This window comes from Dendrobates tinctorius, unplaced genomic scaffold (assembly GCF_039654945.1).
Source record: "Dendrobates tinctorius isolate UK_male_01 unplaced genomic scaffold, ASM3965494v1 ptg000012l, whole genome shotgun sequence".
Lineage (NCBI taxonomy): Eukaryota > Metazoa > Chordata > Amphibia > Anura > Dendrobatidae > Dendrobates > Dendrobates tinctorius.
The window spans coordinates 9,575,980-10,152,695 of NW_027361680.1; the positions used below are offsets into that span (position 1 = coordinate 9,575,980).

At 44.5% G+C, this 576,716-nt stretch overlaps 3 protein-coding genes and 2 long non-coding RNA genes across 13 annotated transcripts in view; 2 read left to right on the forward strand and 3 right to left on the reverse strand.

Annotated features, from left to right (window-relative positions):
* Positions 1-27,686: 27,686 nt before the first annotated feature.
* Positions 27,687-29,439, reverse strand: LOC141066452 (uncharacterized). The gene is made up of 3 exons (XR_012226433.1): positions 29,240-29,439; positions 29,097-29,165; positions 27,687-27,767 (listed from the first exon to the last, which is right to left on the reverse strand). It is a non-coding gene; the product is annotated as an uncharacterized lncRNA (long non-coding RNA).
* A 38,050-nt stretch (positions 29,440-67,489) lies between these two features.
* Positions 67,490-87,516, forward strand: LOC141066515 (uncharacterized). 2 transcript variants are annotated; one of them, XR_012226437.1, is made up of 5 exons: positions 67,490-67,781; positions 67,856-67,924; positions 80,980-81,043; positions 86,473-86,606; positions 87,204-87,516. It is a non-coding gene; the product is annotated as an uncharacterized lncRNA (long non-coding RNA). The 2 variants fall into 2 exon arrangements; XR_012226436.1 differs by lacking the exon at positions 67,856-67,924.
* Positions 81,447-332,275, reverse strand: SLC25A38 (solute carrier family 25 member 38). The gene is made up of 6 exons (XM_073557981.1): positions 332,100-332,275; positions 315,609-315,690; positions 304,652-304,831; positions 165,390-165,558; positions 144,721-144,887; positions 81,447-81,852 (listed from the first exon to the last, which is right to left on the reverse strand). The coding sequence occupies exons 1-6, from the start codon at positions 332,273-332,275 to the stop codon at positions 81,730-81,732; spliced, it is 897 nt and encodes a 298-aa protein (XP_073414082.1). The 3' UTR covers positions 81,447-81,729.
* Positions 331,150-448,284, forward strand: FMC1 (formation of mitochondrial complex V assembly factor 1 homolog). 4 transcript variants are annotated; one of them, XM_073557983.1, is made up of 3 exons: positions 332,386-332,609; positions 371,126-371,192; positions 448,011-448,284. In XM_073557983.1, the coding sequence occupies exons 1-3, from the start codon at positions 332,478-332,480 to the stop codon at positions 448,088-448,090; spliced, it is 279 nt and encodes a 92-aa protein (XP_073414084.1). In that variant the 5' UTR covers positions 332,386-332,477; the 3' UTR covers positions 448,091-448,284. The 4 variants fall into 4 exon arrangements, 2 of the variants coding, with proteins under 2 accessions (XP_073414083.1, XP_073414084.1); XR_012226435.1 differs by lacking the exons at positions 332,386-332,609; positions 371,126-371,192; positions 448,011-448,284 and adding exons at positions 331,150-331,281; positions 378,954-379,080; XM_073557982.1 differs by lacking the exons at positions 371,126-371,192; positions 448,011-448,284 and adding an exon at positions 378,954-379,250 and having other exon boundaries at positions 332,343-332,609.
* A 120,281-nt stretch (positions 448,285-568,565) lies between these two features.
* RBFOX2 (RNA binding fox-1 homolog 2) overlaps positions 568,566-576,716 on the reverse strand; it is a 346,684-nt gene continuing 338,533 nt past the window's right edge. For all 5 annotated transcript variants that reach the window (XM_073557990.1, XM_073557987.1, XM_073557984.1 and 2 more), the window contains one exon: positions 568,566-573,665. In XM_073557990.1, coding sequence (XP_073414091.1) covers positions 573,621-573,665 — 45 coding nt within the window. In that variant the 3' untranslated portion in view covers positions 568,566-573,620. The remainder of the gene's footprint in view (positions 573,666-576,716) is intronic.

Consider the following 576,716-nt stretch of genomic DNA (forward strand, 5'->3'; position numbering starts at 1 on the left):
GGCCCTGCACACCAGGACGAGATGTGGGCCCTGCACACCAGGACGAGATGTGGGCCCTGCACACCAGGACGAGATGGGGGCCCTGCACACCAGGACGAGATGGGGCCCTGCACACCAGGATGAGATGGGGGCCCTGCACACCAGGACGAGATGGGGGCCCTGCACACAAGGACGAGATGGGGGCCCTGCACACTAGGATGAGATGGGGCCCTGCATACCAGGACCGAGATGGGGGTTCTGCATACCAGGACCGAGATGGGGGTCCTGCACACCAGAATAGGGATGGGTACATTCATACTAGGACGAGATGGGGGCCCTGCATACCAGGATAAGGATGGGGACATGCATACTAGGACGAGATGTGGAGCCTGCACACCAGGACGATATGGGGGCCCTGCATACCAGGACGAGATGGGGGCCCTGCACACCAGGATGAGATGGGGGACCTGCACACCAGGACGAGATAGGGGCCCTGCACACCAGGACGAGATGGGGACCCTGCACACCAGGACGAGATGGGGCCCTGCATACCAGGACCGAGATGAGGGTTTTGCATACCAGGGCCAAGATGGGGGCCCTGCACACCAGAATAGGGATGGGTACAGGCATACTAGGACGAGATGGGGGCCCTGCATACCAGGATGAGGATGGGGACATGCATACTAGGACGAGATGGGGGCCCTGCATACCAGGACAAGATGGAGGCCCTGCATTCCAGGATAAGGATGGGGGTAATGCATACTAGGATGAGATGGGGGCCCTGCATACCAGGATAGGGATGGGGCCACGCACACCAATATATAGATGAGGGCGAACATTCCTGCCAGGAAAGGGATGAGGGGAACTATTCCTACCAAGATAGGGATGAAGGGGCCATGCACACCAGGATAGGGATGAGGGAGCCATGCACACCAGGATAGGAATGAGTGGGCCATGCATACCAGGATAGGGATGAGGGGGCCATGCATACTAGGATAGGGATGATGGGGCCATGCATACCAGAATAGGGGATTAAGTACAGAATTGACCACATTTTTTGCTTCAATTTTTTTCCCTAATTTCCTCCTCTAAAACCTAGCTGCGTCTTATGGTCCGATGCGTCTTATAGTCCGAAAAATACAGTATATATACTTAACCCAAAAATACACAGTGGCAGTCATTATTAAAGGATAATCAGTAATCCAAAAACCAAAGTGACAATTGTGCCATACACCCCTCATAAAATCTAGTGTATTTAACATTGTTCTCAAATTACTGATGTAACAGGGACACACGTCATTAACTGTTGGTTGCGAGCAACAAGATAGACACACCTGTCTCATATAGACCGGTTTGGTGTTTGTTGTAGTACAGCAAATTTTGTGCTTTTAAAATGTTTTAAAAAATCTTTTGTGGTTTGGTCTTTTTGTTGTTGTCACCAATAAAAATATTGTAAGGTGATCCATATTGACTGTATATCTCATTTTTGCCATGACACTATAATTGATATGAAGTAGTTGGTCCCATGTTGGTATGTAGATGGTGCCCTCCTAACAAAAATATATACTCTATATAAATCTGTGTGCAGAATAATTGGCATTTTGGGGGAGAAAGACTCCTTTCATATATCATTCTCAGCAACATTTTGTCCCGTGTACACATGTGCTGCTGAGAACAAGGTTATTCTATGTGCACAAGACGATCATGTTATTGTTCGTTCTGTGCACAGGAAGGTTAGGCCACATCCTGTAAACAAGTTATTAATTGACTGTTGATCGGCTTCATATAGCACATCAACGGTCATTTAAGGCTGCAACTGACCAGTGTAACTGCACCTTAGCTCTAAGTACCTGACTCCATGATGATTTCTCAGACACAGCTCATTTTTGCAGACTTCCATCTTCTTCGGTCTTCCACAAAACATCCTGAAATGGTGCCCTTAAAAATAACAGCATCATTATAATGTCCCTGAATAAAAATAACCACCTATGCTGTGCTGTAAATAAGTCTGATGTTGTGCCCCTAAATAAATAATTGTACCAACTCAGTACCCCTTGGGAATAGTTGTTCTGTATGACTAGTGAGTGTACCATTCTCTGCATGCAATTCCCCTTTTAAAAGTTTTGCCCTATTGTTTTGTGTACATCAATAAAGATTTGTTTGAGTTGAAGTGAATTAACGCAACTAAATGATTAAAGCAACTGATTATTGTAACTAGTTGATTGATGCAACTAATTGATTAATGTAACTAGTTGATTAAATTAACTAACTGATCAAATATTTGATGGAACTACTAATAAATGATCAGTAAAACAACTGTGATTAACCCTAACAATTTATTTTAATTTTAAGACTATAAATTTATTAATTATGAATGATCAAATTTATCTAGTCAACTTATACTATACTAAAACACACCTACCCTATATCTCCCTGTATCCTAACTAGTAAATTGTTGGGTCTAACTGGGAAAGGGGGGACTATTGATTTGTCTGTTTTTTTAAGGGGGTTTTACACATAGCGATATCGCTAATAATATCGCTAAAGCATCACCGATTTGGTGACGCAGCAGCGATATCGCTAGCGATATCGCTATGTGTGATACTTACCTCCGACCGGCTCTCCTGCTGTCCATCGCTGATCACGCAAGATCGCGCAGCTCCATTTCTCGTCAGGCGCTTCCTGTGGCGCCGACGAGCGACGCGTGGACGCGGAAAGGAGGACGTCAGGATCGCCGCGTCTGAAAGCTAAGTATCGTCCGCTGAATCGCTGTGAGATCTGCCTGTGTGGCAGCTCACTAGCGATCATTTAGCGATGCACCACCGATCCTGACCGGGTCATATCGCTGGTCGGGATCGCTGGTGCATCGCTAAATGTAAAGGGGCCTTTACAGTATGACAAGATTGCTCAATAACAAAGCTCTTGTCAGAAGCACTTGTGTGGAGACACAGCATTGTATCTTAATTAACCAGACTACTATTTTTAGAATAGAATACATTGGCTTTTGAATTTATGTGTTGGTCAAGAAAACAGACTTTTGCTTGTGTAAGCCTGTAATATTGACATTTCATATAACATATAGTACTCTTATCCTTGTTGACTAGCGATGTTTACTGATATGCTAACTAAGCATTGTGTAGACTAGATAGTTTGGTCACTTCGAACACAGAGTGGGAAAAACTATGCAAATAGATTAAATAATCCAGTAATGCTACTTGATCTCATCTCCATTCTTACCTTTTATGTCAATACTGAATGAAGAACACTTGTTAAGTATAAAAAGAGGTTACGTGCCTCTATATGGAGACACAGAGATTCAGCGAAGACATCAAAACATCCAAAGGACCAGAGACCACACAGCAGCCAATACGTCATGGCTCCGTCACGTGGGACACGGATCTATAATCCTACAGGAAACAACCTAGTGGACCTCGGAACCGGGTGGAAGAATACAAATCTGCTGCATTGACCATCGCTGAACCATGGATATGTTTGGAGAAAGCCAAGATTGGGACCAGCCGGTCGCATGGCTCCATGGAGATGTTCGGATGGCCTTGTACCTGAATGGACTGTCATCTTCCTACGCTTGTCGTTACCTCCTCTCTGTGTGCATGCCATAATTGGGGTAGTCGACCCTGGAAGTTCTGAAGTAACAGATGCCATAAGCCGGTGAGTCAGCAGAAGGGTAACACTCTGTAATGTGCACCATATTTTGGTGTGTTTTGCTGGGACTGTTCTATGTGTTATCTGTCTGTTTTGTGGTTCAATAAAAATTTGCCACACTATTCTACCTTCAGCCTGTGTTGTCCGAGTAGCATTATGCCCACGTTAAAGGAAGAGCGGGAGTTCGGCAGGACGATCCCAGGTCCATGTGGTTTGGGCTAGCGGACCTGGGCACCAACTGACCCCCATGTCTCCACAACTTGTCACACTGTTTCTCCACTGATCGCTCACTGACAAAAGATCAGAGGAGAAACCGTGTTTTATATGAGGCAAATCAGCCCAGAAAGTTTATTATTACAACAAACTTTCCCAGCGATTGCTGTCATTGGCTAGCAGGACAGTGATGTAATCTTGACCTGAACTAATCAGGTCTCGATGAGGTCAGGCGTCACAGCCAGTGTTATGCCCACAGGTACAAGGGGGTCCAGATCTGTGCAAGATCGCCGACCGTAGACAAACGTCAGCGCTGCACAAAGCGCCAAAATTAATCTACCATTGGTGGTCATGAAGCGGTTAAAATAAAGCTAACTGCAAAAGTGCCTAAGGTGTAAATATATATTTACACCTTAGGCACTTTTGTAGTTAGCTTTAATATATATTTATAAAGGACAAATCAGGAATTTGACCCACCCTTTAAAATAACACATATAAAACAATAGCAAACCTTTAGTTATTCATTAAAAGGAACCTGTCATGTCACCAGTAGCTATTAAATTGCAAATATATACTCGTAATAAATCTTTAGGTTGAGTGCTCTAAAACTGCCTTGCAGACACATTGAATTTTTTTTTTTTTTTGGGGGGGGGGTCAAATTAAGAATATCAAATAGATACAGTGAAGGAAATAATTATTTGATCCCTTGCTCATTTTATAAGTTTGCCCACTGACAAAGACATGAACAATCTATAATATTAAGGGTAGGTTCATTTTAACATTGAGAGATAGAATATCAAAAATAAAATCCAGAAAATCACATTGTATAAATTCTATAATTGCATTTGCATTTTGCACTAAGAAATACTGTATATACTCGTGTATAAGCCGAACCAAGTATTGACTCGCATATAAGCCTAGGGTGGAAAATGCAGCAGCTACTGGTAAATTTCAAAAGTAAAAATACATACCATTAAAAGTAAAATTAATTGAGACATCAGTAGGTTAAATGTTTTTGAATATCCATATTGAATCAGGAGCCCCATATAATGCTCCATACAGTTCATGTTGGCCCTATAAGATGCTCCATATAAAATACGCCCCATATAATGCTGCACAAAGGTTAATAATGGCCCCATAGATTATGCCCCCATATGCTACCCCATAAAATGCTCCATAGATTATGCCCCCATAAGATGCTCCATAGTTATGCCCCCATATGCTGCCCCATAAAATGCTCCATAGATTATGCCCCCATATGATACTGCTGCTGCAAATAAAAAGAATGACATACTCACCTCTCGTCGCTGGGGGCCAGGTGCCGGGATTCTGAGCAGGTGGCCTGTCTCCAATCCTTCGCTGTGTCCATTCTGTCTTCCGGGTCCTCTGTCAGTTATGTTTAGGCAGCAGAGGGCGCGGCGCACAGTAACAACATCATCGCGCCCTCTGCTGCCTGAACGTCACTGACAGAGGATGCGGAGGACAGAGAGGCGCAGCGATGGACCGGGGACAGGTGAATATCACATATACTTACCCCCTCCTGGCGCGGTCTCTATAGCCCCTGTGTCTCTAGCAACTCTTCCTTCAGTGGTCACGTGGGACCGCTCATTAAAGTCATGAATATGCGCATATTCATGACTTTAATGAGCGGTACCACATGGCGGCTGAAGGAAGGCGTGGGAGAAGCAGGGGGGCTGCAGAGACATGCCAGGGGGGTTAAGTATGATCCCTGACACCCCCGCTCCCCCTTCGACCCCCGGTATATGACTCGTGTATAAGCCGAGAGGGGGACTTTCAGCCCAAAAAAATGGGCTAAAAATCTCGGCTTATACATGAGTATATACAGTAAGTATTTACTCCCTCTGGCAAAGAAGACTTATTACTTGATGGCAAAACCCTCGTTAGCAAGCACAGCAGTCAGACTTTTTTTTTTATAGTTGATGAGGAGGAATTTTGGTCCACTCCTCCTTAAGATTTTGAGGCTGTCGTTCAGCAACTCGGAGCTTCAACTCCATAAGTTTTCTATGGGATTAAGCTCTGGAGATTGGCTAGGCCACTCTATGACCTTAATGTGATTCTTTTTGAGCCACTCCTTTGTTGCCTTGGCTGTATGTTTTGCATTATTGTCTTGCTGGAAGACTCAGCCACGACCCATTTTTTAATGTCCTAGCGGAGGGAAGGACGTTGTCACTCAGGAATTTACGATAGATGGCTCCATCCGTTCTCCCATTGATACAGTGAAGTAATCCTGTGCCCTTAACAGAGAAACACCCCAAAACATAATGTTTCCACCTCCATGCTTGACAGTGGGGATGGTGTTCTTTGGATCATAGGAGGCATTCCTCTTCCTCCAAACATGGCGAGTTGAGTTAGTGCCAAAGAGATCAGTTTTTTTCTCACTAAAATTGAATTTGTGGTCCAAAATATAGACCACCAGATCAAACAATTTATTAACTGTAGTAGAGCATTTGTGGTATACGGTACTGCATGTACAACATGCAATATGAAATTTATTGGATACCCCACGAGTAAATTGAGGAAACAGATCAATGAACATGTTAGAGAATCTAACAATGAAGCATCAAATCTAATGTGTGAAAACATTATTTTTTTCCAGAAACATGGGGGAACCTCTAAGAATTGGATTTTTTTTGGCTTAGAAATTGTTAATCCCTTACCAAGAGGAGGAGATCGTATGTGAGCTCTCCTGAATAGGGAGGTGTATTGGATCCTAATGTTGGATAAAACTTGCCCATGGGGCTTAGCCCCTTTCTGACATGACGTATTATCCGGTTCATGGGCCCTGGGCTTTAATGCCCATGGACACCCGGCACTATGTGCCAGGAGCGGTCACGGACCGCTCCCGGCACATTAACCCCCGACACACTGCGATCAAACATGATCGCAGTGTTCCGGTGGTATAGGGAAGCATCGCGCAGGGAGGGGGCTCCCTGCGTGCTTCCCTGAGACCCTCAGAACAGTGCAATGTGATCGCATTGTTCCGAGGGACTTCCTCACTGCAGGCCCCAGTATCCAAGACGGCCATAGGGTCTTTCCGGGTTCTGCAGGGAGGTGGTTTGTCAATGCCTGCTGAGTGCAGGTGCTGAGAAGCCTCCTGCACTGCCTGTCAGATTGCTGATCTGACACAGTGCAGTGCATAGTGTCAGATCAGCGATCTGACTTTATATAGTGATGTCTCTCCCTGGGACAACATAAAAAAGAAAAAAAATTAACAAGTGTAAAAATAATTAAAAAAAAAACCTAAATAAAGAAAAAAAAATATTCCCCAATAAATACATTTCTTTATGTAAAAAAAAACAATAAAAGTACACATATTTAGTATTGCCGCGTCCGTAAAGATCCGCCCTATAAAACTGTCCCACTAGTTAACCCCTGAAGTAAACCCCTTAATAAAAAAGGGCAAAAAAAATGCTTTTTCATCATACTGCCAAACAAAAAGTGGAATAACACGCGATCAAAAAGACGGATATAAATAAACATGGTACCGCTGAAACCTCATCTTGTCCCGCAAAAAACGAGCCGCTATACAGCGTCATCAGTGAAAAAAAAGTTATAGCTCGCAGAATAAAGCGATGCAAAAATAACTTTTCATATAAAACTGTTTCTATTGTATAAAAGCGCCAAAATACAAAAAAATTATATAAATGAGGTATCTCTGTAATAGTACTGACCCGAAGAATAAAACCACTTTATCAATTTTACAACACGCGGAACGGTATAAACGACCCCCCACCCCAAAAAGAAATTCATGAAATGCTGGCTTTTGTTCATTCTGCCTCTCAAAAATAATTAATAAAAAGCGACCAAAAATGTCATGTGCCTGAAAATGGTACCAATAAAAACGTCAACTCGTCCCACAAAAAATAAGACCTCACATGAATCTGTGGGTCAAAATATGGAAAAATTATATCACCCCCTTAGTTAGGGAAAAATAATAAAATAAAAAACAATGTATTTATTTCCATTTTCCCATTAGGGTTAGGGTTGGGATTAGGGTTAGGGGTGTGTTGGAGTTAAGGTTGGAGTTAGAATTGGGGGTTTCCACTGTTCAGGCACATCAGGGGCTCTCCAAACACGACATGGCATCTGATCTCAATTCCAGCCAATTCTGCATTGAAAAAGTCATACGGTGCGCCTTCTCTTCCGAGCTCTGCCATGCACCAAAACAAAATGCACAATAACTCTTGGGGTCCAATTTCTTCTGTTACCCTTTGGAAAATAAAAAGATTGGGGGCAAAAATATCATTTTTGTGGAAAAAATGATTTTTTATTTTTATGGCTCTATGTTATAATCTTCTGTGAAGCACTTGGGTGTTCAAAGTTCTCACCACACATCTAGATAAGTTCCTTAGGGGGGTCTAGTTTCCAAAATGGGGTCACTTGTGGGGGGTTTCTACTGTTCAGGCACATCAGGGGATCTCCAAATGTGACATGGCGTCCGATCTCAATTCCAGACAATATTGTCCTGAAAAAGTCAAACGGGGCTCCTTCCCTTCCATGCTCTGCCATGCGCCGAAACAGTGGTCCCCCTCACATATGGGGTATCTGTGTACTCTGAACAAATTGTACAATAACACTTTTGGGGTCCAATTTCTCCTGTTACCATTGGGAAAGAAAAAAAAACGTGGACCTGAAATAATTTTTTTGTGAAAAAAAGTTAAATGTCCATTTTTTTTTGAACATTCAAAAAATTCCTGTGAAGCACCTGAAGGGTTAATAAACTTCTTGAATGTGGTTTTGAGCACCTTGAGGGGTGCAGTTCTTAGAATGGTGTCACTTTTGGGTATTTTCTATCATATAGACCCTTCAAAGTGACTTCAAATGTGATGTGGTCCCTAAAAAAAATGGTGTTGTAAAAATGAGAAATCGCTGGTCAACTTTTAACCCTTATAACTTCCTAACAATAAAAAATTTTGGTTACAAAATTGTGCTGATGTAAAGTAAACATGTGGGAAATGTTATTTATTAAGTATTTTATGTGATTTAAGGGCATGAAAATTCAAAGTTGAAAAATTGCGAAATTATCGCCAAATTTCTGTTTTTTCACAAATAAACGCAAGTTATATCAATGAAATTTTACCACTAGCATGAAGTACAATATGTCATGAGAAAACAATGTCAGAATCACCGGGATCCATGGAAGCGTTCCAGAGTTACTACCTCATAAAGGGACAGTGGTCAGAATTGTAAAAATTGGCCCGGTCATTAACGTGCAAACCACCCTTGGGGGTAAACGGGTTAAATAAAAGTACAGATTTGTTTTCATATCATTTATTTCTGGACACTACTCAGGTAATATATATGTTTTAATTTGTTTCTCAGGAGAATTCTGTTGCTTTTTTACCCCTTCGCCTCAAAGCCTGTTTTCACCTTCATGACCAGGCAAAATGTTTCAATTCTGACCAATGTCATTTTATCAGGTAATAACTCTGGAACGCTTTAATGGATCTTACTGATTGTGCAACTGTTTTTTGTGACATATACTTCATAACAGTGGTAAAATTTGTTCGATATGAATTGCTTTTATTTGTGAAAATATCCAAATTTTTGTAAAAATGTTGCAATTGCCAAACTTTTAATTCTCATGCCCTTAAATCAGAGTCATGTCACATAAAATAGTTTAGAAATAACATTTTCCACATCTACTTCATATCAGTACAATATTTGAAACTTTTTTTTGTTAGGAAGTTATGAGTTAAACGTTAACCAGCAATTTCTCATTTTTCCAACAAAATTTACAAAACCATTTTTTTTTTAGGGATCACATCATATTTGATGGGACTTTCAGGGGCTCTTATGAGAGAAAATACCCAATGACAACACCATTCTAAAAACTGCACATCTCAAAACCATATTCAAGATGTTTATTAATCCTTCACAGAAATTTCTGGAATGTGGAAGGAAAAAATGAACATTTGACTTTTTTTTTTTACTTAAGACCCAATTTTTTTTAATTTTCGTAAAGAACACAGGAAAAAATGGACCCCCAAAATATGTTGTGCAGTTTCTCCTGATCATGTCAATACCCCATATGTCGGTGAAAACAACTGTTTGGGCACACAGCAGAGCTCGGAAAGGAAGCAATGCCATTTGACTTTTTGAATGTAAAATTTGCTGGAATAATTATTTGATGACATGTGGCGGTTGGAGAGCCCCTTGTGTGCCTAAACAGTGGAAACCACTCACTAGTGACACCATTTTGGAAACTAGACCCCTCAGGGAATGTATCTAGATGTGTGTTGAGCACCCTTAACCCCCAGGTGCTTCACAGAAGTTTAGAACGTTGAGCCATAGAAATTGAAAAAAAAAAAAAAAATCACATTTTCCCCACAAAAATGCTCTTTTATCACCAATTGTTTTTATTTGCACAAGGGTAACAGAAGAAATTGCACAATAAATTTTGGGGTCCATTTTCTTCTGAGTACTCAGATACCCCATATGTGGGGAAAACTACTGTTTGGGCGCATGGGAGGGCTCAGAAAGGATAAAGAGACATTTTGGAACACAGATTTTGATGGAATGTTCTGCATGTATCATGTTGTGTTTGGAGAGCCCCTGATGTGCCTAAACAGTGAAAAAAAACCACAACGGACCCCATTTTGGAAAGTAGACCCCTCAAGGAATTTATCTAGATGTGTGGTGAGCACCTTCAACTTCCAGGTGCATCACAGAAGTTTATAACTTATGAAATAAAACAATTTAAAAAAAAAACACATTTTTTTCCGCAAGAGATGTAAATACCTATGTCCCCCCAAAAAAATTGAGAAAAGTATTCAAGGAATGATACCTTTATTGGCTACCAGAGAAATTATATTCGCAAGCTTTCAAGGCTCAGAAGGCCCCTTCATCAGGCAATTACTGAGAAGAGATAGCAACATTTATATATGAATTACACAAGGACATGAGATGAGATGATGCTTGCTAGAGATTAGGCCAAGGAAATCAAATAAAGGTTTTTGTTATACATGTAGATGAGGTGGAAGTGTTCTATTAGACATCTGAAGATATTCTTGTAGAGGTGTGAACTGGAAGTCTTCTGTTAGGGTAGTTTCACACAGTGCGGATTCTCCCACACAAAAAACGCAGCTCTTGGCAGAAAACGCAGGTGCGTTTTTGATGCGTTTTTGCTGCGGATTTGCTGCAGTTTTTCAGTGCGGTTTTGCCTGCGGATTTGAATGCGTTTCTGTAAGCTAAAGATATATTATTTAACAAAAAAAAGAAATTGTAATGTCATTTCTGTCCAACCTCCTCTTTTACATTTGTCCAACGCACACTCCATTACACACACAGATAGATAGATAATAGATAGATAAATATGGGATAGTTAGTTGCACTCTGCTGCCCGACTAATTCACCTGTCTCCCCGTTATTCCCCAGCCTCTCCTCTCTGCCAAGCCCTTCATTGGATTCCTATCATCCAGAGGCTCCAGTTCAAAACCCTAACTATGACATACAAAGCCATCCACAACCTGTCTCCTCCATACATATGTGATATGGTATCCCAGTACTCAGCCACATGCAACCTTCATTCCTCTCAAGATCTCCTTCTCTACTCCCCTCTTATCTCTTCTTCCCACAACCGCATACAAGACTTCCCCCCTGCTTCCCCAATACTCTGGAATGCTCTACCCCAACACATCTGACTCTCGCCTACCATGCAACCTTCAAAAAGAACCTGAAGACCCACCTCTTCCGACAAGCCTACAACCAGCAGTGATGCTCAGTCTACTGAACCACTGCACGACCAGCTTTACCCTTTCCTAGTGTATCCTCCCCCATCCCCTGTAGACTGTGAGCCCTTGCGGGCAGGGTCCTCTCTCCTTCTGTACTTGTGTCTCATATTGCTCACGTTTATTGTACTTGTCTATATTTTCCCCTTTTCACATGTAAAGCGCCATGGAATAAATGGCGCTATAAAAATGTATAATAATAATGATAAAAAAGATATAGATATATCTATCTATAGATATTTCCATAGATATATCTATAGATATTTCCAAAGATACAGTTAGGTCCATATATATTTGGACAGAGACAACATTTTTCTAATTTTGGTTCTAGACATTACCACAATGAATTTTAAACAAAACAATTCAGATGCAGTTGAAGTTCAGACTTTCAGCTTTCATTTGAGGGTATCCATATTAAAATTGGATGAAGGGTTTAGGAGTTTCAGCTCCTTAACATGTGCCACCCTGTTTTTAAAGGGACCAAAAGTAATTGGACAGATTAAATAATTGTAAATAAGATGTTCATTTCTAGTACTTGGTTGAAAACCCTTTGTTGGCAATGACTGCCTGAAGTCTTGAACTCATGGACATCACCGGGCGCTGTGTTTCCTCCTTTTTGATGCTCTGCCAGGCCTTCACTGTGGTGGTTTCAGTTGCTGTTTGTTTGTGGGCCTTTCTGTCTGAAGTGTAGTCTGAAATGCATGCTCAATTGGGTTGAGATCAGGTAACTGACTTGGCCATTTAAGAATATTCCACTTTTTTGCTTTAATAAACTCCTGGGTTGCTTTGGCTTTATGTTTTGGGTTATTGTCCATCTGTAGTATGAAACGACGACAAATCAGTTTGGCTGCATTTGGCTGGATCTGAGCACACAATATGGCTCTGAATACCTCAGAATTCATTCGGCTGCTTCTGTCCTGTGTCACATCATCAATAAACACTAGTGACCCAGTGCCACTGGCAGCCATACATGCAAAGCCATCACACGGTCTCCGCCGTCTTTTACAGATGATGTGGTATGCTTTGGATCATGAGCTGTACCACGCCTTCACCATACGTTTCTCTTTCCATCATTCTGGTAGAGGTTGATCTTGGTTTCATCTATACAAAGAATGCTCTTCCAGAACGGTGCTGGCTTTTTTAGATATTTTTTAGCAAAGTCCAGTCTAGCCTTTTTATTCTTGATGCTTATGAGTGGCTTGCACCGTGCAGTGAACCCTCTGTATTTACTTTCATACAGTCTTCTCTTTATGGTAGATTTGGATATTGATACACCTACCTCCTGGAGAGTGTTGTTCACTTGGTTGTCTGTTGTGAAGGGGTTTCTCTTCACCATGGAATTATTCTGCGATCATCCACCACTGTTGTCTTCCGTGGGCGCCCAGGTCTTTTTGCATTGATGAGTTCACCAGTTTTTCTTTCTTTCTCAGGATGTACCAAACTGTAGATTTTGCCACTCCTAATGTTGTAGCAATTTCTCGGAAGGGTTTTTTCTGTTTTTGCAGCTTAAGGATGGCTTGTTAAACCTGCATGGAGAGCTCCTTTGACTGCATGTTTCCTTCACTAAAACCTTCCAAATGCAAGCACCACACCTCAAATCAACTCCAGGCCTTTTATCTGCTTAATTGAGAATGACATAACAAAGGGATTGCCCACACCTGTCCATGAAATAGCCTTGGAGTCAATTGTAAAATTACTTTTGGTCCCTTTAAAAATAGGGTGGCATATGTTAAGGAGCTGAAACTCCTAAACCCTTCATCCAATTTTAATGTGGATACCCTCAAATGAAAGCTGAAAGTCTGAACTTCAACTGCATCTGAATTGTTTTGTTTAAAATTCATTGTGGTAGCGTCTAGAACCAAAATTAGAAAAATGTTGTCTCTGTCCAAATATATATGGACCTAACTGTATATCTATAGACATATACATAGATATACAGTGCCTACAAGTAGTATTCAACCCCCTGCAGATTTAGCAGGTTTACACATTCGGAATTAACTTGGCATTGTGACATTTGGACTGTAGATCAGCCTGGAAGTGTGAAATGCACTGCAGCAAAAAAGAATGTTATTTCTTTGTTTATTTTTTTTTTAAATTGTGAAAAGTTTATTCAGAGGGTCATTTATTATTCAACCCCTCAAACCACCAGAATTCTGTTTGGTTCCCCTAAAGTATTAAGAAGTATTTCAGGCACAAAGAACAATGAGCTTCACATGTTTGGATTAATTATCTCTTTTTCCAGCCTTTTCTGACTATTTAAGACCCTCCCCAAACTTGTGAACAGCACTCCTACATGGTCAACATGGGAAAGACAAAGGAGCATTCCAAGGCCATCAGAGACAAGATCGTGGAGGGTCACAAGGCTGGCAAGGGGTACAAAACCCTTTCCAAGGAGTTGGGCCTACCTGTCTCCACTGTTAGGAGCATCATCCGGAAGTGGAAGGCTTATGGAACTACTGTTAGCCTTCCACGGCCTGGACAGCCTTTGAAAGTTTCCTCCCGTGCCGAGGCCAGGCTTGTCCGAAGAGTCAAGGCTAACCCAAGGACAACAAGGAAGGAGCTCCGGGAAGATCTCATGGCAGTGGGGACATTGGTTTCAGTCAATACCATAAGTAACGTACTCCACCGCAATGGTCTCCGTTCCAGACGAGCCCGTAAGGTACCTTTACTTTCAAAGCGTCATGTCAAGGCTCGTCTACAGTTTGCTCATGATCACTTGGAGGACTCTGAGACAGACTAGTTCAAGGTTCTCTGGTCTGATGAGACCAAGATTGAGATCTTTGGTGCCAACCACACACGTGACGTTTGGAGACTGGATGGCACTGCATACGACCCCAAGAATACCATCCCTACAGTCAAGCATGGTGGTGGCAGCATCATGCTGTGGGGCTGTTTCTCAGCCAAGGGGCCTGGCCATCTGGTCCGCATCCATGGGAAGATGGATAGCACGGCCTACCTGGAGATTTTGGCCAAGAACCTCCGCTCCTCCATCAAGGATCTTAAGATGGGTCGTCATTTCATCTTCCAACAAGACAACGACCCAAAGCACACAGCCAAGAAAACCAAGGCCTGGTTCAAGAGGGAAAAAATCAAGGTGTTGGAGTGGCCTAGTCAGTCTCCTGACCTTAACCCAATTGAAAACTTGTGGAAGGAGCTCAAGATTAAAGTCCACATGAGACACCCAAAGAACCTAGATAACTCGGAGAAGATCTGCATGGAGGAGTGGGCCAAGATAACTCCAGAGACCTGTGCCGGCCTGATCAGGTCTTATAAAAGACGATTATTAGCTGTAATTGCAAACAAGGGTTATTCCACAAAATATTAAACCTAGGGGTTGAATAATAATTGACCCACACTTTTATGTTTAACATTTATTAAAATTTAACTGAGCAAGATTTATGCATCTGTTAATAAATCCTGCTCTTGTGTGAAGTTTGAAGGCTCTAACTTATTTGCATCTTATCAAACCTGCTAAATCTCCAGGGGGTTGAATACTACTTGTAGGCACTGTATCTAAAGATATATAGCCATAATAAAAAAAAACGGAAAAAATGGGCTCCCGCGCAATTTTCTGCACCAGACGGGGAAAGCCGACGACCGGGGGCCAATATTTGTAGCCTGGGAAGGGGGAAATACCCATGGCCCCTTCCCAGGCTATGAATATCAGCCCGCAGCTGTCTGCATAGCCTTTACTGGCTATTAAAAATAAGGGGACCCCCCAAAAAAATGATGTGGGGTCCCCCTATATTTGATAGCCAGAAAGGCTGCGGGCTGATATTCATAGCCTAGGAAGGGGCCATGGATATTGCCCACCCTGGCTACAAACACCAGGCCGCAGCCACCCCAGAAATGGCGCATCTATAAAATGCGCCAATTCTGGCACTTGACCCCTCTCTTCCCACTCCCATGTAGCGGTGGGATATGGGGTAATATAAGGGGATAATGTCACCTTGCTATTGGAATGTAACATTAAGCCCGGTTAATAATGGACAGGCGTCAATAAGATACCGATCCATTATTAATCTTTTGAAAGGGTTAAAAACCACACACATAAGAATAAAGTCTTTCAATGAAATAAACCAACGCGGTTTTCATCTTTTTATTTAACTCCCAGATCCAAGCGACGCCCTCGTCTCCTAGAAAAAAGAAAAATAATAAACCAATCGTATACTCCCTGTCTGACGCAGTCCAATTAATAACGAGGGTCCCACGATGATCTCCCCTATAGAACAGTGACATCAGCAGATGTGACCACTCTATAGGGCCTCCCAGTGATGAACTGACAGGAGACAATGCCTCCTGCAGTTCATCACTGAGGTTACCTGAGTTCAGAGTCTCACTTTACAGCACTGCTGTGTGAGAATTAGGGTTAGGGCTAGGGTTAGGGGACTTCTTTCCTGGTGGAGGGATACACAGCGGAGGATTACCTCTGCCTGTCATTTCATTGCTAGAGCCCCTGGAGAGCGGTCCCATCAGCTGATGTGGCAGCTCTCCAAGGGAGATTGTCGTGGGACCCTCGTTATTAATAGGACTACGGCAGAAAGGTAAATATAGGTTGGTTTATTATAGGTGATTGATGGCTTCGGGGAATTAGGTGTGTGCGGTGAGTATGTACTCTAGGTTATGTGTTGTATGTTCTGAAACCCAAAGAAAATGACCAATAATAATTGTTGCCAAGCTTCCAATAGCAGTACAAAAACCAAAGATAGGGAAGCACCAGACAAAATAAAATAAATTTAATAGGCTTTATTAAATACAATCCTAAAATTTGAATCATAAAGTCATACAAACATGGCAGAGTGTGCTCCATGCAATCAAAGGAGGTATACATAAACCAATATGGACAATATATGCACACAAGAATTCATTTAGTAAAGTATGGAGTATATTCCCAACCCCATATTCACATCTGCAACAACAATCCAAATGGATATGTGTGATGGGCTAGGATTTATACATACCAATTTATATCCATGACATAACAATACAATATATAAAATGCATAATGATGAATAAGGTCATAGATTCAAAGTAACATACTGAAAAGTGCATAGTGCTAAAAAATCCCTAAGTGCAGGGAATATCCCACTAGAAAAATGTCCAATGTATATCAAGCAATAACGCTAATAAAGTGCATAGTATAGGGATGAGGTGCATATAATATGAGTACCAGGTTGTGAACTAGCCAAAAGCTTAAACAAAACCAATATATACCTATCAGTTGGTGGCATGTATGTTATATGTTGTATGTTCTGGATGTTATACGTTGTGATATATGTTCTGTATGTTCTATGTATGTTTTGTATATGTTCTGTATCTTCTATGTATGTTCTGTATCCTATATGTTGTATGTTCTGTATGTTATATGTTCTGTATGTTGTTTTTTTTTTTTTACATTCAACACATTGGCCGGATGATGGGACTACTACTGTCCCATCATTGGCTAATGTGTCACTCACTGTCAGGGTAGCAGGCATAGCCCGATGGGACTTGTAGTCCCATCGGACGATGCAGCCCCGCAGACCACCCCCCCGCACAGCCCCGCCACCGGACAGACCGATGACCCCCCGACAGCCCCACAGCCCCCTCGCAAGACCCCGCCAGCCTGATGACCTCTGCCAGACCCCCGGACAGCCCGATGAGCCCCGCACAGCCCCGGTAACCCCCCGCAAGGCCCCGCCAGACCTCCCGACAGCCCGATGAGTCCCGCAAACCCCCGCACACACACATATGCCCAGTCACCACCCACACACGCACACAGTCACCACCCACACTTTCCCCCTCCGGATCTGCAACGTTTCATCCACAGCAAAACTGCAGATCTTTTTGAGACCTGCGGTTTTTGCTGCGGATCAATGCAAGTCAATGGGTGCAGAAACGCTGCAGATCCACCCAAAGAATTGACATGCTGCGGAAATGAACCCACAGCTAATCCGCGCTGATTTTTCCGCAGCACGTGCACAGCAGTTTTTAATTTCCGTTGCCTAACATTGTACTGTACATGACTTGCGGATCCGCAGCGGCAAATCCGCTGCGGATCTGCGTGAGAATCTGCACTGTGTGAACATACTCTTAGACATCCGGAGACTTTTTTGTGGAGGTGTGAACTGTGTCCATGTAATGAGTCATGAATCCAGGTGTCAAACTGAGTCCTATTGTTAGAGATTGAAACATATGTATAAATTTGAACTCCCATATTTTTCTTTCTCTGTCACTATTAAAATGACCTTTCAATATTAGAACTTTTAGATCTGCCATACTGTGTCCAGGTGTAGAGAAGTGTATTCCTACAGGTGTGTCCAGCTCATTTTTTATCATATGTCTATGCAGATTCATCCTTGTTTGTAGTTTTTGTTTAGTTTCTCCTATGCATGTCCCTGCATTGCACTTTGTACAGTGTATCATGTACACAACAATGGAGGCTCTACATGAAAAAGAGTCCATGATCTTATAGCCCTGATTTGAGTTGGGTATGGTGACTTTGTCTGTTGGTGATATGTGGGTGCAGGTCTTGCATTTCTTATTGTTACAAGGGACTGTGCCCTTCTCTGATGGTGATGTGAGGGCACTTCTGATAAGGATATTTCTTAGGTCGGGAGGCTGTTTATTGGAGAGCAGTGGCAGTTCTGGGAATATTGCTTTCAGTCTGTGGTCTCTGTGGAAAATGGGTTGGAGGTCAGCCCCAATTTTCCTTAAAATGTTCATGTGAGGGTTGTACGTGACCACAAGCGGCACCCTGTTGTTGTCCTCCTGTTTGTAATCCAGGAGGCTGCTTCTTGGGATCCTTGTAGCTCTATGGATCTGTTCATCAATTAGAGGATGATAAGTGGATGATATCCTTGTTGTAGGAATGTTTTCCTAAGTGATAGTAGGTGTAGTTTTCTATCCTCATTGTCTAAACAGATCTGAATGTAGCTTAGAGCGTGACTGTAGATTGATTTTTTTCTATGTCACGGAAGAAAGTTGTTCCATCTCAGGTATGCCGGACGTCCTGTGGGTTTATGGTAAGTAGTCGTCTGTACAGTATTGTCTTTGATGTATATGGTTGTGTCTAGAAAATGGATTTGGGATTTTGAAAAGTTGAGGGTGAGCTTGATGGTTGGGTGGAAGTTGTTGAAGTTTTTGTGGAAGGTAAGCAGGTCCTCCTTTGAGTCTTTCCAGATTATTAGTAGGTAATCAATGTAGCGGAAGTATGCTAGAGGTTTGATGCAGGATGCCAAAAAGTCTTTTTCCACAAAAATGTGAAGCAGCAACAAAAAAGCGGTCTATAGGAGCGCTAAAGGAGAGGCAGAAACCGGAAAAAGGGTAAAAAACTAAAAAACTCAGCTTTAATTATTCCTCCAATACCCATAGGTGGGTATTGGAGGAATAATTAAAACTGAGTTTTTTACCCTTTTTCTGGTTTCTGCCTCTCCTTTAGCGCTCCTATAGACCGCTTTTTTTGTTGTTGCTTCACATTGAATTTTCCTCTCTGAGGATCAGCGGCAGGAGCAGCTTGGAGGGCAGTTGCTTGTGGGAGAACCTGCATTTGCTGGGCGGTGCTGGGAAGCTCCGGGATCCTTGGTGTTCACTTACGGCTGGGATCGGTCTCAACTTCACATCCGGAAGCCGGTGAGAGATGGACTGACCAGGAGACCGGAGGTTGCTGACAGCCATGTACAGTGCCCTTCTGGGTTGCGAGGACACGCTCCTCAACTACCATTCACGTTCACACCGTGGTTGTGCAAGGGTGGCACAACCCTGTAAGGTGAGCACCCTGTCGATTCAGTTAGGGAATTAATTTAAACACAGGTACACTCTTTGCGCCTCTCTTTGCATTTTATCTTTCATTTTTCCACAAAAATTTTATTTTAGCCCTAATTTTTATTTTCACAAGGGTAACAGGAGAAAATGCACCAGAAAAATTGTTGCGCAGTTTCTCCCGAGTACACCCTATATGTGGTTGAAAACCACTTTTGAGGCACAGTGCAAGGCTCAGAAGGGAAGAAGTGCCATATTGTAGTTCAGATTTTCCTGGATGGCTTTGAGGGTGCCATGTCACATTGGTAGAGCCCCTGAGGTTCTAGAACAGTAGAACCCCCTATAAGTGATGCCATTTTACAAAGTACACCTCTCAGTTAATTAATCTATTGCTGCATTGATCATATTGATACCACAGGTGTATCACAGAGCTTTATACCACTGGGCAGTTAAGAAAAAATAATAGCATTTTTACCAAAATTTTGTTTTAGCCCAAGATTTTACATTTTCACACTGGGAAATGGGTAAAAATGGCACCAAAATATGTAAAACAATTTCTGCTGAATATGGAAATACCCCTTATGTGGCTGTAAAGTACTACTTAGCCACATGGCAAGCCTCGGGGACAGAGAGCCATTTGTCTCCTGGAGTGCAGATTATGCTAGAATAGTTTGCATTTTCATATGCTGTGCCCCTGAGTGCTAGAAGAGCAGAGTCTCCCCTCAAGTGACCTCATTTTAGAAATTATACTTCTTTGGAAGTTTATCTATAGGGGTAGTGACTATTTTCATTCCATGGGTGTTTGCTAGAAACAAGCAGCAATGGATGTTGCTGAGTGAAAATTTCAAAGTGCCACTGCAGTGCTCAGTATTATGCAGTCACCAGTATGTTGTAGTGCCCAGCTCATACTTCTGAAGACACGTACCTGTAAATTAGGCGGTCTGTCATTGCTACAGAAATGCCAAACATGTGGACGCTAAATATGGTTTAGGCACACTGGGGCTCAGAAAGGAGGGGAGCATTAGAATTTGGGGGCGCAGAATTTGCTGAATTTCTTTTGGGTGGTGAGAAGCTATAGCAAAGCCTTTGTTCTGCAGGTAACATGGAAGCCCCTAAATTTCCGATAACAGATGACAGACCTAAGTGAGGACTTGCTTTTTGTGTGGATTAAGTTGAAGCTTTTGGGATCACATTTATCCTGCATACTATGCTGAACACTTACTTTGGGGTTTCCATCTAAATCACCGAGTAACGTGATTCAGATGAAATTCTCACTCACTATAATAATAATAACAATCTTTATTTATATAGTGCCAATATATTCCGCAGCGCTTTACAGTTTAACAGTTCCAAACATAAGTCATAAGTAACAACGTTAACAATACAATAATTAAAGCAAAATAACACGACCCTGCTCGTGAGAGCTTACAATCTACAATGAGGTGGGAGCGATACAAAGTACAGGTGTGTATTTACAGTGATGTATTTACAATGATGGTCCAGCCATCTTGAGGGAGTGAGGGATGGATGGAGATAGTGAATGGGCTACACATGCACACTTACACATAGAATGACTGTGATTAGTGAACATGATAGACCGCTCTGAACAAATGCGTTTTGAGGGAGCGCCAGAAACTATGCAAATTGTGGATAGTCCTAATTTCTTGGGGTAGAGCATTCCAGAGGATTGGCACAGCGCGGAAGAAGTCTTGGAGTTGGGAGGTACGGATTAGTGCAGAGGTTAGTCGAAAGTCGTTTGCAGAGTGCAGCGGTCGGTTAGGCCGATAGACAGAAATGAGGGAGGAGATATAGGGGGGTGCTGCACTGTGGAGAGCTTTGTGGGTGAAAACAATTACTTTGAATTGGATCCTAATGTAAGGATTGGCGAAGTGCTGACGTGTCCAAGTACCGATTAGCCAGATGGACGATCCTGGCCGCTGCATGAAGTATGGACTGGAGAGGGGATAGTCGAGTAACGGGGAGGCCAATTAATAGAGCGTTGCAGTAATCCAGGCGGGAGTGGATCAATGCTACCAGTGTCGGTCTGGCCTGGCGGGGTACCGGGGAAAAACTCTGTGGGCCCTGGCCCCTTGCAGTAGAGGGGAGAAAATTTATTTAAAAAGAAAAAAGTTGCGGGCCGTTTAAAAGCGCGAGGGCGCGCAGGCAGGTTGACAGCCGGGAATCTGGATGCAGTGGAGAGCACGGAGCAGGAGAACAGCCAGGTCGCACGCAGCGTCACAGGCAGGGCCGGCGTTAGGGGCAGGCCGCTGCCTAGGGCCCCAGCTCCCCAAGGGGCCCCCAGCTAGCGGCACATCACGCAGCCGCTATGGGGCCCCTGTGAGGCAGGGGGTCCCGCCTGCTCCCAGCGCCGACTCCCCTCACCACCGCCGTTCACAGCAATGAATGATGGAGGAGAGTGTCAGCTGACGCTCCCTCACCCATCATTCCCCGCTCTGCCTGACACAGTGGGTGCGTCATAACGTCATCGCGCTCTCGCTGTGTGCCAGGCAAAGCAAGAGACAGGAGCCAGGCGCAACGCGGGCATGAGGAGAAGAGGTGAGGAGTGTTTTTTTTTTAAATGTAAGTGACTGTGTAGGGCCATTCTTGGGGGGGAGGGAGATGCTATGGGGCTGTGCTGTATACCATGGGTGGGCTGTGCTGTATACCAATGGGGGGCAGTGCTGTATACCAATGGGAGGGCAGTGCTATATACTATGGGGGGGCAGTGCTGTATACCATGTGGGGGCTGTGCTGTATACCATGTGGGGGGCAGTGCTGTATACCATGGGGAGGGGCAGTGCTGTATACCATGGGGGAGCAGTGTTGTAAACCATAGGGGGTTAATGCTATATACTGTCATGGTCACGTGTGTCTGGACGCAGATGTATCCGCAAGGCGAACCCATAACACACGTGACCCTGGAAACACCGCCTCCAGTGGGGCGCATTTAAATAATAAAACGTGCAGGTGGATACGCCGCCTCCACCTGGCGAATTTGGGAATTACACGTTATACATAAAATCTGGAAACCCCGCCTCCAGTACGGTGAATTTAAATAATAAGGGGGACCTGGGAAACATCAACAATGGTGGGCCCTGCAATAGGGAATGGGGGACGTGGAGACCTCCTAAGCTCCCCTGAGCAGGTGTCCCTGCACTCCTAACGTTCCCTATGCCGGTTTCGCACCGGGCGCCGCACGCGTACCTCAACGCCCTAGCTTGCCCTGAACCTAAACCCTCACTAGGGAATAGGTCGGTGCAGAAACTAATCCCACCACTGCACTAATAACACACATGAGGGAAAGAGACAATACAGGGGAAACACCACTTAGCTTTGCTCTGTTGCGTACGCTCCTAGCAACAGAGCCCACCACCTGCGTGCATCTTCTCCTCCACCTGGATCCATCACCATAACAGGATCCTTCACCTTAGTGCAGCCTCGGAGCAGGGTCCACCACCAGTTGCAGCTGCTTAGTACCAGAGTCCCAAGGATGAGTTCAGCTTCTGACACGAAGTCAAGCATGCTTGAGTCCAGCTCAGCAGCCAAGTCCCACATGGTGAGTGCCACTCTCCATAGTCGCCACTCCACCAGTCCATGCAGACACTTCCCGCTGACACCATCACTGCGACCCCACCATGCCATGCCAGCCCTTCGCTCAGACACCATAGCTGAAACACATCCCCCCTGGCTAAGCTGCGCAGGACTCCTCACCAGCTCCATCCTTCCTCCAGGCTCTCCCCCAGAGTGAAAACAATCTCACAATATCACAGGCAGTGATTGCACACCCCTAGCACACCTTTATAGGGTGTCACACCTGATACATAATTAAGTGCACAAAAACCTAAAGTGCAATACCACTAACCACCACCGGGGACAGTCAAGACACCTTGGAACTTTCCAAAGTAAAAAAAGTTCACCCAGTGCAATTTAAAACTGTCAGATCATGACATATACCATGGGGAGGGGCAGTGCTGTATACCATAGGGGGGCAGTGCTATATACCATGTGGGGCAGTGCTGTATACCATGTGGGGGGACAGTGCTGTATACCATGGGGGGAGTGCTGTATACCATGGGGGTGCAGTGCTGTATACCATGGGGGTGCAGTGCTGTATACCATGGGGGCAGTGCTGTATACCATGGGGGGTAGTGCTATATACCCTGTGGGGCTGTGTTATATACTTTGTGGCTGTGCTATATACTATGTGGCTGTGTTATATACCATGGGGGGTACATTATATTCTATGGGGGAGGCTGTATTATATAATATGGGGGGGCTACATTATATTCTATGAGGAGGTGGGCTGTATTCTATTTGGGGCTACATTATATTCTATGGGGAGGTGGGCTGTATTCTATTCAGGGCCACAATATATTCTATGGGGGGCTGTATTATATTTATTATATTCTATGGGGGTGATCGCATCATACTCTGAGGGGGCTACATTATACTATATGAGGAGGCTATATTGTATTCTATGGGGGGCTGCATTATATTCTATGGGGGTGCTAGATTATATTGTATGGGGGCTCTATTATACTTTATGAGGGGGCTACATTATATTCTATTGGGGCTGCATTATACTATATGAGGAGGGCTACATTGTATTCTCTGGAGGGGCTACATTATACTATATAAGGGGCTGCATTATATTCTATGGGGGGGTTACATTATATTCTGTGGGGTGGCTACATTATGCTCTAAGGGGTGGCTGCATTATACTGTAAGAGGGGGGCTGCATTATATTCTATGGGGGTTACATTATATTGTATGGCGGCACTGCATTATACTGTGGGGTGGCTGCATTATGCTCTATGGGGTGGCTGCATTATACTGTATTGAGGACTATGGGGAATACATTATACTATATGAAGAACTGTGGGGTGCATTATACTATGGGAAGTGAATTGTACTACATGGATGACTGGCGGTCTAGTATACTATATGGAGGACTATGGGGCACATTATATTATATGGAGGACTATGAGGTGTAAACTGTAGGTGTGCTGATAACATGATACTGTATAGGGACAGATTGATCCATTAGTGATCGTTCTGTTCCCATCATTCTTTCTCAGACAATGGAAAGAGGCCGGGAAACAAGTGTTGAACGACTTCAATATTGTCGATCACACTCATTTAGCGTCCTGAACTCAGCGCATGTAACTACAACTGAAATGCTTCTGTGTGATGTGCAATATGTTAGCATTTGGGGCCCCATTTTAAACTTTGCCTAGGGCCCCACTTTGCCTAAAACCAGCCCTGCTCATACACATGACATGATGCAGCATCACAGATCACAATCTCTGCCAGTGCCTCCTATATGATACACACACCACACTCTTATATGGCCTAATATGTCATATGAGGCCTGTATACAGACCGTCCAGACCGCACTATCAACCTCCTGTATGCCGCACATAGGCAGAGAGTGCGGTCTGTACAGTATCTAAGAGGGCGACAGTCTGTATTTCTTATAGGGGGCCTAATAGGAGGCTGACATTCTGTATATCTTATAGGAGGCCTAATAGGAGGCTGACAGTCTGTATGTCTAATAGGAGGCCGACAGCCTGTATGTCATATACCAGGCCAATATGCCGTACATACCGCAATATCGGCATCCTATATACTGTACATACCACTCTCTAAGCCTCTTATAGAAAGCATCTATTATAGGTGACCGAGAGAGTGGTTTGTACGATATATAGGAGGCTGAGAGTGCGGTCTGTACGATATATAGGAGGCTGAGAGTGCGGTCTGTACGATATATAGGAGGCTGAAAGTGCGGTCTGTACGATATATAGGAGGCTGAGAGTGCGGTCTGTATGATATATAGGAGGCTGAGAGTGCGGTCTGTACGATATATAGGAGGCTGAGAGTGCGGTCTGTACGATATTTAGGAGGCTGAGAGTGCAGTCTGTACGATATATAGGAGGCTGAGAGTGCGGTCTGTATGATATATAGGCTGAGAGTGCGGTCTGTACGATATATAGGAGGCTGAGAGTGTGGTCTGTACGATATATAGGAGGCTGAGAGTGCGGTCTATATGTGATATAGTAGGCTAAGAGTGCGGTCTGTACGATATATAGGAGGCTGAGAGTGCGGTCTGTACGATATATAGGAGGCTGAGAGTGCGGTCTGTACAATATATAGGAGGCTGAGAGTGCGGTCTGTACGATATATAGGAGGCTGAAAGTGCGGTCTGTACGATATATAGGAGGCTGAGAGTGCGGTCTGTATGATATATAGGAGGCTGAGAGTGCGGTCTGTACGATATATAGGAGGCTGAGAGTGCGGTCTGTACGATATTTAGGAGGCTGAGAGTGCAGTCTGTACGATATATAGGAGGCTGAGAGTGCGGTCTGTATGATATATAGGCTGAGAGTGCGGTCTGTACGATATATAGGAGGCTGAGAGTGTGGTCTGTACGATATATAGGAGGCTGAGAGTGCGGTCTATATGTGATATAGTAGGCTAAGAGTGCGGTCTGTACGATATATAGGAGGCTGAGAGTGCGGTCTGTACGATATATAGGAGGCTGAGAGTGCGGTCTGTACAATATATAGGAGGCTGAGAGTGCGGTCTGTACGATATATAGGAGGCTGAGAGTGCGGTCTGTACGATATTTAGGAGGCTGAGAGTGCGGTCTGTACGATATATAGGCTGAGAGTGCGGTCTGTACGATATATAGGAGGGTGAGAGTGCGGTCTGTACGATATATAGGAGGCTGAGAGTGCGGTCTGTACGATATATAGGAGGCTGAGAGTGCGGTCTGTATGTGATATAGGAGGCTGAGAGTGCAGTCTGTACGATATATAGGCTAAGAGTGCGGTCTGTACGATATATAGGAGGCTGAGAGTGCGGTCTGTACGATATATAGGAGGCTGAGAGTGCGGTCTGTATGTGATATAGGAGGCTGGGAGTGCGGTCTGTACGATATATAGGAGGCTGAGAGTGCGGTCTGTACGATATATGAGGCTGAGAGTGCGGTCTGTACGATATATAAGAGGCTGAGAGTGCGGTCTGTACGATATATAGGAGGCTGAGAGTGTGGTCTGTACAATATATGGGAGGCTGAGAGTGCGGTCTGTATGATATATAGGAGGCTGAGAGCATTCTCTTTTGCACACTCTACAGTTTGCTAAAAGGCGCACGTTTCAGTGGGAGAGGCCAAAAAATGAACAGGTAATAAATTTATGGAAGCCATAGGGTGGGCCCCTAGAGTCAATTCCCCTGGTGGGCCCTAGGTACCCCAGTCCGACCCTGAATGCTACAGTGAGGGTTTTTGTTGTTTCCATGGTGAGAAACGGGCGGATTCTAGAGATGTTCTTTAGGAGTAAGTGGCAAGAGCGGGCAAGAGATTGTATATGAGATGTGAAGGAGAGATTGGTGTCAAACATAACACCCAGACAGCGTGCCTGCTGCCAGGGTGTTATTGTTGTGCCACCCACAGAGAGGGAGAGGTCAGATTTAGGGAGGTTAGTAGACGGCAGGAGCATAAGAAGTTCAGTTTTGGAGATGTTGAGTTTCAGATATAGAGCGGACATGATGTTGGAGACTGCGGACAGAGTCACTGGCGTTCTTTAGTACAGCGTGGGTAAGGTCGGGGAATGATGTATATAGTTGTGTGTCATCAGCATAAAGATGGTACTGAAAGCCAAATCTGCTGATGGTCTGTCCAACTGGGGCCGTGTAGAGAGAAAAGAGAAGGGGGCCAAGGACTGAGCCCTGAGGTACCCTGACAGCGAGAGGAAGAGGAGATGACGTGGAGCCAGAGAACAAAACACTTAAGGAGTGGTCAGAAAGATAGGAAGAGAACCAGGAGAGCAGTATCCTTAAAGGGGTTGTCCGGGCTTTTCACATAATCTCAGTACATATCTGGGCTGCAGAATTATGACAATAAGTCATTTACTTTCTGTCACTATTTTGCACGGTTTTCTAGATATTCTGAACAGAACGTCCAAGGGGGGGGTGTTATGGCATTGAAATGAGAACTAGTCGTAACCTCCTACTCTACTCCAAACATGCCCTCTATAGCAACAACCCCACCCTCAATAGCTACAGGCCCTCCCCGTCCACATGAAGAAGCCCTCATCACACAGTAAAAATGAAGAAGCAGTATATTCTTTATTTAGCATCCAGACAAAAATAGACTCGTATCGTATCGAGACAGCAAAATTCATTCCATTGGTGTAGAAGAAGCTCTCAGAATTGATCTGTGTCATATTTGAAGGTGAAAACATTGTTAAGGAAAGCAGGTCTGAATACCGGAAAAAAACTTGGATCAAAGCCCAAGACTACTGTGAAAATTGAAATAAATATAATTATTCATATAAAAGGATATCTATGTGCTCCTGGAGTGTTCATCAGTACGAGAGAGATGCCTATAGTGACATAAATGAATATCTGAAAGAGATATACCTGCAAAAGATACAGATCGGGTAATAGATTGTAACAACCCTGCTGGCGTCACTGCATGGCCTCCCATCCCCCGCACATCAACTTACTCACTGCTCCGGGTCATGCTGTGAATTCTGTCTATTGCCAGCCCTGTGCTCTGTGCCTCTGCTCTTCTGTATATTTCCTGGCTATGTGTGTATAGGGGGGCGGCACCAGAACTCTCTGGTTCTTATGCAGTCAGGGTGCACCTGTCTAATCTGTCCCTGACCAGTCACCTAGAGCCCTTGACTATTTAGTTCTGCCACACCCACTGAAACATTGCCTTGCTGCTGAGTTAGCCAGGCCCTGTCCTATGTCTTGCCTTCTCTGAAGGCCCTTATTGCATATTCCTGTGTCTTGGTACCTTGCCTAGTATTTCTCTATCCGCCTGCCAGGAGGCTGAATATCCCTAGCCGCTCTGCCTGTTCGGCTCCCTAGCCGCTCTGCCTGCTCGGCTCCCTAGCTGCTCTGCATGCGCGGCTCCCTAGCCGCTCTGCCTGCGCGGCCCCCTTGCAGCCCAGCCTGCTCCGCACCCCTGCAGCTCTGCCTACTCCACACTCCAGCCTATATCCATACCAGTCTGTCCTGTGTCTCCAAGCCGTGCCCGCCTGTCCTGTGTCTCCAAGCCGTGCCCGCCTGTCCTGTGTCTCCCAGCCGTGTCCGCCTGTCCAGGGTCTCCAAGACGTGTCCGCCTGCCCTGTGTCTTCAAGCCGTGCCTGCCTGCCAGTGTACCAAGCCGTGCCTGCTTGCCCTGTGTCTCAGCCTGCTTGTCACTCACACCTGTCCAGGTGTCCTGTTCCCGAGTGGGATCAGCAGCCACAGCCAGACACCACCCTGGAGTGGCACCCGGCAGCTACCTGCCGCACAAGCCTGACCTCACCATCAGAGGCTCCAGTGAAGACTGAGGTAGCTGCCGTAGTTACGCCCCTTCCAGGGTAGTCTGGTTTGTGGCACAGTGGGGCCACAACCCCCGGCTCGCACCACTCAGCCAAGGCGCGAGCGTGACATAGATATCCTTAGGTGGTAGCAAAGTCTATGCTGCTGAAAATAAGAGAAAATTATGCAGATGACTGGAACACTGAAAAACCAGAGGTTGAATCGTTGGCATAAGTGTGTGGAGTAGTGAATTATTGAGATGGATACCTGGTATTATATAGAGGCTGGAGCACAAGTCTATCTGGTTGGAGTTGGATTAATGTGACTAAATGAGAAAATAATGAGAGAAAATTCAAGAGTGTTCCATGGGGCTGGGTATTGCATAGAACATCTGATCAGCAGCCAAAGAAGCATAACGGCATTATCACTATATACCTGGATAAAGCAGGGCTACAGGAATGGGTTAACAGCGCTAGGAGTGCAGGCTCTGCAAACAGATACAGGCTGTGAAAGAGAGGAGGAATGTTAGTGTGGTATAGGCAGGGGAGTAAGACTAGCAGCCTCTGCTCCTAGATTACCTTAGTGCCCTCAGGAGGAATCCAGGGTGCTCTGTGTGAGCCGTGCTTCAGGGTTAAATGCCCGGCTGAGGCTGCGTCATAAACACGTCATAGCAGTCACATGACTGCGGGGAGCCCACTATGCATGCCCCTGAGCTAATGGAGCAGGATAGGAAGTGAAACCACAACTGAACACAGTCTTGTGTTAATGTTTATGCATGCAGGGATGGCAATTAACCCCATAATGGTATGAGAAGCCTGTGTCTGAAGAACTGGCCACAAACATAGGGAAAAACACGAGGCTGAAGTTGGTTTCTTATTCGTCCAGTTTCTTATTCGGGGCTGAAGTTGGTTTCTTATTCGTCAGTTTCTTATTCGGCAATTTTTTCTTTTCTTGTATTTACAGGTTTAACAACAAAAAATAAGCAACACAATAATAAAAAAAAATGCACTGAGGTGCCCTGATGTGAATACACTTAAAATCAGCGTCAAAAATTATAAAACTGGCACAAAAATGGGCATCAAAGTGGGCACCAAAGGGCATTAATTAAATGGTTAAATGACTTTGGGCCACTGAAATCACACTAAGAACACACCGAAAGTAATTCCCCGCATCAAACCCAGGTCCCTCCAGCCTGGCCCAAATGGGTTCTGGGCATCAGAATTGGCATAAAAGTGGGCACACATACAATTTTCACAGATTTGAATAAGTAACTGATGTTTTTAAGGGGTTAAATGACTTTGGGCCACTGATGTCACACTAAGAACACACAGATAGTTATGCCCCACATCAAACCCAGGTTCCTCCAGCCTGGCCCAAATTGGATATTGGCACCAGAACTGGCATCAAAGTGGGCACACATTCGATTTTCACAGGTTTGAATAAGTAACTGATGTTTTTAAGGGGTTAAATGACTTTGGGCCACTGATGTCACACTAAGAATACACAGATAGTGATGCCTCGCATCAAATCCAGGTTCCTCCAGCCTGGCCCAAATGGGTTACTGGCACCAGAACTGGCATCAAAGTGGGCAAACAGCCAATTTTCACAGATTTCAATAAGTAACTGATGTTTGTAAGGGGTTAAATGACTTTGGGCCAATGAGGTCACACTAAGGCTGAGTTCACACGTGGCTTTTTTTTCGCGTTTCCGCGGCGGTTTTAACCGCGCGATTTTGCTGCGAAAACGCGAAAAATAAGCATCCCATGCATTCCTATGGGATTCCGCAATGCTGTACTAATGCTGCGGTTTTTACCGCGGCGGAATCGCTTTGCGGTAAAAAACGCAGCATGCTCATTAATTTGCGGAATCGCGGCGATCCCGCACCCATAGGAATGCATTGTTCCGCTTACTTCCCGCAAGTGGCTGTGCACACCATGCGGAAAGTAAGCAGAACAATGGCGGATGGTACCCACGGTCCGGAGGAGAGGAGACTGTCCTCCGGGCTTTGGGTACCATATCCCTGTAAAAAAAATAGAATTAAAATAAAAAATATTGTTATTCTTACCTTCCGGCATCCCGCGCAGCATTCCTGCTTCTCTTCACGCTCTCGTTCCCAGTAGTCCTTTGCGAAAATGCCCGCGATGGCGTCCGTCCTCGCGGGATCGCGAAGTCTCGCGGTCATTCGCGAGACGTCGCGATCCCGCAAGAACTGACGTCATCGCGGGAATTTTCGCAAAGGATTACTGGGAACGGATGCGCGGGACGTCGGAGGGTAAGAATAACACTATTTTTTTTTTTTTTTTTAACATTCTATCTTTTACTATTGATGCCGCATAGGCGGCCTCAGTAGTAAAAAGTTGGTCACACTCGTCAAACACTATGTTTGAGGAGTGTGACCAACCTGTCAATCAGTTCTCCAAGCGATGCTACAGATTGCTTGGAGAACGCTAGCATTTTGCAAGCTAATTACGCTTGCAAAATGCTAGTTTTTCCGCGGGAATTTAAAATGCGATTTTCCCGCGGACTGGAATTCTGGAATTCTCGCGGTAATTTCCGCGAGAGTTCCGGTACGTGTGCACTTAGCCTAAGAATACACAGATAGTGATCCCCTGCATCAAACCCAACTCCCTCTGGCCTGGCCAAAAAGGATTATTGGCACCAGATTTGGCATCAAAGTGGGCACACATTCGATTTTCAGGCACACATTCGATTTTCACAGGTTTGAATAAATGATGTTTTTAAGGGGTTAAATGACTTTGGGCCACTGATGTCACACTATAAATACACAGATAGTGATGCCCCGCATCAAACCCAGGTTCCTCCAGCCTGGCCCAAATGGGTTATTGGCACCAGAACTAGCATCAAAGTGGGCACACAGTCGAATTTCACAGGTTTGAATAAGTAACTGATGTTTTTAAGGGGTTAAATGACTTTGGGCCACTGATGTCACACTAAGAATACACAGATAGTGATCCCCTGCATCAAACCCAACTCCCTCCAGCCTGGCCCAAATGGGTTATTGGCACCAGAACTGGCATCAAAGTGTGCACACATTCGATTTTAATAGGTTTGAATAAGTAACTGATGTTTTTAAGGGGTTAAATGACTTTGGGCCACTGATGTCACACTAAGAATACACAAATAGTGATGCCCTACATCAAACCCAGGTTCATTCAGCCTGGCCCAATTGGGTTATTGGCACCAGAACTGGTATCAAACTGGGCACACAGTTGATTTTCACAGGTTTGAATAAGTAACTGATGATTTTAAGGGGTTAAATGACTTTGGGCCACTGATATCACACTATGAATACACAGATAGTGATCCCCTGCATCAAACCCAGGATCCTCCAGTCTGGCCCAAATGGGTTATCTGCACCAGAACTGGCATCAAACTGGGCACACAGTCGATTTTCACAGGTTTGAATAAGTAACTGATGTTTTTAAGGGGTTAAATGACTTTGGGCCACTCATGTCACACTAAGAATACACAGACAGTGATGCCCCGCATCAAATCCAGGTTCTTATAGCCTGGCCCAATTGGGTTATTGGCACCAGAACTGGCATCAAAGTGTGCACACATTCGATTTTCACAGGTTTGAATAAGTAACTGATGTTTTTAAAGGGTTAAACAACCTTGGGCCTCTGATCTCACACCACCATTACATACACAGTAAGGCCAGAGTCACACTACAGCAAGATATGGCCGAGTTTCGCAGGTTAAAACCAAGCTCTGGCACCGGCACTCCGGAGCGGAGCGTGCAGCTCCATGTATTGCTGTGCGCCTGCACGCTCCGCTCCAGAGTGCCGGCGCCAGAGCTTGGTTTTAACCTGCGAGACTCGGCGGTATCTCGCTGTGTGTGATCCTGGCCTAAGGCTGGAGACACACTAGCGATTTAAAAATCAATCAAATTTTGATGCAGGAGAGTTGGATGAGTGTAATGCAAGTGTCATGTGTTTTTTATGTGAGTTTAAACCGATTTTTCACACCTAGCATCCGATTTACATCCCAATGCAGTGCGATTGCTATCAGACTGCAATGAGATTTTAACATGAGATTTTACGTAGAGAAATAGAAAAGGAAAAGAAAAAGCACCACTGCAAAAAAAGCGCACACTGCACCAATTAAAGTGACGACTGAAATAAGTAATTTTTATTGATACAAAAGAGTTATACACAATAAAAACATGATAAAATCACAAAACTATGGCATCCATGGTACCTGAAATGCATATCAATACAAAAATGTCATACGTATAAGTCCATATAATGTGAGCATATAATCCAGCGACACTATAGCAGTATATTGACGAAGCCGTACAGGTTACGGCGATACGCGTGGGGTAATGGTCCTGGGTATGGCATCCGTGTATCTTTATTTCCATTGCGACCATTGATTGTCTTGGTGGCAGTTTTAGATATTGTTTTGCCTTACTACGTGTCCTGGCACCACTGACATGTGGAGCTTACTTCTCTTTCCCATTCTCCTTGCTATCTGGGCTTATTAGGGTCTTAGCATGAAAACTATATAACATGGATTTTTGTTTGTGGTTGCTTTATTATGGGCTGGGCTTTGTTTAGGGTTATTTAGTCCCCATGAGCCTGGGAATAGGGAGGTATACTGCTATAGTGTCGCTGGATTATATGCTCACATTATATGTACTTATACGTATGACATTTTTGTATTGATATGCATTTCAGGTACCATGGATGCCATAGTTTTGTGATTTTATCATGTTTTTATTGTGTATAACTCTTTTGTATCAATAAAAATTACTTATTTCAGTCGTCACTTTAATTGGTGCAGTGTGCGCTTTTTTTGCAGTGGTGCTTTTTCTTTTCCTTTTTCTATTGTCATTATTCCACTGCAGCGGCACCTGGCCATATCACTGATGTTGCTATCATGCACAGCTGAGTGCGCCACAATTGTATCTTGTATTTTACGTAGAGAAATGTCCTAAATCATTAAAATAAAATATTCTTCAAAACATATCATTATACATATATTCTAGATAGATAGATTAAAAGCCGGGAAATGATCTGCCGCGTACATTTTAATCACAGAGTGACACGTTAGATTACAATAGAGTAGAGATATACACATAGAATACGTGTGTGTGTTTATATATATATATATATACACAGTACAGACCAAAAGTTTGGACACACCTTCTCATTCAAAGAGTTTTCTTTATTTTCATGACTATGAAAATTGTAGATTCACTCTGAAGGCATCAAAACTATGAATTAACACATGTGGAATTATATAATTAACAAAAAAGTGTGAAACAACTGAAAATATGTCTTATATTCTAGGTTCTTCAATGTAGCCACCTTTTGCTTTGATTACTGCTTTGCACACTCTTGGCATTCTCTTGATGAGCTTCAAGCATGAGCATTGCCGCGCGCGGGATTTGATTCCCCCCGCCAAGCTGCTGGCTGAGCCCCCTTTACATACCTCACTGGGAGGAGCATTGCTGCGGCGCTTCTCTTGTTCTGGAGACCAGGGCAGGAGTGCGCGTGAGAATCGCACATGCGCATAGCGCTATCCGGCGCCATTTTACTGAAGACACATTTGCAGTGTGTCTTCAGCAATATGGCGCCAGACAGCGTGGTATGGGTATGCGCGTACTCTGGTGCCACACTCCTCCCCTGGCCTCCGACAGAACAGGACAGCGCTGGAACACAGGAAAGAAGGGTGAGTATAATTTTATTTTGTATGTGTGCAGTTTAATAGGGGTGAGGGGGACCATGTATACCAGGATTGAGGGGTGTGAGGACCATGCATAACAGGAAAGGGGGGTGAGAGGACCATGCATACTAGGATTGAGGGGTGAGGGGACCATGCATACCAAGATGGGGGGTGAGGGGTACCATATATACTAGGATGAGGAATGGAGTGCCATGCATACCAGAATTGGGGGGGTGAGGGAACCATACATACCAGAATAGAGATGAGAGGGCCATGCATACTATTATAGGGATGACGGGCGCTCAGCTAATGAGCGGTGCCGCGCGGCTTTGGCGGGGGAATTGAATCCCGCGCCAATCAAAGCCACGCAGCACCGCTCATTGGCTGAGCTGCTGCCGGCTGAGCCCATGAGCAATGCGGGATTCAAATCCCCCGCCCCGCCGGCTGAGCCAATGAGCGGTTCCGTGCAGGATTTGACTCCCCCGCCACTATGGATACACAGATGTTCATTTCACCGCACTCCCGATGCAATAGCATCGGGCCTATTTCTAGTGTATATACTGTATATATATGTTAGTGACACACACATATATATCTATATATATCTTTATTAGTGATGAGCGAACATGCTCGCCACTACTCGTTACTCACCTGAGTATCACGGTACTCGGTGTACTTGGCGAGCACCGAGCATTTCCAGGATTACTCGGCAGGAACTCGGGTCTCCACCCAACTTTTTTGGCGGACTTTAGAGACCCAATCATGATGCAGGGATTGTCTGCCAGGCAATGAAACGCCGCATCCATCTTTGTTGTGTTCATGCAGTGATTGGCTGGCCACACAGCATCATCAGGGGTATGAGACCGGACGCTGCCCTGCTTGGCGCATTCAGCTTCGGATTTAGAAAGTGTAGGGAGAGCTGCTGCCGAGATAGGGTCAGATTTGGGGATTTATTAGTCAGTGTGGGTTCTACCATCGAAAACTACTCAAATCCAGCTAAACCAACAGTCCTTCTAATGTCTAATTCCAGAGTATATAGGCTCCAGTGGTTAGGTAGGCAGGGTAGTGTACGTTGCTCTATACACATCAGTGCAAGTCGCTCTATACACATCAGTGCGAGGCTTGCAGGCACTGTATGTGTGTATATAGAGCATTGCATATATTGCCTTTCTGTGTTCTGGTGCTGGTGCTGCTGCTGCTAACTGTAGGATATATTGACCGCATATACCTAGCCCCAGGTGTAATTGGCTTTGAAAATTATTTTGGCCAGAGTTAATAGAGCTTTTTTTATTGCAAAGCAATCCAGAGCCCTTTTTTCTCCATTTGCTTTTTGACAGTGCATAATACAGCCTGATCCTTTTCCTAGCACAGCGTGAAAATTCTGCAATTTTAAAGGGGTCCCAAAATTCCCATTTGAGTGCGCAGAGAAATATTTAATTTTTATGTGGTACGATTGAGTATATTTTTTTTGAGTGTCTTACACAATTTCTTGACACTATTTTGCTGAACCCCCTCCCCCAAAAAGGCCACATATTTGACAGTGCGGTATATCTGTGACACACCTCATCTGTCCGTCTGCTAAAAATTTTGGTCTTTTTAGGCCTAAATTCAATTTTTTTTGCTGTCTGTCACTGTACTTATATACAGCACTATTTAGCCAAAAAGAACAAAACAGGCCACACATTTGTCGGTATGGTATCTCCGTACTAGCTCATATCTGTGCATGCTCAGAGTTGAGCCAGTTTAGGCCGCTTTTCCATTTTTGTCCTGTGTGTCACTGTACTTATATACAGCACAATTTAGCCAAAAATACAGGCCACACATTTGTCGGTGTGGTATCTCCCTAACAGGCCTCATTTATCAGTGCCAAAAATTTGGTCATTTTAGGCCTACATATTGTATTTTTTTTGCAGTCTGTTAATATACTTATTGACACAAATCTGATAAGGCAAAACACATTTTTACCTAGGTAGGTAAAAGTGTGGTTTTCCAGCACACGTATCACATACAAGTTGCCTCCCAAATCAGCCATTTGTAGTGAACGTGTATGATATTCTAGTCCATTTACAATGGGCAAGGCGCGTGGTAAGGGACGGGGAAGTGAATGTGATGGTGCAGGACAAGGCCGAGGCCGTGGGCAAGCTGAAATTGGGCCACCAAAACCACCCATGTCTTCTCGCTGGACTTTAGTGTCCGAAGTCCTAGGGGACTGCGGCAAGACAGCTGTCATGATCCAAGGTGGATCTGACAGTTTAAATGCACAAAGTGAACTTTTTTTTCCTTTGGCTTGGTGCCAAAGTGGGTTGACTGCCCCCGGTGGCCATTAGAATTATTACACGTGGTGTCGTTCATTCTAAGTGGCCCCGGTGGTGGTGAGTGGTATCGCACTTTAGTTCTTTGGTTAAGTGCACGTGATTAGGTAACAGGTGTGAATGCTCTATAAATGAGTGTCAGGAGTATCATTCACTGTTGGTGATATTGATTGTGTGTTAGTCATTTACAAGGAGGCCTGGGTGAATGAAGGAGCTGAACATGAGTCCTGCGCAGCCCAGCCAGAGGGGACGAGTGGCAGCTAGGTGGTCTGCAAGAAGGGCTGGCATGGCGTCGTGGAGTCACAGTTTGTGGTGTTGGCAGGAAGTGCTTGCATGGCTTGGTGGAGTGACAACTATGGAGAGAGTTGCACTCAGCATGCGGGACTTGGTTTCTGAGAGCTGGACTCAAGCATGCCGGACTTCTTGGGCAGGAGCTGAACTCATCTTTGGGACTCTGCTACTGGACAGCTGCATCTGGTGGTGGACTCTGCTCCAAGGCTGCACTATGCTGAAGGATTCAGTTATGGTGATGGATCCGGGTGGAGGAGAAGATGCACACAGGTGGTGGGCTCTGTTGCTAGGAGCGTACGCAACAGAGCAAAGCTAAGTGGTGTTTCCCCTGTTTTGTCATCTTTCCTCATGTGTGTATTAGTGCAGTGGTGGGATTAGTTTCTGCACCGACCTATTCCATAGTGAGGGTTTAGGTCAGGACGAGCTAGGGTTTTTAGGTTCCTGTTGCACGCCCGATGCGGAACCGGCATAGGGAACGTTAGGAGTGCAGGGACACTGGCTCAGGAGGTCTCCACTTCCCTATTCCCTATCGCAGGGCCCACCATTGTTAATGTTTCCCAGGTTTCTCTTATTGTTTAAATTTGCCTTACTGGAGGCGGGGTTTCCAGACTTGTATATACCTGTAATGTCTAAATTCGCCAGTTGGAGGCGGTGTATCCAGCTGCACGTGTTTATTATTTAAATTCACCCCACTGGAGGCGGTGTATCCAGGGTCACGGGTGTCTTATGGGTTCGCCTTGCGGTACTCGCTGCGTCCAGACACACGTGATCGTGACATTATCACCAACCCATGCATTTTTTTTTTCTGGTGAGCTTTAGCCATGTGGAGACCGCTGAGTAATTGCTGCCGGGCCTCACTGAGGTGAGTGGGGAGCGGCAAGATGTTTAGAGCCGCTGCAGCAGCAGTTATCAGGGTCTGGGGCTTCTGCTCAGGCAACCAGGAAATCAAAATGGCGGCTTTGGCAAATTGCGGGTCTGAAACACAACTTGAGCCAAAGCTCCAAAAACGCGACAGACCAGGTCCACAAATTGATGTAATAAAAAATAAATTTTTTTGGTATATATAATAATTTAATACATACAGGGACACATAGCAAAAAGAATGAGGAGACAGGGATACTGTCACATCCAAAAACACATGGGTAACAACAAAGGGGGCTGGATTAAGACAGCCTAACTGGCAAATAATATTATAATCATAATATAATCATATAAAATGAGTAGACATCATGAAAATCCACAGGGAAATGTAATAGTCACTACACTGTGCTCATTTCATACAAGGTACCAAAAAGGCCACCAAAAAGTGTCATGATGAAAAACAAGTAAATACAATGTACCTGAGGACAAAATGCCAGCGGCTACCAACGTCCAGACACCCACCCCGACGCGCGTTTCGGAGGGTCAGTCCTTCATCAGGGAGCGTGACAAGAAGAAAACCAAGCGCTGTATATGTAACGGTAAAACCGGAAGTGGCGGCACCGTCTGACCGGAAGTGACGCATCCGCCATCCCAGCTCCCACCGTGGCGAGCGGCATCGACGTCATGCAACAGGGAATCACCAGGGTAACCCCTGAAGCATAGAGACGCCGAGAGCCGCGTGACAGTGAGGGTGCGGGATGCGCATGCGTCACGTCAGCGTGGGAAACCACATAGGAATCAAAATGAAGTAGTGCAGCATATGAGGAAATAACAACTGCACAGAGTGCAGGGTATTCATATTATAAAGCAGTCACATAATAGACATGACATCAGAGTAATAAATAAAAATGGTGCACATATAGACAACTCCCTATGCGTCCAAGGATTGTTCACATGTAATAAATAAACATGAAGAATTACAGAGGTATGTCATACACATATTAATAAATATATAACCAGTGTATTATGGAATAACGATACATTTAGTAGCAATCCTCATAGATAGAAATCACATAATACACAATATAAATATAAAAATTATACAAAAAGTATATATATATGACAATACAGATTATATACTCAAAAAATATACAAAAAAATAATAAAGAAAATAATAATACATCAGTTGAATAAGCATTTATAAAGTATAAAAAGAAAACAAAAGAGAAAAACAAAAAAGAGAGGAGACGGGAAGGAAGAAGGACAAAGAAGAAGAAAGAAACTGAGAAAAAGAAACGCCGTCCAACATCAGAATCAAATCGTATGAATCCACCAGGTAACCGGTACAGTAACAGCGATGTCAAAGTGCAACAAACTAAAAAATAAAGCAATTAGGCTATACATTATTTATGATGACAATTTGTCATGAGCACATTATTAATCTAAATTGCGGGTCTGGCAAAGTGCCCCCTAGAGCGGGACTTGTTCATACAGGTGGACTTAACCAGACAGGTGGGTGGAGTTGGTGATCCCCATGGTGCTGGCTGGGGTTCCCCGAGGTGAATGGGTACGTCCCTGTAGTGAGCAGACTGGTGATAGTCCGCTGGGCTCACGCCAAATCTTCTATACCACCGTAGAGGCCGCCTCCTCCTGGTCGTTTGGAGGAAGGCGACCAGCGAGTGTATATTTCCTCCATATTCCTGTCCCCTTCTCCAGGTGTGTGCAGCAGGTGCGCTGCGGGGGAGTATGGACAAATCTCAATTCTCGCCTTTAACCAACCCTGGGAGGCGTAGACCTCATGGTGAAAGGGTTGGAGGGTGGTTTCCCTTGGTGAATAGCGGGAGAGTGAGTGTGGTGACAGCAGGGGGACGCCTCTGTTGTCCTGTCCAGAAGGAGTTCAGCAAATATATGACAAATGAATGTGTGCAATAAACGTTCAGGTCCGGACCTGTGTGTGAACGAGCATGTATAGGTGGCCACCAAAAAACATCTTGTGGAAGTGTGTTGTGGAGTCTGATCAGCTCATAGCAAACATACACATACATAAACTCGTTCCCCAGGTCAGCACTGTGGAGATGAGTGGTTCCTCCAAAACTAACATTATTGCCAATACCAGCGGTGCATTTGTCATTAACCTGAAGTGTCAGGTAGTGGTGGGGTGAACTCAGGATCTGGGCATCCCTGCTGTAGGTGTTTTCCTTATGAGGAGTGGTCTTGAAGGTCCAGAGGCCCCTCATTAAGGAGGAGGTACTGTCATGATCCAAGGTGGATCTGACAGTTTAAATGCACAAAGTGAACTTTTTTTCCTTTGGCTTGGTGCCAAAGTGGGTTGATTGCCCCCGGTGGCCATTAGAATTATTACACGTGGTGTCGTTCATTCTAAGTGGCCCCGGTGGTGGTGAGTGGTATCGCACTTTAGTTCTTTGGTTAAGTGCACGTGATTAGGTAACAGGTGTGAATGCTCTATAAATGAGTGTCAGGTGTATCATTCACTGTTGGTGATATTGATTGTGTGTTAGTCATTCACAAGGAAGCCTGGGTGAATGAAGGAGCTGAACATGAGTCCTGCGCAGCCCAGCCAGAGGGGACGAGTGGCAGCTAGGTGGTCTGCAAGAAGTGTTGGCATGGCGTGGTGGAGTCACAGTTTGTGGTGTTGGCAGGAAGTGCTTGCATGGCTTGGTGGAGTGACAACTATGGAGAGAGTTGCACTCAGCATGCGGGACTTGGTTGCTGAGAGCTGGACTCAAGCATGCCGGACTTCTTGGGCAGGAGCTGAACTCATCTTTGGGACTCTGTTACCGGACAGCTGCATCTGGTGGACTCTGCTCCAAGGCTGCACTATGGTGAAGGATCAAGTTATGGTGATGGATCCGGGTGGAGGAGAAGATGCACACAGGTGGTGGGCTCTGTTGCTAGGAGCGTACGCAACAGAGCAAAGCTAAGTGGTGTTTCCCCTGTTTTGTCATCTTTCCTCATGTGTGTTTTAGTGCAGTGGTGGGATTAGTTTCTGCACCGACCTATTCCCTAGTGAGGATTTAGGTCAGGACGAGCTAGGGTTTTTAGGTTCCTGTTGCACGCCCGGTGCGGAACCGGCATAGGGAACGTTAGGAGTGCAGGGACACTGGCTCAGGGGAGCTCAGGAGGTCTCCACTTCCCTATTCCCTATCGCAGGGCCCATCATTGTTAATGTTTCTGAGGTTTCCCTTATTGTTTAAATTCGCCTTACTGGAGGCGGGGTTTCCAGACTTGTATATACATTTAATGTCTAAATTAGCCAGTTGGAGGCGGTGTATCCAGTTGCACGTGTTTATTATTTAAATTCTCCCCACTGAAGGCGGTGTATCCAGGGTCATGGGTGTCTTATGGGTTCGCCTTGCGGTACTCGCTGCGTCCAGACACGCGTGACCGTGACAACAGCACTATTGAAGCCCGAGCAGTGTGAAAAGGTTGTTGGTTGGATAGTGGATAATACTTCAAGTTAATTATCCACCACCACCAGCACCCTGTCTTCCACATGGTCAAGTCACTGTAGCCATGAATCTGGACAGCATATTCCTTACCATGATCCTCCCACCATGCTGAGTGCCCTGAGACAACTGATCCCACACTCGGACACTCCGAAGAGATGTTCAGTTTTCCATTTGGACATTCGTGCCTCTCGCCTGGTCCACTTGAAGCGGGACAAGATGATATTCCATGTAGCGATGCACAAATATTTGAGCAGCCACGGTCACAAGAGGTGGACGACGATGAGTCACAATTGCTTGAAAGTCAGGAGGAGGACCAGGGTGGGGAAGTGGAAGATGAGTTGATGGATGATATAGTAACAGACCCAATCTGGCAGGAGGACATGCAGAGCAAGGACAGCAGCACACAGGGGGAGGTAGGCTTCGCACCACTTCAGGCAGGAATAAGCAGTGTGATGGCTGCAGACAGAAGACGTGCAACCGTTCCCCGTAGCACCAACATGATGTAAGTTGCCAGTTTAACTGTTAGGTCTTCCCTAATCTGGCTATTTTTTAAAGACTCTGCCGATAACCCCAAACAGGCCATTTGCAACACCTGTCATGCCAGCATCAGCAGGGGTAGCAAAACTACCAGCCTTACCGCCATCAGCATGATCAGACACATGGCAGCAAAGCACCCAACTTTGTGGGCCCAACCCCATGCTGCAGGAACAGTGTCTGCTGGTGACACCACAGCTTCTTCCACTGTTGTGCATGCAAGCCAATCCCCTGTCCATGGTGCATGCGAAGATGCCTCCTGCCCTGCACCTGCCGTTGCCCACAGTCAAATAGCCCCATCATCAAGCACATCCACGTCCTTGTCCCAGCGCAGCCTTCAGTTCTCCATACCCCAGTCATTGGAACGTAAGCATAAATACGCAGCCAATGCCCCACAGACCACAGTACTTAATTCTCATATTTCTCGTCTGCTTGCGCTTGAAATGTTGCCTTTTAGGCTCGTGGAGACAGAAGCTTTCCGCAACCTGATGGCGGCGTCGGTCCCAAGATACTCGGTCCCCAGCTGCCACTATTTCTCCCGCTTTGCCGTCCCGGAATTACACAAACATGTGTCCCACAACATTACCCGTGCCTTCAACAATGCAGTTACTGGGAAAGTACACCTAACCACAGACACATGGACAAGTGCTTGTGGCCAGGGACGGTACATATCGCTGACGGCACACTGGGTTAACATAGTGGAAGCCGGGACCCAGTCAGACCTTGAGATGCAACACGTCCTCCTGATGCCAAGGATTGCGGGCCCTACATCAATCAGGGTTGCCCCCACTGTGTCCAGCTTCTGCACCTCCTCCTCCTCTTCAGCCTCCATCTCCGAAATGAGCACATCAATCACAAGCTGGAAGCATTGCAGCACTTCCAAAGCCAAGTGGCAACAGGCTTTTCTGAAGCTAATTTGCTTAGGTGACAAACCGCACAATGCTGAAGAGTTGGTGACAGCTCTGAAAGAGCAGGCAGATGTGTGGCTGACACCGCTGAATCTCCAGCCAGGCATGGTTGAGTGTGACAATGGCAGGAACCTGGTGGAGGCTCTGAGGCGAGGCGAACTGACACACGTACCATGCCTGGCCCATGTGCTTAACCTCGTTGTTCAACGTTTTCTAAAAAGATACCCGGACCTGCTAGTGAAAGTACGCCACCTGAGTGCCCATTTTAGAAAGTCAGCTACAGCTTCAGCCTCCGTTGCTGTGCTTCAGCAGCAATTGTAGATTCCGGATCACGGACTGGTGTGTGATGTCCCCACGCGTTGGAACCCTACACTGCATATGTTGGAAAGGATTTGTGAGCAGAAGTGGGCAGTTGTTGAATACCAGCATCAACAAGGCTGTCGTTTTTCAGGTTTGACTCCACACATAAGACCTCAGGAGTGGACATGGATGTCAAACATACAGTTGCGGCCAAAAGTATTGACACCCCTGCAACTCTGTCAGATAATACTCAGTTTCTTCCTGAAAATGATTGCAAACACAAATTCTTTGGTATTATTATCTTCATTTAATTTGTCTTAAATGAAAAAACACAAAAGAGAATGAAGCAAAAAGCAAATCATTGATCATTTCACACAAAACTCCAAAAATGGGCCAGACAAAAGAATTGGCACCCTCAGCCTAATACTTGGTTGCACAACCTTTAGCCAAGAATAACTGCGACCAACTGCTTCCGGTAACCATCAATGAGTTTCTTACAATGCTCTGCTGGAATTTTAGACCATTCTTCTTTGGCAAACTGCAACAGGTCACTGATATTTGAAGGGTGCCTTCTCCAAACTTCCATTTTTAGATCTCTCCACAGGTGTTCTATGGGATTTAGGTCTGGACTCATTGCTGGCCACCTTAGAAGTCTCCAGTGCTTTCTCTCAAACCATTTTCTAGTGCTTTTTGAAGTGTGTTTTGGGTCATTGCCCTGCTGGAAGACCCATGACCTCTGAGGGAGACCCAGCTTTCTCACACTGGGCCCTACATTATGCTGAAAAATTTGTTGGTAGTCTTCTGACTTCATAATGCCATGCACACGGTCAAGCAGTCCAGTGCCAGAGGCAGCAAAGCAACGCCAAAACATCAGGGAACCTCTGCCATGTTTGACTGTAGGGACCGTGTTATTTTCTTTGAATGCCTTTTTTTTTCCTGTAAACTCTATGTTGATGCCTTTGCCCAAAAAGCTCTACTTTTGTCTCATCTGACCAGAGAACATTCTTCCAAAACGTTTTAGGCTTTTTCAGGTAAGTTTTGACAAACTCCAGCCTGGCTTTTTTATGTCTCGGTGTAAGAAGTGGGGTCTTCCTGGGTCTCCTACCATACAGTCCCTTTTCATTCAGAGGCCGACGGATAGTATGGGTTGACACTGTTGTACCCTCAGACTGCAGGGCAGCTTGAACTTGTTTGGATGTTAGTCGAGGTTCTTTATCCAACATCCGCACAATCTTGCGTTGAAATCTCTTGTCAATTTTTCTTTTCTGTCCACATCTAGGGAGGTTAGCCACAGTGCCATGGGCTTTAAACTTCTTGATGACACTGCGCACGGTAGATACAGGAACATTCAGGTCTTTGGAGATGGACTTGTAGCCTTGAGATTGCTCATGCTTCCTCACAATTTGGTTTCTCAAGTCCTGAGACAGTTCTTTGGTCTTCTTTCTTTTCTTCATGCTCAATGTGGTACACACAAGGACACAGGACAGAGGTTGAGTCAACTTTAATCCATGTCAACTGGCTGCAAGTGTGATTTAGTTATTGCCAACACCTGTTAGGTGCCACAGGTAAGTTACAGGTGCTGTTAATTACACAAATTAGAGAAGCATCACATGATTTTTTGAACAGTGCCAATACTTTTGTCCACCCTCTTTTTTATGTTTGGTGTGGAATTATATCCAATTTGGCTTTAGGACAATTCTTTTTGTGTTTTTTCATTTAAGACAAATTAAATGAAGATAATAATACCAAAGAACTTGTGTTTGCAATATTTTTCAGGAAGAAACTGAGTATTATCTGACAGAATTGCAGGGGTGTCAATACTTTTGGCCACAATTGTATGTAACATCCTCCAAAACTTTGAGGAGTCCACTAAGATGGTGAGCAGCGATGACGCCATAATTTGCGTCACCATCCCGCTCATCTGCATTCTGAAAAGCTCTCTGCCACAATGAAAGAGGACGCAATGCAGGCGGAGCACGAGGACGTGCATCAAGGAACCATACAGGGTGATTACACACAGCCCAGCCTCATTTCATCCCAACGTGGATTGGTTGACAATGAGGAAGAGGAGGAGGAGGAACAGGAGCTACTTTCATGCGCTATAGACAGGACTACAACAACAATTGTCATACCATCTGTTCAGCGTTGTTGGCCTGAGGACAGGGAAGAAGAGGAAGAGGAGGAGGACACCTTGGTCAGTCATCCTGTTGGTGAGGACACGGAAGGCTTGCCTGTTACCAGTCTGGCACGCATGGCTGACTTTATGTTGCGCTCCCTTTCCCGTGACCCCCGTATTGTGAAAATATTGGGTAACAGTCATTACTGGCTAGTGACACTTTTATACCCACGCAACAAGAAGAACTTTCAATCTCTTGTTCCAGGGGCAGACTGGTGTACCAAAATGGTGCAGTACCAAAGGGGCCTTGTTGCTGAATTATTTTAAAAATTCCCATCTCAAAATGCTGGCAGTAGAGATACAGTTGTGGCCAAAAGTATTGACACCCCTGCAATTCTGTCAGATAATACTCAGTTTCTTCCTGAAAATGATTGCAATCTGACAGAACTGCAGGGGTATCAATACTTTTGGCCACAACTGTAACAGTTCGTTGGCCAACCAAGGAGGACAGGCTAGAGAGACACAACTCCAATCCAGCAGAGGCAGGGGAACACTGGCAAAGTTCTGGGACAGTTTTCTAAGACCCTCCCATTGCCCTGGCACTGAGGCTTGGGGTAATCTCACAAGGAATGCAATGTTTTCTAAGATGCTGAGGGAGTACCTTGCTGACCATACCTACATACTCCGTGTTTCCTCTGTGCCTTTTAATTATTGGGTATCCAAGCTGGACACGTGGCATGAACTGGCCCTCTATGCCTTGGAGGTCCTGGCCTGCCCTGCCGCTAGCATTTTGTCAGAGAGTGTTTTTAACGTCGCTGGGGGAATTATCACAGATAAGCGCATTCGCCTTTCAGTGGAAAATGCAGACAGGCTGACTCTTATAAAAATGAACACGGGATGGATTAGGCCTGACTTCTCGACACCACCAAATGATGACAGCGAAACACCTCTTCACACCCACACATGGGTATACGCTTCCTTATTTTGGCTATTTGGTGTCCTCCTCCTCCTTATCCTCACTGTCCACCACCACTCGAACACCAGGGTGAATGTGTTCTGGCATGCTCCAGCCACTCTATTTTTAGGCAAGGGTGTTATGATATCTGTCACCAAAATACAAAAAATATGTACACGCCACAGGGGAAATGTTTGACAGACCATACACTAAGTGTATGGGCATTCCAAGTCTATGAGACCCGCTCATAGAAATCGGGCCTATTTTTTAATCAGGCATTCCTCCAAGTCTCATCATTCACTGCCACTAGATCAAAAGGGTTTACGTGTATGGTGTAGCTACAGCCAGTGTCGAATTCCAAACAAGGGTCTGTGGTTTTGCTGGGCATAAAATACTTGTTATGGAAAAGGTTGAGGTGTACCCCACAGGGGAAATGTTTGCCAGCCTATACACTTAGTGTATGGGCATTACAAGTCTAGGAGACCCGCTCCTTTTTAGTGGGACATTTTTGGTTAAGAGGCCCTCCTCCACGTTTCTTCCAAGGGGGATTGGGGTTATTGGGGTGCAGAATGGGAGTACAAAATGAATAATGTGAAGTGGATTTTCCTGTGCCCATCCAGTACCTGGGTTCAAAGGCATATTAGGGTGCATATGACTTGGTAGCAGAGCAAGCCTTGCAGACAATGCATAAGAAAAGAGTTTGGGATTACGAAATGAATAATGTGTAGTGGATTTTCCGGTGGACATCAAGTACGTGGCTTGAAAATCTAATTTGGGGTGTATGTAACTTTGGGGCAAGCCAGGCCTTGCATTCAATGCAACATTTTTTCTGGAAGCCCTCCTGAACCTCTTGTGAAAGGGGTATTGGGGTGCGTCGTAATTCTTGGCAGCCCATCCACTCACTGCATAGGCAATAACAGTTTAGGAGACCCACAGTTTAATAATGGCCCTTTAAGATTAATGCCGCCTGATGCCCCAGTTAAAATAGACTCTGTGACTTTGAGTCCCTCATTCATAAATGAAAAGATGTGTCTGCTTATGTGTCACACACCACATGGCCAGCTAGGGTTGGTAAATGTTACAATGACATTTCTCAGTGAATGCAATTTTATTGGTTGAAAGCAATGTTAAAGTTGAAAAACGCTGCGTCTGAACACAGCCCAAGTGGGGGAGGAACATTTTGGTCTGGAGTTAATTATTTTGCCTTAAATGTAAGTCATTAACCTGGTAAGGATGTACCTTCACATATTTCTCAGCAAAATCCGTTTTGGTTTCGTTTTGATATGTTTTTTGGTGCACCGGTAAAAATGGCATGAAACTCTGACAACATTGTTTAAAGCCGTGACCTAGGAGTCAGGAATGCTTCCAGGGGCGATCCCCATGATGTCCTCGTGTCATTTGAGCAGTGTTTCCACCATTTTCAGACATTTTTTGACCTTATAAAGACCCCCTGGGAGGGATAGTGGTAAAAATGCTCGGGTCTCCCACAGACTTAAGGTACTGTCACACTTAGCGATGCACAAGAGATCCCGAACAGCAATATGACGCGGTCAGGATCGCTGGTACATCGCTAAGTGGTCGCTAGTGAGCTGCCACACAGGCAGATCTCAACAGCGACATCGCTGGGGACGGGGGTCGCTACTTACCTGTCAGACTAGGCGATCCTGCGTCCTCCCGCCTGGCTCCACGCTCGTCGCACGTCTCTCCACAGGAAGCGCCACAGGAAGCTGACGACGAGAAACAGTCCAGGATGTTCTCGCGCGATCAGCGATAACCAGCGGGGGAGCGGGTCGTAGGTAAGTATCAGACACAGCGGTATCGCTAGCAATATCGCTATAACGTCACAAGTTATAGCGATATTGCTAGCGATATCGCTTAGTGTGACAGTATCTTTACATTGGGCTCGTTGTTGATTTCACATTTCTATTGTTTTTTTGTTGCTTTCCAGTGACTGGTCAAAAGTGCACCCTTACTTTAGGGACACACTGTATTTAGCGTTTACTGGCTATTAAAATAGGGGGGCCCCAAAAAAATGATGTGGGCTCCTGTAATGTAAAATATCTGTAAGGTAGAACTTTCTAGAATCTCCCATTGCTACACACTGAGGAGACGAGCCTCTCATGTAGCTGCAACTCCCTCTCCTTATCAGCTCTGTGCTTGCTGGTAACATGAAACCGTCCATTTCCTCTTGCAGCCCTCCCCCCTGCAAGGGATAGCATTGCTTTGTTCTGAAACCATGAAGCTTGAATACAGGTATAGGAAATATTAAAAGAAGCCTAGCGCGCACTTCGCTTGTGACAGAGATATGAAACTCACATTTCTGCAAAGGGCACGAAGCCAGCTTTCTAAACCCCTAAGTTTCACGATTCTCGGACTTCCAGAAATTGAGATATGGCTTTCTCCCAAATGGAGTGTCCTATCTAGTGCATTCTTGATGTTTTCTTGTTGGGTTCGTTACACTGGGAAACATGATACCCTTGGTGAGTTAATACGAGCTTCCCCCATTAAGATATGGTTATCATAACTTTTTAGTTAAGCTATAACTGAGAGAGAAGGGGGTTGGACCTCACCAGACCGCCCATTTCGTGAGGTCACAGACCCTAGGCTATAGGTATTCCCTACCAAATTCCAGTCAGTTCAGCTGGAGTCCTCCTGCCAGAGAGATGTGCCGATGAGTGGGGACGTTTGGTTAAGCGCCCCTCCCCCAGCCACATGGTCTGCCTAATACCAACTACGCACATGTGAGTGTTACTTTCTGTTCTTTCATCCACTTTGTTTAAATATTTGTACATATGTAATGTTTCAACTTTATAGCAACTTTTATCTATGTAATCACTGCCCGCATTCTTTTGGGAATAAATGATAAAATCTATTAGCTCTGTCTCCAGGCAACAAACTATGCACCTTTTTTAGGTAATTACGCTACAGTTCGGGTTGGCTTCGAACCCCTCCATTAAGTCTATAACTTAAGTGGAGAAACCAGGAGCTGGTGGCAGCGTGGTGTGCCCGGCTGGCGAGGCTAGCTGGCAGTACAGAAGGGTCTTATATTGCTGAATGAGTGGTTGAGGCCACAGCATTGATAATTCCCTTACTGCCGTAGTCTAGTTGCCCGTGCACAACAAGCAGCCCGTCCGGCGACTAATTATCCTAGGTGCAGTTCCCTAACTGACCTGAGGGTAAGGGGGGCGCCGGAGAGCTGCCAGTTCCAAAGTGGAACTGAGAAAGTGGGATATATATAAATCCCCGCAGTTCTTGGAAGGTTGTTAGCAGTGGTGGGGCATCCAAAATACCCCCCTGCGGTAAATTGTCAGAGCAAGATTAGCTTGCTGTATTTTTGTCACATGGTGCCAGTGGTGGGATAACTAAGATAAGCCCCCACTGTGCCTGTGATAGCCATGTGCCGGCTGTGTTTTATGTCCCTCCTTCCGCTGATACACCCGTGTCAGTGGTGGGATCGTGACATATTGGTGGCACAGGGTCCACTGTCTGTCGCAATTTGGTGGCAGTGGTCTGCCGTTCCTCACAGCTCCCCTTATAATTAATAGCCAGAAAAGGCAATGCAGACAGCTGCGGGCTGACATTCATAGCCAAGTAAGGGGCCATGGATATTGACCCCCCTAGCCACAAACACCAGCTCACAGCCCCCCAGAAATGGCGCATCTGTAAGATGAGCCAATTCCGGCACTTAGCCTCTCTCTTTTCACTGCCCTGTAGTGGTAGCATATGGGGTAATTGTTTGGGGGTTGATGTAACCTTTGTAATGTAAGGTCACATCAAGACTGGTTTACTAATGAAGAGGTGTCAATAAGACACTTATCCATTACAGGTTCAATAAAGACACAGCCAGAATAAAGTCTTTTAATGAAATAAAACACAACAAAGTTTTTCATCTTTGTTATCCAGCTAATCCATGTGATGCCCTTGTTCTCCTGTAATAAATAAAAAAAAAACAATATACCACACCTGTCCGGCTTTCTGTCCCATGCAGTAATCCATATTGGGAAAATACAGTTTGCAACCAGGAGGAGTGTGAAGACGCGACCGCCCCGGCTGCAAACTACTGGTGAAATAATGAGGTGATGCTAGCGCAGCTCGAGAAACTAGCGGTGACATGACTGAGTCTGCCCTCCCTGCCGCCATGACCTGCGATGAACTCTGCAGTGTGGGAAAATAAACTAGCATTCGGCTCTTTGTCCACTTTGATGCCAGTTCTAATACCCAGAACCCATTTGGGCCAGGCTGGAGGGAGCTGGATTTGATGCGGGGCATCACTCTCTGTGTATTCTTTGTGTGACATCAGTGGCCCAAAATCATTTAACCCCTTAAAAACATCAGTTACGTATTCAAACCTGTGAAAATTGGCTGTTTGCCCACTTTAATGCCAGTTCTGGAGCCAATAACCCATTTGGACCAGGTTGGAGGGAGTTGGGTTTGATGCAGGGCATCCCTGTCTGTGTATTCTTAGTGTGACATGAGTGGCCCAAAGTCATTTAACCCCTTAAAAATTCAGTTACTTATTCAAACCTGTGAAAATCGACTGTGTGCCCTTTTTGATGCCAGTTCTGGTGCCAATAGCCCATTTGGACCAGGCAGGAGGGAGATGGGCTTGGTGCGGGGCATCACTGTCTGTGTATTCTTAGTGTGACATGAGTGGCCCAAAGTCATTTAACCCCTTAAAAACATCAGTTACTTATTCACACCTGTGAAAATCGACTGTGTGCCCTCTTTGATGCCAGTTCTGGTGCCAATAACCCATTTGGGTCAGGCTGTAAGAACCTGGGTTTGATGCGTGGCATCACTATCTGTGTATTCTTTTTGTGACATCAGTGGCCCAAAATCATTTAACCCCTTAAAAACATCAGTTATTTAGCCAATTTTAACAGGTTTGAATAAGTAACTGATGTTTTTAATGGGTTAAATGACTTTGGCCACTGATGTCACACTAAGAATACACAGGTAGTGAATGCCCCGCATCAAACCCAGGTACCTCCAGCCTGGCCCAAATGGGTTATTGGCACCAGAACTGCCATCAAATCTGCACACATTCGATTTTAACAGGTTTGAATAAGTAACTGATGTTTTTAAGGGGTTAAATGACTTTGGGCCACTCATGTCACACTAGGAATACACAGATAGTGATGCCCCGCATCAAACCCAGGTTCCTCCAGCCTGGTCCTAATGGGTTATTGGCACCAGAACTGGCATCAAAGTGGGCACACATTCGATTTTCACAGGTTTGAATATGTAACTGATGTTTTTAAGGGGTTAAATGACTTTGGGCCACTGATGTCACACTAAGAATACACAGACAGTGATGCCCCGCATCAAGCCCATCTCCCTCCTGCCTGGTCCTAATGGGTTATTGGCACCAGAACTGGCATCAAACAGGGCACACAGTCGATTTTCACAGGTTTGAATAAGTAACTGAATTTTTAAGGGGTTAAATGACTTTGGGCCACTCATGCCACACTAAGAATATGCAGATAGTGATGCCATACATCAAACCCAACTACCTCCATCCTGGCCCAAATGGGTTATTGGCACCAGAACTGGCATCAAAGTGGGCACACAGTCGATTTTCACAGGTTTGAATAAGTAATTGATGTTTTTAAGGGGTTAAATGACTTTGGGCCACTGATGTAACACTAAGAATACACAGAAAGTGATGCTCTGCATCAAACCCAGGTCCCTCCAGCCTGGCCCAATTGGGTTATTGGCACCAGAACTGGCATCAAAGTGGGCACACAGTCAATTTTCATAGGGTTTGATGCAGGTTATCACTATCTGTGTATTCATAGTGTGACATCAGTGGCCCAAAGTCATTTAACCCCTAAGAAAACAACAGTTACTTATTCAAACCTGTGGAAATCGACTGTGTGCCCACTTTGATGCCAGTTCAGGTGCCAATAATCCATTTTGGCCAGGCTGGAGGGAACTGGGTTTGATGCAGGGGATAACTATCTGTGTATTCTTAGTGTGACATCAGTGGCCCAAACTCATTTAACCCCTTAAAAACATCAGTTACTTATTCAAACTTCTGAAAATCAAATGTGTGCCCTCTTTGATGCTAGTTCTGGTGCCAATAACCCATTTGGGCAAGGCTGGAGGGACTTGGGTTTAATGCGGGGCATCACAATTTGTGTATTCATCGTTGACTGTGTGCCCACTTTGATGCCAGTTCTGGTGCCAATAACCCAATTGAGCCAGGCTGGAGGGACCTGGGTTTGATGCAGGTTATCACTATCTGTGTATTCATAGTGTGACATCAGTGGCCCAAAGTCATTTAACCCCTTAAAAACATCAGTTACTTATTCAAACCTGTGAAAATCGACTGTGTACCCACTTTGATGCCAGTTCTGGTGCCAATAACCCATTTGGCCCAGGCTGTAAGAACCTGGGTTTGATGCGTGCATCACTATCTGTGTATTCATAGTGTGACATCAGTGGCCTAAAGTCATTTAACCCCTAAGAAAACAACAGTTACTTATTCAAACCTGTGGAAATCGACTGTGTGCCCACTTTGATGCCAGTTCAGGTGCCAATAATCCATTTTGGCCAGGCTGGAGGGAACTGGGTTTGATGCAGGGGATAACTATCTGTGTATTCTTAGTGTGACATCAGTGGCCCAAACTCATTTAACCCCTTAAAAACATCAGTTACTTATTCAAACTTCTGAAAATCAAATGTGTGCCCTCTTTGATGCTAGTTCTGGTGCCAATAACCCATTTGGGCAAGGCTGGAGGGACTTGGGTTTAATGCGGGGCATCACAATTTGTGTATTCATCGTTGACTGTGTGCCCACTTTGATGCCAGTTCTGGTGCCAATAACCCAATTGAGCCAGGCTGGAGGGACCTGGGTTTGATGCAGGTTATCACTATCTGTGTATTCATAGTGTGACATCAGTGGCCCAAAGTCATTTAACCCCTTAAAAACATCAGTTACTTATTCAAACCTGTGAAAATCGACTGTGTACCCACTTTGATGCCAGTTCTGGTGCCAATAACCCATTTGGCCCAGGCTGTAAGAACCTGGGTTTGATGCGTGCATCACTATCTGTGTATTCATAGTGTGACATCAGTGGCCTAAAGTCATTTAACCCCTAAGAAAACAACAGTTACTTATTCAAACCTGTGGAAATCGACTGTGTGCCCACTTTGATGCCAGTTCAGGTGCCAATAATCCATTTTGGCCAGGCTGGAGGGAACTGGGTTTGATGCAGGGATCACTGTCTGTGTATTCTTAGTGTGACATCAGTGGCCCAAACTCATTTAACCCCTTAAAAACATCAGTTACTTATTCAAACTTCTGAAAATCAAATGTGTGCCCTCTTTGATGCTAGTTCTGGTGCCAATAACCCATTTGGGCCAGGCTGGAGGGAGTTGGGTTTGATGCGGGGCATCACTATCTGTGTATTCTTAGTGTGACATGAGTGGCCCAAAGTCATTTAACCCCTTAAAAACATCAGTTACTTATTCAGACCTGTGAAAATCGACTGTGTGCCCACTTTGATGCCAGTTCTGGTGCCAATAACCCATTTGGGCCAGGCTGGAGGGACCTGGGTTTGATGTAGGGCATCACTGTCTGTGTGTTCATAGTGTGAATTCAGTGGCCAAAGTCATTTAACCCTTTCATTAATGCCCTTTGGTGCCCACTTTGATGCCCATTTTTGTGCCGGTTTTATAATTTTTTGACGCTTATTTTAAGTGTATTCACATCAGGGCACCTCAGTGCATTGTTTTTTTATTATTGTGTTGCTTTTTTTTGTTGTTAAATCTGTAAAAACAGGAGAAGAAAAAATTGCAGAATAAGAAACCAACTTCAGCCCCGAATAAGAAACTGGACGAATAAGAAACAGACTTCAGCCTCGTGGGAAAAACATACATACTGATGATTAATCATACAGGAAATATTGAGGCCAGAGTATGAAAGGGAATTTCATGAAAGTAGGATGTCCTCAGAATAGCTGCAATGCAGTAGTGTGAACTGTCAAGCAGGGCATGCATGGGGCAAGTGGAGATAGTCATTCTATCAGATACGTGTCCAAAATAACTATACGTGTAATGATGTCTGAGAATGAGCAAATGCACATACATATATACAAACACACATATATGTGTATATATATATGCATGAACACATATGACAATAAGTGAATGAAAATTTTTTTTTTTATGTATATAAAAAAGTGGGTGCCAGTATACTGTACGATAAGTGATATAGTGCCCAGTGATGAAGCTGAAGACATAGTCAACGATTCTATGAGAGAAAGAGGGCAACAGAGTTCATACACAGCAGGGTAATTGACATAATATAACTTGATAAACATGTTATAGGAAAGCCAACACATCATAATCCCTATTCTAGCCCTTAGGTTCCAGGGTTTGCAAGGTAAAAATCCAATAGGCTTCCCATTTTTTTAGACTTTTAATCCTATTGCCACCCGTCCTGGAGATATCTACTTGTTCCAGGACCTGAAATTTTAATTGCGAAATATTATTACTTTTCTGGTGAAAGTGGTATGGGAGGGGAAGATGAGTTTTTTTGCAGCAAATGTTTGATTTGTGTTGGAACACCCTGTCCCTGATAGCCTGTGTGTTTCCCCTACATAGGCTAATCCGCAAGGGCACTTTATGACATAAATTACATATGATGATTCACATGTATAGAAGCCTTGAATAGGGAACCCCTGTCCTGTGTGTGGGTGAAAGACTGCAAACAATGTAGGCAGGGGAAAGTGCCTTGCTTAGGAGTCTGTAGAAATGTTTGTTTAGGTAGTATGGTGCTTGAACCTACATCAGCTTTAACCAGTTTGTCCTTTAGATTTCCAGCTCGGCGATAACAAGAGAGGAATGGTACCTGGAACTCTGGAATCTTAGGGTAACTTTTAGTAAGGAGATTCCAATGTCTCCTGATTGATGATTGTATCTGGTTGGAGAAGGGGTGGTAGGTGCTGACAAAGGGGATGCGTTGGTTATTATCACATGTGCCTGTGGGTCCAGAGTTGTCCCTAGCTTTGTTTAACACCGAATGAGGGTACCCCCTGCTGTGGAACTTGTTCTCCATGTCTGTCAGTCTCTGTTCCCTCAACTGTGTATCAGAGGCTATTCTGTCTATCCTTTTGAATTGGGAGTTTGGAATTGCTATTTTTATAGCTGGTGGGTGGCAGCTGTCAAAGTGCAGGAGACTGTTCCTGTCAGTAGGTTTGGTATAGAGATCAATGGTTAATGTGCCATCAGTATTTTTACAGACCCATGTATCCAGGAAATTAATATTGGTAGAGCTGTGTTGAATAGAGAATTGCAACTCAGGCCAAATACTGTTAATGTGTTCATTGAAGAGTAAAAGTGATTCAATTGGACCGTTCCAGATGCAAAATATGTCATCTATGAATCTGCGCTCTGTCTCTGAAAGAAGGGGTGGGTGTATATAAAGTCATCCTCAAAGGCTGCCATATACGCAATGGCATAAGGGGGCGCCACATTTGAGCCTATTGTGGTGCCCTGCTGCTGGATATAGAATAGGTCCTCAAACAAGAAATAGTTCTCTTTGAGGACTAAGCCCAAGAGATCAGCACAAAAAGTGCCTAATCCTGATGTCTGTGTTTGCGTTGCTAAGTAGCCGATCCGTAGCCACCATCCCCTTGATGTAATTAATATATCCTCTAAACACCTTGATACCCATCAGTTATCCCTACTCCAGAAAGGTCTCTCTGTTGTGAGCTCATTTTCGGGTTTGCCTCTGGCTTCTGGTGAGGGTTATGGAGCTTGCTGTGCTGACAGAGGAGTAGTGAGTTCTCTATCTGGACTCCCTCTGTTGGTGAAGGGAGGTAATGAAGCTGATCTAAATTGCAGAGACCGGCCACCTGAGGAAGAGGACTGCAATTGGACATCAGGAGTTTCTGAATGGATTTAAGGCAGACGACTCCCTAGTTTCTTGCTGGTGATTTTTCCTGACTGTGGCTTCTGGTTTCCAGTTTGGTTCCTGCCTTCCTAAAGCTAAGTTTTCTCTGCTATTGTTCATATGAGGTTTTGTCTGGTTTACTTAGTTTTTGTGTTCAGCCAGCCCTGGCTGGGACTGGGCTGAATCCCCATTTTGTCTCTGATCAGTTCTCTTTTGCTCTGTCTTCAGAATATACCTGAGTGCTGATATAGTGATTTTGAAGTCTAGCGACTTCAGGGCCTTTTTCTATCAGACGTGTTGGACATTTTTTTTGGCAGGGTTTTTTGCGTGATTGCAGACAGCAGCTTTTCTTTCCTGTTCTTTCTAGTTAGTGAGGGCCCCATCGTTTGCCCAGCCTATCTTTCTATCTGTGTGTGTTTTCATCTTGTTTCACCGACAATACATGTTGGGGGGCTGTCTATTGCTTTGGGGTCTGCTCTGGGGCAGTTTAGATTTTCCCTTTCTTTCTTTAGACTTATTTAGTTCTCCGGCCGTGACGAGGCGTCTAGGACCACCGTAGGCACGCTCCACGGCTACTGCTAGTTGTTGTGGATAGGATCAGGGGTCTGCAATCTGCTAGTTACCAACCTCTCCGGTTTTCTGGGCTTAGCTTGCTTTTTGTTTTGTCCTCCTCGGTGACTCATTCATAACAGAATCACCAGCCATACCGCAGATTCTAGGATACTCAAAAGCAGGAGAGAATTGTAAAAAAAAAAAAAAGAAAAAAAAGAAAAAAAAAAAAGTGTCAGAATTTTTTTTTTTCTATATGTATATTTTCTCCTCTTTTTCTCTGGGGCCGTAGGAGGATTCTTTTTTTTTTTTTTTTCTCCTTGATGGAGATTAAGCAATTGTCTGATCGTGTGGAGCAGCTCGCTGCTGAAGTGCAGGGAATTTCCGCCTATCTCACTCATTCACATGCTGTTGAACCAAGGATCCCTGCTCCTGATGTGTTTTCTGGGGATCGGTCTAAATTTCTGAATTTTAAGAATAATTGTAAATTATTTCTTGCCTTAAAGCCTAACTCATCGGGGAGCTCTGCTCAGCAGGTTAAAATTGTCATCTCCTTGCTGCGCGGCGATCCCCAGGATTGGGTGTTTTCTTTGACACCTGAAGATCCTGTTTTGACTAATGTGGATGCATTTTTCAAGCCTTGGGGTTATATGATGAACCTAATTATATTGATCAAGCTGAGAGAGCCCTATTGGCATTGAACCAGGGTCAGGATCCTGCAGTTATACTGTCAGAAATTCCAAAAGTGGGCGGTCCTTACTACATGGAATGATAGTGCATTGGCAGCTCTCTTTCGGAAGGGTTTGTCTGAGACTTTAAAAGATACTATGGTGCGATTTCCTGTTCCCTCTGGTCTTGACGATTCTATGTCATTAGCCATTCAACTTGATCGGCGTTTACGTGAACGCAAGACTACACGGGAAGCGCTGCCACATTTTGAACAAATGTCTGAACCTATGCAATGTGATTGGGCGTTTTCTTTGACACCTGATGATCCTATTCTAACTAATGTGGATGCATTTTTTCAAGCCTTGGGGTTGTTGTATGATGAACCTAATGCTATTGATCAAGCTGAAAAAGCCCTGTTGGCATTGAGCCAGGGTCAGGATTCTGCAGAGTTGTACTGTGAAAAATTCCAAAAGTGGGCGGTCCTTACTACCTGGAATGATGGTGCCTTGGCAGCTCTCTTTCGGAAGGGTTTGTCAGAAACCGTAAAAGATACTATGGTAGGATTTCCTGTTCCCTCTGGTCTTGACGATTCTATGTCATTAGCCATTCAGGTTGATCGGCGTTTACGTGAACGTAAAATTACACGAGAAATGTTGCCACCTGTTGAACAAATGTCTGAACCTATGCAATGTGATAGAGTTTTGTCTAGGACGCGACGTCAGGACTTTAGAAGGCGTAATAAGCTGTGTTTCTTCTGTGGAGATGCCTCTCATGTTATTTCTGTCTGCCCTAAACGAGAGAAACGTTTTGCACACACATTTGCTGTGGGTGGTGTACAACCTAAGTTTCTTTTGGCAATTACTCTGATCTGCTCCTTATCCGCATTTTCCACGAAGGCTTTTGTGGATTCAGGAGCGGCCCTGAATCTAATGGACTTGGATTTTGCTAAACGTTGTGGTTTTCCTATGACACCTCTGCGGACGCCTATTCCTTTGAGGGGTATTGATGCTACTCCTTTGGTGAAGAATAAACCTCAGTTTTGGACCCAGGTGATAATGCAGGTCGCCCCAGACCACCAAGAAAATTGCAGATTTTTGGTGTTGCATAATTTACATGATACCATTGTTCTGGGTTTTCCCTGGTTGCAAATCCATAATCCGGTTTTGGATTGGAAATCTGTGTCTGTGGTGAGTTGGGGTTGTCGGTGTGCTCTTGGCGACACTCCTGTTTTCTCCACCTCTCCCCAGTCGCATGATGTTCCTGACTAGTTGGCTTATTTTTATGATGTATTTAGTGAGAGCAAGTCTGCGTCTTTGCCTCCTCATAGGAGTTATGACTGTGCAATTGAGTTGAGACCTGGGTGTGAATTTCCCAAGGGTCGACTTTTCAATTTATCTGTACCCGAACATGAGGCTATGCGATTTTATATTAAGGAGTCGTTGGAGAAGGGTCATATTAAACCATCCTCTTCGCCCTTAGGTGCTGGGGTTTTTTTCGTGGCCAAGAAAGATGGTTCATTAAGGCCTTCTATTGACTTTCGTTCCCTCAACAAAATTACGGTTAAATTTCAGTATCCGTTACCCCTGATTTCTGATTTATTCTCCAGAGTTAAAGGTGCTTGCTGGTTTACTAAGCTTGACCTCAGGGGGGAGTATAATCTTATTCGCATCAAGCATGGGGATGAATGGAAGACGGCGTTTAATACTCCGGAGGGACATTTTGAGTACCTGGTGATGCCTTTTGGGCTCACTAATGCCCCTTCTGTCTTCCAATCCTTCATGATTGATATTTTCCGGGACTTTGTGGATAAGTTTTTGATCATCTATCTGGATGATATTTTGATCTTTTCCAGGGATTGGGATTCTCATGTGGAACATGTTCGGACTGTGTTCCGGATTTTCAGGGAGAATTCCTTGTATGTTAAGGGATCGAAGTGCCTTTTTGGTGTACTTTTGATTTCATTTTTGGGATTTATATTGTCTCCGTCAACTATTGAAATGGACCCGGCCAAGGTACAGGCCATTTATGATTGGGTTCAACCCACTTCTTTGAAGGCTCTCCAGAAGTTTTTGGGTTTTGCTAATTTTTATCGTAAATTTATAGCTAATTTTTCTGGTATTGCTAAACCACTGACTGATTTAACTAAGAAGGGTGCTGATGTGCTGTTTCAGCCTTTCAGGAGCTGAAGCGGAGGTTCACTTCTGCTCCGGTTTTGCGGCAACCTGATGTCTCACTTCCTTTTCAGGTGGAGGTAGACGCTTCAGAGATTGGTGCAGGAGCTGTTTTGTCCCAAAAAGATCCGGTGACGTCTAAAATGAATCCCTGTGCCTTCTTTTCCCGAAAGTTCTCCCCATCTGAACGCAACTATGATGTGGGGAAACGGGAATTGTTAGCCATGAAATGGGCATTTGAGGAGTGGAGACATTGGTTGGAGGGAGCTAGACATCAAGTTGTGGTCCTCACTGACCACAAGAATTTGATTTACCTTGAGTCGGCCAAACGCTTGAATCCTAGACAGGCTAGGTGGGCCTTGTTTTTTACGCGTTTTGATTTGTGGTCTCCTTTCTTCCAGGCACTAAGAATGTTAAGGCAGACGCCCTTTCTAGGAGTTTCTTTGCTGATTCTCCTATTGTGACCAAGCCTACTTCCATCCTAGGTGAGGGGGTAGTTCTTTCTGCCATCTCGCCCGATTTGAGACGTGCTCTGGAAGAATTCCAGGAGGACAAACCTGAGCATTGTCCTATGGGAAAATTGTATGTTCCTGACCAGTGGAGGAAGAGAATGATGTCTGAAGTTCATTGCTCCGCATTGGCTGGTCATCCAGGTATTTTTGGTACCAGAGATTTGGTGAGTCGGTCTTTTTGGTGGCCCGCCTTATCTCGTGATGTCAGGAATTTTGTGCAGTCCTGTGGGACTTGTTCCCGGTGTAAACCCTGTTCTCGCTCTAGTGGGTTGTTGATGCCCTTGCTGGTGCCTAAGAGGCCATGGACCCATATTTCAATGGATTTTATTTATGATCTTCCTGTCTCTCAGAGAATGACTTATCTGGGTGATTTGTGATAGATTCTCTAAGATGGTCCATCTTGTACCACTCCCAAAGTTGCCATCTTCCTCAGAGTTGGTACCCTTGTTTTTACAACAGGTGGTTCGGTTGCATGGGATTCCTGAGAACATTGTATCGGACAGAGGAGTTCAGTTTGTTTCCAGATTCTGGAAAGCCTTTTGTTCCAAGCTGGGAATTCAGTTGTCCTTCTCCTCTGCGTTTCACCCTCAGACCAATGGGCAGACGGAGAGAACAAACCAGACTTTGGAGTCCTATTTGAGATGTTTTATATCTGCTGATCAGGATGATTGGGTTTCATTTTTGCCCTTGGCCGAATTCGCTTTAAATAATAGAGCTTGTTCTGCCACCTTGATGTCGCCCTTTTTCTGTAAGTTTGGGTTTCATCCTCGATTTTCTTCAGGGCAAGTGGAATCTTCAGCCTGCCCAGGTGCTGACACTGTGGTAGAGAGAATGCAGCAGATTTGGGACCAAGTAGTGGATAAGTTGTCTCTCTCCCAGGAAAAGGCCCAGCGGTTTTCTAACCGGCATAGGACCATTGGTCCCCGATTCAAAGTGGGTGATATGGTTTGGTTGTCATCAAAGAATATCTCTATGAAGGTGGCTTCTCCAAAGTTCAAGCCAAGATTTATTGGACCTTACAAGATTTTGGAGATTCTTAATCCGGTTTCTTTTCGATTGGCCCTTCCTGTTACGTTTAAGATCCATAACGTGTTTCATAAGTCGCTGATGAAGAGATATGTTGAGCCAGTAGTTCCTATGGCTGCACCTCCTGACCCTGTATTGGTTGAAGGTAATGTGGAATATGAGGTAGAGAAAATACTGGATTCTCGTCTGGCTAGACGGAGACTCCAGTATTTAGTCAAGTGGAAGGGTTATGGCCAGGAGGACAATTCTTGGGTCTCTGCCTCTGATATTCATGCCGATAGATTGGTTCGTGCTTTTCATTGGGCCCATCCTGATCGGCCCGGTGGCGTGGATGAGGGTTCGGTGACCACTCCTCAAGGGGGGTACTGTTGTGAGCTCATTTTTGGGTTTGCCTCTGGCTTCTGGTGAGGGTTATGGAGCTTGCTGTGCTGACAGAGGAGTAGTGAGTTCTCTATCTGGACTCCCTCTGTTGGTGAAGGGAGGTAATGAAGCTGATCTAAATTGCAGAAACCGGCCACCTGAGGAAGAGGACTGCGATTGGACATCAGGAGTTTCTGATTGGATTTAAGGCAGCCGACTCAGACGTGTTGGACATTTTTTTTTGGCAGGGTTTTTTGCGTGATTGCAGACAGCAGCTTTTCTTTCCTGTCCTTTCTAGTTAGTGAGGGCCCCATCATTTGCTCAGCCTATCTTTCTATCTGTGTTTTCATCTTGTTTCACCGGCAATATATGTTGGGGGCTGTCAATTGCTTTGGGGTCTGCTCTGGGGCAGTTTAGATTTTCCCTTTCTTTCTTTAGGCTTATTTAGTTCTCCGGCCGTGACGAGGCGTCTAGGACCACCATAGGCACGCTCCACGGCTACTGCTAGTTGTTGTGGATAGGATCAGGGGTCTGCAATCCGCTAGTTACCAACCTCTCCGGTTTTCTGGGCTTAGCTTGCTTTTTGTTTTGTCCTCCTCGGTGACTCATTCATAACATCTCTCCTTCTGTCCGGTCTATAAGTTTAAATCATTTGAGCTTAATATGGACTTGCAGAGATTTTACCGCAATTTACGTTTACGGGCTCATTTCTCTAAACAGCCCCCAGGTTTGGCCCAACCAAGCGGGGGAACACCTTCCCTACTTGAACTGCATGCATGGTTTGGGTTTAAGAACACCCAGTACGTATATGCCACCTAAAGATAACCCACCAATAGAAACATTTATTTCCCTGGTAGAGAGATATCAGTAATTTTGCACGCAACATGGGCAGCCTTCACTTTCAATCTTACACCCTCTGAAAAATCGGCCATTGAGCAATTATCTTCTGATAAAACCCTAATCATTAAGCCAGCAGACAAAGGGGGTGCCATAGTAGTCATGGATACAGCTGACTACATGGAGGAGGCTCTTAGACAATTAGGAGAGAGTGAGGTCTACAAAATTATTCTACACAATCCCTTAGGCCAAATAACAGCTAAAATTAAGGCAGTGGTGGATTTCCATTCACAGGAGGGCACCATTGACACTAAGCTCAAAGAGTTCTTAATCAAAAAGGATCCCATCACGCCCATATTCTACATTTTGCCCAAAATTCATAAGAGATTACACAAACCACCAGGACGGCCCATTGTTTCTCTAACTGATTCAATCCTTTCATCCTTGGCAATAGTCTTGGAGAAAATTCTTACACCATTAGTGAAACTAACGAAATCCTTCATACTTGACACTAATGACTTCTTGGGCCTTATCAAACCACTGGGTCCCCTTTCCACCTCCTCAGTATTGGTGACATGGGATGTGAATAGCCTATATACTTCCATCACACACATCAAGGGGATGGAGGCTACGGATAGGCTACTTAGCAACGCAAACACTGACATCAAGATTAGACACCTTTGTGCTGATCTCTTGGGCTTAGTCCTCAAAGAGAACTATTTCTTGTTTGATGACCTATTCTATATCCAGCAGCAGGGCACCGCGATGGGCTCAAATGTGGCGCCCCCTTATGCCATTGCGTATATGGCAGCCTTTGAGGATGACTTTATATACACCCACCCCCTCTTTCAGAGACATTCTGAGTCAGAGCGCAGATTCATAGATAACATATTTTGCATCTGGGACGGTCCAATTGAATCACTTTTACTCTTCAATTAACACATTAACAGTATCTGGCCTGAGTTGCAATTCTCTATTCAACACAGATCTACCAATATTAATTTCCTGGATACATGGGTCTGTAAAAATACTGACGGCACATTATCATTGATCTCTATACCAAACCTACTGACAGAACAGTCTCCTGCACTTTGACAGCTGCCACCCACCAGCTATAAAAATAGCAATTCCAAAATCCCAATTCAAAAGGATAGACAGAATAGTCTCTGACACACGGTTAAGGGAACAGAGACTGACAGACATGGAGAACAAGTTCCACAGCAGGGGGTACCCTCATTCGGTATTAAACAAAGCTAGGGACAACTCTGGACCCACAGGCACACGTGATAATAACTAACGCATCCCCTTTGTCACAGGGCTGTGGAGTCGGAGTCGTGGAGTCGGAGTTAGTTTTGGTTGGAGTCGGAGTCGGTAGAAATGTTCCGACTCTGACTCCAGCTTTAAAAAAAATGTATTAATATTTCATAATTGAACTTTCATATGAATTTTATAAATGTTACTCAAATATATATGTTCTATCAAACTATGAACAACAGTGATAAGCAGTTCTGCTGGAGATAGAGACATTTCTTACTTCTTGTGTGTCACTGTTCTCCACTGCCCTTATCTAATCTTATACTTGGTTAACCTCATGCTGCCCCAACCCCCCTACTTACAATGTATGAAACTGAAAGTGAAAATGTGTTACAAATTCTTAGTAGTAAAGCTCCTCCTCTAGACTAGATCATACTAGGTGTGCGTCTTCCAAGCATCTCACAGCTGCCTGCTACTCAGAAGAGGAAGACTGTAAGAAGTATTATCCTTTCAACAAACTTTGCATCAGTTAACTGTGAGTACATGAGGAATAATAACAGTATTACTGACCACTATATCAGTTGTACGACCTGGCAATAATTTTGTACAATTGTTTTTAGGAAAAACAATTGTCATTTGGATTGTGAATGCAGAATTAAAAACCTGAGAATGTCAAAGAAGCATCACATTAAATCAGCTGTATTTGAACATTTCACCATCACTCAAGATAGAAAACATTATGTCTGTCAGTGTATGACAAATGATCCAGACGAAAACAAATGCTGTGAAGCCAAGATGAGTGCATATTCAGGCACAGATAAAAATGCTCCTACCAGAGCTTCTAATCTAAAGAGACATTTACAGCGCTTTCATCCAGAAGTACTGAAAGCAGTGGATGAGAAAGACTGCATCTAAACCAATGAACCAGTGCCCAGCTCTTCCAGCCAAACAAAGGAGCAGAGAACTTTGCAGCCATCAGTTGCAAGATATTTTGTCAGTGACAAAGTTACTATGACAATGACAGTAGATACATTTAAAAAACAGATCATAGAGCTTGTTGTAAAGGATAGTGTGCCTATTTCATTATTTTCACGACCAGCTTGTGTGTGTCTGAATGGGGAAATGGCCCGCAAGCTTGGTGTTTCTCTGGAGAGAGAGAGTATTAGAAAATTAGTAATCGAAGAAGCTTTTAAACAAAAGGAAGAACTTAAAAAAACTCTCAAGGGACGCTTTCTGTTTCTTAAAATGGATGCCTGCACACGTCACAGAGTGAACTATTTTGCCATCAATGTCCGATTTGTTTGTGACAAAAATGAAATAGTTACCAAGACATTGGCAGTAAAAGACACCAAAGCTCATCACACCAGTGAGTTTCTCCAGGTCTTGGTGGAAAAGGTTCTGCAAGACTATGAACTTAAAAAAGAGCAAGTTCTTTCTGTTGTAACTGACAATGCTTCAAATATGATAAGTACTATTAAGCTAATGAATGAGAGTAATGATGTTGACCAGCAGCTAGAAGAACATTCTGGGTCCACAGACACAGAAATGTTTGAAATAGAGGAACACAGTATTGTAACTGAGGAGCAAACTGAAGTTGCTTCAGATGAACACCAACATGATAGTTTAGATGATCTTGTTGAAACTGTGTCAATATGTTCTTTCATTCATCACATGCGCTGTGTTGTGCATACGCTACAGCTGGCTATAAGAGACAGTCTGCAAGAAGGACATGCTGCTGCACTGATTGGCAAGGTGAGAAAATTGGCTACTGTTGCCAGAACCCCTAAAGTTGACTCAATTTTGAAGAGACGTGCTGGAAAAGGGGCAATTATTGATCAAGCCACACGATGGGGCAGTAATTACTTAATGATTCAGCGCTTGGTTGAACTGAAAACCTTTCTTGTAGACATGGCTAACCCTCAACTGACGCTAAATGAAAGTCAGTGGAATCAGGTGACTGAGCTGGAAAAATTGCTAGAGCACCCATTTACAGTGACTAAAAAATTACAAGCAGAGGACTTAACTCCAGGTATTTTCTTAAAGGAGTGGAAGAACCTGATGTTTCGCCTATCCCAAAGAGGAGGGTTAATTGCAAGTGGCATTGCTACATCAATGAAACGGAGAGAGGAGCTACTATTACAAAATAACATTCTTTTGGCAGCTGTTTATGTAGACCCAATGCATCAGATTCTTCTAGATGATCAACAGCTAAGTAAAGGAAAAGAAGCTCTGTTTGAAATAGCAGTAAGGATGAAAGGGTTGCAGAACAGTCAGGAGGAACAAGAAGAACTTGGTCGTCCTGCCACATCTTCACCCTCATCATCAACTGATGAAGAATTTAATTTCGAAAAATATTTGGATCACAAGGACCGTGCAAAGCGTTCCCGCATAGAAGAGTCATCCCCATCAAGGAACACAGCCAGTACATTTCAGCAGAATTTTTCATGTGCACTAAAAGAAATTGAGAAATTTGACCGTTCATCAAAAATAACAGTGCAACAAGCGATTCCTCTGTATCCTGACATTGTCAGAGATGTTGCCCGAGTGGTTACTGCTTTGCCACCAACACAAGTTAGTGTAGAGAGGTTGTTCTCTGCTCTCAAAATAATTAGATCAGATTTGAGGGCATCCATGAAGGAGGATCTGACAGAGGCAATACTTTTTCTGAGGACAAATTTATAGATTTCTTCTTATTAACTGCATAAAAGTGTTTATTGCATATTTACTTACAGTTTCGAAAAGTTTATAAAAGTTATTTGCTATATTCTAATTGTATTCTAATAAATGTAGTTTTTGCTCTAAGTGGTCTGATTACTTATATGATGGTGAGAAACTGAATAAGCACGATGTTTAATATTTTACAACAGTAAATTTGTTGTTATGAATTGGCCATTTATGAAGGAGTAGGAGTCGGAGCCGGAGTCGGAGCCGGAGTCTGATAAAATCCAGGAGTCGGAGTCGCAACTGTGGCTTACCGACTCCACAGCCCTGCTTTGTCAGCACCTACCACCCCTTCTCCAACCAGATACAATCATCAATCAGGAGACATTGGAATCTCCTTACTAAAAGTTACCCTAAGATTCCAGAGTTCCAGGTACCATTCCTCTCTTGTTATCGCCGAGCTAGAAATCTAAAGGACAAACTGGTTAAAGCTGATGTAGGTTCAAGCACCATACTACCTAAACAAACATTTCTACAGACTCCTAAGCAAGGCACTTTCCCCTGCCTACATTGTTTGCAGTGCAACAATGTCCAGAAAGGTCTCAAGGTCTTTCATCCACACACAGGACAGGGGTTCCCTATTCAAGGCTTCTATACATGTGAATCATCATATGTAATTTATGTCATAAAGTGCCCTTGCGGATTAGCCTATGTAGGGGAAACGCACAGGCTATCAGGGACAGGGTGTTTCAACACAAATCAAACATTCGCTGCAAAAAAACTCATCTTCCCCTCCCATACCACTTTCACCAGAAAAGTAATAATATTTCGCAATTAAAATTTCAGGTCCTGGAACAAGTAGATATCTCCAGGAGGGGTGGCAATAGGATTAAAAGTCTAAAAAAAAGGGAAGCCTATTGGATTTTTACCTTGCAAACCCTGGAACCTAAGGGCTTGAATAGGGATTATGATGTGTTGGCTTTCCTATAACATGTTTATCAAGTTATATTATTATGTCAATTACCCTGCTGTGTATGAACTCTGTTGCCCTCTTTCTCTCATAGAATCGTTGACTATGTCTTCAGCTTCATCACTGGGCACTATATCTATCTCTTATGGTACAGTATACTGGCACCTACTTTTTTATATGCATAAAAAAAAATTTTTTCATTCACCACTTATTGGCATATGTGTTCATGCATATATATATATATATTCACACATATACGTGTGTTTGTATATATGTATGTGCATTTGCTCATTCTCAGACATCATTACACGTATAGTTATTTTGGACACGTATCTGATAATATGACCATCTCCATTTGCCCCATGCAAACTACTTCACACTACTGCATTGCAGCTATTCTGAGGACATCCTATTTTCATGAAATTCCCTTTCATACTCTGGCCTCAATATTTCCTGGATGATTAATCGTCAGTATATATGTTTTTCCCTATGTTTGTGGCCAGTTCTTCAGACACAGGCTTCCCATACCATTATGGGGTTAATTGCCATCCCTGCATGCATAAACATTAACACAAGACTGTGTTCAGTTGTGGTTTCACTTCCTATCCTGCTCCATTAGCTCAGGGGCATGCATAGTGGGCTCCCCGCAGTCATGTGACTGCTATGACGTGTTTATGACGCAGCCTCAGCCGGGCATTTAACCCTGAAGCACGGCTCACACAGAGTCCTCCTTACATGGCGGCACCCTGGATTCCTCCTGAGGGCACTAAAGGTAATCTAGGAGCAGAGGCTGTTAGTCTGACTCCCCTTCCTATACCACACTAACATTCCTCCTCTCTTTCACAGCCTGTATCTGTTTGCAGAGCCTGCACTCCTAGCACTGTTAACCCATTCCTGTAGCCCTGCTTTATCCAGGTATATAGTGATAATGCCGTTATGCTTCTTTGGCTGCTGATCAGATGTTCTATGCAATACCCAGCCCCATGGAACATTCTTTTGAATTTTCTCTCATTATTTTCTCATTTAGTCACATTAATCCAACTCCAACCAGATAGACTCGTGCTCCAGCCTCTATATAATACCAGGTATCCATCTCAATAATTCACTACTCCACACACTTATGCCAATTAGAGTTGAGCGACTTTTGGTTTTTTAGGGTCGCGTTTCGTTTCGTGAAACTCGACTTTTCTAAAAGTCGGGTCGAGCAAGATCGTCCGATTATAGGGAAAAGTCGGGGTCGTCCCGAAACACGAAACCCAATGTAAGTCAATGGGGAATAAAAGTTGGCAGTGAGAGGAGGACAGGAAACACACCTACAGTGCCCATTTGAATGGCAAAAGCATCAATTCTTCTTACTTAAGCTTGTCAACCTTAATTAACTTCATAATACAAGTTACGCACTGAAAAATGGGGGTTATTTGGCTAAAGTTGTGGGGGGGGGAGGGCTGGCTGCAGGTTTTCATGTGCCCTGGGCGAAAGAGCGCCCCTTTAACACATACCACAACTCATCATGCTCCGATACGGCAGAGAAATAGCGGTATAGTACAATGAAAAATACCTCACTTTTTACATCTCATGACGAGGCCCATCTATTTCTCCATACAGAATCATTGGTCTCATATAATGTTTGAAACAGTATATGATGAGCTCCACATAATGCTACAGTATATGTTGGTCCCCATGGATGAAGCTCCACTGTCTTATGGGCCCAAATAATGCTCCAAACATAATGGGCCCCATTTCTAATGCTCTAGTGTATAATGGGCCCTGTAAATGCTGCTCCAGTGTCTGATGTCCACCTTTGGAATGTTCCAGTGTATGGTGGGCCCCATCTATCATTCTCCAGAGTATAGTGCTCCCCAAAAATTGCTGTCCCAACATTGAAAACAATCAAATAAGTCTCCTCGCTAGGGAATCCCTGTACTTCTCTGGATTCCTCGTCGTCCCCATCTTCCATCTCACTGCACAGTATTTCAACTTTGCAAGTGCTGTGATCCTGGGCAAGCAGGGGGGGCCCACTCGTTGGCGACGGCACTGGCACAGGGCCCATGATAGTACGGTGGTGTGTCTGATGGCGGGTGGGCCGAACCTGCACTTTCATCTGCAGCTTCCTCTTTGTCACCGTGTAAGATGGAACTGTATATGGGAAGGGTAACCTGAGTTTCATCAGGGTCAGATTCAGGTCGTGTAGCGTGCGAGGGGAATGTAGTGGTCTGGTTCAATGTACCAGCAGATTCATCGAGCAGTGGCTGGGCATCAGTGCACTTGTGTCGCCCCCAGGAGTACGGTCGCCACAGTGGCATTACCTTCTTCCTAGGGAGTGTGATGTCATGCTTGGGACTGAGCAACGAAGGATCTCTCTAGCAGGTTAACTGATTGGGCGGCGTTATTCCCACGAGTCATGACCCTCCAAACAGCGTTCATGAAGGCAAAGTGTTTGTTTTACGTGGGCAGTATGGTTGCAAAGCTGAACCTTAAAGGAATGTCCAGAAGGGCACCACCAGGAGTGGAGCCTACGGTTAAATTCGACTCCACCTGGAAAACCTCAACCATGCCAGCTACAGAACAGATGCACACATTGCAAGCTTAATTCCGTTAACGAACGAGACTCCGTCATGCCCCGCGGTCCGAGTCCGGCTTACTAGAGGGACACGTGAGGCTCTGGCACATGAGATTGGCCAATAACTGGTGTGTCATGCCCTTACATGTCCGTGGCTGCATGTGCGCTACACTGAAAAGGCCAGCGTTTGTCGCTTACGGGTGCAGATAACCCGCTGAACAACGTTAGTGATGGGGATCACTGATTACAATTATTACCCGCGAACGATGATTTCCCAGTAAGTGCAGGTCAACCGCAGTTCCGGAATTAGGCCTAACCGTCATTCCTGAAAAAATTAAAAACTTACGTGTGCAAACCACAGGTGCTGTAGCTTGCTTAACAGCTCGCCAGCCGTTCTCACGCCCAGTATGGATTACACGTGATTGCACAAAGGTGAGTAAGGGTACCGTATCCCCAGATAACATGTATGGATAGCGTACACATTCAAAATATATGTCTCAGGAGGCAGGCTCAGACGGTGTCAGGCCCAGTATGGATTGCACGTGATTGCACAAAGGTTAGAAAGGGTACCGTATCCCCAGATAACATGTATGGATAGCGTACACATTCAAAATATATGTCTCAGGAGGCAGGCTCAGACGGTGTCAGGCACAGTATGGATTTGACGGCACAGATTACACAGCGGAGGAGCAGGGAGAGGTAAAGATTGCAAATGCTGGGGCCCTGCCCAAGCAAGGGGGGCCCACTCGTGGGCGTCGGTACTGGCACTGGGCCCCTCATAGTACAGCGGTGTGTCTGACGGCGGGTGTGCACCACCACCGTCAGAGACACTTGATTGCACTATGAGGGACCCTGTGCCAGTGCCAGCGCCCAAGAGTCGGCCTACCCACCTGTCCAGGGCAACGGCACTCACACGGTGTCGTGCGCTAGGTGGTGACCCCGGCCATGGGGGGGGCAGCACAGTTAGGGAGTTTTAGAAAGTGGCATATGTTGATGTTGGACATTCAGCTGATGCAAAAGGCGAAATAGGTGAAGTCCCAGGAAGAGGTGGACCAAAGCAAGCCATTTTTCTGTCACCCTATGTGTCATCAGGGGAAGGTGGGACAAAATCCTTGGAAACCCATGCATGGTTCATTTTAATGAAGGTTAGATCATCCACATTTTGGGTTGACAGACGGGTCCTTTTTTCTGTCAGGATTGATCCAGCTGCACTGAAGACTCTTTCCGATAGCACACTTGCAGCTGGGCAAGCGAGCTCCTGTAAGGCATATTGGGCCAATTCAGGCCAGGTGTCCAGTTTAGCGGCCCAATAGTCAAAGGGGAATGACCTGTGTGGGAGAACATCGATATGGGAGGAAAAGTAGTTTGTAACCATAGTTGACAACTGCTGTCTCCTGTCACTTTCCATCGATGCAGTATTACCAGTTGTGTGAGCGGTATTTGAAAAATCAGTCCACAACATTGTCATGAAACCCCTGTCTCCAACGCCACTTCTGCTGTGTGCACCACGAACACCTCTGCCAAGCTGCCCCCGGCCCGTATGGCTCGTGTGAGAACCATCACCGCTGCTGTGTGCTGGGAATGCCTCAAGCAACCGATTTACCAGAGTTGCTTGTTTATTAGCCAATATTAGGTCAAGGTTCTCCTGTGGCATGATGTTTTGTAATTTGCCTTTATAGCGTGGATCCAGGATGCTGGCCAACCAGTAGTCGTCATCGTTCATCATTTTGGCAATGCGGGGGTCCCTTTTTAGGATCTGCAAGGCATAATCTGACATGTGGGCCAATGTTCCCGGTGTCAATGATGCACTGCGAGTGCTGGGTGGAGGAGCACTTTCTGGCAAATCCACATCCCTCCAGTCACGCACAAACCCTGTACCAGACCTTGCCACGCCAACATTTTCACTTGCCCCACAAGATGCATCCTCCTCCCCTAAGTAATCATCCCCATCATCATCCTCCTCCTCCTCTTCTTCCTCCACCTCGTCCAGGAGAGGTCCCTGAGCAGACAATGGCTGAATGTCATCAAGGATTCCCTCCTCCTCTTCCTCCTCATCAACATTGGCTGCAGACGCCTGCTCCTTAAGGTGCGTCAAAGTTTGCATGAGCAGACGCATAAGTGGGATGCTCATGCTTAGGATGGCGTCGTCTGCGCTTACCAGCCGTGTGCATTCCTCAAAACACTGAAGGACTTTACAGAGGTCTTTCAGCTTCGACCACTGCACACCTGTCAACTCCATGTCTGCTCTCAAAGTGCCTGGCCGTGTATCCTCCCACAAATGCATTATGGCCTGCCTCTGCTCGCACAGCCGCTCCACCATGTGCAGGGTGGAGTTCCACCTTGTTGCAATGTCGATAATGAGGCGGTGGTTGGGAAGGTGGAGCAATCGCTGCAGCTTCTGCATACGAACGGAGTGTACAGGCGACCGGCGGATGTGCGCGCACAGTCTTCGCACCTTCTGGAGCAGGGCTGTTAACTCCGGATAATTTTTGAGGAAGCACTGCACCACCAGGTTCAAGGTGTGAGCCAAGCAAGGTATGTGGCTGAGTTTTGAAAGGGCTATGGCTGCCACAAAATTACGGCCGTTATCACTAACTACCTTGCCTGCCTCAAGATGTACACTGCCCAGCCATGACTCAGTTTGTCGCTTCAAGTACTCGGCCAGCACCTCGGCGGTGTGTCTGTCGCCCAAACACATCATCTGCAACACAGCCTGCTGACGCTTTCCACTAGCTGCTCGATAGGGGGACACATCGTGTGCAACAGTGGCAGCTGCAGATGGAGTGCTCGTACGACTGCGCTCTGTGGACGAGCTTTCGCTTCTGGAGGAGGAGGAGGAGGAGGAGGAGGGTCGAATGCCTACAGCCAACTGTTTCCTATACCGTGGGCTAGGCAGCACTGTCCCACCACCGCTGTCCCCTGTGGACCCTGCATCCACCACATTAACCCAGTGCGCAGTGATGGACACGTAACGGCCCTGGCCATGCTGACTGGACCATGCATCAGTTGTGAGGTGCACCTTTCCGCTCACTGACTGCTTGAGTGCATGGACAATGCGGTCTTTCACATGATGGTGGAGGGCTGGGATGGCTTTGCGAGAGAAGAAGTGGCGACTGGGTAGGTCATAGCGTGGTACTGCATAGGCCATGAGTTCGCGGAAAGCTGTGCTTTCCACCAACCGAAAGGGCATCATCTCAAACGAGATTAGTTTGGCAATGTGGGCGTTCAAACCCAGTGTACGCGGATGAGAGACTGAGTACTTTCTTGACCTACTCATAGTGTCTGGGAGGGTGAGCTGGACTTGAGAGCTGCATATGGTGGAAGTAGCGGTGGACAGGGCGGACTGAGAGAGGGTTGATGATGGTGATGGAGTTGGTGTTCTTTCTGATGGCCTAGAATCAGTCTTTCGTTGATATAACAGTGGGATTCCCTGACTGCTGTGGCCTTGCAACGACACCTCAACATTTGCTGCTGTGCTAACCGGTGGGCTTACAGTGGGGGAAACAATGTAGCGTTGCTGACTACCTTCGTTGTGATCAGTTGCACATGTGGCACTTGAGGTTTGGTGTTGTGTCCACGCTTGCAAGTGCATGCTGGTTAAATGTCTAAGCATGCAACTGGTATTCAAATTTTTCAGATTTTTCCCTCGGCTAAAGGTCTTTGCGCACTTCTTACAGATAACCTTGGCCTGATCATGAGGATTTTGTTCAAAAAAGTGCCACACTGCACTCTTCCTACTTTGGCAGACATTTTGCGGCCTAGCACGCTGTGATCTTTTGACCCTCTGGACAAGCTGTCCAGCAACTCTTTTGATGTTTGGAACCTGTCTTTGGAGTGCTACGGGCCTGCCAGATAACAGCTGTTGCGATGTCGATGTCTGCTGTGGATGCTCCTCATCTGAGCTATTGGAAGCAGCACCCTCTTCCCCCAATGGATGCCAATCTGGGTCAACAACTGGGTCATCCATCACCTCCTCTTCTATGTCATGTGCACCTTCCTCTGTGTCACCTTGTATGGTGGTATAGTGTGCGGGAAGGGGCACCTGAGTCTCATCAGGGTCAGAATCTGGCTCTGTACACTGCGAGGACAATGTAGTGCTCTGAGTGAATGTACCAGCAGAATCATCCATCAGCGGCTGTGCATCAGTGCACTCCACGTCAGATTCATCTTTGCCTGGGTAATTCACCATTTGACTTGATAATCCAGGCATGGTATGTGAAAACAGCTCCATGGAGTAATCAGTAGTATGGCCTGCGTCATCCTTCAATCTTGGTTGGGGTGAAGGACACAAGGAAAGGTGTGGTTCATGGACATGAGCCTCCAATGACGACTCAGTGCTTTTACTTTTTACAACTGAAGAAGAGGAGGCGATAGAGCTGGAGGCTGAGTCAGCAATGTAAGACAAAACTTTTTCCTGATGCTCTGGCTTTAAAAGCGGTTTGCCAACTCCTAGAAAACTAAGCGTTCGAGGCCTTATGTAGCCAGACGATGACGCAGGCTCAACACCTCCTGCATTCGGTCCTATTTTGCTCTTGCCACTACCATCAGATCCAACACCATCATTACCAGCTGCCAACCCCTGCCCAATTCCACGGCCTCTTCCACCAGCCTTCCTCATTTTTGGTAGAAATGTAGACAAAATCCAACAAACTATATAGTAATGTAAAACAAGGTACAAGGTGTCTATAGGACAGGGGAGATTTTGAATTTCTGCAGACACTTGTGGACACTGGACACTTTTGGATTGTGTGAGGCCCAATGAATATCTGAGCGCTATGTGACAGGCTCGATGGCACAGCTGTGATCAAAGTGACGAGAGGATAAGGGAGATTTTGAATCTCTGCACACACTTTTGGACACTGGACACTTTTGGATTGTGTGAGGCCCAATGAATATCTGAGCGCTATGTGACAGGCTCGATGGCACAGCTGTGACCAAAGTGACGAGAGGATAAGGGAGATTTTGAATCTCTGCACACACTTTTGGACACTGGACACTTGTGGATTGTGTGAGGCCCAATGAATATCTGAGCGCTATGTGACAGGCTCGATGGCACAGCTGTGACCAAAGTGACGAGAGGATAAGGGAGATTTTGAATCTCTGCGCACACTTTTGGACACTGGACACTTGTGGATTGTGTGAGGCCCAATGAATATCTGAGCGCTATGTGACAGGCTCGATGGCACAGCTGTGACCAAAGTGACGAGAGGATAAGGGAGATTTTGAATCTCTGCGCACACTTTTGGACACTGGACACTTGTGGATTGTGTGAGGCCCAATGAATATCTGAGCGCTATGTGACAGGCTCGATGGCACAGCTATGACCAAAGTGACGAGAGGATAAGGGAGATTTTGAATCTCTGCGCACACTTTTGGACACTGGACACTTGTGGATTGTGTGAGGCCCAATGAATATCTGAGCGCTATGTGACAGGCTCGATGGCACAGCTGTGACCAAAGTGACGAGAGGATAAGGGAGATTTTGAATCTCTGCACACACTTTTGGACACTGGACACTTTTGGATTGTGTGAGGCCCAATGAATATCTGAGCGCTATGTGACAGGCTCGATGGCACAGCTGTGACCAAAGTGACGAGCGGATAAGGGAGATTTTGAATCTCTGCGCACACTTTTGGACACTGGACACTTGTGGATTGTGTGAGGCCCAATGAATATCTGAGCGCTATGTGACAGGCTCGATGGCACAGCTGTGACCAAAGTGACGAGAGGATAAGGGAGATTTTGAATCTCTGCACACACTTTTGGACACTGGACACTTTTGGATTGTGTGAGGCCCAATGAATATCTGAGCGCTATGTGACAGGCTCGATTGCACAGCTGTGACCAAAGTGACGAGAGGATAAGGGAGATTTTGAATCTCTGCACACACTTTTGGACACTGGACACTTGTGGATTGTGTGAGGCCCAATGAATATCTGAGCGCTATGTGACAGGCTCGATGGCACAGCTGTGACCAAAGTGACTACAGGATAAGGGAGATTGGATTGCTTTTAAAAAAGCAGTTTGCGGAGCAGTGGGTAAACAGCAATGCCAGCGTGTCAGGAAGCCTTAAAAGGCAGCCCAACAACCAACACCACTGATACACCACAATATAGCCTCCCCTTGCACTGCACACACAGTGACTTGTGTGTTGTGCAGGCCAAATCGCTAGCAGCAGAAGCAGTTTTTTTGTCTTCTTCCCTGCCTAACGCTCTCCCTACAGAATCAGCAGCAACCTCTCCCTATACTGAGATCGGCAGAAGTAAGATGGCGGTCGGCGTGCACGCCCTTTTATACCCCCTGTGACGCCCACCAAAGCAAGCCAATCACTTGCATGCCCTTCTGAAAGATGGTGGTGACCCCTGCCTATGTCATCACGTTGCCCACAGTGTCCGTGGATCCTGATTGGCTGTAAAAGAGCACAAAACAAACTTTTGAAACGCGACTTTGGCGCGTAAGTCGCCGACCTCGTGGCCGACCTCATCCTAGGGTCGGGTTTCGTTTCATGAAACCCGACTTTGACAAAAGTCGGCGACTTTTGAAATTTTTCGACCTGTTTCACTCAACTCTAATGCCAATGAGTCAACCTCTGGTTTTTCAGTGTACCAATCATCTACATAATTTTATCTTATTTTCAGCAGCATAGACTTTGCTACCACCCTAAGGATATCTATTACCCAATCTGCATCTTTTGCAGGTATATCTCTTTCAGATATTCATTTATGTCACTATAGGCATCTCTCTCGTACTGATGAACACTTCGGGAGCACATAGTTATCCTTTTATATGTATAATTATATTTATTTCAATTTTCACTGTAGTCTTGGGCTTTGATCCAAGTTTTTTTCCGGTATTCAGACCTGCTTTCCTTAACATGTTTTCACCTTCAAATATGACACAGATCAATTCTGAGAGCTTCTTCTACACTGATGGAGTGAATTTCTGCGGTCACCATCCCTCACTATAGATTATTCTTCTGACATTTGACCTTTTTTAAATGCAATTGTAATTGAAACATATGTCCGTTGCAGTTTCTGACAAATTTTTTGTTTTGTTCCCTTGTTTACTCTTTCTGTAAATTATAGTTTTCTACCAAAAGAAACCAAAAAAACCTTTCTGATGAAGGTCCATTGTTGGACCGAAAACGTTCATACGATATGAGTCTATTTTTGTCTGGATGCTAAATAAAGAATATACTGCTTCTTCATTTTTGAGTGCCAAGTATTTTTGTACATAACTATGTTACGCTTTGCTGTCAGAAGGTCATTGGTCACTTTGATGAGTGCAGTTTCAGTCGAAAGTAGGGGGCGGAAGCCGGACTGTGAAGGGTCTAGGAGGGAGTGAGTGGAGAGGTAATGGGTAAGGCGGGAGTAAACTAGGCGCTCCAAAAGTTTAGAGATGAAGGGGAGATTGGAGACTGTTCTGTAGTTGTTTGTGCAGGATGGCTCGAGAGCGGGTTTCTTTAGTAATGGAGTAACGATGGCGTGTTTGAAGGAGGATGGGAAAATGCCCGAGGAGAGGGAGAGATTAAAGATTACAGTTAGGTGAGTTGTGACGACTGGAGAGACAGACTGGAGGATATGTGAGGGAATGGGGTCGGTAGTGCATGTGGTCGGACGAGAGGAGTCTGGAGACTTCTTCTGTGATGGGATCAAATGTGGAAAGTGAGCCAGGAGAGATGCAGGAAGGGATGGGAGTCACAGCACTTGGTGTTTGGGAGCAGATTTCCTGACGGATATTATCTATTTTTTCTGTAAAGTGGGAGGCCAGGTCGTCAGCACAAATGTCTGTGATAGGGGCTTGTGCTTTTGGCCTGAGGAGGGAGTGAAAAGTGTCAAAAAGTTTCTTGGGGTTGTTGGCTAGTGAGGAGATCAGGGTGGTGAAGTAGGTCTGTTTGGCGAGGTGAAGGGCAGCGTTATAGGTTCTTAACATAAATTTGAAGTGGATGAAGTCTTCTGGTGTGCGGGTTTTTCTCCATAGGCGTTCAGCACTCCTAGAGCATCGCTGGAGAAGTCGAGTTTGCGATGTGAGCCAGGGCTGTTTAACTCTGTGCTTGGAGGTTCTTAGTGTGAGGGGAGCTATTTGGTCAAGGGTGCTTCTAAGAGTGTCGTTGTAGTGATGAACGGCCAGATCAGGACAGGAAAAAGAGGAGATTGGGGACAGTGATGAGTGTAGGGAGTCTGAAAGTGTCTGAAGGTTAATGGCTTGTAGATTTTTGAATGTGTGGTATGTAGGAGTGAGCTGGGGTGGGCGTTGATTTGTGAGCGTGAAGGAGAGAAAGTTGTGGTCAGAGAGTGGAAGCGGTGAGTTATTTAGGTGGGAGATTGAACAAAGCCAGACAAAGACCAGATCAAGGGTGTTACCATCCTTGTGTGTCTCAGAGGTTGAAAGCTGCGAGAGGCCTAGAGAGGTGGTTAATGATAGAAGCTGGGATGGAGATGTGGAAGTAATGAGGCAGCAGAGTTACTCTGGACTCCGTCTGGCCTCTGTTCAGCGGTTTCCTTCTTTTCAGAAGTGCAAAACTTTGGCGGACCGCATTTTTATGCATGCCTAAAAAGACGGACACTGCCCACAGTCTTTATCTGCCTCATTATAGGGAATCTTCCATCGGGGGTTCTGTCTGAATCATGTAGTTCAGAGATTTACACAGAAACCCCGGTGTAAGTGCTCAGTGCAGAGAACAGGATAAATGTGAGTTGAGCCTTACTGCGATGTTTGGGGAGCAAAATGAAAAAAAATCAACAGAAGGTGAAGAATTGGTTTAATTTTTTACGCTGTTCCTCATGCGATATTCCGTATTTTTTGAATTATAAGATGCACTCCAAATTTTGAGGAGAAAAATAGGAAAAAAAACTTTTCTACTAAAATTGTGGTGCCTCTTATAATCCATGCGTCTTATTGCTTACTGGGGGTGGTGGCTGCGGTGAAGTGGGGTCCCATGGTCGCTGCTGGAGGAGGTAAGAGTGGTGCGCTGTAACCCACAGGCTGGGATGAGGGGATGTTCTGATGTGCTCTGCTGCGTGTGAAAATGGCTGAGGTGCTATGTAGTGCGGGGGGCTCCGCCAGTATTTTGTGAAAGCCAGAGACCCCCGGGCACATCCATTACTGCGATGCCCCATGGCCGCCGGGAAAATGGCCACCGGGGGTGGCGCATACTCAGATTGAGATCTTGGCAACAATATCTCGGGTGCTGAGATCTCGGGATGAGATCTCATTGCAGAGTTCTCAATCCATTTTCACGGAGACCGCCGCATCGCAGTAATGGATGTGCGGGGGGGGGGTCGTCTCCAGGCTTTCACAAAATGCCGGCGGAGCTCCCAGCACCACAGCCATTTTCGCCTGCAGCGGAGCAGCACATCGAAACATCCCCTCATCCCAGCCTGCACCCTGCAGCAACGCACCACTCTTGCCTCCTTCAGCAGCGGCTGGTAAGGTAGATCCACATTATAAGATGCACTCCCATCTTAAAGTGAGTTTTATAATCCGAAAAATACGGTAAGTGATTAGACAACTTAAAGGGAATCTGTCACCCCTTTTTTGAGATATCATATAATGATATCATTCAATTGTGTGTCACATAAGGATTCTCTTAGTACTTTTGCTTCCCCCTGACCCCGCACCTTTCATGCATAAATACCTTTTTTTTACATCGGTTCAGATGTATGTAAATGGACGCTGTCTGGTCCGATGGGCGGGGCTTATTCAACTGCTCCCCCCTCTCTGTCTTGCTCTATGCATTTCTTCTTGTGTAGAGCAAGACAGGGAGGGGGGAGCAGTTGAATAAGCCCCGCCCATTGGACCGGACTGCGGCAGTTTACATACATCTGAACCGATATAAAAAAGGTATTTATGCATGAAAGGTGCAGGGTCAGAGGGAAGAAAAAGTACTAAGAGAATCCTTATGTGACACACAATTGAATGATATCATTATATGATATCTCAAAAAAGGGGTGACAGATTCCCTTTAATTTTTCGGGTTGGTGCGATTACAGTGATACCAGATTTAGATAGTTTTTTTTTGGTTTGGCTGCTGTCACAGACTAAAAGATGCTTTTGCATATTTAGACAGCTATAATTTTTCCATTGTTTGGCTGACAGTCAAGCGAGGGCTTGTTTTTTGCGGGACAAGTTGATGTTTTTATTGATACCATTTTCAGGCACATGACATTTTTTGATTGCTTACTATTCCAATTTTTGTGAGGCAGAATGAACAAAACCAACAATTAAGAATTTTTTTTTTAATGCCTTTTTAATGTGTGGTAAAACTGATAAGGCAACTTTATTCTTCAGGTCAGTACGATTACAGCGATACCACATTTATATTTTTTTATGTTTTAGTGCTTTTACATAAAAAATACTTATAGAAAAAAATATTTTGGAACGCTTTATTCTGAGAGCTAAAACTTCTTTTTCTGCTGATGGAGCTACATGACGACTTGTTTTATGCAGGACAAGATGACCTTTTCAGAGATAATTTTTATTTACATTCGTCTTTTTGATCGCGGTTTATTCCATTTTTTTGTTCGGCAATATGATGATGAAGCACAATTTTTTGCCTGTTATTTATTTATTTTTTAAATGGTGTTCACTGAAGGGATTAGCTAGTGGGACAGTTTTATACAGGGTGGGCCATTTATATGGATACACCTGGGTGGGCTATTAATATTTATAAACCTAAATTAAATGGGAATGGGTGGAGATATCAACTTCTTGTTTGTGGCACATTTTGTGAATTTTTTTTTTTACACTTTTATTAACTTTTTACAAAATGTTTTACATTGTCTCAGGATGGGACATCAACTTTCCACTGACTGACCGCTGATCTAATGCAATCACATGCAGGGAGGAGGCGTGTCAGCTACTGCGGACATCTTTCAGCCTGGGGTCACCATTTAGACTATCGGCACCTTTGTACCAATGGAAGAAAAGAGTGAGCTCCCTCCCTCTGCAATGTCGCTGTCACTATTGACAGTGGCATCAGAGGGGATAAACACCCGTGATCAGTGCTAGGACTGATCGTGGGCGTTTGCTGCCCATATGGAGCGGACACTCTCAATTGATAACAGCGGCGCTCAGCTGTGAGATCACGTGATCATCACGTCATATATATACGGCGATTTGCGGGAACGCAGCACCTGCAGCGGTGTATATCCTGTATATGGTGCACGTCGAAAATGGGTTAATAACCTTCTTAGTCACAGATCACATGGTGGGGGATGTGAACCGCTGGTGAAATACTTTTTAATTCACTTATTCCCAATTTTTCCTCAGGTTATGAGTAAGATGCACATGCCTCAAAACTAGTCAATCATTATGCGCTAATTGCGCTATTTTAAATATTTATCCTGGGCATATCATCCTGTTATGATGTTCTTAAATATGAATAAAGCTGGATTTTTTTTTTTTTTAGACGTGTTGGATCTTTCCTTGTTGGAATTCGGCTTGAGTGGTTTTGGATCCTGTGCACTTGACAGGTGAGCCGGATACTCATATTCATCTGGCAACCACACCAAAAGAATTACTACTGGGAAGAACTTAATTTTATTCATCTTGGCAGATTCTGGCTTTCAGTCAAACAAGTGTGGCTTTAGTCACAGCTTAATACACAGCCAGCAGTGGCTGTAACTACGTCCTGGTAAATGACTGACAGCTGTCTCTGCACTGATATGCTTCAGAGACGGCTTTTAGTCAATGTGCCAGGGCAAGCTTGCAGCCGCTGCTTACTGTATCGATGACTGAAAGCCAGAGAATGAAAGGAGGAATAAAGTTCATAGCTGTGCTTTTAGTATGGTGGCTGGTGGGTAGCTTTAGGATGTTATTGACCTGCAGATTAACCCTAAATCAGCAGTTTATGAAAATGAGAGGGAGCAGATAAAGGAATCAGGAAATTAGTTATTCGCCTTTATGAGGTTCAAACAGGTCTATCTCGTTAAATTTGTAACAGAATTGCTATGTCTACATAGTTTGTGCACACATGAAAAAAGAGCTGTTAGCTTACAAGCATTCTGCTTTTTAAAGGATAACATTTTTTAATGTAATTATTTTCACAAACCATCCAAATCTTCCAGCTTATGTACACATCTTCAAGCAAGTGGTCTTGTAATTTAAAATATTCTGGTAATTGCATCCCCTTTCAGGTATTATTGGTCACAGTGCCTGTTTAAGACTTAAGTCCCATTTTATCCATCATTTGTTCATATACTGTCCATGCCATTGCAGCCATTAGAGTTCTGCGTAAAGCTCGAGGCATGCCTCCACGAAAAAATCCAGTCAATCCATGATTCTAGAACAGGATATTAAAAACAATACATGGTGTTATGATATAATACAAACAAAGCATTGCTTTTATTAAACCAAATTATATTTCATATGCAAATTTGCTGGTGGCAAATATTCAAAATGTAAATACATATACAATGGCATGTAACAGTTGGGCACCACTGGTCAGAATCACTATTATTGTGAACAGTTAAGCAAGTTGAAGATTAAATAATCCCTAAAAGGCCTAAAGTTAAAGATGACACATGTCCTTTGTATTTTAAGCAAAAAAGGTCACTTTTTTTTTTTACATTTTAACTTCTTCACGCTGCAGCCCATTTTCATTTTTGCATTTCTGTTTTTTTGCTCCCCTGCTTCCCAGAGCCATAACTTTTATTTTACCGTCAATATGGCCATGTGAAGGCTTGTGTTTTGTGGGACGTGTTGTACTTTTAAACAACATGATTGGTCTTACCATATCGTGTACTGGAAAACCGAAAAAAAAAATCCAACTGCAGTGAAATTGCAGAAAAGGTGAAATTCCACAACTGGTTTTTTTTTACTGTTTTCACAAAATGCTAAAACAGACCTTCCGTTATGATTCCCCAGGTCATTACGAGTTTGTAGATACCAAACATGTCTAGGTTGTTTTTTCACTTACCGTAAATGGTGAAAAAAAATCCAAAGTTTGTGAAAAAAAAAAAAAATGGCATCATCTTCCAAGACCCGTAGCGTCTCCATTTTTAGTGATCTGGAGCTGGGGTTAGGGCTTATTTTTTGCGTGCCAAGCTGACGTTTTTATTGATACCATTTTGGTGTAGATATAATCTTTTGATCGCCTGTTATTATTATTATTATTATTATTTATTGTTATAGCGCCATTTATTCCATGGCGCTTTACATGTGAGGGGGGTATACATAAAAACAAGTACAATAATCTTAAACAATACAAGTCATAACTGGTACAGGAGGAGAGAGGACCCTGCCCGCGAGGGCTCACAATCTTCAAGGGATGGGTGATAATACAGTAGGCGAGGGTAGAGCTGGTCGTGCAGCGGTTTGGTCGATCGGTGGTTACTGCAGGTTATAGGCTTGTCGGAAGAGGTGGGTCTTCAGGCTCTTTTTGAAGGTTTCGATGGTAGGTGAGAGTCTGATATGTTGTGGTAGAGAGTTCCAGAGTAGGGGTGATGCGCGAGAGAAATCTTGTATGCGATTGTGGGAAGAGGAGATAAGAGGGGAGTAGAGAAGGAGATCTTGTGAGGATCGGAGGTTGCGTGCAGGAAAGTACCGGGAGACGAGGTCACAGATGTATGGAGGAGACAAGTTGTGGATGGCTTTGTATGTCATGGTTAGGGTTTTGTAATGGAGTCTCTGGGCAATTGGGAGCCAGTGAAGGGATTGACAGAGGGGAGAAGCTGGGGAATAGCGGGGGGACAGGTGGATTAGTCGGGCAGCAGAGTTTAGAATAGATTGGAGGGGTGCGAGAGTGTTTGAGGGGAGGCCGCAGAGCATGAGGTTGCAGTAGTCAAGGCGAGAGATGATGAGGGCATGGACTAGGGTTTTTGCAGATTCTTGGGTGAGGAATGAACGGATGCGTGAAATATTTTTGAGTTGAAGTCGGCAGGAAGTGGAAAGGGTTTGGATATGTGGTTTGAAGGAGAGATCAGCATCAAGGATTACTCCGAGGCAGCGAGCTTGTGGGACTGGGGAGAGTGGGCAGTCATTTACTGTAATTGATAGGTTCGTAGGGGGGGTCACGTGAGATGGGGGAAAGATGATGAATTCTGTTTTGTCCATGTTGAGTTTCAGATATCTAGTGGAGAAGAAGGATGAAATAGTGGACAGACATTGAGGGATTCTGGTTAGCAGGGAGGTGATATCTGGTCCAGAGATGTAGATCTGTGTGTCATCAGCATAAAGATGATACTGAAAGCCATGAGATTCTATGAGCTGTCCCAGGCCAAAGGTGTAAATAGAGAACAGCAGGGGCCCTAGGACTGAACCTTGTGGGACTCCGACAGATAGGGGGCGAGGTGAGGAGGTGGTGTGTGAGTGGGAGACGCTGAATGTCCGGTCTGTTAGGTATGATGAGATCCAGGAGAGGGCCAAGTCTGTGATGCCGAGGGATGAGAGGGTCTGTAATAATAGGGAATGGTCCACTGTGTCAAAGGCAGCCGACAGGTCCAGGAGGAGGAGGACAGAGTAGTGTCGCTTGCTCTTGGCAGTTAAGAGGTCATTGGTGACCTTAGTAAGGGCAGTTTCAGTGGAGTGGTGTGACCGGAAGCCAGATTGTAAGCGGTCGAAGAGGGAGCAAGAAGAGAGATGGGAGGACAGTTCAAGGTAGACGTGTTGTTCCAGTAGCTTGGAGGCGTATGGGAGAAGTGATATAGGGCGATAGCTAGATACAGAGGATGGGTCAAGAGAGGGCTTTTTGAGGATAGGTGTGATGGAGGCATGTTTAAAGCTTGAGGGGAAAACACCAGTTGTTAGTGATAGGTTGAAGAGATGGGTTAGGGTTGGGATGAAGACTGTGGTGAGGTTTGGGATGAAGTGGGATGGGATCGGGTCGAGTGCACAGGTGGTGAGATGTGATCTTGAGAGTAGAGTGGAGAGTCGATCTTCTGTAATGGTGGAGAAGTTGGTTTTGAAGGTGGAGGGCTGGGAAGTCGGGAGGAAGGGCTCTGGGGGTTGTTGACCAAAACTGTCCCTGATGTTATCAATTTTCTGCTTGAAAAATGAGGCAAAGTCTTCAGCTGAGATGAGTGGGGAGGGAGGAGGTGCTGGGGGGTGGAGGAGAGAATTGAAGGTGTTGAATAACTGTTTAGGGTTGTGAGACAGGGAGGATATGAGAGATGAGAAGTAGGTTTGTTTAGCTGTGGCGAGTGTGGTTTTGAAAGTAGTGAGGGACTGTTTGAATGCGATGAAATGCTCGTTGGAGTGGGATCTTTTCCATCTGCGCTCAGCAGCCCTGGAAGCTCGCCTCAGCTCTTTGGTCAGGCTGGTGTGCCAGGGCTGTCTGTTGATTTTGCGAGTTTTGGTATGTGTAAGTGGGGCAGCGGATTCCAAAGCTACAGCTATTGTGGTGTTATATAGAGCGGCAGCGTCATCCGCATTGTGTAAGGAACTTATATCTGTAAGAGGGAGGAGGGATTCGGAGAATGAGTGTAGGTCAAGGTGTTTAAGATTCCTGCGAGGGTGTGAAAGTTTGTGGGGTGGGGATTGTAGACATGGAGTGAAGAGGGAAGAGAATGTGAGCAGGTTGTGGTCAGAGAGAGGAAGAGGTGAGTTAGAGAGGTTAGATAGGGAGCAGAGGCGGGTGAAGATGAGGTCCAGTGTGTGGCCATCTTTGTGGGTGGCTGTAGAAGACCATTGAGTGAGGCCGAAGGAGGAAGTGAGAGATAGAAGTTTAGTGGCAGCTGAGAGGGAAGTGTCAATGGGGATGTTGAAGTCGCCCATGATGATAGTAGGGATGTCCGCGGAAAGGAAATGAAGTAACCAGGTGGTGAAGTGGTCAAAGAAGGTGGTGGCTGGCCCTGGGGGGCGGTAGATGACAGCCAGTTGGAGGTTGGAGGGGGAGTAGATGCGCACAGAGTGCACCTCAAAGGAAGGGAGGGTAACAGAGGGTGGCAGTGGGATTGGGGTGAAGGAGCAGGTATCTGACAGGAGAAAACCAACTCCTCCACCATGTTTGCTGCTGGGGCGGGGGGTGTGAGAAAGGTGGAAGCCGCCATACGAAAGTGCAGCAGGAGAGGCTGTGTCAGAAGGGGTGAGCCAGGTTTCGGTGATGGCGAGGAAGGAGAGTTTGGTAGTGACAAAAAGATCATGGATGTAGGAAAGCTTGTTGCAGACAGAGCGAGCGTTCCACAGAGCTCCTGTTAGTGGGACTGGGGAAGCGGGGGCTGGGTGAATGGGTATAAGGTTGGAGAGGTTACGGAAGGTTGTGATAGAGTGTGGATGGGAGGTAGAAATGACTGTGGGAATGTGGTGAGGAGGACCAGGATTTGGAGAGATATCACCAGCAGTGAGAAGGAGCAGAGAAAGTGTTAGCAGGTGGGAGCAGGAGAGGGCATGAGGGGGCTGTCTGTGTTTGGAGACAGAGGATTGTATGTTAAGGAACAGTTTTGAGGCGGAGGTGAGGTGGATGGGGAGGATTGAAGAAGAGATGAACAGTTCCTTACTAGGAGTAGGGATTAGGGGAATTAGCAGAAAGTGAAGGATTATTGGGGTGAAAGTGAAAACAAACAGAAACATTGTTTACAGTGACTGTGTACAGTTACCTTCAGTTCCCTTCTGGTTCAATTCTGGTTTTAATTCTTAAATTAATCTTCACACTTCTAGCACACACTTATAGCAATCACAATGCAGACTGAAGTCTATGCAGACTTGTGCTCTGCAATATATGTACAACTAAGTGCAGTCAGGTGTGAAGCAGAGAGGAGTGGTCTCTGCTCATCTTGGCCAGACAATTAAGAGTGGACCAGATGTATATGATCAAGCCAGAGTAAACAAGGTCATAAATAACACATTATTGCATTTTAATGCAGTGCTGGTGCGACCAAAAAACGGCGCATTGTGGTTTTTGACGTGTGTTTAGGATCATTATTTATTTATAGAAGCCTTCCTTTTTTTTTTTTTTTTTTCACAGATGGTGTTATATTTACATGAAGAATTTGCTGAAATTTCATTGAATCCATTCTGCCCTCTACACTTGAAATGTTTCTAGGGCCACTGGCTGCAACAGAACCCCAAAGCATGATTGATCCATCCCCATGATTAATGGTTAGTGAGATGTTCTTTTCCTGAAATTCGGTGCTCTTTTTTCTCCACACATACCTTTTGACCATTCTGGCCAAAGAGTTCATCGGTGCAAAGGACTTGTTGCCAAAATGAAGCAGACTTAGGCCTGTTTCACACTTCAGTTGTTTGGCGTCAGTCAAAATCAGCCGTTTTTAGCTGCGGATTTTGACGGATGGTCATCCGTTGGAGCCGTAATTTTGGCGTCCGCTGTCTGGAGTGGACGGACAATGAAACGTTTTTGTCTGCGTTAAAACAGTGGATAGCAACAGATCCGTCGCTGTTCGCCATACGTTAGAATGGACGCCTATGGGTGACGGATCCGTTGCCAACCGTTAATTGACGGAATCCACCAATGGATCCGCCTTTTTATACTGAGCATGCCCAGAAGAATTTCGTTTCCTGAACACCTCGTTCTGGCAGAGTGTAAGGTTCTCAGTCTCTTTTGACATGTTTTTTGAAACTCAGTTTTTCCGTCGGCCATTTTGCTTTCTGTCTTGCTGCAGCTATCTTGCCCTCAGTTAGTATGGAGTTTCCAGCTTTCATGTTCCCGCCCTGATTCTCTCCCTTTTGCCTCTTAAGCAGCCTCAGCTGAGCAATCAGTGCTTCAGAATCAAGTCTGCAGTTAGCCTGTGACCTGGCTCCTGGAAGTCTTGGACTTGGTACTCCAGCCATCTGCTGCTGAGGAACTTTGGAACACTTGTGGACACTGGAAACCTGTTGCCTGCTAAATCCACAGTTGGAAGGGAAGTAACAGAGACCATGAACCTGTTGTGGAAGCTCTGCTGTGCTTAAAGATTACTCTTGCCTGCTGTGTCTCCTGCCTTTGTATCTACAAACTGTGTGAACCCTTTTGGCTACTTGTATGAAGTAATAAAAGTCCTTACTAATCACACCTGTGTCTCCTGTGTTTTCCTCGCACCCAAGCACAAGACGCTATATGAATCGTACACAGTACATCACAAGATTCTGAAGCCAACGTTGGTGTCTGCTGGGTCTGGGAAGGCCGTGTCTGCCGTGACAGTGGATGTCAGATATCCGTTTATATCTTCTGTAACGACAGTGGTTGTGACTTCTCACAACCATTCCAGGTGAGCACATTCCCTTCTTTTTACTCTGGAGTGTTACCACAGGTAAACACTATTGTGTGCTTTTTTTTCCTTCCAGTACTTCTGCCTTAAAGGATCTGGAAGATGGAGGCTCGCATTAAGGAGTTGTGCGGAGTGACTGATACAATCCTTGCAGATATACAGACTTTAAAAACCCGCTTTACAAGCCTGCAGGACCTTACTAATCACAATTTGCAAGTTTTTGGACAAACTACTCAGGATTTACGAGCCAGGATTGAGGCTCTAGAGGAACGAGTTCAGGCTCCAGCCATAATCCCAAGTTCTGGGATCCCCAAGTTGCCCCCTTTTCATTTTGGCTGTGAATGTTAAAAATTCAGGGGATTTATTAATCAATGCAACCTGTTTTTCTCTGCACATGCTTCACAATTTCCCACTGAACGATCCAAAGTACTTACTATAATCATGCTGCTTACCAACAAGGCTCTGATGTGGGCAAACCCTCTGATTGAAACGGAGGATGAATGTTTGAATCATCTTGATGCTTTCATTTCAGCCATGGGGCAGGTGTTTGATGACCCCAACAGAGGTGCAACAGCTGAAGCAGCCATGTTAACTCTGCGCCAAGGTAAGCGCTCATTAGCCAAATATGCCTTGGATTTCAGGAGATGGGCTCTCGATACCACTTGGGACAGTTCCGCCAAAAAATCTATTTTTCGGACAGGGTTGTCTCCTCTGATAAAGGATGAACTTGCTCGTGCAGACCCTCCCACTGCGTTAGGTGACTTTATTAACTACTGCATCCGTATCGATGCCCGTCTTACTGAACGCCGACAGGAGAGATGGTTCTAAAGTAATTGCACTAACTTTTTCCTACCTTCCACCCCAGCTAAGGAACCTTTGAGTAAAATCACACGAGAACCTGAACCCATGCAGGTGGACTCGGTAGAGACGGGTTAGTGATGCACGCAAAGAACATCGCCTAAAAGAAAATCTATGTTTCTACTGAGGTAAGTCAGGGCACTTCATTATAAACTGCCCCAGCCGCTCTCGTAAGACTACTGCAGCAGTCATTCACTGTGAGTGTTGCGAGAGGAGGTCTGTCATGTCCGAGCCTCAGGCTCCAGAGAGATCTGCAGCCATAGATATTGATTTCTCAGACTTAAACTCCGTTAGTTCTGAGGCTGATGACTGTTTCAACGCTGCAATTTTTCAAGTTTCCTCAGCGGTTTCCCCGCTGAGCTGTAAGAAGAACAATTCTCATTGCTTCCTTTCCATCAAACTCTGGGTTGACTCTGTCTGGGTGTCTAGCTCTGCTATGATCGACTCAGGGGCAAGCGGCAATTTTATGGATATCTCCTTTACTCTGAAACATGGGATACATTCAGTGAAGAAGGCAACTCCAGTACAGATGGAGACCGTGGATGGCTCCCTGCTGACCTCTGGACCAGTGGATCAGGAAACGGAGCCTTTGAAGGTCCTTATGGGTAAAGATCATCAGGAAAAATTGTCTTTTATGGTTATCTCTTCTCCCCACTTTCCCATTATTCTAGGGCTACCATGGCTGCAGGCTCAGAACCCTACAATTAACTGGGAGACCAAGGAACTACACTTTCCGGAGACACAGATGAGTCCAGAAGTTTCAGCTTGCTCTGTTCCTAAAGGAACCATGTCAGTCCCGGAACTACCAGCTGTATACCAGGACTATGCGGATGTGTGTGACAAGAAGAACGCTGACCAACTTCCCCCTCACTGACCATATGATTGTCCAATTGAATTATTGCCTGGAGCAGATACCTTTTGGTAAGATCTACCCCCTGGCGGGGCCCGAGCTAAAGGCTTTGATGGACTATATAGATGAAAATCAAGCCAAGGGCTTCATACGCCACTTCATCTCCTGCAGGTGCACCCATCTTCTTTGTGAAGAAGAAGGATGGTTCTCTGAGACCGTGCATAGACTATTGGGAACTCAACAAGGTTACTGCTAGAAACCGTTATCCATTGCCTTTGATCCCAGAGTTATTGGAGAGAGTGAGGCATGCAAAAATTTTCTCTAAACTAGATCTCCGTGGGGCCTATAACTTGGTCCATATTAGACCTGGGGATGAATGGAAGACTGCGTTCAGGTCACGCTACGGACACTTTGAATATCTAGTCATGCCATTTGGTCTGTGTAACGCCCCAGCCACTTTCCAACACTTGGTGAATGGCATCTTCAGGGATCTCCTAGATACAATTGTGGTGATTTTTCTGGATGATATTTTAATTTTTTCTAGTTCCAGAGAGGAACATCATGGACATGTGAGAATGGTCTTAGAACGCCTAAGACAGAACCATCTTTACATCAAACTTGAAAAGTGTGAATTCCATAGGACCGAAATTCAATTTCTGGGGTATGTAATGTCTACACAAGGAATTAGTATGGATGGAAACAAGACCCAAGCCATAAAAGATTGGCCAGTTCCTAGGAATGTGAAGGAGGTGCAGCGCTTCATCGGGTTTGCCAATTTCTATAGACGTTTTATTAGGAATTTCTCTGAGGTAGTGTCACCTATCACACAACTTACCCGGAAAGAGTCTAGGTTCTCCTGGACCCCTCAAGCATTTTCCCGTCTAAAGGATAAATTTACCACTGCACCTATCCTAGTGCATCCCAACCCCGAACTAGCCTTCATAATAGAGGTGGATGCTTCAGACTGTTCCGTTAGAGCTATACGCTCTCAGAGAACAGGTGAGAAGAATGTCTTGCATCCTTGTGCTTTCTTTTCCCAACGGTTGTCTTTGGCTGAGAGGAACTACGATGTGGGCAATAGAGAATTGCTGGCCATTATTGCCGTCTTCAAGGAATGGAGACACTTCCTTCAGGGAGCTGCACAGCAAATAGTCGTCTTGACAGACCATCGCAACCTTGAATTTATCAGGTCGGCTAAGTGCCTGACTCCTCACCAGGCTCCTTGGAATCTCTTCCTAAACCAATTTAATTTTGTAATTTTGTTAGGCCAGGATCACGCAATGGAAAGGCTGATGCACTCTCTAGGATTCATTCAACAGAGACCCATCCACTTACTCCTCCTAAGACTATTCTTAATGACTCTAGATTCCTGGGAGTGATTCATAATCAAGACCTACTTAAGGACATCAAGGAAGCATACCATTTGGATTCTTTGTTGGCACAACCTCCAAGGGACATTAGTCTTGTCTTTAAGAATGGTGTATGGTTGCAGGGACAACACTTGTATATACCCGAAACGGTCAGAGTGAGAGTATTGCAACTCATCCACGATTCTAAGGTAGCTGGGCATAGAGGAGTTCTAAAGACACAAGAATTTTTCTCTCGTTTCTTTTGGTGGCCCACTTACAGAAAGGATGTTTTAAACTATGTCACTTCATGTGAAGTCTGTACAAGATGAAAAACACCACGCTCCTCGCCAACGGGTCTATTGCAACCATTTCCCACCCCATCTCGCCCGTGGGGGATCCATTTCTATGGATTTCATTGTGGAGTTACCAACCTCTCAAGGGAAGAACACCATTATAGTGGTGGTGGATCAGTTAACGAAGGCAGCTCATTTTATTCCCTGTGTCGGCTTACCCACTGCAAAACAGACATCAGATTTGACGATTCAGAATGTGTTTCGCTTGCATGGAGTACCGGATGAGGTCATTTCGGATCGAGGGGTGCAATTCACTTCAAGGTTTTGGCAGAATTTCTGTGCCGCATTGGACATTAAAGTAAACCTTTCTTCTGCTTTTCATCCCCACACAAATGGACAGACAGAACGGACCAATCAGACCCTGAAGCAGTATCTCCGCTGCTTTATCTGCCACCTACAGGATGACTGGGTGGATCTACTCCCACTGGCTGAGTTCTCCTATAACAACTCTAAGCGCCTCCACTAAGCAGTCTCCTTTTTATGCCAATCTAGGTTAGCATCCTAACATTCTTCCTCGATTTCCCATAGATACGCCTTTGCCGGCAGTGGCTGAAAGAATCACGTCTTTACAAAAGAATATTGATCTAAAGGAAAATCTGGAATTGGCTCAGGAATGGTATAAGAAAGCAGCAGATAAATTTTGTAAATCTGCACCAGCTTTCAAGGTAGGAGACCTGGTCTGGCTGTCAACCAGAAATCTTAACTTAAAAATTCCATCATCTAAATTGGGACGTAAGTACATTGGACCCTATAAGATCAGTAAAATTATAAGTGCCGTTGCTTGTCATCTTCAACTGCCCAGAACTATGAGAATCCACCCTGTATTTCATGTTTCCCTACTAAAGGCTGCAACCCCCAGTACGTTTCCTGGACGTTCTTCTCCTCGCTCTGACCCAGTGCTGGTCGATGGTGAGGAAGAATTTGTGGTGGAAAGGATTCTAGATTCCAGGTTGTACAGAGATCGGTTACAATACTTGATTAAATGGCAGGGCTAACCAGTGGAGGACAACTCATGGGAACCAGTCAGTAACATTAATGCTCCTCGCTTACTCCGCCAGTTTCATCAGAGGTACCCAGACAAGCCTGGTGTGATGGCATCCGGAGGCTGTCCCTAAGGGGGAGTAATGTAAGGTTCTCAGTCTCTTTTGACATGTTTTTTGAAACTCAGTTTTTCCGTCGGCCATTTTGCTTTACGTCTTGCTGCAGCTATCTTGCCCTCAGTTAGTATGGAGTTTCCAGCTTTCATGTTCCCGCCCTGATTCTCTCCCTCTTGCCTCTTAAGCAGCCTCAGCTGAGCAATCAGTGCTTCAGAATCAAGTCTGCAGTTAGCCTGTGACCTGGCTCCTGGAAGCCTTGGACTTGGTACTCCAGCCATCTGCTGCTGCTGAACTTTGGAACACTTGTGGACACTGGAAACCTGTTGCCTGCTAAATCCACAGTTGGAAGGGAAGTAACAGAGAGACCATGAACCTGTTGTGGAAGTTCTGCTGTGCTTAATGATTACTCTTGCCTGCTGTGTCTCCTGCCTTTGTATCTACAAACTGTGTGAACCCTTTTGCTTACTTGTATGAAGTAATACAAGTCCTTCCTAATCACACCTGTGTCTCCTGTGTTTTCCTCGCACCCAAGCACAAGACGCTATAAGAATCATACACAGTACATCACACAGAGAGTCTCTCTCTCTCAGGCCTTATTCAGATGTTCTTTTGCATACTTCTAACACTGAATTTTTTGGTGAGGATGCAAGAGAGGTTTTCATCTGATGACTCTTCCATGAAGACAATATTTGTGCAGGTGTCTCTGAACAGTAGAACAGTGTACCACAACTGCAGAGTCTGTTAAATGTTTCTGAAGGTCTTTCGCAGTTAAGGGTGGATTCTGATTTGCCTCTCTAGCAATCTTAAGAGCAGCTCTCACTAAAATTTAGCTTGGTCTTCCAGACCCTTTCTTGACCTCCACTGTTCTTATTAAAGCGAACTTGTAAGCAGGATTTTGCTCAGTTAACTACAAACGCTGTCAGGTTGGCGCCGTTATACTGATTAAAATGATACATTCGTTGTAATCCATCTTGTGTTTGTTTAATCTGTATTGTAGTTTTTAGCTAATGAGATTCTTGCGCTTCGGAACGGGCCTGTGGGAGGGTCTTTATGTGATGCCCTCTTTACATATACGTATCTGGCCTGGCTTATGACAGGTCACTGATCCTTGAATGACCTGCCCCTAACGGCTGGCGTCATATGATGAAGTTACTTTTCTTTTTTTCTAACCCCAAAATAGTATATACAGTATGTAAAGTAGAGGGCAGGTCACTGAAGGATCCGTGACCTGTCATAAGCCAATACACAAATATTGTAAGCAAAGCACCACATAAAGCTCCGCCCACAGCCCCTCCTTGAAGCACGAGAATCTCATGAACTGAAAGCTACAAATACAGATTAAACGCTTTACCCCCGAAGGTGGTTTGCACATTAATGAATGGGCCAATTTTTACAATTCTGACCACTTATTTTATGAGGTAATAACTCTGGAACGCCTTAATGGATCCTGGTGATTTGGATATCGTTTTTTTTCATGACATATAGTACTTCATGACAGTGGTAAAATTTCTTCGATATGACATGCGTTTATTTGTGAATAAAACAAATTTGGTGAAAATTTGGAAAATTTCGCAACTTTCCAACTTTGAATTTTCATGCCCTTAAATCATAGAGATGTGTCACACAAAATAGTCTCCCAGATGGCTACTTTACCTCAGAACAATTTTGTAACCAATTTTTTTTTGTTTAGGAAGTTATAACGGTTAAAATTTGACCAGTGATTTTTCATTTTTCCAACAAAATTTACAAAACCATTTGTTTAGTGACCACATCACATTTGAAGTCACGTTGAGGGATCTATACGATATAAGAAACCAAAAAGCAACACCATTCTAAAAACTGCAACCCTTTAGGTGCTCAAAACCACACTGAAGACGTTTATTAACCCTTCAAGTGCTTCACAGTAATTTTTTGAAAAAAATATTTAACTTTTTTCACAAAAAATGGACTTCAGATCCAAATTTTTTTATTTTGACATGGACAACAGGAAAAAATGAACCCCAAAATTTGTTGTGTAATTTCTCCTGAGAATGCAGATACCCCATATGAGGGGAAAAAACACTGGGCGCACGGCAGAGCTCGAAAAGGATGGAGGCGTTCCATTTGACTTTTTCAATGCAAAATTTGCTGAAACAATTGACGGATGCAATGTCATGTTTGGAGAGCCTCTGATGTGCCTAAACAGTGAAAATCCTCCATAAGTAACACCATTTTGGAAACTAAACTAGACCCCTCAGGAAACTGATCTAGATGCGTGGTAAGCACCTTGAACCCCCAGGTGCTTCACAGAAGTTTATAACGTTGAACTGTGAAAAAAAAAAAAAATCACATTTTCCCCACAAAAATGTATTTTTTTTTGGCCCCAAATTTTGCATTTTAAGGGTAACAGGAGAAATTGCACTATACAATTTGTTGTGCAATTTCTCCTGAGTACGTCAATACCCCATATGTGAGGAAATACTACTTTTGAGGCACAGTGCAAACCTCAGAAGGGAAGAGTCGTCATATTGGAATTCAGATTTTGCTGGAATAGATTGAGGGTGCCATGTCACATTGGCAGAGCCTCTGAGGTGCCACAACAACAGAAACCCCCTATATGTGAATTCATTTTGTGGTGCAGTGATCATATTGTCACATGTGCCTCACAGAATTTTATACCATTGAGCGGTTAAGAAAGAATAAATTACATTTTTACCACTACAATGTTGTTTTAGGATAACGTTTTTAATTTTTCTAAGGGCTAATAGAAATTTATTTTTACAACAAACTGAGGTCCGTTTTTCCCTGAGTGCGCTAATACCCTACATGTAAATCAGGAAATTTTTTTCAGGCACCATGCATAGCTCAGAAGGCAAGGAGCGCCAAATTTTACTGTTATGGTTTGCAGGTGCCATAACTCACTGGAAGAGCCCATGAGGTACAAGAACAGCACAACTCCCTGTAAGTGACTCCATTTTACAAACTGCACCTCTCAATTCATCTAGGGGTGCAGCACCACGGGTGTGTCACAGAATTTTATACCATTGGGCAGTGAAAAAATAACTGCATTTTTACAAACAAAATTTTGTTTTAGCCCCAGATATTAAATTTTAACACAAAAAGTGGGTAAGAATGGCACCAAAATTTGACTAACAATTTCTACTGAACATGGCAATACCCCATATGTGGCTGTACAGTACTACTTAGCCATACAGAGAGACTCGGGAGGAATAGAGCGCTATTTGCCTCCTGGAGCGCAGATATTCCTGTAACAGTTTGCGGACTCAATATACAGAGCCTCTAATTGCTAGAAGAGCAGAATCCCCCCTCATGTAACCCCATTTTGGAAACTATACCCCTTGGGGAATTTATCTACAGGTGTAGTGACTATTTTGACTCCATGGGTATTTTCCAGAAACAAGCAGCAATGAATGTTGTAGAGTGAAAATTGCAAACTGCCATTGTAGTGACCAGTACATTGCAGTCACCACTAGGTTATGCCCAGTCCGTGCTTCTGTAGGCATGCAACCGTAAGTTAGGCGGACTCTCATCGCTTAAGAAATGCCAAACGTAGGTGCAATATGTGGTTTAGGTATACTGTGGGGCTCAAAAGGGAGGGGGGAGCATTTGGATTTGAGAGCGGAGAATTTGCTTAATTTCTTTTGGCGGGTGAGGAGCAATTTCGCTTTTGTACTGCCAGTAACGTGGAAGCTCCCCTACATTTCCATTAACAGATGACCGACCTGAGTGGGGACTTGCTGCTTTTGTGGATTGAGTTGCAGCTTTTATTGGGAACATTTTACATAATACTTTGGAACACAGTTATCCGGCGCTCTACGCTGACCACTTACTCTGGGGTTTCCATCTACATCTCTGAATGACATGATTCAGATGAAACCCCCGAGGGATCCATTCACTATAATGAGGCAGCAGAGTTACTCTGGACTCCATCTGGCTTCTGTTCAGCGGTGTCCTTCTTTTCAGAAGTGCACAAAACTGTGGCCGTCAGCACTTTTATGCAATCCTAAAAAGAAGGACACCACCGAATCACAGGTCAGGCGGCATCCACAGTGCCTCCATCTGCATCATTATAGGGAATCTTCCGCCAGAAGTTCTGTCTGAATCGCGTATTTCGGAGATTTACATGGAGACCCCGGTGTAAGCGCCCAGCACAGAGCGCAGAATAAATATGTGCTAAGCTGTACTGCAATCTTTGGGAGGCAGAATGAAAAATATCAACAGCAGGTGAAACTTTTTTTTAAACTTTTTACGCCGTTCTTCGTGCGGTATTAGTGATTAGGCGACTTTATTCTTCGGGTCGGTGCGATTACAGCAATACCAGATTTACATTGGGTTTTTATGTTTGGCTGATGTCACACACTAAAAGATGCTTTTTATTGCAAAAAAGTTTTTGCATCACCAAATTTTCAGAGCTATAATTTTTCCATATTTTGGCCCACAGAGTCATGGTGAGGACTTGATTTTTGCGGGACGAGTTGACTTTTTATTGGTACCATTTTTGGGCACATGACTTTTTTTTGGGGGGTGGGGGGGTTGTGCCATTCTGTGCGTAGTAAAATTGATAAGACAGTTTGTTCTTCAGGTTAGTACGATTAAAGAGACACCTCATTTATATTTTTTAATAGGAAAAAAAAATCCAGCGTGGAATGAAAAGGTCAAAAATGTGCTTTATTACTAGTTACTAAAAAGGAAAAACATTTTCCAAACAAGCATGCAGGCAGTTAAAGCTCCATGTAGGACAAGTGAGACAGATCTACGAGTTGAAATGCGTTGATCTGTCTCACTTGTCCTACATGAAGCTGTAACTGCCTGCATGCTTGTTTGGAAAATGTTTTTCCTTTTTACTAACTAGTAATAAAGACAATTTTTACCTTTTCATTCCACGCTGGATTTTTTTTTTCCTATTGCACTTTCTGGTTGCTCTGCCTGATACGTGCGTGGAATTGGATTGGAACTTATCTACAGACATTGTGGTAAGCTGACATTTTTTTGCCATATTTGCATATTTTTAATGTTTTGGAGTTTTTACACAATACAAACTATTCTATAGGCAAAATTATTTTTGCATTTCTTTATTCGCAGAGCTATAACTTTTATTTATTTTTCCGCTGATGGAGCTGTATGGAGGCTTGTTTTTTTGCGGGACAAGATGACGTTTTCAGCGGTATAATGTTTATTTATATCCGTCTTTTTTATCGCAGTTTATTCCACTTTTTGTTCAGCGGTATGATAAAGCATTGTTTTTTGCCCTTTTTTAGGGTGTTCACTAAAGGGGTTTACTAGAGGGACAGTTTTATAGGTCGGGTCATTGCGGTGATACCAAATATGTGTACATTTTTTATTTATATATTTTTTTAATTCAAATATTTATTTATATACACAATATCTTGATTTTTTTAAATTATTTTTGATTTTGCAAAAAAACTATTTTTACAATTATTAAAAAAAATTGTTACTTTTTTACTTTGTCCCACTATGGGACTACCACTTTTTGCCTGCTGATTGCTTGTACAGCATGGGGATGTAGCAGCATCCCCATGCTGTAGAAACTGCCAGCTCTGCATTGACAGGGAAAGTTGTTGATCATGCACTGCGCATGACACCAGCATGTATCCTAGCTATGGTGATAAGATCGGGAAACCATGGCAATGATCACGACCCCGCGACACGCCATGGGATCTCTGATCCACAGACAGAGGGGCCGTCAGCCCTCTGCCGGCCCTTGGAATGCCAGGAGCAGTATGTGACCGCTTCTGGCACTTAGTGCTGTGTCAGGATCAGCTGACACCAGGCGGCGCTAGCCCGCTCACCACCCGTGGGCACGGGAGATCACGGGGACGCAATAATCCGTCCCTGGTCAAATAGGCCCAGGTCACATGGACGGATTATTACAACAACAACAAGATGGATTTAATCAATCAAGGTATCATTTTAATCAGCATAACAGGGCCAACCTAACAGTGTCTGGAGTTTACTAAGCAAACTCCTGCTGACAGGTTCGCTTTAACTGCCATTCCTGAATTACATGTTGAACTGAGGAAAGGGCAACTTGAAAACACTTTGCTACCTTCTTACAGCAGTGATGGCAAAACTTTTAGAGACTGAGTGCCGAAACTACAACTCAAAACCCACTTATTTATCTCAAAGTGCCAACACGGCAATTTAACTTGAATACCTGAGGTTTTAGTTGTGAACAAATAACTCATGATGAGAGCAGGTGGGGGCAGCAGAAAGCAGGCGGCAGCAACAGAGAGCAGCCACAGGCAGGAGCAGGGGTACCATACTGCAGATATAAAGGAATATGCTTCCTATCCTGGTATATACTCTTACCATCCTGGCATATTCTGGTATATGACCCACCATCTTACTATATTGTCCTTCATCCTAGTATATGCTCCCACAATTCATATATCCATGCATATGCTCCCCCATCCTTGTATAGGATGCCCCTATACTTGTACAGTTAGGTCCATATATATTTGGACAGAGACATTTTTATAATTTTGGTTCTAGACATTACCAAAATGAATTTTAAACAAAAAAATTCAGATGCGGGGGGCGTGGCCTGCTGCACATGGAGAAAGAAGCATAGTAGAACTTCTCCGGTGCATACTGACCCCATAAAGCGGCACACAGCTACTTAAAGCAAGCGGCTCCAGACCCGACGGACGGCGGAAAGCAGCGGGAGTGTGGGGCCATGAAAGATTTACGCAGCAGTAGAGGAAAGGGGAGGAAAAGCCCCCTTAAACTCACCCAATTTTATCCGGCGGCGGAGAGTGAGCAAAATGGCGCTGGGGAGCACAGACGCGGCATGGAGGCACAGCGCTCAACCGCCCCACGCTCAAGGGGAGAGGTAGGAGAATCTCCACGGAGGTTTGCGGAGGGGAAACACAAGGGGAGCAGCCTACCTGATTATAACAAGGAGGATCATGTAGGGGTTGACTCCGGGTCCCCCACGGCGCAGGAGGACAGGAGCGGGGGGGAGGACCCGGAAATCCAACCCCAGGCATCCCCTTATGGAAGAGGCCTGAGGGCCTCAAGTGGCCCCAAAGAATACAGACAGAGCAATGTATTAACTTCTGCTGGAGAACCACTAAATGAGCACACTATGAGACAACTTATGTCTGAAATAATGTCTACTTTTAAAAAAGATATGCAAAACATGCTTATATCTATGCAAAAAGACATTAATGTTCTGGAAGAACGCACGTCCCACATAAGATGGCGGAGTTAACTGCTGCGCACAATGAGGTGGTGGACACAGTGGTGTCCACGGATGAAGATGTAGATGCATTAAAACTGAAAGTAGCAGATATGGAAGACAGATCTCGCTGCAACAACATCCGTTTGAGGGGCATTGCAGAAACGGTGAAGACTGAAGACCTCAAAGAATTTCTTACTGATTATTTCTCATGTCTGTTGCCGGACACCACACAGCTCGACTTGATTATGGATAGGGCCCATAGGTTGCCCAAGCCAAACCGTCTCTCGACCGCAATACCGAGAGATGTTATAGTTAGAATCCATTTCTTTCACATAAAAGAGAAGGTGATGGAGGCTGCTCGAAATCCGCCGTCTCTGCCCGACCGCTTTAAAGACATAGTTATATTTGCGGATTTGTCAGCTTTCACTCTAGCGCGCAGGAGAACATTCTCATCATGCACGGGGATCTTAAGAGAACACAATATCCCGTACAAGTGGGGGTTCCCAGTGAAGTTGGTAATAACAAAAGAGGGGCGCAAGCATGTGGCGAACAACCTGGAGCAAGCTTTACGCCTTTGCAAAGAATGGAATCTTCCTCTCAAAACTAGGGAAGTTCAAGGAAAAAACCCACTACCACGACCAATTTTGGAGGAATGGTCCCAAGCGTGAGCAGCATGCAACAAGGAACTGGCTTAGTCTCCTGGAACAGGATATGGAGGTCTGGAGTGGTCCTCTGTTGGTTGATATTTTTCAGGGGAGCTCTTATGGCTTCGTTATTTTCGGTTATACAAGTGGAAAGCAGTTAAATCCTCTGGGGTAGGACTGTCCGGGCCTGAGAAGTCGGGGGTCATTTATGGCAGGACCCCATCAATTACGGCTATCGGGACTTGGACATGGATCATTCACCAGGATCTTCTGAACTCCTGTTTTTGGTTTTGTTTTGTTTTTTTTTCTACATACGGAGATTTTTCATGCAACCTTTTTGATTTTTTATTGCTTCTTAATTTTTATGGTTTCTTTTCCTGTTTTTCTCCGTACTTGGTACTTTTTCTAGTATTGGTCCATTTTTGGGACTTATGTCAGAGCCCAGGCCGTATTTAGTCTATTAAGCTTTTGCTGGGCTCCCGATGCCCAAGACAGGCAGCCTGTACGGGCTCCCTGTATTTGTGCCTTGGAGGGCAGTTATTAGTTTGAATGTTATTTGAGTTTGTGTTTATTTTTGTTTTCATCCACAGTGACAGCATTTCTCAGTCGGATCTTCAGGGGTGGGAAAAAGGGGCGAGAAGCAATTTGAACAAGTAATGACCGTGGGCACCAGTGCCCAGGATGAGTATGAGATTGTATGTTTCATAGCATGTTTGGTAAACCTACACAAGGGAAGAGGGATAAAACACGGAAAGCAGGTTCCCAAAAAATATCATAGAAGAAGCTATGCGGTAATTGAGTATGACACCAGGTTGGTCTATCCCACCAGTATACACAAGATAGAGGGATACAATATACACAGCAGAGGCACTCAGCAATCTTGATCACATTCATAGATGGTGATTACATTTTTATCTGTAAATGCCAAAGGCCTAAATTCCCCATACAAGAGGTCAATATTATGGAAAGAAGCACTGAGGACCAATGCAGTCATACTGTGTATACAGGAGACTCATTTAAACAGTGAAGACATGAGTAGATTAAAACATAAAAGATTCCCTCATGTGATTCTGGCACCGGCGGATAGGAAAAAAGGTGGGGTGTCGATTGCAATAAGGGACTCGGTGGCCTTTTCTCTAACTAATCAAATTATAGATTCTCATGGAAGATACATTATACTGCAGTGTTCAATCAACAATATCCCATACACATTAGTAACCAAATATGCCCCCAACAAAGGACAATATACTCACATTAAGAAGACAATAGCAAAAGCTATTAAAGTCAAGAAAGGCTCTCTAATAGTAGTAGGGGATTTTAATGTAGCGTTGTGGCCCAACATGGATTCCACAGCTAGATCAAATAAACTCAACCCTAGCCCACTTACCAAATTGTTTCACATGCAAGAACTATACGACATTTGGAGACTTAAAAACCCATCTACACGAGATTATATGTTTCTTTCTCACCCGCATAATACCTACACGAGAATTGATTTTTTTCTAGTTGATAAAACAGTAATCCCTCGAGTGTTAACTGCCAAGATAGGTACTATAACTTGGAGCGACCATGCTCCTATCACATTAGAAATAGAAGAGAAGCATGAAACAGATAGATCCCCAATTTGGAGGCTTAACACTTACATCCTGAACCACCCCACTTACGCATCGCAAACGCAACAACCCATTCATGACTATTTTATACAAAATGATAACGGAGAAGTATCGGACGCAACCCTATGGTGTGCACATAAGGCAGTCATGAGGGGAGATTTTATAAAGCAGGCTTCTCACTATAAAAAATCTACACAAACTGCAGTAAATGATATCCAAACCAAATTGGGAAGATTACATAGATTGCACAAACGATCATACTCTCCCACAAGAGCGGCTGAGATTTCAGATCTTCATAAACAGCTACATGAGCTTAATTTACACACATACGAGAAAGCCCTCAAAAAACTCAAAATGAAATATTATTGGCATGGAAATAAATCTGGGGAATTATTGGCCAAACAGGTGAAAATACGTGCTGCAAAATCCCGTATCCCATATTTAAACGGCCTCAACAAGGGAAAAATAATAGACCCTCAGAGAATCACAAACGAATTTGCCAACTATTATGAAACTTTATACAATTTAAAAGGAGATAATCAAACACACCAGCCAAGTGATGCAGAAATAGGGATATTCTTAGACTCAATAAGCTTACCCACGTTATCACCCACACAGAAAGAAACATTATCTCAGGAACTCACAATATTGGAAATCCATAGAGCTATTGATACCTTGAAGCTACATAAGGCCCCAGGACCAGATGGCATTCCAAACAACTATTATATAAAGTATAAAAATTTGATCTCCCCTTACTTGGTGAGAGTGTTCAACGAAGCTACCAAGAATGGTGCCTTTCCAGCAGAAATGCTGAACGCTCATATTATCACCCTGCCCAAGCCAGGAAAGGATCCAAATACCCCGGCAAACTTTCGGCCAATTTCGCTTTTGAACACAGACGTCAAACTATTCGCTAAAGTACTCTCTCTAAGACTCCTACACATCCTTCCTGAGCTGGTCCACTGGGATCAAGTTGGATTTGTCAAAAATAGGCAAACCAGTGACGGAACCAGACGCCTTATCGATTTAATTGCTGAGGTGGAGGGGGGTCGTACGCCTTCTCTGCTTCTGTCATTGGATGCGGAGAAGGCGTTTGACAGAATCCACTGGGGATTTATGGAAAGGACGTTGAGAAGTTTTGAGTTCGGGGGACCCATTCTGTCTTCCATTATGGCACTATACTCTGGGCCTTCGGCCCAGGTATATGCAAATGGGTATCTGTCTCCGGGGTTTAATATCACAAACGGAACGAGGCAGGGGTGCCCTCTCTCCCCATTGATATTCGTCTTATTGATGGAACCGTTTGCCCAGGCTATAAGAATGGAGAAAAATTTCTGGGATCAGAGTGGGCACTGTGGAATATAAGATAGGTCTATTTGCTGACGACATCATATTATGCGTCACAAATCCTGAGGTCTCCCTGCCCCATATATTCAGACTAATTACCCAATTTGGGCAAGTTAGCTATTACAAAATTAATTTAAGTAAATGTTTAATTCTTGATATGGGTATTCCACAGGCTACAAAACAGAATCTAATGGAACAATATCCTCTGACTTGGAAGGCTGACTCAATTCCATACTTAGGGATTCAATTAACTTACCCGATCAAAAATCTGGGGAAAATAAATTATGCACATTTACTGCAGAATATCCATAAGGAATTGCAGTCATTTCCCAAGGCAATGATATCCTGGTTAGGCCGGATATCAGTGGTAAAAATGATGGTATTACCCCAAATTTTATATTATTTTCGCAATTTGCCTATCCAAGTCCCACTTCATACCCTCCATAGGCTCCAATCAGCTTTAATGAATTACATATGGAACCAACAAAGAGCGAGAGTATCCGCGAAATTCTTGTTTTTGCCAATAAAATTTGGAGGGCTAGGATGCCCATGTGTATGCGCATATTACCGAGCTACGTTGTTAGATCAGTTAAGATACTGGTGGGATGGGAACTCTTCAAAGGCCTGGGTAAAACTAGAAGTGCAAATAGTGGGGCATCCCTCTATGGTCTCATATATGTGGCATCTCCGTTTGGCCAAAAAAGAGCAATTGCCAAGACACCCCACAATACGAGCAGGCGCGAACATTTGGTTAATGCAGACGATAGGACAGAAATTACTCCCAACAAGAATACATAAACTTCCAATGAATGTAGTGGGTAACTTGATCCAGAATTTGGATCTGGGAGACTGGATCTTGAAAGGACTACTTAAAGTTGGAGATGTTATGAATAATTCGGATCTCAGACCGTTTGGGGGTCTCGTTAGAATGTTCGGGGTACATAAGAGGGATTTTTACAAATACCTCCAAATTAGACACTTATTATCAAGTGTTAAAACAGAACAACAGGAATTGGTCTCACCATATGAAAACTTTTTTGAGGTTAACAAAGACACAAAGGGGGGAATATCAAGGGCGTATGAGGTCTTAAATGACATGGGCGGCCCGCACTCCCTACCTTTTGTGGGGAAATGGGAAATTGATTTGAAAACACATTTCTGGGAAGAACAATGGGATTACTCTTTTCAAATACACAAAAAAATGTCCCATTGTATTAATCACTTGGAAACATCAAGGAAAATTCTGTACAGATGGTATTATACGCCAGCACGTTTACAGAAAATATATCCTCAATTATCAGACACGTGTTGGAGGTGTAACAAACAGCCAGGCTCGTTGTTTCACATCTGGTGGGAGTGTGGGCTGATAAAACCTGTATGGGCGGAGACACAACAGTGCTTAAGCTCGATACTGGGCTATGGTGTGGAGTTGGGGCCCGAAACTGCCTTGTTGTCCATAGGTCTGGTAGACATGGACCATAACGATGTAATAATAACCACACAATTTTTGACAGTGGTAAGAGTGTGCATTGCGAGCAAATGGAAAACTTCGCAGGTTCCGACTGCTCAAGAAATAAGGGCCAAGATGCGATATAATTGTAGTATGGAAAAGATGATAGCAATCAGCAACAATAGAGGGTACAAGTTTGAAGTTACATGGGGAAAGTGGCTGGAGTACTCTGACTCCAGGCGAGATTAGGATAAGGGGAATGCTGGTGCTCGGGTCTGTCTGGTGTATTGGTAGAGGTTCAACCATTGGGGCTTCAATGTTGCATAATGATTGTTAATTTTTGAAACTGGAAACCAGATAATAGACAATTGCTTATTATTAAAGATAACTGACTGGATGAAAGTGAAAATGATTGATACTGCCCATAATCTGTATGTTCAATTTTTATTTTTATTGTTATACTTCAATAAAAATTATGGTTCAAAAAAAAAAAAATTCAGATGCAGTTGAAATTCAGACTTTCAGCTTTCATTTGAGGGTATCCACATTAAAATTGGATGAAGGGTTTAGGAGTTTCAGCTCCTTAACATGTGCCACCCTGTTTTTAAAGGGACCAAAAGTAATTGGACAATTGATGCCAAGGCTATTTCATGGACAGGTGTGGGCAATCCCTTAGTTATGTCATTCTCAATTAAGCAGATAAAAGGCCTGGAGTTGATTTGAGGTGTGGTGCTTGCATTTGGAAGGTTTTGCTCTGAAGGAAACAAGCGGTCAAAGGAGCTCTCCATGCAGGTGAAACAAGCCATCCTTAAGCTGCAAAAACAGAAAAAACCCATCCGAGAAATTGCTACAACATTAGGAGTGGCAAAATCTACAGTTTGGCACGTCCTGAGAAAGAAAGAAAGCACTGGTGAACTCATCAATGTAAAAAGACCTGGGCGCCCACGGCAGACAACAGTGGTGGAAGATCGCAGAATAATCTCCATGGTGAAGAGAAACCCCTTCACAACAGCCAATCAAGTGAACAACACTCTCCAGGAGGTAGGCGTATCAATATCCAAATCTCCAAATCTTCCATAAAGAAAAGACTGCATGAAAGTAAATAGAGGGTTCACTGCACGGTGCAAGCCACTCATGAGCATCAAGAATAAAAAGGCTAGACTGTACTTTGCTAAAAAACATCTAAAAAAGCCAGCACAGTTCTGGAAGAACATTCTTTGGACAGATGAAACCAAGATCAACCTCTACCAGAATGATGGAAAGAGAGAAGTATGGTGAAGGCGTGGTACAGCTCATGATCCAAAGCATACCACATCATCTCTAAAACACAGCGGAGGCAGTGTGATGGCTTGGGCATGCATGGCTGCCAGTGGCACTGGGTCACTAGTGTTTATTGATGATGTGATACAGGACAAAAGCAGCCGAATAAATTCTGAGGTATTCAGAGCCATACTGTGTGCTCAGACCCAGCCAAATGCAGCCAAACTGATTGGTCGTCGTTTAATACTACAGATGGACAACATAAAGAACATAAAGCCAAAGCAACCCAGGAGTTAATTAAAGCAAAGAAGTGGAATATTCTTGAATGGCCAAGTCAGTCACCTGATCTCAACCCAGTTGAGCATGCATTTCACTTGTTAAAGACTAAACTTCAGACAGAAAGGCCTACAAACAAACAGGAACTGAAAACCACCGCAGTGAAGGCCTGGCAGAGCATCAAAAAGGAGGAAACAGAGCGTCTGGTGATGTCCATGAGTTCAAGACTTCAGGCAGTCATTGCCAACAAAGGGTTTTCAACCAAGTACTAGAAATGAATATTTTATTTACAATTATTTAATCTGATCATTTACTTTTGGTCCCTTTACAAACAGGGTGGCACATGTTAAGGAGCTGAAACTCCTAAACCCTTCCTCCAATTTTAAAGTGGATACCCTCAAATGATAGCTGAAAGCCTGAACTTCAACTGCATCTGAATTGTTTTGTTTAAAATTCATTGTGGTAATGTCTAGAACCAAAATTAGAAAAATGTTGTCTCTGTCCAAATATATATGAACCTAACTGTATATGCTCCCCCGTCCCATGTATATGCCCTGTGAGCTAGCACTTTGAGTGTGTTGGGGGACACTCGCTTGGCAATGGGACAAAAGCACATAGGAACGTTTCTCACAAAACAGTGTATTTAGTTTATTAACTCCGCATAAACCTCATAACATAAAGTCCATTTCATTACATCCACGAACATATCATAACCACCAATCTGTTCATGTAGCAGATAAAACCTCTCTGCGTATATTACAAGCCCCTTGTCTGGAGTTACCTTCCAGGAGCTCCACTCCACAGGCTGACTCCTTGTCAGTCCTGGCTTCTAGAGAAGCTGCCTTACTAGGATCACTGCCCCGTGACTTGCTCTGCAACGTCCCACCCGACAGTCCAGACCTTAGAAGAACGGTACCTTCCCAAACACAATAGCTGTCCCAGGCTCTGCAGGTACACGGTCTCACCACGTGCTATGCAGGAAGTCTGTCCACTACTAGGACCTTCCAGCACCGACCATGTGACCACACCACAGTGTCATTATATTGCCCATAACCACATCCACAGGTGAGGTACCCATCACATGGGCTGATCAGGTGATCGTGACATCACTGCAGGTCCTCAACCTTACGGAAAATTCATACCAAATCTTATCCTGCTGGGAGAAATATCTTCCGTCCAGCCCTACCACTTTCACTGCACCACAGCCCCCATCCTTGTATATGCCCTTCATCCTTGTATATCTGCACCCCCATCCTTGTATATGCTTCCCCAATCCATGAACATGCTCTCCCAATCCATGTATATCACCATGCAAAGAAAGATGAATGGCCCTCACCAGTCAGGATATGAAACTTTATTGAAAAATCTTCTATGACACAAAGCTCTATGACACAAAACAGGATAAATCAGAATTCAACAGTAAATTTTGTGGATAGGATAGACAGAAGTAACAACAATAAAAGGGATAAGAGATTTGTCTTTAGTTTTGATTATGGCCCCTTGGATAATTTTCTTCATTCCACAATTAGGAAAAATTGGCATATTCTCGATCATGATAGTGATTTATCCGATGTAGTAGCCAGAGGCCCTTTGTTCTCATGCAGGCGGAGTACAAGTCTGAAGGATGTGCTGGTGTACAATCGATCAAAAAAGGAGCATAATGATTGGCTTGGGTCCAATATTCCTAAAGGTAACCATAAATGTGGACATTGCTCTTTTTGCACTTAACGTGTTTTAGGAAGCCATTGTCATGTCGCCGTCGGACTCGGGGGCTGGTGTTCCTGCCTCGGCCACTGGGAAGCGCCAGACTGTCATGTCGCCATCGGACTCGGGGCTGGTGTTCCTGCCTCGGCCACTGGGAGGCGCCGGACTGTCACGTCGCCGTTGGACTCGGGGGCTGGTGTTCCTGCCTCGGCCACTGGGAGGCGCCGGACTCCTTCGACTGGTGGTGCCGGCGATAGGAGGGCTATGTCCTCATGTGGTCCCGCTCCTTTGACGCATGCCTCTGTCGTTGGGCATCGCCGTGTTTCTCCTGTGGGTGACGGTGGTGACAGAGAAGGGGCCCCTGCTCAGGCGTCTGGTGGGTGCGGGCTTAGCTCTTCTGTCACCTGTGAAGGGGTTGATGGATCGCTATCTGCCCTGGTTCTGGGGGCGGTCCAGATTAGGTCATCAGGCTGTGAACCTGTGAGGGATAGCCGTATCCTTCAAATACTTTGGAGCCTGTCCTGCAGGCTGCCAGATACAGTCTTGGTTTCCCCAGTGTGCTAGTGTTTAAATTGCTATTTTGACTCTGACCTCAGCCTGGATTTCTGACCCTTCTACAGCCTGCCGATTTTGTACCTCTGCTGCTCTTCCAATTTTTTGACTCTGACATTAGCCTGGATTTTGACTCTGCTTCATCCTGCCGATTTTGTACCTCTGCTGCCCGCCCCGTTTTGACTTAGACTCCTGACTACGCTTTCGGTGGGGAGGGAGGGACGGGGAGGGAGGGAGGGACAGAGGGAGGGACGAGGGAGGGACGAGGGAGGGAGGAGGGAGGGAAGGAGGGACGAGGGAGGACGGAGGGACGGACGAGGGAGGGACAGACGACGAAGGGAGGGACGACGGAGGGAGGGAGGGACGGCGGAGGGAGGGACGACGGAGGGAGGGAGGGATGAGGGAGGGACGACGGAGGGAGGGACGACTGTTATGAATGAGTCACCGTAGGAGGCAAAAACAGAAATACTAGCTAAGTCCAGAAAACCAGAGAAGTTGGCAGCTATCGGATTGCAGACTCCTGAACCTAACAACAACAACTAGCAGTAGCCGTGGGGGGTTCCTACGGTGCCCTAGACCCCTCGATCACAGCCGGAGAACTACATAGCCTAAAGACAGAAAGGGAAATCTAAACTGCCCCAGAGCAGACCCCAAAGCAATAGGCAGCCCCCAACATATAATGACGGTGAAGCAAGATGAAAAAACACTCACACAGATAGAAAGATAGGCTGAGCAAATGATGGGGCCCAAGCTAACTAAATAGGACAGAATAGAAAAGCTGCTGTCTGCAATCCGCCAAAACCCTCTCAAAAACAAGCGCCAACAGACTGATAGGGAAAAAAGCCCTGAAGACGCTAGGCTTCAAAAAGACTATATCAGTACTCAGGTATTATCTGAAGACAGAGCAAAAAGGAATTCAGCTCACCCAGCAGGGAAAGGCAGAAATCCAGAAAAACAAGACAAAACAAAACCAAAACACAAATGCAAAAAGTAGAGCAGAAAACTTAGCTTTTGAGGAGCAGGAATCAGACTGGTCTCCAAGAATCCCTCAGAGTAATCACCCGCAAGGCAGAAGGGCATCGGCTGCCTTATATCCAGTCAGCAATCCCAGTCACCCAGTCATCATCATTCTGCTCAGGTGCTTTGTAATCAGCCTCACTACCTTCCTTCACCAGAAGAGGGAGTTCATCAGACCTCAATGGTGAAGGGGAAAATGAACTCACAACAGTACCTCCCCCTTGAGGAGGGGTCACCGAACCCTCATCCACGCCACCAGGGCGATCAGGGTGAACCCGATGAAAGGCACGCACCAATCTTTTGGCATGAATATCAGAGGCAGAGACCCAGGAATTATCCTCCTGACCATAACCCTTCCACTTAACCAAATACTGGAGTCTCCGTCTAGCCAGACGGGAATCCAGTATCTTCTCTACCTCATATTCCATGTTACCTTCAACTAATACAGGGTCCGGAGGTGCCACCCCAGGAACAACTGGTTCAACAAACCTCTTCAACAAGGACTTATGAAACACATTATGAATTTTAAATGTGACAGGAAGAGCCAAACGAAAAGAGACCGGATTAATAATCTCCAAAATCTTGTAAGGTCCAATAAATCTAGGCTTAAACTTAGGAGAAGCCACCTTCATAGCGATATTTTTTTATGATAACCAAACCATATCACCAACCTTAAACTGGGGACCAATGGTCCTATGTCGGTTGGAAAACCGCTGGGCCTTTTCCTGGGAGAGAGATAACTTATCCACCACTTGGTCCCAGATCTGGTGCATTCTCTCCACCACAGTGTCAACACCTGGGCAGGCAGAAGGCTCCACCTGCCCTGAAGAAAATCGAGGATGAAACCCAAAGTTACAAAAAAAAGGTGACATCAAAGTGGCAGAACTAGCTCTATTATTTAAAGCAAATTCGGCCAAGGGCAAAAATGAAACCCAATCATCCTGATCAGCGGAAATAAAACATCTCAAATACGACTCCAAGGTCTGGTTTGTTCTCTCCGTCTGCCCATTGGTCTGAGGGTGAAAAGCAGAGGAGAAGGACAACTGAATTCCCAGCTTGGAACAGAAAGTCCTCCAAAATCTAGACACAAATTGCACTCCTCTGTCAGATACAATGTTCTCAGGAATCCCGTGCAAGCGAACCACCTGTTGCAAAAACAGGGGCACCAATGGCAACTTAGGGTACAAGATGAACCATCTTAGAGAACCTATCACAAATCACCCAAATAACAGTCATTCTCTGAGAGACAGGCATATCAGAGATAAAATCCATTGAAATATGGGTCCATGGCCTCCTGGGGACCGGCAAAGGCATCAACAACCCACTAGAGCGAGAACGAGGTTTAGACCGGGAGCAAGTCCCACAGGATTGCACAAAATTCCTGACATCACGAGACAAGGCGGGCCACCAAAAAGACCGACTCACCAGATCTCTAGTACCAAAAATACCTGGATGACCAGCCAATGCAGAGCAATGAACTTCAGACATCACTCTCTTCTTCCACTGGTCAGGAACATACAACATTCCACTGGGACAACTCTCAGGTTTGTCCTCCTGGAACTCATCCAGAGCACGTCTCAAATCGGGCGAGATGGCAGAAAGAACTACCCCTTCGCCTAAGATGGTAGCAGGCTTGGTCACCACAGAAGAATCAGCAAAGAAGCTCCTAGAGAGGGCACGATAATCAATACAAGGCCTTAATGAACCATCCTTTTTGGCTACGAAAAAAAAACCGCCACCTAAGGGTGAAGAGGATGGTCTAATATGACCCTTCTCCAATGCCTCCTTAATATAGGATCGCATAGCCTCGTGCTCGGGTATAGATAAATTGAAGAGCCGGCCCTTAGGAAATTTACACCCCGGGCTCAGTTCAATTACACAGTTATATCTCCTATGAGGAGGCAAAGACGCAGACTCATTCTCACTAAATACATCATAAAAGTTCGCCAAATAGTCAGGAACATCATGCGACTGAGGAGAGGTGGAAAAAACCGGAGCCTCACTAAGGGCACACCGACAACCCCAACTCACCACAGACACAGATTTCCAATCCAAAACTGGATTATGAATTTGCAACCATGGTAACCCCAGAACAATGGTATCATGCAAATTATGCAACACCAAAAATCTGCAATTTTCTTGATGGTCTGGGGCGACCCGCATTACCACCTGGGTCCAAAACTGAGGTTTATTTTTCGCCAAAGGAGTAGCATCAATCCCCCTCAAAGGGATAGGCGTCCGCAGAGGTGTCATTGGAAATCCACAACGTTTAGCAAAATCCAAGTCCATTAGATTCAGGGCTGCTCCCGAATCCACAAAAGCCTTGGCGGAAAATGTGGACAGGGAGCAGATCAGAGTAATTGCCAGAAGAAACTTAGGTTGAACACCACCCACAGAAAACGTGTGCGCAAAACGTTTCTCTCGTTTAGGACAGACAGAAATAATATGCGAGGCATCTCCACAGAAAAAACACAGCTTATTACGCCTTCTGAACTCCTGACTTTGCTCCCTGGACAAAACTCTATCACATTGCATAGGTTCAGACACTTGTTCAACAGGTGGCAACACCTCTCATGCAGTCCTGCGTTCACGTAAACGGCGATCAACCTGAATGGCTAATGACATAGAATCGTCAAGACCAGAGGGAACAGGAAATCCCACCATAGTATCTTTTACGGCTTCTGACAAACCCTTCCGAAAGAGAGCTGCCAAGGCATTATCATTCCAGGTAGTAAGGACCGCCCACTTTCAGAATTTTTGACAGTACAATTCTGCAGAATCTCGACCCTGGCTCAATGCCAACAGGGTCTTTTCAGCCTGATCAATAGCATTAGGTTCGTCATACAACAACCCCAAGGCTTGAAAAAATGCGTTCACATTAGTCAGAATAGGATCATTTGGTTTCAAAGAAAACGCCCAATCCTGGGGATCGCCACGCAGCAAAGAGATGACAATTTTAACCTGCTGCGCGGAACTCCCTGACGAGTTAGGCTTCAAGGCAAAAAATAATTTACAATTATTTTTGAAATTCAAAAATTTAGACCGATCCCCAAAAAACACATCAGGAGTAGGGATCTTTGGTTCAGCAGCATGTGAATGAGCAAGGTAGGCGGAAATTCCCCGCACTTCCGCAGCGAGCTGCTCCACACGATCAGACAATTGCTTTATCTCCATTGAGAGAAAAAAAAATTCCCCCTACGGCCTCAGAGATATAGAGGAAAAAATATACACACTTTTTTTTTTTTTTTACAATTCTTTCCTGCTATTGAGTACCCTGGGATCTGCGGTCTGGCGGGTGATTCTGTTATGAATGAGTCACCGTAGGAGGCAAAAACAGAAATACTAGCTAAGTCCAGAAAACCAGAGAAGTTTGCAGCTATCGGATTGCAGACCCCTGAACCTAACAACAACAACTAGCAGTAGCCGTGGGGGGTTCCTACGGTGCCCTAGACCCCTCGATCACAGCCGGAGAACTACATAGTCCAAAGACAGAAAGGGAAATCTAAACAGCCCCAGAGCAGACCCCAAAGCAATAGGCAGCCCCCAACATATAATGACGGTGAAGCAAGATGAAAAAACACTCACACAGATAGAAAGATAGGCTGAGCAAATGATGGGGCCCAAGCTAACTAAATAGGACAGAATAGAAAAGCTGCTGTCTGCAATCCGCCAAAACCCTCTCAAAAACAAGCGCCAACAGACTGATAGGGAAAAAAGCCCTGAAGACGCTAGGCTTCAAAAAGACTATATCAGTACTCAGGTATTATCTGGAGACAGAGCAAAAAGGAATTCAGCTCACCCAGCAGGGAAAGGCAGAAATCCAGAAAAACAAGACAAAACAAAACCAAAACACAAATGCAAAAAGTAGAGCAGAAAACTTAGCTTTTGAGGAGCAGGAATCAGACTGGTCTCCAAGAATCCCTCAGAGTAATCACCAGCAAGGCAGAAGGGCGACGGCTGCCTTATATCCAGTCAGCAATCCCAGTCACCCAGTCATCATCATTCTGCTCAGGTGCTTTGTAATCAGCCTCACTACCTTCCTTCACCAGAAGAGGGAGTTTATCAGACCTCAATGGTGAAGGGGAAAATGAACTCACAACAGACAACGGAGGGAGGGACGACGGAGGGAGGGACGACGGAGGGAGGGACGACGGAGGGAGGGACGAACGACGGAGGGAGGGACGACGGAGGGAGGGACGAACGACGGAGGGAGGGACGACGGAGGGAGGGACGAACGACGGAGGGAGGGACGACGGAGGGAGGGGCGACGGGGGGAGGGAGGGACGACGGAGGGAGGGAAGGAGGGACGACGGAGGGAGGGACGACGGAGGGAGGGAAGGAGGGACGACGGAGGGAGGGAAGGAGGGACGACGGAGGGACGACGGAGGGAGGGACGACGGAGGGAGGGACGACGGAGGGAGGGACGACGGAGGGACGAGAGGGAGGGACAGACGACGGAGGAAGGGACGGACGACAGAGGGAGGGAGGGACGACGGAGGGAGGGAACATGGAGGGAGGGACGACGGAGGGAGGGACGACGGAGGGAGGGACGACGGAGGGAGGGACGACGGAGGGAGGGACGACGGAGGGAGGGACGACGGAGGGAGGGACGACGGAGGGAGGGACGACGGAGGGAGGGACGACGGAGGGAGGGACGACGGAGGGAGGGACGACGGAGGGAGGGACGACGGAGGGAGGGACGACGGAGGGACGAGAGGGAGGGACGGACGACGGAGGGAGGGACGGACGACGGAGTGAGGGACGGACGACAGAGGGAGGGAGGGACGACGGAGGGAGGGAGGGACGACGGAGGGAGGGACGGACGACGGAGGGAGGGAGGGACGACGGAGGGAGGGACGACAGAGGGAGGGACGACGGAGGGACGACGGAGGGAGGGACGACGGAGAGAGGGACGACGGAGGGAGGGATGACGGAGGGAGGGACGACGTAGGGAGGGACGACGGAGGGAGGGACGACGTAATTTGTATGTAACCCCGTCTCATGTACAGCACCATGGAATCAATGGTACTATATAAATAATTATAATAATGATGAGAGAGGGGGATGAGGGAGGAAGAGAGGGATGAGGGAGGGAGAGGGATGAGGGAGGGAGAGAGGGATGAGAGAGGGATGTGGGAGGGAGAAAGGGATAAGGGATGCGGGAGGGAGGGAGAGAGGGATGAGGGAGGGAGAGAGGGACGGATAAGGGATAGAGGGACGGATAAGGGAGAGAAGGACGGATAAGGGAGAGAGGGACGGATAAGGGAGAGAGGGACGGATAAGGGAGAGAGGGACGGATAAGGGAGAGAGGGACGGATAAGGGAGAGGGGATGAATAAAGGAGAAAGGGACGATTAAAGGAGAGAGGGACGGATAAAGGAGAGAGGGACGGATAAAGGAGAGAGGGACGGATAAGGGAGCGAGGGATGAATAAGGGAGCGAGGGATGGATAAGGGAAGGATGGATAAGGGAGCGAGACAGGGATTGATGAGAGAGAAGGGGACTGATGAGAGACAAAGGGACTGATGAGAGACAAAGGGACTGATGAAAGAGAAAGGGACTGATGAGAGAGAAAGGGACTGATGAGAGAGAAAGGGACTGATGAGAGAGAAAGGGACTGATGAGAGAGAAAGGGACTGATGAGAGAGAAAGGGACTGATGAGAGAGAAAGGGACTGATGAGAGAGAAAAGGATTGATGAGAGAGAAAAGGATTGATGAGAGAGAAAAGGATTGACGAGAGAGAAAGGGATTCATGAGAGAAAGGGATTGATGAGAGAGAAAGGGATTGATGAGAGAGAAAGGGATTGATGAGAGAGAAAGGGATTGATGAGAGAGAAAGGGATTGATGAGAGAGAAAGGGATTGATGAGTTTTATTAGAACCATTTTATCTCTATTTAAATTATACAAGTAAATTAAAAGTAGTCAATTTGCTCACATATTCTTCACCGTAGACAACACTCACATAATTGGCACTTGTGTATATAAATACTGGATATATATTTAACAATAATTATCATACCTACTGTCTCCTTCCCCACCATCCTGTAGAATGTAAGCCCGCAAGGGCAGGGTCCTCTCCCCTCTGTACCAGTCTGCCATTGTTAGTTTGTTTACTGTGATACCTGTAATTTGTATGTAACCCTGTCTCATGTACAGCACCATGGAATTAATGGCGCTATATAAGTAAATAAATAATAATGATGAGAGAGAAATGGATTGATATGAGGGAGGGAAGGAGGGATGGATAAGGGAGAGAAGGATGGATGGATAAGGGAGAGAGGGATGGATGGGGGAAATTGTTTTAGGGGTTGATGTCAGCTGTGTAACGTCTGCTGTCATCAAACCCTGGCGTTCGTAATGGAGAGGTGTCTATCAGACACGCGCATTACTAACTAGGTAATAAAAAGGAAAAAAACAAAACAAAAATACCTTATTGAAATAAACACTCCCAGACATTCTCTCGCTCACAGCATTATTTTTTTTAAAAATCCCACGCAGATCCGACGAAGTCCAACTAATCTAACGTAGTCCAGAAAATCCAACAAAAACTATATGGAGCCTCATTCGTACATTCCATAGACTTTGCCAACAGCCACTTCGGGGTCACAGTGTCCGTGACTCGGTAACTCTAGACTAGATAGCTGGATGAGGGATGGATGGATGAGGGAGTATATTACAAACTGTCAGCATACTGCAGCCTAAAGGCCCCTTTACATTTAGTGATGCACCAGCGATCCCGAGCACGATACGACCCGGTCAGGATCGCTGGTGCATCGCTAAATGGTCGCTAGCGAGCTGCCACACAGGCAGATCTCGCAGTGATGCAGCAGCGGTCATTACTTACCTTTCAGACACGGCGATCCTGACGTCCTCCCGCACGCGTCCACGAGTCGCTCGTCGGCGCCAGCAGGAAGACCAGCAGGAAGCGCCCGACTAGAAACGGAGCTGCGCGATAAGCAACAGACAGCGGGGGAGCCGATCGGAGGTAAGTATCACACATGACGATATCGCTAGCAATATCGCTGCGGCGTCACAAAATTGGCGATGCTTTAGCGATATCGCTATGTGTAAAACCCCCTTAAGTACACACCCAAATTGTAAAGAAAACCTGGACAACCCTTTTAAGCCAAACCTGGACAACCCTTTTAAGCTTAAGAAGAGAACCAAAACAACAGTGACAGGGGTCTTTCGCAGACACTAGGCTGTCATAGTAACTGGATCGGCCCACTGTAATCAAGTCACGGGGCACTGAATGGAGCCGGCGCTTGCATGCACCAGCTGTTACAGCATTTAAATGCTGCTGTCAGAGATTGACAGCTGCATCTAAATGTTTAACAGCTGCGGCAGGAACTCCGCTACAACTATTGGAGCTGTTGGAGACAGGTACAGGCTACTTAATATAAGGAAGAATTTAAAGGGGTAGTCCGGGGAGAAAAAACAATTATTGTACTGTCCCTAACCTCAACCTATAAAGGTGAGCTGCCCAGTTCATTTGAATTATCAATAATAATAATAATAATAATAATAATAATAATAATAATAATAATAATAAATAATAATTTTATTTCTATATGGCCAATATATTCTGCAGCACTTTACATTATACAGTGGACTTCTACAGACAAAAGATATTACAGCAAAGCATAGCAATAAACACATAGATCAAAACAGATACCAAGAGGAATGAGGGCCCTGCTCGCAAGCTTATAATCTATAAGGAAAAAGGGGAGACACGAAAGGTGGATGGTAACAATTGCTTTTATTGTTTTTGTTGTTTATTAGAACACTTGTCCCCTCTGGGATAATGCATCACACAGCAGTGTGAAGCTCCCCATTTTGAATAACAGTTAGTAGGAAATGAGGGAGCGTGTCCTTTAAAATTAAAATTCTAAGTGCAGTCAAATGGCTAAAAAAAACCCTCAATTTAATTGTTTTTTCTTTGTTTTTTGTTTTTGTATTGGGGGGTGGTCTTTATAGAGTTCAAAGTTTGGTAAAAATAAAATAGTCACGCAATATAATTTGTCAGGCTAGCATGCTGTGTTTTTTTTTTTTGTTTTTTTTTAAATTTTGCCAATTAAATAAATAAATATAAAAAAATTGATAACTAAAAAGAAAAATAGCTTTTTGCAGACCTTTTTGAGACCAATAGCTTTTTTTTTAATCTTTCTAATGCTGGAACACTTTGGGGTTTGTTTTTCAGGTGGTGAACGCACGTTTTCTACTAATACTATTTTGTGGTCATTATTATCTTTTGTTAACTTTTTCATACACTTTGGAAGCAGTAGCTGTGACTGAAAAATGAAAATTCTGAAGTTTATTTTTGTTTGTGGAAATTTATTCAATGAGCCAAATTATTTTATATTTTGATATGTCGGACTTTAACTGAGGAGGAAATACACAATGTGTTAAATTTTTATCATTTTAAATCTCTATTTTTAAAAGGAATCTGTCAGCAGGCTTTTGTTATGTAATCTGACGACATCATGAGATACGGGTTAAAACACTGAATTCAAAGACGTATCACCTCTAAAGCGGTGTACTGTTTACTTGCAGTGAAGATTTTATGACTAGGAGATTATCATTGCCAGGTCTGATGTGCACATGACTAGAAGTCCTACTCTGCCCCATCCTGTGATAAACAGCTCACTCTCAAAAGACAATGTACACAGAGAGCTGTGCTGTGGGTGGGGTTAGTTTTCTAAGCTCTGCTGCATGCTCAATCTAAAAACTTTTTAAATCAGAACATTTGCACCCAGTAAACTAAGTGATACATGGCTGGATTCAGGGTCTCTGCCCCCCAACATCATGCTGCTCTCAGATGAGGTGACAAAAGTCTGCTAACAGAATCCCTTTAATGCAAGAAAGGGACATGGCACACATTTTAATCCCCCCACCATTTTCCATCCCTCATTTGAATTGAATCTGCGCTCTTCTATTCTACATATACACACACACACTACAATTATACTGCAGTATATTTGTCGTAGAGAAAAATTGTAAATTTCATAAAGACATCTCCAGATAGTGTGCAAATCATATAAGCAGGAAAGTGAGAAAGAGCTGACACGTCAGCAGGGCCGGACTGGGACTAAAATTCAGCCCTGGCATTTGAAGTTACACAGGCCCACTAGTCACATGGTGACTATATAATATCTTTGTACACTTGTAGGTTACAAGAAGTGGGAGGAGATTAACACGACTTTATAACATGTAGTCACAGCTGTGCCCAGTATTTCAGCTCAGTCCTATTTATTGCTTTTAGGTACAGTACTCCTCCCAAAGCTCTGTCCCCTTTTGTATGTACGGTGACAGAATTCCTGGCAGAACTACTCTCTATTGGGCAACCAGACCCCCTGGTCATAGCCGCCCCTATCATACCTCCCAACTTTTGAAGAAGGGAAAGATGGACAAAGACTGCGGCGCGCACAGCGCGCCGCTGCAAATTTTGGCCACCCACAGCCACACCCATTTCACAACTAGTCACACCCATGTCCACACCTAATCGCACCCATTTAGCACTGCTGATCACACTGACTGGTACTGAGGGCACAGTGGCTGGCATTATGGGCACACTGACTGGCACTAAGGAAGAGAGAAAACAGAGAGAGAAAAAAGAAAACAGAGAGAGCGAGAAAGAAAGGGGAAAGAATGAAAGAACAGTGAGAGACAGAGAAAGAACAGAGAGAGAAAGAAAGAGGGGAAAGAAAGAACAGAGAGAGAGAGAAAGAACAGAGAGAGAAAGAAAGAAGTAAAGAAAAGAAAGAAAGAACAGAGAGAAAGAGAGGAAAGAAAAAGAAAGAGGGGAAGAAAGAACAGAGAGAGAAAGAAAGAACAGAGAGAGAAAGAAAGAACAGAGAGAGAAAGAACAGAGAGAGAAAGAAAATGGGGAAAGACAGAACAGAGAAAGAAAGAAAAAGAGAGAAAGAAATAAAGAAAGATTCTACAAAGATACTACAGCCCGGCTCCCATTGTAGTGCCCACCTGAGCCTCCCGGTGCAGGACCTATCATGATCCGCTCACATGGCCGGCATCCCTGATTCCAAGGCGATCCTGCTGTCTGCGCTGTCGGAGGAGGACACGGTGACGGATCTGAAGCATTCCTGGTTCCGTCACAATCTCCTCAAGAAATTATCTCATTTCCGGTCAGCTTCCAGCACATCACTTCAGGTGGAACATCATGTGTGTGTTTTAAAATGCTCCTCGGGGCTCCGCCGTGTACTCCTGTGTCCGTGGGAAAAGCCCGCTTTGTATGCTTTGTACACACTTGGCTCCACTCCATACACACACGGCTCCACTCCGTCCACCTCGTACACGCGTGGCTCCTCTCCGTACACCTCGTACACGCGTGGCTCCTCTCCGTACACACGGCTCCGCTCCGTCCACCTCGTACACGCGCGGCTCCTCTCCGTCCACCTCGTACACACGCGGCTCCTCTCCGTACACCTCGTACACGCGCGGCTCCTCTCCGTACACACGGCTCCGCTCCGTCCACCTCGTACACACGGCTCCTCCACTCCGTCCACGCGCGGCTCCTCTCCGTCCACCTCGTACACGCGCGCGGCTCCTCTCCGTCCACCTCGTACACGCGCGCGGCTCCTCTCCGTCCACCTCGTACACGCGCGCGGCTCCTCTCCGTACACCTCGTACACGCGCGCGGCTCCTCTCCGTACACCTCGTACACGCGCGCGGCTCCTCTCCGTACACCTCGTACACGCGCGCGGCTCCTCTCCGTACACCTCGTACACGCGCGCGGCTCCTCTCCGTACACCTCGTACACGCGCGCGGCTCCTCTCCGTACACCTCGTACACGCGCGCGGCTCCTCTCCGTACACCTCGTACACGCGCGCGGCTCCTCTCCGTACACCTCGTACACGCGCGCGGCTCCTCTCCGTACACCTCGTACACGCGCGCGGCTCCTCTCCGTACACCTCGTACACGCGCGCGGCTCCTCTCCGTACACCTCGTACACGCGCGCGGCTCCTCTCCGTACACCTCGTACACGCGCGCGGCTCCTCTCCGTACACCTCGTACACGCGCGCGGCTCCTCTCCGTACACCTCGTACACGCGCGCGGCTCCTCTCCGTACACCTCGTACACACACGCGGCTCCTCTCCGTACACCTCGTACACACACGCGGCTCCTCTCCGTACACCTCGTACACGCGCGGCTCCTCTCCGTACACCTCGCACACGCTCGGCTCCGCTCCGTCCACCTCGTACACACGGCTCCTCTCCGTACACCTCGTACACGCGCGGCTCCTCTCCGTACACACGCGCGGCTCCTCTCCGTACACCTCGTACACGCGCGGCTCCGCTCCGTCCACCTCGTACACACACACGGCTCCTCTCCGTACACCTCGTACACACACACGGCTCCTCTCCGTACACCTCGTACACACACACGGCTCCTCTCCGTACACCTCGTACACCCACGGCTCCACTCCGTACACCTCGTACACCCACGGCTCCGCTCCGTACACCTCATACACACACAGCTCTGCTACATCCACACTGTAAATCCTGACCCCACACATACTTACCTCAACCAGCACCATGACAACAGCAAAGCAGAGTCTTGCAGACGGTAGAGGCAAGGCTGAGCGCACAGGACCTGTGATGAGGTCACAGGAGGGGCGGAGTCAGGGGTGACATGATCGGGGGTCTGGACAAAGGCTCCTGATCATGTGACCCCCTGACTCCTCCCCTCCTGTGACCTCATCACAGGTCCTGCGAACAGAGCGAGCAGGCAAGCGAGTGCGACGCTGTGAGTGGCTGCGGGGGGGAGGGGGGTCTCATGCTATGGCGAGGATGGGGTGCGTGGGGGGGGGCGTGGCGGCTTATCTCCCTGCAGTGCGGGAGGAACTTGAAACTATCACCGCTATGCCCGCAGAGGGCCAGCGGCAGGAGCAACAGTGGCCGCAGCAGCTGGCAAGCGGCCAGATGATCGGGCGCTGCCTGCCCGCGGCCAACGTGACAGCGGCCCAGAGGGAAAATGCCCGGTTGGTTATATTGCCAATCCGGGCCTGCACGTCAGCCTCTATTAAAGTAGGACCTCCTGTCATGCACAGGTAATTACCACAGTGGATTTGATGAGAACCAGCCAACAAGAGTAGTATTTGTATACTCAGAGGGGAGCAGTACAGGGACTTTGTTCAAAGGAATGGTCGTTGACGCTCTGGAGCCAGTGGTAAGTGATGAATATTGAGGTTTGCATTTATACAATATTTATGGGAGCTATATTTTCGTCGAAGCAGCAAAGGGACAAATATAACGCATTCACACACATCACTGTATGGCCAGCTGAAGACCACCGCCGCAGCCTCCCCCTTCCTCCGGTAAGCTACATTTGGACTATAAGAAGAACTTTACGACTATAAGTCCCCAATTCTCCTATATATAAAACAGAGACATTTGACTTTAATTATATATTTGCTGGTTGGCACTATATAGTGATTTGTATAAAATTATTGATGAAAGATATGTCAGCAACGTTACTGTATGTTTTCCCATCTTCAATATGGCGTCGGCAACATCAGAAGAATTAGAACGTGGTTTCCCATTTCCAATATTGCATCCAATATGCCGATTAGCAGTGCACATGCGTGACAGAAACAGGATGTTAGAAAGCATTCCCATTGGTCAGAATGTCAAGCTATGTGTATGACAAAGCAGACATGAACAGTAGGTAGCATGGGACGCAGAGAACGGTGCTGAAATGATCTTCAAACTTTATGAATGTAATTATTATTGGGTGAGTCTCATCTCTAATTAAAGGAGTTGCACATTACTAGGACAACCCCTTCTTAAACTATTTGTTCGGACCCGATAAAATAAAAAAGCCCATGCTCACCTCCTGTCCCGGTGCCGTTCCAGAAGTTGGCTCTCGCGGTTCCGGGGCTGTAATGGGGTTGAACGTCATGTGATGTCCGATGCCCAATCAGCGCTGGCATCACTGTCTCTGCCTTTGCACAAACAGAACATGAAGAGAAAGTCCACGATGAGCTGCAGCCATTGCTTCCTCTTTATGTTCAATCTGTCCGAAGGCAGAGACAGTAACGCCAGCGCTGATTGGGTGCCAGCGTCACAACACCGCATCACAGCCCCGGTAAAGCGAGTGCCGACACCAAGGGAACGGAACGGGCACGGGAGGTGAGTTATACGCTTTATAATTTTATCATGGCAAAACATTTAGTTTAACCCCTTAACGACTGTCGATATGCCTTTTAACGGCGGCAGTTAAGGGTACTTATGACTCAGCGCCGCTTTTCAACGGCGATGAGAAATAAGTGTATAGCACCCCCCAGAGTCGGAAACCTGGGAAACACACATTCGCCAGAAGACTTGCCACACTCATCAGGAGGGCTTTAAACTAAAAGAAGAGGGGATGGGAGGAAAAACAGCAGACAAGAACATGCAGCAGAAGGACAAACTAATCAAGGATACTAGATGTGGTAAAGAGGACCCAAGACAGGGTACTCAGAAGGAAGCTAAGAAAAAGGAAGCAAAACTTCTTTCCTGCATGCTGACCAACGCAAGAATCGTGACCAATAAGATTGAAGATCTGGAGTTGGTAATGTATTAGGAAAAATACGACATAGTAGGAATAACTGAGACATGGTTACACGACAGCTATAACTGGGCGGCTAACTTGCAAGGATATGATTTGTTTAGGAGGGATCGTAAAAAAAAGGAAAGGGGGTGGAGTCTGTCTATATATAAAGTTCACTTTAAAGCCCACACTAAGAGAAGATATACAAGAGGAAAATGAAGAGGTGGAGTCTCTATGGGTGGAGATACAAGGAGGGAAAAGTAATAAAATCCTCATAGGGGTTTGTTATAAGCCACCAAATATAACAGAAACCACTGAAAATGTATTATTGAAACAAATAGACAAAGCAGCAAATCACAATGAGGTGATTATTATGGGGGACTTCAACTACCCCGACGTAGACTGGGAAACTGAAACCTTTGTATCTCAGAAAATAAACCAATTTCTGTCAGTAACCAAGGATAATTATCTGTCACAACTTGTGCAAGGTCAACTAGAGGGACAGCCCTTCTGGACTTAATTTTAAGCAACAGGCCAGATAGAATAACAGAAGTACGAGTCGATGGGCACCTAGGGAACAGTGACCACAATATAATACAATTGCACTTCTCCTTCAGTAAGGTGCCCTGGAAGGGGATTACAAAAACGCTGAATTTCAGGAAAGCAAAGTTTGATCAGCTTAGAGAGGACCTTCGCCGAATTGATTGGGACAATGTCCTCAAAAATAGGAGCACAGAAAATAAATGGGAAATATTTAAATCAGTTTTACACACCCACTGCGAGCTAGCCATACCGTACAGAAATAAAAGGGCTAGGAACAGGAGAACACCAATGAGGCTAAATAAGGATGTAAAAAGGGCAATAAATAACAAGAACAAGGCATTTATGAAGCTAAAACAAGAAGGCAATGAAGAAGCATTAAAAAGTTATATAGAAAAAAATAAAATGTGTAAAAAACAAATACATTTAGCAAAAGTGGAAACTGAGAGACTCATTGCTAAGGAAAGTAAAACAAACCCCAAACTATTCTTTAATTGTATAAACAGTAAAAAGATTACAATTGATGGTGTCGGCCCTTTAAAGAACAATGAGGGTGAAATCATAGAGAGCGATGTGGGAAAAGCAAATGTTTTAAATACTTTTTTCTCAACAGTGTTCACACAGGAAAAGGATTTGCCAGGGGAAATGCAGAGTGATAATGTAAACTCCCCATTAAGTATTACCTGCCTAACCCAGGAAGAAGTGCAGAACCGCCTCAGTAAGATTAAAATTGACAAATCACCAGGCCCTGATGGCATTCACCCTCGGGTATTAAGGGAGTTAAGTAATGTGATAGACAGGCCTCTATTCCTTATATTTAAAGACTCTATAGAAACAGGGTCTGTTCCTTTTGATTGGCGGCAAGCAACTGTGGTACCAATATTCAAAAAGGGGTGTAAAAGGGAACCTGGAAACTATAGGCCGGTAAGCTTAACATCTGTTGTGGGTAAAATTTTTGAAGGGTTTCTAAGGGATACCATTAGGGAATATCTCAATGTTAATAAATGTTTAACTCCATCTCAACATGGATTTATGAAGGATCACTCCTGTCAAACTAACCTGATCAGCTTCTATGAGGATGTAAGCTCTCAAATGGACCAAGGAGAATCATTGGATGTCATTTATCTCGACTTCGCTAAAGCATTTGACACTGTCCCACATAAAAGATTGGTAAGTAAGATGAGAAAGCTTGGGCTAGGGGAAAATGTGTGTAGATGGGTAGGTAGCTGGCTTAGTGATAGAAAACAAAGAGTGGTTATTAATGGTACCACAGGGTTCTGTATTGGGCCCCCTACTATTTAATATATTTATTAATGATCTAGTGGATGGCTTACACAGTAAAATATCAGTATTTGCAGATGATACAAAATTATGTAAGGTAGTTAACACAAAGGAGGACAGTTTGCAACTACAGACAGATTTGAGTAAATTGGAGAATTGGGCTGAAAAATGGCAAATGAGGTTTAACATAGATAAGTGTAAGGTTATGCACATGGGAAGGAGAAACAGATGCTATAATTACTTACTAAATGGGAAACTGCTGGGGAAATCAGACATGGAAAAAGACTTAGGCATCTTAGTCAATAAGAAGCTAAATTGGAGCGCCCAGTGTCAGGCAGCTGCCTCCAAAGCAAATAGGGTCATGGGATGCATTAGAAGAGGTCTGGGGACACAAGATGAAAACATAATTCTCCCTCTCTACAAATCACTCGTCAGACCACACTTGGAGTATTGTGTGCAATTTTGGACGCCAGTGCTCAAGAAAGACATTACTGAACTTGAAAGGGTTCAAAGGCGGGCTACTAAAATGATAAATGGAGTTGGTTCACTACAATACCCAGAAAGGTTATCAAAATTAGGTCTATTTACTCTAGAAAAGAGAAGACTTAGGGGAGACTTAATATATATGTACAAGTATAAAAGAGGGCAATACAGAGATCTCTCCAGTGAACTGTTTGTACCAAGGACTGTGACAAGAACAAGGGGGCATTCTCTTCGTTTGGAGGAAAGACAATTTCTGCACCAGCATAGAAGAGGGTTCTTCACGGTAAGAGCAGTGAGGCTCTGGAATTCCCTTCCTGAGGAAGTGGTGATGGCCAACTCACTGAATGAATTTAAGAAAGGAATGTATGCTTTTCTTGTGAGTAACAGTATAGAAGGTTACGAATAACAGAATATTATAGGTAGATGGTTGACCCAGCTTAGGGGAAGGAATTTTTTTCCCTATGGAGAAAATTGGCTTCTACTCTGGGTTTTTTGCCTTCCCCAGGATCAACAATGCAGAACAGCTGCACTAAAAATAGGCTGAACTAGATGGACATAAGATCTTCCTTCAGCCTTCAAAACTATGTAATGTCTCCAGGGTCTCGGCTACCGGGGGTAGCTGAGACCCCAGAGAATATGATTCGGGTCAGTAAAAACCAACACCAGTGTTGCGATCGCCGTTATTCAAGGAGTAATGGCGACTGCAAAGAAAAAAGTCTGATTTCCCATTTAATTTCTCTCTCCTCTGATGTGATCGCACATCAGGAGAGAGAAATGGGGGCGTGGCCTGCATGCAGACTGTGATGGCTGCTTACAGCCTCGACCGACTGAAAGAAGCACATATCAGCTCTCCACGGCGCACCCGACTTTCAAAAAAGGAATCGCAGGCTGCCCCGCATATCTGGGCTCATGATGACACACGGTTGCCAGATTTCTTTCCTAAGGGACAGACTGCACATGCTTCAGGGAACAAGGTGACTGCATCCCCCTCCGGGTCCTCCATGTCCTCACAAGGCTCTGGAAGAGGTATGAACGCAGAGGGAGACAGGCACAGCAGCTATACCCCGGTGACTAAAGGGGATATGAGGGAATTCTTAGCCTCCATCCGTTCCTTCCTAAAAGAGGACATGCAATCCATGTTAAAAGAAATAAGAGGGGACATACGCTCCCTGGGAGAACGTACTTCACATGTTGAAAACAAAATGGCGGAATATGCTACTTCCATTAATTAATGCCCTGGTGGACGAAAATGAGGCACTTAAGGGGGAACTAGTTCATGTGCTTGACAAATTGCATGACTTGGAAGACAGATCCAGGAGAAATAACGTTCGTATACGGGGTATACCAGAAGAGGTAGCTGATAAAGACCTAGCCCCCTTCATGCATAATTTTAACATCGCATAAAAGCACAATAAACATAGTAATAGATGCAATGGTTAGTTATAGGAAACAAACAGAATTTCCTCGGAACCACTCAGAGCTTAGAGCACAGTAATGTGCACCGCAGAAAAAACCTCCAAAGGGAGAAAAATGTATATAATACCACAAGCCACAAGCCTAAGTTTAATATTGCTCATAATCAAAACCTTACCCTGCAGATATATTCAAGTAATACATCGGCTAGACTCAGGTATGAATCAGGGATAAGGGGCCAATACACAGCAAAGGGGCCCATAAGAGGGGTTGCGGTATTATATACATTTTTCTCCCTATTACTATGTTTATTGTGTTTTTATGGAATGTTGAATAAAAATTATTTTTAACACTATATATCTTTGTGCTATGGCTTATATAGGGCTGGATGCTCCTTACATGTGTGAATTTTGAACTAAACAATCTGCAGGTATTCCCAGATCTATCGGCAGCAACTTTGGCTAAAAGACGGGAATACACTCATATATGCAAGACCCTCAGAAATGGCAACATTAAGTATAAATGGGGATTTAATCCTGTAAAATTGATCATTATGTATGGAGGTCACACGGTGACATGTTCATCTCCTAAACAAGCAGAAGATAAGCTGACAAGTTGGAAGATTCCATTGACACCTAGACAACCGCCTGCAGGGGAGAAAAGAATTGTTCCTGACTGGATTCCGGCTTGAAATGAGGGAAGTGTCGTGGTCGGGATGACCGGAGCTCGCTGACGGGTCCATTCTCTGTTTGGACTCCTGGACTGTGACTGTTTCACCTTGCCCTTTGCAGATTTTGATTCTGCACCACATCCGACCTATGTCGGTCAGTACCCGATGTCTGCCGGGATCCCGGTTCATGTTTATGTGTTACAATTTTTTTCCTTTTTTCTCTTTTTATTTGTCTATGTTTTTTTATTTTTTCAGGTGAGTCTATTCTGGTAGCCTAAGTGTGATGGAATATATACCTATAGGATATAATTATGTGACAGCCGGTATATACCCCTCTGAGGCAAAATTAATATATACAGTTATGCAAAGGTATTTCACCCACGTTTATAATCATGAGTGTGCAGCTCTTATCGTTAAATGTGAAAGGGCTAAACGCCCCTGGTAAACGATCCATGTTGTGGAGGGAAGTAAGGAAATCTCGGGCTGACATCGTTTGTCTGCAGGAGACACATTTGCTAGAGAAGGATAACTGTAGGGTTCATCATCCTCATTTCCCACATATATTTTTCGCCAATAACTCTAATAAGAAGGCGGGGGGTGTATTATGGTGAAGCATACAGTGGCCTTTAAATGCATGCAGAGATATGCAGACCCGGCAGGTAGATCTCTGATTCTTGTATGCACCCTTAATGGTGAACCTCACACCATTGCGGCTGTTTATGCTCCTAATGAGGGACATTCTTTTCTGAGGAAAGTTTTCAAAAAAATCTCTGAATTGGAACAAGGGGGGAAAATAGTATGTGGGGATTTTAATCTCCCTATGGATAGAAATTTGGATTGTTCACAAGGAAAACGGCGAAGTCAGAGGTAGCTAAGATTGCTAGCACATGAATATCACTATCACGATTTCTGGAGATACTCCCATGCGAGTGAAAGGGACTATACATTCTATTCCTTCTGACATCGTACATACAGCAGGATAGATCATTTCTTGATAGACAGTGCTGTCCTCCGGAGGTGTATATCTGCGGTCATAGGCCTAATCACATGGTCTGACCACGCGCCTATTTCTCTACAACTAGCACTCTCTCATCAGGTTAGCTCAGCCTTCAGGTGGCGATTGAATGAGTAATTATTACTGAATGATGGGGTAGTTGAAAAGGTTAAATCTGAGCTGAAGCATTATTTACAGACAAATGATTCCAAAGAGATCACTGATGAGACTCTATGGGCCGCTCACAAAGCGGTGATTAGGGGAATTATACTACAACAGGCGTCCTTTTTAAAACGTAAAAGGGAAAAAAATCAGAAATGACCTTATATCCCGCTTACACCATTTAGAGTCCACAAATAAGTCTAATCCTTCTCTTGCAGTTTCAAAAGAAATTTTCCAGATTAGATTTAAACTACGTGAAACTTTCCTGTCTATATATGCCCATAATCTAAAGAAATTTAGAACTAAATTATATGCCACAGGTGATAGGGTGGGTGCCCTGCTAGCTCGTAGAGTTCGACATAGGGAAGTGAAATCTAGAGTGGAATATTTAGTGGATTCTGGGGGACGGCTTGTTAGAAATCCGATTGAAATTGTAGAAGTATTTCCAAATACTATACCCATCTTTATAATTTAAAAGACGATACATCTACTCCGCAACCTGATCAACAAGAGATAGACAAATATCTTCAATCAATCAATTTGCCCCATATTTCCCCAGACCAATTAACGCTTTTGAATGCCCCTTTCACTGAGGAAGAAGTTCGATTCTATATAAACCATACAAAACGATATGGGGCCCCTGGTCCAGAAGGATTCTCAAAGGTCTATTACCGATGTTTTCAACAAGATTTGATTCCCTTTCTATTACGTCTATTTACAGCGTGGAGAGAAATGGGCAAAGTGTTTACTCCCGGGTTGGAAGCTATGATCACTACCCTCCCTAAACCGGGGAAGTCCCCCATGGTCCCAGGCAATTTTAGACCTATAGCACTTTTGAACTGTGATGTCAAGCTATTCACAAAGATTCTAGAGTCACGTTTGAAATTGATTATTCCATCACTGATCTCTCCAGACCAGGTAGGGTTCGTGGCTGGGCGCGAAGCAAAAGATAGTACAAGGAGAATGCTGGATTTGATAAGGGTGGTGGAGCTTTTTGGTGTCCCCAGTGTATTCCTGTCTTTGGATATTGAAAAAGCGTTTGACAGGGTGCACTGGGGTTATTTACAGGCTGTGTTGACTAAATTTGGCTTTCTGGGTCCCATTTTCTCAGCAATTAGTTCTATGTATTCGACTCCCTGTGCTAGGGTACTGTCGTCGGGTTTCTTGTCTGGAATCTTCCGAATAACAAATGGAACACGACAAGGGTGCCCCCTATACCCATTATATTTGCACTATGTATGGAACCGTTGGCTGAGCGCATAAGATCAGATTCCAATATCACAGGGATCACAGTGGGCCCGGTATCACATAAAGTGGGACTTTATGCGGGCAACGTCATAATCTCATGTTTGAATATTGGGCCATCGTTCTCAGCTGTTATGTCCGTGCTGAAGGAATTTGGTAAAATATCATATTACAAACTAAACCCTACAAAATCCTTGATATATCCAGTTGCAGTCCCAGATGCACTACGCAGATCTTTCGAGAATAGATTCCCCTTTAAGTGGATGCTGGACAGTATCCCATACTTAGGAATTACACTAACAAGCTCCCAAAATGTAGTGGATAATAACTTCTCTAATATAGCTAAAACTATTAAATCAGAGTTAGATAAACTTCATAATATGACCTCATGGATAGCGAGAATCAATATCTTTAAAATGATAATACTTCCTAAAATTATCTATTTCTTTAGGTGCATCACTTTTAAAATCCCTAATAGGATTATACTGATGCTTCAACGAATGGCCAATCGTTATGTCTGGGCACATAAGCAGCCAAGGATAGCGAGTAACCTATTATATTATCCATATGATCTTGGAGGGATGGGCATGCCGAACCTCTTAGCATAGCACAGAGCATCTGTTCTAACTGGACTCAGGGACTGGTGGTATATGGACAGGGACCACAGATGGCTTCAAATTGAAATATTCTATGCTAAAAGGAACTCTCCCCGCCTAGTTTTGGAAGCTGAGGCTATTAAGATTAGCCGGTATACACCAGGTTTGCCAACAATGGTAGCCACATTACAGTATTGGAGGAAATTAGCCCCGTCCTTAATTAAAATCCCCCTAAGTATTGTGTCTCTGAGAGCTCTTGAGGCACATATTCCATATACAGACTTACAAGTCTGGATAACGGCGGGGATTAGGAACCTTCAGGACTTGATGGGGAGCTCGGAGATTCTGCCCTTTGATCATTTAGCATCCAAACACCCAGGTATACGCAGATATTTCTATCAATACTTACATATATGCCATCTTTTGTCAACTTCACCGGAATCACCCTTTTTTAACTCCAAAATAGATCACAGAGCTAATGGATATTTCTTAATACCAGAATCCGTCCCCAAAGGCGTGTCCATCCTACACAAGGCTCTGAATGATCCTGATTTGGATATAAAACTTCCTTATATGTCTCTCTGTGATCGTTCACTGGGTATATCCCTGGAGCCGGGGGCTTGGAGAGATGCTCTGGGAGAGGTGTTACGGGTCTCATCTTGTCTTAACCGTCTTGAACAACTGAAAAAAATTCACCTTCGTTGGTATAGGTTTCCGGTACAAGTGGCTCACGTTGGTCCGGACCAATCCCCATTATGTTGGAGGAGATGTGGGCTTCGGGGGCCACTAGAACACATGTGGTGGGACTGTCCAGCTCTGAATAATCTATGGAAGGATATTGCCAGATTAATACTAGAAGTCCTTGGGGTAGGCCTGACATTGTCTCCTAGCCTGGTAATTTTACATATTGGAACAGAGGAGTTTCCGCATATGACTAGGAGAGCCTTATCTCACATACTGATAGCAGTTAGATTGCTAGTGGCGGCTAAATGGAAATGTGCTACAGTTCCAACCATTACAGAAGTAGTTGAAAAAATTAACTTTCAATGTGAGCATGAATTAGCCCTTACACAAACAGCCTCTGCAAAAAAGAAGACTCGGCGTATATGGGATCCCTGGCTGCAAAGCCGGTATTCAAATGTGTCGAGGTCATGTGATATATAATATACCTTTGAAAATTGGTTTTACTGTTTAATTGTGTGAGGTTTGGGTCCTACCTTTGGATTACATCTGAAGGCAAGAGATTTATTACACTATCATACCGGGAGATAAGCCTGAGTTTTTTTTTCTCTTTTTTCTCTTCTTTCTTTCTTTTTCTCCTGTGTTAATGCTAGACATTTACTGTATGTTAATGCTTATGTCTTTTACTGTCATGTTATGTGCTAATGTTGTAGCACTGATGTTTTTTTATGTCAGTCTGTGTTTGTCATGTTTGAATACCAATAAATATGATTGAATAAAAAAAAAAAAAAGGAAGAGAGAAATGGGGTCCCCTGATTCTCCCCCGCCCCCCCCCCCCCCCGGTACCTCCGGTGTCCCTGCACCCCCCAGTGAAGTTCCCCTGCCGCCATTGTCTTCTTCCGGGAAGAAAATGGCAGGCGCATGTGTAGTGCGCCTGACAAGAAATGCCGGCCGGCACCAATAGGAAATTGTTCCTATTGGTTAACTTTGATCACTGTAATAGAACCTATTACAGTGATCAAAATAAAAAAAATAGCAAATAAAACCCTCTTATCACCCCCTTAGTTAATAATAATAAAATTAAAAAAATGATTTTATTTCCATTTTTCCAATAGGGTTAAGGTTGGGCTGGGCCTGGCTGGGCATGTAGAAGGACATGCATTTTGATCAGCTTTGTAATCCGGTCTTATCTCCTGTAGTGCTCATGAGGGAGCACAGCAGCTCTGATTGGTACAGACAGGTGGGGGAAGGTCTGGAGAGTGCCCAGAGAGTGGTAATTTATCTTCTGTCATGAAAAGGCAAGATAAAAAGAGAAAGGAAGCGGCTGCTCTGATGGAGTCAGGTATCCAAGATGGCGCTGCAGCGTCTGCCAGCGCAGTATCCGCAGAAGAAAGTAAAGGGCCGGACATAGCAGCATGCCTGGAGAAATTTGCCAGGTCACCAAGAGGTAACAAGCAGACAAGCAGGGAGCATTTCCTCATCCACAAAAGAGCGGCAGATTTGAGATAATCTGGCTGTGCAGCAGAGCGTGGAAGGGGTGAAAGTGATTCCTCCTCCTCCACTTGTCTCTCAAGCTGACCCTGTGACTGATAGAACTAGGAATCCTCTGGCTGCAGATGGGGGAATAACTGACCTGAACAACCACAGAGCTCTTCTAATGGAAATAGCATTCGAGGAAGCAAGTGCCGCATAGTTAGCCTCTTCCAAGAACGCATTAATCAAGTAATATCCGGCCAAAGCGATCTGATTCGCAATCTCAACTACGTCTGATGGCAGGTTCATACCCTGCAGGGCTCTATTTAAAGACTCTGACCAGGATACCATGGCCTTAGCCACCCATGTTTCTGCAAAGGAAGGAGAGAGCTGACCTTGAAGCTTCAAAAACCGAACGAGCCAGGCTCTCTATGAGACGGTCAGCGGGATCTTTGATAGAATATCCGTTAGGTAAAGATAGCAGAGTTTTAGAAACCAAGCGCAACACAGGTGGATCTACCGGCGGGGATTCTGCCCATTTTTTGCTGAGAACAGGAGCAAATGGGTATCTTGCTTCAAGCGCCTTCTGCCCTGAGAAATGTTTGTCTGGCTGTTCCCTGTGTCGTTGCACTATGTCCTCAAACTCTGGGTGAGAGCTGAATACTCTATGAGGCCGTTTGGCCCGTTTGAAAGAGACCTTGTAGCCTGTGGTCAAGGTGGATTCATCGTCAATCTCTAGGGTTTGATTAATGGCCTCAATGAGGCTGTCAACTGTCTCCTGGTAACCAGGCGCATCCAAATTGAGGGGCCCATCCGAATCATAATGCGAGTTCTGCTCGCTATCGTACGCTGGTGATGGTGAGCGAGAGATGGAACTTATGGATGCCGAGGCACCGACCAGGCCGGGGGACCCCGTAAGGGTTCGCTTCCCATGCATCTGTCTAGAGTGAGAGTGGTCCCTGCAGGCCGAAGGCTCCTCTGAGGTGGAGGATCCTTCCAAGACAGGCGGAGCCACTGTCCCTACCCCTATTTGGGGCTTAAAGGGACTCAATTGCTCTCGTTAGAGATGCCATAGACTGCGACAGAGACAAAGCTCATTCAGGGGGACTAGGTACACTGTGCTCGGTCGCAGGGGAGGGCTCCTGGGTGCGTTCGGATTCGCAGGCTTCGCATAATTGCTTGCTCTGCGTATGCAGAAAAGCGGACCGACAAGAGGTACATGAGGCAAATAACACCGTATGTATCTTGGTCCTTCTAGACATGCTGTACCTCTTTAGCTGATATGGCCTGCAGCTGCCAGGGCGGTGTATAAGCAGAGTGCAGCTTTAAAGAGAATAGTGCAGCTTCTAAAAATGGTGCTGCAAAAGAAGGGGGGGTGCAGCACTTACCCCCGGTCCTGTGCCCCTGAGCGTCCTGGAAGGCTGCAGAAAATCCTGCGGCTTGTTCTTGGTTTCAAAAACGGCGCCACTGTATGGAGCGCCGGCGTGTGGGCGGGCCCATCAGAAATAGATGCGCCTGGGGGCGGGACATCTGGCTGTGGCAGAGTACAGGCTGAAGCCGGGTACTAAATTTCTGGCGCCGGCCGGAGGACACAGGGGCGGTGCATCGAGCCGGGGATGCGGGTGTCTCTCGCCGGAAATGGCGCCATTGCTTGCGGGTGGAACCTGCCCCCCCACTGATGAGGAAGACACTGGCTATGCCAGGCCCTCGAGCAGGCCGGAGGATACTGCCGCCAAGGGGAACGCCACTGTAGGAGCCCTCCCAGCCCACCCTGCTTCCCATGCTCCTTCCCTGGAGCGCTCCGAGGACCAGGTTAGAAGGGATGGGGGCTGCTTAAAGACGGTGCAGGCACCCTTAATCCGTCTTCCCTTATGGGGGATGAGGAGAGGGACCATCCGCCTCCTTCCATAACCGCAGTCTTATCATTGGTGATGCAGTGGGGGCCACATGGACTACTCTTATGCCTCTGTACAGACTAGGGTTTCTGTACCTTAGGGTGGCTAGGGCTGTGTCCGGCATAATGTCCCACGTCACAGGAGAAGGTACGTGGATGCGACACTCCACGTACTCGCCTGTCATTGGTTTGGGGAGATCGGACCCTTTCAATAGGGTCCATCGCCCCTCTCTCATCTTCATAGTAAAAAGAGGAGAAAAAAAAGAAAGGTCTGAAAAAAAACAGACATGTGTGCCTTTTACGGACATTAAGCATGAACTGGATCACTTAGAGCCAGCATGAGGGTGTATACTGCGGAGGAGGAAGAGCTAACTTTTTTCTTTTCACTTAGTGTCAGCCTCCTGGCGGCAGTAGCATACATCCACAGTCCTGTGTCCCCCAATGAGGAGAAGGAGAAAAATGAATCTAATGCTGCGCCTGGAAGAAGGAGTATATCTAAAGAGGAGAGCTCTGCATGAATTCTGTAAAATATGGGAGGACTGGAGAATTCACCAAGGCATGAATATTGTGTTCTTACTTGGGGGTGCTAGGTAATATTATTATGTGTCGAGCGAGATATGTCTGATTAAGGTCCTTGGAATGATGCATATAAAATCTGTTTCCATAATGTCCTTCCTGTTTCAGGTGAAACTAAAGAACTTGGAGACTTGGGACTTATCTTTCATAATGTTTATTTGCACGAGTGTATTGATTGCTGTAACATAGTAACATAGTTTTGAAGGCTGAAGGAAGACCTTATGTCCATCTAGTTCAGCCTATTTTTAGTGCAGCTGTTCTGCATTGTTGATCCTGGGGAAGGCAAAAAAAAACCCACAGAGTAGAAGCCGATTTTCTCCATAGGGAAAAAAATTCCTTCCCCTAAGCTGGGTCAACCATCTACCTATAATATTCTGTTATTCATAACCTTCTATACTCTTACTCACAAGAAAAGCATCCATTCCTTTCTTAAATTCATTCAGTGAGTTGGCCATCACCACTTCCTCAGGAAGAGAATTCCAGAGCCTCACTGCTCTGTATTCAGCTTAAATATGTTGTTTAACATAATGCAATACTTGCTAATTGCTATGTGGTCCGGAACAAGAAGGGGGAGGGGGTTTGGATGGGTGCTGTCTTTTGTTGTATATTGAAAAATTCAATAAAAATTTATCTGATTTAAAAAAAATTTTAGGGTTGGGGCTAAAGCTAGGGTTGTGGTTATGGCTGGGATTACGGTTAGGGTGGGATTAGGGTTAGGGGTGTGTTAGGGTTAGGTTTGTGGTTAGTGTTATAGATAGGGTTGGGATTAGGGTTAGGGGTGTGTTAGGGTTAGGGGTGTGTTTGGGTTAGGGTTGGAGTTAGAATTGGGGGAGTTCCACTGTTTAGGTACATCAGGGTGTCTTCAAATGCTACATGGTGCCACCATTGATTCCAGACAATTTTGCGTTCAAAAAGTCAAACGGTGCTCCCTCCCATTCTGAGCTCTGCCATGCATCCAAACAGTGGCTTTGCCCCACATACGGGGTATTGGCGTAATCCGGAGAAATTGCACAACAAATTTTGTGGTCCATTTTCTCCTGATACCCTTGGGAAAAAAAAAAAAAAAATGGTCCTAAAGTAAATTTGTCAAAAAAAGTAAAATGTTAACTTTTTTCCTTCCACATTGCTTTAGTTCTTGTGAAGCACCTGAAGGGTTAATAAACTTCTTGAATGCGGGGTTCAGTTTTAAGAATGGTGTCACGTTTGGGTATTTTCTGTTATATTGACCCCCCAAACTCACTTCAAAAGTGAGATGGTCCCTAAAAAAAATGTTTTTTTAAGTTTTGTTGGAAAAACGAGAAATCGCTGCTCAACTTTTAACTCTTATAACGTACTAACAAAAAAATATGTTTCCAAAATTGTGCTGATGTAAAGCTGACATGTGGGTTTACGCATGGAATTTGGGATTCAGAATTCAGAATTTTACAAGTATTCACAACTTAGACATGCGTACCAAGCAGAAAATCTCCTCGCAGGAAAATCCATGCAACAGAATAAGATTATACAGCGTATTGAAAAATCCACAGGAACAGCTGGGATGATTTTCTCATTTATATTGGGACATACTGCACTTGGTGCTGCTGAATCATCCTGTACGTGCGAAGGAGAGGTGGGAGCGAGATATTGGTCCTATTGAGGACAATTTACGGTCAGAAATATTTGAAAGAGTTACTGGATCCTCGCTGGGAGAAGCCCATCGTCTGTCACATATATATGTAATTCATCAAGTTTATCGCACTCCCAAGTTTTTATTCGATATCGGAGTTAGGCCCGATCCTCTTTGTCCAAGGTGTCGAACAAACACGGCCACCCTACTGCACATGTTATGGTCGTGTCCAAATCTTGAAGCCTTCTGGAGAAGAGTAATAGGGATAATTAATAGAGTATATTCAATTGAGCTGAGCAAAACCCCCTTTGTATGTATCCTAGGATATATAGAAGACTTGCCAACAGAAGAGGTTGGGAAGTTAGCTGTATCTAGAATGCTTTTTATAGCCAGAAAATTAATAGCCCAGTACTGGATCTCCCACCAAACCCCCTCAATTGCAGAATATGTAACCAAAATTAACTGGCTAGTTAATTTAGAAAATGGTATATATCGCAAGAGAAATTCTATTGCCAAAAAAATATGGGCATGTTGGATTGATCAGTCTGGTCTTGCGTTGAGATAGGTGACCAGGTTCAGGTTGGATCTATCTTAATACGAAGATATAAAGTTGGAAGATTTGACTCTGACAGAGATTATTACATGATAATTTGATCTGGCTTACAATAAGAAGACTTCAGATATGTAGCTCTTTAACTGAGACTTATATTAACCCCTTAAGGACCGGGGTTATTTTAGTTTTTGCGCTTTTGTTTTTCACTCCCTTTCTTCCCAGAGCCATAACTTTTTTTATTTTTCCATCAATTTGGCCATGTGAGGGCTTATTTTTTTGCGGGACGAGTTGTACTTTTGAACAACACCATTGATTTTACCATGTCGTGTACTACAAAACGGGAAAAAAATTCCAAGTGCGGTGAAATTGCAAAAAAAAGTGCAATCCAACACTTGTTTTTGCTTGGCTTTTTTGCTAGGTTCACTAAATGCTAAAACTGACCCATCATAATGATTCGCCAGGTCATTACGAGTTCATAAGGGTGGGGGCATTGCCCTAGAATCACTGCGTTGAGAAACATGTGATGGTGTCTCCGCAGTGTTGGATGTTGATCTCCATGAGTTCATTCATCCTCATTTTCACAGTCTTCTACTAGGCATTGCTCCTACTGGCCAGTTTCCTACTCCACACTGATGAGGGGCAATACCCCGAAATAGCTGTCTGTGGATGGATACCATGTTTTGGTATAGGTGGTTTCCTTCATTGGAGACTTCCCTTCCCGTGGTTGTTCCCTCCCGGGGAAAGACCTGGCTAGTCATTGCTTGCGTTGAGAAACATGTGATGGTGTCTCCGCGGCTTGTGTATGTTTTTACATATTTCTCATAAGGGATGGGGGCATTGCTCTAGAATCACTGCGTTGAGAAACATGTGATGGTGTCTCCGCAGTGTTGGATGTTGATCTCCATGAGTTCATTCATCCTCATTTTCAGTCTTTTACTAGGCATTGCTCCTACTAGCCATTGCTCCTACTAGCCAATTTCCTACTCCACACTGATGAGGGGCAATACCCCGAAACAGCTGTCTGTGGATGGATACCATGTTTTGGTATAGGTGGTTTCCTTCACTGGAGACTGCCCTTCCCGTGGTTGTTCTCTCCTGGGGAAAGACCTGGCTAGTCATTGCTTGCGTTGAGAAACATGTGATGGTGTCTCCGCGGCTTGTGTTTTGCATATAATTACGAGTTCATAGACACCAAACATGTCAAGGTCTTTCTTTATGTAAGTGGTGAAAAAAAAAAACAAAGTTTGCTAAAAAAAAAAAAAACAAAACACCACCATTTTCCGAGACCCGTAGCATCTCCATTTTTCGTGATCTGGGGTCGGGTGAGGGCTTATATTTTGCGTACCGAGCTGACATTTTTAATGATACCACTTTTATGCAGACACGTTCTTTTGATCGCCCGTTATTGCATTTTAATGCATTGTCACAAAGATCAAAAAAACGTAATTCTGGGGTTTTGATTTTTTTTTCTCGCTACGCCGTTTAGCGATCGGGTTAATGCTTTTTTTTTATTGATAGATCGGGCTATTCTGAATGCAGCGATACCATATATGTGTCATTTTTTTATTGTTTTATTTTGAATAGGGCGAAAGGGGGGTGATTTGAACTTTTATATTTTTTTCATATTTTTTAAGATACTTTTTTATTTTAAATTTTGTCATGCTTCAATAGCCTCCATGGGAGGCTAGAAGCATGCCATACTTGATCAGCTCTGCTACATATAGACGATGAGAAGATCGCCTATATGTAGCAGAATTACTGCATAGCTATGAGTGCCGACCACCGGGTGGCGCTCATAGCAAAGCGGCATCAACAATCATAGAGGTCTCCAAGAAACCTCTGGTTGTTATGCCAACGCATCACTGACCCCCGATCACGTGACGGGGTCAGCGATGACCTCATTTCCAGCCCGGCGGCCGGAAGCGCCGGTTAAACGCCGTTGTCAGCGTTTGACAGCGGCGTTTAACGGGTTAATAGGTGCAGGTGGATCGCGATTCCACCTGCGCCTATTCCGGGCACATGTCAGCTGTTCAAAACAGCTGAAATGTCCCGGCTTTGATACGGGCTCAGCGCCGGAGCCCTCATCAAAGCAGGGGAGATGTCCAATGACGGACTGTGTCCGTCATTGGACATTAAGGGGTTAACCTGTTATTGTGATCTTCCTTTGTACTATTGTAATAATTTTGGGAGCAGCACTATAGGTAATCAGCTGTACCATTTTACCATTAAAATATTGTTTGCATTGGGACTGTAAACTGGGGGGAAGGGGGGAGCGGGGTTAGAGGTGTATGTACCTTTATTGCGGGTTGTTGTTTTCTTTTTTGTTTTGAAAATCTCAATAAAAATTACTTTAATTAGAAAGCTGACATGTGGGAAATATTATTTATTAACAGTTTTTTGACACCACTCTGATTTAAGGGTGCAAAAATTAAAAGTTTGAAAATTGCAAAGTTTTCAAAATTTTTGCCAAATGTCTGTTTATTTCATAAACAAACGCAAGTTATATCGAATAAATTTTACCAGTAACATGAAGTACAATATGTCACGAAAAAACAATCTCAGAATCAGGGGGATAGGTTGAAGCGTTCTAGAGCTAACCTTATAAAGTGACAGTGGTCAGAATTGTAAAAATTGGCTTGGTCATTAAGTACCAAACAGGCTCTGTCATTAAGGGGTTAAGAAGGGGTTGTCCTAGTATTGGACAGCTCCTTAAAGAGCCACACGTGATTGTTTATGTATACTTAAGGCATAAAGCACTTTATATGAGAACTGCACTGAACTATTGTGTATGATTTTTATTACACTACTAGCTGAAGAGCCCGGCGTTGCCTGGGCATAGTAACCAACTGTGGGTAGTTATAACTAATTACTGTATAATGATTATATTGCACATTAAAACCGTGCATCTAATCCTATCCTGTGTGATACTGACTGCTGAGCCGTGTATCTAATCCTATTCTGTGTGATGCTGACTGCTGAGCCGTGTATCTAATACTATTCTGTGTGATACTGTGTGCTGACCTGCGTATCTAATCCTATCCTTTGTGATACTGTCTGCTGAGCCGTGTATCTATTCCTATCCTGTGTGATACTGACTGCTGAGCTGTGCATCTAATCCTATCCTGTGTGATACTGACTGCTGAGCTGTGTATCTAATCCTATCCTGTGTGCAGGCAGTAGCCTGCTGAGCCATGTGTCTAATCCTCTCCTGTGTGATACTTGGCTCCCCCTGCAGTCTGTGTCAGAGGGTGGTCTGTGTTGGAACGGTAATAAATTGTGTTATTTCCAGCTTTACAGAAGGACGATAACACCATAGAAATGATAAGAATAATAGGCCTCAGTTACCACAACTGTCTACAAAGAAAACTGTTGCTGATAGCAACCAATCACAGCTAATTTTTCATCTTTTAAACAGCTCTGGGACAGCGTGGCGAGTTTTGAGTGGTGACTTTTGTGTTTTGACTTTTATGTGGCGAGGTTGGTGAATGTGTGGTGAAATGTGTGCTGAGGGTGGTATATGTGTTGAAGCACGTGGTAGTGTGTGGTGCATTTTGTGTGTGTGTTCATATCCCCGTATGTGGTGAGTATCCCATGTCAGGGCCCCACCTTAGCAACTGTACGGTATATACTCTTTGGCACCATCGCTCTCATTCTTTAAGTCCCCCTTGTTTACATCTGGCAGCTGTCTATTTGCCTCCAACAGTTTTCCTTTCACTTTTTCCCCATTATGTAGATAGGGGCAAAATTGTTTGGTGAATTGGAACACGCAGGGTTAAAATTTCACCTCACAACATAGCCTATGACGCTCTCGGGGTCCAGACGTGACTGTGCAAAATTTTGTGGCTGTAGCTACGACGGTGCAGATGCCAATACATACATACACTTTTTCCCATTATGTAGATAGGGGCAAAATTGTTTGGTGAATTGGAATGCGCGGGGGTTAAAATTTCGCCTCACAACATAGCCTATGACGCTCGGTGTCCAGACGTGTGACTGTGCCAAATTTTGTGGCTGTAGCTGCGACGGTGCGGATGCCAATCCCGGACATATATACATACACACACACATTGAGCTTTATACAGTTGTGGCCAAAAGTATTGACACCCCTGCAATTCTGTCAGATAATACTCAGTTTCTTCCTGAAAATGATTGCAAACACAAATTCTTTGGTATTATTATCTTCATTTAATTTGTCTTAAATGAAAAAACACAAAAGAGAATGAAGCAAAAAGCAAAACATTGATCATTTCACACAAAACTCCAAAAATGGGCCAGACAAAAGTATTGGCACCCTCAGGCTAATACTTAGTTGCACAACCTTTAGCCAAAATAACTGCGACCAACCGCTTCCGGTAACCATCAATGAGTTTCTTACAATGTTCTGCTGGAATTTTAGACCATTCTTCTTTGGCAAACTGCTCCAGGTCCCTGATATTTAAAGGGTGCCTTCTCCAAACTGCCATTTTTAGACCTATCCACAGGTGTTCTATGGGATTCAGGTCTGGACTCATTGCTGGCCACCTTAGAAGTCTCCAGTGCTTTCTCTCAAACCATTTTCTAGTGCTTTTTGAAGTGTGTTTTGGGTCATTGTCCTGCTGGAAGACCCATGACCTCTGGGGGAGACCCAGCTTTCTCACACTGGGCCCTACATTATGCTGCAAAATTTGTTGGTAGTCTTCAGACTTCATAATGCCATGCACATGGTCAAGCAGTCCAGTGCCAAAGGCAGCAAAGCAACCCCAAAACATCAGGGAACCTCCGCCATGTTTGACTGTAGGGACCGTGTTCTTTTCTTTGAATGCCTCTTTTTTCTCCTGTAAACTCTATGTTGATGCCTTTGCCCAAAAAGCTCTACTTTTGTCTCATCTGACCAGAGAACATTCTTCCAAAACGTTTTAGGCTTTTTCAGGTAAGTTTTGGCAAACTCCAGCCTGGCTTTTTTATGTCTCGTGGTAAGAAGTGGGGTCTTCCTGGGTCTCCTACCATACAGTCCCTTTTCATTCAGATGCCGACGGATAGTACGGGTTGACACTGTTGTACCCTCGGACTGCAGGGCAGCTTGAACTTGTTTGGATGTTAGTCGAGGTTCTTTATCCAACATCCGCACAATCTTGCGTTGAAATCTCTTGTCAATTTTTCTTTTCCGTCCACATCTAAGGAGGTTAGCCCCAGTGCCATGGGCTTTAAACTTCTTGATGACACTGCGCACGGTAGACACAGGAACATTCAGGTCTTTGGAGATGGACTTGTAGCCTTGAGATTGCTCATGCTTCCTCACAAGTTGGTTTCTCAAGTCCTCAGACAGTTCTTTGGTCTTCTTTCTTTTCTCCATGCTCAATGTGGTACACACAAGGACACAGGACAGAGGTTGAGTCAACTTTAATCCATGTCAACTGGCTGCAAGTGTGATTTAGTTATTGCCAACACCTGTTAGGTGCCACAGGTAAGTTACAGGTGCTGTTAATTACACAATTTAGAGAAGCATCACATGATTTTTCGAACAGTGCCAATACTTTTGTCCACCCTCTTTTTTTATGTTTGGTGTGGAATTATATCCAATTTGGCTTTAGGACAATTCTTTTTGTGTTTTTTCATTTAAGACAAATTAAATGAAGATAATAATACCAAAGAATTTGTGTTTGCAATCATTTTCAGGAAGAAACTGAGTATTATCTGACAGAATTGCAGGGGTGTCAATACTTTTGGCCACAACTTTATATTAGATATATGCTTTTTGTTTTCTCTCTGTAAAGGGCATGTGTTTATATGCATTTACATTTTGCATACACATTTACTTTTTCAGCTCAGACCTAGTTTCTCCTACATATGCTTGTATTGTATATTCACTGTGGTATGGATCACAAAGAAATTTTACTTAAAAAGTATAGAAATAAGAACAAGATTAAAGAGATGTAATTGCACAATTAATGTTTGTAACTATATGTACTGTACCTCACTGTTTGCACTTGTAACTTGCTTGAGAATGGTTCTGTAAACCAAAACGTTGCCATTTGGGCGTAATAAAGTCCTTTTTTCTTTTTTTGCGGTCTCCCTTTTTATATTCTATATTAAATAACAGATTGGGCATTTGTTTTGTGGCCTGGCACCAATTGTGAGTAAAAATTGTTGTGCTGTTCCATACCTCATTATATACCATGTGTTAGAAACGGAATTGTATATACCATACGCTCACTGTGATTTCCTCCTAGTAGTGGAAACTGCCGCAGCCTCATCCATCACTCGTCAGTCAATTGCGTAATTGTCCTGACGATCATAGGTGGTCGAGTTGTGTCCCATGTCAAATTTGTGATAGCTGTGGGATCGGCACGATTCCCCCTCGTGCCCCCCTTGGCAATATAGACCAATCAAACAAAAAAATAATGGTTTCTTATGTGGCTGGGATTCAGAGCAGAACTGACATGGCATGATGGCCTTCAGTAGGCCTGTGGCTGTCATTGCGATAGGCTCTCTGTGATTGTGTGGAGGGGGGCAATGGGCACCTGGAATGGAGCACCCATCGTACAGTATGCCTTATATGCCACCATTTGAAATTGACAGCAGCAATGTAAAGCGCAGTTCCTATTGCTGCTGTTACCATGCAGATGCCTGCTGTATAAAGCTACTTTCCAACGATTATTTGGTGAGATTTTGATATTGCAGATTTTTGCAGCATGTCTGCACCTAAACAAATGAGGCTACTTTTTTTTTCATTGCGTTGTTGAGTACACTTTTTTGACACTGTGATTTTTGTCTCTTTCGGTACGTTAGGCTTTTAATAAAACTGGTTTTTATACTTCCAGATATTTGGCTTTGACAGAATTTAATTGATTTAGTCATGTGTGCATTATATACTATTTTAATGCGTTTCCATAGAGGAAATGCACTAAAAATGCTTGTGTGTTTTTACCTATGGATTTTCCACATGATTCTTTTCTGTGAGGAAAACCTGCAGCAAAAACTTAGGCTGTGTGCACACGATGCAGAATTCCTGCGGATCCGCAGTGTGATTTACAGTACAATGTAAATCAATGTAAAAAAAAAAAAACGCTGTGCAGACGCTGCGGATTTTTCCGCGTGGTTTTCCTGCGGTATAAAATCCGCAGCATGTCACTTCTTTTGTGCGGTTTTCCACCTCCCCTGTCTCCAAATCCGCATGGGGAAAACCGCAGTGGAAAACCGCACAAAAACCGCAAGAAAACCGCATTAAAAATGGAAGAAATCCGCCGGAAAAATGCAGGTCATTTGACCTGCGGATTTCTTCAATTCTGCGCGGAAAAATCCGCAGGGCAAAAAATTACGTGTGCACTTAGCCTTATACTAGTCACAAGATATACATGTTTCAAACAAGTACCACAGGACAGTTTATGTAGTGTAAAAAAATAAAATACAGTGGGTATAAGATTTCTATAATTCCCAACCACGTTGCTAGAATTGTAAAACGCTGCATTTTATTGTGTAGCGAAAATATGCAGCATCAAAAACTCACCAAAAACTCCCTGTGGAAACTTAACATAGCTCCTCAGCTGGCTTCACACATTCATATCCCACATGTTACGTCACAAGTCGAGAAGAGGTTAAATATTTACTAGTGTGTTATCCCATTTCAGTCATTAAAAATTTCACATTAAACTGATTTAAAAAGTGTCAGGTAATCAAACCTACTTGCTCTTCCTTGAAACAGTTCATTATATTATTAATTTGTAGTAAATGTTTAATACCTGATAAATAAAGTGGGCAGTCTCACCCGTCCAACGGTACTTTTCTGGAGAAAGCTGCATATGGGTTTTGACGACATCAGCAGGTTGAGTGATTACAGATGCCAGAATACCAGCCATAATCCCACAAGAGAAATTTATAATAGGGGTGTATGCTGTTTCAATATTATCTGTAGGAAAACACACAACATTCAGATTTAGAATGTAGCAAGATAAAAAAAACACAAGTTGTTCTACTATGCTGTAAATTTAGGTAACTTGCTGTCATTTGTAATTTCCAAATATTAAATATCCAAGTAGAAAAAGAGAAACAAACTACTGTCATAGTTCACATATAAAATAAGTCCTAATTGCACTGTATACAAAATATAAGAAGCACTCCAGGACCATTATTTTTTTAATAAAATGCTAATTTACTGTGTAATTTGTTTCCAAGATGGTCAATCACTCAAGAGCTGGCTTTACTGCCTAGGATGTCTGTCACACTTGTGTGGAGGACTTCTTCTGGATTGCAGGATTACATCAATATACCTAGTTTGGACGTGTCTGTGTGTCTGTACACAATGAGTCATCCACAGCCCAACCGTCTGTCTGAGCGCAATGAGTCATCCACAGCTCAACAGTAAGGCTGAGTTCACACGTGGCGTTTTTTTCGCGTTTCCACGGCGGTTTTAACCGCGCGATTTTGCCGCGAAAACGCGAAAAATAAGCATCCCATGCATTCCTATGGGATTCCGCAATGCTGTGCTAATGCTGCGGTTTTTACCGCAGCGGAATTGCTTCGCGGTAAAAACCGCAGCATGCTCATTAATTTGCGGAATCGCGGCGATCCCGCACCCATAGGAATGCATTGTTCCGCTTACTTCCCGTATGTGGCTGTGCACACCATGCGGAAAGTAAGCAGAACATTTGCGGATGGTACCCACGGTCCGGAGGAGAGGAGACTGTCCTCCGGGCTTTGGGTACCACATCCCTGTAAAAAATAGAATTTAAAAATAAAAAATATTGTTATTCTCACCCTCCGACGTCCCGCACAGTCTTCCTGCCTCTCTCCACGCTCTCGTTCCCAGTAGTCCTTTGCGAAAATGCCCGCGATGGCATCCGTTCTCGCGGGATGGCGAAGTCTCGCGGTCATTCGCGCGACGTCATCGCGAATTACCACGAGACATCGCGATCCCGCGAGAACGGACGTCATCGCGGGCATTTTCGCAAATGATTACTGGGAACGGATGCGCGGGAAGTCGGAAGGTAAGAATAACACCATTTTTTTATGCATAGGCAGCCTCAATAGTAAAAAGTTGGTCACACTTGTCAAACACTATGTTTGACGAGTGTGACCAACCTGTCAATCAGTTCTCCAAGCGATGCTACAGATCGCTTGGAAAACGCTAGCATTTTGCAAGGTAAATACGCTTGCAAAATGCTAGTTTTTCCGCGGGAAAATCGCGGGAATTTAAAATGCGATTTTCCCGCGGACTGGAATTCCGGAATTCTCGCGGTAATTTCCGTGAGAGTTCCGGTACGTGTGCACTTAGCCTAACTTAGGTATCCATAGTTACTACCACTAGCAGCTGACTGACTATATGCGTCGGCGTAACCATGGATACCTAAGTACTATAAGGCCTTGTATAGGAGTTAAGTGACATATCTAAAAAGGAGAGGAGCTCTTTCTGGGCACGAGTTAAGGCATAAGTCTTTTTTGAACGTTAGCCTGTGAGGCAACACTTAGGCAACAGTGTGAGGCAACATTGCAAAGATGGAGCAAATTGATCGTGCAGCTGAACGTAGAGAAGAGAATCGCATACGGATGGGTAACCTGCGTCTTAATGAAACAGAAGATGAATGAAATTGTCGAAGAACTGCTGATGCAGCCCGACAGAAGGCGGCCAGAGCAAGAGAACCAAAGAAGTAACTGAATCACGTGGAACATCTAATGCTGCACGACAACGAGCAACACGCAATGCACAAAGTGATACACAAACTTCACAAAGACGAGAACAAGATAAAAGACGTGTCCAAAATGCAAGAGCCACTCGATCATGGCAAGTTACATTTGCCGCTAAAGGACGTCTTAACCCCTTAACCCCCAAGGGTGGTTTGCAAGTTCATGACCAGGCCAATTTTTACAATTCTGACCACTGTCCCATTATGAGGTAATAACTCTGAAACGTTTCCATGGATCCTGGCGATTCTGACATTGTTTTTCTCGTGACATATTGTACTTCATGTTAGTGGTAAAATTTCATTCATATAACTTGCGTTTATTTGTGAAAAAAATAGAAATTTGGCGAAAATTTTTAAAATTTTGTAATATTCCAACTTTGAATTTTTATGCCCTGTTGTGCAGTGACCTCTGTGACAGCTAGGGGGCACTGTATGAGTCATGCACACAGGCATATCCATTTTGATAATGGAGATAGGATGGTAAATGACCGTTATGTATCCCAGGGTGGGTGGCCCTGGGATGGAAGCTTGAACGTGTGTTGATCAGCAGAGATACTGCTGGAGGTTTTTGTTACAGTGTATCAAGGAGAGCTTCCAGATGGCTGGTGAGACGGGCAGGACCAGTCACCTACAAACCCACCCAGGGGCGTGTGTCTAAATGCCCATAGTAAGCCTGTATATATGTGTGTATGGCTGGGTGTCTGAAATAGGACCTGCAATGAGGTCATAGCCATGTGATCCGGTGGGCATGGCTACGGACCATATAAGGTGACCAGGGTAGGTCACATGAGAGAGTGCCTGGATCTGATTGGTCCGTGTGGAAGGTCCCGGAAGGCTGATGTGCTGGAAGGGGTGCTGCCTTCCTGTAGAGCACGTGCAGAGGCCGCTGACCCGGGGAGACCTGTATATAATGGCCAGCGTGTGTGTGACAGTACCCAGGAGGGAATGGACGTCCGGAGTGAGAAGCAACTAAGAAGTAACCCCGGACAGGGGGAAATAACTGTGAGGCTATAGAGCATGGTTGTTGGAGAAAGCACAGCCTGTGTGGCCACAGGGCTGAGGGAGCGGAGCTCTATCATGAACATGCTGTTGTTGGATAAAAGACTGTTGCCGTATATGGTTTATGCTTATTAATAAACCACATGGACTGATTTATGTGAAAAACCCGTGCCGGACCTGGTTAATCGGCTGCCCAGCGAGTGTCCCCAACATGAATAACAAGCGCTACCTTACAGCCCTTAAATCACAGAGATATGGCACAAAAAAACTTAATAAGCGACATTTCCCACATGTTTACTTTACATCAGCACAATATTGGAACCAAAATTTTTGTTTTGTTAGAAAGTTATAAAGGTTAAAATTTGACCAGCGATTTCTCATTTTTACAACACCATTTTATTTTTAGGGACCACATCACATTTGAAGTCACTTTGAGGGGTCTATAAGATAGAAAATACCCAAAAGTGACACCATTCTAAAAACTGCACCCCTCAAGGTGCTCAAAACCACATTCAAGAAGTTTATTAATCCTTCTGGTGCTTCACAGGAATTTTTTGAATGTTTAAAAAAAAAAAAAAAAAAATGAACATTTTTTTTCTCACAAAAAAATTACTTCAGGTCCAATTTTTTTTATTTTACCAAGGGGAACAGGAGAAATTGGACTGCAAAACTTATTGTGCAATTTGTCCTGAGTACGATGATACCTGATATGTGGGGGGGGAACCACTGTTTCGGCGCATGGCAGAGCTCGGAAGGGAATGAGTGCCGTTTGACTTTTTCAACGCAAAATTGGCTGGAATTGAGATCGGGCACCATGTCACGTTTGGAGAGCCCCTGATGTGCCTAAACAGTGGAAACACCCCACAAGTGACCCCATTTTGGAAACTAGACCCCCCAAGGAACTTATCTAGATGTATAGTGAGCACTTTGAACCCCCAAGGGCATCACAGAAGTTTATAACGTACAGCCGTACAATTAAAAAATAATTTTTTCCAAAAAAATCTTTTCACCCCCAATTTTTATTTTCCCAAGGGTAATCGGACCTCAAAAGTTATTGTGCAATTTGTCCTGAGTACGCTGATACCTGATATGTGGGGGGAACCACTGTTTCGGCGCATGCCAGAGCTCGGAAGGGAACAAGCACCATTTGACTTTTTTAACGCAAAATTGGCTGGAATTGAGATCAGACGCCATGCTGCATTTGGAGAGCCCCTGATGTGCCAAAACAGTGGTAACCCCCCCACAAATGACACCATTTTGGAAACTAGACCCCCCCAAGGAACTTATCTAGATATGTGGTGAGCACTTTGAACCCCCAAGTGCTTCACAGAAGTTTATAACGCCCGAGCGTGAAAATAAAAAAAAATTATACTTTTTCCACAAACATGATGTTTTAGTCCCCTTTTTTTATTTTCCCAAGGGTAACAGGAGAAATTGGACTTCAAAAGTTGGTGTGCAATTTGTCCTGAGTAGACTGATACCCCATATGTGGGGTAAACCATTGCTTGGGCGCATGGCAGAGCTTGGAAGGGAAGAAGCACTGTTTGACTTTTTCAACGCAGAATTGGCTGGAATTGAGATCAGACGCCATGTTGCGTTTGGAGAGCCCCTGATGTGCCCAAACAGTGGAAACCCCCCCAATTCTAACTCCAACCCTAACCCTAATGGGAAAATGGAAAGAAATACATTTTTTTAATTTTATTATTTTTCCCTAACTAAGGGGGTGATAAAGGGGGGTTTGATTTACTATTTATGGCGGGTTTTATGTTTTGCAGCTGCAATACGCTGAGGCTATGTGTCCACGTATGCAGAAAATTTCTGCTTAAAAACCGGACTCCTCAGAAAACGCGCATTTTATTTCCGCGCAAAAAACGCGTTTTTGATGCGTTTTTTTCCGTGCGTATTCTGACTCATAGCAAAAATGCAGACTTTTCTGCAAAATTAATGAGCATGCTGCGGTTTTTACCGCGAAGCGTTTTTTTCGCTGAAAAAAGACACATCAATGTACACAAAAAGTGCGGAATTCATTTAAAATGAATGGGATGCTTCTTTTATGCGTTTTTGAAGCGTTTTGACTGGGACAAACGCTTCAAAAATGCATAATAACGCTTACGTGGGCACACAGCCTAAAAGACGCTTTTTATTGTAAAAATAGTTTCTTCATCACCACATTTTGAGAGCTATAATTTTTCCATATTTTGACCCACAGAGTCATGTGAGGTCTTATTTTTTGCAGGACAAGTTGGCGTTTTTATCGGTATCAATTTTGGGCACATGACATTTTTTTTATCACTTTTTATTCCGATTTTTGGGACGCAGAATGAACAAAAACCAGCATTTCAAGAATTTCTTTTGGGGGTGGCGTTTACACCGTTCTGCGTGCGGTAAAATTGATAAGGCGGTTTTATTCTTTGGGTCAGTACAACTACAGTGATACCTCATTCATGTCTTTTTTTATGTTTTGGCGCTATACAATAAAAACAATTTCATATAAAAAATAATTATTTTTGCATAGCTTTATTCTGCGAGCTATAACCTTTTTATTTTTTCGCTGATGACGATGTGTGGTGGCTCATTTTTTGCGGGACAAGATGACGTTTTCAACGGTACCATGTTTAACCATATCCGTCTTTTTGATCGCGCGTTATTGCACTTTTTGTTCGGCGGTATGGTGATAAAGCATTGTTTTTTGCCTAGTTTTTTTATTTCAAGGGGTTCACTAAAGGGGTTAACTAGTGGGACAGCTTCATAAGGGTGGGTCATTACAGATGCGGCGATACTCAATATGTGTATTTTTATTGTATTTTTTTATTTTCAAAAAAAAAAAAAAGAATTTATTGGGGAATATTTTTGTTTTTAATTTATTTAGAGATTTTTTATTAATTATTTTTACACAATTTTTTTTTTCCACTTTATTATATTGTTCCAATAAGGGACATTAATATAAAGTGTCAGATCCCTGCTCTGACAGTTTGCACAGGCTCTCTCAGTGCCTGCTCTCAGCAGGCACTGAGGAAGCCGCATCCCTGCAGGCCCCCGCAGCCAAATTGGATCCGGGGGCATGCAGGGAGGAGACCATAGTAGCAGTGCAGCACATCGCGCTGCTCCAAGGGTCTCAAGGAAGCACGCAGGGAGCTCCCTCCCTGTGCGATTCTTCCCTAATCCCCCAGTACACTGCGATCATGTTTGATCACAGTGTGCCAGGGGTTAATGTGAAGGGGGCGGTCTGTGACCCCCCCTGACACATAGTGCCGGGTGTCAGCTGTGATAATCAGCTGACACCCGGCCACGATCAGTGGCGCTCCCTCCGGGGATGCAGCTGATCACGCTGACGTACTATCCCGTCCCCGGTCATACGGGTCCGGGTACCGTGGACGGGATAGTACGTCAGATGGCAGAAAGGGGTTAATCAAATTAATGAGACACTTACTGAAGAGCACTATGCTGGCGAACTGACATTTCGATGTCAGTTCTGACAATCTAAAAATTTCAAAGACGAAATGGCGCAAGACAAAACATTCCCTTCCTGTTGCAAGAGAGGGCACATCCAATTTCGTCTCATTCGTATGGATGATCAATTGGTCAAGTTGATGAAAGGAGAGTATCAGCACTCCAATAACTTTGTGGCTAATATAAGACAATACAATAGATCTCTTGCTTTGGCATCAATGGGAGCACAAGTATCGCCACGTCCTGGGCATGGTCCATACTGTTTTCGAATTCATGGACAAATTTACCACAGAACAGCCCCATTGCATCACGCTGTGGGTAGTATGCCCAGATTTATATCTTGGACAGGGAAGAAGCATTAAGTACAAGAAGTCAAGCAAATAAAAAGTGCCTCCCAGCACTACCGTCATCTCTTGGAGAGAAAATGAAAGCAATTAACCCACTTGCAAGAGCCTTCACAATGATGAGGGAATTTGAAAGAGAGGAAGAGAGAAATGCTAAATTAGAAAATCGCGATCCACTCGAAATAACAATGTTAATTATAAATTATTACAATGATGACCAGAGGGGCTACAATGCACCAAGATGCATCAAAATGCATTGGGTGAACCCCCATTTAATAGGGACATCAGAGTTCACCTGAAAAGTGAAAACCAAACAGTTCAAATCACCTTTCTTCACAGAAAGTGTGATGCAATGACATATCCATTTCTATTCCCATATGGGGACAGTGGATGGACAATAAATTTGACAACTCCAATTGCCCTAATTGTGCAACATCAAGGAATTGGTGACGTTGATCTACCATCCATACCAGTGAATCAAGATCGAAAAGAAAAAAAATCACCCTGTTGCAGTACTATGCATACAGGCTTGCCATTCGTGACGAGTTCAATCCCCTTTAAAAGGCTGGGAAGTTGACGCAACAATTTATCGTTGACAGTTACGTCAAAATTGAATCCGACAGGATCGAATATATAAAACAAAATCAAAAGGCATTACGTGTCAACAGTTATGCCAGCGTTATGGATCACATCCATAATGCTGCTTTACACCAAGGGCTAAAAGCTGGGACACCAGTAATTTTACCATCCAATTTCATTGGAAGCCCAAGAGCTATGCAGCAAAATTAACAAGACGCCATGACAATTGTCCGAAAATTCGGAAAGCCAGATCTTTTTTTTACGATGACCTGTAACCCAAAGTTGAAAGAAATTACTGAAAACTTAGAACCATGGCAAATGCCAGAGTTCAGACCAGATTTGGTTGCACGAGTATTTAAAATCAAACTCCAAGCCGTGCGTAACGAGATTTTGAAAAAGCACATTTTTGGCCGTATAGTTGCCTATGTGCATGTAATAGAATTTCAAAAGCGTGGACTACCACACGCTCGCATGCTTTTAATCCTCGGAGACGATGATAAACCGAGGGACAAAGAAAGAATTGATGAATTGGTCTCTGCTGAAATCCCAAATGAGACAGTAAATCGAAAACTGCATGAGGCAGTGATGAAGCACATGATTCATGGCCCATGTGGCGAGGATCAACCTGGTGCTATATGCATGACAGATGGTCAATGCGCAAAAAAATTCACAAAGGATTTTAATACAGAGACTAACCCCAATGTTGATGGTTACCCACAGTACCGTTGATGCAATACTGGGAAAACCAGACGAGGAACGAGAGAAATCGACAATAGATGGGTAGTTCCATACAACCCCTATTTATTACTCAAGTACAATTGCCATATCAATATTGAGATATGTTCATCAATAAAAAGTGTTAAAAATCTTTTCAAATATGTATACAAAGGGCATGACTGTGCCAATATCAAGTTTGATACATTAAACTGGAATGAACCAGCCATATACCTAGATTCTCGGTATATAAGCGCCCCTGAGGGCATGTAGAGAATCAGAAAAAATAAAATGCATGATGCTTCACATACCATTAAAAGGCTGGCTACGCACCTTGAAAACATGCAGCAAGTGTTTTTCGATGATGGTAAGGAGGATATGGTTATTTCGGACTCAAAAGCCTCTACACTGCAGGTTTATTTTGAGCTAAACAGAGTTGACGCTTCCGCCCGTCAGTATTTGTGCAGTGAAATTCCCCTGAACACTATGTTTGGGATAGAAATGCTGTACCAGAAGGATGGAAAAAACGATAGGCTCAATTTGGGAAAACAATTGCCCAAATGTATACAGTCTCATTAACAGATTGTGAGCTGAATTACCTAAGACTCCTTTTACTTCGTATAAGAGGAGCAAATCTTATGCTGACTTAAGGACTGTCAATGGAGTCGTACATAACACGTATATAAATGCGTGCATTGATCTTCATCTTTTGGAAGACGATTCCCAATGGGAAGATGGTATAATGCGTGCAATCGTTTTCAAAATGCCCTACCAACTTCGTAAATTATTTGCTATAATTTGTGTATATGGGGAACCAGCTAAACCATTGGCATTATGGCAAAAATATAAAACAGAATTTATGGAGGATTACACCAGGTGGTATACTCCAGAAATTGTTGAGCAACTGGCTCTTCGTGATTCGTGATATTAATGGAGTTCTCTTAAGCAATAAAAAGTCCTGTGCTGACTACGGATTGCCAACTCCAGTAAATGTTCCAGATGAAATACTGGACCAACTGAATTATGCTGTAATAAAGCAGGAGGCTGAGCAACTGAAAGCTATGCTTAATGAAGCTCAGAAATCAGCTTTCAATGCAATTATGCAAGCAGTCAATGCTGCATCACAGCCAGACAACACTAGCTCACACTGTTTTTTTCTAGATGGCCCAGGAGGCAGTGGGAAGACATTTTTGTACAACTGCTTGCATAAGACAATACAAGCCGAAAAGAAGTCCATTTGCTCTGTAGCCTCTAATAGATTGGCGGCTACATTAATACAAAACGGTAGCACCTACTATTCCAAGTTTGGACTTACAACAAATGAGACCACAATGTCAAAAATTAAGCCAACCTCACTTCAAGCAAAGGAGCTTATGGAGGCATCTGTCGTTAAATTGGGACGAAGTAACAATGACTCCCTGTTTTAATATGAACGCTGTGGATAATTTGTTCCAAGACCTACAGTATGTGGAAAAAAACTATTTGGTGGAAAAGTTTTCATAAACGGTGGTGACTTTCGTCAAACCTTACCAATAGTGGAAGGTGGAGAAAGAGTCCACATTGTACAGTCCACCATTAAATACTCAAAATCCTGGAATCAGTTTTCACGGTTCAAGTTTACATCAGAATATGAGAACGTCTCACGACGAAGTTGAGTACAACTCATGGTTACTCAAACTTGGCAATGGAGAGTTGTCAAATGAATATGGTCTACCAGAAGACACAATTGAAATCCCAAATTCTTTTATTGAAGAGGGTGATTTAATTACAGCTATTTTTGGCGACTCAATTGAGATTACTGATGCAACGGTAGAAGCAATTGCCAATAAAGTAATTCTTACTCCATTGAATGATGACGTTCATGCCTTGGAACGAAAAAAATTCTTAGTCAAGATCAAGGTGAACACTCAACATATCACTCCGTCGACACAATTGTGGAAGAAGAGGGTGTGATTCTCACAGATTACCCTGTAGAGTTTCTTAACTCTTTGAATCCCAGTGGGTTGCCTCCTCATGAACTAAAGCTGAAACCAGGAGCTATAACTATGCTCCTGCGTAATCTTAACAGAACGCATGGCCTTTGTAATGGCACAAGGCTTTATGTGAAAAGCGTAAAAGCAATCGTTTTTTGTGCCGTTGCTTTACATGGAAAAGCAGTCAGACAGTTCTTATTCCAAGAATTGACCTGATATCCAAAGATAAAAACTTGCATGTCCAGATGCGACGGCGTCAGTTTCCTGTCATGTTGACTTTTGCAATTACCATCAATAAATCTCAGGGGCAGTCCTTGGATATTGTAGGAATTTATTTGCCTCTCCCAGTGTTTTCACACAGGAATTTATATGTGGCTTCCTCCAGGGGAAAGAAAAGCCAACAAATAAGGGTCAAAATATTTGAGACCCAGAAACAAGGTAAACTTATTCCTAACGTTGACAAATGGTTTACTGTCAACTGTGTGTACAAAGAAGTCTTTTATTAAGATTTTTGCCAACTGTAAAAGCCCAAAAATTTTGTACACAAAAGTGGGACTAACTCCTAGCCGCGGTCTACGGACCAAACATTGGGCATGGGCAGGGCCTTGGGGGCAGATTCCAAGTGCGCTCAACCATGTGAAATAGCTTACGCTCAGGAACATTGAGGGATAGTGCTATTGGATAGCTCTACCCGTTCATTTCCTTTACGAATAGAGCTATAGGATAGCTCTACCCGTGCACTTTCTTCATGGATAGCACTATTGAATAACTGTACCCGAACAGTAATAACTATAGAGCTTTTTCATACACAAGGTAGGATTGGCAGGAGAGGTACACCAGGTATTTATGTTTGCAGTTAGTCTGCACATACGCCAGTCTGGTGCGTGGTTATACCCCATTGCGAGGTCAGTCTGATGCATGGTTACACCCCATTGTGTGGTCCGTAACCCCAGCGCGCGCCCAAAGCGCGCACAATCACTGGTAAACATCTATTTAATGCGTTCTGACCGCACACAGACACACCTCACCATGAAGATCTGTCCTCCTTGTTCCTTAGGATGCCCCCTCCATATATTCTGTGCTGGTATTTTTTGACCTAAGGGATCAGGGGTGCAGTAATGTAACAATACAATAACTAGCTTACAGGGAACCTGTCATGTCCGGAAGATCAGAAGACTGCTCCAGTCATGTGAAGTGCACCTCTGAAGTCAGGTGTACGCTTCCCAGCTTCAGAGGTGCGCAATGTGCATGTCCGGAAGTTCAGAAGATGATTTCCGGTCATGCGCATTCTGCTTCTCTGAAGCTGGGAAGTGTACACCCAGCTTCAGAGATAGTGATGCTGCCGGAGTGAGAATGAGTGGTGCGCATGCACTAGATTTGCATGAGCTGGCGATGTTATCACGCCCACAGGGGTGTAAAACATGACTAGTCAAAGCCTTCATTAGCATAGGAAAAGCAGAGGGGGATCTGAAACGTTCCCTTTAAGTTATCATACTGGGAGTGACAGACTCCATTTAACCCTACATTTTTCTTTTTAATTATTTACAGTTTCACTTTATGTGGTAATAACTCTATAATACTTCAATGTACCCCAGTGATTTTGAAACTATTTTTTTCATGACACATTGTACTTTTTGTTAGCGGTAAATATAAGTCTATATGCTTTCATTTATTTGTGAAAATATTGTAATTTTGGCTAAAATTTTGAAAAATTCACAATTTTCAAACTTTCAATTTTGATACCATGCAAAGTGGAATGAAAAAAATTAAAGGGAACCTGTCACTAGGGTTTTCCCATAAAAGGTAAGGCCAGTACCTGTAATCCCTCATATACAGCATTCTAATATGCTGTATATTAGCCCCCAATCCGGCCTGCAAGACTAGAAAAAAAGCTTTTATTATACTCGCCTACGGGGTGGTCTGTTGCTAGTCTTAGTCCAGTGTCTTCTCTCTTCTGGCGATGCCATACTCCTCCTTGTCCTACCTCATCCACACAGTCTCCAGTAACGCGCTCCAGTGCAGACGTACTTCTATTTGCCCTGTCGAGAGCAGAGCAAAGTACTGCAGTATGCATGAGCAGGAAACGCCAAAGAGTGCCGGCGGCACCTGGCCTTTTCAGGTACTGGCCTCACAAGAGAAAAAAATGGTGACAGGTTCCTTTAAAACTTACCTCTAAAATGTTGCTTTAGAAAAAAAATGTAACTTTTACAAGGCATAGCATGACAAGATGGACTAAAAACTTTGGTGCCCAGTAAAACCCCAAATGTGGTCAGAAAACTTTGTTTGGACAAACCAGAAGGGTTCAGAAGCATCATTTGAATTTTGGAACACAAATTTGGCTGAAATAGATAGCAGATGCCATGTCGGGTTTGCAGGGCCCCTAAGGTGCATAAAAAGTACAAAACCCCAATAAGTGACCCCATTTTGGAAACTACACACCACAAGAATTTTATATAAGGGTAAAGTGAGCATTTTTTAACCCACAGATGCTACACAGAATTTGATGACATTAGGTCGTCATATTGAAAATAAAGATTTTTTTCATGAAAATGTTGCTTTAGCCTCAAATTTCCCACTTTTGAAAGAGGTAACATGAAAAACTGGACCCCAACAGTTTGTTACCCACGTTTTTCTGAATGCGGGAATACCCCACATGTAGTCAAAAAGTACTGTATGGATACACGCCAGGGTTCGGAAGGGAAGAAATGACATTTGGCATTTGGAATGTAATCTGGTTGATATAGACACCATGTCTCATTTGCAGAGCCCATGAGGTAACAAAAAAGCAGAAACTCCCACAAGTGACTCCATTATGGAAACTAGACCCATCAATGAATTCATGTGGGGCTGTGTTGAGCACGTTGAATCTATTAGGTGCTTCACAGAATCTTTTAAAAATGTTTTAGCCCTAAATTTGTATTTCTCCTTAATGCATTGATACTCCATATGTGGTCAAAAACTGCTGTTTGAGAACATCGAAGGGCTTGGAAAGGAAACTGAGCCATTTCATTTTTGGAGCATAATTTTGTGTGGAATAGATTGTGAATGCCATGTCACATTTCCAGAGCCCTGACATACCAAAACAGCAGAAACCCCACAAAAGTGACAACAGTTTGGAAACTAGACTCCTCAAGGAATTGATCTTGTGGTGTACTGACATTTTTTACCCTACAAAACTTTATAGCATTACATTGTGCCCAGCTTGTGCTTCTAGAGACTCACACCCCATAAATTGTTGATTGGGCTTTCCAAGCGACAATAATGTCAAACATGTGGCTGGTTATTGCAGTTTAGGCACAGTGGGGCTCAGAAAAAGGGGCATTTGCTTGTATATTTCTTTTTTATCTCCTCTTCGATTGTACAAGGGAGAGGGTGGAATATCTATATATTAAAATATGCATATGTATATATACTGTATATTATATTAAAAATATTTTAACTTTTTTTTATAAAAATGTTATTACATACTTATCTCTAAACATAAAAGTCTGTGTATCACCAACCAATCACGAAGCATCTTTCATTTTACCAGAGCTGTTAAAAAAAAAAAGATGAGCTGTGATTGGTTGCTATGAGCAACAGTTTTCCTTGCAACCAATCACTAAGCATCTCTCATTTCACCAGAGCTGGTTAAAAGTAGCTGAGCTGTGATTGGTTGCAATGAGCAAGTTTTCCCACTTGACAACACCTCTGCAGACACTGACATGGTGGGAGAAATCTAGCATCTTTGGGAACATAAGCTCTCAGCCATTGTCTACCCCCCTGAAAGGAGCAGACCGCACATGACAGAAATGAATCCCCCCTCCATGCCCATACCCCCATCACACATCCTCCATCCCGTAGGTACATCTTCCCTCTTAAAGGGATCATTGGTATGGAAGTCAGAGGAAATCCATCCAGGGATTTGGTTTTGACCCCAAGCCTCTCTTAAAGGGATCCCTGGTATGAAGTTAGGACCGTTCCACTCAGTTCTGTGGTTCTGACCCCAGGGTCTCTTAAAGGGATCATTGGTATGGAAGTTAGGGCAAATCCACTCTGCGCTTTGGTACTGACCCCGGGATTTTCTTAAAGGGATTTCCGGTATGGAAGACAAGGAAAATCCATCCAGCGCTTTGGTTCTCACCCCAGGCTCTCTTAAAGGGATCTCCTGTATGTACAGTCATATGTTAAAGTTTGGGCACCCCTGTTAATGTTAACCTTTTTTCTTTACACCAATTTTGGTTTTTGCAACAGCTATTTCAGTTTCATATATCTAATAACTGATGGACTCAGTTATATTTCTGGATTCAAGTGAGGTTTATTGTACTAACAGAAAATGTGCAATCTGCATTTAAACATAATTTGACTGGTGCAAAAGTATGGGCACCTCAACATAAAAGTGACATTAATATTTCGTAGATCCTCCTTTTGCAAAAATAACAGCCTCTAGTTGCTTCCAGTAGCTATTAATGAGTTCCTGGATCCTGGATGAAGGTATTTGTGACCATTCCTGTTTACAAAACAATTCCAGTTCAGTTAAGTTTGATGGTCGCCGAGCATGGACAGCCCGCTTCAAATCATCCCACAGATGTTCAATGATATTCAGGTCTGGGGACTGGGATGACCATTCCAGAATATTGTAATTGTTCCTCTACATGAATGCCTGAGTAGATTTGGAGCGGTGTTTTGGATCATTGCTTGTTGAAATTTCCATCCCCTGCGTAACTTCAACTTCGTCACTGATTGTTGCACATTATTGTCAAGAATCTGCTGATACTGAGTTGAATCCATGTGACCCTTAACTTTAACAAGATTCCCAGTGCCGGCATTGGCCACACAGCCCCAAAGCATGATGGAACCTCCATCAAATTTTACTGTGGGTAGCAAGTGTTTTTCTTGGAATGCTGTGTTTTTTAGCCTCCATGCATAACGCCTTTTTGTATGACCAAACAACTCAATGTTTGTTTCATCAGTCCACAGGACCTTCTTCCAAAATGTAACTGGCTTGTCCAAATGTGCTTTTGCATACCTCAGGCGACTCTGTTTGTGGCGTGCTTGCAGAAACGGCTTATTTCGCATCACTCTCCCATACAGCTTCTATTTGTTCAAAGTGCACTGTATTGTTGACCGATGCACAGTGACACCATCTGCAGCAAGATGATGCTGCAGGTCTTTGGAGGTGGTCTGTGGATTGTCCTTGACTGTTCTCACCATTCTTCTTATCTGCCTTTCTGATATTTTTCTTGGCCTGCCACTTCTGGGCTTAACAAGAACTGTACCTGTGTTCTTCCATTTCCTTACTATGTTCCTCACAGTGGAAACTGACAGGTTAAATATCTGAGACAACTTTTTGTATCCTTCCCCTGAAAAGCTATGTTTAATAATCTTTGCTTTCAGATCATTTGAGAGTTGTTTTGAGGAGTCCATGATGCCACTCTTCATAGGAGAATCAAATAGGAGAACTACTTGCAAGTGGCCACCTTAAATACCTTTTCTCATGATTTGATACACTTGGCTATGAAGTTCAAAGCTCAATGAGGTTACAAAACCAATTTAGTGCTTCAGGAAGTCAGCAAAAAGTAGTTAGGAGTGTTCAAATCAAGAAAATGATAAGGGTGCCCATACTTTTGCACCGGTCAAATTTTGTTTAAATGCGGATTGCACATTTTCTGTTAGTACAATAAACCTTATTTGAATCCAGAAATATAACTGAGTCCATCAGTTATTAGATATATGAAACTGAAATAGCTGTTGCAAAAACCAAAATTGTTATAAAGAAAAAAGGTTAACATTAATAGGGGTGCCCAAACTTTAACATATGACTGTAAGTTAGGGCAAATACCTCAAAGCTGATTCTGACCCCAGGGTTCTATTAAAGGGATCATTGCTATGCAAGTCACGGCAAATCCACTCAGCGCTCTGGTTCTGATCCCAGTCTCTCTTAAAGGGATCCCCGGTATGGAAGTGAGGGCAAATCCACTCTGCGCTTTGGTACTGACCCTAGGCCTCTCCGGTATGGAAGATAGGGTAAATCCCTCAGGGCTCTGATTCTCACCCCAGGCATCTATTAAAGGGATCATTGGTATGGCAGTCAGGACAAATCCACTCAGCGTTCTGGTTCTGACCCCAGGCCTCTCTTAAAGGGATCCCTGGTATGGAAGTTAGGACCGTTCCACTCAGCGCTTTGGTTCTGACCCCAGGCTGACAGGATGATGTGGGATATTAGGGGTAGTAGTCCCGTGGCTCTGGCTGATGGAATGATATGGGATATTAGTGGTGGTAGTCCGGTGGCTCTGGCTGACAGGATGATGTGGGATATTAGGGGGAGTTGTTATGAATGAGTCACCGAGGAGGAAAAACAAAAACAAGCTAAGCCACAGAAAACCAGAGAGGTTGGTAACTAAGTGGATTGCAGACCTCTGATCCTATCCACACAACTAGCAGTAGCCGTGGAGCGTACCTACGATGATCCTAGGCGCCACGTCACAGCCGGAGAACTAAATAAGCCTAAAGAAAGAAAAGGGGAAATCTAAACTGCCCCAGAGCAGACCCCAAAGCAATAGACAGCCCCCAAACATGTATTGTCGGTAAGACAAGATGAAAACACAAACACAGATAGAAAAATAGGCTGAGCGAACGATGGGGCCCTCACTAACTAGAAAGGACAGGAAAGAAAAGCTGCTGTCTGCAATCACGTAAAAAACCCTGCCAAAAAATGTCCAACATGTCTGATAGAAAAATCCCTATATCAGCACTCAGGTATATTCTGAAGACAGAGCAAAAGAGATCAACTGATCAGAGACAAAATGGGGATTCAGCCCAGGCCCAGCCAGGACTGGCTGAACACAAAAACTAAATAAACCAGACAAAAACTCATATGAAAAATAGCAGAGAAAACTTAGCTTTAAGAAGGCAGGAACCAAACTGGAAACCAGAAGCCACAGTCAGGAGAAATCACCAGCAAGAAACTAGGGAGTCGGCTGCCTTAAATCCAATCAGAAACTACTGATATCCAGTCGCAGTCCTCTTCCTCAGGTAGCCGGTCTCTGCCATTTAGATCAGCTTCATTACCTCCCTTCACCAACAGAGGGAGTCCAGATAGAGAACTCACTACTCCTCTCAGCACAGCCAGCTCCATAACCCTCACCAGAAGCCAGAGGCAAACCCGAAAATGAGCTCACAACAGTACCCCCCCCTTGAGGAGGGGTCACCGAACCCTCATCCATGCTACCGGGCCGATCAGGATGGGCACGATGAAAAGCACAAACCAATCTATCGGAATGAATATCAGACGCAGAGACCCAAGAATTGTCCTCCTGGCCATAACCCTTCCACTTGACCAAATACTGGAGTCTCCGTCTAGCCAGACGAGAATCCAGTATTTTCTCTACCTCATATTCCACATTACCTTCAACCAACACAGGGTCAGGAGGTGCCGCCATAGGAACCACTGGCTCAACAAACCTCTTCAACAGAGACTTATGAAACACGTTATGGATCTTAAACGTAACAGGAAGAGCCAATCGAAAAGAAACCGGATTAAGAATCTCCAAAATCTTGTAAGGTCTAATAAATCTTGGCTTGAACTTTGGAGAAGCCACCTTCATAGAGAGATTCTTTGATGACAACCAAACCAAATCACCCACTTTAAACCGGGGACCAATGGTCCTATGCCGGTTAGAAAACCGCTGGACCTTTTCCTGGGAGAGAGACAACTTATCCACTACTTGGTCCCAAATCTGCAGCATTCTCTCTACCACAGTGTCAACACCTGGGCAGGCTGAAGATTCCACTTGCCCTGAAGAAAATCGAGGCTGAAACCCAAAGTTACAGAAAAAGGGGGACATCAAGGTGGCAGAACTAGCTCTATTATTTAAAGGGAATTCGGCCAAGGGTAAAAATGAAACCCAATCATCTTGATCAGCAGATATAAAACATCTCAAATAGGACTCCAAAGTCTGGTTTGTTCTCTCCGTCTGCCCATTGATCTGAGGGTGAAACGCAGAGGAAAAGAACAACTGAATTCCCAGCTTGGAACAAAAGGCTTTCCAGAATCTGGAAACAAACTGAACTCCTCTGTCCGACACCATGTTCTCAGGAATCTCATGCAACCGAACCACCTGTTGTAAAAACAAGGGCACCAACTCTGAGGAAGATGGCAATTTTGGGAGTGGCACAAGATGGACCATCTTAGAGAATCTATCACAAATCACCCAGATAACAGTCATTCTCTGAGAGACAGGAAGATCAGAAATAAAATCCACTGAAATATGGGTCCATGGCCTCTTAGGCACCGGCAAGGGCATCAACAACCCACTAGAGCGAGAACAGGGTTTAGACCGGGAACAAGTCCCACAGGACTGCACAAAATTCCTGACATCACGAGATAAGGCAGGCCACCAAAAAGACCGACTCACCAAATCTCTGGTACCAAAAATACCTGGATGACCAGCCAATGCGGAGCAATGAACTTCAGACATCACTCTCTTCCTCCACTGGTCAGGAACATACAATTTTCCCATAGGACAACGCTCAGGTTTGTCCTCCTGGAATTCTTCCAGAGCACGTCTCAAATCGGGCGAGATGGCAGAAAGAACTACCCCCTCACCTAGGATGGTAGTAGGCTTGGTCACAATAGGAGAATCAGCAAAGAAACTCCTAGAAAGGGCATCTGCCTTAACATTCTTAGTGCCTGGAAGAAAGGAGACCACAAAATCAAAACGCGTAAAAAACAAGGCCCACCTAGCCTGTCTAGGATTCAAGCGTTTGGCCGACTCAAGGTAAATCAAATTCTTGTGGTCAGTGAGGACCACAACTTGATGTCTAGCTCCCTCCAACCAATGTCTCCACTCCTCAAATGCCCATTTCATGGCTAACAATTCCAGATTCCCCACCTCATAGTTGCGTTCAGATGGGGAGAACTTTCGGGAAAGAAGGCACAGGGATTCATTTTAGACGTCACCGGATCTTTTTGGGACAAAACAGCTCCTGCACCAATCTCTGAAGCGTCTACCTCCACCTGAAAAGGAAGTGAGACATCAGGTTGCCGCAAAACCGGAGCAGAAGTGAACCTCCGCTTCAGCTCCTGAAAGGCCGAAACAGCCTCTGAAGACCAATTCAGCACATCAGCACCCTTCTTAGTTAAATCAGTCAGTGGTTTAGCAATACCAGAAAAATTAGCTATAAATTTACAATAAAAATTAGCAAAACCCAAAAACTTCTGGAGAGCCTTCAAAGAAGTGGGTTGAACCCAATCATAAATGGCCTGTACCTTGGCCGGGTCCATTTCAATAGTTGACGGAGACAAAATAAATCCCAAAAATGAAATCCTCTGTACACCAAAAAGGCACTTCGATCCCTTACCATACAAGGAATTCTCCCTCAAAATCCGGAACACAGTCCGAACATGTTCCACATGAGAATCCCAATCCCTGGAAATGATCAAAATATCATCCAGATAGATGATCAAAAACTTATCCACAAAGTCCCAGAAAATATCATTCATGAAGGATTGGAAGACAGAAGGGGCATTAGTGAAACCAAAAGACATCACCAGGTACTCAAAATTTACCTCCGGAGTATTAAACGCCGTCTTCCATTCATCCCCATGCTTGATGAGAATAAGATTATACGTCCCCCTGAGGTCAAGCTTAGTAAACCAGCAAGCACCTTTAACTCTGGAGAATAAATCAGAAATCAGGGGTAACGGATACTGATATTTAACCGTAATTTTGTTGAGGGAACGATAGTCAATACAAGGCCTTAATGAACCATCTTTCTTGGCCACGAAAAAAAAACCCAGCACCTAAGGGCGAAGAGGATGGTCTAATATGACCCTTCTCCAACGACTCCTTAATATAAGATCGCATAGCCTCGTGTTTGTGTACAGATAAATTGAAACGTCGACCCTTGGGAAATTTACACCCAGGTCTCAACTCAATTGTCATAACTCCTATGAGGAGGCAAAGACGTAGACTTGCTCTCACTAAATACATCATAAAAATCAGCCAAATAGTCAGGAACATCACGAGACTGGGGAGAGGTGGCGAAAACAGGAGTGTCACCAAGAGCACACCGACAACCCCAACTCACCACAGACACAGATTTCCAATCCAAAACCGGATTATGGATTTGCAACCAGGGAAAACCCAGAACAATGGTATCATGTAAATCATGCAACACCAAAAATCTGCAATTTTCTTGGTGGTATGGGGCGACCCGCATTATCACTTAGGTCCAAAACTGAGGTTTATTCTTCGCCAAAGGAGTAGCATCAATACCCCTCAAAGGAATAGACGTCCGCAGAGGTGTCATAGGAAAACCACAACGTTTAGCAAAATCCAAGTCCATCAGATTCACGGCCGCTCCTGAATCCACAAAAGCCTTCGCGGAAAATGTGGATAAGGAGCAGATCAGAGTAATTGCCAAAAGAAACAGCAGTTCTACACTGTTTTATTAGCAACACATCCAGCTTTAATCATTTTTACATTGGATATTAACAATTGGGGAAGAGAGTTTTTCTTTCTTAAAAATTACAAGAGTTCTTATCCATCCTTGAAATGACTTACTCCATAAGTAAAACTTTTTGGAAAGCTTATTGTGATTTATTATCCAAGTACCTCAATAAATTATATTTGCAAGGTACACCATTCTAAGATTTCTATGAAGAAATAAACTAAAATCTACTTACAAGGCTGGGTGAACCTCTTGGCTTGTGTATAAAACATCAGATATATCCCTGAAAATGGAGCATCTCGTAGCAAGGTGGCAGACAATCCACTGAAAAGACCACGAGCACCTTCAGTTCTGTATATGTTCCCCAGAGCTCGAAACACACCAGTATACTGATATTTACCACTCTGCAAGAAATATTGAGGGGATATTATTAGCACAATACGTAGTGTGGCATTCCAGACTTTAAATCACAGTTTCCCAAACCTCATCCTCAAGGCCTTTAACAGGTCATGTTTTATGGATTTCCTTAATACAGCAAAGGTGAGAGAACATGTGGCAGTTTTAGATGCCTTGATAATAATTCCATCACCTGTACAATACTAAGGAAATCCTGACAATATGTTCTGTTGGGGACCGTGAGGACTGGAGCTTGGGAAACACTGCTTTAACCCCTTTCTGACATCAGACGTACTATCCCGTCCATGGGGCCCGGGCCCCTATGCCCATGGACGGGATAGTACGTCTAGCGCGATCAGCGGCGCCCACGTGGTGAGCGCCACTGATCGCGACCAGGTGTCAGCAGATTATCACGGACCGCCCCCGACACGTTAACCCCTTGCACACCGCGATCAAACACGATCGCGGTGTACTGGGGGTTAAAGGGAAGCATCGGCAGGGAGGGGGCTTCCTCCGTGCTTCCCAGCGCCCCCCACAGCAGCGCAATGTGCAGCGCTGCTGCAGGGGTCTCCTTTCCTGCAGGTCCCCGGATCCAAGATGGCGACAGGGACCTTCGGGGGCCTGCAGGGAGCTGGCTTCCTCAGTGCCTGCAAAGCGCAGGCAAGGAGGAAACCTGCACACTGCCTGTGAGATTGCTGATCTGTCACAGGACAGTGATGTCCCCCCTGGGACAACCTAATAAAGTTAAAAAAAAAAAGAGTGTAAAAATAATTAAAAAAAAAAAATAAAAAAAAAAATCGCTAAATAAATTAAAAAAAAATATATTCCCTAATAAATTCATTTTTTGGAAATAAAAAAAAAAGCAATAAAAGTACACATATTTGGTATCGCCGCGTCTGAAACGACCTGCCCTATAAAATTGTCCCTTTAGTGAACCCCTTAAAAAATAAAAATAAAAAACAAGCAAAAAATAATGATTTATTATCATACCACCGAACAAAAAGTGCAATAACGCGCGATCAAAAAGACGCATATAAATATCCATGGTACCGCTGAAAACGTCATCTTGTCCCGCAAAAAACGAGCCGCCACACAGCATCATCAGAGAAAAAGTAAAAAAGTTATAGCTCGCAGAATAAAGCGATGTAAAAATAATTATTTTTTATGTAAAATTGTTTTTATTACATAAAAGTGCCAAAACATAAAAAAATGACAAATGAAGTATCGCTGTAATCGTACTGACCCGAAGAATAAAACCGCTTTATCAATTTTACCGCACGCGGAACGATGTAAACGCACCCCCCAAAAGAAATTCAAGAAACGCTGGTTTTTGTTCACTCTGCGTCCCAAAAATCGGAATAAAAAGCAATAAAAAAAATGTCATGTGCCCAAACATGATACCAATAAAAACGTCAACTCGTCCCGCAAAAAATAAGACCTCACATGACTCAGTGGGTCAAAATACAGAAAAATTATAGCTCTCAATATGTGGTGATGCAAAAACTATTTTTATAATAAAAAGCGTCTTTTAGCGTGTGACAGCTGCCAAAAATAAAAACCGCCCTAAATAGTAAATCAAACCCCCCGTTATCACCCCCTTAGTTAGGGAAAAATACTAAAATTAAAAAAATGTATTTATTTCCATTTTCCCATTAGGGTTAGGGCTAGGGTTAGGGTTGAGATTAGGGTTGGCGTTAGAATTGGGGGGTTTCCACTGTTTGGGCACATCGGGTGCTCTCCAAACGCAACATGGCGTCTGATCTCAATTAGCCAATTCTGCGTTGAAAAAGTCAAATGGTGCTCCTTCCCTTCCAAGCTCTGCCATGCGCCCAAACAGTGTTTTACCCCCACATATGGGGTATCAGCCTACTCAGGACAAATTGCAAAACAACTTTTGGGGTCCTATTTCTCCTGTTGTCCTTAGGAAAATAAAAAATTGGGGGCAAAAATATCATTTTTGTGGGAAAAAAATATGATTTTTTTATTTTCACGCCCGGGCGTTATAAACTTCTGTGAAGCCCTTGGGGGTTCAAAGTACTCACCACACATCTAGATAAGTTCCTTAAGGGGTCTAGTTACCAAAATGGTGTCATTTGTGGGGGGGTTTCCACTGTTTAGGTACATCAGGGGCTCTCCAAAGGCAACATGACACCCGCAGAGCATTCCATCAAAGTCTGCATTCCAAAACGTCACTACTTCCATTCCGAGCCTCAACGTGGGCCCATACAGTAGTTTTGTCCCACATATGGGGTATCAGGGTACTCAGGACAAATTGGACAACAACTTTTGGGGTCTATTTTCTCCTGGTAACCTTGGGAAAATAAAAAAATTGGGGACTAAATGATCATGTTTGTGGAAAAAATACGATTTTTTTATTTTCACTCCCGGGCATTATATACTTCCGTGAAGCCCTTGGGGGTTCAAAGTGCTCACCACACATCTAGATAAGTTCCTTAGGGGGTCTAGTTTCCAAAATGGTGTCATTTGTGGGGGGTTTCCACTGTTTAGGTACATCAAGGGCTTTCCAAACGCGACATGGTGTCCGATCTCAATTCCAGCCAAAAAAGTCAAATGGCGCTGCTTCCCTTCCGAGCTCTGCCATGCGCCCAAATAGTGGTTTACCCCCACATATGGGGTATCAGCGTACTCAGGACAAATTGCACAATAACTTTTAGGGTCCTGTTACCCTTGGGAAAGTAAGAATTGAGGGTGAAAAGATCATTTTTGTGGAAAAAATATGATTTTATAATTGTATGGCTGTACGTTATAAACTTCTGTGAAGCCCTTGGGGGTTCAAAGTTCTCACCACATATCTAGATATGTTCTTTGGGGGGTCTAGTTCCCAAAATGGGGTCACTTGTGGGGAGTTTCCACTGTTTAGGTACATCAGGGGCTCTCCAAACGTGACATGGCGACCGATCAGAATTCCAGCCAATTTCGCATTGAAAAAGTCAAACAGCGCTCCTTCCCTTCTGAGCTCTGCCATGCGCCGAAACAGTGGTTCCCCCCACATATCAGGTATCAGCGTACTCAGGACAAATTGCACAATAACTTTTCCAGTCCAATTTCTCCTTTTACCCTTTGTAAAATAAAAAAAATTGAACCTGAATTATTTTTTTTGTGAAAAAAAGTTAAATGTTCATTTTTTTTAAATATTCAAAAAATTCCTGTGAAGCACCTGAAGGGTTAATAAACTTCTTGAATGTGGTTTTGAGCACCTTGAGGGGTGCAGTTTTTAGAATGGTGTCACTTTTGGGTATTTTCTATCATATAGAGCCCTCAAAGTGGCTTCAAATGTGATGTGGTCCGTAAAAATAAAATGGTGTTGTAAAAATGAGAAATTGCTGGTCAACTTTTAACCCTTATAACTTCCTAACAAAAAAAATTTTGGTTCCAAAATTGTGCTGATGTAAAGTAAACATGTGGGAAATGTTACTATTTAAGGTTTTTGTGTGCCGTATCTCTGTGATTTAAGGGCATAAAAATTCAAAGTTGGAAAATTGCGAAATTTTCGCCAAATTTCCGTTTTTTTTTTTCACAAATAACCGTAAGTTATATGAATGAAATTTTACCACTAACATGAAGTACAATATGTCACGAGAAAACAATGTCAGAATCATCGGGATCCATGGAAGCATTTCAGAGTTATTACCTCATAAAGGGACAGTGGTCAGAATTGTAAAAATTGGCCCGGTCATGAACGTGCAAACCACCCTTGGGGGGTGAAGGGGTTAAATGGAAACTGTCTTGTCGAATCATGAGCCTGCATAGTTTTATTTCTACAATGTCAACTTATTCCTCAGCACTTAACATTTCAGAGGATGAACAATTGTTGCCAGGTATATTTTTCTCTGAAATGGTCTGGCGTCTCAGAAAAAATATAATTAGAAGATCCTGGACAGCTTTTCCCAGAATCTCTTCAGGTGATTCACAGGTCTCTCTCAATGTATCTACATAGGAGAGACCTGTCAATTCACTAGGGTGGTGCAGCGATAAGCCGACTGGGGGAAGCGCTGGGTTAGGCCGGGATCACACATGCGATGAACACGGCCGAGTCTCGCATGTTAATACCCGACACTGCCGCCGCCACTCGGATCGGAGCGTGCGGCCGCATAGCAATACATGGAGCCGCATGCTCCGCTCCCGAGTGCCGGCGGCAGTGCCGGGTATTAACATGCGAGACTCGGCTCTGTTTCTTGCATGTGTGATCCCAGCTTTAGACTTATTTCTAACTATGTGCACCAGCTAAGTTTTTAAACTATATATTCTCTGAAACACCACAGTATTTTAGAAATAAAAATTACCTCAAGCCAGGCTCTGATTTATACTGCCAAGGGTTGAGCAGCACTAATCAGCTAAAAGCTTCCCTTTCAGAATAATAATATACTTCACTTTTATATAACATTGAAACTGAAATATATTTCTGCTTCTAAATCCAAAAGAATGAAAATGATCAATATACCATACTAAATCATTATATACAAGTTAAAGTTAGGGTTATTACAGGGGCTATCAGTCACAGTAAATCAAATTACAAACCTCAGGGATGTGTTTAACTCCTTCACCCCAAAGCCTGTATTCACCTTCCTGACCAGGCCAAATTTTACAATTCTGACTGACCAGTGTCACTCTATGAGGTAATAACTCTGGGACGCATTAATGGATCCCACAAATTCAGAGACTGTTTTCTCATGACATATTGTACTTCATGATCATGGTAAAAAATTTTGATAAGACTTACATCTATTTGTGAGAGCAACTGTAAGGGCTAGGGCTACTGTTAAAGCTAGGGCTACTGTTAGGGCTAGGGCTACTGTTAAGGCTAGGGTTACGGTTAGGCTCAAGTTAGGGTTAGGCTCAAGTTAGGGTTAGGCTAAAGTTAGGGTCAGGCTAAAGTTAGGGTCAGGCTAAAGTTAGGGTCAGGCTAAAGTTAGGGTCAGGCTAAAGTTAGGGTCAGGCTAAAGTTAGGGTCAGGCTAAAGTTAGGGTCAGGCTAAAGATAGGGCTAGTGTTAGGCTAAAGTTAGGGTTAGAGTTGGGGGCTAAAGTTAATGTTAGGGCTGGGGCTAAAGCTTGGGTAAGGATTGAGGCTAAAATTAGGGTTAGAGTTGGGATTAAGTTTAGGGGTGCGTTGGGGTTATGGTTGGGATTAGGGTTAGATGTGTGTTGGTGTTAGGTTTGTGGTTAGGGTTATGGTTAAGGTTGGGATTAGGGTTAGAGGTGTGTTGGGGATAGGGTTGGAATTAGAATTGTGGGGGTTTCCAGTATTTAGGCACATCAGGGGCTCTGCAAACACAGCATGATGCCTGCAGACCATTCCATCAAAGTCTGCATTCCAGAACATCACTACTTCCCTTCCGAGCCCCACCTTGTGCCCAAACAGTAGTATTCTCCCACATATGGGGTACCAACGTCTTCAGGACAAATTGGACAACAACTTTTGTGCTCCAATTTCTCCTGTTACCCTTGTGAAAATAAAAAATTGGGGGCTAAAAGATCATTTTTGTGGAAAAAAAAAGATTTTTTATTTTCACGGCTCTACATTATAAACTTTAGGGAAACACTTAGGGGTTCAAAGTGCTCAGCACACATCTAGTTAAGTTCCTTGGGTGGTCTAGTTTCCAAAATGGTATTGCTTGTGAGGGATTTCCACTGTTTAGGCACATCAGGGGCTCTCCAAATGCGACATGGTGTCCAATCTCAATTCCAGCCAATTCTGCATTGAAAAAGTCAAACGACGCTCCTTCCTTTCCGAGCTCTGCCGTGCGCCCACACAGTGGTTTACTCAGGACAAATTGCACAACTTTGGGAGTTTAATTTCTCCCGTTACCCTTGGGAAAATAAAAATTTGGGGTGAAAAACGGTAATTAGACCTTCCGGTAATTGTGTTTCCAGGAATCCATCCTGACAGCACCATGGAGGACGTCTTTCTTACCCTCGGTGGGACAGGAACAACAAGCGGTTAAAAGGACCCTCCCCTTTCCACCCATCAGTGATTTTCCAAAGTACCACATCTGGATGGATGCAAAAAGAACTTTACTAACAATTCTTATACAAATGTTACGTCACATCAGTATGTAAACCAACAACCTTGCAGTAGGGACGGAATTAATAGTGCTGTCAGGATCGATTCCAGGAAACACAATTAACGGTAGGTCTAATTACCGTTTCCAGTTCACCACCTGACAGCACCATAGAGAAGTACCAAACGATGGTAATCTTAGGGCAGGACTACCGCATGTAAGACTCTCCTGCCAAAAGCTAATTGTTCTGAAACAATATCTAGTTTGCAATGCCTAGCGAAAGTGCTAAGATTAGCCCAAGTTGCAGCCCTGCAAATTTGTTCTGTTGAGGCCCCCCTCTTTCTGACCATGATGTAGCCATAGCTTGGGTGGAATGGGCTCTAAGAATATCTGGGGAATATGTTGCTTTTGCCGCTTTACAGCCCCTATTTGGCCCCCCATACTGTATAAACAGATTCTTGTCTCGTCTCCAACCCTTGGTTGCTTTCAGATATTTTAGTACTATCTCTCTGTTGTCTAAATTATGATAGACCCCCTTCCTTTGGATTTCTAGGGTGCTGGCAGAACGAGGGAAGGACCACTTCCTGGTTCATATTTGTAGATGATACTATTTTGGGGAGAAAAAATGTGTCGAGCCTCAAGACTATCCTGTCATCAAAAATCCGTAGGTACGGATCCTGTATAGATAGGGCCTGCATTTCCCCCAACCTCTTTGCTGACGTGATAGCCACGAGGAAGGCCGTCTTAAAGGAGTTTGGCTATGTCCATATCCTCTAGATACGGGGTTTACACAGGGCATTAAGGACCAGGTTAAGGTCCCATGGTGGAGATGACCTCCTTGCGAGGGGTCTCAACCACTGTATGGCTCTAGAAAATCTCGCTATCCAGGGATGTGCAGCTAGAGAAAAGTCAAAGAAAATGGTTGAGACTAGGCCGAAGGCTTTTCTTAAAGCTCAACTGGAGAATGTCGAGGATTCTGGGAATGTCCGGACTTGTAGTATCTATCGGGGCTTCTCCTGAAAAGGTACAGAACCGCTTCCATATCTTATTGTAAATTGCCGTTACTGGCTTTCTACTTGCTTGGAGTGTGGTGATCACTTCTTCCGACAGGCTTCTGGACCTCAGGGTTTGGCGTTCAGGAGCCAGGCTGACAGTTGGAGTGAATCTGGGTTGATGTGGAGGAGCGGGCCTTGGTGCAGTAGATCTTTCTTGTGTCTTCGGTAAAAGGATGGGTCTTTCTACCGCTATTCTGTTTAGAAGAGGAAAACAGCTTCTTTTTGGCCAAAAAGGTACTACCAAGACCACTGTCGCTCCGTCGTCTAGAATCTTCCTGAGCGTTCTTGGAATCAGCGGGAGAGGTGGCAAGGCGTACAGGGGGCCTTCTCCCCAAGGATGAGACACAGCGTCGACCCCCGCTGCCACGTCTAGAGGATTCAGTGAGAAGGTTCTGACCTTTGCATTTGTTCTGGAGGCAAAAATGTCCAACTATGGTGTTCCCCAACGTTGGCACAGTATGTTGAATACCTCCTAATTCAATTCCCATTCTGTGGGATTTATTTTTGTCCTGCTCAGGAAATCCACCACCTGGTTCTTGGCTCCTTCCAGGTGAACTGCCGAGATGGATTCGACCGAGTTCTTCGTCCATTTGAAAATCTGGTTTGCTAGTTGTTGTAACGACAGGTGTTTTGGGCCTCCCTGGTGACTTTGAAAGGCTACTGCTGTCACATTGTCGGACAGCACCTTCACAGTTTTTCCTCTGACCGAGCCTGGTAGAGAACTTTCCATATTGCGTACAACTCCCTGAAGTTTGATGACTTGGTGTTCATCTGTGGACTCCATTGTCCTTGGAAGTATCTTCCTTCTATGTGTCCGCCCCAACTGAACTGACTGGCGTCCGTAGTAACGGTGATACAGGGAGAGAGAACCCAAGGTACTCCCACTTTCAGGTTTTCTGGGTTGGTCCACCATCTTAATGATCTTCTCACTGAAGGCGACAGTGTCATCCTTCTGTCCAAAGAACTCTGTCTTCTGTCCCAGGTCTGCAAAACCTCCTTTTGTAGCTCTCGTGAGTGAAACTGACTCCACTTCACACAGGAGATACATGCGGTCATCAGACCCAGTATCTTCATTGCTTCCCTTAAAGAACAGGGGTTCTTCCTGAACCGGCAGGTCTTTTCGATTAAGATGACCCGTCTTTCCTCTAGCAGAAAAGATGTTCTTTCGTGAGAGTCTAATATGACTCCCAGAAATTTTATTCTGGAATGTGGGACCAATTTTGACTTTTCCAAATTTATGATCCACCCTAGCTCCTGTAGCTTGGAGATTGTGAGGTGGCAATCGATCTTGAGCTGCTCTTCGGATCCTGCTACTACTAAAAAGTCATCCAAATATGGTATTATGGTTATGCCGTGGTTTCTTAAATAGGTGACCACCTCTATCATTAGTTTGGTAAAAATTCTGGGGGCTGAAGCAAGGCCAAAAGGAAGGCACCGGAACTGAAAATGATACATTATCCCCTGGTTCCTCAGGGCAAATCTTAAATACTTCTGATAGGAAGCGTGGATTGGGACACGGTAGTATGCACTTTTCAAGTCTAAAGTGCCCATCACCATGTCCATGTCTATCAGGGGTATTGTGGCTCTTATGGATTCCATTTTGAATCTCTTGTATTTTATCCACTTGTTCAGGGGCTTGAGATTTATGATTGTTCGAGAGTCTCCCGATGTTTTTTTTTTTATTGAGAAGACACTTGAGTAATGACCCCTGCGCCTCTTTCTGGAGTGGGAAACGGGACGACTGCGTTTACTTTTAGTAGCTCCTGGATGTCTGTCCACATAGGGGAGGCTAGTAGAGGGTGAGACTTGGTTACTACGAATGTTGGTGAATTCTAATCTGTAACCTTGGCGAATTGTCTGCAGAATCCAAGGATTCTGTGATATCTTCTGCCAACCCCCTAAAAACTCCTTTAACCGAACTCCCACTCTAATGGCGTCATTTTTTGCATGTGCCTGACCCAGAGTTAGAGAAGATGGAGTCTCTAACCTTACCCCCTTTGGGATAATTACATCTCCCTGTCTTCCCTTTCGCCCTGTAGTCTGTCTTCTGACTAGGACGGGATCTACGAAAGGGCTAGTATTTCTTTGTTTCTTTCTTCAGGGAACCCCTTTTTCTTATCTGAGACCTTTTCTAGTATGTCATCTAAAATTGGCCCAAATACTTTACCCCCTGAAAATGAAATGGCACAGAGTTTATTTTTTGACTGGGTATCCCCTGACCAAGTCTTTAGCCAGATTGCTCTTCTGGCTGCATTAGATAATGACTCGCTCCTGGCAGCGAACTGCACTGACTCTGCTGATGCATCCGCCATGAACCCTGTTGCGAGTTTTAGCAAAGGCAGAGACTTAAGTATGACTTCTCTGGGAGTTTTGGCTTTGAGATGTTCCTCCAGGTCGTCCACCCATAAATGCATGGACCGGGCCATTGAAGTTGTTGCAATGTTGGCCCGCATTATGGCTGCCGAAGACTCCCAGGATCTTTTTAGCAGTCAGTCTGCTTTCGATCCATCGACTCTTTCAGGCTGGAGGAGTCCTCGAACGGAATCGCTGTTTTCTTTGCCACCTTGGCCAATGGAACATCTATCTTGGGTACCTTGTCCCAAGTCTTTATATCCTCTGTGTTGAAAGGCAATCGGAGTCTGAAGTCTCTTGGTGCTACTAGCCTCTTCGCCGCATTTTCCCACCCCTCCAATATCATATAATATAATATATGGATCGGATGGGGTTATTAACTGGAAATACTCTAGTGACCTGGGTACGCAAACCGCCGAACATCTCATCTTGTATAGATACTTCTTCCGGGGAGTCCTGTAATTGCATAGTGTCCCGAACAGCCTGCAGAAGCTCATCTGTATTTATACTAGTATTGTCCAGACACAATGTTATACTGGCACTTCAAAGACATATGAAATTGACAAAAAACATACCGGGCTAGCATAATACCAATTGCCGGAATAATGAAGAGATCCAGAAAAAATGTATAAAAATAATCATTTATTAATAATACACAAAAAAACATAACAAATAAAAAAATGCCCAAAAGAAGGCACAACTAGCCCTAAACAAATCAGATGTTAACAGGCATAATAATGACATATAAAGATAGAAAATGAGCACTTAAGAGGTAAAAAGTGCAAAAAAGCCTTCAAAATACACTGTTGTATATAAATAGTTGAATATCTAAATGTATCAAAAATATCCTGAACAGCATAATGAATCTGAAGGACAAATCTACCGGCAACATGACATAATTGTCTAAGTCCGCAAATAAATCAGCCTAGGAAAAACCGCTAAAAAATAGACCCAAAATGATCTACTATAGGTGTCTAATTAAATAGCATAATACATGTGGCAGTTAAATGTGGAACAGCAAGACGCTAACATCTAAGTCCTCATACAGATCTATCTAAGCTGACCACTAAACAGTATGTGATAAGGCCAGAACAAAACTACATGAATATACCTGATTTCAGTGGACTCAATAAAACATGGGCACCGCAGCCTCCTCCACCCCAACGCGCGTTTCACGCCCCTGGAAGAAGCTTGCTGTGTCTGCTGATGAAAAGAGATATCTCTTCCCCCTTCCTATCGGCTCCTCTTTCCCATCCTGTTCTGAATCTTCCGAATCCTCTTCGTCCGAGGAAGGGCAAGATTCTCTAGGCCTCTTTCGCGACCTCTGGGGTTGTTTGGCTGGCACGTGGAAGACTTAGGCTTGAGATGGAAGCCTGGACTTCTTGTCTTAACAGTGACCTCATATCAGCCATTAATGACGTCTGTTCCTTCCCAACGATTTTAAATGTACAGGCCTCACAGAGTGGTTTCAGCCAATTTTCTGGGAATTTGGCTGTACAAATGGAACATTTTTTCCCCGATTTCTTTTTCACTGCTGACAGGGTGGAAGGCTCTCCCTAAAAACACACAGATATTTAGTATTACCTTCGTGTCTATAGGCTGCTAGTATGGCACCTGTGATATGGCTTTGTGAGTAGCCTACTCATGTGCCCCTGGCTTTGCTCTGCTTCCTCAGGCCTGGCTGTGTCCCCCATCATGCGGTGCAGACTGCCTGAGCTTGTTCCCACAATTCAGGATGGCCGGCGGTGGGTACTGAACCCTCCCCCTTTTACCTTGTTGATCCTGCTCATAATCGACAGCCGTCTTGTGCGGCGAGACCATGCTGTCAAAGCCGCTCCCTGCGGCAGGCGCCACCGCTGGGCTCTGCCACGACCCGGCAGTGACGCGGTCCCCATGACTGATGCGCAGTCGCGACCGGAAGTGACGCGTGGCAGCGTCCCCTGCTCCAGATGCTTTGCTGGCCCCACCGGCCACTGTGGATACTGCGCACTTCAGCGGCAAGGCTCCCACTGCGCCTGGATGTGCTTCGCCGGCTCGTTCCCCGCCGGCTGCCGTGGAGACCGCTGTGCTTCAGCGGCATGGCGCAAGGACAGAGAGCCCCCAGGAGCAGCACTACACTGGGGCTGGCTGAGGGACCCCCCCATAGCAGGTATCAGCCGCAGATTTCTTGTGGCGGGAAGGGAAAGGCTGGGCCCCCCAATCCTCACCATCTGCACAGCACCGTCCGAGGACACGCTTTGCCGTTCCTATCCCCAGTGGGACAGGAAAAACACTGATGTGTGGTAAGGGGAGGGTCGTTTTAACCGCTCGCTGTTCCTGTCCCACTGAGGGTAAGAAAGATGTCTTCCATGGTGCTGTCAGGTGGTGAACTGGAAAGATCAGAAAAAATTATTTTTTATTTTCACGGCTCTACGTTATAAACTTCTGCAAAGCACTTGGGGGTTCAAAGGAATCATCACACATCTAGATAAGTTCCTTGAGTGATGTAGGTTCCAAAATGGTGTCACTTGTGGGGGGTTTCCACTGTTTAGGCACAGCAGGAGCTCTGTAAAACGCGACACGGCGTCTAATCTCAATTCCAGCCAATTCTGCATTGAAAAAGTCAAACGGCACTCCTTCCCTTCCGAACTCTGCTGTGCGCCCAAATAATTCAGGAGAAATTGCACAAAAAATTTTGTGGTTCATTTTCTCTTTTTACACTTGTGAAAATAAAAAAAAATTGGTTCTGATGTTTGTGAAAAAAAGTTAAATGTTTATTATTTTCCTTCCACATTTCATTCATTCATGTAAGCACCTGAAGGGTTAATAAACTTCTTGAATGTGGTTTTGAGCACATTGAGGGGGGTGCAGTTTTTAGAATAGTGACACTTTTGGGTATTTTATGCTGTATTGAGCCCCCAAACTCACTTCAAATGTGAGGTGGTTCCTAAAAAAATGGTTTTGTAAATTTTGTTGTAAAAATTAGAAATCGCTGGTCAACTTTTAACCCTTAGGCTACTTTCACACATCAGGTTTTCGGCGTCAGGCGCGATCCGGCGTCGTGCCGGAGCGCCGGATCCGGCAAATATTTCGTAAAACCGGATGTGACGGATCCGTTTTTCTGCCGGATCCATCTTGTTCTTGACAGACAAAACCGGATCCGTCTCATCCGGTTTTTGTTCCGTTTTTTGACGGATTACGCCGGATCCGGTTTTTAAAATTGACCCTTGTGGCCTTCCGAACGTGATTGGCTACTGAAAAACTATATATAGCGTGTTCCTACAGCACTTCTTTGACAGGTTGTAGAGGAGAAAGTGCAGGTTGGAGAGAAGAGCAAGTTACTGGCGAAGATGGATGTTGTGATTGGAAATATTTTGAAGAATTTGGCGGATTTTACAGTGGAGGCGAATCGTTTGAGGGTGATTGTTCTGGAGAAGGAGAGAGCGAGACAGCAGCGCATCAGGCATCGTAGACGACGTTTGTGGATCCACCCCATCACAGCCAAGAGAATGACGCGTGGGGTCTATTCTACACTCTGCATGGACCTTAGACGAAACCCGGATACATTTTTTGGATATGTTCGGATGAAAATGGAGAATTTTGATTACTTGGTGGAGCGCATTGCACACCTCATAAGAAAAGCGGACACCTATTGCTGCTTCTCTGTTTCACCCGCAGAGCGTCTGATAGTGACTTTAAGGTAAGCCACATTTATTGGATATGCTCGCATCAGAGCACACTTTCACTGCAATCTTGTTGGTGGTAGTTTGTATCTCCAAGTGTTATAGCTGAGTTTTGGTATGTAATGCTGTGATTTAAAACTAATTGATTGTTTTTTAATTCCCCACAGATTTCTTGCAACTGGAGAATCCCTTTCGTTACTGAATTTCCAGTACAGACTCGGGATTTCCACCATATCTGGAATAGTGAAGCACACATGCCGTGCACTGTGGGACTCCTTAGCTGAAGAGTTTTTACCAGAGCCCACAACAGAGAGGTGGATTGAAATTTCAGAAAAGTTTCTACAGATGTCAGTTTCCGAACTGCTTGGGCGCTGTGGACGGGAAACATATCCGCATTGTAAAGCCAGCCGGATGGGGATCGGAATATTTCAATTACAAGAAATATTTTTCAATTGTCCTCATGGCCATCGCTGACGCGGAATACAAATTTATTGCTGTTGATATTGGGGCCTATGGCCGCTCCAATGACTCTCAAGTTTTCAAACTGTCTGCCATGGGGTGTAAACTGTATGGAAACACCTTCCTGTTCCCACCCCCTAGACCGCTGCCGCAAACATCTGGTCCACCTATGCCATTTGTCTGTGTAGGGGATGAAGCCTTCCAGCTGTCAGAACACCTTTTGAAAACGTACTCTAGCAGAGGATTGACAAGAACAAAACGCATTTTTAATTACTGCCTCACAAGAGCAAGAAGAATGGTTGAATGTACCTTTGGTATTCTGACAGCCAAATGGCGGGTCCTATTGACTGCGATCAACCACAAGACAGAAACTGTGGACGAGGTGATCAAAGCTTGCGTGGTACTCCACAATTTTGTTAGCTGCAAGGAACCCATTTCCATTGAGGACACCTCTGAAGAAACCACCTTGCAAGATTACCATGACATTACCACTAGAAGTTCTGTGACGGTTTCAGTAATGAGGGACAATTTTGCACTATACTTTATGTCACCTCAAGGCAGAGTACACTGGCAGGATGACAGAGTGTGAAAGATTTGTGCCCTTAACCAAACTTGTGTACCTTCTGTACCAAAAGTATATACCTTTGCCAACCAAAGTTGGCTATCTTGTCATGGTCTTACTATTTTTACCTTTAGGCCACAGGTGTGTACCTGGTTGTGTTTTATGCAAAGTATTTCACCTTGTAACAAAAGTTGTGTACATTGTTAGGAAATCACCAACAATAAACACAACTTTTTAGGTGAAATACTTTGCTTCAAACACAACCAGGAACACAACTGTGGCAAAAAGGTAAAATTTACCCACAGTTATATACCTGGTTTTGAATACCTTTCTACCTTTGAAATACCCTGTATTTAACCTTTTTTTTTAAACATAGTTCGCCGCAGAAAGAAATGACAGACAACCATTGTAAAACGATAATTTAACTTTTATTTAAAATATTTTTTTTTTGTAAAATGTTTTTAAAGTTTAAAAAACTTTTTTAATAAATGTTTGAAACCAACCAAATGGGCATTTTTATTACAACAAAAAACATTATAACTCGGTGTAGTGTGGGGTGGAAATAGTGCTGGAGGGGCTGCGGGACACTTCGACACTGGGAGTGTGGAGAGAGGACTGGGATCGTAGTGGGGAAGGAACAGTTAGAGGTGAAGGTGTGGAAAAAGCTACAGAATGGGTGGACATGTGGGAGGCAGAAGAGGTGGTGGGCGGTGGAGTGGAGGGTTGGGCAGGGACTGTAGGAGCAGATGATGTTGATGGCAAGTTGTATGGGGAAGGAGTTTGGTACGGGGAAGGAGTTTGGTACGGGGCAGATTGCTGGAAGTGGGGAGATGTCTGGTACTGGGGAGGTTGCTGGTACTGGGGAGGTTGCTGGTACTGGGGAGGTGGCTGGTATGTAATAGGAGGGGGAGGATGGAAAGTGGCTGGAGGGGGTGCAGGTGGAGGAACTACTGTGGTGGGAGGAGGAGGTTGGGAGGTAACGTGCTGGAGAGCACCGTGGCATGAATGCATTACATGCATCTGCTGGGTAGGAGAGAGCGTTTCCATGCGCTCCACAACAGACCTGAAAAAGGTGTGGTTTGGCGAAGATCTTGCTTCTGAATGCATGGTTTGCAGAAGTGTCTTCACCTCCAGAATGCTGGCGGAGATTTGCTCTGACAAGACTTTTAGACAGTTCTGGAAAGATGCATTCAGATGCAAGAACTCTGGCGCATAAGTCTTTTCCTGACCCCTCTGCCGCTGCCGCCCAGTACCCGCAGGTGTACTAGAGGTGGCAGGGGCAGAAGGGTGGGGGGTAAAGGGAAATCGATCTCCTCACCAGCAGCTTCATGTAATGTAGGCGGCCACGATGCTCCTGTGCTGGTGGATGGGACAGATGGGTCGAATGTGTGGGAAGGCTGGGAAGGTGCAGATGTACCGGGGCGGTCGAAGTGTCCCTCGGTGCCGGTCTCCTCAGGGATCGCCTCAGAAGGGTCCAATCGTGCAGGCTCCTGAGTGCTGCTCACCGTGCTGTGGAATAAAGAGAAAAAAAAACAATTAAAATAGTGACATGGTATGGCCCTGGCTGAAAAAAAAAGTTACATCTAAACATTTTTTTTTCACATGTGGTGTGTAATATTTACCTTCTGGTGACCATTGTTTCCCGGAGGAACGACAGGGCTTGTGCGTACTTGTACTTGCTCCTGTGTCCTCCAGATCCACTCGGGGCCCGCATCTCTTTATTGAACTCCTTCTTGAAACAATCCCTCACAGACCTCCACCGCTTCACAATTCTGTCCCGTGAAACGAGAAAGGAGTGGTTAGTATACAACATCAGTGTTTCCCAAACTCCAGTCCTCAGGGTCCCCAGGGGTCATGTTTTCAGGATTTCCATAGTAAATGGAAATCCTGAACTCATGATCCGTGGGGACCACGAGGACTGGAGTTCGGGAAACACTGGTTTACATCAAGCAACTGGTACTGTATATACTTACGCTCTTTAATCTGGGCCCGAGCATCGAGGTCCTCCCAGCGGTCCACAAGGAGCGAACAGATTTCCTCCCAGAGTCTTCGGGTAACGATCAGGTCAGCATGGCGGCGGTCAGCCATATTCCATAGCGGCTCCCTTTCTCTGACGAGATCGATGAGGTGGTCCACATCAATCCCTCCATCCTCACCGTCAGAGTCGGGAGCACGCTGTGAAGGCTGTTAAAGAAAAAGACAAAAATAACATAATTTGCCTCCACAAAAGAAATGAAATAAAAAGTGCAAAAAAACAAAGCAAAAATATTTATACTTACACGCTGGTGACCGCCGCGTTGCTGTCGCCGACGACCCTGGGAGGCACTGCGAGGACCTCTTTGCCGAGCACCATATTGGGAAGACTAGAGAAGAAAACAAAAAATGTTATGTCTTTGGATGTAGGCAGTTGTTTGCTGTGTGTCGTATGGAGAACATTGTTTTCTATGTGTTGTGTGTAGTGTGATGTTGTGTTTCTGCGTTTGATTCAAAAAACTTACCAATTGTGAGCCCACTCCAGGTGTCTGTCCACCCCTTCCTTCTTCTTCTGGGAGCTCCTCTTCATCTTGTGATTCCTGTTTTGAAATAAAAGGCAATGAATAGACATATATTACAGAGATGATGGATTTTGGAAATGAAAAACTTACCGTCAAACGCTGACGATGCGAGGGAGGGCTCCCAGAAGATGTGCTGTCTTCCTGCTGGCCAGACTCCATGCCTGTGGGTGTTGTTACTGCTGCTGCCAGTGCTTCCAGTGCTGCCACTGTTGCTGCTGTTGCATCTCTTGGGCGGCTGTTGAATAAAGAGAAACAAAGGGGCAATGAATATCTTGATATTCCATGGCCCTAGTTTGGAGGAATGGGGGATTTGATAATTACCGTCTCTCATCTGCTGCTGGACTCCCCTCCCGTTGTTCAGCATGCTGCTCCATTTGGGGTGGTGGTGGTGCTGATGGTGCTGCTGCAGTGGTCTCCTGCCTTCTCCTGCGCCTGGTTGCTGTCTTGGGTGGCATGTTGGGTGTGGCTGAGGGTCCCACTGTCATGCTTTTATATATGTGTCTTGTGGGCAGAGCTACTGAGCATGCTCAGACCAAAAAAACCGGATGCGGCGCATTGCGGCGCTCATAGGCTTTCATTGTTTGAAAAAGCCGGACACGCCGGATCCGGCGTGTCCGGCTTTTTCGCCGGAGACAAAAAATGTTACAGTAGCCGTTTTTTCCAGACACCGGATCGCGACACATTGCCGGATCCGGCGAAAACCGGATGAAACGCATGGCCATCCGGCGCGATCCGGCACAAATGCAAGTCAATGGGGGGGAAACCGGATCCGGCATTGCATTTCGCCGGATCCGGTTTTTATCAAAAGCGCCGGATCGCGCCTGACGGCGAAAACCTGATGTGTGAAAGAGGCCTTATAACTTCCTAACAAAAAAAACAACTTTGTTTCCAAAATTGTACAGATGTAAAGTACACATGTGGGAAATGTTATTTATTACCTATTTTGTGCGATATGACTCTCTGATTTAGAGACATAAAAATTTAAAGTTTGAAAATTACAAAATTTTCTAACTTTTCACCAAATTTCCATTTTTTTTTTTTTTTTTTTTTACAAATAAACGCAAATCATATCAAAGAAATTTTACCACTATCATGAAGTACAATATGTCAAGAGAAAACAATGCCAGAATCACCAGGATCTGTTGAAGTGTTCTAGAGTTGTGACCTCATAAATTGATACTAGTCAGAATTGAAAAAATTGGCACTGTCATGCAGGCAAAAAACAGGCTCTGGTGCGAGAGGGTTAAACAATTTTTTTTGTAAGGAAGTTAGAAGGATTAAAAGTTGACCAGATACATAAAAATGCACCATACAATTAAAATTAGTTGTGCAATTTCTCCCGAGTACACATATACCCATTTTGTGGAGGAAAACTACTGTTTGGGTGCACTGCGCCATTTGACTTTTTGAATGCAATATTTGCTGTAATCATTTGCGGACACCATGTCCAGTTTGGAGAGCCCTTGATGTACCTACAGAATGGAAACTCCCCACAAGTGACTATGTTAGAAACTAGACTATTTAAGGAACTCATCTACATGTGTGGTGAGCACCTTAAATCCCCAGGTGCTTCATAAAAGTTAGTAACGTTGAGCAATAATAATAATTATAATAACAATAATAAAATAATAATAATTAAAAAAAAAAAATCACATTTTTCACTCAAAAATGTTTTTAGCCCCAAACATTTTATTTTCACAAGGGAAACAGTACAAAACAGACCCCAAAAATTGTTGTGCAATTTCTCCTGAGTATGCAAATACCCCAAATGTTGAGCAAAACTACTGTTTGGGCGCACGGCAGAGCTCAGAAAGGATGAAGTGACATTTTGGAGCGCTTATTTTGAAGGAACGTTCTGCGGGTGCCATCACGTTTGGAGAGCACCTAATGTGCCTAAACAGTGTAAACCTCCTAGAAATGACCCCATTTTGTAAACTAGACCCCTCAAGGAACTTATCTAGATGTGTGGTGAGCACCTTGAACCCCTAGATGCTTCACACAAATTTATACCGTGAAAAAAAAAAAAAAACATTTTCCCAAAAAAAAAATTCTTTTTATTTTCACAAAGGTAACAGGAGAAAATGGACCCCAAAAATTGTTGTGCAATTTCTATTGAGTATACCAATACCCAATAAGTGGTTGAAAACTAATATGACACAGAATGCAAAGCTCAGGAGTCAATAAGCACCATATTGGAGCTCAGATTTTGCTAGACTGGTTTGAGGATGCCATGTCACATTGGCAGAGCCCCTGAGTTGCCTGAACAGCAGAACCCCCCCATAAGTGACCCCATCTTGCAAACTACACCTCTCGAATTCATCCAAGGGTACAATTATCATGTCAACATTACAGGTATGTCACAGAATTTTCTACCATTGGACAGTGAAGAAAAAATAATTACAATTGTACCACCAAAATTTTTTTTTAGCCCCAGATACATTTTTACACAGGGAAATGGGTAAAAATAGCATCAAAAATTGTCCCGCAATTTCTGCTGAATGTAGAAATACCCGATATGTGGCTGTACACTATTGCTTAGCCACAAAGCAAGGCTCGGGAGGGACGGAGAACCATTGGTAATCCAGAGAGCAGATTTACTTAGAATAGTTTGTGGACTCCATATACAGACCCCCCTCAAAGTGAGCCCATTTTTGAGATTATACTCATTTTGGAGTTTATCTACAGATGTAGTGACAATTTTGACTCAATGGGTGTTTTCAAGACACAAGCAGTACTGGATGTTGTTGAGTGAAAATTACAAACTGCCATTGCAGTTCCCAGTACGTTGTAGAGACCAGCTTATGCTGGAGACAAGCACATGTAAATTAGGTGAGCTGTCATCACTACAGAAATGCCAATTATGTGGATGCAAAATGTGGTTTAGGCATACTGTGGGGCTCAGAAGGGAGGGGGCATTTGAATTTGAGTGTGCAGAATTTGCTGAATTTCTTTTTGGGGGGTGGAAAGGAGCCATAGTGCTTTTACAGAGCCTTTGTGCTACCAGTAACGTGGAAGTCCCCTATATTTCCACTGACAGATGATGGACCCGTGTAGGTATTTGCTTTTTTGTGGATTGAGTTGAAGCTTTTGTTGGGAACATTTGACATACCATTTGGGATCACATTTATCCGGTGCTCTACGCTGAGCACTTACATCGAAGTTTACATCTAAATCTCCAAGTGATGCGATTTAGATGAAAACCCAGAGGGAGTCATTCACTATAATGAGGCAGCAGAGTTACTCTGGACTCCGTCTGGCCTCTGTTTCACAAGTGCCCAAAATTGTGGTGAACCATGCATTTTTTGCATGCCTAAAAAGATGATCACCGCCAGATCACAGGTCAGACGACATCCACAGTGCCTCCAGCTGCCTCATAGGGGATCTTCTTCTTGGGGTTCTGTCTGAATCACATATTTCATAGATTTACACGGAAACCCTGGTGCAAGTGCCCAGTGCAGGATAGATGTGAACCGTGTCTTACTGCAATCTTTGGGAGGCAAAATGAAAAAAGCACCAGCAAGTAAAGAATTTGTTCTATTTATTTTTTACGCTATTCCTCTTGCGGTATTAGGAATTACATGACTTTATTCTTTGGGTAGGTGCAATTTCAGCAATACCAGATTTAAATTGTTTTTATGTTTAGCTGCTGTCACACACTAAAAGACGCTTTTTATTGCAATAACTTGCATCCCCATATTTAGATAGCTATAATTTTTCCACATTTTGGCTGACAGTTAAGGTGAGGTCTTGTTATTTGCGGGACGAGTTGACGATTTAGGCAACGTGCACACGATGCATTTTTGCGGTGTTTTTTTTACGCGTGTTAACGGTCCAAAAATGCAATGGAATACTTATGCAAGGTAATTCAATGACAATCCTTAAGTGTTGTGCACATGATCAGTAAATTTCCGTCCGCATTTGCGGCGTTTTATTTTCTGCAGCATCTAAATTCTTTTTGCGTTTCTGCAGCGTTTTTGACTCTTTGACTTCAATCGAGTCAGTCAAATGTGCAGCAAAAACGCAGATGTAATCGCTGCAAATTGTCAAAGGAAATGTCAGGAGGAAGAGTGTGTGGGCGGAGAATGCGTGTGAGCGGAGAATATGTGCGTGAGCGGAGAATATCTGGGTGTGAGAGTCTGTCTGTGTGTACCCATGTGACAAACCGCCCATAGTGATTGTACTTAAGCATCATCTGATGGGACTACTACTCCCATCCGGCTACGTCTTTGGTCACATATAACAGAGACCGTATGAGTCGATGATGGGAGAATAGTCTCATCATCCGGCACCTGTGTTCAATTGTAAAAAAAAAAAACAAAAACATTTACAGTTACATACATATTCACATACAAAATACATACTCACTGAACGCTTAATCCCCGATGACCGCATCTCCTACAAACAATCAAAAATAATAAACCAACATATACTCACCTTTCCGCCGTATTCCATTTAATACCGACTGACCCACGGTGACCTCACATGTCGAACAGTCACATTGGGAGATGTAACTGCTCTACCCAGCATCCGGCGATACACTGACAGGAGGTAATCTCTCCCGCAATGTATCACTGTGCTGCCATGAGAGTTCACCGAAGTTCATCAGCTGATCAGCGCTGGTTCTCACGTAGCGGTGCCGTGAGAGTATCGGAGCTGATGGACTCCAATGAACTCTCACCGCAGTGCAGTGATACACGCGGGAGCAATTACCTCCTGTCAGTGTATCACCAGAGAACGGGTAGAGCAGTCACATCTCCTGGTGGGCTTCATACAGTCAGATCAGAATGTTAAACTAAGAAATTCATGATAAGTTATATATAATTTTGCCTAGCGGCATTGGATCATTGAATGATTTTTGGAGGTGCTGTTCATGTTCTTTTTTTTGGCATATTGCATGTTCTGTCCTTTTTTACTTTCCATTTGGCACAGGCGATTTTAATTAGAATGAGACTGCTAAGAGGGTCCAGCATATTATTGCTTTCATTTGAAAACTAGAGGAAGGTGATTTTCAATGCTCCTTTCATTTGGTGTTGCTGCTGTGTGTCGGCCATTGTTGCTGTGGTCTTGTGCTTCTACGGTGGTGCTGTCTGGAGTCATGGGGTCTCAGTTTTGCAGCACGGGCGCTGTGAGCCACCAAGCAGCCCGCCCTGCCAGTGCACTGTTGCTGTGACAGTGGTTAGAGCATGACGACGTTCCTTTAAGGCGACAAACGTTAGGTTCCAGAATGTTAAACTAACAACCTCATGTTCAGTTACGGTATATATATTTTTCCATAGAGCCATTAGATCAATGTATGATTTTTGAAGATGCTGTTCATTCTCTTTTTTAGCAGATAGTATTCAACACATTTTGCATCAATTACAAGGAAAAAAAACCTCTAATGCTCATGAAATATGTGATTTGACCATTAGTTTGGTGTGGTTCTTTTATCGTGGGGGTCACCTGACACAATATTGTGGGCTTTGTGTTATACAAATCGGAGTTGATCTGGCAGATATTCCTCTAATACTTTGTCCTCCTTGAATATGTCCCAATAATAGTTAACAGAATTTCTCAGAAATGTACTCTGAGAATCATATTGTGTGATTATTGGTACATTGAAGTCATTGCGCTCATCATTAACCCCTTAACCCCCGGAGCTTTTTTCGGTTTTGCTTTTTCGTTCCTCCTCTTCCCAGAGGAATTACTTTTTAATTTTTCCATCAATATGGCCGTGTGACGGCTTGTTTTTTGCGGGACGAGTTGTACTTTTGAACGAAACCATCAGTTTTACCATGTTGTGTACTAGAAAATGGGAAAAATAATTCCAAATGCGGTGAAACTGCAAAAAAGTGCAATCCCACACTTGTTTTTTGTTTGGCTTTTTCACTAGGTTCACTAAATGCTAAAACTTACCTGCCATTATGATGATCCATGTCATTACGAGATCATAGACACCAAAGAAACAAACAAATGCCAAACTTTGTTAAAAAAGAAAAAAACAAATTGCGCCATTTTCCAAGACCCATAGTGTCTCAATTTTTCATGATCTCGGGTGGCTCGGTGATCGGTGCTCATAGAAACTAAGCATTTCTGCTACACAGAGGCGATCTGATCATCGCCTGTGTGTGGCAGAGGCGATCGGGTTATCGCAACTTCTAGTCTCTCATGCATACTATAAAAGCATGCAAAAATTTAAAAAAATTAAATATTCCCTCTTTTGCCCCATTCAAGATGTGTGTGTGTGTGTGTGTGTGTGTATGTCCGGGATAGGCATCTGCACCGTCGCAGCTACAGCCACAGAATTTGGCACAGTCACACCTCTGGACCCCGAGAGCGTCCTAAGCTATGTTGTGAGGCAAAATTTTAACCCTGCGCGTTCCAATTCACCAAACAATTTTGCCCCTATCTACATACTGGGGAAAAAGTGTGTGCGCGTCATGCCCCTCCCCTCATTATGTCAAAATGCCCCTATATACATACTGGGGAAACAGTGTGCGCGTCAAGCCCCGCCCTTCATTATGAGGTCACAATGGTTGCCATGGCGACGCTGATGTCATCATAGGTTGCAAGCCCCGCCGCTCTTTATGATGTCATAATGGTTGACTATGGGATGAAGGATGTGTGATGGGTATATGGGCACTGGACTATGGGATGGAGGATATGTATGACGGGTATATGGGCACGGGACTATGGGATGGCGGATATGTATGACGGGTATATGGGCATGGGACTATGGGATGGAGGATATGTATGATGGGTATATGGGCATGGGACTATGGGATGGAGGATATGTATGATGGGTATATGGGCATGGGACTATGAGATGGAGGATGTGTGATGGGTATATGGGTAAGGGACTATGGGATGGAGGATGTATGATGGGTATATGGGCATGGGACTATGGGATGGCGGATATGTATGATGGGTATATGGGCACGGGACTATGGGATGGAGGATGTGTGATGGGTATATGGGCACTGGACTATGGGATGGAGGATATGTATGACGGGTATATGGGCACGGGACTATGGGATGGCGGATATGTATGACGGCTATATGGGCATGGGACTATGGGATGGAGGAAATGTATGATGGGTATATGGGCATGGGACTATGAGATGGAGGATGTGTGATGGGTATATGGGCATGGGACTATGGGATGGAGGATGTATGATGGGTATATGGGCATGGGACTATGGGATGGCGAATATGTATGATGGGATCTGGGCACGGGACTATGGGATGGAGGATGTGTGATGGGTATATGGGCACTGGACTATGGGATGGAGGATATGTATGATGGGTATATGGGCACTCGACTATGGGATGGCGAATATGTATGATGGGTATATGGGCATGGGACTATGGGATGAAGGATGTGTGATGGGTATATGGGCATGGGACTATGGGATGGAGGATATGTATGATGGGTATATGGGCATGGGACTATGAGATGGAGGATAATTATAATTTGCTATAACTAACCACAGTTAGTTACTATGCCCGGGCAGTGCCGGGCTCTTCAGCTAATATATATATACACTCACTGGCCACTTTATTAGGTACACCATGCTAGTAACGGGTTGGACCCCCTTTTGCCTTCAGAACTGCCTCAATTCTTCGTGGCAGAGATTCAACAAGGTGCTGGAAGCATTCCTCAGAGATTTTGGACCATATTGACATGATGGCATCACACAGTTGGCGCAGATTTGTCGGCTGCACATCCCTGATGCGAATCTCCCGTTCCACCACATCCCAAAGATGCTCTATTGGATTGAGATCTGGTGACTGAGGAGGCCATTTGAGTACAGTGAACTCATTGTCATGTTCAAGAAACCAATCTGAGATGAATCGAGCTTTATGACATGGCGCATTATCCTGCTGAAAGTAGCCATCAGATGCCTGTTCTTAGCTGAGAGGAGTGGTACCCAGTGTGGTCTTCTGCTGCTGTAGCCCATCTGCCTCAAAGTTCGACGCACTGTGCGTTCAGAGATGCTCTTCTGCCTACCTTGGTTGTAACGGGTGGCAATTTGAGTCACTGTTGCCTTTCTATCAGCTCGAACCAGTATGCCCATTCTCCTCTGACCTCTGGCATCAACAAGGCATTTCCGGCCACAGAACTGCGGCTCACTGGATTTTTTTTCTTTTTCGGACCATTCTCTGTAAACCCTAGAGATGGTTGTGCGTGAAAATCCCAGTAGATCAGCAGTTTCTGAAATACTCAGACCAGCCCTTCTGGCACCAACAATCATGCCACGTTCAAAGGCACTCAAATCACCTTTCTTCCCCATACTGATGCTCGGTTTGAACTGCAGGAGATTGTCTTGACCATGTCTACATGCCTAAATGCACTGAGTTGCCGCCATGTGATTGGCTGATTAGAAATTAAGTCTTAACACACAGTTGGACAGGTGTACCTAATAAAGTGGCCAGTGAGTGTATATATATATATATATATATATATATATATATATAGCCCGGCGTTGCCCAGGCATAGTAACTGACTGGCTATCTAATATATAAAGCTCAAAGTGTGTATGTATGTGTGTATGTATGTGTGTGTGTATGTGTGTATGTCCGGGATAGGCATCCGCACCGTCGCAGCTACAGCAACAAAATTTGGCACAGTCACACGTCTGGACCCCAAAAGCGTCCTAAGCTATGTTGTGAGGCGAAATTTTAACCCCGCGCGTCCCTATTCACCAAACAATTTTGCCCCTATCTACATACTGTGGGAAAAAAGTGTGTGCGTGTCAAGCCCCGCCCCTCATTGTGATGTCATAATGCCCCTATTTGCATACTGGGGAAGTTGTGTGCGTATCAAGCCCCGCCCCTCATTATGATGTCACAATGGTTGCCATGGCGACGCTGATGTCATCATAGGTCGCAAGCCCCGCCGCCGCTCATTATGATGTCATAATGGTTGACTATGGGATGGAGGATTGTGTGATGGGTATATGGGCACTGGACTATGGGATGGAGGATATGTATGACGGGTATATGGGCACGGGACTATGGGATGGCGGATATGTATATGGGCACGGGACTATGGGATGGAGGATGTGTGATGGGTTTATGGGCACTTGACTATGGGATGGAGGATATGTTTGACGGGTATATGGGCACGGGACTATGGGATGGCGGATATGTATATGGGCACGGGACTATGGGATGGAGGATGTGTGATGGGTATATGGGCACTGGACTATGGGATGGAGGATATGTATGACGGGTATATGGACACGGGACTATGAGATGGCGGATATGTATGATGGGTATATAGGCACGGGACTATGGGATGGAGGATATGTATGATGGGTATATGGGCATGGGACTATGAGATGAAGGATGTGTGATGGGTATATGGGCACTCGACTATGGGATGGAGAATATGTATGATGGGTATGGGACTATGGGATGGAGAATATGTATGATGGGTATATGGGCATGGGACTATGGGATGGAGGATGTGTGATGAGTATATGGGCATGGGACTATGGGATGGAGAATATGTATGATGGGTATATGGGCATGGGACTATGAGATGAAGGATGTGTGATGGGTATATGGGCACTCGACTATGGGATGGCGAATATGTAAGACGGGTATATGGGCATGGGACTATGGGATAGAGGATGTGTGATGGGTATATGGGCATGGTACTATGGGATCGAGGATATGTATGACAGGTATATGGGCACGGGACTATGGGATGGAGGATGTGTGATGGGTATATGGGCACGGGACTATGGGATGGAGGATATGTATGATGGGTATATGGGCACGGGACTATGGGATGGAGGATATGTATGATGGGTATATAGGCACAGGACTATGGGATGGAGGATATGTATGATGGGTATATGGGCATGGGACTATGAGATGAAGGATGTATGATGGGTATATGGGCACGGGCCTATGGGATCGTGGATATGTATGATGGGTATATGGGCACGGGACTATGGGATGGAGGATAATTATAATATGCTATAACTAACCACAGTTAGTTACTTTGCCCGGGCAGCGCCGGGCTCTTCAGCTGTACTATATACAGGAGGAGATGACACACAGGTATATACTATATACAGGGGAGATGACACATAGCGACAATTTATGTGAAGTATAATTATTATAATCTATTACAAATAGCCAGTCAGTTACTATGCCCGGGCAATAGATTATAATAATTATACTTCACATAAATTGTCGCTGTGTGTCATCTCCCCTGTATATAGTATATACCTGTGTGTCATCTCCTCCTGTGTATAGTATATACCTGTGTGTCATCTCCTACTGTATATAGTATAGCTGAAGAGCCCGGCGCTGCCCGGGCATAGTAAATAACTGTGGTTAGTTATAGCATATTATAATTATCCTCCATCCCATAGTCCCGTGCCCATAAACCCATCATACATATCCACGATCCCACAGGCCCGTGCCCATATACCCATCATACATATCCTCCATCCCATAGTCGAGTGCCCATATACCCATCATACATCCTTCACCCATCATAATCCTGCTTTAGCTCAAAGCAGGATTCGCTAAATCATCCCAGTCAGATGTCTGTCCAGCCTCTGTTTGAAGACTTCCATTGAAGGAGAACTCACCACTTCTCGTGGCAGCCTGTTCCACTCATTGATCACTCTAACTGTCAAAAAGTTTTTTCTAATTTCTAATCTGTGTCTCCTCCCATTCAGTTTCATCCCATTGCTTCTAGTCTTTCCTTGTGCAAATGAGAATAAAGTTGATCCTTCTACAATGTGACAGCCCTTTAGATATTTGTAGACAGCTATTAAGTCTCCTCTCAGTCTTCTCTTTTGCAAACTAAACATTCCCAAATCCTGCAACCTTTCCTCATAAGACAGGGTTTGCAGACCGGTCACCATTCTGGTCGCTCTTTTCTGAACTTGCTCCAGTTTATTGATGTCTTTTTTAAAATGTGGTGCCCAAAACTGGACACAATATTCCAGATGAGGTCTGACCAAAGAGGAGTAGAGGGAAATAATGACTTCACGTGATCTAGACTGTATGCTTCTGTTAATACATCCTAGAATTGCATTTGCCTTTTTTGCTGCTGCATCACACTGTTGACTCATATTCAGTCTGTGATCTATTAGTATACCCAAGTCTTTTTCACATGTGCTGTCACTTAGCCCTATTCCCTATATCCGCCATCCCATAGTCCCGTGCCCATATGCCCATCACACATCCTCCATCTCATAGTCAAGCATTATGACATCATAATGAGCGGCGGCGGGGCTTGCGACCTATGATGACATCAGCGTCGCCATGGCAACCATTGTGACATCATAATGAGGGGCGGGGCTTGATACGCACACTCTGCTTCCCCAGTATGCAAATAGGGGCATTATGACATCATAATGAGGGGCGGGGCTTGACGCGCATACACTTTTTCCCCCAGTATGTAGATAGGGGCAAAATTGTTTGGTGAATTGGAACGCGCGGGGTTAAAATTTCGCCTCACAACATAGCTTAGGACGCTCTCGGGGTCCAGACGTGCGACTGTGCCAAATTTTGTGGCTGTAGCTGCGACGGTGCGGATGCCTATCCCAGACATACACACATACACACTTTGAGCTTTATATATATATATATATATATATATATATATACACATACACACACACATACATACACACACACACGCATTTTTGGCATAGAAGAATTCAGAATCGTCCTATCAAGATATAAAAAGAATTACCGTATATACTCCTGTATAAGCCAAACCCCCCTGATTTTGCCACAAAAAAATGGGAAAACTTATTGACTCATGTGTAAGCCGAGTGCTTATACATGGTGCTGCATAAGGGTTAATGGTGGTCCAAGAAGATGCTCCATAGATAAAAAAAAAAACCCATATGCTGCTGCACAAGGGTTAATGCTAGCCCGAGAAGATGCTCCAGAAATACCCCCATATGCTGCTGCACAAGGGTTAATGCTGCCCAATAAGATGCTCCATAAATACCCCCCATATGCTGCTGCACAAGGGTTAATGCTGCCCCATAAGATGCTCCATAAATACCTCCATAATATGCTGCTGCACAAGAGTTAATGCTGCCCCATAAGATGCTCCATAAATACCCCCCATAATATGCTGCTGAACAAGGGTTAATTCTGGCCCAAGATGCTCCATAAATACCCCCATATGGTGCTGCCGAAGCTGCTGCAACAACAAAAAAATGACATACTCACCTCTCCTTCGCTGGGGGCTAGGTACCAGTGTCCTGAGCCCCCGGCACTGGCGATATTCACCTGTCCCCGTTCCATCGCCGTCCACCGCTGTCTCCCAAGTCTCTGCAGTGACATTCAGCAGAGGGCGCGCACTGACTACGTCATCGCGCCCTCTGCTGAACGTCACAGCAGGAGGACCCGGAGACACAGCGGTGGACGGCGATGGAACGGGGACAGATGAATATTGCTCTGCCCCCGTCATACTCACCCCCTCCTGGCGCACGGTCTTCTCTGCAGCCCCTGCTTCTCCCTCGGTCGTCTTCTTCCTGAGATCAGCGATCACGTGGTACCGCTCATTAAACTCATGAATATGCGCATATTCATGAGTTTAATGAGCGGTAACACGTGAACGCTGAACGCAGGAACAAGATGACCTATGGAGAAGCAGGGACTGCAGAGACAAACCAGGAGGGGCGAGTATGGTCTCTGACGCCCCCGCTCCCCCTCCGACCCCCGGTATATGACTCGCGTATAAGCCGAGAGGGGGATTTTCAGCCCCAAAAAATGGGCTGAAAATCTCGGGTTATACGCGAGTACATACGGTAATCTGATCCGTAAACAGCATAGCGAAAAAAGTCAAAACGCCAGAATTACATTTTTTTTAATCGCTGCATCATTACATTAACCCCTTTGCGACACGCACAGTACTAGTACTGCGCATGTCGCATCTCCTCCTTTGAAGTGGGCTTCGTCAGTGAGCCCACCTCAAAGCCGGGACATGTCAGCTGTTTTGAACAGCTGACATGAGCCCGCAATAGCCATGGGCGGAATCGCGATCCGCCCGCGGCTATTAACTAGCCTCTGACAAACTCTGACAGCGGAATTTATCAAGCACTTCCGGCCATCGGGCCGGAAATACGCTCACCGGTGACCTGCGTCACATGATCACGGGTCACTGGTGTGTCGGCATGATAACCAGAGGTCTCCTTGAGACCACTATAGTTGTTGATGCTGGATTGCTATGAGCACCACCCGGTGGTCGGCGCTCATAGCAATGCAGTAAATCTGCTACATAAAGGCGATCTGAGCATCGCCTCTATGTAGCAGAGCCAATCGGGCTATGGCAGCTTCTAGCCTCCCATGGAGGCTATCAAAGCACGCCAAAAGTTAAAAAAAAAAAAAAAAAAAAAAAAAAAAAAGGATTTAAAAATATAATACAGAAAATACAAAAGTTCAAATCACCCCCATTTTGCCCCATTCAAAATAAAACAAAAAAACAATCAGACAGACATATTTGGCATCGCCCCGTTCAGAATTGCCCGATCAATGAAAAAAAAGGATTAACCTGATTGCTAAAGGATGTAGTGAGAAAAAAACTGAAAACGCCTTTTTTGGTCACCACTACATTGCGCTAAAATGCAATAACGGGCAATCAACTGAACGTATCTACATCAAAATGGTATAGTTAAAAATGTCAGCTCGGCACGCAAAAAATAACCCCTCACCCAACCCGAGATCACGAAAAATGTAGACGCTACGGGTATCGGAAAATGGCGCAATTTTTTAACAAAGTTTGGAATTTTTTTTCACCACTTAGATAAAATGAACCTAGACATGTTTGGTGTCTATGAACTTGTAATGACCTGGAGAATCATAATGGCAGGTCAGTTTTAGCATTTAGTGAACATGGTGAAAAACAAAAACAAAAAACAAGTGTGGGATTGCACTTTTTTTGCAACTTCACTTGGAATTTTTTTTTTTTCCCGTTTTTGAGCACACGATATGGTAAAACCAATGGTGTCGTTCAAAAATTCAATTCGTCTCATAAAAAACAAGCCCTCACACGGCCATATTGACTGAAAAATAAAGTTATGTCTCTGGGAAGAAGGGGAGTGATAAGCGCAAAAACGAAAATGGGCTCCGGCGCAAAGGGGTTAAAATGCAATAACGAGCGATCAATCGTATCTACACCAATATGGCATCGTTAAAAACGTCCGCTCGGCACAAAAAAAGATAAACCATCACGCAACTCAAGATCACAAAAAAATGGAGATGCTACGGGACTCAGAAAATGACACTTTTTTTTTTTATAACAAACTTTGGATTTTCTTTTACCATTTAAATAAAAAAATAACCTATACATGTTTGGTATCTATGAACTAGTAATGACCTGGAGAATCATAATGGCAGGTCAGTTTTAGTATTTAGTGAAATATGGTAAAAATACAAACCACAGTTGTGGAATTGCACTTTTTTTTGCAATTTCACCGCACTTGGAATTTTTTTTTCACATTTTCAAGTACACGACATGGCAAAACCAATGGTGTTGTTCAAAAGTACAACGACGATCATTAAGGGTAATTCCCTCAATGCCATTTTAAAACAATGGGGAATAAGGGAATAGCGCCACTGAGCGGAGGCAACTCCCACGGGTGTCAGCTGTATATAACAGCTGACACCCTGCGGTATCGGCCCTGGCCGGTTTTGTCAATCATGGCAGCGGTATTTAAGTTGTTGCAAGGGGGATACAAGACCCCCTTAGGCTAGTTTCACACTAGCGCTTTGGAGCGCAGCGACGGCCTGCGCACGGCCGCCAAGCCCCGCCCCCTGCCTCGCCTCCGCCGGTAGCTCCGCCTACCGGCGCATGACGCTGCATGCGTCCCCTATCTTTATCACTGGGGGCGCAGGCCGTGCGCAGTATGCGTTTGGCGGCGCATGCGCCTTTTTAACGGTGCGCCGAGCGCAACCAAACTGCAGCAGGTTGCATACTGCGCACGGCCTGCGCCCCAGTGATAAAGATAGGGGACGCAGAACGCATGCAGCGTCATGCGCCGGTAGGCGGAGCTACCGGCGGAGGCGCGGCAGGGGCGGGGCTTAGCGGCGGCCGTGCGCAGGCCGTCGCTGCGCTCAAAAGCGCTAGTGTGAAACTAGCCTTAGTAATCATGAGACCCACCCGATGAGAATCGTGGGTCTCGATGGTTACCATGGTACCCCTGAGGTTATGTGATGACCCCAGGATACGGTGGCCTATGAGATCCAGCTATAAGCTGAATCTCACAGTCAGTAAGACACTGACAGTCTCATACACTGCTGTACATAAGTACTTCAGTGTATAATACAAGTGATCAAAATAAAAAAAATTGAAAAAATTTAAAAAAAAAATAAAAAAATTGACTTAGCCCCACTGTGGGACATGCATAAAGGTCCAAAAAAAAAAAAAAAAAAAAAAAAAGTGCACACAAATCTGTTTTGCCACTCAAAATGTAATGTTTGTGATTAAACAAAAATAAGCAAAAAAGTATACAATAATTGGTTTCGACGCATCCAGGACAACCCGCTCTGTAAAGCTGGGACGTTAGTTATTCCGTTTGGTGAATGTCATAAAAGAAAAATGAAAAATATGCCAAAAATATTGCTTTTTCATCATAAAGGCAAACACAAAAAGTGAGTAAAAAGCGATCAAAAAGTCATATGAAAAAAAGTATACATGAAAACGTCAAACCATCACACAAAAAGAAGCCCTAATATGGCTCATTCCGCAAAAGAATAAAAAAAAAAAGTTTACAACTCTCAATATATGACTATGCAAACAAATTCATTTTTGTAAAATATTGATTTTAGCAAAGCATAAAAAAAACACAAACAATATAAATCCAGTATCACTGTAATCGTAACGACTCTACGAACAAATCTGTCTTATTACTTTTACTGCACGGTGAATGGTGCAAAAAATAAATAAACACAATAACTAAATTGCTGGGTTTGTTCATTCTGTTAGAAAAACCTGAATAAAAAGGGATAAAAAAAAATTATGTAGCCCAAAATGGTACCAAAATCTGCAAATCTCCCCGCAAAAAATAAGCCCTCATACAGCTCTGCTCGCTAAAAAATAAAAAAAGCTACAGTTCTCAGAAAATGGCGACAGAAAAACCTAGGTTTTATTAAAAAAAAAAAAAAAAAGGCATTTTTACTTGGTGACAGCAGAAAAACCTAACAAAAAAACCCCACAATATAAATCTGGTATCACTGTAATCGCACCAACCTGAAGAACAAATCTGCCTCATCGCTTACGCCACACGGTAAACCACACAAAAGTAAAAAGAACTATTCTTGTACTGCTGTCTACTTGTTCATTCTACCTCCCAAAAATTGGTATAAGTCTCGGTTCACATTTATCCTGTGCTCTCTGCTGAGTGATTACGTCGGGGATTCCGTGTAAATTCCCCAAAAAACGCGATTCAGACAAAACCCCAGAAGGAATCAGTCACTTATGAGACAGATGGAGACACTTTGGACTGGTCTGTGGTTCAACAGTGTTCTATAATTTTAGGCATCTTTTAGCGCATAAGTGCGAGCGACCACAGATCTGTGCACGGCTAAAAAGATGGATACCACCAGAGTAGATGCCAGAGTACGAAGTATCTTATAGTGGTTAGTTCCGTTGGGGGTTTCGATTGAATTGCATTTTTGTGGGATTTACATGTAAACCCCAAGGTTAGTGCTCAGCTTGAAACACAAGAATGTGATCCAGATAGTATGTACCAATAAAAACCCTAATTTATCCCTCACAAAACCATCCCCCACTCAAGTCTGTCATCTGTCACTGGAACAATAGGAGGTTCCCACCTTACTCTGGAAAAGCGACATGGCTCTCACCTCCTCAAGCAGAACAGTGAATTCTGTGCTCCCAAATCCAAATGCCCCCTCCTGAGCCCCACTGTGCCTAAACCAAGTAAACAGCCACATGTTTGGCATAATTGTAATGGCGAGAAGGCACTTAATTTACAGGTGCATATTGTGCCCAGCTTGTGCTTCTGGCAATGTATGGGGGCTCTACACTGTATGGGGACACAATGCATGGGCACTAAACTGGAAGATTTGCAATTCTCCAGAAAACCAACCTGGCTTGGATGTTTCAAAATAATCACTGCAGCCGAAGATAAATTCATTGAGAGGTGCAATATTTACAATGAGGTCACTTTTGTGGCTTTTCTGCTGTTCTGGAACCTTTGGGGTTCCGCAAATGTCACCCGTAAACTATTCTAGCAAAATCTGTGCTCCAAAGCCCTAAGAGCTTTCCTTCCTTCTCAGCCCTGGCGTGTGGCCTAACAGTAATTTCTGACAACATATGGGGCAGCAACAAGCTTGAGATAAATTGCAATAAATTCAGGGGTCTAATTTCACCTATTAAACCTCGTGTACCTGACAAATTTGCAGCAAATACAAAAATTACATGGCTACCAATAAAATATCATATTTCCACAGCTTAATGTTATAAAATTCTGTGAAGCAACTATGGGTTCAAAATACTCACTAAACCCCTAGATGTATTTCTTGAAGGGTCTAGTTTCCAAATTGGGGTCACTTTTGGGGGGTTTCTGCTGTTTTCACACATCAGGGGCTCTTCAATTGCGACATGGCATCCACAATTTATTCCAGGCAAATAGCGCCCTTTCCATTCCTAGCCATGCCATGTACCCAAGCAGAAGTTTTCGACCACATGTGGGGCACATTCACGTTAGGGACAAATTGCATACCAAAAATTATGGGATCCGTTTTCTCTTATTATCCATTGTGAAAATTACAAATTTGGGGCGAAAACAAAATTTGAGAAAAAAATTAAAACTTTTTCAATATGACGACCTAATGTTATCAAGTTTTGTGTAATACCTGTGGGTTCACTTTTCCCCTTGGATAAAATCATTGATGGGTGTAGTTTGAAAAATGGGGCCACTTGTGGGGTGTTTCACTGTTTAGGCACATCAGTGACTCTATAAATGTAAAATGACGTGCGCAGACTATTCCATCAAAGTCTGCATTCAAAAACGCCACTCCTTCCTATCTGAGTACTGCCGTGCGCTCAAATAGTAGTTTTCCTTCACATCTTGGGTTTCAGGAAACTCAGGAGCAATTGCACAACAAATTTTAGGGTCGATTTTCTCCTGTTACCTTTGTGAGAATAAAAAATGGGGCTACAACAATATTTTTGTGGGTAAAATGAGATTTTTTATTTTCACAGCTCTATGATATAAACTTATGTGAAGCACCTGGGGACTCGGTGCTCACCAAATATATCTACATTCCTGGAGTGGTCTATTTTCCAAAATGAGGTCACTTGTGGGGTGTTTCCACTGTTTAGGCACATCAGTGGCTCTCGAAACGAGACATGGCGTCCGCTCTCGATTCCAGCCATTTTTGTGTTCAAAAAGTCAAACTGTGCTACTTCCCTTCCGAGTCCTGCCGTGCGCCTAAACAGTGAATTTCTCCTACATATGGGGTATCTGCATACTCGGGAGAAATTGCACAACACATTTTAGGGTCCATTTTCTCCTATTACCCCTTGTGAAAATAACAAATTTCGAGATGAAGTAAAATTTTGGTGAAAAAAAAGTTAAATGTTCATTTTTTTTACTTCCACATTGCTTTAGTTCCTGTGATGCACCGGAAGCATTAATAAACTTTTTGAATGTAGTTTTGAGTACTTTGAGGGGAAAAGTTTTTAGAATGGTGTCACTTTTGGATGTTCCCTTCTAACTTCCTAATAAAAATAATATGTTTAACCCCTTTACCCACCAATTGTGGTTTGCATGTTAATGACCGGGCCAATTTTTACAATTCTGACAACTGTCCATTTATGAGGTAATAACTCTGGAACGCTTACATGGATCCCAGTGATTCTGACATTGTTTTCTCGTGACATATTGTACTTCATAATACTGGTAAAATTTCTTTGATATCACTTGTGTTTATTTGTGAAAAAAATGGAAATTTGGTGAAAATTTTGAATTTTACAGCGGCACAATTTTGGAACCCAAATTTTTTTTTGTTAGGAAGTTATAAGGGTTAAAAGTTGACCAGCGATTTCTCATTTTTTCAACAGCCATTTTTTTTTTTTAGGGACCACATCACATTTGCACTTTGAGTGGTCTATATGATAGAAAATACCCCAAAATGTCACCATTCTAAAAACTTCACCCCTGAAGGTGCTCAAAACCACATTCAAGAAGTTTATTAACCCTTCAGAAGCTTCACAGGAATTTTTGGAATGTTTTTATAAAAAAAATGAACATTTAAAAATTTTTCACAAAAAATTTACTTCAGATCCAATTTGTTTTATTTTACCAAGGGTAACAGGAGAAATTGGACCCCAAAGGCTGTTGTGCAGTTTGTCCTGAGTACACTGATACCCCATATGTGGGGGTAAACCACGGTTTGCGCACATGGTAGAGCTCGGAAGGAAAGTAGCACCGTTTGACGTTTTCAACGCAAAATTGGCTAGAATTAAGATCGGACGCCATGTCACATTTGGAGAGCCCCTGATGTGCCTAAACATTGTAAATCCCCCCACAAGGGACACCATTTTGGAAAGAAGACCCCCTTATAACGTAGAGCCGTAAAATTAAAATACGTTTTTCCACAAAAATGATCTATTCGCCCCCAATTATTTATTTTCCCAAGGCTACCAGAAGAAATTGGACCCCAAGAGTTATTGCACAATTTGTCTTGAGTACGCCGATACCCCATATGTGGGGGAAAACTACTGTTTGGGCACATGGCAGAGCTCAGCAGGGAATGTGCACCAAATTTTACTGTTATGGTTTGCAGGTGCCATGACCCAGTGGGAGAGCGCCCATGAGGTGCCAAAACAGCAGAACACCCCATAAGTGACCCCATTTTACGAACTACACCTCTCAGTGAATTCATCTTGGGGTGCAGTGATCATGTTGACACCATGGGTGTGTCACAGAATTTTATACCATTGGGCAGCCATGCGGAGAGACTTGGGAGGAACGGAGAGCTATTTGCCTATTCAAATGAATGGGTCTGTGCACATGTCAGTGTGTTTCCAAGGATCGTGTGTCTGTGGGCAAAACACGCTGGCATGTCCGTTTTTTTAATGTCAGCACGGGCCACAAAACATCCAGCATATATGCATAACACACATGGATGTCATCCATGTGACAAGCATCAGGTGCCGGGGAAGAAGCGTTACAGTAAGTGCTGTTCCCCGACGCCGAGTGCTGAAAACAGCTCTCATCATTCTTCCCTGTTTGTGCCGATCGCCAGCAGAGCAGGGGAGAACGATGAAAGCCATGTTCAGCACCCGATGCCGTGGAACAGCGCTTACTGTAACGCTTATTCCCTGGCACCCAGCCTTGTGGTACTGATGCGGCACACGCATGCCACATTACCGGAAATATCAGGATGTGAAAGAGGCATTATAGCGGGATTTTCTGTTTGCCAGCTGTCACATGCTAAAAGACATTTTTTATTGCAAAAAATAGTTTTTGCATCACCACATTTTGAGAGCTATAATTTTGCAGGACGAGTTGACGTTTTATTGGTATCATTTTCGGGCACATCACATTTTTTGACCGCTTTTTATTCTGATTTTTAGGAGACAGAATGAGCAAAAACCAGCAATTCATGAATTTTTTTTTTTTTTTTTTGGGGGGGGGGGCGTTTATACTGTTCCGCGTGTGGTAAAATTTATAAAGCAGTTTTATTCTTCGGGTTAGTACAATAGTACAATTACGGCGATATCTCATAATTTTTTAACTATTTCATATAACAAATTATTTTTGCATCGCTTTATTTTGAGAGCTATAACTTTTATTTTTCCAGTGATGGAGCTATATAGGGGCTTGTTTTTTGCAGGACAAGATGACATTTTCAGCTGTACCATGTTTGTTTATATCCATCCTTTTTATTGTGTGTTATTTCACTTTTTGTTCGGCAGTATGATGATAAAGCATTATTTTGTGACTCGTTTTGTATTTTTTTTTTCGTATGGGGTCATTACAGATGCGGAGATAGCGAATATGTGTACTTTTATTGTTTAGATTTTTTTAATTCAAATAATTATAGAATATATTGATTTATTTTATTTTTTTAATATTTTTACATTTAATTTTTTTTTTTTTTTTAAATTTAATTCTTACTTTTACACTTTGTCCCACTATGGGACACTCATTTTGTGCAGGCTGATCGCTTTTATAGCATGCAGATGAAGCAGCATCTGCATGCTATAGAAGCTGTCAGCGCTGCAATCCCTGCACACTGACCTGAGAGGTTTCCTGACATGCCCTGCGCATGACAGGAAGTTACTCAGCTCTGGTAACCCGGATGTCGTCATGACGACATCGGGTTACCATAGCAGTGATCAGGACCCCGCGTCACGCCGCGGGGTCTCCGATCCAAAGGCAGAGGGGCTGTCAACCCTCTGCCTGCTCCTGGAATGCTGCGATTGTGTTCGATCGCAGTATTCTGGGGGTTAAGGTGACCACTCCTGGCACTTAGTGCCGGATGTCAGCTGTGAGAATCAGCTGACACCCGTCCGCACACCACCTGTAGGTGCGGCTGCTCGCTATTACGTACTATTCTGTCCATGGGAAGTAAAGCCCAGGTCACATGGACAGAATAGTACGCCAGATAGCAGGCTGGGGTTAAAAAATGATGCAGATGTAATACAGACATGCGGGAAATGTTATTAAAGGGAACCTTTCACCTGTTTTGGCCACTAAGATGTGGCCACTGCCTTTCAGGGCTTATCTACAGCATTTTATAATAAGAAAACAATTCAACAAACGCACCAATATCATAATTAATATATGAATTCATAGGACCAATGTCAGATAAATTTGATGCTGGGATAATGGACCAAAATGAGGACTAATCGCAAATATATCTGAACACAAAACACACACAAAAAGAAGCGATCACAAGTCCAAAAATATTATGAAATATCCATGAAAAAGTTCTTTATTATAAAAAACATACAGATGAGAAAGAGGAAATCACCACAATGTGAAATTGGCTAAAAAACCAAGGCGCTGACACATGCTGTAGACATCCCAAATATAGTGTGAATTACAGCCAGATAATATTGCGTTTAAATAAACACCCCCATGCCATTAAATGGGTCATAATATCGGGTAAAATTACACAGATAGAACCCATAGATAATATATAAGTACTAACATATGGAGGCACTCAATTTCTCTCCGTACATGGGTAATTACTGAAGTAAACATACCTAATTAACAAAGCGGCAGCAGGGGGGAGGAAATGAGAGCAGTCAATGTACCAGCGTTATTCCATTATCCATTATCTGTAATTCCAGATTGGTATTCCTCCATAATTTGATATCTGTTTTGTGTACTTGTGCATGTTGATACAGGGTTGCTGGCATGAGACAGATTGTCTTCACTCTTTGGTAGTAGTGTGTTCAGTTGGATTTGTATCATGGCACGCAAGGATATGGGTGGTGGGGGCCGCAGATTATTCTGAGGTATTATACATGGAAAATTGTTCTTCTGAAATATTAGTGATATTAATTACATCCACAACCTAAAAATCATCACTTATATCTTGTAACCCTTGGTGGTAGGTATTTGTTACCGCATCCCTCCCAAATTTACATCATTTTTTATTTATGATGTCATTTTCCGTACTTTTTATTATGTTTCGGATACGCTTGGATAAGTTACAAATTTCACCTTTTTGTATGCATATTTATAAAATGTGTTAGCAATACAAAATACGGAGACATCATCCTGTAGCACTATTTGATTATACAGTTTCTTACTTACAGCTTATTAGTGTCAGCAACATGTGAAAGTTGCTATCCAAGAGAGCAGCTGGGAATTCTTTTTTTCTTAACAAAAAAATCCATTTTTAAACCGAACGCCAGTACTATTAGATTTCTCTTTTGTCTCGACTTGAAATCCACAAGCACTATAGGCAGCTGTTTTTAGGCACTATAGGGGTTCATAACAATTTCAATAAAGGTTGGGTGTAAGTATATTCATATATTTATTTTTTAGATATAGTTCACTCAGTACCTCCATTGTAATCAGAACCTCTCCGTTTTCAATACAAAGGGTGATCTGTGGACAGACCGGAAGGAACGTATCGAAAAGGTACAAGTTTCTTTCAAGCTACACAAAAACAACCAGTAACTAATATCCAAATTGAACAAATATATTATGCTCAACAGAATTTAAAAATTCTGGGATGCCTTATTAAGAAGCTTCTCTAAAAAAGCAGCTTATTTCGTAACAGACAAACGGAAAGTACAACTAATGCAAAGTAGTAGTAAAATATCTAATCTATTTGAGAAATTGAAACCACATAAAAAATTACCCTAAAATCTGTAACCTATCAAAGAGTATCCAAAACAGAATAAAAAGCAGGGAAAATAACATCATAAATAAAAAATGGCGTAAATTTGGGAGGGATCTGATCCAAGCGTATCTGAAACATAATAAAAAGTAAGGAATATGACATCATAAATAAAAAATGATGGAAATTTGGGAGGGATGCGGTAACAAACACCTACCACCAAGAATTAGAAGATATAGGTGACGATTTTCAGGTTGTGGATGAAATTAATTGCACTAATGTTTCGGATGAACAATTATCCGTGTATAATGTCTCAGAATCCTCTAAGGCCCCACCACCCATTCCCTGGAGTCCCACAATAGAAACCCAATGGAACAAACCACCACCAAATAGTGAAGACAACATGTCTCAGGTCGTTAACCCTGCCAGAAAATGCAAGTGCGTCCTCTTGTCGCCAGTACCTATCATCCTCTGACCGACCGACTATATGAGGGTTATTCCATGTCAAGTGAGCCAAATCTGAATATTTTTTACCTGATGTCTACGTATTTTTTCCTTTGAAGTGCTACTTTAGTGAATAACAAAAATGTTCAGCATTTTTATCTTCATTAGTTAATTTATGTATAGATTTTTAAAGTCTTGAAAAAGTCTGGATTTTGGGCTTATATGATGTTACATTTTTATCATATCTTGGGTTAAAAAATAAAATAAAGAGATGGGAGAGGCACAGTTTTGGTTAGCACAGTACAGGTTTTAATTTGATATGTCACAAGATTATGTTTGTTGATATTTTCTTTTTGAGGAGTCAAATTCAAATTGATGCGCAATTTTGAAAAAGCTGTATGTTCTAAAGTTTTCAAAAAAGCCATGTGTTACTTGAGTTCTTGGTTACATTTGTACAAGGATTCAAGCTGAGCTCTCCTTGGGATCATATTTTTATGTGTGATTTTCAAAATAGTCTCAGCCTAATCATATGTTTAATACTAAAGTAAAAGAAGAAATAGTAAATATTTAAATATACATGTATCAATTTTTTTCACTATTGCAACACTAGATATGTCCTTTTTCAAGTTTTTAAACAGAATATAGTAGTTAAATCATCAAGCTTTAAAATAAAAAATGAACTAGTCTGAACAATTAATAGTAAGGCTTCTGAGCTTTTATCATCAATTTGTAGCTTCTACTGGGAGAGATTTAATCTTGTCCACAATCTCCTACAATGGCCATTTCCTTTTGTGTCAGAGTATGTCTGGCCTGTTATGGTGTTTGGGACCACCTGAGGTACAAGTAATATCTGATTTATGTTTACTTTTAACCCCTTCACTCCACAGCCCTTTTTCGTTTTTGCATTTTTGTTTTTCACTCCCCTTCTTCCCAGAACCATTTATTTTTCCGTCAATATGGCCATGTGAAGGCTTGAAGTTTTGAACGACGCCATTGATTTTACCGTATCGTGTACTCGAAAACAGGAAAAAAAAACAAAATCTAAGTGCAAAAAAAAGGGCAATTCCACAACTTTTTTTTTTTTTTGGGGGGGGAGGGGCATGTTCACCAAATGCTAAACCTGACCTGCCATTATGATTCTCCAGGTCATTACAAGTTTGTAGAAATAAAACGTGTATAGGTTTTTCATTTTAAATAGTGAAAAAAAAAATTCCACAAAGGTGGAAAAAAAAAAGAATATAAAAAAAAATTTGAGTAATTTTCCAGGACCTGTAGCGTCTCTGATCTGGGGCTGGGTGAGGGCTTATTTTTTGCGTGCCGAGTTGTCGTTTTTAATTCTAACATTTTGGTGTGGACATGATCTTTTGATCGCCCGTTACTGCATTTTAATACAATGTTGCAGTGATAAAAAAAAAAAAAACACGTAATTCTGGCGTTTTGACTTTTTCCACTACGCTACGTTAAATGTCGATTGTCATCATCATTTAACGGGTTAACAGCCACGGGTGGATCGCGATTCCACCATTGGCTGTTAGGGACACGTCAGCTGACATGTGTCGGGAACGATGTAGGCTCAGCGCCGGAGCCCACATCAAAGGGAGGGCCAACAGCATGTGCCGTACATGTATGGCGCATGTTGTGAAGGGGTTAATATGTCTGGTTTTCTTGGATACACAAAGGATGGGGATGGACCACAAGGATGCAAAAAAAGTCACTTCTACTTTATTCACATAATCTTTGGAGAGTACATTAGCCAGCCACCAGTGCCGATGATATTCACAGATCCCATAGCCAGTTAGGTCATCCATTGCCAATCTTATGCCAACCTTCAATCACTTAATGGACTTCACTGTGGTTCCTGAATGAAAAAATCCTTGATTTTTGTTTCACCCAATGGAATGTAAGTGTGGTATTGACTATGGGATGGAGGATATGTATGACGGGTATATGGGCACGGGACTATGGGATGGCGGATATGTATGATGGGTATATGGGCACAGGACTATGGGATGGAGGATATGTATGATGGGTATATGGGCATGGGACTATGAGATGAAGGATGTGTGATGGGTATATGGGCCACAGGACTATGGGATGGCGGATATGTATGATGGGTATATGGGCACGGGCCTATGGGATGGAGGATATGTATGAAGGGTATATGGGCATGGGACTATGAGATGAAGGATATGTGATGGGTATATGGGCACTCGACTATGGGATGGAGGATATGTATGATGGGTATAAGGGCACAGGCCTATGGGATGGAGGATGTGTGATGGGTATATGGGCACGGGCCTATGGGATGGAGGATATGTATGATGGGTATATGGGCAAGAGACTATGGGATGGAGGATAATTATAATTTGTTATAATTAACCACAGTTAGTTACTATGCCCGGGCAGCGCCGGGCTCTTCAGCTAGTATTCAAATAAATTTAGTTTTTACAAGGAAATATATGTTCACTTCCTTCGTCATTCATCCACACATACAATGATATGCAAAAGTTTGGGCACCCCTGGTCAAAATTACTGTTATTGTGAACAGTAAAGGAAGCTGAAGATGAAATAATCTCTAAAAGGCCTAAAATTAAAATATGACATTTCCTTTGTAAAAGGGGGCCGATGTAAAAGTTTGGGCACCCTTGGAGATTTGTATTCTCAGATTACGTTGACCAAGGTTTCAGATTCTAATTTGCCTGTTAAGTTTATGGCTTGTTCACGGTCTACGTTAAGATATGAAGTGATGTAAATATGCCAGCTTTATGGAAATCTAGTCTCCTCTAACCTTGTGCCAGAAAACAACATCCATGGGTTCTTTTATACAGCTGCCTAGCACTCTGAAAATGAAAATGGTGGAGGCACACAAAGCAAGTGAAGACTAAGAATATAGCAAAGCATGTTCAAGTTGCCGTTTCCTCAGTTCAAAAAGTAAAAAAAAAAAAAAACGGCAGTCAACACTCAGGAACAATGGAGGTCAATATAACGTCTGGAAGACCAGGCAAACTTTCAGTGAGAGCTGCTTGTAGGATATCTAGAGAGGAAAATGAGAACCTCTGCTTGACTGCAAAAGACCTTCAGAAACATTTAGCAGACTCTGGATTTGTGGTAAATTTTTCTGCTATTCAGAGACACCTACATAAATATGGCCTTCTTGGAAGAGTCATAAGAAGAAAACCTCTCCTGTGTCCTCACCATAAAATTCAGAGTCAGAAGTATGCAAAGAATTTCTAAACAAGCATTTTGGAAACAAGTCCTGTGGACCAAATTTTCTGATGAAGTGGTCAATTACTGGCTGAATTTTTTATAGACTATCAAGGTTGGGGTGGTCTCAGGGAGGACATTGTGCAATATAATTGAAATGAAAAAACCTTTAAGATTGCTTCAAATCGAGGCCTTGTCATGGTCATATGGAAAACTGGTGTGCTGTATAAAATATTAGTACTTCAATATTGACAAATCTGTTTCTTTGACTATGCCCATATGCAGCCCCAAAATGTTAATTTAGGTTGAATTTACCAGGGGTCCATCTGGCAAATAATGACATGGATTTTCAGGTGAAAATTTGATGGGCATAAAAAATTGTCTGGACTACAATAAGATTTATTAGATCCTCACAGATGAAGACTTTGAAAAACTGAATTTTCATTGAGGCCTGTAGTGTCAAAGTGGATTCCAGAGCTGCCCATGAAATCCAGAAGAGCCACAGATGAGTCACAAAGAGCAGACTGCAAACAAATCATGATTAGATCCGATCACATTTTAAACCTCAGTTCATATTGACACACTAAAAATGAAATTTTAATTCTTCATAAAGTTTTCAACTTTGTACTGACCACCAACCAGTACAAAGTCAAAACTTAAAATGGTACAAGTTTTTAAAAACCACTATTGAGATCAATGTAAAAAATAGGAGATTAAAGAGGAAGACCTAGAGGGGGTCTAAACACTTGTGGATCTATTAGATGACAACACAAGGGATAGCAGAAGCTGTCCTTTCAATGATCTAAAATAGAGGAGCACCAAGATACCGCCAACAGGAGATTTCAGAAAATATCAATACTACTCAAAGGTAGTAGAGGAGATCTAAAAAAAAAATACAGAGTTATGGGTAAAATCTGAGTCTTTCTGAAGAAGCTCTGATTAATTGTTAAAAAAATTAGAACATAACTGTTAAACTATCGGATAAAGATGGTAACCTGATCCTCCTTGAACCCCCTAAATATATATGTAATTCTATCCTACTTGACAGAACATATGAAATCTTGTACTCTGATCAGACTTCTAAATATAGCGAGAATAGATTCTATTGAATCTATTACTAGAAGGACTTAACTCAAAACTGGATCTATAAATGAGTTTGAATTTATGGCCCCAAAGTATCACTCCATCGCAACGTTCTAATCCTTACCAAAGATCCACAAGGGATTGGACCTTCTGAAAGAAAGACCTATAGTATCAGGGGTCAATTCTGTGTCCCAAAATATTGGCGTTTACATTGATTAAATTCTACGGCCATTTGTAACATCATAGACATCTTAAGTGAGAGACACATCATATTTACTATTAAAGCTTGATGGGATAAATATGGATACTAATATTCTTCTTGCCTCTATAGATGTTGAAGCCCTTTATATCAGCATACCCAATGACTCAGGCACAATGGCAGTTAATCATTTTATTAAATCGAAGTCTGTACAATGCAGTGAGCATAATCATTTTTTCATCAAACTGTTACAATTCACTGTTACTTACAATTATTTCCAATTTAATGGAAAGTTCTAATTGAGCTCACAGGGACTGCGATGGGGAGACCCTGTACACTCTAATGCGCAAGTCTCCTTCTGAGTTGATGGGAGCCGACAACAAACTTTCAAGATTATATATAGTTGTTCTCTAAGATTTTCATGTGAGCTAGCTACAATCGATATTTTTGGTTTATGGTCAGGTACTCTTAACAGAATTTCATTAGCTTATAGACAACTTAAACATTACCAATGGTTGGTCTGTCCTTTACCTCCAAGACGAACCATACTGAACTTCACTTTCTTGACTTCGTCTTAAAGAAAAATGAACAGGTGGTGGTGGTGGGGCTTTTTACTCCGACTTATCGAAAATCCACCTTAATCCCGTCACCCCCGAGCTCGTTTTGACCTTCATGAACAGGCCAAGTTTTACAATTCTGACCAATGTCACTTTATATGGTAATAACTCTGGAACACTTCAACAGATCCTAGAGATTGTTTTTTCGTGACATACTGTGCTTCCTGATAGTGTTAAAATTTCTTCAATATTACTTGCATTTATTTGTGAAAAAAAACAAAAATTTGGCGGGAAATGTTGAACATTCTGCAATTTTCAAACTTAATTTTTATGCCCTTAAATCAAAGAGTTATGTCACAAAAAATAGTTAATAAATAACATTTACCACATGTCTACTTTACATCAGTACAATTTTTGAAACTTTTTTTTGTTAGGAAGCTAAAAGAGTTAAAAGATAACCAGTGATTTCTCATTTTTTTTAAACAAAGTTTGCAAAATAGTTTTTTTGGGGGACCTCATCTCATTTGAAATGACTTAGGGGGTCTATAGGACAGAAAATATCCAAAAGTGACACCATCATAAAGAAAAAAAACTGCAACCCTAAAGGTGCTCAAAACCACGTTCAGGAAGTTTATTATCCCTTTCCACTGTTTCAAGGGAATTTTTGGAATGTGGAGGGAAAAAAAATGAACCTAGCTTTTTTCCATAAAAATGTTTTTTTTTGGCCCCAAATTATGCATTTTCACAAGCTAACAGGTAAAATTGCACAAAACAAAATGTTGAAAAATGTTGTGCAATTTCTCCTGAGTACACAAATACCCAATATGTGGACGAAAACTACTCTTTGGGAGCACGGCAGGGCTTGGAAGGGAAGTAGCGCCATTTAATTTTTTGAAAGTAAAATTTGCTGGAATAATTAGAGGATGCCATGTCGCTTTTGAGAGTCCCTGATGTGCATAAACTGTAAACTGCCCACAAGTGACACCATTTTGGAATCTAGACCCCTCACTTAAAGAGAAACCAAAGAAAAAGGTATTCATAAAGGAAGCAATCAAAAGAGTCCATATAACATTTAATTCAGTAAATACATAATACATAAAAACAAATAAAAAAATGATAAACAGCTCTGGAGGGGGAGGGGTATGCCCTCAGAAAAATGATGGTGATAAATATAAGTCACTATGATAATGTATACAAGAACTATTTGCGCTAGCAAGATAAACCGGGAAAAAGGTCTGAACATAAAAGTGCGTATATATAGTGTATACACCCTCCCCGTCTTACAAAAAAATGTTGCCAACCAGCAAGTAATTAGAAAGAGTAGCGATAAAATTAATCTCAATGCACACAGAGCGGTACCTTCGTTAGAGCAGAGTATAGGGTAGTGAAGAAATCCTCGCTCCAGAAGGTCCCAGTATAGAAGCAACAGTTCAGACGAGAGACCCGATAAGGATACAGGATTCCAAGTCCTTGGAGCGCAGGTTGATACCGTGAATATTGGACGCTGTCCCGGCCGGTGACAGACGTCCGCCTAACCGCGTGGCAGCCACTGGTAAATGGCGGTGGAAGCGACGCATATAGGCTAAAATCCAGCAAGGTGCAACGGAGCCCCGCAGGACAACCTACCGACAGATAATAAAAACACCAAGGCCTGTCCAAGAGAACAGAGGAAACAACAACTGAAAACGAAACAGAGCCATCTTCCTCTTTTACAGGTAGACCAAAAAAGAAACGTGAAAGGGGCTGTAGGGGCGGGGAATTTACCAAAAAAAAAAAAGAACAAGCAACAATCCCCATTACAGAAAGATCAATTAATCGTTCCTGAGCAAAAAATTTTCAATCTCAGCCGATATCCCCTAAAAGAAAATGAATCCCGTTTATTAAATAAAGGTCTGAAATATGCCCCTAGTGCCAAATTCAACAAATTTCAGGCATTTGTTGGTATTAAACTATTTATGAGGAGACTAGCCCTGAAGAAACATTATATGAAAAAGAAAATCACTAGTACTAATTCTGATGGCTCTACTAATATCTTTGATCCATATAAGCATACTGATTTAAGGAAAAATAGGTATTAGACCTACCGGTAATGATGTTTCCAGGAGTCCATCCTGACAGCACCATGGAGGACGTCCTCCTCCTCCTTACAGGGACAGGAAAGCACACGAGAGGTTAAAAGGCCATGTCCCACCCCCTTTCCCTCAGTGATTTGACAAGTACCACAAGGTGGATGATACTAGAAACGGTTTAATGAAACGATCATATTACAGCATATGACATGACATAATACATTGCAGTATAACACAACCGGGAGGGAACTATCCGTGCTGTCAGGATGGACTCCTGGAAACATCATTACCGGTAGGTCTAATACCTATTTTCCAGGACGTCCACCTGACAGCACCATGGAGAGTACCAAAGCACCTCCTCAGGGTGGGATTACCGCCTGGAGAACTTTTCTCCCAAATGCGGTTTGTTGACCAGCTAACACATCTAGTTTGTAGTGTTTGCAGAATGTATTAAGACTAGCCCAGGTTGCCGCTCGACAGATCTGATCAACTGACGCCCCCGCCCGCTCGGCCCATGAGGCCGATACCGCCCTCGTAGAGTGGGCTTTTAAGGAATCTGGCGGGCTGGCGCCTTCAGCCTGGTAGGCATCCGAGATTACTGAGGTAATCCAACGCGCGATGGACGCCTTAGAGGCCTTCTTCCCTTTATTCCAACCTCCAAAGAGGACGAACAGGTTCGTGTCGACACGCCAACTATTGGTGGCCTCTAGGTATTCTATAACTGTGCGCCTCAAGTCTAGCGAGTGGAGCCGCCGCTCCTTCTCATTTCGGGGATTATCGCAGAAAGAGGGTAACACTACCTCCTGGTTCAGATTTCTTGTAGAGGCTACCTTCGGGGTAAATGCCGGGTCTAACCTTAGAATTATACGGTCCTCTCTTATCTGGAGGTATGGGTCCTTAGTGGATAGGGCCTGGATCTCCCCTATTCTTTTGGCCGTGGTAATGGCTACTAGGAAGGCCGTTTTACGAGTGAGAGCAGGGATGGCTATCTTCTCACTAAGGGCGAAAGTGTCCGAGCAGAGGAACCGAAGTACCAGGCCCAGGTCCCATGGCGGGGTGAGCTGCCTAATCGTGGGGCGCAGGCGCTGTGTGGCTTTTATAAACCTTATCACCCAGGGATGTGCAGCTAACTGGTAATCGAAGAAGGCGCTCAAGGCTGAAACCTGGACTTTTAGAGTGCTGGGCTTGAGGCCTTTATTAAAACCTGCCTGCAGGAACCCTAGTATGTTAGGGAGATCAGGGGTGCCTGCCACGAGCTCGGACCTGCCACCCTCCAGACAGAATCTTTTCCATATCTTCCGATAAATTGCCGACGTCACCGGCTTCCTGCTGGCCTGTATGGTGGATATGACCTGCTCCGACAATCCTTTTGCCTTCAGGATGTCCCTCTCAGGATCCAAGCCAATAGATGGAGTCTTGCTGGGTCCGGGTGGTGGATCGGGCCCTGGTGGATGATGTTCTCCCACAGGGGCAGTTCGACTGGATCTTCTACTGCCATGGCTCCTAGAAGGGGAAACCAGCTTCTCCTTGGCCAGTATGGCACTATCAATATCACTCTTGCGTGGTCCTCGCGTATCTTCCTGAGCACTGCCGGTATGAGGGCCAGTGGTGGGAACGCATAAGAGAGGGATTCTCCCCAAGTCTGACTCAGGGCGTCTACGCCTTCTGGGTGGTCCATCGGATTTAGGGAGTAGAATCTGGGAACCTTCGAGTTCTTCCGGCTTGCGAAGAGATCTATACTGGGGGTCCCCCAGCGCTGACAAAGCTGGTCGAAGATTTCTACGTTCAATTCCCACTCTGTCGGGTGGATCTGTTGTCTGCTCAGGTAGTCTGCCACTTCGTTTTGGGAACCCTCTAGATGTACCGCGGTCACGGATCGGACTGTTCGTTCTGCCCACGTGAATATCTTTTCCGCCAGTGCCTGTAGTGGTTGATGTCTGGTTCCTCCCTGGTGTTTCAGGAATGCCACTGTCGTTGTATTGTCGGATAATATGCGGACATGACGACTCTTTAGTACCGACCGGTTTCTCCGCAACGCTTCCCAGACCGCGAAGAGTTCCTTGAAATTGGAAGATCTGGCCTTGATGCTTGCTGGCCACTTCCCCTGGAAGATCTTCCCTTCTATGTGGGCTCCCCATCCCCACGCACTTACGTCTGTGGTGACTACCACGTATGGAGAGGTTGTCCAATGCACGCCCACCTGAAGGTTCCTGGACTGTGACCACCAGCGAAGGGACTCCTTTACTCATCCTGAGAGCCTTAGGGGTTTGTCTAGCGACGCCTGACTCCTGTCCCACCTCGCGAGGATTTCTCTTTGTAACAATCGCGAGTGGAATTGGGCCCATCGGACGCACTGGATGCAGGCCGTCATGAGGCCCAGGACCTCCATTGCTTCCCTTATGGAGCATTGACGCTTCAACAGGCCTCTGGTTCTGGCCTGAATGGACTTCTGCTTCTGCTCGGGTAGCCAGGATATTCTGTCGGCTGAGTCTAGGAGGACTCCCAGGAATACCTTTCTGGTGTCTGGTGTGAGGTTCGACTTCTCCCAGTTGATCACCTAGCCCAGGAACTCCATTACGGTAGTTGTTCGGATCCTGTCTCGGATGAGCGCTTCTTTGGATCTTGCCACCAGTAAGAAGTCGTCCAGGTACGGAACAATCACAATACCCTGATCTCTCAGGTAGGCCACCACCTCTACCACCAGTTTCGTAAAGATCCTGGGAGCTGAGGCCAACCCGAATGGAAGACCCTGGAACTGGAAATGGCAGGTCCGGGCTGGTGAGCTGATCGCGAACCTTAGTAGGCTTTGGGATGAGGGATGGAGAGGAACCTGATAGTATGCCTTTTTTAGGTCTAGGGTGCACATAACTGCGTCCCTGTCTATTAGGGGAATTGCGGATCGGATTGATTCCATCCGGAACCTCCTGTATCTGACCCAAGTATTTAGTGGCTTCAGGTTTATGATGGTGCGGGCCTCGCCGGATTTCTTTGTGATTGCAAACAGGGAAGAGTAGTGCCCTCTCCCTCTTTCTGACGGTGAAACTGGTATTATGACCCCTGAGTCTAACATATCCTGAAGATCCGACCACATTGCGGAGTCCTCCCGGATGACGGTGGGGGCAATATATCTGTCGGGGGGAGGAGAATAGAGCTCTATCCTGTAGCCTTCCCTGATGGTTCTGAGGACCCACTGATTGTTGGTGACTCGGGACCAGTTTGCTGCAAAGTGGCGAAGTCTCCCCCCAATGCCTATGGCGTCATTGTCTCCTCGATCTAGATGTTGATGCAAATGGGGGACCTCTGTTCCTCCCACTTTGGCTGAAGGAGCCTTTGTAGGAGCTTCTATTAGACCTCGCTCGACCCCTAAACTCCGTCTGTCCTCTGAAGAAGGAGCCTCTCCGAAAGGACTGGGGCCGCCTGGGTTTTCCTTTCGGGAATCCCTTATTCTTATCGGACACCAGCTCAAGGATATTATCAAGGGCTGGACCAAACACCCTGAGGCCCGAGAAAGGGATGGCACATAGCTTTGCTTTAGAAGGGTTATCCCCCGACCAGGATCTAAGCCAGACTGCTCTCCGGGCCGCATTAGAGAGGGAGCTGTTTCTGGCCGCAAACCTTACTGATTCCGCCGACGTATCCGACAGGAACGCCGTGGCTGATTTCAAGAGAGGAAGAGATGCTAGTATCTCTGACCTCGGGGTCTTGTTGGTTAGGTGTTCCTCCAACTGCCCCAACCACAAGAACATAGACCTGGCCACCGAGGTGGCTGCTATGTTGGCTCTAATTAGGGCCGCCGACGTCTCCCATGCTCTTTTTAACAAGACGTCCGCCTTTCTATCCATCGGGTCTCGAAGACCTGATGAGTCCTCGGATGGGATAGCCGTCTTTTTAGTAACTTTGGCGACTGGGACGTCGATTTTAGGGACTTCTTCCCACGCCCGAGTTTCCTCGGGATCGAAGGGCAGTCTATTTTTAAAGTCTCGGGAGAGTGTCAACCGACGCTCTGCTTCCTTCCACTCCTCCTGGATCATTGCTTTGATGTGTTCGCTTACAGGGAACACCACCTGTTTGCGGGACACCAGTCCTCCAAACATTAAGTCCTGTCTGGACTGTGGCTTAGGGACTTCTTCCATCTGCATGGTATTTCTGACCGCGTGTACCAGCTCGTCCGTATCCTCCAGTCTGAATAGGTACTTCCTGCTCTGATCCTGTCTATCCCCCAGGATCTCGCCTTCTTCCTCCTGGTCTGAGTCCCGGAAATCGGATTCCTCGCTAGGGCTCGCTTCTGATACTGGGTCTGGTTCCCACCTTGGACGCTTGCGACTTGGCCCAGGGCTGGGGGACTGACGCCGGGATGTAGAGGCCTGAAATCTCTTCCCTTATCAGCGACCTCATTTCGGAAAGGAGAGATGGCTGTTCCTCGCCTATGACCCTGGAGGTACAGGGACCGCATAGGGTCTTGCTATAGGTGTCTGGCAGCTTTGCTCTGCACACCGGACATCTGACCGATTTGGAGGTGGCTTTTGCCGGGGCCTTCCCCGAGGGGGACTCTGCCGGGATTCCCTTTTCCTAATAACATAAGGGGCACCTATTCAGATCTGGGCTGTGGGGATGGGTGGGGAGGGTGGTCTGCGCTATGCGCACTTACCCCTCCACCAGCTGCAGCGTTGCCTTCCATCCTGTTCCAGGCGACCAATGCAGTCACACAGCCTAGAACGATCTGTGGCGACTCTGAAGAGCGCTGTGGTCCAGGAGCGCGCGCGCCCTGGATTTGAAACCGGCGTCTGACGTCACCGGATGTGACGCTGGTAAGCCGCGCCTCCATTTCCTGCCGGGCTTCTGCGCGCGACCGCGCTCGGTTCCCCGGTGCCGCCGCCTGCAGGGAGCCGCCTCCCCGCCTGCTATGGCGTTCCGCTGGAGGCCTCCCAGTGCTAACCTCGCCAGCCATCGACGCCGTCCTGCGGGTACTCGTCCCGCCGCGGGGCCCGGCCCGCCTGGCCTGGCAGCACCGATTGCGCCCTCTTCTGTCGGTGCCCGCTCGGCCAACCGCCTGCGGGGAGCCGACCCGTCCTGGAGCCGAGAGCCCCCCACCGGGAGGAACGGCTCCCTCCAGGAGCGTCGTCCTGCTCCTGGCCTTTGGAGCCGAGGGACTCCCCATCGGGGAGTTTCGGCCCCGGGACCTCTTGACAGGGGAAGGATTGGACTGGCCGCACGATCCCGAGCCCCTCCGGTAAGCTCTCGTGTGACAGGAAAAACACTGAGGGAAAGGGGGTGGGACATGGCCTTTTAACCTCTCGTGTGCTTTCCTGTCCCTGTAAGGAGGAGGACGACGTCCTCCATGGTGCTGTCAGGTGGACGTCCTGGAAAATTCAAATTTTAATCCACTACAAGAATATTCAGAAGCATTTCAAAATAATGTTATACATGAAATCAGAAAAGTATCTGATAGGAGATGTAACAAATTTAAGCAAAATCTGTCATATAAGGAAAGAAAAGCCATGAGACAACTCCAGGAGAACCGGCAGATAAAGGTGGGGGAATAGTTATATTGAATACACCAGAATATGATAGAGAAGCCCTCCGGATTCTGGATGACAGGCAAACCTATAAATTATTACAATACGATCCCTCCAAAGAGTATTTAGTTGAGATGCGGGATTTGGTAAAGAGGGGTTTCGAAAAGGGCTTTTTGAATAACCAAGAAATGAATTTTATCAGTACACCCCACCCTAGAGTGCCCTATTTTTTATTATTTACCGAAGGTGCATAAAGATACAAACAACCCACCCGGGAGACCTATCATATCTGCGATAGGAGGCCTAACATCAAATTTATCTAAATTTGTGGATTGTCATCTACAAGGATTGATACCCAAGCTCCTGGCTTATCTTAAGGATAGCACCCATATTTTAGGTATTTTAAAGAATATAGAATGGCGTGACCACTACATTATGGGTACACTCGATATTACCTCCCTCTATACTGTCATCCAGCATAAAAAGGGCTGTGAAGCGGTGAAACACTTTCTGACGATGGATGGCACACTACCCAGTGATCAAATTGAGTACCTTCTGGAGCGTATAAATTTTATTTTAACTCATAACCTTTTTCGTTACGACGTGAACTACTACTCCCACAGCAATGGGGTACAGCCAAGGGCACCAGGTTCACCCCTAGTTATGCTAATTTGTACGTTGGGAGATGGGAACAAGAAACCATCTATCCTGACGGCAGGCTAAGGGCGAATCTGGTGCTATGGCATCGATTTATAGATGACATTATTTTTATATGGTCCGGTGGTCCTCTTTTATTGGAACAATTTTTTAATTCATTAAATAAAAATTCCTATTTTTTAATTTTTTCTATTACTACCAGCTCAAAGGAAATCAACTTTTTAGATTTAAAAATGGTTATAGAAAATGATGTCATCGGCACGCAACTATATCACAAGCCCACAGATTCTAATAATTTTATCTCACTGGACAGCTGTCATTTACCTAGCTGGTTGCTAAATGTTCCAAAAAGCCAACTTATCAGAGCTCACCGCAATTGCTCCAAAAGGGAGGATTTTAATAGAGAGGCAGAGACAATGAAGAAAATGTTCTCCAATAAAGGTTATGATCCAGTTTCTTTGCAAAAAAACAAAAGAATTAGTGGAGAAGATACCAAGGGATCAATTACTGGAACAACGGAAGAGAGGAAAGGACCATTCCATTATGGAAGAAATCCCTATAATCACAGAGTACAATGCTAACAGTATAATCCTCAAAAAAATTGTCAATAGACATTGGAATATCTTGAGGAATGATAAAGTTATAGGGGAATCTCTACCATTACACCCTAGGTTTATTTTTAGGAAGGCGCAAAATCTGGGCAACATGATAGCCCCTCCTATCTCTAAGCCCCTGAGGAACGTTATATCAAATTCAGAAAAATTACCAGTTGTTTTTTTTCCCTGCAGAAAATGTGGCCCCTGTAAAAAATTGGTTCTTAAGAAACAATTAGCGATTACTAATAAGTCTGCGGAGGCACAAATTAAAGATTTTATAACATGCGACACTACAGGGGTTATATATGGCATTACTTGTCCCTGCGGAAAATTATATATTGGGCGTACTATACGCCCGATGAATATTCGGATAGCTGAACACCTGCGCAATATTGGGAATAAATTCAATGGTCACCCTCTCTCACATCATTTCCTTACCCACCATGGAGGCTCCATTAAGAATATCAAAGTCACCGGCATAAGAGTGGTTAAAAAAGCTGGAGGAAAGGAAACTTTATTCAACAGATGTCGAGGGAAGAAAGTAGACTGATATTTGAAATGAACACACTGGTCTCCAATGGCTTAAACAGTGAGATCGAATTGTTTGCCTTTAACGTCTGAATATAGATGCAGGAAACCGTGGGTATATAAGCGCTCATCTAATCTTTATGGACCGTCTCTGAGGAAGGAATCCGACAATTCCGAATGGCGTAAGATAGCATTGTGGTCTATTCAGAGCTTTCTAGCCAGTCACGTGACTTTACACGTGACCGTGACGTCACGCAAGGTCCTGCGGGGCTCCGTTGCACCTTGCTGGCTTTTAACCTACACGCGTCGCTTCCACCGCCGTCTACCAGCAGCTGCCACGCGGTTAGGCGGACGTCTGTCACCGGCCGGTATCAACTTGCGCTCCAAGGACTTGGAATCCTGTACCCTTATCGGGTCTGTCGTCTGAACTGTTGCTTCTAAACTGGGACCTTTTGGAGCTAGGATTTCTTCACTACCCTATATTCTGCTGGAACGAAGGTACCGTTCTGTGTGCATTGAGATTAAATTTTATCGCTACTCTTTCTAATTACTTGCTGGTTGGCAACATTTTTTTGTAAGAAGGGGAGGGTGTATACACTATATATACGCACTTTTATGTTCAGACCTTTTTCCCCGGTTTATCTTGCTAGCGCAAATAGTTATTGTATGCTAATCGACTTTTATTATAGGACAAATTAGGTGGTTTTGTCCATATTTGCTGCTGCAGGTACCGGTATTCAGCGCTTTGCGCCTCTGTAAATTTGTTTTTATTGTTCACTATGATAATGTACCTGAGTACAAAAAGCATGTACGCAACATCATGTATAACATCATGTATATCAAGTACAAAAAAGAACTATCAGGCAATAATTACAACCATGATTAACAATTTAAAATTTGATTCACATAATATACATGATGAAGTAAAGGTTCTAGAGTTAATAATGATATATATCCTCAGCCCAAAATACCTAGTAATCGCCAATTATTGTCTATTTTAATCCCTTTCTGACATCAGACATACTATTCCATCCATCATGTGACCTGGCACAATTTGACCATGGACGGAACAGTACGTCTAAGCTGGGGGGGGGGGAGCGGTTGATCGCCAGCTCGTTCTGACAGCTGACACCCGACACTAGATGCCAGGAGCCATCACAGACCACTCCCGTCACTTTTATCACCAAAATACTGCGATCTAACAAGATCTCAATGAATACACCCAAAACGTGCCAATTCACTTATGTAGAAATGTAGAAAAAATACTTGCTCAGATTACCAGCAAATGAAACACACAATCTCTCTGCTAATGGTGTAGCCAAGACAAATTGAGCAAAAAGACAAAATAATCATAAAATCACATTTTATTGATTCAAAATAAAAAAAATAGTATACAAAGTAACAAGAAAGATACAAGAAAAGAAAAGAGGGACGTAGGACTCTCCCTACCGTGCTAGCGGTGGTCTCACTGAAGTCACTGGAGTTAAATCTGGTCACTGGGCTCTGTTCCCAGCTGAGCTGCGGTGAGATCAGGGTCACTTATAAAATTCACATACCAGGAAACAGTAGATTAGTTCCAAAGGGGGTGCGCATTGCCACTGTTAAGGCACATCTAGATAAGTTCCTTGGGGGGGGGTCTAGTTTCCAAAATGGGGTCACTTGTGGGGGGTTTCCACTGTATAGGCACATCAGGGACTCTGCAAACGCAACACGTCGCCCACAGACCATTCCATCAAAGTCTGCATTCCAAAACGTCACTTCTTCGCTTCCGAGCCCAGACGTGTGCCCAAACAGTTGTTGTCTCCCACATATAGGGTAACAGTGTACTCAGGACAAATTGGACAACAACGCTTGGGGTCCAATTTCTCGTTACCCTTGGGAAAATAAAAAACTGGGGACTAAAAGATCATGTTTGTGGAAAAAATACGATTTCTTATTTTCATGCCTGGGCGTTATAAAGTTTAGTGAAACACCTGGGGGTTTAAAGTTCTCATCACACTGCTGTTTAGGCACATCAGTGGCTTTCCGATCTCAATTACAGCCAATTTTGCATTGAAAAAAATCAATTGGCACTCCTTCCCTTCTGAGCTCTGCCATGCACCCAAACAGTGGTTTACCCCCACATATGGGGAATCAGCGTACTCAGGACAAATTGCACAATAACTTTTGGGGTCCAATTTCCCCTGTTACCCTTGGAAAAATTAAAAAAAAATTGGATCTGAAGTAATTTTTTTGTGAAAAAACTAAATATTCATTTTTTCTTTTTTTAAACATTCCAAAAATTCCTGTGAAGCACCAGAAGGGTAAATAAACTTCTTGAATGTGGTTTTGAGCACCTTCAGGATTGCAGTTTTTAGAACGATGTCACTTTGGGTTATTTTGTATCATATAGACCCCTCAAACTGACTTCAAATGTGATGTGGTCCCTTAAAAAAAATTGTGTTGTAAAAATGAGAAATCGATGGTAAAATTTTAACCCTTATAACTTCCTAACAAAAAAAAAAATTTTGTTTCCAAAATTGTGCTGATGTAAAGTAGACATGCAGGAAATGTTATTTACAGTGCTGTGCAAATTAATTGGGACAAAGCATTTTTTTTAAGTAAAATTGTAAGTTGGTTACCAGTCAGTGATTCAAACCAGCTTTAACTGCTTTGAACAGGCACTCACACCTGTTCAAAGCAGTTAAAACTGGTTTGAATCACTGACTGGTAACCAACTTACGATTTTACTTAAAAAAATGCTTTGTCCCAATTAATTTGCACACCACTGTATTAACTATTTTGTGTGACATACCTGTGTGATTTAAGGGCATGAAAATTCAAAGTTGTAAAATTATGAACATGTTCGCCAAATTTCCATTTTTTTCACAAATAAAAGCAAGTCACATCAAAGAAATTTTACCACTATCATGAAGTACAATATGTCACGAGAAAACAGTGTCAGAACTACCAGTAAAACAGGCCAGATTAACCCCCCACCCAGAATATACCCAGGGTTAAAGTGGCCTAGGCCAGATTATACCCCTCTGGACCAGACTAAACCCCAGGTATATTATGGCCTAGGCCAAACTACACCCCGGGTATATTATGGCCTAGGCCAAACAATACCCCGGGGTATAAATTGGCCTAGGCCAGAATATACCCCAGCTGCTGTAGATCAGATATTTCACGCTTTTGAGAACCATCAAAAACGGGGCCCCAGGCAGCATATGGGGGGGCAGAGACAGCGAACGGGTCCCCAAGTAGCACACGGGGCCCCAGGCAGCGCACAGGGTCTCCAGGCAGCACACAGGAGCCCCAGGCAGCACACAGGAGCCCCAGGCAGCGCACAGGGGCACCTGGTAGAGCACAGGGCCCCAGACAGCACACGGGGCCTCAGGCAGCACGGGGGGGGGGGCCCTAGGCAGCGCACAGGGCCCCAGGCAGCACATGGGAAACCAGGCAGCGCACAGGGCCCCAGGCAGCGCACAGTGGCTCCAGACAGCACACGGGGGTTCCAGGCAGCACACAGGGGCACCAGGCAGCACACAGGGCCCCAGACATCGCACAGGGGCCCCAGAGGTCGCACAGGGGCCCCAGACATCGCATAGGGGCTCTAGACATCACACAGGATTAAGTGATATACTCAAGAACGGGGCACCAGACATCGCACACGGGGTCCCAAACAGCGCACAGGGGGTCCCAGACAGCACAGGGGGCAGAGACAGCGCACTCTTCACCATCCTTGCGCGCTGTCTTTGCCCCCCTGTGCGCTTTCTGGGGTCCCTGTGCGCTGCCTGTGGGCCCTATGCGCTGCCTGGGACCTGTGTGCTGTCTCTGCCCCCCTGTGCGCTGCCTGGGCCTCTGTGCGCTGCCTGGGGCCCTGTGCACTGCCTGGGGACCTGTGCGCTGCCAGGGGCCCTGTATTCCGCCTGGGACCCCTTTGCGCCACCTGTGGCCCTTGTGTGCTGCCTGGGGCCCTGTGCACTGCTTGGGGCACTGTGTGCTCCCTGGGGTCCTGTGCGCTGCCTGGAGCTCTGTGCGCTGCCTGGGGCCAATGTGTGCTGCTGGGGCCCCTGTGCGCTGCCTGGGGCCAATGTGTGCTGCCTGGAGCCACTGTGTGCTGCCGGGGCCCCTGTGCGCTGCCTAGGGACACTGTGCGCTGCCTGGGGCTCTGTGTTCTGCCTAGGGCCACTGTGTGCTGCCTGGGGCCCCTGTGCGCTGCCTGGGGCTCTGTGCGCTGCCAGGGGCCCCTGTGCGCCGCCTGGGGCCCTTTGCGCGGCCTGAGGCCCTCCTGTGCTGTCTGGGGCCTCCATGTGCTGCCTAGGACCCCGTGTGCTGTCTGGGGCCCTGTGCGCTGCCTGGGACCCCGTTTGCTGTCTCTGCCCCCCCGTGTGATGCCCGGGGCCCTGTTTTTGATGGTTCTCAAAAGCGTGAAAAATCCAATCTGCAGCAGCTGGGGTACATTCTGACCCAGAGGGGTATAATCTGGCCTAAGCCAATTTATACCCCGGGGTATGGTTTGGCCTAGGCCATAGTATACCCGGGGTATAATCTGGCCCAGAGGGGTATAAACTGGCCTAGGCCAATTTATACCCTGGGGTACAGTTTGGCCTAGGCCACTTTAACCCCGGGTATATTCTGGGTGGGGGGGTTAATCTGGCCTGTTACACCGGGATCCATAGAAGCGTTCCAAAGTTATTATCTTATAAAGGGACAGTGGTCAGAATTGTAAAAATTGGGCTGTTATTAACGTGCAAACCACCCTTGGGGGTAAAGCGGTTAAAGGGGCTAAGAAGAAATATAATTCATGATCCTGGATAAGGAAATAAAGTGCAAGCGCTAATACATTTCACCGATAGAGTAGATGCAGACACTTTTTGGTGGAGTGGGAGACGGTATGAAATGGACCGATTCCTAAAATCTAATATTTAAAGCTCAAAGTGTGTATGTATGTATGTATGTATGTGTGTGTGTGTGTGTGTGTGTGTGTGTGTGTGTGTGTGTGTGTGTGTGTGTGTCCGGGATAGGCATCCGCACCGTCGCAGCTACAGCCACGAAATTTGGCACAGTCACACGTCTGGACCCCGAGAGCGTCCTAAGCTATGTTGTGAGGCGAAATTTTAACCCCGTGCGTTCCAATTCACCAAACAATTTTGCTCCTATCTACATACTGGGGAAAAAGTGTGTGCGCGTCAAGCCCCGCCCCTCATTATGATGTTATAATGCCCCTATCTACATACTAGGGAAACAGGGTGTGTGTATCATGCCACACCCCTCATTATGATGTCACAATGGTTGCCATGGCGACACTGATGTCATAGGTTGCAAGCCCTGCCGATCATTATGATGTCATAATGGTTGACTATGGGATGGAGGATGTGTGATAGGTATATGGGCACTGGACTATGGGATGGAGGATATGTATGACTGGTATATGGGCACGGGACTATGGGATGGCGGATATGTATGATGGGTATATGGGCACATGACTATGGGATGGAGGATATGTATGATGGGTATATGGGCATGGGACTATGAGATGAAGGATGTGTGATGGGTATATGGGCACTCGACTATGGGATGGCGAATATGTATGATGGGTATATGGGCATGAGACTATGGGATGGAGGATGTGTGACGGGTATATGGGCATGGGACTATGGGATGGAGGATGTGTGATGGGTATATGGGCATGAGACTATGGGATGGAGGATATGTATGATGGGTATATGGGCACGGGCCTATGGGATGGTGGATATGTATGATGGGTATATGGGCACGGGACTATGGGATGGAGGATAATTATAATTTGTTATAACTAACCACAGTTAGTTACTATGCCCGGGCAGCGCCGGGCTCTTCAGCTAGTATATAATAAACTAGCTGAAGAGCCCGGCGCTGCCCGGGCATAGTAACTAACTACGGTTAGTTATAACAAATTATAATGATTATATATATATATATACTGTATATATATATACACTCACTGGCCACTTTATTAGGTACACCATGCTAGTAACGGGTTGGACCCCCTTTTGCCTTCAGAACTGCCTCAATTCTTCGTGGCAGAGATTCAACAAGGTGCTGGAAGCATTCCTCAGAGATTTTGGACCATATTGACATGATGGCATCACACAGTTGGCGCAGATTTGTCGGCTGCACATCCCTGATGCGAATCTCCCGTTCCACCACATCCCAAAGATGCTCTATTGGATTGAGATCTGGTGACTGAGGAGGCCATTTGAGTACAGTGAACTCATTGTCATGTTCAAGAAACCAATCTGAGATGATTCGAGCTTTATGACATGGCGCATTATCCTGCTGAAAGTAGCCATCAGATGCCTGTTCTTAGCTGAGAGGAGTGGTACCCAGTGTGGTCTTCTGCTGCTGTAGCCCATCTGCCTCAAAGTTCGACGCACTGTGCGTTCAGAGATGCTCTTCTGCCTACCTTGGTTGTAACGGGTGGCAATTTGAGTCACTGTTGCCTTTCTATCAGCTCGAACCAGTATGCCCATTCTCCTCTGACCTCTGGCATCAACAAGGCATTTCCGGCCACAGAACTGCCGCTCACTGGATTTTTTTTCTTTTTCGGCCCATTCTCTGTAAACCCTAGAGATGGTTGTGCGTGAAAATCCCAGTAGATCAGCAGTTTCTGAAATACTCAGACCAGCCCTTCTGGCACCAACAATCATGCCACGTTCAAAGGCACTCAAATCACCTTTCTTCCCCATACTGATGCTCGGTTTGAACTGCAGGAGATTGTCTTGACCATGTCTACATGCCTAAATGCACTGAGTTGCCGCCATGTGATTGGCTGATTAGAAATTAAGTCTTAACACACAGTTGGACAGGTGTACCTAATAAAGTGGCCAGTGAGTGTATATATTAGCTTTAGAGCCCGGCGCTGCACGGGCATAGTAACTAACTGTGGTTAGTTATAACAAATTATAATTATCCTCCATCCCATAGTCCCGTGCCCATATACCCATCATACATATCCACCATCCCATAGGCCCGTGCCCATATACCCATCATACATATCCTCCATGCCATAGGCCTGTGCCCATATACCCATCACACATCCTCCATCCCATAGGCCCGTGCCCATATACCCATCATACATATCCTCCATCCCATAATCGAGTGCCCATATACCCATCACACATCCTCCATCCCATAGTCCCATGCCCATATACCCATCACACATCCTTCATCCCATAGTCCCATGCCCACATACCCATCAAATATATTCGCCATCCCATAGTCGAGTGCCCATATACCCATCACACATCCTTCATCTCACAGTCCCATGCCCATATACCCATCATACATATCCGCCATCCCATAGTCCCGTGCCCATATACCCGTCATACATATCCTCCATCCCATAGTCCAGTGCCCATATGCCCCTCACTCATCCTCCATCCCATAGTCCAGTGCCCATATGCCCATCACACATCCTCCATCCCATAGTCCCGTGCCCATATACCCGTCATACATATCCTCCATCCCATCGTCCAGTGCCCATATAGCCATCACACATCCTCCATCCCATAGTCCCGTGCCCATATACCAGTCATACATATCCTCCATCCCATAGTCCAGTGCCCATATACCCATCACACATCTTCCATCCCATAGTCAACCATTAGGACATCATAATGAGCGGTGGGGCTTGCAACCTATGATGACATCAGCGTCGCCATGGCAACCATTGTGACATCATGAGGGGCGGGGCTTGACGCGCACACACTTTTTCCCCAGTATGTAGACAGGGGCAAAATTGTTTGGTGAATTGGAAAGCGCGGGGTTAAAATTTCGCCTCACAATATAGCTCAGGATGCTCTCGGGGTCCAGACGTGTGACTGTGCCAAATTTTGTGGCTGTAACAGCGACGGTGCGGATGCCTATCCCGGACATACACATATACATACATACATACCAGGGCTGTGGAGTCGGAGTCGTAGCTCATTTTGGTGGAGTCGGAGTTGGAGTCTGTATAAAATGGACCGACTCCGACTCCTAAAATATATAATAAATTGGGTACAGTAGTTCAATGCAGAATGTGCTGAATATTTTTTCATAGGAATTTGGGAAAGTTATGAAATGCCCTATAAATGGCTGTTCTATTCCTGATCTAAGGCTACATTCACACACAGTATTTTTGCTGCGTTTTTTGTGGATACGTTTTTCAGCTGCAAAAGCCGATCAGATTTTTAAAAAACCGCATCACCTGAAAGGTTTTTGAGCTCATAGATAATATTTTCAATATCAAAAGTAGATTAGAAATCTGCTCTATCTATCCATTTATCCATATCTGTCTGCATATCTTATCTGTACCAAAAAGAATGAAAGCTGGGTAGCACACAGACTAACACTACCTGCCAGGCAAAGGAGGAGGAAAGAGCGTCTCAAACATCATTAACAAGATATTTTGTAAATGACAAAGTTACTGTAACAGTGACAGCAGATATGTCTAAAAGACAGCTCCTCCAGCTTGTTGTGAAGGACGGTGTACCATTAACATTATTTGCACGACCAGCTTTTACAGCTCTTAATGGAGAAATGGCCCCCAAACTTGGTGTTTCTCTGGAAAGAGAAAATATTAGAAAATTAGTGATTGAAGAAGCCCTTAAACAAAAGGAAGATCTTAAAAAGACTCTCAAAAGACGCTTTCATGTTTCTTAAAATGGATGCCTGCACACGTCACAGAGTGAACTATTTTGCCATCAATGTTCAATATGTTTGTGACAACAAAAATTGTTACCAACACGCTGGCAGTAAAAGATACTAAAGCTCATCACAGCAGCCAGTTTCTCCAGGCCTTAGTGGAAAAAGTTCTGCAAGATTACGAACTCAAAAAAGAACAGGTTCTTGCTATTGTAACGGACAATGCTTCAAACATAAGTACAATTACACTGATGAATGAGAGTAATGAACAACAGCTAGAGGAACATTTAGGATTCAGTATGTTTGAGATGGAAGGCCACAGTGCTGTTCATGTAACTGAGGAACAAACAGATATTACTACAGAAGAATAGCAAAATTATACTGTAGAAATAGATGATCTTGTTGAAGCTGCTTCAAAACTCTTTCCTATTCATCACATGCGCTGAGTTGTGCACACGCTGCAGCTGGCAATAAGAGAGAGTCTGCAAGAGGGACATGCTGGAAATCTGATTGGAAAAGTGAGTAAATTGGTTATTGCCGCCAGAACCCCTAAAATTGATTCCATCTTGAAGAGACGTGCTGGAAAAGGGCAATTGTTGATCAACTAAAACCGTTTCTTATAGATATGGCGAACCCTCAGGTAACCCTAAATGAAGGTCAATGGACACAGGTGGCTGAATTGAAGGAATTGCTTAATCACCCATTTACTGTGACTAAAAAATTACAAGCTGAGGATTTAACTCCTGGCATTTCATGAGGGAGCGGAAGAACTTGCTATTTTGCTGTTTCATCGCAGATGGCATTTCTGCTTCAATGAAACGGAGAGAGACACAGCTATTGGAAAATAAAATTTTTCTGGCAGCTGTTTATGTGGACCCAAGTCATCGTATATTGCTTGATGATCAACAGCTTACTAAAGGAAAAGAAGCTCTGACTGAGGTAGCAGTTAGGAAGAGTGGCCTACAGGAGGACTGCCAGGCGCAAGAGGACTCGGGTCCTGACAGTGCTACTGCTGCCATATCTTCATCCTCATCAGATGAGGAGTTTGACTTTGACAAGTATTTGTATGACATGGAGGAGGCAAAGCGTTGCCGCAAGGAAAAATATTTCACTCTGTCTCCTATAGCAAGCAGACTGACCATATTTCAGCAAAATGTTTCACTTGTTCTCAAAGAAATAGAAAAATTTAACCGTTCATCAAAACTGACTGTGCATGCGGCAATTCCTTTATACCCGGAAATTGTTAGAGATGTTGCCCATGTGGTTACGGCTTTGCCTCCAACCCAAGTTACTGTAGAGAGGTTGTTCTCCAGCCTTAAAATTATTAGGTCAGATTTGAGGTCATCTATGAAGGAGGATCTGATGGAGGCAATTTTATTTCTTAGAACAAATTCATAGACTGCACAAATGTTATTTAGTATGTTTTTGTTGAAAATTGCTTTTTGCCACTTATAGTTTATTACATAGTGTTATATATATATATATATATATATACACACATACACACACACACTATATATATATATATGTAATCGATATTACATAGTGTATTACATGTTTACAATTTATTACAGTTTTTTGTGTTCTAAAGTTGTATTCCAATAAATATTATGTTCTATCTAAATATCTTGATTATTGTATCATAAAAATGATTTAATGTCTGATGTTCACATTCTACTAGAATAAATTTTTCACTTAAAAAAAAGCAATATATGTGGGAGTCGGAGTCAGTGTAAGGGAAATTGAGGAGTTGGAGTCGCAGGTTTGGCTTACCGACTCCACAGCCCTGATACATACACACTTTGAGCTTTATATATTAGATAGCTGTCTATAGCCCCGCCCACTCCGCATAGCCCCATTCACTATAATATCCCACATCATCCCGTCAGCCAGAGCTACCGCACTACTACCCTTAATATCCCACATCGTCCCGTCAGCCAGAGCCACCGGACTACTACCCCTAATATCCCACATTGTCCCATCAGCCAGAGCCACCGGACTACAACCCCTAATACCCCATATCATCCCATCACAGCCGCTGGACTACTACCCCTAATATCCCACATCATCCCGCCAGCCAGAGCCACTGGACAACTACCACTAATATCCCACATCATCCCATCACAGCCGCCGGACTACTACCCCTAATATCCCACATCATCCCGTCAGCAAGCGCCACCAGACTACTACCTCTAATATCCCACATTATCCCGTCAGCCAGAGCCACCGGACTACTACCCCTAATATCCCACATCATCCAGTCAGCCAGAGCCACCAGACTACTACCCCTAATATCCCACATCGTACCATCAGACTAGGGTCAGAACCAGAATGCTGAGTGGAACGGTCATAACTTCCATACCGGGGATCCCTTTAATAGAGGTCTGGCGTCAGAACCAGAGTGCTGAGTGGATTTGCCCTGACTTCCATACCAATGATCCCTTTAATAGAAGCATGGGGTGAGAATCAAAGAGCTGAGGGATTTACCCTAACTTCCATACCGGAGATCCCTTTAAGAGAGGCCTGGGGTCAGTACCAAAGCGCAGAGTGGATTTGCCCTCACTTCCATACCGGGGATCTCTTTAAGAGGGTCCTGGGATCAGAACCAGAGCGCTGAGTGGATTTGTCCTGACTTGCATAGCAATGATCCCTTTAATAGAACCCTGAGGTCAGAATCAGAGCGCTGAGGGATTTACCCTAACTTCCATACAGGAGATCCCTTTGAGAGCCTGGGGTCAGTACCAGAGCATTTGAAGCCAACTGCCCTGACTTCCATACCGGGGATCCCTTTAAGAGAGGGCGCCTGGGATCAGAACCAAAGTGCTGGATGGATTTGCCCTGACTTCCATACCGGAGATCCCTTTAAGAAAGGCCTGGGGTCACTAACAATGCCCAGAGTGGGTATTCCCTAACTTCCATAACAATGATCCCTTTAAGAGACCCTGGGGTCAGAACCACAGAGCTGAGTGGATCGGTCCTAACTTCCATACCAGGGATCCCTTTGAGAGAGGCCTGGGGTCAAAACCAAAGAGCTGGATGGATTTGCTCTGAATTCCATACCAATGATCCCTTTAAGAGTCAAGATGTGCCTATAGGATAGAGGATGTGTGATGGGGATATGGGCACGGGAGGGGGGATTCATTTCTGTCATGTACTCACTGCTCCTTTCTGGGGGGCAGACAATGGCTGGGAGCTTATGTTCCCAGGGATGCTAGATTTCTCCCACCATGTCAGTGTCTGCTGAGGTGTTGTCAAGTGGGAAAACCTGCCATAACAACCAATCACAGCTCAGCTTCTTTTAACCAGCTCTGGTGAAATGAGAGAAGCTTAGTGATTGGTTGCAAGGAAAACTGTTGCTCATAGCAATCAATCACAGCTCAGCTTCTTTTGCACAGCTCTGGTGAAATGAAAGATGCTCCGTGATTGGTTGGTGATACACACACATTCAGTTTTATATATAGAGATTGGGTAGAGTAGTTCAATGCAGTATGTGAGGAATTTTTTTTTTTCATAAGAATTTGGGAAAGTTATGAAATGTCTGTCCAATTCCTGATCTAAGGTAATACCAATGTGTCCCAAAGAAAAAATGGTTGTCAGACACTTCAAATAATATACGGTATATCAAAATCGTCTATTGTAGCAGGTTGTCACCAGACCAGAAGAGATTCCAACACAATAGAACATTAAACGCATGAAATTTATTAATAACAAGTTAAAAATATTAAAGGGCTACTAAAAGTAGACAGGGCTGGGACCTCCAAAAAAGGAAGGGGAGAGACAGCATGGAGGCACATCACAACAGATATTGATAAAGCCCACTGTTTATATAAATGTATATGTCACTATTAGCAACGTATATGTGTCACGGTAAGTGCAGGAATATATTCTGTGAATCACTAGGCAATATAAAAATAATTCATAAAGAACTCCATTTCAGTATAATATAGAGATATGAAAGTATTCAAGGAAAAACGTGAAAAAATGCCAGAATTATTGTCAAAATATAATTCCAGCAACGTTTCACTGCTCGCTTCTTCCGGAGGCGGGAAGGGAGTACAGCCTTGCTACACTATTTCTGGCCAGCACCAACAGCCGCATAGTATACCCACTACCACTACCCAAGTATTTATTGCATTTTAAGGGAGCATTTTCAGCCCCATTTATCGGGATATTATGACATAAGGTGTGCAGAATTCTTAGACTTCACTGTTTATCTTCTGGACAGCCACTATGTTTGGAATAATATTTTGCCAATAATTCTGGCTTTTTTACATCTTTTTCCTTGAATACTTTCATATCTCTATATTGTACTGAAATGGAGTTTATGAATTATATTGCCTAGTGATTCACATAATATTTTCCTGCCCTCACTGTGGCTAATATACGTTGCTAATAGTGATATATACATTTATATAAACAGTGGGCTTTATCAATATCTATTGTGCTGTGCCTGTCTCCCCTTCCCTTTTTGGAGGTCTCAGCCCTATCTATTTTTAGTATCCCTTTAATAATTTTAACTTGTTATTAATAAAATTCATGTTTTTATTGTTACATTGTGTTGGAATCTTTTCTGGTCTGGTGGCAACCTGCCATAAAAGATGATTTTGATATATCCTGATTAGTGATGAGTGAGTATGCTCGTTACTCGAGATTTCAGAGCATGCTCGGGTGTTATCCGAGTAGTTTGGGCGTGCTCGTAGATTTAGATTGTGTCACCACAGCTGCATAATTTGCGGCTGCTAGACAGCCTGAATACATGTGGAGATTGCCTATAAAACAGGCAATCCCCACATACACTGCTCAAAAAACCAAAGGGAACACTTAGGCCAGTTTCACACTAGCGCTTTTGAGCGCAGCGACGGCCTGCGCACAGCCGCCTCTAAGCCCCGCCCCCTGCCGCGCCTCCGCCGTTAGCTCCGCCTACTGGCGCATGACGCTGCATGCGTCCTGCGTCCCCTATCTTTATCACTGGGGGCGCAGGCCGTGCGCAGTATGCGTTTGGCGGCACATGCGCCTTTTTAACGGTGCGCCGAGCGCAACCAAACTGCAGCAGGTTGCGTTTGGCGCAGGTCGGCGAAACCGTCAAAAGGACGCATGCACCGCCAAACGCATACCGTGCACGGCCTGCGCCCCCAGTGATAAAGATAGGGGACACAGGACGCATGCAGCGTCATGCGCCGGTAGGCGGAGCTACCGGCGGAGGCGCGGTAGGGGGCGGGGCTTAGCGGCAGTCGTGCGCAGGCCGTCGCTGCGCTCAAAAGCGCTAGTGTGAAACTAGCCTTAAACCGAATATAACTGCAAGTAAATCAAACTTCTGTGAAATCAAACTGTCCACTTAGGAAGCAACACTGATTGACAATCAATTTCACATGCTGTTGTGCAAATGGAAGAGACAACAGATGGAAATTATTGGCAATAATCAAGACACTCAAAGGAGTGGTTCTGCAGGTGGGGACCACAAACCACATCTCAGTACCAATGCTTTATGGCTGATGTTTTGGTCACTTTTGAATGTTGGTTGTGCTTTTACACTCGTGGTAGCATGTGACGGACTCTACACCCCACACAAGTGGCTCAGGTAGTGCAGCTAATCCAGGATGGCACATCAATGCGAGCTGTGGCAAGAAGGTTTGCTTGCTGTCTCTGTCAGCGTAGTGTCCAGAGGCTGGAGGTGCTACCAGGAGACAGGTCAGTACACCAGGAGACGTGGAGGGGGCCGTAGGAGGGCAACAACCCAGCAGCAGGACCGCTACCCATGCCTTTGTGCAAGGAGGAACGGGAGGAGCATTGCCAGAGCTGTTATGAATGGGCACCGAGGAGGATAGCAGGCCCAAGCTAAGCTACAGAAAACCAGAGAGGTTAGTAACTAAGCGGATGCAGACCCCTGATCCTGTCCACACAACTAGCAGTAGCCGTGGAGCGTGCCTACGATGATCCTAGACACCTCGGCACAGCCGGAGAGCTAACTAAGCCTAAAGCAAGAAAGAGGAAATCTAAACTGCCCCGGAGCAGACCCCAAAGGAACAGATAGCCACTAAACATACAGTATATTGGCGGTGAGACAAGATGAAAACACAAACGTAGGCAGAAAAATAGACTGAGCAAACGATGGGGCCCACACTGCCTAGACAGGAAAGGAAAGGCACTGTCTGCAATAACGCAAAAAACCCTGCAAAAAGTGCAACACGTCTGATGCACAAAAACACTGAAGTCGCACGACTTCGCCCCCACTATATCAGCACTCTGGTTTATTCTGAAAGCAAAGCAAAAAGAGACCAATATAACAGGGGACAAAACAAACTGGCACATGCAGTAACATATGGGCGGTGATTCAGCACAGGCCCAGCCGGAGCTGGCTGACCTGCACAAAGCAGAGATAAACAAAACCAGATCAAATGCAAACAGAATAACAAATGAACCACTTAGCTGAACATGCAGGGAAAGAGCAGGAGACATCAGACCTCAGCAGGAACAGGAGAAAAATCACCAGCAGGGAAAGAGGGACCCCGCTGTCTTAAATCCCAATCAGAAACCCAAGATCTCCATTCGTCTTCCTCATTATCAGGTGGCAAGCCTCTGTCAATCAGATCAGCTCCAGTAACCACCAGAGGGAGTCCAGAAAGAGAACTCGCAACCTCTATGTCAATCTGACCAGCTCCACTACCTTCAGTAATCACCAGAGGGAAGCCAGAGAGAGAATTCACAAGAGTACCCCCACCTTGAGGAGGGGTCACTGAACCCTCATCCACGCCACCAGGCCGGTCAGGATGGGCCCGGTGAAAAGCACAAACCAATCTTTCGGCATGAATGTCAGAAGCAGAGACCCAAGAATTATCCTCCTGGCCATAACCCTTCCATTTGACCAAGTGCTCGAGTCTCCGTCTAGCCAAACGAGAATCCAATATTTTCTCTACCTCATACTCCAAATTACCTTTAACCAATACAGGGTCAGGAGGCACCGCCATGGGAACTACTGGCTCTACAAACCTCTTCAACAAGGATTTATGGAACACGTTATGAATCTTAAACGTAACTGGAAGAGCCAAACGGAAAGAAACGGGATAAAGGATTTTCAAAATCTTATACGGTCCAATGAATCTTGACTTGAATTTTGGAGACGCAACCTTCATAGGCATATTCTTTGAAGACAACCAAACCATATCACCCACTTTAAACCGGGGACCAATGGTCCTATGCCGGCTGGAAAACCGTTGGGCTTTTTCCTGAGAGTGGGACAACTTATCCACCACTTGGTCCCAAATCTTCTGCATTCTTTCTACCACAGAATCCACACTTGGGCAGGCCGAAGATTCCACCTGCCCTGAAGAAAATAGAGGATGAAAACCAAAGTTACAGAAAAAGGGCAACATCAAAGTGGCAGAACTAGCCCTATTGTTTAGCGCAAATCCGGCCAAGGGCAAAAATGAGACCCAGTCATCCTGATCAGCAGATAGGAAACATCTCAAATAGGATTCCAAAGTCTGGTTTGTTCTCTCAGTCTGCCCATTGGTCTGAGGATGTAATGCAGAGGAGAAAGATAACTGAATTCCCAGTTTGCAAAAATAAAAAAGCTCTCCAAAATCTGGAAACAAACTGGACTCCTCTGTCCGACACAATGTTCTCAGGAATCCTGTGCAACCGAACCACCTGTTGTAAAAACAAGGGCACCAACTCAGAAGATGGCAACTTTGGGAGTGGTACAAGATGGACCATCTTAGAAAATCTATCACAGATCACCCAGATAACAGTCATTCTCTGAGAGACAGGAAGATCAGATATAAAATCCATTGAGATATGAGTCCATTGCCTCCAGGGCACCGGCAGGAGCATCAACAACCCACTAGAACGAGAACAGGGCTTGGACCGAGTACAAGTCCCACAGGACTGCACAAAATTCCTGACATCACGAGATAAGGCAGGCCACCAAAAAGACCGCCTCACCAAATCTCTGGTACCAAAAATACCTGGATGACATTCTTACTGCACGGAAGAAAAGAGACCACAAAATTAAAACTCGTGAAAAACAAGGCGCACCTAGCCTGTCTGGGATTCAAGCGTTTGGCTGATTCAAGATAAATCAAACTCTTGTGGTCGGTGAGGACCACAACTTGATGTCTAGCTCCCTCCAACCAATGTCACCACTCTTCAAATGGCCATTTCATGGCCAACAATTCCCGATTCCCCACGTCATAGTTACGCTCAGATGGGGAGAATTTTTGAGAAAAGAAGGCACAGGGATTCATCTTAGAAGTCACCGGATGTCTTTGTGACAACACAGCTCCTGCACCAATCTCAGAAGTATCTACCTCCACCTGAAATGGGAGTGAGGCATAAGGTTGCCGTAGAACCACAGCAGAAGTGAATCTCCGCTTAAGTTCCTGAAATGCCGAAACTGCCTCTGGAGACCAATTCACCACATCAGCGCCCTTTTTGGTCAAATCAGTCAGTGGTTTAACAATACCAGAAAAATTACTTATAAATTTACGGAAGAAATTAGCAAAATCCAAAAATTTCTGGAGAGCCTTCAAAGAAGTGGGCTGAACCCAATCATAAATGGCCTGTATCTTGGCCGGGTCCATTTCAATAGTAGACGGGGACAAAATGAATCCCAAAAATGAAATCCTCACTTCGATCCCTTAACATACAGAGAATTTTCCCTCAAAATCCGGAACACAGTCCGGACATGTTCCACATGAGAATCCCAATCACTGGAAAAGATCAAAATATCATCCAGATAAATGAATGATCAAAAACTTATCCACAAAGTCCCGGAAAATATTGTTCATAAAAGACTGGAAGACAGAAGAAGGGGCATTAGTGAGCCCAAAAGGCATCACCAGATACTCAAAATGTCCCTCCGGATTATTAAACGCCGTCTTCCATTCATCCCCGTGCTTGATGCGAATAAGATTATACGACCCCCTGAGGTCAAGATTGGTAAAGCAACAGGCACTTTTAACTCTGGAAAATAAATCAGAAATCAGGGGTAACGGGTACTGATATTTAACAGTGATTTTGTTAAGGGAACGATAGTCAATACATGGCCTTAATGAACCATCTTTCTTGGCCACAAAAAAACAAAGCACCTAAAGGTGAAGAGGATGGTCTAATATGAACCTTCTACAACGACTCCTTTATAGAAGATCGCATAGCATCATGTTCGGGTACCGATAAGTTGAAAAGCCGACCCTTGGGAAATTTACACCCGGGCATTTACTCAATTGCACAATCATAACTCCTATGAGGAGGCAAAGATGCAGACTTACTCTCGCTGAATACACCAGAAAAATCAGCCAAATAGTCAGGAATATCATGAGACTGGGGAGAGGTGGAGAAAACAGGAGTGTCACTAAGAACACATTGACAACCCCAACTCACCACAGACCCAGATTTCCAATCTAAAACCGGTATTATTAATTATGCAATCAAGGGAAACTCACAACAATAGTATCATGCAAATTGTGCAACACCAAAAATTTACAATTTTCTCTGGTGGTCCGGGGCGGCCCACATTATCACCTGGGTCCAAAACTGGGGTTTATTCTCCACCAAAGGCGTAGCATCAATACCCCTCAAAGGGATAGGAGTCCTGAAGGGTATCATGGGAAAACCACAACGCTTAGCAAAGTCCAAATCCATCAGATTCAAAGCTGCTCCTGAATCAACAAAAGCCCTTAGCGGAAATTGTAGATAAGGAGCAGATCAGGGTAATCGCCAAAAGGAAATTAGGCTGTACACTGCCCACCACAAATGTGTGAGCAAAACGCTTTTCTCATTTAGGGCAGGCAGCAATAGTATGAGAGGCGTCCCCGCAGAAAAAACATAACTTATTACGCCTTCTAATCTCCTGATGTTGCGCCCTAGACAAAACCGTATCACATTGCATGGGTTTAGAAGTTCGTTCGACGGGTGGCAACGCCTCTCGTTTAGTTTTAAGCTCACGTAAACACCGATCAATTTGAATGGCCAATGACAGAGTCGTCAAGACCAGAGGGAACGGGAAATCCCACCATAACCTCTTTTACGGTTTCTGCCAAACCCTTCCGAAAGAGAGCTGCTAGGGCTTTGTCATTCCATTTAGTAAGTTCCGCCCACTTTCGGAATTTTTGACAATATAACTCTGCAGAATCCTGACCCTGATTCAATGCCAATAAAGTTTTCTCAGCCTGATCAATAGCATTAGGTTCATCATACAACAACCCCAGGGCTTGAAAAAACACGGCCACATTAGCCAGAATAGGAACTCCGGGTGTCAAAGAAAAGGCCCAATCCTGGGGATCGCCGTGTAGCAGGGAGATGATAATTTTAACCTGCTGCACAGAGTTCCCCGATGAGTTAGGTTTCAAAGCAAAAAATAGTTTACAATTATTTTTAAAATTCAAAAATTTAGACCGATTCTCAGAAAACACATATCAGGAGTAGGGATTTTTGTTCCAACAGCAGATGATTCAGCGAGATCGGCAGAAATTCCCCGCACTTCAGCAGCGACCTGCTCAACACGATCAGACAAGTGCTTAGTCTCCATTTAGACAAAAAATATCCTCCTACAGCCCCAGAAAAAAAAAAGAGGAAAAAAAAAATATATATATTATATATATATATATATATATAAAAAATTCTGACACTTTTTTTTTTTTTTTTAAATTCTTTCCTTCTTTATAGAGTACCCTAGAGTCTACAGTTAGGCTGGTGATTCTGTTATGAATGGGCACCGAGGAGGATAGCAGGCCCAAGCTAAGCCACAGAAAACCAGAGAGGTTGGTAACTAAGCGGATGCAGACCCCTGATCCTGTCCACACAACTAGCAGTAGCCGTGGAGCGTGCCTATGATGATCCTAGACACATCGGCACAGCTGGAGAGCTAACTAAACCTAAAGCAAGAAAGGGGAAATCTAAACTGCCCCGGAGCAGACCCCAAAGGAATAGATAGCCCCCAAACATATATTGGCGGTGAGAAAGATGAAAACACAAACGTAGGCAGAAAAATAGACTGAGCAAACAATGGGGCCCACACTGCCTAGACAGGAAAGGAAAGACACTCTCTGCAATCACACAAAAAACCCTGCAAAAAGTCCAACACGTCTGATGCACACAAACACTGAAGTTGCACGACTTTGCCCCCACTACATCAGCACTCTGGTATATTCTGAAAGCAAAGCAAAAACAGACCAATATAACAGGGGACAAAACAAACTGGCACATGCAGTAACATATGGGCTGGCTGACCCGCACAAAGCAGAGATAAACAAAACCAGATCAAATGCAAACAGTATAACAAATGAACCACTTAGCTGAACATGCAGGGAAAGAGCAGGAGACATCAGACCTCAGCAGGAACAGGAAGAAAATCACCAGCAGGGATAGAGGGAGTCAGCTGTCTTAAATCCCAATCAGAAACCCCAGATCTCCAATCGTCTTCCTCATTATCAGGTGGCAAGCCTCTGTCAATCAGATCAGCTCCACTACCTCCAGTAACCACCAGAGGGAGTCCAGAAAGAGAACTCTCAACCCTTCTGTCAATCTGACCAGCTCCACTACCTTCAGTAATCACCAGAGGGACGCCAGAGAGAGAATTCACAACACAGAGCCCTGCAAAATGACCTCCAGCAGGCCACAAATGTGCATGTGTCTGCACAAACGGTTAGAAACCGACTCAATGAGAATGGTCTGAGGGCCCGACGTTCACAGATGGGGGTTGTGCTCACAGCCCAACACCATGCAGGACACTTGGCATTTGCCACAGAACACCAGGATTGGCAAATTCACCACTGGTGCTCTGTGCTCTTCACAGATGAAAGCAGGTTCACACTGAGCACGTGACAGACGTGAGAGTCTGGAGATGCCATGGAGAGCGATCTGCTGCCTGAAACATCCTTCAGCATGACCGGTTTGGCAGTGGGTCAGTAATGGTGTGGTGTGGCATTTCTTTGGAGAGCCGCACAGCCCTCCATGTGCTCGCCAGAGGTAGCCTGACTGCCATTAGGTACCAAGGTGAGATCCTCAGACCCCTTGTGAGACCATATGCTGGTCCGGTTGGCCCTGGGTTCCTCCTTATGCCAGACCTCATGTGGCTGGAGTGTGTCAGCAATTCCTGCAAGATGAAGGCATTGAAGCTATGGACTGGCCCGCCTGTTCCCCAGACCTGAATCCGATTGAGCACACCTGGGACATCATGTCTCGCTCCATCGACCAACGTCACGTTGCACCACAGACTGTCCAGGAGTTGGCGGTTGCTTTAGTCCAGGTCTGGGAGGAGATCCCTCAGGAGACCATCCGCCGCCTCATCAGGAGCATGCCCAGGCGTTGTACAGTAGGGAAGTCATACAGGCACGTGGAGGCCACACACAATACTGAGCCTCATTTTGACTTGTTTTAAGGACATTACATTCCACTTTAATTGTGTGTGTGTGACTCCTAATACAAGCCCCACATTCAACTTTGTACAGAACAAAAGTATTCAACGAGAATATTTCATTCAGATCTAGGATGTGTTATTTGAGTGTTCCCTTTATTTTTTTTGAGCAGTGTATATTTAGGCTATCTAGCAACCACAAATCATGCAGCTATGGCGACACAATCTAAATCTACAAGCACGCCCAAACTACTCAGAGATCACCCAAGCATGCTCTGAAATCTCGAGCAACAAGCATACTCGCTCATCACCAATCCTGATCTGAAGTGTAGACTTTTAGCTGAGATGAATCTGTGCTGCAGTTTATGTTCATGATTAGTGAAGCTCCTCCTATTCAGATAAGGGGAAAAAATAAAGACACAGTGAAGGAAAGCATAAATTCATCTCAGAGCTTCTGAAGTGAACAGCAAAGGATTAAGGAAGGCAAGTACTACTTAAAACATATCTAAAATTTCAATAAACTGTGCATAAATCAATAGTCCAGTATATGTTGTCTCTGTATGCTTGATGTTTTAGTTTGTTTTTCCTGTTAGCTTATGTTTGGAGAAACTAGCTGATCTGATGACTTATATACACTATACCTAGAATATAACGGGACAAACTGTTTTATAAAATCTCAAATTCGGAAATACAATAACAGGATCAATGAGGACATACACTCACTGGCCACTTTATTAGGTACACCTGTCCAACTGTGTGTTAAGACTTAATTTCTAATCAGCCAATCACATGGCGGCAACTCAGTGCATTTAGGCATGTAGACATGGTCAAGACAATCTCCTGCAGTTCAAACCGAGCATCAGTATGGGGAAGAAAGGTGATTTGAGTGCCTTTGAACGTGGCATGATTGTTGGTGCCAGAAGGGCTGGTCTGAGAATTTCAGAAACTGCTGATCTACTGGGATTTTCACGCACAACCATCTCTAGGGTTTACAGAGAATGGTCCGAAAAAGAAAAAAAATCCAGTGAGCGGCAGTTCTGTGGCCGGAAATGCCATGTTGATGCCAGAGGTCAGAGGAGAATGGGCAGACTGGTTCGAGCTGATAGAAAGGCAACAGTGACTCAAATTGCCACCCGTTACAACCAAGGTAGGCAGAAGAGCATCTCTGAACGCACAGTGCGTCGAACTTTGAGGCAGATGGGCTACAGCAGCAGAAGACCACACTGGGCACCACTCCTCTCAGCTAAGAACAGGAAACTGAGGCTACAATTTGCACAAGCTCATCGAAATTGGACAGTAGAAGATTGGAAAAACGTTGCCTGGTCTGATGAGTCTCGATTTCTGCTGCGACATTCGGATGGTAGGGTCAGAATTTGGCGTAAACAACATGAAAGCATGGATCCATCCTGCCTTGTATCAACGGTTCAGGCTGGTGGTGGTGGTGTCATGGTGTGGGGAATTTTTTCTGGGCACTCTTTGGGCCCCTTGGTACCAATTGAGCATCGTTGCAACGCCACAGCCTACCTGAGTATTGTTGCTGACCATGTCCATCCCTTTATGACCACAATGTACCCAACATCTGATGGCTACTTTCAGCAGGATAATGCGCCATGTCATAAAGCTCGAATCATCTCAGATTGGTTTCTTGAACATGACAATGAGTTTACTGTACTCAAATGGCCTCCTCAGTCACCAGATCTCAATCCAATAGAGCATCTTTGGGATGTGGTGGAACGGGAGATTCGCATCAGGGATGTGCAGCCGACAAATCTGCGCCAACTGTGTGATGCCATCATGTCAATATGGTCCAAAATCTCTGAAAGAATGCTTCCAGCACCTTGTTGAATCTCTGCCACGAAGAATTGAGGCAGTTCTGAAGGCAAAAGGGGGTCCAACCCCTTACTAGCATGGTGTACCTAATAAAGTGGCCAGTGAGTGTATATATATTGTTGTGTGTGTTCTGGAATATGACTCAGCACAAACATGCTCCCTCCTCCCATTTTCAGAGACTGTGAAGAAATATGGTGTGAAGCATTAAGTGTTCTGTACCCTGAGACACCTGACAAAGTTCAGAGTAAAGCTATCGAACAACATATTTTACAAACTTTATTCTTATCTGTCCTATTGATTTATGCAAAGACTGTTTTACTTCTATCCCAAATTATACAGAACATGATTCCCTAAATCTTGCAAGAATTACAGTATACCTTTTTTTACAGGATAAAACTTTTGAGAGCGAATTTACATTATTTCAAAATGTCTCAGAAACATCTTATGAAGTCAGCTGTATTTGAGCATTTCACAGTGACTCAAGACAAAAAAAAACATTTTGTGTCGGTGTATAAGTGATCCAGATGAAAACAAATGCTCTGATGCCAAAATCAGTGCATACTCAGGCAGTGGTAAAAATGTTCCTTCAAGAGCTTCCAATCTAAAAAGACATTTAGAACGCTGACACCCAGAAGTTTACAAAGCTGTGATTGAAACAGGTCACAGCAGCACCAAGAAACCAGAGACCAGCACTTCCTGCCAGGCAAAGGGAGAATGTCTCAAACATCAGTTACAAGATAATTTGTAAGTGACAAAGTTACTGTAACGATGACAGCAGATGTGTTTAAAAGACAGCTCATCAAGCTTGTTGTGAAGGACAGTGTACCATTATCATTATTTGCACGATCAGCTTTTACAGCACTTAGTGGCCCGACGGAAGCATCTCCTCAGTGACAGACATATGAAAGCCCACATAGAGTTTGCTAAAAAAAACACATTAAGGACTCCCACGCTATGAGAAATAAGATTCTCTGATCTGATGAAATGAAGATAGAACTTTTTAGTGATAATTCTAAGCGGTATGTGAGGAGAAAATCAGGCACTGCTCATCACCTGCCCAATACAATCCCAACAGTGAAACGTGGTGGCAGCATCATGCTATGGGGTGTTTTTCAGCTGCAGGGACATGACTGGTTGCAATTGAAGGAAACATGAATGCGGCCAAGTAAAGAGATATCCTGGATGAAAACCTCTAACAGAGTGCTCTGGACCTCAGACTTGACTGAAGGTTTACCTTCCAACAATGACCCTAAGCACACCGCTAAACTAACAAAGGAGTGGTGTTGTGAATTCGCTTCCTGGCCTACCTCTGGTTACTGCTGAAGGTGGTGGAGTTGGTCAGGTTAACGGAGGGGTTGCGAGTTCTCTTTCTGGGCTCCCTCTGGTGGTTACTGGAGGTAATGGAGCTGATCTGATTAAGAGAGGCTTGCCACCTGATAATGAGGGCGACGATTGGAGATCTTGGGTTTCAGACTGGATTTAAGACAGCCGACTCCCTCTATCCCTGCTGGTGATTTTTTCCTGCCTCCTGAGGTCTTAGTTTCCAGCTCAGTCCCTGCATGCTCAGCTAAGTGTTCTTTTGCTATTATGTTCATTTGATCTGGTTTTGTCTATTTCAGTTTTGTGTGGGTCAGCCAGCTCCGGCTGGGGGCTGTGCTGAATCACCATCCATGTGTTACTGCTTTTGCCAGTTTGTTTTTGTCCCTTATTAGATTGGCCTCTTTTTTCTCTGCTTTCAGAATATACCAGAGTGCTGATATAGTGGGCGAAGCCGTGCGACTTCAGTATTTTTGTGTCAGACGTGTTGGACCTTTTTGCAGTGTTTTTTGCATGATTGCAGACAGTGTCTTTCCTTTCCTGTCAAGTCAGTGTGGGCCCCATCGTTTACTCAGTCAATTTTCCTACCTGCGTTTGTGTTTTCATCTTGTCTCACCGACAATATATGTTTGGGAGCTATCTATTCCTTTGGGGTCTGCTCTGGGGCAGTTTAGATTTCCCCTTTCTTGCTTTAGGCTTAGCACTTTGACTGGATTTCTTTTGGTATGCTGCTTTCATCTTGAGGACTATTTTTGAGGTTTGGCATATGCCTGGAAGGCTTGCACCTGCATTGTCTGTTCATTTTTTGTGCTGCTTTTTCCCATTTTTCACATATATATACACATATACATACATATATACATACATAGTATGTGTGTACGTAAAAGAAAAAAAAACTTCCTTCTCACCCTGAAAGGAGGTGGTCTTTATTTTCCTTTCTCATTCTCGGGTCCTCTACCAGAAGCCTGAGAAGTTTGAGGGTTCTGTGCAGGATCTTAGTTGTTCCCAGCATTACACTTTTTTGGACAGAGTTCTGATGTTGCTCCTGGGATCTGTGGTAGCCATTCTACCAACTTAAGGGTCACTGATCCAAGTGCTCCCATCACCACTGGAATCACTGTTGCCTTCACCTTTCACATCTTCTCCAGTTCTTCTTTGAGGCCCTGGTATTTCTCCAGCTTCTCAAATTCCTTCTTTTTGATGTTGCTGTCACTTGGGACTGCCACATCTATTACCAATGCTATCTTCTGATCCTGTCTACTATCGCAATGTCTGGTTGGTTAGCCAACACCTGCTTATCTGTCTGGACCTTGAAGTCCCACAGGATTTTAGCCCTTTCATTCTCCACCACTTTCTCTGGGGTTTCCCACTTGGACTTAGGGGGACTTAGCTCATATGCTGTGCAGATGTTCCTGTATATAATTCCTGCTACTTGGTTGTCGCGTTCAGTATATGCTGTTCCTGCTTGCATTTTTTATGTGTTGGACAGTTTCTGAGGTTTTTTTTTTTTTGCATAGCCTGCACCTTGGGTCTTGTTGTGTGTGGGAGATTCCTGCTTCTATGGATGTGGTACTTAGTGTTTACTCTTGTGCTGCTATGATTAGTGCCTCTGTGCTGTCTCGGAGTCCAGCTTTCTCCAGCCATTGGTAAGATTTCTCCAAGTCAGCCACCTCCATTATCTGTCGACGGAACATCCCATGCAGAGGCTTGTCTTGTCATGGTGCTTCATGTTACTGTTCTACCTTCCAGATCTGTTGTTGTTGCTGCCTTAGGCTTTCTCTCAGATTATCATCGTTTGGTGCCATTTTTATGATGTATTCCTGGATACTCCTTTTTTCATCCGTGATGGTGGCTTGGATGCTTATCAAGCCTCGACCACTCTCCTTTCTGTTGGTATACAATCTTTGGATACTAGACTTAGGGTGGAGACTTCAACGCATTGTGAGGAGCTTTCGTGTCTTCATATGTGCAGCTTCAATCTCTTCTTTTAGACAGCACACTATGCCAAAAGGGTGTCTGATAACTGGCAGGGCATATGCATTGATGGAGCGGATTTTATTCTTCCCATTGAGCTGGCTCTTCAGGACCTGTCTTACCCTTTGATGGTATTTTTTGGATGTTGCTGCTTTCCTTGCCTCCTCATCATGGTTACTGTATCCCTGTGGGATGCCGAGGTACTTGTAGCATATCTGTACATCTGCTATGTGCCCTGGTGGTAATTCCACTCCATCAGTCTAGCTTACCTTGCTCTAAAGTTTACATACCCCGGGCAAAATTTTTGCTTTCTCTTTGCCTTTTTTTCAGAGAATATGAATGCTAACACCAAAACTTTTTCTCCACTCATGGTTAGTGGTTGTGTGAAGCCATTTATTGTCAAACTACTATGTATTCTATTTTTAAATCATAATGACAACTGTTGTGAATTCTCTTACTTCTGAGTCGGGGCTCCCTGTGATGGTTACTGTGGATAGTGGAGCTGGCCGGATTGACAGAGGCCTGCCACCTGATGATGATTGGAGATCTGGGGTTACTGATTGGGAGTATTTAAGTGAGAAGGCTTCCCTCAATTGTTGCTGGTGATTAGTTCTTTCTGTGCAACTTGAGGTCTGCTGTCTCCTGCCTGATCCTGCATTTTTCAGCTAAGTTGTTCATTTGCTAATCCTTTGCTTCTGATCTGGTTTTGAATCTTTCTGCTTTGCTTTGTGGGTTCAGCGTGCTCCCTGCTGGGGATGTGCTGGACCCTGCTCCATATGTTGCAGCTTGTGTCAGTTTGTTCAGTCCCCTGTTATATTAGTCTCTTTTGCTTTGCTGCCAGTTTACACCAGAATGCGGATATAGTGGGGGAGAGGTCGTGAGACCTCAGTGTTTTTTGTACATCAGACATGTTGGATTTTTTAGGGTTTTTGCGTGATTGCAGACAGTGTCTTTCCTTTCATATCCTATCTAGACAGTTTGGGCCCCATCATTTGCTCAGTCTATTTTCTGCCTGAGTTTGTCCCTCATCGAGTCTTACCGACAATATATGTTTGGGGGCTATTTCTTTGGGGTTCTACTCCGGGGCAGTTTAGATTTCACCTTTCTTGCTTTAGGCCTAGTTAGTTCTCCGGCTGTGTCGAGGCGTCTAGGGCATCGTAGGTACGCTCCATGGCTACTGTTAGTTGTGTTGTTAGGATTAGGGGAGAAAAGGCATGTGACTATCTAGATTTTTTTCTGCAACCAATGGTACTTTCTTTGCCCTTGTTCGTCAGGGACTCGGCTCATTTTATTGAAATTTGTCACAACATTACTCTACCCACAGAATTTCGCTTAGTGACATGGAGTCACTCTACTCTAACATCAGTCACAGTGATGGGATTGAGGCCACTACCTTCTTTTTGGACAAGAACAACCATACAGACCGCCGACATGATGCTTTCCTTCTAGAACTCCTGAGGTTTGTCCATCACAATTTCTCTCTCTTTGATAGGACATTCTATTTACAAACGTCAGGAGTGGCGAAGGGGGCTAAATGTGCACCGGCCTATGCAAACATCTTTTTAGGCTGGTGGGAGAATTTTGTCTACCCATCCAGAACTTTCCAAGATCATGTTCGTCACTGGCATCGTTACATTGACGACATTTTCTTTCTTTGGATGGGCACTAAAGCAGATCGTATACAATTTTTGAGCGACCTCAACATCAATTCTTACAATATTTTCCTCACACATTCCATTTCCAACAGCTCCATCACCTTTTTGGATTTGAATATATTTGTCCAGGACCACTGTTTGGTTATTGATCTCTTTCGAAAACCCATGGCTATGAATTCATTGTTGGAATTCAGTAGCTTTCATCCCTTACATACTAAGGTGGGTGTATCCACGGGTCAGTTTTTACGCATCAGACGTAACTGTACACGTGACCAGGACTTTTTGTTACAGGCCCGTGGATTAACGGATGGATTTAGACGAAGAGGTTACTCTAAGCGTATCGTGTCTACAGCGTTTCAACGTGCCAGGCTACAGGATCAGGCATCTTTACTGTTACCTAGACCACAAAATCAGGATCGACAGATCAGTTTCATTACGGATTACAACAACAGCTGGCACCAGGTGAGAAATATTTTATCATGACACTGGTCAATTCTTAGAACGGACACTCAAGCCGCTGCAGTCACTAGTGATAGACCTCTTATCACGGCAAAAAGAGCACCAAATCTCCGGGATCTTTTGACTAGAAGCCATTTCGTTAGACCAAGTACCAGGCTGAATAGGGGTATTATCCTTAAAGGGTCATTCCCCTGCATGGATTGTAATGTGTGCCCGTTTATGATCCCCACTCGAGATTCGTTTTTGAATCCAGCTAACCTTAGAAGCCATCCATTAAGATCCTATGTCAATTGTAAGACAAGGAATGTGATATATGCCATTGTTTGTCCCTGCAATAAGATATATGTGGGACAAACATCTCAAGAACTGAGGAAAAGGGCCCAAAAGCACATATCTACAATCCATTTGGCTGCTGCTGATCAGAGAAAGGGGAGGACTCTCACTCCTGTAGCTGCTCACTTTTAACAGTACATGGACGTTCCACCTCAAATATCAGGATTGTTGGTCTACAGAAAATTTCTTCTGGTGGCAGAGGCGGCAGCACACAAAAACGTCTGTTGCAAATAAAATTCAAATGGATCTTTGAGCTCCAATCGGTGGCACCATTTGGGCTCAATGAAGAGCTCTTATTTACTGGCTTTCTGGGCTAATCCTGGCATGAGGTATATGGTGGTTTGACTTCATATTTTTCTTTATAGTCATTTTTTCTTTTGCCCTATATCAGGTCATATGACGGGACACTTATGTATTTCTCGCATATATACTTTTTATCAAAATCATGCTGTGCTCAATACGTTTGGATGGAACAACCATTCATCTAGAATTGGACTGGCCTGTATGGCTGAACCAGCTTATACTTGGAGTTTGACAATTCATCATGGAGGACATACTATTCTATTTGGCTCAATTGAATAGGATTAGTATCATTCATATTAATGTTTACATGATACCCTCCCTCCTTTTTCAGCCATTTGGCATATATACATAATTTTTTTTTTTTGCATATATAAACATTTTTTGGGATTTTTGTATATATATATATATATATATATGACTTTTTTTTTTTTGCGCATTTTGCTTGGTTTTATTAATTTTTCTGGCTTGTCCCTGTATGACTTATTTTCACTTCATCACGTGTATTCTTTATTTAGGCTTACTAGTTCTTCATTCTGCATGATCTATGTATCTACTGATCAATAATCCTGTGTACAGCTATGATGTCTGTTTTCATCAACTGCGTCTATATATGCATTTGTTTTTTGCTATACCAGTGTCTAATTTCGCATTCTCCAAAGAGCTCCTTATTCTAATATTCATTACTGTATTTATATCTTTTATATTAGAATAATAAATAAATTCAAGATTGCATCATACTAATAGTATTATCCAAGAATTCCATTACTTGAGTCTTTCTGTGGGGCATTATACCAACATGCTTGCGCTCTAACATTTGTATTTTTTACATCTCACTTTCTTTCGCTGGTACCAGTGCTTGCGCTCTACTAGATCTCTCTTTTTCTCATGATTTTACTACACAGAAACGAGATGCGCTTCTGCTTATTCTTGGTTGCAGTTAGCTTTCTAACTTGCACACAGATGACTTCATCAAGCAGGTGCAGCATTGGCTCCTTGCTTCTGCTAACTTACTGCTTCTGCCAACCACTATGCTTACACATGGTAGGATTTACTGAGCAAATGTGACTTACATTCAGGCTTACTTCCTGTTATCGTCGGCTATCACGCCCACACACTGACTGGGCTTTCATGATCAGCCTCCATTCCTCCCTCACCTGAACCAGGACACCACACTGGTATGTTCCTACTCTAATTGACTTGTATATTTATACCTTATGTTTGCACCCCAAACACACTTCCCCTGACGAAGCTGCCGAGTGCAGCGATACGCGTGGGGTCTCTCCACACCCCCCTTTTCCTCTTATTGTGAACCCGCATCTATATGGCTTTATTTTAAGGCTCTTTTTGAGCTACTATTGTGACTGGGATTATCCTTATCCTTTTCATGGCTATTATGCCTTTTTTCATTCACCTGCATTAGACCGTCAGTTACCAGGTTGTATACCTATTTTCTCTTCTGAATGCAAGAGAATCTTATGATCTTTTGGTCTTTGGTGGTGTGCTTATATATTGGTTCATTTTATATAGATAATTGTTAGCCTTATGCTCATATTACTATAGGTTATCACCATGGAACCTAAACTCATGGCACACCACATGCGGCCATATAACTTGGTATTATTGCTATAATGGCATATTTGTAATCATTGTCAAGACTTAGCATTGACACATGGTTTGCATATATGAATGTCACACTTTTTTTGCATTATGTGCTGATTTCCATATGTATCTTATGTATTAGTTAGCTCAACTATCATTGTTATAGATGGTGGATTTTTCACAAACTTGATTCATACTAGGGGGTGTAGTTTGATTACTATGTATCCATATTTTTAATTGGTTTTAATGTTTGGTCATGTTTGCGGTGCAATAAAGGTTTTTCTATTTTACACTATTTTCTATTTTCTATTTTTACCCGTTAGGCTGTGTGCACACGCTGCGGATTCCCTATGGGAATTAAAAACCGCTGTGCAGCAATCCGCAGCAGATTCCGCAGCGTGTGCACACAGCCTTACCCCTGATTTCTGATTTATTTTCCAGAGTTAAAAGTGCTTGTTGGTTAAATATTCCCCAGAGAAGCCATCCGGCCCTGGTGATTTTTGGGACTGCAGTTTCTTAATAACGTCAACTATTTCAATGGTGGAAGAAAGCAGAGGTTCCCAAGTTTTCAGACATACTTGACAAGATAGGCCAACATAGTGATTTAGAACGCAGATTTGCGATTAACAACAACCACATCCACAAATAAACAAAAAAATGGAAGACCTGGAACAACAAATTTCATATCAAATAGAATTATCAGATGCATTACATTTTGAGGCCTAAACATGGGCGTTGTAGTACCGGGATGCTGTATCTCCTTCCAAGAATGTTACCCCATAATAAGGATTGTCGATTTTCTTTTCCTTTCATGTTGTTATTCGATATATATGCTATTTAATGCTTATTTGTGGGTTCTCTAGTTTTTAAATTTTTTTCCGTACCTGTACAAGGTTGTTTACTCCCCACTCCCTTCCTACCTTTCTTTCCCTACCCTGTTTATTACAAAAAAGCAATACAATTATTTAAAAAAAAAAAAAAAAAAAAAAAAACTTGGTTTACCAAACTTGACCTCAGGAGGGCGTATAATCTTATTTGCATCAAGCACGAGCGATAAATGGAAGATGGCGTTTAACCCCTTCCTGACATCAGACGTACTATCCCATCCATGGGACCCGGGCCCCTATGCCCATGGACGGGATAGTACGTCTACCGCGATCACGTGGTGAGCGCCGCTGATCGCGGCCGGGTGTCAGCTGTTTATCACAGCTGACACCCGGCACAATGTGTCAGGGGAGGTCACGGACAGCCCCAGACATGTTAACTCGTTGCACACCGCGATCAAACATGATCGCGGTGTACCGGGGGTTAAAGGGAAACATCGGCAGGGAGGGGGCTCCCTCCGTGCTTCCCTGAGCCCCCCACGGCAGCGCAATGTGCAGCGCTGCTGCGGGGGGCTCCGAATCCAAGATGGTGACGGGGGCCTTCGGGGGCCTGCAGGAAGCTGGCTTCCTCAGTGCCTGCAAAGCGCAGGCATAAGGAAGCCTTGTTCACTGCCTGTGACAGATCGCTGATCTGTCACAGTGATCTGTGATGTGACAGATCAGCGATCTGTCACAGAACAGTGATGTCCCACCTGGGACTATTTAATAAAGTAAAAAAAAAAATTAAAAAAAGTGTTAAAATAAATTTAAAAAAATCGCCAAATAAATTACAAAAAAAAAAAAATATTCCCCCAAATAAATCCATTTTTTGAAAATAAAAAAAAACAATAAAAGTATACATATTAGGTATCGCCGCGTCCGTAACGACCCGCCCTATAAAACTGTCCCATTAGTTAACCCCTTTAGCGAACCCCTTAAAAAAAAAAAAAGAAGCAAAAAAATAATAATTTATTATCATACCGCCAAATAAAAAGTGTAATCACGCGCGATCAAAAAGACGCATATAAATATCCATGATACCTCTGAAAACGTCATCTTGTCCCGCAAAAAACGAGCCACCATACAGCATCATCAACGAAAAAATAAAAAAGTTATAGCTCGTAGAATAAAGCGATGCAAAAATAATTATTTTTTATATAAAATAGTTTTCATTGCATAAAACCGACAAAACATAAAAAAACGACCTAAATGAGGTATCGCTGTAACCGTACTGACCCGAAGAATAAAACCGCTTTATCAATTTTACCGCACGCGGAACGGTGTAAACGCACCCCCCCAAAAGAAATTCATGAAACGCTGGTTTTTGTTCATTCTGCGTCCCAAAAATCGGAATAAAAAGCGATCAAAAAATGTCACATGCCCGAAAATGGTACCAATAAAAACGTCAACTCGTCCCGCAAAAAATAAGACCTCACATGACTCGGTGGGTCAAAATACGGAAAAATTATAGCTCTCAATATGTGGTGATGCAAAAACTATTTTTACAATAAAAAGTGTCTTTTTGCGTGCAACAGCCGCCAAACACAAAAACCGCCATAAATAGTAAATCAAACCCCCCGTTATCACCCCCTTAGTTAGGGAAAAATAATAAAATAAAAAAAATGTATTTATTTCCATTTTTCCATTACGGTTAGGGTTAGGGTAGGGTTAGGGTTAGGGCTAGGGTTAGGGCTGAGATTAGGGTTAGGGGTGTGTTGGGGTTCGGGTTGGATTTAGAATTGGGGGTTTCCACTGTTTGGGCACATCAGGGGCTCTCCAAATGCAACATGGCATCTGATTTCAATTCCAGCCAATTCTGAGTTGAAAAAGTCAAATGGTGCTCCTTCCCTTCCAAGCTCTGACATGCGCCCAAACAGTGTTTTACCCCCACATGTAGGGTATCAGCCTACTCAGGACAAATTGCAAAATAATTTTTGGGGTCCAATTTCTCCTGTTACCCTTAGGAAAATAAAAAATTGGGGGCAAAAATATCATTTTTGTGGAAAAAAATGATTTTTTTTATTTTCACGTCCGAGCGTTATGAACTTCTGTGAAGCACTTGGGGGTTCAAAGTGCTCACCACACATCTAGATAAGTTCCGTGGGGGGTCTAGTGTCCAAAATGGGGTCACTTGTGGGGAGTTTCAATAGTTTAGGTACATCAGGGGCTCTCCAAACGCACATGACACCCGCAGACCATTCCATCAAAGTCTGCATTCCAAAATGTCACTGCTTCCCTTCCGAGCCCCGACGTGTGTCCATACAGTAGTTTTCTCCCACATATGGGGTGTCAGCGTACTCATGACAAATTGGACAACAACTTTTGGGGTCCAATTTCTCCTGTTACCCTTGGGAAAATGAAAAAATTGGGGACTAATTGATCATGTTTGTGGAAAAAATACGATTTTTTTATTTTCATGCCCGGGCATTATAAACTTCTGTGAAGCCCTTGGGGGTTCAAAGTGCTCACCACACATCTAGATAAGTTCCTTAGGGGGTCTCGTTTCCAAAATGGGGTCTGTTATGAATGAGTCACCGTAGGAGGCAAAAACAGAAATACAAGCTAAGTCCAGAAAACCAGAGAAGTTGGCAACTATCAGATTGCAGACCCCTGAACCTATCAACACAACTAGCAGTAGCCGTGGGGGGTTCCTACGATGCCCTAGACCCCTCGATCACAGCCGGAGAATTAAATAGGCCTAAAGAAAGAAAGGGGAAATCTAAACTGCCCCAGAGCAGACCCCAAAGCAATAGGCAGCCCCCAACATATAATGACGGTGAAGCAAGATGAAAACACTAACACAGACAGAAAGATAGACTGAGCAAAGACGGGGCCCCAAAACTACCTAGATAGGAAAGGACAGGAAGGCTGCTGTCTGCAACCTGCCAAAACCCTATCAAAGACATAAGCCAACAAGCTGATATAAAAAAGGCCCTGAAGCAGCTAGGCTTCAAAAACTAAATCAGCACTCAGGTATTTTCAGAAGACAGAGCTAAAGGAATTCAGCACACCTCAGCAGGGAATGGCAGAAATCCAGAAAAACAAAGCAAAACAAAGTCAACACAAAGCAAAAGGCCGAGCAGCAAACTTAGCTTTAGAGGAGCAGGAATTCAGACTGGTCTCCAAGGATCCCACAGAGAAATCACCCGCAGGGCAGAAGGGCGTCGGCAGCCTTATATCCAGTCAGTAACTCCATTCAGCCAGTCGTCATCATCATCAGCCTCAGGTGTTTGATAATCAGGCTCACTACCTTTCTTTACCAGAAGAGGGAGTTCCTCGGGCCTCAGTAATGAAGGGGAAAATGAACTCACAACAGGGGTCATTTGTGGGGGGTTTCCACTGTCTAGGTACATTAGGGGCTCTCCAAAGGCAACATGACACCCGCAGAACATTCCCTCAAAGTCTGCATTCCAAAACGTCACTACTTCCCTTCCGAGCCCCGACGTGTGTCCATACAGTAGTTTTCTCCCACATATGGGGCGTCAGCGTACTCAGGACAAATTGGACAACAACTTTTGGGGTTCAATTTCTCCTGTTACCCTTGGGAAAATAAAAAAATTGGGGACTAATTGATCACGTTTGTGGAAAAAATACGATTTTTTTTATTTTCATGCCCGGGCATTATAAACTTCTGCGAAGCCCTTGGGGGTTCAAAGTGCTCACCTCACATCTAGATAAGTTCCTTAGGGGGTCTAGTTTTCAAAATGGGGTCATTTGTGGGAGGTTTCCACTGTTTAGGTACATCAGGGGTTTTCCAATCGCAACATGGTGTCCGATCTCAATTCCAGCCAAAAACGTCAAATGGCGCTGCTTCCCTTCCGAGCTCTGCCATGCGCCCAAATAGAGGTTTACCCCCACATGTGGGGTATCAGCGTACTCAGGACAAATTGCACAATAACTTTTAGGGTCCTGTTACCCTTGGAAAAATAAGAATTGAGGGTGAAAAGATCATTTTCGTGGAAAAAATATGATTTTTTTAATTGTACGGCTTTATGTTATAAACTTCTGTGAAGCCCTTGGGGGTTCAAAGTTCTCACCACACATCTAGATAAGTTCCTTAGGGGGTCTAGGTTCCAAAATGGTGTCATTTGTGGGGGGTTTCCACTGTTTTGGTACATCAGGGGTTTTCCAATCGCGACATGGTGTCCGATCTCAATTCCAGCCAAAAACGTCAAATGGTGCTGCTTCCCTTCCGAGCTCTGCCATGCGCCCAAATAGTGGTTTACCCCCACATGTGGGGTATCAGCGTACTCAGGACAAATTGCACAATAACTTTTAGGGTCCTGTTACCCTTGGGAAAATAAAAATTGGGGTGAAAAGATCATTTTTGTGGAAAAAATATGATTTTTTAATTGTACCGCTGTACGTTATAAACTTCTGTAAAGCTCTTGTGGGTTCAAAGTTCTCACCACATATCTAGATAAGTTACTTGGGGGGTCTAGTTTCCAAAATGGGGTCACTTGTAGGGGGTTTCCACTGTTTAGGTACATCAGGGACTCTCCAAACGTGACATGGCGTCCGATCTGAATTTCAGACAATTTTGCATTGAAAAAGTCAAACGGCGCTCCTTCCATTCTGAGCTCTGCCATGCGCCGAAACAGTCGTTCCCCCCCACATATCAGGTATCAGCGTACTCAGGACAAATTGCACAATAACTTTTGCAGTCCAATTTCTCCTGTTACCCTTGGTAAAATAAAAAAAATTGAACCTGAAGAATTTTTTTTGTGAAAAAAGTTAGATGTTCATTTTTTTTTTGAATATTCAAAAAAATTCCTGTGACCCACCTAAAGGGTTAATAAACTTCTTGAATGTGGTTTTGAGCACCTTAAGGGGTGCAGTTTTTAGAATGGTGTCACTTTTGGGTATTTTCTTTCATATAGACCCCTCAAAGTGGCTTCAAATGTGATGTGGTCCGAAAAATAAAATGGTGTTGTAAAAATGAGAAATCGCTGGTCAACTTTTAACCCTTATAACTTCCTAACAAAAAAAATGTTGGTTCCAAAATTGCGCTGATGTAAAGTAAACATGTGGGAAATGTTAGTTATCAAGTTTTTTGGGTGCCATATCTCTGTGATTTAAGGGCATAAAAATTAAAAGTTGGAAAATTGCGAAATTTCCAAAATTTTCGCCAAATTTCCGTTTTTCTCACAAATAAACGCAAGTTATTTGAATGAAATTTTACCACTAACATGAAGTACAATATGTCACGAGAAAACAATGTCAGAATCACCGGGATCCATGGAAGCGTTCCAGAGTTATGACCTCATAAAGGTACAGTGGTCAGAATTGTAAAAATTGGCCCGGTCATGAATGTGCAAACCACCCTTGGGGGTGAAGGGGTAAAATGTCCCTCTGGGGTATTAGAGTACCTGGTGATGCCTTTTGGGCTCACTAATGCCCTTTCCGTCTTCCAATCTTTTATGAACAATATTTTCCGGGACTTTGTGGATAAGTTTTTGATCATTTATCTGGATGATATTTTGATCTTTTCCAGTGATTGGGATTCTCACGTGGAACATGTCCGGACTGTGTTCCGGATTTTGAGGGAAAATACTGTTTATGTTAAGGGATCAAAATGTCTCTTTGGTGTACAGAGGATTTCCTTTTTGGGATTCATTTTGTCCCCCTCTGCTATTGAAATTTACCCGGCCAAGAAACAGGCCATTTATGATTGGGTTCAGCCCACTTCTCTGAAGGCTCTCCATAAGTATTTGGGTTTTTCTAATTTCTACCGTAAATTTATAAGTAATTTTTCTGGTATTGTTAAACCACTGACGGATTTGACCAAAAAGGGCACTGATGTGGTGAATTGGTCTCCAGAGGCAGTCTCGGCAATTCAGGAGCTTAAGCGGAGATTCACTTCTGCTCTGGTTCTACGGCAACCTGATGTTTCACTCCCATTTCAGGAGGAGATAGATGCTTCTGAGATTGGTGCAGGAGCCGCTTTGTCCCAAAGAGATCTGGTAACCGCTAAGATGAATCCTTGTGCCTTCTTTTCTCGAAAATTTTCCCCATCTGAACGTAACTATGACGTGGGGAATCGGGAATTGTTGGCCATGAAGTGGGCATTTGAAGAGTGGAGACATTGGTTGGAGGGGGCTAGACATCAAGTCGTGGTCCTCACCGACCACAAGAATTTGATTTATCTTGAATCAGCCAAATGCTTGAATCCCAGACAGGCTAGGTGTGCCATGTTTTTCAACTGTTTTAATTTTGTGGTTTCTTTTCTTCCGGGCACTAAAAATGTTAAGGCGGACGCCCTTTTTTTAGGAGTTTCTTTGCGGATTCTCTAGATGTGACCGAGCCTACTACCATTCTAAATGAGGGTGTAGTTCTTTCGGCCATCTCACCCGATTTGAGACTTGCCCTGGAGGAATTTCAGGAGGACAAACCTGAACGTTGCCCTATGGGAAAATTGTATGTCCCTGATCAGTGGAGGAAAAGAGTTATGTCTGAAATTCATTGCTCTGCGTTGGCTGGTCATCCAGGTATTTTTGGTACCAGAGATTTGGTGAGTCGGTCTTTTTGGTGGCCTGCCTTATCTCGTGATGTCAGGAATTTTGTGCAGTCCTGTGGGACTTGTTCTCGGTCCAAGCCCTGTTCTCGTTCTAGTGGGTTGTTGATGCCCCTGCCGGTGCCCAGGAGGCCATGGACCCATATCTCAATGGAGTTTATTTCTGATCTCCCTGTCTCTCAGAGAATGACTTATCTGGGTGATATGTGATAGATTTTCTAAGATGGTCCATCTTGTATCACTCCCAAAGTTGCCATCTTCTTCTGAGTTAGTGCCCTTGTATTTACAACAGGTGGTTCATTTGCACGGGATTCCTGAGAACATTGTGTCGGACAGAGGAGTTCAGTTTGTTTCCAAACTGGGAATTCAGTTATCTTTCTCCTCTGCATTTCATCCTCAGACCAATGGGCAGACAGAGAACAAATCAGACTTTGGAATCCTATTTGAGATGTTTCATATCTGCTGATCAACATTACTGGGTCTCATTTTTGCCCTTGGCCGAATTCGCGCTAAACAATAGGGCTAGTTCTGCCACTTTGATATCTCCTTTTTTCTGTAACTTTGGGTTTCATCTTCGATTTTCTTCGGGGCAGGTGGAAGCTTCGGCCTGCCCAAGTGTGGATTCTGTGGTAGAGAGAATGCAGCAGATTTGGGAACAAGTAGTGGATAAGTTGTCCCACTCTCAGGAAAAGGACCAACGGTTTTTCAACCGGCATAGGACCATTGGTCACCGGTTTAAACTAGGTGATATGGTTTGGTTGTCTTCAAAAAATATTCCTATGAAGGTTGCATCTCCAAAATTCAAGCCACGGTTCATTGGACCTTACAGTATAAGATTTTGGAAATCCTTAACCCCATTTCTTTCCGTTTGGCTTTTCCAGTTAGGCCTCTTTCACACATCAGGTTTTCGCCGTCAGGCGCGATCCGGCGCTTTTGACAAAAACCGGATCCGGCGAAATGCAATGCCGGATCCGGTTTCCCCCCCATTGACTTGCATTTTCGCCGGATCGCGCCGGATGGCCATGCGTTTCATCCGGTTTTCGCCGGATCCGGCAATGTGTCGCGATTCGGTGTCTGGAAAAAACAGCTACTGTAACGTTTTTTGTCTCCGGCGAAAAAGCCGGACACGCCGGATCCGGCGTGTCCGGCTTTTTCAAACAATGAAAGCCTATGAGCGCCGCAATGTGCCAGATCCGGCGGCCGGATCCGGTTTTTTTGGTCTGAGCATGCTCAGTAGCTCTGCCCACAAGACACATATATAAAAGCATGACACTGGGACCCTCAGCCACACCCAACATGCCACCCAAGACAGCAACCAGGCGCAGGAGAAGGCAGGAGACCACTGCAGCAGCACCATCAGCACCACCACCACCCCAAATGGAGCAGCATGCTGAACAACGGGAGGGGAGTCCAGCAGCAGATGAGAGACGGTAATTATCAAATCCCCCATTCCTCCAAACTAGGGCCATGGAATATCAAGATATTCATTGCCCCTTTGTTTCTCTTTATTCAACAGCCGCCCAAGAGATGCAGCAGCAGCAACAGTGGCAGCACTGGAAGCACTGGCAGCAGCAGTAACAACACCCACAGGCATGGAGTCTGGCCAGCAGGAAGACAGCACATCTTCTTCTGGGAGCCCTCCCTCGCATCGTCAGCGTTTGACGGTAAGTTTTTATTTCCAAAATCCATCATCTCTGTAATATATGTCTATTCATTGCCTTTTATTTCAAAACAGGAATCACAAGATGAAGAGGAGCTCCCAGAAGAAGAAGGAAGGGGTGGACAGACACCTGGAGTGGGCTCACAATTGGTAAGTTTTTGGCATCAAACGCAGAAACACAACATCACACTACACACAACACATAGAAAACAATGTTCTGCAGACCACACACAGCAAACAAATGCCTACATCCAAAGACATAACATTTTTTGTTTTCTTCTCTAGTCTTCCCAATCTGGTGCTCGGCCAAGAGGTCCTCGCAGTGCCTCCCAGGGTCGTCGGCGACAGCAACGCGGCGGTCACCAGCGTGTAAGTATAAATATTTTTGCTTTGTTTTTTTGCACTTTTTATTTCATTTCTTTTGTGGAGGCTAATTATGTTATTTTTGTCTTTTTCTTTAACAGCCTTCACAGCGTGCTCCCGACTCTGACGGTGAGGATGGAGGGATTGATGTGGACCACCTCATCGATCTCGTCAGAGAAAGGGAGCCGCTATGGAATATGGCTGACCGCCGCCATGCTGACCTGATCGTTACCCGACGACTCTGGGAGGAAATCTGTTCGCTCCTTGTGGACCGCTGGGAGGACCTCGATGCTCGGGCCCAGATTAAAGAGCGTAAGTATATACAGTACCGGTTGCTTGATGTAAACCAGTGTTTCCCGAACTCCAGTCCCCGTGGTCCCCACGGGTCATGTGTTCAGGATTTCCATTTACTATGGAAATCCTGAAAACATGACCCCTGGGGACCATGAGGACTGGAGTTTGGGAAACACTGATGTTGTATACTAACCACTCCTTTCTCGTTTCAGGGGACAGAATTGTGAAGCGGTGGCGGTCTGTGAGGGATCGTTTCAAGAAGGAGTTCAATAAAGAGATGCGGGCCCCGAGTGGATCTGGAGGACGCAGGAGCAAGTACAAGTACGCACAAGCCCTGTCGTTCCTCCGGGAAACAATGGTCATCAGAAGGTAAATATTACACACCACATGTGAAAAAAAATGTTTAGATGTAACTTTTTTTTTTCAGCCAGGGCCATACCATGTCACTATTTTAATTGTTTTTTTTTCTCTTTATTCCACAGCACGGTGAGCAGCACTCGGGAGCCTGCACGATTGGACCCTTCTAAGGCGATCCCTGAGGAGACCGGCACCGAGGGACACTTCGACCGCCCCGGTACATCTGCACCTTCCCAGCCTTCCCACACATTCGACCCATCTGTCCCATCCACCAGCACAGGAGCATCGTGGCCGCCTACATTACATGAAGCTGCTGGTGAGGAGATCGATTTCCCTTTACCCCACCCTTCTGCCCCTGCCACCTCTAGTACACCTGCGGGTACTGGGCGGCAGCGGCAGAGGGGTCAGGAAAAGACTTATGCGCCAGAGTTCTTGCATCTGAATGCATCTTTCCAGAACTGTCTAAAAGTCTTGTCAAAGCAAATCTCCGCAGGCTTTCAGCAGATCAACTCCAGCATTCTGGAGGTGAAGACACTTCTGCAAACCATGCATTCAGAAGCAAGATCTTCGCCAAACCACACCTTTTTCAGGTCTGTTGTGGAGCGCATGGAAACGCTCTCTCCTACCCAGCAGATGTATGTAATGCATTCCTGCCACGGTGCTCTCCAGCACGTTACCTCCCAACCTCCTCCTCCCACCACAGTAGTTCCTCCACCTGCACCCCCTCCAGCCACTTTCCATCCTCCCCCTCCTATTACATATCATCAACCTCCCCAGTACCAGCAACCTCCCCAGTACCAGCAACCTCCCCAGTACCAGCAACCTCCCCAGTACCAGACATCTCCCCACTTCCAGCAACCTGCCCCGTACCAAACTCCTTCCCCGTACCAAACTCCTTCCCCATACAACTTGCCATCAACATCATCTGCTCCTACAGTCCCTGCCCAACCCTCCACTCCACCGCCCACCACCTCTTCTGCCTCCCACATGTCCACCCATTCTGTAGCTTTTTCCACACCTTCACCTCTAACTGTTCCTTCCCCACCATGATCCCAGTCCTCTCTCCACACTACCAGTGTCGAAGTGTCCCGCAGCCCCTCCAGCAGTATTTCCACCCCACACTACACCGAGTTATAATGTTTTTTGTTGTAATAAAAATGCCCATTTGGTTGGTTTCAAACATTTATTAAAAAAGTTTTTTAAACTTTAAAAACATTTTACAAAAAAAAAAATATTTTAAATAAAAGTTAAATTATCGTTTTACAATGGTTGTCTGTCATTCCTTTCTGCGGCGAACTATGTTTAAAAAAAAGGTTAAATACAGGGTATTTCAAAGGTAAAAAGGTATTCAAAACCAGGTATATAACTGTGGGTAAATTTTACCTTTTTGCCACAGTTGTGTTCCTGGTTGTGTTTGAAGCAAAGTATTTCACCTAAAAAGTTGTGTTTATTGTTGGTGATTTCCTAACAATGTACACAACTTTTGTTACAAGGTGAAATACTTTGTATAAAACACAACCAGGTACACACCTGTGGCCTAAAGGTAAAAATAGTAAGACCATGATAAGATAGCCAACTTTGGTTGGCAAAGGTATATACTGTTGGTACAGAAGGTACACAATTTTGGTTAAGGGCACGATTCTTTCACACTCTGTCATCCTGCCAGTGTACTCTGCCTTGAGGTGACAAAGTATAGTGCAAAATTGTCCCTCATTACTGAAACCGTCACAGAACTTCTAGTGGTAATGTCATGGTAATCTTGCAAGGTGGTTTCTTCAGAGGTGTCCTCAATGGAAATGGGTTCCTTGCAGCTAACAAAATTGTGGAGTACCACGCAAGCTTTGATCACCTTGTCCACAGTTTCTGTCTTGAGGTTGATCGCAGTCAATAGGACCCGCCATTTGGCTGTCAGAATACCAAAGGTACATTCAACCATTCTTCTTGCTCTTGTGAGGCGGTAATTAAAAATGCGTTTTGTTCTTGTCAATCCTCTGCTAGAGTACGGTTTCAAAAGGTGTTCTGACAGCTGGAAGGCTTCATCCCCTACACAGACAAATGGCATAGGTGGACCAGATGTTTGCGGCAGCGGTCTAGGGGGTGGGAACTGGAAGGTGTTTCCATACAGTTTACGCCCCATGGCAGACAGTTTGAAAACTTGAGAGTCATTGGAGCGGCCATAGGCCCCAATATCAACAGCAATAAATTTGTATTCCGCGTCAGCGATGGCCATGAGGACAATTGAAAAATATTTCTTGTAATTGAAATATTCCGATCCCGATCCGGCTGGCTTTACAATGCGGATATGTTTCCCGTCCACAGCGCCCAAGCAGTTCGGAAACTGACATATCTGTAGAAACTTTTCTGAAATTTCAATCCACCTCTCTGTTGTGGGCTCTGGTAAAAACTCTTCAGCTAAGGAGTCCCACAATGCACGGCATGTGTACTTCACTATTCCAGATATGGTGGAAATCCAGAGTCTGTACTGGAAATGCAGTGACGAAAGGGATTCTCCAGTTGCAAGAAATCTGTGGGGAATTAAAAAACAATCAATTAGTTTTAAATCACAGCATTACATACCAAAACTCAGCTATAACACTTGGAGATACAAACTACCACCAACAAGATTGCAGTGAAAGTGTGCTCTGATGCGAGCACATCCAATAAATGTGGCTTACCTTAAAGTCACTATCAGACGCTCTGCGGGTGAAACAGAGAAGCGGCAATAGGTGTCCGCTTTTCTTATGAGGTGTGCAATGCACTCCACCAAGTAATCAAAATTCTCCATTTTCATCCGAACATATCCAAAAAATGTATCCGGGTTTCGTCTAAGGTCCATGCAGAGTGTAGAATAGACCCCACGCGTCATTCTCTTGGCTGTGATGGGGTGGATCCACAAACGTCGTCTACGATGCCTGATGCGCTGCTGTCTCGCTCTCTCCTTCTTCAGAACAATCACCCTCAAACGATTCGCCTCCGCTGTAAAATCCGCCAAATTCTTCAAAATATTTCCAATCACAACATCCATCTTCGCCAGTAACTTGCTCTTCTCTCCAACCTGCACTTTCTCCTCTACAACCTGTCAAAGAAGGGCTGTAGGAACACGCTATATATAGTTTTTCAGTAGCCAATCCCGTTCGGAAGGCCACAAGGGTCAATTTTAAAAACCGGATCCGGCGTAATCCGTCAAAAAACGGGACAAAAATCGGATGAACCGGATGAGACGGATCCGGTTTTGTCTGTCAAGAACAAGACGGATCCGGCAGAAAAACAGATCCGTCACATCCGGTTTTACGAAATATTTGCCGGATCCAGCGCTCCGGCACGACGCCGGATCGCGCCTGACGCCGAAATCCTGATGTGTGAAAGTAGCCTTACGCTTAAGATTCATAACGTTTTTCATAAATCTTTGTTGAAAAGGTTTGTGGAGCCAGTAGTTCCCATGGCGGCGCCCCCTGACCCTAGGGTAATTTGGAGTATGAGGTAGAGAAAATATTGGATTCTCGTCTGGCTTGATGGAGACTCCAGTGGAAAGGTTATGGCCAGGAGGATAATTCTTGGGTCTCTGCTTCTGACATTCATGCCGAGAGATTGGTTCGTGCTTTTCACCGCGCCCATCCTGATCGGCCTGGTGGCGTGGATGAGGGTTCGGTGACCCCTCCTCAAGGGGGGTAGTGTTGTTAATTCTCTTACTTCTGACTCGGGGCTCCCTCTGGTGGTTACTGTGGGTAGTGGAGCTGGCCGGTGTTATGAATGGGAAACCGAGGAGGAAAAACAAGACAACAAGCTAAGTCTCAAAAAACCAGAGAAGTTGGTAACTATGCAGATTGCAGATCCCTGATCTTAACCGCACAACTAGCAGCAGTCGTGGAGCGTTCCTACGTTGGTCCTAGACGCCTCGTCACAACCGGAGAACTACATAAGCCTAAAGCAGGAAAAGAGGAAAACTAACTGCCCCAGAGCAGACCCCAAATGAAAGACAGCCCCCCACATGTATTGACGGTGAAACAAGATGAAAATACAAACAAAGGCAGGAAAATAGGCTGAGCAAACGATGGGGCCCGGCTAACTAAAAAGGACAGAAAAGGAAAGACACTGTATGTAATCTGCCAAAAACAACCTACAAAAATATTGTCCAACACTTCTGATAGCAAAATTAACCCTGAAGTCACTAGACTTCTAAACCTATATCAGCACTCTGATAGAGCAAAAAAAGAGGCCAATCTAATAAGGGACAAAAAACAGATTGGCAAATACTGATTAATAGGAGTGGAATTTCAGCATAGCCCCAGCAGGGGCAGGCTGATTACACAACAATCTGAATTGACCAACAAGCGCAAGTGTGAACATTAGCAAAAAAACAAACTTAACTTGAGAAGACTGGAAGAGAGCTGAAGTCCAGGACCTGAGAAGCAGACTGAATCACCAGCACCCGGATAGGGCGTCGGCTGTCTTAGATCCAGTCTGATACTCCAGAGATCCAATCGATATCTTCCTCATCAGGTGGCAGATCACTACCACTTAAACCAACCGCACTACCTCCTGTCACCACCAGAGGGAGAACGGAAGGGGAACTCTCAACTGGTGGAGCAGAAAATGAGTTCATGACAGGCCGGATTGACAGAGGTCTGCCACCTGATGATGATGATGATTAGAGATCTGGGGTTACTGATTGGGAGTATTTAAGTGAGCAGGCTTCCCTCAATTGTTGCTGGTGATTAGTTCTTCCTGTGCAACTTGAGGTCTGCTGTCTCCTGCCTGACCCTGCATTATTCAGCTAAGTGGTTCATTTGCTAATCCTTTGCTTCTGATCTGGTTTTGACTCTGCTTTGCGGGTTCAGCGTGCTCCCTGCTGGGGATGTGCTGGACCCTGCTCCATATGTTGCAGCTTGTCAATTTGTTCAGTCCCCTGTTATATTAGTCTCTTTTGCTTTGCTGCCAGTTTACACAAGAATACTGATATAGTGGGGGAGAGGTCGTGAGACCTCAGTGTTTTTTGTACATCAGACATGGATTTTTTAGGGTTTTTGCGTGATTGCAGACAGTGTCTTTCCTTTCCTATATAGACAGTTTGGGCCCCATCATTTGCTCAGTCTATTTTCTGCCCAAGTTTGTCCCTCATCTGGTCTCACCGACAATATATGTTTGGGGGCTATTTCTTTGGGGTTCTACTCCGGGGCAGTTTAGATTTCACCTTTCTTGCTTTAGGCCTAGGTAGTTCTCCAGCTGTGTCGAGGCGTCTAGGGAATCTTAGGTACGCTCCACAGCTACTGTTATGTTGTTAGGATTAGGGGTCTGCAATCTGCTACGTTACCAACCTTTCTGGTTTCCTGGTGGCCTAGCCTATTCCTGCCATCCTCCTCGGTGACCTGTTCATAACAGACAACCCAACACAACCAAATGACCCTGATCAAAAGTTCACATACCCCATTTCTTAATACCGTGTATTGCCTCCTCTAAACATCAATAACAGCTTGAAGTCTTTTGTGGTAGTTGTGGATGAGGGTCTTTATTTTCTCAGATGGTAAAGAAGCTCACTCTTCTTGGCAAAAAGCTTCCAGTTCTTGTAAATTCTTGAGATCTCCCCAGTGTGGCTCAATGATATTGAAGTCAGGAGACTGAGATGGCCACTCCAGAACCTTCACTTTGTTCTGCTGTAGCCAATGACAGGTTGACTTGTCCTTGTGTTTTGAATTGTCATGTTGGAACATCCAAGTACGTCCCATGTGCAGCAGTATTTGCTGATAATGTGCTACATTCATCTTTCCTTCAACTTTGACCAGGTTTCCCGCTCCACATCCCCAAAACATCAGCGATCCACCTCTGTGGTTTACAGTAGGAATGGTGTTCCTTTCATCATAGGCTTTGTTGACCTCTCTCCACATGTAACGTTTGTGGTTGCGGACAAAAAAGTTAAATTTTGGTCTCATCACTTCAAAATACCTTGTTCCAGAAGTTTCGATGCTCGTCTGTGCTGTTTTGCATATTGTAGCGAAGATACTTTGTGGCATTTACGCAGTAATGACTTTCTTCTGGCAACTCCACCATGCTGGAGAGGACCCAGCGGTCAAGTTGCACATTGGCACAAATGACAAAGTTAGAGGTAGGTGGAAGGTCCTTAAAGATGATTTCAGAGAATTAGGCTGCAAGCTTAACGCAAGAACCTCCAAGATGGTATTTTCTGAAATACTGCCTGTACCACATGCCACGCCAGAGAGCCAACGGGAGATTAGGGAGGTTAATAAGTGGCTCAGGATTTGTTGTAGGAAGGAGGGGTTGGGTTCCTGGAGAACTGGGCCGACTTCTCAGTTGGCTACAGGTTCTACACTAGGGACGGGCCAGCACCTCAATGAGGAGGGTGCAGCTGTGCTGGGGGAGAAAATGGCTAGAAGGTTGGAGGAGTGTTTAAACTAGGGACTGGGGGGAGGGTATTCATTTTATAGGAGGGCAAAATTAGGGGTGGGGTTAAACAGTTAAAACTTTTAGAAAGAAAAGAGGTATAGAGAGATACATAAAGTGCATGCATACCAATGCCAGAAGCCTCACCAACAAAATGGAAGAATTAGAATCAATTTTGTTGGAACATAATTATGACATGGTGGGGATATCTGATACATGGCTGGGTGGTTAATTAACAGGGCTATAGTCTATTCAGAAATGACCGTACAAATAAGCGAGGGGGAGGTGTTTGTTTATATGTAAAATCATCCTTAAAATCCATCCTGTGTGATAATATATGGGAATCTAATGAAAATGTATAGTCCCTGTGGGTGGAGATAAGGGAAGGGGGAAAAATAGTAAATTACTGAGAGGGTTTTGTTATAAGTCTTCAAAAATAATGGAAGCAACGGAGAATATTCTCGTAAAGCAAACAGATGAAGCAGCGACTCAAGGAGGTCATTATTATGGGGGACTTCAACTACCCTGAAATACATTGGGGAACAGAAACCTGCAGTTCCAGCAAAGGTACCGTATATACTTGCGTATAAGCCGAGATTTTCAGCCCATTTATTTGTGCTGAAAGTCCCCCTCTCAGCTTATACATGAGTCATATACGCCAGGGGGTCGGTGGGGGAGGGGGAGCGGGGATGTCAGATCATACTGACCCACCCCTGGCACGTCTCTGCAGCCCCCACGGTCTCCCTTCCTTCCTTCAGCGGTTGCGTGGTACCGTTCATAAAAGTCATGAATATGAGCATATTCATGACTTTAATGAGCGGTACCACGTGACCACTGAAGGGAGACCATGGTAGAAGCGGGGGGGCTGCAGAGACTGCCCCAGGAGGGGCTAAGTATATGAGATATTCACCTGTCCCCGGTCCAACGCTGCTCGCCGCTGTCTGCCGAGTCCTCTGTGAGTGACGTTCAGGCAGCAGAGGGCGCAATGAGGTGGTTAGTGCATGCCGCGCCTTCTGCCTGAACAGTCACTGACAGAGGACCCGGCAGACAGCGGTGAGTAGCGTTGGATCGGGGACAGGTGAATATCTCAGGAGCCGGGGTCATCGGCGACACCGGCACCAGGCCCCCAGCGACAAGAGGTGAGTATGTAATTTTTCCTTTTATTTGCAGCAGCAGCATATGGGGGCATAGTCTATGGAGCATCTTATGGGGCAGCATATGGGGCATATTCTATGGAGCATCTTATGGGGCAGTCTATGGAGCATCTTATAGAGTATCTTATGTGGCCAATCTATGGAGCATCTTATGGGGCAGCATAAGGGCCATATTCTGTGGAGCAACTTATGGGGGCATAATCTATGGAGCATCTTATGGTGGCATAATCTATGGAGCATCTCATGGGGACATATTCTATGGAGCATCTTATGGGGCAGCATATGGGACATAATCTATGGAACATCTTATGGGGTCATAACCTTTATGGAGCATCTTATGGGGCCCATCATGAACTGTATGGAGCATTATAGTAACATAGTAACATAGCTATTAAGGTTGAAGGCAGACTTTAAGTCCATCTAGTTCAACCCATATCCTATCCTAACTTGCCCTAACATGTTGATTGAGAGGAAGGCAAAAAAAAAACCCATGTGGCAAACAGCAAGCTTCACATTGGGGAAAAAAATTCCTTCCCGACTCCACATACGGCAATCAGTCTAGCTCCCTGGATCAATGCAATATTAAGGAAACTAGTGTATATACCCTGTAATATTATACTTTTCAAGAAAGACATTCAGTCCCTTCTTAAATTTTAGTAGGGAATCACTCATTACAACATCATATGACAGAGAGTTCCAAAGTCTCACTGCTCTTACAGTAAAGAATCCGCATCTGTTATTATGCTTAAACCTTCTTTCCTCCAGACGTAGAGGATGCCCCTTATCCCCGTCACAGGTCTAAGAGTAAAAAGATCATTAGAAAGGTCTTTGTACTGTCCCCGCATACATTCATACAATATAAGATCACCCCTAAGCCTTCGCTTTTCCAAACTAAATAACCCCAAGTGTAATAACCTGTCTTGGTATTGCAGACCCCCCAATTCCATAACCTTAGTCGCTCTTCTCTGCACCCGCTCCAGTTCAGCTATGTCTTTCTTATACACCGGAGACCAGAAATGTACGCAGTATTCTTATATAGAGGTAAATTATGTTCTCCTCATGAGCATCTATGCCTCTTTTAACACATCCCATTATTTTATTTGCCTTTGCAGCAGCTGCCTGACACTGGCCACTAAATGTGAGTTTGTCGTCCACCCATATACCCAGGTCTTTTTAAATGACAGTTTTGCCCAGTGTTTTACAATTAAGCACATAATTAAACATCTTGTTTGTTCTACCCAAATGCATGACCTTACATTTATCCCCATTAACCCCTTAACCCCAAGGGTGGTCTGCACGTTCATGACCGGGCCAATTTTTACAATTCTGACTACTGTCCCTTTATAAAGTAATAACTCCGAAACATTGTTTTCTTGTGACATATTGTACTTCATGCTAGTGGTAAAATTTCATTCAAATAATTTGCGTTCATTTGTGAAAAAAACGGAAATTTGGTGAAAATTTTGAAAATTTCGCCATTTTCCAACTTTGAATTTTTATGCCCTTAAATCACACAGATATGGCACACAAAAAACTTCATTTCACATATGTTTACTTTACATCAGCACAATTTTGGAACTCAAATTTTTTTTTGTTAGGAAGTTATAAGGGTTAAAAGTTGACCAGCGATTATTCATTTTTGCAACACCATTTTATTTTTAGGGACCACATCACATTTGAAGTCACTTTGAGGTGTCTATATGATAGAAAATACCCCAAAGTGACACCATTTTAAAAACTGCACCCCTTATGGTGCTCAAAACCATATTCAAGAAGTTTATTAACCCTTCAGGTGCTTCACAGGAATTTTTAGAATGTTTAAAAAAAATGAACATTTAACTTTTTTCCACACAAAAAATTACTTCAGGTCCATTTTTTTTTTAAATTTTACCTAGACAGGAGAAATTGGACTGCAATAGTTATTGTGCAATTTGTCCTGAGTACGCTGATACATGATATGTGGGGGGGGGGGGCACTGTTTCAGCGCATGGCAGAGCTCAGAAGGCAAGGAGCACCGTTTGACTTTTTCAATGCAAAATTGGCTGGGATACAGATCAGACGCCATGTCACGTTTGGAGAGCCCCTGATGTACCTAAACAGCGGAAAACCTCCACAAGTGTCCCCATTTTGGAAACTAGACCCCCCAAGGAACTTATCTAGATATGTGGTGAGAACTTTGAACCCACAAGGGCTTCACAGAAGTTTATAACGTACAGCCGTACAAATCAGAAATCATATTTTTTCCACAAAAAATGATCTTTTCACCCCCAATTTTTATTTTCCCAAGGGTAACAGGACCGTAAAAGTTATTGTGCAATTTGTCCTGAGTACGCTGATACCCCATATGTGGGTGTAAACTACTATTTGGGCGCATGGCAGAGCTCGGAAGGGAAGCAGCGCCATTTGACTTTTTTGGCTGGAATTGAGATCGGACACCATGTCGCGTTTGGAAAGCCCCTGATGTACCAAAACAGTGGAAACCCCCCACAAATGACACCATTTTGAAAACTAGACCCCACAAGGAACTTATCTAGATGTGTGGTGAACACTTTGAACCCCAAAGTGCTTCACAGAAGTTTATACCGCCCGGGTGTGAAAATAAAAAAAAAACATTTTTTCCATAAACATGATCTTTTAGTCCCCAATTTTTTTATTTTCTCAAGGGTAACAGGAGAAAATGGACGCCAAAAGTTGTTGTCCAATTTGTCGCGAGTACGCTGATACCCCATATGTGAACAAGGAGAAACCATAAGGGGGCACCACTGACTTGTACAAGGGATCCAAACCGGACCTATAAACAAGAGCATGTAGGATGAGAGAGAAAAGTATAGGTCATATATAGGGGATCACCCAAGACAAGATTTAGCAAAAATGTAGTGTATAAATCTTTATTGAAACACAAGTAAAAAACATACAAAAATGTAAAAACATTAAAATACGTCACACATGTGACATGCACAATTTACTAGGCTCATAATAGAGCCACACCCCCTCGGCTAAACACTCCAAACAAAAATAGAATGAAATGGCCCTATAACTATATAAATAGCATACCATATGGTCAAAATGAACCTATACCTATAGAAAAATGCAGTCTCATTTGTTGTAACATGTAACGGGGGTCCCCTGACGAAGCCACATTGTGTGGCGACACGTGTCGGGTCCTTGCCCTCCTTGGTTCCACTACTATTCATATATGGTCCCTACGTATTGAGCTGCAGCAATCATACTATTTTCTATAGATGACTATTACAGCTTGGGGCTATGCTACTTAATATGGAGATGCATTTGGTAACTTGCGGCATTTAAAGGCGTTCCTTCCCTTGTTGGATTTGTGGCTATATACATAGGGGGTCATTATACAGGCAATTCAGGGGCTGCGCGTTATCATTTCTTAGATGGTTATTTTAGCCTCTAGCATTTAATTGTATATGCCCGGATTTGCTTGTTTTATGCGAGGTAATTATAAGAGCAACAGCCTTTTGTTATTTATTTCCTATTTGCTCATTATTGACATTTGAGCTGATTACTGTTTTTCCATATTTAAATCCTGTATATTTTTGGGAAATTCTCATGTGATTGCATGCCTCAACACTTATTTGCACCAATTGGAATACTAAATTGTGGTAACAGGGCTATTTTTCTTAGCCTTTACATTATCTGTGTATTTACATGTTACAACAAATGAGACTGCATTTTTCTATAGGTATAGGGTCATTTTGACCATATGGTATGCTATTTATATAGTTATAGGGCCATTTCATTCTATTTTTGTTTGGAGTGTTTAGCCAAGGGGGTGTGGCTCTATTATGAGTCTAGTAAATTGTGCATGTCACATGTGTGACGTATTTTAATGTTTTTAAATTTTTGTATGTTTGTTACTTGTGTTTCAATAAAGATTTATACGCTACATTTTTGCTAAATCTCGTCTTGGGTGATCCCCTATATATGACCTGTACTTTCCTCTCTCATCGTAGATACCCCATATGTGGGAGAAAACTACTGTATGGGCACACGTCGGGGCTCGGAAGCGAAGTAGTGACGTTTTGGAATGCAGACTTTGATGGAATGGTCTGCGGGTGTCATGTTGCCTTTGGAGAGCCCCTGAAGTACCTAAACAGTGGAAACCCCTCACAAGTGACCCTATTTTGGAAACTAGACCCCTAAGGAACTTATCTAGACGTGTGGTGAGCACTTTGAACACCCAAGTGCTTCACAGAAGTTTATAACGCCCGGGCGTGAAAATAAAAAAAATCATATTTTTTCCCTCAAACATGATTTTTTAGGCCCCATTTTTTTATTTTCTCAAGGGTAACAGGAGAAATTGGACCCCAAAAGTTGTTGTCCAATTTGTCTTGAGTATGCTGATACCCCATATGTGGGAAAAAACTACTGTATGGGGACACGTCGGGGCTCGGAAGGGAAGCACTGAGGTTTTGGAACGCAGACTTTGATGGAATGGTCTGCAGGTGTCATGTCGCACTTGGAGAGCCTCTGATGTGCCTAAACTGTTCAAACTCCCCACAAGTGACCCCATTTTGGAAACTAGACCCCCACGGAACTTATATAGATGTGTGGTGAGCACTTTAAACCCCCAAGTGCTTCACAGAAGTTTATAACGCCCGAGCGTGAAAATAAAAAAATCATTTTTTTCCACAAAAATGATATTTTTGCCCCCAATTTTTTATTTTCCTAAGGGTAACAGGAGAAATTGGACCCCAAACGTTGTTTTGCAATTTGTCCTGAGTAGGCTGATACCCCATATGGGGGGTAAAACACTGTTTGGGCGCATGGCAGAGCTTGGAAGGGAAGGAGCACCATTTGACCTTTTCAACGCAGAATTGGCTGGAATTGAGATCAGACACCATGTTGCATTTAGAGATCACCTGATGTGCCCAAACAGTGGAAACCCCCCAATTCTAACTCCAACCCTAACCCCAACACACCCCTAACCCTAATGAGAAAATGGAAATAAATACTTTTTTTAATTTTATTATTTTTCCCTAACTAAGCGGGTGGTAAAGGGGGGTTTGATTTACTATTTGAGGTGGGTTTTTATGTTTGGCAGCTGTCATACCCTAAAAGACGCTTTTTATTGTAAAAATAGTTTTTGCATCACCACATTTTGAGAGCTATAATTTTTCCATATTTTGACCCACCGAGTCATGTGAGGTCTTATTTTTTGCGGGACGAGTTGACGTTTTTATTGGTACCATTTTCGGGCACGTGACATTTTTTGGTCGCTTTTTATTCCGATTTTTGGGACGCAGAATGAACAAAAACCAGCATTTCAAGAATTTCTTTTGGGGGGTGCGTTTACACCATTCCGCGTGTGGTAAAATTGATGAAGCGGTTTTATTCTTCGGGTCAGTACGATTACAGCGATACCTCATTTATGTCGTTTTTTTATGTTTTGACGCTTTTATGCAATGAAAACAATTTTATATGAAAAATAATTATTTTTGCATCACTTTATTCTGCGAGCTATAACTTTTATTTTTTCGCTGATGATGCTGTGTGGCAGCTTGTTTTTTGCGGGACAAGATGACGTTTTCTGCGGTACCATGATTATTTATATCCGTCCTTTTGATTGCGCGTTATTGCACTTTTTGTTCGGCGGTATGATAATAAAGCATTAATTTTTGCTTTGTTTTTTATTTTTTAAGGGGTTCAATAAAGGTGTTAACTAATGGGACAGATTTATAGGACAGGTCGGTACGGACGTGGCAATACTAAATATGTGTACTTTTATTGTTTGTTTTTTTTATTTCCAAAAAATGAATTAGGGAATTTTTTTTTTTTTTTTAATTTATTTAGCGATTTTTTTATAAATTATTTTTACACTTTTTTTTTACTTTATTATACTGTCCCAGGGGGGACATCACTGTCATGTGTCACATCACAGATCGCTGTGACAGATCAGCGATCTGTCACAGGCAGTGCTGGAGGCTTCCTCATGCCGGCGCTTTGAGGTCAGTACTGCAAGCACTGCATTTTTTGTGTTATTTTGACCATATCTCATTTTCTGAAAATAAATACAAAATTTAATCTTGGAAATTCGAAGACATGTCAATAGTTTATAGAATAAAAGAGAAATTTACATTTTACTCAAAAATATACCTATAAAGAGAAAAATCAGACAAACTGAAAATTTTGCAGTGGTCTTAATTTTTGCCAGAGCTGTATATGTATGTGTGTATGTATGTGTGTATACATGTGTGTATACGTGTGTGTATATTGTGTGTATATATATATATATATATATATATATATATATATAGTAGCGATACAAATGGCCGTATAGTTAATGGGAGGTATGTATCAGAGGAGTAGACGGTCTTGAAAACCGTGAGATATGCTGAGCGTGGTCAGTGAGAGATATTTACGGGAGACCTCTGCGGATAAGAGGGATCCGAGAACCTGTGTGGCCAACAGGTAACGGAACGGAGTCCATGTTATGCTGACCGGGGTCAGAAAGAGACTGTTTGAATTGATGCTTATGGGATACCTCTGAGGATAAGAGGGATCCGAGAACCTGTGTGGCCAATCCAACAGGTAACGGTCTTGACAACCGTGAGTTATACTGACCGGTGCCATATTAGTATATATTATTGCGGCTTTTTATATTGTCAGATCTCACCCAATATGGAGGCAGCCAGACGTTTTGCTAAGACTCCCCTGAAGAGTATATTATAACGAAACGCAACACCTAAGGCAGGCAATATCGTGTTACCCAATACAGCATGGGCTCACGGTCACGGTAGAGAATATTGGAAGGACTGGATTCCTCCATATTGGGTAAGATCTGACAATATAAAAAGCCGCAATATATACTAATATGGCACCGGTAATATTGACACTTTAATGGTCACTTGGAATGCTCACTGATTCAGTGAGGTAGCATGGTTCTCATAATGTGACTGAGATGCAATGATCTCCCCTCTCTCCCCTTTTTTTGCCTCCCTCTTTAAGCTGCATGTTTTGAATAAATATACAAGGCCTCATGTTCCCAACTAAGTCTATTTTATGTATGCATTAAGCGCTTATGTGGAATTGTTTATGTATATATTAAGCGTTTATGTGGTAATGGTTTTTGATGATCCACCAAACACATAAAAAGAGCTTAATTTCTCTATGAGGCGGTTAAAAACTTAATGGTATGCACAGAGCACTTTTCTGGAGACTTTATGCAACAATAACTTATAATGGCGGTTCTTATTAGTCTTGGTGGTCTAATTTTGCAAGTGTGACAGTAATAATTTGCTCCAGTGAGAGCTTGTCGCATCAAAGCAATTGTTTGTTCCATCTGGCAACCATTTAAAAATACGTTTCATTATTGTTAACCCCTTCCTGACATGAGACGTACTATCCCGTCCATGGGACCCGGGCCCCTATGCCCATGGACGGGATAGTACGTCTACCGCGATCAGCGGCGCCCACGTGGTGAGCGCCGCTGATCGCGGCCGGGTGTCAGCTGATTATCACAGCTGACACCCGGCACAATGTGTCAGGGGCGGTCACGGACCGCCCCCCGACACGTTAACCCCTTGCACACCGCGATCAAACATGATCGCGGTGTACCGGGAGTTAAAGGGAAGCATCGGCAGGGAGGGGGCTCCCTCCGTGCTTCCCTGAGCCCCCCACGGCAGCGCAATGTGCAGCGCTGCTGCTGGGGGCTCCTTTCCTGCATGCCCCCGAATCCAAGATGGCGACGGGGGCCTTCGGGGGCCTGCAGGAAGCTGGCTTCCTCAGTGCCTGCAAAGCGCAGGCATGAGGAAGCCTTCTGCATTGCCTGTGACAGATTGCTGATCTGTCACAGTGATCTGTGATGTGACAGATCAGCGATCTGTCACAGGACAGTGATGTCCCACCTGGGACTATTTAATAAAGCAAAAAAAAAAAAAAAAAAGTTTTAAAATAAATTAAAAAAAATCGCCAAATAAATTAGAAGAAAAATAAAAATATTCCCCAAATAAATCCATTTTTTAGAAATAAAAAAAAACAAAAAAACAATAAAAGTACACATATTAGGTATCTCCGCGTCCGTAACGACCCGCCCTATAAAACTGTCCCATTAGTTAACCCCTTTAGCGAACCCCTTAAAAAATAAAAATAAAAAACGAAGCAAAAAATAATGATCTATTATCATACCGCCAAACAAAAAGTGTAATAACGCGCGATCAAAAAGACACATATAAATATCCATGGTACCGCTGAAAACGTCATCTTGTCCCGCAAAAAACGAGCCGCCACACAGCATCATCTGCAAAAAAATAAAAAAGTTATAGCTCGCAGAATAAAGCGAAGCAAAATAATTATTTTTTATATAAAAGTTTTCATTGCATAAAACCGACAAAACATAAAAAAACGACCTAAATAAGGTATCTCTGTAAGCATACTGACCCGAAGAATAAAACCGCTTTATCAATTTTATTGCACGCGGAACGGTGTAAACGCACCCCCCCAAAAGAAATTCATGAAACGCTGAAATCGGAATAAAAAGCGATCAAAAAATGTCACGTGCCCGAAAATAGTACCAATAAAAACGTCAACTCGTCCCGCAAAAAATAAGACCTCGCATGACTCGGTGGGTCAAAATACGGAAAAATTAGAGCTCTCAATATGTGGTGATGAAAAAACTATTTTTACAATAAAAAGCGTCTTTTAGCGTGTGACAGCTGTCAAACATAAAAAACGCCATAAATAGTAAATCAAACCCCTCGTTATCACCCCCTTAGTTAGGGAAAAATAATAAAATAAAAAAAATGTATTTATTTCCATTTTTCCATTAGGGTTAGGGCTAGGGCTGAGATTAGGGTTAGGGGTGTGTTGGGGTTTGGGTTGGAGTTAGAATTGGGGGTTTCCACTGTTTGGGCACATCAGGGGCTCTCCAAATGCAACATGGCATCTGATCTCAATTCCAGCCAATTCTGAGTTGAAAAAGTCAAATGGTGCTCCTTCCCTTCCAAGCTCTGCCATGCGCCCAAACAGTGTTTTACCCCCACATGTAGGGTATCAGCCTACTCAGGTCAAATTGCAAAACAATTTTTGGGGTCCAATTTCTCCTGTTACCCTTAGGAAAATAAAAAATTGGGGGCAAAAATATCATTTTTGTGGAAAAAAATGATTTTTTTATTTTCACGCCCGAGCGTTATAAACTTCTGTGAAGCACTTGGGGGGGTTCAAAGTGCTCAACACACATCTAAATAAGTTCCGTGGGGGGCCTAGTGTCGAAAATGGGGTCACTTGTGGGGAGTTTCAATAGTTTAGGTACATCAGGGGCTCTCCAAACGCACATGACACCCGCAGACCATTCCATCAAAGTCTGCATTCCAAAATGCACTGCTTCCCTTCCGAGCCCCGACGTGTGTCCATACAGTAGTTTTCTCCCACATATGGGGTGTCAGTGTACTCATGACAAATTGGACAACAACTTTTGGGGTTCAATTTCTCCTTTTACCCTTGGGAAAATAAAAAAATTGGGGACTAATTGATCATGTTTGTGGAAAAAATATGATTTTTTTTATTTTCATGCCCTGGCATTATAAACTTCTGTGAAGCCTTTGGGGGTTCAAAGTGCTCACCTCACATCTAGATAAGTTCCTTGGGGGGTCTAGTTTACAAAATGGTGTCATTTGTGGGGGGGTTTCCACTGTTTAGGTACATCAGGGGTTTTCCAATCGCGACATGGTGTCCGATCTCAATTCCAGCCAAAAACGTCAAATGGCGCTGCTTCCCTTCCGAGCTCTGCCATGCGCCCAAATAGTGGTTTACCCCCACATGTGGGGTATCAGCGTACTCAGGACAAATTGCACAATAACTTTTAGGGTCCTGTTACCTTTGGAAAAATAAAAATTGAGGGTGAAAAGATCATTTTCGTGGAAAAAATATGATTTTTTAATTGTACCGCTGTACATTATAAACTTCTGTAAAGCCCTTGTGGGTTCAAAGTTCTCACCACATATCTAGATAAGTTCCTTGGGGGGTCTAGTTTCCAAAATGGGGTCACTTGTAGGGGGTTTCCACTGTTTAGGTACATCAGGGACTCTCCAAACGTGACATGGCGTCCGATCTGAATTCCAGACAATTTTGCATTGAAAAAGTCAAACGGCGCTCCTTCCATTCTGAGCTCTACCATGCGCCGAAACAGTCGTTCCCCCCCACATATCAGGTATCAGCGTACTCAGGACAAATTGCACAATAACTTTTGCAGTCCAATTTCTCCTGTTACCCTTGGTAAAATAAAAAAAATTGAACCTGAAGTATTTTTTTTGTGAAAAAAAGTTAGATGTTCATTTTTTTTTTAAATATTCAAAAAAATTCCTATTGACGCACCTAAAGGTTTAATAAACTTCTTGAATGTGGTTTTGAGCACCTTAAGGGGTGCAGTTTTTAGAATGGTGTCACGTTTGGGTATTTTTTATCATATAGACCCCTCAAAGTGACCTCAAATGTGATGTGGTCCTAAAAATAAAATGGTGTTGTAAAAATGAGAAATCGCTGGTCAACTTTTAACCCTTATAACTTCCTAACAAAAAAAAATTTTGGTTCCAAAATTGTGCTGATGTAAAGTAAACATGTGGGAAATGTTAGTTATCAAGTTTTTTGTGTGCTGTATCTCTGTGATTTAAGGGCATAAAAATTCAAAGTTGGAAAATTGCGAAATTTTCAAAATTTTCGCCAAATTTCCGTTTTTCTCACAAATAAACACAAGTTATTTGAATGAAATTTTACCACTAACATGAAATACAATATGTCACGAGAAAACAATGTCAGAATCACCGGGATCAATGGAAGCGTTCCAGAGTTATGACCTCATAAAGGTACAGTGGTCAGAATTGTAAAAATTGGCCCGGTCATGAACGTGCAAACCACCCTTGGGGGTGAAGGGGTTAAAGAGGCCATATACTCAATTTGAAGGAAGGAATAACCTGCAAGTATTTTTATCTGCATGTCTTTACGTTTTTGTGGTTTTTGTGAGATTTTTTTCGCAAGGGTGATGTTTGTCATTTTTTATTCCAATCTTTTGATTAAATGTTAAATTTTATCCATTGCTAATCTGAACTATAATTGTGGATCTACAATCCTGCTACTTTATACCTTCACAAAGATTAACCCGCCCAATTCCAGCCTTGCTCAAGCATCCCCAGATCATCATCGATCCTCCACCAAATTTCACAGTGGGTGCAAGAAACTGTGGCTTGTACGCCTCTCCAGGTCTCAGTCTAACTATTAGATGATGAGGTGTTGGGCAAAGCTGAAAATTAGACTCATCAGAGAAGATTACCTTACTCCAGTCCTCTATGGTCCAATCCTTATAATCCTTGGCAAACTTCAGCCTGGCTCTCATTTGCTTCTCATTGATGAAAGGCTTTTCTCTACTTTTACATGACTTGAGCCCTGCCTCTAGGAGCCTGTTATAAACTGTTCTTGCAATGCACTTCATCCCAACTGCCATTTGCCATTCCTTTTGTAGGTCACTTGATGTCATCCTGCGGTTGCTGAGTGACATTCGACTAAGATGATGGTCATCCCGGCCAGTGGAGAGTCGTTTTCGCCCTCTGCCGCTCTGTAGCTTTGCTGTCCCCAATGTCTACTGCTTGACTTTGTTGTAATTATGCCGTCTTACAAATTTTAAGGATGGAGGCAACATGATGCTGACTGTATCCCTCTGCTAGTAAAACCAGAATTGAGCCCTTCATTTCCTCACTCAAGACTTTTCTTTTCAACTCCTTTGGCATGGTTAAAAGTTATTTTTTCATTCCTATTACTTTTGGGATATTACTAACACTTGTTTGCCATCCAGCTTGTCCTATTGCAAGAGGATTGTGAACACCACAGCAGGGTTTTTTATACTTTCCTTCGTTAAATAAAATTTGGCTCAGGTGATCACCTATTCAGAAGCACATTAAGTAGAATGAGGTGTACTCTGGTTGGAATTCAACTGACACTGGAATGGAATAGCTGTCAGAAATTAAGAGAATCTGATTTTTATAAAACTGTGCAGCGGTCTTTTAATTTTTGCCAGAGCTGTAAATACATAGCTCCGCACCTCGCCTCCCCGTCTTGCACCAACGTGACATTCCGCACACGTAAGGTCAGCTTGGGGACATGTAAAGTCTGCCTGGCACAGACACCCCTTGTCCACATGGATGATGATCACCGATGTGCGCTAAGCCGTATGTGGACCTGGGGCTGCCAGCTGTTTCCCGTTCCTTCCAGCACGTTACATGACGTGGCCCCCCCTTTAGACGTGAACAGCAAGCATGACAAAGAGAGCGCAAATGGCATTACACATGCGTTTATCCCCTTGGTTGGTCACACCCTTTCCGGCCCCGGGATGGGCTTTATTCCCTTTCCCCTGTGTGTTTGTAGTGAAAGCTCCCAAAACCTAAGAAGGATCATAACTTCCCAAGGGAAGGTCATAGGGCTGCGGTTCTAGTGCCATCGGAACCGGACAGGGCCCCGATACGCTTGGAGAGAAAAACTTGCTTCGCTATCTTTTTGCTACTAGCCCTTCTGCTTATCTGTCCACCCACCCTGTGGTGCTAGAACAGTAGAACGGAACAAGACCCTGAAAGAAGTTCGGCCTGTACCAGAGATATTGAAATTGTAACCGGTGTGTGGCTAGGACGTTTGATAACTCCATATTATCCTTAAAGGGAACACCCGGTGTTCGGGCAGCCGAACCCGAACAGTAACACGGACTTCCTTGTGAGGTCAGTGTTCGGTGTCTGTGCCTGAACAGTAGGTGTTTCCTACTAATAGGAAAAAATGAACCTCAGTTTTTTGTGCAATTTCTCCTGAGTATGGCAATATCCTACATGGAATCGGGATCTACTTTGAGGTAAAGTGCAAAACTCAGAAGGGAAGGAGCATCATAATTTAGTGCAGATACTAGTACAATACCCGCAGCTTCGCTCGCAGAAAATATGTTAAATTGTTGGTTATGGTAGCTAAAGTAAAATTTTCAGTGTCACCCTGAAATTGACATTTTCAGAGTGCTACAGTACATTTTTGTCCAGTCTAAATTTTTACTATTTTGGCATTTTACTAATTTGTCGTAACATTGATGTACAACTTTTTTTTTATTTCAATATTTTTATTGATTTTACATATTCAATACATATTATGTAGTATAAACTATTACAACTATTTTAACTATTTTTTATCAAAAATGAAAATGTATGCATCTAAGATGTGGTTAGAAGACCCATGTCTGATCATTACTTGGTAGGCATAAAAGTCCATAGCTGTTTTTTATTGGTTACCCTAGCAGTCTTGGGATCAGTCTGTGCTAGATTAAAGTGATAGCCATCTTGCCCATTCCAAAATATCAGATATTGCAGAGCATCATATGATCTATGTGTTTCTGAAATACGTTAAAGATTGTCGCTTCGTCGCTGAATAATTATATCTCGGCTTTGAAAGTCCTGTCCAATCATTAGGGTGTGTGCACACACTGCGGATTCTGCTGCGGATCCCCTGTGGATTTGGTCCTGCGGATGAGCAGCAGTTTATGCTGCGCTGTACAATACCTTTATTTTCTATGGATAATGAAAACCGCAGTGCACACGCGGCGTATTTTTGCGCGCGGATTTGCTGCGGTTTCAAATCCGCAGCTTGTCACTTCTTTGTGCGGAATCCGCAGCGGTTTTACACCTGCTCCATTGTACAGGTGTCAAACCGCAGGCTAATCCGCAGATAAACCGCAGGTCTTTTGACCTGCGGATTTAGCCAAATCCAAGCGGAAAAATGCGCAGCACAATCCGCAACGTGTGCACTAAAGCTGTGTGCACACGCTGCGGATTTTGCTGCGGTGTACAGTACCATGATTCCCTATGGGAATCAAAAAACGCAATGCAGTCGGTGCGGAATTTTCCGCGCGGATTATCTGCGGTTTTCAATCCGCAGAAAGAATTGAAATGTCAATTCTTTCTGCGGATTTTGCTGCTGCATTGAGGAGATGAAAAACCGCAGGGCAAAACCGCAGAGCAATCCGCAGGTCTTTTGACCTGCGGTTTCACCTGCGGATTTTATAAAATCCGCGCGGATGAATCCGCACCTAATCCGCAGCGTGTGCACACAGCCTTACCCTTACAATAGCTACTTCGTTAACAGTGGGAGAATTAAATCGCCTTTCATGCTCGCCAACCGTTGTCTTGTCGGCTCTTATTACAACTTGATATTCATCACTTGGCATTCTTTCTAAGGCTATTTTGAAAAGGTTTACTAACTGATTGTGCTGATGGAAAAATAATAATCTTTATATAGCGCCAACATATTCCGCAGCGCTTTACAGTTTAACAGTTTCAAAACACAAGTCATAAGTAACAACGTTAACAATACAATAATTAAAGCAAAATAAGACGACCCTGCTCGTGAGAGCTTACAATCTACAATGAGGTGGGGGAGATACAAAGTACAGGTGTGTATTTACAATAGTGCATTTACAAAACGATGGTCCAGCTGTCTTGAGGGATGGATGGAGATAGTGAATGGGCTACACATGCACACTTACACATAGAATGACTTTGTAATGATAAGGTATGACTTCTCTGGAACATTCCAGAATCTTCCATTCTCTAAACTACAGATGAGACTTTGCCTGTGACCCCCCTTCCTCACCCACAGCTCTGTGTAATCTGAGATCCCAGTGAGGATTCTCTCGCCTTCCCCCTTAGCCAGGAAAGGATTTCTTTTGTTTGAAGCACCATGCGGCTGGATACAAGTATGGGTAATATTAAAGAGGCTGCATCGCGAAAACAATACACGACAGGGATATAAAAATTACATATCTGCGTATGGCACAAAACCAGCGTTCTGGCCCATAATTTTCACGGTTCTAGCACCCACAGAAACCGAGAAATGGATTTCTCCTAAACGGTGTGACATAATTACTGCATGTTTGGTCTTGAGTTATACCCTCCGATAGGCTAAAGAAAATGATACCATGTGCGTGTTTATACGAGGTACCCTCTGTGAGATATAGTTATAAGTTTAGTAGTCAGAATTGTAACTCCGAGAGCAGGGGGAGGACCAACCTCAGACAGCCCCTTTTATGATGTCACCGACCCTAGGCTATACGGTATTCCTCCCCTCAAATTCAGCAATCCTGCTAGAGATCTGATGCCAAGAGGATCCCAGATGCAGGGAAACGTCTGGCCCCGCCTCCCCACATGATTAGCCTATGTCCATCAAAGAAACTAAGTGTTACTCTCTGTTCTGTTAATCCCGTTTATTTTATATTTGCATTGTACATATCTAATGTCTCAACTTTGTAACATCTTTTACCTGTGTAATCACTGCCCGCCTTTTTTTGGGGAATAAACTATAAAACTTATTAGTCTGTCTTCATGCTCTAAAACGAACTTACGCGCCTTTAAGATAATTATGCTACTGAATTGGGTTGGCTTCGAACCCCTCTATTAAGTTTATAACTTAAGCAGAGAGATCTGTAGCAGGTGGCGGCAAAGTGTGGTCTGGGCCCCGGGCACTGCTGAGAGTGACGGAAGAGATTTTATAAGCTAATTGGGTGGCTGCGGCCAGAGCATTTTATAATTCCCTCACTGCAGCGTGCCGGGTGGCCAGACCTCATTGAGGCAGCCGACTGGTGACCAATTATCCCAGGTGTAGTTCCCTGACTGACCTGAGGGTAAGGGGGCGCCGGAGAGCTGCAAGTTCCGAAGTGGAACTGAAAAGCTTCGTGAAGTATTGTGGGCAGTGGTGGGACAACCAAAATAAACCCCCCTGTGGTAAATTGTTAGGGCAAGACTAGCTTGCTGTTTTTTATCACATGGTGCCTGCGGTGGGATAACTAAGATAAGCCCCCCTGTGCCAGTGATAGCCTTGTGTTGGCAGTATGTCGCGTCCCTCCGTCCCTGACATACCGGTGGGATCGTGACAGACTTTGATTAGTGAACGTGATAGGCCACTCTGAACAAAAGTGTTTTGAGGGAACGCCTGAAACTATGCAAATTGTGGATAGTCCTAATTTCTTGGCGTAGAGCATTCCAGAGGGTTGGCGCAGCACGGGAGAAGTCTTGGAGTCGGGAGTGGGAGGTACCGATTAGTGCAGAGATTAGTCGAAAGTCGTTTGTAGAACGCAGCGGTCGTTAGGCCGATAGACAGAAATGAGGGAGGAGATGTAGGGGTGTGCTGCACTGTGGAGAGCTTTGTGGGTGAGAACAAGTACTTTGAATTGGATCCTATAATGAATTGGCAGCCAATGTAAGGACTGGCGAAGAGCGGATGTGTCCGAGTATCGATTAACCAGATAGATGACCCTGGCTGCTGAGGAAGTGAGAGCCAAGGAAGCAGCCGGCGTGCGGAGAAGTGAGTGTGGCCGCTGGTGTGTGTGTATGTGTGGCCGCTGAGGTGTGTGTGTTTGCCAGTGACATGGGGAGATGGCCAGTGATGGGGAGATGGTCAGTGATATGGGGAGATGGTCAGTGATATGGGGAGATGGTCAGTGATATGGGGAGATGGTCAGTGATATGGGGAGAGGGCCAGTGATATGGGGAGAGGGCCAGTGATATGGGGAGAGGGCCAGTGATATGGGGAGAGGGCCAGTGATATGGGGAGAGGGCCAGTGATATGGGGAGAGGGCCAGTGATATGGGGAGAGGGCCAGTGATATGGGGAGAGGGCCAGTGATGGGGAGAGGGAAAGTGATGGGGAGAGGGCGAATGATGGGGAGAAGGAAATGATGGAGGTGGTGGAATGGACAATTTCTACATGAAGGGGATCATGATGGGGCATATTTCTACATGAAGGGGATCATGATGGGGCATATTTCAACATGAAGGGGGATCATGATGGGGCATATTTCTACATGAAGGGGACCATGATGGGGCATATTTCTACCACAAGGGAATCATGATGGGGCATATTTCTGCATGAAGGGGATCATGATGGGGCATATTTCTACATGAAGGGGATCATGATGGGGCATATTTCTGCATGAAGGGGATCATAATGGGGCATATTTCTACATGAAGGGGGATCATGATGGGGCATATTTCTACATGAAGGGGATCATGATGGGGCATATTTCTGCATGAAGGGGATCATGATGGGGCATATTTCTGCATGAAGGGGAACATGATGGGGCATATTTCTGCATGAAGGGGAACATGATGGGGCATATTTCTGCATAAAGGGGATCATGATGGGGCATATTTCTGCATGAAGGGGATCATGATGGGGCATATTTCTACATGAAGGGGATCATAATGGGGCATATTTCTACATGAAGGGGGATCATGATGGGGCATATTTCTGCATGAAGGGGATCATGATGGGGCATATTTCTGCATGAAGGGGATCATGATGGGGCATATTTCTGCATGAAGGGGAACATAATGGGGCATATTTCTGCATGAAGGGGAACATGATGGGGCATATTTCTGCATAAAGGGGATCATGATGGGGCATATTTCTGCATAACGGGGATCATAATGGGGCATATTTCTGCATGAAGAGGATCATGATGGAGCATATTTCTGCATGGAAGGGATCATGATGGGCCATATTACTACAAGATGGGGATCATGATGGGGCATATTTCTGCATGAAGGGGATCATGATGGGGCATATTTCTGCATGAAGGGGATCATGATGGGGCATATTTCTGCATGAAGGGGATCATGATAGGGCATATTTCTGCATGAAGGGGATCATGATGGGGCATATTTCTGCATAAAGGGGATCATGATGGGGCATATTTCTGCATGAAGGGGATCATGATGGGGCATATTTCTACATGAAGGGGATCATAATGGGGCATATTTCTACATGAAGGGGAACATGATGGGGCATATTTCTGCATAAAGGGGATCATGATGGGGCATATTTCTGCATGAAGGGGATCACGATGGGGCATATTTCTGCATGAAGAGGATCATGATTGAGCATATTTCTGCATGGAAGGGATCATGATGGGCCAAATTACCACAAGATGGGGATCATGATGGGGCATATTTCTGTATGAAGGGGATCATGATGGGGCATATTTCTGCATGAAGAGGATCATGATGGAGCATATTTCTGCATGGAAGGGATCGTGATGGGCCATATTACTACAAGATGGGGATCATGATGGGGCATATTTCTGCATGAAGGGGATCATGATGGGGCATATTTCTGCATGAAGGGGATCATGATAGGGCATATTTCTGCATGAAGGGGAACATGATGGGGCATATTTCTGCATAAAGGGGATCATGATGGGGCATATTTCTGCATGAAGGGGATCACGATGGGGCATATTTCTGCATGAAGAGGATCATGATTGAGCATATTTCTGCATGGAAGGGATCATGATGGGCCATATTACTACAAGATGGGGATCATGATGGGGCATATTTCTGCATGAAGGGGATCATGATGGGGCATATTTCTGCATGAAGGGGATCATGATGGGGCATATTTCTGCATGAAGGGGATCATGATGGGGCATATTTCTGCATGAAGGGGAACATGATGGGGCATATTTCTGCATAAAGGGGATCATGATGGGGCATATTTCTGCATGAAGGGGATCATGATGGGGCATATTTCTGCATGAAGAGGATCATGATTGAGCATATTTCTGCATGGAAGGGATCATGATGGGCCAAATTACCACAAGATGGGGATCATGATGGGGCATATTTCTGTATGAAGGGGATCATGATGGGGCATATTTCTGCATGAAGAGGATCATGATGGAGCATATTTCTGCATGGAAGGGATCATGATGGGCCATATTACTACAAGATGGGGATCATGATGGGGCATATTTCTGCATGAAGGGGATCATGATGGGGCATATTTCTGCATGAAGGGAATCATGATGGGGCATATTTCTGCATGAAGGGGATCATGATGGGGCATATTTCTGCATGAAGGGGAACATGATGGGGCATATTTCTGCATAAAGGGGATCATGATGGGGCATATTTCTGCATGAAGGGGATCACGATGGGGCATATTTCTGCATGAAGAGGATCATGATTGAGCATATTTCTGCATGGAAGGGATCATGATGGGCCAAATTACCACAAGATGAGGATCATGATGGGGCATATTTCTGTATGAAGGGGATCATGATGGGGCATATTTCTGCATGAAGAGGATCATGACGGGGCATTTCTACATGAAGGGGATCATTATGGGGCATTTGGCACTTGTTGGCACTTCGTCATAAATAATTGGGTTTTAGGTTGCAGTTTGGGCACTCGGTCTCAGAAAGGTTCGCCATCACTGGTCTATCAGCTTGCATTTGTTTGTATCCCAAAAAATACATTTGTAAAAACTTTGGATCTTAATTTGCTACAGGAAGAATTGAACCGATTTTGTGATATATTTGGCACTGGACTTTAAAAGTTGGCATAAGTTCTACTTCCTGGAGCACAGCTGTAAAGATGAATTGTATCTCCTAATATTTTGCAGAAAATGCTTGGACTTGGGAGTTGTTCCTGACATGTATGAAAGAAGTGGTTCAAGAGGTAAATCTAATTCCAAGTTAAACTTCTTTGCTTGACAATGTTTGCATATTATGTCCATTTTGCCAATTATTAATTTCTGATGTGACCTATAGTCTTGAATTGGGTTGCAGTGAAATGTTTTCAAACTCAAATCAGCCTGCCTACATCTCTGCACACGTTGCATGTGTCGTATGCGGTCAATTTCACCAAATTCATCCTTTTGTTCAGATGTTTCCATATTCTTTGCTTCAGCCTGCCTTATCCAATTCTTGTGAAGACGACATTCCCGTTGCTCTGATTTCTCATCTGCCTTACATTTAGCCTGTCTCATCAGTTTCTTTTCAAGCCGCGAGTCATGTTGTTCACTTATCTCAGCTCTTTGACACAATTTTACTTTCTTAGCTTTTGGATGAACTTGCCGAATAAATGGCCGTTTTTTGGATGGCATTTTAAAAAACAGTCCTTAGTATTATGACCCTTTAGTATTCACCTCACACTGACAAGAGATGTAATAGGATGACTAGTAAATACAGAGCAGCCCTCACACAGTATTACTATGACCTGAAGGCACTCACATCTCAGTAATGAAAACTGCCTCACAGGCAGACTTGTCTAGTTGCTCATAGAAACCAATCAGAGCTCAGCTTTCACTTTACCTCAGCAGCTTCCGTGATGAAAGCTCCCTGTATAAAGCAATTAATGACAATCTTACTATGAGGCATTTTTCGCTGCTCAGTAATGTTCTTCCGTGTGCGTAGGCTGCATTCATCTGAGTGTATTTGCATGCGTGTGTGGTCCTTGAGTCCGGTGTCCATGTGGTATTTATGGGGTGGTGTTTGTGTTGTGTGTGTCTAGAGTGGTCTGGTGTTTGTGTGGTGTGTTGTGGCATGTGTGCTGTCTGTGTGCTGTCTGTATGGTGTTTGTGAAGTGTGTGTGTGTGTGTGTGTGTGTGTGTGTGTGTGTGTGTGTGTGTGTGTGTGTGTGTGTGTGTGTGTGTGTGTGTGTGTGTGTGTGTGTGTGTGTGTGTGTGGTGTGGTGGTGCGGCCCCTTTAGCAGCGACTCTTTGCCGCCGTCGCTATAAAACGTCCCCGTCAGTCACAACTGTTCTTTTCCCCTCAGCACTTTTACTTTCACCTTCACATTCCCCCAATCTCATGACGGGGGGACGCTAGCGAGATGTAACGTGCACAGTATTCTGCTTCTGTGGGTGGAGAGGGAACATGCCAAATTTCACCCAAATTGGGCAAGAACTGTGGATTTGTATAGAGCGGGTTACTACAGATTTTGAGTTTTATATATATAGATTACAGTTATGGTCTGCGGGTGCCATGACCCATTGGGAGAGCCCATGAGGTGCCAGAACTGCAGAATCCACATAAGTGACCCCATTTTACTAACACCACCTCTCAATGAATTCATCTAGTGGTGCAGTGGTCATATTGACAACACAGGTGTTTCACAGAATTTTATGCTATTTTATACCATTGAGCAGTGAAGAAAAATTGCAGTTTTAACCACGAAAATTTTGTTTTAGCCCAAGACTTTACATTTTCTCACAGGAAAATGGGTAAATATGGCACCAACATATGTCACAATTTCTGCTGAATGTAGAAAATATAGTTCCAAAAGAGGGGAAACAAAAAGCCCAGATAATAAATTGTAACAAATCATTATTGAGAAAACTATAAAAAAAAAAAATAAAAAAGGAGAAAAAGGAAAAGGGCAAAAAGAGCAAATAACCTTGTGCAATACCAATCACGACACATACATGTAAAGAGTATCAAAAAGGAAATTTCACAATTCCTTGAAGCAAGTAGTCCTATAAGGTACACATGCAATGATTTGTAGGTGATACCTAGTGGTCAATTTTCCCCTCTGTGTTTTTTTTATATATTTCTCAATAAAGATTTGTTACATTTTATCATCAGGGCTTTTTTGATTCCCCTCTTTTGGGATTTTATGTATTTTTTGGAAGTGTTCCCTACTGAATTATGGGTCTAATATAGGTTTTGAATGTAGAATGTAGAAGAAGTCTCCAGACTCCTCTCTTCTTCTCGTTCGACTACATGCACTACCGACCCCATTCCCTCACATCTCCTCCAGTCACAACTCACCTAACTACAATCTTTAATCTCGCCCTCTCCACGGGCATTTTCCCATCCTCCTTCACACACTATCATTACTCCATTATTAAAGAAACCTGCTCTGGACCCATCCTGCACAAATAACTACAGACCAGTCTCCAATCTCCCCTTCATCTCTAAACTTTTGGAGCGCCTAGTCTACTCCCGCCTTACCCGTTCTCTCTCCACTCACTCCCTCTTAGACACTTCACAGTCTGGCTTCCGACCCCTACATTCAACTGAAATTGCACTCAAAGTTACCAATGACCTTCTGACAGCAAAATGTAACCGTGAACACTCTCTGCTCATTCTTCTCGTCCTCTCTGCAGCTTTCGACACTGTTGACCACCGTCTCCTACTCCATAGGCTCCAGTCACTAGGCATTAAGGACATCGCTCTCTCCTGGTTCTCTTCCTATCTCTCTGACCGCTCCCTGTGTTTTGTTCTCTGGCTCCATGTCATCTCCTCTTCCTCTCGCTGTCGGGGTACCTCAGGGCTCAGTCCTTGGCCCCCTTCTCTTCTCTCTCTACATGGCCCCAATTGGACAGACCATCAGCAGATTTGGCTTTCAGTACCATCTTTATGCAGATGACTCACAACTATACACGTCATCCCCCGACCTTACCCACGCTGTACTACAGAACGCCAGTGACTGTCTGTCCACAGTCTCCAACATCATGTCTGCTCTGTAACAAACTCAACCTCTCCAAAACTGAACTACTTCTGCTCCCGCCGTCTACTAACCTCCCTAAAACTGACATTTCCCTCTCCGTGGGTGGCACTATAATAACACCCCGGCAGCAGGCATGCTGTCTGGGCGTTATGTTTGACAACAATATCTCCTTCACATCCCATATTCAATCTCTTGCACGCTCTTGCCGCTTACACCTAAAGAACATCTCCGGAATTTGCCCTTTTCTCACCATGGAAACAACAAAAACCCTCACTGTTGCTTTGATCCACTGCCGCCTGGACTACTGCAACGCTCTATTAATTGGCCTCCCCATTACTCGGCTTTCCCCTCTCCAATCCATACTTAATGCAGCAGCCAGGGTCATCCATCTGGCTAATCGGTACTCGGACGCATCCGCTCTTCGCCAATCATTACACTGGCTGCCCATTCATTATAGGATCAAATTCAAAGTACTTGCTCTCACCCACAAAGCTCTCCACAGTGCGGCACCCCCCTACATCTCCTCCCTCATTTCTGTGTATCGGCCTAGCCGACCGCTGCGCTCTGCAAAAGACTTTCGACTAACCTCTGCACTAATCCGCACCTTCCACTCCCGACTCCAAGACTTCTCCCGCGCTGCGCCAATCCTCTGGAATTCTCTACCCCAAGAAATTAGGACTATCCACAATTTGCAGTTTTAGGTGCTCCCTCAAAACACATCTGTTCAGAGCAGCATATCACGCTCACTAATCAAAGTCATTTTATGTGTAAGTGTGCATGTGTAGCCCATTCACTATCTCCACCCCCCACCTTCTCAAGATGGCTGGACCATCATTGTAAATACATACTTGTACTTTGTATCTCCCCTACCTCATTGTAGATTGTAAGCTCTCACGAGCAGGGTCATCTTATTTTGATTTAATTATTGTATTGTTAACGTTGTTACTTATGACTTGTGTTTTGAAACTGTTAAACTGTAAAGCGCTGCGGAATATGTTGGCGCTATATAAAGATTATTATTATTATTATTATTAGAAATATCCCACATATGGTTATACAGTATTGCTTAGCCATATGGAGAGACTCAAGAGAGATGGCGTAGTATTTGCCTCTGGAGCACAGATTTTCCTAGAAAAGTATGCAGACTCCAAAAACAGAGCACCTAAGTGCTAGAAGAGCAGAATACTTCTTTCAAGTGACCCAATTTTGGAAATTATACCCCTTCAGGATTTATTTACAAGTGTATTGATGATGTGACTCCACAGGTGTTTTCCAGAAACAAGCAGCAGTGGATGTTGCACAGTAAAAGATTGCAAATCTGCTATTGTAGTGGCCATACATTGTAGTGCCCAGCTCGTTCTTCTTGAGACATGTACACGTGAACTATGCAAGATCTTATTGCTACAAAGATGCAAAACATTTGGATGTTAAATGAGGTTTAGGCACACAGGTGGGCTCAGAAGGGAGAGGGGCAATTGGATTTGGGAGTACAGAATTCATCAAATATCTATTGGGAGGCGTGCAGCTATAGTGTTTATCCAGAGACTTTGTGTTACCAGTAACATGGAAGTCCCCTATTTCTCTGTTAACAGATGACAGTATAGTGCGTTTAAAATAGCATGAACAGCATAGCAGGAAAAAGTAGAGTTGGAAAAAAAAAAAATAAATCGCACTCCGTACTTTAAAACGTTTCTTCTTTATTAGAAAATTAAAACATAGGGTTTTCAAGGGTGAATAGAATGCTTGCAGAAGTATTTCCCTACTATGAGGTATACACTACCATTCAAAAGTTTGGGGTCACCCAGACAATTTTGTGTTTTCCATGAAAACTCATACTTTTATTAATCAAATGAGTTGTCAAATGAATTAAAAAATCTAGTCCACACATTGACAAGGTTAAAAAAAAAAGATTTTTATTTGAAATAATTTTCTCCTTCAAACTTTGCTTTCGTTAAAGAATGCTCACTTTGCAGCAATTACAGCACTGCAGACCTTTGGCATTCTAGCAGTTAATTTGCTGAGGTAATCTGGAGAAATTGCACCCCATGCTTCCAGAAGCCCCTCCCACAAGTTGGTTTGGCTTTATGGGCACTTTTTGCGTACCATACTGTCAAGCTGCTCCCACAACAGCTCAATGGGGTTGAGATCTGGTGACTGCGCTGGCCACTCTATTACAGATAGAATATCAGCTGCCTGCTTCTTCCCTAAATAGTTCTTGCATCATTTGGAGGTGTGCTTTGGGTCATTGTCCTGTTGTAGGATGAAATTGGCTCCAATCAAGTAGTGTCCACAGTGTATGGCTTGTCGTTGCAAAATGGATAGCCTTCCTTATTCAAAATCCCTTTTATCCTTTTACAAATCTCCCACTTTACCAGAACCAAAGCAACCCCAGACCATCACATTACCTCCACCATGCTTGACAGATGGCATCAGGCACTCTTCCAGCTTTTTTTCAGTTGTTCTGCGTCTCACAAATGTTCTTCTGTGTGATTTACACACTTCAAAATTGGATTCGTCTGTCCATAACTTTTTTCCAATCTTCTTCTGTCCAATGTCTTGTGTTCTTTAATCTTTTCCTTTTATTAGCAAGTCTCAGATATGGCTTTTTCTTTGCCACTCTGCCCTGAAGGCCAGCATCCCGGAGTCGCCTCTTCACTGTAGACGACACTGGAGTTTTGCGCTTACTAATTAATGAACCTGCCAGTTGAGGTCCAGTGAGTCGTCGATATCTCAAACTACAGACTCTAATGTTCTTGTCTTGTTGCTCAGTTGTGCAGAGGAGCCTCCCACTTCTCTTTCTACTCTGGTTAGAGCCTGTTTGTGCTCTCCTCTGAAGGAAGTAGTACACACCGTTGTAAGAAATCTTCAGTTTTTTGGCAATTTCTCTCATGGAATAGCCTTCATTTCTAAGAACAAGAATAGACTGTCGAGTTTCACACGAAAGTTCTTTTTTCTGCCCATTTTCAGAGTTTAATGGAACCAACAAATGTAATGCTCCAGATTCTCAACCAGCTCAAAGGAAGGTCAGGTTTATAGCTTTTCTAATCAGCCAAACTGTTTTCAGCTGCGTTAACATACTTGCACAAGGGTTTTCAAGGGTATTCTAACCATCCATTAGCCTTCTTACACAGTTAGCAAACACAAAGTACCATAAGAACACTGAAATGATGGTTGTTGGAAATGGGCCTCTATACACCTATGAAGATATTGCATTACAAAAATAGAATTAGACTTACCGGTAATTCGGTTTCTAGGAACCTTCCACGACAGTCACCTTGGAGGTTGTCTCCCCATCGTAATAGGGGACAGCAACACAAAGAGGTTAAATAACCCTCCCCTTCCTGCTACCTCTTTATTCTGAATGTACTAGCATGAATAGTTACCGCCAGTAGAGCAGGAATCATCAGGTAAACATATTATATAGGGAGGGAAATTCATGCTGTCGTGGAAGGTTCCTAGAAACCGAATTACCGGTAAGTCTAATTCTATTTTCTCTAGTCACCTTCCACGACAGCCACCTTGGAGTTATGCCAACGTTAAATTTTTAAGGAGGGACTACGGCTTGCAGAACGCGTCTGCCGAACGTCAGATCCCTATTGAAATCCAGTCTATAGTGTCTGGTAAAGGTGTGCAGAGGACCAGGTGGCAGCTCTGCATATCTGCTCTGAAGACGTGTTTCCTCTTGCTGCCCAGGATGTAGCGATTGATCGAGTGGAGTGGGCTTTCAACGACTTGGGAGGAGAGAGAGGTCTTGAATATGCCAGGGAGATGGACTGCTTGATCCAACCCGCTATCGTGTTCTTTGCCGCTTTCTTCCCCTTATTTCTTCCTGAATACTGAAGGAACAGGTTCTGATTGATTCTCCAATCCTTGGTTACTCCGAGGTAGTGGAGAACCACTCTGCGGACATCCAAGGTATGAAATTTTTCTTCCTTCGTATTAGAAGGATTTGGGCAAAATGAGGGCAACACGATCTCCTGACTTCTATGAAAGTCTGACACCACTTTGGGCATAAAGGAGGGGTCTAGACGCAGTACTATACTGTCCGAGTTGAGTAAGAGGTAAGGTTCCTGTTCTGTCAGGGCCTGTAGCTCCCCCAACAGTCTAGCCGATGTGATTGCCACAAGAAACACTGTTTTGAGTGTGAGAATTTTTAATGGAATTTCTGACAGGGGCTCAAACGGGGCCTGCGTCAGGCTATTGAGTACTAAATTCAGATCCCAGGGGGGAACCCCGACTAGGGAGTGAAGGGCGAATCCTGCCTGGCGCGGTCATGAACCCCTTGACCCAGTGGTGTTTGGCTAGGTCTTGGTCAAAAAAAGAACTAAGGGCAGATACCTGTACTTTTAACGCACTTGGAATGAGCCCTAGATCTAACCCTTTCTGCAGGAAATCTAGTACCTGGGCAATATTTGGATGAGCAGGGTCAGGCGCCCCCGGAAGGCACCAGGAGGAACACTTTTCCCATATTTTGCCGTAAATTGCATTTGTTACCGGCTTTCTACTTTTTTTTTTTTGAAGGGTCCGCATTACCTCATCCGACAACCCTTTGGCCTTCAGAATGTTGGCCTCAATAACCAAGCTGCTAGACATAACTTGGTTGGATTCGGGTGTAGTAATGGACCCTGAAAAAGGAGGTCGGTCTTTTGGGGTAGAAGCAAGGGACCTTCCTGGGCCATGTCCAACAGAGCGCTGTACCAGCTTCGTCCTGGCCACATAGGAGCCACCAGGATTGTCGTGACTCCGTCTGCTCTGATCTTTTGTAACGTTCTCGCCAGCATCGGGATTGGGGGAAAGGCGTAGGCCAGTCTGAAGACCCAAGGATGGCCAAATGCATCCGTCCCCCGGGCTCCATACGTGGGACTGAGGGAGAAATAGGTCGCCGCTTTTGTATTTTGCACACTCGCGAATAGGTCGACTTCTGGGTCTCCCCATCTCGAAGCTAGAGTCTGGAAGACCTCTTGGTTCAGACACCATTCTCCTGGATGGACGTCCTTCCTGCTCAGGAAGTCTGCCTGGATGTTTTCCGACCCTTTCAGGTGTACCGCGGAAATGGATAACAGGTGCTTCTCTGCCCAGAGGAAGATCCTTGTTGCTACCTTCTTTAAACTGGCATACCTCGTGCCCCCCTGGTGTCTGAGATATGCCACCGTGGTCACGTTGTCGGAGTATATCGGAACATGATGGTTCTTGACAAGGGCTGATGCGGCCTTCTGTGACTCTTCCACTGCTGTCAACTCCCTTAGGTTCGAAGATCCGGATCTCATGTTCTGAGGCCACTGCCCCTGGAAGTATGAATCACCGACCACGGCTCCCCAGCCTCTCAGACTGGCATCGGTACATACTATTTTTAGAGGAAGCTGATCCCAGCTTACTCCCCGCCTCAGGTTTCAGTAACTCAGCCATCACTAGAGGGCCTATTTTACATGTCCTGGAAGTGGAACCCTTTTTGATAGATTATTTGGGTACTTCCTCGTGTTTATCAGGACGTATGACTGGAGGACTCGCGTGTGAGCTTGTGCCCAGGATACCGCCTGAATGCACGCTGTCAGAAAACCCAGGATAGATATGGCGTCCCTCAGCGTCGGTGCCCTTTGGTCTCTGAACCGGATTAATCTCTGCTTGACGATCTTCGGGGAGAAAGGACGTCCTCTTCTCTGAACCCTAGAGGATCTCCAGGAATGTTTTCCTCGGGGAAGGATAGAGTGCCGACTTCTGGAGATTCGGTATCCACCCTAGGGTTTCGAGTATCTGTAGGATTCTTGATACGTCCTGGTTCAGCCGGGTTACCGATGGAGCGATGATCATCAGATCGTCTAGATATGGCACAATGCATATCCCCTGAAGTTGAATGGAGATGATTGCTTCTTTCATGATCTTCGTGAACACCCTTGGTGCTGTGGATACCCCAAACGGCAGGGCATTGAACTGGAGGTCGCTGATTCCTTGGTTGTGGGAGACCGCGAACCTCAGGAACTAACAGTGATCTGGATGAATGGGAACGTGGTAATACGCGTCCCTTAGATCTATTGTAGCCATCTGCCAGCCTCGTCCAATAAGAGGGATTGCTGATTACACTGACTCCATCTTGAACCTTCGGTACTTGATGAAGTGGTTCAGGGGCTTCAGGTTTTTGATGAGCCTGTGCTTTCCTGAGGGTTTCTTTATCAGGAACAGGGGAGAGTAACGTCCTCTGCCCACCTCTTGTGGAGGTACATACGAGACCACTCCTTCCTGTAGCAGCTCTTCTATTTGAAGCAACAGGACTTTTTGCAGACTTGGGGGCTGTGCTGGGGTAATTCTCAGGGCATGTGGGGGGGGTGCTCGAACTCCAGTTTCAGCCCAAATTGTATAGTGTGCAGGACCCACCGGTTCGAGGTCGTGGCCTGCCATTGGGCGAGAAACTGTGTGAGTCGACCCCCAACCCGGGAGTCACTGCTTCTCCGGGGGCTGCTGCTGTTGGGGCACAAGGATGTTTCTTCCTTTACCCCCTTTTGGGTAGCTCCATCGACCTGTCTTGCCCTTCCCTCTAAATGCCTTCTGAGAGGTCTGTTCTCTTGAGGGACGAAAAAACCACCTTTTGGTGGATTTCTGTTCCGGCAGTGACTTATTCTTGTCGGAAGCCTTCTCAAGGATATCATCCAGGACAGGCCCGAATACGTGGCGCCTCTGGAAGGGGATGGCACAGAGTTTCGTCTTGGAGGTGATGTCGCCACCCCAAGACTTCAGCCACAAGGCTCTCCTGGCCGAGTTTGAAAGGACTAGGGACCTTGCTGCCACCCGTACCGTTTCTCCTGAAGCATCAGCTAAATAACCTGTTGCCTTTTGGAGGATTGACAGGGAGCCTAAGATTTCCTCTCTTGGGGTACCACCCGATAGATGGTCTTCCAACGTACGTAGCCAGAAAAACAAAGATCTGGCTACGCAGGTGGATGCAATATTTGCTTTGAGCAGGTTTGTAGAAGCTTCTCAGGACTTTTTAAGGTGGCTTTCTATTTTGCAATCCATTGGATCCTTCAATTGGGAAGCATCCTCAAAGGGCAAGGACGTCTTCTTAGTGACTTTAGACACTTGGACGTCTATCTTAGGGATCTCCCAAATAGAACTATCACCCTCTAGGGGAAACTGATTTTTTAGCTCAGAGGGCACAGTGAGTGCCTTCTCGGGGGAGGACCACTCCTGAGCTATTAGGTCCTGTATCACCTCATGAACCGGGAAACCCTTTCTACCTCTGGGTTTCAACCCTCCAAACATCTCATCCTGGACTGAGAACTTGACCTCCTCCTCCTCCACTCCCATGGTATTTCTTACCATGGAGACTAACTCCTCCAAATCCTCAGAGGAGAAATAGTATTTTTTGCATCATGACTGGAGGTGAACGTGGAGCACTTATTTTCCCAAATATCCTCCGATCCTGAGGAACGGACTTCTCCCGAGTCTGAGTCGGCTTCCATAGGTGCCCTTTTCCTCTTTTTTTGGGTAGGGCCCTGGGCCACCAGGGTCAGGGCTGCCAAGGAGGTCTGAACCTCCTGCCTAATGAGAGTTTTTATGCTGTCAAACAGGGAGGGTTGCTCAGTACGCAGGATATTTTGCGTACAAGGTTGGCATAACTTCTTTTTGTAGTCAGAAGGAAACCTGGCACCACATATACCACACTTGCGGGGGTTTCTAGGGGCAAGAAGAAGAGAAGGCTTACTCAGACCTGCGCCACCAACTTTTTGACAGGCAAGGGACCGGCCCTGCTACTCACTGTAGGAGGGGGAACGCTGGGCTCCGCAGATGCTGCAGTCGAGGGCTTCTCACCATCCATGTCTGCACACACCACAGACACACTGCGCTTACCTGGAGCTGTGGCACCCTTTTGTGGGTGTTGCTGCGTTCATCTGCTGGGTGCTCCTCCTTCCCCCCGTCCCTGGGGAGGAACATCGCTCGACCCCCGCTGCCATTGGACTCATTTCTCGGGTGCCGGCGCGCGTTTCCCCTCACACAGGACGCCGAGGCTTCAAACCGGAAGTGCGCGTCACCGCTACTTCCAGTCGATTGCCCGCCCCTTCTGACGCGCGCGGCTCCAATGCAGCGCTGGGAGGAAGGAGGAAGCCAGGGAGCTGTGTAGGACCCCGGCAGGCACAATACCGCCCCGCTTTACCCCGGAGGGCGCGGGAGGGGCGGTAAACGTCCGGAGTCACACCGACAGTGGAGACGGGAGCAGCACATGGAGGAGAGGCGAACCCCCCAACCTCGGCTGCCCAGCTTTGTGAGTACATAGGGGCTCCGCTCGCTGGCCACGGCAGCCCCTTGTGACCTCTTCATGCCCCGATAGGGGACAGGAAAAACACTGAAGTAGCAGGAAGGGGAGGGTTATTTAACCTCTTTGTGTTCCTGTCCCCTCCAAGGTGGCTGTCGTGGAAGGTGACTAGAGAACCAGACGTTTGCAGCTAGAATAGTAGTTTACCACATTAACAATGTATAGAGTGTATTTTTCAATCATTTGATGTTAGCTTAATTGGAAAAAACTGTGCTTTTCTTTCAAAAATAAGGAAATTTCTAAGTGACCCTAAATTTTTGAACGGGATCCATTCAAGCATTCAAATGTTGTTACCAAAAAGTGGTGGTCAGAATTGTAAAATTTGGACTAGTCTTGAAGGTGAAAACTGGCTTGGGTTAGAAGGGGTTAATACTAGAGGTTAGGACCATCCCAAGTAGGGTCACCTTGATGGGGTGACATTTAACCCCTTCATGACGGAGCCCTTTTTAGCTTTTGCGTTTGTTTTTCACTCCCCTTCCTCTCAGAGCCATAACTTTTTTATTTTTCCTTCAATATGACCAATATGAGGGCCTGTTTTTTGCGAGTCAAGTTGTACTTTTGAACGACACCATTAGTTTTATCATATTGTGTACTCAAAAGCAGGAAAAAAATTCCAAGTGTGGAGAAATTGCAAATAAGGTGCATCTCTACAGCTGGTTTTTGGATTTTTTTTTACCATGTTCACCAAATGCTAAAACTGACCTGCCATTATAATTCTGCAGGTCATTACAAGTTCATAGACACCAAACATGTCTACGTTCTTTTTTACTTAAATGGTGAAAAAAAAATTACAAAATTTGTTAAAAAAAAATTGCATCATTTTCCGAGACCTATCGCTTCCCTAAGGCCTGTTTCACACTTCAGTTTTTGTCCATCAGTCAAGATCCACCGTTTTGCAAAAAAAAAAGGATCCGCCATTTTGCTTGGTGGATCCGTTTTTTTTCCCCATTGAGTTGCATTACCGGCGGATCTTGACGGATGGCCATCCGTTGGATCCGGTTTTTTGCGGATCCGCCAAAATTTTGACGTCCGCCGACATGCCCGAACGGAGCATGTAATGTTTTTTCGGGCGGCAGGATCTGCACTTCACACTGCGCATGCCCGAAAGACTTCACTCAGCCTGAAATTTAACCCTAAAGTCTGTTCTGGCGGCTGGAAAAAAAATCTCTCTCTCCCCCCCGGGCTACGGTTCCTTTAAAATTCTTCATTCATCGGATCCGTCAAAAAAACGGTCCGGTGGCATCCGTTCACATCAGTTTAACAACGGATCCGCTTTCCGCCATTTTGGCGGATTTTAACTGACACAAAAAACTGAAGTGTGAAACAGGCCTAATTTTCGTGATCTTGGGTTGAGCGATGGCTTATTTTGCATGCCAAGCTGACGTTTTTAATGATACCATTTTGGTACAGATACAATCTTTTGATCGCCCATCATTGCATTTTAATGCAATGTTGCGGCGACCAAAACAATGGCAGGTGCGGAACTGCATAAGGAGCGTGCCTCTGACTGTGGAGCCCATCTATCAGACAACAATAAAATACTGCCAGTGCCCGGTCCCCCCCCCCCCCCCTCGCACCAATTCCCTCGGTGAGGCACTAATTGGGATGTCCCTGCCGGCCAATGGTTCTTAAAGGGGAAGGGTCCTACGGCCACACCTACAGGGGTTAAAGCCAGGTGTCCGTGCCATTAACTTTCTCTTTCCCTCCCGGCGGACACCTGGAAGCTATTGTGCTATTGTGGTCCTCAGCATTTCCGACGAGTGGATCGAGGCCCTGATCCAGAGAGCAACACAGGAAGGTGAGCACTGGACCCGAGCTTTGATTAGCAGCCAGAGCGCTCACCTCCCTGGGCCCTCTGCCGTCCCTTTCCCCACACCTGCTCCTGCCACGGCAGCATCGCCTGCCTCCCCAGGGGCACTCGCCGCTGTACTCCCCCCTGGGCACACCGGCGGCCCTGCATGTAGCCACAGCCCCAGCCCGGAGTTTATCAGCCCCTGCAGCACAGCACCGGTGTCAGCCTCCCCTGCTCGGGTCCCGGTCCCGCGCCTCCACCCCCGTTGGGTCCACTCACCTGGGCTTTCCGGTTAGGCCCCACTCTCCTGAGCTGTTCCTGTCTCCTGACGCCGACCCCTCAGCGCAGACCGCGGTTTGGGGCGGTTCTGCCTCAGCGCCGGGAAGCGGCACCCCGGCATCCAGAGCGCCTGCAGGTCAGGGATGCGGTTTCCTCCACACCGTGAACTTCCCGGAAGCAGGCCGGGAAGCGTCAGTCCCGGGTTCCTGCTGGCTCCGCCCACTGCACAGCGCCACAGAGCCAAGCCCCACCCACTCCATTACATCACTTCCGGTCCCCGCAGCGTCAGAGAAGTCCTGGCCAGGTCTCCACGCTACCCCTGGCAGGCGCAGCCTCTACACCTGCACAGGGGTACCGAAGGACCTGCAGGACACACAAAACTGCAGCTGGTGAGCGCCCTGTTCGGTCTAACCAGACCGATCAGAGCGCTCCACAGCTGCACAATGCATATTACTGTGACATATCATTAGTGGCACCAAGCACACTGACATTTACACCTCCCCCCACACCCCAAATAACTAATAAAGATGTCCCGTTAACCCCTGCCCCGCCATATCCCAGCACTGAGTACATAAATCCCATAACCGCCCCCTTACTAAGCAGCAGAACAGGACCCACTATGGCCAGTAACCTCCCCGCCTGCAAATGATATAACCCCCACCAGATACAACTTAACGGTGAATGCAGGCGTAGACGCCACACATCCTCCCAATTTACCTCCAGTAGCCCCGTCACCATTCCCGCTACCCCTCTAAACGCACCTCCCGTTACCGGCGCAGACGCAGCTCGCGGGCCTCAGGATGGCTTTCATCAGCCACATCCGAAGGGTCCGAAACATCCCAGTCCCAAAGTCCAGAGGGCCGATATTGGGTACGCGGCAAATGCACTAAGTCGCGCGCACCCTCCAGGGCTATCAGCCGGGGAGAACCATCCCCCACGGCTTCCAGCCACACCAACTGCCATGCAGTCGCACAAGACAGAGCCGTAATTCCGCCATCACATGGCTGTACTCAGGCTCGAGCGCACGACAGTCCGTCATGTGCTCCATTGTTGGCTAACAACCAGGAATACAGATCTCAAGTTTCCCGGGTTTCCAGTCAACGCATCGGCCAGTCCACCGCTATAGCGGGAGCCAGAGTTTCCCCATCCTGTGACATTGCCCCGTCAACATCAGCGGGAGCCGGGGTTCCTCCAGGATCAGTGATCACCCCTCCAGAGTCACACAGCGGTGAGTGTTCAAAAACTGGTGGGAAACTATTACACTACGGGGATAACGTAAAATAAAGGGAGCTAACCTCAGCGATAAAGGACCTAATTCAACACCTATTGCATCCGAGCAGTACAGTGGGGAACACTACAACTGTACAGTCAGCGAGTTTACACAAAGACGCCATCTTCTGCGGGATCAGCCTGCTAGTCGCTCACATAGATCAGGAGACTAGGCAAAAAATCTGGAACAATGATTATGTTGACATATGGTCACTGTTATCAGCCGACCAACAAACAGTGGATAAAACTAACGAACGGGGATATGATAGGAATAGATAAAAAATAGCATTAACTATGAATATGAATAACTGGCTTCAGGCCTTCGCAGTATTGGGCTGTATTATGGGACAGAAGCATCCGGAACGCTGCTCAGAGTTATTTATATATCAGGACATGATAAGATATATTTCATACAAATCGCATGGCGGTTCAGCCTGGCGGAAGTATGACGAGGAGTTCCGCAGGTGGCTGGCCCTACAGCCCGATCTAGGCTGGGGAGTTAAAGCGACAGACGTGTGGCTGCGTCTGATGCTGTCTCAGAAGCAGCCCCCCTTTTCATCTACGACCACTAATTACTCCGCAGTCGCAGTTCAAAACTCAGTGGTCGTAAGGAAACCCGGAGCCTGCTGGCTGTTTAATGAGGGAAACTGCTGTTTCCACACGCTATGCAAATTCAGACATGATTGCTCAGCTTGCAGGGAGGGACACCCAGCATCAAGGTGCACTCAACAGCCATACAAAGAACCTGCAAGGCAGAACCCCAGTGAGCGTAAACGCGATGGCCCCCTGGCTAGATCTCTACCCCAACTAAAAAAAGCGGCACAACAACTATTATCAGGTTTTACGGACAGCTTTTTTTATCCCTTTCAAGTTTACAAGAACACCAACCCTATCCAATAACTTAAAATCTGCTCGTGAATTCCCCAAAATCCTAAGACAAAAAATACAAAAGGAGGTGGAATTAGGTAGAATAGCTGGCCCCTTTCAGTCACTGCCCTTCAAAAATATCAAAATATCGTCATTAGGTATTATCCCAAAAAAGGAACCCGGTAAATACCGCCTAATCCATCATTTGTCTCATCCAAAGGGCAAATCTGCTAACGACGCAATCTCCCCAGAAGAAGCGTCTGTCATATACGCGTCCTTCGATAAGGCGGTAGAACTAGTCTGGGCAGTCGGACCCGGCGCCCTGCTGGCTAAATCCGACATAGAATCAGCATTCCGTTTACTAACGGTGCACCCCGAACTTTACCACCTACTGGACTGCAAAGTGGACCAGCACTATTATTTTGATATGGGCTTACTAATGGGATGTTACATCTCACATCACTATTTCGAGTTATTTAGTACCTTCTTGGATTGGGTAGTTCGGTATGAAACAGGCAGCAAATCCCTAATTCACTACCTCGACGATTTTTTGTTCGTTGGCCCCAGAAATTCTAAACTCGGCTACTACCTACTAGAGAAATTCAAAACTATCTCACGGCAATTCGACGTACCATTGTCCCCTGAAAAAACAGAAGGACCATGCAATATTTGGCCTTTCTTAGGCATTGAAATAGACACCAATTCAATGGTTTCCGCTTACCGGCGGATAAAATACAAAGAACACAGCAGATGTAGGATGGCATCTGCAAAGTTAACAAAGTAACACTCCAGCAAACGCAGGCATTATTGGGTCTACTGACGTTCGCCTACCATGTAATGCTGGTCGGCAGGGCTTTCTCACGCAGACTATCATTGGCAACTAAAGGCGCTTCTCAGCCCGGCCATAGAATTAGGTTCACTCGCGCGTTAAAAAAGCAGATTTACTAGTATGGCAGACGTTCCTGCAATCGTACAACGGTCACACGTGTCATGGCTAGAGAGACTGCAAGCAAGGACTTGAGGCTGGCAATAGGGTGGAGCAAAAAAGAGGGTTTCGCAGCAATCTACAAAAATCAATAGTGCAAAAACAACTGGCCGGAGCTGTGGACCACATCAAACTGGGGGCACGACCCAGCCCTATGGGAGAGGTTTGCAATAGTGGCGGCCATTGAGACATAGCTCTCATATAGCTACATAGAGGGAAAAATAAATAAAAAGTTATAGCTTTTGTGAAAAGGGAGGAAATAAATAAAAGCTCAAAAAGGCATCATGTTGGGATGGTGTTAAAAAACTAGTTAGTGGGATACACTGCAAACAATTCATGCAACTACTTTACTGCAATAATTTCTTGCTAAAACAATTGCCTTATGGTCTGAAGTAAAATATCCAAAGCATACAACATGTAAATACACTCACGATCTTAGACATACCTCATATCGTGTTTTTACTACTGTAAATGGTAGCATACAAACTCCTGTCAGCGTCCTGGATCCTGCACCCAAAGCAACTGACTTTAGGGGGCTGAGTTCTTGCTCCGATAAAATATGCTGTTTCAAGAAATATAGCGTGCTGAAGTAGAGACCAACCCCAGGAATGCATCGCAAGAAGGACTGGAAATTGAATAAAAAAATATATACAGCAAGGTTTAATAGGTTTTAGGTCACTTGAAAGATCTGCTTATAAATTTATTAGGCTATTGTCACATGAGGCATCTTTGCAGCTTTTTTATGCCAATCTTAATCTGCTGGTTAGTTTTTGAAGCATTTTTAACTGAGTTTTTATCTGGGTAGATTTGTCTCCTGCGCATGCTGATTAAGTTTAGTGCATAAAAAAGAATCTGATTCAGCTTCATCAGGTTTTGGCACCAAAAACGCAGCAAAACCTGATACCAGAGTTTTTTTGAGTGTTTTTTCAGCATTTCTTGCAGTTGCTTTCAATGGGTGTTAAACGCTGTACAAAATTGACATGCTGGATATTTTGAAAACACATCACCAAATAGTCAGGAAAAAAAACCAAGGTGTGTGCATCAGAGTTCTGAAATCTGATAGACTTTGCTGGTACTGTGAAACACAGCCAAAAATTTGCATACAAAGCTGCAAAATGCAACTCATGAACATAGCCTGAGGTCTAGAACTGACATTAAAGCTAATTCTGGTTGCATTGTTTTTAAAACAACCTTACACCCCCCCAGTATTAAATTTTCTAATCTATAGTCACCAATAGAGATGGGCGGACACCTAGATGTTAGGGTCTGGCTGAACAGTTACAAAAAGTTTGGGTACCAGAACAGAACCCGGACCCCATTCACTTGAGTGGGAGGGCCCGAACATCCAGGTGTCTGCCAAGCTGTCTTGTGCATGACAGCGCGGCAAACACAGCTTCTGATCGGCGGCGAAATCATCCCCGCCGGTCAGAGAGCCACAGTTCCCACACTGTCAAAAGACAGCATGAGCGTCAGCTGTGATCGGAGCTATAAAGTTTACCTCCGGTCACTGGTGTCAACGGATGGGACTACAGCTCCCATCAGACACAGGCTGCCGCTAATAACATCGAGGGCAGGAGCAGCTGATGGGTATATTCATTAACTGGCTCCTGCGCTGTAAATAAATATTTAAAAAATAAAAATATGGTGTGGGTTCCCCTGTATTTTTGATAACCAGCCAGCCAAAACTGGCAACTGGGGGCTGCAACCATCAGTTGTCAGCTTCAACAAGACTGGTTATCAAGAATAAAGGGGTCCCCAAGCTGTTTTTCATTATTTAAATACATAACGGCGTGGGGTTCCCTCCCATTTTTGACAACCAGCCTTGCTAAAGCAGACAGCTGAGGGCTGGTATTCTTAGGCTGGTAAGGGGCCATGGATATTGCCCCCTCAGCCTAAAAATAGCAGCCCGCAGCTTCCCAGAAAAGGCACATCTATTCTGGCGCTTTGCCCGGCTCTTTCCACTTGACCTGTAGCGGTGGTAAGTGGGGTTCATATTTGTGGGGTTGATGTCACCTTTGTATTTTCAGGTGACATCAAGCCCACGAATTACTAATGGAGAGACGTCTACAAGACACCTATCCAGTACTAATACTATAGTTATATGGTAAATAAAGACACAGAAAGAATCAAGTCCTTTGTTAGAAAACTAAAGACTAAACAGTTTTACTTTATGTTTTACTCTTTTTGTTTAAAAATAAACAGTTATACTCACCAAACGCCTATTCCACCGAATCCCTCGTCTCCTGTAATAAACCGAAAATAAAAAACAACAACATCCCTCACCTATCCGTCATTCCGTTCCACTCCGTAATCCATGTCTGGGGGAAAAACCGTTTTCAACCTGGACGGTGCCAAGATGCGACCGTCCAGACTGAGAACCACTGGTGACTGAATTGCTGCGAGCGCAGCCTCAGTGACCGGCGGTGACGTCATCGAAGTTACCACCGGACACTGAGGCTGCGTCCCCTGCTGGGCTGAACTGTTGTGACCTCAGTGAGATCCCCACTAGCACCATGAAAAATAGACCCCTCTATTCTTGACAACTAGCCTTGTTGAAGCCGACAGCTGAGGGCTGCAGCCCCAGTTGTGAGTTTTGCCTGGCCGGTTATCAAAAATACAGTGGAACCCACGCAATTTTTTTTTTTTTTTTTTTTTTATTTATTAACAGAGCAGGAGCCAGCTAATGAATACACCCATCAGCCGCTCCTGCACTCGCTGTTGTTAGTGGCAGCAAGTGTCGGATGATGGGAGCAGTAGGCCCATCCGCTGATAGCAGTGACTGGAGGTAAACGTTCTACCTCCGATCAGAGCTGAGCGCTCACGTGTGCGTGTGAACCGTGTCTCTCACCGGCAGTGATGATTTTACCGCCTATCAGAAGCGATCATGACAAACACTCAGTGTTCAGGTAGCCGAACCCGAACAGTAACACAGACTTCCTGGTGAAGTCCGTGCCCGAACAGTAGGTGTTCGGTACGGACGACAAACTTTACTGTTCAGGTTTGCCCATCTCTACCAAGATACGTAACATTTATCACAGCATTGACTACATCAGCGATCAGAGCAGGGAAAGTTGATGTCCCATCCTGAGACAAGAAAAATAAGGAAAAAGAAAGTTTGTAACAAATTACAAAAAAAAATTCCAATAAATACATATATTTATGTAAAACACAGACAAATAAAAGAACACACATTTGGTATCGCTGCGCCCGAAACGACCCGACTTGTAAAACTGTGGACTTCTGTGACAGAATAAAAAAAATAAAATATATGGCAAAAAAAAAAAAAAACGGATTACTTACCGGTAATACTCTTTTAATGAGTCCACGACAGCACTCACTTGAGAGAGGGATCACTGCCTCATTATATTTAATCTTCTGCCGGGGGTTCCATCTGATTCACGCATTTCAGAGATTTACATGGAAACCCTGATGTAAGCACTCAGCACACAGGGCAGGATAAATGTGTGCTGAACCTTACTGCGATCTTTGGGAGACAGAATGAAAAAAACAACAGTATGTGATGAATTGGTTTTATTTAATTTTTTTAACACCGTTCCTCATGCGGTATAAGTGATTAGGCAACTTTATTCTTCAGGTTGGTGCGATTACAGTGATACCAGATTTATATTGGGTTTTTATGTTTGGCTGCTGTCACACACTAAAAGATGCTTTTTATTGTAAAAAATAGTTTTTGCATCACCACATTTTGAGCGCTATAATTTTTTCCAGATTTTGGTCCATAGAGTCACGTGAGGTCTTGTTTTTTGAGGGACGAGTTGTCATTTTTATTGGTACCATTGTGGGCACATGACATTTTTTGATCGCTTTCTATTCCGGTTTTTTAGGAGGCAGCAGGAACAAAAAGCAGCAATTCAGGAATTTCTCTGGGGAGGGGGTTTTATTCCATTCCTTGTGTGGTAAAATTGATAAGGCAGCTTTATTCTTCGGTCCAAAAGATACCAAATCACTCTTGATATGAACTTTACACTTTATGTTTTCCTCATTGATCATGTTTCTCTATTATGACAATTTATGATTGATGGTTATATCTTCTATATGGGACTATGGGTTAGCGGCAAAGCAGATTCAAAATGAATTTCATTGAATACCACAAATGCACTGCACTTTATATTGATCTAAGTCATCTGTCCTGCTTACCTGAATCCATGTTACCCTATTATTGGGGACTTATACCATTTATATTTATATTTTATATTACTGTATTTGCTGACCTGCTCCCCTTTTGGTTTTATTTTGTGTTTTTCTTTTCTTGTCATTATGTCTTTTGGTAATGTCTTTTATGTCTTCTTATGTTGGTCTCAGTCGATCACAGCATATCGGGGGCTAAAGAGCCGGGAGCGGTCTGTGATGCCACAGCGATCTCACCAGTGAGATCGCTGTGTGCGACGGCGATCAGCGACTGGCCCCCCAGCCGGGTATCGCTGATCGTGCAGCATCGTCCTGGGCCATTTTTTCATAGTTGCTCTCCCGCTGGCCAGCGCGCATCGCTGCGTGTGGCAGTGGGAGCCAACAATCAGCGAGGCTCCCAGCGCTCTAAGCAGGCATCTAAGGCAAATATCGGGTTACTAAGCGGCGCGCGTCACTTAGTTACCCGATGTGTACCTTAGAAACCTGCGTGCTGGCAGCTCCCGGCGCGAGCACGCAGGTTTCTAAGGTACACATTGGGTAACTAAGTGACGTGCGCCGCTTAGTAACCCGATATTTACCTGGATACCAGCGTCCTCGCTGGTGCTGATCGCTGGTGAAGCTGCCTGTTTGGCAGCTCACCAGCGATCATGTAGCGATGCACCAGCGATCCTGACAAGGTCGTATCGTTGGGATCGCTGGTGCATCTTTATGTGTGACAGGGCCTTTACTGCGATCTTTGAGAGGCAGAATGAACAAATCAACAGCAGGTGAAGAATTGGTTTTATTTTTTACGCTGTTCTTAGTGTGGTATAAGTGATTAGACGACTTTATTTTTCAGTTCGGTGCGAGTACAGCGATAGCAGATTTATATCTTTTTGGTTGCCGTCACACACTAAGGTTTTTTATTGCATCGCCATATATTTTGATAGCTATAACTCCATATTTCTGCCAACGTGAGGGCTTTTTTGCGGGACTAGTTGACATTTTTATTGTTACCATATTCGGGCACATTACATTTGATCGCTTTTTATTCTGATTTTTGGGAGGCATAATGAACAAAGCTCAGCAATTCATGATTTTTTTTTAGCTTTTTTTTATGATATTCAGCATGTGGTAAAATTGATAAGGCAGCTTTATTCTCCGGGTCAGTAAAATTACAGCGATACCACATTCATAAACTTTTTTATGTTTTGGTGATTTTACATAAACTATTTTTTATAGAAAAAATAATTATTTTTGCATCGCTTTATTATAAGATCTATAACTATTTTTCCTCTGATGGAGCTGTATGGTGGCTTCTTTTTCACAAGACAAGATGATGTTTTCAGAGATACCATTTATTAATTTACTGTGGAGGCACGTGGCGGGGGGGGTCAGTGGGTGCTCTCGTCCGCTGGCCTGGCTGTCTTTAGCAAGACTGCATGGACCAGGGCTCATACCACTAAATGCCTCACTGTTTTACAAAGATAACAGAAGACAAAATGTAGGAGACAACATCAGGGGCCAACAGTTTATGACTCTGGGCCGACAATTTACGTCTGGCAAAATTAAGAAAAAAGGTTAAGTTGTCACCTTTACATTCGTCTTTTTGATGGAGTTTCATTCAATTTTTTGTTCAGCGATACGATGTAAATTACAGCTTTATAGGTCGGGTCATTCTAGAAGCAGCAATACCAAACATGTACTTTTTTATTTATTTTACATAAAACTACAAGTTTATGGGTAGAACATATTTAATGATTTTTATTTGTATAATTTTACAGGGAGAGCACGCCAGCGTGACAGAGGAGAGAGCGTGAGGTGACACTTATGCACTTTTGAGTTCAATATGAGCACAGACGCCTGAATCTTCAGGGGAACTAATCTGGATTTTTTTTCTGGATTTTTTTTTTTTTAAATTCAGTAACCAGCCCAAGCCCTCTAAGGCCGGTTTCACATTCGCGCTTTTGAGCGCAGCGACGGCCTGCGCACGGCCGCCGCTAAGCCCCGCCCCCTGCCCCGCCTCCACCAGTATCTCCGCCTCCGGGCGCATGACGTTGCATGCGTCATGCGTCCTCTATCTTCATCACAGAGGGCGCAGGCCGTGCGCAGTCTGCGTTTGGCGGCGCATGCGTCCTTTTGACAGTGCGCCGAGCACAACCAAAATGCAACAGGTTGCGTTTGGCGCTGCTCGGCGCACCGTCAAAAGGACGCATGCGCCGCCAAACGCAGACTGTGCGCGGACTGCGCACGGCCTGCGCCCTCTGTGATGAAGATAGGGGACGCATGACGCATGCAACGTCATGCGCCCGGAGGCGGAGATACTGGTGGAGGCGGGGCAGGGGGCGGGGCTTAGCGGCGGCCGTGCACAGGCCGTCGCTGCGCTCAAAAGCGCGAATGTGAAACCGGCCTAAGGTAGCCATTACCACATCTAGTTATTACTACACTGGTGGACTCATTTACGTAGCACCAGGAAATAATCTAGATATGGAATGATCAAGACATCTTTTTCACGGTCTACTCTATACAGGATTGACAGAGCCTCTTCTGACAGGAGTGGGGCAACAAGGTCTTAAACAGAGCACATTCTTTGTGCTTGGTTTTAGTGACACACTTCTTTCCCTGGAAATAAATGACAAGAAAGAAGGGGATCCACATTACAAAGTGAAACTTTCACAAAGATCATTTACCACCTTGTCGTAATCAAATGGTACAGGTTTAAAGGATGGATACGTCTCAGCCGGGATATCATCCCTGGAGGCTGCTTATTCATCCACCTTGCCGGAGCTTTGCTGACTGGACCTGCTCTCTTTAGCCGACCCCCGTGTCTCCGTGCTCTGGCTGCCCCCTCTACTGACACAGACGACAACGCTCCACTGGCTCGTGTGGCTTCCCATGCTTCTGCTGTTGTTGTGGCTGTGACTCCAAATTTGAGCTAGGAAGCACTGAGCAGAGGTGCCAGCTTACCTTTATACTGGCACATGCGCTCCCGAGTAGCCCCTGACTCCTCTCTGATGCCTCATGACGTCGTCGCCATCATAAGCCCCCTTTCATCAGGGAGCGCCTCCCCGCATCCTCTGCACACCGTCTGGTGTGATTACTTGGTGCGGTCGCCCTCTGGGCGCATCACCTTGTATCACGGGCACCTCCTTAGGACGTCATGAGCTGTGCTCCTCAGCCGCATACCCATTGGTCATCCGGTCGCCTCCTGGCTGCAAAATCGTGGCACTTCTGGCTTCGTACATGCTGCACAGCATTGCAGGAGGCATGCAGAGCAGGGCAGTCACCTGCAGACGCCTACCGTCCCTGAGCCATGCCAAAGCAGTCCATCCCCAGTCAGGGGATGCCAATCACCTTGCGCTCGCTCATGTCTGAAGCCCCCTTGGACTCACTGTGGCACTTCCAGGCATCCTGCACCAGCCAAAGTAGAGGAGGGTCCTTGCCTAAGCCAGCCAGATCTGTGAAGGAGACTTTCATCCTCGATATCTTCACAGGTAAGTCTGCACGGGTTCCGCTAGCAAGGACAGGAAACCAACTGATGAGAGGGAGAGGTGCCGCCCTTTTTCACCTGTAGGTTTCCTGTCCTTGGTGGGCGGATCCGCTCTTTCGTAGTGCGGTCATGGGTGATCGATAAAGAAAGACAGTAAGTCCTGGTTTTGGCAGAATTTTCTCACTGTGCTAGCAGTGATCTCATTGAGGTCACGGCAGTTCACTGTCCTGGCTCACAGTGATCCGAACGTGGGAAAACAGCTTCAGTGACCAGCGTTCATCATTGAAGCTGCATTTTCAGCAGCTCAGTGCCTCCTTATTTTCAGCCTGAACAGTCAAATCATGCCACCGTTAAAATTGAAAACTGGATATAGCAGAGATTGATTATCGCGTGGGACAGTATGGATGATCTTCACGTCGGACAGGTGAGGGATACGTTTTCTTTTTTTGTTTTGCTTTTTGTTTTTATTTATTTTTTTTTTTTACACAGGGTTCGTGGGCGTCAATGGATTTTAGGAGTAAACATGACTATAACTTTGTTTTTTTATTTTTAAATAAGTGTGTAAAAACAGGGTGTTGAGTTTTATCTGATAAAGGATTTTAATTCTTGCAGTGTATATTTCAAAACGTACTATGGGGTTAGTAAGGGTGTGTGCACACGTTGCGGATTCTGCTGCGGATCCGCAGCGGATTTGGCCCTACGGATCCGCAGCAGTTTCTGCTGCGTTGTACAGTACCATTTTATTCTATATAAAATGGAAACCGCTGTGCAAACGTTTCGGATTTGCTGCGGATTTAAATCTGCAGCATGTCAATTCTTTGTGCGGGTTCTGCAGCGTTTTGGCACCTGCTCCATGACAGGTGTCAAACCGCAGGGGAAAATCGCAGGCTAATCCGCAGTAAATTCGCAGATAAACCGCAGGTCATTGGACCTGCGGATTTTGACAAATCTGCGCGGAATCTGTGCACATACCCTAAAGGGGGCGTCTTTTAGATGCCTCTCCATTGATAGCCTCTGGGCTTGATGTCAGCTGACAATACAAAGCTCTGAAAAATGAGGATGAATGAACTCATGGAGATCAACATCCAACACTGCGGAAACACCATCACATGTTTCTCAACGCAGTGATTCTAGAGCAATTCCCCCATCCCTTATGGGAAATACGTAAAAACATGCAAAACACAAGCTGCGGAGACACCATCACATGTTTCTCAACGCAAGCAATAACTGGCCAGGTCTTTCCCCGGAAAGGAACAACCACGGGAAGGGCAGTCTCCAATGAAGGAAACCACCTATGCCAAAACATGGTATCTATCCACAGACAGCTGTTTCGGGGTATTGCCCCTCATCAGTGTGGAGTAGGAAACTGGCCAGTAGGAGCAATGCCTAGTAGAAGACTGTGAAAAATGAGGATGAATGAACTCATGGAGATCAACATCCAACACTGCGGAGACACCATCACATGTTTCTCAACGCAGTGATTCTAGAGCAATGCCCCCATCCCTTATGGGAAATATGTAAAAACATGCAAAACACAAGCTGCGGAAACACCATCACGTTTCTCAATGCAAGCAATGACTAGCCAGGTCTTTCCCCGGGAAGGAACAACCACGGGAAGGGCAGTCTCCAATGAAGGAAACCACCTATGCCAAAACATGGTATCCATCCACAGACAGCTGCTTCGGGGTAAGACCTGGCCAGTCATTGCTTGCGTTGAGAAACATGTGATGGTGTCTCCGCAGCTTGTGTTTTGCATGTTTTTACATATTTCCCATAAGGGATGGGGGCATTGCTCTAGAACCACTGCGTTGAGAAACGTGATGGTGTCTCCGCAGTGTTGGATGTTGATCTCCATGAGTTCATTCATCCTCATTTTTCACAGTCTTCTACTAGGCATTGCTCCTACTGGCCAGTTTCCTACTCCACACTGATGAGGGGCAATACCCCGAAACAGCTGTCTGTGGATGGATACCATGTTTTGGCATAGGTGGTTTCCTTCATTGGAGACTGCCCTTCCCGTGGTTGTTCCTTCCCGGGGAAAGATCTGGCCAGTCATTGCTTGCATTGAGAAACATGTGATGGTGTCTCCGCAGCTTGTGTTTTGACAATACAAAGCTGACATCAACCCCAACCCTACTACCCCACCGCCACAGGACCTGTGGGAAGAGCAAAGCAAAGCTTAGAGCCAGATTTGGAGCATTGCATGGATGTGCCATTTCTGGGGAGGCTGATGGTTGATGTTGGTAACCTGGGAGGACGGGGGGGGGGGGCAATATCCCAGGCCCCTTCCCAGTCTAATAATATAAGCCCACAGCTGTCTGTGTAGTCTTGTCTGGCATTAATTTATATGGGGACCACCCTACATCATTTTTTTCTGGGGTCCCCAGTAAATTCACCAGTAAAGGCTAAGCAAATGGCTGTGAGCTGTTAATAGCCCGAATAACTTTTGGCCTATTGTGCTTTTTCCCAGATTATTAACATCAGCCCCCAGCCATGGGCTTTCCCTCTGCTGGTTATGAAAATTATGTGGGAGCCCAAGCCATTTTTTAATTTAACACTTAATTTTACACAGTGGGTGCGGAATACAACTCCCATCATTGTCGCCTGGTTGCGCTGATCTCAAGGAGACCAGTTGACAATGAAGAAAGCTGCCTGCAGCAGCCGGCGCCTGGGGTCAGCACAAACTGTACTGTTTTTCCCAGAAGCCAGTATGTGTCACAGGGATGTGAAACACAGACAGCAAACGGATACACGGATGTCACACGGACATGGACCACTGATCTCACTAGTACTGGTTTTCCCTGTACAAGGATCATCAGGATGTGTAAAGGATGTCCAACACAAAGACACGACATTATGTACAGATGCCGCTCTTAGGGTCCCGCTTCACATAGCGACGCACCAGCGATCCCGACAACGATACGACCTGGTAGGGATCACTGGTGCTTCGCTACATGGTCGCTTGTAAGCTGCCAAACAGGCAGATCTCTTCAACGACGCACCAGCGATCCCGACAACGATACGATCTGGTAAGGATCGCTGGTGCGGTGTCACACAGCAGCTATCTGAACGATTCCAGCCTGCGTCCCTGAGTTCTGCGTCACCAACGATGTCGCTCGTCGGCCTTAAACACAGCGATGCATGCTGGCCAGCGGGACGCGACTATGAAAAAATGGCCCAGGACATTCGAGCACGATCAGCGATATCCAGCAGGGGGGCCGGTCGCCGCTATGTGTCACATGTAGCGAGATTTTTGGTGAGATCGCTGTTGCGTCACAAAATCGGTGACGCATCAGCGATCTCGCTATGTGAGACCGGAACTTTAGGCCTAACTCAGTCATTAGTGCTTGTAATTCGTGTGCAGTCTGTGTTTTTCTAAGATCAACATGTAGATCAGATAAAAATAAGAAAAAAAAAAAGTGACAGGTCTTACTTTGGTCAAAATTGCAAACAGAGCTAGAAATGATGAACAGAACACAGATGCCAAGAACCAGTTGTTATTGGGCCTTCTTCCACATGACAGGTAAAAAAAAAAAAAAGAAAAACCCACACCAAACAGATTTAGTATGAGTTAAAACAAATATGTGAATAAGGCCTTAAGGACCACATACACATCTGACTAATGAGGATGCAACCATGACGACAGGATGTACTATGTATGAAGCCACCATGAAGGCTTTAGATTCAAAATTCAGAAACCAATAAGTATAAAGACTAAGCCATCCAACAGCCACTTTGTAGGAGTCTTGAGGCCTGTAACCAGTGCATAATCATATCAACTTACCGGGGACACCCCTTTCCACAGACCCAAGAAGTTTTCATTGCGAATAACTGTGAGGAAAAGCTTTAACATGCCTACTCGGCTCCTGTAGAGAGAAAAGACATTTGTGGAAAATGCATCCAATTAGAGATCCATACAATACATTCTTGGTACAGACTTATAATTTGTTAATAAAGCAGTAGTGAGAAATATAGTTCCCCAATATTAGGCTATAAGCACAAGGTGTCTTTCAGGTATATTCCGCCTGGAATCACCATAACAAAGCATTACAACAGCGCCTGATAAAAGGAACGTAATGCACAGCAATGTCAAAATGTCATTATTATGCACGTTCCATCTAGTGTCACTAAATTGTTTCAGATTCAGATGTTCTAGAGGCTATGGAGATTGCCAAGCATTTTTTAAAAGGTAATTTAGGTGCATAAAGACTTTCCCTGTTTGCACAAGGCACTTTATTAATTCTGTCACATTTTTTTGCCCCAAGCAGGATTTTTTTGTAATAGACTGCTCCTTTCAGTACATATTTTGTATACTCCATCGCATTTAAACAATACAGGTTGTGTGTTTTAAGGGGTTTGTAGCCTTAAGTGTCTCTCACATCTGAGGTCACTTTTTCATATTTTTTTGTATTTTTTTTTTTAATTTTGTCATTTTTTCTCTCATGTCTTTGTATTTACATATACTTAACCCCTTATGGACCAAGTCACTTTGTAGGTTAATCACCAGGCCTTAATTTTGAAATCGGACCACTATCACTTTGTGAGGTTATATCTCTGGAACGTTTCAACGGATCCCGCTGATTCTGAGACTTTTTTCATGACATATTGTACTTCATGTTAGTGGTAAAATTTCTTCGATATAACTTGCGTTTATTTATGAAATAAACAGAAATATGGCGAAATTTCTAATATTTAGCAATTTTCAAACTTTTAATTTTTATGCCGTTAAATCAGAGAGATATGTCACACAAAATATTTAAGAAACATTTCCCACGTCTACTTTACATCAGCACAATTTTGGGAACATTTTTTTGTTAGGAAGCTATAAGGGTTAAAATTTGACCAGCGATTTCTCATTTTCTTCAACAAAATTTACAAAATAATTTTTTTAGGGACCACCTGACATTTGAAGTCACTTTGAGAGGTCAATATGATAGAAAATACCCCAAAGTGACACCATTCTAAAAACTGCACCCCTCAAGGTGCTCAAAACTACATTCAAGAAGTTTATTAACGCTTCAGATGTTGCTATCAGTGTGTCAAGAGTGGGAGAAGAGGGTTTGCATTGACTATCCAACACAATGGGCAGCACTTTGAACACATTTTATAAGTGGTCATAATCTTGTAAATAACTCATGAAAGAATAAAGTTATGTTAAAACCAAGCACACCATTGTTTTTCTTGTGAAATTCTCAATAAGTCTGATGTGTCACATGACCCTCTTCCCATTGGAAAAAATGAAGTTGGATCCAAAATGGTTGACTTCAAAATGGCCGCCATGGTCACCGCTCAACTTGAAAAGTTTCCCCCCTCCCATATACTAATGTGCCACAAACAGGAAGTTGATATCACCAACTATTCTCATTTTATTTAGGTGTATCCATATAAGGCTATGTGCACACGTTGCGGATCCGCAGCAGATTCTCCCACGTTGTACAGTACCATTCTATTCTATGTAAATCCAAAAACGCTGTGCACATGCTGCAGATTTTTTTGCGCAGATTTGCTGCGGATTTGAATCAGCAGCATGTCAATTCTTTGTGCGGAATCCGCAGCGGTTTTCCACCTGCCCCATTACAGAAATCCGCAGGTGTAAAAACGCAGGGGAAATCCGCACAAAATCTGCCGAAAATCCGCAGGAAATCTGCACTAAATAAGCAGGTCATTTTACCTGCAGATTTAGCAAAATCTGCACGGAAAAATCCGCAGCAGAATCCACGTGTGCACATACCCTAAATGGTCCACCCTGTACATTGCAATGCAATGCTCCAGCATTGCAATGATTATACCTATGCAGAAAGCTTCTGAGACCATGCTGTGAGAGGCTTTCTGTAGCTGGATGACCCAGAGGTTGTCATGACAATCCCGGATCATCATGGCAGAGATTGGGCCCCGCGATTACATCGCGGGCCGCCGATCTGAAGGCAGAGGAAGCTTCCATCCCTCTGCCTCCCCCTGAACGCTGCTATCACGGACACTGTTCCTGGCTGTTAGTGCAGGACGCTCAGAGCCACTGGCAGCGCTGAGCTCCTCCACTGACCGGGCGGGAGATGCTGAAATTTCAGCATCTCCTGCCGGATCATGCTGTGATTGGTCAGTCAGATTGACTGACCAATCACAGTGATCTGGGTGCGGGGACCGACTGCATGGGTCCCCGCACCTCTTGCCGTTCCTGTCAGCTGTCTATGACAGTTGTCGACATGACAGACACAGTCCGTCATAGTGCGGTAACTTACACCCGACCATGACGGGCTGTGTCCGTCAGTAGAAGTTAAGGGGTTAATAAAATGTTATTTTTATTTCTTGGATTTGTGCTTTTTCTGTTCACTCCCTTTACATGGGATGACAGTGTAACCAACAGAGATCTGTATATACAATGTCTATAGACAGTGAGAAACTTATCAAAGAGGGTGGCGTCAGACACGGAAGCACCTGCTGGCTAGTCACAGCAATAACTCCTTCATGACTGGAGGTATTTTCGCTATTTGCTCCGCTTCTTCCAGAGTCATAACTTTTTTTACTTTTCCGTCAATATGGCCATGTGAGGGCTTATTTTTTGAGGGACAAGTTGTTCTTTTGAACACCACCACTGGTTTTAACATATCGCATACTGGAAAATGGGAAAAAAAATTCCAAGTGTGGTGAAATTGCAATTCCACAACTGTTTTTTGTTTTGCATTTTTACTATGTTCATTCTTCAGGTCATTATGAATTCACAGACTAACATGTCTAGGTTTTGTTTTTTTTAATTAAGTGGTGAAAAATAGTTCCAATGTTTGTTAAAAAAAAGCGCCATTTTCTGATACCCGTAGCGTCTCCATATTTTGTAGTCTCGGGTTGGGCGAGGACTTATTTTTTGCATGCCTAGCTGATGTTTTTAATGGTACAATTTTGTTACAGATGCGATCTCTTGATTGCTCATTATTGCATTTTAATGCAATGTCACGGCGACCAAAAAAACGTAATTCGGAGCCACGACAGGAAGGAAAGAAGAGGACGGCATCGTATGAAGATGGGAGGAGCCGGATGGACCGCGACACCCTTCGGACCGCACCGCCCCGCCCCCCCCCCGGTGAGTATAATCTATTTTTCCTTATCTTTCAGGTTACATCGGTGGCTTATCTACAGCATTACAGAATTATGTAGATAAGCAACTGATGTGAGTGCCGGCAGCTCATATTCGAAAAAAGGGGTGACAGATTCCCTTTAACGGGTTAATAGCCGCGGGTGGATCGCGATTCCCTCAGCGGCTGGTCCGGGCACGTTAGCTTTTCAAAACTGCTAACATGTGCCGGGAAAGATGTGGGCTCACCTGTGAAGCCATCATCAAAGGGAGGGTGTCCGACATCGGCATATTATCATGGAAAGGGGCTAATCACAAGGTGACAAAACCTTCAGTGTAAGTAAACAGCACAGGGCCTGACATGTGACATCCTTGAAGCCTTGTGTTTTAACCTTTACCTTAATCTGTCCTCAGATTAAATAGCAAAAACCTGCTGCTCCACCTGTTTCCAAGTGTTTTTACAAACATGTCTATGGCATAACCCCTTTCTGCCATCTGACATACCACACCGTCCACGTGACCCGATACTACTCCATCCATGGTCAAATTGTATGTCATAGTGATCGGGCACGCACATGCGTGGTGTGCGGCCAATCGCGGCTGGGTGTCAACCTATTTCTCACAGTTGACACCTGAGCATTAAGTGCCAGGATCGGTTACAGACAACACGATCGCAGAGTTCTGGCAGCAGGCAGAGGGCTGACAGCCCGATTGCTGCCATGGTAACCCGATGTCGTCATGACAACCTCTGGGTTACCAGAACTAAGAAACTTCCTGTCATGGGCAGTGCATGACAGAAAGGCTCTCAAGTCAGTGTGCTCTGAGTGTAGCGCTGACAATTTCTATAGCATGTAGATGGTGCTTCATCTGCATGCTATAGAAGTGATCAGCCTGCAAAAATCATTGTCCCATAGTGGGACAAAGTGTAAAAGCTAGAATTAAGTAAAAAAAAAAAATTAAACAATTGTAAAAATAAAAGTACACATTTAGTATCACCGCGTCCGTAAAAACCCGACCTTTAAAGCTGTCCAGCTAGTTAACCCCTTTAGTGAACACGATAAAAAAACAAGGCAAAAAACAATGCTTTATCATCATACCGCCACACAAAAAGTGGAATAAAACGCGATCAAAAAGACGGATATAAATATGGTACCGCTGAAAACGTCATCTAGTCCCACAAAAAAAACAAGCTGCCATACAGCGTCATCATCGAAAAAATAAAAAAGTTAAAGCTCTCAGAATAAAGTGATGCAAAAACAATTTTTTTTCTATAAAATAGTTTTTATTATATAAAAGCGCCAAAACATAAAAACAAGATAATAATAATCTTTATTTTTATATAGCGCTAACAAATTCCGCAGCGCTTTACAGTTTTGCACACATTAGCATCGCTGTCCCTGAAGGCTCACAATCTAAATTCCCTATCAGTATGTCTTTGGATAAAAGAGGTATCGCTGTAATCGTACTAACCCGAAGAATAAGGCTAAGTGCACACGTAGCAGAAAATTTCTGCTGAAAAACCTGACTCCCTTCCCAGAAACCGCGCTTTTTTTCTGTGCTCTTTTTGCGCAGAAAACGCGCGTTTTTTATGCGTTATTTTTCCGCACGTTTTCAAATCGCATAGAACTAGCTAGAAACGCGGAAAAATCTGCGAAATTAATGAGCATGCTGCGTTTTTTACCGCAATGCGGTTTTTTCGCGGTAAAAAAAACACATCAATATACACAAAAAGTGCAAAATGCATAGAAATGAATGGGAAGCTTATTTTTAGCGGTTTTATTGGAAAAACCGCTAAAAATACAGCTAAAGAAATGCTGTGTGAACACAGCCTAAAAGTGCTTTATCAATTTTACCACACACGGAACGGTATAAACCTCCCCCCAAAAGAAAATCATGAATTGCTGGTTTTTGCTCATTCTGTCTCCCAAAAATTGGAATAGAAAGTGATCAAAAAATGTTATATGCCCTAAAATGGTACCAATAAAAATGTCCGCTCGTCCAGCAAAAAACAAGACCTCAGGTGACTCCGTTGGTCAAAATATGGAAAAATTATAGCTCTCAAAATGTGGTGATGCAAAAACTAATTTTGGCAATAAAAAGCGTCTTTTAGGCCTCTTTCACACATCAGGTTTTCGCCGTCAGGCGCGATCCGGCGCTTTTGACAAAAACCGGATCCGGCGAAATGCAATGCCGGATCCGGTTTCCCCCCCACTGACTTGCATTTGCGCCGGATGGCCATGCGTTTCATCCGGTTTTCGCCGGATCCGGCAATGTGTCGCAATCCGGCGTCTGGAAAAAACGGCTACTGTAACGTTTTTTTTTGTCTCCGGCGAAAAAGCCGGACGCGCCGGATCCGGCGCGTCCGGCTTTTTCACACAATGAAAGCCTATGAGCGCCGCAATGCGCCGGATCCGTTTTTTTTTGTCTGAGCATGCTCAGTAGCTCTGCCCACAAGACACATATATAAAAGCATCACAGTGGGACCCTCAGCCACACCCAACATGCCACCCAAGACAGGAACCAGGCGCAGGAGACCACTGCAGCACCATCAGCACCACCACCACCCCAAATGGAGCAGCAAATGGAACATGCTGAGGAGGGGAGTCCAGCAGCAGATGAGAGACGGTAATTATCAAATCCCCCATTCCTCCAAACTAGGGCCATGGAATATCAAGATATTCATTGGCCCTTTGTTTCTCTTTATTCAACAGCCGCCCAAGAGATGCAGCAGCAGCAGCACTGGCAGCAGCAGTAACACCACCCACAGGCATGGAGTCTGGCCAGCAGGAAGACAGCACATCTTCTTCTGGGAGCCCTCCCTCACATAGTCAGCGTTTGATGGTAAGTTTTTATTTCCAAAATCCATCATCTCTGTAACATATGTCTATTAATTGCCTTTTATTTCAAAACAGGAATCACAAGCTGAAGAGGAGCTCCCAGAAGAAGAAGGAAGGGGTAGACAGACACCTGGAGTGGGCTCACAATTGGTAAGTTTTTTGCATCAAACGCAGAAACACAACATCACACTACACACAACACATAGAAAACAATGTTCTGCAGACCACACACAGCAAACAAATGCCTACATCCAAACACATAAATTTTTTTCTTTTCTTCTCTAGTCTTCCCAATCTGGTGCTCGGCCAAGAGGTCCTCGCAGTGCCTCCCAGGGTCGTCGGCGACAGCAACGCGGCGGTCACCAGCGTGTAAGTATAATATTTTTGCTTTGTTTTGTTGCACTTTTTATTTCATTATGTGTGGAGGCTAATTATGTTATTTTTGTCTTTTTCTTTAACAGCCTTCACAGCGTGCTCCCGACTCTGACGGTGAGGATGGAGGAATCGATGTGGACCACCTCATCGATCTCGTCAGAGAAAGGGAGCCGCTCTGGAATATGGCTGACCGCCGCCACGCTGACCTGATCGTTACCCGACGACTGTGGGAGGAAATCTGTTCGCTCCTTGTGGAGTGCTGGGAGGACCTCGATGCTCGGGCCCAGATTAAAGAGCGTAAGTATATACAGTACCGGTTGCTTGATGTAAACCAGTGTTTCCCGAACTCCAGTCCCCGTGGTCCCCACGGATCATGTGTTCAGGATTTCTATTTACTATGGAAATCCTGAAAACATGACCCTTGGGGACCATGAGGACTGGAGTTTGGGAAACACTAATGTTGTATACTAACCACTTTGTCCTTTCTCGTTTCAGGGGAAAGAATTTGAAGCGGTGGCGGTCTGTGAGGGATCGTTTCAAGAAGGAGTTCAATAAAAAGATGCGGGCCCCGAGTGGATCTGGAGGACGCAGGAGCAAGTACAAGTACGCACAAGCCCTGTCGTTCCTCCGGGATACAATGGTCACCAGAAGGTAAATATTACACACCACATGTGAAAAAAAATGTTTAGATGTAACAATTTTTTTTCAGCCAGGGCCATGCCATGTCACTTTTTTAATTGTTTTTTTTTTCTCTTTATTCCACAGCACGGTGAGCAGCACTCGGGAGCCTGCACGGTTGGACCCTTCTGAGGCGATCCCTGAGGAGACCGGCACCGAGGGACACTTCGACCGCCCCGGTACATCTGCACCTTCACAGCCTTCCCACACATTCGACCCCTCTGTCCCATCCACCAGCACAGGAGCATCGTGGCCGCCTACATTACATGAAGCTGCTGGTGAGGAGATCGCTTTCCCTTTACCCCACCCTTCTGCCCCTGCCACCTCTAGTACACCTGCGGGTACTGGGCGGCAGCGGCAGAGGGGTCAGGAAAAGACTTATGCGCCAGAGTTCTTGCATCTGAGTGCATCTTTCCAGAACTGTCTAAAAGTCTTGTCAGAGCAAATCTCCGCAGGCTTTCAGCAGATCAACTCCAGCATTCTGGAGGTGAAGACACTTCTGCAAACCATGCATTCAGAAGCAAGATCTTCGCCAAACCACACCTTTTTCAGGTCTGTTGTGGAGCGCATGGAAACGCTCTCTCCTACCCAGCAGATGCATGTAATGCATTCATGCCACGGTGCTCTCCAGCACGTTACCTCCCAACCTCCTCTTCCCACCCCAGTAGTTCCTCCACCTGCACCCCCTCCAGCCACTTTCCATCCTCCCCCTCCTATTACATACCATCCACCTCCCCAGTACCAGCAACCACCCCAGTACCAGCAACCTCCCCAGTACCAGACATCTCCCCACTTCCAGCAACCTGCCCCATACCAAACTCCTTCCCCATACAACTTGCCATCAACATCATCTGCTCCTACAGTCCCTGCCCAACCCTCCACTCCACCGCCCACCACCTCTTCTGCCTCCCACATGTCCACCCATTCTGTAGCTTTTTCCACACCTTCACCTCTAACTGTTCCTTCCCCACCACGATCCCAGTCCTCTCTCCACACTCCCAGTGTCGAAGTGTCCCGCAGCCCCTCCAGCAGTATTTCCACCCCACACTACACAGATTTATAATGTGTGTGTATTTTAATAAAAATGACCAGTTTTATGGTTTCAAAGCTTTATTAAAAAAGTTTATTAAAATTTAAAAACAGTTTACTAAAAAAAACATTTTTCAATAAAAGTTAAATTATTTTACACTGGTTGTCTGTCATTTCTTTCTGCGGCGAAAAAGGTTAAATACAGGGTATTTAAAAGGTAAAATGGTATTCAAAACCAGGTATATAACTGTGGGTAAATTTTAGCTTTTTGCCACAGTTGTGTTCCTGGTTGTGTTTGAAGCAAAGTATTTCACCTAAAAAGTTCTGTTTATTGTTGGTGATTTCCTAACAATGTACACAACTTTTGTTAAAAGGTGAAATACTTTGCATAAAACACAACCAGGTACACACCTGTGGCCTAAAGCTAAAAATAGTAAGACCATGACAAGATAGCCAGCTTTGGTTGGCAAAGGTATATACTGTTGGTACAGAAGGTACACCATTTTGGTTAAGGGCACAAATCTTTCACACTCTGTCATCCTGCCAGTGTACTCTGCCTTGAGGTGACATAGTATAGTGCAAAATTGTCCCTCATTACTGAAACCTTCACAGAACTTCTAGTGGTAATGTCATGGTAATCTTGCAAGGTGGTTTCTTCAGAGGTGTCCTCAATGGAAATGGGTTCCTTGCAGATAACAAAATTGTGGAGTACCATGCAAGCTTTGATCACCTCGTCCACAGTTTCTGTCTTGAGGTTGATCGCAGTCAATAGGACCCGCCATTTGGCTGTCAGAATACCAAAGGTACATGCAACCATTCTTCTTGCTCTTGTGAGGCGGTAATTAAAAATGCGTTTTGTTCTTGACAATCCTCTGCTACCGTACGGTTTCAAAAGGTGTTCTGACAGCTGGAAGGCTTTATCCCCTACACAAATGGCATAGGTGGACCAGATGTTTGCGGAAGCGGTCTAGGGGGTGGGAACTGGAAGGTGTTTCCATACAGTTTACGCCCCATGGCAGACAGTTTGAAAACTTGAGAGTCATTGGAGCGGCCATAGGCCCCAATATCAACCGCAATAAATTTGTATTCCGCGTCAGCGATGGCCATGAGGACAATTGAAAAATATTTCTTGTAATTGAAATATTCCGATCCCGATCCGGCTGGATTTACAATGCGGATATGTTTCCCGTCCACAGCGCCCAAGCAGTTGGGAAACTGACATATCTGTTGAAACTTTTCTGAAATTTCAATCCACCTCTCTGTTGTGGGCTCTGGTAAAAACTCTTCAGCTAAGGAGTCCCACAGTGCACGGCATGTGTTTTTCACTATTCCAGATATGGTGGAAATCCCATGTCTGTACTGGAAATGCAGTGACGAAAGGGATTCTCCAGTTGCAAGAAATCTGTGGGGAATTAAAAAACAATAAATTAATTTAAAATCACAGCATTACATACCAAAACTCAGCTATAACACTTGGAGATACAAACTACCACCAACAAGATTGCAGTGAAAGTGTGCTCTGATGCGAGCATATCCAATAAATGTGGCTTACCTTAAAGTCACCATCAGACGCTCTGCGGGTGAAACAGAGAAGCGGCAATAGGTGTCCGCTTTTCTTATGAGATGTGCAATGCGCTCCACCAAGTAACCAAAATTCTCCATTTTCATCCGAACATATCCAAAAAATGTATCCGGGTTTCGTCTAAGGTCCATGCAGAGTGTAGAATAGACCCCACGCGTCATTCTCTTGGCTGTGATGGGGTGGATCCACAAACGTCGTCTACGATGCCTGATGTGCTGCTGTCTCGCTCTCTCCTTCTCCAGAACAATCACCCTCAAACGATTTGCCTCCGCTGTAAGATCCGCCAAATTCTTCACAATATTTCCAATCACAACATCCATCTTCGCCAGTAACTTGCTCTTCTCTCCAACCTGCACTTTCTCCTCTACAACCTGTCAAAGAAGGGCTGTAGGAACACGCTATAGTTTTCCAGTAGCCAATCCCGTTCGGAAGGCCACAAGGGGTGTTTTTAAAAACCGGATCCGGCGTAATCCGTCGAAAAACGGATCGAAAAACGGATGAACCGGATGAGATCCGGTTTTATGAAATATTTGCCGGATCCGGCGCTCCGGCACGACGCCGGATCGCTCCTGATGCCGAAAACCTGATGTGTGAAAGTAGCCTTAGCGTACGACAGCAGCCAAAAATAAAATCCCGCTGTAAGGCCTCTTTCACACGCACTGATATTTCCGGTACCGGAGATGTTAGTGTCCATGTGTGTAATACTTGCGGCACACGTGTGACATGTGTGTGCCGCATCAGTATCACACGGACAGGCGCCAGGGAAGAAGTGTTGCAGTAAGCGCTGTTCCCCGGCGCCGGGTGCTGAAGAAGGCTCTCATCATTCTTGCGGGGATCGGCACAAGCAGGGGAGAATGATGAGCAACATTTAACCCCTTAACGACTGCCGATACGCTTTTTAACGGCAGCAGTTAAGGGTACTAAAACCACAGCGCTGCTTTTTAACGGTGCTGAGCTGATATTTAAGGTTATAACGTCCCCCAGTGTCATAATTTCTCCAGAGTCTCAGCTGCAGGGGTAGCTGAAACCCCAGAAAACATGATTCGGGTCGGTTTTTATTTTATAAATAACGGTATAACGGCGACCGAAAAAAAAAAAAAAGTCAGATTTTCCATTTAACCCCTTTCTGACGTTGGACACAATAGTACGTCCAAGGTCAGATTCCCCGCACTGATGAGAGCTCCGGCGGTGAGCCCTCATCAAAGCCAGGACATGTCAGCTGTTTTCAACAGATGACATATGCCCGCAATAGGCGCTGGTGGAATCGCGATCCACCCATGCCTATTAAGTAGTTAAATCCCGCTGTCAAACGCTGACAGCGGGATTTAACAAGCACTTCCGGACGCGGGGCCGGAAATACGCGCATCTCCGACCCCCGTCACGTGATCGGGGGTCAGCGATGCGTTGTCATAACAACCTGAGATCTCATAGAGACCTCTATGGTTGTTGATGATGCATTGCTATGAGCGCCACCCGGTGGTCGGTGCACATAGCATTGCTGTAATTCTGCTACATATAGGCGATCTGCTCATCGCCTATATGTAGCAGAGCCGATCGAGTTGTGGATGCTTCTAGCCTCCCATGGAGGCTATGAAGCATACCAAAATAAAAAGAAATGTTTTGAAAAAATATGAAAAAAATATAAAAGTTTAAATCACCCCCCTTTCGCCCCAATAAAACAATGAAGAAAAAAAACACATATTAGGTATCGCCGTGTTCAGAATCGCCCGATAAGTAAAAAAAAAGGATTAACCTGATAGCTAAATGGCGTAGCGGGAAAAACACCAGAATTACCATTTAAAATGCAATAACAGGCGATCAAAAGCTTGTATCTGCACATAAATGGTATATTTAAAAACGTCAGCTCAGCGCGCAAAAAATAAGCCCTCACCCAACCCCTGATCATGAAAAATGGAGACGCTATGGGTATCGGAATATGGCGCAATTTTTTTTTTTTATTTATTTTTTTTTTTTTTTTTTAAAGCAAACTTTTTTTTCACCACTTAGATAAAAAAAGAACCTAGACATGTTTGGTGTCTATAAACTCATAATGACCTGGAGAATCATAATGGCAGGTCAGATTTAGCATCTAGCGAACCTAGCAAAAAAGCCAAGCAAAAAACAAGTGTGGGATTGCACTTTTTTTGCAATTTCACCACACTTGGAATTTTTTTCCTGTTTACGAGTACACGACATGCTAAAATCAATGATGTCGTGCAAAAGTACAACTCGTACCACAAAAAATAAGCCCTCAGATGGCCATACCGATGGAAAAATAAAAAAGTTATGGCTCTGGAAATAAGGGGAGCGAGAAACGAAAAAAAGCTGGGGTCATTAAGGGGTTAACTTATCTCTCCTCTGATGTGATTGTACATCAGAGGAGAGAGAAATAGGGAAATAGGGTCCCCCGATCCCCCCCTCCCGATACCTCCGTTGTCCATGCCAGCCCCCCTGGAGTCCCCCGGCTTCTTCTTCCGGGAGAAAATGGCGGGGGCATGCACCCAGCAACAATAGATTTTTTTCTATTGGTTTGTTTTGATCACTGTGATAGACTATCACAGTGATCAAGAAAAATAGTATCAAACTGCTCTTTATCACCCCCTTAGGCTAGTTTTACACTAGCGTTTTGGAGCGCAGCGATGGCCTGCGCACGGCCGCCGCTAAGCCCCGCCCCCTGCCGCGCCCCGCCGGTAGCTCCACCCACCGGTGCATGACGCTGCATGCGCCCTGCGTCCCCTATCTTTATCACAGGGGGCGCAGGCCGTGCGCAGTATGCGTTTGGCGGCGCATGCGTCCTTTTGACGGTGCGCCGACCTGCGCCAAACGCAACCTGCTGCAGTTTGGTTGCGCCGGCGCACCGTCAAAAAGGCGCATGCGCCGCCAAACGCATACTGCGCACGGCCTGCGCCCCCTGTGATAAAGATAGGGGACGCAGGGCGCATGCAGTGTCATGCATCGGTGGGCGGAGCTACCGGCGGGCGCGGCAGGGGGCGGGGCTTAGCGGCGGCCGTGCGCAGGCCGTCGCTGCGCTCCAAAACGCTAGTGTGAAACTAGCCTTAGTCAGGGAAAAGTAATAATTAAAAAAAAATGTATTTATTTCCATTTTCCCATTAGGGATAGAGTTGGGCTAAAGTTAGGGTTGAGGCTTGGATTACGGTTGGGATTAGAGTTAGGGGTTTGTTAGTGTTAGGTTTGTGAGGGGGGGTTGCTGTTGCACAATGTATATATGTTTTATTTGTATATCATGTGATTTTATACAGACACATGTGTTAATTGTAAACAGCAAAGAGCAGCTGACAGCACAACGGAGGGGTGGATGCCAGTTCAAAGGTTCATGGACCCAAATGAACAATAGTCCAAATAAGGAAGAGGAACAGCATCCGGTCCAGGTGAAAAATTGTATCAAAAATTTATTCTGCCAGTACAAAATACAACGTTTCGGCCATATTGTGGCCTTTTCCACAATATGGCCGAAACGTTGTATTTTGTACTGGCAGAATAGATTTTTGATACAATTTTTCACCTGGACCGGATGCTGTTCCTCTTCTTTACATGTGTTAATTGTAGTCTCATCAGGACAGGGAGTATTATACCTTATACCTCCTTCCTTTTTGTATAAATTTTGTCTGTGTATGTAGTGTTATTTGCTATGACTAAGGACCCGATGTGGTCTGAAGCTGTGTAAGCAAGATGTTTTTATGAAACTAGGATAAAGGTTTTTAATATCACAGCCTAATTTTCCTCTAAGGCCGGGGTCACACTGGCGAGGAATACGGCCGAGAGAGAGGCGCTAAAAGCACGCATTAGACACGGACCAATGATTCTCTATGGGGTACCTCGCACCAGGCGTATATTTCTTATCCGTATTCTACGCTCCGTGCAAATCTATGGGTGCGCAAAAAATACGGATTACACACGGACCACACATGTGACTTGCGAGAAATACGCACAAGGTGTCTCTTAGCAAAGCCGGCAATTCAGTGCGCTATACAGTAAACTCACACTGACAGTTTTAATAAAGAAACGAATGAATATATATATACACATAGCATACATATATATATATATTTGCATTCTATGTGTCTATATCTATTCTTTGGTTTCTGATAAACCCTGTCATAGGGCTCCATTATATGTCCATTTTGCAAGCCTGTGAGAAAATCTCGCCATACGGATTACATACGGATGCTTACATGTGCAAAATACGTGACCACACCTTGATTACAGATGACATACGGAGCACTATTTAGGGGTCATTCATCCGTATTACGCATGTAAAATACTGACCGTATTTTGCGTCAGTTAGTGTGACCCCGGCCTAATACTCCATTTTGCTGGTGACTGGCCTTCCCTCTGCTTGTGTATATGGTTCATTCACCTGGGAGTCGGCTCAGGATCTCCATGTCCGTGCACCCCACTTCAGTTACTCTGGAATGACCTCAATTGGATAAATGTCTGGTGAGCTGAAACACTTTTTTTCTCTTTTTTTGTGGTTATGGTTGGGATTAGGGGTGTGTTGGAGTTAGAATTGGGGGGTTTCCACTGTTTAGGAACATCAGGGGCTCTCCAAACGCAACATGGCGTCCGATCTCAATTCCAGACAATTTTGCATTGAAAAGTCAAACGGCGCTCCTTCCCCTTCGAGCTCTGCCATGAGCCCAGTGATTTACCTGCGCATATGTGGCATCAGTGTTCTCAGGACAAACTGAACAACATCTGGGATTCAATTTCTCCTGTTATCCTTGGTAAAATAAAAAAATTGGATCTGAAGTAAATTTTGCGAAAAAAAAAGTTAAAAAGTTCATTTTTTTAAACATTACAAAACTCCTGTGAAGCAGCTAAAGGGTTAATAGACTTCTAGAATGTGGTTTTGAGTACCGTCAGGAGTTCAGTTTTTAGAATGGTGTCACTTTTGGGTATTTTTGTTGTAAAAATAAGAAATCGCTGGTCAACTTTTTACCCTCATTTCCTAACAAAAAAAAAATTTGGTCTAAAATTGTGCTGATGTAAAGTAAACATGTGGGAAATGTTACTTATTAAGTGTTTTGAGTGCCGTATCTCTGTGATTCAAAGGCATAAAAATTCAAAGTTGGAAAATTGTGAATTTTTCTAAATTTTCGCCAAATTTCCGTTTTTTTCACAAATAAACGCAAGTTATATGAATGAAATTTTAACACTAGCATGAAGTACAATATGTCACAAGAAAACAATGTCAGAATCACCGGGATCCATGGAAGCATTCCAGAGTTATTACCTCATAAAGGGACAGTGGTCAGAATTGTAAAAAGTGGCCCAGTCATGAACGTGCAAACCACCCTCGGGGGTAAAGGGGTTACAAAGAAATAAAACAAAGGTTTTATCCTGCAAAATTTTCTATACACTCTAGGAAGCCATATAAAGAACAGGGGAAAGTAAAAGGTATGATGCTCACCCCACACACAAAAATGGGCAAAACCCAGTGTTGGTAGTGTGTTTCAAGGGAACCGGTCACCCCCCCCCAGGGCGTTTTTAACAAAAAGAGCCACCTTCAGCAGAACTAAGGCTGCATTCTGTGAAGGTGGCTCTTCTGTTTCTGACCCCCTTTAACAGCGAGATGGGGGCAGGCGAAGCTAAAGCTGTTCAATGCACAGGTGCAAGATTCCCAGCCCCGCAGTGTGAATCCTTCATAATACACTGCAGGGTGGGATCATGGGACTCCAAAAACACACAGGCTTCATAGCCTGATGTCAGTTCTCGGGCACTCTGCGCATGCCTGAGAACTGTTGGAACAACACAGGCGCCCTCGGGCATCCAACACAGGAGGAGGCAGTTCCGGACGCTACAGGGGGGTTGATGGACAGCTGGGAGGCGGCTTATACAGAGGGACACGCCATACCTCTCTGACTAATGCCAGGTATGAGAACCTAGGTATAAAAGTCAATATTTTGCTGTTAATGGGGGTCAGAAACAGAAGAGCCACTTCACAGAGTGCAGCCTTAGTGGGGCTGAAGGTGGCTCTTTTAGTTAAAAATGCCCTGGGGGGGTGACCGGTTCCCTTTAACCTCTTCCCAAAGTGTGATGTACACCGCATCACATAATGTACATGGGACGTGATCTGGAGCCTGCTGAGTACAAGCTCACTCATCTCTGACGTTTAATCTATTAAATGCCAAAGTTCTCTCAGTTGTGACATCTAAAAGGAATCCTGGCACCAGTTCCTTTTAGTATCCCAACATAGTCTACCACCTTTCTCGGCTTTTGGTGTCCATTTCACAAACTATGGCATTGCCTCCTGGTTCCCCTTGTAAACCTCAGATGCCATTTGATTTGGCCCTACGCTGGTCCGATCTGATGGGGTCCTCCTTGCAGGCGGCCTTTACACATCACTAAAGCTGCAATCATCTGAATAGTACAAGAAGAAACTGAAAAATATGTATATTTAAAAAAAACAACACAATTAAATCAATCCTGTCCTTGTTATTCCATTACAAAAAAAAATCAGAAAAAAAAAATGGAATAAAAAGGTCAAAGTGACTAAAAGGTACTGACGTGTGAAAACTATAGCACTGAGGGAAGGGGGCGACACCTGGATACCGACAGCCAACATGTGCGTGAGCACACAGACCAGCAAAAAGCGCTGCATGTTAGCGACAAACGTGTGACAGCAGCCGTAAAGCAAGGAACAAGAACGTTAGTAACCTGACAAGCTAGGCTATGAGAGGAGACCGTTACCCCGGGAAAGCCGCGATCTGCTGCGCTTGTAGGCGCGTTTTCACAAGGTCTAGAGGCTGGAAGAGAAGAGTCGAGCAAGTCCCGCTCAGTGAGCCGCACACAAACGCTTTCACCACCGGGTGCATATAGGACAAATGTGAGAGCCGGTTCCCGGACACTAGTGGCTCTCCTGCCATCACCTCGGCTCCACATGGCCTTCATAGGCGGCTCATTACTGGCCTTCAGGCTCCCTGAGCACGGCCGTGGCCCGCAGAGCACAGGACACACTGATCCCGTCCCTCACACGGCGCGGTTCCTGCTCGGGCTGATGACGTAAGCCCACGTGATCAGGCCGACCATTCCCTTCCTATGTGGTGCAGGCCGCTGAAGTGAATAGTGATGGCTTCCCTGGGAACTCCGTTACACACATATCGCAGCCTGTTACGAGAGTTGCGACAGATCTGCTCAGTGGATCGTTACGGGAAGACAACCGCATGCGGCTTTATTCGAGAGCAGTTCAGGCGGAATCAGGTGATTATTACTGCACAGGCCGGAAGCAGAGATTTCCAGGGTCGTGTGTGTGAACGACTGTGTGAGGACTCTGCCATGATGGCGGCAGTGTGTGGCCTGCTGCAGGCTTCCCTCACAGTAGGGTGCTTGTGTGTGGACAGTGCTCATGGGTCGCCCTCCCAGGGCTGTGGGGTACCGGGCCGGCCAGTGTCAGTAGGATGTGTCACAGCAGCGGTGACCTGGACCGTGGCCCTGGGTGCCCAAGTAATAGGAAGAGGTGTATGGTGGAATGTAGTTAGATGAATAGTTCGTGACGCCACCTGTGGTGCTCGGCAAGGAAGGTGTTAAGCCGACGCTGCATGCAGATCCGCTGGGACTGATGATATGGTGCAGCAAAGATGTAAAAGCTCCCCACAGGTGAAGCTATAGTCCCAGAGCAGTGTAGATGTGGTCGGCACGGGGATGTAGCGGTGCCGGAAAGGTAGGAAGCAGACAAGACACAGCGGGGTGCAATTTCTGTATCTTTACTTGACAAATGCAGTCCAGGTCCTGATTACAGATGGTATTGGAGTAGGCTAGCCTGGAAGCAGCTCAGGGATTCTCTCTCAGCAGATGGGTTGTGCAGTCTCCTTACTAGCGTTCATTCGAATGAAGTACTCCCAGTACTGAGTTACACTGGAGTTCCTCCGGACAGATGTTCTCAAGAACCTCACTTGCACGGCAGACAGCTATAGCCTCTCTCGGGGACTCTCTACTCCTAAGTCCCGGCTCACTATCCAAGCTGCTGTTGTGCCCTCAAGTCTTAGATGGGAGTAGGGCATTTACAGCCTCCTACTCCTCTGGTGTCTGTTGCAGGACCGTTAGTATCCGTGGAGACCAGGCACCAGTTCATGCGCTCTCTCCAGAGATGAGCTTGTCCTCTGCGCTCTATCTCAGCGCTCCTTCCACACGTCTGCACACTTCACCCTCCGCAGACTAACTGACCACTCTTTCCTCTTGGCCCTCAGAGAGCACTCCTCCCCTTAATCCTGGTTCAGAGTTCCCCCTGCTGGCCTGGAGTGGAACTGTCTTGCATGCATAGATTGACTGCGAGAGAGACCCATCATTGCCTCCAAGCCTGGCATTACCCTCCCCTAGAGGAAGGCAAAGCCACTGTGGCGGCCATACCCCTGGGGGCACCACACGAGTTAAAAATGAAAAAGTTACAAAAACCAAGAGCTTCAGAAATGGTCCTATGATAATAAGTCCAAGCATCAATGTCCATGGTCCGTTCCTGGGCAAATGGTGAACTATATACAGGAAAGTTTTTGACCACACAAGTCCTGTGGTACAATGTCCATAAAACAAAACTGGCAGATCTAAAGGAAACTCTTACAGGTTACCTGTAGGCACAAAACTTGAAAAACAGTTACGTATATACACATACAATCTCAACATTTACATTTATCTATATACGATATCTGATGGGTGGTATCCCTTGTGTAATGCGGGTAGACCTGCGTAATACTGGTGTAGTGGGTAATGTACTGGATACACTACTGGGGGTTCTGCATGGCACAGGGATCCTAGATTGTCTGCAAACTGTTAGACTCACCAGGGGCATAACAGGTTCACCACTGGCAGGGTGAGGGTTCTCTGGCTCCACTGCTGGTGTGGCATCTGCTGCCTGATTTTCCTGATCCTCAGGATTTCCTTGAGTCACGTCTTCCTGTGCTACCAATTGGGGAAATGTCAACACCGGCACCACTATAGCATCATTTACTTTAGTCCAATTTGCATTGTGCTGACCTTCTCTTCTTCCTCTATGGGTTGGATGTTATCTGGTTCTTCCACTCTTTCCTTCAGCAGGTCAGGACATAGTTTCAGGTGATCTCTTGATATTGCTGCTGAATCTTTGCAACAGTCTCTTTATCAGTGTCCAGCCAGGCTTTCACTTCTCTCTGCGCTGCACCCGTTAGCTTTCCAATCAGGATATTCACTTTCTGGCTCTCAGACAGAGGGTAGACTTTAAACAAACTGCACAGTCTCTCTTTTAATTCACTCATGGTATGTGACTCACCCCCGAGTACTGCGGTAGCCAGGCCACTCCCGGTATGTAGGGCATAGACAGCGGCATTATGGGGACCGCTGCGGCGGGCTCTCCTCCTTGCGGCGCTGCGGGGTTGGCAATGGCGTGTGGCGCGAACATTCTCTTCCTCCCCCCTAGTTAACGTTGGCCGGGGGTTGTGTGAGCTCACCAGCGACCGCTTCGCAGGCCTCAGCTCCTCTTCTCGCGCGCTGCCCTCTCTTCCCGCGCGGCACTTCACTTCTTCGCACTCTGTGGCAGGCCCCGCCCACAAAGACTTGCCCCTTCTTTCCGCGCGTGCCAAACAGCGCGGCAATTAGCACCAATAGCACACACAGTCTTTTACACAAACAGTCTATGGCACACAGGACCCGGGGGTACCGGGCTCCGTGATCCTGTTCGTGACGCCAAGTTGGGTCGCCCTCCCAGGGCTGTGGGGTACTCGGTACCGGGCCGGTATCAGTGGAATGTGTCGCAGCAGCGGTGACCCGGACCGTGGCCCTGGACGCCCAAGTAATAGGAAGATGTGAATAGTGGAATGTAGTTAGATGAATAGTTCTTGACGCCACTTGTGGTGCTCGGCAAGGGAGGTGTTAAGCCGACGCTGCATGCAGATCCGCTGGGACTGATGGTATGGTGCAGCAAAGATGTAAAAGCTCCCCACAGGGGAAGCTATAGTCCCAGGGCAGTGTAGATGTGGTTGGCACGGGGATGTAACGGTGTCGGAAAGGTAGGAAGCAGACAAGACACAGCGGGGTGCAATTTCTGTACCTTTACTTGATAACTGCAGTCCAGGTCCTGATTACAGATGGTATTGGAGCAGGCTAGCCTGGAAGCAATTCAGGGATTCTCTCTCAGCAGATGGGTTGTGCAGTCTCCTTACTAGCGTTCATTCGAATGAAGTACTCCCAGTACTGAGTTACACTGGAGTTCCTCCGGACAGATGTTCTCAAGAACCTCACTTGCACGGCAGACAGCTGTAGCCTATCTTGGGGACTCCTCTCTCCTGAGTCCCGGCTCACTATCCAAGCTGCTATTGTGCCCTCAAGTCTTAGATCAGAGTAGGGCATTTACAGCCTCCTACTCCTCTGGTGTCTGTTGCAGGACCGTTAGTATCCGTACAACCGTGGAGACCAGGCTCCAGTTCATGCGCTGTCTCCAGAGATGAGCTCGTCCTCTCTGCTCTATCTCAGCGTTCCTTCCACATGTCTGCACACTTCACCCTCCGCAGACTAACCACCCCTTCCTCTTGACCCTCAGAGAGCACTCTTCCCCTTAATCCCGGTTCAGAGTTCCCCCTGCTGGCCTGGAGTGGAACTGTCTTGCATGCATAGATTGACTGCGAGAGAGACCCATCATTGCCTCCAAGCCTGGCATTACCCTCCCTAGGAGGAAGGCAAAGCCACTGTGGCGACCATACCCCTGGGGGCGCCACACTCACATTGGGAACTATAGGGAAGAAGGAGGTGGACAGTAATCATGATTTAATCTTTCCATAGCTTTCATTGCATTTTTTTTGTGAGATGATAGACTAGAAAAACATAATTCTCCTGTTTCTGTATATAGTTTTTCAGGGGCGGACACTGACCGCTTGGGGCCACTATGCAAGAAATGTGGCTGGGCCCCCCTCCTTTTGTGGCAACAAAGCTAGACATACATATATATGTGTGTGTGTGTGTGTGTGTGTGGCTCTATATATCTTACATAGTCTCCTTTATTATGTATATTGCCGTCCCTTATTACACAGTGCCCTCTCTTGTTATGTACAGCACCGTCCCTGACATATTGGATTATATAGAGCCCTGCTTTTTATTACATACCGTCCTGTCTTATTAGCTGTATAATGCAATGATGGCCGATGGAGCATGGCAAAGCTTCTTTTCTCATTGAGGAGCTGATGGACTGGTCGTCTGGTCACCGGCTGCTCCATCAACAGTCATTTTATATCTAACAAGAGGACAATGTAATAAAAGTAGGCGCTGTGAATAACAAAAAAAAACTATGTAAGAGACAGCACTATACATAACATCACAGGAAGCCATATAATAAGGGATGGCACCATATATAACTAAAGAGGATGGTACCTAATAAGGCATGGTGTTATACATAATAAAATGAAACTAAGGACGGTGTTATACATAATAAGTGACTAATATATAATAAGGGACTGCTATACATAAGTGACTACACTATACTAAAGACTGCTATACATCAGTGAGTACATATATACTAAGGGACTGTACTATACAAAATAAGTGAGTACACTATATACTAAAGACTGAGCTATACATAAGTGAGTACATTATATAGCAAGGGACTGTGCTATACATAATAAGGCTACATTCCTGTATCTGTGTGCAGTGTCCGTGCGCTTATACAGACGCATTGAGCGTGTCCTCATCTTCAAAATCGGATCAGAACATTCTCTGACCTCGTGGATCTCATTCTCAGATCCATGATTTTCATGTATATGTGAGTGGACCTGTAAAACTCTGAGTCCGTGTGCAATCCGATAAAAAAAATCTGGACGCACACGAACATTTCACTCAAATGTGAGATTGTAGAATAAGGGATTTTTACAGATAATGTTATCACTCCACGTCACGCAGTGCAGATACAGAATAATATCTACATCCAGGCATTTACCGCTGACGTCTCCTCTGAATAGAGCCGCTTTCTCCTGTTTCTTCTCCATCTGGGCAGACCTTCATGTCGACCACAACTCATCTTGTCATGTTGATTTTTGCAGCCCTGAAAACAACAAGGTCACATACATTGTATACATACATGTATCTCCGCCTGAATACAAATATGTACCCCACCATTAATGTACTATTAGCCATGCACCATTAAATATATAAAGTGATAAGCAGCACTGTGACAACATTAACTATATTCTCTGCCGCCTAATAATATAAATTATTCAGTCTGTAACTTTCCCCAGTTAACTGTAAAGGGCCTGTCACACTAAGCGATATCGCTAGCAATATCGCTATAACTTGTGACGTTATAGCGATATTGCTAGCGACATCGCTGTGTCTGATACTTACCTACGAAAAGGAGGATGAATGAACTCATGGAGATCAACATCCGACACTGCGGAGACACCATCACGTGTTTCTCAACGCAGTGATTCTAGAACACTGCCCCCATCCCTTATGGGAAATATGTAAAACATGCAAAACAGAATGGATACCATATTTTGGCATAGGTGGTTTCCTTCATTGGAGCCTGCCCTTCCCGTGGTTGTTCCTTCCCGGGCAAAGACCTGGCTGGTCACTGCTTGCGTTGAGAAACGTGATGGTGTCTCCGCGGCTTCTGTTTTGCATGTTTTAAAACATGCAAAACAGAAGCCGCGGAGACACCATCACATGTTTCTCAACGCAAGCAGTGACCAGCCAGGTCTTTGCCCGGGAAGGAACAACCACGGGAAGGGCAGTCTCCAATGAAGGAAACCACCTATGCCAAAATATGGTATCCATTCTGTTTTGCATGTTTTACATATTTCCCATAAGGGATGGGGGCAGTGTTCTAGAATCACTGCGTTGAGAAACACGTGATGGTGTCTCCGCAGTGTCGGATGTTGATCTCCATGAGTTCATTCATCCTCCTTTTCATAGTCTTTTTACTAGGCATTGCTCCTACCAGCCAGTTTCCTACTCCACACTGATGAGGGGCAATACCCCGAAACAGCTGTATGTGGATGGATACCATGTTTTGGCATAGGTGGTTTCCTTCATTGGAGACTGCCCTTCCCGTGGTTGTTCCTTCCCGGGCAAAGACCTGGCTGGTCACTGCTTGCGTTGAGAAACGTGATGGTGTCTCCGCGGCTTCTGTTTTGATACTTACCTACGACCTGCTCCCCCGCTGGTTATCGCTGATTGCGCGAGAACGTTCAGGACCGCTTCTCGTCGTCAGCTTCCTGCGGCGCTTCCTGTGGAGAGACGAGCGTGGAGCCGGGCGGGAGGACGCAGGATCGCCTAGTGTGACAGGTAAGTAGCGACCCCTGTCCCCAGCGATGTCGCTGGTGAGATCTGCCTGTGTGGCAGCTCACTAGCGACCACTTAGCGATGTACCAGCGATCCTGACCGCGTCATATCGCTGGTCGGGATCGCTGGTACATCGCTAAGTGTGACAGTACCTTAAGGCTATGTGCACACGGAAAGTGAATGAGATCCCTAAAGTCTCATGCACACGTTGCTTATTGCTTTCTGTGCAGATTTGCAGCAGATTAAAATCTGCATAATGTCAATTCTTACAACATATTTCACCCGTACTAATGAGTGGGGAAAATTAAGCAACAAAAGCATGGCAAAAACATTGCAAAAAAAAATGTGTTTTATGCAGCGTTCTTCCTGCCAACACATTAGGATATGGAGCAGAATTTTCTCCTGCAAATCCTGAACGTGAGCACATAACCTTAGTCCCTGTCCTGTGTCCCCATTATTCATTATAAGTACTTGATAGCATCATAATGAATTTGGGGGTGGGAGAAGACGCTATCGGGTACAGAGCATCCTCTGCCACCTCCCAATTCATTACAAGTCCTTGACAGCGTCTTCTCCCACCTTTTAGTTCATTATAAAGGGTCCTATGCATCTTCCTGCCTCCTCTTCCAGTCCCCAGTAGCATCCTCCTCCATCTCACAATTCATTGTGGTGCTATCAGGGGCTTAACACCCTCCTCCACCACCCAAATCATTTTACATCCATATCTAATGTCCTACTCCCCTGTTCATAAGTACATCATAAGTACCCATTACTCCCATCCCAATCCCCCACACCCCTCATTGCCTTCCCCGGCATTCCATTATTGCCCTCTCCACCACCACAACTTATTTTTCTTCACCACCACCCCAATTATTGCCCTCTTCACCACCCCATCATTATTCTCCCCCACCACCTCCATCATTGCGCTCTCCACCACTACAACCAAATTTTCTTGTCCACCATCCCCATCATTGTCCTTTCCACCACCTCTATCATTGACCCACCACCTCCATCATTACCCTCTCCACGACCCCAGTCGTTGTTTTCCCCATCACCCCAGTCATTTCCCTCTTCCCCACCACCTCCATTATTGCCCTCTCCGCCACCACCTCCGTCATTGCCCTCTCCGCCACCACCTCCCTCATTGCCCTCTCCGCCACCACCTCCCTCATTGCTCTCTCCGCCACCACCTCCCTCATTGCTCTCTCCGCCACCACCTCCCTCATTGCTCTCTCCGCCACCACCTCCCTCATTGCTCTCTCCGCCACCACCTCCCTCATTGCTCTCTCCGCCACCACCTCCCTCATTGCCCTCTCCGCCGCCACCTCCCTCATTGCCCTCTCCGCCGCCACCTCAGTCATTGCCCTCCACCACCAACACCTTCATCATTGCCTTCTCTACCACCACCATCATTGTATTGATCCCAACAAAGTATTGTTTAAAAAAATACACACACCACTAACGTCTGCGCATTCCCACGCAGCAGCATCATCATCGCCGGCAGCTTTCTGTCTATGACACAGACGCGCGCTGAATACTGATGTCATCCAGCCGCGCTTCTGTGTCAGACAGGAATAGACTGGCAGGAAGCACAGGACGGATCCCTGGAGCTCTGCTCCATTGTAATTTTCACCTGTAGGCAGCAGAGCTGCAGGCTCCCTGCCCGCCGCACATGAGGGCAATCTGGCCATTGGCCCCTCGGGGTCAGAGAAACAGGCCAAATTGCCCTCATTATTAGCTACCCTGCAGTGGCCCCCCTCCATTTCCGGGACCCAGTGCAGCTGCATTGGTGGTATGTCCGCCCCTGTATTTTTTGCACTATCATGGCTGAAGGTGGTTGTCCGGTCTTGAGGTACAAGTTCACAGTGACTCTATAATTGTCTGACACCAAGAGCGGGCGGTCATATGTCCACAATTATGCGATATGTATACTCTCAGCCACATTCGGACTAGACATGACCGGCCTTCCTCGATACAGTTGCAAGGAGCGAGGTTGTCCACGTCTAGTCAGCAGGCATGTATGAAAATCCACTCCTAGCGTTGGTGAGTCCTCACATTGTGCACACTGCAGGGACTCACAAGTCTGCAGTCACATCAAGAAAATGCATACTTGTAGCCTATGGCTGGACAGCCTCTAACCGACGAAGCCTGTTTTCACCTTCCTGACCAGGACAAATTCAGGTGCTTCTCACAAAATTAGAATATCATCAAAAAGTTAATTTATTTCAGTTCTTCAATACAAAAAGTGAAACTCATATATAGAGTCAATACAAACAATGATCTATTTCAAGTGTGTATTTCTGTTAATGTTGATTATTATGGCTTACAGCCAATGAAAAGCTAAAAGTCATTATCTCAGTAAATTAGAATGATTAATAAAAAAAAAAAAACACTTTCCAAGGCTTCCTAAGTGTTTTTATAAAGGTTCTTTAGTCTATTTCAGGAGGTTCCATAATCATGGGTAAGAGTGCTGACTTGACAGATGTCGAGAAGGCAGTCATTGACACTCCACAATGAGGGTAAGCCACAAAAGGTCATTGCTAAAGAAGCTGGCTGTTCACGGAGTGCTATATCCAAGCATATTAAAGGAAAGTTGAGTGGAAGGAAAAAGTATGGTAGAAAAAGGTGCACAAGCAAACGGGATAACCGCAGCCTTGGAAGGATTGCTAAGAAAGGGCCATTCAAAAATTTGGGGGAGATTTGCAAGGAGTGGACTGCTGGTGGAGTCATTGCTTCAATAGCCACCACACACAGACATATCCAGGACATGGGCTACAAGTGTCGCATTCCTTGTGTCAAGTCACTCATGACCAATAGACAACTCCAGAAGCGTCTTACCTGGGCCAAGGAGAAAAAAAAACTGGACTCTTGCTCAGTGGTCCAAGGTGTTTTCAGATTAAAGTAAATTTTGCATTTCATTTGGAAATCAAAGTCCCAGAGTCTGGAGGAAGAGTAGGGAGGCCACAATCCAAGATGCTTGAGGTCTAGTGTGAAGTTTCCACAATCAGTGACGGTTTGGGGAGCCACTGTGTTTTATCAAGACCAAAGTGAGCATAGGCATCTGCCAGGAAATGTTAGACTATGTGCCCACATAGCGATTCTGAAGCAGAATAAACCTGAGCAGAATCGCACACCCTGCTCCCAGGAAAACACGTGTTTTTTGACGCACTTTTGTAAGCGTTTGTCAAGCATTTTTGCATGCGTTTTCCTAAGCGTTTTTGCCCATATAATTGATGGTATGCGGAATCGCATGCGATTCCGCAAAATTAATGAACATGCTGCGTTTTTAATCGCTAAGCGTTTCCGCAGCGGTTAAAAACGCACCATTGGCACAACATGTGCGTTTTTCATTAAAAATCAATGGGATGCTTTTCTTAAGCGTTTCTGGAGCAGAATTGCTTGTCAAAAAGCGCTGCAGAAATGCTTAAAAAAACGCTACATGGGCAAACAGCCTAAGAGCACTTCATGCTTCCCTCTGCTGACAAGCTTTTTGGAGATTGAAATTTAATTCTCCAGCATGACTTGGCACCTGTCCACACTGCCAAAAGTACCAGTACCTGGTTTACAAACAGCAGTATCACTGTGCTTAATTGGCCAGGCCAGTAAACTCGACTGACCTTAACCCCATAGAGAATCTGTGGGGTATTGTCAAGAGGAAGATGAGAGACACCAGACCCAACAATGCAGACGAGCTGAAGGCTGCTATCAAAGCAACCTGGGCTTCCATAACACCCCAGCGGTGCCACAGGCTGATCCTCTCCATGCCACGCTGCATTGATGCAGTAATTGATGCAAAAATGAGCCACAACCAAGTATTGAGTGCATTTACTGAGCATAGATTTCAGTAGGCCAACATTTCGGATTTTAAAATCATTTTTCAAGCTGGTGTTATAAAGTACCCGTATATACTCACGTATAAGCTGAGATTTTCATCCCATTTTTTCGGGATGAAAGTCACACACTCTAAGGCTATGGATGCTTTTAGCGCGTACAAGGTTCAAGCTTATTAAAGTTTTACGCTTTAATAGAAAAGCTACAGTTCTTATAATAAAAGAATATAAAAAATATGGAAATAACAAGTGACATACATATATTCAAAATGGTTATAAAAATGAAAGAGACACAGAAATATCTAAACTTTGCAGTCTGGTATTCTGTTCCCTGAGGGGGGGTTTGGAATATCAAATGGATCACATTAGCTTGGCTGTCCCTCAACTGTGAACAACTTTCTTTGTGTAAGGCCTAATTTATAGATTTACCGTGAAGATCAGATTTCTAGACCATGTTAATATACTAATTCCTGGTTTGTGACTGGACCGTGGCTACTTTACCAATCAATACGTTATTTTTTTTTCTCTGAACACTCTTTGTGTAACCTTTCTTTTTCATAGTAAATATACAGTGTCCGGGTGCAATTTGGGATCTCACTTCAAAGGCACCATAAGGTATGAAATGTCTCCAATTCTGTGTGCTGTTAGGAAGGCTCCCTGGGGTCGGTGACCAGGAAAACTGTCTTTTCTCAGGACAACATATGCTATCACCTTTGTGAGACCTGCCGCCTAAGGACAGATGCTAGTTAACTGCTGGCCATACAAATACATATTTCCACTACAAAAACTTTTTGGGTTTCATTGGCTGTAAGCCATAATCATCAACATTAACAGAAATAAACACTTGAAGTAGTTCACTCTGTTTGTAATGACTATATAATATGAGTTTTACTTTTTGTATTAAAGAACTGAAATAAATTAACTTTTTGATATTCTAATTTTGTGAGAAGCACCTGTATTTCAATTCTGACCAGTGTCAGTTTATGGTAATAACTCTGGAATACTACAACTTACCCAGACACATTGTACTTGTCACTAGTGCGACCACACTTAGAATACTGTGTACAGTTCTGATCTCCCGTGTATAAGAAAGACAAAACTGAACTAGAGCTGGTGCAGAAAAGAGTGACCAAAAACCATCAAGCGCTACAAAGAAACTGGCTCACATGAGGACCGCCCCAGGAAAGGAAGACCAAGAGTCACCTCTGCTGCGGAGGATAAGTTCATCCGAGTCACCAGCCTCAGAAATCGCAGGTTAACAGCAGCTCAGATTTCAGACCAGGTCAATGCCACACAGAGTTCTAGCAGCAGACACATCTCTACAACAACTGTTAGGAGGAGACTTTGTGCAGCAGGCTTTCATGGTAAAATAGATGCTAGGAAACCACTGCTAAGGACAGGCAACAAGCAGAAGAGACTTGTTTGGGCTAATGAACACAAGGAATGGACATTAGACCAGTGGAAATCTGTGCTTTGGTCTGATGAGTCCAAATTTGAGATCTTTGGTTCCAACCACCGTGTCTTTGTGCGATGCAGAAAAGGTGAACGGATGAACTCTACATGCCTGGTTCCCACAGTGAAGCATGGAGGAGGAGGTATGATGGTGTGGGGGTGCTTTGCTGGTGACACTGTTGGGGATTTATTCAAAATTGAAGGCATACTGAACCAGCATGGCTACCACAGCATCTTGCAGCGGCATGCTATTCCATCCGGTTTGCGTTTAGTTGGACCATCATTTATTTTTCAACAGGACAATGACCCCAAACACACCTCCAGGCTGTGTAAGGGCTATTTGACCAAGAACGAGAGTGATGGGGTGCTATGCCAGATGACCTGGCCTCCAGTCACCATACCTGAACCCAATTGAGATGGTTTGGGGTGAGCTGGACCGCAGAGTGAAGGCAAAAGGGCCAACAAGTGCTAAGCATCTCTGGGAACTCCTTCAAGACTGTTGGAATACCATTTCCAGTGACTACCTCTTGAAGCTTATCAAGAGAATGCCAAGAGTGTGAAGAACCTAGAATATAAGACATATTTTCAGTTGTTTCATACTTTTTTGTTAATTATATAATTCCACATGTGTTAATTCATGGTTTTGATGCCTTCAGAGTGAATCTACAATTTCCATAGTCATGAAAATAAAGAAAACTCTTTGAATGAGATGTGTCCAAATTTTTGGTCTGTACTGTGCGTGTGATATAATATGTGTGTGTATGTATATACTGTGTGTGTATGTGTATATATATATATATATATATATATATATATATATACACATACATACAGTATATGTGATATGTAACAGCCCTGCTGGCATTGCTGCATGGCCTCCCATTCCCCACTCACCAACTTGCTCACTGCTCCAGGCTATTCTGTGATTTCTGTATACTGCCAGCTCCATGCTCTGTCCCTCTTATCTCCTGTCTGCTGTGTTCATGTTTCCTGACTGTGTGTATAGGGGGGCGGCGCCTGAACTCTCTGCTTCTTATGTAGCCAGGTGCACCCTGACTCATGTGTCCCTGACCAATTACCTAGAGCCCTCTACTATTTAGGGCTGCCCCACCCACTGGAACATTGCCTGTGCATTGTCTCAACTCAGTTTCTTGCTGCTGAGTAAGCCAGGCCCTGTCCTATGTCTCGCCTTCTCTGAGAGGCTTTACTCCTAGCTTTGTCTAGTACACTCTGGCTGCCCTCCAGGAGGCTGAATATCCTGGTCTCTGTGTCTTGTCCTAGCTTTGTCTCTGTACCTTGCATAGTACTTCTCTGTCCGCCCTCCAGGAGGCAGAATATCCTGGTTCCTGTATACTTTAGTCCCTGTACCTTGTCTCATACTGTTTCCCTGTCTGCACTCTGTCCTACCTCTGTCTGTCAGTCTCCTTGTCTGTGGTTTTTTTTCCCTGCTGTGTCTTTCCTGGTGTGCTCCCTGTCTGCTTGTGCTCCCTGTCTGCTTGTGCTCCGTACTCTAGCGGTTTCGCTCTGTTCTGTCTGTACTTCGCTTCTGCTGCAGAACCTCTTGCTGCAGCTTCTCTCCGCATACCTTGTGGTTCTGCTTTGCTCCGCTCCTGCTACTGCAGAACCTCTTGTTGCAGCTTCATTCTGCACTCCTGCAGCTCAGCCTGCTCTGCACCCTTGCGGCTCCGCCTGCTCTGCACTCTTGCAGCTCCGCCTGCTTCGCACTCCTGTGGCCCCGCCTACTCTGCACTCCTGTGGCTCCGCCTACTCCACACTCCTATCAGTACCCATACCTGCACCTCCTGTGTGAACAGGACTCTACCTGTTCCTCCATATTCCTTCCGGCCAGTACCCGCTCCTGCTGTGTGAACAGGTCCCTACCTGTTCCTTCGTACACCACACCTGCCCGCCAGTGTATCAAGCCGTGCCTGCTTGCCCTGTGTCTCAGCCATGCCTGCTTGCCCTGTGCCTCAGCCGTTCCTGCCTGGGTACCAGCCGTGCCTACCTGCCTATCTGTAGCACCTGTCCAAGTGACTTGTCCTCGAGTGGGATCAGCAGCCACAGCCAGACACCACCCTGGAGTGGCACCCAGAGACTACCTGCCGCACAAGCCTGACCTCACTATCAGAGGCTCCAGCGAAGACCGAGGTAGCTGTCGTAGTCACACCCCTTCCAGGGTAGTCTGGTTTGTGGCACAGTGGGGCCACAACCCCCCGGCTCACGCCAATCAGCCAAGGCGCGAGCGTGACAGAATATAGATATTACAGTATATTACATATAAATTATATATTATAGCGCCATTTATTCCATGACGCTTTACATGTGAGGAGTGGTATACATAATACATGAAAGTACAGTAATCTTAAACAATACAAGTCACGACTGGTAAAAGATGAGAGGAACCTGCCCGCGAGGGCTCACAATCTACAAGGGATGGGTGAGGATACAGTAGGCAAGGGTAGATCTGGTCATGCATCCGTTTGGTGGATCGGTGGTTACTGCAGGTTGTAGGCTTGTTGGAAGAGGTAGGTCTTCAGGTTCTTTTTGAAGGTTTCCTTGGTAGGCGAGAGTCTGATATGTGTTATAGAGTTCCAGAGTAGGGGGGATGCGCGGGAGAAATCTTGTATGCGATTATGGGAAGAGGAGATGAGGGGAGTACAGAAGGAGATCTTGTGAGGATCGGAGGTTTCGTGCAGGTAAGTACCGGGAGACAAGGTCACAGATGTATGGAGGACTCAGGTTGTCGATGGCTTTCTATGTCATGGTTAGGGTTTTGAACTGGAGTCTTTGGGTAATGGGGAGCCAGTGCAGGGATTGACAGAGGGGAGAGGCCGGGGAATAGCAGGGGGACAGGTGGATTAGTTGGGCAGCAGAGTTTAGAATAGACTGGAGGGGTGCGAGAGTGTTAGAGGGGAGGCCACAGAGCAGGAGGTTGCAGTAGTCAAGGCGTGAGATGATGAGGGCATGGACTATTATTTTGTGTATATACATTATGTATACATAGTATATATGTATTTCATATATACATTATATATGTGTGTGTGTGTGTCAATGACGTGTCTATATATGTATGTATTCTATGTATATAAATCTAGTGTTTTGTGAGCTGTCAGTGTGATTTTACAAAAGCCGACAAATGAATTTTCACCTATTCTGCTATGTAGCTCTGAAATATAACGATATATATGTATCTCTCTGACATATATATATATATATATATATATACACACCTATGTGTATACATGTATTCTATCTTTTGTATTCTTGTATTCAATGGGAATTTGCAGTTAAAAAAGGATAAATTCCAGGAGAGAGATGTCATAGATTCACAGTGGCTTTATTCAACGCGTTTCAGGGGTCTCATGCCCCCTTCATCAGGAATACCAGTGTTGTGAATTCTCTTCTGGGTCAGGGCTCCCTCTGGTGGTTACTGTGGGTAGTGGAGCTGACCAGATTGACAGAGGTCTGTCACCTGATGATGATGATTGGAGATCTGGGGTTACTGATTGGAGTATTTAAGTCAGCAGGCTTCCTTCAATCCCTGCTGGTGATTAGTTTTCCTGTGAATTCTGAGGTCTGATGTCTCCTGCCCTGATCCTGCATTTTTCAGTTAAGTTGTTCATTTGCTAATCCTTTGCATCTGATCTGGTTTGCCTCTTTCTGCTTGTTGTGAGGGTTCAGCGTGCTCCCTGCTGGGGGCTGTGCTGGACCCCGCTCCATATGTTACAGCTTGTGTCACTTTGTTCAGTCCCCTGTTATATTAGTCTGTTTTGCTTTGCTGCCAGTTCATACCACAATGCTGATATAGTGGGCGCGAGGTCGTGAGACCTCAGTGTTTTTTGGTACATCAGCCGAGTTGGATTTTTTTAGGGTTTTTGCGTGATTGCAGACAGTGTCTTTCCTTTCCTATCTAGTCAGTTCGGGCCCCATCATTTGCTCAGTCTATTTTCTGCCTGCGTTTGTGTTTCATCTTGTCTCACCGACAATATATGTTTGGCGGCTGTCTATTTCTTTGGGGTTCTACTCATGGGCAGTTTAGATTTCACCTTTCTTGCTTTAGGCCTAGTTAGTTCTCCGGCTGTGTCGAGGCGTCTAGGACATCATAGGTACTCTCCACGGCTACTGCTAGTTGTGTTGTTAGGATTAGGGGTCTGCAATCCGCTAAGTTACCAACCTTTCTGGTTTCCTGGTGGCCTAGCCTATTCCTGCCATCCTCGGTGACCTGTTCATAACATACCAGGTATTTCCTGATGAAGGAGGCATGAGACCCCTGAAATGCGTTGAATAAAGCCACTGTGAATCTATGACATCTCTCTCCTGGAATTTATCCTTGCGGCAGCGTGGAGTTTTAACTGCAAATTCCCATTGAATACATGATTTCTTCTTGTCCTTGAGGACCTGTGGATCTGCAGCAGCCGCCAGACTTATATGCTCTTATGTCATCCTAACCAAGTGAGCAAGTTTCTTGATGTATTCCTTCCTTTGTAACGTGGATAAGACCCTATTGCACTTTTTTGTTTCCCCATTCCTTTGCAATAATCTTTTGTATTCTAACATGTCAGTGTGATTTTACTGTATAGCCGCATATGAATTACCGGCTTTTCTTCTGTCTATCTAATATAAATACATATATATGTGTTTGTGTCACTGACATGTATATATTTATTCTATGTGTATATATCTAGTCTATTCTTTTCTGAGCTGTCAGTGTGATTTTACAGTAGCCGGATATGAATTGCCGGCTTTTCAAAGTACACTGGTGCGTATAAATCGGAAGGCACTCACATGGTGCGAGTGCTGTCCGATTTTTTTTTATCGCACCCATTGACTTCTATTCAGGATGCAATCCGATTTGCGATTACAGTCGCAGCATGCTGCAATTTTTTTTCCAGCCTGATCTTGATCCGATCTGGAAAAAAACGCTGATGAAAACACCATCATAGATTAACATTAGTACGAATTAAAACTGATTTTTTATCGGATTGAATTTGTCCTATTTCATCGCAAGTGATCATGAGCCCTTATAATGATCTTTTTACTCTTAGACCTGTGACGGGGACAAGGGGGCATCCTCTACGTCTGGAGGAAAGAAGGTTTAAGCATAACACAGGTCTGCTAAAAAAAATTTTTCAAGCGCTGTTTTGGTTATTCCACGTAATCTTTATGTTTTTGAGTGCGTTGAATCCGAAAATGACCTCCGTTTTGTCATAGGACATCACGTTTTCTGACAATTTAAGTAACTATGTTAAATAAGACATTACCTCAAAATAAATGAAAACAGACTCAAAATTTTTTATTACAAATGTTTCATGAAAATCATTTTTTTTTAACTGCAATGAGCTCACTAACACACACTAAAAATCGATTCTTCTTCCCTGTGAGGCTTCTCTTGGTACATTTACGCTTGTGAGTAGCATCTGTAATGTCTCTCTGAAGCGTCCAACAGTAGTCTGCTATCATTGTAATGCTCCATCTTCCCTGGTATCTTCTTTCCATCTCTTTAATGTCCTGGTGGAATCGTTCACCTTGCTCTTCACTCTCAGCTCCCAAATTTTCAGGAAAGTTGTCAAGGTGGGAATGGAGGAAATGCACTTTCAAACTCATCAGGCAACCTAAAGCTTGAAATGCTTTCAGCATTCGTCCGACGATTTTCTTGTAGTCAGGGTCTTTGTTATTGCCTAAAAATTTCTCTACGACCTCTTTAAATGCAATTCACCCTTTTTGAGGATGCGTCATGGTATTGATAAACTCTTGATCAGCTATAAGCCTTCTAATGTCTGGTCCGACGAACACACCTTCCTTCAATTTTGCCTCCGAGAGGCCTGAAAACTTGGTGACCAAGTATTTGAAGCATTCTCCATCTTTTGGAAGTGATTTTACGAATTGCTTCATCAATCCCAATTTGATGTGGAGAGGTAGTAGAAGAACTTTATGGGGAGGAACCAAAGTTTCTCGGCTGCCAATTCTTCTTGGTTCAGTGATTTTGTCGGTCTCGACTGTCCCATAGACACAGAAAACAAGGGTATTTGGTATACCCAGCTTGTTGCCCGAAAAGCATGCACAGGATTTTCAAATCCCCGCACACTTGCCAACCGTGGTCTTCATATTTAAGTTTACGAAGAACCAATTCCAAGTTCTCGTAGGTTTCCTTGAGGTGTACGGAATGACCTACAGGGATGGAAGCATAAAAACCGCCGTTGTGGAGTAAAACTGCTTTGAGACTTATTTTTGAAGAATCTATAAAAAGATGCCATTGCGCTGAATCATATTGGATTTTGAATTGACCCATCAAACCTTCGACATCGATGCAATAAACCAACTTATCTTCCTGGGCAAAGTAAGGAACGAACTCGTCTTCACGATGTCTGAACCATGAAAATGATACTCCTGGCAACAATAAATTCTTGCTTTTGAGCCTTGATCCGAGTAACTCAGCGGCATCTTTGGGAAGATTCAAGTCTCTTACCAAATCATACATCTCCTCCTGGGAAAACAATTTTGGTCTTGTATCATCTTCAAAGTCAGAACTTGATTCATCATCTGGTTCAGGTATGACTCCACCTTCATCGGAGCTAGTTATCTCTTCCAAGGTAGCAGGGGCCTTGGGTACTGGTATATCTGTGCCATGGGGGATGGGACGAATTGCTGACTGAATATTTGGGTATGAAATGGAATGCTTCCATTTTGAATTATACCCTTTCACATCGCATGAACAAAAGTAACAATCGTCACTATGGTTCTTTTGCTCTCGCCATACCATAGGAATCCCATAACGGAAAGCTTTTTTCTTACCCTTGAACCAATTTCGGAGGTCCTCAACACACCGTTTGCACACTTTATGAGGCGCTCAAGCTTTATCTTGATCTCCAAGCTTTAGTCCGAAATATGCGAAGTATACTTTTTTCACAAAATCTGTAATATTCAGCTGTTGCTTCAACACTGTATATTCACCACAAATGTAACAGAAACAGTCAGGCGAATTAATACACTTCCGCTGAGCCATAATGCTAATTTTGGGAAACACGGTTGAATATGACGAGCTAACACGAACTGAGATTAAAAAGTGTGAACAGGCGAGAACCAAGATAAAAACAATTGACACAAGCCCGGGCATGTCAGAGCCCGCTCGTTCAGCTTGCAACATGTATCATTAGCTCACTCTGCAAGTTATTTTCTTTGAAAGTTATATTTTTTTGGCATTGTATATCTTCAATGCATTGATGTGAATTAATTAATAGCAATTTTGACTTTCAAAACCCTAAGATTAAAAAAAAAATTGAGACAAATTTACTAAATTTGAAGAGAATTTTGCATTTTGTGGCAAATCCTGACATCCAGGATTTTTTTCAATATTTTTTTCGTTTTCAGCACACCAAAATACATGGAAATTAGATGAAAATAATCAAACAGCTTTTTAGTCGCAGACCTGTGTATCACAGACGCAGATTCTTTACTGTAAGAGCAGTGAGACTATGGAACTCTCTGCCGTATGAGGTTGTAATGAGTGATTCCCAAGTAAAATTTAAGAAGGGACTGGATGCCTTTCTTGAAAAGTATAAGGCTGTGTTCACACACAGCTTTTTTTAGCGGTTTTTACCGCGGTTTTCACTATAAAACCGCTAAAAATAAGGTGCACAGTCATTTCTATGCATTTTGCACTTTTTGTGCACATTGATGCGTTTTTTACCGCCAAAAAAACGCATCGCGGTAAAAACCGCAGCATGCTCATTAATTTTGCGTTTTTTTCCGCGGTTTAGGCTTCTCCCATGCTTTTAGAAACCGCTGCGGTAAAAAACGCATCAAAACCGCGCAAAAAACGCACAAAAACCGCCGCGGAAAAATAGGTGCGGTTTCTGGGAAGGGATTCAGGTTTTTGTGCAGAAATTTTCTGCAACGTGTGCACTTAGCCTAATATTACAGGGTATATACACTAGTTTCCTTGATATTGTCTTGTTCCAGGGAGCTTTCTGATTGCCGTATGTGGAGTCGGGAAGGAATTTGTTTCCCCCAATGTGAAGCTTACTGTTTGCCACATGGGTTTTTTTTGCCTTCCTCTGGATCAACATGTTAGGGCAGGTTAGGATAGGATATGGGTTGAACTAGATGGATTTAAAGTCTTCCTTCAACATTAATTACTATGTTACTATATTAGTAGTAAATTTAGGTTGATACGATTTGCATTTATTTATGAAAATTTGCCAGAAAATGTCGCAATTTTCAAATTTTGAATTTTTATGCCCTTAACCCCTTCACGAGCAATAAAGTATAATTACTCAGTATGAGTGAGTCCTGAAATGCTCGAACGCTCGTTAATTGAACCGAGCAATTCCTTATGCTCGTTTCGAGTAACAAGTTTAATGGGAAAGCCAAGCTTTTTTCTGTCAGACCTTTCAAAGAGGTCTGGGAGGCATTGAAAATGTTAAAATGGATGGGACAAGTGTTAAATGGAATGAGGATGGGGAAGAGCCCTGGAAGCATCTCTGACTCCCAGATAGTTGCTGCGAACAATGGTGTTACACTTAAAGGATATGTTTCCGCGGTCATTGGACACTGCGTACAGTCGCAGTATCCTATCCGCAGCGGCCAGATGTCACAGCATAGTGGAAGGGATTTTATGAAATCCCATCTCAACTATGCGTGCAGGGACTCCCACGGCTTCCCTGCGTAATCGGACATTTGTAGTACATGTACATTATGATTGGGAAGGACTTCCCGACTGTTGCAGTACATGTACGTCATGGCAATCGACCGCGCCCAAGGGGGTTTACATCTGCGATCGCCGCTGTTAGTATCAGCTGACACCTGGTTCTCAGTGCCAGCAATGGTTTCCACACCGCTCCCGGCATTTTATCCCCCTAAATGCAACAACCAGTGTGATTGCAGCATTTAGAGAGCAGGCAGAGTGAAGAAAGCCCCTCTGCGACATCATTGCCATGGTGACCCGATGTCGTTATGACAACATCGGGGTCACCAGGCACTAGGAAGTTAGTTAGATAATGTGCAGTGCAATTAGACTGCAGAAAGTGAAAGTCCCATACTGGGAATAAGTGAAAAAAGTTGTAAAAATATTTTTTTTAAATATTTATTGTATCTGTAAATAAATATGAGAAAAAAAAAAAAAAAAAACAACAAAAGTGCACATATTTGGTATCGCCACGTCCGGAACGACCCGACCTTTAAAACTGTCCCACTACTTAACCCCTTTGTGAACACCCTAAAAAAAAAATTACACTTTGTACCGCTGAACAAAAAGTGGAATTAAACCTGATCAAAAAGACTAATGTAAATAAACATAGTACCGCTGAAACAGTCATCTTGTCCTGCAAAAAGCAAGCCAGCATACAGCTCAATCAGCTGAAAAATAAAAAAGTTATAGCTCTCAGAATAAAGTGATGCAAAAATAATAATTTTTTTCTAGAAAATAGTTTTTATCGTGTAAAAGCGGCAAAGCCTAAAACAACTTATATGGTATCGCTGTAATCGTACTGACCAGCTTGTAATTTTTACTCAGCACCATCCATTGCTTCTTGTTTCTGGAAAACACCCATGGACTCAAAATCGTCACTACACCTATAGATAAATTCACAAAGGTGTATTGTTTCCAAAATGGGGTCCCTTGAAGGGTGTTGTCATGATCACGTGGTTCAGGACGCAGATGTTTCCGCAAGGCGAACCCATGTGACACACGTGACCCTGGATACACCGCCTCCAGTGGGGCACATTTAAATAATAATGCGTGCAGGTGGATACGCCGCCTCCACCTGGCGAATTTGGGAATTACACGTTATACATAAAATATCTGGAAACCCCGCCTCCAGTATGGCGAATTTAAATAATAAGGGGGACCTGGGAAACATTAACAATGGTGGGCCCTGCTATAGGGAAAAGGGAATTGGAGACCTCCTGAGCTCCCCTGAGCCAGTGTCCCTGCACTCCTAACATTCCCTATGCCGGTTTCGCACCGGGCGCCGCACGCGTACCTTAACGCCCTTGCTCACCCTGACCCTAAACCCTCACTAGGGAATGGGTCGGTGCGGAGACTAATCCCACCACTGCACTAATAACACACATGAGGAAAGAGACAATACAGGGGAAACACCACTTAGCTTTGCTCTGTTGCGTGCGCTCCTAGCAACAGAGCCCTCCACCTGAGTGCATCTTCTCCTCCACCCGGATCCATCACCATAACAGGATCCTTCACCTTAGTGCAACCTTGGAGCAGAGTCCAACACCAGTTGCAGCTGCTTAGAACCAGAGTCCCAAGGATGAGTTCAGCTGCTGACACGAAGTCGAGCATGCTTGAGTCCAGCTCAGCGGCCAAGTCCCACATGGTGAGTGCCACTCTCCATAGTCGCCACTCCACCAGCCCATGCAGACACTTCCCGCTGACACCATCACTGCGACTCCACCACGCCATGCCAGCCCTTCGTCCAGACACCATAGCTGAAACACATCCCCCCTGGCTAAGCTGCGCAGGACTCCTCACCAGCTCCATCCTTCATCCAGGCTCTCCAAAAACAGAGTGAACGCAAACTCACAATATCACAGCCAGTGAGTGAACCCCCTGAGCACACCTTTATAGGGTGTCACACCTGATCCATAATTAAGTGCAAAAAACCCTAAAGTGCAATACCACTCACCACCACCGGGGACAGTCAAGACACCTTGGAACTTTCCAAAGTAAAAAAAAGTTCACTTTGTGCTTTTAATACCGCCAGATCCAACACTGGATCATGACAGTACCCCCTCCTTAATGAGGGGCCTCTGGACCCTCAAGACCACCCCTCATTAGGAAAACACCTACAGCGGGGACGCCCAGACCCTGAGTTCACCCCACCATTACCTGACACTTCAGGTTTATGACAAACGCACCGCTGGTATTGGCAATAAAGTTCATTTTGGAGGCACCACTCATCTCCACAGCGCCGACCTGGGGAACGAGATTATGTATGTGTATGTATGCTAAGAGCTGATCAGACTCCACAACACATTTCCAAGATGTTTTTTGGTGGGACCCATACATGCTCGTTCACACACAGGTCCGGACCTGAACGTTTATTACACACATTCGTTTGTCATTTTTTGGTGAACTCACTCTGGACTTGACAACAGAGGCGTCCCCCTGTGTCACCACACTCACACCCCCACTATTCACCAAGGGACACACCCTCCAACCCTTTCACCATGAGGACTGCGCCTCCTAGGGTTGGTTAATGGCGAGGGTAGAGATTTGTCCCTACTCCCCCGCAGCACACCTGCTGCACACACCAGGAGGAGAAGGGGACCGGGAAATGGAGGAAATATACTCTTGCTGGTCGCCTCCACACCACCAGGAGGGGGCGGCATTGAAGATTTGGCATGAGCCCCGCGGACTATACACCAATCTGCTCCCTACAGGGACGTACCCCTTCACCTCGGGGAATACCAGGCAGCTCCGTGGGGCACCATTCCTCCCACCTGCCTGGGTGCGTCCCCTGTATGAACAAGTCCCGCTCCCCAGCAGCGACTACACACCTAGTCTGCTCACCACAGGGATGTACCCCTTCACCTCGGGGAATACCAGGCAGCTCCGTGGGGCACCATTCCTCCCACCTGCCTGGGTACCTCCCCGTGTGAGAGCAAGTCCCGCTCCCCAGCAGTGACTCTAGGGGCTTTTGCCAGACCGCAGCCGCCTTTTTTTTTTTTTTTCTCTGGTTATCTGAGCAGAGGCCCCAGACCGTGATAACTGCTGCTGCAGCGGCTCTAAACACCTTGCCGCTCCCCACTCACATCAGTGAGGCCCGGCAGCAATTACTCAGTGGTCTCCACATGGCCAAAGCTCACCAGAAAAAAAAAAACTGTAGGGCCTGTGATAATGTCATGATCACGTGTGTCAGGACGCAGATGTTTCCGCAAGGCGAACCCATGTGACACACGTGACCCTGGATACACCGCCTCCAGTGGGGCGCATTTAAATAATAATGCGTGCAGGTGGATACGCCGCCTCCACCTGGCGAATTTGGGAATTACACGTTATACATAAAATATCTGGAAACCCCGCCTCCAGTGTGGCGAATTTAAATAATAAGGGGGACCTGGGAAACATTAACAATGGTGGGCCCTGCTATAGGGAAAAGGGAATTGGCGACCTCCTGAGCTCCCCTGAGCCAGTGTCCCTGCACTCCTAACATTCCCTATGCCGGTTACGCACCGGGCGCCGCACGCGTACCTTAACGCCCTTGCTCACCCTGACCCTAAACCCTCACTAGGGAATGGGTCGGTGCGGAGACTAATCCCACCACTGCACTAATAACACACATGAGGAAAGAGACAATACAGGGGAAACACCACTTAGCTTTGCTCTGTTGCGTGCGCTCCTAGCATCTTCTCCTCCACCCGGATCCATCACCATAACAGGATCCTTCACCTTAGTGCAGCCTTGGAGCAGAGTCCAACACCAGTTGTAGCTGCTTAGAACCAGAGTCCCAAGGATGAGTTCAGCTGCTGACACGAAGTCGAGCATGCTTGAGTCCAGCTCAGCGGCCAAGTCCCACATGGTGAGTGCCACTCTCCATAGTCGCCACTCCACCAGCCGATGCAGACACTTCCCGCTGACACCATCACTGCGACTCCACCACGCCATGCCAGCCCTTCGTCCAGACACCATAGCTGAAACACATCCCCCCTGGCTAAGCTGCGCAGGACTCCTCACCAGCTCCATCCTTCATCCAGGCTCTCCAAAAACAGAGTGAACACAAACTCACAATATCACAGCCAGTGAGTGAACCCCCTGAGCACACCTTTATAGGGTGTCACACCTGATCCATAATTAAGTGCAAAAAACCCTAAAGTGCAATACCACTCACCACCACCGGGGACAGTCAAGACACCTTGGAACTTTCCAAAGTAAAAAAAGTTCACTTTGTGCTTTTAATACTGCCAGATCCAACACTGGATCATGACAGGTGTGTTCTGCTCTTCTACCACTTAAGGGCTCTGTACATGAAGTGCACAAACTATTAAAGAAAATTCTGCGCTCCAGAATGCCTCCTGTATAACAGTATTGCTTAGCCATTCGACAAGACCCGGAAGGGACGGAGTGCGATTTGCCACATGTTTCCAGGCACATGTCAGCTGTTTTGAACAGCTGACTTTGGGATTCATTTTGCAGGACGTGTTTATGTATATGTTTACCTTCTTTAGCGTCATTTGCTTACTTGTTATCACTGTATGCTTGTATGTCCTTTTCTACACAGGCTTATTCAAATAACAATACATTTTCAAGCAGCACTACCTTGTACTTCTTTCTCTGCTTAGTGGCCAAGAATATTGGCCTACATCATATAGGGTTTGTGTCTCCCATCCTGCATTTATACTGCAGGCAATTTAATGCCTGTTATGGACCTATCTATTCCGGGGCTGATAACACCTAACTTCCTAGCCTGGTTTCCTTCCCTTCTGTTTATTTGTGGACTATGAGTTTTTTTCATTTGATCATTGTATTCTCTGGCACTTTCACATTTGAGGCTTCATCCATACATGGACATAGCCATCTTATTTTCAGTCTCCTACTCCTGTTATTGTATGGGTCCTTGACTATGGATATTGGGATTATTATATCCTCCTGCTGTGCTTCATATACTTGTTTATACACCTTAAGACTGACAATGCGCATGTTTATGCATTTTGCAGTCTCCTTGGTTTTTTCAGTTTCTATACCTGTTGTGCAAGCGCCACCTTCTGACTGATGTTAGTAGTACACACTGTTAGTACTCATCGTGCCTGCACCTGCGTGTTTTGCAGTCTTAGGCCTGTTTCACACTTCCGTTTTTGTGTCCGCCAAACGGATCCGTTTCCGTTTTTTGACGGAAACTGATGCAAACGGATCCGTTTTTTTAAAAACGGATCCGTTTTTTTGACGGATCCGCGGTAACCGTAATGGAAGTCTATGGGACAAAAAAACGGATCCTGCAAAAAATGGCGGATCCGTTTTTTTACGGAAAACAACGGATTTTGACGGATTTGAAAAAACGGAAGTGTGAAACAGGCCTTACCAACATTTTCAGTCTCCATGCCTGTGCTATACTGGGCAGACGCTGTTCTCTGACTGACGTCATCGGCCCTCCCACGCCTGCATTTCCTCATCATGGTAATTTTCTCCTCACAGGAATTTACCTCATGACACATGCTCTTATCCTGGCCAGGATAATCTCCCCGGTATGTACGGCGTAGTTTCTTACACACCGTTTTGCTATTGTACCTGATTAGCATGATACTTAAAAGCTGTCTGTTCCCCTCCCGTTACACTTCCCCTGACAAAGCTGCGGCTAGCAGCGATACGTGTGGGGCTCCCCACATCATTTTTGTCCCGGGACCATTGCTCCTTTGTCCTGACGTCCCGTCACTGATATGGATTGCTCTGTTTGGTGACTTGCTGGTTATTTGAGTCTTCATTTATCTGTTGGTGTTATCTCCATTGCAGTTTACTTTTGTCTCTGCACTTTAGGGAGACCTCCCTTCGCGTTAGGGACATCTTTCCAAACATATTTTTTCTTTCCCATAGCACTCTATGTGTTTTCTGACGCTTTATACAGGGTTCCTCTCCTCACAGCCCCCTGGGGACACCCAGGTCAGCATTATACTCATGCATTAAGGAGACAGTTTACATACACTGCTATTTTCTAGGGACTGTTTTCCCACATGTATATATCTTTTTCTGTGTGGTATTGTATTTTGACATATTGTTCCATGGGACTTATAGTGATGTGTTTTGTCTTTTTTAAATGATTTTATAGTGGTCTTTTTGTCTACTAATAAAATTTCAATATATCTATACACATTTGTATGTATATATGTCTACTTTTAGGTGTGCGCCTATATGTGCATGGATCTTTTCCTCTTTCATTGCATAGCAATCCGGCAGTGACAACCACAGGGGTCTGCTACAGACCCTGGGTTGTCATGCCAACCCATCGGCGACCCGCGGTCATGTGACATAGGCGCCAATGGGCGCGATTACATTGAATGTCGCTGTCAAAGATTGGATCGCGATTCCACCCATGGCTGTTAGAGGCACATGTCAGCTGTTCAAACCAGGTAAAGATTTGGGCTCAACGCAGGAGCCCACATCAAAGGGAGCGACACTACATGCGCCATACATGTACGGCGCATGTCGTGAAGGCGTTATAAATGTCTTGGGCTGGTGAACACCTAACTCTTTGACAGAGAAATTAATGAGTGCTTTGCAGAACAGTTAACCACCTTCTCCCTCTGGTCACCCCACTACCTGTTTCGATGCTGCTGGTCTCTCCACCCTCAGAGCTGCTGGCCTTGCACTGCCTGCTAGCTTCCCAGGTAGGATCAGTGACTTCGTCATCCACCAACTCGTCTTCCACCGCTGCACCCTGGGCCCTCCTGACCTGTCGACTTAACAACAATCTGACTTATCGGCAACTGTGTCTCATCATCACCTACCTCTTTAGAGAAAAAAATTGACATACCCCACCATCATCTTCTAAGTCAGAGCTACCCAACCTTTCTGACTTTGAAAGTCACATTCATCTATGAAAGAGGGTCGCGAGCCACATTCAGCTCTGAGAGAGGGTCTCAAGCCACGTCCAGCTTCTGGCCCACTCACAGTAATGACAACCAGAGGCCCCATTACCGGTATAATTACAGTCAAAGCTTTTCCACTGAAATCACACCAAGGCAGTATGCCAAGCTTCAGGGTTTCCTATCTTACCCCCATTCAGATCTGCTCTTGTGTGCAGGGCTACACACAAAAGTCACCATCCGGAGATCTACTCTTAACAGCTGTTTGCTACACCTGGTGATGGATAGACAGGTATGGATAAATGGATAGAGCAGATTTGTAATCTGCTTTTGCTATTGAAAACATCTATGAGCTCAAAAACCTTTCAGGTGATGCAGTTTTTTAAAAAGCTGATCGGCTTTTGCAGCTGAAAAACGTATCCTCAAAAAACGCAGGAAAAACGCTGTGTGTGAATGTAGCCTTGGATCAGGAATATAACAGCCATTTATAGGACATTTTATAACTTTCCCAAATTCCTATGAAAAAATATTTAGCACATTCTGCATTGAACTACTGTACCCAATTTATTATATATTTTAGGAGTTGGAGTCGGTCCATTTTATACCGACTCCACCAAAATGAGCACCGACTCCACGACTCCGACTCCGCAGCCCTAATCAGAAGTGCCTCCCTGCAAAGTGGGACAGGAAGCTGTGTTTCGTAGATGGGCGTGTTTCTTGGGCTACAGAAACAGGCCCAGTCGTACCTGCCCCACGTCCTCTGTGTCTGTGTGCACCATCATCAGCACTTCCCCGTCCCTTACTGCACGCCCTACGCATTTTCTAATTGCTAGGTCTCTGGAAACCAAGTTTCATTGATTATAGAGAACATATCTTGTCCTTTTTAGCATGTAAATTGTCCCCAGTACAATGTTATTGATGCAATGTGGCGGTCTAATCATGTGCAAAAAGCACTTTATATAGTGAGATTGTACCAACTTATTTGGTCAGAGGGTTGTGCTTAATTTCATTCAGTCACAGTTGCACCAACGTCTCTCAAATCTGCTTTGAAATGTCTCACACTTGTGCAGTGTATTGTGGAGCCACGCTTGAGCAGTGTCGACTGAAGATCCGCACATGTCAGGAAGAAAGGCCTCTCACTCTTGCGCCGTGATGAGCGGCTCCGGTCACACAGTCAGTGAAGCTAAGTACTAAACACCACTTTAGTTCGCACGTGCGGGGAGCCAATTGTCATGGCACATGCCCGGCTCCCAATAAATACTGCACAAGCGTGTTCCTATGATACACTGCTCAAGCGCGAGATTTTTCAAAGTGAATTTGAGTGATTTCGGTGCAACCTCGGGAACATCATTCAAATTGCGTGTGCGGCGCTATCCGTGACTGAATAAAGTGAAGCACACCCCTATGACTAAATGAGCAGGCACGATTTAACTATATAAAGTGCTTTTTGCACATGATTAGACCGTAATTTTTAATGAAGAAAAAGTGTTAACTGCACATTATTAATCTTTATTTTTATATAGCACTAACATATTCCGCAGCACTTTACAGTTTGCACATATTATCATCACTGTTCCCAATGGGGCTCACAATCTAACTTCCCTATCAGTATGTCTTTGGAGGAAACCGGAGAACCCGGAGGAAGTCCACACAAACATGGTGAGAACATACTAGCTCCTTGCAGATGTTGTCCTTGGTGAGATTTGAACCCAGGAATCCAGTGCTGCAAGGCTACAGTGCTAGCCACTGTGCTGCCCTAAATAGCATTGCATCGCTAACAACGCACTGGGAACAGTTTACACGCTAAAAAGGACATGACAGCCAGGGCGCCTGCGCAGACATGATTTAATTAATTCTGCAGTGGTTTACAGCGGAGCCGGTAGCATTAGCACCGGTCCCCGTTGTAAACTAGTTAACCCCTTGTGATGGATTGCAGCGGGGGACCTGACTGAATGGCGGAGAGGTATGTCTATTGTTGACTTTTTATTTTATTTTTTTTACAGAACAAGGGCTTTTTTTGGATTGGTAGAATAATAAATTTGGTCAAAAACTTTGTGTTTTTATTTCATTAAAAGAATTTTTAATTAGTGTGTGTCTTTTTTTAAACCTCTGCTATTCTAGGGTTAATAATGGATAGGTGTCTTATTGACACATCTCCATTATTAACCCGACTTAATGTCACCTTTCAATAGCAAGGTGACATTAACCCATTATTATTAACCCGTGAGCCACCACTAAAGGCCATGGAAATAGAGAGGCTAAGTGCCAGAAAAGGGGCATCTTAACCCCTTCACCCCCAAGGGTGGTTTGCACGTTCATGACCGGGCCAATTTTTACAATTCTGACCACTGTACCTTTATGAGGTCATAACTCTCGAACGCTTCCATGGATCCCGGTGATTCTGACAATGTTTTCTCGTGACATATTGTACTTCATGTTAGTGGTAAAATTTCATTCAAATAACTTGCGTTTATTTGTGAGAAAAACGGAAATTTGGCGAAAATTTTGAAAATTTCGCAATTTTCCAACTTTGAATTTTTATGCCCTTAAATCACAGAGATAAGGCACACAAAAAACTTGATAACTAACATTTCCCACATGTTTACTTTACATCAGCACAATTTTGGAATCAAAATTTTTTTTTGTTAGGAAGTTATAAGGGTTAAAAGTTGACCAGCGATTTCTCATTTTTACAACACCATTTTATTTTTAGGACCACATCACATTTGAAGCCACTTTGAGGGGTCTATATGATAGAAAATACACAAAAGTGACACCATTCTAAAAACTGCACCCCTTAAGGTGCTCAAAACCACATTCAAGAAGTTTATTAACCCTTTAGGTGCGTCACAGGAATTTTTTTGAATATTTAAAAAAAAATGAACATCTAACTTTTTTTCATAAAAAAAATACTTCAGGTTCAATTTTTTTTATTTTACCAAGGGTAACAGGAGAAATTGAACTGCAAAAGTTATTGTGCAATTTGTCCTGAGTACGCAGATACCTGATATGTGGGGGGGAACGACTGTTTCGGCGCATGGCAGAGCTCAGAATGGAAGGAGCGCCGTTTGACTTTTTCAATGCAAAATTGGCTGGAATTCAGATTGGACGCCATGTCACGTTTGGAGAGTCCCTGATGTACCTAAACAGTGGAAACCCCCTACAAGTGACCCCATTTTGGAAACTAGACCCCCCAAGGAACTTATCTAGATATGTGGTGAGAACTTTGAACCCACAAGGGCTTTACAGAAGTTTATAACGTACAGCGGTACAATTAAAAAATCATATTTTTTCCACAAAAATGATCTTTTCACCCCAATTTTTATTTTCCCAAGGGTAACAGGACCCTAAAAGTTATTGTGCAATTTGTCCTGAGTACGCTGATACCCCACATGTGGGGGTAAACCACTATTTGGGCGCATGGCAGAGCTCGGAAGGGAAGCAGCGCCATTTGACGTTTTTGGCTGGAATTGAGATCGGACACCATGTCGCGTTTGGAAAACCCCTGATGTACCAAAACAGTGGAAACCCCCCACAAATGACACCATTTTGGAAACTAGACACCCTAAGGAACTTATCTAGATGTGTGGTGAGAACTTTGAACCCCCATGGGCTTCACAGAAGTTTATAACATAAAGCCATACAATTAAAAAATCATATTTTTTCCACAAAAATGATCTTTTCACCCTCAATTCTTATTTTTCCAAGGGTAACAGGACCCTAAAAGTTATTGTGCAATTTGTCCTGAGTACGCTGATACCCCACATGTGGGGGTAAACCACTATTTGGGGGCATGGCAGAGCTCGGAAGGGAAGCAGCGCCATTTGACGTTTTTGGCTGGAATTGAGATCGGACACCATGTCGCGTTTGGAAAACTCCTGATGTACCAAAACAGTGGAACCCCCCACAAATGACACCATTTTGGAAACTAGACCCCCTAAGGAACTTATCTAGATGTGTGGTGAGCACTTTGACCCCCCCAGTGCTTCACAGAAGTTTACAACGCCCGGGCGTGAAAATAAAAAATTCGTATTTTTTCCACAAACATGATCTTTTAGTCACCATTTTTTTATTTTCCCAAGGGTACCAGGAGAAATTGGACCCCAAAAGTTGTTGTCCAATTTGTCCTGAGTATGCTGATACCCCATATGTGGGAGAAAACTACTGTATGGGCACACGTCGGGGCTCGGAAGGGAAGTAGTGACGTTTTGGAATGCAGACTTTGATGGAATGGTCTGCGGGTGTGATATTGCCTTTGGAGAGCCCCTAATGTACCTAAACAGTGGAAACCCCCCACAAATGACACCATTTTGTAAACTAGACCCCCCAAGGAACTTATCTAGATGTGTGGTGAGCACTTTGACCCCCCCAGTGCTTCACAGAAGTTTACAACGCCCGGGCGTGAAAATAAAAAATTCGTATTTTTTCCACAAACATGATCTTTTAGTCACCATTTTTTTATTTTCCCAAGGGTACCAGGAGAAATTGGACCCCAAAAGTTGTTTTCCAATTTGTCCTGAGTACGCTGCTACCCCATATGTGGGAGAAAACTACTGTATGGGCACACGTCAGGGCTCGGAAGGGAAGTAGTGACGTTTTGGAATGCAGACTTTGATGGAATGGTCTGCGGGTGTCATGTTGCCTTTGGAGAGCCCCTAATGTACCTAAACAGTGGAAACCCCCCACAAATGACACCATTTTGTAAACTAGACCCCCCAAGGAACTTATCTAGATGTGTGGTGAGCACTTTGACCCCCCCAGTGCTTCACAGAAGTTTACAACGCCCGGGCGTGAAAATAAAAAATTCGTATTTTTTCCACAAACATGATCTTTTAGTCACCATTTTTTTTATTTTCCCAAGGGTACCAGGAGAAATTGGACCCCAAAAGTTGTTGTCCAATTTGTCCTGAGTACGCTGACACCCCATATGTGGGAGAAAACTACTGTATGGACACACGTCGGGGCTCGGAAGGGAAGCAGTGACGTTTTGGAACGCAGACTTTGATGGAATGGTCTGCGGTTGTCATGTGCGTTTGGAGAGCCCCTGATGTACCTAAACTATTGAAACTCCCCACAAGTGACCCCATTTTGGACACTAGACCCCCCACGGAACTTATCTAGATGTGTGGTGAGCACTTTGAACCCCCAAGTGCTTCACAGAAGTTTATAACACTCGGACGTGAAAATAAAAAAATCATTTTTTTTCCACAAAAATGATATTTTTGCCCCCAATTTTTTATTTTCCTAAGGGTAACAGGAGAAATTGGACCCCAAAAATTGTTTTGCAATTTGTCCTGAGTAGGCTGATACCCTACATGAGGGGGTAAAACACTGTTTGGGCGCATAGCAGAGCTTGGAAGGGAAGGAGCACCATTTGACTTTTTCAACTCAGAATTGGCTGGAATTGAGATCAGACGCCATGTTGCATTTGGAGAGCCCCTGATGTGCCCAAACAGTGGAAACCCCCAATTCTAACTCCAACCCGAACCCCAACACGCCCCTAACCCTAGCCCTAACCCTAGCCCTAACCCTAGCCCTAACCCTAACCCTAACCCTAGCCCTAACCCTAACCTAACCCTACCCCAACACACCCCTAGCCCTAACCCTAGCCCTAACCCTAATGGAAAAATGGAAATAAATACATTTTTTTTATTTTATTATTTTTCCCTAACTAAAGGGGTGATAACGGGGGGTTTGATTTACTATTTATGGCGGTTTTTATGTTTGGCGGCTGTCGCACGCTAAAAGACGCTTTTTATTGTAAAAATAGTTTTTGCATCACCACATATTGAGAGCTATAATTTTTCCGTATTTTGACCCACCGAGTCATGTGAGGTCTTATTTTTTGCGGGACGAGTTGACGTTTTTATTGGTACCATTTTCGGGCACGTGAAATTTTTTGATCGCTTTTTATTCCGATTTTTGGGACGCAGAATGAACAAAAACCAGCGTTTCATGAATTTCTTTTGGGGGGGGTGCGTTTACACCGTTCCGCGTGCGGTAAAATTGATAAAGCGCTTTTATTCTTCGGGTCAGTACGGTTACAGCGATACCTCATTTAGGTCTTTTTTTATGTTTTTGTCGGTTTTATGCAATGAAAACTATTTTATATAAAAAATAATTATTTTTGCATCGCTTTATTCTGCGAGTTATAACTTTTTTATTTTTTTGCTGATGATGCTGTGTGGCGGCTTGTTTTTTGCGGGACAAGATGACGTTTTCAGCGGTACCATGGATATTTATATGCGTCTTTTTGATCTCGCGTTATTGCACTTTTTGTTTGGCGGTATGATAATAAATCATTATTTTTTGCTTCGTTTTTTATTTTTATTTTTTAAGGGGTTCGCTAAAGGGGTTAACTAATGGGACAGTTTTATAGGGCAGGTCGTTACGGACGCGGCGATACCTAATATGTGTACATTTATTGTTTTTTTTTTTTATTATTTTAAAAAAATGAATTTATTGGGGAATATTTTTTTTTTTTTTTACTAATTTATTTGGCGATTTTTTTTAATTTATTTTTACACTTTTTTTTAAAATTTTTTTTACTTTATTACATAGTCCCAGGTGGGACATCACTGTCCTGTGACAGATCGCTGATCTGTCACATCACAGATCACTGTGACAGATCAGCAATCTGTCACAGGCAGTGCACAAGGCTTCCTCATGCCTGCGCTTTGCAGGCACTGAGGAAGCCAGCTTCCCCAGGCCCCCGAAGGCCCCCGTCGCCATCTTGGATTCGGGGGCCTGGAGGATAGGAGTCCCCCGCAGCAGCGCTGCACATTGCGCTGCCGTGGGGGGCTCAGGGAAGCACGGAGGGAGCCCCCTCCCTGCCGATGCTTCCCTTTAACTCCCGGTACACCGCGATCGCGTTTGATCGCGGTGTGCAAGGGGTTAATGTGTCGGGGGCGGTCCGTGACCGCCCCTGACACATTGTGCCGGGTGTCAGCTGTGATAATCAGCTGACACCCGGCCGCGATCAGCGGCGCTCACCACGTGGGCGCCGCTGATCGCGGTAGACGTACTATCCCGTCCCCGGTCATACGGGCCCGGGTACCGTGGACGGGATAGTACGTCTCATGTCAGGAAGGGGTTAAAGATGCCCCTTTTCTGGGGTGACTGGGGGCAGATTTCTTTAGCTGGGGGGCAAAAACAATGGTCCCTCTCTAGGCTATTAATATCTGCCCTCACTCACTAGCTTTCCCTCTCTGGCGGAGAAAATTGCTTGGGAGCCCACACAATATTTTTCCACGATGATGGCCTTAAATTTAACTCTTAGAGTTCCAAATTTTTCCTAACACAAACTACTAAATTGATTAAACACTGACATATCAATCGTTTTGATATGACATGTTTACTGTATGTAAACCATGTGTCATATGTTGGGACCGGGAATGATTATACTGAAGCCGTCAATTAATTTAGCGGCTATTATGCTATGAAGAACTCTATGAACTATAAATATATATGTGTGTCTCAATGACGTGTGTGTACGTATGTATGTGTGTGTGTATATACACTCACTGGCCACTTTATTAGGTACACCATGCTAGTAAGGGGTTGGACCCCCTTTTGCCTTCAGAACTGCCTCAATTCTTCGTGGCAGAGATTCAACAAGGTGCTGGAAGCATTCCTCAGAGATTTTGGACCATATTGACATGATGGCATCACACAGTTGGCGCAGATTTGTCGGCTGCACATCCCTGATGCGAATCTCCCGTTCCACCACATCCCAAAGATGCTCTATTGGATTGAGATCTGGTGACTGAGGAGGCCATTTGAGTACAGTAAACTCATTGTCATGTTCAAGAAACCAATCTGAGATGATTCGAGCTTTATGACATGGCGCATTATCCTGCTGAAAGTAGCCATCAGATGTTGGGTACATTGTGGTCATAAAGGGATGGACATGGTCAGCAACAATACTCAGGTAGGCTGTGGCGTTGCAACGATGCTCAATTGGTACCAAGGGGCCCAAAGAGTGCCCAGAAAAAATTCCCCACACCATGACACCACCACCACCAGCCTGAACCGTTGATACAAGGCAGGATGGATCCATGCTTTCATGTTGTTTACGCCAAATTCTGACCCTACCATCCGAATGTCGCAGCAGAAATCGAGACTCATCAGACCAGGCAACGTTTTTCCAATCTTCTACTGTCCAATTTCGATGAGCTTGTGCAAATTGTAGCCTCAGTTTCCTGTTCTTAGCTGAGAGGAGTGGTACCCAGTGTGGTCTTCTGCTGCTGTAGCCCATCTGCCTCAAAGTTCGACGCACTGTGCGTTCAGAGATGCTCTTCTGCCTACCTTGGTTGTAACGGGTGGCAATTTGAGTCACTGTTGCCTTTCTATCAGCTCGAACCAGTCTGCCCATTCTCCTTTGACCTCTGGCATCAACATGGCATTTCCGGCCACAGAACTGCCGCTCACTGGATTTTTTTCTTTTTCGGACCATTCTCTGTAAACCCTAGAGATGGTTGTGCGTGAAAATCCCAGTAGATCAGCAGTTTCTGAAATTCTCAGACCAGCCCTTCTGGCACCAACAATCATGCCACGTTCAAAGGCACTCAAATCACCTTTCTTCCCCATACTGATGCTCGGTTTGAACTGCAGGAGATTGTCTTGACCATGTCTACATGCCTAAATGCACTGAGTTGCCGCCATGTGATTGGCTGATTAGAAATTAAGTCTTAACACACAGTTGGACAGGTGTACCTAATAAAGTGGCCAGTGAGTGTATATATATATATATATATATATATGTGCACGTGTATTCTATGTGTATATATTTCTTTTGTGTTTTAACCTGTCAGGAGCATGCTCAGTTAAAAAAAAACGGATCCGTTGCCGGCATCCGTCATTTGACGGATGACATGTGATCCTGCGCCCTTAGGCTTTCATTCTAGCAAACGACGGACAGCGACAGATCTGTCACTGTCCGATTTTTCAATGGACAAAAAAAACGTTACTTTGTGCGTCGTGTCCGGCGGCCGGACAAAAAATTTTTCGACGGATCCGGCAAACGACAGACAAAATGTGAGGCCATCTGTCGCTAATACAAGTCTGAGAAAAAACGAATCCAGCGGTATCAGTTGCCGGATACGTTTTTTTTTTTCAAAAAACGACGGATGGCAAAAAACTGAAGTGTGAAAGGGGCTTAAACGGTAGAGACCCCCCCCCACACAAATTACCCCATTTTTTTTAAACTAAACCCCTTATGGAATGTATCTGAATGTGTGATGAGCACCTTGAAACCCCCAGGTGCTTCACAGTTTATAACGTATAGCTATGAAAATAAAAAATCACATTTACCCACAAAAATGTACTTTTAGCCCCAATTTTTTTTTTCACAAGGGTAGCTGGAGAAATTACATAACAACTTTTGTGGTCCATTTTCTTCTGAGTACGCATATACCCCATATGTGGGGGGAATACTATTTGAGCTCATGGCAGGTCTCGAAAGGGAAGTAGCATAGTTTGCCGACGCTATGTCGCATTTGGAGAGCCTCTGTTGTACCTAAACAGTGGAAACTCCCCACAAGTGACCTCTCAAAGATTTTATCCAGGGGTATAGTGAGCATTTTGAACCAACAGGTACTACACAGAATTTGATAACTTTAGGTTGCCATATTGAAAATTTTCATTTTTTGCACGAAATGTTGTTTTCAACCCAAATTTGTAATTTTCACCATGGATAATGGGAGAAAACGAACCCCATAATTTGTTGTGCAATTTGTCCAGAACGCGATTATACCCCATATGTGGTCAAAATCTTCTACTTGGGCACTTGACAGGACTAGGATGCATGTCGCATTTGAGAAGGGTTAAAAATGCAAGATTTGTATTTGCTGCAAATTTATCAGGTACAGAAGGGTTAATAGGTAAAACTAGACCCCAGAATTTATTGTGCAATTTCTCCTGAATGCGTTACTGCCTTATATGTTGTCAGAAATTACTGTTAAGTCACACGTCAGGGCTGAGAAGGTAGGAGCGCTATTTGGCTTTTGGAGCACAGATTTTGCTAGAATAGTTTGTGGGTGACATTTGTGTAGCCCCAAAAGTGCCAGAACAGCAGAAAAACCCCAAAAGTGACCCCAGGATAGAAATGTGCGCCTCTAAATGAGTTCATCTACTACAGTGACTTTTTTGTAACATCCACGACAGGCTTTTTTCTTGAGAATCGCAAATCTGCCAGTTAAGTGCCCATACTTTGTGTCTTTATACAGTGTAGGGCCCCCATATATTTTAGCGCCCCATACATTGTGCCCAGCTTGTGCTTCTGGCGATACGCACCCGTAAATTAAGTGCCTTCTCTTTATTACAATAATGCCAAACATATGGCTGCTTACTGTGGTTTAGGCACAGTGGGGCTCAAAAGGCAGGGAGTATTTGGATTTGGGGGGGCAGAATTCACTGGTGGGCGCCATGTCTCTTTTCCAGAATCTTTGTTCTACCAGTAACGAGGGATTCCCCGATAGTTCCAGTGACAGATGACGCACCTGAGTGGTGGCTTGTTTTGTGTGGGATAAACTTGAGTTTTTATTGGTAACATTTTGGAGTACATAACTTTTTTTTCATCACTTCCAGTATAAGACTGGATCACATTCTTCTTTTCTTCTCTGAACACTTATGTCTGGGTTTCCATATAAATCCCACGAAAATGTGATTCAGACAAAGGCCCAACAGAACTACCCACCATGAGGCAGATAGAGACCCTTCGTACTCCGTTTGGCGCCTGCTACTGTGGAATCCATCTTTTTAGGCGTGCAAAGGTCCAAAGTGGCTACATCTGCCTCATAAGTGAGTTTTTCTGTCCAGGGTATTCTATGAATCGGGGTTTGGGGGGAATTTGTACAGAAACCCTGACAAAAGAGCTCAGTGGAGAGTGCAGGATAAATGTGGGCTGAGACTTATTCCGATTTTTGGGAGGTAGAATGAACAAATAGACAGCAGTACAAGAATAGTTCTTATTTTTTATTTTTATGAGGTATGAGTGATAAGGCAAATTTATTCTTTGAGTCGGTGCGATTACAGCAATACCAGAGTTATATAGGGTTTTTTTAATGTTTTGCCGCTATCACACTGTAAAAATGATTTTTTATGAAAAGTTGGGTTTTTTGTCTCCATATTCTGAGAGCTGTAACTTTTTTTATTTTTTTGGTTAACAGGGCTGTATGAAGGCCTATTTTTTTGCGGGAAGAGTTACAGATTTTTTGGGTACCATTTTGGGGTACATAATATTTTTTTATCGCTTTTTATTCAGATTTTTCAGACACAGAATGAACAAAGCCCAGGGATTCCGTTATTATTTTCATTATTTTGCGCTGTTCACTGTGCGGTAAAAGTGATAAGCCCGTTTTTCTTCGGGTCGGTACAATTACAGCAGTACCAGATTTAAATTTAATTTTTTTAACAGACTAAAAATATTTTACAAAAATAAATTTGTTTTTACATTGCCATATTCTGAGAGCTGTAACTTTTCTTTGTTTTTTGTTTTTTTGCTGAATCAGTCATATTAGGGCTTGTTTTTTGTGGGATGATTTAGCGTTTTTATTTATACCATTTTTTTTTACATATGACTTTTTGATCACTTTTTATTCACTTTTTTGTGAGTCAGTATGATGAAAAAGTGACATTTTTGGTGTGTTTTTTATTATTTTCTTTTTACAGAGTTCACCAAACAGAATAAATAACATTCCAGTTATAGAGCGGGTCGTTCCGGATGTGGAGATACAAAGTATGTGTACTTTTTTTGTTTTATCACAAACACTGCGTTTTGAGTGGCAAAACGGATTTTAGTAATTTGTGTGCGCTTTTTTTTGTTTTGCTTTTTTACCTTTTTACATATTTTTTTAATTTTTTCACTTTTTTACTTGGTACCACTGTGGGACATGTATAATTTTCAGTTTGATCACTAGTCTCATACACTGCTGTCATGATAGACAGTCGTATTTAATGAGTTAATCGGCCCCAATCAGTCTCAAAACTGTCGGGCTGATACAGCAGGGTGTCAGCTGTCATGTACACTGCAGAGTCAGTGTATCAGAGACAGGAGCTGAGCACCAGGGTATCAGGATCGAGGTGACTGTGTCTTTTTTATCATGTGTATGGGATGTTTGGCTGTATATGGGGAGGCTATGGGGCCTTCATGACGGACATGGGGAGGCTGTGTGGTGCTCAAGCTGTATATAGGAGCCAAACGGGGCATATTGCCACATGAGAAATTTTGTAACTATGAGGTCATTTTTACCTATTTTCTCTTGTGAAAATGTGAAATCTGGGGTTAAAACAACATTATTGTGATAAAAATTATTTTTTTTTCTTCACTGCTCAGTAGTATAACATTTTGTGAAACGTGGTGTCAATATGGTCACTGCACCACTAGATGACTTCATTAAGAGCTGTAGTTTGTAAAATGGGGTCATTTATGGGGAGTTCTGCTGTTCTGGCACCTCAGGGGCTCTGCCAATGTGACATTGCACCCTCAAACAACTCCAGGTAAATCTGATCTTTAATATGTCGCTTCTTCCATTCTGAGCTTTTTACCATGCCTCAAAATTAAGTTTTTGACAACGTATAGAGTATTGGCATACTCAGGAACATTGTGTAACACATTTTGTGGTCCATTTTCTCCTAATGGCCTTTTTGAAAATTAAAAACTTGGGGCTAAAACAACATTTTAGTGGAAAAAATTAAATGTACCTTTTCATTTTCACAGCCCAATGTTATTCAATTATGTGAAATACCTGTGGGTTTAATATGCTCACTACACCCCTAGAAGAATTCTTTGAGATGTACTTTGAGGAGTCACTTGTTTTTTTTTTTCCTGTTTTAGAACCTTGCCGGTTCTCCGAATGCGACATGGCCATCCACAATCTATTCCAGAGAATTTTGCCCTCTGAAAATCAAATATCGCTCCTTCCCTTCCAAACATGAGTTTCTAACCACATATGATGGGGTATCTCTGTACTCAGAAGAAATTGCACAACAAATGATGTTGTCCATTTTCTCCTACTACCCATGTGAAAATGAAAAATTTAGGGCTAAAGCAACATTTTCATTGGAAAAAGGAACACTTTCATTTTTCCTTCCACATTGTTTTAATTTTTGCGTCAAAGGGGTTAATATAGTTCTTGAATGTTGTTTTGAGCACCTTGAGGGTGCAGTTTTTACAATGGTGTCACTTTTCTATATTTTTTGTCATATAAACCCCTCAAAGTCACTTCAAATGTGATTTGGTCCCTAAAAAAATAAGTGTACATTTTATTGGGAAAAAAATTGCTCATAAACTTTTAACCCTTCTAACTTCCTAACAAAAAAATCATGCTTACAAAAATTATGCTGATATAAAGTAGACATGTGGAAAATGTTATTTATTATCTATTTTGTGTGTTATAACTATCTGATTTAAGGGCATAAAAATTGTGAACATTTTCAAATTTTGTCACATTTTTTATATTTTCGTAAGTACATGCAAGTCATATCTACCAAATATTGCCACTATCGTCAAGTACAATATGTCACAGAAAAAAAAGATCACTTTGATATGACAAAGCGTTTCAGAGTAATTGCCTCCTAAAGTGATGCGTGTCAGATTTTAACCCCTTTACTCCCAAAAGTGGTTTGCATGTTAATTCCCAGGCCATTTTTTACAATTCTGACCACTGTCCCTTTATGAGGTAATAACTCTGGAATGCTTCCATGGATCCCGGGGATTCTGACACTGTTTTCTCGTGACATATTGTACTTCATGTTAGTGGTAAAATTTAATTCATATAACGTGCGTTTATTTGTGAAAAAAATGGAAATTTGGCGAAAATTTTAAAAATTTCGCAATTTTCCAACTTTGAATTTTTATGCCCTTAAATCACAGAGCTATGGCCTCAAAAAACTTAATAAATAACATTTCCCACATGTTTACTTTATATTAGCACAATTTGGGAACCAAAATTTTTTTTTTTTAGGAAGTTATAAGGGTTAAAAGTTGACCAGCGATTTCTCATTTTTACAACACCATTTTATTTTTACGGACCACATCACATTTGAAGTTACTTTGAGGAGTCTATATGATAGAAAATACCCAAAAGTGACCCCATTCTAAAAACTGCACCCCTCAAGGTGCTCAAAACCACATTCAAGAAGTTTATTAACCCTTCAGGTGCTTCACATGAATTTTTTGAATGTTTTAAAAAAATGAACATTTAACTTTTTTCACAAAAAAAATTACTTCAGGTTCAATTTTTTTATTTTACCAAGGGTAACAGGAGAAATTGGACAGGAAAGGTTATTGTGCAATTTGTCCTGAGCATGCCGATACCTGATATGTGGGGGGGGAACCACTGGGCGCATAGCAGAGCTCGGAAGGGAAGGAGCGCCGTTTGACTTTTTCACTGTAAATTTGGCTGGAATTCAGATTGGACGCCATGCCACGTTTGGAGAGCCCCTGATGTGCCTGAACAGTGGAAACCCCCCACAAGTGACCCCATCACTTTGAACCCCCAAGGGCTTCACAGAAGTTTATAACGTACAGCCGTACAATTAAGAAAAATATTTTTTCCAGAAAAATGATCTTTTCACCCCCAATTTTTATTTTCCCAAGAGTAACAGGACCCCAAAAGTTATTGTGCAATTTGTCCTGAGTACACTGATACCCCATATATGGGGGTAAACCACTATTTGGGCACATGGCAGAGCTCGGAAGGGAAGCAGCGCCATTTAACTTTTTTGGCTGGAATTGAGATCGTACGCCATGTCGCGTTTGGAAAGCCCCTGATGTGCCAAAACAGTGGAAACCCCCCAATTCTAACTCCAACCCTAGCCCTAACCCTAGCCCTAATAGGAAAATGGAAATAAATAAAAAAAAATTATTTTTCCCTAACTAAGGGGGTGATAAAGGGGGGTTTGATTTACTATATATGGCGTGTTTGTATTTTTGGCAGCTGTCATACGCTAAGAGACACTTTTTATTGTAAAAATAGTTTATGCATCACCACATTTTGAGAGCTACAATTTTTCCATATTTTGACCCACCGAGTCATGTGAGGTCTTATTTTTTGCGGGACGAGTTGACGTTTTTATTGGTACCATTTTCGGCCACGTGACATTTTTTAATCACTTTTTATTATGATTTTTGGGACGCAGAATGAACAAAAACCAGCGTTTCATGAATTTCTTTTGGGGGGCTGCGTTTACACCGTTCCGCGTGTGGTAAAATTGATAAAGCGGTTTTATTCTTCGGGTCAGTACGGTTACAGCGATACCTCATTTATGTCATTTTTTTATGTCTTGGCGGTTTTATGCAATGAAAACAATTTTATATAAAAAATAATTATTTTTGCATCGCTTTATTCTGCGAGCTATAACTTTTTTTATTTTTTCGCTGATGACGCTGTGTGGCGGCTCATTTTTTGCGGGACAAGATGACGTTTTCAGCCATGAATATTTATATGCGTCTTTTTAATCGCGCGTTATTGCACTTTTTGTTCAGCGGTATGATAATAAATCATTATTTTTTGCTTCGTTTTTTGTTTTTATTTTTTAAGGGGTTTGCTAAAGGGGTTAACTAATGGGACAGTTTTATAGGGTGGGTCATTACGGACGTGGCGATACCAAATATGCATATTTTTATTGTTTTTTTGTTTTGTTTTTTCAAAAAATGAATTTATTGGAATTTTTTTTTATTTAGCGATTTTTTTTTTTACATTTTTTTTTTTTAATTATTTTTACACTTTTTTTTTTTTACATTATAATGTCCCATGGGGGACATCACTGTCCTGTGACAGATCGCTGATCTGTCACATCACAGATCGCTGTGACAGATCAGCGATCTGTCACAGGCAGTGCTGCAGGCTTCCTCATGCCTGCGCTCTGCGGGCAGTGAGGAAGCCAGCTCCCTGCAGGCCCCCGAAGGTCCCCGTCGCCATATTGGATCCGGGGACCTGCAGGGAAGGCGACCCCCGCAGCGGCGCTGCACATCGCGCTGCTGTGGGGGTCGCAGGGAAGCACGGAGGGAGCCCCCTCCCTGACGATGCTTCCTTTAACCCCCGGTACACCGCGATCATGTTTGATCGCGGTGTGCCAGGGGTTAACGTACCGGGGGCGGTCCATGACCGCCCCTGGCACATTGTGCCGGGTGTCAGCTGTGATAATCAGCTGACACCCGGCCGTGATCAGCTGCGTTCCCCCGTGAGCGCAGCTGATCGCATTAGACGTACTATTCCCTCCTTGGGACTTAGGTCCCAGGTCACATGGATGGAATAGTACGTCTAATGTAGGAAAGGGGTTAAAGCTGAAGCTCAATCATTAGCGTAAAAAGTGGATCGGTCCTTAAGGGGTTAAAGGAAATCGGTGAGGTGAACTTTTTTTTCTAAGTAATCTGGGTACAGTATGATGTAGGAGTAGAGTCCCTAATTGCAGCAATTTGTCACTCACTAAGTTGTGTGGTTTCAATAAAACCAGTGTCATATCAGCTGGAGATAACTACAAGGCCAGTTGCCTCTTGCCATCTAGCCTTCCTGCTCTGTGTAAGGGTACCGTCACATTTAGCGATGCACCAGCGATCCCGACCACGATACGACCTGGTCAGGATCGCTGGTGCATCGCTAAATGGTCGCTAGTAAGCTGCCAAACAGGCAGATCTCAGCAGCGGCGGTCATTACTTACCTGTCAGACGCAGCGATGAAGACGTCCTCCCGCCCGCTTCCACGCGTCGCTCGTCGGCGCCAGCAGGAATTGGCCGATGAGAAACGGCCCAGGACGTTCTAACGCGATCAGCGATAGGCAGCGGGGGAGCCGGTCGGAGGTAAGTATCACACATAGCGATATCGCTAGCAATATCGCTGCTGCATCACAAAATCGGTGACGCTTAAGCGACATCGCTAGCGATCTCGCTTAGTGTGACGGGGCCTTAACCCCACTGCCACCTGATTAGCTGCTTTCTGTCAGTTTGCAGTGTACACAGAAAGCTGTCAATTAGTGGTTTGTGCAGTGTTATAAAGGGAACATCATTAAGAACACTGCTACATCTGCAGCAGAGAAAACCATTATTTTATCAAAAGTAAACCAGACCAGATATATTGCTATAATCAGGTTCTATCATGCTGCTCACAGGTTACATAGCAAAAAGTTGATAACATTCCTTTTAAGTTATAAAACTCGTTTCCATATCTTGTGCCACTGATTATGATGAAGACGTTTTATTTAAAAAAAAAATAAAAGAACCTAGACATATCCAATCATTAACTAGAGAAAAATACCCATAAGTCATATAGGCAAAAAACTGGATTAGATAAAATAATATTAGAATATTAGATAAACAACATAGAGCAGATAGGTATATATTGCCAATACATTTTTTTTTATTATGTCAGAGTAAAAAAAAAAGAATAACCATAGAACCAGTATAAACAAGGCAGCTGCAAACAGCATAATACAGAATGACACAAGCTCACAAGGCTTTAGATGAAAGTAATACCTACTATCCTTGGTGAATCAATGGGATATACTGATCCCTAATTAAATGCAAGTTAGACAATAGTGCACAGAGAAACAACACTTACATGTGAGGTCCCCGCCGCCCCAATGCACGTTTGGCTTCGTCTGGAGGCGTGTGTTGGGGAGGGGTGGACCAGGTCAGCGAATCAGAACTGAGAATCAGGAGGTATGTTCGGTCATATGAATTAGATGAAGGTAGAAAATCGCTCCCAGAGTAAACGGTGCATATATCACTGACGTCACTCACAGGAAGAGTACGGTTCAGTAGGCTCCCGGTGGCCAAAAGCTTAAACATCAGTGAGGTGAGAGAGCGAGGCATGTGTACCACTGGGGAGATAATCACAGATAAGCGTAGATTCTGTAAATATGATATATAATAAGATGAATATGACATTAATTAAAGGGAGTCTGTCACCCCATTTTAGCCCTATCAGCTGCCGGCACCACGATCAGGGGCTTATCTACAGCATTCTGTAATGCTGAAGATAAGCCCCCAATGTAACCTGAAAGATAAGAGAGTTAGATTATACTCACCCCGGTGTCCAGTCCGATGGGTGTCGCCGTCCCATCCGGCGCCTCCCATCTTCATACGATGTCCTCCTCCTTGCTTCTCCCTTGGTTCCTGCGCAGGCATACTTTATCTGCCCTATTGAGGGCAGAGCAGAGTACTGCAGGGCGCAGGCGGCGGACCTCTCTGACCTTTCTCGGCGCCTGTGCACTGCAGTACTTTACTCTGCCCTCAACAGGGCAGATAAAGTACGCCTGCGCAAGAGCCGAGGGAGAAGCGAGGATGAGGATATCATTATATGAAGATAGGAGGCGCCGGGCCGCGACACCCACCGCACCCGACTCCGCCCCCGGTGAGTATAATCTAACGTGTTTTTCTTATCTTTCAGGTTTCATGGGGGGCTTATCTATAGCTCTATAGAATGCTGTATATAAGCCCCTGATAGCGGTGGCCGCAGCTTATAGGTCGAAAATGGGGTGACAGATTCCCTTTAAGGAAGAAATCTGACAATGAGTATTAGAGGTCTGTGTACTGGACACATTAAGATGTCTTATGTGTACAAATGGCGTTATATTTAAGTAAATAATTGTAATAAAACTTATAGTTATACAAATTATTCCATGAGTTTATTTGTAAGGGGAAGATGTGAATAAAGGGCAAAAATTATTGAAATGATAAGTGATGAACAATACAAATGAACAGAGTTATATAAATATATGCTAAATAGTGCTAAAGAGGGAGAAGCATAAACCACTGACCAAAGGCACAGTGCTTACTTATAGTTTGAAGTGTACAAAGTGCAATGTGCTAAAGTACTTAAAGTGAGTATGTGCTTGAGGAGTATTGGACTCATAAATAGTTTGCATGATACTGGAAAAATCAGAATTAAAGTCGCACTAATAAAACAATGAGTAACTAATTAAATGGATAAAGGTTAAAAATAAAGTCAATGACCTTATATTAAAAATTCAAATTAATGATAATCCATACGGGGCTTGAGGATAGTCCAAAAGTCAAGATGAAAACCCCATCCAGATAGTGTTCAGGAATACTGCATGAAAAAAAAGTAGGAAACGCAAAGAGGACCAGAAAAGGCTCCACGGCCCGACAATAAGGTAAATACAATCTTGAACTGGAGCTATGACATTTCGTAGTAGTCCGGGCTTGAGAATAGTCCGAGGAGTCAATGAGGCAGGATGAAAAACCCCATCAAAATATCGATCTGAAAACAAGAAAACACGAACAAAACCACAGAAGATTCCACAGCGCGGTAATCAAGTAAATACAATCCTATATGGAAAGAACATGGACTATCATTAATTTGAATTTTTAATATATGTTCATTGGCTTTATTGATGGCAATTTATACTGTATTTACTCTCTGTATATCCAATCATTTGTTTTTTTACTTTCTGGACAGTAATGTGCACTTAAGTTCTAACCAAAGTATAAGACCTTTTAATTTTGGTACCTAATAAATGCAATATGACTTCACAGGTAACCAGTGAGAAGCTGTGCCTAGCCCACCAGGAACTACATTTCCAAGCCTCCACCTACTTATGCCTTCTGCAAAGCGTCAGGAATCACCTAATATTTCATGAAGAGTATCATGGCAAAGGGGAACGCTCTGTTGAAAAGGTGGCAGGTCTTGTGGGATTTAAAATTCCACTGCAACCTGGTGGAAAGAGCGGGGAAAGGTGAATTGCTGTTATCCTGACACTGCCTGAAATCCTAAACTGTAGTCAAATTGTTCTCAAAGGCTACAGTAAATTAAAAATTCTTGTTGGCATGCCAGTGAGTTTGTTGTTTTTTTCTTTGATAATTTTAACTGTTTTTACCAACCTTGTATATTTACTACTTTTGCACCTGGTACTGGAGGTGCATGGAAGCTTTGAAAGGTTCTAGGAAAATGACCAAAAAAATGTTAACTATACAGCTCACCCAAATCTAGTGTGCTTCACCACTTCTTGAGAACTCTGCTTACAGGCAGTGAAAACTCCAGTGTGTGGATCTCGCTTTCAGGATTCCAAGCAATACCATATTGCCATGGTGAATAGGGAAGACATAGTACCAGATAACAAATAAAAATATATACAGCTCTGGTAAAAAATTAAGAGACCACTGCACAATTTTATAAAAATCAGTTTCTCTACATGTCTGACAGCCATTCCATTTCAGTGTCAGTTGAATTCCAACCAGAGTACACCTCATTCTTGTGACGACCAAGGGAGGCAACGTCTGAGAGTGGACCGTCTGGATCGCGGAACTGGAGCTCCCAAGGTAAAGCGTGCCAGGTGGAGTCGACCCCTATACAGGGACCGTTAGGGGCAGACCCTCGGAAGACAGATACCGCGACAGCTAGAACCAAGAGGGGCGGCTCAAGGGACCAGAGAGCAACTGGCAGAACCAGAGCACAAGATGAACCGGAGATACAGGACGGGTCAGGAACACAGGACTGAGTGAGGAGTACAGGACGGAGTACGGAATACAGGACTGAGTGAGGAGTACAGGACTGGGTGAGGAGTACAGGACAGAGTACAGGACTGAGGATCGAGTAAAGGACGGAGTACGAAGTATAGGACTGAGTGAGGAGTACAGGACTGGGTGAGGAGTACAGGATGGAGTACGGAATACAGAACGAGGTGAGGCACGGTGTACAAAAGGAAGTTGTATTCAACTCGGCCAGAATACCGCAAGGAACAGCACATGATAATCGAGCGTCCCCACCATCTTGGAGACGCCTGATATACCATACGCTGCTTGATGATTGGGCGGCCAGAGCCTCTGGGCAGGCGCTGCAGGGTTAAGAAACCTGCAGAGCGCGTGCCCGCGGCCAAGGGCGCCTGCGCAGGACAGCCATGCGCCAGGAGGACTGGAGCAAGGAGGAAGCGGGCACAGCGCGGCGAGACATGGGCTGGTGAGTAGAGGCGGCGGCGGACCCTGCCGCTGACGTGACAGTACCCCCTTTAGGTCTCCCCCTCCTGAGATTGGACAAAAACTTCTTTAAAATAAGTGGAGCATTAACATTCTCTCTAGGTTCCCAGGACCTCTCCTCAGGACCAAAGCCCTTCCAATCAATAAGGAAGAAGGTTCGCCCCCAAACTCTTTTCATGGCTAGATTATCTCTTACTTCAAAGATGTTATCGGCCCCTACTGGCTGAGGGGATGGAGGTGGTACAGGGCGATACCCATTAAGAACAACAGGTTTAAGGAGCGAGACATGGAAGGCGTTAGGGACCCGGAGTGAAGCCGGCAACCTCAATTTATAAGCCATGTTGTTAATGCGTCCAAGAACCTCAAACAGACCGATGTACCGGGGACCCAGTTTGTAAGAAGGCATCTTTAGGCGGATATGCTTGGTCGAAAGCCAGACTTTGTCGCCAGGTTGGTATGGCGGAAGGTCCCTGCGTCTCTTGTCTGCATGTCTCTTAATCCGGATACTGGATTTTTCAAGTGCCTCTCTGGTCTCCCTCCAGACCTGAGAAAACTCAGAAGAGAGGGCATCCGCTGCGGGAACACCAGAAGGCGTGGAGAGACATAGCGGAACACCAGGGTTCTGGCCAGAAACCACAAAGAACGACGTTTTAGTGGTGGACTCATTAGGATGATTGTTATGGACGAACTCTGCCCATGGAGGGACACCCAGTTGTCTTGATGGGCATTAGAAAAGTGACGCAGGTAGGCTGCCGATACCTGATTGATCCGTTCCACTTGCCCATTGGACTGAGGATGATAGGCGGAGGAGAAATCCAGAGATATAGCCATGAGTTTGCTGAGTGCTCTCCAGAATCGGGAGGTAAACTGGACCCCTCGATCAGAGACAATTCGTTGAGGGAGTCCATGAAGTCTGAAGATCTGGTGGCTGAAGACCTTGGCCAACTCAGGTGCCGTAGGTAATCTGGGCAACGGGATAAAATGGGCCATCTTGGAGAAGCGATCGACCACTACTAGGATAGTAGTACACCCAGAAGAGCGAGGTAAATCAGTAATGAAGTCCATACCAATCTGTCGCCAAGGGGCCTCAGGGGGAGGCAGAGGGTGAAGCAGGCCGTACGGCTGACTCCTTGGTACTTTGTTCTGAGCACAAGTCGTGCAGGAGGCTACGAAATCTGTCAGATCTTGGCGGAGAGAAGGCCACCAATAGTAGCGAGAGAGGAGGCTGAGGGTTTTCTTGACCCCGACGTGACCCGCAATCTTGGAGGAGTGCCCCCAGTCTAGCACTTCCAACCTCTTATTCTGTGGGACAAAGGTCTTGCCTGGCGGAATGGGGGAGAGCGTTACGGGTGCCACGGTGATAACTTTGGCAGGTTCAATGATATATGAAGGAACCTCCTCAGTCTCAGGTGATTGCAAGGACCTGGATAGGGCGTCAGCCTTGGTATTCCTACACCCAGGCCGAAAATGGAGTTTGAAGTCAAAGCGGGAAAATTACAGCGACCACCTGGCTTGCCTGGAGTTGAGCCTTTGCGCAGACTGAAGATACGCCAAATTCTTGTGGTCCATGAAGATTATGAATGGATGGACCGTCCCCTCCAGAAGATACCGCCACTCCTCCAGAGCCATCTTAATGGCCAGTAATTCCCGATCTCCAATTGAATAGTTACATTCTGCGGGAGAGAATGATTTAGAGAAGAACCCACAAGGCACCAAGTGGCCAGAAGACGTCCGCTGGGAAAGGACCGCCCCTGCTCCGGTGGAGGACGCATTCACCTCTAGGATGAAGGGCCTATTAACTATCGGCCGGTGTAAAATCGGGGCTGTAGCAAAGGACCGTTTCAAAGCAAGAAAGGCCTCTGAAGGCCAGACATTTGCTTTTGTCCCTTTTTGGGTCAGAGCGGAGATGGGCTTGGTCACTGAAGAGAAGTGAGGGACGAACTGCCTGTAATAATTTGCAAAACCCAGGATCCGTTGGATGCTTTTACTCCGACCGGATGTGGCCATTTGAGTACCGCAGATAATTTCGTGGAGTCCATCTTCACCCCGGAGTCCGTGATAATATACCCTAAGAAGGGCAATGAAGTTTGCTCAAACATGCATTTCTCTAATTTAGCAGAGTCGGTTCTCCCGTAGGCGTTGCAGGACCAGCCAAACACTCCTCCTATGGGAGGATAAGTCAGGTGAAAAGACGAGGATGTCATCTAGATATACGATGACACATGAGTACAGCAGGTCTCTGAAGATCTCAGTAACGAACTCCTGGAATACCGCCGGGGCATTGCAGAGACCAAAAGGCATGACCAAATACTCGTAATGGCCGTCCCGAGTATTGAAGGCTGTCTTCCACTCGTCCCCGGCACGGATTCGGATCAAGTTATAGGCTCCCCGCAGATCCAACTTGGTAAAGATCCGGGCCCTCTCAAACGGTCAGAGTTCAGGAATTAGCGGGAGAAGATGCCTATTTTTGACTGTGATACTGTTCAAGCCTCGGTAGTCAATACACGGCCAAAGGGATCCATCTTTCTTCCGAAGGAAGAAAAACCCTGCTCCAGCAGGAGAAGATGACTTCCGAATAAAACCCCAGGCCAAGTTTTCCCGGATGTACTCAGACACGACCGAGGTCTCCACTGGAGACAGTGGATAAGTTCTCCCCCTTGGGGGAGTAGGTCCCGGAATCAACTCGATTGGGCAATCGTAGGACCGATGTGGTGGCAGGGTCTCTGCCTCTTTCTTGCTGAAGACATCGGCGTACAAATGATAAGCCGTGGGAAGCCCAGGAAGATCGGTAGGAGCGTGCAGTGATCCAGGACGAGGTACCGACAACAAACAATGTTCATGGCAGGAGTGTCCCCAGCATAGGATCTCCCCAGAGTGCCAGTCCAGAATGGGTTCATGTAAGCGTAGCCATGGTAGGCCGAGGAGCACAGCATGGGACAATTTAGGCAGGATGTAAAAGGCGATCTTTTCCCAGTGAAGAGCTCCAACTTGTAACTCCACCTCAACAGTGACCATGGTGATGGGTGCAGGTAGCGGTTTGCCATCCACAGAGGCGATTGTGCCTGGAGTTTCTAGAGTAACCACCGGAATCCGGAACTGGTCCACTTCCTTGAGCCAGATGAAATTACCAGCTGCACACGAGTCCACATATGCCTCCACAGATCTACGCTCCCGACCTAAAACAATTAGAGCCAAAATGGTAATGGGCAGAGAGGAATCAGTATCACCTAGGGAGGCCTCTCTTACCTGGCCTAGGTTGAGGTGTTTCCCGGCCTCTGGGCAAGTACGCACAAAATGATTGGCCCCGCAGTAAAGGCATAGCCCCTGCGTCCTTCTCTCCCTGCGACGTTGCTCGGACAACTTTACTCGGTCCACCTGCATGGGCTAAGGAGCGGAATTACTAGGAGATGCTGGGGAGCAGGGAATGGGTGTCTCCTCTCCCTATCTGACTCTCGGGAGCATTCTTGAAACCGTAAATCTATACAGGTGGTTAGGGATATGAGATCCTCCAGGGTGGTTGGAGTGTCTCGGCCGGCAAGCTCATCTTTTATTTTTCCCGAGAGTCCCCTCCAAAAGGCCCCAACCAAGGCCTCATTATTCCACCCTAGCTCAGAGGATAGTGTCCAGAAGCCGATGGCATACTGTCCTACGGTGAGAGATCCCTGATGGAGGTTGAAAAGAGCCTCAGTGGTAGAGGCCACGCGACCAGGCTCGTCAAATACCCTGCGGAAAGTATCCAGGAAGTTCTGTATGTTAGATACCACCAGGTCATCTCTCTCCCACAGGGGATTCACCCAAGCTAAGGCCTCCCCCTCAAAATGGGACACAATAAACGCTAATCTGGCTCGATCAGAGGGGTATTGCTGGGGCAGGAGCTCAAAGTGTAACCAGCACTGATTTAAAAACCCCCGACATAACTTGGGGTCGCCGCTATACCTGGGAGGCTTCCCTAAGTGTGGTGGCGGGTGAGATACGGGGTCCCGAGGTAGAGCTGAAGCGGCAGCAGAGGACTGAAGAGACAGAAGTCGGTCATCAACGGACGCCATGTAACTCAGAATGTGGGACTGGGCATCACGCTACTGCGTGAGCTCCTGCTGGAGCCCAGCTAGCAACGGGGCGTTCCCTGGGTCAGCAGTTTGTTAGGGGGGAAAGCTGGGTGTCCGTGGATTTCATGAAGGACATTATTCTAGTCTGGTTCTCCCGCAAAAAGAGCAATTCTTTCTGCGTGGCCGCCGAGGCACTAGCGGGGTCCATGGCCAGATTATGCTGTGACGACCAAAGGAGGCAACGTCCGAGAGTGGAACCTCTGGATCGGAGAACTGGAGCTCCCAAGGGCGAGCGCGCCAGGTGGAGCCGACCCCTATACAGGGACCATTAGTGGCAGACCCTCGGAAGACAGATACCACGACAGCTAGAACCAAGTGGGGCGGCTCAAGGGACCAGAGCACAAGATGAACCGGAGACACAGGACGGGTCAGGAACACAGGGCAGAGTATAGGACTGAGTGAGGAGTACATGACGGAGCACGGAGTACATGACGGAGCACGGAGTACAGGACTGAGCACGGAGTACAGGACTGAGCACGGAGTACAGGACTGAGCACGGAGTACAGGACTGAGCACGGAGTACAGGATGGATTACGGAGTACAGGACTGGGTGAGGAGTACAGGACTGGGTGAGGAGTACAGGACTGAGTATGGAGTACAGGACTGAGTATGGAGTACAGGACTGAGTATGGAGTACAGGACTGAGTATGGAGTACAGGACTGAGTACGGAGTACAGGACGGAGTACGAAGTACAGGACTGAGTGAGGAGTACAGGACGGAGTACGGAATACAGAACGAGGTGAGGCACGGGGTACAAAAGGAAGTTGTAGGGAAGCCCCCTACAATTCGGCCAGAATACCGCAAGGAACAGCACACGATAATCAGGCGTCCCCACCATCTTGGAGACGCCTGATATACCATACGCTGCTGGATGATTGGGTGGCCAGGGCCTCTGGGCGGGCGCTGCAGGGTTAAGAAACCTGCAGAGCGCGAACCCGCGGTCTAGGGCGCCTGCGCAGGATAGCCACGTGCTGGGAGGACGGTAGCAAGGAGAAGGCGGGCACAGCGCGGCAAGACATGGGCTGGTTAGTAGAGGCGGCGGCGGACCCCTCTGTTGCTGGAACGGCGGCGGCCACCGCCGCCGACGTGACAATTCTACTTAATGTGCTTCTGATTAGGTGATCATCTGAACCAAATATTACTTAGCGAAGGAAAGTATAAAAAAAAAACTGCTGTGGTGTTCACAATCCTCTTGCAATAGGACAAGCTGGATGGTAATACAAGTGCTAGTAATATCCCAAAAGTAATAGGAATTAAAAAATAACTTTTAACCATGCCAAAGGAGTTGAAAAGAAAAGTCTTGAGTGAGGAAAAGAAGGGCTCAATTGTGGCTTTACTAGCAGAGGAATACAGTGAGCATCATGTTACCTCCATCATCAAAATTTCTAAGACTGCCGTCCATTACAACAAGGTCAAGCAGCAGACATTGGGGACAACAAAGCTAGAGGGCAAAAAGGACTCTCCACAGACCGGGATGACAGTCATCTTATTCAAATCTCACTCAGCAACCGCAGGATGACATCATGTGACCTGCAAAAGGAATGACAAATGGCAGCTGGGGTGAAGTGCATGGCAAGAACAGTTCGTAACAGGCTCCTATAGGCAGGGCTCAAGACATGTAAAGCTAGAAGAACGCCTTTCCTCAATGAGAAGCAAAGGAGAGCCAGGCTGAAGTTTGCCAAAGACCATAAGGATTGGACCATAGAGGACTGGAGTAAGGTAACCTTCTCTGTTGAGTCTAATTTTCAGCTTTGCCCAACACCTGGTCATCTAATGGTTAGATGGAGACATGGAGAGGTGTACAAGCCACAGTGTCTTGCACCCACTGTGAAATTTGGTGAAGGATCGGTGATGTTCTGGAGATGCTTCAGCAAGGCTGGAATTTGGCAGGTTAATGTTTGCGACGGACATATGAATGAAGCCGCATACAAGGTTATCCTGGAAAAACTGTTGATGCCTTCTGCTCAGGAAATGTTCCCCAACTCTGAGGACTTGTTTTTCCAGCAGGACAATGCGCCATGCCACACAGCTAGGTCAATCAATGTGTGGATGAAGGAGCACCACATCAAATCCCTGCCATGGCCAGCCTAATCTCCAGACCTGAACTGCATTGAAAACCTCTGGAATGTAATCAAGAGGAAAATGGATAGTCACAAGCCATCAAAGAAGAACTGCTTAAATTTTTGTACCAGGAGTGGCATAAGGTCACCCAAAAGCAGTGTGAAAGACTGGGGGAAAGAATGCCAAGACACATGAAAGCTGTGATTAAAAATCATGGTTATTCCACAAAAAAGAAAAAATGGGCAAATAGCCCTAGCCGCTAGCTCAATACCACCACCGAAGCATGGAACTTAATCCAGACCTAGACGTGCAGCAACGGGAAAAGAGAGGCGTTCCAACTTCTAAAATGAATCCCTTTATCTGTTCATTCGCTAGACACTTGGTAAACAGATGTACTCCTCTTATTACAGTGGATGTGTTAACACGGCATTGAGGTAACCAGCAACGCTTTTTGACCCTACAATGGGTCTTTGTCACAGCTGAATACTGATTGTTACCCATAATACTTATAGCTTACATGGACCAATGAATCTATTAGAAATTATCACATAATCTTTTTCAGAAAGGTCCTGACTAAATGTGTATATAACACGTCATGCTATAGTTATTTATCAATATGTTTAACCATTGTAACATGAAAAATAAGAATAAAAGTATATACACATAGACAAACATTTAGAGAAATAAGAATAACATAATAGTGATATATTATTTAATTTCTTTTATTCAAACCCTTAGGGTGTCTCATATCCAAATTAAACATCCAGAATGCCTCCCTAGTTAGAAGGCGTCTTTTAGTATCTCCTCCCCATTTACGGTTTTTCAAATGTTCAATACCAGTAATCTGCAGCGATTTCATATCACCTTTATGATGTGTGATAAAATGCATTGAGGCCATAGATATATTTTCAGGTCATCCACCTGACAGCACCATGGAGGACGTCCTTCTTACCCTCAGTGGGACAGAAAACAATGAGAGGTTAAAAGGACCCTCCCCTACCACCCTTCAGTGTTTTTTCCTCTCCCACTGTGGATAGGATCGACGAGAAAAACTCCGGCCGCTCCAAGCAGACTGTGAGAATCGGGGGGCCCAGCCTTACCCTTCCCACCCCGTGAAGTCTGCAGCTGACACCCAACCGGAGGGTCCCTCAGCATACCTCAGTGCAGCGCTGCTCCTGAGGAAGGGGTTGCTTCCCTCTGACAGGGGCTCTCGACCTGGCACGCTTGCCTCAGATGCCTCCAGGTCTGCCTCTGAATACCGGAAGCAGGGTCCATCAAGCGGGTCCCGGAGGAAACAGCATTACCGGGGGCGTCTCAGCGTGACCAGCTCCAGGCTGCGTCACGCTTCACTTCCGGGTCAGGGGTAGCGTCTCTCTCCCCGGGGGGAGGGTGAACTTCCAGAGTGAGGCTGGCAACACAGCGTTCGCAGAGGAAAGACATCGCCAGGATATAAGAGGTAACGGGGATCCAGGGTCTTGTCGGCAGGCCCAGACATGGGTTTTTCCTTGGTCCCAGCATGGTTGAGGGAGCAGAAATGAACTCGGAGAGCCAGGGGCATGTGAGTACCGGGCCACAGTTCCCCACATAGGGAAGGAGCCTAGGGCCATGACACATGCTAGAATCCACAGGGCATATACATTGTGTTTTCCAGGGGGGAGCATCCACCTCAACAGTGGCAAAAAAGGATGAAAAGAAGCCGGGGAAAGGTAAAAAGTGTCCGGTCTGCAGTAAAAAACTATCAGACACTTGGCACAAACCCCTCTGTAAAACATGCACTGGCCGGATCACAGAGGAAGAGCAAGCTGCCCTTAAGTCAAACATGAGATCCATTATAAGGCAGGAGGTGCAGGCTTCAGTAGCGGATCTCGTATGCCCCCAGGCCATCCAGGCAGACACCCAGGGATCCCGGAAGAGACCGAGAGAGTCGGTTACATCTTCCGAAGAGAACCTCCGTATCTGACCCAGAGGAAGGGGGGGTCAAATATGGATCCTCCAGAGAGAGGAAAAAGATTTGTTTTCCTCAGCTGACACTGAGGAGCTTCTCAGGGCAATAAGGCACACCATGCAGATAGAGGAGCCTCCTAAAACCCTCTGTACAGGATGAGATGTTTGGGGGACTGCATTCACAGACATCTATGGTTTTTCCTGTAAACCCTCATATTCAGTCCATGATTCTGGAAGAATGGGAGGAGGTAGAAAAAAAGACTCACGATCCCCAGAGACTTTAGGCTACGACTACCATTTGACATGGAGGAGGTCAAGATATGGCAAGAGGTCCCTAGGATAGACATCCCGGTGGTGAAGGTCTCTAAGAGAACGGTTATTCCTTTCAAGGACTCTAACCTGAAGGAGCCTATGGACCAGAAAGCCGAGGGTCTCCTTAAAAAAACATAGGAAGCCTCGGCAGCCATAATACGCGTAAATATCGCAGCGACATCGGTAGCACGCTCCATGCACCTGTGGGTAGATGACTTAGAGGAGCACTTAACAGCTAAGACCCCTAGGGAATCGATTCTAAGATCCATCCCCCTGTTAAAATTAGCTGCGTGATCCCTGGCTGATGCATCCGCAGAGTCAATGCGATTCGCAGCGAGAAATCAATCCCTGTCCAACGCAGCTCGAAGAGCCATTTGGCTAAAGAGCTGGTCGGGGGACACACAATCAAATAACAAGCTCTGTTCCATCCCTTTCTCGGGAAAAGATATTCGGGCCTGTCGTAGACGACATTCTAGAGAAGACATCTGATGAGAAGAAGGGGTTTCCCGAGGAAAAGCGTAAAAAATACCAGCCTTTTCGGAGGCCCCATCATAACCAGAGATCAGACTATAGGGGGAAAGGGAAGTCGGGAAGATGGAGCTATCCCAAGGGGGGAGAAGGCAGAGGAAGGAATAGAGATTCTATCGTCTCAGGCTCAGTATCAGGCTCTCGGAAAAAATGACGCCATCAGGGTGGGGGGACGGCTGACCAGGTTCCTGGAGAGTTGACAAAAGATTTCCACGAGTCCGTGGATTCTTCAGGTTATAGCCCAGGGATACAAGATACAGTTCAAGGACCGCCCACCAGAAAGATTCCTCGTAATCAGTTCCCCTATATCTTCAGCCTCCCTCATATGGTCAGACATTCAGGACCTCCTAAAAATGGCAGCAATCAGTCCAGTTCCTATTCAAGAAGAGGGCAGGTGTAATTACTCAAGCCTCTTCTCGATAATAAAACCTTCAGGGGAATCAAGGGCGATAATAAATCTCAAGCCCTTGAACAGATGGTTGAGATAAAAAAAAATTCAAGATGGAGTCCATAAGATCCACAAAATACCCCTCTTAGGCAAGGACGTGGTAATGTGCACTTTAGACTTAAAAAGTGCATATTACCACGTTCCGATTCATCCAGACCATCAAAGATACCTAAAGTTCGCGGTAGAAAGAGAAGGCAGGATACATCATTATCAATTCCGTTTCCGTTGAGTCTGTAGTCTCCACGCTGCAGAAGCTCGGATGGATTATAAACTGGAAAAAGTCAGACTTAGGTCCCAAACCAAGGTTAAAATTCTTGGGGGTCATGCTAGACGCCAGCACAAGAATGTCCTACCTACCAGAAGAAAAATTAACGAACATAAGGAAAAAGATTTGTCTATTCTCAAGGAACCGAACCTCAATTAGGGATGCAATGAAAGTTCTGGGGCTGATGACATCCTGCATACCCTGTGTAAAATGGAGCCAGTTCCATACTCGGGACCTACAACAGGCGGCCCTATCAGCTTGGGACAGAGAACAGCGGTCACTGGACAGAAAGATACGACTGTCCGCTCGAGTAAGGAGATCCCTACACTGGTAGACCATTCCCAGAAATCTCCGATCGGGCGTATCATGGATCCAGTCCCCCTGCGTCACCGTTACCACAGACGCAAGCCAACAAGGATGGGGTGGACATGTGCAGGGAAGATGCTTCCAGGGGCTCTGGAGACCGGAGGCAGGCAGACAATCCTCAAACTTCAGGGAGCTACACGCGGTATGGAAGGTCCTAGTCCAGGCCAGGTCCAGGTTAAAGAACAAACACGTAAAGATCCTATCAGACAACGTAACAGCAGTGTCCTTCCTCCGCCATCAGGGAGGCCCAAGGCACCCAGCATTACAGCGGCTAGTGGAACAGATCTTCACATGGGCAGAAGTATGGGTCCAGTCCATCTCGGTGGTGCATCTAGAGGGTACCAGGAATCAGGTCGCAGACTTCCTCAGCAGGAAGGGAATCGGCGCGTCGAGTGGGAGTTGAACAGTGAGGTATTCGACATGTTATGCCATCGCTGGGGATTACTAGATGTGGATCTGTTCGCGACCCGACAGAACGCAAAGGTGGAATCCTTCTACTCTCTGAACCCTCAGGAGGGCCCAGTAGGAGTAGACGCCCTGTCCCAGCCATGGACCAGGGGTCTTCTGTATGCATTTCCACCCCTCCCCCTGATCCCAAGAATCCTCAGGAAAATAAGCAATGAGGGAGCGATAGTGATCTTAGTGGTACCATTCTGGCGAGGAAGAAGCTGGTTTCCACTGCTGAAGAAGATGGCAGATGACGATCCCTTTCTACTGCCAAGGAGGAAGGACCTCCTACATCAGGGGTCGATTATTCATCAGAGGCCAGAATCCCTCCGGTTAGCAGCATGGATCCTGAAAGGAAGGTCCTGAGATCCAGGGGGTTGTTGGATGAGGTTATCTCGATACTCCAAGCAAGCAGGAAGCTGGTGACATCCGCTATTTACTGCAAAATTTGGAAGAGATTCTGCAGCTTCTGTGGAGAGACAACAGTGGATACTGACCATCCAAATATTCCCAGAATACTTGACTTCCTTCAGTCAGGGTTTAAAAGAGGGCTTAGACCTAGTACACTGAGAGTGCAGATCGCAGCCCTCAGCGTATTTTATGATTCCCCTCTCCCCATCCCTGGGTAGCGAGGTTCTCCAAGGCCGTTCAGAGATTGAAGCCACTAATACGCAGGTCAGTCCTGCCATGGGACCTTAATCTACAGTAGTCCTGAACGCATTATGTAGCGACCCATATGAGTTAACGGGTGAGATGGAGGTCAGTAAGCTCTCTCTCAGGACTGCGTTTTTAGTGGCCATTACATCAGCGAAGAGGCTGGGAGAACTACAGGCCCTGTCTATTCAGAACCCATACATGCAGGTCTTTGACGACAGGATAGTTTTAAGACTTGACCCAGCTTTCCTCCCAAAGGTTATTTCAGAAGCAAACATGAATCAAGAAGTGGTCCTGCCCTCATTTTGCCAACTCCCTAAAAACCAGAAAGAGAGCGTCTACCATAACTTAGACGTTAGGGAATCGGTTCTTAAATACCTAGAGGCGACTAAACCTTGGAGAGGGGATAACAATTTGTTTATCCAGTTTAGAGGGCCAAATAAAGGGAATAAAGCTTCCAAATCCACAATTGCTAGATGGATAAAAACAATGATAGGTCTAGCCTATAACGCACAGGGGAAAAGCCCCTCGAGAGGTCTCAGGGCCCATTCAACTAGGGTGATGGCTGCCTCTTAGGCGGAAAAAGGGGGGGTGTCAGCAGATCAGATCTGCAGAGCGGCATCCTGGTCCAGTCTTAGCACCTTTTCCAAACATAATAAGTTGGATGTGGTATCAGCGCGGTTAGCATTTGGTAGAAAAGTGCTTCATGCAGAAGTGCCTCCCTAAAAACCTTCATCATTTGGTACTTCTCCATGGTGCTGTCAGGTGGATGACCTGGAAAACGGTAATTAGACCTACCGGTAATTGTATTTCCAGGAATCCATCCTGACAGCACGGGTAATTCCCTCCCTAGTTACACTCTCCATACTAATGTGACGTAACATTTGTATGACATTTATGTGGAAATAAAATTTTCTTTTTGCATCCATCGAGAGGTGATACTTTGAAAAATCACTGACGGGTGGCAGGGGAGGGTCCTTTTAACCTCTCGTTGTTTCCTGTCCCACTGAGGGTAAGAATGACGTCCTCCATGGTGCTGTCAGGATGGATTCCTGGAAACACAATTACCGGTAGGTCTAATTACCATTTTTTGGTTCCCATGCTATTATTTTCTATATCTCTGAGGTGCTCAGAAATGCGTACTTTCAATTTTCTGGTTGTACAACCTATGTAAATTAAATTACATTCCTTACAAGAAATTTTATATACCGTATTTTTCGCTTTGTAATTTTGGGGGAAAATAGGGGTGCATCTTACAATACGGATATACCTTATTTGTGCTGCCGCTACGGGTGACCGATGCTTGCCGCCGCCGCACTCTGTCCCCAGGTGTTTGCCACCGCACTCTGTCCCGTGCTGCGTGGGGGGCTCTGCCGTTCTATCCATGCTTGCTTGCCCTGTGCGGTGGATTGCTTCCGGGAAAATGGCCGCCGCGCAAGCGCAGATGGAGAACTCTGCACTGAAATCTCGGGAGATGTGATTTCAGGGCTGAAATCTCATCTCCCGAGATTTCAGTGCCGAGATATCCATCTGCACTTGCGCGGTGGCCATTTTCCCGGAAGCAGTCCACCGCACAGGGCAAGCAAGCATGGATGGAACGGCAGAGCCTCCCATGCAGCACTGGACAGCGCGGCGGCAAGCATCGGGGGACAGTGCGGCGGCAGCACCAGGTACGGAGCGCGGCGGCAGCACCTGGGGACAGAGACGGCGGCAGCACTGGGGACAGAGCGGGAGGCAGCACCAGGTACAGAGCGCGGCGGCAGTACCGGGGGACAGCGGGCGGCAGCACCAGGTACAGTGTGCGGCGGCAGCACCGGAGGACTGAGCTGGTGGCAGCACCGGGGGACAGCGCGGTGACAACAACACCCCGCAACACTGGGAACATAGCACAGTGGCAGCATCAGACACCCGCACATCAAAACACTCCCTCATCCTAGCAGCACCGTTCCACTCCTGCGTCTTCCAGCAGCAACCCTGGAACCCCACCATCTCCGGTAAGCTATAAGACGCCTGGATTATAAGAAGCACCACCATTTTATTAAAAAAAAAAAAAGTTTTTACCTATTTTTCTCCTCAAAATTTGGGATGCGTCTTATAATCCGGAGCGTCTTTTAAAGCGAAAAATACGGTATTACATTAGTAAAACAAAAAGCAAGAAAACACAAATATCCTGAACTAAAAAGTAAAAAATAAACTGCAAATAATGCATAAAGATAATAATAATAATAAAGGTATTTAGTAAACATAATTTTGATCAAAATAATGTACAAGCCATCCCGCCACGTCACGGCAACCCTTGTGGGACAGTCCCTACTCTAGTATTTAACCCTTTCCTGACATCCGACGGTATATCCCGTCCATGGGACCTGGGCCCCTATGCCCATGGACGGGATAGTACGTCGGGCGCGATCAGCGGCGCCCACGTGATGAGCGCCGCTGATCGCGGCCGGGTGTCAGCTGATTATCACAGCTGACACCCGGCACAATGTGTCAGGGCCGCCCCCCGACACGTTAACCCCTTGCACACCGCGATCAAACATGATCGCGGTGTACCGGGAGTTAAAGGGAAGCATCGGCAGGGAGGGGGCTCCCTCCGTGCTTCCCTGAGCCCCCCACGGCAGCGCAATGTGCAGCGCTGCTGCGGGGGACTCCTTTCCTCCAGGCCCCCGAATCCAAGATGGCGACGGGGGCCTGAGGAAGCTGGCTTCCTCAGTGCCTGCAAAGCGCAGGCATGAGGAAGCCTTCTGCAGTGCCTGTGTCAGATCGCTGATCTGTCACAGTGATCTGTGATGTGACAGATCAGCGATCTGTCACAGGACAGTGATGTCCCACCTGGGACTATTTAATAAAGTAAAAAAAAAAATAAAAAAAGTGTAAAAATAATTAAAAAAAAAAATCGCCAAATAAATTAGAAAAAAAAAAAAATTCCCCCCAATAAATCCATTTTTTGGAAATAATAATAAAAAAAACAATAAAAGTACACATATTAGGTATCGCCGCGTCCGTAACGACCCGCCCTATAAAACTGTCCCATTAGTTAACCCCTTTAGCGAACCCCTTAAAAAATAAAAATAAAAAACGAAGCAAAAAATAATGATTTATTATCATACTGCCAAACAAAAAGTGTAATAACGCGCGATCAAAAAGACGCATATAAATATCCATGGTACCGCTGAAAACGTCATCTTGTCCCGCAAAAAACGAGCCGCCACACAGCATCATCAGCGAAAAAATAAAAAAGTTATAGCTCGCAGAATAAAGCGATGCAAAAATAATTATTTTTTATATAAAATAGTTTTCATTGCATAAAACCGACAAAAACATAAAAAAACGACCTAAATGAGGTATCGCTGTAAACGTACTGACCCGAAGAATAAAACCGCTTTATCAATTTTACCGCACGCGGAACGGTGTAAACGCACCCCCCCAAAAGAAATTCATGAAACGCTGGTTTTTCTTCATTCTGCGTCCCAAAAATCGGAATAAAAAGAGATCAAAAAATTTCACGTGCCCGAAAATGGTACCAATAAAAACGTCAACTCGTCCCGCAAAAAATAAGGCCTCACATGACTCGGTGGGTCAAAATACGGAAAAATTATAGCTCTCAATATGTGGTGATGCAAAAACTATTTTTACAATAAAAAGCGTCTTTTAGCGTGCGACAGCTGCCAAAAATAAAAACCGCCATAAATAGTAAATCAAACCCCCCGTTATCACCCCCTTAGTTAGGGAAAAATAATAAAATAAAAAAAATGTATTTCCATTTTTCTATTAGGGTTAGGGCTAGGGTTAGGGCTAGGGGTGTGTTGGGGTAGGGTTAGGGTAGGGGTAGGGCTAGGGTTAGGGCTAGAGTTAGGGCTAGGGTTAGGGCTAGGGGCATGTTGGGGTTCGGGTTGGAGTTAGAATTGGGGGTTTCCACTGTTTGGGCACATCAGGGGCTCTCCAAATGCAACATGGCGTCTGATCTCAGTTCCAGCCAATTCTGAGTTGAAAAAGTCAAATGGTGCTCCTTCCCTTCCAAGCTCTGACATGCGCCCAAACAGTGTTTTACCCCCACATGTAGGGTATCAGCCTACTCAGGACAAATTGCAAAACAATTTTTGGGGTCCAATTTCTCCTGTTACCCTTAGGAAAATAAAAAATTGGGGGCAAAAATATCATTTTTGTGGAAAAAAATGATTTTTTTATTTTCACGTCCGAGTGTTATAAACTTCTGTGAAGCACTTAGGGGTTCAAAGTGCTCACCACACATCTAGATAAGTTCCGTGGGGGGTCTAGTGTCCAAAATGGGGTCACTTGTGGGGAGTTTCAATAGTTTAGGTATATCAGGGGCTCTCCAAACGCACATGACACCCGCAGACCATTCCATCAAAGTCTGCATTCCAAAACGTCACTACTTCCCTTCCGAGCCCCGACGTGTGCCCATACAGTAATTTTCTCCCACATATGGGGTATCAGCATACTCAGGACAAATTGGACAACAACTTTTAAGGTCCAATTTCTCCTGGTACCCTTGGGAAAATAAAAAAAATGGTGACTAAAAGATCATGTTTGTGGAAAAAATACGAATTTTTTATTTTCACGCCCGGGCGTTATAAACTTCTGTGAAGCACTGGGGGGGTCAAAGTGCTCACCACACATCTAGATAAGTTCCTTAGGGGGTCTAGTTTCCAAAATGGTGTCATTTGTGGGGGGTTTCCACTGTTTTGGTACATCAGGAGTTTTCCAAACGCGACATGGTGTCCGATCTCAATTCCAGCCAAAAACGTCAAATGGCGCTGCTTCCCTTCCGAGCTCTGCCATGCGCCCAAATAGTGGTTTACCCCCACATGTGGGGTATCAGCGTACTCAGGACAAATTGCACAATAACTTTTAGGGTCCTGTTACCCTTGGAATAATAAGAATTGAGGGTGAAAAGATCATTTTTGTGGAAAAAATATGATTTTTTAATTGTATGGCTTTATGTTATATCTTCTGTGAAGCCCATGGGGGTTCAAAGTTCTCACCACACATCTAGATAAGTTCCTTAGGGGGTCTAGTTTCCAAAATGGTGTCATTTGTGGGGGGTTTCCACTGTTTTGGTACATCAGGGGTTTTCCAAACGCGACATGGTGTCCGATCTCAATTCCAGCCAAAAACGTCAAATGGCGCTGCTTCCCTTCCGAGCTCTGCCATGCGCCCAAATAGTGGTTTACCCCCACATGTGGGGTATCAGCGTACTCAGGACAAATTGCACAATAACTTTTAGGGTCCTGTTACCCTTGGGAAAATAAAAATTGGGGTGAAAAGATCATTTTTGTGGAAAAAATATGATTTTTTAATTGTACCGCTGTACGTTATAAACTTTTGTAAAGCCCTTGTGGGTTCAAAGTTCTCACCACATATCTAGATAAGTTCCTTGGGGGGTCTAGTTTCCAAAATAGGGTCACTTGTAGGGGGTTTCCACTGTTTAGGTACATCAGGGACTCTCCAAACGTGACATGGCGTCCAATCTGAATTCCAGCCAATTTTGCATTGAAAAAGTCAAACGGCGCTCCTTCCATTCTGAGCTCTGCCATGCGCCGAAACAGTCGTTCCCCCCCACATATCAGGTATCTGCGTACTCAGGACAAATTGCACAATAACTTTTGCAGTCCAATTTCACCTGTTACCCTTGGTAAAATAAAAAAAATTGAACCTGAATTATTTTTTTTATGAAAGAAAGTTAGATGTTCATTTTTTTTAAATATTCAAAAAAATTCCTGTGACGCACCTAAAGGGTTAATAAACTTCTTGAATGTGCTTTTGAGCACCTTAAGGGGTGTAGTTTTTAGAATGGTGTCACTTTTGGGTATTTTCTATCATATAGACCCCTCAAAGTGGCTTCAAATGTGATGTGGTCCTAAAAATAAAATGGTGTTGTAAAAATGAGAAATCGCTGGTCAACTTTTAACCCTTATAACTTCCTAACAAAAAAAAAATTTGGTTCCAAAATTGTGCTGCTGCCGAAAAAGCGGTGAGGCAGTCGTGTTACAATGTATCAGCAGCTCTCTGCACAGCCAGGGTCTCACATTACAGGTGGCAAGATCCTCTGCTCTGAGAGCTGCACAGACTGCTGAGCCATGTATCTAATCCTATGCTGTGTGATACTGACTGCTGAGCTTTGTATCTAATCCTATGCTATGTGATACTGACTGCTGAGCTGTGTATTTAATCCTCATGTGTGATACTACTGAACCGTGTATCTAATCCTATCCCGTGTGATACAGTCTGCTGTCCCGTGTATCTAATCCTCTCCTGTGTGATACTGTGTGCTGAGCCGTGTATCTAATCTTATCCTGTGTGATACTGTCTGCTGAGCCGTGTATCTAATCCTATCCTGTGTGATACTGACTGCTGAGCCATGTATCTAATCCTAGCCTGTGTGATACAGTCTGCTGAGCTGTGTATCTAATCCTATCCTGTGTGATACTGTCTGCTGAGCCATGTATCTAATCCTATCCTGTGTGATACTGACTGCTAAGCCATGTATCTAATCCTATCCTGTGTGATACTGACTGCTGAGCTGTGTATCTAATCCAGTTCTGCGTGATACTGTCTGCTGAGCTGTGTATCTAATCCTATTCTTTGTGATACTGTCTGCTGAGCCGTGTATCTAATCCTCTCCTGCATGATACTGTCTCCTGAGCTGTGTATCTAATCCTGTCCTGTGGGATACTGTCTCCTGAACTGTGTATCTAACCCTGTCCTGTGGGATACTGTCTCCTGAGCTGTGTATATAACCCTATCCTATGGGATACTGTATCCTGAGCTGTGTATCTAACCCTATCCTGTGTGATACTGTCTGCTGAGCCGTGTATCTAATCCTCTCCTGCACGATTCTGTCTCCTGAGCTGTGTATCTAATCCTGTCCTGTGGGATACTGTCTCCTGAACTGTGTATCTAACCCTGTCCTGTGGGATACTGTCTCCTGAGCTGTGTATATAACCCTATCCTATGGGATACTGTATCCTGAGCTGTGTATCTAACCCTATCCTGTGTGCTACTATCTCAAGCCGTGTATCTAATCCTCTCCTGTGTTGCTGACTGCTGAGTCATGTATCTAATACTCTCCTGTGTGATACTACTCAGCTGTGTATCGAAAGAAAGGGGGATGGAGGGCACAATCATATATCCATAAAAAAATGGGATATCAAGCTGTAGTATGTCAGAAATAGTTACGTGTGAACAAGAAAGAGAGGCATACTATACACCAGGGATCACCAAAAAATACAAAATGGTATCAAAAAAATTCTTTATTCCGAAAACCACAACACACCAACAATTAGTTAAAAACAAAAGCAGGACAAAAAGCCCCCATGAGATGTTACAATCCCCCTGAACCCAAACCGGTCAAACACATTTATAACCAATATCTGATAAGTATCGGCCCCAAATGTGCTCACATAATAGAGAAACACAGTAAAGAGGATAATTGTGGATAAATGAACAAATGCTGAGTCAATGATGACAGCAAAATTACAATAGAAAAGTGAATCCCTTGTGGATTAATGGACAAATGCTGAAAAAATGATAACAGCAATATCACAATAGATGAATAAATCCCTTATGGATAAATGGACAGATGCTGAAGAGATAATAATAAAGACAACAGTATCACAATAGATAAATGAATCCCCCCAAAGGCCTGGAGAGGAGGAATGCCTCAAATCACAAACATTACATAGGCATAAAATAAGCTAGGAAGTAACTAGCAAGATGAAAGTTTGCAGTACTAACACACTAATATGACACCTGGCCATTAGGTGGCTACTATAAATCCTCCATAAGCGTCCATGCCTAGGGTATCTCATGCATAAGTGTTAAATCCCTTCTGCAAAAGTAAATTGAGCATGACCAGAATAATACCAAACCGGAGGATCAGGGGGTATAAGCTCAATGCGTGTCGCCACCTCAGTGGCTTCGTCAGGGGCAGGGGTGGTGAATCAACTAGAAACCTGAGTATCAGAAGAAATTTACATAGCAAACTCACAGCAGCTGCATGGTATTCTCACGTGGAGACTCGCTGGAAAGTGCAGGCAATGGCTAATGGCGCCGAAGGTGTACAAAGCAAGAAGTGAAGAAAAGGGTATACCAAGATGGCCGAACGGTGGCCAGTGCGCATGTGCCGATTACCCAAAAGCACATAATATGGGAGTGACCAAAAGTCACATGATAGGCAGGCTGGATGACAAATGGGGGGCGTGTATCAGACCCATACATGTCACATTACACTCATGCATCAGCGAATCTAGTTAAAGCTGCTAGCTGAATAATGAATCCATACTGCGCAAGCGCTACAGGAGGAAGCAGCAACATAATAAACGTGCGATATAACAAGGACGCCGCTGACATACACCTGAGTGCTAGTCTAGTTTCATTAGCGCATGCGCTCATTATAATCGAACAGCAAACTGGCTGATTATAGCTGCTATAAGAGGAAAACCATTGGTTATATGCTGCCTGCGCACTGAGTTTAGAAATTCGCAGTTCAGGTTAATCAGTCTACATAAATAGAGAAAGGACAGGAAGATATATATGTATAGAAAACCAAGAGTGCTGGATAATAAGAAATTAAAGCTCATATATATAAGGTCACTATTACACATGCTTACTCAAACTTTTTTTTAGAGAGTTAAGTGGGTTTGTGCTGGTCTCCCATTCTGGTGTTGGCCCTGTCTCTAAATGCTTAGCACATTACACCTGACAAAAGCAACTACCTACAGCCTACAAGGAACAGTTAGCCTCGAGTCATCACGGGTGCACTGAAGAATAGTAAATATACGACGACAGTTTATGGCTATTGAAATGGATTCAAACTAAATCTATCATTAATGTGCCAAGCAAAAAATAGAGAGCTCAGCCCCTCTAATATCCCAGGCGTACCATTATGGTCATGTCGCGACCTAACCAATAGTAACCACGATATAATGTATATTAAATTGTCTATATAGTGTCAGATTGTCTGACCAATGGTTATATACTAGTCCCCCATATGGACAAAGGACCCTCCCTGCACCGCATGGCAACTGCAGCTTTCCAATTCGCATCTCAGAAAGATAGAAAGAATCTCCTTGCGAAGAAGGTACATGCTTCCTCTCGGCCACTGGCTCTGATTACAACTTTTAATAATCAATGGTCTGACATTCGGAGGTTGCTGCAGGATAACTGGGATATTCTGATGAGTGACAAAAGGATTGTCCCCTTTGTCTCCAAATCCCCTAGCCTAGTTGCTAGACGTGTAAAGTATTTAAAGGACAGTTTGTGTCACAGTCACTATGACCGACCAATGGTGAAATTAAATCGGGGCACTCGGATTTTTGGATCATATCCCTGTGGCAATTGTAATGTATGCCAGTATATGATTGGACAGGATGGTTACTCGATCTCTACTCTTCCCTTTCAGATTAGACCAAAAGAGTTCTTTAACTGTAGATCTCAGAATGTAGTTTACGCCATCTACTGCGACTGCCCCAAGATTTACGTGGGTCAAACCACACGAGATCAGAAGGAGAATGTGTGACACCCCAGAGTCCGGTTGTCACAGTGACATTACCTCCCTCTAATGGGTAAAGTTATGCTTGGAGGCAGAAAAGGGACCCCCATGCCAGGTAATAGATTAAATCACAATTTCCTGCTGCAGGTCAGAAAAGGGAGATGCCTTATAAATTCTGGCCAGCAGAGGGGGTTGGTGAGTCAGCTAGAAATCAGCTGAGGGGGTTGTCATGGAAATGAAACAGCTGTGAGCTGTGAGGAAAAATTACAGTTTTAAACGTGAGGATGTGAGGTAAAGAGATCTTTCTGGAAGATCCTGTCAGATGAAGACAGGGAGCTGATCTGTGAAGAAGGAAAAGGAAACGAGCAGAGACTGGGAGACTCTAGGGAAGCTAAAATACTGCATATAGCAGACCCTTGAGTGAAGCGCTAATAAAGAGAAAAGGGACATCAGAGTCTTAGGCTGACAGGAGCTGTACACCCTTATAGCCGAATCTGAAAGTACAGGGGATTGTAAATTCCTGTGCACATTGAACACCTGAGGGCACGTCAGCGGATAAGGAGCCCGGGGCTGATGGTAAAAAGAACGGTACCCGTGGAATAGGCTCACGCTGACAGCCGTACAGGTTAGTGAAACCATCATGAATAGAGGGTTGCTGAATAGTTATATACAGCGGAGACCCACACACAAAGCGCAGAAAGGAAGGTCCTAAATCCCCACCTGGCAAGGTGGATTCCCTGAATGCCTCCAGGCGAGCCGGACTCATTCCATCACCTGTATGTGGTACTCCGGACTGCAACCTATTACCAGTAAAAGGTAAAGAAAACTGCACCTCTCTGTGTCTTTCTCTCATTTATCTGCACCCCAACATTTACAGCCATTTTTACTATTTATTTAACATCTTTGCCCTGGGACTACAGCCCTACCTGTGGAGGGCTACAACATCATAGTTGCGCCCAACATCCATCCCAGAGAAGCAACACCGCAGCGCTGGTCACCTCTGACTCTGATACTACAGGTGGCGTCACGTATTTCATCATCTAATAACTTTATTTTCATTTTTACCACATAAATACCACACAACTTTCCCCTATTTTATTACTGGACGCCTCTGGGCCACGGATCGGGTCGCTGCCGCCGTGACACCGTCCCCCATGGAAGTCGACGAGCCCAGTATCGAGTACCCCCAGGCCCCGTGGGGCGCTCCAACTGGCGTCACGAACAGGATTTAGCGAGCCTGGCAAAGCTGGGTAAGGCTGGTTTCACATTAGCGCATTTTCAGCGCGCGCACGGCCGGGGGTAGCTCCGCCCCCGATCCGGCTCTCTGCCCGGCGTGCCCGCCCCTTGCTTGTAGCGCCGCCTACTAGCGGACAGCGGCGCCTGCGATCGGCGCACCCTATCTTTAGCATAGGGTGCGCAGATCGTGCGCAAGCCGTGCGCTAGTTGCGCTTTGACCTGTGCTGCGCACCTTTGACGGTGCGCCGTGCGCGCCAAAATCCGAAAAGTTTGATTTTGGCGCGCACGGCGCACCGTCAAAAGTGCGCAGCACAGGTCAAAGCGTAACTAGCGCACGGCCTGCGCACGATCTGCGCACCCTATGCTAAAGATAGGGTGCGCCGATCGCAGACGCCGCTGTCCGCTAGTAGGCGGCGCTACAAGCAAGGGGCGGGCACGCCGGGCAGAGAGCCGGATCGGGGGCGGAGCTACCCCCGGCCGTGCGCGCGCTGAAAATGCGCTAATGTGAAACCAGCCTAAAAAGACGCCTGGCAAAGCTGGGTACTGTGCGCCATAGACTTTATTAAATTGTGTGCTAAAGACTTTAATGAGCTTTCAAATAACCGCCATAACTGCGTCATACAGCACGTGCGAGCAGAGAGGGACGTGCAACTGTGGACAGAGCCAGAAATAAAGCACGACACGAAGCCCATGCCCGTGCTCTGACCTGAGTGAGCAAGTGAAAAAGCAGGTCGAAAATGCTCAACGCGGGTGAAGATTCAGCAGCGGTCACAGCTGCAGCCCCCATAATGCCGCTATCAATGCCATATATACCAGGAGCAGCCTGGTTACCACAGTACTCAGGGGAGTCGCACACCCTGAGCGATTTTAAAGAAAGACTGTAGTTTGTTCAAAGTGAACCCCCTGTCAAAAAGTCAATATCCTCAATGGCCAGTTAACTGGTGTGGCTCAGAGGGAAGTAAAGTCCTGGCCGGACACTGATAAAGGGGCTGTCAAACAAATCTTGGCCAGACTGAAAGACACTTTTGATACCCGTACTGCAACAGAGATAAAAATGAGATTTTTTGGGTGCAAACAGAGAGTGCAGGACAGTATACGGGACTATGCCCTTAATCTTCAGGAGGCACTACGGGCTGTAAAGCAGGTTGATCCTGAGAGCGTGCAAGATGAAGATAGATTATTAACAGAGCAGATCATAGAGGGACTCCAGTCTAACACCCAAAGGACACAGCTGCGCATAATGGCCCTACAAAATCCTGAATTGGACTTTGCACACTTTAACCCCTTCACCCCCAAGGGTGGTTTGCACGTTCATGACCGGGCCAATTTTTACAATTCTGACCACTGTCCCTTTATGAGGTCATAACTCTGGAACGCTTCCATGGATCCCGGTGATTCTGACATTGTTTTCTCGTGACATATTGTACTTCATGATAGTGGTAAAATTTCATTCAAATAACTTGCGTTTATTTGTGAAAAAAACGGAAATTTGGCGAAAATTTTGAAAATTTCGCAATTTTCCAACTTTGAATTTTTATGCCCTTAAATCACAGAGATACGGCATACAAAAAACTTGATAACTAACATTTCCCACATAATTACTTTACATCAGCACAATTTTGGAACCAAAATTTTTTATTTGTTAGGAAGTTATAAGGGTTAAAAATTGGCCAGCGATTTCTCATTTTTGCAACACCATTTTATTTTTACGGACCACATCACATTTGAAGCCACTTTGAGGGATCTAAATGCTAGAAAATACCCAAAAGTGACACCATTCCAAAAACTGCACCCCTCAAGGTGCTCAAAACCACATTCAAGAAGTTTATTAACCCTTTAGGTGCGTCACAGGAATTTTTTTGAATATTTAAAAAAAAATGAACATCTAACTTTTTTTCACAAAAAAAATACTTCAGGTTCAATTTTTTTTATTTTACCAAGGGTAACAGGAGAAATTGGACTGCAAAAGTTATTGTGCAATTTGTCCTGAGTACGCTCATACCTGATATGTGGGGGGAACCACTGTTTCGGCGCATGGCAGAGCTCAGAATGGAAGGAGCGCCGTTTGACTTTTTCAATGCAAAATTGGCTGGAATTCAGATCGGACGCCATGTCACATTTGGAGAGTCCCTGATGTACCTAAACAGTGGAAACCCCCTACAAGTGACCCCATTTTGGAAACTAGTCCCCCCCAAGGAACTTATCTAGATGTGTGGTGAGAACTTTGAACCCACAAGGGCTTCACAGAAGTTTATAACGTACAGCGGTACAATTAAAAAATCATATTTTTTCCACAAAAATGATCTTTTCACCCCAATTTTTATTTTCCCAAGGGTAACAGGACCTTAAAAGTTATTGTGCAATTTGTCCTGAGTACGCTGATACCCCACATGTGGGGGTAAACCACTATTTGGGCGCATGGCAGAGCTTTGAAGGGAAGCAGCGCCATTTGACTTTTTGGCTGGAATTGAGATCGGACACCATGTCGCGATTGGAAAACCCCTGATTTACCAAAACAGTGGAAACCCCCCACAAATGACACCATTTTGGAAACTAGACCCCCTAAGGAACTTATCTAGATGTGTGGTGAGCACTTTGAACCCCCAAGGGCTTCACAGAAGTTTATAATGCCCGGGCATGAAAATAAAAAAATCGTATTTTTTCCACAAACATGATCAATTAGTCCCCAATTTTTTCATTTTCCCAAGGGTAACAGGAGAAATTGGACCCCAAAAGTTGTTGTCCAATTTGTCCTGAGTACACTGATACCCGATATGTGGGAGAAAACTACTGTATGGACACACGTCGGGGCTCGGAAGGGAAGTAGTGACGTTTTGGAATTCAGACTTTGATGGAATGGTCTGCGGGTGTCATGTGTGTTTGGAGAGCCCCTGATGTACCTAAACTATTGAAACTCCCCACAAGTGACCCCATTTTGGACACTAGACCCCCCACGGAACTTATCTAGATGTGTGGTGAGCACTTTGAACCCCCAAGTGCTTCACAGAAGTTTATAACGCTCGGACGTGAAAATAAAAAAATCATTTTTTTCCACAAAAATGATATTTTTGCCCCCAATTTTTTATTTTCCTAAGGGTAACAGGAGAAATTGGACCCCATAAGTTGTTTTGCAATTTGTCCTGAGTAGGCTGATACCCTACATGTGGGGGTAAAACACTGTTTGGGCGCATGGCAGAGCTTGGAAGGGAAGGAGCACCATTTGACTTTTTCAACTCAGAATTGGCTGGAATTGAGATCAGACGCCATGTTGCATTTGGAGAGCCCCTGATGTGCCCAAACAGTGGAAACCCCCCAATTCTAACTCCAACCCTAACGCCAACACACCCCTAACCCTAATCTCAGCCCTAACCCTAGCCCTGGACCTAACCCTAGCCCTAACCCTAATGGGAAAATGGAAATAAATACATTTTCTTTTAAGTTTATTATTTTTCCCTAACTAAGGGGGTGATAACGGGGGGTTTGATTTACTATTTATGGCGGTTTTTATGTTTGGCAGCTGTCGCACACTAAAAGACGCTTTTTATTGTAAAAATAGTTTTTGCATCACCACATATTGGGAGCTATAATTTTTCCATATTATGACCCACCGAGTCATGTGAGGTCTTATTTTTTGCGGGACGAGTTGGCGTTTTTATTGGTACCATTTTCGGGCACGTGACATTTTTTGATCGCTTTTCATTCTGATTTTTGGGACGCAGAATGAACAAAAACCAGCGTTTCATGAATTTCTTTTGGGGGGGTGCATTTACACCGTTCCATGTGCGGTAAAATTGATAAGGCGGTTTTATTCTTCGGGTCAGTACGGTTACAGCGATACTTCATTTATGTCATTTTTTTATGTTTTGGTGGTTTTATGCAATGAAAACTATTTTATATAAAAAATAATTATTTTTGCATCGCTTTATTCTGCGAGCTATAACTTTTTTATTTTTTCGCTGATGATGCTGTATTGTGGCTCGTTTTTTGCGGGACAAGATGATGTGTGTAGACTACAGGCGGATTAACAGTATTACATATAAAGATGCGTACCCATTGCCTAGAATTGAGGAATCACTAGCACTGAGAACTGCTAATTATTTCTCTACCTTAGATCTCACCAGTGGGTATTGGCAGGTTCCTATGGAAGAGGCAGACAAAGAGAAGACAGCATTTACAACACCAATGGGCCTCTGCGAGTTTAACTACATGCCGTTCGGGCTCAGCAATGCACCAGGAACATTTCAGCGGTTAATGGAATGCTGCCTTGGACATAAAAACTTTGAAACCGTTCTGCTGTACCTGGATGACATCATTGTCTTCTCCAAAACCTACTAAGATCATTTGAAGCACCTAGCTGAGGTATTCGAAGCCCTGTCAAACTTTGGCCTGAAAATAAAACTGTCCAAATGTCACCTTTTGAAACCCAAGGTGCAGTACCTAGGCCATGTGGTGAGCGCAGAAGGTGTGGCACCCGATCCTGACAAAGTCACCGTTATCCAGGACTGGCAAAGACCCAGCACTATCCATGAAGTGAAGCAATTTCTTGGGTTAGTAGGCTACTACCGAAGATTTATCAAGAACTTCACCAAGATAGCAGCACCGCTGCAAGATTTTCTAGTGGACCAATCCAAGAAGGCCAAGAACAAAAATCTTCCGTTCGAGTGGAACAAAAGGATAGAAGAGTCCTTCACCAAGTTGAAATTGGCCCTCACAGGAGATGAGGTCCTTGCCTACCCTGACTATGACCTACCATTTGTACTTTACACTGATTCCAGCAATGTGGGATTGGGAGCAGTGCTGTCACAAGTGCAGAAAGGCAGAGAGAGAGTGATTGCCTACGCCAGCAGGAAGCTTCGTCCCACTGAGAGGAACCCTGACAACTACAGTTCCTTTAAGCTGGAGTTCCTCTCCATAGTCTGGGCGGTAACAGAGTGCTTCAAGCACTACTTGGCTTCTGCAAAGTTCACCATCTACACGGACAATAATCCACTAACCCACCTTGAAACGGCAAAGCTTGGGGCACTTGAGCAGCGATGGATGGCCCGGCTATCCAACTACGAGTTCACCATCAAGTACAGAGCAGGACATAAGAACGCTAATGCAGATGTGTTGTCCCGGGTGCTCAATTCACCAGACGGGGAAGAAGATCCAAAAGAACTCGACGAAATCGAGTTACCAACCTTCCACCGTCCAATTGCAGCCCAGCGTTCTCAAGGAGTAAGGAATAAGTGCTTTGTCGTAAGAGAGGTAACGTTGAATCCATTACCCCATCATGAGTGGGCAGAGACAAGACAGTGAGCCAGCTGTTCGCCTCGTAAAGGAGTGCCTGGCAGAAGCTGATGCACACCCTGGTCCAGATGACCCACAGGAAGCACAGCAACTGTGGAAGGAGAGAGGCAAGCTGTTTATCTACGAGGGTAAACTGTGTCGGAGGAACATCAACTCGCGGACACACGAACTGGTCTGGCAGGTGGTAGTCCCGAAGAGGGATGCGCCAATGGTCTTAGAGGCGTACCACAATGGAGCAGGACACTTCGGTTGGAAGAAGTTGGAGATCCTACTTCGTGAAAGATTCTACTGGGATGGCATGAGGAGTTCCATTGAGAAGTGGTGCCGAGAATGTGGCCCATGCAACCTGTGCAGAAAAGATTGTAGCAGCCAGAGAGCCCCATTACAGCCGATCATCACAAAACAGCCGCTTGAATTGGTAGCCTTGGATTACGTGAAGTGAACTCCGAGTAGGAATGGCTACACCTATGCTTTGACCATCGTGGACCATTACTCAAGGTTCTTGGTAGTTGTGCCTGTTAAAGACCAAACAGCTAAGACAGCAGCCAAGGCATTTCAGCAACACTTTTGTCGACCGCACAGATACCCTGAAGTGCTCACCGACCAAGGTCCAGCCTTTGAGGCAGAAGTGTTTCAGGAGTTCTGTAACATGTTTGGTTGCAAGAAATTCAGAACGATGCCTTACCATCCACAGACAAATGGCATGTGTGAGAAGATGAACCAATTGGTCATTGACTTATTGAAGACCTTACCTCTGGAAGAATGAAACCAGTGGCCAGAGTGTAAAATAATGCTTAACCATGTAAAATACTTAGGACTAGTTACCAGATAAAAATATAGTGGTTTATTTGGATTCTTCCATCAAAGAAAAGATTATTACAGAAAAACATAAAAATAGGTGACAGAGAGATTGTCCATTAGTTCATAGCAAAATCTTGTCACCTTCTTTCTCTGGGATTCCACATGGCAAATGGCCTCTGTCTCTTTTAGGCTTCTTCGTAGTAAAGTTACATACCAGCTGTTCAGTTATGTCCGTGCAGAGATGACATCTTGCATCTTTGTCTCATGATGGTGAGGGAAGGAGCGAGAGAGCGCCCTCTACAGTGAGCTATGAATTATATACGTCTCTTAAAGCACGTGATCTCTATATATGGAGTCGACTTTTTACCATGAGCTAAACTTCCAAGAATAGCCTATGTCATGTCAGCTAAAGCAATGTACAGAACTGAGTCTTATACGAAATTAACGGATTATTAATATTTAACAATTCCCCCTTTTGAGGGAGACAGACATTAATTGGAACCCTCAAAATATAATGAGATCTTTTTTCTTCTTTTCTTCTTCTTTGACAAAATAATTTAATATCAATAACATCAGATTATTGTTATACGCACTTAATGATGGGAATTCATGTTATGGTAAGCCGTGAACAATATTCATATAAAATGTATATAATTATATTTCCCTAAGTCTAAATTGAAGCATCTCAAGTCCAGTCATCATCATCTGATGTCATCTGGTCTTCATTTTGATGTCTTCTGTCTTCTTCTTGGTTCTTTTAGAAACACAGTTTTTCTATAGCATATAGATGTTGTAGAAATCGTGTTGTGTATAAAATCAAAGTCCATAAATTTAAATGTTGATAAGAAAACAAAGTCTATAGATGAAATGTAGCTTTAATATCTGTGTAGTGTCACCTTTAAAAACCTGGGCTTACATTGGCTCGCCTTGGATATTCTGGAATCCTCCATCGGCACTGGTCTTTGAACAGGTGTCACGTCTTTGGTCAGCAAAGCAAGGGTTAAAATGACTTTTCCTTGCTAAACATAGCACCATAACCAGTCCTTAGTCCTAATGCACAGGACACATGTCAGGGTTGTAGCTTCCTGACAATTACCTTATTGTTCACCAGCCTTCATCGAAGCTTTACAGGTGATTGGAAACCTCTGGAACTTGATAAGAACGTGATAACACAGTTCATCTCAGCATCATAGGATCATCGACCTCTGGTTGTCAGGTTAGACACTTTAATTGTGACTATCAGTGGTGGATACTGCACTTGTGATTTGACTCAGTCTATTACTCAGGAATCATAGCTTTGTTACCTTCTGGGACTTCTGGATAGCGGCATTCTTCTTCTTGCAACTGATAAGAATCAATAAAGTTTAGAAATATGAAAAGTCTTTATTAACATAATTTCAGTATCTTGCTTGAAGTCTTCATTCCCTATTCTATACCAAACCTGGTAATTTTTCTAACCTATTATATCACAGCGTACCATAGCAATCAGTAATATCCATATAATCATTATCAGAATTTGCATCATATGTGGATTTCATATTTGGAATAATAAACCAATAATAAGTGATAATACATTATTATACATATTCTTCATGTGATAGAACATTTTTTTATGTCATAGGTGTAATTACCTTTTTCAACCCATAGGTGTCACTGTGTTTTATGTAACCAGTGTTTTCATCTTTATTAATAAGGAATATATTTATTATACTAATAATATGTAGGAATGTATAGCCATGAGCCAAAATAAGAATATATGAGTGAGCGAATGAATGAATAAAAGAATTGTTGCATATAACTCAGAAGTGAAACATTTTCCTTTGTAATAGAACCATATCATCACTATATTTAATGAAGCAATATTCTATAGTAGATATTACTTTACTAAATATTGATGAAAGAAAAAATAAAAATTTAAGAATAAAAATAAAAATAGAATAAAAAAATTGAAAATTAAAAAATAAGAATAAAAATAAAAATAAGGCCTTTATGTTGATGCAGAGTAGTTATGTCTTCAGTAACATATACCCTTAATATTTCCATGATCTGGATTATTTCATAATTGTCATAAACCTGTGTTACCAAAATATTCAAATTATGCAACTTTGCATATAATTCTCTTCTTAGTGTAAAGAAATGACTCTTTATAATACTTAATGTTATTATACCCAATACTTATATCATTGTACCTTATTAATATTTCTTTTCTTTATTAAAATGTGTGAAGAAGAGGTATTAATCAAATGTGATGATGTAGTCAGGATCAAAAACATATTTTCCCCTTAATACCAAAAAATATTGTTTTATGAAATAATTCATTTATCAAAACCAAAATTAAAAATAATTAATTTATAAATTGTGTAAATATTATACTTACTTTACCATTTATTTGTCAGAAGATGTGTAACCATTAAAATTAATTTGAATATCATCAAATTTTCCTTTGGAAAAATTAATTTAAATGTAGATTTTCTTCATAAACCATTTTGATGTGCGATTGCACTTATCCACAATTAACTAAATCAAGAAATAATAATTACTATAGAAATATAGAAATATATGTTGTGTAGGTAATATTTCATTATATCTTAATATTCTAATAATTTAACTGATCTGCATATTTCTCCTAAAAATAAGAGGTTTTGGGTTTTTGTTTTTTTTTTTCCCTCTTACATTCAGAATCCTGAGGCCTCACACATGCAACAAACGTATCACATTACTCCTAAGCAGCTGCTCATACACGCATCATCTGTCACTCAGACTGTGTCACATATTATCCCACATACAGAGGTGTGATGAATACACGTATTTTAACCCAAATTATCCTAATTATCAATGCATTGTAAACTATTTAAATTTAGTCTTAATATTCCTTTGAATATTCCCCAAATACACATGACATAAATATATGTTGTATAGCTATACTTGACATTTAGGCCTGGAAAAAAATTCCATTGATTTGCAAAAGTTGAGACCCCTTTAAAAATTCTTCTCCTAAGGCTGTAGGCATTACAGCACTAAAACCAGGGACATAGTATACTGGTATACCTATTATTAGAACAAGGTTCAAATTTCACATGCTGTGGTTGTCATGTCAAGCCATGCAGTAAAAACACACACAGAACATTTAAAATGCAGTTCATTATTTTCTTTTAAGTGTTAAGTATATGAAATCATGCAATTATTGCAACTTCCTGTGTAAATAAAGGCATAAATCCTTGTAAGAGAATTTTTCCGATTAAGTCCTGCTTTGAAATGAAAATTCTAAGGAAAAATAAAAGAGAAGGTTAATATCATATTCATAATTCTAAATTTTATTACTGGAGTAGATTTTAATTTTCACTAGAAAATACAGTTCTACAATCTCTACTCCTACAAACACTCTATATAAACTGTATGAACATGTATCTCTACAAAACTATATAACTACAGAATTATACTCTATAAAATAATTACATATAACTGACTAATACATTGTATAACACTTTTACACAATATATATATAATTACTTTTTCTAGCCAATTCCTACACCCACTCTTTCCCTGTAAAAGATGTCTTTAAATATTCTTGCTACTTTGAAGTTAACAGATTTTCTGAGCTGCTCTGATGGACCCTTCAGCTCAAAGTCATTGATGTCACTCACCACCTGCTTCTGTCTGTCACATTCGGCCATCTTTTTTACAGAAAGAAAATCAAAACTCATCATTTTTCTTAATTCAATCTGTGTCTTTTCGGTGGTCATTTGCATCATTCCATATGGCTTAAAACAAACATGTGATTTTCTTCGTTCTTCATAGATTTGATTTTGGGGAAAACTCATTTTAGAAGGCTTTGCTAATACAGGCTTCTGATAAGATTTTACTCTGCCTGTCTTCACAAAATTAGCACGATTTACTTTCCTTTCACGATTCTCGTGTTTTCTGGCAAAATCAAGGGATTGCGCACATTCAAATAAAGAATCTTTTTGTGACACAATAACACGAGATGCAGGATTTAAAAAACAAAATTTGCTTACAAAACTCCTTATGAGGGACTGTGTTTTGACATTCTCACTCAGCATTTTGTACAGACGTTCATATATGGACATAAACGTAAAAGTACATTCCTTCCGACCAATCCTTAATTTTTGAAGAATATCAATATCTGGATGATTTTCATTTGATGAACAAAAAATAAGAATTTTTAATCTGTCCTTATCATTTAAGTGCTCATGTGTTTCACCAGATAACTTTAAAGTCAATCTCCTAGCAAAGTTTACAGGGATCCACATTTTGAACAACTGATTCTTCTCCTCGTTAGATAAATCAAATTTGTCAACACAGCTTTCAAAAACCTCAGAGTTTCTACAAACATGGATTTTGTTATCATATGCAGGAATGACTTTGCATATTTTTAGCAAACTTTTCCTTACTTTACTTCGGAGTTGGGCCTGTGAGTCGTCTATTTTTAGTGGTACGTCTTTCCCTTGTACGTCTTCTACGTCAGTTCTGAAGTCTCCTCCTACTTCCCCATCTTGTTCCACGTCTGCAAGGTCACCTTGAATGGCTGCTGCTACTTGTAACTGTTTCTCCACATTACAGTGAATCTCGGGAATATCACTATCCTCTACACAATCATTTTTTGATTTCTCTGACACAGATCTCTGAAATATATCTACCATCTGTAGAATATTTTTTAATTTATCTCTTTCTCTGTTGAAAAGCTTAGAATCTAACTTCTGATTTTCCATTTCACACTCTGCATATAAGCTAAGCCATAATACTTCTGAATTAGACTTGTCTACAGACTTAAATTTCAATTTACTCTGCTTAGCATAAGAAGTAATGAAATCCATTGTTCTTACCTTGAAATGTCTCAGCTTGTTCCTTTGATGGACAACGCTGGGCTCTTGTCTTCACACTTCTGGCTTCAGCACGTCTGGCACTTTGACACTTGTAATACTTCTCAATCCATCTGACAATTCTTAGTCCTCACTTCTAGGTTCTGTCTGATTCTTGTGAGTAGTGGAGTTCCTGATAACTTGCACATATGACGTTAGCAAAGTTCAATCCCCCTTTTGAGCAAGTTGAGGGAAATCCGCAAAAAAATACAAAAATTCAGATCTGGCTGGCTCTCCAATGTAAAATAATGCTTAACCTTGTAAAATACTTAGGACTAGTTACCAGATAAAAATATAGTGGTTTATTTGGATTCTTCCATCAAAGAAAAGATTATTACAGAAAAACATAAAAATAGGTGAAAGAGAGATTGTCCATTAGTTCATAGCAAAAGCTTGTCACCTTCTTTCTCTGGGATTCCACATGGCAAATGGCCTCTGTCTCTTTTAGGCTTCTTCATAGTAAAGTTACATACCAGCTGTTCAGTTATGTCCGTGCAGAGATGACATCTTGCGTCTGTGTCTCATGATGGTGAGGGAAGGAGCGAGAGAGCGCCCTCTACAGTGAGCCATGAATTATATACGTCTCTTAAAGCATGTGATCTCTACATATGGAGTCGACTTTTTACCATGAGCTAAACTTCCAAGAATAGCCTATGTCATGTCAGCTAAAGCAATGTACAGAACTGAGTCTTATACGAAATTAACGGATTATTAATATTTAACACAGAGAAGTTGCCAGATCTGATAGATCTATATAATCATACACTGGTAAACTCCACAAATTTCACTCCAGCCTACTTGATGAAAGCAAGACCTGGCAAGTTACCCATTGATTTGGACATGGGAGTCTTAACACCAGAGACAACATCACCCGATGCAGACTGGGATACAGAGCGGCAGCAACAATACCGCAAAGTGCAAGAATGTGTGGAGAAAAGTTTGTCCCAAGCAATACAGAGACAGGAAAGAAATCACAACCAACACGCCCCTGCAGTTCCCTTGACACCAGGAGAACAAGTACTTAAAAGAAAGAGACGTGTTCACAAACTAGATGACCAGTGGGAAACAGAGCCATACACCGTGATACCTTCAGACTTTAATAACACCAAAGTATGTATCATCAGCAAAGATGGAGGAGAAAGCTTCAAAGCAGTCTCAAGAGATCATCTAAAGATGTGTCCTGATCAATTGAAGGACAAGAAAGAAGTCCAAGACACTCCACAACCCATAGTGGAGGTGGAAGAAAAGATTCAAACTATACTTGGAGAATTTCCTCGGATATGGACACAAGTAAATCAGGCAACAGTAGTACAGTACTAACCTTTCATCAGTCTACTGCACCAGATGAAGAAGAGACTCATAATTAAATGGCTCCAGTAACAGATACCACATCTGCAGTGGAATGCGAAAATCTGTCCCCTGCTAACAGCGAATCTGACAATCTCATGGTGAGTCTAGGAGTAGAGAGAAGGCAGTCTAGAATACCTATCTTACACAAGTCTACTTATAAAAACACATGTGACATGCACAAATGTGAACAAATCTGTTGGACAATGTTCACCCCACCCACTGACCGAAACACAAACAAAAAGCACAGAATGACAAATGTGCTGAAATACCTTGCAGTAAGACATATGACAGTAGTCAGCAAGTGCTGATAAAAGGTATCAACAAATACAGGGTATTTAGTCGATACGTTTTTTTGCAAAAAAATGTATGCCAAGCTGCTCCACCTCATCAAGGTAACCCGTATTGAAGCAGTCCCTATCTAATGTATTTAAAACCTGAACATATGAACAGTGTTTAAATGAGCAGGATTAAGACAGGCGCTTTCTAGTATGGGCACGTGGTGTAAGACAGCTCCTTATGTGCATGTCACACAAGAGAGGGGTGGGGTCTCTCAAATCATGCATAAGCACGAAAAAAACTGGATTAGAAACACATGTGGCATGCACAAATGTGAACAAGTCTGTTGGACAATGTTCACACCACCCACTGACCGAAACACAAACAAAAAGCACAGAATGACAAATGTGCAGAAATACCTTGCAGTAAGACATGACAGTAGTCAGCAAGTGCTGATAAAAGGTAACAACAAATACAGCGTATTTAGTCGATACGTTTTTTGCAAAAAAAGTATGCCAAGCTGCTCCACCTCGTCAAGGTAACCTGTATTGAAGCAGTCCCTATCTAATGTATTTAAAACCTGAACATATGAACAGTGTCTAAATGAGCAGGATTAAAACAGGCGCTTTCTAGTATGAGCACGTGGTGTAAGGCAGCTCCTTATGTGCATGTCACACAAGAGAGGGGTGGGGTCTCTCAAATCATGCATAAGCACGAAAAAAACTGGATTAAAAACACATGTGACATGCACAATTGTGAACAAGTCTGTTGGACAATGTTCACACCACCCACTGACCGAAACACAAACAAAAAGCACAGAATGACAAATATTCAGAAATACCTTGCAGTAAGACGTATGACAGTAGTCAGCAAGTGCTGATATAAGGTAACAACAAATACAGGGTATTTAGTTGATATGTTTTTTGCAAAAAAAATGTATGCCAAGCTGCTCCATCTCGTCAAGGTAACCCGTATTGAAGCAATCCCTATCTAATGTATTTAAAACCTGAACATATGAACAGTGTCTAAATGAGCAGGATTAAGACAGGCACTTTCTAGTATGGGCATGAATGTATAGTTGTAACCGTTAAGCATGAGAGCCTACAGAGACTTACGGTATGAACCTTTTTTAAAGTATTCGCAATAACCAGTTAAAGGACAATTGGTTTTTGATAATTTTTACTTTTTAAGACTTTGTAAATTTGCATTAATTGTTGTTGTTAACAATTCTTGTTATATTTTCCTCAGTCCAGGAGTACTGAACTTAACTGGGGGGGAATGTGACACCCCAGAGTCCCGTTGTCACAGTGACATTACCTCCATCTAATGGGTAAAGTTATGCTTGGAGGCAGAAAAGGGACCCCCATGCCAGGTAATAGATTAAATAACAATTTCCTGCTGCAGGTCAGAAAAGGGAGGTGCCTTATAAATTCTGGCCAGCAGAGGAGGTTGGTGAGTCAGATAGAAATCAGCTGAGGGGGTTGTCATGGAAACAAAACAGCTGTGAGGAAAAATTACAGTTTTAAACGTGAGGATGTGAGGTAAAGAGATCTTTCTGGAAGATCCTGTCAGACGAAGACAGGGAGCTGATCTGTGAAGAAGGAAAAGGACATGAACAGAGACGGAGAGACTCTAAGGAAGCTAAAATACTGCATATAGCAGACCCCTGAGTGAAGCGCTAATAAAGAGAAAAGGGACATCAGAGTCTTAAGCTGACAGGAGCTGTACGCCCTAATAGCCGAATCTGAAAGTACAGGGGATTGTAAATTCCTGTGCACATTGAACACCTGAGGGCTCGTCAGCGGATAAGGAGCCTGGGGCTGATGGTGAAAAGGACGGTACCCGTGAAATAGGCTCACGCTGACAGCCGTACAGGTTAGTGAAACCATCACGAATAGAGGGTCGCAGCATAGTTATATACAGCGGAGACCCACACACAAAGCGCAGAAAGGAAGGTCCTAAATCCCCACCTGGCAAGGTGGATTCCCTGAATGCCTCCAGGCGAGCCAGACTCATTCCATCACCTGTATGTGGTACTCCGGACTGCAACCTATTACCAGTAAAAGGTAAAGAAACTGCACCTCTGTGTCTTTCTCTTATTTATCTGCACCCCAACGTTTACAGCCATTTTTACTAGTTATTTAACATCTTTGCCCTGGGACTACAGCCCTACCTGTGGAGGGTTACAACATCATAGCTGCGCCCAACATCCATCCCAGAGAAGCAACACCGCAGCGCTGGTCACCTCTGACTAGAATACCACAGGTGGCTTCACGTATTTCACCATCTAATAACTTTATTTTCATTTTTACCACATAAATACCACACAACTTTCCCCTATTTTATTACTGGACGCCTCTGGGCCACTGACCGGGTCGCTGCCTCCGTGACACCGTCCCCCATGGAAGTCGAAGGACCCGTTACCGAGTACCCCCAGGCCCCGCGGGGCGCTCCAAATGCAACATCTTTCAACAATTTCAACGACCCAAAGGGACTTCAAAAAGAACAAGACCCTAACATCTGTTGCAAGTCACTTTCTGGAATACCATCGGGGCAGGACCTCTATTTTCAAGATTATGGGACTTGAAAGTGTATGTTCTAATATTAGAGGTGGTGATATTGCCAATTGTTTACTACGTTGTGAACGCAAATGGATTTATAATTATCAGAGTCTCTCCCCCAAAGGCCTTAATGAGGAACTGCTCTTCACCGGGTATTATAAACAGTTATAAGGATCATTATCCCACGATTGTTTGTCCCCTAACCGAGCCCTCTTTTTGAGGGTTAGTGTTTAACAACTCTATCTAGGTGCGTCTGTTCAATAGATATGCCTTTCTGTGGCAAATTCCCTCTTTCTCGTGCATTTATTTCTATACAACATCTGTGCTTAAGCTTATTGTATGGAGATACCAACCTATGCAACCTGACTTTTCTGATCTGTAGGGGAGCGTATATATGGGTTGATATCCCATGTGCAATGTTACATCGTCTCTAATTTATCTACTCACTGACGGTTCATTCAGTTATGGACCCATGGATATGGCCATATTGCTACATTAACCGCTTCCTGACATCCGACGTACTATCCCGTCCATGGGACCCGGGCCCCTATGCCCATGGACGGGATAGTACGTCTACCGCGATCAGCGGCGCCCACGTGGTGAGCGCCGCTGATCGCGGCCGGGTGTCAGCTGATTATCACAGCTGACACCCGGCACAATGTGTCAGGGGCGGTCACGGACCGCCCACGACACGTTAACCCCTTGCACACCGCGATCAAACATGATCGCGGTGTACCGGGGTTTAAAGGGAAGCATCGGCAGGGAGGGGGCTCCCGCCGTGCTTCCCTGAGCCCCCCACGGCAGCGCAATGTGCAGCGTTGCTGCCGGGGGCTCCTTTCCTGCAGGCCCCTGAAACCAAGATGGCGACGGGGGCCTGCAGGAAGCTGGCTTCCTCAGTGCCTGCAAAGCGCAGGCATGAGGAAGCCTTGTGCACTGCCTGTGACAGATTGCTGATCTGTCACAGTGATCTGTGATGTGACAGATCAGCGATCTGTCACAGAACAGTGATGTCCCACCTGGGACTATGTAATGAAGTAAAAAAAAGATAAAAATAAAGTGTTAAAATAATTTTAAAAAAAATCGCCAAATAAATTACAAAAAAAAAAAATATTCCCCCAAATAAATCCATTTTTTGAAAAAAAAATAAACAATAAAAGTACACATATTAGGTATCGCCGCGTCCGTAACGACCCGCCCTATAAAACTGTCCCATTAGTTAACCCCTTTAGCGAACCCCTTAAAAAATAAAAATAAAAAACGAAGCAAAAAATAATGATTTATTATCATACCGCCAAACAAAAAGTGTAATAACGCACGATCAAAAAGACGCATATAAATATCCATGGTACCTCTGAAAACGTCATCTTGTCCCGCAAAAAACGAGCCACCACACAGCATCATCAGCGAAAAAATAAAAAAGTTATAGCTCGCAGAATAAAGCGATGCAAAAATAATTATTTTTTATATAAAATAGTTTTCATTGCATAAAACCGACAAAACATAAAAAAAGACCTAAATGAGGTATCGCTGTAACCATACTGACCCGAAGAGTAAAACCGCTTTATCGATTTTACCGCACGCGGAACGGTGTAAACGCACCCCCCAAAAGAAATTCATGAAACGCTGGTTTTTGTTCATTCTGCGTCCCAAAAATCGGAATAAAAAGCGATCAAAAAATGTCACGTGCCCGAAAATGGTACCAATAAAAATGTCAACTCGTCCTGCAAAAAATAAGACCTCACATGACTCGGTGGATCAAAATACGGAAAAATTATAGCTCTCAATATGTGGTGATGCAAAAACTATTTTTACAATAAAAAGCGTCTTTTAGCGTGCGACAGCCGCCAAACATAAAAACCGCCATAAATAGTAAATCAAACCCCCCGTTATCACCCCCTTAGTTAGGGAAAAATAATAAAATAAAAAAAATGTATTTATTTCCATTTTTCCATTAGGGTTAGGGTTAGGGTTAGGGCTAGGGTTAGGGCTAGGGTTAGGGCTGAGATTAGGGTTAGGGGTGTGTTGGGGTTCGGGTTGGAGTTAGAATTGGGGGTTTCCACTGTTTGGGCACATCAGGGGCTCTCCAAATGCAACATGGCGTGTGATTTCAATTCCAGCCAATTCTGAGTTGAAAAAGTCAAATGGTGTTCCTTCCCTTCCAAGCTCTGACATGCGCCCAAAGAGTGTTTTACCCCCACATGTAGGGTATCAGCCTACTCAGGACAAATTGCAAAACAATTTTTGGGGTCCACTTTCTCCTGTTACCCTTAGGAAAATAAAAAATTGGGGGCAACAATATCATTTTTGTGGAAAAAAATGATTTTTTTATTTTCACGTCCGAGCGTTATAAAATTCTGTGAAGCACTTGGGGGTTCAAAGTGCTCACCACACATCTAGATAAGTTCCGTGGGGGTCTAGTGTCCAAAATGGGGTCACTTGTGGGGAGTTTCAATAGTTTAGGTACATCAGGGGCTCTCCAAATGCACATGACACCCGCAGACCATTCCATCAAAGTCTGCATTCCTAAACGTCACTACTTCCCTTCCGAGCCCCGACGTGTGTCCATACAGTAGTTTTCTCCCACATATGGGGCGTCAGCGTACTCAGGACAAATTGGACAACAACTTTTGGGGTTCAATTTCTCCTGTTACCCTTGGAAAAATAAAAAAATTGGGGACTAATTGATCATGTTTGTGGAAAAAATACGATTTTTTTATTTTCATGCCCGGGCATTATAAACTTCTGTGAAGCCCTTGGGGGTTCAAAGTGCTCACCTCACATCTAGATAAGTTCCTTAGGGGGTCTAGTTTTCAAAATGGGGTCATTTGTGGGGGGTTTCCACTGTTTAGGTACATTAGGGGCTCTCCAAAGGCAACATGACACCCGCAGACCATTCCATCAAATCTGCATTCCAAAACGTCACTACTGTCCTTCCGAGCCCCGACGTGTGCCAATACAGTAGTTTTCTCCCACATATGGGGTCCAATTTCTCCTGGTACCCTTGGGAAAATAAAAAAATGGTGACTAAAAGATCATGTTTGTGGAAAAAATACGAATTTTTTATTTTCACGCCCGGGCGTTATAAACTTCTGTGAAGCACTGGGGGGTTCAAAGTTTTCACCACACATCTAGATAAGTTCCTTGCGGGGTCTAGTTTACAAAATGGTGTTATTTGTGGGGGGTTTCCACTGTTTAGGTACATCAGGGGTTTTCCAATCGCGACATGGTGTCCGATCTCAATTCCAGCCAAAAACGTCAAATGGCGCTGCTTCCCTTCCGAGCTCTGCCATGCGCCCAAATAGTGGTTTACCCCCACATGTCGGGTATCCGCGTACTCAGGACAAATTGCACAATAACTTTTAGGGTCCTGTTACCCTTGGAAAAATAAGAATTGAGGGTGAAAAGATCATTTTTGTGGAAAAAATATGATTTTTTAATTGTACGGCTTTATGTTATAAACTTCTGTGAAGCCCTTGGGGGTTCAAAGTTCTCACCACACATCTAGATAAGTTCCTTAGGGGGTCTAGTTTCCAAAATGGTGTCATTTGTGGGGGGTTTCCACTGTTTTGGTACATCAGGGGTTTTCCAATCGCGACAGGGTGTCCGATCTCAATTCCAGCCAAAAACGTCAAATGGCGCTGCTTCCCTTCCGAGCTCTGCCATGCGCCCAAATAGTGGTTTACCCCCACATGTGGGGTATCAGCGTACTCAGGACAAATTGCACAATAACTTTTAGGGTCCTGTTACCCTTGGAAAAATAAGAATTGAGGTTGAAACGATCATTTTTGTGGAAAAAATATGATTTTTTTAATTGTACGGCTTTATGTTATAAACTTCTGTGAAGCCCTTGGGGGTTCAAAGTTCTCACCACACATCTAGATAACTTCCTTAGGGGGTCTAGTTTCCAAAATGGTGTCATTTGTGGGGGGTTTCCACTGTTTTGGTACATCAGGGGTTTTTCAATCGCGACATGATGTCCGATCTCAATTCCAGCCAAAAACGTCAAATGGCGCTGCTTCCCTTCCGAGCTCTGCCATGCGCCTAAATAGTGGTTTACCCCCACATGTGGGGTATCAGCGTACTCAGGACAAATTGCACAATAACTTTTAGGGTCCTGTTACCCTTGGGAAAATAAAAATTGGGGTGAAAAGATCATTTTTGTGGAAAAAATATGATTTTTTAATTGTACTGCTGTACATTATAAACTTCTGTAAAGCCCTTGTGGGTTCAAAGTTCTCACCACATATCTAGATAAGTTCCTTGGGGGGTCTAGTTTCCAAAATGGGGTCACTTGTAGGGGGTTTCCACTGTTTAGGTACATCAGGGACTCTCCAAACGTGACATGGCGTCCGATCTGAATTCCAGACAATTTTGCATTGAAAAAGTCAAACGGCGCTCCTTCAATTCTGAGCTCTGCCATGCGTCGAAACAGTCGTTCCCCCCCACATATCAGGTATCAGCGTACTCAGGACAAATTGCACAATAACTTTTGCAGTCCAATTTCTCCTGTTACCCTTGGTAAAATAAAAAAAATTGAACCTGAAGTACTTTTTTTGTGAAAAAAAAGTTAGATGTTCATTTTTTTTTTAAATATTCAAAAAAATTCCTGTGACGCATCTAAAGGGTTAATAAACTTCTTGAATGTGGTTTTGAGCACCTTAAGGGGTGCAGTTTTTAGAATGGTGTCACTTTTGGGTATTTTCTATCATATAGACCCTTCAAAGTGGCTTCAAATGTGATGTGGTCCGTAAAAATAAAATGGTGTTGTAAAAATGAGAAATCGCTGGTCAACTTTTAACCCTTATAACTTCCTAACAAAAAACAATTTTGGTTCCAAAATTGTGCTGATGTAAAGTAAACATGTGGGAAATGTTAGTTATCAAGTTTTTTGGGTGCCATATCTCTGTGATTTAAGGGCATAAAAATTCAAAGTTGGAAAATTGCGAAATTTTCAAAATTTTCGCCAAATTTCTGTTTTTCTCACAAATAAACGCAAGTTATTTGAATTAAATTTTACCACTAACATGAAGTACAATATGTCACGAGAAAACAATGTCAGAATCACCGGGATCCATGGAAGCGTTCCAGAGTTATGACCTCATAAAGGTACAGTGGTCAGAATTGTAAAAATTGGCCCGGTCATGAACGTGCAAACCACCCTTGGGGGTGAAGGGGTTAATAGACATGCTGCTCTGAGTCTTAATGTCTCTTTTTCTGTGTGTGTATCTCTTACATGATATCTGAGCCTGGCCTATTTCAATACTTACTTCTCATAATAATATCTTCTGTTTTTCAACTAAATCCTCTTTTGTCCTTAATTTATTGTTTGGGTGTAATTCCGTCTATATGTTCTATCCATGCCGTATTTTTTTTATCTCTTTTAGCATGATGGGTGTACTCAGCTCAATTTGTCCCTCTAGGCTTGAGGTAACCACTCTCGTCTGCTGGCAGTTGCCAAGCGGTTCAAGGAAGATCCTTTCTCTGTATGGGGGACTAGTATATAACCTTTGGTCAAACAATCTGACACTATATAGACAATTTAATATACATTATATCGTGGTTACTATTGGTTAGGTCGCGACATGACCATAATGGTACGCCTGGGATATTAGAGGGGCTGAGCTCTCTATTTTTTGCTTGGCACATTAATGATAGATTTAGTTTGAATCCATTTCAATAGCCATAAACTGTCGTCATATATTTACTATTCTTCAGTGCATCCGTGATGTCTTGTGGCTAACTGTTACTTGTAGGCTGTAGGAAGTTGCTTTTGTCAGGTGTAATGTGCTAAGCATTTAGAGACAGGGCCAACACCAGAATGGGAGACCAGCACAAACCCACTGATCTCTCTAAAAAAAAGTTTGAGTAAGGATGTGTAATAGTGACCTTATATATATGAGCTTTAATTTATTTTCTTATTATCCAGCACTCTTGGTTTTCTATACATATATATCTTCCTGTCCTTTCTATATTTATGTAGACTGATTAACCTGAACTGCGAATTTCTAAACTCAGTGCGCAGGCAGCATATAACCAATGGTTTTCCTCTAATAGCAGCTATAATCGGCCAGTTTGCTGTTCGATTATAATGAGCGCATGTGCTAATGAAACTAGACTAGCACTCAGGTTTATGTCAGTGGCGTCCTTGTTATATCGCACGTTTATTATGTTGCTGCTTCCTCCTGTAGCGCTTGCGCAGTATGGATTCATTATTCAGCTCTGTCTAGCAGCTTTAACTAGATTCGATTTGATGCATGAGTGTAATGTGACATGTATGGGTCTGATACACGTCCCCCATTTGTCATCCAGCCTGCCTATCATGTGACTTGACTTTTGGTCACTCCCATATTATGTGCTTTTGGGTAATCGGCACATGCGCACTGGCCACCGTTCGGCCATCTTGGTATACCCTTTTCTTCACTTCTTGCTTTGTACACCTCCGGCGTTCAGCACCATTAGCCATTGCCTGCACTTTCCAGCGAGTCTCCACGTGAGAATACCATGCAGCTGCTGTAAGTTTTCTATGTAAATTTCTTCTAATAAATACTCAGGTGTCTAGTTGATTCACCACCCCTGCCCCTGACGAAGCCACTGAGGTGGCGACACGCATTGAGCTTATGCCCCCTGACCCTCCGGTTTGGTATTATTCTGGTCATGCTCAATTTACTTTTGCAGAAGGGATTTAACACTTATGCATGAGATACCCTAGGCATGGATGCTTATGGAGGATTTATAGTAGCCACCTAGTGGCCAGGTGTCATATTAGTGTGTCAGTACTGCAAACTTTCATCTTGCTAGTTACTTCCTAGCTTATTTTATGCCTATGTAATGTTTGTGATTTGAGGCATTCCTCCTCTCCAGGCCTTTGGGGGACTCATTTATCTATTGTGATACTGTTGTCTTTATTATTATCTCTTCAGCATCTGTCCATTTATCCATAAGGGATTATTCATCTATTGTGATATTGCTGTTATCATTTTTTCAGCATTTGTCCATTAATGCACAAGGGATTCACTTTTCTATTGTAATTTTGCTGTCATCATTGACTCAGCATGTGTTCATTTATCCACAATTATCCTCTTTACTGTGTTTCTCTATTATGTGAGCACATTTGGGGCCGATACTTATCAGATATTGGTTCAACATGTGTTTGACCGGTTTGGGTTCAGGGGGATTGTAACATCTAATGGGGGCTTTTTGTCCTGCTTTTAATTGTTTTTAACTAATTGTTGGTGTGTTGTGGTTTTCTATGACTTTCTGAATAAAGAATTTTTTTATACCTTTTTGTATTTTTTGGTGATCCCTGATGTATAGTATGTCTCTCTTTCTTGTTCACACTGCTCAGCTGTGCATCTAATCCTATCCTGTGTGATACTGTCTGCTGAGCCGTGTATCTAACTCTATCCTGTGTGATACTGTCTGCTGAGTTGTGTATCTAACACTATCCTGTGTGATACTGACTGCTGAGCCGTGTATCTAATCCTATCATGATGCCCTGATGAAGTGAGCTGGGACTGGCTCAGGAAACGCGTTGGCAATAAAGATACCTTGAATTCTACCACAGCAGCGCAGTCTCTTATTGCACTACCAGCCTTCTCTTTGTACCAAGTCCTTGGACCTTATGCAGACTGCTGCAGCTGTTTTATGCGATTATCGGTGTTGTGACTCTCACAATCCTATCAGGTGAGCCTAACACTTGCTGTGCACTCATCTACTTTCCATACAGACCTACGCATTGGAAGCGCCCTGTCTCCCCCTTTTCTTTAATCCTATCCTGTGTGATACTGTCTGCTAAGCCATGTATCTAATCCTGTCCTGTGTGATACTGTCTGCTGAGCCCTGTATCTAACCCTATCCTGTGTGATACTGACTGCTGAGCTGTGTATCTAATCCACTACTTTGTGATTCTAACTGCTGAGCCATGTGCACATACCCTAATGGTGCTGATCGCCGAGAGCCCATCAAGGAAAGGGGTGGATAGCAGAGTGTAATAACATAATATCTACTCCACAAGTATTAATGTCACTGCCATCCACCTTTGCCTTGTCTCCCCATGTGTGTTCTCCACCCCCTGTGCCTAGTCTCTCACCCCATGTGCATTCTCCATCCCCCTGTGCCTGTTCTCTCTCCCCATGTGTGCTCTCTATCCCCCTATGCCTGTTCTCTCTCCCCATGTGTGCTCTCTATCCCCGTGTGCTCATCCTCCTGTGCACGGTCTCTCTCCCCATGTGTGCTCTCTTATCCCCCTGTACCTGGTCTCTCTCCCCATGTGCCTGGTCTCTCTCCCCATGTGTGCTCTCTATCCCCCTGTGCCTGTTCTCTCTCCCCAAATGTGCTCTCTATCCCCCTGTGTGCTCATCCTCCTGTGCCTGGTCTCTCTCCCCATGTGTGTTCGCCATCCCCCGGTGCCTGGTCTCCCCATGTGTGCTCTCTATCCCTGTGTGCTCATCCCCCTGTACCTGGTCTCTCCCCATGTTTGTTCTCCATCCCCCTGTACCTGGTCTCTCCCCGTGTTTGTTCTCCATCCCCCTGTGCCTGGTCTCTCCCCATGTGTGCTCTCTATACCCCTGTACCTGGTCTCTCCCCATGTGTGCTCTCTATCCCCCTGTGCCTGGTCTCTCTCCCCATGTGTGCTCACTATCCCCTGTGTGCTCATTCGCTTGTGCCTGGTCTCTCCCCATGTGTGTTCTCCATCCCCCTGTGCCTGGTCTCCCTCCCCATGTGTGCTCTCTATCCTCCTGTGCATGGTCTCTCTCCCAATGTGTGCTCTCTATCCCCCATGTGCTCCTCCCCCTGTGCCTGGTCTCTCTCCCCATGTGTGCTCTCCATCCTCATGTGCCTGGTCTCCCCATGTGTGCTCTCTTATCCCCCTGTACCTGGTCTATCTCCCCATGATCTCTATCCCCTATGTGCTCATCCCCCTGTGCCTGGTCTCTCCCTATGTGTTGTCTCTCTCCCCATGTGTGCTCTTATCCCCTGTACCTGGTTTCTCTCCCAATGTGTGCTCTCCATCCCCCTGTGCCTGGTCTCTCTCTCCATGTGTGCTCTCTATCCCCCTGTGCCTGTTCTCTCACCCCATGTGTGCTCAGGCCCCTGTGCCTGGTCTCCATCCCCTTGTGCCTGGTCTCTCCCCATGTGTTCTCTCTATCCCTGTGTGCTCATCCTCCTGTACCTGGTCTCTCTCCCCATGTGTGTTTTCCTTCCCCCTGTGCCTGGTCTCGCTCCCCATGTGTGCTCTTATCCCCCTGTACCTGGTCTGGGGTCGGCCTGCACGCCCCCTGGACCTCATTTTGGAAGCTTGAGCCTGTCATTCCCACACAGGCAATATAATAAAGGTATTAGCAAGATGATAATACACTATGAGCTCACCTCTTTTCTGGGATATTTATCCTAGTTATGTATACCTGGTATACTGGCTCCATAATATGACTAGGCTATTAAGATGATTTTTTAGTACTTGTTACATAGCTTCCCTTATGAGTCCTAAAGATGTGTGCGGCCACTTTATTTATACAGCAGCATTCTTGGCACAATTTTTCCATCAGTCCCCTATACCAATCCATGTGTTGATCTATTCACATTTTGTTTTTGTATGAATTTTAATTATTATTATTATTTATATAGCGCCATTAATTCCATGGTGCTGTACATGAAAAGGGGGTTACATACAAAGTTATAGATATCGTTAAGGCTACTTTCACACATCAGGTTTTCGGCGTCAGGCGCGATCCGGCGTCGTGCCGGAACGCCGGATCCGGCAAATGTTTTGTAAAACCGGATGTGACGGATCCATCTCATCCGGTTCATCCGTTTTTCTATCCGTTTTTCGACGGATTACGCCGGATCCGGTTTTTAAAATTGACCCTTGTGGCCTTCCGAACGGGATTGGCTACTGGAAAACTATATATAGCATGTTCCTACAGCCCTTCTTTGACAGGTTGTAGAGGAGAAAGTGCAGGTTGGAGAGAAGAGCAAGTTACTGGCGAAGATGGATGTTGTCATTGGAAATATTTTGAAGAATTTGGCGGATTTTATAGCGGAGGCGAATCGTTTGAGGGTGATTGTTCTGGAGAAGGAGAGAGCGAGACAGCAGCGCATCAGGCATCGTAGACGACGTTTGTGGATCCACCCCATCACAGCCAAGAGAATGACGCGTGGGGTCTATTCTACACTCTGCATGGACCTTCGACGAAACCCGGATAAATTTTTTGGATATGTTAGGATGAAAATGGAGAATTTTGATTACTTGGTGGAGCGCATTGCACACCTCATAAGAAAAGCGGACACCTATTGCCGCTTCTCTGTTTCACCCGCAGAGCGTCTGATGGTGACTTTAAGGTAAGCCACATTTATTGGATGTGATCGCATCAGAGCACACTTTCACTGCAATCTTGTTGGTGGTAGTTTGTATATCCAAGTGTTATAGCTCAGTTTTGGTATGTAATGCTGTGATTTAAAACTAATTTATTGTTTTTTAATTCCCCACAGATTTCTTGCAACTGGAGAATCCCTTTCGTCACTGCATTTCCAGTACAGACTCGGGATTTCCACCATATCTGGAATTGTGAAGTACACATGCCGTGCACTGTGGGACTCCTTAGCTGAAGAGTTTTTACCAGAGCCCACAACAGAGAGGTGGATTGAAATTGCTGACAAGTTTCAACAGATATGTCAGTTTCCCAACTGCTTGGGCGCTGTGGACGGGAAACATATCCGCATTGTAAAGCCAGCTGGATCGGGATCGAAATTTTTCAATTACAAGAAATATTTTTCAATTGTCCTTATGGCCATCGCTGACGCGGAATACAAATTTATTGCGGTTGATATTGGGGCCTATGGCCGCTCCAATGACTCTCAAGTTTTCAAACTGTCTGCCATGGGGCGTAAACTGTATGGAAACACCTTCCAGTTCCCACCACCTAGACCGCTGCCGCAAACATCTGGTCCACCTATGCCATTTGTCTGTGTAGGGGATGAAGCCTTCCAGCTGTCAGAACACCTTTTGAAACCGTACTCTAGCAGAGGATTGACAAGACCAAAACGCATTTTTAATTACCGCCTCACAAGAGCAAGAAGAATGGTTGAATGTACCTTTGGTATTCTGACAGCCAAATGGCGGGTCCTATTGACTGCGATCAACCTCAAGACAGAAACTGTGGACGAGGTGATCAAAGCGTGCGTGGTACTCCACAATTTTGTTATCTGCAAGGAACCCATTTCCATTGAGGACACCTCTGAAGAAACCACCTTGCAAGATTACCATGACATTACCACTAGAAGTTCTGTGTCGGTTTCAGTAATGAGGGACAATTTTGCACTATACTTTATGTCACCTCAAGGCAGAGTACACTGGCAGGATGACAGAGTGTGAAAGATTTGTGCTCTAACCAAACTTGTGTACCTTCTGTACCAACAGTATATACCTTTGCCAACCAAAGTTGGCTATCTTGTCATGGTCTCTATTTTTAGCTTTAGGCCACAGGTGTGTACCTGGTTGTGTTTTATGCAAAGTATTTCACCTTTTAACAAAAGTTGTGTACATTGTTAGGAAATCACCAACAATAAACACAACTTTTTAGGTGAAATACTTTGCTTCAAACACAACCAGGAACACAACTGTGGCAAAAAGCTAAAATTTACCCACAGTTATATACCTAGTTTTGAATATCATTTCACCTTTTAAATACCCTGTATTTAACCTTTTTCGCCGCAGAAAGAAATGACAGACAACCAGTGTAAAATAATTTAACTTTTATTGAAAAATGTTTTTTTTAGTAAACTTTTTTAAAATTTTAATAAACTTGTTTAATAAAGCTTTGAAACCATAAAACTGGTCATTTTTATTTAAATACACACATTATAAATCTGTGTAGTGTGTGGTGGAAATACTGCTGGAGGGGCTGCGGGACACTTCGACACTGGGAGTGTGGAGAGAGGACTGGGATCGTGGTGGGGAAGGAACAGTTAGAGGTGAAGGTGTGGAAAAAACTACAGAATGGGTGGACATGTGGGAAGCAGAAGAGGTGGTGGGTGGTGGAGTGGAGGGTTGGGCAGGGACTGTAGGAGCAGATGATGTTGATGGCAAGTTGTATGGGGAAGGAGTTTGGTACGGGGCAGGTTGCTGGAAGTGGGGAGATGTCTGGTACGGGGCAGGTTGCTGGAAGTGGGGAGATGTCTGGTACGGGGCAGGTTGCTGGAAGTGGGGAGATGTCTGGTACTGGGGAGGTTGCTGGTACTGGGGAGTTTGCAGGTACTGGGGAGGTTGCTGGTACTGGGGAGGTTGCTGGTGCTGGGGAGGTTGCTGGTGCTGGGGAGGTTGCTGGTGCTGGGGAGGTTGCTGGTGCTGGGGAGGTTGCTGGTGCTGGGGAGGTGGATGGTGCTGGGGAGGTGGATGGTGCTGGGGAGGTGGATGGTATGTAATAGGAGGGGGAGGATGGAAAGTGGCTGGAGGGGGTGTAGATGTAATAGGAGGGGGAGGATGGAAAGTGGCTGGAGGGGGTGTAGATGTAATAGGAGGGGGAGGATGGAAAGTGGCTGGAGGGGGTGCAGGTGGAGGAACTACTGTGGTGGGAGGAGGAGGTTGGGAGGTAACTTGCTGGAGAGCAGCGTGGCATGAATGCATTACATGCATCTGCTGGGCAGGAGAGAGCGTTTCCATGCGCTCCACAACAGACCTGAAAAAGGTGTGGTTTGGTGAAGATCTTGCTTCTGAATGCATGGTTTGCAGAAGTGTCTTCACCTCCAGAATGCTGGAGTTGATCTGCTGATAGCCTGCGGAGATTTGCTCTGACAAGACTTTTAGACAGTTCTGGAAAGATGCATTCAGATGCAAGAACTCTGGCGCATAAGTCTTTTCCTGACCCCTCTGCCGCTGCCGCCCAGTACCCGCAGGTGTACTAGAGGTGGCAGGGGCAGAAGGGTGGGGTAAAGGGAAAGCGATCTCCTCACCAGCAGCTTCATGTAATGTAGGCGGCCACGATGCTCCTGTGCTGGTGGATGGGACAGATGGGTCGAATGTGTGGGAAGGCTGGGAAGGTGCAGATGTACCGGGGCGGTCGAAGTGTCCCTCGGTGCCGGTCTCCTCAGGGATCGCCTCAGAAGGGTCCAATCGTGCAGGCTCCCGAGTGCTGCTCACCGTGCTGTGGAATAAAGAGAAAAAAAAACAATTAAAATAGTGACATGGTATGGCCCTGGCTGAAAAAAAAAAGTTACATCTAAACATTTTTTTGTCACATGTGGTGTGTAATATTTACCTTCTGGTGAGCATTGTCTCCCGGAGGAACGACAGGGCTCGTGCGTACTTGTACTTGCTCCTGCGTCCTCCAGATCCACTCGGGGCCCGCATCTCTTTATTGAACTCCTTCTTGAAACGATCCCTCACAGACCGCCACCGCTTCACAATTCTCTCCCCTGAAACGAGAAAGGACAAAGTGGTTAGTATACAACATCAGTGTTTCCCAAACTCCAGTCCTCATGGTCCCCAGGGGTCATGTTTTCAGGATTTCCAAAGTAAATAGAAATCCTGAAGACATGATCCGTGGGGACCACGAGGACTGGAGTTCGGGAAACACTGGTTTAAATCAAGCAACCGGTACTGTATATACTTACGCTCTTTAATCTGGGCCCGAGCTTCGAGGTCCTCCCAGCGGTCCACAAGGAGCGAACAGATTTCCTCCCAGAGTCGTCGGGTAACGATCAGGTCAGCGTGGCGGCGGTCAGCCATATTCCAGAGCGGCTCCCTTTCTCTGACGAGATCGATGAGGCGGTCCACATCAATCCCTCCATCCTCACCGTCAGAGTCGGGAGCACGCTGTGAAGGCTGTTAAAGAAAAAGACAAAAATAACATAATTAGCCTCCACAAAAGAAATGAAATAAGTGCAAAAAAAACAAAGCAAAAATATTTATACTTACACGCTGGTGACCGCCGCGTTGCTGTCGCCGACGACCCTGGGAGGCACTGCGAGGACCTCTTGGCCGAGCACCAGATTGGGAAGACTAGAGAAGAAAACAAAAAATGTTATGTCTTTGGATGTAGGCATTTGTTTGCTGTGTGTGGTCTGCAGAACATTGTTTTCTATGTGTTGTGTGTAGTGTGATGTTGTGTTTCTGCGTTTGATGCAAAAAACTTACCAATTGTGAGCCCACTCCAAGTGTCTGTCCACCCCTTCCTTCTTCTTCTGGGAGCTCCTCTTCATCTTGTGATTCCTGTTTTGAAATAAAAGGCAATGAATACACATATATTACAGAGATGATGGATTTTGGAAATAAAAACTTACCGTCAAACGCTGACGATGCGAGGGAGGGCTCCCAGAAGATGTGCTGTCTTCCTCATGGCCAGACTCCATGGCTGTGGGTGGTGTTTCTGCTGCTGCCATTGCTGCTGCTGCTGCTGCTGCATCTATTGGGCGGCTGTTGAATAAAGAGAAACAAAGGGCCAATGAATATCTTGATATTCCATAGCCCTAGTTTGGAGGAATGGGGGATTTGATAATTACCGTCTCTCATCTGCTGCTGGACTCCCCTCCCGTTGTTCAGCATGCTGCTCCATTTGGGGTGGTGCTGATGGTGCTGCTGCTGCAGATGTCTGCTGCCTTCTCCTGCTCCTGGTTCTTGGCTTGGGTGGCATGTTGGGTGTGGCTGAGGGTCCCATTGTCTTGCTTTTATATATGTCCTGTGGGCAGAGTTACTGAGCATGCTCAGACCAAAGAAACCGGATCCGGCCGCCGGATCCGGCGCATTGCGGCGCTCATAGGCTTTCATTGTATGAAAAAGCCAGACACGCCGGATCCGGCGTGTCCGGCTTTTTCGCTGGAGACAAAAAACGTTACAGTCTCCGTTTTTTCCAGACGCTGGATCGCGTCACATTGCCGGATCCGGCGAAAATCGGATGAAACGCATGGCCATCCGGCTCGATCCGGCTCTAATGCAAGTCAATGGGGGGGGAACCGGATCCGGCATTGCATTTCGCCGGATCCGGTTTTAGTCAAAAGCGCCGGATCGCGCCTGACGCCGAAAACCTGATGTGTGAAAGAGGCCTAACAGTAAACAAATTTACAATGACAGACTGGTACAGAGGGGAGAGGACCATGTCCTTGTGGACATTCATTCTATGGGATAGTGGGGAAGAGACAGAAGGTCGGGGGTGCAGCAGCTCTGGTGGTTTTGAGGCAGCAGCTCGGGCGGTGGTGAGGCATCAGAATGGTTATTGCTAGAGTTGAGCGACTTTTGTTTTTTTAGGGTCGAGTTTTGTTTCGTGAAACCTGACTTTTCCAAAAGTCGGGTCGAGCAAGATCGGCCGATTATAGGGAAAAGTCAGGGTCGTCCTGAAACACGAAACCTAATGTAAGTCAATGGGGAATAAAAGCTGGCAGTGAGAGGAGGACAGGAAACACACATATAGTGCCCATTTGAATGCCAAAAGCATCAATTCTTCTTACTTAAGCTTGTCAACCTTAATTAACTTCATAATACAAGTTACGCACTGAAAAATGGGGGTTATTTGGCTAAAGTTGTGGGGGGTAGGGCTGGCTCCAGGTTTTCATGTGCCCTGGGCGAAAGAGCGCCCCTTTAACACATACCACAACTCATCATGCTCCGATACGGCAGAGAAATAGCGGTATAGTACAATGAAAAATACTTCACTTTTTACATCTCATGACGAGGCCCATCTATTTTTCCATACAGAATCATTGGTCCCATATAATGTTTGAAACAGTATATGATGAGCTCCACATAATGCTACAGTATATGTTGGTCCCCATGGATGAAGCTCCACTGTCTTATGGGCCCAAATAATGCTCCAAACATAATGGGCCCCATTTCTAATGCTCTAGTGTATAATGGGCCCTGTAAATGCTGCTCCAGTGTCTGATGTCCACCTTTGGAATGTTCCAGTGTATGGTGGGCCCCATCTATCATTCTCCAGAGTATAGTGCTCCCCAAAAATTGCTGTCCCAACATTGAAAACAATCAAATAAGTCTCCTCGCTAGGGAATCCCTGTACTAGTCTGGACTCCTCGTCGTCCCCATCTTCCATCTCACTGCACAGTATTTCAACCTTGCAAGTGCTGTGATCCTGAGCAAGCAGGGGGGGCCCACTCGTTGGCGACGGCACTGGCACAGGGCCCCTGATAGTACGGTGGTGTGTCTGATGGCGGGTGGGCCGAACCTGCACTTTCATCTGCAGCTTCCTCTTTGTCACCGTGTAAGATGGAACTGTATATGGGAAGGATAACCTGAGTTTCATCAGGGACAGATTCAGGCCGTGTAGCGTGCGAGGGGAATGTAGTGGTCTGGTTCAATGTACCAGCAGATTCATCGAGCAGTGGCTGGGCATCAGTGCACTTGTGTCGCCCCCAGGAGTACGGTCGCCACAGTGGCATTACCTTCCTCCTAGGGAGTGTGATGTCATGCTTGGGAGCAACGAAGGATCTCTCTAGCAGGTTAACTGATTGGGCGGCGTTATTCCCACGAGTCATGACCCTCCAAACAGCGTTCATGAAGGCAAAGTGTTTGTTTTACGTGGGCAGTATGGTTGCAAAGCTGAACCTTAAAGGAATGTCCAGAAGGGCACCACCAGGAGTGGAGCCTACGGTTAAATTCGACTCCACCTGGGAAACCTCAACCATGCCAGCTACAGAACAGATGCACACATTGCAAGCTTAATTCCGTTAACAAACGAGACTCCGTCATGCCCCGCGGTCCGAGTCTGGCTTACTAGAGGGACACGTGAGGCTCTGGCACATGAGATTGGCCAATAACTGGTGTGTCATGCCCTTACATGTCCGTGGCTGCATGTGCGCTACACTGAAAAGGCCAGCGTTTGTCGCTTACAGGTGCAGATAACCCGCTGAACAACGTTAGTGATGGGGATCACTGATTACAATTATTACCCGCGAACGATGATTTCCCAGTAAGTGCAGGTCAACCGCAGTTCCGGAATTAGGCCTAACCGTCATTCCTGAAAAAATGAAAAACTTACGTGTGCAAACCACAGGTGCTGTAGCTTGCTTAACAGCTCGCCAGCCGTTCTCACGCCCAGTATGGATTACACGTGATTGCACAAAGGTGAGAAAGGGTACCGTATCCCAGGATAACATGTATGGATAGCGTACACATTCAAAATATATGTCTATACATCAGGAGGCAGGCTCAGACGGTGTTAGGCCCAGTATGGCTTGCACGTGATTGCACAAAGGTGAGGAAGGGTACCGTATCCCCGGATAACATGTATGGATAGCGTACACATTCAAAATATATGTCTATACATCAGGAGGCAGGCTCAGACGGTGTTAGGCCCAGTATGGATTGCACGTGATTGCACAAAGGTGAGAAAGGGTACGGTATCCCCGGATAACATGTATGGATAGCGTACACATTCAAAATATATGTCTATACATCAGGAGGCAGGCTCAGACGGTGTCAGGCACAGTATGGATTTGACGGCCCAGACTACACAGCGGAGGAACAGGGAGAGGTAAAGATTGCAAATGCTGGGGCCCTGCCCAAGCAAGGGGGGCCCACTCGTGGGCGTCGTACTGGCACTGGGCCCCTCATAGTACGGCGGTGTGTCTGACGGCGGGTGTGCACCACCACCATCAGAGATACTTGATTGCACTATGAGGGACCCTGTGCCAGTGCACACGCCCAAGAGTCGGCCTACCCACCTGTCCAGGGCAACAGCACTCGCACGGTGTCGTGCACTAGGTGGTGACCCCGGCCATGGGGGGGGGAGGCAGCACAGTTAGGGAGTTTTAGAAAGTGGCATATGTTGATGTTGGACATTCAGCTGATGCAAAAGGCGAAATAGGTCAAGTCCCAGGAAGAGGTGGACCAAAGCAAGCCATTTTTCTGTCACCCTATGTGTCATCAGGGGAAGGTGGGACAAAATCCTTGGAAACCCATGCATGGTTCATTTTAATGAAGGTTAGACCATCCACATTTTGGGTTGACAGACGGGTCCTTTTTTCTATCAGGATTGATCCAGCTGCACTGAAGACTCTTTCCGATAGCACACTTGCAGCTGGGCAAGCAAGCTCCTGTAAGGCATATTCTGCCAATTCAGGCCAGGTGTCCAGTTTAGCGGCCCAATAGTCAAAGGGGAATGACCTGTGTGGGAGAACATCGATATGGGAGGAAAAGTAGTTTGTAACCATAGTTGACAACTGCTGTCTCCTGTCACTTTCCATCGATGCAGTATTACCAGTTGTGTGAGCGGTCCGTGAAAAATCAGTCCACAACATTGTCATGAAACCCCTGTCTCCAACGCCACTTCTGCTGTGTGCACCATGAACACCTCTGCCAAGCTGCCCCCGGCCCGTACGGCTCGTGTGAGAACCATCACCGCTGCTGTGTGCTGGGAATGCCTCAAGCAACCGATTTACCAGAGTTGCTTGTTTATTAGCCAATATTAGCTCAAGGTTCTCCTGTGGCATGATGTTTTGTAATTTGCCTTTATAGCGTGGATCCAGGATGCTGGCCAACCAGTAGTCCTCATCGTTCATCATTTTGGCAATGCGGTGGTCCCTTTTTAGGATCTGCAAGGCATAATCTGACATGTGGGCCAATGTTCCCGATGTCAATGATGCACTGCGAGTGCTGGTTGGAGGAGCACTTTCTGGCAAATCCACATCCCTCCAGTCACGCACAAACCCTGTACCAGACCTTGCCACGCCAACATTTTCACTTGCCCCACGAGATGCATCCTCCTCCCCTAAGTAATCATCCCCATCATCATCCTCCTCCTCCTCTTCTTCCTCCACCTCGTCCAGGAGAGGTCCCTGAGCAGACAATGGCTGAATGTCATCAAGGATTCCCTCCTCCTCTTCCTCCTCATCAACATTGGCTGCAGACGCCTGCTCCTTAAGGTGCGTCAAAGTTTGCATGAGCAGACCCATAAGTGGGATGCTCATGCTTAGGATGGCGTCGTCTGCACTTACCAGCCGTGTGCATTCCTCAAAACACTGAAGGACTTTACAGAGGTCTTTCAGCTTCGACCACTGCACACCTGTCAACTCCATGTCTGCTCTCAAAGTTCCTGGCCGTGTATCCTCCCACAAATGCATTATGGCCTGCCTCTGCTCGCACAGCCGCTCCACCATGTGCAGGGTGGAGTTCCACCTTGTTGCAATGTCGATAATGAGGCGGTGGTTGGGAAGGTGGAGCAATCGCTGCAGCTTCTGCATACGAACGGAGTGTACAGGCGACTGGCGGATGTGCGCGCACAGTCTTCGCACCTTCTGGAGCAGGGCTGTTAACTCCGGATAATTTTTGAGGAAGCACTGCACCACCAGGTTCAAGGTGTGAGCCAAGCAAGGTATGTGGCTGAGTTTTGAAAGGGCTATGGCTGCCACAAAATTACGGCCGTTATCACTAACTACCTTGCCTGCCTCAAGATGTACACTGCCCAGCCATGACTTAGTTTGTCGCTTCAAGTACTCGGCCAGCACCTCGGCGGTGTGTCTGTCGCCCAAACACATCATCTGCAACACAGCCTGCTGACGCTTTCCACTAGCTGCTCGATAGGGGGACACCTCGTGTGCAACAGTGGCAGCTGCAGATGGAGTGCTCGTTCGACTGCGCTCTGTGGACGAGCTTTCGCTTCTGGAGGAAGAGGAGGAGGAGGAGGGTCGAACGCCTACAGCCAACTGTTTCCTATACCGTGGGCTAGGCAGCACTGTCCCACCACCGCTGTCCCCTGTGGACCCTGCATCCACCACATTAACCCAGTGCGCAGTGATGGACACGTAACGGCCCTGGCCATGCCGACTGGACCATGCATCAGTTGTGAGGTGCACCTTTCCACTCACTGACTGCTTGAGTGCATGGACAATGCGGTCTTTTACATGATGGTGGAGGGCTGGGATGGCTTTGCGAGAGAAGAAGTGGCGACTGGGTAGGTCATAGCGTGGTACTGCATAGGCCATGAGTTCGCGGAAAGCTGCGCTTTCTACCAACCGATAGGGCATCATCTCAAACGAGATTAGTTTGGCAATGTGGGCGTTCAAACCCAGTGTACGCGGATGAGAGACTGAGTACTTTCTTGACCTACTCATAGTGTCTGGGAGGGTGAGCTGGACTTGAGAGCTGCATATGGTGGAAGTAGCGGTGGACAGGGCGGACTGAGAGAGGGTTGATGATGGTGATGGAGTTGGTGTTCTTTCTGATGGCCTAGATTCAGTATTTCGTTGATATAACAGTGGGATTCCCTGACTGCTGTGGCCTTGCAACGACACCTCAACATTTGCTGCTGTGCTAACCGGTGGGCTTACAGTGGGGGAAACAATGTAGCGTTGTTGACTACCTTCTTTGTGATCAGTTGCACATGTGGCACTTGAGGTTTGGTGTTGTGTCCACGCTTGCAAGTGCATGCTGGTTAAATGTCTAAGCATGCAACTGGTATTCAAATTTTTAAGATTTTTCCCTCGGCTAAAGGTCTTTGCGCACTTCTTACAGATAACCTTGGCCTGATCATGAGGATTTTGTTCAAAAAAGTGCCACACTGCACTCTTCCTACTTTGGCAGACATTTTGCGGCCTAGCATGCTGTGATCTTTTGACCGTCTGGACAAGCTGTCCAGCAACTCTTTTGATTTTTGGAACCTGTCTTTGGAGTGCTCCAGGCCTGCCAGATAACAGCTGTTGCGATGTCGATGTCTGCTGTGGATGCTCCTCCTCATCTGAGCTATTGGAAGCAGCACCCTCTTCCCCCAATGGATGCCAATCTGGGTCAACAACTGGGTCATCCATCACCTCCTCTTCAATGTCATGTGCACCTTCCTCTGTGTCACCGTGTATGGTGGTATAGTGTGCGGGAAGGGGCACCTGAGTCTCATCAGGGTCAGAATCTGGCTCTGTACACTGCAAGGACAATATAGTGCTCTGAGTGAATGTACTAGCAGAATCATCTATCAGTGGCTGTGCATCAGTGCACTCAATGTCAGATTCATCTTGGCCTGGGTAATTCACCATTTCACTTGATAACCCAGGCATGGTATGTGAAAACAGCTCCATGGAGTAATCAGTAGTATGGCCTGCGTCATCCTTCAATCTTGGTTGGGGTGAAGGACACAAGGAAAGGTGTGGTTCATGAACATGAGCCTCCAATGACGACTCAGTGCTTTTATTTTTTACAACTTCAGAAGAGGAGGCGATAGAGCTGGAGGCTGAGTCAGCAATGTAAAACAAAACTTTTTCCTGATGCTCTGGCTTTCAAAGCGGTTTGCCAACTCCTAGAAAACTAAGCCTTCGAGGCCTTGTGGAGCCAGACGATGACGCAGGCTCAACACCTCCTGCATTCAGTCCTATTTTGCTTTTGCCACTACCATCAGATCCACCACCAACACCATCATTACCAGCTGCCAACCCCCGCCCAATTCCACGGCCTCTTCCACCAGCCTTCCTCATTTTTGGTAGAAATGTAGACAAAATCCAACAAACTATATAGTAATGTAAAACAAGGTACAAGGTGTCTATAGGACAGGGGAGATTTTGAATTTCTGCAGACACTTGTGGACACTGGACACTTTTGGATTGTGTGAGGCCCACTGAATATCAGAGCGCTATGTCACAGGCTCGATGGCACAGGTGTGAAAAAAGTGACTACAGGATAAGGGAGATTTTGAATTTCTCCAGACACTAGTGGACACTGGACACTTTTGGATTGTGTGAGGCCCACTGAATATCAGAGCGGTATGTCACAGGCTCGATGGCACAGGTGTGAAAAAAGTGACTACAGGATAAGGGAGATTTTGAATTTCTGCAGACACTAGTGGACACTGGACACTTTTGGATTGTGTGAGGCCCACTGACACTGTATGGTGTGAAAAAATGCACGCTCAGTACCTCAGCAGGACAAAAAAAAAATTGGGATTGCTTTTAAAAAAGCAGTTTGCAGAGCAGTGGGTAAACAGCAATGCAGCTGTCAGGAAGCCTTAGAAGGCAGCCTAACAACCAACACCGCTGATCCACCACAATATAGCCTCCCCTTGCACTGCACACACAGTGACTGGTGTGTTGTACAGGCAAAATCGCTAGCAGCAGAAGCAGTTTTTTTTTCTTCTTCCCTGCCTAACGCTCTCCCTACAGAATCAGCAACCTCTCCCTATGCTAAGATCGGCAGAAGTAAGATGGCGGTCGGCGTGCACGCCCTTTTATAACCCCTGTGACGCCCACCAAAGCAAGCCAATCACTTGCATGCCCTTCTGAAAGATGGTGGTGACCCCTGCCTATGTCATCACGTTGCCCACAGTGTCCGTGGATCCTGATTGGCTGAAAAAGAGCGCAAAACAAACTTTTGAAACGCGACTTTGGCGCGTAAGTCGCCGACTTCGTGGCCGACCTCATCCTAGGGTCGGGTTTCGTTTCATGAAACCCGACTTTGCCAAAAGTCGGCGACTTTTTAAATTTTTCAACCCGTTTCGCTCAACTCTAGTTATTGCAAGCTGTAAGCTTTCCTGAAAAGATGGATTTTCAGGTTCCATTTGAAGGATCCGAGGGTGGTGGATAATCGGACGTGTTGAGGCATGGAATTCCAGAGGATAGGGGATATTCGGGAGAAATCTTGGAGGCGGTTGTGTGAGGAATGAATAAGTGTGGAGGAGAGTAAGAGGTCTTGGGAGGATCGAAGATTACATGAGGGAAGATATTGGGAGATTAATTCAGAGATATAGGGAGGGGATAGGTTGTGGATGGCTTTGTAGGTCAGTGTTAGTAGTTTGAACTGGATTTGTTGGTGAATTGGGAGCCAGTGGAGGGATTTGCAGAGGGGAGAGACGGGACTACTGCCATAGAGGAGAGTGTTGCAGTAGTCAAGGTGGGAGATGATGAGGGTATGTCACTGCCATCCACCTTTGCCTTGTCTCCCCATGTGTGTTCTCCACCCCCTGTGCCTAGTCTCTCACCCCATGTGTGCTCTCCATCCCCCTGTACCTGGTCTCTCTCCCCATGTGTGCTCTCTTATCCACCCTGTACCTGGTCTCTCTCACCATGTGTGCTCTCCATCCCCCTGTGCCTGGTCTCTCTCCCTATGTGTGCTCTCTATCCCCCTGTTCCTGGTCTCTCTCCCCATGTGTGCTCTCTTATCCCCCCTGTATCTGGTCTCTCTCACCATGTGTGCCGTCCATCCCCATGTGCCTGGTCTCTCTCCCTATGTGTGTTCTCTATCCCCTGTGCCTGGTCTCTATCCCCATGTGTGCTCTCTATCCCCTGTTATGAATAGGTCACCGAGGAGGATAGCAGGAATAGGCTAGGCCACCAGGAAACCAGAAAGGTTGGTAACTCAGCGGATTGCAGACCTCTGATCCTAACAACACAACTAGCAGTAGCCATGGGGCGTACCTACGATGCCCTAGACGCCTCGGCACAGCAGGAGAACTAACTAAGCTTAAAGCAAGAAAGGTGAAATCTAAACTGCCCCGGAGTAGAACCCCAAAGAAATAGATAGCCCCCAAACATATATTGTTGGTGAGACAAGATGAGGCACAAACACAGACAGAAAATAGACTGAAAAAATGATGGGGTTCAAACTGTCTAGATAGGATAGGAAAGGAAAGACATTGTCTACAATCACGCAAAAACCCTAAAAATTCCAACACGTCTGATGTACAAAAGACACAGAGGTCTCACTACCTCTCCTCCACTTTATCAGCATTCTGGTGTGAACTGGCAGCAAAGCAAAAGAGACTAATATAACAGGGGACTGAACAAACTGACACAAGCTGTAACATATGGAGCGGGGTCCAGCACAGCCCCAGCAGGGAGCACGCTGAACCCTCACAGCAAAGCAGAAAGAGACAAAACCAGATCAGATGAAAAAGATTAGCAAATGAACAACTTAACTGAAAAATGCAGGATCATGCAGGAGACAGCAGACTTCCAAATGCACAGGAAGAAACTAATCACCAGCAGCAACTGAGGGAAGCCTGCTCACTTATATCCTCCCAGTCAGTAACCCCTGATTTCCAATCATCTTCGTCAGGTGGCAGACTTCTATCAACCCGGCCAGCTCCACTACCCGCAGTAACCACCAGAGGGAGCCCCGACTCAGAAGTCAGATCAAGAGAATTCACAACAATCCCCTGTGTGCTCATCCCCTTGTGCCTGGTCTCTCCCCATGTGTGTTCTCCATCCCCCTGTGCCTGGTCTCTCTCCCCATGTGTGCTCTCTATCCCCCTGTGCATGGTCTGTCCCAATGTGTGCTCTCTATCCTGACTGTACCTGGTCTTTCTCCCCATGTGTGCTCTCCAAACCCTATGCCTGATCTCTCCCCATGTGCGCTCTCCATCCTCCTGTGCCTTGTCTCCCCATGTGTGCTCTCTCTCCCCATGTGTGCTCTCTTATCCCCCCTGTACCTGGTCTCTCTCCCCATGTGTGCTCTCCATCCCCCTGTGCCTGGTCTCTCTCCCCATGTTTGCTCTTATCCCCCAGTACCTGGTCTATCTCCATGTTTGCTCTCTTTCCCCCTGTGCCTGGTCTCTCCCCATGTGTGCTCTCTATCCCTGTGTGCTCATCCCCCTGTACCTGGTCTCTCTCCCCATGTGTGCTCTCTCTCCCCATGTGTGCTCTATCCCACTGTGCCTGGTCTCTCCTCCTGTGTGCTCTCTATCCCCCTGTGCCTTGTCTCTCTCCCAATGTGTGCTCTCTATTCCCTGTGTGCTCATCCCCCTGTGCCTGGGCTCTCCCCATGTGTGTTCTCGATCCCCCTGTGCCTGGTCTCTCTCCCCATGTGTGCTCCATCCCCCTGTGCATGGTCTCTCTCCCCATGTGTGCTCTTTTATCCCCCTGTACCTTGTCTCTCCCCATGTCTGCTCCATCCCCCTGTACCTGGTCTCTCTCCCCATGTATGCTCTCCATCTCCCTGTGCCTGGTCTCTCTCCCCATGTGTGCTCTCCATCCCCCTGTTCATAGTCTCTCTCCCCATGTGTGCTCTCTTATCCCCCCTGTACCTGGTCTCTCTTCCCATGTGTGCTCTTCATCCCCCTGTGCCTGGTCTCTCTCCCCATGTGTGCTCTCCATCTCCCGGTGCCTGTTCTCTCTCTCCATGTGTGCTCTCCATCCCCCTGTGCCACTTTTCTCTACCTCCTATGCACTCATATCCCCTTGCGTATCTCCCCATGTGTGCTCTCCATCCCCTTGTGCCTGGTCTGTCTCCCCATGTGTGCTCTCTATCCCTACGGTGCCTGGTCTCTCCCCATGTGTGCTGTCTTATCCCCCTGTACCTGGTCTCTCTGTCCATGTGTGCTCTCCATCCCCCTGTGCCTGGTCTCTCTTTCCATGTGTGCTCTCCATCTCCCGGTGCCTGGTCTCTCTCTTCATGTGTGCTCTCTTATCCCCCTGTACCTGGTCTCTCTCCCCATGTGTGCTCTCCATCCCCCTGTGCCTGGTCTCTCTACCCATGTGTGCGCTACATCCCCCTGTGCCAGGTTTCTCTACCTCCTATGGACTCATATCCCCCCTGTGTGTCTCCCCATGTGTGCTCTCTATCCCCCTGTGCCTGGTCTGTCTCCCCATGTGTGCTCTCTATCCCTACGGTGCCTGGTCTCTCTTCCCATGTGTGCTGTCTTATCCCCCTGTACCTGGTCTCTCTGTCCATGTGTGCTCTCCATCCCCCTGTGCCTGGTCTCTCTTCCCATGTGTGTTCTCCATCCCCCTGTGCCTGGTCTCTCTCCCCATGCATGCGCTCCATCCCCCTGTTCCTGGTCTCTCTACCTCCTATGCACTCATCTCCCCCCTGCGTGTCTCCCCATGGGTCACACTCCCTCCTATGCCCTCCTCCTACCCCTGCATGTCTGTGTGATACAGTGAGCAGCACCAACTAACAGAATCCTTGCTGTCTGCTATCCTCGGTGACTGTCTACTTGTCAGTAACTTTGCAGTCACCAACAAAATGGCTGCTCACCGTGTTCCTAGATGTCATACTCTTATCCCATAGCAAACACCCAGGAGGGGAGAGGAGTGACATCACACCCGTGTGAGCAGGTTCAGCCCATAATTACTGCAGTGCAGTAATGTGAGCTAGTTGTACACTAGGCTTTTGTCAACTTTCGGTAGCTGCTCCCCCTGGTGTTTAAAAGTGGAAATACCAAATCTTTTAAAATTATTTTTCATATTTTACTAAATGATAAACAAATGATAATATTTGTATAAGAAAATGTAAACATCTAATTACTTGCATTCTTCAATTGTTGAAAAAACTTTTTTTATGACACCTTCCCTTTAAGGGGTTAATCTATAAGAACAATCCATTTTGCTCCATTTTTTTAGGAAAATATGCTTGTACTACATTTTTAAAACTGCTATAGTGAACATTTGTTTTCGTAATCTGGTGCTAACTCCTTGCCTTTCACCATGACGCAATAAATAATGGAACTGGACTTAAAAGTACTGGTGAACATCTCATCTGTCATATCACCCCAACATACAGTCATGGCTGAAAGTGTTGGCACCCTTAAAATTATCCCAGAAAATAAAGTATATCTCCCATAAAATTATTGCAATTACACATGTTTTGTTATACACATGTTTACTTCCTTTGTTTGTACTGGAACAATAAAAAAAAACTGAAAAAAGGCAAATTGGACATAATTTCACAAAACTCCAAAAAAGGGCCTGGACAAAATTGTTGGCTGCTTTCTAAAATTGTGGATAAACAGCCTTGTTTCATGCATGTGATACTCGTTCAAACTCACCTGTGGCAAGTAACAGGTGTGGGCAATATGAAAGTTACCCATGAAACCAGATAAAGAGAAGTTGTGGGCATGGCCTAGGCACCAAGCAGGAAACACGTGTGTGGTCTCAAATTCCACTTATGTGCCCTTTTGCAAGCATTTTTTTCTGAAATAGAAGTGCCCCAAATATCACCTAAAAACACGTCTTAACCTGTGGACCCCCCTCTACCACTCGGCTCAGGCAGAAATCCAACTGAGATGCTGGGTAGACTGACTTCAAGATGTAGTCACTAGCTGCAGACTGAAGCTGGGAAGTGCCTTTCCCACCAAGCTGTTTCCCGACAACATCTCAAGGGACCTAGGTCCCACGCCTCAAGACGCTGGAAGGGTAGTGCCAGGGATTCCTGAACAAGGTAGTCTCAGAGCTGTACATCAGTAATTAGCCCTCAGTGACAGGGTGTGGGAGAGGAGTATCCTGTTGAGCCATCACTGTCCCTTCTTCTTTACTGAACCTTCTCCCCAACAGCACAACAGCTCCCCATCCACCTTTTTGGCCCCAAAAGCCACCATTTTAAGGGACTTGGGACACGCCAACAAGTACCTGTAATATGGTTTTCCCTTCCCCATCCACAAAGTAGCTGCCGTTCTCATCAATGTGTGTGTGTACACTGCAGGGGAGGCTGGGATTCCCCGACAGTGTCAGGAGAGAACTACACAGTGTAAGCTGAAGACACAGGGTGGAGGGTGTCTTTGGTCCCTGAACATCAGAGTCAAGACACTCTGTAACATTCACTTGCTCCTGGCACTTAGGACTGCAGTCTGAGCTACAGTAGTGTTCAAAATATGACTAAGGCCTGTTTCACACTTCAGTTGTTTGACATCAGTTGAAGTCCGCCAAAGTGTGAAAAAAGGGATCCCATTCTGCTTTGCCAAAAATAGATGCACCGGGTCCGTATTTTGGACGGATCCGCTGCAGCCACTAAATGCATGAAATTTAAAGGAATAAAGGTCTGGAAAAGGAGAGAGAGATTTTTCGCCGCTGTCAGAACGGCGTTTAGGGTTCAAAAATGCATGAAAGGAAAGATCTTACGGGCATGCGCAGATTAAAATAGCGGTCCGCCGCTGGAAAAAAAATGTTCCTTTGTCCGTCTACTCAAGACGGCGGACGCTAAGATTGAAACGGATCCGTCAAAAACGGATGCAACGGACGAACATCAGTCAGAATCCGCCGCTAATGCAAGTCTATGGGGAAAAAACGCATCCGTCAAAAAAATGGCGGATCCGTTTTTTTATAAAAACGGTAGATTTTGACTGACGTCAAACAACTGAAGTGTGAAAGAGGCCTAACCAGATTAATCACGGTTTCTGGTATAAATTATATTACCACATCTCAAACAATTTACCAGTTGGTGCGGAAGATTCTAATAAAACCAACAGACTCAGTATTCATGAGCTGCAGGTTTTTGAGTCTGTGTATTAGAATAATTAATTGAAACGGGGGGGTGTTCAAAATAATAGCGGTCTGGAGTTCAATTAGTGAGGTCAATCATTCTGTGAAGAAACAGGTGTAAATCAGGTAGCCCTTATTTAAGGGTGAAGACATTATATGTTGTACATGCATTTCTCCTTGAAAGCCTGAGAAATATGGGTCGTTCGAGACATTGTTCAGAAGAACGGAGTGATTTGATTAATAAGTTGATTGGAGAGTGTAAAACTTATAAAGTGCAGACAATGATAGGCTGTTCAGCCAAAATGATCTCCAATACTTTAAAATAGAAAGCCAATCCAGAGAGATATGGAAGAAAACGGAAGACTACCATTCCAATGGATGCAAGAATAGCCAGAATAGCAAAGGCTCAGCCAATGATCAGCTCCAGGATGATCAAAGACAGTCTCAAGTTAATTATTCACCATACAGAAAAACCCCATTTTAAGGATACATTAAAATATAGCTTAATAAATCTTGTAAAATGACTAATACAGTGATTATCATCACCAAAATATCATACAGACACATAAAGAAATGCCAAGGGAAGTGCCTTTTCCCTAAAGTATACCGACATGACCATACTTACCAGAGGTTCGCAACCTAGGTCCTGCGCAATGTTGCCACTGCTCGGTGACTGCGCACCCTGCTGGCCCTATTGGCCTTATTATAGAACAGGGGAGAAAGAAAAAGATGAAAAGATTGTAGCACTAAACATAGAAATAGAATGTTGAAAGATTGTACTTGAACAACTTTTTACAGCTTTCAAAGTTGTCTTGTATGGAAAATATTTATTTGTATCTGCCCCTATAATCTCAGGACTGTCTAGCAGTGGGGGTTGGCACCCTAAATAAAACGATAATGGCTCCTCCGTTCATCGATGGCTGACCCTTCTATCCCTTAGGTGGATGTGAATGCCTCTATAATATACTTTGAAGAAGGAGGGTAAATAGGTGCTTGATATCAGTGGCTGTAATACTATAGTTGCTGCCACAGAGTACAGCCTTAGTATTGTAATAAAATTACTGACTCCAAATACCAAAGATATAATAACACAAACGTAGATAATCACTCAAGCTATATCGAAGGAGACAAAATATGTTTCAAGACCCTTAGATAGGTTAAAGTGCTTATTGCCTTGTAAAACTCAACAAATAATCAAGATTGACACTAATAATCATCTTGGTGGGGCAATACAGCTGTAAACATTCAGCATAGTCATTAAATAACCTAAGACAATGTCACATAATAGAAAGTAGAGTATGATCAACGGAGTAATAATAGGTGGTCTATGATAGCATTTAGACTGGCAGCTATAACCTCTCAGTGATAAACATTCAGCATAATCAGCAGAGTCATAGTAGACAACTTGTGACAACATCACATTTAGCAACTAATACAATGAAAAGTTCAGCCTGGTCAACTAAGTAATGATAAACCATCTATGACAGTATAAGATTAGACCAACAGCTGTACACATATGTAAACTCAACGCGTTTCCCCACTTCTGAGGTTCATCAGGAGTAAGGTATCAGTATAAATTTAAACACGTAGTTGACGCTGGATGATGTGAGGATAGATATCCATATCATATAGCATGTCTGAGATCAATCCCCTCCAGTAGAGTGCCTTGGTGTTCACCGCTTATTCAGCCCTTATATATATGTATGCATCCTCTGATTGGATGCATATGCAGAGGAGGGCGCTAACTTTTCAAAAATTGGCGCATCTGAAACCAGATCCACTGTCATGTACAGTGGGTAGGGAAAGTATTCAGACCCCTTTAAATTTTTCACTCTTTGTTTCATTGTAGCCATTTGGTAAATTCAAAAAAGTTCATTTTTTTCTCATTAATGTACACTCTGCACCCCATCTTGACTGAAAAAAACCCAGAAATGTAGAATTTTTTGCATATTTATTAAAAAAAGAAAAACTTAAATATCACATGTTCATAAGTATTATTGCAAAGAAAGGGGAGACAAAACAGTGCAATAGGGTCTTATCCACGTTACAAGAGAAAGGATAAACCAAGATATTTGCTCACCTGGTTAAGATGAGTTAGAAGCATATAGACTGGCGGCTGCTGCAGATACACAGGTCATCCACAACCAGAAGAAATCATGAAACCAAGAGGGATTTGTGGGTAAACTCCGCACTGCTGGAAAGATAATTCCAGTAGAATGTCACGGATTCACAGTGGTTTATTCAATGCGTTTCGGGGGTCGCATGCCCCCTTCATCAGGAAAAACCACACTACATGTACATACATCACAGGTATATATAGATTTTGGAAGACTCTGAGTTCCAAAAATATGAGCGCCAACAGATCAGATGACATAGTGTCAAAGTTCATTGGTCACACAGGGTTAATAGTTCCAATAGGTCATATATAAATATTTAACAATATTCTTGGTATTTTTACTTTTTAGGTTACAGATCATCATTAAAAGTTTGCCATATCCAAGAAAAAAAGAAAAGAAATAAGGAAAATTATAAAAAGAAAGAGTGAAAAACTGATCTCCTCCGATTGGGCAAGAACCTGAAAAAAAGGGAGCATCCAAGTTCAGAAATGGATGCCTTACATATGAACTATCAAATGGAACAGGCAGACTTCTTTCTCCAAAACTGGTTCAACAGAATCCTTAATTAAATATGAAATAAAAATCATTTTTATTAATTGTCATTAAAATAAAATCAAATTAATTTATGGTTAGTGTGGTCATTTAAAAATTTCACAAATGAATATATAGAAGGTAAAAAATTATATGAACAAATATGAAGCCAGGGAAGATAAAAAAGACCACAGGCTGGCGCTCACAATTAGCGCAGGACAGCCTGACAGAGAAGATCACCGCTTCTCAAGACAAAAGGAAGAAAGCGCAGCTAATATGTAGCGAGAGAAGAAAAGCACAGCTAAATATAGCCGGAGAAAAAATATATATGTTCTAATTTTCAGGACAACGGGAGCAGGTCTGTGTTTGGTGTTCCACATTAAGGAGCTAAGCAGAGGAGGAAAGGACGGATTGCTCTGCAACAGAGGAGATCGTGCCTTCCTTTCTCCCAGGGAATAAATCAACACCGCAGCACAAACTACAGTCACCAGCAGCTCTCAGAGGGCTATTAGGCTATGTGCACACATTGCGGATTCTGCTGCGTTTCCACAGCATTTTTGGCCCTGCGGAAACGCAACAGTTCCGCAGACATGGTACAGTACCATGTTAGCCTGTGGCATTTCAAATCCGCTGTGCTCACGCTGCGTTTTTTTCCGCTCGGTTTACAAACCGCAGCATGTCAATTGTTTGTGCGGATTCCGCAGCGGTTTCACACCTTTAACATAGTAGAGGTGTGAAACCGCAGGGCAAAACCACAGGCTAATCCACAGGAAAACCGCAGGTCACTTTACCTGCAGTTTAGCCTGCGGATCCTCGCGGAAAAACCCGCAGATGAATCTGCAGCGTGTGCACATAGCCTTCACTCCTAATTGAAGGGGATGGTCTCCTATTTTATCGCTTTAATTATGGTGATAAGGCTTATTGCCAGCATGACCCAGCCTATTTTGACCTTAATGACCTGGCCATTTTTTGCAAATCTGACCAGTGTCCCTTTATGAGGTAATAACTCAGGAACGCTTCAACGCATCCTAGCGATTCTGAGATCATTTTTTCATGACATATTGGGCTTCATGGTAGTGGTAAATTTAGGTCGTTCATTTTTGCGTTTATTTGTGAAAAAAAATGCAAATTTCGCAAAAATTTTGAACATTTCACAATTTTCAAATTTTGAATTTTTATTCTGTTAAACCAGAGAGTTATCTGACACAAAATAGTTAATAAATAACATTTCCCAAATGTCTACTTTACATCAGCACAATTGTGGAAACAAATTTTTTTTGTTAGGAAGTTATAAGGGTTAAACGATGACCAGCGATTTCTCATTTTTACAACAAAATTTACAAAACCATTTTTTTAGGGACCACCTCACATTTGAAGTGACTGATGGGTCTATATGGCAGAAAATACCCAAACGTGACACCATTCTAAAAACTGCACCCCTCAATCTAGTCAAAACTACATTCAAGAAGATTATTAACTCTTCAGTTGCTTCACAGGAACTAAAGCAACATGGAAGGAAAAAATGGACATTTTAATTTTTCCAACAAACATTTTCTTTCAGCATCAATTTTTCACATGGGCAACAGGATAAAATGGATCCTAAAATTTGTTGGGCAATTTCTCCTGAGTACACCGATACCTCATATATGGTCATAAGCCACGGCAGGGCTCAGAAGGGAAGGAGCGCCATTTGACTTTTTGAATGGAAAATATGCTGGAATATTTAGCGGTTGCCATGCTGCGATTGGAGAGCCCCTGTGTGCCTAAATATTGGAGCTCCCCCACAAGTGACCCCATTTTGGAAACTAGACCCCCAAGGAACTTATCTAGATACATAGTGAGCACTTTGAACCCTCAGGTGCTTCACAAATTGATCCGTAAAAAAAAGTACTTTCTTTTCCACAAAAAAAATTTTTAGCCTCAGATTTTTCATTTTCACATGGGCAACAGGATAAAAACGGATCCTAAAATTTGTTGGGCAATTTCTCCTGATTACACTGATACCTCATATGTGGTCATAAACCACTGTTTGGGCGCACGGCAGGGCCTGTATACTATGATTTATTTTTAATGGTTTCAACACTCCAATTAATTAATACCAACTATTGATATAGTTTCAATCAGTTATACTATATATATATATATATATATATATATATATTCAGCTCTTTGAACCTTCCTAGAAGGTCATTGAAACTTGTTTCAACAAGATGGTCAAATTGTCCAAGCAGAGCAAATAACGGGCTTACACTTATTTACCAACAAAGGACTTTCGTTGCCATAATTAGATTGGGTGTGTAAACATTTCCCAAGGATGCTATCTGGTCAGGGGACTTTCTCATTAGCATTCAAGGATAGATCAAAGCTTTTCAACTAAGGGTACCGTTACACCTAGCGAGTCACCAGCGATCCCTACCAGCGATATGACGCGGTCAGGATCGATGGTGCATCGCTAGGTGGTCACTAGTGAGCTGCCACACAGGCAGATCTCACTAGCGACATCGCTGGGGACGGGGATCACTACTTACCTGTCAGACGCGGCGATCCTGCGTCCTCCCGCCTGGCTCCACGCGTCGCTCATCGTCACAGCAGGAAGCGCCGCAGGAAGCTGACGACGAGGAATGATCCAGGAGCTTCTCGCGCGATCAGCGATAACCAGCGGGGGAGCCGGTCGGAGGTAAGTATCACATGTAGCGATATCGCTAGCAATATCACTGCAACGTCACAAAATCGGTGACTTTACAGCGATATTGCTAGCGATATCGCAGTGTGTAACGGGGGCTTAAGACACATTTGGATGCTTTTGGGGGGATAAAAGGAGGGTAGATGAGCAGAGAGAGGGAGACACAGAGAAAGAGATGTGACAGACCAGAGCGGACACTGAGATGAGACTATCTGAATAATGTAATGTATGAATAATGCCTGTTTCTGATTAATGCATATGTATTTATAGTTTTATATTTTAATCTTATCATTTATATAGTAAATCAATTTAGTAAATTCAATTCTTGTGTGAGCATTTTCTTATTCATTACAATCCATTGGAAACCCTTACAATACAAATTGGTGTCAGAAGTGGGATTGTTTTGAATAAAAATGTTTGCAAAATTGAATAAGTTTGTTAAGAGTAGGAATAGCAGTTGAGAATAGTGTCAGATCTTTGCCAGAATGGGTGTTACCAGGAAAGTGGACCCCAATGGCACAGGAATGTAACAAATATATGGAGGGACAGCGGTTATCAAATCCTCAGGATGTGGCTGGCAAATTTGATCTCTCAAGGTATGATGCAAAAGAGCAGAAAGCTGCAGCAGCCGTTGGATGGATCTGTGTGCAAGAGTCCCAAAGATTACAGGAGGAGATAGACAATTTGCGTTTAGAGCTGCATACAGTTTTAGAGCAAAGGATTAGCTTGCAATCAGCCTTGAGAGACCAAATGAAACAGCATGACAATATGCAAAGGAATTTTGAAGCTTATGTAATGAAAAATGTGAATAAGAATAGGTGCAGGAGGAGACAGCGGCCAGTGTCAGATATTTGTACTGCACAGATTAGAACCATGATTGCACGTGAGAAATGGTCAGATTTGCTAGAATGGGATGGCTGTGAGACAGATGAGGAAGAAAAGCAAGCCAGACCGATTGTGACTACTAAAACTAGGAGAGAAGTCACACAGCGTAGTGGAGATAGGATGGATGCAGGAAACGCAGCTACAGGAGCAGAAGCTTCAATGACCGAAGAAACTAGGAATTATACAGCCGGAGAAATAACAGAATTAGCTACCAGGTACAGGCAGCAAGCAGGAGAACCTTTGTTAGCATGGATTCTCAGATTATGGGATCAGGTAGCCGATACTATAATCTTGAACCGTCTTGAGGCAGTAAGACTTTGTAGTATTTGTACTGATCCTATGGTACGTCTAAAAATGAGACGTGCAAGGGACACTACAGAGACTTTCTCTTTGTTGCATTTGGTGAGGGATTCTGTGGCACAAATGTATGACTCTCCCATGGAATTAATACCACAGACACGATGGGAGACTCTTGCAGATGGAGTTCAGAGATTGAGAGAAATCGCAGGTATAGGTGGCATAACTCGCAATCCTTTGCCTGATCTGAATGATCATTTTGCTGTTGTTGAGGATTGGAAGGGACCAGATGCTGCAATATTGACGGTATTGATGAAGAATAATGTTATAATAATTGTAATAAAGTTCTTTTATGTGCATGTGTAAATGTATATATATATATGTGTGTGTGTATCTATATACATATGTGTATGTGTGTGTATATACACAGTATATACCGTACATGATTCTGCCATTATTATCCCTAGTCACTCTTTTCAGCTGATGTAATACATGGGTGTTACCTTTGAGAGTTACTTTTTGTGAACGTTAGCTGGCTTTCCTTATCTTGCGTGACTTCTCTGGTAACTGTAGATAAGAATTTCTAACAAGCTAAGCATTTTCCATATACTCTTTTTTGCAACCGCAATATGTTTCTACACCCTTTCGGCTTTGCTATTTAAACTCTTAAGAATATGTATTGAGTGAGACAGAGGACTCCTCACATCTTGTGTGGCCGTCATTCTCTCTCCATGCCGGCATGTCCAATAAAGAAGCATCTTACTTATTCAGGTCTGGACGATTTCTAATTGGAAGACTGAAACTCCCTTGACATTTTGGTGCGTTGGCCGGGAATCCAACACCTTTCCCTCACCGGTGAGTACTGTAAACTGTGCACGGGGGAGTCTGGGACTCCTTAAGTAAGTCCTCCTCCTTGACATTAGGCGTCACCAGGGGCATTAATCAGTTATCCCGGTCTGAGGGAAAGTGACGGATTTCGTATAGTCGAAGGATCTCTGGGAATCGTCTGTATCTGAATACAGGTAAGAACATTTAATAATTTTCATTATATTCTGTAACCTTGTTAATCCAGTATGAATGTTATTCTTGGAATTGAATGGGAACTGTGATGGTAGACTTTTCCAATTGGGGTTTGTGAGAGGCTCTTCTACGTTGGAAGTTTACATGCAATTGGAGTTTGTGAGAAACTCCTGTAAATTGCTAAGCTCCATAGGAATGGGGTTTGTGGTTCTTGTAAAATATTCCGAAGAATAATAGTAATCCTTATTTTTTTTCTTTATTTTTATTTTTGAATGGGATGAATGTTATTTTAGGAATTGAATAGGGAACTGGTAGACTTTTCCAATTGGGGTTTGTGAGAGGCTCCTGTAAATTGGAAGTTTACATGCAATTGGAGCTCCATAGATTTGGTTTTTTTTGTTCTTTTAAGATATTCCGCTAAATAACAATAATCTCTATTTATTTTATCTTTATTTTTGAATGGGTACAAAGCCAGTGTGAGAAGGCTACTGTGGAATAAAAAACTCCGTGTGCACGTTAAATTGATCTAGATGGGAGAATCGAGGGAGATTCTCGTTAGATTAACCCCTTAATGACAGCTAATATGTCTTTTTACTGACCTGAGATATAACAGAATATCATCCCCACACAGGTGACGATCCAGCAGCTGTCGGCTGTCTACTATAGCTGACAACTTGCTGTATCCTGCTATACCACTTTGCATTAATTCCTGTAAATCACCTGAAGGGTCAATAAACTATCTGACAGAAGTTTTCAATATGTCAGGGGGTGCTGTTTTTAAAAAGGGCTACTAAGGGGTTAAGGAATCCAGTATAAGATGAATTTTTGCCGGTATTGTTTTGTCTTCTGTACTTTGTTGAATGTTGTTTTCTGTTAAGTGTGCTGTTTTGTCTGTCTTTTAAAACTACATAGAACTAAAACGCCATAAATATATGTTTTATGTTACACATGAGACTCCTTGAATGTTATCTTGAGTGAATGTATGAGCATTGAAATAAAATCCTGACTGTACAAGGGAGTCCAGTAGGCGTGGTCAACAGTCATCTGTGGACTGGAGACAAATCATAGGTTATTATAGTGGTATAAATCACCTAGGTACATGCCACCTGATCCCTATAGAGAATATTCTATGTTGTTTTGTTGTATGTTTTTCTTTTAATAACACAGAGTGACTGAACCCTCCTCATTTAAAAAGTGGACACAAAGTCAGATTTGTGGCGGTCAAATGGGACCTTATCACGATCACTGAGGAGTTAGTAGAGTCCGCGCCGGTGGTGCTCTGAATACCTGATTTTAAGAATGGGAACGTCTCTGGATATAAAGAGGCGGTGTCATTAGACTTTATCTCAGCACTTCAGGTCTAGGAGTACGAGGGAACTTTACTCTCTTGTCTTATGTCTCTGTGTACGGGTGTCTGTCCAGTCCCTAACTGTGAAGATTGTTGTACGTTGTGTGTTTGCACTGACGTTAGTTAGAAGTCCATGTGAGCATAATTATCTCGTTCAGATCAGTGACCACATTTATCATCATGACCCCATTTCTTGGGGACCTTTCATGTTGATTACACTGTGTTGTCACACTCGCCCCTTATAGGCCTTCATTGGATGGAGATGGCAGGATATAGAGATACAAGCTGGTAAATATCTAAGACATAGTGTAATCAGTGAGGATTATTTAGATCCTGGATATTAGTAGCAGTAATTGTATTGTTTCTATTGTTTTTTTGTCTTCTTATTGACATATGAATTCCATTAATATTTGTCAAACTTCTTATAAGTGGGTAGAAATCCATTGTGCTCCAGGGTTTATATTGTGTATAGTCCTTATCTTGTTGTTTGTCTTTTTCTTGTGTATAAGAATTTTACGTAACATCCTTACAGGACGTAGACCCACAGATATATTTTAATATCTTGTCCTCATTGTAAGGCAGAATTGTTATTTTCCATTTCATCTGAAAGCTGGAAAGTTATTAAGATTGTACCAAAAGGGTATCACTGGATTGAAACTGGATATAGTCCTTTTTCATCAGGTACCCAGAGAGAACAGTCTTCAGATCAAATGTGCAATGTGTTCTTTTTGCTTATAGATTGATAAGCCTAACTTTTGCACCATATAGAGAGTAAAATTGTATGTCTTTGAAAATAGAACATTCAGATGTTCCTTTCATCTTGAATAATCAGTAGAAGGTACTGTACAAGCTAAACTAACAGTTTTTGAGATTGTAAGATAAGCTGTGAACATGGGGAACTTAATGGATAGCGTAAGGGCAAGGTACACAGGTACAGCAAATTGGACAGAAATTAATACGACTATACAGCAGGATGACGAGGATGTTGATAGATATTATCACAGAATTAAAGAGGTATTTGACATCCATAGTGGCATTATCCCACCTGTTAACATGATGAACGATACCCCCTATGAACAGCAATTAAAAACCGCCTTCTTAAAGGGTTGTCAGTCCCAAATAAGTGTGTATATTACCAAACACATGGTTACACATAGGACAGCCCGACTGACTGAAGTTTTAGATTACGCCAGACATGCAGACCGGTACTTTAAGGACAAAAAAATAAAAATAAAAGTTAAAAAAGGTCAGGTATTTTTAGTTGATGATAGGTGTGAGATCTTCGTTGCCCAAAAAGATCCAAATAAAGGACAAGGAGACAGGGGTAGAGGAAGAGGAAGAGGAAGGGGGAGAGGTAAGAGAGCAGGAGACAGACTATCTTGTTGGCATTGTTGGAAGACTGGACACTTTATCCGACAATGCCCAGATAGACAATACGCCCCAAATATACAAAACCAATGACTAAAGGCAACTGATAAAAACAGCATCACATCACAAATATCAGATCCCTTTTTGCCAGAGGAAAACAATAGGATTCCTGAAGTAATATTTAACTTGGATGAAGTAGAAATGTATATACAGAACACTGTATTTCCAGAAGTAACTCTCCTTGTGGGAAGCCATGAGGTCACTTTTCTTGTTGATTCAGGAGCCACTAGGACCTTAGTATATCCAGAAGAGATACCGACTATTGGACTGTCTGCTGCCTGCATAGTGGTAAAAGGAGCAAGTGGTAAGACACAGAGAGCCATTGTCTATGCCTGTGGAGACACCGGGCCCTTGGCACAGGTAAAAGTGTAATTGCACAAATTATAATATCAACTGTGTGGGAGGGATGTGATGCAGCCCTGAGCCTGGGAATAATTCCTACTGCTGCAGGACTATAGGTGAAATCCATGGCTGAGACAATGGTGCTCCAGGGGTATGGAGAATCTAGATATTATTACAGTCTAGATCTAATAACTGCAGGACCATCCTTTATTACTTTGTCCTTCATCAAGGAAGCTGTCATGGTCCAGTCTGGAGTTTATCTTCTGCTGTCTTCACTCCGGACTGGTCATGCGGGGGTTAATCTCCTCAGCCTCGTTCTGGAGCTAGCTGGGCTATTTCAATCCCTCACAGCCTGCTGACCAGTGTTAGTGATAGCTCAAGCTTGCAGTTTAGAGCCGCTGACCCTTGTACCCTGGTGATCCTCCTGCCTTGGACTGATATTCACGTGTATGACCCGGACTGATTTCTGACCCCGTCTCTTGGTATTTGTTTCTGCTGTTACGTTCCCTCTCTGGCATCTGACTCCCTGGCTAGTACCCCGACCACGTATTTCGTCTCACGTTTTGGACCCTGTGCTCATGTTCTGGCTTTCTGACTCTCGGCTTTGGTATTTTGACTACGTGTATTGCTGCTCCTTCTGGTACATCTGCTCCTGTTAGTTTCTGACTCGGTTCGTCTGACTATTCTCTCTCGTTACCTGTGGCACCTGTGCTGTTGCTCAGGGTTGCTGCTCTTAGTGTATAACCTCTCTTCACTCACCAGCTCCCCCTGGTGGAGGTTTCACTACATTATCACTAACCACACATTTAAACGGGATTTTGCTTTTTTTTTTTCTCTGGCCATGGATCTGCTGCATAACTTGGCAGATCAAGTGTCCAGTTTGACATAGATGGCGCAGGACTTTCCTGTGAATCATCAGTCCCTTGTCATGTCTCAGACCCACTTACAGAAAGAACTGACTGAGACTATTAAGACCATGCAGGGAGACACCTCTCATATTGTTTGTCCACCAGTTGACTCTGTAGATGTTATTTTGCACTCTCCTGAACCCTCAGTTAAACTTCCTGACACATTTTCTGGTGAAAAAGATAAATTTCATATATTCAAGGAGAGTTGTAAATTATGGTTTTCTCTTAGACCCCGATCGTCTGGGGATGAGACTCAGCGGGTGGGGATTGTTATCTCCTTACTTAGGGAGGGTCCCCAATCCTGGGCTTTTTCATTGCCCCCTACTGCCCCTGAACGGATGTCGGTAGATAGGTTCTTTGAGGCCCTAGGACTTATCTATGACGAACCGGACCGTGTTAGGGTGGCAGAGGACACTATTTTGGGTCTGGGGCAAGGGAAGCACTCAGCCGAATGGTACAGCTCCGAATTCCGTCGATGGTCCACTGAGGTGTCCTGGGACGACTCTGCACTGAGATGTCTGTTCAGGAAGGGACTGTTGAATTGCTTGAAGGACGCTCTGGCTCTCCATCCACCTCCCAGTTCATTGGAGGAGGCTATGACTCAGGCTATCCGTATGGATCGGAGACTGCGGGAGAGAGGTGTTACTCAGCGAGGGGTTCCGTTTTTCCCTGCTAACTCTGATGTTTTGCTTCCATCTGAACCTATGGAGGTGGGAGCCACCAACCCCCAGGAGAAAGAGAGGAGACGGCGACGTGATGGAAAATTGTGTTTTTACTGCGGCGATCCCGGACATTGGAAAAAAGACTGCCCCTCCTGTCCTCCGACTAACAAGCGGCTGAGTCTGGGTGATAATCGTGGAGGTCACCCAGATTCTCAGGTACCTTTTTCTTCCTTTTCAAGAGTACTGCTAAAGGTGGAACTTGGTGTTGAGAACGGCTTTTTCCATACTTCGGCTTTTGTAGACTGTGGGTCATCTCTGAACCTGATTGACTCTAAGCTGGTTGCTCGCTGTAGATTAGGGACAGTTAGGTTGGAGACTCCCTTAAAAATTGTGGCTATTGATTCTACACCTCTCACTAAGGATGGTCTCCATTTCAGTTCTAAAGAATTTACCCTCAGGGTGGGGGCCCTACACCAGGAGCGCATGTCATGCTTTGTTTTGGATAACCTCCCTGCTGGCCTGGTGTTAGGGTTTCCCTGGTTGCAACGGCATAACCCAGTTATTGACTGGGGGTCCCGGGATATTGTTAAATGGGGACCTGGGTGTTCTGAAAATTGTCTTGCTACTGTGTCTATGTCATCCGTCAACCTGGAGGGTATTCCGGAGTACCTAAAGGGTTTTAAGGATGTGTTCTCCGAAAAGGAGGCTGAGGTTCTACCACCACACCGCCCATTCGATTGTGCCGTGGATCTTGTTCCCGGTGCCAAATTGCCCAAAGCCCGGCTGTACAATCTCTCCGGCCCTGAGCGGGCTGCTATGAAGGAGTATATCTCTGAGAGCCTCCGTAAAGGGCATATACGGCCATCTGTCTCTCCCGTGGCAGCGGGGTTCTTTTTTGTAAAAAAGAAGGATGGTGGTTTACGCCCATGCCTCGATTTTCGAGAACTGAATAAAATAACCATAAGAAACGCCTACCCTCTCCCACTGATACCTGATTTGTACAATCAATTGTCGGGGGCCAGGTGGTTCTCTAAGTTGGACCTCAGGGGAGCATACAATCTCATCCGTATGCGGGAGGGGGATGAATGGAAAACTGCGTTTCTCACCTCTGAGGGTCTGTTTGAAAATTTGGTTATGCCCTTCGGTTTGACTACCGCACCAGCGGTATTCCAGAATTTCACTAACCATGTTTTTTCTGATTTTATTGGACGTTTTGTAGTTGTTTATCTTGACGATATACTTATATATTCTTCTGATAGACAAAGTCATATGGGTCATCTTCATGCGGTTCTCCAGAGGCTCAGGGAGAACTCACTCTTTGCCAAATTGGAGAAGTGTTCATTTTTTACTCAAGAAGTGTCCTTTCTAGGGGTCATCCTGTCCGCTGAGGGGTTTCGTATGGACCCTAGGAAGGTACAGGCCATTGTGGATTGGGTGCAACCCAGAGATCTCAAGGGTCTTCAGCGATTTCTGGGTTTCGCAAATTATTACAGAAAATTCATCAAGGGGTTCTCTCAAGTGGTCAAACCCCTCACTGATCTCACCCAAAAGGGAGCGGATCTTAAAAACTGGTCAGCTCCAGCTGTGGCGGCGTTTTCTTTGTTAAAAGAATGTTTCATGACTGCTCCGGTACTGGTGCAACCTGACTTGTCTAAACCATTCATCGTAGAAGTGGATGCCTCTGAGGTGGGAGTGGGGGTTGTGTTGTCCCAGGGGCCCACCACATTAACTAACTTAAGACCCTGTGCCTTCTTTTCTAAAAATTTTTCCTCTGCTGAAAGGAATTATGATGTGGGTAACCGAGAGTTGTTGGCCATTAAATTGGCTTTTGAAGAATGGAAGCATTTTTTGGAGGGGGCTGTCCATCGTATCACTATCATTACAGATCACAAGAATCTGTCTTACATCGAATCCGCCAAACGTCTGACTCCAAGACAGGCAAGGTGGTCACTTTTTTTTTCCTGATTTCAGTTTTCCATCACTTTCAGACCAGGTTCCAAGAATGTGAAGGCGGATGCCTTGTCTCGCAGCCTAGATCCGGTATCGCCTCCGGAGCCTCCTTCCTCCATTCTTCAGCGCGGGGTGGTGGTGGCCTTGGTGTCCCAGAGATTGGAGCAGGAGATTCGTGAGGCCCAATCTCTAGCTCCCCCATCCATACCTGAAAATAAGCTCTTTGTGCCTGTCCAGTATCGGTTAAGGGTGCGTCGGGAGTTCCACGACTCGGCTCTGAGTGGGCATCCAGGAATCTCGGCCACTCGTAAAGCCATCACTAGGCTGTTCTGGTGGCCCTCGTTGACTTCTGACGTCACTGGTTTTGTGTCCTCCTGTGAAATTTGTGCCGGCGCTAAAGCCTCCCACAACCGGCCGGGGAATTGGTGCCACTGCCAATTCCGGATAGACCGTGGACTCACCTGTCCATGGATTTTATCACCGATCTCCCACCCTCTAATGGCAAAACCGTGATCTGGGTAGTTGTGGATAGGTTCAGTAAACAAGCACATTTTGTACCCTTAACGGGCCTTCCTAATGCTGAGACTCTATCTAAGCTATTCATTGAGCATGTGATTCGGTTGCATGGTGTGCCTGTCAGTGTGGTGTCTGATAGAGGGGTGCAATTCGTGTCAAAATTCTGGAGAGCTTTTTGTAAAAGGCTGGGCATCAGTCTGACCTTTTCATCGGCCTACCATCCCGAGACCAATGGTCAGACTGAAAGGACCAATCAGTCTTTAGAGCAGATCCTGCGGTGTCTTGTCACATCCAGACAGGATGATTGGTGCTCTATGATACCTATGGCGGAATTCGCCTTCAATAATCGTGTCAATCAGTCTACTGGTACTTCTCCTTTCTTCTGCAACTATGGGTTTCACCCTCATTTTGGTGAATTCTCCAGACTAGATTCGGAGTGTCCAGGGGCTGATTCAGCCTTTTTGCGGTTGGAGGAGGTTTGGAGGGAAGTTCAGAGAAACATTGGGGAGGCTCAGGCAAATATAAGTTTTTTGCAGATAAACGACGCTCGGTGGGGCCGACTTATCAGGTGGGGGATAAGGTATGGTTATCCACCAAAAACATAAGGCTGAGAATTCCCTCTGCTAAGTTGGGTCCCAAGTTTATTGGTCCGTATGAGATTTTAGAGGTGATTAATCCTGTGGTCTTTCGCCTGCGGTTGCCTCCGTCATTACGGATTCCTAATGTGTTCCATAAAGCGCTTCTGAAGCCATCGGTGTCTTCCTCTGATGAGTCTCCCTCGCACCCGCCGCCTGTTATGGTAGATGGGCAGACCGAGTACGAGGTGGAACAGGTGGTGGATTCTCGTATGCTCCGTCGTTCACTTCAGTACTTGGTCCATTGGAAAGGATATGGTCCTGAGGATCGGTCATGGGTGCCGGCGCGTTCGGTCCATGCGGATCGGTTGGTCCGGGCCTTTCACGCTCGTCATCCAGGGAAGCCTGGGGGTCCAGTGGCCCCCCATTGAGAGGGGGGTACTGTCATGGTCCAGTCCGGAGTTTATCTTCTGCTGTCTTCACTCCGGACTGGTCACGCGGGGGTTAATCTCCTCAGCCTCGTTCTGGAGCTAGCTGGGCTATTTCAATCCCTCACAGCCTGCTGACCAGTGTTAGTGATAGCCCAAGCTTGCAGTTTAGAGCCGCTGACCCTTGTACCCTGGTGATCCTCCTGCCTTGGACTGATATTCACGTGTATGACCCGGACTGATTTCTGACCCCGTCTCTTGGTATTTGTTTCTGCTGTTACGTTCCCTCTCTGGCATCTGACTCCCTGGCTAGTACCCCGACCACGTATTTCGTCTCACGTTTTGGACCCTGTGCTCATGTTCTGGCTTTCTGACTCTCGGCTTTGGTATTTTGACTACGTGTATTGCTGCTCCTTCTGGTGCGTCTGCTCCTGTTAGTTTCTGACTCGGTTCGTCTGACTATTCTCTCTCGTTACCTGTGGCACCTGTGCTGTTGCTCAGGGTTGCTGCTCTTAGTGTATAACCTCTCTTCCCTCACCAGCTCCCCCTGGTGGAGGTTTCACTACAGAAGCAATAGATAAAGGTATACAAATGTAGATGTTCACACACCTGAAGAACTACACTGCACCATGTACTACAGGTATTTTAGGGGTCCTGATGCAAAATATGAGAATTTTCATGCTCTAGATTGCTCTTTGCACACCATATACTGGAATTATAAAGGGAACTGTGCCGTCAGTTGTAAACTGTCAGGACAAATTAAATTGTTGTTTTTTGCTTTTTAGAGGCACCAAGCCACATATTTCCCTCTCCAGATGTAAAGTAGATCATGGAAATTCCTTGGTGATTTTGTTGAAGAGTGTAAGGAAAGTAACAATGGGAGGATTTGGATGATGGCTCATTTTACAATGCCAGACTGCAGACATGTTCACAAGTACTAAAGTGGAACACCATTTCTAAACCCAGCATCCACCTGCAGCGAGGCAGGGGAGCGAGTGAGAAATGCTGATCCTTTCCTAGAATTAGAGGAAGAATTGACCACATACCCAGAATCTTTGTGGTCCTCATGACCTGCAGATGTGGGCTTGATAATAGGGGTGATTATACCCTGTCCAGCTCACCTTGTAACACAACCTCGTTTCCAGTAGGGAGGGCGCCCCCCATCTGTAAACGAGGCGGTGATTCCAAGAGCCCCCACAGTGCCAGACCCCCATACTCTGCTGAATGACTGGAGGCCGGAACATAAGGTCTTTACAGTGATGTCAGTAATGTCTTCTTCAGCATCCTGGTACATCCAGATAGCCAGGTTTGGTTTGTATTCACAAGGGTACTGTGAATCACCTACTATTGTTTTCCAGGTAAAATCAGCTAACCTAGCTCAATGTGAGTCACCAGAAGGGAGCCAGATCCTCTTATATGTGGATAACATGCTATTGGCATTTAAAAAAAAAATAAAAAAAAAAAAATTTGGTAACCAAAGGGGTTATTTCTTTATAGATGACCTATATGTATGAACTGCCCAGTGACCTCCTAAGATATGTCACAGTATTGAGCCATGGCATAAGCTATGTCTCAACAGGAGGGATGGTAGAGGTCATATCTTATGTATTTATGATGTATGGCTTTACTAACTATTAAAAATTTTTGTTTAATCTGCATTACTTGTGCAAAAATAATTCCTAAGGGAATCTGAGACCAGAGAGAGGACAATGTCCTCACCCTGAATACTTATTCCAACACATTTGTATGGATTTTATTGAACAAGTGTGAGGGAAAAAGTACGGCCTTGCTATTATGGATGCTTTCAGAAGGTGGATTGAAGCTGTCCACCCTGGTGCATTAATGGTACCGAAGGCCCTTCTAAAGGAAATCATACCCAGATTTGGGGTTCCAGAAAATATATAGTAAACTAAGAAATGCCATTATTACCTAAAACATTGTCAATTGAGTTGGGAAACCACTGTGCCCGTCATCCTCAGTCAGCCGGACTGGTTGAGAGACACAGTGGGAGCTTGAAAAATAGGTTGACAAAGACCATGCAGGAAACAGGAAAAATTGGTTGCACTGTCTCCTATTGGTTGTACTAAATATGTATGTCACACGGACATCTGTAGTGCTGACAGGCTTTGAAGTCATATATGGGAGATCTTTTCTGTTACCTCAGATAAAATCCTTTAGAAGGATAGATGAGGAAGTTGCTTGCACATTAACAGAATATATGGCTAAGATATTAACTCACAAAGAAGTTTCTACTCGTAGTTTTGTTCCAGGAAACCCACTAACAAAACCTGAGATCGTGAAACCTGCAGACTGGGTCCTTGTGAAAGTGATGAAGAAGAGACACCAGCACCATCCTAGGTGGGAGGGCCTTACCAAGTCCTGTAGACTTCTCATACTGCAGTCAAGATTCTTGGGTCCATCTCTCATACTGTAAACTTGTCAGACAGGTAGGGATAGAGTAGGATCTGACTTGCTTGTCAAAGTCCAGCTACAAAGGGAGGTTTTCCACAAGGGAAAGCTTGTCTCAAACTGGTGAAGTCTCCCATTCATCCCCCTACCCGGACAAGATGGTCAGATCTAGGATGTGTACATCAGGGTTAGTCACATGTATATTCTTCGTGACCATAGTGATGGGAGATTGGAGAGTAATAGACCCAGCAGGAGAGGAAAGTCCAGGGTGGTAGAATGGTTTCAGATTTAAGACTTTACATCTTACTTTTGAAATCGGGCAGGAGGCCGCCATGTTAGTGGATTTCTGTCTGTTGTATAAATGATACAGAGATAGGGAACAAGCTGTGAAACTAGCAGAGTCTGATCAGTATGTTTGTGTTATGAGCTCTAATAGCAGAGGGGATGAATGTGTGTGACTGGAGTAAAGCAGCATGGACATTGTAGCCCGAGACTATAGGTATAAGCCTTACGGCTACATAGATTTAAAGCCTGATTCTCCATTAGGAAAAAGGAGATCCCCTTACACAAATAAGAATAATTGTAATCAGCTACTGAGAACTTTTAAAAAACCCTAAGATGAGGGATCAAAGGTTATAGGAGCTGATATGTCAGGATTAGAGCCAATAGGATATTTCTACATAGAAGTTCAGAATAATAGCATACATAGACCCAAGGAAGGTATGCCAGAGAGAACCATAACAGAGTCCATAGGGCTCATAGTTAGATTGTCTAACCTAACTTATGAAGATAAACTAGCTCTAGAGAGAGAGGCTGTGAGGAGAAGAATGAATGGTTAGAATGGCTTAAATACATTGCAAAAAGGTTTAAAAAATTAAGTTGTATAGTAAAACTTATAACTGCTCAGAAAGGGAAGGAAAATGTAAAATGTTATCATTTTTATATCCTCCACTTGAGAAACCGGATGTCCCACCACAGGTGATTGCTAATCCTAGTAACTATACTTGTTTTAGTCTTCCAGGGCATGGGCACGACTTCGGAGAGCTCCAAGGCGACTCTTGTAGAGAATGGATCATTGTCTCCCACAGGGCCAAGTACTCAGCCATATGGTCAGATCACACTACCCTGAGAGCGGATATATGGTGGTTATGCGGTGATAAAAGCATAAGAGCCAGACTACTACATGGTTCCCGAGGGGATTGTGTGGTGGTCCAGCTAATCATGCCGTTCCACCTGTTGTCAACAGGGATATGGCCAAAGGTACGTAGTGGAAGAGACAGAAGCGTGAAACTCTGCAAGGATCCTTCCATTCTAGTATCTACAGAGATGACATTGGAGTTCCCAGGGGAGTGACCAGCAAGTACAAGGCTAGGATACAGGTAGCAGCCTGGTGGGAATCCATAATTTGGTGGGTGATTATAAAAATGAATGTAGATTGGATAAACTACTTATACTATAACCAGCAGAGATTTGCTAATTATACCCGAGATGCAGTTAAAGGGATAGCTGAGCAATTAGGACCAATTCCTCTCATGGCTTGGTAGAATAGGATGGCATTAGACAAGTTCTTAGCAGAAAAGGGAGGTGTATATAAAATGTTTGGAGGATTTTGTTGCACCTTTATCCTTAATACAGATTTTGATGGAAGTATCTCCAAAGCGCTTGATGGACTGACTGCCCTGTCTAATGAATTAGCAGAGAACTCTGGATATGACGACATATTCCTGGACTGAAGGATGGTTTGGGAAATGGTCCGGATTATTCACTTCTGCGTTGACATCTCTTACCATCGCGGCCGGAGAGCTGATTGTTTGTGGACGCTGTGCTATTCTATGCATTAGAGGACTTGTTCAAAGACTGATTGACTCTGCCATAACAAAAACTATGTATCAAGGAATGGAGACCTTGGAATCCAACGAAAGAATGAAAATTGTGGGACTTAATGATAAATATACTGAACATATTAATCTCCCGCTAGATTATATGAAGATCTTCTGTGAAATCTGACAAAAAGAAATCTGTCCCCAATGTGTACAGATAAATGATTTTATTACAAGATGAGGGAATGTTATAATAATTGTAATAAAGTTCTTTTATGTGCATGTGTAAATGTATATATATATATATGTATGTATGTATCTATATATCTATATACATATGTGTATGTGTGTGTATATACACAGTATATACCGTACATGATTCTGCCATTATTATCCCTAGTCACTCTTTTCAGCTGATGTAATACATGGGTGTTACCTTTGAGTGTTACTTTTTGTGAACGTTAGCTGGCTTTCCTTATCTTGCGTGACTTCTCTGGTAACTGTAGATAAGAATTTCTAACAAGCTAAGCATATTCCATATACTCTTTTTTGCAACCGCAATATGTTTCTACACCCTTTCGGCTTTGCTATTTAAACTCTTAAGAATATGTATTGAGTGAGACAGAGGACTCCTCACATCTTGTGTGGCCGTCATTCTCTCTCCATGCCGGCATGTCCAATAAAGAAGCATCTTACTTATTCAGGTCTGGACGATTTCTAATTGGAAGACTGAAACTCCCTTGACAAATAAGTTCATAGAAGGTGCCCCAGCGTCATACAAAGCCCCATTGTTCACTATGTTCAGTGCACTTATGGGAAATTCCACTAATGTCTACACAACATGCAATTTAATCTCCCAGCTATCTGCTCTAGAGAGAGCAAAAGTATCAAAAAATAGTACAGTAAAGAGAGTAGATCAAGAACGGAAAAAAGAGGATGATACTCAAATTAGAAAGAGACAGAGAAAGAGATGTGACAGACCAGAGAGGACACTGAGCTGAGACTATCTGAATAATGTAATGTATGAATAATGCCTGTTTCTGATTAATGCATATGTATTTATAGTTTTAAATTGTTTATTATTTGATCTTATCACTTTATATAGTAAATCAATTTAGTAAATTCAATTTCTTGTGTGAGCATTTTCTTATTCATTACAATCCATTGGAACCCTTACAATACAGGGCCCGGAAGGAAAAGAGCGCCATTTGACTTTTTGAATGGAAAATTAGCTCCAATTGTTAGCGGACACCATGTCACGTTTGGAGAGCCCCTGTGAGCCTAAACAGTGAAAAAATAACCACAAGTGACACCATTTTGGAAACTAGACCCCTTACGGAACTTATCTAGATGTGTGTTGAGCACTTTGAACCCGCAAGTGCTTCACAGAAGTTTATAACGCAGAGCACTGAAAATAAAAAATAATTTTTCCTCAAAAATGATTTTTTAGCCCGCTATTTTTTATTTTCACAAGGCTAACAGGAGAAATTGGACCACAAAAGTTGTTGTGAAACTTGTCCTGAGTATACCGATACCCCATATGTGGGGTAAACCACTGTTTGGGCGCTCAGAAGGGAAGGAGTGCCATTTTGGAATGCAGACTTTGATGGAATGTTTTGCGGGCGTCATGTTGCGATTGCAGAGTCCCTGACAGGCCCGGATTGGTAACTTGCCCAACCGAGCATTTTCCCGCTGGGCCGCTACCTATTTGTCAGTAGTGGGCCGCTGCCCGCTGGCTGGCGGCGCCCGCTCATCTGGTCGCTTGGCAGCGATGCAGCGCGGCGGCCACCGGCCTGTTTTTCCTGCCGCTGGCCCTTTAAACCTGCGGGCACGGCGGAGGTTTTACAGGTCAGTGGCAAGAAGGCTGGGGCAGTGGGGGGATGGCACCCTAGGGGTTAAGAACGCGCGACGTGAGATGCACGACGCCTGTTCTTTGAGGGCGGAGACTGAGAGAGCACGCTCTGCTCTCTCCTCTATCCATGGTTCCAGCACCACCACCACTGACCTATCATTACCCAGGCTGCAGCATCTAGAGAAGCTCTCCTACCCGCGCGCGCCGGCTGTCTGAGTCCAGTAAGTTCAATCATCATGATGCAATTTCAATCTCAGCGGCAGTACTAGTTATTCAGTGACACCAAGCAGCGGTGTGGCCAGGTGACTTATACAGGGGCTGGGGGGGCTGCCTGGTCTGATGTATATACAGGGCCCAGGGCTGGGGGGGCCATCTGCCTGTGCGCATGATGTATATAAAGGGGCTGGTGTGATGATGTATATACAGGACAGGTGCTGCTGGGCAAGGGCTGGTGTGGTGGTGTATATACAGATGCTGCAGTGTTATGAATAAGTCACCGTAGGAGGCAAAAACAGAAATACTAGCTAAGTCCAGAAAACCAGAGAAGTTGGCAGCTATCAGATTGCAGACCCCTGAACCTAACAACAACAACTAGCAGTAGCCGTGGGGGGTTCCTACGGTGCCCTAGACCCCTCGATCACAGCCGGAGAACTACATAGCCTAAAGACAGAAAGGGAAATCTAAACAGCCCCAGAGCGGACCCCAGAGCAATAGGCAGTCCCCAACATATAATGACGGTGAAGCAAGATGAAAAAACACTCACACAGATAGAAAGATAGGCTGAGCAAATGATGGGGCCCAAGCTAACTAAATAGGACAGGATAGAAAAGCTGCTGTCTGCAATCCGTCAAAACCCTCTCAAAACAAGAGCCAACAGACTGATAGGGAAAAAAGCCCTGACTATCAGTACTCAGGTATTTTCTGAAGACAGAGCAAAAAGGAATTCAGCTCACCCAGCAGGGAAAGGCAGAAATCCAGAAAAACAAGGCAAAACAAAACCAAAACACAAATGCAAAAAGCAGAGCAGAAAACTTAGCTTTTGAGGAGCAGGAATCAGACTGGTCTCCAAGAATCCCTCAGAGAAATCACCCGCAAAGCAGAAGGGCGTCGGCTGCCTTATATCCAGTCAGCAATTCCAGTCACCCAGTCATCATCATTCTGCTCAGGTGCTTTGTAATCAGCCTCACTACCTTCCTTCACCAGAAGAGGGAGTTCATCAGACCTCAATGGTGAAGGGGAAAATTAGCTCACAACAGTACCTCCCCCTTGAGGAGGGGGTCACCGAACCCTCATCCACGCCACCAGGGCGATCAGGGTGAGCCCGATGAAAGGCATGCACCAATCTTTTGGCATGAATATCAGAGGCAGAAACCCAGGAATTATCCTCCTGACCATAACCCTTCCACTTAACCAAATACTGGAGTCTCCGTCTAGCCAGACGGAAATCCAGTATCTTCTCTACCTCATATTCCATGTTACCTTCAACTAATACAGGGTCCGGAGGTGCCACCCCAGGAACAACTGGTTCAACAAACCACTTCAGCAAGGACTTATGAAACACATTATGGATTTTAAATGTGACAGGAAGAGCCAAACGAAAAGAGACCGGATTAATAATCTCCAAAATCTTGTAAGGTCCAATAAATCTAGGCTTAAACTTAGGAGAAGCCACCTTAATAGCGATATTTTTTGATGATAACCAAACCATATCACCAACCTTAAACTGGGGACCAATGGTCCTATGTCGGTTGGAAAACCGCTGGGCCTTTTCCTGGGAGAGAGATAACTTATCCATCACTTGGTCCCAGATCTGGTGCATTCGCTCCACCACAGTGTCAACACTGGGCAGGCAGAAGGCTCCACCTGCCCTGAAGAAAATCGAGGATGAAACCCAAAGTTACAAAAAAAAGGTGACATCAAAGTGGCAGAACTAGCTCTATTATTTAAAGCAAATTCGGCCAAGGGCAAAAATGAAACCCAATCATCCTGATCAGCGGAAATAAAACATCTCAAATACGACTCCAAGGTCTGGTTTGTTCTCTCGGTCTGCCCATTGGTCTGAGGGTGAAAAGCAGAGGAGAAGGACAACTGAATTCCCAGCTTGGAACAGAAAGTCCTCCAAAATCTAGACACAAACTGAACTCCTCTGTCAGATACAATGTTCTCAGGAATCCCGTGCAAGCGAACCACCTGTTGCAAAAACAGGGGCACCAACTCAGAGGAAGATGGCAACTTAGGGAGTGGTACAAGATTAACCATCTTAGAGGACCTATAACAAATCACCCAAATAACAGTCATTCTCAGAGACAGGCATATCAGAGATGAAATCCATTGAAATATGGGTCCATGGCCTCCTGGGGACCGGCAAAGGCATCAACAACCCACTAGAGCGAGAACAAGGTTTAGACCGGGAGCAAGTCCCACAGGACTGCACTAAATTCCTGACATTACGAGACAAGGCGGGCCACCAAAAAGACCGACTCACCAGATCTCTAGTACCAAAAATACCTGGATGACCAGCCAATGCAGAGCAATGAACTTCAGACATCACTCTCTTCTTCCACTGGTCAGGAACATACAACTTTCCACTGGGACAACACTCAGGTTTGTCCTCCTGGAACTCTTCCAGAGCACGTCTCAAATCGGGCGAGATGGCAGAAAGAACTACCCCTTCGCCTAAGATGGTAGCAGGCTTGCTCGCCACAGGAGAATCAGCAAAGAAGCTCCTAGAGAGGGCATCTGCCTTGACATTCTTAGTGCCAGGAAGAAAAGAGACCACAAAATCAAAACGTGCTAAAAACAAGGCCCACCTAGCCTGTCTAGGGTTCAAGCGTTTGGCCGACTCCAGGTAAATCAAATTCTTGTGGTCAGTGAGGACCACGACTTGGTGTTTAGCTCCCTCCAACCAATGTCTCCACTCCTCAAATGCCCATTTCATGGCTAACAGTTCCCGATTCCCCACATCATAGTTACGTTCAGATGGAGAGAACTTTCGGGAAAAGAAAGCACAGGGATTCATTTTAGATGTTACAGGATCCTTTTGGGACAAAACATCTCCTGCACCAATCTCAGAAGCGTCCACCTCTACCTGGAACGGGAGTGAGACATCAGGTTGCCGCAAAACCGGGGGCAGAAGTGAATCTTCGCTTCAGCTCCTGAAAGGAAGAAACAGCCTCCGGAGACCAATTCAACACATCAGCACCCTTCTTAGTCATATCAGTCAATGGCTTGGCAATACTAGAAAATTTTGCTATAAATTTCCGATAAAAATTAGCAAAACCCAAAAACTTCTGGAGGGCCTTCAAAGAAGTGGGCTAAACCCAATCATAAATGGCCTGTACCTTGGCCGGGTCCATTTCAATAGTTGACGAAGACAAAATAAATCCCAAAAATGAAATCCTCTGTACCCCAAAAAGGCATTTCGATCCTTTGATATACAGGGAATTCTCCCTCGAGATCTGGAACACAGTCCGAACATGTTCCACATGAGAGTCCCAATCCTTGGAGAAGATCAAAATATCATCCAGATAGATAATCAAAAATTTATCCACAAAGTCTCGGAAAATGTCATTCATGAAGCACTGGAAGACAGAAGGGGCATTAGTGACCACAAAAGGCATCACCAGGTACTCAAAATGTCCCTCTGGAGTATTAAACGCCATCTTCCATTCATCCCAATGCTTAATGCGGATAAGATTATACGCCCTCCTGAGGTCAAGCTTGGTAAACCAGCAAGCACCTTTAACTCTGGAGAATAGATCCGAAATCAGGGGTAACGGATACTGATATTTAATAGTAATTTTGTTGAGGGCACGATAATCAATACAAGGCCTTAATGAACCATCCTTTTTGGCCACGAAAACAAAACGGCACCTAAGGGTGAAGAGGATGGTCTAATATGACCCTTCTCCAACGCCTCCTTAATATAGGATCGCATAGCCTCGTGCTCGGGTACAGATAAATTTGAAGAGCCGACCCTTGGGAAATTTACACCCCGGGCTCAGTTCAATTGCACAGTCATAACTCCTATGAGGAGGCAAAGACGCAGACTCATTCTCACTAAATACATCATAAAAGTCCGCCAAATAATCAGGAACATCATGCGACTGAGGAGAGGTGGAAAAAAACGGAGCCTCACTAAGGGCACACCGACAACCCCAACTCACCACAGACACAGATTTCCAATCCAAAACTGGATTATGAATTTGCAACCAGGGAAACCCCAGAACAATGGTATCATGCAAATAATGCAACACCAAAAATCTGCAATTTTCTTGATGGTCTGGGGCGACCCGCATTACCACCTGGGTCCAAAACTGAGGTTTATTTTTCGCCAAAGGAGTAGCATCAATCCCCCTCAAAGGGATAGGCGTCCACAGAGGTGTCATCGGAAATCCACAACGTTTAGCAAAATCCAAGTCCATTAGGTTCAGGGCTGCTCCCGAATCCACAAAAGCCTTGGCGGAAAATGTGGACAGGGAGCAGATCAGAGTAATTGCCAGAAGAAACTTAGGTTGAACAACACACACAGAAAACGTGTGTGCAAAACGTTTCTCTCGTTTAGGACAGACAGAAATAATATGCGAGGCATCTCCACAAAAAAAACACCACTTATTATGCCTTCTGAACTCCTGACATTGCTCCCTGGACAAAACTCTATCACATTGCATAGGTTCAGACACTTGTTCAACAGGTGGCAACACCTCTCGTGCAGTCCTGCGTTCACGTAAATGCCGATCAACCTGTATGGCTAATGACATGGAATCGTCAAGACCAGAGGGAACAGGAAATCCCACCATAGTATCTTTTACAGCTTCTGACAAACCCTTCCGAAAGAGAGCTGCCAAGGCATTATCATTCCAGGTAGTAAGGACCGCCCACTTTCGGAATTTTTGACAGTACAATTCTGCAGAATCTCGACCCTGGCTCAATGCCAACAGGGTCTTTTCAGCCTGATCAATAGCATTAGGTTCGTCATACAACAACCCCAAGGCTTGAAAAAATGCGTTCACATTAGTCAGAATAGGATCATTTGGTTTCAAAGAAAACGCCCAATACTGGGGGTCGCCACGCAGCAAAGAGATGACAATTTTAACCTGCTGCGCGGAGCTCCCTGACGAGTTAGGCTTCAAGGCAAAAAATAATTTACAATTATTTTTGAAATTCAAAAATTTAGACCCATCCCCAAAAAACACATCAGGAGTAGGGATCTTTGGTTCAGCAGCATGTGAATGAGCAAGGTAGGTGGAAATTCCCCACACTTCCGCAGCGAGCTGCTCCACACGACCAGACAATTGCTTTATCTCCATTGAGAGGAAAAAAAATTCCCCCTACGGCCTCAGAGATATAGAGGAAAAAATATACACATTTTTTTTATTTTTTTTTTTACAATTCTTTCCTGCTATTGAGTACCCTAGGATCTGCGGTATGGCGGGTGATTCTGTTATGAATGAGTCACCGTAGGAGGCAAAAACTAGCTAAGTCCAGAAAACCAGAGAAGTTGGCAGCTATTGGATTGCAGACCCCTGAACCTAACAACAACAACTAGCAGTAGCCGCAGGGGGTTCCTACGGTGCCCTAGACCCCTCAATCACAGCCGGAGAACTACATAGCCTAAAGACAGAAAGGGAAATCTAAACTGCCCCAGAGCGGACCCCAAAGCAATAGGCAGCCCCCAACATATAATGACGGTGAAGCAAGATGAAAAAACACTCACACAGATAGAAAGATAGGCTGAGCAAATGATGGGGCCCAAGCTAACTAAATAGGACAGGATAGAAAAGCTGCTGTCTGCAATCCGCCAAAACCCTCTCAAAACAAGAGCCAACAGACTGATAGGGAAAAAAGCCCTGAAGACGCTAGGCTTCAAAAAGTCTATATCAGTACTCAGGTATTTTCTGAAGACAGAGCAAAAAGGAATTCAGCTCACCCAGCAGGGAAAGGCAGAAATCCAGAAAAACAAGGCAAAACAAAACCAAAACACAAATGCAAAAAGCAGAGCAGAAAACTTAGCTTTTGAGGAGCAGGAATCAGACTGGTCTCTAAGAATCCCTCAGAGAAATCACCCGCAAGGCAGAAGGGCGTCAGCTGCCTTATATCCAGTCAGCAATTCCAGTCACCCAGTCATCATCATTCTGTTCAGGTGCTTTGTAATCAGCCTCACTACCTTCCTTCACCAGAAGAGGGAGTTCATCAGACCTCAATGGTGAAGGGGAAAATGAACTCACAACACTGCAGGGGCTGATGTGGTGGTGTATATACAGGTTCTGGTGTGGTGACGAATATACAGGTTCTGCTGGGCTGGTGTGGTGGTGTATATACAGGTGCTACGGGGCTACTGTAGTGTGGTGGTGTATATACAGGTGCTGCGGGGGCTGGTGTGGTGCTGTATATACAGGTTCTGCTGGGCTGGTGTGGTGGTGTATATACAGGTGCTGCGGGGGCTGGTGTGGTGGTGTATATACAGCTTCTGGTGTGGTGGTATATATACAGGTTCTGCTGGGGCTGGTGTGGTGGTGTATATACACGTGCTGCGGGGCCTGGTGTGGATGGTGTATATACAGGTTCTGGTGTGGTGGTGTACATACAGGTTCTGCTGGGGCTGGTGTGGTGTATATACAGGTTCTGCTGGTGTGGTGGTGTATATACAGGTTCTGCAGGGGCTGGTGTGGTGGTATATATACAGCTTCTGCTGGGGCTGGTGTGGTGGTGTATATACAGGTTCTGCGGGGGCTGGTGTGTTGGTGTATATACAGTTTCTGCTGGGGCTCGTGTGGTGGTGTATATACAGGTTGTGCTGGGCTGGTGTTGTGGTGTATATACAGGTGCTGCGGGGGCTGGTGTGGTGGTGTATATACAGCTTCTGGTGTGGTGGTGTATATACAGGTTCTGCTGGGGCTGGTGTGGTGGTGTATATACAGCTTCTGGTGTGGTGGTGTATATACAGGTGCTGCGTGGGCTGGTGTGGTGGTGTATATACATGTGCTGCGGGGGCTGGTGTGGATGGTGTATATACAGGTTCTGGTGTGGTGGTGTATATACACAGGTTCTGCTGGGGCTGGTGTGGTGTACATACAGGTTCTGCTGGTGTGGTGGTGTATATACAGGTGCTGCGGGGGCTGGTGTGGTGGTGTATATACAGGTTCTGTGGAGGCTGGTATGGTGGTGTATATACAGGTTCTATGGTGTGGTGGTGTATATACAGGTTCTGCTGGTGTGGTGGTGTATATACAGGTTCTGCGGGGGCTGGTGTGGTGGTATATATACAGCTTCTGCTGGGGCTGGTGTGGTGGTGTATATACAGGTTCTGCGGGGGCTGGTGTGGTGGTGTATATACAGTTTCTGCTGGGGCTCGTGTGGTGGTGTATATACTGGTTGTGCTGGGCTGGTGTGGTGGTGTATATACAGGTGCTGCTGGTGTGGTGGTGTATATACAGGTTCTGCAGGGGCTGGTGTGGTGGTATATATACAGCTTCTGCTGGGGCTGGTGTGGTGGTGTATATACAGGTTCTGCGGGGGCTGGTGTGTTGGTGTATATACAGTTTCTGCTGGGGCTCGTGTGGTGGTGTATATACAGGTTGTGCTGGGCTGGTGTTGTGGTGTATATACAGGTGCTGCGGGGGCTGGTGTGGTGGTGTATATACAGCTTCTGGTGTGGTGGTGTATATACAGGTTCTGCTGGGGCTGGTGTGGTGGTGTATATACAGCTTCTGGTGTGGTGGTGTATATACAGGTGCTGCGGGGGCTGGTGTGGTGGTGTATATACATGTGCTGCGGGGGCTGGTGTGGATGGTGTATATACAGGTTCTGGTGTGGTGGTGTATATACACAGGTTCTGCTGGGGCTGGTGTGGTGTACATACAGGTTCTGCTGGTGTGGTGGTGTATATACAGGTGCTGCGGGGGCTGGTGTGGTGGTGTATATACAGGTTCTGTGGAGGCTGGTGTGGTGGTGTATATACAGGTTCTATGGTGTGGTGGTGTATATACAGGTTCTGCTGGTGTGGTGGTGTATATACAGGTTCTGCGGGGGCTGGTGTGGTGGTATATATACAGCTTCTGCTGGGGCTGGTGTGGTGGTGTATATACAGGTTCTGCGGGGGCTGGTGTGGTGGTGTATATACAGTTTCTGCTGGGGCTCGTGTGGTGGTGTATATACAGGTTGTGCTGGGCTGGTGTGGTGGTGTATATACAGGTGCTGCTGGGGCTGGTGTGGTGGTGTATATACAGGTGCTGCGGGGGCTGGTGTGGTGGTGTATATACAGGTGCTGCTGGGGCTGGTGTGGTGGTGTATATACAGGTGCTGCGGGGGCTGGTGTGGTGGTGTACATAAAGGTTCTGGTGTGGTAATGTATATACAGGTTCTAAGGTGTGGTGGTGTATATACAGGTTCTGCTGGTGTGGTGTTGTATATACAGGTTCTGCTGGGGCTGGTGTGGTGGTGTATATACAGGTTCTGCTGGTGTGGTGGTGTATATACAGGTTCTGCTGGTGTGGTGTTGTATATACAGGTTCTGCTGGGGCTGGTGTGGTGTATATACAGGTGCTGCGGGGGCTGGTGTGGTGGTGTATATACACGTGCTGCGGGGGCTGGTGTGGTAGTGTATATGCAGGTTCTGGTGTGGTGGAGTATATACAGGTTCTGCTGGGGCTGGTGTGGTGTATATACAGGTTCTGCTGGTGTGGTGGAGTATATACAGGTTCTGCTAGTGTGGTGGTGTATATACAGGTTCTGCTGGGGCTGGTGTGGTGGTGTATATACAGGTTCTGCTGGTGTGGTGGTGTATATACAGGTTCACTCTAGTTCTATTATATCCTTCCTGAGCAGCGGTGCCCAAAACTGTACACAGTACTCCATGTACGGTCTAACCAGGGATTTGTACAGAGGCAGTATAATGCTCTCATCATGTGTATCCAGACCTCTTTTAATGCACCCCATGATCCTGTTTGCCTTGGCAGCGGCTGCCTGGCACTGGCTGCTCCAGGTAAGTTTATCATTAACTAGGATCCCCAATTCCTTCTCCATGTCAGATTTAACCAGAGGTTTCCCCGTTCAGTGTGTAATGGTGATATTGATTCCTTTTACCATGTATAACCTTACATTTATTAATGTTAAACCGCATCTGCCTTCTTTCGGCCCAAGTTTCCAACTTATCCAGATCCATCTGTAGCAGAATACTATCTTCTCCTGTATTGACTGCTTTACATAGTTTTGTATCATCTGCAAATATCGATATTTTACTGTGTAAAGCTTCTACCAGATTGTTAATAAATATGTTGAAGAGAATAGGTCCCAACACCGACCCCTGCGGTACCCCACTGGTCACAGCGACCCAGTTAGAGAATATACCATTTATAACCACCCTCTGCTTTCTATCACTAAGCCAGTTACTTACCCATTTCCACAAATTTTCCCCCAGACCCAGCATTCTCATTTTGTGTACCAACTTCTTGTGTGGCATGGTATCAAACGCTTTGGAAAAATCAAGATATACCACATCCAATGACTCACCTTGGTCCAGTCTATAGCTTACCTCTTCTTAAAAACTTATTAGATTGGTTTGACAGGAGCGATTCCTCATAAACCCATGCTGATATGGCGTTAAACAGTTATTCTCATTGAGATAATCTATAATAATAATTGCCCTAAGCAGCTTCCAGTTGTAGCAACTTCCGTCCAGTTGTAACCGGTGACGTCACCGCACACCTCTTTCCATGTTAACCCTCAACACACACACTCCTCTCACCTTTCACCATCTCCACTCACTCTTTCACTCCACATACGACCCTTTCTCTCACTCCGTCTCTCATACTCACGCCGTCATCGCCGCTGATCCACGATCCCCGACATCTTCTTCCGCCGGCACCATCCTGGATCCAGACGTCTTCCACGCCGGCGACATGTTCTTGCGGCGAAGCCATTTTGGATCGACGAAATCCCGCGATAGTCAAGATGGCGTCGCCGCAAGAACATGTCGCCGGCGTGGAGGACGTCGGGATCCAAAATGGCCTCAGCGAAATCTCACGAGATTTCGCCAAGGCCATTTTGGATCCCGACGGCATCCACGCCAGCGACATGTTCCTGCGGCGACGCTATTTTGGATCTGCGAAATCCCGCGATACTCAAGATGGCGTCGCCGCAAGAACATGTCGCCGGCGAGGACGACGTCGGGTTCCAAAATGGCGTCGGCGAAAACTCGCGAGATTTCGCCGACGCCATTTTGGATCCCGACGTCGTCCACGCCGGCGACATGTTCTTGCGGCGACGCCATCTTGACTATCGCAGGATTTCACGATACTCAAGATGGCGTCGCCGCAAGAACATGTCGCCGGCGTGGACAACGTCTGGATCCAGGATGGCGCCGGCGGAAGAAGATATCGGGGATCGTGGAGCAGCGGCGATGACGGCGTGAGTATGAGAAACGGAGTGAGAGAAAGGGTCGTATGTGGAGTGAAAGAGTGAGTGGAGATGGTGAAAGGTGAGAGGAGTGTGTGTGTTGAGGGTTAATATGGAAAGAGGTGTGATGCTATTGCATCCTCCCGATGCGATAGCATCGGGCCATAATCTAGTCCAGAATAACATCCCTCAGAAACCCTTCAAATATTTTACCAACAGCAGAGGTTAGACTTACTGGCCTATAATTTCCAGGTTCACTTTTAGAGCTTTTTGAATATTGGTACCACATTTGCTATGCACCAGTCCTGTGGAATAGACCCCGCCGTCCCTAAATATAAGAAATAATGGTTTGTCTATTACATTACTTAGCTCTCTTAGTACTTGTGGGTGTATGCCATCCGGACCCGGAGATTTATCTATTTTAATCTTATTTAGCCAGTTTTGCACCTCTTCTTGGGTTAGATTGGTGACCCTTAATGTAGGGTTTTCTTTGTTTCTCGGCATTTCACCTAGCATTTTATTTTCCACCGTGAATACCGTGGAGAAGAAGGTGTTTAATATATTAGCTTTTTCCTCATCATCTACAATCATTCTTTCCTCACAATTTTTTTATTTCACTTTCTCTTTTGATTCTTTTACTATTGATATAGTTGAAGAACAGTTTGGGATTAGTTTTACTCTCCTTAGCAATGTGCTTCTCTGTTTCCTTTTTGACAGCTTTAATTAGTTTTTTAGATAAAGTATTTTTCTCCTTATAGTTTTTTAGAGCTGTGCCATCCTGCTTTAGTAGTTTAAATGCTTCTTTTTATTGTTAATTGCCCCTCTTACTTCTTTGTTTAGCCATATTGGGTTTCTCCTATTTCTTGTCCTTTTACTCCCACAAGGTATAAACCACTTACAGTTCCTATTTAGGATGTTCTTAAACATTTCCCATTTAATATCTGTATTCTTATTTCTGAAGACATTGTCCCAGTCAACCAGATTAAGGTAACCTCTAAGGCTGGTTTCACATTTGCGTATCTGTGTGCAGCGTTTGATCCATATAGATCTGCATGCGTCATGCGTACATATCTTTATTATTGTCTAGCAGGGACATGCGTTTGCATGCGTTCGCATGCAGATGCGTACGCATGCGTCATTTCACTGTGTGCGGCGGGGCGAACGCAACATGTTGCATTTATTGAGGCATCAAAAATCCGTTAAATATGCGCAAGCATGCAGATGAGTGCGTAAAAAAACCCGCATTACTGTCTATGGGAACGCATTGGAACACAAGGACATGCGTACGCATGCGTTCGATATGCATGCGTACTTCAAACTGAACAATCCTCTAATTGACTGCCACTTCCCTTGTAACAACTTCCCCAACCACTCCTAGCCTACCATCACAGCCCAACACCTATTTTTCGTTATTTATTTGTCAAATTTCCTCATGTTATGTTTGTTAATAAAAAAAATTTTGGTTCACAATACCTGTTTCTTTATCTCTTTATTTAAACGTGTGTATTGTTGAGTGAAGTATTAATGGGTATTACAGTAAAGGTGATTATTATTAAAGTTACAGCCAAGGTGTTAGTATTAAAGTCAGCAAACATTACAGGTACATAACATTACAGGTACATAGTATTACAGGTCCATAACATTACTGGTACATTTAACTTAGCAGCTTAAACAATTTCATCTTGCCATGCCACACGTCCACTATCCGAAACAAAGTAGGCCGCAAATTTAGACCTCATTTGAGCAACTTCCACTGCAGTCCTCAGAGGGTAATCTTGGTAATCCTGCAATGTGGTATGAGCAGGTTCATTAAGTTCTAATTTTTGTCGCTCTTTCACCAGGATGTAATTGTGCAGAACAACACACGCTTTCACAACTTCATCAATAGTCTCAGTTTTTAGATTGATTGCTGTTCCCAAAATGCGCCATTTAGATACCAGCAATCCGAAGGCACACTCCACAGTTCTTCGTGTCCTTGTCAGTCGGTAGTTGTAAATCCTTTTGGTATGATTCAAGCCCCGAATTGAGTACGGTTTTATGAGGTTTGCACACATTTGAAATGCCTCATCCCCAACCACAACAAACGGTTTTGGCGGTCCTTCAGTGTTCCGAAGAGTTTGTGGCTGTGGAAAATAGAAATTATTCTCATACAAATCTTGGTCCATGTCACGGTTTTTGAAAGTCTGTGAGTCATTTCCTCATCCAAATGAACCAAAGTCCATGGCGACAAATCGACAGTCAGCATCTGCAATTGCCATGAGAGCAATAGAAAAATATTTTTTGTAATTTAAATACTCGGATCCACTTCTAGCAGATTTCCTAATCCGAATGTGTCTGCTGTCCACAGCCCTCAAACATTTAGGAAAATTACAAATGTCCTGGAATTTTGCAGCATTTTCCAGCCAGAGTTCAGTTGTGGGTTGGGGACGAATTCCTCATGCAGAACGTCACATAAAGCACAGCATGTGTCTCCAACAATCCCAGAAAGCGTGGACACTCCAATCCGGAATTGAAAATGTAGAGATGATAAGGTCTCTCCGGTAGCCAGGAATCTGCAGAACAGAAAATGGAAAAAAAATTAAGTACATGGCTTTTATAACAATAATAATAACGACATGTGTTTGTTTTTCAAAATTATGTACCTCAGGGTCATCAACAGACGTTCCTCAGCAGGAATTGCTCGATGTAGCTGTGTGTCCTGCCTGGTGATGGATCCTCGGACATGTAGCAGCAAGTCATTGAACCTCTGTTCTGACATTCTCGTGTACTCGAAAAACATCTCCAGGTTTTCATGCAGCTCAGTGTATAAGGAGTGTTAGGCTCCATGGTTCTCTCGGACTTCTAAGATGGGGTGTTGCCAATAGCAACAACAACGTCATCTCTTTTTTTCTCTTCTTATTTCTTCTTCACAAGCGAAAGCAAAGGCAAGAGCCAATTTCAAAGACAAATCAAGATGAAGAAGGAAGCTCTCCACAATAAGATCCATCTTGAAGCTGGATACAGCAGCAAAAGACAAGGATTTCATCTGTGCAGTGTGTCTGTATATAGATATCCCATGAGACATGTCCATTGGGTGTCTGGTGTCAAGGAAACTCTACTGGAAAAGCAATGGAAATATTGAATGCATGCGCAGAAACAACGCAAACATATGCAAAAACGCATACAAACGCATGCACACGCAGCTTTTTTTGCCATCATGCGTATGATAATGCGGATAAAAAACGTTTATGCATGCAGATGATACACTGTGGACTCAATCGCTAATGTGAACCTAGCCTAAGCTGGTCAAACTTTGCTTTCCTAAAGTTCAGTGTTTTTGTGACTCCCTGACAAGTCACCCTAGCGAAAGACAAGTGAAACTATAAGGGGACAATACAAATATCTCTCTGAGGATCTGTTTATACCAAGGAAGGTGACGGTCACAAGGGAGCATTCTCTGTGTCTGGAGGAGAGAAGATTTTTCCAACAACATAGAAGAGGATTTTTTACTGTTAGGGCAGTGAGAATCTGGAATTCCCTGCCTGAGGAGGTGGTGAAGGCGAACTCCGTCGAGTGGTTCAAGAGAGGCCTGGATGTCTTCCTGGAGCATAACAATATTGTATCTTACAGTTATTAGGTTATTTAGAAGGACATAGATCTGGCGATTTATTCTGACAGAATATAGGCTAAACTGGATGGACAAATGTCTTTTTTTGGCCTTGTTAACTATGTTACTATGTTAAGGTTTCTTGTTATTTTGGTACTTCAAATATGCTCTGTAAATGAGACATGGTGTCTGCAATCTATTCCATCCAAATTTACACTCCACATACCAAATGGAATATATGGTGAAAAACCATGTTCGGATAAAAGTGTGTAATACATGTTAGGGTTCATTGCAGCTAGAGTAATATTTAGTGGAAAAAATTTATTTTTTCATTTGTTCACTCCACTTTGCCTTAATTCCTGTGTAGCACCTGAAGGGATAACAATTTTCCTAACAGCAGTTTAGAATTTATAGCAAATATAAAATAAATTTTGAGATTACAGAAATCTTTTAGCTTTTGCTCTTACTGTAAAAAGGACCAAAGTAAAGAATAAAAACACATTTTATTAAACAAATCATAAAATATTTACATGACATAATATATTTGTTAAAAGCGAGAAAAAACCACAGTTGATGCGACTTTGGTGGAAAGTCCAGACCATATACGTGCGTCTCTCTAAATTACAATATCATCAAAAAGTTAATTTATTTCAATTCTTCAATACAAAAAGTGAAACTCATATATAGGGTAATTAGAAACAGAGTGATCTTTTTCAAGTGTTTATTTCTGTTAATTTTGATAATTATGGATTACAACCAATGAAAACCCAAAAGTCATTATCTCAGTAAATTAAAATAATTAATAAGAAACACCTACAAAGGCTTCCTAAGCGTTTAAAAAGGTCCCTTAGTCTATTTCAGTAGGCTCCACAATCATGGGGAAGACTGCTAACTTGACAGATGTTCAGAACGCAGTCAATGACACACTCCACAAGGAGGGTAAGCCACAAAAAGGTCATTGCTAAAGAAGCTTGCTGTTCACAGTGTGCTGTAACCAAGCATATTTATGGTAAGTTGAGTGGAAGGAGAAAGTGTGGTAGAAAAAGGTGCCAAGCAACCAGGATAACCGCAGCCATGAAAGGATTGTTAAGAAAAAGCCATTCAAAAATTTGGGAACGATTCACAATGAGTGGACTGTTGCTGGAGTCATTGCTTCAAGAGCCACCACACACATGCGTATTGAGAACATGGGCTACAAGTGCCGCATTTGTGACACCCCAGGGTCCGGTTTTCACATTGACATTGCCTCCCTCTAAGGGATGAAGTCATGCCTGGAGGCAGGAGGGGGTCCCCCATGCCAGGTAACACAGATTACATGACAATTCCTGCTGCAGGTCAGAAAGGGGAGCTTCCTTATAAATTCTGGCCAACAGATGGGGTTAGTGAGTCAGCAAGGAGTCAGCTAAGAGAGTGAACAAGGGAGTTGTCATGGAAACGAGAGCTGCTGAGCTCCTAACAAGACAGTTAGTCAGTTGAGAAGTGAGAGTTGATCTGTGAAGAGGGAAAGGACAGGAGCGGAGACAAGAGGCTCTGGGGAAGCTAAAATTGCGTATAGCAGACCACAGAGCGAAGCGCTGATATAAAAAGAGGACGCCAGAGTCCTAGGCTGAACAGGAGCTGTATGCCCTGAAGTACAGGGGACTGCAAGTTCCTGGGCAACATTGAACACCTGAAGGCACGGCAGCAGATCAAGAGCCCGGGGCTGACAGTGAAAAGGACAGTACCCGTGATATAGGCTCACACTGTCAGCCATACAGGATAGAAACCATCACGCAAGAGAGGGTCGCAGCTTAGTTACAAACAGCAAGGACCCAAAAACAGAGGGCAGAAGGAAGGTCCCAAACCCCACCTGGCAGGGTGGATCCCCTGAATGCCTCCAGGCGAACCGGACTCAATCCATCACCTGTATGTGGTACCCCGGATTGCAACCACTTGCAAGTAAAAGTCAAAGAAAACTGCACCTCTCTGTGTCCTTCTCTTATTTCTCTGCACCTCAACGTTCACCGCCATCTGAACAATTAATCAAATATCTTTGCCCTGAGGTCCCCACTCTACCCGTGGGGAGCTGAACCATCTTGGCTGCGTCACCATCGGCCCCAGAGGACCAAAACCGCAGCGTCGGCCACTCATTGCCGACACCACGGGTAGCGTCACACTTCAATATCATACAACTTTCATCTATTTAATTACAGGATGCCCAGGGCCACGGACCGGGTCACTGCCACCATGACATCCCCTTCTAAGAGCCTGACCGGCCCGGTACCGAGTAATCTAAGGCCCTGCGGGTTTCTCCAACTGGCGTCACGAACAGGATTTATCGAGCCTAGCAAACCTGGGTACAAGGAGCCTGGCAAAGCTGGGTACTGTGTGCCATAGACTTAATTAAATTGAGTGTTAGAGACTTTAATAAGCTTTCAAATAACCGCCATAACTGCGTCACAGTTCGTGCGAGCAGAGGGGCGTGCCATTGTTGGCAGAGCCAGAAATAGAGCATGACGCGAAGCCCTGCCCGCGCTCTGACATCAGTGGGCAAAGTGAAGCTGGAGCTGCGCTCTATTGTGAGCAAGTGAAAAGCAGGAAGATCCGATTTGGAGACCAGGAGGAGCACAATCCAGCCTGTCAGAGATCAGCTGTTGATAACAGTAAAGGTAAACGGAGCTTGGCTGAGGGAGGAAGAAAATGCCCAACTTGGGTGGAGATTCAGCGGCGGTCGCAGCCGCAGCCTCCATAATGCCGCTATCGATGCCATATATACCAGGAGTGGCCTGGTTACCACAGTACTCAGGGGAGTCGCACACCCTGAGCGATTTTAAGGAAAGACTATGTAGTTTGTTCAAAGTGTACCCCCTGTCTGAGAGTCAAAAAGTCAGTATCCTCATTGGCCAGTTAACTGGTGCGGCCCAGAGGGAAGTAAAGTCCTGGCCGGACACTGATAAACAAACTGTCAAACAAATCTTGGCCAGACTGAGGAACACTTTAGATACCCGCACTGCAACAGAGATAAAAAAGAGATTCTTTGGGTGCAAACAAAGGGTGCAGGACAGTATACGGGACTATGCCCTTAACCTTCAGGATTACAATGCTGGCGGAGCCCGGTCAAAAGGAGCGCAGAGAGGGGAAAATATAGGTTTAAAATCTTCTTTTAGTAAAGTCCACAACGCGTTTGGACAGAAACTTCTGTCTTCCTCAGGTGGCAATACATAGGTTGTATCAAGAGAAGGTATATAAAGGGGCAATAGCCAATCTGGGATACCAAACAATTAATGTGTCATGACAATTAAAACATAGAAAATTAAAAACATAAGGGGTAGGGAAAAAGAAAAAAAGGGAAATGAAACATGAATGCATATAATATATTAACATAACAAGTAAAGGAAAACACTCAATAATGAATTAATAAAATGCTGTATAAAAAAGTAAAAATGCACTATATAAAAGTGCACTACAAAAAACCCTAAGGTTTCTCAATAGTAAGATTTAACCCCTCTGGTGCCAGTGTGCCTAATTTGAAAATCCAGAAACTTTCCCTCCCAATAAGATTTTCATAGCGGTTGATAACGTCCTCCTTTACGCGTTCAATGACCGTGAGTTTTAGTAAGCTGGGATTTTTATTGTGTGCGTACAAAAAATGTTTAGAAAGGCTATGCAGCATAAACCCGTTTCTGATGTTCTGGCGGTGTTTGTTGAGCCTGTTATGCATAGACTGGATCGTCCTACCCACATATTGTAACCCACAGTCACATTCAATCAAGTAACCACATAGCTTGATTGACAGGTGACGTGACCCTTAATTTTAAAACTTGCACCAGTAGTCCGGGATTCAAAGTATTGTACCCCATTCGTAATTGATGTACAGCATAAGCATTTCGGGGTTCTACATGCAAAGCACCCTGGGTTACCTGAATCTTGGGGGATAGATAAGGGAGAGTGTCCAGTAGATGTATTACTCAGGGCTACAAAGTTGCGGAGGGTCCGGTTTTTTCTAAAGATAGTAATCGGTTGTGCTGGTATCTTATCTGACAAAACAGGATCACCTCTCAAAATAAACCAGTACTTCTTTATCAGATTACGTATAGATACATGAGACTGGTTATAGGTGGTGACTAAGCTCCATTTTGCCCTATCCGAAGGTTCGGCCTTTTTTTGAACTTCAAATTTAATTTTACTTCTGTTGCTGATTTTTTTCAATACAATCTTTTTATGAGAGGTTATTAGCCCTATTGAAAGCAATAACTAAGAAATTCATAGAATCATAGAAGCATTGTAATTCACTTCCTCGTTTGAGGTAAGCGGCTGGAGCTGCAGTGATCACCCTCATAACGCGAGGCTGGCGCTCCCCTGTGACCGTCTATTATACCACTCTTTGAATATAACCTTCAGGAGGCGCTACGGGCCATAAAGCAGGTTGACCCTGAGAGCGTGCAAGATGAAGATAGATTACTAATAGAGCAGTTTATAGAGGGACTCCAGTCTAACAATCAAAGGGCACTGCTGCGCTTAATGGCCCTACAAAATCCTGAATTGGACTTTGCACACTTTAAGGATAGAGCCATCCGGGTGCTGCGTGAACCAAATAGTAGCGGCACAAAGCCCTATAGGCATCCAGCAATTACCTACCAGCAGGAGGCAGCATCCTTTCCCCAGATCCCTATTGAGACTGACACGCCGTCCCAAGATGATGACTCTGCTGCAGACTTACGTCTCCAAGTCAAGGAACTACCTAAAAGTGTGGCTGCACTCACAAAAACTGTGCAGTCCCTACAAGTGGCTCCAAAGAAAAAGATCCAGCTGGCCTCCTGTTCAGATGATGTCCCGTGGCGACAGCAGAGGAGAATCCCACCGCCCAGAGGGAGAGATAGTGATCGTTACAACGAGGACGGACAGCCCATCTGTCGCCACTGCAACAAGGCAGGACACATAGCAAGATTCTGTTATTTAAACAAGCAACCCCTGGGGCAAAGGACCAACCAAGCCCTGGTAGAACCCATGTACTCTGATAGTAGGCCCACTATCCTGACAGCCAGAGGGGTAGTTGATGTCCGCAAGGGGAGAGTACCAATACGCATCTTAAATTGTGGGGAGAGAGAGGTCCAGTTACCCCGGTATGCCACCCTTGCTAAGCTGTTCACTGTCAGTAACAATGCAATAAAGGCACTAGAACCCTTGCTTCCCTCTGACAAGGTGGAAGAGAATGGCTTTGAAGGGTAGCAGGAGGATTGGTGTCAGCAGCTACACGTAGGCACTGACTCCACCCCTTCGCACCAAAAACATGGGGCTTACCGGGTGAATCGAGAATTTAAACGGGTCTTCAACAAACATCCTCTAGACTTTGGGCAGGCAAAAGGGGTCCTGTGACGAGGTCAGCTTATGCTGAGTCGACTTTTTCTTTAGAGTGGACCCTCTGGGTCGTGGCACCCACCCACCTAGGGCAAGCTGACCTTGTGAGGAACCACCTCACCTATACAGGGAGTGTCAGGGGCAAGACCAAGGGGGTGAGCCACCACAACTGCTGGCACCAGATGGCCGGCTCAAGTAGACACTAGGTACAAGTGTCTGATGATAAGGACGAGCAGGAAGCAACACAAGACAAGACGTAAGTTCAAGGTATGTTCATTAAGAAAACTTTAGGGAAATTTTTTTAGTGCAAAAACGTGAGAACAAGCAAACACGGCAAGGTGCGTGCATGGGCACGCCAAGGTCCATAGTATGGTATGCGCCAAAGGTGGCACGCTTGGGTACAGGCAAAGGCACAATGGCATTGGACTCCGGACAGCTGGCAACGATCGACATGATCAGGGCATCAGGCTGCGGACATCAGCTCTGGACTTCAGGCCGCAGTCATCAGGTTTATGATCTCTGGCAGCAATCGGCAGGTTCCGGGCATCCGGCAGGCAAACCAGGGTTCAGGCAAGGAGGCACGACAGATCTCCAGTCATGGTGCTTGTTAGGGAACACGCTGAGGTCCAAGGCAGGATTCCAGGCAGGGTGCGTGCTAGGGGCACACCAGGGTCCAGGGCAAGGTGTATGTGTAGGGGACACGCCAGGGTTCAAGGCAAGGTGCAAGGCAAGGTGCCTGTGTAGGGGACATGCCAGGGTTCAAAGTTCAACAAACAAGACAGGGTGCGTGTGTAGAGACACGCCAAGGCACAAGGTACAAGGCAGAGTCCTGCGCGTGCAGAGGGACACGCCAGGGTCAGGGTTCAAGGCAGAGTCCTGCGTAGTGCAGAGGGCACGCCAGGGTCAGGGTTCAAGGCAGAGTCCTGCGTGTGCAGAGAGACACGCCAGGGTCAGGTTCAAGGCAGAGTCCTGCGCCTGCAGAGGGCACGCCAGGGTCAGGTTCAAGGCAGAGTCCTGCGCGTGCAGAGGGCATGCCAGGGTCAGGGTTCAAGGCAGAGTCCTGCCTGTGCAGAGAGACACGCCAGGGTAAGGTTCAAGGAAGAGTCCTGCGCTTGCAGAGAGACACGCCAGGGTCAGGTTCAAGGCAGCGTCCTGCGCGTGCAGAGGGCACGCCAGGGTCAGGGTTAAAAGCAGAGTTCTGCGCGTGCAGAGGACACGCCAGGGACAGAGTACAGGCCAGGACCTGTGCGTGCGAGAGGGCACGACAGGGCACATGGCAAGACCTGCGCGTACTTTTACAGAAGCACGGGGAGGTATGCCACGGGGCAGGCGACGGCCTGCGCGTGCTAAGAGAAGCACGGAGAGCACAGTGCAGAGACAGCATGAGTGCAAGGAAGCAAAGAGAGCACGGCTGGGGCACTGGCTAGCTGGGCGGGATGCAGCACAAACAGGCTGGTAAGACTCCAGCAAACCCGACTGGGGCATAGCAGGCAACCCAGCTGTCACTGACCGACGAGCACGGCTGTCAGTTTCCATTGCTGGCAGCTTGCTTAAACTGCAGAGTTGCTAGGTCAGCTGATGTGGGTGGTGACCACTCCCACTATCCTTTAAATGGTCACCTGATGCATCAGCTGTCAGTGATAGAGCAATCTACAGTGACCAAGCCTGGAGTAAGGAGCTTGTTGGGTACTGTGGTGTATCAGCTGGTTTCGTGAGTTCGTGATCCTTGTGCCTTTTATTCTGCTGTGTGGTGCTTTGCAGCAGAGGAAGTTGTAAAGCAAAATTGTATTATTAGCCCATAAGTCTTGTGTTTGTCACTGTCCCCTGTGTTGTACTATCTGCTGTGGTGATGCTAGCGTCCTTGCCGGCCAATACACTAGCCAGGGCAGTGTGAGGAGACAAAAAGGGACAAAATTACTGATGGTGGTGGGGGGAAGGACCCACTTAGGGCATTAGGGGAGTGCAGGGACAGGCTCAGGTTTGAGCAGGAGGTGACCATTCCTCATTTCCCTATCAGAAGGGCCTTCCTCACCCCTTTACTACCCCGTTGTGTATGTGTCATGCCGTCCGCCGACCGACACCCCCTTTGGGTCGTCCCATATTGTGACATTATCACCGACCGATGCTTTTTTTCCAGGGAACTGATGGCCCAAGCACAGGCTTTTGCTCAGTCGATCCAGGCCCTCACTGATGAGATTAAGAAGCTGTGGTATCAGGTGGTGTAGCAGCTTCAGCAGTTCTCGGGGTTCTGGGTCTCGGCTCATGTGCAGGCTCAACTGGAACCCAAGATATTTTTCCCTGACAGGTTCTCTGGAGGGAAAGATACATTTTTGGTTTTTAAGGAGGCCTGTAAATTATATTTCAGGCTCCACCCTCATTATTCAGTGAGTGAGGAACATCGTGTGGGGATTATAGTCTCCCTTCTCAAGGGTGATCCCCAATCCTGGGCCTTCTCCCTTCCGACCGATTCACAATCTTCGTGGTCGGTGGACGAGATTTTTGCAGCACTGGTGTTTGTGTATGGGGATCCTGATGGTGTCTCCAGGGCTGAGTTTAGATTCCGTAAAATCAAGCAGGGGGCCATCTGAGTTTAGGAGATGGGCCACTGACAAGCAGAGGAACGACCGTGCTCTTAGGAGTCATTTTTGTCAGGACAGGGGTGGACACAGACAGCTTGGGGCCCCTGTGCAAGAAATGTCTGCCCCCCTCCTTTTATTGTGTCAAAGATATATATATATATATATATATATATATATATATATATATATATACAGTCATATGTTAAAGTTTGGGCACCCCTATTAATGTTAACCTTTTTTCTTTATAACAATTTTGGTTTTTGCAACAGCTATTTCAGTTTCATATATCTAATAACTGATGGACTCAGTTATATTTCTGGATTCAAATGACGTTTATTGTGCTAACAGAAAATGTGCAATCTGCATTTAAACAAAATTTGACCGGTGCAAAAGTATGGGCACTTCAACATAAAAGTGACATTAATATTTTGTAGATCCTCCTTTTGCAAAAATAACAGCCTCTAGTCACTTCCTGTAGCTATTAATGAGTTCCTGTATCCTGGATGAAGGTATTTGTGACCATTCCTGTTTACAAAACAATTCCAGTTCAGTTAAGTTTGATGGTCGCCGAGCATGGACAGCCAGCTTCAAATCATCCCACAGATGTTCAATGATATTCAGGTCTGGGGACTGGGATGGCCATTCCAGAACATTGTAAGGCCTCTTTCACACATCAGGTTTTCGGCGTCAGGCGCGATCCGGTGCTTTTGACTAAAACCGGATCCGGCGAAATGCAATGCCGGATCCGTTCCCCCCCCCATTGACTTGCATTAGAGCCGGATCGAGCCGGATGGCCATGCGTTTCATCCGATTTTCGCCAGATCCGGCAATGTGACGCGATCCGGTGTCTGGAAAAAACGGAGACTGTAACGTTTTTTGTCTCCGGCGAAAAAGACGGACACGCCGAATCCGGCGTGTGCGGCTTTTTCATACAATGAAAGCCTATGAGCGCCGCAATGCGCCGGATCCGGTTTCTTTGGTCTGAGCATGCTCAGTAGCTCTGCCCACAGGACATATATAAAAGCAAGACAATGGGACCCTCAGCCACACCCAACATGCCACCCAAGCCAAGAACCAGGAGCAGGAGAAGGCAGCAGACATCTGCAGCAGCAGCACCATCAGCACCACCCCAAATGGAGCAGCATGCTGAACAACGGGAGGGGAGTCCAGCAGCAGATGAGAGACGGTAATTATCAAATCCCCCATTCCTCCAAACTAGGGCTATGGAATATCAAGATATTCATTGGCCCTTTGTTTCTCTTTATTCAACAGCCGCCCAATAGATGCAGCAGCAGCAGCAGCAATGGCAGCAGCAGAAACACCACCCACAGCCATGGAGTCTGGCCATGAGGAAGACAGCACATCTTCTGGGAGCCCTCCCTCGCATCGTCAGCGTTTGACGGTAAGTTTTTATTTCCAAAATCCATCATCTCTGTAATATATGTGTATTCATTGCCTTTTATTTCAAAACAGGAATCACAAGATGAAGAGGAGCTCCCAGAAGAAGAAGGAAGGGGTGGACAGACACTTGGAGTGGGCTCACAATTGGTAAGTTTTTTGCATCAAACGCAGAAACACAACATCACACTACACACAACACATAGAAAACAATGTTCTGCAGACCACACACAGCAAACAAATGCCTACATCCAAAGACATAACATTTTTTGTTTTCTTCTCTAGTCTTCCCAATCTGGTGCTCGGCCAAGAGGTCCTCGCAGTGCCTCCCAGGGTCGTCGGCGACAGCAACGCGGCGGTCACCAGCGTGTAAGTATAAATATTTTTGCTTTGTTTTTTTTGCACTTTTTATTTCATTTCTTTTGTGGAGGCTAATTATGTTATTTTTGTCTTTTTCTTTAACAGCCTTCACAGCGTGCTCCCGACTCTGACGGTGAGGATGGAGGGATTGATGTGGACCGCCTCATCGATCTCGTCAGAGAAAGAGAGCCGCTCTGGAATATGGCTGACCGCCGCCACGCTGACCTTATCGTTACCCGACGACTCTGGGAGGAAATCTGTTCGCTCCTTGTGGACCGCTGGGAGGACCTCGAAGCTCGGGCCCAGATTAAAGAGCATAAGTATATACAGTACCGGTTGCTTGATTTAAACCAGTGTTTCCCGAACTCCAGTCCTCGTGGTCCCCACGGATCATGTGTTCAGGATTTCTATTTACTTTGGAAATCCTGAAAACATGACCCCTGGGGACCATGAGGACTGGAGTTTGGGAAACACTGATGTTGTATACTAACCACTTTGTCCTTTCTCGTTTCAGGGGAGAGAATTGTGAAGCGGTGGCGGTCTGTGAGGGATCGTTTCAAGAAGGAGTTCAATAAAGAGATGCGGGCCCCGAGTGGATCTGGAGGACGCAGGAGCAAGTACAAGTATGCACGAGCCCTGTCGTTCCTCCAGGAGACAATGCTCACCAGAAGGTAAATATTACACACCACATGTGACAAAAAAATGTTTAGATGTAACTTTTTTTTTTCAGCCAGGGCCATACCATGTCACTATTTTAATTGTTTTTTTTCTCTTTATTCCACAGCACGGTGAGCAGCACTCGGGAGCCTGCACGATTGGACCCTTCTGAGGCGATCCCTGAGGAGACCGGCACCGAGGGACACTTCGACCGCCCCGGTATATCTGCACCTTCCCAGCCTTCCCACACATTTGACCCATCTGTCCCATCCACCAGCACAGGAGCATCGTGGCCGCCTACATTACATGAAGCTGCTGGTGAGGAGATCGCTTTCCCTTTACCCCACCCTTCTGCCCCTGCCACCTCTAGTACACCTGCGGGTACTGGGCGGCAGCGGCAGAGGGGTCAGGAAAAGACTTATGCGCCAGAGTTCTTGCATCTGAATGCATCTTTCCAGAACTGTCTAAAAGTCTTGTCAGAGCAAATCTCCGCAGGCTATCAGCAGATCAACTCCAGCATTCTGGAGGTGAAGACACTTCTGCAAACCATGCATTCAGAAGCAAGATCTTCGCCAAACCACACCTTTTTTCAGGTCTGTTGTGGAGCGCATGGAAACGCTCTCTCCTGCCCAGCAGATGCATGTAATGCATTCATGCCACGCTGCTCTCCAGCAAGTTACCTCCCAACCTCCTCCTCCCACCACAGTAGTTCCTCCACCTGCACCCCCTCCAGCCACTTTCCATCCTCCCCCTCCTATTACATCTACACCCCCTCCAGCCACTTTCCATCCTCCCCCTCCTATTACATCTACACCCCCTCCAGCCACTTTCCATCCTCCCCCTCCTATTACATACCATCCACCTCCCCAGCACCATCCACCTCCCCAGCACCAGCAACCTCCCCAGTACCAGCAACCTCCCCAGTACCAGCAACCTCCCCAGTACCAGCAACCTCCCCAGTACCTGCAAACTCCCCAGTACCAGCAACCTCCCCAGTACCAGACATCTCCCCACTTCCAGCAACCTGCCCCGTACCAGACATCTCCCCACTTCCAGCAACCTGCCCCGTACCAGACATCTCCCCACTTCCAGCAACCTGCCCCGTACCAGACATCTCCCCACTTCCAGCAACCTGCCCGGTACCAAACTCCTTCCCCATACAACTTGCCATCAACATCATCTGCTCCTACAGTCCCTGCCCAACCCTCCACTCCACCACCCACCACCTCTTCTGCTTCCCACATGTCCACCCATTCTGTAGTTTTTTCCACACCTTCACCTCTAACTGTTCCTTCCCCACCACGATCCCAGTCCTCTCTCCACACTCCCAGTGTCGAAGTGTCCCGCAGCCCCTCCAGCAGTATTTCCACCACACACTACACAGATTTATAATGTGTGTATTTAAATAAAAATGACCAGTTTTATGGTTTCAAAGCTTTATTAAACAAGTTTATTAAAATTTTAAAAAAGTTTACTAAAAAAAAACATTTTTCAATAAAAGTTAAATTATTTTACACTGGTTGTCTGTCATTTCTTTCTGCGGCGAAAAAGGTTAAATACAGGGTATTTAAAAGGTGAAATGGTATTCAAAACTAGGTATATAACTGTGGGTAAATTTTAGCTTTTTGCCACAGTTGTGTTCCTGGTTGTGTTTGAAGCAAAGTATTTCACCTAAAAAGTTGTGTTTATTGTTGGTGATTTCCTAACAATGTACACAACTTTTGTTAAAAGGTGAAATACTTTGCATAAAACACAACCAGGTACACACCTGTGGCCTAAAGCTAAAAATAGAGACCATGACAAGATAGCCAACTTTGGTTGGCAAAGGTATATACTGTTGGTACAGAAGGTACACAAGTTTGGTTAGGGCACAAATCTTTCACACTCTGTCATCCTGCCAGTGTACTCTGCCTTGAGGTGACATAAAGTATAGTGCAAAATTGTCCCTCATTACTGAAACCGTCACAGAACTTTTAGTGGTAATGTCATGGTAATCTTGCAAGGTGGTTTCTTCAGAGGTGTCCTCAATGGAAATGGGTTCCTTGCAGATAACAAAATTGTGGAGTACCACGCACGCTTTGATCACCTCGTCCACAGTTTCTGTCTTGAGGTTGATCGCAGTCAATAGGACCCGCCATTTGGCTGTCAGAATACCAAAGGTACATTCAACCATTCTTCTTGCTCTTGTGAGGCGGTAATTAAAAATGCGTTTTGGTCTTGTCAATCCTCTGCTAGAGTACGGTTTCAAAAGGTGTTCTGACAGCTGGAAGGCTTCATCCCCTACACAGACAAATGGCATAGGTGGACCAGATGTTTGCGACAGCGGTCTAGGTGGTGGGAACTGGAAGGTGTTTCCATACAGTTTACGCCCCATGGCAGACAGTTTGAAAACTTGAGAGTCATTGGAGCGGCCATAGGCCCCAATATCAACCGCAATAAATTTGTATTCCGCGTCAGCGATGGCCATGAGGACAATTGAAAAATATTTCTTGTAATTGAAATATTCCGATCCCGATCCAGCTGGCTTTACAATGCGGATATGTTTCCCGTCCACAGCGCCCAAGCAGTTGGGAAACTGACATATCTGTTGAAACTTGTCAGCAATTTCAATCCACCTCTCTGTTGTGGGCTCTGGTAAAAACTCTTCAGCTAAGGAGTCCCACAGTGCACGGCATGTGTACTTCACAATTCCAGATATGGTGGAAATCCCGAGTCTGTACTGGAAATGCAGTGACGAAAGGGATTCTCCAGTTGCAAGAAATCTGTGGGGAATTAAAAAACAATAAATTAGTTTTAAATCACAGGATTACATACCAAAACTGAGCTATAACACTTGGAGATACAAACTACCACCAACAAGATTGCAGTGAAAGTGTGCTCTGATGCGATCACATCCAATAAATGTGGCTTACCTTAAAGTCACCATCAGACGCTCTGCGGGTGAAACAGAGAAGCGGCAATAGGTGTCCGCTTTTCTTATGAGGTGTGCAATGCGCTCCACCAAGTAATCAAAATTCTCCATTTTCATCCTAACATATCCAAAAAATTTATCCGGGTTTCGTCGAAGGTCCATGCAGAGTGTAGAATAGACCCCACGCGTCATTCTCTTGGCTGTGATGGGGTGGATCCACAAACGTCGTCTACGATGCCTGATGCACTGCTGTCTCGCTCTCTCCTTCTCCAGAACAATCACCCTCAAACGATTCGCCTCCGCTATAAAATCCGCCAAATTCTTCAAAATATTTCCAATGACAACATCCATCTTCGCCAGTAACTTGCTCTTCTCTCCAACCTGCACTTTCTCCTCTACAACCTGTCAAAGAAGGGCTGTAGGAACATGCTATATATAGTTTTCCAGTAGCCAATCCCGTTCGGAAGGCCACAAGGGTCAATTTTAAAAACCGGATCCGGCGTAATCCGTCGAAAAACGGATAGAAAAACGGATGAACCGGATGAGACGGATCCGGTTTTGTCTGTCAAGAAAAAGACGGATCCGGCAGAAAAACGGATCCGTCACATCCGGTTTTACAAAACATTTGCCGGATCCGGCGTTCCGGCACGACGCCGGATCGCGCCTGACACCGAAAACCTGATGTGTGAAAGTAGCCTAATTGTTCCTCAGCATGAATGCCTGAGTAGATTTGGAGCGGTGTTTTGGATCATTGTCTTGCTGAAATATCCATCCCCTGCGTAACTTGAACTTCGTCACTGATTCTTGCACATTATTGTCAAGAATCTGCTGATACTGAGTTGAATCCATGCGACCCTCAACTTTAACAAGATTCCCGGTGCCGGCATTGGCCACACAGCCCCAAAGCATGATGGAACCTCCACCAAATTTTACTGTGGGTAGCAAGTGTTTTTCTTGGAATGCTGTGTTTTTTAGCCTCCATGCATAACGCCTTTTTGTATGACCAAACAACTCAATCTTTGTTTCATCAGTCCACAGGACCTTCTTCCAAAATGTAACTGGCTTGTCCAAATGTGCTTTTGCATACCTCAGGCGACTCTGTTTGTGGCGTGCTTGCTTCTTTCGCATCACTCTCCCATACAGTTTCTCCTTGTGCAAAGTGTGCTGTATTGTTGACCGATGCACAGTGACACCATCTGCAGCAAGATGATGCTGCAGGTCTTTGGAGGCGGTCTGTAGATTGTCCTTGACTGTTCTCACCATTCTTCTTCTCTGCCTTTCTGATATTTTTCTTGGCCTGCCACTTCTGGGCTTAACAAGAACTGTAACTGTGTTCTTCCATTTCCTTACTATGTTCCTCACAGTGGAAACTGACAGGTTAAATCTCTGAGACAACGTTTTGTATCCTTCCCCTGAAAAGCTATGTTGAATAATCTTTGTTTTCAGATCATTGGAGAGTTGTTTTGAGGAGCCCATGATGCCACTCTTCATAGGAGAATCAAATAGGAGAACTACTTGCAAGTGGCCACCTTAAATACCTTTTCTCATGATTTGATACACCTGGCTATGAAGTTCAAAGCTCAATGAGGTTACAAAACCAATTTAGTGCTTCAGGAAGTCAGTAAAAAGTAGTTAGGAGTGTTCAAATCAAGAAAATGATAAGGGTGCCCATACTTTTGCATCGGTCAAATTTTGTTTAAATGCAGATTGCACATTTTCTGTTAGTACAATAAACCTCATTTGAATCCAGAAATATAACTGAGTCCATCAGATATTAGAAATATGAAACTGAAATAGCTGTTGCGAAAACCAAAATTGTTATAAGGAAAAAAGGTTAACATTAATAGGGGTGCCCAAACTTTAACATATGACTGTATATATATATATATATATATATATATATATATATATACCGACACACACATAGTCTCCTTTATTATGTATATTTCCATCCCTTATTACACAATGCCCTCTCTTGTTATGTACAGCACCATCCCTTACATATTATATAGAGCTCTGTATTTATTACATACTGTTCTGTCTTGTTAGATGCATAACGCAATGATGGTTGATGGAACATGGGAAAAACTTTTCTCATTGAGGAGCTGATGGGCTGATCGTCTGGTCACCGACTGCTCCATCAACAGTCATTTTACAGTGGGTACAGAAAGTATTCAGACAACTTTAAATTTTTCACTCTTTGTTTCATTGCAGCCATTTCGTAATTTCAAAAAAGTAAATTTTTTTCTCATTAATGTACACTCTGCACCCCATGTTGACTGAAAAAAAGGAAATGTAGGAATTTTTGCAAATGTATTAAAAAAGAAAAACTGAAATATCACATGGTCATAAGTATTCAGACCCTTTGATCAGACACTTATATTTAAGTCACATGCTGTCCATTTCCTTGTGATCCTCCTTGAGATGGTTCTACTCCTTCATTTGAGTCCAGCACCCTTTTGAGCTAGTATAGCTAGTATAGCTTCTTGGGAATGATGCAACAAGTTTTTCACAACTGGATTTGGGGATCCTCTCCAGTTCCGTTATATGGGATGGTGAAAGTTGATGGACAGCCATTTTCAGGTCTCTCCAGAGATGCTCAATTGGCTCTAGTACTATATGAAAGTTAATTAGAAATGTAAGCTCAAAAATTCAATTATGGGTTTGAAGGGAGCATTACTAAACCAATCATAAATATAATACAACCTTTATTGAAGCTTATCTAAAAACAGGACAACCACACAGAAAACCAACAAATAACCGTGTCACCTATTTTGTCCCTACACTGGGGCCCTGATAACAGCTACCTACCAGCGGAGGTTGGCACCCTACACACAATCGAGACAGCATCTGATTATCCACCTCCTGATGATCCGAATAGGAGAAATGCGTTGAGGTTTTCACTTAGTCAACTACTAACCTTGAGTACCCTTCTACTGTTATCAATATGAATTATACTTTTTCTCATATGGGTCAATAATGGACTAATGGGTTAAAATGTACCTTCTGGTTATCTAGTTTATGCTATCCTTATTTGATTTATCAGTCATATCAGGGACTTAAGGGATAGCCGTCGTGGAGCGGGGGCGCCATTCCGCTGACCAGTAGGGTGCCAACCTCCGCTGACAGGAAGGTGTTCAGTTACAGGGAACAGTACAGTCAGGTACTCATTTGTCTGCACATGTCACTTTATTTCTTGTGTTTACAGCACCCTGTTTGCACTTTTTCTATTGTTGCCTAAAAACCTACTCATATTGGCGACACCTTTACACTCCCTTCCTGGTTAAATGGGTGACTGTGTGCTGCACCAGTCCAGGGTCATTCAGGAGTAATAGGGTCAGCCAACATGGAGCGGGGGCGCCAATCTCGATTGTGTGTAGGGTTGTGGGGAGGAGGACTCCCAGACAGTGAAGGGGCAGGTACCCAGGGGACCGCCATCAGGGTTCCTGAGGGAACGATGCTGGGAAGACAGTAAAAGAAAAGACTTGACTGAAGTTGTCAGGGAAACAGGGGGCGGGGCAAGCTTAACAGGAGCAGGGGGCATGCTGAAATGGCAGTTGAGAGAGAGCCAGACAACAGACAAGAAGTCGGGTAAGACAGAGAGGACCGAGGGAGCGGACGGTGTGTTGTGGAGAGACCGACAGGGCCCTGTGAAAGGAAAGCTACGGACTTACCGACTAGTGACACGTGAGAGCCTTGCACCGGCGGTTGCTCCCCTCATACGGTCACATACAGCCGCCCCCGCTGTTTCCCATCCTGCTGTGACAGGTCCATGACCTCCACTGAACGCTGGGACTAGAGACTATTCCTTTACAGCAGTCAGGACACTGCCCCCTGCCTTCTCCCACAGCTGCGGCCCTGTCATCACCGGCCCCAGGGGGCACCACCTCGCTACAGGCTGCAGTAGAGGCCCCCATCCGGTTTGCTGAGGGACTCTGGGCAGAGACTGGTGAACGGTTACATTTAGAGACTGCGTCATCACCGCGCCCACCGGCATTGTTCCTTCAGGGCCTGTTGCGCCCCATCGGCACCGTTTCTTCAGGGCCTGTTGCGCCCCATCGTCATCGTTTCTTCAGGGCCTGTTGCGCCCCACCGTCACCGTTTCTTCAGGGCCTGTTGTGCCCCACCGGCATCGTTTCTTCAGGGTCTGTTGCGCCCAGTTTCATCCTGGAGTATTGAGGCGTCAAGGCAGCCGCATCACCGACCTCTAAGCTTCCACGCCTGTGAACCTGACAGACCCCTGGAAGGATAAGTTTATTATAGTAGATAAGGACCCCCAGTTTGGTCATATGTGGCCTATAGCACCCCGGGCAAACCGGGTTAGTCGCATCCATAATAAGAAAGTGTTGTTAGGTTGAGTCCCTGCGTGGACTGGTTATTGTTATCCCCTTTTGTTTGCTCAATATAGCCCCAGTGGCTACAGTTTATAAAAGTTGTTTCCACAAACCACACTCAGTCTCGTGCCTCGTCACTGCATCCTGCGAACCTGCTGAACCGTACTGGGTGTCAACCTCCGCTGGTAGGTAGCTGCTATCAGGGCCCCAGTGTAGGGCCAAATATAGGTGACACGGTTATTTGTTGGTTTTCTGTGTGGTTGTCCTGTTTTTAGATAAGCTTCAATAAAGGTTGTATTTTATTTATGATTGGTTTAGTAATGCTCCCTTCAAACCCTCAATTGCCTCTAGGTCAGTGCTCTGGCTGGGCCAGCCAAGAATGGTCACAGAGTTGTTCAGAAGCCACTCCTTTGTTATTTTAGCTGTGTGCTCAAGGTCATTGTCTTGTTGGAAGGTGAACCTTCTGTACTTGGCCACATACATGTTTCCTTCATTTGCAACCAGTCATTCTGTCCCTGCAGCTGAAAAACACCCCCATAGCATGATGCTACCACCACCATGTTTCACTGTTGGGATTGTATTGGGCAGGTGATGAGTAGTGCTTATTTTTTTCCACACATACCTCTTAGAATTATCACCAGCGAAACTTATTTCTCATAGTCTGGAAGTCCTTCATATGTTTTTTAGCAAACTCTATGCGGGCTTTCATATGTGTGTCACTGAGGAGAGGCTTCCGTCGGGCCACTCTGTCATAAAGGCCTGACTGGTGGAAGGCTGCAGTGATAGTTGACTTTATGGAACTTTCTCCTATCTCCCTACTGCATCTGTGGAGCTCAGCCACAGTGATATTGGGGTTCTTCTTTACCTCTCTCATCAAGACTCTTCTCTCACGATTGCTCAGTTTGGCTGAACGGCTAGGTCTAGGAAGAATTCTGGTGGTCCCAGACTTCTTCCATTTAAGGATTATGGAGGCCACTGTGCTTTTAGGAACCTTGAGTACTGCAGAAATTCTTTTGTAACCTTTTTTGAATTTACCAAATTGCTGCAATGAAACAAAGAGTGAAAAATTTAAAGAGGTCTGAATACTTTCCGTACCCACTGTATATCTAACGAGAGGGTACTATGTAATAAAAGAGGGCACTGTGAATAACAAAAATAACAAGAATGCACTATATAAGAGACAGCACTGTACATAACAGCAAAGAAAGCTATATAATAAGGGGCGGTGTTATGAATGGGCCACCGAGGAGGATGGCAGGAACAGGCTAAGCCACCAGGAATCCAGAGAGGTTGGTAACTCAGCGAATTGCAGACCCCTGATCCTAACAACACAACTAGCAGTAGCCGTGGAGCGTTCCTACAATGCCCTAGACGCCTCGGCACAGCCGGAGAACTAACTAAGCCTAAAACCAGAAAGGTGAAATCTAAACTGCCCCGGAGCAGATCCCCAAAGGATTAGATAGCCCCAAACATATATTGTCGGTGAGACAAGATGAGACACAAACATAGGCAGAAAATACACTGAGCAAATGATGGGGCCCAAACTGTCTAGATAGGACAGGACAGAAAAGATACTGTCTGCTATCATGCAAAAACCCTAAAAAATCCTGATATACAAAAAACCTGAGGCCACACGACCTCACCCACGCTAGATCAGCTCTCTGGTGTGAAATGGAAGCAAAGCAAAAGATACTAATATAACAGGGGACTGAACAAACTGGCACAAGCTGTAACATATGGAGTGGGGCCCAGCGCTGCCCCCAGCAGGGAGTACGCTGAACCCTCACAACCAAGCAGAAAGCAAAAAAAGGTACATCCAGATTAGATGAAAGGATTAGCAAAAGAATCACTTAACTGAACCATGCAGATCAGGCAGGAAACTGAAGAGCTCAAAATGCACAAGGAGGAAATCACCAGCAAGCACTAAGGGAAGCCTGCTCACTTATATGCTCCCAGCCAGTAATCCCAGATTCCCAATCATCGTCGTCAGGTGGCGAACTTCCATCAGACTGGCCAGCTCCACTACTCCCAGTAACCACCAGAGGGAGCTCCAGCTCAGAAGTCCGAGCAAGGGAATTCACAACAGTACCCTCCCTTGAGGAAGGGTCACCGAACCCTCATACACACCACCAGGTCGATCAGGATGGGCCCGGTGAAAAGCACGAATCAATCTCTTGGCATGAATGTCAAAAGCAGAGACCCAAGAATTATCCTCCTGGCCATAACCTTTCCACGTGACCAAGTACTGAAGTCTCCGTCTAGCCAGACGAGAATCCAATATCTTCTCTACCTCATACTCCAAATTACCCTTAACCAGTACAGGGTCAGGGGGCGCCGCTATGGGAACTACTGGCTCCACAAACCTTTTCAACAAAGATTTATGAAAATCGTTATGAATCTTAAATGTAACTGGAAGAGCCAAATGGAAAGAAACAGGGTTAAGGATTTCCAAAATCTTATAAGGTCCAATAAACCTTGGCTTCAATTGTGGAGATGCAACCTTCATGGGAATATTTTTTGAGGACAACCAAACCATATCACCCACTTTAAACTGGGGACCAATGGTCTTTTGCCGGTTGGAAAATCATTGGGTCCCAAATCTGCTGCATTCTCTCTACCACAGAATCCACACTTGGGCAGGCAGAAGCTTCCACCTGCCCCGAAGATAATCGAGGATGAAACCCAAAGTTACAGAAGAAAGGAGACTTCAAAGTGGCAGAACTAGACCTATTGTTTAGCACGAATTCGGCCAAGGGCAAAAATGAGACCCAATCATCCTGGTGAGCAGATATGAAACATCTCAAATAGGACTCCAAAGTCTGGCTTGTTCTTTCAGTCTGCCCATTGGTCTGGTCTGAGGATGAAATGCAGAGGAGAAAGACAACTGAATACCCACTTTGGAACAGAAAGCTCTACAAAATCTGGAAACAAACTGTACTCCTCTGTCCGACACAATGTTCTCAGGAATCCCGTGCAAACGAACAACTTGTTGTAAAAACAAGGGCACCAACTCAGAAGAAGATGGCAACTTTGGGATCAAAATCGGATCAGAACAGAACATTCTCTGACCCTAACGGATCTCATTGTCATATCCATAATTTTCATGTATATGTGAATGGACCTATAAAACTCTATGAGTCCTTGTGCCCTCCAATAAAAAAATCTGGAAGCATACGGACATTTCACACAAATGTAAGAATGTAGAATAAGGGATTTTACAAAGAAACCATTATCACTCCACGTCAAACAGCGCAGATACAGAATAATATCTACATCCAGGCATTTACCGCTGATGTCTCGTCTGATTAGAACTGCTTTCTCCTGTTTCTTCTCCATCTGGTCAGTCCTTCATGTCGACATCTCCCAACCACGACTCGTCTTGTCATGTTGATTGTCGCAGCCCTGAAAATAATAAGGTCACATACATTGTATACATACATCTATCTCCCCCTGAATACAGATATGTACCCCACCCTTAATATACAGTACTATTATTGATATACTATTAGCCATGCACCATTAAAAATATTAAGTGATAATCAGCACTGTGCCCCCATTAACTATAATCTCTGACTCCAAATAATATAAATTATTCAGTCTGTGACTCTCTTCAATTAACTATAAGGCTATGTGCACACGGAAAATATGCAAGGTATACGGTATAGGAGAAGTGATTGAGATCCCTGAAGTCTTATGCACACATTGCTTATTTTTTCCATGCAGATTTGCAGCAGATTAAAATCTGGTAATGTCTGTTCTTGCAGCATACTTCACCCATACTACTGGGGAAAAATACGAAAAGCATGGCAAAAATGTGAAAAAAAAATAAATATTTTATGCAGCATTCTTCCTGCCAACACATTAGGAAATCCTGAATGTTTGCACATAGCCTTAGAACCTGTCCTGTGTACCCATCATTCATTATAAGTACTTGATCGCGTCAAAATGAATTTGGGGGTGGAAGAAGCCATGAGGTAATGAGCATCCTCCGCCATCTCCCAATTCATTACAAGTCCATGACAGTGTCTTCTCCCACCTTTCAGTTCATTATAAAGGAGGTCCTATGCACCTTACCCCCTCCTCTCCCCAATAAATTTTAAGTCCCTGATAGCATCACAATGAATTGTGAGATGGGGAAGGACACTATCAGGGACTTAGCACCCTCCTCCACCATCCAAATCTTTTTTCATCCATATCTAACGTCCTCCTTCCCCTCCCCCTCTTCTGAAGTCGATTATAAGCTCCCCTTCCTCCCATCCCAATCCGCCACATCCCTTATTGCCCTCATCCCTGCCGCATCCCATCATTGTCCTCTCCACTACCTCCATCATTGCCTTCTCCACCATTGCCCTCTCCACCACTTCAATCATTGCCCTCTCCACCACCTCCATCATTGCCCTCTCTACTACCTCAATCATTGCCTTCTCCCCCTACACCTCCATCATTGCCTTCTCCCCACCACCCTCATCATTGCCCTTTCCACCACCTTCATCATCGCCTTCTCCCCCACCACCCCCATCATTGCCCTTTCCACCACCTTCATCATCGCTTTCTCCCCCACCATGCCCTTCATTGCCCTTTCCACCACCTTCATCATCGCCTTCTCCCCCATCACCCCATCAATGCCCTCTCCACCACCTATATCATTGCCCTCTGCACCACCCCAATCATTGCCCTCTCCATCACCTCCATCATTACCCTCTCCACCACCTCCATCATTGTTCTCCCCCTCCACCCTATCATTGTCTTCTCCACCACCTCTCCCATCTTTGCCCTTTCCACGTCTATCATTGCTTTCTCCCCACCACCTCTATCATTGCCCTTTACACAACCTCTATCATTGCATTCACCCCCACCACCCCATCATTGCCCATTCCACCACCTCCATGATTGCCTCCTCTCCCACCACCCCATCATTGCCTTCTCCCTCATGACCCCCATCATTCCCCTTTTCACCACCTCCATCATTGCTTTCTCCCCCACCAACCCATCATTGCCCTCTCTATCACCCCTTCATTGCCCTCTCCACCACCTACACACATATACACACACAGCAGCACCACCACTACTCTGCTTGTTCCACTGCAGCCACACATACACACATCTCTCTGCACATTCCTCTGCAGCCACGCACACACACACCTATCCACGTTTCCCCACAGCCGCAGCACGTACACATATACAGCACCACTCACCTCTCCGCACATTCCCTGGAGCTGCAGCATCTTTGTTGTCGGCAGCTTTCTGTCTGACAAAGAAGCGCACTGAATGCTGCTGTCATCCAGCCACGCTGTTGTGTCACACAGGAAACACGGGCAGGAAGTAGGACGGATAAGCTCTACTCTGCTGCTATTTTGTCCTGTAGGCGGAGGAGCTGCAGGGATTGCTCCCTGCCCGCTGCATATGAGGGCAATGTGGTAAGAACCCCCTGGAGTCTTGTGGTCAGATAAACAGGTCAGATTGCCCTCAGTGTTAGCCGCTCTGCAGGAGCCCCCTGGAGCCTCTCGACCCCAGTGTAGCTGCACTGGCTGCACATGTGGTATGTCCGCCCCTATGATAGGGTCTGTCACCTAGGCTACAGAATACTCTGGTGCAGTATGCTACTCCTGGGTTTTTGGAAGCCACCATGGCCCTTGCTATCTGGGTGGATAGACGCCTCAGGGAGAGACATACATCAAATTTGTCCCCAGTTGTTCTTTCCAGGGAGGAGGACACACCGGTGCAGACAGACAAACCTATTAAGATGGGTGAAGTCTCTTCTCAAATGGGGTTGCCTGTGGTTTGCCGTGGTATGGGGCATGCTTCTACTGTGGACTTACGTGTCATTATACCAATGTGTGCCTAGCTAGCGCCAAAGTATGTACACCATCTTAAAAGCCACGTCCCCCTGGTCATGTGGAGGGAGGTGACCAGGGTGTGTATATTTACTCCATCTATTCATCTCAGTGTACCATTCCTGCTGAAGTGGTAGTTGGCAGGGTTACTGAGACTGTATCGGTGCTTCTGGATAGTGGAGCGGGTGTCGATTTGGTGGATTCTTGCTTTGTTGTAGGATGCTGGCGAGACCCATTAGTGTTCAGGCAGTTGACTCTGTTCCACTCAGCCAGGGGAGTGTGACCCAAGTCATAGATATTGACCTGCGTATAGAGACTCTTCATGAGGAGTCCCTGTTGTGCTACGTCTTGGAGGGTATGCTAACTCCCATCGTCATAGGCCTTCCCTGGCTGAAGAAACACAACCCGGTCATAAATTGGTGGTCCAGTGAAGTAGTCAGTTGTGACCAGTCTTGAAAGGACTGCCGCCTGAGAGCCACTGTCTCTGCTGTCCTTCTTAAACCTACCCCTTCTTCTCTGTTGGAGACAGCTAAGGAGCTACCTAGGAGTAGGGACAGGTTTCAACCCACACCACAAGTAAAAACTGAGTCTCAGTGTGCTCCCAGAAGGAGGGATCAGGGGACGGTGGTGGTTCCCTCTATATGTAATGAGGGTATGAGTTTGGTGACACAGAGGGATGCCTGTGTTGTCGGTTCCTCAAATCGTTCACCATCCTTTGGCAAACGCATGCATGGAAATAAACGTTCATATCCAGACATGTGTATGAATGAGTACGTGTGGGTGTCCACCAAAAACATCAGGTGGAAATACGCAACTGGGACCTGGAGTTCTAGAGTGATTGGGCCATATTGGGTGTTGGCCATTCTCAGCCTGGAGTTACCCCCCCCCCCGTATTGCACGGACAAAACATAGTCCATAGGTCGGCATTCTGGAGATTTGTTGCCCCTCCGGAGCCTACGTTATTGCCATCTCCATTGGGCTGCGTTTGCCATTAACCTGAGGAACAGATAACTGCGGAGGTAAATCTTTGCGGATCGAGGCGTCCTCACCATATGTTGGTTCCGGTGAGGTCAGGTGTTGAGGGTCCAGAGTCCATTTTTGGATTTGTGGCAGCTCTGGTTCCACTATGATTTAAATGTAGATTTTCCTTTCAGACCAGGGGGGGTTAATGTCAATTTACCTTGCTGGCAGCTTGCTTAAACTGCAGAGTTGCTGGGTCAGCTGATGTGGGTGGTGACTACGTCCACCATCCTTTAAATGGTCACCTGATGCATCAGCTGACAGTCAGTGATAGAGCAATCTACAGTGACGAAGCCTGGAGTAAGGCGCTCGCTGGCTTCTGTGGTGTATCAGCTGGTTTTGTGAGTTTGTGATCCTGGTGACTTTATTCTGCTGTGCTGGGCTTTGCAGCAGAGGAAGTTGTAAAGCTAAGTTGTGTTATTATCCCGTCAGTCCCGTGTTTGTCAATGTCCCCTGTGTTATATTATCTGCAGTGGTGAAGCTAACGCCCTTGCTGGCCAGTGCACTAGCCAGGGCAATGTGAGGTAACAACGAGGGATGAGGTTCCTGATGGCATAGGGGGAAGGACCCACTTAGGACATTAGGGGAGTGCAGGGTCAGGCTCAGGTTTGAGCAGGAGGTGGCCATTCCTCATTTCCCTATTGGTAGAACCTTCCTCACCTCTTTACCATCCTGTTGTGTATGTGTCGTGCCGCCCACTGACTGACCCCCCCCCGTTAGGTCATCCCATATCGTGACACCATAACTCTTAATGGTTAGTAGGGGATCAAATACTAATTTCTCACTTCAAAATGCAAATAAGTTTATATAATTTATTCAATGTGATTTTCTGGATTTTATTTTGATATTCTGTGTCTCAAATTTAAAATTAGCCTACCCTTAAAATTATAGACTGTTCATGTCTTTGTCAGTGGGAAAACTTACAAAATCAGCAATGGATTAAATAATTATTTCCTTCAATGTATATTGTGGGTTGGATGGCAGACAAAGCCTCCAGTGTATTGACAAACAGCACCATAAAGTCTTCCACATGGTCCAGTCTCAGTAGCCAAGAGGCTGGGCCTATGAATTCTCAATCTGGTCCTCCTTCCTGCAGGCCCAGCTTGGCAATCTGCAAATGCAGGTAGATGCCCAGTGTGCCAGCGGCTCTGAACTACAAAATGGTCCGCCAGCCCTTTAAAACTTCTGACTAGGCCGTGTGTGCACATGCTCTCTCGGTTCATGAGCTGACAAGGGCCGTGGCAGCCCTTGTCAGCACATTCGTGCTTGCACACGGCTGTGGCCCTCGTCAATGCCGCTAAGCAGGAGAGCGCGCACACACAGGGCCTGGTCAGAACTTAAGTTTGAAAAGGCCGCCGCGGCACACACAGAATGCCTGCCTCTCTTTGTCTGATGCTGGCCAGTACCAGCGTCAGAGAACAGTGGAGAGAGCCAGCAGCAATCAAGATGAAAGGTCAGGACTACCGGTTCCGGCACTGAGGATGTAGCACGTTGAAGTAGCAGATCCCACACCAGACAGAAACCCTACTAACAAATCTGCCAACATCTGTATCTCCTAGACAAGAAAAAGATAGATTACCACTGGCCCCCACTCCACATCACCCAAAAAGGTCAGTCCCAGACCACTCCTGAGAGTCCTGGCCAGCTGCCCACCCACGTGCTTGCAGCGAGGCCTGGAGGGGCTGCTATCTCCCCCCAGGGTAACCCACAGCAAAACAACCAACTGTGATTAAAGGGACAATCCAAGACTAGCTTCACACAGAACCCCCCAATGAAAACAGGCTTACCATAACTGTAAGGGAGCATAGCTGCTTTTTTTCAGCACAGATAAAGGGGCCCCTAAAAGTGGGACAGCGACCAGAAAAAGCAGAGAGAAAAAGGTCTCTCCAGCAATGACAGGGCCCCAGAAAACCCTTGGTAGGGAGGACATTGAAGACCTAACTGAGTGTAGTAGGAAAGACCCTTCAAGATTGATAACAATAGACTATAACAAACTGGCAAGGCAAGTAGCATCATGCCAGACTTCCAAAAGACCCTGGAACATGCTATCAGGAAGGCCCTCCAGCACATTCAAGAGGAACTGAGGAAACATAAAGGACAGATAGAGAAGCTGGAGCAGAGGGTCTCACAACTGGAGGGTGATAACGTGCAGCTCTCCTCACAGTTGAAAGAGACAACTACAGAAACAAAACTCCTGTCTGAGAAGGTCGAGGACCTGGAAAACAGGTCAAGGCGCAGCGACTTAAGGCTAGTGGGGCTCTCGGAGTCGATCCCTGCAGCTGAACTGCAAAGACTCTGCGAAAGAGACCTACTAATGGCCCTGGGAATTAATCATGGTTGTAGGGTTGAAAGAGCTCACAGAGTTGGGCCAGATCTACAATCTCACAACCAAGGATCGAGTGACCGGACATTAAGACCACGTCAAGTAATCATGAAATTCCTGGACTATAATGATAAGTTCGACATAATGAGAGCATATAGATGTTCCCAGCCAGTGACTTTGAGAGGGATGAAAGTCCTACTATTTGAAGACTATTCCGCGGAAGTGGCAAAACGCAGGAGAGCCTTTAGTAAAATATGTGCAGCACTCTATCAAGCAAAGAAAATCTTTGCACTGCAATACCCGGCAACACTGAGGATTTTCCAAAACGAAGACATGGAAAAAATATTGCGCAACGCAAAAATCATTGAACAAAGAGGAGGCCGTGAGGAAGACCACTTCCCCTCAACACCAAAGCCCCAGAGGACATATGGCCAGCCCAGATGAAGCACCATAAAAATGGAGTGCAACATATACTGTACATCTTGCTCTTGATGGTTCTCCCCCCACCACTACACACACCTTTCCTACAAACAGGACAATGTCTCCCGAAGATGACAGAAGTGTCCATCGGCTCCATATTTGGGGGAAGGGACCCGGGTTTTGGCAGGGTGGAGGGCAAAGAGCTATGCAAAGGTGCTGCCCAGGGCGGAGGAGAAGATGCAGATGGCATTTTGACAATTATTTAGGACATGTGGTGTGGGATATGTTTCTTCCCACAGGTTTTTTTTTTCTCTTTTAGTGGTTCTTCCTGAGAAATAAGGAAAGTCCACAACGCTATTAGTGGTGTAAGAAGCTAGAAATACACTACAGCGTATTGAGAACTCACTGTTTGCCTGCTTTAAGGTTTTAATCTCTATCCCCTTTCATATCTTTGTGTCTTTTTTCTTTTTTTTCTACCCTTCTCTAACCACCTGAGAATCTCCCTTTAATCCCAAGAACCCTTAGAAGGAAAACAAAGCAAGAGGAAATAGGCAGTAGTGACAGTGATTATGAAGATCATCTCCTGGAATGTGAAACGCCTAAGATCCCCGAATAAAAGAGTAAAGATACTGAGGCATCTGAAAAGGTACTCGCCAGATATTGTATTGCTTCAAGAAACCCATCTAAAGGAAGAGGATTTTTCTAGGCTCAACAAGCTGTGGGTAGGGAAAGTAGTGGGCTCCGCAGCTAAAGGCAGACACGCAGGGGTAGTGATACTATTCCATCATAATTTTGCATTTAATCTGCAGTCACAGGAGTGTGATGATCAGGGAAGATGGGTTTGGGTCACCATAGAGCATGGAGGAGAAGTCTATTCAATCTACAATGTATATGGACCTAATGGTCCAAACAGAGTCTTCTTTAATGACCTGGAGAGGAAAATTATCTTGGACAACTCGCCTCTGATAATTACTGGGGAGACTTGAACACGGTTCACAATGGGGAGGAGGACAGAAAGAGCCAGAGTCTGATCCCTTCAAAAAAGACTATTCTCCCCTCCTTCGTTGAACAAACTGGATTGAGAGATGTTTGGCGTTGGCTCCATCCAGAGGATAGAGAGTTTACCCACTTCTCTCATTCCCACCAATCCTGGTCAAGGATAGACTATCTGTTGATCTCGGAGAGACTATTAAATAGAACGAAGTCAGTGGAGATACACGACCTGGTCATATCTGACCATGCTCCGGTGGGTATGGAATTGGTGGATAACCAGATAAAAGGAGCACATTACATATAGAAATTTCCAGCTTATCTTACAAAAGATGAGGGATTTAATGACAAACTACGGGGCTGGTGGGAGAAATTTGAATGGGACAGCAAGGAACATGCAAACCAACATGCTCTGTACTGGAATACAGCGAAAGTGGTACTAAGAGGCAAAATTATGATGTTGGTGGCCTCACTCAAGAAAAGAGTAGCGGAAAAATACTCAGATTCTAGTGCGAAGCTTGGAAATCTATATACAGAGTTCTTGCAGAGCCCCACAACTCAAAACAGGGAACAATGGAAGCTGGTCAAACAAGAGTTTGAAACCTGGATTGATAGGAGGGAGCAGATGTTCCGCTCTAGGCAGGAGGCTGAATTGCTGAGATATTGGAATAGAGCGGGAAAATTGCTAGCAAGACTGGCAAAAGGGAGATTGCAGGCGAGTCTAATAGGTAGATTAAGAGATGGCCAGGGAAATATAACCTCCGACCCCAGCAAAATCAATGAAACACTACAAAACTTTTACAAAGAATTGTATAAACCCTCACATATTAATTTGGCAGAAGGTAAATAATTCCTCCAACAAGTCACTCTTCCAAAACTAACACAAGAACAACAAGATGCAATTAATGCAGAAATAACAGAAGGAGAAGTGAGACAAACCATAAGTCTTCTTCAAAACGGGAAAGCACGCACCAGGCCCAGATGAATTTGGCGGGGAGTTTTATACGGCCCTCAGAGAACATATCTCCCCACTGCTAACAAACTATTACAACAACATTCTCTTAATGAGGGTCATACCAGAAAGATCTAAAGAAACACATATTAAAGTCATACCCAAACCAGGCAAGGACCCCCTAGAGGCCTGCTCTTACAGACCCATTTCCCTTATTGAAGCAGACCAGAAGATTATGTAATAAATAATGGCGGACAGATTGGCAGCAGTATTACTCCTACTGGTCAACCCTGCACAAGTGAGATTCGTTAAGGGTAGGGGGGCAGAACAATGGAAGAAACTAGGTTTAGAACTACATATTGCAAAGACACATATCACTTACCTGGGAATTAAGATAGGCAGGCTCTCAGCACAACTATATTCACCAAATTATACACCTCTCATCGAAAAAATGCTAGGAGAACTTCGGAGATGGTAGAATCCACCGCTATCTCTTCTGGGAAGATGCCATCTAATTAAAATGATCAGCTTTGCCAGACTACTATACCCATTACAGACATTACCCCTGATACTCAAACATCTAGATATAAACAAAATAAATAGAGCTTTTACCCATTTTATATGGGCGGGTAAAAGGCCCAGAATCGCATTGGGAAAACTGATGCTAACTAGGAGTGAAGGTGGGATCAATTTTCCGAATGTCAGAGCCTACAACATAGCAAGTCTTTTTAGACATGTGATAGATTGGCTACAGGAGACTAATTGCTACTCTAATACCCAATTGGAAGACAGCTGACGGTGCCATGGGAATTAAATGCCCTCTTACATAGAAAACAGGCCAAACTCCTGCAAAATGTAAAATCCTCCCTATTGCTTCGGGATACTATTGTGTGCTGGAAGATAGTAAGGAAGGCATTTGGCCTTCCCTTCCAGATCTCTAAACATATGCCACTATTTGGTCACCCGGAATTTCCCCAGGGAACAGAAATCAAAAGAGCGATAGGACAAGCAGGCAATAACATGAAGAAAGCAGGGGATTTTACGCATACAGAGGTTAAACGATGGCTGAGCCCACAAGAAATCATGGACAAATTCCATATAGAAAGCAGACACTTCCTACAGCTCATGCAGGTCCATTCTTTCTGCTTATCTAGACTTTGTAGGCTGGTTAATAAAGTAGAAATACATATTCTAGATAATAGAGTGGGTATGAGCACTCAGAATGTGAGCATATCCTCAATATACCACACTGTAAGACATAAATTCCTGAAGCTAAAGCAGAACAAGCCGTTTAAGACTTGGGAGAAATGGACCGGGGATAAGGATATCGCAGAGGCAATTCTACAGGGGTAGGAACAGGTTAAAAAAATCCATTTTATGTGAAAGATGGAGGGAAACCTATTTTAAGCTCATGCATACAGCATTATATGGTTTCAATATCCCATCCTCCCCTTGATTCCCTGACAGGATTTCAGGGTGCCCTAAGTGCGGAACACCTTCAACGAATCTCTGGCACAGGGTGTAGGAATGCAGGGCAGCTAAAGAGTACTGGAAACAGGTAGGGGAGCAGGTTCGATTGTGCTGAGGAATCCATCTCCCACAAACACCACAAACCATGTTATTTCACCAGCTAAGACCCCCGGAGACACAACCCAGAGGAGTTAAAGCAAAGATCCCTAAAAACATCCACACATTCTTAGTTGTAGCCTTACGTGGTTTATTTGGCGAATGGCTTAAACCAAGCACCCCATCGATGGTGATGATAATAGCCCAGATGAAACATTTACTGGGAATTGAATTAATAGATGCAGAAAGGAGTAAAGAAAAATCTGCAGGGAAAGTATTTCCGCTGTGGAAAACGTTCATTGGTTTCCACTATAGCCCTCACAAAATATCGAGAATGATTAGTCCCGCCACACGGAATGTCAGCCCCCCCCGCCGTCAGGAAAACCATAAAGGGGGGTACTTATGGCTGCATAGGCCCTTAATTGGCTTTATTTAACGTTGAGCCTTTATGGGGTTAATAAATAAGGTCATGTGAAGTTCACTGGGCAGTTTTTAATATGGTCAGTAACAAGCTAGAAGTGGTTTTTGCTGGTTCTTGGCGCCTTTTTTGAACAAAGGTGATTGGTCAGTTATCTCTTGGTGGGCTCAGGTTGCTTCTATAAATAATCCCATTTGTTTACACTCTGGCACTTCATCACTGACTGAAGATAAGAAGATTTGAAGATTACCTCATGGAAGACTTGCTGCAGCAGATTATCGCCAGGGCTGGGGACAGGGATGGTGAGGCTTGGCTGAGGAGCTGTCTGGCTATAGAACCTACTTTGGCAGCTCCGGAGGCCGCCTCCCGCCCCCTTGAACCATGCCCCCCGGTTCAGCCTCCGTGTCAAGACATTAACTCCCCCTCATGTTCAAGCAGTGCTTCAAGGGTGAGGAGACCCCGGACAGTATTCACCCCTCCAGGGACGCCGCAGAGATCCTCCAGCCGCGCTCAGCAAGTGCGCTCGTCTTCTGTCCGCCCTCCAACCAGGAAGTCCCGGAGCCCAGCGCGAGACTTTGGCCGGGCACTTCAAATCTCGCCGCCGACGTCATCTCTGACTGCCGCCGGGGCGAGCACATGCCGCAGCCGTAAAAGCGCTGCGGCGGTAGTCTCTACTGCCCCTCCACCGGTCCCAGCGTCGTTCTCTGATGGCAGAAGTTTCCAGTCGCCTGCAAACCTCCAGCCTCATCGGAGCAGGGATGCGGAGGAGGACCTGGCTTCCACATCACAGCGGCTGCACTCACCTGTTAATCAGGGACTGAGGGCTGGCTGCTCACTGGACCAAGACCCACCGGAGGATTTTTCAGGAAGGGGTGCGAACCTCAATGTTCCCCTGTCTGTCTCCCAAAGGGTTAATCTTAAGTCTGTCATTAGGGATGTACTTGCAGAGGCATTGGGTGATTCTTTTAGTGTCCCTGCCCCTTCAGCCTCTACTAACATTGAAGTGACTCAGCCTGCTCTCAGGGATAATTTAACCCCTCATAATCCGTTTAAAGAAGCTCTGACCTGTGAGCTGTCCCCTTTAGGCTTTCACTTATCTTCATCTACAAAAGAGCTGATTTGGGAAAATAAGTATGTGGATTTGTTTTCTTTGCTTCCTCGCAGAGAGCAGCTGGGTAGAACTGATAAAGATAAGCCTGACTCTGATGACTCTAAATCCCCCGTTACACACTGCGATATCGCTAGCAATATCGCTGTAAAGTCATCGATTTTGTGACGTTGCAGCGATATTGCTAGCGATATCGCTGCATGTGATACTTACCTCCGACTGGCTCCCCCGCTGGTTATCGCTGATCACGCGAGAAGCTCCTGGACCATTCCTCGTCGGTCACTTCCTGCGGCGCTTCCTGTGGTGCCGACGAGCGACGCGTGGAGACGGGCGGGAGGACGCAGGATCGCCGCGTCTGACAGGTAAGTAGCGATCCCTGTCCCCAGCGATGTCGCTGGTGAGATCTGCCTGTGTGGCAGCTCACTAGCGACCACCTAGCGATGCACCAGCGATCCTGACCGCGTCATATCGCTGGTCGGGATCGCTGGTGCATCGCTAGGTGTAACGGTACCCTAAGCGTTTTTCCTCAAGATCTTTCAACAATTGGATTCAGGCTTTTGCAATCTACGCATCTGTTCTCGGCGAGAGGTTCCCAAATCTCTGTAGCAGGCTATTTGAACATGTAGACATAATTTTGGAGGCGCACAGAAATTTTGGAGGCACTGCATGGCTCAGCTACGACGAAGCCTTCCGTCAAAAATTAGCCGTACACCCAGAGGTTCACTGGGGGCTGAAGGATGTGGGTTTGTGGATCAATCTCATGCTCCCTCAACGTCAGTTCCTTAATAAACAGTCTCCATTTCCAGTCCAAAAGAGGGGTTTCTGCTTTGCCTTTAATGACTCCACCTGTAAATGGAGCAATAGCTGTAGATTTAGACATGAGTGTTCCTTCTGTGGAAACGCTCACCCAGTGTCAAAATGTTTCAAGGAGCAGGCCTCTCAACAACCTCCTTCCAAGGATTTTGTACCAAAAGGCACAGACTCCAGTGAAGCTGGAAAACGTGCTGTTTTGGCTAAACAGTTACACAAATCGGGAGATTAGTCAACTTTTGTTTAATGGCTTCTCGTTTGGTTTTTTCGTTCCACGTTTCAAAGGCTATGGTTGTAAAGTATCCAAGAATTTGTTATCTCTATCTTTTCTGAGGTAGCTAGGGATAAAATTTTTCAGGAGTCCTTCTGGGTAGGGTAGCAGGCCCATTTCCATCTCCACCATTTCCTAACTTTAGGGTTTCCCCACTGGGCGTTGTGCCAAAAAAAGAGGTGGGGTCCTTTCGTTTAATACACCACTTTTCTTACCCGAAAGGTTTTTCACTAAATGACGAGGTGGACAAGACACTTTGCTCTGTGAGTTACTCCTCTTTTGACTCAGCCATGGAGTTATTGCGAACATTTGGTAAAAACGCCCTGTTGGCTAAGTCCGACATTAAGTCTGCTTTCAGAATTCTTCCCGTTAACCCTGATGGATTTAATTCCTTGGGTTTTTTTCTTTGGAAATGAATATTTTTTCGATAAATGTTTACCTATGGGATTTTCCCTATCCTGTTTTTATTTTGAAAGCTTTTCAACTTTTTTGCAATGGGTGTTGGAGTCGAATTGCATAGGTGCCGGTGTGTTGCACTATCTGGATGATTTTCTTTTTGTTGGTCCAGCAGAATCTCACGCATGCTCACGTACACTCCACACCTTTTTGGATATGTGTTCTCACTTTGGCGTTCCTATTGCTAACTATAAGACTGTTTTTTCGTCTCACTCCATTGAATTTTTGGGTATCACCTTGAATTCTGAGAATCTGGAATGTAGCCTTCCTGTTGAAAAAGTGCTCAAACTTTATGAAGCTCTTACCAGTATTTTATCAAAGGAGAAGGTCACTCTTAAAGATTTGCAATCAGCTTTGGGATTGCTTACCTTTGCCCTTTGAGTTATCCCTATTGGCAGAGTTTTCTCTAGGCGTCTTTATGATGCAACGAAGGGTCTCTCTTCCCCAAATTCTCACATCAGGGTCTCTTCTTTTTTTTTTTTTTGTAATTCTTTATTTTATTAATAAAGAGAGATTACAGCAATACAGAAGCAAGACATGTTCAAATTTTGAGGTACAAGTCTGTATGTAGAATTACAGAGCATTAATTATACAGTTTTACTCTTTTCAAACAATATAACACTTAATGAGGTAAATAACCTAACTAAAACTAACCCATTACATAGGCAGGTATCCTTGATGCTCTAGGGCATACTTTACAAAGAAAAACAAGCTCTTGAGGTTCTCCAATAAAAATATTAGTGAAGAGGCCCGATGAACCGCCCCCACCAGAATGTCGCCTCAGCCGATACAACGCTCTCTCATGCACATCTGTTGTAATTATGACCTTAGATAGTTTGAAGAAATTGGCTCAGTGGCCCCCAGGGCTCAATCACTCCTCGCTACTTACTCGGCCGCCGTGGCACCCCCCAGCCTCCCCGCAGTGTCCTGGAAATGTATCCAAGGTGCCCAGGTTTTCTTAAATTTCTCATGAGATGACGAGTCCCACATCAGGGTCTCTTCTGACATGAGAGAAGATATAAAAATTTGGCTTTCATTCCTCTCAGGTTTCAACGGCAGATCCTGTTTGCAATCTAGTTTCATTTTTGCTGAGTCGTTGCCTCTTCTTCACGCAAGCGACAATTGCTCTGGATGCGCAATTATTTTTTTATCACACTGGACAATTGCACGTTGGCCTGGTTCCTGGTTGGACTGCAACGTTACCAAGAACATAGTATTTTCTGAGCTTTTTTCAATTTATTTAGCTATCTACCATAGATTAACCTTCCTGTCTTCTAGTCAAGGTGTAGTTTTTTCCATCAATACTTTATGCTCAAAAAATTTATGGGTTTCTAAGATTTTAAGACAGTTGGTCTTATTGTGCCTGAAGCATAATATTTGGATTAAGGCGAAACTTGGTACTAGTAGGAAAGCTATGCTTGCTAAATTTCTGTGCCTTAAGGGCCTGTCACACTAAGAGATATCGCTAGCAATATCGCTATAACTAGTGACGTTATAGCGATATTGCTAGCGATATCTCTGTGTCTGATACTTACCTCCGACCCGCTCCCCCGCTGATTATCGCTGATCGCGCGAGAACGTTCAGGACTGTTTCTCGTCGTCAGCTTCCTGCGGCGCTTCCTGTGGAGAGACGAGCGACGCGTGGAGCCGGGCGGGAGGACGCAGGATCGCCTGGTGTGACAGGTAAGTAGCGACCCCCGTCCCCAGCGATGTCGCTACTGAGATCTGCCTGTGTGGCAGCTCACTAGCGACCACTTAGCGATGTACCAGCGATCCTGACCGCGTCATATCGCTGGTCGGGATCGCTGGTACATCGCTAAGTGTGACAGTACCTTAAGTCAATGGTCAACATTTTACCAACAGGTTCCCACCGCAGACACAGATCCTACACCCTGCCCTCCAGCAGTTTGGGACACTGTAGCAATTTAATTCCGCATTTTATTGAGCAGTCTTTATCAAAGAGAACATGCGCTGAATATTCAGCCGCATGGCTTCATTGGATTGAATTTTGTAATAGGCATAACCTTGATTTTATGCATTCAACCCCCGCTGCAGGTCTGCAAATCGCAGCATCCTTGGTACATAACGGTCTATCCTTTTCAGCGGTGGCAAAATATTTTGCGGGGATATCATTTTTTTTTTAAACTATGGGGCAACCCTACCCTAACAGGATTTTTTCCTATTAAGCAATTTTTAAAAGGTTTTAGGAAAGGTAGTTTTCAGCCTTCCTCTTTTAAGGGAACTCTGCTTATCTTTAGACTCGGTATGCTTAAACTCATTTGAATCATCTCTTTTTCGTTCTGCATTTTCAATTGCCTTTTTTGGTGCTCCCCGTATTGGTGAATTGGTCTCGGCTAAGAAATTTGAACCTTCTGGTCGTCTCTTAACCGACATCAGCTTACAGGATTCGTCTCTATTTGTTTTCATACGGAAGTCTAAAACTGATCAGCTGGGGAGGGGATCTAGGTTAGAATTGAAAAGTTTTTTGGATCCCTCTATTTGCCCCGTAAGCACCACTAAGGCTTGGCTTTCTTTGAGGTCCTGTGCTCCAGGCCCCTTTTTTGTGCATAGGGACTCATCTCCTGCAACCATTTTTCAATTTAATTGCATCCTTAAAAAGTGTTTGCGTTTCCTTGGAAAAGGTCATTTGAATATAACATCTCATTCCTTCAGAATAGGAGCGGCTACAGAGGCGGCCAGGTCCAGGTTATGTAATTCCGACATCATGAAGTTGGGAAGATGGGAGTCTAGGAGATTTAAGCTTTATGTTAGACATGAATTATATGATTACTAATTTCTTATTTCCGTTGGTAGTTTGGATCATCGGTCACTCTTTTGTTTACTGGGCTCAGAAGAGAGCCGTCCAGCGGCCTTATACTGAAAATCTGTCTTTTAACCCTGCTAACATTCAACTTTTTTGGCATAGTGTTCGAGGGATGCGCTGGGGAAATTTCGTTTCTGAGTTTAAGAAATGTTATCGCAAGTTTCCTTATCCGGATCTGGTAATTTTCCATGTGTCTGGTAATGATCTCAGTAAGGTCAGGACTTTGGATTTGTTGGCTTTCTTAAGATCTGAAATCACAAGCTTGAAGCAGTCTTTCCCACGGACTAGTTTTGTCTTTTCCGAGATCATCCCCAGACTGGTATGGTTTAACAATAAAATTTCTTTCTTGGATAAGATTCGTAAAAGGGTAAATAGGAGTATGTGTAAGTTTTTACCCCTGATAGGCGGGTTCTCATTTAGGCATGAAGACTTGGAAGGATTTGTCCCCGGGCTCTATAGGAGTGACCAAGTTCATTTATCCGATATTGGCTTGGATATTTTTAATTTAAATTTGCAGACAATGGTCGAGAAGTGGCTGTGTTGTTTTTGGGGGGCCATGACTCGTTGAGTTTTGACTTGTGGGAAAATCGCCCATTAATTGGGTGGATTGGATATGGTGTTGGAAATATGATTAACTGTTATGGTATTTATTGTATGGACTTATTTCTTAATTTACTATGTAACCGAAAAATAAACATCACGGCCACTTTTTATACCAATTCTGTTAGTCTAGTGTATTTATTTGAATGGGCTTTATGCGGCCATGGTACTGTCTGAAGGATCTGAGAGGGACACTAGGGGTCTTGGGAACTATTCCAGATGTATAATGTCTATTAAAGATACAACATATATTACCGTAGAACGACACTCTTGACAATGCAAAATACAGTAGAAGAAATTCTCTTCCTTCCCTTATTACCCTTCTATGTAGTCAGTCTTTTCTTTCTCTTACTGTTTCCCCAAAATTTCTGTTACAAGGCATTGACGGAGATCTATCTATGTATCGATATATTATTTCAAAAAGCGGACCTATAGTCTGATAAGTAAGATTTGTATATGTACTTTTGGTAATTGCCATTGCTGATGCTATATCCTATCCTATGCTACGTTATCCTACCAATGTTATGTTCAAAAAAATCAATAAAAATGATGTTATGAAAAAAAAGATGAAAGGTCAGCACGCTGCATACCAGCCTGTGTTTGCTCCCAGGGAGAGATAGGGAAGCAGCTTCAGACAGCACGGTGACAGCTTCTCCTGCTCTGATCTGTTTCCCCGGCAGAGAAGGAGAGACCGGGGATGTGCCGGGACAGTGATTCTGTGAGCAGGAGAAGCTGAAGGGCTGCACATGGACATCAGCCTCCATTACACCACAGAAGAGTGTGTGATGTGTGTATGAGGTATTTGGTGTGTGTGTGATACTTGGGTGTGAGATGTGTTTGTGTGTGGTAGCTGTAGTGTGTGTGTGTGAGAGATATATCTGTAGTATGTGTGGGTGTGTGAGATATTATTATTATTTATTATTATAGCGTCATTTATTCCATGGCGCTTTACATGTGAAAAAGGGTATACATAATAAAAACGAGTAAAGTAATCTTAAACAATACAAGTCACAACTGTTACAGGAGGAGAGTGGATCCTGCCCGCTTGGGCTCACAATCTATAAGCTACAAAATATCTGTAGTATGTGTGTGTTTCTGAGAGAGATATCTGTAGTATGTGTGTATGTGTGTCTGTGTATGTGTGAGATATCTGTAGTATGTGTCTGTGAGATATCTGTAGTGTGTGTGCATGAGATATCTGTAGTGTGTGTGCATGAGATATCTGTAGTATGTGTGTGTGAGATATATGTGGTATTTGTGTGTGTGTGATATCTATAGTATGTGTGTGTGAGATATCTGTAGTATGTGTGTGTGAGATATCTGTATTGTGTGTGTGTGTGTGTGTGATATTTGTACTATGTGTGGGCGAGAGACATCGGTAGTACGTGTGTGAGATATCTGTAGTATGTTTGTGAGATATCTGTAGTGTGTGTGAGATATCTGTAGTGTGAGGTATGGTATCTAGTGTGTGTAATACTTGTGTGTGAGGTATCTGTAGTGTGTGTAATACTTGACAAGTGTGTATATGATGTGTGCCTGCTGAGCATTTCTTATACAGCATGCGTGTACTAAGTACATGTATGATGCGTGTGCCTGTGTGACTATGAGGTGTATGCAATGAGCCTGTGTTGTTCAGCATGTGTGCTGTGTACTTGTATATCATGTGTGCCTGTGTGACTATATGATGTGAATGTAATAAGCCTGTGTTGTTCAGCGTGTGTGTTGTGTATTTGTACAGTTGTGCTCAAAAGTTTAAATTCCCTGGCAGAATTTTTACTTTCTTGGCCTTTTTTCAGAGAATATGAATGATTACACCAAAACTTTTTCTCCACTCATGGTTAGTGGTTGGGTGAAGCCATTTATTGTCAAACTACTGTGTTTTCTATTTTTAAATCATAATGACAACCCAAAATATCTAAATGACCCTGATCAAAAGTTCACATACCCTGTGTTATGAGTGGCGGAAGGCACTAAAAAAAATAAATAATTTAAGTGCCTTCGCCACTCGGGGTCCACCGTGCCGCAGATGGCAAAACCGCTGCTAAGGGAGGCAGTGCACTACAGCGGTAGTGTGCACAGGGTTCTAAATCACCCAAGTGCAAAAGAGGCGGGCTCTGTTATGGGACACAGAGCTGCACAGCAAAATAATAAAGAAAAGGTAACGCTGAGCCTGTTAAACGCACAGGGACACAGCGGCACACGTACGGTAGCCGAGCACAAGAGTAGTTAAAGTGGCACTACAACCAAACAGACTTACCGTGAATGAGCGTGTGCATGGCGTCGCAACCGCGAACGCCACAGAAGTCTGCAACCGCAATAACGCAAGCGTGATGCAGGACGCTTTGCTGCTGAGATGGCTGAAGCTTGAGCGCGCTGGCGCTAGCGCTGCTACTGGCTGACCCAATCACTCACACACTCGTAATAACCGAGGGAAGGGGTTTCATAATAAGTCATACACCAGACCAAGCATCCATCAACAAACATACAGCAGCAAGTATCAGAAAATACTAGCGCATGGCATAACGGCCATGCGCACTTTTTATAGTGACCGGGACCTTCCGGAAATCTCCAGAGACCTGAGCTGAACCAATGGAATCAGGAGCAGGACCTGAGCACCTGACTCCTGAACTCCAATGGGAGCTCATTACAGGAGCATGCTCACAAGCTGGCAGAAAGGACTTAGCCTCTGGAGATGAATGTGAGGATCTGGATCTCTGCATTAGTATGGCAGGACACAGATTCCTAACACCCTGGTGATTTTGGCCTGATAACATGCACAGAAGTTGACACAAATGGGCTTGACTGTCTACTAAAGGTAACATTCTCACCTGTGACCTGTTTGCTTGTAATCAGTGTGTGTGCATAAAAGCTGAGTGAGTTTCTGGTATCCAGACAGACTCTTGTATCTTTCATCCAGCCACTAATGTTTCTGGATTGTGAGACATTGAGAAAGCAAAAGAATTGTCAACGGATCTGCGGGAAAAGGTAGTTGAAATGACGCTAGTCACTTCTCATGGCCAAGAAATGAGTCAGAGTGGTCAAGGAGTCCAAGATCAGAAGCCAGGAGGGACATCATAAACAGAAGGAAGAGGCAAAAGCGTAGTCAGGTAATGTTCCAAGGTCAGAGTACTGGGAGGTAAATGGATCAGATCTGAAGGGGTTAAACAGTCAGATGGTCACAATGAAGTCCAAGGTCAGGCAACAGATCAAGCATACAGAACTCAAGGCACAGGAAAGCACAAACCTCACAAGATGAATGTACATCTGGCAGTGGTCTGGGAGAAGCTGCTCAGTTAAGTAGGAATGGCAATTACCCAGGATAGTGAACACTTGAGACAGCCGATGCCTCCCAGTCACAGATTGGCTAGTCAATCTGTCAATAAACATACTGACAGCTCAACATGCTCCTGTACCGTATTGGACAGCCGAGCTGTCAGTAACTGCATTCCAGACACCCTGAGGGGTGGAACCGTGATAGTACCCCCTCTTCTAGGGGGGCCACTGGACCCCCAGGCGTCTCATAAAATTTTAGTTGGAAGGCCCTGACTAACCGATTGGCCTTCACATCTCGAGCAAGGACCCAGGATCTCTCCTCTGGTCCGTATCCCCTCCAGTGGATGAGGTACTGGAGGGAATTATGGACCCTCCGAGAATCCACAACCCTCTGAACCTCATACTCCAGGACACCGTCTACTGAAATTGGAGGAGGGGGGGATGAGGGAGACAATGCAGAAGGGACATACTCCTTTAATAGGGATTTATGGAATACACTAGGGATTCGAAGGGATGGAGGAAGCTTTATCCTAAATTCCACAGGATTAACCACCACTAGGTTCTCATATGGACCAATAAACTTTGAACTCAACTTCACCAACAGCAGTTAAATTTAATGCTCCTAGACGACAACCAAGCCTTATCCCCAATTTTAAAAGCCGGACGCACCAACCGACTTCTATCGGCCTTTCGTTTTTGGCAAATCTGGGCAGTCCCAGTATTTTTTGAACCTCCCTTCAGACATCACCAGGTCTCTGCACGGCGACCTCCACCTCAGGGCATTCCGAACTAATCCTAGAAAATTTGCCAAAATGGGGATGAAAACAATAATTACAGAAGAATGCTGAGGTAAAGGTAGATTGATTTACTCGACTACTGAAAGCAAACTCAGCAAGAGGTAAAAATGAAGACCAGTCCTCCTGCCGCGCTGCCACAAAGCACCTTAAAATTTGTTCCAAAGATTGATATGTCCTCTCAGTCTGACCTTTGGTTTCAGGGTGATAAGCAGGTGAAAAAGACAAGTCAATCCCTAGTTTATTGCAAAAAGCTCACCAAAATTTAGAGGCAAATTGTACTCCCCTATCAGACACAATTCTCAGAGGGATCCCAAGTGATCTTACAATATGAGAGATAAACAACCTGGAGAGTGTCTCCGCATTAGGTAATCCTGACAAAGGAACAAAATGAGCTTGTTTGCTGATTCGATCAACTACCAACCAAATAGCAGTCTTCCCATCAAACAGGTAAATCTGTAATGAAATCCATGGACAAATGAGTCCATGGTCTTTCTGGAATAGGCAATGAACCCAATTCCACAATCGGCCGGCTATGACTGACTTGTGCAGACTTTACAAGCAGATACAAAATCTTCAATATCCTTATCCATGGATGGTCACCAAAAAAGTCTAGCAATGGCTTTCCTTGTGGCAGTAAACCCAGGATGGAAGCTTAAAACGGAATCATGAAATTCCTGTAACACCCGCAACATTAGGTATATAGGCACAAGTAATTTGGACCCTGGGGCAGTAGAAGGAGCCAACAACTGAGCTTTACGAATCTCCTCTTCCAGCTCCAAGGTTATCATAGACACCACAATACCCTGAGAAATAATGGAGGATGGAGGTTCTGGAGGAGAAATGGAATCTAGACTACAAGATAAAGCATCAGCTTTCACATTTTTAGACCCTGGCCTGAGTGTAATAGAAAAATTAAATTGAGAGAAAAACAAGGACCATCTGGCCTGTCTAGGAGTTAACCTTTTAGCTGATTCAATGTAAGCTAAATTATTGTGATCTGTGATCACCATAACTGGATGAACCGCCCCCTCCAAAAAATGCCTCCATTTCTCAAAGGCCAATTTGACAGCAAGTAACTCCCGATTCCCAACATCATAATTTCTCTCCGCCTGTGAAAATTTTTTAGAAAGAAAAGCATATGGACGCAGGTTACCCAGAGTTTTGGGCCCCAGCGATAAAACTTCCCCTACTCCGATCTCCGAAGCATCCACCTCCACAATGAACGGTTCTTGGAGATCAGATTGGATCAGAATGGGTGCAGACATAAAACACTTTTTTAATCTTTCAAAAGCCCTGATAGCACCCGGCGATCAAACCTTGAGATTCGCCCCCTTACGTGGAAGGTCAGTGAGTGGTTTAGCAATTTGTGAAAACCCCTTGATACATTTTCTATAACAGTTGTCGAATCCCAGAAAACGCTGCAAAGCCTTAAGGTCGTAAGGTTGAACCCAATCAATTATGGCCTGCACCTTTCCAGGGTCCATCTTAAACCCTTCTGCTGACAAGGTAAACCCCAGGAAAGAGATTTCCTGAACAGAAAAAAGACATTTCTCTAATTTAGCAAACAGAGAGTTCTCCCTCAGCCTCTGTAACACCACATGGACATGCTCCTGGTGAGTGCCCAAGTCTAGCGAGAAAATTAGAATGTCATCAAGGTATATTACAACAACCTAACAATGCAATCAGAGAAAATATCATTCATAAAATTTTAAAACATAGCAGGTGCATTAGATAATCTGAAAGGCATGATAAGGTTTTCAAACTGACCCTTAGATGTTATGTGTTCTGATGCATACCAAATTGTAAGTTCCTCTAAGATCAAGTTTAGAAAACACTCTGGCCCCCAGAAGCTGATTATATAGATCTGGGATGAGTGAAAGTGGGTAGGTATTTTTAACCTTGATCTTGTTTAGTTCTTGGAAATCAAGGCAAGGACGGAGATATGACCCTTCCGTAAACTTCCGTTTACATATTCTTTCATGGCGGTCCGTTCAGGTCCCGACAAATTGTAAAGGCGAGCTTTTGGCAATTTGGCGCTAGAAATAAGGTCAATAGCACAATCATAGGGAAAATGGGGAGGTAGTGTCTCCACCTCTTTTTTGAGAACACATCTCCCAAGTCCTTCAGATACCCCGGAAGAACCTCCAGACCAGAGGAGCGTATTTGTACATTTTTTAGACATTTCTTGGAACAGTTGGGGCTCCATTTCACAATCTCCTTCAGACACCAATCAATAACTGGGTTGTGAGTCTGCAACCATGGAAACCCCAGTACCAATCCAGCAGGTAAATTAGCCAACACAAAACAGGAGATGGATTCAGAGTGGAGTACTCCAACTTGGAGAGTGAAATCACGGTTGCTCTCTTGACCAAATTGTGAGCTAATGGTGTCTTGTCAAGGGCAATGGTTTGAATGGGTCTTTCTAAACTAACTGTCTCTAACCTTAACTTCAGAAACAGTCCCGAATCAATAAAGTTAGCAGCAGACGCACAGTCAATGAATGCCAGTGTTGGTAACACCTGGTTCTTGAAGGAAATCATCGCATTTATCAGTACTTTATCAGAGGAAGAAAAGAGTACCTGGGAGTGACCTCCTCGGTCGTCACCCATACTCAGACGTTCTCCCGATGGTTTGGTAGCTTGAGGACAAGTTGAGCAATTCTTAAGAAGATGTCTATGCAAATAAAGTCCGTGGAGCCTCATTTAAGAGTCTCAAACACTGGACTAGCCAGATTTTCCTCCAGGGAAGGACCCAGCCAAGGGGTGGCTCATTTCGGAAACCACCATTACCACCATATTAAGTGACCCTTTAAGTCAATATCCAGCTCTTTACGAGTTTACAGATATGACAAGGGAAATACCAAGGCTAGGTATCCATCCTCAGACAGCTGTTTCGGGGAGTTGCCCCTCATCAGTGTGGAGTAGGATTCTGGCTAGGTCGGAGCAATGCCTAGTAGACCAACATCACGAAACAATCACCGACCTCAGGGAGACCAGTCAAAGAAACCACTGCGGCAGCCGGCAAAGGCGCTCAATCAGTGAAATCCTAGGTGCAATGCTCCCTGGGAAATACGAATATGCAAATAAAGTCCGTGGAGCCTCATTTAAGAGTCTCAAACACGGAACTAGCCAGATTTTCCTCCAGGGAAGGACCCAGCCAAGGGGTGGCTCCTTTCGGAAACCACAATTACCACCATATTAAGTGGTCCTTTAAGTCAATATCCAGCTCTTTACAAGTTTACAGATATGACAAGAGAAATACCAAGGCCAGGTATCCATCCACAGACAGCTGTTTCGGGGTGTTGCCCCTCATCAGTGTGGAGCAATGCCTAGTAGACCAACATCACAAAGCAATCACTGACCTCAGGGAGACCAGTCATATATTTGCATATTTGTATTTCCCAGGGAGCATTGCACCTAGGATTTCACTGATTGAGCGCCTTTGCCGGCTGCCGCAGTGTTTTCTTTGACTGGTCTCCCTGAGGTCGGTGATTGTTTTGTAAGAAGATGTCTAGAGAGACCACAGTATAGAGTGCGAGATCTTGTCTCCATCTTCCCTCCGCAACATGAAGACTGGCAACTCTAACCTCGGGTAAATGGACCTGCTCCAGGGAAACATAACATGCGGCCTGCTGCTCACCATGTCTCCTCAGGATTCTTCGGTCCATTCATATGGCCTGAGTCATGGCCTCCATCAGAGAATAAGGGGCGTCATGGAGGACCAGAGCATCCATGAGTTTCTCTAAAAGGCCACTTTGTAACTAGTACCTGAGACCAGCATCATTCCATAGAACTTTGGTGGAACACTGTCAGAACTCAATACAGTAGTCCTCAGCTGTGCGACAACCCTGTGCCTGTTTCATGATATTAGCCTCCGCAATCTGGATTCTGTTGGGTTTGTCATATATCAGACCAAAACTGTAAAAAAAAGGCATCAACGGAAAACCGTTCTGGGGCTTGTGGGGACAAAGAAAATGCCCAGGTCTGAGGACCCCTTCGCAGTAGGAACATGACTATTCCTACCCGCTGGAATTCCTCCCTTGACGACTGTTGGTGCAGGGTAAAAAATAACTTACATCTCTCCCGGAATACCCTAAACTGGTCTTTATCTCCTGAAAATTTATCAGGGAGGGATATGACAGGTTTGGGAGAGACCAACTGTACATCACAGGGTCCTAATGTCACAGCCCCTGTCGGCAGTGGGGGAATATGGGAGGCCTTCATCAGGTTATTTATCTGACCCCACAACTGATATCACGATGACTCCAGACTCTGACAATCCTCCAGATCCTGGATCATCTGCATCAAATTTGTCACCTTTTCACAAAGCGTGTGCACAGGATTCATACTGGTGAAAAAGAAAAACATAGTGACCAGACGTAATGTGACACTAGTCACTTCTCACGGTCAAGCAGTGAGTCAGAGTGATCAAGGAGTCCAAGGTTAGAAGTCAGGAGGGTACGTCAGAAACAGAAGGAAGAGACAAAAGCGTAGTCAGGTAACGGTCCAAGGACAGAGTACTGGGAGGATAACGGATCATAGCTGATGGGGTTAAACAGGCGGATGGTGATAACGAAGCCCAAGGTCAGGCAACAGATCAAGCATACAGAACTCAAGGCACAGGGGATCACAAAGCACAGACCTCAAAAGATGAATGTGTGTCTGGCAGTGGTCTGGGAGAAGCTGCTCAGTTAAGTAGGCATGGCATTTACCCGGGATAGTGAACACCTGAGACAGCCAACGCCTCCCAGTCACAGATTGGCTAGTCGAGCTGTCAATAAACACACTGACAGTTCAGCACGCCCCTGAACCAGCCTGGATGGCCATGCTGTCAATAAAAGTACTGACAGCTTCAACACGCCCCGGGACCGAATTGGACGGACGATGTTGTGAGTTCGTTTTCTGGTCCACCAGTTGTGAGTTCTCCTGCCAGGCTCCCTCTGGTGCTTACAGGAGGTAGTGAGGCTGATTTAATCAGTAGAGATCTGCAACCTGATAATGAGGATGACGACTGGACCTCAGGAATCTCAGACTGGATTTAAGACAGCCGACTCCCTATTCTGGTGCTGGTGATTCCTTCTGGCTTGTCAGGTCTTAGTTTACAGGTCTGTTCCAGTCATCTAAAGCTAAGTTTTTCTGCTAATGTTCACACTTGATTTTGTTGGTCTATTCAGTTTTTTGTGTGGTCAGCCAGCCCCGGCTGGGGCTGTGCTGAATTTCCACTCTTATTTACCTGTATTTGCCAATTTGCTTTTTGTCCCTTATTAGATTGGTCTCTTTTTGCTCTGTCTCAGAATATTTCAGAGTGCTGATATAGTGGGAGAAGTCTAGTGACTTCAGGGTTAATTTTGCTATCAGAAGTGTTGGACATTATTTTTGTAGGGTTTTTTGCAGATTGCAGACAGTGTCTTTCCTTTCGTATCCCTTCTAGTTAGTTTGGGCCCCATCGTTTGCTCAGCCTATTTTCCTGCCTGTGTTTGTGCTTTCATCTTGTTTCACCATCAATACATGTGTGGGGGCTGTCTTTCCTTTGGGGTCTGCTCTGGGGCAGTTAGAATTCCCCTTTTCTTGCTTCAGGCTTATGTAGTTCTCCGGCTGTGATGAAGCGTCTAGGATCATCGTAGGTATGCTCCATGGCTGCTGCTAGTTGTGTGGTTAGGATCAGGGATCTGCAATCTGCATAGTTGCCAACCTCTCTGGTTTTCTGTGACTTAGCTTGTTTTGTTTTTTTCTCCTCGGTGACCCATTCATAAAAGAATCACCAGCCATACCGCTGATTCTAGGGTACTCAAAAGCAGGAAAAAGTTGTTAAAAAAAAAAAGTGTCAGAATTTTTTTTATATTATTTGCTCTTTTTCTCTGGGGCCGCAGGAGGATTTTTTTTCCTAATGGAGATTAAGCAATTGTCTGATCGTGTGGAGCAACTTGCTGCTGAAGTACAGGGAATTTCCACCTACCTCATTCAGTCACATGCTGCTGAACCTAAGATTCCTACTCCTGATGTGTTTTCTGGGGATCGGTCTAAATTTTTGAATTTTAAGAATAATTGTAAATTATTTCTTGCCTTGAAACCTAACTCATCGGGGAGCTCTGTGCAACAGGTTAGAATTGTCATATCCTTGCTGGACAGCGATCCCCAGGATTGGGCTTTTTCTCTGACACCTGAAAATCCTATTCTGACTAATGTGGATGGATTTTTTCAAGCCTTGGGGTTGTTGTATGATGAACCTAATGCTGTTGATCAAGCTGAGAGAACCCTGTTGGCATTAAACCAGGGTCAGGATTCTGCAGAGTTATACTGTAAAAAATTCCAAAAGTGGGCGGTCCTTACTACATGGAATGATAGTGCATTGGCAGCTCTCTTTCGGAAGGGTTTATCAGAGACCGTAAAATATGTTATGGTGGGATTTCCTGCTCCCTCTGGTCTGGATGATTCTGTGTCATTAGCCATTCAAGTTGATCGGCGTTTACGTGAACGTAAAACTACACTGGAGGCGCTGCCACCTTTTGAACAAACGTCTGAACCTATGCAATGTGATGGGGTTTTGTCTAGGGCACAACGTCAGGAGTTTAGAAGGTGTAATAAGCTGTGTTTTTTCTGTGGAGATGTCTCTCATACTATTTCTGTCTGCCCTAAACGAGAGAAAAGTTTTGCACACACATTTGCTGTGGGCAGTGTACAACCTAAGTTTCTTTAGGCAATTACACTGATCTGCTCCTTATCCACGTTGGCTTTTGTGGATTCAGGAGCAGCGTTGAATCTGATGGATTTGGACTTTGCTAAACGTTGTGGTTTTTCCATGACGCCTCTGCGGACGCCTATTCCTTTGAAGGGTATTGATGCTACTCCTCTGGCGAAGAATAAACCTCAGTTTTGGACCCAGGTGACAATGCGAGTTGCCCCAGACCACCAAGAAAATTGTAAATTTTTGGTGCTGCATAATTTGCAAGATACTATTGTTCTGGGTTTTCCTTGGTTGCAAACTCATAATCCAGTTTTGGATTGGAAATCTGGGTCTGTGGTGAGTTGGGGTTGTCAGTGTGTTCTTAGGGTCGCTCCTGTTTTCTCCACCTCTCCTCAGTCTCATGATATTCCTGATTATCTAGCCGATTTTTCTGATGTATTTAGTGAGAGTAAGTCTGCGTCTTTGCCTCCTCATAGGAGTTATGACTGTGCAAATGAGTTGATGCCTGGGTGTAAATTTCCCAAGGGTCGGCTTTTCAACTTATCAGTACCCGAACATGATGCTATGCAATCCTATATTAAGGAGTCGTTGGAGAAGGGTCATATTAGACCATTCTCGTCACCTTTAGGTGCTGGGGTTTTTTTTGTGGCCAAGAAAGATGGCTCATTAAGACCGTGTATTGATTATCGATCCCTTAACAAGATGACGGTTAAATATCAGTACCCGTTACCTCTGATGTCTGATTTATTCTCCAGAGTTAAGAGTGCCTGCTGGTTTACTAAGCTTGACCTCAGGGGGGTGTATAATCTTATTCGCATCAAGCACGGGGATGAATGGAAGACGGCGTTTAATACTCCGGAGGGACATTTTGAGTACCTGGTGATGCCTTTTGGGCTCACTAATGCCCCTTCTGTCTTCCAGTCCTTTATGAATGATATTTTCCGTGACTTTGTGGACAAGTTTTTGATCATCTATCTGGATGATATTTTGATCTTTTCTAGTGATTGGGATTCTTATATGGAACACGTCCGGACTGTGTTCCGGATTTTGAGGAAGAATTCCCTCTTTGTTAAGGGATCGAAATGCCTCTTTGGTGTACAGAGGATTTCATTTTTGGGATTTATCTTGTCTCCATCGACTATTGAAATGGACCCGGCCAAGGTACAGGCCATTTATGATTGGGTTCAGCCTACTTCTTTGAAGGCCCTCCAGAAGTTTTTGGGTTTTGCTAATTTCTATCGTAAATTTATAGGTAATTTTTCTGGTATTGTCAAACCACTGACTGATCTGACCAAGAAGGGCGCTGATGTGCTGAATTGGTCTCCTGAGGCTGTCTCAGCATTTCAGGAGCTTAAGCAGAGATTTACTTCAGCTCCAGTTTTACGGCAACCTGATGTCTCACTTCCATTTCAGGTGGAGGTAGATGCTTTTGAGATTGGTGCAGGAGCTGTTTTGTCCCAAAAAGACCCTGTGACTTGTAAGATGAATCCCTGTGCCTTCTTTTCTCGAAAGTTCTCCCCATCTGAACGCCACTATGACGTGGGGAATCGGGAATTGTTGGCCATGAAATGGGCATTTGAGGAGTGGAGACATTGGTTGGAGGGAGCTAGACATCAAGTTGTGGTCCTCACCCATCACAAGAATTTGATTTATCTGGAGTCGGCCAAACGCTTGAATCCTAGGCAGGCTAGATGGGCCTTGTTTTTGACGCGTTTTAATTTTGTGGTCTCTTTTCTTTCGGGCACTAAGAATGTTAAGGCAGACGCCCTTTCTAGGGGTTTCTTTGCCGATTTCCTTAGTGTGACCGAGCCTACTACCATCCTAGGTGAGGGGGTAGTTCTTTCTGCTATTTTGCCCGATTTGAGACGCGCCCTGGAGGAATTTCAGGAGGATAAACCTGAGCGTTGCCCTATGGGAAAATTGTATGTTCCTGACCAGTGGAGAAGAAGAGTGATGTCTGAAATTCATTGCTCCACATAGGCTGGTCATCCAGGTATTTTTGGTACCAGAGATTTGGTGAGTGGGTCTTTTTGGTGGCCTGCCTTATATCGTGACGTCAGGAATTTTGTACAGTCCTGTGGGACTTGTTCTCGGTCTAAACCCTGTTCTCGTTCTAGTGGGTTCTGGATGCCCCTGCCGGTGCCCAAGAGGCCATGGACCCATATCTCAATGGATTTTATTTCTGATCTTCCTGTCTCTCAGAGGATGACTGTTATCTGGGTGATTTGTGATAGATTTTCGAAGATGGTCCATCTTGTACCACTCCCAAAGTTGCCATCTTCCGCTGAGTTGGTGCCCTTGTTTTTACAACAGGTGGTTCGGTTACATGGGATTCCTGAGAACATTGTGTCCGACAGAGGAGTCCAGTTTGTTTCCAGATTCTGGAAAGCCTTTTGTTCCAATCTGGGAATTCAGTTATCTTTCTCCGCGTTTCATCCCCAGACCAATGGACAGACTGAGCGAACAAACCAGACCTTGGAGTCTTATTTGAGATGTTTTATAACTGCAGATCAGGATGATTGGGTCTCATTTTTGCCCTTGGCCGAATTCGCACTGAACAATAGAGCTAGCTCTGCCACTTTGATGTCACCCTTTTTCTGTAATTTTGGGTTTCATCCTCGATTCTCTTCAGGGCAAATGGAACCTTCGTCCTGCCCAGGTGTGGACACTGTGGTTGAGAGAATGCAGCAGGTATGGGACCAAGTGGTGGATAAGTTGTCACTCTCTCAGGAAAAGGCCCAGCGATTTTCCAACCGGCATAGGACCATTGGTCCCCGGTTTAAAGTGGGTGATATGGTTTGGTTGTCGCCTAAGAATATTCCTATGAAGGTTGCATCTCCAAAATTTAAGCCAAGATTTATTGGACCTTATAAGATTTTGGAGATTCTTAATCCTGTTTCTTTTCGATTGGCTCTTCCAGTTATGTTCAAGATCCATAACGTATTTCACAAATCTCTGTTGAAGAGGTTTGTTGAGCCAGTGGTGCCTATGGCAGCACCTCCTGACCCTGTGTTGGTTGAAGGCAATGTGGAATATGAGGTAGAGAAAATATTGGATTCTCGTTTGGTTAGACGGAGACTCCAGTATTTGGTAAAATGGAAGGGTTATGGCCAGGAGGATAATTCTTGGGTCTCTGCCTCTGATATTCATACCAATAGATTGGTTCATGCTTTTCACTGGGAACAATCTTGATCGGCCTGGTGGCGTGGATGAGGGTTCGGTGACCCCTCCTCAAGGGGGGGTACTGTTGTGAGTTCATTTTCTGGTCCCCCAGTTGTGAGTTCTCCTGCCAGGCTTCCTCTGGTGGTAACAGGAGGTAGTGAGGCTGATTTAATCAGTAGAGATCTGCCACCTGATAATGAGGATGACGATTGGACCTCAGGAATCTCAGACTGGATTTAAGACAGACGACTCCCTATTCTGGTGCTGGTGATTCCTTCTGGCTTGTCAGGTCTTGGTTTTCAGCTCTGTTCCAGTCATCTAAAGCTAAGTTTTTCTACTAATGTTCACACTTGATTTTGTTGGTCTATTCAGTTTTTTGTGTGGTCAGCCAGCCCCGGCTGGGGCTGTGCTGAATTTCCACTCTTATTTACCTGTATTTGCCAATTTGCCTTTTGTCCCTTATAAGATTGGCCTCTTTTTGCTCTGTCTCAGAATATTTCAGAGTGCTGATATAGTGGGAGAAGTCTAGTGACTTCATGGTTAATTTTGCTATCAGAAGTGTTGGACATTATTTTTGTAGGGTTTTTGGCAGATTGCAGACAGCGTCTTTCCTTTCTTATCCTTTCTAGTTAGTTTGGGCCCCATCGCTTGCTCAGCCTATTTTCCTGCCTGTGTTTGTGCTTTCATCTTGTTTCACCATCAATACATGTGTGGGGGCTGTCTTTCCTTTGGGGTCTGCTCTGGGGCAGTTAGTTTTCCCCTTTTCTTGCTTCAGGCTTATGTAGTTCTCCGGCTGTGACGAAGCGTCTAGGATCATCGTAGGTACGCTCCATGGCTGCTGCTAGTTGTGTGGTTAGGATCAGGGATCTGCAATCTGCATAGTTGCCAACCTCTCTGGTTTTCTGTGACTTAGCTTGTTTTGTTTTTTTCTCCTTGGTGACCCATTCATAACAGGCCGAGCTGTCAGTAACTGCATCCTAGACACCCTGAGGGGTGGAACTGTGAAAGTTGAAATGTATAAAACAGGAAAGAGATACAAAAAGATATCGAAGAAATTGATAATACCAGTCAGCAGAGTTCAAACTGTGATTAGCAAATGGAAAATCAGGGGCTCTGTGAAAACAAAACCACGGTCAGGTAGACCAACAAAAATATTGTCCACACGTGCCAGGAAAATTGTTCGGGATGCAAAGAAAAACCCACAAATAACATCAGCTAAAACACTGGACTCTCTGAAAACTAGCAGTGTGGCTATTTCACAATAAGGAGGCACTTGAAGAAATGCTGCATGGTCGAGTCGCCAGAAGAAAGCCATTACTGCGCAAATGCCACATAGTGTCTCGCCTACAGTATGCAAAACAGCACAGAGACAAGCCTCAAAGCTTCTGGAACAAGGTAATTTGGAGTGAAGAGAACAAAATTGAACTTTTTGGCGACAACCATAAACGTTACATTTGGAGAGAGGTCATCAAGGCCTATGATGAAAGGAACCCCATTCCTACTGTAAAGCACGGAGATGGATCGCTGATGTTTTAAGGCACAGGAAACTTAGTCAAAGTTGAAGGAAAGATGAATGCAGCATGTTGTCAGCAAATACTGCTGCGCATGGGACGTACTTGGACGTTCCAACATGACAACATTCCAAAACACAAGGACAAGTTGATCTCTCATTGGTTACAGCAGAACAAAGTCAAGGTTCTGGAGTGGCCATCTTAGTCTCCTGACCTCAATATCATTGAGCCACTCTGGGGAGATCTCAAGCACACAGTTCATGCTAGACAGCCCAGGAATTAACAGGAGCTGGAAGTTTTTTGCAAAGAAGAGTGGGCAGCTTTATCTGAGAAAATAAACAACCTCATCCACAACTAACAAAAAAGACTTCAAGCTGTCATTGATGTTAGAGGGTGCAATACACGGTATTAATAAATGAGGTATGTAAACTTTTGAACAGTCATTTGGATACTTTGGGTTTTTATTATGATTTAAAAAGAGAAAACACAGTAGTTTGACAATAAATGGTTTCACCCAACCACCATTACCTTTACACTGACACTATACAGAGCTCCTGTGCATAATGTCACTTGTGATCACTATTTTACCTGTACACTATATACAGAGCTTCTGCGTATAATGTAACTGGGGATCACTGTATTACCTGTACATGGACACTGTATACAAAGTACTGATCTCCTGTGTATAATGGCAATTATGGTGATATTAGTATTGTGTTTTTTTTATTAATAATCAGTATTGTAGTATTTGGTCACTATGTTGTGGTAATATGTGATCTGGTCATCGTGTGGCGGTATTTGTTCCTTGTATGTGCTAATATTTGGTCACTATGTGGTGGTAATATGTGGTCTGGACATGGTGTGGTGGTATTTGTTCCTTGTATGTAGCATTTTTCGGTCACCATGTGGTGGTAATATGTGATCTGGTCATGGTGTGGCGGTTTTTGCTTCTTGTATGTGGTTTAATTTGATCACTATATGGTGGTAATATGTCTTCTGGTTATGAAGGGGTGGTATTTCATTGAATCATAGAATGGCAGAGTTGGAAGGGACCTCCTGGGTCACCTGGTCCATCCCCCTGCTGAAAGCAGTATTCGCTAAATCATTCCAGACAGATGTGTGTCCAGCCTCTGTTTGAAGACTTCCATTGAAGGAGAAATCACCACCTCTAGTGGCAGCATGTTCCACTCATTGATCACCCTCACTGTCAAAAAGTTTTTTTCTAATCTGTGTCTCCTCCCATTCAGTTTCATTCCATTGCTTCTAGTCATTCCTTGTGCAAATGAGAATAAAGATGATCTTTCTACAATGTGACAGCCCTTGAGATATTTGTAGACAGATATATTAAGCCTCCTCTCAGTCTTATTTTTTGCAAGCTAAACATTCCCAAGTCCTGTTACTGTTCATCATAGGACATGGTTTGCAGACTGGACGCCATTCTGGTAGCTCTTCTATGAACTTGCTCCAGTTTGTTGATGTCTTTTTTTAAAATGTGGTGCCCAAAACTAGACACAGTATTCCAGATGAGGTCTTACCAAAGAGGAGTAGACAGGGATAATGACTTCACGGGATCTAGACTGTATGCTTCTGTTAATACATTCCAGAATTGTATTTGCCTTTTTTGCTGCTGCATCCCACTGTTGACTCAAGTGTAGTTTATGATCTATTAGTATACCCAAGTCTTTTTCACATGTGCTGTTGCTTAGCCCATTCCTCCCATTCTGTATGTCTTTTTTTTATTTTCATTTTTACTGCCCCGATGTAGTATTTTGCATTTTTCCCTGTTAAAAAGTCATTCTGTTATTTGCTGCCCACTGCATCAGCAAATTTAATCAGTGTACCCTCAATTCCTTCATCTACATCATTGATAAAGATGTTGAACAATATAGGGCCCATAACAGAGCCTTGTGGTACCCCACTTGAGACATTCTTCCAACTGGTTGTGCAGACATTTACAACCACTCTTTGGGTCCGATCACTAAGCCAGTTATGAATCCACCTAACAGTTGCCTTGTCCATTCCATACTTAGTCATTTTTTCAATAAGGATGGTGTGAGATACCTTGCCAAATGCTTTTCTGTAGTCTAGATATACTATATCTACAGCATTTCCCTAATCCACCCAGTCAATGATTCTGTCATAGAAGGAAATTAAGTTAGTCTGACATGACTTATTAGTTACAAACCCATGCTGACTGTGGTTAAACACTTCATTCTTTTCGAGGTACTTACATACATGCTGATTAATAATTTGCTCAAAGATCTTTCCTGGTATAAAAGTCAGACTCACTGGCCTATAGTTCCCTGGGTCCACCTTCTTCCCCTTTTTGAAGATAGGAACAACATTTGCTCTTCTCCAGTCTTCTGTGACTTCTCCTGATCTCCAAGAATTTTCAAAGATTATGGAGAGTGGTTCAAAAATTTCTTCTGCTATCTCCTTCAGTACTCTGAGGTGTAATTCATCTGGACCTGGAGACATGAATTCATTTATGTTAGCTAAGTATTCCCTCACTATCTTTTTATTTATAGATAGCCTGGATTCTTCTATTCTTCTATTCCTTTAATAGGACAGTGAAGATCAGTTGATGTTACATTTACCTTCTGAGAGAAAATAGATGCAAAATAGGAATTTAAAAGTTCAACCTTCTCAACATCCTTTCTTACCATTTCATCATTTTCATCTTGTAAAAATCCTATAGCATCTTTGACTTTCCTTTTACTTTTTCATATCTCCAAAATCCTTTTTTATTGCTTTTGATGTCTCTTGGAAGCCTTAGTTCATTGTCAGCTTAAGATAGTCTGATGCGTCCCCTGCAGGTTCTGTAGACAGCATTATATTCTTCTTTAGATATGCCTCCCTCTTTCCATTTGATAAACAATTTTTTCTTCCTTTTTAGTATGTGTTTAAGTTCTGTGTTCATTACTGTTGAGCGATACCATCCGATATTGAGAAATATCGGATCGGATTGGATCGGCCCGATACCCAAAAAAGTATCGGTATCGCCGATTCCGATACCGGAAGTCCTATTCAAGTCAATGGGACAGAAATATCGGAATTAAAAAAACCCTTTCTTTACTTGCACATCCAGTTCGGGAGGGGGGAAGAGTTTGGGCGGTGCATGGGCGGACACTGTGCGTGTCTGTGCTGGCCTGCCGGGGGTCTGGACGGGCCTGCCGGGGGTCTGCATGGGCCTGCCAGGGGCTTGTGCCGGCTGCCGGGGGTCTGTACGGGCCTGCCGAGGGCTAGTGCCGGCAGCCGGGGGTCTGTACGGGCCTGCCGGGACCTTGTGCCGGCTGCCGGGGGTCTGTGCGGGCCTGCTGGGGGTCTTGTGTGTGTGCAGGCATCGTCCGATAGGACTACAAGTCCCATCGGGCAATGCCTGCGACAATAACAGTGATTGACACATTAGCCAATGATGGGACAGTAGTAGTCCCATCATCCGGCTAATGTGTTGAATGTAAAAAAAAAAAACCATACATACTACATACATACATACTACATACATACATACTACATATATACAACATTCATACATACTACATATATACAACATTCATACAACATACATACATACTACATATATACTACATTCATACAACATACATACTACATATATACTACATTCATACATACTACATACTTCATATATACTACATTCATACAACATACATACTACATACATACTACATATATACTACATTCATACAGCATACATACTACATACATACTACATTCATACAGCATATATACATACTACATACTACATACATACTACATATATACTACATTCATACAACATACATACATACATACTACATATATACTACATTCATACAACATACATACTACATACATACTACATTCCTACTACATACATACTACATATATACTACATTCATACAGCATACATACATACTACTTACATACTACATATATACAAAATTCATACAACATACATACTACATATATACTACATTCATACAGCATACATACTACATACTGCATACATACTACATATATACAAAATTCATACATACTACATACATACTTCATATATACTACATTCATACAACATACATACATACTACATACATACTTCATATATACTACATTCATACAACATACATACATACTACATACATACTACATATATACTACATTCATACAACATACATACATGCATACTACATATATACTACATTCATTCAACATACATACATATATACTACATTCATACAACATACATACATACTACATACATACAACATGCTACAGACATACAACATACATACAATACATTCATACAATACATACATATAGACATACAGTACATATAACATAGAGTACATACTCACCAATACTTGTCACTTTGATCCCCGAAGCCAGTGTCATCTGTGGAAAAATATGAAAATAACAAATAACCTATATACTCCCTGATCCGCAGAAATCCACATGTGTCCCATGCCGATCTCCCGTGGAGAACAGCAGCATCAGCTGATGCGACTGCTCTCTACGGGGCTCCAGGAATCCAATGACGGGAGGTAGGTATCCTTCCGCACTGTATTCCTCCGCCACTGTAAAATAATATAGTCCCTAGTCTCACTTTTGGCATTGCTGTGTGAGAAAGTTCCCACGCAGCTTTTGCCATAAAGTGAGACCAGGGACTATTTTTTTACAATGGCGGAGGAATACAGTGTGGAAGGATACCTACCTCCCATCATTGGATTCCTGGAGCCCCATAGAGAGCGGTCGCATCAGCTGATGCTGCTGTTCTCCACGGGAGATTGGTGTGGGACACGCGTGGATTTCTGCAGATCAGGGAGTATATTGTTTGTTTGTTATTTTCATATTTTTCCACAGATGACACTAGCTTCGGGGAACAATGTGACAAGTAATGGTGAGTATGTACTCTATGTTATATGTACTGTATGTCTATATGTATGTATTATATGAATGTATGAATGTATTGTATGTAGTATGCATGTAGTATATATGTATTGTATGAATGTATTGTATGAATGTATTGTATGAATGTATTGTATGTAGTATGTATGTTGTATGTCTGTAGCATGTTGTATGTATGTAGTATGTATGAATGTAGTATATATGTAGTATGTATGAATGTATGTATGTTGTATGAATGTTGTATGTATGTATGTTGTATGAATGTAGTATATATGTGGTATGTATGTATGAATGTAGTATGTATGTATGTTGTATGAATGTAGCATATATGTAGTATGTATGCAGTATGTATGTTGTATGAATGTAGTATATATGTAGTATGTATGTTGTATGAATGTAGTATGTATGTAGTATGTATGAATGTAGTATATATGAAGTATGTATGTAGTATGTATGAATGTTGTATATATGCAGTATGTATGTAGTATGTATGTATGTTGTATGAATGTAGTATATATGTAGTATGTATGTATAAATGTAGTATATATGTAGTATGTATGTAGTATGTATGTATGTTGTATGAATGTAGTATATATGTAGTATGTATGTTGTATGAATGTAGTATATATGTAGTATGTTGTATGTATGTTGTATGAATGTAGTATGTATGAATGTAGTATATATGAGAAACTGGGTCTGAGCAGAAAAAGTAAATGAATGTGCATGCAAAATGTAATTGCATATGAACACATGACCTTTACACAGAGAAAACCAAAAGCAAAACACAAAACAAATATCCTGGAATAAAAAAGTAAAAAAAATATATTGCAAAAATTGCATGAAGGTAGTAATAATAGTAATAATAAGGGTATTTAGTTAACATAATTTTGATCAAAATAATGTAGAAGCCATCCCGCCACGTCACGGCAACCCTTGTGGGACAGTCCTAACTCTTGTATTTAAAACCTTTCCACTTGTCAAGTGACGTGAATGTGAACAAGGACAGAGGGACTGAACCACCAGTAATAGTATAGGCCAGACAGGATGGATTTTCCAACTCAGAAACAGGGCGGTCACACCCTTATATGCACAGAATGCACAATGAAACAAATGAGAAACTGGGTCTGAGCAGAAAAAGTAAATGAATGTGCATGCAAAATGTAATTGCATATGAACACATGACCTTTACACAGAGAAAACCAAAAGCAAAACACAAAACAAATATCCTGGAATAAAAAAGTAAAAAAATATATTGCAAAAATTGCATGAAGGTAGTAATAATAGTAATAATAAGGGTATTTAGTTAACATAATTTTGATCAAAATAATGTAGAAGCCATCCCGCCACGTCACGGCAACCCTTGTGGGACAGTCCTAACTCTTGTATTTAAAACCTTTCCACTTGTCAAGTGACGTGAATGTGAACAAGGACAGAGGGACTGAACCACCAGTAATAGTATAGGCCAGACAGGATGGATTTTCCAACTCAGAAACAGGGCGGTCACACCCTTATATGCACAGAATGCACAATGAAACAAATGAGAAACTGGGTCTGAGCAGAAAAAGTAAATGAATGTGCATGCAAAATGTAATTGCATATGAACACATGACCTTTACACAGAGAAAACCAAAAGCAAAACACAAAACAAATATCCTGGAATAAAAAAGTAAAAAAATATATTGCAAAAATTGCATGAAGGTAGTAATAATAGTAATAATAAGGGTATTTAGTTAACATAATTTTGATCAAAATAATGTAGAAGCCATCCCGCCACGTCACGGCAACCCTTGTGGGACAGTCCTAACTCTTGTATTTAAAACCTTTCCACTTGCCAAGTGACGTAAATGTGAACAAGGACAGAGGGACTGAACCACCAGTAATAGTATAGGCCAGACAGGATGGATTTTCCAACTCAGAAACAGGGCGGTCACACCCTTATATGCACAGAATGCACAATGAAACAAATGAGAAACTGGGTCTGAGCAGAAAAAGTAAATGAATGTGCATGCAAAATGTAATTGCATATGAACACATGACCTTTACACAGAGAAAACCAAAAGCAAAACACAAAACAAATATCCTGGAATAAAAAAGTAAAAAAATATATTGCAAAAATTGCATGAAGGTAGTAATAATAGTAATAATAAGGGTATTTAGTTAACATAATTTTGATCAAAATAATGTAGAAGCCATCCCGCCACGTCACGGCAACCCTTGTGGGACAGTCCTAACTCTTGTATTTAAAACCTTTCCACTTGTCAAGTGACGTAAATGTGAACAAGGACAGAGGGACTGAACCACCAGTAATAGTATAGGCCAGACAGGATGGATTTTCCAACTCAGAAACAGGGCGGTCACACCCTTATATGCACAGAATGCACAATGAAACAAATGAGAAACTGGGTCTGAGCAGAAAAAGTAAATGAATGTGCATGCAAAATGTAATTGCATATGAACACATGACCTTTACACAGAGAAAACCAAAAGCAAAACACAAAACAAATATCCTGGAATAAAAAAGTAAAAAAATATATTGCAAAAATTGCATGAAGGTAGTAATAATAGTAATAATAAGGGTATTTAGTTAACATAATTTTGATCAAAATAATGTAGAAGCCATCCCGCCACGTCACGGCAACCCTGGTGGTTCAGTCCCTCTGTCCTTGTTCACATTTACGTCACTTGACAAGTGGAAAGGTTTTAAATACAAGAGTTAGGACTGTCCCACAAGGGTTGCCGTGACGTGGCGGGATGGCTTCTACATTATTTTGATCAAAATTATGTTAACTAAATACCCTTATTATTACTATTATTACTACCTTCATGCAATTTTTGCAATATATTTTTTTACTTTTTTATTCCAGGATATTTGTTTTGTGTTTTGCTTTTGTTTTTTTCTGAATGTAGTATATATGTAGTATGTATGTAGTATGTATGAATGTATGTATGTTGTATGAATGTTGTATGTATGTAGTATGTATGTATGTATGTTGTATGTATGTTGTATGAATGTAGTATATATGTAATATGTATGTATGTATGTATGAATGTAGTATATATGTAGTATGTATGTAGTATGTATGTATGTATGTTGTATGAATGTAGTATATATGTAGTATGTATGTAGTATGTATGTTGTATGAATGTAGTATATATGTAGTATATATGTAGTATGTATGTAGTATGTATGTTGTATGAATGTAGTATATATGTAGTATGTATGTATGTTGTATGAATGTAGTATATATGTAGTATGTACTATGTATGTAGGTTGTATGAATATTGTATGTATGTAGTATGTATGAATGTAGTATATATGAAGTATGTATGTAGTATGTATGTAGTATGTATGTATGTTGTATGAATGTTGTATATATATATAGTATGTATGTAGTATGTATGAATGTTGTATATATGCAGTATGTATGTAGTATGTATGTTGTATATATGTAGTATGTATGTAGTATGTATGTTGTATGTATATATATATATTTATTTTTTTACATTCAACACATTAGCTGGATGATGGAACTACTACTGTCCCATCATTGGCTAATGTGTCAATCACTGTCATTGTAGCAGGCATCGCCCGATGGGACTTGTAGTCCCATTGGACGATGCCTGCACACACACAAGACCCCAAGCAGGCCCGCACAGACCCCCGGCAGCCAGCACAGGTCCCCAGCAGGCCCATACAGACCCCCGCCAGCCGGCACCAGGCCCGTACAGACCCCCGGCAGCCGACACAAGCCCCCGGCAGGCCCGTACAGACCCCCGGCAGCCGGTACAGACCCCCGGCAGCCGGCACAGGCCCCCGGCAGGCCCATACAGACCCCCGGCAGCCGGCACAAGCCCCGGGCAGGCCCGTACAGACCCGTGGCAGCCGGCACAGGCCCCCGGCTGTCGGCACAGACCGCGCATCATGATGCGCACAGACCGCGCATCATGATGACATCATTTCAGCAGCCAATCACAGCCACAACAGTGGCTCATTGCATTATGGGGACTTCCGATTCCGGTATCCGATATTGAAAAAATATCGGTACTCGGTATCGGAATTCCGATACAGCGAATATCGGCCGATACCCGATATTTGCTGTATGGGAATGCTCAACACTAGTGTTCATCCATCCAAGTTTCCTTAAATGCCTCCTAGTTTTCCCTCTTTTTGGAATTGTTAACGATTGTGCTTTGAGAATCTCATTTTCTAAATTTCCCATCCTTCCTGGACATTTTTGTCCTTAAGGATATGCAGCCATTGGATCCCTCCGATTCTCTTTCTGAGTCCCTTAAAATCAGCCATTCTGAAATCTAACATTGAAGTTTGAGTCTTCATGGTCTCTAGTTATCCAAAATTCTAAATTAGCATAATCACTACCTTCTAGGGTCCCAGCCTCTCTTACCTCCTCAACAGTTTCCTCCCTGTTTATAAGGATTAGAGCCAAGGTAGCAGATCCCCTTGTTTTCTTCTCTACCTTTTGGAAGATAAAGTTGTCAGCAAGAGAGGATAAGAATTTGCTTGACCTGTTAGTTTTACCTGAGAGAGAATCCCAACAAATGTCTGGATAGTTGAAATCTCCTATGACAACTATGTCATATTTTTTGGAGAACTTGACTATTTGATGCATAAAGAGTTCATCCATATCTTCAGCTTGCACAGGCGGCCTGTAGTAAATGCCTACAATGGTGTCCTTTCCGTTGTTCTCTCCTTGTATTCTTACCCAAACAGTTTCCACAGAAATCCCAGTCTCTGAAGTTTGGATCTCTCAGTTCTCCTTGTTTGTTGCCCATGCTTTGTGCATTTGTATAAAAACATTTTAGTTTGTGATTGGTTTCTCTTTCTCCAATAATTTTATTATTTAGATTTTTTTGTCTTTGTTCTTCCTTTCCACTTCTAATAGCAGAGTTCTCAATAGTATTTATCAGGTGTATAGCTTTTTCTGGCCTTCTGCTTCCCTTCTCACATTGTTCTAGTTTAAAGCTCTCCTGATGAGTGTAGTAAGGCAACTTCTAAGTACACATTTTCCAGTCTTCATGAGGTGCACCACATCTCTAGCAAGTAGTCCATCATATAGGTAATTCACTCCGTGATCCAGAAATCCAAATCCTTGCTGACAACACCATCGATGTAGTCAGTTGTTCACCAGCAGAATCTTATTCCACCTTCTTGTTCCATGGCCATCCACTGGGACGATGGATGAGAAGAAAACTTGCGCTCCCAGTTCTTTCACTTTCTTACCTAAGTTTTCAAAGTCACTGCAGATTGTTTCCAGGTCCTTTCTTGCGGTGTCATTTGTCCCCACATGTATTAGCAGGAATGGGTAGTCATCTGTAGGACTGAAGAATCCTGAGATCCTGTCAGACACATCTTTAATTTTTGCACCTGGAAGACAGCACATTTCTCTTGAGGTTATATCCGGTCTGCAGATAGCGGTCTCTGTTCCTCTCAACAACTCTCCGTTTCATCTTCACAACATTTGTCTTTCTCCATCCAGGAGGACTCTGAGGGCGTACAAAGTTGTTCTTTGTGGGAAAATCTTCTCTTGATGTATTTCTTCATTATTCTCCTACATGAGAGCCTGGTACTGATTGCTGAGCAGTATGGGTGCTGACTGCTTCCCGTTCCTCCTGCTTCTCTGGGTCACATGCTTCCATTCCTCTGTTTCTTTAGGTGCACTTCAAATTTCTTCTCTTTCTGTAACATGAAGAGATAATTTTGCTCTGTCTAAAAACTCGTCACCTTCCTTAATTATCTTCAATGTAGCTAACCTCTCTTCTAGATTTTGTAGCTTTTCCTCCAATAGGGACACTAGCTTGCATTTGTGGCATGTGAAGTTTGGCTTTTCCACTGGTAAGTCTGTGAACATATAGCAAGAAATGCAGCTCACCAAATGGCTACTGGCCTCTTCCATGTTCTTATCGTTAATGATATATGAAAATGGTTTACCAATGTCCTTCTTTCAGCTGCAATGGCCAAAATCCAGTGTTCTTTGAGCTTGCGGAGACTCATCACTTACCCCAGAATGCACTTGGAATATGCAAATCAGGACTCCTCCCCTGGTTTACCGATTTCCTCCTTTCAGCTGCAAAGGCCAAAATTCAGTGTTCTTTGAGCTCACAGATATTCTTCACTTATCCCAGAATACACTGGGAATATGTAAATTATCTCCTCAGGACTCCTCCCCTGGTTTTGCATTTATTCCTTGTTTGTGATATTATTGGTAATTTTAAAAATTGAGAAATAAATAAAAATAAACCCAAGTTGCATTGGATATGTTAACAAATGTTTAGTAAGTTACAGTAGAGTAGAGCCCGGCCAAAAGAATCGACCTTGTTTTGGTGGCGGATTAAAGAATCTTTTGGCCAAACCAAAAGCTGATGGTTATGTATGTGGTGATGGGAACTGTAAATGTGTTATTGGTGACGATGTGGTGCAGAAGTGGAGTTTTTCCAAGAGAGGGTGGTGGGACTGTGGATGGTTTGAGGGGTGAAGTAGGGGCTGGGGTGGAGCCTCGGTGGACTCTCAAGGGGGCCCAAAAATTTTTGCCAGTATGGGGCCCTACAATTCCTAGTCGCAGCACTGTGTGTACATATATATAATGTGTGTCTGTGTGACTATATGAGATGTATGTAATAAGCCTGTGTTGTCCAGCGTATGTGCTGTGTACATGCATATAATGTGTGTCTGTGTGACTATATCAGGTGTATGTAATGAGCCAGTGCTGTCCAGCATGTGTGCTCTGTACTTGTACATAATGTGTGTAAGCATCTATATTTATACATTATGCAGTATTGTAAATTGTATGTAATAGAGTGGTGCATTATATGGAGATGTTCGGGTATAGACACTGAAATCTGGCTTAAAACACTTTGATAAATCGAAAAAATTTAAGGAGCAGCAGGATTCAATAAGAGGCATAATGAATCCAGTGCCTCTCACTCCAGCCAGGGCTGGCGTTTGGGGCATGCAGACCGGCATATGCCTGGGACTTCCACCCATAAAGGGGCCCCCCTGCATCTGCAGCCCCTTTATAAAGTGCCCAGAGGGTGTACAGCAGTGAATAGCGCACTGTAGTCCCGGAGCGTCTCTCCCAAGCTCCTCTCCAGCCCCCCTTCCTCTCTTTCTCCTTGCAGTCAGGTTAGAAGTTGAGAGTGAGGGGGAGGGGCCAATTACCGCACAGCAGACAGAGGTCACAGTCAGCCAGGAAGATGCCTGCAGCCCTGTGTGTGTCATCTCCTGAGTCCTCATCGTGGCTGCTCGTAAAGCACTGTCCGGTGGGAATGGATCTGTACAAGTGAAGCCACAGAACCTGGTAAGTATACATGTACATGTGTATCTGTGTGTCTAGATGTGCAGTATACAGTGTGTGTGTCTGTATATGTGCATATAGTATGTGTGTGCATATGTAGGGGGTTTGATATATTAAGGTTATACATTTGTCTTTCTCTTTCATCCTGATGCCGTATTGTTATGAATGGGTCACCGAGGAGGAAAAAAGCAACACACGCTAAGTCTCAGAAAACCAGAGAGGTTGGTAACTATGCAGACTGCAGAGCCCTGATCTTAACACACAACTAGAAGCAGTCAAGGAGCGTGCCTACGGTGGTCCTGGACGCCTCGTCACAACCGGAGAGCTAAATAAGCCTGAAGTAAGAAAAGAGGAAAACTAACTCCCCAGAGCAGACCCCAAAGGAAAGACAGCCCCCCACATGTATTGACGATGAAGCAAGATGAAAACACAAACAAAGGCAGAAAAATAGGCTGAGCAAACGATGGGGCCAAACTAACTTGAAAGGACAGGAAAGGAAAGATACTGTCTGCAATCTGCCAAAAAACCCTACCAAAAATAATGTCCAATGCTTCTGATAACAAAATTAACCCTGAAGTCACTAGACTTCTCCCACTATATCAGCACTCTGGAATATTCTGAGACAGAGCAAAAAGAGGCCAATCTAATAAAGGACAAAAAGGCAAATTGGCAAATACAGATAAATAAGAGTGGAAATTCAGCACAGCCCAGCCGGGCTGGCTGACCACACAAAAACTGAGTTAACCAACAAGAGCAAGTGTGACCATTAGCAAAAAACAAACTTAACTTGAGATGACTGGAGCAGAGCTGAAGTCCAAGACCTGAGAAACAGACTGAATCACCAGCAACAGGAGAGGGCGTTGGCTGTCTTATATCCAGTCTGATACTCCAGAGATCCAATCGCTATCCTCCTCGTCAGGTGGCAGACCATTACCAATTAAACTAACCTCACTACCTCCTGTCACTACCAGAGGGAGAATGGAAGGAGAACTCCCGGCTGGTGGAGCAGAAAATGAGCTCATAACACCGTATATTATCAGTGTATATATATTTTTTTAAAAAAATAATGGTAATGCTACACAATTAAGTGTATTACCATGTCTATAAAATGGTACTGCTACACTGTAAAGTGTATTAGTGTTCCTTGCTAACTGTATATATATGTGTATATTGTTATACTGTTGTAATGCTGCCATATATAGTGTATAGGGTAAGTGCAGTTATTGGATTGGCCACTAGATGGGGCATTATAGTGTACAGAGCATTCAGTTAGTGAATAGTATAGGAAAAGGTAAACTATGTGTGGTAAGCTAGGAATGTTCCTTTAGGTAGTCCGAAGGGCCCGGGCACCCGAATAGTCCACATGGGCTCTAGGCCCAGGACACCACAGCAGTCACGCAATGTTAAAGAGAAGCTTAGCCATTCGGAGTCTATAGGACAGAAGTATGATGTCAAGCAGCAGGATTGCAGTTCATAGCTGGAGAAAGGAAGCGGTCCAGGAAAGTACAGGGAGCAGATTGTTCAACATGTGGCAGATAGTTGCATGGGCCAATGCTTTCAGGAACGCGGCAAAATGGGCCAGAGAATCCCCAAGCACAGGAAGTCTGAACAGGGAGAATGCTGCAGTACTGCCTAAGGCACTATTACCCCATAATGTATTGGAGGACGTGGAACTGAGTACAGGGAAAGAACAGAATGAGAAATGAATGGAACTTGCTGTTGATGTTGTAACTGACAAGAATGTGCTGCCAAGTTGTTCAAGTAAAGTTTCACTTGTCGCATTTGAACCGGACTGTGTCTCAATTCTTGCCAAACCAATTGCAGAAAGGCTTCAGCACCACAGTGGTATCCCTGATGGCGCAATGAGAGAAGACACAGGTATGCTGGTGAGAGAATGCTGTTTTCATGTAAGAGGAAGCCAGGGCACAGATGCACCGGAGTGCGCAGCCATCACTATGGTCCTAGACCTCCCTTACATTTTATACAGTATGATTACAGTTGTGGCCAAAAGTATTGACACCCCTGCAATTCTGTCAGATAATACTCAGCTTCTTCCTGAAAATGATTGCAAACACAAATTCTTTGGTATTATTATCTTTATTTAATTTGTCTGTCTGTCCCCCAGAAAGGAGCAGTGAGTACATGACAGAAATGAATCCCCCCTCCCATGTAGTATCATTAAGTGACACATATGAATGTAGGAAAGTGCACATATTAAATGTCATGTGGATTTAATATTTTCTCAGACACTTTTATGCATTATTGATGTGTTACTGTGCTCTGATGCTGTGAGTTTTTTTAAAGTGCTACTTTCCTCATAATTCACCTGAATATACCCATATAACATGTAATGCTTTTCCCATAACAACCCATTAAATATGATACTATACTGCATACAGATGCTGTACATCCATGAGCAACTCAGCCGGACAAATTACAAGTTGACGGTGCATGAAAATGTGTGTGAAAGTTTCTCTACAGTACTAATGTATAAGGTTTGTGCCTGTACATTGGTGAAAAGCATGACTGTGATATTTATGGTGGCAGATAAGTGAGAATATCAGCCTGATCAGTAGAAAACCTGGGATCTTAGTGAACCATGTTTCTGTGCAATTTCACTATTCTACTTTTACTGGCTTTGAAGGGATGATGTGAGATATTAGGGGTAGTAGTCCGGTAGCTCTGGCTGACGGGATGATGTGGGATATTATAGTGAATGTGGCTATGCAGAGTGGGCGGGGCTGTACACTCAGCTTTATCTAATATATAAAGCTCAAAGTGTGTATGTATGTATGTATGTATGTGTGTGTGTATGTGTGTATGTGTGTATGTCCGGGATAGGCATCCGCACCGTCGCAGCAACAGCCACAAAATTTGGCACAGTCGCACGTCTGGACCCCGAGAGCGTCCTAAGCTGTGTTGTGAGGCGAAATTTTAACCCTGCGCGTTCCAATTCACCAAACAATTTTGCCCCTATCTACATACTGGGGAAAAAGTGTGTGTGCGCGTCAAGCCCCGCCCCTCATTATGATGTCATAATGCCCCTATCTACATACTGGAGAACAGCGTGTGCGTATCAAGCCCCGCCCCTCATTATGATGTCACAATGGTTGCCATGGCGACGCTGATGTCATCATAGGTTGCAAGCCCCGCCGCTCATTATGATGCGTCGCCATGGATGGTTGCCATAGCGACGCTGATGTCATCGTAGGTTGCAAGCTCCGCCGCTCATTATGATGTCATAATGGTTGACTATGGAATGGAGGATGTGTGATGGGTATATGGGCACTGGACTATGGGATGGAGGATATGTATGATGGGTATATGGGCACGGGCCTATGGGATGGTGGATATGTATGATGGGTAGATGGGCACTGGACTATGGGATGGAGGCTGTGTGATGGGTATAAGGGCACGGGACTATGGGATGGCGGATATGTATATGGGCACGGGACTATGGGATGGAGGATGTGTGATGGGTATATGAGCACTGGACTATGGGATGGAGGATATGTATGATGAGTATATGGGCACGGGACTATGGGATGGCAGATATGTATGATGGGTATATGGGCACAGGACTATGGGATGGAGGATATGTATGATGGGTATATGGGCATGGGACTATGAGATGAAGGACGTGTGATGGGTATATGGGCACTCGACTATGGGATGGCGGATATATATGATGGGTATATGTGCATGGGACTATGGGATGGAGGATATGTATGATGGGTATATGGGCATGGGACTATGAGATGAAGGATGTGTGATGGGTATATGGGCACTCGACTATGGGATGGCGAATATGAATGATGGGTATATGGGCATGGGACTATGGGATGGAGAATATGTATGATGGGTATATGGGCATGGGACAAATCAGGGGTTACTGATTGGGAGGATATAAGTGAGCAGGCTTCCTTCAGCTGTTGCTGGTGATTAGTTTTCTTCCTGTATGGGCATGGGACTATGGGATGGAGGATATGTATGATTGGTATATGGGCACGGGCCTATGGGATCGTGGATATGTATGATGGGTATATGGGCACGGGACTATGGGATGGAGGATAATTATAATTTGCTATAACTAACCACAGTTAGTTTCTATGCCCGGGCAGCATCGGGCTCTTCAGCTAGTATATATATATATATAAAATTACAAAATAATATATATATATGTGTCAGAGACATACAATTACCATAGTATAGTGTTGCTGTCTATAAATAATAGGGGGACCCCACAACATTTTGTTCCTTGAAATAATCATGTATTAAATAAATACATATCCATAATTTAGAACCAACATTAGAATAATTGTATTTGTCACCAACTTGTGTGTGTGTATGTGTGTTATATACAGTATAATATATATATATATATATATATAATGTGTATATTTTCTCTTTGCCACGACAGCACCCACTGAGAGAGGCGATCCGCCCCTAGGAACTGGAAACCTACAGAGAGATAAATAGGGCGGTCCCCCTCTCTCCCGCAGTTGGTTTCCTGTTCCTAGAGGGAACCCATAGAGAGAAGCTCGCAAGAGGTTGCTGCCTGTGCAGCGTCTGTGGGAGCGGCAGGGGCCCCAGAGCCGGAAGCAGCGTCGGGGGAGATTTGATATTCAGCTCCCCCCTCAGCTGGTAATGCACGTGGAGCAGGTAATAATGTGTCATTCTCACGATTGTGCTGCAGAGAAACGGCAGGAGCCGACACCTAGCTCCCTCGGGGATGCGGCATTACGAGCCAAGTAGGGCTCATGTGACAGCGTGGCACGTCGTCGGGGCTACTATTGTAGTGTCCCCCCCCCTCAAGGTATTGCGAGGCCAGGACTGGAGATGACCGCTATGCTCGCAGGAACGCCTAAAGTGCTGAAGCGCGGGGAGATAAGAATTTCATACCTGACTCCGGTGGTGTCAATGGTATGATCAAATCCGGCGGTGCGGGGGGCAGCGATGGCCGAGAGGCGCTCGGTGAACATAATGCCGGCGCTCCCATGCAGCAGCGAGGTGACCCGGAAGTGGATGCCTCTGATCTTCTGGGTGAGAGGCAAACATTGCGGTATCGCCCACAGGTAGCGGCCGCGCATGCGCAGATGGGGGGAAGGAAGAAAAAAAAAAAGGGGCGAAACAGGAAGCTGCATAAAAGCACTGGCCAGAGGAGCACCGGTGCGCAACCATGTCGTCCGCAAACGACCCTGTTTCGCTCCAACGAGAATTGCCAGGGGAGTCCCCGCATGGCAGTACAAGAAGAGATAGCAACGCTAGAAGAAGTGACAGCACCAGGAGGACAGGCAGCACCAGAAGAAGTAGCAGTGGATGCTACAAGCAGAGCGAGTCCATGGAAAAAAAGCAGAAGGAGAAGAAGCCATGCCACTCCACGCCTCAGCCTGAGCCTCAACCCCCCGAAGCTGGTAGGATGCTGACAAAATTCACAGGTAAGTGTTTTTTAGTCACGCTTATGTAGCTGATTGTGCAATTTTTTTCTATGTACCCTGTAGGCAAAGAGAACGGATAAGTCCAAACACAAATAGTGTGCCCTATGTTCCCAACCTCTTCCGGATAGCTACCCAAAGAGGTAATGACAGACCTGTATTGTACAGACCCTACAGGAGGAATCTTCGGGAAGAACTGAAGATATCCGTTTGATATTAAGGCAGGAACTACAGGCCTTAGGGGGCTCTGATAGTTTCGGAGGTCAATCCTGCAGCAGAGGGATCACCGCACCAGGATCCAGGTCACCTTCAGCGGCTGGGGAGCTCAATTCAGAGATTTCCCAGGAGTACTTATCCTCAGAAGAAGAGGAACAGTCTTGCTTCTCCACTGACAGTATTCATAATCTTGTGAAGTCAGTGCATAATACGATGGGGCTAACAGACACTAAGCACCCCAAAACCCCTCAGGAAATAATGTTTGCTGGAATCTCCCAGAGGAAGGTTCGAGCTTTTCCTGTGATCCCAGCAATAAAGGAGCTGGTGAGGAAGGAGTGGGAAAAGCAGGGGCAAAAATGCTATCTCCCATTAACTTCCAAGTGGAGATACCCGTTTGATGAGGAATTGGCCTCTTGGACAAAAGTCCCCAAGGTGGATGCGACCGTAGCCTCCACTTCTCACCGATCTTCCTTGCCTGTGGAAGATTCGGGTATGCTTTCTGACCCCCTAGATCGCAAAGCAGATGCCCTTCTCAAGAGGTCTTGGGAGGTGTGCACGGGAGCCTTCAAGCCGGCAATATCGGCAACATGTACGGAGAAATCCATGTTGATTTGGTTAGACTAGCTGGAGGAGAAAATAAAAAGCGGAACGTCTAGAGATAAGCTTCGTTCCTCGATTCCGCTTATAAGAGGTGCAGCAGCCTTTTTATCAGACGCCTCAGCTGACTCCCTCCGACTAGCTGCCAGATCGGCAGGTTTGACCAACGCAGCCCAGCGGGCCCTGTGGTTGAAGGGATGGAGAGGTGATACACAGACAAAAGCCAAGCTCTGTGCTATGCCCTGTTAGGGTAAGTACATGTTTGGTACGGTACTAGATGAGATCCTGACCAAAGCGGGAGAAAGGAAGGATTCCCTAACCCGTACATTCCCTTCCTCAGGAGGGCCTTCAGGAAGACCCCATTCGGCAAAAAAAGGAGTACAGACCCCAATACCGCTGGGGCAACAAGGATCCCAAAAAAAAGGGTAACCTATTTGGGAAACGCACCTTCAAATCGGGACAAGTTCAGGTAACACCAATCTACCGGTAGGTGGCAGATTTCTATATTTTAGCCACCAATGGGAAGTAATAACGGCTATTCCCTGGGCCATTAACATCATTACAGAGGGCCTCAGATTAGAATTCGTCCGATACCCTCCGGACACCTTCCTATTGACTTCTCCGAAATCTCCGATTCAGCAGGAAGCATTGGAATTAGAAATTACAGGCCTCTTAGCCAAGCACGTTCTTGTGGACGTTCCAACAGAGGAAAGAGGGAAAGGATTCTACTCTCCCTTGTTCCTTGTCCCTAAGCCTGATGGATCATTTAGAACCATAATAAATTTGAAGAGGCTTAATACTTTTTTAAGGCAACGATCCTTTAAGATGGAATCTATACGATCTGCGATAAAACTCTTGTTTCCTAGGTGCTACATGGCAGTCTTGGACCTCAAAGATGCCTACTATCATCTTCCAATGTTCAAAGGGCATCAAAGATTCCTCTGAGTGGCAGTCATGCTAGAAGGCCGAATACAACATCTCCAGTTTACGGCAATGGCATTCGGGCTGTCCATGGTACCCCGCGTATTTACCAAATTAATGCTGGAGGTGATGTCCCACTTAAGATTAAAGGATACCCTAATTTGCCTTTTTAGGGTCGAGTCAGGTTTCATGAAACCCGACTTTCTCAAAAGTCGAGTCGAACGAAATTGGCCGACTATAGGGAAAAGTCGTGAAACACGAAACCCAATGCAAGTCAATGGGGAGAAAAGTCGGCAGTGAGTGGAGGACTGTAAACACATCTGGCATGAATTTTAACCCTTGAAGCGGCAAAATCTCTCCCCCTTTCCCCCTCTCTCACTCTCTCTCTCACTCTCTCATTGGCTGAAAAAAGTAACCCGCATGGCCGACTTCACACTGTGGTCGGGTTTCGTTTCATGAAACCCGACTTTGGTGAAAGTTGGCGACTTTTGAATCTGACCGACCTGTTTCGTTCAACTCTAGTGGGGAATTCTAGTTCTCAATGCAGATGTAGATTAGCTGATATTATCTCATCCTTGCAGGCACTTGGCTAGCTAGTCACATGTTTGGACCCCGAGAGCGTCCTAAGCTATGTTGTGAGGCGAAATTTTAACCCCGCGCGTTCCAATTTACCAATTTTGCCCCTATCTACATACTGGGGAAAAAGAGTGTGCGTGTCAAGCCCCGCCCCTCATTATGATGTCATAATGCCCCTATTTGCATAATGGGGAAACAGTGTGTGTGTATCAAGCCCCGCCCCCATTATGATGTCATAATGGTTGCCATGGCGACACTGATGTCATCATAGATTGCAAGCCCCGCCGCTCATTATGATGTCATAATGGTTGACTATGGGATGGAGGATGTGTGATGGGTATATGGGCACTGGACTATGGGATGACGGATATGTATAATGGGTATATGGGCACGGGACTATGGGATGGAGGATATGTATGATGGGTATATGGGCATGGGACTATGAGATGAAGGATGTGTGATGGGTATATGGGCACGGGACTATGAGATGGCGGATATGTATGATGGGTATATGGGCACAGGAATATGGGATGGAGGATATGTCTGATGGGTATATGGGCATGGGACTATGGGATGGAGGATATGTATGATGGTATATGGGCACGGGCCTATGGGATGGAGGATGTGTGATGGGTATATGAGCATGGGACTATGGGATGGCGGATATGTATATGGGCACGGGACTATGGGATTGAGGATGTGTGATGGGTATATGGGCACTGGACTATGGGATGGAGGATATGTATGATGGGTATATGGGCACGGGACTATGAGATGGCGGATATGTATGATGGGTATATGGGCACGGGACTATGGGATGGAGGATATGTATGATGGGTATATGGGCATGGGACTATGAGATGGATGTGTGATGGGTATATGGGCACTCGACTATGGGATGGCGAATATGTATGATGGGTATATGGGCATGGGACTATGGGATGGAGGATATTACATTACAGAAGATCAACTCTCCACTCAACTCTCAAGATCACATCTCACCACCTGTGCACTTGACCCGATCCCATCCCACTTCATCCCAAACCTCACCAGAGTCTTCATCCCAACCTTAACCCATATCTTCAACCTATCACTAACAACTGGTGTTTTCCCCTCAAGCTTTAAACATGCCTCCATCACACCTATCCTCAAAAAGCCCTCTCTTGACCCATCCTCTGTATCTAGCTATCGCCCTATATCACTTCTCCCCTATGCCTCCAAGCTACAGGAACAACATGTCTACCTTGAACTGTCCTCCCATCTCTCTTCTTGCTCCCTCTTCGACCGTTTACAATCTGGCTTCCGGTCACACCACTCCACTGAAACTGCCCTTACTAAGGTCACCAATGACCTCTTAACCGCCAAGAGCAAGCGACACTACTCTGTCCTCCTCCTCCTGGACCTGTCGGATGCCTTTGACACAGTGGACCATTCCCTATTATTACAGACCCTCTCATCCCTTGGCATCACAGACTTGGCCCTATCCTGGATCTCATCATACCTAACAGACCGGACGTTCCGCGTCTCCCACTCACACACCACCTCCTCACCTCGCCCCCTATCTGTCGGAGTCCCACAAGGTTCAGTCCTAGGACCCCTGCTCTTCTCCATTTACACCTTTGGCCTGGGACAGCTCATAGAATCTCATGGCTTTCAGTATCATCTCTATGCTGATGACACACAGATCTACATCTCTGGACCAGATATCACCTCCCTACTAACCAGAATCCCTCAATGTCTGTCCACTATTTCATCCTTCTCCGCTAGATTTCTGAAACTTAACATTGACAAAACAGAATTCATCATCTTTCCCCCATCTCATGTGACCCCCCCAACGAACCTATCCATTACAGTAAATGGCTGCCCACTCTCCCCAGTCCCACAAGCTCGCTGCCTCGGGGTAATCCTTGACGCTGATCTCTCCTTCAAACCACATATCCAAGCCCTTTCCACTTCCTGCCGACTTCAACTCAAAAATATTTCACGAATCCGTTCATTCCTCAACCAAAAATCTGCAAAAACCCTAGTCCATGCCCTCATCATCTCTCGCCTTGACTACTGCAACCTCCTGCTCAGTGGCCTCCCCTCGAACACTCTCACACCCCTCCAATCTATTTTAAACTCTGCTGCCCGACTAATCCACCTGTCCCCCCGCTATTCCCCAGCTTCTCCCCTCTGTCAATCCCTTCACTGGCTCCCCATTGCCCAGAGACTCCAGTACAAAACCCTAACCATGACATACAAAGCAATCCACAACCTGGCTCCTCCATACATCTGTGACCTCGTCTCCCGGTACTTTCCTGCACGCAACCTCTGATCCTCACAAGATCTCCTTCTCTACTCCCCTCTTATCTCCTCTTCCCACAATCGCATACAAGATTTCTCTCGCGCATCACCCCTACTCTGGAACTCTCTACCACAACATATCAGACTCTCACCTACCATCGAAACCTTCAAAAAGAGCCTGAAGACCCACCTCTTCCGACAAGCCTATAACCTGCAGTAACCACCGATCGACCAAACCGCTGCATGACCAGCTCTACCCTTGCCTACTGTATTCTCACCCATCCCTTGTAGATTGTGAGCCTTCACGGGCAGGGTCCTCTCTCCTCCTGTACCAGTTATGACTTGTATTGTTTAACATTATTGTACTTGTTTTTATTATGTATACCCCTCCTTACATGTAAAGCGCCATGGAATAAATGGCGCTATAACAATAAATAATAATAATAATAATAATATGTATGATGGGTATATGGGCATGGGACTATGAGATGGAGGATATGCATGATGGGTATATGGACACAGGCCTATGGGATGGAGGATGTGTGATGGGTATATGGGCACGGTACTATGGGATGGCGGATATGTATATGGGCACGGGACTATGGGATGGAGGATGTGTGATGGGTATATGGGCACTGGACTATGGCATGGCGGATATGTATGATGGGTATATGGGCACGGGACTATGGGATGGAGGATATGTATGATGGGTATATGGGCATGGGACTATGAGATGAAGGACGTGTGATGGGTATATGGGCACTCGACTATGGGATGGCGGATATGTATGATGGGTATATGGGCATGGGACTATGGGATGGAGGATATGTATGATGGTATATGGGCATGGGACTATGGGATGGAGAATATGTATGATGGGTATATGGGCATGGGACTATGGGATGGAGGATATGTATGATGGATATATGGGCACGGGCCTATTGGATTGAGGATGTGTGATGGGTATATGGGCACGGGACTATGGGATGGCGGATATGTATATGGGCACGGGACTATGGGATGGAGGATGTGATGGGTATATGGGCACTGGACTATGGGATGGAGGATATGTATGATGGGTATATGGGCACGGGACTATGGGATGGCGGATATGTATGATGGGTATATGGGTACGGGACTATGGGATGGAGGATATGTATGATGGGTATATGGGCACGGGCCTATGGGATCATGGATATGTATGATGGGTATATGGGCACGTAACTATGGGATGGAGGATAATTATAATTTGCTATAACTAACCACAGTTAGTTACTATGCCCGGGCAGCGCCGGGCTCTTCAGCTAGTACTTTATATATGTGCTTGTACGTGTCTGTATACTGTATATAGTGTATGTTTCTATATTTATAAAGTATATATAATGAGTGTACATGTATATTGGGTGTATGTGTTGTATATATGGTTATGTAATTGTAGTGTCACCATAATAGGATTCAGTAGTTTACCGTATTTTACAGATGATAACACACTTCGGATTATAAAACGCACCACAAATTTTGAGGAGAAAAATAGGAAAAAAACACTTTTTTTTAAATAAAATGTTGGTGCTTCTTGTAATCCATGTGTCTTATTGCTTATGGGGGGGGGTTGCTGCGGTGAAGCGGGGTCCCAGGGTCACTGCTGGAGGAGGCAAGAGTGGAGTGTTGCTGCAGGCTGGGATGAGGGGGTGTTCGGATGTGTGGCATGCTGCTGCTGGTGTACAGTGTTGCGGGGCTGTCGACATTTTGTTAAAGGCCAGAACCCCCGCAGTTTATTTATTTTTGCTCATTTATATAGCACTATTAATTCCACAGCGCTTTACAGGCATTAGTGGCACTGTCCCCAATGGGGCTCACAATCTAAATTCCCTATCAGTGTGTCTTTGGAATGTAGGAGGAAACCGGAGTACCTGGAGGAAACCCATGCAAACACGGGGAGAACATACAAACTCCCTGCAGAAGTTGTCCTTGGTGGTATTTGAACCCAGGACCCCAGCAAGGCTGCAGTGCTAACCACTGATCTCAGTGCTGAAATCTCATCTCCCGAGATCTTGGTGACGAGATCTCCATCTGTGCATGTGCTGCCCCTGGCAGCCATTTTCCTGGATTCCACCCCATAGGAAACCATGCAACTTTGGGGGCTCTGGCCTTTCACAAGATGTCAGCAGAGCCCTCGCAGCACTGTATACCTGTAGCAGCGGCGCCCCGCACATGCGATCACTCTCTCATCCAAGCCTGCGGCCTGCAGAGACCCTGGGACCCTGCTCCACCGCGGCCGGTAAGGTATATCTGCATTATAAGATGCACCCCCTTTGTCCCTCAAAATTTTGGGGAAAAAAGTGCGTTATAATCCGAAAAATACGGTATGTCTAATGCCTGTGTCTTTACATTAGAGTCTGTTCACACTGTCTTTCTTTACTGCTCCCGGTGTGTTCTGCCTGAATCCTGTATAGAGCCATAGAGTGCAATGACAGGAATGGAGTTCACATGAATCCCACGTGATGTTTTTTTTTCTGAACGTGTCTGTCTGTCCCAAAAGCCACAGAAAAGTGGACACTTTTAGATGAAAAAACAGAAACAGACTCTGAGGGTGGTGCACACGATCAGTAATCGCTGCTGGTTGGACGCTGTGTACTTGTGCAGCATCCAGATGTTACAGCATAGTGGATCGGATCTCAAGAAATCCCATGCTCACTATGCGTCCAGAGTAGTCCGTGGAGACAGACAAACGGCACATCTCTCCAGATCGCAACATGTCTATTTATCTTGCAGAGACGCGATAAATCTCACCTGTAGGCCTCTTTCACACATCACTATTTTTGATCAGTATTTCATCAGTATTTGTAAGCCAAAACCAGGAGTGTCCAAAACAAAGAACAGACATCAGTCTTTCAATTATATTTTTTTCTTGGTAAGTTCCATTCCTGGTTTTGGCATACAAACACTGATGCAAAATACTAACCAAATACTGATGTGCGAATGAGCCTGTACACTGTATTGGACGCAGTGAGTCTGCACGGTTCAGTGATCACATGTGGAGTCACCTGCGTTCAATAGCCGGCAGCGGACATGTGCTGCATCCAAAGCGATGCCAATTCCTGACCGCGTGCACCTGGCCTAAGAAAATAAATCAATTTCAGAAAAAAAAAAAAAAAAATTAATTTGACCTCTGCGTGTGTCAGTGCAGTCTGTGGCCCCGTTGAGGATTTATGTGAATCCTATTTTAGGGGTATTCAGGCAGAGCCCCCGGACACACTGCAGAAGCGCAGTGTGAACAGGGCTTAAAATACTATTGTGTGGAATAGTGCAGTCTACTATACTATTCCGGGCTGTCCCAGTGCAGCAACCAGACACGGACAACGGCCAGAAGACACTTTTTTGTGTATAAATAATATGCTGCTGTCATCCTTCAGCATTTCTGCAGCATTTTTTTCCCTACTCAAATAAAAGGGACACAAAAATGTAAGTGAAAAGTCTGCAAAAACGCTGAATATTTCCTGCCAACTCTGTAGCTTAATCCGCAGCAAAAATGGTGCGTGTGAACAGACACTACAGGGGTTTTCTGATAATGTAAAAATAATTAGCATGAAATGATAAATCCTTCGCGGCTCCAGCACTGATGCTCCGGGGGTCTCCACCAGTCTCAGCACTGGGCTGCAGGGGTCTTGTGGCTTTGGGGGTCTCTAACAGTCTTAGCACTGGGCTGCAGTAATTGTGTGGCTCCAGGGGTCTCCGCCAGTCTCAGCACTGGGCTGCAGGGGTCTTGTGGATCCGAGGGTCTCTGCCAGTCTTAGCACTGGGCTGCAGTGGTCTTGTGGCTTCACCTTATATTATAGCTTCAGTGAATAATAGCCATCAGGGACCCCGAAGCATCAGCCATGGAGCGAGAGGGGATTTAGCAGAGTAGTTTGGGGGACGTGTAGGACTTTTTTAATTGCTTTTTATTCTGCGGTTTGTGAGGTAGGATGTAGAAAAAGACGGCAATTCTGCTAATGTTTTCTATTATGTGACTGTACAGCCCCCTTCACATGCCCTATCATGTTTTTCACAGATGCCACAGGTGTCCCCTATGTGACCGACGGTGCTGCATTCATGTTCGTGTTTTCCTAGCAGCACAGATAACAACGGCCAAAAAAAGTCTCTGGGTCCGTGTAAATATGCCGTCCATTTTTAACATGGAAAGTATATGAGAAGCTTTGTAATTCCATTTCCATTATCCATACCAGGAAACCACGGATGGCACACTGATTGAAAACATTGGTTACACCGATATCGGTGTAACATGTACGTGTTTTATATGGACATAGGGCCCCTATTTGTCCAAAACCGGCGGGTGGGTGGGTGGGCGGACATGCGTACTCATGCAAATGCAGCCCATAGTGATTGTACTTAGGCATCGTCTGATGGGACTACTACTCCCATCCGGCTATGTCTGCTGTCAGATATAACAGAGACAGCATGAGCCAATGATAGGAGAATAGTCTCATCATCCGGCACCTGTGTACAATTGTAAAAAAAAAAAAAAAAAAATCAAAACATTTACATAATTACATACATATTCACATACAAAATACATACTCACCGAATGCCTAATCCCCCACGCCCGAGTCTCTTGCAAGCAATCAAGAATAATAAACCAACATATACTTCCTATCCGCCGTAGTCCATTTAATACCGAGTGTCATACGGTGAGATTGGGAGATGTGACTGCTCTACCCAGCCTCTGGCGATACACTGCGCTGCCGTGAGAGTTCACCAGAGTTCATCAGCCAATCAGCTCTGGTTCTCACGCAGCGTTGCCGTGAGAGCACCGGAGCTGAGGGACTCCGGTGTACTCTCATGGCAGCGCAGTGATACACTATCAGGTGGTATTCAGGGCCGGCGTTAGGGGCAGGCAGACCAGGCAGCTGCCTAGGGCCCCTGCTCCTCCAGGGGCCCCCAGCCAGCGGCACATCACACAGCCGCTATAGGGCCCCTGTGAGGCAGGGGGGCCTGCCTGCCCCCAGCGCCGACTCCCGCCGCCGCCGCATTGAAGGAGGCAGTGATGGAGGAGAGAGCGTCAGCTGACGCTCCCTCTCCCATCATTCCCCGCTCTGCCTCTGACACAGCGGGGGCGCGATGACGTCATTGCGCTCTCACTGTGTGCCAGACAGAGCAGGAAGAGACAGGAGCAGCCAGCAGTGCAGGCACGAGGAGAAGGTGAGGAGTGTTTTTTTTTTTTTTTTTAAATCAGTGTGAGTGTTGGACTGTGGGGCCACTCTGGGGGGGCTATATACCATGCTCAGCTGTATCATACCATGCTGGGGGGGCCATATACCATGCTGGGCTGTATCATACCATGCTGGGGGGGCTATATTCCATGCTGGGCTGTATTACACCATTCTGTATCATATCAGGCTGGGGGGGCTATATACCATGCTGGGCCGTATTATACCAAGCTGGGATGCATTACACCATTCTGGCGCGCTATATACCATGCTGGGCTGTATTATATCATGCTGGGCTGTATTACACCATTCTGGGGGGGGCTATAAACCATGCTGGGCTGTATTATACCAGGCTGGGCTGTATCATACCATGCTGGGGGGGCTATATACCATGCTGGGCGGTATTATACCATGCTGGGCTGTATTATACCGTGCTGGGCTGTATTATACCATTCTGGGAGGCTATATACCATGCTGAGCTGTATTATACCTTGCTGGGCTGTATTATACCATTCTAGGGGGGCTATATACCATGCTGGGCTGTATTATACTGTACTGGGCTGTATTATACCATTCTGGGGGGGCTATATACCATGCTGTGCTGTATTATACCATGCTGGGCTGTATTATACCATTCTGGGGGGCTATATACCATGCTGGTCTGTATTATACCGTGCTGGACTGTATTATACCATTCTGGGGGGCTATATACCATGCTTGGCTGTATTCTACCATGTTGGGCTGTATTATACTATTCTGGGGGACTATATACCATACTGGGCTGTATTATACCATTCTGAGGGGGCTATATACCATGCTGGGCTATATTATACCATGCTGGACTATATTATACCATGCTGGGGGGCTATACACCATGCTGGGCTGTATTATACTACTGGGCTGTATTATTCCATTCTGGGGGGCTATATACCATGCTGGGCTGTATTATACCATGGTGGGCTGTATACCATGGTGGGCTGTGCTGTATACCATGGTGGGCTGGGCTGTATAGCATGTGGTGCTGGGCTATATACTATGTGGCTGTGTTATATACCATGGGGTACATTTTACATTATATTCTATAGGGGGAGGCTGTGTTATATAATATGGGGGGGCTACATTATATTCTATGGGGAGGTGGGCTGTATTATATTCTATTTGGGGCTACATTATATTCTATGGGGGGGCTGTATTATATTATATTCGATGGAGGCTGCATTATACTATATGAGGAGGGCTACATTGTATTCTATGGAGGGGCTACATTATACTATATAAGGGGCTGCATTATATCCTATGAGGGGGTTGCCATATATTCTGTGGAGGGGCTGCATTATACTATATGGGGGTGGGGCTGCATTATTTTCTATGGGGGTTAATTATATTCTGTGGAGTGGCTGCATTATACTCTGTGGTAGCTGCATTATTCTTTAAGGGGTGGCTGCATTATACTATAAGAGGTGGGCTGCATTATATTCTATGGGGGTTACATTATATTTTATGGCGGGGCTGCATTATACTCTGTGGGGTGGCTGCATTATGCTCTATGGGGTGGCTGCATTATACTATATGTGGGCTGCGTTATACTGTATTGAGGACTATGGGGAATACATTATATGAAGAACTATGGGTGACTATGGCGGTGCATTATACTATATGGAGAACTGTGCCGAGTGTATTATACTATATGGAGGACTGAGCAGTGTATTTTAATATATGGAGGGCTATGAGAAGTTTATTATACTATATAGAGGACTGAGGAGTGTATTATACTATATGGAGGACTATGGGGCAGATTATATTATATGGAGGACTATGGGGTGTAAACTGTAGATGTGCTGCTGATAACATGATACTGTATGGTGATCTGTTAGGGTGTGTGCACACGTTGCGGATTAGTCTGTGACTTTTTCTGCAGAGAATCCATATATCTTGGCCGAAACCGCAGGGTAAAACACATGCATTTTTCCTGCGGATTCCTAGCATGTGTACAGTGGATTTGATGCAGGTTCTAGTGCGGTTTGGCAGTGCGGATGAGAGAGAGAGATTGATTTGTATGTCCCGGAACGTACACTGCAGCTGCGGTTCCGCAAAACAGAAGTAACATGCTGTGGAAAATAAACCGCAGCAAATCTGTGTGGAATTTTCCGCAGCATGTGCATGGCGAATTTGGTTTTCCATAGGTTTACATGGTACTGTAAACCGCATGGAAACTGCTGCGGATCCGCAGGACCAAATCCGCTGCGGATCCGCAGCAAAAACCGCAACGTGTGCACACACCCTTAGCAATCCATTAGTGATCGTTCTGTTCCCATCATTCTTTCTCAGACGGTGGAAAGAGGCCGGGAAACAAGTGTTGAATGACTTCTTTAGTATTGTCGATCACACTCATTTAGCGGACTGAACTCAGCACATGTAAATACAATCGAAATGCTTCTGTGATGTGCTATATGTTATCATTTGGGGCCCCAATTTAAACTTTGCCTAGGGCCCCACTTTGCCTAAAACCGGCCCTGGTGGTATTCACTCCCGCAGTGTATCGCCGGAGTCCAGGTAGAGCAGTCACATCTCCTGATGTGACTGTTCTACACGTGTGAGGAAAAGGATCTCCAGCGCTGGATCAATATTTAAAATTTAAACATTTATTTGAAAAAAATTAGAACAAAATAGAAAAAGAAGTATACAAAATTAATGGACATAGAAGCAGATGGGGTCCCAGGTGGATTAAACCAACGCGTTTCAACCTAGCTGGTCTTATTCATTGTCAGCTAACAATCTAAATTCCCTATCAATATGTCTTTGGAATGTGGGAGGAAACCGGAGTACCCGGAGGAAACCCACGCAAACACGAGTACAAACTTCTTGCAGATGGTGTCACTGAGCCACCGTGCTGCCCACCCGAGACCCCATCCGCTTCTATGTCCATTAATTTTGCATATTTTTTTCTATTTGGTTTTAATTTTTTCAAATAAATGTTTAAATTTTAAATATTGATCCATCGCTGGAGATCCTTTCCTCATGCCTTTGCTTCTGACAACGCCGTGATCCAGGCGGCTCCGTGCACATGGAGACTATGGACAGTTACTGAGACTAGGTGACCTGACCTTTCCCTTTTATTTTTCCTGTTCTACACGTGAGATCGCCCTGGGACACTCGGTATTAAATGGACTATGTCGGACAGGATAGTAGTACATGTTGGTTTACTATTTTTTGATTGTTTGCAGGAGACGAGGGCGTCAGGGATTAGGCGTTCAGCAAGTATGGTAAATTAAGATTCAATAAAGGAGTCTGTGTGATTATTTCAAATAAAGGACTTTATTCTGGCTCTTTATTTACCATGCAACTATAGGAATAGTAATGGGTGTCTTATACACACCTCGCCATTACTAACCTGTGGCCTTGATGTCACCCAATACAAAGGTGACATCAACCCCACAAATATGAACCCCATTTGCCACCGCTACAGCGCAAGTGGGAAGAGTGAGGCTTATTACCAGAATTGGCACATCTATAAGATGCGCCATTTCTGGTAAGGCTACACTGATATTTTTTTAGCCTGGGGGACGCCAATATCCATGGTCCCTTCCCAGGCTATTAATATCAGCCCGAAGCCTAGATTTTGCTGGTTCGATTTTATAGGGGGACCCCCATGTCAATTTTTTTCTGGGGTTCCCCAGTAAACTAGCCAGTAAAGGCTAAGCAAACAGCTGTGAGCTGAAATTAATAGCCTGGGAACCTTTATGGCTATTGGCTCCTTCCCAGAATATTAACATCAGCCCTCAGCTTTCTCTCTGCTGGTTATGAAAATTATGCAGGAACTCAGGCAATTGTTTAATTTTTTAAATTTTTTGAAAAATAAACATATTGCATTTCACGCAGATTTCTGACAGTTGCTATTTTGTTTCAGCATATGTAGGTTAATTATGTTAATGCTCCTACATAGGCTGGTGTGTGTCTTTATTTAACTCTTTATTTACCGTTTTATTAATGAGGGTATCTGGCTGACACCTGTCCATTATTAAACCTCAGGCTTTGTATTACATATAATATATACAGTATATATTCACTTATATTTGTTTTGTGTGTGTAAACATATTTGAACATGGTATGTAATGAAATTATGGTCTTCAATGGAGAGGTTGAACAAGGAAATTACATCACTTTTTTTTAATATATCTTTATTTAGCTCTATGGATTTACAAAAACACATGAAAAAAGCATGCATAAAAAAACATGCATATTTTCCACTGCGCTTTTCTGCCAAGAGATGCGTAAACCTTGCAGAAATTTCTGCAAGCAAATACACAACGTGCGCACATAGCATTAGTTCCTTTGAAGAGGACATGCCAGTCATGATTTTTTTTTTAACCTGGTGTAAATACTGCTGTTCTTCTGAATATGGAGTTAGTTTTCCCCTCGTCCCTGTATGTAATTCTATTTATCTAAGTGGGTGTGGTCCTCAAGAAGCCACCCACAAAGAAGAGTTGAGGTTCATAGCACCTTGGATTAAATGGATTGTCTGGTCCATATCTATAAGTCTGCAGTCACTTTGTGACTGTAGACTTATGAATACCCCAACGCATGCTGTACACTGCAGAGATTCACCAGTTTCTGAGAAGAGGCCAAAGGGTATGTATGAGTTATACATATGTAAATGTGCCCAGGGTGGTAGCAGTGGGCAAGTGCCATGAATTCAACACCCCAGCACATTAAAAATGAGTTCTGGATGTGTGCGTGTATGCTGGCAGTGTTTCTATAGGTACCATCACCTGTCCCATTCCACTCCTCATCAGATCCATTAGACTTCAAAACAAGGACACCAGGCGCGTTCATAAGAATAAAGCACTTTTTACTTGGCAACACTTAGGTACACAAGGCAGCAGTTAGTACACTTTACGTTCTTACCGGTTACTGGCAATGGCACTTTACATGTGGACGGTAAATAAGCAGAGCAAATGAGATAAACCTCCATCTTCCCGATGCAGGGACTCATGGGTCGATGTTACGCTGTGAACCATGCATCCAAACAGCAGTCTGTGATCCCTTACAATGTCCGCTCCCAGAGCCGCTTCTTCTGTGTCCTCATCTGGGCAGCACCCTTCCTTCACAGGGCACAATTCTTCCTTTCATTCTCCCATTATTTTCACCTACTTGTTGCTGAACTAGATCCCAGTCACCTCTACAGTTCTGTAATGGTTCTTGTTGCCTTGTGCCTCTCAGCTCCACACCGATTCTGCAGTCTCCATAACTCCACACTCTTTCGTAATTTAGGCTACGTCCCCACGGTCAGTAATCGTCAGTGCTTTGAACGCAGCAATGTCTGCTGCATCCAATGCGCTGCTGGATATTGAACGCAGGTGATTCCACATGTGTTCATTGAACCGGGCAGAATCACCACATCCAATACATTGGATGGGTGAATGCTCTCATCTCCGCAAGATATATTGACATGCTGCTGTCTGAAAAGACATGCCACATGTCCATCTCCGTGGGTGATCCGTGGGCGTCTCCGGACGTATAGTGGGCATGGGATTTCTTGAAATCCCATCCACTATGCAGTAACATTTGGACGCTGCAGGTTGGACATTGCGGATGTACGCAGCGTCCAACCCGCAGCGTTTACTGACCGTGGGAACATACCCTTAGACCAGGGGTCCCCAACCTGTAGCTCGGGAGCCACATGTGGCTCGCGGCTATCTGCCAGCTTAGTGCATTAGCTCCAGGTCTAGCAAACAGATATGAAGAGAACTTCTCAAAATGGTGAATTTTGTAAGTAGCCCTGTACAGAAGAGCAGATCTGGATGCACATATAGTATGTCATGGAGTTTAGGGATGTTTTAGGTATGGTACACTGGAGGATAATACTACCTGTTAGAGGAGGTTCTTGAAGCTGGATGCAACAGTGTGATGGGAGAATACTGAATGGGGGTATTGTGGGAACAACCCCTGGAACTCCGTGTACTTCTTTGGCATGATTTATGTGGAAAAGCTTTGGTTATTATACCTGTAATGGGGGCTTTGGTTGACACTACTTTGCGGGGGTGGGAGCTGGATGTGGCTTGCGACCCTCTCTCAGTGCTGAATGTGGCTCTCAAGGTCAGAAAGGTTGGGGACCACTGACTAAGAACCCCGTTACACGCTTCAATGTCCCAGCGATCCCATCAACGATCCGACGTGGATCTCCCGACTGTGCCCAGTTACTCCTCCCCCTCCCTGGCTGGATAGGTGTTAACCCTCTCATCCCTGAACACGGGATGCTGCAGGCCACAGGAAGATCTCAAGATAGCAAAGGGAAGACAGTGATCTCTTGTGAACAGTGGCTAATACTGCAGGCACATTACATTACTATGGTACAATAGTATAACTGATGTCTTCAGGGGGGAAATACGCCAACCCGACCACCTCCTTACACATACTCCCCTCCAGAGCCCGTCCAGTAGGTACGGCCTTTGCTGCATACACTTGGATTGATTGAGGACGCACCCCAACTAGTGACATTGCCATACAGCAGACATGACCAACAACACGGTGCGACCTCTCGGGACAGGCCCACTGGATGGGCTCTGGCCAAGAGCTTGCAGCCAATCACTATTCTCATCTGATACCAGCAGATACCTGCACGTTGTTGGCATGTCATTGCAGTACAGTTAAGACTGGTGAGACCACTGGAGCAGTGGGGATTTACCAGCTGAGAACAAGTTCCCTGCTTTGTTTTGTCTCCACAATGGGCTTTTGATGTTGCAGAGGTTCTGCACCAATTGTGCACTCATTAACTAAAATAGGTTACTTGATGTATTCAAAAATACACAGCGTAAAAAACTCACTAAAAACTCATTGTAGGAATGTAGCCTTAAAAGGGGATTAGTTTGTTTTTTTTTAGGCAAAAAAAATAAAATAAATAAAAATAACAGGCTAAAAGCATTGTAAAGGATTACAAGTTTAACAAAATGCAGACAATATCCATGAAATCACCCATTACTACCGGAAATTTCCATGGCTCAACGTCAACACTTTTGTAATTAAAATTTTTCAGCTTTCTCATTTTCTGTTAATCCCCAGTGTTTCCCACCAATATTTGATTGAACACCAGTTGACAATCTACTGCAGCCCCAACCAGAATCAAACAGGCATAGAAATTTGCACAGAAACCTGTGTCATTGATAGATCACAACAGTATGATAAAATGCTAACCCCCAGAAAGGAAGGAAGGATCAGTAACGTTTAAAAATGGATAAAGAAATCTGTTTAATGCAATACTGTACTACATGAAACAAATATACAGTTGGAAATGATGGCAAGCATGTTCAATACAGTTTACCTTAAACAATATTGATTGTGAACTTCTCTTTCATGAGCAGATCGTAAAATAAGACAATAAAAGTAATTGCAGTTTGACCTTTGTTTTTTTATATGTGTAATTCTCTTTTAAATAGCAAACAAAAAAACTGGTTCAAGTACAATTCTGTAGGTTAAAAGAGGTTGTCCAAGCATGACAAATGTAGAAGAGTTGGCATTTTGGTGCACATCAATAAAATACCCTCTACCTGCTCTGTGACTGGGAAATTGTGGCACTTTCTAGCCTTGGTAACGGCACACCACCTAGTTGACACAAGTGTGGTTTATCCGCGCTGCTTGTAGGCAATGAAGATCTATACGGACGTATAAGAAAGGATGAGCGCCAATGAGAAACCGGACATGTCAAAGTTGTCACTTTGGCACCCATTTTTTTTGCTAAACCATGTGTATAAATATGTTCACAATATACAGTTTGTGTCCTGAGGAAGAAGTCTGGAATGAAACGTGTTGTCCAAAGATCCTGAAATAAAAATCCTTTATTAAACTTCCATTTGGATCTTGACTGCCTAGTGGCAGTGCGGATAAACCTCATTTGGTTCCTTTTTTCCCCTTTCCCGGTCGGAAGACCCGTGGATCTGCAGCAGCTGTTCTCATGTGTATTCATGGTTGTGAGACACTTTCTGGCGCAATGACTAAATATTCTATTTTATTCCTTTATTTTCCATCTAATCCTCCAATGCACTAAATATTAGGACTGATACACAGAATACCTACCTGATCTCAGACGGTATTTTCATTTTTTTAACTTTCAAAATCATAGCAAAAAATAATGCACTGATGTAAATAGCGAGTCTAAAACTACATAGAGGTATGCAGCAAACAGAGTCCCTTCCACATGTAAAAATTAACCACTTAAAGGGCTTGGCCACTTTTCCTCATTAGTGCAGATTTCCCGACAAACTGACCAGCATTTCTGTCCATAAGAGGAGCTGGTCTGGCTACCTACTCTTCCACCAGCAGCCATGTTATCAACAGAAGTGCTGATCTGTTTGAACAGAAAACTACAAGAGAAAGTGGCCGCCCCTTTAAGAGGTTTCCGTGCAGTTATTTCAGGTTTTTCTGAAACAGCGCAAGAATCCAATGTCTATCATTGATAAAGTATTCCTAACAGTATAGGGAAATGTAAAATAATGGTGCAGACCAGGTGCTCAAGGTTTACTAGGAAAAAAAAAATAAGTGTGGCTAACGTATTTGACAGGTTTGCATGGGGGCGGGGGCGAGGGTTTCAATATCCTTGGAGAAAACCACCTAGCTAGATAACTAAGGCACCATCGGCATGGAGCCGATACAGCAGTCATATACTGTAGCCCCTGCCCTCCATGTGCTGCTGTACAGAGGCGCTTTTCCACACAGAATGCTACCAATTTTATTGGCACATCCTATTTGTTTCCAACAAAACCATTAAAGGAAATACACAACTTGGGTTGTATGGAGCAGTAGCACTCTAATGTGCATTACAATAAATGTTTATCCCTATGGAGAAGGCTTAACAAAGTTAAAAAGGAGGCGAGACTGGAGTAACCCCATCTTTTATTTAGGTAAACTATGTGACAGGCTCGTGCAGTTGGGCACGTCAGAAGTCAGGAGTGCATCGCAGAGATGTGATGTACATGGGAGCAATTTTGCTTCCACATTTTATTTTAAATTAACACACTGGTGACACTTTTTTCCCCTTTGTTAGTAATGATGTGTATGTGTAATCAGTGCAGTAACACTCACTAGTCGCAGTCCATTGCATCAGCACGTGACGGCATTTGTAGTCTGCGGAATCACAGACTTGTATGTGAAGTGGCAAACCTTGCTCGGAGTCTCTGATTAGTACTGACCTGTACTCCACACAGCGAGGCGGTGGGATTTGGAGAGTCACAAATGCAGTAATGGGACACTGGAGCACCACTGAAAATGGCCAAAGACTGACGAGTGAGTTACTAAGTTCATTGCGCACACACACATCATTGCTAGCAAAAGAAGAAAAAAAGCAGCAGAAGGCTCCATGATGTCCACTCATAGTTCTGCCATCATAAACTGCAGTAAAAACTCCATCTAAGCAAACATGAGCAAACAATGGTTTCACAACTGAAGTACCCATACAATCAGAGGGTGTGCTCGTACGGCCAGAAAAATATACACATGTAATATGCTGCTGTACAAGGACAACCCCTTTAAAAACACCTAACCTATCCAATGACCTTCATATTCATTTTATAAACCTGACTCCATCTTATTCTAGACCTCAGGGCTGCTCACAGGGAGCCCCAGCCAAGCTACTTGCTCAGGATTCATGTATATTACTGCTGTATGTGTATGGGCTGGAGTTACCATGCTACAATTCTGTATATCCATGTCATGTTGTGGCTGCATTACAGAGGACTTGACCTTGCAGAATTTTCTAGCTGGAGTAGAGCTGCAGAAGAGACGAGCTCTCTATAAGCTGAATGGAACATGGGTAAGAGGCAAGTAATGCACACCCAAAAAAAAATTGGGGATCCTGTAGCCTCAATCGGCATCTTTCAAGAGTGGAACTTCTTGTGAAATGATCTTTTGTGTTTGCTTTCTCAATCTACCATTATCTACTCAACATAATGAAACAAATTCACATAGTAACATTTAATAAATTACGCATAGGAGGAAAGATTTATTTACATTATGATACATATCATACTGGACCAGCTGCACGGTACTGTATTTTCGAACCATGCACAAGTGGGAACTGATACGGACATTCATCTGAAAGTTGTGCCAAGTACAGTACAGAAATCTACATTTCTGAAGTGGCTGTAGCACTCATGACATAGCAAATGGTGCAACTGAAAGCAATGTAGGCACATTTCCAGTGCCGGTGTTACAGCACTATTCTAGGTGTAACTGTACTATTGTATTCCTTTTAAGTCTTGTTTCGTTGTTGCCTTTTAATCGTATGATGTCACGGACAATCACATCTGAATGTCTACGCAGATTTTACTCTTCTCTATTTGTATCCTTGGCCATAACTGTTAAGAAGTAATCTGTATAACTATACAGACTTCAAATCAGGATGAAGTTTAAAAAGACAAACCATACATTAAAAAACACACAACATTAACAAGCTAGTACAGCTAGCGTTATTTAAAAAAATGTAACATGACATTTAGATCATGATCAGAGAAGTAAAATGTATTTGTGCAAACTTGGACACTTTACAGCCGGTGTGCAATCGTACAAGGGTGAGGGAATGGGAGGGAGGGGAGAAAACAATTTCACATTAACACCTTTAAAAGATAGATTTTGCATAGAGCTCCCATATTTATGAGATTTCGCCTCTTGTGATTCTATTGCATTTACAATAGTTGGAGTAACCCATCACCATCCAGAGGCTGCAGAGTGGGACAATCATTGGCAAAAAGGTCTATGGTGGCAATAACTAGCTGTCCTGAAGAAGGTAAAAAAGAGAAATACACAGATATTCCAATCATGTGAAATTTGTAAAACCACATAAATTGGGGAAAAACAAATCCATGGCTGCAGTGACATGGTGTCTGATAATGCATACAGTATAATGCGGTGCACAACAGGACTACAATGTGGTACCACATAATTACCCAATAGTAGCAAATTACAATTTACATCACAATTTGTATCACTTGTAGGAAGACAAAGACAATCCACTTGTGTGGAAAGTTTCATTTTTTTTACCTGACTGAAACGAATAGCTGCAATATCGTCCGGAGGAAGTAGTATTCCTTATTTTCCCTTTAAATTTGATCTACTCCTCCATTAAATAGCAAGGATTTCAAATACTCCATACTAAAAGATTATTACAGCTCCAGGAAATAAAAACTATTGTGTTTATCCAAGCAAAGGTAAATAAAAAAAATACTGTATATATCTGCAGCTGTGTAAGGGTTAAGCTGCCAAAGTTTGGGTACTTTCTTATGGATGGATACTGTGGCCAGCACCATAGTAGAACAGCAGCATGGGAACAACTAGTACATAAATTCATTTCCCCTATTATAATTCATGTTGTATATAAGCAATAACTAAAGCTAAAAAACAAATGACAAAATATGCCTTAGATGGAGTCAGATTCAAATCAGTTTCCATAAATCACTAATGCTGAGGGTTTTCTCTAGCACAAAGTTTTGGTTTAAAAAAAAAAAAAAGTATAGCAATCATAACATTAAATATTTGCTAAGATTCTACTACATTGAAGTCCATTAATCTATGTTCTTCTCCTGCACAAAACAACTGTCCTATATATGGTATTAAATAAATGAATGTAGTTACGCAATGAAACAGCTGCAGGTTGTAAAAATAGGACAATTCAATATTTCTATATTGTGGACTTTTGTAAATGTTTCCTTTACTCAGTTCTTAAAAAATGTATTTGAGAACACTTTTATAACCAACTCTCACGCCCTAGGAAATCACTGAAAGTGGCTTGAAATTAAGTTATAAACTTTCCTCTTGTCTTCTTTTAATCTTGCGTCGCCATTTTGTTGCTCCATTTTCTTCTCCCAGGCATAGAACAATTATAATAGTAATAATAATAATAGTAATAAAAGCTCACTGCACATAGTTATGTAAATAATATATATATATATATACACACACACACACACTTATACCACAGTTGAAAAAAAATAATATCTTTGGAACAAATGAACACACCCTTTAAAAAAAAATGCAGAAATAAAAATCGCAGTTTGAAAGAAAGCTGAGGTATAAAAAAAAAAAAAAGTAATATGTCCACTTTGTTTGATTTGTATATATTTCAGTTTTATCCATCCATCTTCCATTGCCAGGAAATTCCTAGAGGAGTTTCTCTTTAAGTATTGCAAAAGCCGGGCCACGCAAACCTTGACAGTCGAGGGAAGGGAGACAGGCAAATGGGGAGAAGGGCAGTTTTGTCCAGGCTGAATAAACATTGGGCTTACGTCACTTCAGTACGGAGCAAATCGGCTGTAGCCACCTCTGTATAAACTCGCCTAGAAAAAAAAAAAAGGTTTTGTTACCAAAATCCAGAAAACCAGGAAGGAAAAAAAAACAACAAAAAACTAAAAATATACAGGTACTAAGAAGGTTGTAGTTTCTCATGCATATCAGTAGGAATGCCAGCCTAAATAAAAGAAAGCAACAACTCTGATTAACATTTAGAGCAAGGGAAATGACAATGATGAGAATGGCTTTCAACTGATTACTCAAATAGCAAAACTTAAAAGAACTTCTTGCTTCTACATAAGCCTCATGAGTTGATAGACAATCCTAATGCAAGTGATTTTCAATATACATGAAGGAGTTCATAAAGAAAAAAAAATTAAAAGGACAGTTCCAGGAATTTTCATACTGACTGCCTGTCTCTGGGATAGGATATCAATATATAGTGGGACTTGAGTGAGCTGTTCCTAGCTGGTGCTGGAAGTACCCCAGAAACTCTAGGGTGCACTGCATCAACTTCATTCTTTACCAGACACACTACGGACATTTAATAGTGGCTGCTCCTTTATTTTCAGGTCAATTCTCAGTCCTATTCCTATATTCAAGTGATTGTGTGGTGGCTGAGGCTCGTACTACTGCTCAGTTTCAATGTATGGAATAAACAGTAAAAGAGGATAACGATTTTTTTTTAAAGACCTAAAAATACCCTTCATCTAAGGACCTGTAATCTGAGAAAACAGGGTCCAAAGATTATTCCACAGAGGTCTTACAACAGCCAACCCAATGACTTCTGAGGAAGAAAATGGAAAGTTGCAGCTAAAGTTGGTCAAGGAACATGTAGAACCGTATAAAAGGTATTTGTGTTTTTACAAGACTTGGAAGACTCATCTTACATGGCTCAGATCGCAAACAATGTTGGGAAACAATATTAGGCAAAGAATTGTGTTTGTGTAGCAGAATCTTCTAAGTCAGATGCTTTAGGGCTACATTACTTACCAAACAGTTGGAAAAATAGGATTTCTGAAGGGTTCAGTACATGCAAAAGTAAACATGGACTCCAGATTCCTAATATTGTACAACCCCCTTCTTGTCAATTTTCTAAATTTAAATTGGAATTTACAGACATTTCTGTACGGATATCTAAAAGTAAATATGTCTTTTATTCTGGAATTCAAAATGGCTTTTTTTGCTTTTGTTTTTGCAGATTTTACTCTTACACAAAGTACCGGAATATAAAAACTTCACCATTACTGGGGGGTATGAGGTGGGTGCATTGCTGCTACTACAATATGAATTTTCTGGGTGTACAATCAGCAATATACACTGCTCAAAAAATAAAGGGAACACTTAAACAACAGAATATAACTCCCAAGTAAATCAAACTTCTGTGAAATCAAACTGTCCACTTAGGAAGCAACACCAATTGACAATCAATTTCACATGCTGTTGTGCAAATGGAATAGACAACAGATGGAAATTATTGGCAATTATCAAGACACACTCAAAGGAGTGGTTCTGCAGGTGGGGACCACAGACCACATCTCAGTACCAATACTTTCTGGCTGATGTTTTGGTCACTTTTGAACGTTGGTTGTGCTTTCACACTCGTGGTAGCATGAGACGGACTCTACAACCCAAACAAGTAGCTCAGGTAGTGCAGTTCACACTGAGCACATGTGACAGAGTCTGGAGATGCCGTGGAGAGCGATCTGCTGCCTGCAACATCCTTCAGTATGACCGGTTTGGCAGTGGGTCAATAATGGTATGGGGTGGCATTTCTTTTGAGGGATGCACAGCCCTCCATGTGCTTGCCAGAGGTAGCCTGACTGCCATTAGGTACCGAGATGAGATCCTAAGACCTTTATGAGACCATATGCTGGTGCGGTTGGCCCTGGGTTTCTCCAAATGCAGGACAATGTCATACCTCATGTGGCTGGAGTGTGTCAGCAGTTCCTGCAAGATGAAGGCAAGGAGCTATGGACTGGCCCACCCGTTCCCCAGACCTGAATCCGATTGGGCACATCTGGGACATCATGTCTTGCTCCATCCATCAACGCCCCGTTGCACCAAAGACTGTCCAGGATGCTTTAGTCCAGGTCTGGGAGGAGAGCCCTCGGGAGACCATCCGCCGCCTCGTCAGGAGCATGCCCAGGCGTTGTACAGTAGGGAAATCATATAGGCACATGGAGGCCACACACACACACAATACTGAGCATCTTTCTCTTGTCATGAGGCAATTCCACTGAAGTTGGGTCAGCCTGTAATTTGATTTTCCACTTTGATTTTGAGTATCATTCCAAATCCAGACCACCATGGGATATTAATTTTGATTTACATTGATAATTATTTTTATTGTTCTGAACACATTCCAGTATGCAATGAATAAAAAATTGCAACTGGAATATTTCAGAGAAATCTAGGATGTGGTATTTTAGTGTTTCTTTTATTTTTGAGCAGTGTAATTTAGTATCAGAGGATATGGCATGAGAAAATCTGTAAAGAAATTTGGTGTGGATTTTAAATCTGCAGCATGTTCATTTTTTAAGGTATTTAAACCAGCTGGTAATGGTGTGAATGTGTTGATCTGGCTGGTGGGGAACTATAAAAAAGAAGCCTTTACACATCTTCGGGAGAGTCCCACACGCCCTTGTCACATAAGCCACAAACCAGTTTTTCTGATGAATTATTTTAGATTTTGGATAAGGACTCTCCTCAAGGTATCATCCCAAATAAAGTTTGAGGGTTTATGTGTTGATTACCCCATCACTCCTACTTTCCAAAGCTCACAAGGACCCTATGTATCCACCAGGGCATTGGACTGTTTCAAGTATAGGAAGTATGTGCAACCCAGCCTGAAAGATTATTGAGCACCATTTACACCCCTTGCTTGAGACCCTACTCAGAGACACTACAGACATCCTTCAGAAGGTTGATGGACTTATCTGGGAATCACACATGCTCCTTGTGACTGCAGATGTAGAATCTCTTTATAGTTGCATTAAGCATAGTGATGGATTGGAGGATGTGGGGTTCTTTATAAACATGGGCAATTTAGACAACTGATTGTGCTACTTGATACTGGTGCTTTTGCAATATATTTT

Coding starts and splice junctions, on each gene's coding strand:
- SLC25A38 (XM_073557981.1), bottom strand. CDS start 332,275: ATGGCAGGAGAGCCACTAGTGTCCGGGAACCGGCTCTCACATTTGTCC. Junction 165,559..304,651: donor TAGTAAAAACACGATATGAG/GTATGTCTAAGA, acceptor TATTTCTTGCAG/AGTGGTAAATATCAGTATAC. Junction 144,888..165,389: donor CAAGAGGTTCACCCAGCCTT/GTAAGTAGATTT, acceptor GTTTTCCTACAG/ATAATATTGAAACAGCATAC.
- FMC1 (XM_073557982.1), top strand. CDS start 332,478: ATGGCTTCCCTGGGAACTCCGTTACACACATATCGCAGCCTGTTACGA. Junction 332,610..378,953: donor AGCAGTTCAGGCGGAATCAG/GTGATTATTACT, acceptor ATGACTTCACAG/GTAACCAGTGAGAAGCTGTG.